Source organism: Accipiter gentilis, chromosome 9, assembly GCF_929443795.1.
Source record: "Accipiter gentilis chromosome 9, bAccGen1.1, whole genome shotgun sequence".
NCBI lineage: Eukaryota > Metazoa > Chordata > Aves > Accipitriformes > Accipitridae > Astur > Astur gentilis.
The window spans coordinates 30780631-31357346 of record NC_064888.1 but is presented as its reverse complement, the minus strand read 5'-3'; the positions used below and the strand labels follow the sequence as shown (position 1 = coordinate 31357346).

Sequence of the window (576716 nt, the reverse complement as noted above, 5' to 3'; positions counted from 1 at the left end):
TTACTGACCTCGGAACAGTGCCATGGTGTTATTCCAAGCTGGTGAATGGAAAGGGTTTTTTTGATCACAAGGGTTGGTTGAGAGATCTTTGTGGCTGAAATAAGGTTTGCTTCATCTCAGAGTAACTCAGTAAAAAATATCTTACTAGGATGCACTAACAGTTCTGCTGCTCACTGACAAAGAAAAACAGCATCAAGGTTTTTCACCTCCTTTCAGATGATAAGAAATAGCAATGTCTTTACCAATCAAACAGAAACCACTGAGAACTCAACTTATGATAGCCAGTTGTTGGTTGCAACTTCTAAGTGTGTAATGATGGGTTAGGACAAAGATTTGGTGATCATGGTGATACTGTCCACATAGATAGATGAATATCATACTCTTGTTGCTAATTTAAATCCTTTAAAGCAGTCTTTGCTTAGAACAGGGTGCTAGGAATAAACAAATCTGGCTGACAAAAGCACGAGAGAAATCAATCAGCCACAATAACTCTTTAGTGTCCTTTGCCAATAGTGCAGTAAAAATAAATGTTTGCTGTAAGAACAGCTCTTTGCAAAGTTAAGTTGTCCTAAAGGGAGCTGATCAAAGTTTTCTTGGCATCACTTAGTATTGCAGAACACTAACTGTAGATAAATATTCCTCCAGAAGTGCAAATTATCACTGCAACTGCAAGCATGGACTAAGCTCTTAATTCTGCCCCTGTAATTTTTTTTTCCTATTCATCTCCCTTTGATCACACTATTTCATTAGGATCTAGCCAGGAGATTAGAAGGTTAGGGTGGGGGAAGAAGCAGCTTTTTGATTGGTACCTCGAGATGTTCTCTACCTGTGGCTCTCTACTGCTCTGCCAGCTGTGCAATGGGGTAAAGAGTCTTAATTCTGGCAATGGAGAGACAAGCAAAGAGTAATTTGCAACTCAGGCTGGAATAAGAATATGGGTCAGTTCATGAATTATTTGTTTATTTGTTTGCTAATGTGGTCTGGGAGAGAATTTACAATCTGACTTTCTCTGAGCATGCCCTGTAGCTGGGCTGAACAGGCCTGTCACCAAGAGGTAAATAAAAAAAACAATCTCCTGTCCAGGAGCGTGATTTTAAAATAATTGGAAGAAAGCAAGCATACCAATAGACTTCCTAAGATCATCTCCTTGAAGCATGAGTTTCTAGTGAGGAAAAATTCCTGGGTCTTGCTCCTGGTCATGCTTTTCAGTTTGGCAATATTCCAATTTGTCCCCAAATGGCCATTAAACTGTCAGATGGCTTTGGAACAGCTGACCTTTGTTGCAACATGAACTTTCTGCTCCTGGTTACGCCATATCTCATCTCCACTGCCTGTAGCAGTTAAAGGGAATTCAAGTTTCTAAGATCACCCCTGGACAGGGATACCAGAGAGAGCTCTGCTGTAGTTTATTGCATGCGTATCTTGTATTGCTCTGTAACTGTGTTGCCCTGCTGTATGTACTATGCAATGGGTGTAGGTTATCCATGGAGAAACCATCATAATTCATATACAGCTGGGTTTTAATGACACATCTTATCGTATATACATACACATATATGTGTGTGTTTCTTTAAGAAACAAACCAACAGTTCTGCCTTGTGATATAAGCACAGCTTTATAATTACACATGAATGACTAGGGATGCCAGTAATTTTATGGGAGGAGCTTCATCATCTTGAGAGCTGTAGTATGAGGGTTTTCCCCATAGAAGTGTGGAAAAGGATAGAAGGGATATGCTTTATCATCTTGCTTTGAACTTCCCTTTTTTCCTCCCAGATAACAGCCACAAACTGCACTGCTGAAGGATCCATCACACATCCATCATTTCTTCCTTCTGCACCACGAAGCTTTGCAGCCTTCAGTTGTCAACGCGATTCCAGCCTCCAAGGTGCTGTTAGTCACAGGTGATGGGAACAAGACCCTTGGGCAGAGGAGTTGTTGGGTCAGCACTAGCATGGGTGTGGGGGTCAGTGCTTGGTTTAGACTCCACGAGTACTGGCTTCCCCTCTCAGCTCTGCTGACACCTTGCGTGCTATTGCCTTGACTTCCTGGCTGGAACATGTTAATGATGACATTTACTCCTGTCTGTTTTGACAGAGAGGTGCAGCAGCAGAGCTGTTACAGGGATTTCCTGTGAATTTAAGGGCACAAGGTCAAGCTGAGCTATAGCCTTGAGATGTAGTCAATCCTATCCTCTTTCCCCATCCATCCAGCCGCTTGGGCTCTGGACGGGACAGTAGGATGTGAAGATGCTGGCTACAGAAACTGCAGGACAACTCTAGGCAAGGTTTCTTATCTTTCAACTTTTTTTTTGTTTTTTTGAAGGTTTCTTTTGGATGTGTCTTTTGCAGCATTTTTATTTGGATGTGTCTTTTGATAATACTTGTTTTCCTGTCTGTGCAGATAGTACTTTGACCTGCTGGCACAAGTCAGAAGCAGAGGCAGAAAGCAGCCCCTCGCTCCCCGCAGCGCCCTGTTGCTCTCACAGTGCCTCTCTGCCTGCATTGATTCACGGTCTGCCCATCTCTAGTTCAGAACAGTCAGAGCTGTACCAAACCTCTGTTTCTGCCTGTGGCTGTGTTTCTGCAGGCTGTGATCTTCTCAGATCACACGCACACAAAGGTCAGGTGGCAGAGCACCAAACCCTCCCAAAGCTCAAGGGTGCTCAGGTGTCAGCAGTGACAGGTCAGCATGCAGCAGGATGGCCCCCGTGCCAGCAGCGGGACACAGAGGACAGCTGTACTGTTGGATATGTCTCTGATGAGGGCTAAAAGCCAGCTCCTTGCTGCTACTGAACATTGAAAATCCCACATGCTTTCTTTCATCAAAGAAGAGATGTAGAAATTCATATGTCCTACCTGTATTTACCAGCTTGGTTTTTCTAGATGAGCTTATGAAGGGGGAAAGACCTTACGTGATGTGACTACAGTTCAGAGAGGGAGGCTGGAGCCCACTGTTCTACGCCATGTTTCAGCTCAGGCAAATAAACACCCTGTCCTAAAGTATTAGCGCATATAAATCCACCTTTTTCCAGACTGGTTCCAAAGTTACAACTCTAAACCTCTGGTTATAAATGTTTAGGCAGCTGATTCCGAGGTTAAAAAGAGCAGTCACTGGAAGGTTTGCCCATGGTGTAAATGGAGCAGGGGTGCTACCCCCAGCTGTAAGCTCTGACATTAATTAGCCATTGGAGGGAGACAAAGAGCTGTCTTTCTTGCACGTCACCATGGTTCTGCAGAGGCAGTTACTCATTATTACCCAGCTGCTCAATCCAGATGTTTTATTTAGCAATCGGTAAAGCGACTTCTGAGCAACTCCTACCACCATGGGGATAGGACAGCTGCAGGGCTGCTCCCCATTTCAGGGGACTTAATAGAATCACCAACTAATACGCATGCATCACCCGCAGAAACGTGAAACAAGGCCACCTCTCGATACACAGGGCTGGCTGTTTCTCTCTGCAGTGGTTCATATAACCATGGAAGGCTCAAACTACAAACAGACACTGCAGCCCGACTTCCCTACTTGCCATACCAGTTCAGCTAAAGCTCCTAGGTCATGTCTTTCTTTAATTTGTCATCCAAACAGAAGCTGACACCCCCTCCTTAACCCAATACATTTCAGCTTCCGGTTGCACCAGGAGAAGGAGGAGTTTCCTAATAAATTCCCCTTTCTTGTCACCTGTATATCTCTGCAAAGCGAAATCCACAGCCTAATGCCCAGCATGCTAGCAGGTCCCCCATCCCATCAAATCCCTTCTGTTCCTCTATTATCCTGAGCGCTACCCCAGGGACAAAGCATTCTCAAAAGGGGAGACAGGAATTCCATAACTTATAAAGAAACTTAAAATCTTGGCTCACATAATTGGAAAATGGCAAATCTTTGATTTTCTTAGATTATTCACACACAGGGGAACTCAGAGATTAGTGTATGCTGCTCAGCTGAGGCTGCTCTCACCTGAAGGTTGCCAATGAGGGCCGTACACTAAAAGGCAGGTATATCACGGACAAACAGAGCTAAAGTGGTTATAAATCTCTTGGACCAAAGAGTATGCATTTAGCCCGTAACATGGGTGGTGGAATTCACGTCTGTCTGCACACATACACAGAGGCATCTTTTAAGCACTCTATCTCATAATTTTCTAAAATTATTTTTCCAAGGATTCATTTGGCTAGTGACATGCAGTGTAAGGGCAGTGTAAGATCCATGCAGGCTCATAATAATTCTTTCTATCAATTCTGTGAAACTGCCTGAGGAAGAAATGTGGGGCAGGGGGGAATGAATGACACTTGCCAAAGTTTGAGACAAGACATGGAAACATTAAACTCCAAATCTTTCTGCCATTGTATTTTAGTAGTTTAATTCACCACAGAAAAAAATGTTAGGAAGGGGGAGATATCAGAAGCTGAACATATTGGAAGGTAATACAGACAGGAGGGAGGTGCAGTAACTTCTTATATTCTTGACAAGGTTACTTTGGAAGTTTGCAAAATGTTCCTCTCTTTCAGTCTGTGCTCTCCCTTCAGTGTTGCTTTTTGCATCAATATGAGGCAGAGCGCACAAACAGGTTCTAGCTGGGATTTCCTAGCGGTAGCTTCATTGCTGGGAGAGTAGCAAGCATTGCATTTCAAGTTACCCTCAGTGGCACACCCCTGCATCAAAGTAATTACACAGAACTTGAGCTAAACAAGCAAAGTGAAGAGGAAAAGCAGTATATCTTCTTTATATGAAGGCTTTACATGATGCTCAAACAATATTGTACATAAGATTTTAATGAGAAAAATAATGTTTCTGTTATGAAACAGCAACACAAATACTCATGCAAGTAAGAAAAGGACTTTTCCACCTCTAGGATTGGTTTCTGCTGAGCAAATGTGCCTGAAAATATTTCAAGCCCCCTTTTCCAACTATGGAAGGTAGGCAAGGTGTCTCAGGGCCAGATTCTGAACTAGCGGAAATCAGGACAGCTCTGCTGACTGTGGGGAAGAGTTTGATTTTCACCAGCTGAAACTGTTATAGGCAAAAAAATAGTTTGAACTGTGAATGCTAACAGGTGGCAGATAATTGGGTGTACATGTGTGAGGGAGTGAATGACCAAAACTGAACTTTTTGGCTGCTCATGCATTGTAGTCTACTGCTCTGCATGTAGACTATTTAGGTTAGGAAAACAGGGGACTTGGGGGATTGGTAAAAGAGGAGGCTGTTCAAACAAGGGTTCCCCAAAAGAAGTGGTTTCAGAAGGAGAAAGCAGGGCCAGAAAGAAGAAGGTGAAGGTCCTGCTGGAGGAAAGATGTGGCATGTGGGGAAGAACATGGAGATCAGGAAGATGCATGCTGGGGGACAGTCAGTGCTCTTGGCTGGTGACGCCACCCCCCCTGTGGGGAAGGGAAGGTGAGACCTGGTGAATGCAGTGCTGGGGGAGAGCGAGCGTGTGAGTGTATATGTGAGGTAAGTAAGGTAAAAGCTCTAATCTCACTTGTTCTTAAATAAATGCCAGTATCCGGATTCACTGTGGGCTGTGGTTTACCCTGTCTCAGCCATGTCAAAGACCCAATCACAATCAGTCACTGTAATGTCATTGTCCTGTACATAGCTTAGCAAAAGTTGCTTTCCCTCCCAAGTTGTCCCAGTCACTGTGAAAAGGATGAGCTTAATTGATAATGCAGCTCACAGCAAAATATTGAACTACACAGTCAATCAGAAACACACCAGTTAAGTCTTTTTCTTTCCTTATGTGCCCTCTTTGGGTGGTTTCACACTGATGCAATTCATTGAAAATCAAAATAAGTACAACCCTACACAGGGAAAATTGCATTTGAAGGTTTCCCAGAGATTCAGTGGTGACCAGCACTGAGAGATTACTTTATCAGCCTTGAAAGAAATATTCATCACCGTTTTGGCAGCTTTGTCATTCAAGTGGCAGGAAGAATTCAGTTTTCCATTCAGCAGGTGCTAATACAGTTATATCAAATCCTAAGCATGGGAGAAAATAACCCATACATACATATACATGCACAGGGTTCCTGCCCTTCCCCCACAACCTCTTCAAAGCTCAGCAGCGAAAGGGATCTGACCTGAAATGTTACAGCCAAGTTGTTATTTCATGCCCTGTAAACAAGTGCCAGATGATTGCTTCTTCCCCTCAGGCAGAAGGATGGAAAATATCAGGTCCTCACTTGCTAACAAACCTTGGGACTCAGTGTGCTTCTCCCTTTAAACACTAGATCTGCTGCTTTGTAGCTGGAGGCTTTTCACAGCTTCCCTTCAGTCTTACTGAAGATGTGACTTTAGACTCTGAACGTCGGCACTACTGGGAAGAACTCAAGATTTCTTTAGGAGGGACAAGAACTGAATTGAGTAGGGCCCACCAGAGAAAACGTCACTTAAGTGAGGGACATTTGCTCTTTTCAGAGGCCTAGCCCTTGATCAGTCAAGAAAATGGGAGCTTGTTGGAGAAGAAAAAGGTTTCCTTGCAGACAAAGGGATGTCTTTGTGAATGGGATACCAACACACACGTGATACTATGAGCCCAAGCCTTTTGGGGTTTTGATTCATGAATGGACAAGTGTACAGACGTCTGCCCCCTTCAAATTCCCCCTACCTTGGCTCTGATACTGTAGGTACATTGCTGTTTATGTACAATTATTTTAAAGTGAATTAAAAGAGATTTTAACTTTCTTCAGTTTGCAGAGTTACATAGGCAGCTGAACCATCCAAACAGTGAGAAGGAGAGGATCCATCAGGGGGGCTGGGATGGCTGGATGAGAGCAGGAAAAATTAGTCTTCCCAGGATAAGATGTTCCTCCCTGTGAACCAGTGAAAATGTCTTTTAGCTGCAGTGGAGAAAAAAAGAAAGACATTTCTTACACACTGAATAAGTAATAAATTGAAAGGGCCTGATTTTTTACAGCAAACTGAAGTAATCTCTGTTTAACTTTATCAACTGCAGGGCTGGGTCCTGGTATGAGGGTTATCTAATAGCCTCAAAGTTTCTGATAGTAATTCAGTGTTGATTACAGAAATAACAGAGGGAAAAGGAACTCCTCAGCTGAGAGACAAAAAGCAATGCTCAAGTTTAAACACTGCTATTTCTCACATAAAGTTTTGATGGACTGTGCACAACTTCCCCGTTACATTTTCTCACTGTTGACTTATTTCTGAAGGAACCACTGCACACTGTGTGTATTCATGCTGCTTTTCCTGTTGAAAATACCAACCTCATTGATACCTTGAGTGGAAAGTTGAGCCCATGAAACTTTGAAAGACCCTTCTCCTCTGGGTGAGAGAGACTCAAGCAAGGCCAGAAATCAATATAATAGAGTTGAAGAAATGAAAAATGGAGGATTCAAATGCCTGATATGATGGTTTTTCTACTCAAGTGTAGCTTTCCTTCAGATGACCACAATCCTCATACCTTCATATCTTCTTGAAAATGTTACTCAGAGGCAGGAAAAGCAGGTAAATTTTTCCTACCCCTTTGTATTGTACTCATAATTGATTTTTTTGCCATTTGTGTCTGCTTGCAAAATAGTCCATGAAACTAATTTCTAATGCTTGACTTTATTTCATCCAAAATTGAAGTATGAATCTATTCTATCAAAAAATACCTGTACTACAACAGACTACTTGTGCATGTGACTGCAACATTCCAAATTTTCATTGAGCTTGTTAGTTAGAGCAATCATTTATTATTATTGTACATAGTTAAAACATAGAAATCTAAGTTGTAGGTTAAGGAATAAAGCTGAAAATACCCACGCTTTCTATAGTAGTGAAATTCTACTAGGACTGTTTCTTAGTAAGAGGGAGGAGAGGGAAACAAAATCAAGAAAATGACAGTTATCTCTAAAATATGCAAAGATGTATCACTCTTTAAAATCACATTCCAGCAAAACATGAGTTTTAGGAAAGATGACATCTTCTAGATGCATTAGTGTGTCTCTGCTCCTCTGTATTGCTCTTTCACCTTTCTGAAAGAGAGATGCTTTCTGCATTTCTGATTGTATTTTAGCATAACAGACACGAATAATATGATCTGACAAGTTGTCCCTGAGCTGACTTCCATACACACTAAATGATCTTTGCAGTAGATGACATTTGACAACATAGATAACCTTAGCACAATAAAGAGATCTAGCCAGATTCTCCAAAAATATAAATTAGTATAGCTCCACTGAAGAAAAAAGAACTAATTCAATTTATACTAGCAAAGAAGCTATGTGATACAGAATCAAGTCAGTTAAATTACAATTTTCTTGAATTATTTGCCATAGCTTAAGAAAATTAATTTATTTGTGTTCATTGTGAATACCTTTTCAGTAATGACTGTGCCTCAAATAAAATATTTATAAAAGGTCTAGGAAACTCTCATCATATTCTGGTTGGATAGAGTAAAGAGTGTTTAGACGCTGTGAGCCAGGCAGTATTACTCCAACACAATCTGTGTTTGCCTCCTGATATGACTAATATAACTAGCAAAGTTTAAGTGCAGTGATGGGAGGAGCTTTTGTTTTAGCAGCCAGATTGTGACGGGGTCAGTAGGCATTCTGTCACTTCTTCCACATGCTGTTTAGAAGGGCTTAGCAGAATACTCAGTGTGTGATGTGTTAAAGCATTGCCCTACAATTCAATGAGAGATTCCTTAGTCATGTTTCTTTTCTAAAGCCTTACACTCTGAAGGATAGATGGTACAACAGAAAAGCACAATTTGTTTGATATGCAGATGGTAAAGCACAGGTAGTGAGTGGCTTGCAATCAGGGTTATACACAGTCAAGGGTTATATACTGTCAGGGATTGTGGCTAGCAACAAATTATTATCAATATCAATAGATGTAGTCCACTTGATTAGTTTGTATTGGGTAAACCTGTGCATTACTTATCCAACTCTGTGAAGGTCTGGAGAGTCCTGGCACAGAGTCAATGGCACATACTTAGTCAAATAGCCTTGTCATATGCTTATTGGCTTTCAAAAGGATAAAAGTGTGCCCACTGTGTAAGACAGACAAGTGTTCAAGTGTTTTGATCACCAGGAAGACTGTTTTATTTCAAGTTGTACAAATCCCAAAAAGATCAATCTGGAGCTGAAGGAATTCACAGGGCACCTAAGTTACTATGGTGTCTACACCCAAAATCACATAAGAGAATGCTATAAGCACCATAATGTTACTGATGTCTTTAGTGGAAAAGGGACAGACTCTGGAAGAAATCTGGGGTGCAACTTGACATTAAACCCATGGTGGAGCAACTCAGCTGCTCTACCTCTGCATTGAAGAGTCCCTTCCTCCTTTTACCACCTTTTGTTTTAGCCCTGGATTGCAGACTAACTCTGCAGCTACAAAGGGACTCTGGGATATGAACAGTGTTATGGAGTTTACATGAAAATCAGTCTTCTTTAACAGAGAAAAGGAAGAATGTTCAAAAAAAAATCTCTAAAGCATCTGATAAAAACAACTGCTATAAAACTTTAAGGCAGGATCTAAGCTCTGGGCACATAATGTTTAGACAGATAAGAAGTCTGTGAAAAGACAAGTTCAGCCAGGGGATTCCCTTTAACTTGGTATTGATAGTATTATTGTCAGGAAAATAAGAAATAATGAAAAGAAAAGTCAAAAGCACAGAGCTAAGAAGCACATCCCCCCAAAGCTAGAAGGCTGCTTCCTTTCAAACTTCTCTAAACAGTCTCTGAGATCAGAAAATTATTTAAGTTCTAAAAAACTATTAGCTAGATAGAGAAATCCAAACCACTTCTTGCAGCAAATGAGCAGGATGGAGTCAGATGTGGAACATTAGCTGGGGTCAGAAGGCAGTTAGACAAAATCATTAGGTTTAACCCACAGAAGTCAAATCTCACGGTCAATTGAGTCCACTGGCTTTGCTTCTGCAAAGCATTTTCAGCTGATTAGATCAGTCCAAGAAATGCCTGGCAGTATTATCTTGGTCTTCAAGTTACATAAACACTGAGAGTAAAGGGATGAAATTTTAACTGTGCTTACTGAAACAGGAACTGTGAAGAAAGGTAAATAATATTACCAAGAATAAAGAGTTTTAAAGCCAGATGGTTATGCAAGAGAAAAAAGAGAGAGAGAAAAGCTGTTCTTGTAACTGGAGCTGCACAGACTGGCTTCATTCCAGGTGGGAAGAACATATGAAAATTTTGAAATGTCCCAGGAAGAAGAGCTTTACCTAGTGACCAAGAATCACAGAATCATAGAATCATTTAGGTTGGAAAAGACCTTCAAGATCATGGAGTCCAACTGTAAACCTAACACTGCCAAGTCCACCACTAAACTATGTTCCTAAGTGCCACACCTACATGTCTTTTAAATACCTTCAGGGATGGTGACTCAACACTTCCCTGGGCAGCCTGTTTCAATGCTTGGTAACCTTTTTGGTGAAGAAGTTTTTCCTAATACCCCATCTAAACCTCTCCTGCTGCAACTTGAGGCCATTCCCTCTTGTCCTATGGCTTGTTACTTGGGAAAAGAGACTGACACTCACCTCACTACAACCTCTTTTCAGGTAGTTGTAGAGAGTGATAAGGTCTCCCCTCAGAAGAAAAAGAACAAGGGTGGGTTGTTTGGGGTCTTCAGAAATGTTTCGTTCCAGCAAAACACAAATCTTTTATTTCTGTTTCTATTTGAAATATTAAATATTTCCCTATAGGAAAAAAAACAGTAAAGTGGGCAAGTGGTGACTTCCAAATGAATAAAAAAAGATTCACAAATTTTAAAAAGACCCATCGTCGCATTCTTAGAACCTTACTCTTTCTTCTTTAAAAAGGAAATTAAACTGATCCAAACTACCTCAATTTCAGTAGAATAAAAATTATTCACATGGACTGACTGTGGTTCCATCACATTTCCTATGACTAGCTTTATTAGTAATACACATTAGATCCAGAAGTTGTCATATATATTGACAGCTTTCAGAATTGTTATCTTTAAAGGAGATAAAGACTACTTAGCTATTTTTGGAAGGCATTGGATACAGCTGTATTTCTGTAACTAAGTTTATATCCTTTGCATCACATGTCACTGATACATATGCTAAACAGGAGTCTAGTTATATGCCTAACGAGACATATGCAAAAATACTGCAAAATATTAATAAAGCCTTTGAATTTTGCATTGTGAGTGGAGTATTCCAGCATCCTTGATATAAGTCCAGCATACTGCAGGGACTGAATCCCAGGCAGAACTACTCTGAATCACAACTTAACTTAAAATATAGTCAACACAGGATGAGAATGCAATATGCCATCTCAGTGAAAGATGAAATACAAAGGATAAGACTGCCTAATTGCACCAAAGATTCTGTAATTCAGCGGCATGGCCTAATTTTGTCAGTGGCACACATATTTGAGAGGGAGATTCATTCACTGAAAGAGCCACTAGTTCATAGCGAAAAGGATTTTCTACCTTTAAAGTGCTCTTTGCTATTCTTCAGGCTCAGGCCATGTCTCTACTTTATCACTAGCTTTTACAAGTCACTAAAGACAGCCTTATAAAACAATTTGGTTCCCATTCATTTCAGTGAAATTCAGAGAAAGCAGGCATTACATTCAGGGAATCCATTTCATTTCTGGAAAACTACCTACTTCTACATAGATGTTAGGAGGCCAAATGAGTTTCATTGCATGTTCACATACTGTAGGCAATAGGAGTCAAATATAGACCATGAACTATAACAATAATAAAAAAAATATATTTTGAGAAGATCAGCAGAAAGAAGTTCCTAGGAAAATGCACAGTGTATTGTGTTACATCCTGAGAGAACAGCCTAAAGCAAGGGCAGAAATAAGATGCATTTACATTCCCTTTAGGCCCACTCCATTTCAACATACATTGAGCAGCAAAAAGACCCTGAGGTATAAATTAGAGCAAAAACTGTTTTTAGCTTGCAACACCTCATGTTAAGCTGCCCGAAGACTTCTGTGAAACTCAAGATACCTGAACAACCATTTCAGAAATGTTTAAATTCATATTTTGCCAGGGAATATGCACCCAAATTCCAAACAATCTCTTGCAGGTGCAAACTCTGCCCCACTAAGCCATCACTAGTTGTGCACTTCTCCCCCCCCTCCCCAGCCTTCACTGCTTTTTGGAGGTCTTTCCTGTTATCAAGAGTAACTTCTGCTTTAGGACTCTCTCCTTTACTTCATAGCCTTTCACAGGAGGCAGGGTGCTTGCCTGTAGCCTATTTTTAGCTCCGACAGGGGAAGCTGTCCTTCCCTCCTTCGTGCTGTTCCCCTTAGGAAGGCTATCCAGGTGAAGCCACCTTTCACTGCTCAGCAAGGGACAGGATCACTTTTGTTAATTGTTCTCCTAATGACTGTATCACCTAGCACAGAGCTAAATGTCTCTCTCCCAACAATAGTTTTCAAAAGGATATTTGAACTGAATGCAAGCCTGCTTTAGCTTCATTGGCAGCGAAGAAACGACTGGTTTTGTATCAATAGCCCATATTATGGAAGACCTGGATCACAAACATCAGATAACACTGAAATTAAGTACCAGAATTGCCACACCTTATCTCTGTTTGGTTTGCCTCTGATCAGTCACACAAAGATTGTTAGAAAGTCGCAGGCTTGCTTAAGCAGAAGTCAGGAAGCCAAGTTAAAATTTCTGCATATTTCCAACATCAAAGCTGTTGTGGGCCTTGTTTATCTGAACACAGCCTGCCAGATGTGGGGTGCTATGACACCTAGAAATACTGTCCTGTGGAAAACTCCATCCAGCCACCCCCTCAGACTTGCCTTTCATACTTTATTGCATTTTTTTTACATAGTCACTTCCTAAGCATCTCTTAACTGCACTGGGTACCACATGAGGATATAACTCTTATTGGCTACCTAGAAGACTTTTGTTATGCTTACCTCAGCACTTAGGCTGCTTGGTCTTGTGGTTACTACAACCTCACTTCACAGTTCTCTGTACACAATGACCAAAACCAACCTACACTTTCTAACTGAGCAAAAATATTGTGTCTTTGTTTTCCTTTTCTAAATCAAGATACTCACTATAGGCTGTCAAGCTAATAGGATAGCTTCTATATATCATCTGACCCACAATGCAATTTGTTTATGTCATACAAACAACACAGATCTAAATTTTGCCTGCTTGTGTTTTACTAAGCAAAAACAGCTTGGGAAGATCAACAAGACCTCAGCTTTTACCCCACAGTGTAATCCACACTTTGATGAGTGATTTGAAAGATACGTGTAAGAGGAAATGTCTTTGCATCTTCCCTGGGATGATTCAAATAATCTGGGGCAATCCATCATATTGCCAAGGTCAATAGCAGCCCTGTCAACAGCAGCCCCTTCAAGAATTGTTTCACATCAGGGTGGACCATGTTTTTTCTTTTTCCCCTGCTGCAATATCTCAGGAAGTCTCAGTCCATGTCTTAAGACAGAGAAAAAAAAGGAAATTTTCCCCCTTTGAAACCTGCTGAAAGGTTGACACTCTGACCATGTGGCCTGGCCAAACTGAGAACATGCGGCTAAACATGACTTAGCTCACACTTGCAACAGCAATGAGATTTCCCTTTTGGGTTGTAGTGTTTTTTTAAGATAGGATAGTGTCGAGACAGTAGGTCTTGAGGTGCTAGAGTAATACCACGAGCAGAGGAGAGAGAAAGGAGCAGCTCTGGAATGACAGCAGATGATGCATTTCAGGAACAGCAGTAATTCAGTGGGAGCCACAAACATATCATTCCAGAAGTGAGATTACAGTAATGTGCTCCCCTGAAGTTCAAAACTGGAGCACAAAGGGTGCATTGAAGCTTTAATCATGCTATTAAGGTTTCTTTTCAGGGGAATTACCATCCATTCTCGGCTACTCACAGAAATGGTAAAATCAAGGAATATTTAGGGAGTGGAATAGTTTTAATTCTGGGTGGTAGAGCTCTCACAGGCTCTAATTTTATTCTGAATATTAGAAACTGTTCCCAGGATACACTTGCTCAATACCTGAGAAGCATAATATTAATCGCTTCTCCCCAGTTCTAGTTTTCAGGGTACTCTTGAGTAAAGCAAGCGACCAGAAACAGTATTTTATAGTGGCAAAAAATTAAACATACCTGATTTAGTTTCTGGTTGCTCTCCAAATCACCACCATTAGCAGAAGCTATTACTATCTGTGCTGATTCTCCCAGCTTTATTCTTCCTAAAGCCTGAGGCTTTATCAATATATTGTGTAAAACAACCTGTAGAGAATCCAGACGCCTCAATCTCATGCACGTGCACATTCACACACATGCACAAAGCAGGCCTGAGCAGCCCCAAAAGTCACTGACAAAAGAAAAGATTAGCAAAGATAATGTAATCAGTCTCTGACATCCTGAAATAATTCGCAAAAATCAAGGGGAAAATCAAGCATGCTGTTTAATGAGTAGGCTCCACCATATCTTGTGGACTTTAAAATCTCTGAGTGCTTTTAGACATGATATTTATGTCTGCTTTAGTCCTTTCTTTCTCCATCCATCTTGACAGCTCTGGGTGGATGAAAATCTCATTAGTTTAAAAGGAGGGGACAGGCCAGGGAGGGCTCATGGCTGGCTTATTGGGCTCTGCTCATTGAAAGCTCCTCTTCACCAGACATTTTCTTTGTGCCCTCTGAAAGTAGAATAGAGATGAGGAACATCCTCTGCTGCTTCCTCTGTCCTTCTAGCTCCTCTGAGGCCATTTAGCTGAGCGCTTCAGCCTGGCTGTCTTCTAGGAGACTCCCCCCACTGTCATTCAGGATATGTCAACAGCTCCTTTCAGCACAGCTCTGGTGTGTTGTCCCTCCTGCATCTTTTTGAGGTAAATCAGTGCTAATCCATGAACAATGAACCAAGGAACAGTGGAAATATCTGGACCAGAGTTGTTAATCTGAACAACCTGTCCCGCACCCACTTTCCTACTTCTCAGCTATTTCCAGTTCTGACATTGTTCTTCTCTAGCTAGTTAACTCTGCCTGATCCCCGTGCTCAAACGTTTCAGCTGTTCATTCACAGCTGTGAACCTCAGAGCATCCTGATGGACACAAGGAAACTGCCAGGGAGCTGAGTGCACTAATGTTTTAACACATTATCTTCTCTTCACTGAGCAGCAGACCTTGACCTTGTCTCTATTTGTAGCATCTTTGAGATAGGACCTGTTCCCAAGTCCATGGAAACCAACAAATGGATCTCGGATCAGGTGCTCAGGCTCAGGTTCTTAAGGAGGTGAACGTCACTGTTTCCTATTGATTTTCATTTGTAACTGGGTACCTGTGCACCTGTAGGGATCTGATTTTCTGTAGCATAACAAATCCTCACAGAAAACAAACCTCATCATCCAAATAAGTCAGCACTAATCTTCCCATCAACTGTCTGTATCAACTTGCAGAGTTGGAAATGAAATATTCTGGGCTTTTTTCTGTCTAAAAAGGGACAGTTTTCATCAACATATTTTTCATTTTTTCATAGGAATTCTGCTTTTGTTTAGTATGCAAATGAATATATATGCTTGTATAAACACTTGTGCATGTCTACATGTATATGCAAATACCCAAGTCCTTAGTATCTGTGCACACATCTTTTTCTGAACAGTAGTCATGCTAAAAAAAATCCCTCCAGGGCTTTTCTTGCCACTCCATTTACAGGTTTGACAGTTTCCCAGGGAATTAGTCTTAGTGCATTATTGGATATGTGTTCTAAATAATTAAATTTGACAATTTTGTGGGAGAAATCTCAGACAAAAAGAACTGAAATCTCTGAATGAAAAAAAAAGTGGGAAGGTTCTTTTTCTTTCTCTCTAAGCTACTCTGTCCCTCCCTTTGTCTGTAACTCCTATCCCATTAAACGCCATTGCTCATCATGTTGATATGCAGAATCTCATCTCAGCAGGTACATTTCATTTATTGAAACATTATTTGAGAACAACTTTATTAAAGATTCAAGATGCCAATACAAGATGACACAGTGCATAGCAGCTTGTAACTTGGAAAGCTTTACAGAATTAAACAACATTCAACAGCAGACAGGATACGGTGTGAATTACAGAAAAGAGCAGTGTTAAGCTGATCCATGGTGAATAAATTAAAAGCGTTCAGTCACATGGTCAGTAATGAAGAGAGGCAGGAGCAGGGATACATAGACAAAAGACAAGAAACTGTGTTTGGGAGAATGGGGGAGGGACAGAGAGAGAGCCAAGAAAACTTATTTGAGCTTACAGGATGTGCAGAGAAGACTATGGAATTCAGGAAGTCGATACTTGGAAAGGCAAGGGAGTTCTGCTGCCGTACAGTTTTCTGGATTACTGAAGGTTATTGTAAAAGGCAAAACATACCCCATTTAGATTTGGGTATTGTCATCTACCAGCAACAATTCCTAGCTCTGCCTTTGGGAGCCAGACTTCACAGCACTCTGATGTGTTTCTCCAGCAAAGGACCTGGCCCCCACAAATTGCAAGACCTTTGCTCAGCTAGAGCTTTTAAGTAACTTCATTGCATAATGCAACAAAATGTGAACACCAACAACTGAGTATCAGGAAAGAAAACATATGACGAATAGCTGCTGAGAAACTTAATGAATAATGTTATTTGTAAAGAATATAATTTAGCGGGAGCCAGAACTGAGTACTGGGTAAACAGATTTGCAAATAACACATTTGAAATACAGTGAGAACAAATTTATCCAAAGCAATAGTAAGCCAAGGTAAAACTTTATGCCAATATCAGTTTGTTGTTGGTTTTTTTTTTTTTTAAATGCCCTTTTTTGTAAAAAATAGGGAGGTCCACAAGAACTGTTTAATTGCCAATTAGGGTTTTCTGAAGTTTTTGTTTACTGTAGAAAAACAGTCTTCAGAGGATGCTCAACAACACAAAACTGACTAATACTACTTTCTGACCTTTTGAAAATAATCCTTGTAAAGTATTTTTAAAAAGACTGTTAACAGAAAATAGAAAAATTTTTAAAAAATATGAATAAAAATAAAAGTATTTCCATATTCTTCCAGAAACAAGGAAACATCCACATTCTGTTCATGTTATTGGCATTTGTGCTTTCCTTTTCTACTAGTGAAGACCCGTCTGAGTCTCTTGAAGTTTCTAGAAGAGATGTTCACACTTCCCTAAAATCAAATAAAAAAGTGTAGCAAATAAAGTTCTGGCATGCTCAAGCATCACCTTCCTCCACCCCAGCAAGCCACCCCATAAATCCAAAGATTCCCCAATGCCATATGATCTTCCAGTGTATGCCCTTCTAGTGTTTCTATCAACTATTCCACCATAAATTACAGCTTTTACCTTTTGATTTTATTTCTTTTCCAGCCATTTCTCTGATGGACACACCACCTTTGGCAGATAGGGAAAGAACACTCAATAGGGCAGAAAAAGCATAGTTTAAAGAAGAGGGAAGGAAGCGAGTATAGCCCAATGTATGAAGCACGACTCTGTAAGCTAAAACATCTGGATACTTTTCCTGGTTCTGTTTATGAACTTCATCTTCTTATTTTCATTTGCTCTTGTGCTCAGCAAGATCTTAGGCCAGACACTTTCCCTCAAGTCTTGCTTGTAGCGTGCATGGTACAGCAGTGTCTGACATCTTTTAGATGCATCCAATAGGAAAAAATATTAATAATAAGGTTGATACTTATCCACTTCATGTGTATAGGATGTGATGGCTGCTGTATTCACCACAAAATATTTCTGCATCAAGTACTTTTTCCATGACAGGTCTGTATCCCATTTGCTAATCCACTAATAAGTTGCCATTCAACTTCATGACGCAAATGCCCACCGTTAAGAACTGAATGGAGAACACAAAGAAGCCACATGGCAGAGGCTGCTAACCACTGACCTGGGGCCACAGCCATGCCGAGCACAGGTCTCCCTGGGGGGTAAAGGATTCTGGTCGGCCTTTTACTGCACCCTCAGCTCACAGTAAAGCATATGTGAGCCACCACAGACTCATATCTGAGCAAGAAATAGAAATGGCCAAGATGGTTCATCAACCTGTTTTCAAGGAAGTTCATTTTGAGGACACCTGGATGAACTCAGGTAATCTACAAGTTTGGGCCCAAGTTCATAATGAAACATCCGACTTGACAGAAGTTTCACATACACTTACGAGTATGCAAAAATTTTGTACCTTTTCTGTACTCATTTTACTTCATTGTTAGATGCAAAGGTAACAAAATGACATGAGATAACGTGTTCTCCATGTATAAATGCTCATTAACAGAGATGAGAAAGCAAGAGAAGGCTCAGGAGAGAACTTTGTAATGATTTCCAATCTTTTTTGGAGACCTAAAGCAGACTTTTCCAGAGGTGAGCTGTACTCAGACAAATCCATCTTTGTGTCTGGAAAGTCCCCAGTCATGAAACCTCAGAACTCGATGATATTTAGGAACCTAATTCTCATCTCAAAGTTCAACTCCTGTTGGAATCAGTGCAACGTGCCAAAATCTCTTAAAGAGCTGGATCTTTGCTAGGAAAAAAGGTGACTGGAACTCTGATGTCTTTCACACAGTGCCATAGAGACAATTGGTAGATTCTTAGCTGCAAGTTCTTTGCTCATGTCCTCCACAACATGCAGTAGATGGTTTGGGGTGTATTTACAGAAAGAACTCCTAGGACAAGTGACCTGGGCACAAAGAGAAGAGATTTCTACATTGCACTCCTGCAGCTCTGGGATCGTGAAGATCCCGAAATAGCAATTCTTGGTCACTGACTGATAGTCTTCTGTTTGCCTGCAGCTAGATGAGTGGGATGACTGTTCTGGAATATTAAATTACCTGGAGAAATGTCTACTTTGATAGCTGGATTGGGTGCAAGGGAGAGCTGGAGAAATTATCTTTAGCAAGAAAGCAGCCAGCAGTCAGCATGTAGCTGTATTCCTGCCCCCAGACCACAGCAAACTCCCAAATGGAACAAACACACACCAAAAAAAGCCTAGTGACACTTCAGTTCCTTTCTAGACTCAGACCCATCCCTGCCTTCCCAACACAAATGGGTTCTTTTCTGCAAGAAAGGGAAAAGTTAATTACAAAATTACTCCTGTTCTCTTCTGGATTAGACTAGTGCGGTCTAGACTTGCAATTTAGAAAGCTGTTTATAGGCAGCTGCTTGGCAAAGAACAGACATCTTTCTTGTAGTCCAATACATTTAAATATTTAAAGGCCAGCTGCACAGAGCAATGTCCCAGAACATTGTCACTGGGACATGGTGACTCATGCACAGCCGGAGGAACATAAATTGGACTTTCTGCCACAAGATGGGGCTCTGCCTGCCTTGTTTCCCCATATACCCTATTTTATTCTTTACTTCCTCTCCTGCATGAAAAATCATTGTTTCCTTGGTTATAATGTGTCTTTTTTTTCTTCTTGTTTTGCTGTACCGAAGCACATTTATTTTCCATGGCAAGAAAACAACTTTTCTGTCTTGCCCCCAAACAGACACACAAAACTGACAAAGCCTCTAGGATTCCCTTGGCTGAGATAGATGAGCTGTACTTACAGAATTAAAGCAAAACCTTTATTGCGGAGGGAAACGATGCTATAACCAAGCCATCTGTTTCATAGCCTCCTGAAACGGAGAGCATTCGTGCAGGTTTCCTGCTGCTTATTATTTGAGTGTTTTGCTCCTAACAAGCAGAGGACCAGTGACCAGATTCTGAGATTTGGTGCTCACTGGAGAAACAAGAACAGGCTGAAGTTCACAGAACTGTGCTGGATTTTTATCCAGGAATGAATAGCAACCGCATTGTATAGGAAAGAAATTATTAGTACTGTGGTTGTGCCCAGGGACTTTCATTGGATCTTCACAATGACTGGTAGTTAACACACACATATAAAGGCGATTTGTTTATGCAGGGTCAGCTGGCTGAGAATTGGGCACTATTCCTTTCGTATGGGAGGGGATAGCTTTGAATAGGATTGCTGGTTTCTATCCATCGGGTACCAAATGCCTTAATTGAATTCCATCGCTTGTACTTACTGGTGTGTGAAGATGGTCATACCAGAGTTGCCCATCAGCCTCTATCCATATACTGTTGCAAACCAAGTCACTACAATTACTTTAGGAGGTGATCACCCAGACTCAACACACAGGGTGGGGACTTTCCCTCTCCCTGTAGTGTGGGATGTTGCTAGGTGGTGGGATCTCTGGATGAGTACATCTGAGGATGAGCACATGTGGCTCTGGCACTGCAGGGAGATCACCTCTCAGGGCAGGGAAGCACCATACACAAACCTTCCTGATCAAGTGTCCAGAAATGTATGCTGAACATCTGAACTCCTCCAGCAAGCAGACTTGGTTCCTGCTAAGAGAGTCACTTTTTTTCTTCTTTTTTTTTTCTTTTCTTTTTTTTTTTTTCATCATCCCTGTCTTGTTGCTGCTTGTAACCTCAAGACTCCCCTTCCTGCACTAAATCTTGTTGCATCTTCCACACTTCCTTGTCCACCCCACCACAAATGTCCTCGTAACTGCTTCCAAGCAGTAACAGAAAAAAATAGCAATCATCAACCTTGCCCTTGGAGGATACCCAGCCAAGCCAGTCCTCTGAAAGTCTGGCAGCTGTGTCTGCCATGCCTTCCTATACTTATCAAACACTGCAATGTGGATAAGCTGGTTCTTTTCTTGATTTTGCTGCTTCACTCCTGTGTGTCCTTTACATATCCCTTTGTTCATCCTAATTGTAAAATAGAATTGATCATATTCATGAAGGTGGTTTAACTGTTACAAGCCTTTGAAATCACAGACCCCTGACAACCCTCTATATTTCCATAGCCTGTTATGAACAGTTACTGCTAAATTTTAGCTATGGGAAGGTGACACTTTTTCATTGAGCAGTTGTGAGCCATTTAGAATGTTTTTTCAGACCACCAGCAGCCTGTGAGTTATTGGTCATGCATGTTACACTTAACATAAAAAATTGAGGCCTCTGAATGAGCCTAAATCTCATTTCTTGCTTCCTCATAATTTTTATTTCTGCTTCTTCTGCTATTACATGCTTGTACTTGTTCTCAGTAAGTCCAGGATGATGCTCATCTTCTAAAAACACTGAAACACCAAAAGAAAAGGTATTCACATATTCCTAGATTTTAATAAAACAACCTTCAGCACATTTAAAATTTGGAGCCAAAACAATTTTTCTGGATCAATTCCAGTCCTCTGTGACCTGAGGTTGCCTCCTCATACAACCTCATTATAAACTTGTCAAGGTTATTTTAAATGAATTAGATCTTTCTCCCCACTAGTCCAGTTGGAAGATTATCCAGAAACTTCCTGTGCTTTGCTGGTACAGGAATCTTCTCATTTTAAAGTTAAAACTTCTTCAGAGACATGAGAAGAGGGATTTCATGTGCTATTCTGCAGAGTAGGGCAAAGGAGAATGTCAGAGGCTTTCCTTCATTTGGATACAAGTTGTATTTACAAAAGGGCTACGAAGTAGTGTAAAGCAATTAGTTAAGTAATGGGCCCAGGGGGTGAATATGCATTTTTAGTGCTGTGACCAAATGATGGTCAGAAATGATGAAAAATCCTGTCTGTACAGACTGGACAAAACCCATCAGCAATTCCCATCAACTTTTTTTTAAAAATTAGTGGTCAATTCTCAAATCTTTATGAGACTCAGCATAATACAAGCATAAATGGAAAACACTTTTGCTCTTACCTTAAAACACAGCTTTTACAAATAATCTTTCTTTCTACAGTCACCGGGGTTTTTAGGGCAGACTGTAAAAGAAGCTTGTGATGCCAAGGAGAGCTGGGTACCAGGCTTCCTTCTCCTGTACTCCCTGAGTGCACTGCATTTTTAAAGTGTATTTTAAAGACTGCTGTCACTTTCTTGTCCATCTTAGATGGAAGCTGTTAACTTTTTCTCACTGAAGTTTTCTTTGTGGGAAACTTGTGGCAACTATCTCATGGCTGTGCTTTGCATTCTTTCTTCACAAAGACTGAATACCAAGGTATCGGGGAAGTGGTACCCCGCTTAGAGGAATAAGGAAAATTTAATTCAAGTAGCTCAGGAAAGTGGACAGCATCAGTACAGCAAGGCTGGGCTGAAATTTAGGAAGGGATGAGCAGAAATACTCAGAAGAAAAGACATAGTGCCTGTCTGCACTTCACATGAAGAGCCACCTCTCATTCCCCTTATAGATTCAAAATCCCAGCCATGGCTCTGCTACTTATTGACAATAACAAGGGAAGGTGGCGAAAGATCAGTGAAGCCCATGCTGGAGCTGCCAGGAAAGGCGCTGAGCTTGCTTTCTGCCAGCTGTGTCCACTTGCACATGTTCAGACGGCTTCACACATCCAGTGGTCTTGCTCACTTCGGTCAGGAAATATCAATGATTCAGCCTGCACTGAAACTTCCTCGCAGGATCCCAAATGCTTTCAGAGAAGAAAACATTTTCGTGTCTCTTTTCCTCCAGCCTGCACTCTTCCTCTTCTCAGAATTTATTCCCTTAGTACTTCCTTTTCTGCACAGACATTTCCAGACTAGTTGTCATTAATTATTGGTTTTAGGAACTGTGGCTTAATGAAGACAAATGATCCTTCAGTCTCTGAAATATAAAGCCATTTGCACAGTAGCAAATGGTGGGTCAGGCTGGTGGGTCTGCATCTAGTTCAGAGCATCCAGCCAGATGTTTCTACCACAAGTACTGTCACCAGAATTGTCACTAATCATCAGCCTCATTAGCAGCTTCTCTAAACCCAGGCCAAGGACTGATGGGCCATAGAAGGTAAATTTCCCTTAGAGATTATTTTTGCCAACATGTTTTAAAAATTCATTTAGCAAGGGGTGGTGTAAAAAACAGCTGCCTGTACTGTTCAGTGGGTAAAAAGATGGCATTTCTTCAGAGCAGTCGGTATGGCACTTCTCACTAGCTACAGTCAGTGCTGGAGGACGTATCAGTGGTTGTGCTTTCAGAAAGAAGTTGCTTATACATTTAAGTATGGTAGAAAGGAGGTTGGGGAAAAGGACTTCTTTTTTTCCAGGTGACAGTGATGGCCCATCCACCATGAGGGCACACTTTCTGAATAAGTAGGTGCTGCCTTTGGAACAAAGTTCTCTTGACATAAAGATTGAAAGGAAAAACAAAACAAAACCAAACAAAACAAAGCCCCTTAGGAAGTTCACAGAGGAACAATGGCAGGATTTATTTTTTTTTAAATGAACATTTTTCAGGTAAAGGAAAAGCTATGACAAAATGTAGCACAAACATTTTATTTCCCTCTCTTACCCTCTTATCTAAGTCTCATAAACTGTGTAACCAGTTTTGCTGAAATTTTAGAGACTAAACGAAACCAATATCCTCAGCCAGAGGAAGAGTCCAACAGGACAATTTCATCACAGAGTTAGCAAAACAATTGCAAGCAAGCTCATAAAGGTGAAATTTCAAGGAATCTTATCTCCAGCCAGTCCTGCCAACTGAGTTTGTATGTCCTCTCCTTCTCACATATTCTCACTGTTGTGCTTTGTTCTACTGATCTCTTTTTTCTCTATTATTCTTTTTTTGAATAATACTGAAATGAGATCTTTTCTTCTTTCTCTTCCTATCTCTTCTAAATAGAAGCAAACCTTACAATCAATGAAGTGCAAATCTAGTTTTCCACTCAATGAAGTCTGAGTGAATTTGAAACTCCAAATATAACCATTTGTTGCATTCTGGCTAAATGATCTGATAAGAAAGGAACTTTGTGCCTTCTCTTAGATAGCTGGTCTTTTGTATGAAAGGTACAAATACGAACCTGTAAACCTGAATGTGGTATATGGAGCGCTGTATGATTCTGTATGACTTCCTGCACTTTCTCGTGAGCCAAAACATTAGTAAAATGGAGGGTTAGAGATGTGCATAGCTGTTGAAGGTAATTAAGAAAAGTATACAAGTGGTCATCATTAGTGGTTCGTAATATAGCCATGAAAACATGATTGCAGCTTAGCCCTAACTCTTAGCTGATCGAGCTGGGCCACTACAGCAGGGCTGTGGAGAAATGCTGTATGACAAGAGGTTTGTAATGATTTACAGGGTTTTCCTTAATTGCACAATCGGTTGTTTGTTCCAGTTAATTGAGTTCCCCTTCCAGTAATTACTCTTCACCGTTCTTTATGCCACTGTATCACAAGCTTAACTTTTCATTCAGCTACCTTAGCTCAGTTACTTCCCAGGACTTTTCTGCCTCATTCAAGTGAATTAGCCTCACCTCTGGAGTGGTTGTATTTGCTTCCTATATAATTTCCCTATATATTGTGCATGCCTCTTTGAAGAGTGTGGAGGGGTGCAAAGGGGGATATAGCTGTTTTCTTCCAGGTGCAATACATGTGGAGTCTTGATCTTTACTGCTACACCCATGGCCAGAATACAGTTCAAACTATCACCCACCATATCCTTGACTTCTAAATGTCTAATTCCATCACAGAGGAAAAAACAGCCCATATTTAATGGAATCAGAAACTATTAGGAAAAGTCTGTATTTATACATGTGACTATGAAACTTAGCAAGTAATATTTCATGAGAATATAAAAATGAATATGCAAGAGTGAAAAGGCTGTGAAACCAGGATGAATGGAAGGGATGACAGCTCTGAAGGCTGTCTCACCAGCTACTGAAATTTGCAGATGATCTTGTATTTCTTCTACCACTCGTGAAATGTTAACTGCTCCTGGCTGTCTGCTGCTGTTTATTTTTAAACTGTTTTACTGTTGGTTTATGTTAACCAATGTTATATATACATAAGTAACTGATTTAACTTACATATTTATGAAAGTCTTTTCTGTAGTACGGGAAATTGTGAACCCTTCCTTCATGTTTGTTTACACATATACCAAGAGGCACCTACTTAAACTTTCCATGATCCTTCCAGTCTTAAAAAAAAAATAATAATCTGCCTTTAGAACTTGTTTCTTAAGTACTTTTCCTCCATGCCCATTTGTATTAGCTGTAACTGATTTCTGTGCACATTTTTTTTAATGTTTCCTTTTTTAGGATTGCCAGATGCATACTAGTAATGATGATTTGCATGTTTCATACACATTGATATTTCTGGTACTTCTGTTTTTAACATAAGCAGATGGAGGTTAGCTGAATTTCACCAAGCTATATATGGCAAACAGGTAGGATATAAGTAAGGTAGTATGAAACAATGTGCTGAGCTGACCCTCATTTTCAGCTCTTCCATTACCACCACAGACCAAATATCGATAACATATGTTTTATGTCAATGCTTGCTTGTCTTTTACAGTCTTCAACAATAAACTGGCAGGTGGTGGAATCTCATTACTCTGCTGGGGTTTTATACCATATAGATGCAGCTAATTCTCAGCATCATTTCTCCTCTGTACTGTTTTGGGGTTTTTTTCTGTTGAAATCTAGTAAGGATTTGAAACTCTTCTCTCCACAAATTCACCCATTCAAGATATGGATCATGTGGATTAAACCGATGTGCAGAACAGCTGCCATTTTGATTTGGCATCCAAGTGGAAAATTGCACAGCAATAATTGCCTATAGTTGAGCTTAAAAAATAGTGTATGTATGAGAGAGAAAAACACCTTTTCTATGCCAACTTGAGAGCTTTCTTTCAAATAGCACAACTATGTCATGTTTCATTTCAATGATGTTATTCTTTTCAGCTTTGATTTAGCCTTTTAATTTTGATGTAGTTCAACTTTAACTTCTCAAAAACATATATGTTATTCTGAAGCAAAATATTGAAAACATGCAAAATAAAACTTACTCTGAAAGTTAAAATAAATAATCTTTTTAACAAATGTCAATACTAGGGTTCAAAATCCTTGTAACATTTTCATTTTTTTACCTACGGAACTTACTTGTCAAGTGTAACCGTACATTGTAAATGGTTGTAAACTTCTTAAACTTCCCCCCTCAAAAAAAAAAAAAAAAAAAAAAAAAAACTAGAAAATGAGAAAAAAAAAGTAGAAGCTTGTATTTTAGAAGATTTTTAAAATAAATTCTTCTTCATAGGACATTAAGTTTGGTAATCTGAGTGAACTTGGAAAAGATGGTGGATGTCCTGTATGAAACAAATGAGTCCTAGCCCTGACACTTCGAGAAAGGCAAATAGCAAATACCAAATAAGACAAAGTCGTTGTCCAGAGTTCTGTGTAGTTCCTGGAGTGCTTAAATCTCAGGTTTTGGGGTTCTTTTGGGGGGACTTCTGTTGTTGCTGAAAAAGAAACTTGAATTTGAAGGAAGAAAAATAAAAATTGACTCTGCACCAGATTCTCTTCCAGTAAGTTTAATTTCCTAATTATTGGTAGGGTCATTCCCGAGAGCTGCCAAGGTGTGACTCATTTTTATTAAGCACTGTGCTATCCAACACTGTTCATCAATATCTTTCAGCCATTCATTCCTCTCAGCTAGTGTCCCTTTTAAGCAGAACTCGGAGCACTGGATTCAATTGCTTTAGCTCGAGTGAAAAGCAAGCTTACATCAAATATGCTGAAAAGTATGCAACCTTTATCACAGAGTTAGTTAGGGGACTAGGATGGAGTCCCTCGCTATAGAAGTAAGTGGTCCTGTTGAGCCTTGGAGGATAGTTTAACCTACAGATCCATACTGAGTCAACATCCAAAGACTGCTATTAGGGACACCTTTTCTGAGCCTATTACATTTCATACAAGCCTTTAAAAAATGAATTTTTGATTCATGTAATTAGAGAGCTCATGTCAATCTTTTTCAAGAATAAAGATTTATGCTAAATGTCTGACCAAATTCTGTTCTGCAGTTCTGGTTGTGACCCAGAATATTTTACATCCTAGTCTACTCTGCTGTAATATCTGCAATCAAAAATAAATAAATACAGATAAGTCCTGCTGCAGAAATTGCTCCAATTCCTGTCATGGCTGATGTTTTCTTTTTCTATGCTGAGGGTTTGAGGACTGGGTAGAGGACTGTTACTCCTTTTGGTTAATTCTGGATAAAAAGGAGTTTTCTAAATATAAAATGATTTATTGTTATTCTTTCCATAAAGAGAATGGAAAGAGAGAGAGGAACTGAGCAACGGGTGGTTCAAGAATACTAAGACCGATTTGGCACTGTTCATTAAGGCTGTTACATTATAAGTGATCATGAAATGCGCTATTTAGAATTCTAACGACCCCAGTAAAGGCAGCACATTTATTTTTAGAGAATTGTTAGGAACAATTGCTTGGTTCTCCTTATAAACAGCAGCAGCCGCAAGTAGAAATTAGCTGCTGTGTAAACACAGTTGGGAGGTATACGTGTCTGTGTCAGAGCAAATGAGCTCTATTGCACAGCAGATAAATATCAGCCAATAAACTACTTTTTGCTCTGCTTCAACAAATCCTACAGGAAATGCTCTGCCAGTTGGTGTGATCTGAGGGCAGCCCTTAAGGACGTGCTGCAGAAGCCCTGAACACTAAATCCAGGTTGTGGCTGTCCTGTGGTTGTACCTTCACAAGCCATCAAAACTGCAGTAACCGCTAGAACCACTCTGCCTAGCAGCGGCACATGTTGAAACACTCTTCAGATGAAAAAGCCTAACTCTAAAGGCTTCATTTCTGTAGAGAACATCACCTGGGAGGTCTTCAAGAACACCTACTGCTGCTGACGTGATGAGGAAATTCAAGTGCTTACATTAGAAGAACTGCTGAGTACCAAAAAGTAGTGGGTAAATTACATGACTACATTACGCAGACTAGAATTCATTTTGAATTATTATCACTTTATAAAGTTAGCTTGGGCTCATTTCCAGTGTCTTCCCTAAATTCTCCCCATTGTTTAAATTGGGAAACAGTACGTACTTTGCTTCAGCACAGATGTGTTCTGGATCACCACACGTTTCATAACAGCCTCTTTCCAGCTTCAAGGAGGCTTTCTTTCAGGTGCTATTGCTTGTACGTGGTATTTCTAGAGGCTTCTTACCCTTAAGGAAAAGAACATCTTTCCCATGCATTTTTTTGAATCCATGCTGCCTTTGATGAATTTACAAAAACCCCAAAGTCAATTGATATGTGCCTTATTCAATAAAAAATTGTCTTCTAAGATTGTTTGCAAATTTGGACTCTATGGTGCACAAAACCAATTACCATTGAGATCATTACTTTTTCCTCAAGGTTTTCTGAATTATATTCTACCTCGAAAAAGAAACCTCTTCAACTGGGATTTAAATGCATATCTGAATATGTAAAATTAATCTCAGTTTTGCATAGCTGTGAGGCTGTGTTGTGTGGAGGCCATTTAAAAAAACTTGCATTGATCATCAGGAGATATTCTGTAATATTAAAGCTTTTTTGTTTATTTAATCATCTCCCAAGTGAACAGGGCAGGGAAAATTGAGTCAGGGAAAAAAAAATCTCTCCTCTGAAAAAAACCCAAACTTGAGATGCTATTTTAAAAATTCCACTTTAAACCTGAAAAATGTAAACCACAAATCTTCCCGCAAACTGGTCACGCTGAAATGTGTTCTGTCAGGGCCCACTGAAAAGGTTCATAGTGAAAATCATAAAAAATTCATTTAGATGTTGACTTCAAAAAAAAGAGACTTGGCTAAAATTAGCTTAATGTTTAAATACAAAGGCACTTCAGATTGGAACACTTTTTTCTTCCTTTTATGAGTGTCAAAGCAATTTTTTGGACAACATTGGCCCATTTTTAGCTTAAAAATTCATCCAAACTAACTCTCTTCTGCCAAAAGTATAGTTTCAATAAAGCTGGATTTTAAAATGAAAAAACCTTTTGAGACAAAATTCTTAACCATGTCATGTCATGTCACTTCTTAAAAGCGAAGGAATTTGGACAAAGACATTTTAGTGACCGAAGTCATGGAAAGTATACTCAAGTTGGGAAAGTGATTCATGACTGCCAGAAATATCTAGTCTGAAATATGGGCTGAAGTATCATTTTACCTTATAGGAATGTTGTAAGGATAAACATATTGTGGACATGTTCAGATGGCTTTTTGATGTGGAAACAGATAAACAGATGTCCTGGTTTCAGCTGGGATAGAGTTAACTGTCTTCCTAGTAGCTGGTACAGTGCTATGGTTTGAGTTCAGTATGCGAAGAATGTTGGTAACACACTGATGTTTTCAGTTGTTGCTCAGTAGTGTTTAGACTAAAGTCAAGGATTTTTCAGCTTCTTACGCCCAGCCAGCGAGAAAGCTGGAGGGGCACAAGAAGTTGGCACAGGACAGAGCCAGGGCACCTGACCCAAACTGGCCAATGGTGTATTCCATACCATGGGACGTCACATCTAGTATAGGAACTGGGGGGAGTGGGGGCGGGGGATCACCGCTTGGGGACTAACCGGGTGTCGATCTGCAGGCGGTGAGCGATTGCATTGTGCATCACTCACATATTCTAATCCTTTTATTATTACTGTTGTAATTTTATTGGTGTTATCATTGTCATTGTTGGTTTCTTCTTTTCTGTTCTATTGAACCGTTCTTGTCTCAACCCACGAGTTTTGCTTTTTTTCCCGATTTTCTCTCCCCCATCCCACTGGGTCAGGGGGAATGAGTGGGCAGCTGCACGATGCTTGGTTGCTGGCTGGGGTTAAACCACGACAACAGATCAGCCAAATGCAAGAGTAGTGTTCTGTGGTCTAGGAAATGTTACATTTGGGACACGCCAGTTAGGCACCTGAAGAAATGCCAATTCATACATGTACGTGCAATTTATGGAAGCGACATGTCCACATTGGATCCTCACTTCTAGAGAGCTTTGTTAGGACTTGAGAGTTCAAAAGCAGTTGAAATCCACTGCATTAAGCTGCTGAGGAAAGTTTCTAACTGGAGAGTCTCCGAGCGTGATTTTTTTCCCCCACTAATGCTTTTTGAACCTGCTTCCATTACTGACGCGTGGACTGCTCTTTTCTTTTGTAAATACAAACATTCTGTTCCACAGTGCTGCCAATTAAGGCATTCCCTGTGTGTTTTGTTTTTCCAGCAGCTGAAGATAAATTTTAATTACCTTTGTAAACTTCGCTGTCATTTCCCTGCCAGAGGGCTCTGAAGTGAACACCTCCCTCTGTTAGCCCCCAGCCCCTTAGCAGGCAGAGAACCACAGCCATCACCAGTTAGGAAGTATAAAACTGGCCCTCTCACCATAGTTTGGTTTTGGTAGGTTTGCTTGGCAGAATCCTTCTTTTCTACACCCCACTTTTTCAAGGAGATACTGTAACTGAACAAGGGTAGCTTGCAACCTCGTGGATATCTGGAAGACAAGTGCTTCCTAAGTCTCTCAAAGTGATCACAAGGCTGTGTTTCAATTTTAGAGCTGTGCAGCTAGGGAGGGCTGCACTTTAACAAATTCCCTGTACTCATCCTTCAGTGCAACACACAATTCCTGTGATTAATAAAAAGTGGCGTAAAACCGTAGCTAGCTGCCTGCCCAAATCTATTAACCCTGTATGGAGTTCTACTACAGAGTCAAGGGCTCTTCGTGAAACTTTCTATTCTCCTGGTAGCTCTATCTTTTCCCTCACTAAGATTACCCACATCTGCCTTTAATCAGGCCCTCTAGAGCTTCATAGGGAAATTTGATTGCTGATTAGAGAGTGATGCTTGCCCAGATTTCTCTGCTTAGTTTTCCTTAAAGGCTCACTTGTATTGTGAATGTCTTTTTGTGCAGTCTGCTATTGCAAAGGGAATTTGAAATTATGAGTTTGGGAGTGTTCTTAGTTATGAAATGCCCAAACAGTCTGGCATGGGTCAACAAATATGTACTATTTTAGAGTCATGTGCATTGGAGATGGCTGCCACCCCGCTAATGGCTCAGAGAGAAGCACTTTGCCATCTCCTAGGCCAGTAATTCTTCCTACATCTCAGGGGATATGGGGTTCACAGCAGGGCACACTCTGTTTTTGCCAGAGGAATGGAGTAGCCAGCTTTTGGGAAGATGGTTTATGGGAGGTTTTGCCACAAAGCACAAGCCTCATGTGTGAGACAGAGCTGAAGGCTCTGATTTGGGTTGCTCATAGTTTGCTTCTTGGTCTCTGTCTCTTCCCTGTGTGTGGTCAAGTAGAGCTTTTCCAACTCTTCTCTAAAGAAGTGCTGTTTTATGTTTGGAGAAACTTGATGTTTCTCATCCAGCAAAGGAATCTGAGCTGCTCTGTAACTATCCAGAAAACTGTTGGTGAAGCGTTGTCTGACATCATTCATCCAAGAGAGGTCAGCTGCAGCTATATTGAGAAAAGCATCTACTAATAGTGAAGAAAGTAAAAAACCTGGGCAGTTAGTTTGTGCCGAAGAAAGAAGAACAATGTCTTTCTGGTTTAAGTTTCTTGCAGACCGAGTAGTAAAAGATATATTTATAAACCACAGATTTTTTCCCTACTTTGGAGAATTAATTCCTACCTACCAGGAAATTGCTAGCAGGTTCAAGCTGTAGCTGGCAAAGCCAGCCGTGTGTGCAACAACTTATCGGCAGCCTGTGCAATAAGGCACAAATCTTAATGGAAAAGCTGAGCAGCTGCCAAAGAAAACAGCCTGAGGGAAGGGGGAATGTGCTGATGTTCAGAACACCTGAATCATGGGCTTGGAGAGCAAAACTGCTTTGAAGCTCTTTGTTTTCTGGTTTCAGGCACAGAGTTATGAAGGGGGCTAAAGCAGTCCTTAGCCCTACAGGTACTGGCATGTAAAGCATATTTATTCCTGTCATGGCTATGTAGCAACACAGTCTTGTTAAATTCAGATCAGGACTTTCTTTCTTCACCATGGACTTTTCTTTCTTCCTTCTTCAGTCTTAGTCACCCAATTGCATCTTTCTTCTATGATTTCCTTCCTCTCTGCTGGTGGGTTTTTTTGATATTTTGGGTTTTTTTCTCCAGACCGTATTTGCACTTCATTACAATAATTCTCTTCCATTTCCCCTAACATGTCTTGTAATATTTTTGCAAGACCTAGTCATATACAGATGAGGGGCATATATATCTGTCAATTCATCTTGAACTGAAAATGGGGTCATGAGCAAAACAGTATTTATGAAGAGTTCCTGCTTTTGCTAGTAAACCTCAGGTTTTTGTCAAGAAAATAAAGCATCTTCAGACAAACTCAGATCTCTTTCAGGTGTGATGGTTTGCTATAGAACCTCCTGGAAACTGTTGTTTGGTTGGTTCCTCAGTCTCTGGGCCAAGTTTTCCTGTCATGCTTCATCTTCTAGAGGACTCTCACTTGAAAAAAAGACTGAATACAGCATAGGCAATGTTGTGTCCCTATTTCATGGTGCATACAGGTATTGGGAAAATTATACTTCCAGTAATACAATTCAAATGAGTCACTGGAATACAATATTTGCATTTGTCATAATCTCTTAAAAATGGATTTTTAGTAATTATTATAACTTCAGAAAAACTTCCTTTGCCTCTCATTTTACCTCTATACTTTTCCTTAGCTTCACATTTGCCATTTATTTTTTCAGTCTTTCATTTAAGTGTGTCTCGGTATTTCTTATCCTTCTTACAAACCCAGACAAAAAAAGGAGTTTTCATTTGTGACTAGAGGTTAGCAGAAACCTAGTACTCATGGACACAACAAAGTATGTCCAGGAGGGCCCTGACACAAGTCCAGATTTAATCCATGAGCACGCTTAAAATAATTAACCAAGATCGTGATCTGTTGTCACTGTAACATGGCTAAAACTCAGGCTTTACTTATACAAGTTCTGATAAGGAGCAAAGTGCTTAATCCATGCTTCATGCTCTGGAGACTGAGTACTAATTTTAGTCTTTACTACTAGTGCAAGAGATAACTGAGGAGATGATTGGTTTGGGGCAATCCAGAATAATATCTTGTTTCAGAGAAACTGAATCATTAAAGGAGCCTGAGTATCCCTGAGGCTTTCAGACATTGCTAGAGATCCTTTACAGCCCACAGAGGGAATTCATGAAAGGTCACATGGACACATGGGCACGTGGACCTGAAAGAACTAAAACAAACATGCTCCACTGGCATTTTGGTGTGCCTGAAGGATCCAAACCATTTCCTATGTTACTAAACAGAACAAGTCAGGCAAAAGGAAACGGAAACCTTCCAGTTGCGGTAAGAAGTGAGAAGGACAAGAAAAAGGCTAATAGATGGGCTTACAAATCTGCTGTTGTCATAGTATCAGTGATATGTCGAATGTACCATACAGCCTTTGGAATCTCTGTCAGGAGATGTTCATTGAGGGGTACTTCTGGGCAGAGCTACACAGAGGAGGTGCGAAAAGGTACAGCATTTCCCTTCTTTTCTGTTGTGCCCCTTGGTTCAAAACATGAGCCTCTTGTTGTATAACATGGTTGGAGGTGAAGTTTGGATTCAATCCTGCTTGAAGACACATCTCTGGGGTAAATTATTTTATCCTCAGATCCTCCATTCTCTCTGAGAGGTTTTTAGGCTTATCTCTCTATATACTTGAATATGACATATTTCAATTTAAAATACAGCTGCACTCTTTTGCAGGCTTTGGTTTTATTCATAAGGCTTCTTATTGTCATCATCTGGACCAAGCAGCTCTTTATTTTTGACCTTTTTCTGTGAATCACTGATTCAGCCAGGCTTCTATATTGGTATTACAAGCAAATAAACAAAAAAAAAATCAGGTCTTTCCTTCACAAACAGTACAGCTCACAGTTCCAGGCGACAGGTAGTGCTGCTGCTATAAATGTCTGTAATACACAAAGGAATATTCCTTACCTTTACCATTATTACTGAAACAATTGCCTCCATTGTTAGAATAGTTAACAAGCCTACTGGAAAGTGTTAGTTTTGATTACAGTGTGGCATGACAGATCTGTTGTGACAGCAGCTAAAACCAAATGTCCAATTAACCTTGAAAGTCAGTCAGTAGTATTTACTTTTTTTCCTATGCAGAGCCTTTCCACCTCTCTAAAACACTGTATTGTGATATAGTGGCTTCAGCTTCATAAAAGATAATCCAGACTAACCTGGCTGATGTCAGCAAAATCACTCCTCGTCTGTACTAGGGCTGAGGCCTCCATATCCATTCTTTCTTCAGTAAGGGGTATCGGCATGTCCATGATCTTGAGGATTGTCCTTGTTTTCATTGGAGTTCTTGCTGATTACGACAAGCCATCAGGCTTTAACTTGACTCGGTGAGGTCTGCAGCCTTTGTCAGAAGCAAAAGACACTGGCTGGTTCAGTGAGTGATCCAAAGGGTGTCCCGTCTCCACATGGTGTGGGAGTGGTCCCACAACAAATCCCCTTGGGACTAAACTTCTCTTTGAACACATCCTAGATCCAGACTTCTGCCAATATGCAAAATCAGAGATAGACATTTTGACTTTCAAAAGCAATCCTGGTGATGAGTTTGTATGGCAACTATCTATCTGCAGTGTTTCCATCTCAAGGTGATGACAAATGCTGTCTTGTTAGGTGATATCCTGACCCCTGAAGTATGTCCTCTGAGATAACAAAACCCTTGTCAAAGATTCATGTCTAAAAGGGCACTCCTATGTTCAAGGCAGAGGTTTTTTGAAGGAAAATGACATTTTGGAACAGAGAATTTTTTCCACCACAGATTTTATTTAATAAATTACTACAGAGAATTGAGAAATGGGTCATATAACAGCCCTGGATAAATCTTCTTTTCCACCTGAAGTCGTCAGTAGATCAACATGTTACTCCTTCCACTTTCACATACAGTCAGAAGGAGGTTGCCAAGAGACAACCAAATTCAACACCTTTCATTCAGTCACCATATGCTGGACATCAGCCTTTCAGAAATGACTGAAAGCAATTGAGCAATCAAGGCTGTCCAGCTTCAAACTGACAGGAGGTTTTGGCGTAAGATACATCCTGAAGGAAGCTCAAGTGACCCTGTGGTTTTTGTACATCAAAGGAGCATCTTGGCATGGCACCATGGTTGGAGTTTTCATCTTGTATAACAGGACATAGACAAGTGTCATGGGAAAAAGCGTAATGTTATGGTCTATAGTGGTGATTTACCTATCGACACTGCAAAATATTGACATTGAGATTTTTGAACCTTGGGGCAGAAATCTGTAGAATCAAGTATATCTTGCCAGGAGACCATCCTCATTTCTAGTTGCTTTTACACTTCTTTCTTGGTTTTTGGTCTATTTTGTCAAGAACAAGCTCAGAAAAGCAAAGCCTATCATCAGCTGCTTGCTAAATCACCTCTATCGTTCAGTCTATTTTAATTCATACACAGGCATTGCACACCCAGACTTACACTTTGAAGAATCTGTTCTCATATTTTGCATGACAGAAAGATACTCCAGAGGTTGCAAAAAGGAAAGAGCCCAGGGAGCTCATTTCTCCTGTGGCTAAAGTACAATATTCAATCATGAGTTTTAGAGTCTTTTTTTCATTAACATTCTAAATTGTGTAGCAGTGCATATTACAGATGATTTTTCATCTAAACCTCCTAAGAAAAATATGATTTTTTGTTATGATCCTGCATGAATATGCCTAGATTGCTGTCAACACCACGCTGCTTAAGCAATTTCAGCTATATTTGTTAATGGTCTTGATGCCTCACTACTGCCTCTCTCCAAGTGCTATGGTGCCCAGGTTTCCTCTCACTGTCATCGGTAGTTCTGACGTTCAAAGTGATTTCCTGTACTCTCTGCCTTTAACAGCCTGCCCCAAAGCTTGCTCCTGTCTTCACTAAAAACACTTGTAACAGACAATGAGATCAGGTAACCACAAGTGGAAAGGCCAAAGGTACCCTGCCATAAAAAGAACCTAGATGGTGCCATCTACTTCTGAAACATTATTCTCTTGAGTTTTGACATACTGAAGGGTTCAGGTCTTTACAGTCATGTCCAGCAACAGGACTGTTCCTTTTACCTTTTACATAATGACTTTTTAACGTGTAAGAGATTAATACATTAATTAATATTAGTGACAGGAGAAGATGTGACAGTTCAGAACCAGACTTTCTTGACATTCATGGCAAATTCTTCTGGTTTAAGAGTCATGATGGAATCACACAAACCTTGCTGAAATCAGTGTAAATTATTCCATCTTCTGCCATGAGGATCACCTCTGTTCCCTACAGTCACACTATGGACTTTCAATACTGCAAAGGCTAGATCTTATCAGAGTCTAAGACAGCACCAGTGTAAACACAAGATTGGTCTTATTTATGGAGTTTCAAACCCAGAAAACATTGAATCTGTAAGCCTATGTCTTGGACATTAAAAGACCTACACATGGAGCAGAAGAATCATTATTTGCTGTAAGTATTAGTGCTGCTAACATTCTTTCAATCATCCAGATGCTACCCCATAATTGTTTATTGACTCCCATAATTTAGTCCTTTCAAGGCACACCTGCTCTGTCATTACCTGAATTTCTGACATGTTTAGCTTAAAAATTGTATAAACCCCTGTACAGATAAGGAGTGGAAAAAATAAGGAAGGTTATTTTTGAGGAAGAACCTTTCTAATGAGTGTTCCTCACTGTAAGAAATACATGTTCTCTGCTCAATAAAGGTAACACCACCTCATTATGATGCACAGCCAGTAAATCTGATTAAAATGGATAAAACAAACTAATAAATCAAGCTCCTTCCCCCCCCAGGTTTGTGAATCATTCAAAAACTCCTCCTTCTCACTCCCCCATTTACCTGTGGATGAATAATGATCTCACTTGGTGTTTATTTGTTTCCCATAATTATCACTGGTGTGTTTTTGGCCCCAAAAGCCTTGCTTCTTTTCCATGACTTACTTTTTTTTTCCAAAGAGGCCAATAAAGGACAAGTAATGAATAGTGATTGCAAACTTGGTGCAAATTCATGAAGCCTGGGAATCACAAGCATGCATTTCCATTACTACCCATCAGTTATTTGAATATAACCAGTAAGCAAACACTGTGGTCCCATGAGGTAGCAGCAAATTACACTTGAGGTGTTGGTTCACAAATGTGCTAGTGAATCTGTTCATTATTCAGTTTTATCAAGTCCTCCTTGAGATGAGGAGGGTATTAGTTTAGTATGTTTTGACCTCTCCTTTCCTAAGGGGTGCATGCCATGCAAAGATTAAGGCCTCAGTTTATTGTACACATCCTTCTATGCTCAGGTCTCAAGAGAAGTAGGTAATGGCTATGCCTCTCTTTCTGAAAGTCTGTGACCATAGGTTCAGTTTGCCAAGCCTAGGGTTGTGCCTCATGCTTTCTGTCCACATGGTTGGCTCATGAATCACCAGGCCAAGCAACTTGCTGGAACAGCAGATGTGGTCAGGAAAGCCCTGAAGAGCCTGTAGTCTGAAGAGACAGAGCTGAAGAGACTACCATGACACTTTATCTCAAGCAGAAGCAGCAGAATTCATTTGTTCTGTAGTCATTATTGTCTAAATAGTAGACATCTCAGAACACAATTACACCAGTCAAGAGATTTGAGGCCAGGAAAGATATTTTCCTTAGATTAGGTTAACAATAACAACATAATTTCTTAGTTTCTTTCACCTTTCTCTGAAGTGTAGGATGTAGTCTGCTTCCCAGGGTGATGAAAGCGTTGCAAAATAATAAATTTCCTATTAAGGTGGGAATCATACAGCCTTGCAATGCTCTTAATTTCTCTTTCTCGCTCCCTGTGATATGTGATACATGGGATGTATCTATGTTGCATGCTAAATCCTGATTCAAGACCCAATTACATACTACGTGTTATAAATCTTACCCATGATGTTCCTTTGTATAAGAACTATAAAACCGCCATAACACTCCAGGGCCAGATAAAGTGCAGAAGTCTGGCAAGAGTTAAAGTCTTGGTCACTAGTTTGGATGAAGGGGATCTTTTCTCCCAGTCGAGACCCACTATTCAAACAGGCAAACTAAGAGCTGAATGTACAACTCAGTACCATCTTGTACGTGTGTTTGACTTTGAATTCCTTGTATATATCTGTATGAATGTAGTGTGTGTGGAGGAGAGATGGCTTCATGTTAAGTGACTTCAGATGTCAGTGCCATCTTACTCCTGCTGTAGAGTTATTTCTGCCACCTCATAAGGTCAGTTCAGAAGAACCATAGTGGGCACAGGCTACACATGCCAATCACTATGAGAAATATATTGCAGATGTATGGTAAATCTAACTCTTGTTTTATTTTTAAATGTATACCATTCCCCTGCCTTTTGCAAATACAACCTTCTGTGCATAACCAGCTTCAATTTCCTGCAGTTTGTCAGATGCTAAATTCAACGGTTTGGGAGACCCTGTTGCTGCCCTCACTTCCCAACCAGCTGCAAATGTGAAAAATAGAGCTGTCTTCAAACTTTATATCATTTCACTTATTCAGGTGCAACCCTTTCCTGGGTCCTCTGAAATTATGCAGGGCTGTAAATGAGGGAACGGGGAGAGGAGGGGGGATTAGGCCTAACTGTGATGTTCAAATAACAATTAATTCTAGACTATAATTTTTTGTTACATAGGAGACATCGCTACTTTAAGACAAAAAAAATAATAAATTTGACAGCTCTTGCTCACTCGGCTGCTCACAGGAGGTTGCTTAGCAACCCCGGGGTGCCGGAGAGGGGAGATGGCGGGAGTCAGGCCCGGGAAGGCAAGTGGGCCCGGCACTTCTCGGGACCCTGAGCAAGCCGAGCCGCTGCTGCTGACAGGAATCCGGCTGCATTATGTGTCTTGCTGCCCACGGGGGATCCATACTACTGCGTGTGGTCAGCGTGAGAGCTACCTGTGATGGGAGGGTACAGGTCCTTTAGAGATCCAGTAGGACAATTTGACCTTCTAGCTAATGTGACTATGTACCTCTAACGGGAAAGTGCCTTGAGTGGTAGAAGCAACGAGATTTAATTCCCATCCTAAAGGTTTAAAAGGCTTCCTGCTTAAGAGGGAAAAAGAGAGTTCAGTGAAGGCAGCTGCTACCCTGAGAGTGAGGGAAGAGCTTTGAAGGAGGTGAATGCTATATTTTGCTTAACATTAATAGGGTAAAGTGAGCCTATTTGCAAGGTTTAAGTCTGAGATGCTGTATGAGGAAGTCAAAAAACCTCTATTACCTACTACAGAGCCAATTTTACTCCCAAAGTTAGGAAGAAAGCTGGGGACACCTTGCATGGTTCAGGTCAGATGGACCTTAAATGGGAGAAGAGCTTGACCAGCTGGCTGGAATCTCACCCTCCTTTCAGTTCATTGCTCCTTCTCCAGGAACCCCTGCAGTCCATTCCAAAGTCACCTGTCTCTTCCCAATTAGTGATCTGTTAGGATGAATTGCCTTCATTTGCCACAACCAACCATTCATCCATGCCAAACCCAGTACTTTCTCCCAGAGAAAGGAGAAGGTCTTGCTCCTTGCAAGCTGAAGTGAATCTGGGGCCCAGCCAAAAGAAGTGTAACATCTGTTTTCTCCATAGGGTTTGCTACCTGATTTCATGATCTTCCAGATCTGTCACTTAGGTTGACCTAGTGCTACAGCTTTGTAAGAAAGACTTTTCTCAAAGGTTAGATTGGGTATCTGGGGAGTCTGCAGTCACTTCCTATCTCTGCCATAGGTTTCTACGAGATCCTGGCCAGGCCAGTTAACATCCCTGTGCCTCATTATCAAGGCAGAGTGCAAGTACTTTTCCTCCAAGTTTAGATTAGTCCTTTCTCTGGCAGGGACTTCCCCTATAACAACCAAACAGAGAACTGCCTTTTTCCCAGGTCAGTAGGAAGACCTGACGCAATGGAGCATCACCTTGGTCTGAAGCCCCTGGACGCAACTGTCATGAAACTGATAGAATTATTCTGAAAACTCACTGCAACAGGGGAAGGTAAAGAGAAACTGGGGAAAAAGCAAATAAACCTTTACTGAGGTGTAAGAGCAGGAATAAGAAAGCTTGTAGAGCCCTCCTGCACAAGGCCTGATTGCTGTTTCCACTGCCAGCAAGCAGAGTTTTTCACAAAGTGGATTTCAGAGTACACATTTTACCCTGTATGTCATCAGATGACACTGGCATTTTCTGTACTGATGATGTTCCTGGTCACTGTGCATCCTATTAACCCTGTAACAACCTTCCACAGACACTCTGTGAACTGGGGCATAGATTTAGACTCAATGAGAAACTTCCCCAGTTGGGACACTGGCATTTCTCTTACGCTGGGAAATCCCTTTCTCTCTCTCCTGCTCTCTGGGGCTGAGGTATCACACCTTGCTTCACTTCAGGACAAATTATGATCTCACATGATTTTATTTAAATCAAAGCTGAACTCCATCCTGATGAAGATCAGCATCTGTTTCTATTTTTTCTTGGGCAATGAGCCAGCAGGATAATAGGAGATGCTGATGATACATTTATGTATGGTCTTATGGCTGTATAGGAAGAAACTAGAGGAGAGTTAGCCCTTGCTTTTTGATAGTCCAAGTTTAAGTACTCCCCAACTGCTCTGTTGTTTCCCTTGCTGTGTCTATGGTCTATAAGATCTTTCCTTCTTCAGATCCTCCTAACCTGATGTAGCAACATTACATGCCACTACACAGGTCAGGTCATCTGCCGCAGAGAAAGCTGCTTTCCAGAGTACTCCAAAGCCTTCTTTTCAATACTGTCACATCGCTGATGGTCTTGGCATTAAAAAAGGAACAAAAGAGTACATTTAGCATAACTGCAATGTAGTTGTAGGTCCATGCTCATATCTTCTGCTCTGAGATATCATCAGGCCCATGATAAAGTTTTCAGGGTGTTCAGGGTCCTTCTGAACAGAGCTCCATATGTATCCAGAGAGAAAGCCCAAGGAACCATGTGCTATGGTAACACAGCAGTTTCAAAATCAATGCTTTTGCAAGGGGAAATGAGAAGCTGCCAGGGTGCATGTGGCTGTTAGTCTACAGCTGCTGTAATCCATCCTGGATTACTCTGCAGTGTGAGGAGCTGGGCTTGCACACATAAGCAGTTGTTGTCCTTCAGGTGAAAGGGGAAATTCAGCTTTAGCTGGGGACCAGTGGCTTTCTAAAACAGACCGACATGACCATGTCCTAAATTGGAGATGCATAGCACATCTGTCATATTTATAATTTCTCCCTCCCCCCCTTCTAAAACCAAACTGGTTTTCAGGCTGATTCCTGTTTTCCCCCACCAAATCTTGACTGCAGCACTGCAGTGCATGAAGGATAGGTCCCACTCTGCTGCTGTTCAAAGAACAATGCATCACCTGTCTTAGCTGAGATAAATTAGATTTTAACTTAGATACCCCTCTCAGCACATATCTCTAGTGCTGTTGACAGCACTGCATCACAGAAAGGACGTAATATCTATCCACCTGTAGCAACATGCTTTTGTCCTTGACCTTTTGGAATCATATATCACACCCTCTGCATGCTAAAACGTCAGACAAACAGTGTGAGTCTTGTGCTCCCAAGGCCTTCCATCCACAGGAGTGGTGGGTACAGGAAGAGCTGATGGGCACCTCAGCCAGGACAGAGTAAGGTACTAAACCATACACAGTGTCAAAGCGTCCATCAGCCCATGCATGCAGTGGATGCTCACCTGATTTTAGCAAGTCAGATGTTATTTGCTGAATGCTTCAACAGCACTAAGGGGTTGACAATCAACCATAGTGCCTTAGAGGAGAAAGCCAAAGAGAGCAGGATAATGACCAAAAGCGTATATGGCTGCCATCCTCTGAAGGAGAATATCAGAATTGCCTGACTTCTTAGTATAAACGTTACCAGGTTCCTGTTTAATTGCTACATGTTATGGTCCTTCATGTTCTGCATGGGCTACCCAAAAGCTAATGCATAAGAATAATAATTGCCACAATATTAATGAAGTTATGATCAACCTTGGTGGACAGCCTGAAGAGAACCATATTAGATTAACGTGTTACTGTGTTTGGTATAACAACTCTTATCTTGGAAAAGTAGATAGCCCTCTATCTAGGCTGTATGGGAAGAGCAATATTGCTACTACATCCCTACCAAAGCCCTGGAAAGCCATGCTGGGTGCTGCTAGTGTCAAGGGAAGTACTGAGGTCTGTGGGGTGGCAGCTTCTGCTGAAAGACACAGAGGTGACCCATTCCAGCAACAGAGGTTGCATCCCCTGATTGCCTCTACCTTGCTGGTAGGAGCAGCAAATATTAGTTAATCAACTAGGCATGGTTTTCCATGACACTCTCATTAGCTATCTACCCTAATTCTCTCTCACATTTTATTTCCCTTTCCTGTAGCAGTCTGGGCCCAGCCTCTAAAGCGTGTTGGCACTACTGAGAAACTTTTAACTGATTCTTCCACAGTCTAATTGATCTAGGGTAGAGGATTATCCTCTGTGGAGCAAAATATGAAGTCAGAGGGAGATTGTGTGATTTGCTTTAACTGGTAGAATCAGTAGGATTGTAAACAGCCCAGATTCCCTTTCTTCTGGCCTTCTTTATAGAGTTTTCCTCCATTACTGCATCTGTGAATACTGACAAGAACTTAACAAGGTCTTTTGTTGTGTCTCTAGCTCAGCTCCACAAAACCAAATTACTCCAAATCAGGTTTTCCTTTTTTTAAAAAAAATAAATTTTGTCACCAATCATTTAACAACATAGAGCTGATCTCTGATGTAGCCTAACTAGTCTACCCTAATAACAGCCAGCTTTGGCTCCTTCTAGGAAAAGCTGATGATCGTGGGACTTGCAATGTCTCTCCCGGCTCTAACGGATTTCTCATACTTAAAGATTTACAAAATGACTGTAGATGTTACTCTTGTTTTTCATGTGCCTCTTAAAGACTATTCCCAACATCCTGCTGCAGAAAATTCTTTTTGTAAAACTGCATAAGACCACTCTCAATGTCCCTGTTACCCCAGAGTGCTCACTGTGATCAGCTGTTAAAGGCATTCCTTTCCACTTTCTCCAAATCCACCTTCTTCCTACATGTTTTCACCATTCAGTATTCCCAGTTGGTTCACATACATGAAAAACCCCTTTGTAATAATTAGATAAAATTACTTACACCTGCTCAGCAACACACTGCATTTTTATCTGCAATAAATGACATTTTCCCCAAAGGCTGCATTTTAAGTGAAAAAGGAATCTGAGACGTTTTCTCCTCCTTGTCCTCTTCCCGTTCCCTCCCAGTTCCACTTACTGTGTGTGCCCTTTTAACAGTCACCCAGTAGTTATTTTTTAGTATTAAATCCAGGAGAGTGCTGAGCTGACAGGTCACCAGCTTTTGTGTGAGCACAAGTACATTAAACTGAGTTTAATGCTGAGCGTGGGTGGTACCCACTACGGCAGTAGGCATGGCACAATTTCAACCTTGCAACTGCACACTATGCATAGCTGTGTCATTTAGCACTAACAGCAAGTAGAACGATTCACGCCCAAACTTGGCAAACAGGATTACTCTACTGTGTGGATAGGGTATAGTTCCTCAGCACTAGATTTTTTTTCTTGAGAGTCAGAGCACTAGAAGTTGAAGGGGTTTTAAGCAATGTAACACCTGAAGTTGCAGGTAGCAAATAATTAAAAATTGAATAATAATAAACTGAGTTTCCCAGATAAACCAACTAGAATCAAACCATACACAGCCCATGAAGTGTTTACATACATTTAATAACCACTAAATCTTTTACTGCAAGTCATCATTTTCCATTAAATCCAGTGCAGCTTCCAGAAGAATGATGCTCACGTGGACCCTTTTAAAACAGTAGCTGAACATCTCGTAAACTTTAATGCATTTTTCCCCATAACAACCATTACTAAGTCAGGAAGTACTTTTATCCCCATTTACTAGATGAAGAACTTTATAGAGCAATTCCTTCATTTGCCTAAGGTCATATAAGTACCTGGGTGCTGAGACAGAAACTAAACTTGGCTTTCTCATATCCCAGTCTCCTAACATAACCACTGGATTGGTCAGTGGTTGATTTGAACCTCTTTTCAGCCTTTCCTTTTTAAACAGGCAAGACAGTACCTCTGCAGTATGTCTCCATTGAACTGTATACAATAAAACCTCCAGCATGTTATGAAATAAATGTCCATACCAAAAGTTTCCATCTCCTTCTCCTTTCCTTTATCTGTAATCTGTTCCAGCTCTTCCTATCCTAAGCCAGGACAACAGGCATGGAAATACTGCACATGTTCAGTCCTAGGCAGAAAATGCATGTATTTCTGCCCCTGACTTTGCATTTCCCACTGTATTTGCATCATAACTGACTGCTTCTGGCATCAGATATGGCACAACTTTGTGCCCAGGTTGTCAAAGACAACACAAAAAAGACTAATCCTTTAGGGATTTTTCTCCTACCCTCTCTCCAGTCTGATAGCTTTCCGATGTGCCACATCTATACATATTCACATTACAGCTTTCTTACCCATTTAAAAAATTTTAAACTTGTAAATTTCCTTTCTAGGGTAACAAGGAGTTTCTTTGTGCAGGGAGGGCATCAAATCCTTTACTGAGGTACAGGTATATTACAGCCTCAGTGTATCCCATATCTATTTAAAAACCAAACCAACTAACCTCCAGAAACATTTCTCATTAAAAATAACAGAAAGATATCAGGTTTGTCTGGTTTCAATTTACTGTTGAAAAACACATACTGTATTTTGTCCCCATTTCCACTAATGTATATGTCTCTCTCTATTTCTTCTTTCAAGGTTTGATCTATCTATTTTGTATACTATTATATACGAATCAGCACACAATATACTGCCCAATCTACCCCAGGAAATAACAACCTGGAGACCTCAGCAGCAGAGCAAGTGCCAGGAGGTGCCTTTTGGAGCAGACATAAGGCTATTCCAGGCTACAGTGGAAGGCCACCTTTTTGATAAGGCTGGTAATGATTTTCTTTCAAAGCCAGGCCAGCAAGACCTACAGAAAGACCAGATTTTTTCAGAGTGTTTAAAGGATCTGAGCTTCTGATAATAATCATAATAATTTTGGGACCTTCCATTGGGTCTGTTCCATGTACCTGGTAGAGTGTGGAAAGTTGTTATTGACTTTGGTGGGAAATAATGAGCCTTTTATAGGCCATCTGAGAAATTTACTCATAAATACCTTTTTCTACCTTTTTAAGGGCATTTCTTAAATAGATTTGGTGTTTCCCCACAGAGGTGATGGGTACCACAGAGAAAAAGTACATGCCATAAGCATTCAGTACAAAAAACCAATGACAACTCTGTAATATAATCAGCAATAAAGTCCTTAATTATTGTTATTGAGCCTTGCAGTCATAATAGGTTTTCTTTTATTTTCTGCATTCCTGTCAACAGTTTCAACATTCTCCTTTGGTATTTCTTTTCTGTGTAGTATCTAACAAGAAATAATTACAAAACTCTTCTTCTGGCTGTCAAAAAAATAAAATAAAATAAATCCTGAGATGTTATACCTACAAACAGAGAAATATAAGGAGCCTACACATTCATTTTTAAATATTAGGTTCCCTAGGCATAACCCTGACTCAGAAATAGAAGTCAAGTTACTGAGGGGTGTTTGGGTGTTTGTGAGTGTTGAATTTGTTTTTATTTGTGCTTGAATTTGTTTATGTTGCTTTTGGGCTCTTTCACTTAATGCCTCTGGGAGCTGAACTGGCACACTGTATATTTAAAAGAAATGCAATAAAAACAATTTAGCACCTTTCCCCTGTGTCTGTATTTGTTATTTCCTACTCATAGGAGAGAATAAATTGTTAATATATATATTTATCTATTTATATGCATATATACATGCATGTTTGTTTTTTTTTTTTTTACTGGCAGAGTCAGGATTCGCTAAGCTAGAAGGAAAAACTTTGTCTCTAACAGGAGGAATCATTTTCTCAGATATAGGATTCACTGAAATAAGTTCTGGATGCTACTATATTCAAAAGACAGCAACTATTGCCTATGTAATTTCTCTGTTTCCAGTACCATCTCATACTCCAGTCTGTAACATTGTGGGGTTTATGGAAATCAAAGTTGAGAGCTGCTATGGGGAGAAGTGTCAATAATACCAAGAGTAGGACCTCACAGATTCTGCGTTAACAATCAAATCTTACCCTGTCTGTACTTGTTACAGATTTGCATCTTTAGTAGATCAAATCTCAATAAAAGTTCCTCTCCTTCTTTCTCATAAGGGCTGAACAATCATACAACACGCAGTAATGTTTCATTAGCAGGCCAGAACTTGCCCTACTTCTATAATCACAACACATGAACATGATCAAAACTTGCTGTACAGTTTAAAGCAGTGGATCCTTAACACCGACTTTTAAAATGAGCTGTGCAGTATAGGAGAGAATTAAGAAAGGTGGGTGTCCTAGTGGATTTGTCTTGTGGCTGTGTTCTCTCGTATCTAGCAGTGAGCTCCAGGTGAAGCTTTCTCCGTGGTTGGGACTCACAGCTCACTCCTACATTTATTTTCTGGTTTCTAGTAAAACACAAAATCATATGGCAGCACTTCCTCAGCTGAAGATACTTTCTGAGCTATCAGGTTTCATAATACTTGTAGTAATTTCATCTTTGAGACCTCTACCATTTGACCTTTTGTCTCATCTCATTGTAGTTGATGAATTAATTAAAAAGAATTATTAGAGGGGATGGTCAAGTAGACAGACAATTCATCTCCAAAGAGTGAATACATAAACCTTGTTTCATTAGGCAACCAATATAAAAATCCTTTTTGGTTCACTGAAACAAAATTCATAGATTTATTCTTTTTACTACAAGGCCTTAATTCACAAACCTGCTCTTGTTATCTGTTGAGCACCGCAGCTGAGAGCAGTTTATCATAGGTAGGCATTGCATAGAACTGATTTGGAAAAGCAAGCAGGCATTTAGTCCAGCAGTGTGATGCATTGAACAACTTTGACTCAATATGTCATATGACAAATTATATATGAGTATTTTCACAGTATGTGTATAAACAGTGAAAGTTATGGTGGCCCTTTATTTGGAACCTGAAAGGACAGAACAGTTAGTGTGAGTAGAGAAAGAAAGGGAAAATATTATAGCATAAATCACAGAATAATTTAGGTTGGAAGGCATCACTGGAGGTCTGTAACCCAGACCCCTGTTCAAAGCAGAGATAAGTGCAAGGTTAGATGCAGATGCACATGGCCTTGTCCAGTCCAGTTTTGCAACTGTCCAAAGACAGAGAATCCAGTGTCTCTGGGCAGTCTGATAAACTGGACAAACCTGACAGACCCTGCGTACCCATTTCCTGACGAAGCCCAAGCCTACTTACCTGGTATCCAGGGTCTTTATATTGTTATTTTCTTTCCTCACTTCCATCAGGATCTGGAATTCCACTGTCACTGCACCGAAGGCTTCCCTGGACATCACATCCCTGACCCACTCTACCTTATTCACAAGTAAAAGGAATAATATGTATAAAAATATTATGCATTACTCCTTCCTTTGGAAAGTCCCTGTTTTCCAATCCATGCAGGACACTTACCTTCCTCCTGGCAGGCTATTCCATCTCTTAATAACACCTCTCATAACTGAGTGGTCTTTTTAACTGAAGTGGGAACTATTGGGTTGTTGTGCTCCATTAATGGATGTTTTCTTTATCATGGGAGGCGAGGATGGTGCAAGTTTGCCTAAAATACTGGGGAAAGAATAGTTCAAAACATAGCTCAAAGAAGAACATCAGTAAATAATAGACCCAATTGTCCCTCACTGACCCATGCACTCTCCTTCAATTGGATAGGGGGCTGGATCAGACAGTCCAGGTCTATGGGGCAATTCACATCACTTTGAACTTTCTTTAAATTACATGCCATGCATCCTCGGGACTGTTCTTAGGTCTCATGAACCAGCAAGAAGTACTCTTTATTATATTAGGTAACTTAGCTGGGTACAAAAGATTTAAATACAATTTCTGGCCTTTCTATTAGCTCCTGGCGTGAAGCCAGTGAATCAGTGCGCCATTATGTCTCAGGAAATAGGGATATGGGGACTTGCTGTCTCAAACTGGGACAAAAGATGTATCTTATGGCTTAGTAAAATACCCAGTGGACTGGCTTTTGCCTGTTTATACTGGTAATGATTGCACACCAGGCAATCAATGTTTTATGTTTTGCTATCCCTAGTAAAGTCTGCAGCACCATATTGATTGTTTTTATTTCAAACAATAGAAACAGATAGCTGAGGCCAACCCATGTGAGCTCAAACAAAACCAGCTGTTTAGCTCCACTGATCTGAACCCATGGTGCTGACAGTCAATCTTACTCAAACTCTGTCAGTTAAGATCACCATACCATGGTAGTTACTGTACAACCCTTTATTCAGCAAGTGTCTATTTTAAAGGTTTTGTACTCCCAGAATTAACATATATCTTTTAGATTAGATGAACTTCAGCTCACAAGATTGGTTCAGAAGACAGAAGAATTGTAAGTATATTTATACCGCAGAGCCAGAGGTTGAAGAAACCAGTCTACAGAAAAGCATAATTAATAGACTAACCCTGTGTATCTGGGTATTCTAGAGTGGAGGATCTTATGGGATTTGTTAAATTCCTGATAACTATTTCATTGTACTTTCTGAAGAGGGAGGAGTCTGTTCCTCCATGGCTCTAAATGGGGAGCTGAGGAGCTGTGAAGGAGCTATAACAATACATTCAGTGGCTTAGCTTTGCTGGTTAATTTATTCTGTGATGAAAACTTCTTTAATATACAGTGTTGACAACATCTATGGATTTTTTAGAACATGCAGTGTCCAGGCAGGTTAGGAGACCCACTCACCAAAACTTTAAGAGCATGTAGTCATCCTGCCTATTGTGTGCTGCTGAATGTATCTTTTTTGTACCTGGTTATGTCATTCTGGCACTGCATTCCCAGCACAGTTCTTTAGTTCACTAAAGTGGTGATATGTGATGTTTGCCTCATGAGAATAATGTACACAAAACAGATAAGTACCTTTGGTGTTACCTCCCTCCACATGATGTGCGGACACTGAGAAAGTAACAGTGGTAGGAAAGAAGCTATGAAACAATTTACTTTTTTTGCCTCTTTTTCTATAATATCCCAGGTCTACATACAATCAAGTATGTAGTAACATAGAACTTGCCATATGTGAACCTAAAAAACTTCCAGAAATTAAACATAAATAAATAAAATAAACCAGTGTGGGGAGGGTGTGATGTGAGAAGTGATGAGAAAGTGAAGTAAGAAAGGGAAGTCACTTAGGGTCTTCTCAGGGCTACTTCTGTAGAAAATGAAAAAGTGACCTTTGTTAGAAGATACAATTAAGGCTTAAGAAATCAGAGTGCCCAATCAAATGCCTTTGAGCAAGAACTGGGAGGGCCAGGATTACTGTGCTGACCTTATGCCAGTCTCCTTCCACAGGAATTGTAAGTCCTTTTTTATCACCTCTTAGTCACATACTAAAACTGAAGACACCCATCCTTTGTTTGGGACAGCACAGCAGAATTATTATCTTGTGGGGAAAAAAAAAAAAAAAGCCATTTGAAGTGCAGGGTGTGTCACCTTTCTTTGTGTTTCAAAAAACCTTCCAAATGAAGATACTACTTAGTAGATTGAATGATGGGTACAGGGGTGGCAAAGCAGCTAGCAGTGTGGTAATCTGGCGTTATCACCTCTAACAAATTCAAGACAATATATAGATTACATTCATGTGTGATGGATGCATAAAGATTGGTTTCAATCCTGTACCTGGTAAAAACTTCCAGATGTTCTAGCATCTCTGCTTTTTAAAAAAGTTAATAGAATTGTGAGGAGAGTGTAGGAAATAATTTCAGAGATGAATGAGAAATCTTGTGGGCAGGCAATCAATGGGAAAAGTCTATTTAGTCTGTGAAATGTATGATGGAGACATACCTTGTTTACAATAAGTGAACAATTCTGTGAGAAGAAAATACCAGGTAATAAAAAGCTCTTTGTTCTGGTGGAGAGCAACTCATATCTGAAAACACATTCAGTGAGAATCAAGGTCTAAGTGTCTTATACTGATGGTGGTAAAATACTGGAATAACTATAGAGGAATCAGGAAGTTTTCCATTTCTAGATTACTTCAATAGTGTGGTTGCTGCTGCCAAAGACCAGCTTTAACAACCTGTCACAAGTTCTGGTAGCATGGCTGAAATGTGTTAAGACTGCTGTGGTCATACCAGATGAGCTAATGGTCCCTCCTGGTTTCAGAGACTATCAACCTATTAATTAGCAGCTAATTAGCAGCTGGTAGCAATAATAGGCTATTATCTTGTAGCAAATCAGCCAGTAGAAGAACAAGTAATACACACATTGGCACATTATGTTACTGAGTAATACTCATTTTTAACAGACTTCCTTCTGCTATTTAGAATTAAGTGACAGAGGTCCTCTGAGCTATACGTATAAATAAACAGATTTAGCCACATAGTGGAGTTAGCCTAACCTTAGGGGACCTCCCCCACCCTTATTTTGTCCTCAAGTTAGAACACACACATGAAGGAAAAAAGCCATACATAGTCTTTCCATTAGAAAGTTTTGGGGTTCAGTTTTGAATGAGAAATGTGAAGTCCACTTTAGTAGTTTAAAATTAATAATAATCATAAGAGGATATGAACCATGCTAAATTTACATTTGAGCAAACATTTTAATGTTGCCATGTTATCTTTTTTTTAACCTAAAAACCTTTTAATTTTATTGTAACCTAAAAAACTAGGTTAAAGTTTTGAGATTCCAAGTTTTCCTTGGAAACTTTAGCAAAACCACTTTTTTCAGTTTTCTCAAAATTCTTTGGGGGAGAACACCATATTGTTCACCTGTGTCTGATAACACTTTTTTTCTGTTTGCTTTCCTTAATTAAAGTTAGCTTCTGGATACACCCTGTCAATTGTCATCCTGGAAATCTAGGAACAGAGCCAGGAAAATAAATCTTATCATAGGTTACTCCCCAAATCTACCTCCTATATTCTTTCCTCTGTCAAAAGCAAGTCAGAAACTCCCCAAGTCACCCTGCCAACCCATGCTAGGTCACACTGGACAATAAAACAGATTAATATGACCCTTGTGAGAGCAGTCTTTGTGAATGCCTACATTAACAGTCACTTTTCTCATTTATAGGAAGCAGCACTAATACTTTCCTCACTGGCAGGAGTAACTCCTCACTCATTAACAGACTTTAAGGTAGATGTCCTCCAGAAGCATCGAACTAAATCCATAGTACTAATGTACATTTATTACCCTCCAGATTTTTTTTCAGATTCAGCATTTGTGGTCTAAACATTCCCAGCACAAAAGCTGGGGTTTGTACACACAATAGCTCTGAATTTTTTGTGTGGACCAAGCCAGACAGTTTGATGCAGCTTCCTCATCTATTCTATACCCTAACCTTTTTCTGTATGAAAAGGGAAAGAAACAATGAAGAGATAAGAAACAGAAGTCATTTGTGCTGGGTCCTGGCCCTATTGCTTTCTTATAGATATTACAGATAATATACCTTTGCAACCCTCCTGTTAGTATGGAAAGGAAGAGTGAAAAAAACCCAACAAACAAAACCAAAACAACAACAAACCCCCCAACATTACAGAGGCCACAGAGAGACTTATAAAGGGATTAAAACACAATAGGAAAAGTCCTGAGCAAAAGGAGGGTTGCTTCAGGTCATATAAGGTCTCTGACCTAGAGCAATAGTAGCGAGAAGCTAGTAAAAAAACCTCTTTGGTGGGAAGAGCTCCTGATCTCTAATATTAGTTACCTGGAAGATGTGGTAGAAGTCTATTGTTTTGTCCCAGGTAGTTTTAAATACTTTAGACAATACAAAAGAATCAGCAGAGAGTTATCCTTCATTGAGTGAATATTCTGCATCATTAATGTGCTTTTCCTCACAATATTTTGTCTCTCCTCTGACTTCAAACTTACAAGTTCAAGGAGGCTCTATCATCTCTGTGGTTAAACAAAATGGGTTTAGACATTCTGGTAATTTCTTGGCTGCTTGCACAGTTTCCTCAACTCCTTCCAGGTTCATTAGACAGCAAAGAGAGTAGGTAGTTGTTTTAGTTGTGTTATCTTTCTGTCAGGTGTTTTACTGGATTTGTCTGATAGACTTATCCATAATGAAGACTTTGATGTCTTCTTTGTTGCCTGTAAAGAAAAAAAACCCACAACACAATGCATAGTCTTTCATTAATCAACATTCTGCTCAGATGTGGAAGTAAGATTCTAATTAAAGGCTCTGGGCAGTGCTGTGTGTCTCCATATTAAGGCTCCTACCAAGCCTGATGTTTTGCATTTTATTGTTAGAGAGTAAAGGTGAGATGTGGGAGGAAAAAAAAGGAGGGTAGGATGAGGTGTTTTATTTCTTTTAGGTAAGGACTGAATAAAGGAAAAGAGAATATTTAAAAAACAAAAGAGATGGAAGCAAAGGAGAGAGAGATGAAAAAGTAAACATGAAGTGACAGGAAAGAAGCAAAAGTATTATTATTGCATGTCCTTTTTTAGTATGTGTACCTACCATCTTCAGTGTGATTTAAGGAAGATGAAAGCCAGATTTCTAACTTTGGCTAAGAAAGATTGTCTTGCACTATTTTTAATACCAAAAGGGTTCAGTTTCAATTGTGCTGAAAAATGGTGTGAGGGGAATATAAAGAATGAAATTCTGAAAAAAACAACACACATTACAGCCTCACAAAATTAATTGCTGCACAGCATGAAAATATTAAGCTAGAATATCCACTAGATAGACTAGAGAGATACCAAATTTGTGAACACAATTAATCCAGGGTGAATATGTCAGAGCCTACTGTATTAAAACAAAAATTCCATTGGTTATGGCAAATAATCACCAATTGAATCAGAAATATTCTGTGTATTATCCTACTGTATAAACATCACATTCATTCCATCACTCGAATGTATAATCACTGCCCTTGTTTACATAGCTTGTGTTGAGCAAAATGTGATTTTTTTTTTGCCAAAATATAAAACACTACAGGCTTATTAAATCCTAGCTATAAACTCTTTCTCGAGGAATAAAAACAAGCTGCTTTGAAAGGCTGAAATGGCTGTTGGCTCACCCGAAGTGATTTGTAGGGAACAAGGGAACATGCACACAATGTGGTATTGCACAGAGAGCAGCACCTGCTTCTGCAGCTGAGCCAAGGTTGGGTGGATGGGAGCTGTAGATCACGCTGTAGGAAGGACTGGGCAGGACCAGGCAGACTCGCCTGCTTCCTCAGAAAATTTCAGGGTAGATTCAGTCGTGAGGTTTACCTGAGCAATGGCCTTGCTACCTGTGCGTGAGTCACTATTTCCCTGAAAGTCTGAACAGCCATTTCTATTTGTGCAAGACTTCATTCATCCTAGCAATGCATAATTTTGATTATTTATTGTTACAGCAGTGGCTGGTGGCTGGGAACTGACGAGGCTGCTATTTCAAACCAGGCAACATAAACTTATACGAGAGAGAAGGTCTGTGCTATTTCTGCCTGTTTCCCACTAGCCAAGACAGCATACGCTTTGGGTGGCATGACAGGGAATAGGCCATTTTCTGGCTTTCAATCATATTATGATTTTATCTGGCTCTGAATCACATCTCTTCTTGTAATGCAAAAAGTAGGAAAGGAAACAGAGAAGCGTCATTACCAAGGTCAAACTATAAATCCATGGCAGACTTTGGAATAGCAAGTAGCCTCCAGCCTGTTGGTTTGTGCTCACAAAGCAAGACTGTGCAGGACATTTATATTTTCCTTTCATCATGAGCTTCCTAGAATATTCATTTTCCTACCCATGCAGTATTGTATATCATAATGAAGAGACCTTCTGTGGTTACTGTCTATTTTGTCAAGCATCAACAGCTGTCTAAACACATGTGGATTATCATGATTAAGTAGTCCCCGTCAGGAGTGTTGTGGATGCTATGTCCCTGGCATTGAGCTACAAGTGTGCTCTTCCCCCCCCCACTTTGTGTTCTTTCTGTATATTTTTGAATTAAAAACTTGAAATATAGAGCATGGAAAAGGAGATCATTTATCCAATTATCTTGCATTCTGAAGTCTCATCATTATGGACAACATAAACAGAAGTTGTTACTATAATTTAATATTCAATTGGTTTGGCCTTAAGAATATATGTGTGATCATGGAAAGTTATGCACCTTTCACACGAACATTTGCATTAAATTAAATCACACTGTGCTGTGCGAAAGCTATGTAAAATATAGATCACCACATCACAGGGCTTTGGCAAAGCCGTGTTTCCTTGCGGCTACTACTGGAGAATGGGAGGTGGGACACCCTCAGTGTCTCAGTCCTGGTCTGTCATTTATCTGCACTGCTTGCTCTAAGACTCGGTGCTGTTATCTCTAAGAGGGGATAATAACGCTAGTGGATCAGGAGGCTTAATGAATTTAAAAGTCCTTCGGAGTTTCTTGGATGAGAGAGACCACAGAAATTCAAAGTATTATTACAAAATCCCCTAGTGCCTGCTCCTCTGGGGAGATCAGCTGAAAAGCTTTTTTTCCTCTCCCAATCTGCTGTAGAGTGAGTGATTGAGCAAGAGCCTTCAAAGGGTGGAGTCAGCAGGTGAAAGAACTAGAGAAGGCCTTTGCAGTTAGTTTGAAGAAAGGAAAGTGCCCTACTAGCTCGGCAGCCTTTGCAGCCTCTTCAAAGAAGGGTAGGAGTTGTCTCAGGCACACGGATAGGTCTCCCATCTGCCTGACGGGTGCGGTATCCGGGGAGTAACACAAAATGATGAGCCAGGGCCTTTGGAAGAAGCAAATAAAGAAAAATGAGATGGGACTAGAGACTGGTGGGGATGGCAGAGGTGTTATGAAAGGGTTTGTAACACTGTCAGCCACAGACTTTTTCTCCCCTAAGAGGGTATCAGGAAAAACAAAGATGCAATGCCCTCTCTCTCCCAAAATCCATGGACACCCTGCCTCGAGCCTTTCAGTCAGACTGAGCTTACCTGGCTCACCGTTTTCTTGCAATGGGCTGATCACATTGAATTTGTTGTGCACTTTTTCCTGAACAGAGCATACCAATAACCTCCTGAGGAAACGTTTGCCTAGTAAGGCATACGCATTTCCCTTTCCCCTCCAGAAACAGCGGGGGAAATTAGTCTTCTGCTTGCATACAAGAAGCGACTCATTTCCCAATGAGTGATGAAGGCAGTCAGGTCACTGCTCTAGGGAATCTCTCCATTTTAAATCTTCAAAGCGCGTTTTAGGCTTAAGAGTTGGTTTATACTGTATGATACCCTGATCATTTACCGCAGTGTGGTATGCTCTTTTTAGAGTTATTCAACAGCCTTATTAATAGATTCCTTGGGTCAGGTATTGCTGAAATATGTGTAAAACTTGACTAATCCACATGAAAACAATGACAATAAACCATTTATTTTATAGCAAATTAACTGCAATTAGAATCAGGGCTTTTCTGTTTGTTTGTTCTCTGAAGGATAGTTAAAACTTCATCGCCAAAGATAAACATTTATAATGTACTAATAATGTTTTCCTTCCCTTGCCCCACCACCCACAAGAAAGCTAATACTTTCAACCCCACAGGAATCTAACAGTCTCCAACAGAGCACAGTATTGCAGAGTCTAAAAGTAGACAGATCTTTAGCTGAAACTCCAGGGGACATTTTAGACTGACAAAGGACTTGTACTCAAATGTGCCTAGGGCCCTGGGAGTAGCACAGGATCTTTACTGATCACTAAGGCAAAGGGACTTTCATTTTGCTCCCCTCACCTCCAGCAGCAGAGTTGTTTCTAATGATAGGCTACAGACCCAAGCTAGGGCTTTCAGAAGTCTCTTTGCCTCAGGTTCAAAAAGGAGGTTAGATTTCACAGTCCTGAGCTACCTTTTGTCACTCAGTGTGAATTGCTCTGGGCTGTCTGTCATATAAATAATGGCCTGATTAAACCCCTCACATGTGGGGGTTGTCACATATTCAGCAAAAGGCTGTGGGTTTATTTTGATAGTTTGGAAAACAGATTTGTTCTGTGTGTGCAAACCCTCCTAATGGAAAATATTCCTTATTCCTCTCTCTTCCACACCCAGATGATGGAAAATTGTCTCTGACAAGGTAACTGACTCTGTAGAGAAGGGGGGACCAGTAAGTGTAGTTAATCTCAACTTGCTTCCTTGCAGCCAAATTGGGGAGATAGGTACTGGATGGGTGGACTACAAAGTGGGTGCAAAACTGGCTGGACTGTTCAAACAAAACAGCAGTTGAAGTATAAATGATGTCCAGCTAAGAAAGGTGTTGTTCCTCGGGTGTCATGGACCAATACCATTTAACATCTTCCTTGAGGACCTACTTGATAGGAGAAAATGCACCCTCAACAAAGCCACAGGTGATATCTCATAAGACAGGGGAGAGGGAGCTGTAGGATAGGGCTGCTCTTCAGAGAGACCTTGGCAAGCTGGAAAAGCAGGACAATGGGAATTTCAGGAAGTTGAAAAGTTTCAAATGCAAAGTCCTGCACCCAGGAGAGAATAACTCCATGCAACAGTGTAAGCAGGGCACTGACTGCACAAGGAACAGTTCTGAAGAAAAGGGCACACAGATGCTGGGGGACAACAAATTGAACGTGTGTCAGCAAGGCTTCCTTATAGCAATGAAGGCTGAGTATTGGTCTGTGTTAAAGACAGCATCAATAGCAGATCCAAGGAATTAATTACTCCTACTACTTGGCACTCAGTTAAGTTGGCCTCTAGAGTAGTATATGGGTTTGGGCCATCCATGCAAGTGAGACTTTGACATACTAATGCAAGGCCAGGAGGGAGGGATGGATCTGTCTAACTTGCACAAGGGAAGGCTAAGAAGAGAGCTAACTGTTGCTGTCAACAAGAGTTGGACAGTCATTCCTTTCAGCAGGAGAAGCAGGCAGATTTCAGAGTGCAGAGAAAGAACAGGAGGCAGCAGCCACAAGCTGCAGCAAGGGGAATTTCACTTATCAAGTAGGGAAAAGAAAATCCACCATGGCAGTAGCCCTGGACCAGATTGCCTGAGATGCCCTAGATTATTCTTCCATGTGGATTTTTGGAACTTACCTAAACAACACACTGATCAAGGTTTTCTAACTTTGAGCCTTGCTTTTGAGTAGGAGTTTAGAACAGAGACCTCCAAAGGTCTCTTCCAAGCTGAATTATTCAGCGGTTCTAAAAAAAAAATTGACATCTTTCTCTCTTTTACATCCTGTTTTTTAGCTCAACCAATTCAAAGCTTGCAAGGCAAAATGCAATCGTTAACAGAGAGAAATGTAAGGACTAATTGGATAGCCAGAACACAAACTCCATTTCTAAATCAAAAGATATTTAAGGCAGGTAAATACTCACCTCTATGATTGCTGGAGGAAGGACATGGAATGGGAAGTTAATTACTCATATGATAGTATCTTGCTTAATCCAGCATGGAGACTGTTTCCTTATGTCTAGAACATTAGAAGTTATGTATAAATACACATGGGCTCCTGATGAGCTTTACATTTACTACTTTATATAAGTTGGTATAAAATCCCCACGGGAACAAGGTAGGGTTTCTGAAATTTGAGAATAATATTGCCTTTCTCTGATTTAAGCAACATTGATTTTTAACACAGTGACCCATATTCTACTCCAAAGTAGCTCCATTATTTCAGTATTATTGTACTAGGATGAAAGTCTTTTCTTCTCAGAAGATATAGTTTAACAACATGGGCTTACTACAAAGATACAAAGTCTTACATCATTAAAGGCAGGCATCTATTGTAAAGCAATTGTAAGGTGAAGAACCTCTGTAGGCTGATCCATCCTATCCTAACATAAATGTCTACAATGAGAAGAACCTACTCCCACTCACTGAAAAGGGAACCTTGACAGCTAGCCCATATTTTACACTTAAGATTTAGGTAGCTATACAGAAGTGTTACAAAGATAAATTTCACTGTAATAGTAGTGAAGTGGTTGATGAAAAAGTGAGTAAACCTACCAACCTGATGTTCCCACACAAGCAGTGAGAAGCTCCGTCTCCTCTATATATTGCTAAAATTAAACATAGGTGAGCTGCATTCTTCTGCATTTACCCTTAATTACACCATTGATTTGATGTTGTTTGCCAGTGAAGCTTAATAATGAACTCCAGTATTTAGCACCAGAATTGAGTGAAATGAGTTCACTAGCTTTGTTCCAAACCTGGTTCATAACACACAGGTTCTCCTTATTGTAATTTACTTTATTTGCATTATTGGCAGTTCTCCCAACAATGCTGTATTATACTAAGAATTGCAAGTCAAGCATATATTTGTTTTAGTATGACTTAAGCAATTATTCATTGCAAGGAAGCATTTGCTTTCTCAGTTTAGATACAGCTGTGGTTTAAAGACCCTTTAAAAAAAAAAATCTATTTCAAATTGAACTGTTAAATTTACTACTAGGCAGAAGTTCAGAGCCAGAAGCTAAGGGGTTTATTCATGAATGTAAGCCAAAAATGGATGCCCTTATATTGAGCCTGTCAAATGTATTGATGCTTATTAATGCCATATAAATCTTAGTTAATAGGTTTTCTAAATCTTGGTTTCTTTTTTTTTTTTTTAATCCGCCATCATAATCTGAAGCCACCACCTCTAAGGAGACAGCAAAGAAAAGTAAATCTAGGTGTTGAGAAATTACCATAAACAAAACTGTTCTTTCATTCACTTTACATGGCCTCAGCATTCAAGATGGGTTTGGATTGACAGTTTTTCATTTAGAGTCAAAAAGTGAGTTCCCAATTCAAGACAAGCACCTTCTGGTAAAATTCTAACAAGTCCATCCATCTTTGCTATAGCAGAGAAGGAAAGTCCATTTGTTTCCCCACCACTATAAGATTTAAAGACCTAATTATTTCCTATGATTCAAGATTTGAAGAACATATTCTGAAGCATGTGGGTGTTCTAAGGGATTCCATGAATAGGTGTCACCTTCTCCCACATTATGCCTCACTGTGGCTTCCAGCCATCTTAGGACCTCTAGAATGGCTGGTAAGAGTTTTGTTCCACATCCAGGGCTTGATTTGGAAAGCTGCCTGAAGCTGTGCACTGACAAACAAATATTGTAATTAACTAAATCAGTAATCCTAACATCCCTGTTTATATGTTCCCCTTTTATTTCCCCCTGCACCCTTCCTTCTGTGTAAACATAGTATTACTTAATCAGGAACTGGTTTACCTTGGTTTTCTTTTTATAATAGATCATCGTTACTGAACAAAGCAGAGGTAACAGATGAGTATACTAATTGGAGATGTCAGGGCATTGGGGATTTCATTAATGACTGAGAAATGGACTGAGAAACATCAAACACTTCCTCTCGCCTCATCGTGCTCTTTATCTGTGGAAAATGAAAAGCCGGTTAAGCCCTTTTGTATTTTAGCAGAGCTTAAAAGTTGATACCAAAGGGGGTATCTTGTCAGATCAAGAAACATGGAGACTGAGTTTATTTTGTCAAACAAAATATTAGAATAGAACCAAAAACAATCTGTGAGAGTGCTTTATTCTAAGACTAAATTTTACTCAGCCAAAAATAACCAAAATCTCTCCAGAAAAGAAATTTGCAGATAAGCTATCTGCACAAGAATACATTTTAATGCTTTACAAACCTTTCAAAAGTCTCTTGGCCACTCACATAATGGAGGAATGGACAGAGCAATACAGGATTTCATACAGCTCTGCTGAAGCAATGAACTGGGAGGCAGGACTTGTGGGTTGGTCTGTGAGCTCCACTGCTGTCTGACTATTGGCAAAACATCATTCTGTTTCTAAACCACCACTCTTCCCTTTCCAATAATAAAGCATTGATTCCCCACTCTCCTTTTTATAAAATGTTTTGATATTTGAAAAGAAAAAGCATTGCACAAACTGGATTCTGCAAACGTTCAGTGTATAAATCAGATTCTCTACAATGTGTGCTTTATTGGAAAAAAATCTGATTCACTGAAGCTGATTGCTTTTGTTGAAATATATCAATTGGACAAAAGTTCCCTCAAGTCAGATGGAATTTCAGATAAGTGAGCATGAAAGAGATTTCATTCACTGTTTTTCACTGGCAGAGTTGCTCCCCTTCATCTGAATAATGGATTGCAGGAGGCTGACTTGACAATCACCTGGCTGAGACAATCAGGTGGGTGCGCAGAATAAAGGACAGAAAGGGATTAGGTCCTGTATCTCTCCATTGCCAGCTGTGTACATTAACTTGAGTGTCTTGGCACAGTTTGCTCTTATGGCGTTCACAGCCTTGGGCAGGAGATGAGCTCTCACCAACCTTTATTTCAGCTGCATAGTGAAAGGTATGGTTGAGTGTACGTCTGGGTTGAGTGCTGTCTTGAAGGTTCAACTGCTCATTGTACCAATTTACTGTTAGTATCCTTATTAATAGGATATGTATGCCTACTTTGATATGTCTAGAAGGTTCTAAGAAGAAGCAATACCTTCTTCTAGCCAGCAATGCCTGTAAAGATAGAGATTTATTGTGAAATCTAGCTCTGGAATGGAGCTTCTATAAAGTTATCGCAGAGTTTAGTTTAGACAGCCCTGAACAGCGTTTCATTATCACTGATGTTTTTGTGGCATCGATAGCCAAGACTATTAGTTCACTGTAAAATTCATTGGAAAATAAGAAATTTTTTTTTTCATTAAGGTCTGTCTTAAGTTCAGAGGAAGTTTAGTAATCAGAATTCAATCTGATGTTCTGTTTTGATCATCTCTAGTTGAAATTACTTGTTGGATGCTCTTTTAACACTGGGTGATGTCACAAAGAACTCAGCTGCAGTGACTCAACCGGTATATAAACTTGCTACCAACTGTAGGATAAAGTTAGATCTGTTCTCAGAAAGTGACCATTCAGAAAATCCTGGTCCTTGCTAAGAGTAGTATTGTTCACTTTTTAAGTATCAGTCTTCTGTCCAGAGTGCTATTAAATCTTTACCTCAGTTACAAACCCTTTCCTTTCTGAGGCAACATAACAGATTTTGTCCCAGAACTTTGCAGAGATAACTCTCACATCATTTCATTTTACCAAAGGGAAAGTCCAGAGATTAATAAATCAATTCTTTTCTGCCATGAAATAATAAACATTTTAAAAAGGAAATGCTTTTTAACTGAAAGTAAATTTCTCTGGGGAAAAATGTTAATTTCTAACTTCAGATTTTCAGTGAAAAGGAAATTGTAATAATACATTTTTCTCCCCCCAACAATTAAAGAAAGAACACCTACCCTTTAAAAAATATACTTTTTTTCATATAATTCTTTCAAAACTACACTTGTTTGCTGGTTGGTTTAATGAGAAAAACCAATGTTTTTCCACTGAGGTTTTGTTACAGAACTAATTAAACCGTATTGTTAAAATTAGTTAAAATTCCCTTAGATCTAAACTGGTGCTGTGGAGTCCTGTCACCAGTGAATAATATTGCTGCTTATAGTGAATTTCTTTTGCTAGCTTTTTTACTTCCTTACAGTTCCAACTTTTATAGTTAGTTAATATGACTATGTTAAGATTTATTGGAAAGATTAATAGTTATTTTGATGAGTCTTCCTCTATGAATATATTTTTTCTCTTAATAATAACTGAAATGTGTAAAATATCCAACTGAGATAAAGAGAGAAGAAAAAAAGGCCACACATCATCAAACAGTTTATCACCATGGAAAATATCACAAAATAGCCCATAATTATGGAAAATCAAATATAAGTGAGCCCATAAAGCTAACTTCTTTCTTTCAACATGCAGTCAGGGGAAGAAGAAAAAAAAAACACCAAACCAACCCAAAACCACATGAGCTGAAAAATACATTAAAGTTGTAATTCAACAAAGCTAAACTTGTTAAGGCACATGATTAAAACTTTTTGGGAGTCTAAACAAAGCTTTTTTTTTTTTTTTTTTCCATACTGAAAAGAAGTATGTAATAAAAACTACATAAAATAAGAAAACCCTAGTTTTGATGCACTGGCAGACCCACAAGTGTATCTATACATGCTCCTTTATTAACAATTCAGGCTTCTTTTAGTAGTTGAATAATACATTATGGTTTCAGATGAAAATCATGATGCAAAAGAAAAACATTACTATAAGCTACAAAATCAGCAATTTCTAACACAGATGAGGGAATCATCATTTTGACTTGCAGCCCTCTACACCTACCATTTTCAAGGTTAACGGTTATGGGGACCACCTTTTCAGTATGCAAATTCAGTCAGGCCAGTTATGGGATTTTGATACAAAGATGCATTCCTCCCCAGTGTAAGATTTATCTGCATAGTATCAAGTCTTAAAGCACTGAGGTCTTTTCATCTTTGTCTTTTACGATGCATATATAAAGTACAGAAAAGGAGACAAAGCTCTCTACTCCTCACTTCAGAAATAACTTCATCTTAACTGTGAACTCTTATTGTCCTCCTGTCAAAAGGGGCTTTCTTCAAAAAAGGTGTTCCCAGCCATCTGTTCGCAAGGGACATTGTCAGCTGGCAAGTTTGGTTGGGGTTTGTTGCTCTAATTCATTTTCAAAAAAATCAGACTTTCCAATCCGGCAGCAGATGCAGGGTAACAAATTTGTGTCTGTCAGCCCACTATTCCCTGATGAGATGCCTGTGAGCATGCTGATTATACATATGCAACTAATTAGGACCATGGTTAGGATAACTTAATGGATTGATTTACCTCCATATCCAGTTAAGTGGCAAGCTCATGAGCACACAGAGTAGCAGATACTGCCCCATGATTTCCCACTGTCTGAATCTTGCCAGCCAACCTGGAGAAGCCAGACTTCCCATGTCCTCAGTCCCAGATTGCCTCCTAGAAGCTGTGAAAGGGGAAAGATACTTCAACAAGGGGGGGTGTGTGGGGTGTGTGTGTGTAAATAGCACTCTTTTTTGACAGGAAGGGATGGCTGTTTCTGAGTGTAAAACCCATTTTGCTGCTTTATTTCCTTTTCATGAAGTGCTAAAGGCCTCTGGCACTGTTTTAATGGCCCGTCTGGTTGAATATAAGCAGCGAACTTTTGGCAGAGTGTGGAAGCCAACTCTTCATTTATAAAGCCCCTTGCCTCTGTGGTGCCAACTATCCCTCACCCATAGTCTTCCTTATTTCAGCCTAATGATGAGTGAGGTCCCCGCACTGGGCTATGGCTAGAGAGGCTTGGTCAAGTCCAAGCACAGCAGCCACCTTTTTGTGAGGCAGCAAGGTTGAGATGGAGGTAACATGATCAGCAAGGACAATGTGTCTAGTGCTCCTAGCGTTCGTTGTTAAAGTCCAAAGTGGTACTTGCCAAGCTGGGAAAAGAGAATCGTTCCCTGTGTAGGACAGTAGTGCACATAAACAGCACTTCTCCTGTGTTGCTTCTGTGTACTCCTCTCAGGGTCAAAATGCAGCTTCCCCTGCTGAGATTCAACAACCTGCAAGTGTGGTCCTCACACACGGGGGCTTGTACAGATTACCCTTGGTGGGACCCACATTGGTGCTTCAGGGGCAAAATTCCTCTCAGACTAAAGGAAAAGCTAAAGTAGGTCAGATCAGCCATACGCAAAGTGGGTTGATTTTTTGAAGTTGACTGGGTTCTAGAGGGACCTTCATGGGTAACTGCAGCCGCAGACCTCCGGGCTTCCTCCCTCTTAGCTCTGTGCCACAGAACTGAGGTCCCACAGAAGAGGGACCACCATGGGAGTTAATTCAGGGAAACAATTTCACTGAAGTGACAGTTCTAAATGCCTGGTAGGCAGACCCCCACGTGTACCTAAGAAGTTTATCATGAGGCACAGAATGAGTATTCTTCTTATATGGCCAAGAGTAGATGTAAATCCAGATGTGATATCTTCCACATACACTCAGCCTTTCTCTCAACATAGAGTTCTAGTAGGGAATTGAGGAATCAAAAATATTTTTGTGTGTATTGCGCAATGTGTACACGCACACACAGTTGCATGTGCACACACACAGGGGTCATATCCTGCTTACTTGGTTTTCCATTTCTCACCAATAACTTTCTAATACACTGACCAACTCCATTCAAAGTTGACAGAAGGAAAGGAATCTCACTGCCAATTCACAAGTAACCAAGAAACTTCATAGAAAAGCATCTCTCAGGTCTCTCTTTATTCAATAAGATAAGTCAATAAGTCAAGTAGCATAAATTTTGGGGGACCCAGTCTTTGTTCTGCTCATCAAGAAAGTATTTCTTTCTGATGATCTGGCACTGCTTACTGTTAGAGAGCAGATTCAGTGACAAGAGAGCCAATGACTTTGTCTAATTTGGTATCCAGCATGGGTTTGTCAAGCATTACCTCATGTAGGCTCAGTTCTCAGTTTCTCATGCTTTGAGTGGGCAAAAGTAGTGTTTGCAAATGATCCATAGTGCTGTGATTTCATGAATCATGCTTGGTCTCTAATGAGTAAACTCTTTCTGCAGATGAATGAAATCATTGTCATACTGTGCAGGCTGTAGAACTGCATCTGCCTCTTTGCCTCAGACATTGCCAGTTTCCAATCAGTGTTTCTTCTGAGCAGTGTGATGGGCAAGGCCTGACAAGGAGCAGTGTTCTGGGTCCTTTGAAGCTGAGTGCTTCTGAGTGAAGCATTTCTAAAGCTACCGCACAAGAATAAAAACAGTCTCAGAATATGTGGTGCACATTAAAGGCTTCACTAAATGTCTACTGAAAGAATAAGCTAACCGTTTCCATCTTTACTGTAGAAGAGTGCTTATGTATATATTTAGTGGATTTATTGTCCTACACTGTCCTACATGATCTACTTATTGGGGAAGGAGTTGTACATGTGCTAAGAATCATGTCAATGTTTAAGTATTGCACTGAAATGTCATTTATTAGCAACATATTTTAAAGGATTTAAAGTACTAGAAGGACTGAAGGGTGACTGGTAGACCAGTTTGCAGAATGATTTAGGAAAATACCTTTATCAAAGAATTTCTTAAATGCAGGCCCAAGATACATCCTTAACTGTTTTATTCAACCAGGTCTTCTACAGAAGTTCTTGCCTATCTCAAAATGTATTAGATGCAACACAGAGTTAATTGAATTATTCGTAGGCTTCACATTACATTTGTGCTAAAGGACATTGCTGAATCAGGGATTTAATGGGCTAACAGTTAAACAAAGGAATCATGTGCATGGCTTGAGCCAGAAAGCAGGAGGCAAGAATCCAGAGCTTTTTTTCACAGCTCTGCCTTTGGGAAAGTTAGATTAATCTTTAGACTTGTAATAGTTTTTGAGCTTTCTTTATATACTATTGTACCTCAGGCATCCCAGATAAAATTAGAAATAGTAATCAAATGTCAGCCTCATGTTTATTGTACTTAGCAATTGTGAGATTTAGTTAATTAGTACGTTTCATGTGCTTTGGGGTCCTTAGACAATGAAGGTCATGTATCTGCTTAGATAGATGTTTAGAAAAATGTAAGCCATTATTATTCAAATGTACTTGAAGTTTTATCAGTCATAGAGATATGAGGAGGACAGAGGCTGTGATAACCACTCCAGCTGTTAGTGTGGTCACCAGTTCTTAGAGAAGATGGATTCAACCTTTCCACTATCAAATTTACAATAAATAAATAAATAAAGAGGGAAAACAATCACACATTTCAAAGTTACATTTAAAAGTTAGGACAAGCTGTGCTGAAGACAATGGAGGGAAGACAGCCGGTTTCCTTGCAACAGGTCCTGGGCATAGATTCTTCAGTGCCTTGAGAGCACAGCCAAAGCTCTTCCTACCATTTGGGACATACATAAGGTTTATCTTTTCTGTTATCTCTTTAGCTTCTAAAACATGCAGGCCAACTTTCCCACCTTTAGCACAGTGGGATACTGTGGAAGAATGTCTGTCTCATATTCATATGGCCACTTATCTTGAGATTTCTCCTTGCAACCTTTCAGTCAAATGTGGCTAGTAATAACCAACGTATTCAGTAATGATGCTGAGGGGAGAGATGGGAACAGGCAGAGAGACACACTGGAGAGACCTCCTTTCCCTCAAAGAAAGCAGTGAGAGAAATATATTAACCTTTCTCTTCTTTATCCATCAATGTTTCAGATATCTTTGTCCTTTGAGTGACTCTTCAGCTTTATAAAAAAATGTCATATGCACTTGGTTTAGTTCCAAAATGACCGAAAAGCTAGGGAGGGACTTGCAGGGGAACAGAAACATTTTTCACATTTGCTTTCACAGCCAGTAAGCAACACTGGTTGCAAAGTCAAATAGTGGAACAGCTCAGCAGAAACACTGTAACCAGTCAGCACCATTTTCTCCTCCAGGACTAATATCTATAATGATAAACAAATGTGTGCACAAGTTCATATGGGTCCAATCTTAATTTTGGTGAAAAAGGCATGGATTGCAAGATGCAAAACAGATGAAAGAATCAAATATCGATGGGCAGGCAGCAGCAAATTCAATTCTTTGATTTTTTTCTAATTTTTGCTACTTCGAGCTTTGGTCCGGAAAAGGCTTATGCATATTAGTAGTCTACTTAAGCTCATCAGTTTCTAGGTTTTAGGATTGGAATGGCCCATTATTATCATCCAGTGTGACCTGCAGAACAGAAGCCAAAGAATTCCAGCCGATAATTTCTGCAGTTCAATAAGCTGCTTATTGACTTGATCCTCCAAAATGCTGAGCTTTCTGGCCTCAGTCGAACCAAGCATTTGAAAGTGAGCCACTTTAAGAGGGAGACAAGATGACTACCCACAGCTTAAAATTTCCCACAAACATGTCTTCCTTGCATGGAGCCCAAAGGACTTTCCTAATAAAGGACTTAATCCTTCATGGCAGTAAGAAGGTGATTTAGGCCTGCAGTGCTGGACCCATAACTAAGGCAGTTGAGAGTGCACACATACTCATTCAGCATATACACAGAGGATCATTTACAGGGCTGTTCAGAGCATAAACTCAAAATCTGTCATTCCTCGGATGTTACTTTGTTGGGATCAAACCAGGTTTTGAAAATGCGTTGATCAATGCCACCATTGACAGAAATATTCCTAAGAGCTGGAGAAGACACCTTGGATGATTCCAAGGACCTTGAAACCCACCCAAACCCCAACCTTCTTATTTTGGAAAGGGGCATTTTAACAAAATTCCATTTCATTACAGCTTTGAATTTAATTCTAATGCAGAAATAGAACAAAGGTGAAATGTCAGGTCATTTTAGAAGGGAATCACCAGACTCCTGAGAAAGCAGATTCCTTGTTTTCTTTCTTCTCTGCCCTTTTAAATGGGTTGTTATACTTACTTACTGTCCTCTGGGACTGTGCCTCTTGCTTTCTTTGAGCACTTTTATAAAACCAAGAAAGGAAAAAATACTTGTCGTTCTTTAATCCTTAGGTTCAACAGACAATCTGGGATTCCAGTCTGAAATGTCAAACTGCTTATGTCCACCTGCAGAACAAAGTTGAATTTTCAAATCTTTTATTTATTTATCTATTTGTCTGGGTTAAAAGTTATCCTAGTACCTGTCATATTCCTTGTTAAAGCCCTTTGGTGAAAGGACTTTGAAGCACTATTCATAAATCTCATTCTTAAAGAGCATTCCTTTGAGGTAAAAAAAAAAAAAGACAAACAAAGCTCTTTATTTTTCACTGCTTATTAGATTTTCATATCTGGAATGAGCATGGGGCTTCAAAAGGAACAAAAGGAAAGCAGCAACTCCAATTGCCTGCAATATCTTAAGCACTGTCCCTATCTACGCATTCAGTTCCCATCCTAACACACCACACTCGTGTTCAGTGCAAAAAAACATGGGTAATCTCTATGAATCGGTTGTGAGTTTTGTCCATCAAAAGTGTCATGGTGTAGGTAATGGCCTGAATTCAGCTTCTTCACATGTTATTGTCCAAAGTCTAGTAGCCTCTCCCAGAAAGCCCTTTAGGGTCCCTGTATAACTGAGTGTCTCCAATTCGTTTGGTTTATAAAATGGTGCATATCTCCCCTTGAATATCTGATCTCTCTTTGGACTCCAGAGGAAAGTCAAAGCCACATTCGAGACATAAATGTTCCAGAGAGCTGAAGCTAGTGAGTTTATTCCTTTTTCCTTTGGAAAAAACTCATAATGGTGTTCTGATTCAGTTGAAGAAAACAAAAAAAAAAACCCCAAACATCAAAATCTGCAATAAACTGTTTTCCTTTTTATCTGCTATTTCTAAAGATGGATGCTCACTTGATGTGAAACTTGGATCCAGTTTACATTTCTGAACATGAAACATCTCCTATGATAAAATTTGAAGAAATAAAAAATTATTTCAACACTCTTATTTTAAATACTTTGAAGAATTTTCATTTATGTAAAAACATTTTATATAATCTTCATACTGTAGTCACAAATTTATTTTACTAGAGTATGTAACTATTATTTAATTGTTTTTAAATTCTTCAAAATTTACAAAAACATTTAGAAAAAATAATTAATGATAAATACCCAGATTTCAGTTTTTCATTTTGAATGAATAGCAGAAATTGCTGAAGAAAAGAAAAAGGGTTTTCAGACCAGACTTTGCATGTTGCGGGTAGAACTGCTCAAATTTCAGAGGCCAGCATAAAAATTGATTCTTGTCAAGTTAGCATCTGTGCATTTAACAATCATCTCTTTATTTAACCTCATAACAAGTCAGGAACAGGCTTACTTCCACAGTGGTCTGAGAGTACAGCTACGTTAACAGAAGCAGTGAGTTAACAGTGCCATAGCATAACAACTTATGGCTCATCAGTGAGTGTCAATAACTGTGCGTAGTCTGTGTGTCTGTATGTGTTCTTAGCTCTTTGCAATCAGGATGAAAGACCTGCTTAGCAGATGGAAACCTGTCAGTTCCTTTTTACTAAACTGCTTTTCGGTGTCATTATCCTTCAAGGCATTTCTTTCTTTAAAAATCCAACTGCTTCAATAAAATCACAGGGTGAGTCAGATAGGAACCATTTTTCAAAGTATTTGTTGACTTCTATTGTAAATGTCAATTGTTCCTGCGAGGATGGCCTCCTGCTCAGGAGGCTGGCATCTCCTAATATCCTGCTTACCTTGAATGCCAAAGACGGAGGAGAAAAAGTAAAAAGTCCAACCCTTGAGACTACAGACCAATGGGAGTTTAACATCGTGAATTTTATAGCATATTTATTTTCCTTGTCACTGTAATGGTCAGTGGGCTCATATAACTGTGCAAGAAAAAAATCCCAGAAGAAAAGGTTCCTCAGTTCTCCTCAATTTTCAGGGCTGGTTCAGCTCTCAGTCAGAGCAGGCTCTGCATTTACTGGTGTGCAGCTGAGTCAAGGAAGGCAAAAATGGAGGTGGCAAAAAGGGAGGTAGCAAGAAGCTGAAGGGAACCAGTCAGTAATGTTGTCTCAGGTGTGTTTTCTGCATTAGCTAAAGTATAAATTAACCTTCTCCACATGTCTTCATTGCAGAGGGAAGACACATCAAAGATGGGTTTAAAGCAAAACTGACAGCAAAACCAAGGACCACCTGAATGCTCCCTCAGTACCAACATAAATGCTAAGGTAATTGCTGAGTTCTGTCCTTTTACAGCTATGCTGCCAACACTAACCTCAACTAGATAGGTTAAAATTAGCTGAAATACTTCTGACTTAAACAGCAGTTCAAGAACAATTGGTTATGTGCTATATATTGCAACAGCTGCACCCAAACCTTTCGCTCACTTGACCCTCCCTCCTCACTGAAGTTGGTCACCTCTTTTTTTCCTGTAACTGCTCCCTTCCACCACAGACCCCTCCATTCATTACTTTTGAGCCTAGGTATCCACTGGCATATGGAAAGCAAAAGTCCTTCAATGCTCACAATGCAGGTCTTGGCTCAGAGTTCATGTGAGACAGAGTCCTTGCCCCTTTTCTCAGCTTCCATGCTCTGGTAAGGATCAAGCTTGGAAAGGTGGAGATGCATCTCAGAGTGATCTGAAGAGGGGGTGCAATGGGTACAAAGTGAGACTCCTCTCTATTCACCTTTTTGGGTGGATAAAAAAAAAAAGGATTCCTTCAGTTGGATCCTCCCAACACAGGAGCAAAAATGTCAAGGAATGGTTCAGGAAAGGTCCATAGCAGCAGGGTATGCTATTAGGCACCACTAAGGAGTCATCTTCCTCTGATATGTTAAGAATAATAGCAGCAGACCCACCACATTCCCAACCAGACATTATCTAGATGAGTTCATTCTGCTGCATCCTTCTTATTACAGCAGTAATAACAACAGTGTTGCTCCGATGGATTCCCGTAGTTAATTTCTTGATGTGACAGAGAAGGCAGGTCTTGTGGCAAGCTCTCTGTAGAGCCTGGCAGATCTCTGTATACGTCATATCTGTGGATTATATCTCAAGTTTTTCTTTGCCTCCCTGAAGAAGCAGTATGTATTTCTTTTTATCAGCAAGTCTCACAACATTTTACTGAAAAAAATGTGTCTCAGTGTTATGAATGTAGAAAGTGAGTTACAACACGTGTCCCACATCACTGGACAGGCAATCAGAAGAGAAAAACTAGCATTCCTCCTCTGCCAAGTGCTTGTCCTGTGCAGATGCTGGACCAAGCCTGGGATTTTGTCATGTAATAAATCCTCTGACTCCAGGAAATAAATCATGAATGCATAATGCCTGTAGCTTTATGGAGATTTGCTGCCAAAGTCCGTTTTCATCTTAGAGTACGTTTCCAGAACCTCTTCAAACCCACCATGTTGCAGGCTGCCATCAGAAGAGGTGGTTTCCCCTCGCAGGTGCTTGTTCTCTCCTTGTGTTGGTCACACAAGGTACATACCACGCCAGCTCGAGCCACTGCCATAGCACAGGCGGGAGGTGGAAAAGCCATTTCTTGGACAGTAGCTCCGACAGCAACTGGGTTTGGCCTCAAGATGACCTTCATCCAAAATCACATGTTGGGACTTTACCACGTGTTTAAGCCCTTTGGTCCAAAACCAGTAAAACCCCTGAACAGCACAGAGGCCTGATTCAAGTGAAGCTTTGTTAGTGACGATGCCTCACAGGCATCCACTATAACCATGGATGTCAGTGAATCAGTCACAGAAAAAATACTTTTGCATGCTCAGTGAGACCTGATAAAACTGACTGACTGACTGTTCCCTTCTGGGAGAGTGAGAGCACTCATCTTCAGCTAGCAAAAATAAAAAACTCTCATGCCCCTAACTTGCATGGGTAATAAACCCTGGGTTCAACAGGCTTGTCATCTGGTGGTGAGTCACCACCCACCTTATAACGAATAGCATTAATTTGGTTTTGAAGGAACAGCATTTGCATGTTATGTCTCACGGGGTTATAAACAAAGAATGAATCTGATATGTGCTGTACAGACAGCTCACGTGGGCAAATAAAGCAGATTTTATTCATGGAGGAAATCCCAGAGGGAGCTGGGAATTTGTGCTAATGCCGGTTAATCTCAGGGTTTAGGAGCTGGAAAAGAACAAGGGGAAATAGTTTAAGAACCCATCCCAGCTGGTGGTAGCGTCTGTGCTTTGGGACGGTACGTACACACGCAATCATCCATCCCATACCCACCCACAGGCGCACACACCCACGCACCCCCTCAAGAGCTTCAGAAAAGCTGTACAACAGAAATTCCTATGAAGTCAGGGGGAACATCTGTTCACTTGACTTTTTGTCAGGCCCACTTTTGGACACAGCATGTGTACACATGACACTTTCTCCCCTTCTACCCTCATTGTCTTCTCCACCGGGGATCCATCTCTCCTTCCTACTTTTCGCAGATCACAGGTGTCATTGCAGAGAAGTGGTTGTCCCAGTCCCCTTCTTGCATGGCAGAGGGAAAAGGGCAAGGAGAACAGCTAAGGCAGCTTTTGCTCCCTGTTGTCTTCCCTGTTCTGCCTTCGCTAAGATTGTGAGTATGAGAGTTCAGTGCACATGTGTATCCATATACGTTACATGACGTGGTCAAAAAGCATGTTACAACACTGATCTCTCATGGGACCCCCACCATCTAGGTCTACTCCTCTTGCAAATGCAAAATCAGGGCGGGAAACTGTTTGCATCCATGGAGCTGAATGTGGAAAAGGACAGGCAGCTGAGGTCTCTCAAAAATTCCAAGCTATTTGTATCTCATTGTAAAGTAGGCATTGGCATACAGACATATACAGCAGTTATGCACACACACATACAGAGAGCGAGCTTTTCTTTTTTATCTTCCTTTTTTTAAAAAAAAAAGATCTTGCACTATGTCTTTGAGTTAAAAACAAACAGGGAAATGAACACAAAGACAGTAATTTAAAATTTAAATTATTTTTTTTACTGCCTCTCCATCATTTCTGTTCCAAGGAGCTGTTGAACATTACCCTGTCAACTCTTCAAGTATTTAACTACAAAATACTCTTCATAAATAATGTAGGCAGATTAACTAAATGGTACATAATTACTGCAAATTTAGAGTCCCGTTGCAGAATATATTTTATCCATGATTACAGTGCTTACAGACTTTCCAAACACTCTCTTGTATATTTGACAGTAAGCTATAGGAAAATTTCAGCTGTCTATAACTGCTTTTCAGAATCTGTAATAACCTAGATTAACATGTTATTAAAGACTTTGATTTAGAAAACACCTAATACATTTTTCTATTTTTTTCCTTCCACTTAAAGTTCAAAAAAAAAAAAAAAAAAAGGCATGAGATTGGACTTGTAAAGTGGAAGTTTTCAAAGTTGATTGCAGGTTCACAACTCTGTAACAAGGTGCTTTCACTCTGGCAGAGACTCAAACGAGACAATTAACAGGAGCAATGAAGCAATTCAAAGAGAGGGTTGTGGGGCTTTTTAATTGGTACTTCAGAAAGCCGAAGTTCCCTCTATACGGAAAAGACAGGAGCCAGGGAGTAATTGCCAAGCCATTTCTGTAAAAAGGGCTTGAAATCTCAGTTAAATGAGATCTTGATCTTAGCACAGGAAGGTCATGATTCTCTGGAATTGTAAATATGTTCCTCCCCAGCAGTGGTCCATTAATGATTTGAAAGATTTTACACTGGTCATTACAAGGTACTGAATGAATGGCGAAACAAAAGCTAAAATGTAGGCTCACTACAGTTCTTGTTGTGTAATAAGGGAAAATCTCCACTGACTGCAACAGCAGCTGGGCCTGCCTCTATTGGTAATGAAATAGCCATCTTGTATCTTACAGTCTTCACTGTGGTGATGCTCACAGTACAAATGTGATTGTGGGTAAGGACAATATATCTGCTTCTGATAGTCTGAATAGAGGTTGAGTTACTGGTCCCAGAGCAGCAGATGTTTTTCAGACTACGCTGATATTAAGTTTCCAGAGTCCTGGGCAGGCAACAAAAGCAGCATTATTTGACCAGGGTCCGATGCTGTGTTCTGCCCTCAAAAGTGTACCAACATAAAAGTTTCACCAATGTATGCACAATTCAGTTTTGTTCATTCTCAGGCCAGCTCACTTCAGCATTCACTGTCTGTGTCTTCTCCATTCTCCCCATGCATTTTGAGAAGGCAAAGGCAGCAGCAGGCAGATGCCTTTAAAATCAGCAAAGCGTTGAATGCCAGTTGCTATCTGGTGCCTTCAGTGTCCAAGTTAGGATGGTACCACGCAGAACTGTCTTGTTCCCACCCCAGTTCTACTGCTCATTAGGTAAAGTGTAGGCCTGCAGCGAGTGACTTCTAGAGCATTCCCATTTCCTCTTTAATCCAGTGGGAATTTGGGGTTCAAACTTCCCTTCTCAACTGTGCATTGACCTCAGTGTTGCGCTTCACTGCCTTGGGTGTACAAACACTCCATGAACTCATGGGATATTCCCTTGGCACTGAAGGTTGCAGGAGTGAAGGAGCTCAGTGTCTCACACTATTAGTCAGCATGTCATTGAATCAATGGAGCTGGGACCAATCCTTATGAAAACAAAAACTCATTTCTTATTTGCTGTTAACCTTGAGATTCTTACAGCTATAACAACAGTAATGGAAAGACCAACTTCTGAGTGTATTAGATGGACATAAGGAAAGAAACTGGACCCCTTCTGCCAAATAAATGATTTCTAGGCAACACATCTCTTAGGAAACATCAGGTTCTCAAAGAGATTCATTTGCATTGTGTTGGAAAAAATGCTCACATCGTTCCCAGGGCAACCTCTCTGATGTATTGCAGGGTAAAGACTTCAGAGGTGCACTGGAAAAAAAGCAAGTCTGAAATTTCACCTTCGGTCACTGCAGCTGATAATGATAAATTTGGGGCTGTCTTACCCACAGGTACTTGCCCTTGTCACCAAATATGGGGGACTTGGGATGTGGAACCCATACCTTGAAATGCTGTGCAAATTACTTATAGACGGACAAGTCATATTTTACACAAAGAAGGAATTTATTGGTATATGGTAATTTGAAAGCCCATTCACTGTTCTCCGTGCAGTACAGGTAAAATGAGGTTATTGTTTAAGCTGGTGTTTAGGTAATCTTCCTTCTATGGGCTACTTTTCATATGTAATCTTGGAAAGCCATCTGTTCTCTCTGTGCTTTAATTTTTGATCTGTAATATCAAGGTACTATGATTATCTTCATGTAACCCCGCATAGATCACAACTAGGTCAAAATGAAGAGTAGATCTTTTATTCAGTGGTTGACTTGAAAAATCAGAAAAAAAATATTGCTTTAGATTAAATAAAAATGGAGATATCTTCCTTGTATTTTTTATTTTTCATAAAAGCCATACATAGATATTGTATGCAGTCCTAAGCAATGATGTGATTAATTTGGTTTGGGTTTTTTACCAATTTTTTTTTCTTTTTTTTTAAAAAATACATTTAAATACATTTCATGTTACCAAGTTTTCTTTTTCATTTCTTTAAAAATTCTCAAAATACGATAGTTTTAGCATCCAGAACACTATTTTTCATTTTAACAGTAGTGACACGATAAATTTTTAATTTTAAAAAATAAATTATCCACAAACCTTTTTTTCAGTGCAGGGGAGAGGTGCTAATATTATCTGCCAAATTTGAAAGAATTTCACAAATAATTGTGGGCCTTCCAGTTTTCATCTTCTATTTTTTGTCTTTTTTTTTTTCTTTAGCTCAGCTCAATAAACAGCCCCTGGTATAACGAATACACAGCCTCAACGAAAGCAGTTTTAACTTGGCTAATTGCCTATATTTTCGAGGGAAGGAAGGAACGACACCAGTGATGTTAAGTAGGCAGACCTGCTGCAAACACTGACAATCCCACATACAACAGTGAATTTTGTATTTGTGTCAACTAATCCTTATGTCTATTAGCTGGAAAAAAAAAAGATAGGATTAGGATGAAGGAGGCAGTTTATCACTCATCCCAGTCTGGTTTGTCTTTTATCATCTTTGCTTTATGTTCTAGAAAATGCCAAACTTCACATGGAATGAGTCTCATCTCAGTTTCTTCCACTCTCATCTCAGTCATGGCAGCAAGCATGAGACCTTTTATGATTTTAGCATTTCACTTCATTTGTTTCAGTTGTGGCTTTTGTTCTGCCAGAGGAAGAAAAAACATGACAACAACAATTTCTCTTCTTGGCATTCAGACTGCTGCATAACGCTACCCTGGTTTATATCTAATCTCTTACCCCTTCAACCCTGCTCACACCTCATATCTTTCTGGGCCTTGCCAGTGACTGCTGATCTGATCATCTACTTCTGCTGCCTTTCCACTTCCTTCTTCCACACTTCTACCATACCATGCTTGCAGCAACATTAAACAATAGCTACCAACAGTGAAAATGGAAAATTTTAATTGATTGTTCTTCACTACCATCACTGAAGACCTACTTCTGAATGGGGGTAAATAAACAATGATGTCAAGGTTTCCTTTTAACATACTGTTTCATTGTCCTGTGTGGGGTAGGAATGAAGCAAGTAAAAACCGTCACCTCTGATTCTGGCTTATCTGCATTCATTTATTACAGAGGTTTTCAAATTTTAGATTTGCACACCCTCATAAATGAAACCCACTAATTGTAGGTGTCTAATCTTAGCTGTGCTACAGGGACCACATAGAGGAGAACCCACACTCCAGCAGATTGCAAAGCAGTGCTTCACTGGATTCCAGCACGGGGCTTCTCTTGAAACAGAGTGAAAGCCCTGTTGCCCTCATCAAACACTGAAAAGAATTTGTGCATGCAAATGGTCGTGGGCATCTCTGCATACAGATTAGCATCTTGCTTGCAATTCTTGGGCCATATGGGATATATCTAATAATTGCAGCTTCTATTGTAGGATCTAATAGTGTGAGTAACAGATGAGGAAGAAACATTTCCAGTGACACTGTTTCTTATATCTAGAATGACTTCGAAGGGTTGACGTTCTTGTGTTTAGGCGTTTAGCTGAATACTGGAAGATGTTGGTCAAAGTCAGGTTGAACAGATATATACATGTCTTGTATGATACTGAGCACACGTGAGCCAGCAATGTGCACTCACAGCCCAGAAAGCCGATCGCATTCTGGGCTGCATCAATAGAAGTGTGACCAGCAGATCGAGGGAGGTGATTCTGCCCCTCTGCTCCACTCTTGTGATACCCCACCTGGAGTACTGTTTTCAGCTCTGGGGCCCCCAACATAAGACAGACATGGACCTGCTTGAGCAGATCCAGAGGAGGGCCATGAATATGATTGGGGGCTGGAACACCTCCCCTCTGAGGACACGTTGAGAGAGTTGAGGTTGATTAGCCTGGAGAAGAGAAAGCTCCAGGGACACCTTATAGTGTCCTTCCAGTAATTAAAGGCAGACTACAGAAAGATGGGGAGGGACTCTTAAACAGGGAGTGTAGTGATAGAATGAGGGGTAACAGTTTTAAACTGAAAGAGGGTAGATTTAGATTCCATATTAGGAAAAAATTATTTACTGTGAGTGTGGTGAGACACTGGAACATGTTGCCTAGAGAAGCTGTGGATGTCCCAGGATGTGGATGTCAAGGCCAGGTTGGCTGAGGCTTTGAGCTACATTGTTGTCCCATAAATGGGGTTCAATTACCCAGTGTGTAAGCCAATAACACACAGAATCGAGGTATTCTCAAATTAATTTCTTTGACACGCATGAATGGGTGTCTGTCTCAAGACAGCACACCCTTGTCTCAAAAATTCTCACATTTTTACACTTAACTAGTACATATTCACTGTTATTTTCCTTAATGATTGGTTCTTTCTTCTTTGCACCTCATGTAAATTAGCGCACAGACTCTGTCTCCTTCCTTCGTTGTCTTCCTTTGAGTAGGTGGTATCATTTAAGTAGGTGGTCAATGAGTTGGTGGTCACAATCTCCCCCTGCAGGAATCACCTTTTAGCTTCTTCTTACTCTGTCTTGGCAGTTCCAAGCAGTTCTTCAAGGTTTATTGACCAGACCATAATCCATTATCTTTTCTGACATAAACATAAAGCCCCATTGTCTAGTGGTTAGTTCCTAAATGCTAAATCATGTCTAGTTATTGTTTCCCTGTTTTAAATATTAACTGATGGGGGCTGCACACAGGACATTAGCAGCTCCCTGGTTATTTCAATCATATTATACATATTAATTGATAACAACGTGGTCTAGTGGAAGGTGTCCCTGCCCATGGCAGAGTTGTTGGAACTAGATGATCTTTAAGGTCCCTTCCAACCCAAACCATTTTATGATTGTATGATTCTATGATTCTCCATATCATACGTTTATTGTGCTACCTTCATTAAGGGAGAAGACACTTTCATGGCATGTAGAGCAAATGAGAATTACTTTCTTAAGCTTAGTGGTTTAGAGTTCATACAATGCTGTCTTACAAAGCTTTACAGCTAAACAGAGTTTTTCTTGTTCTGTAAAGTCAGTTATTCATTTTTGTTTTCATGGATGCTTAAAACCAAGGATATAACTTCTCTGTAAACCTGGCTGTGCTACATCCTCTTTCTGAGCATCTCCAGGTAAGTATCTCTCATCACCATATACATTTGAAATACCAAGACATTATTGCCCTTTGTGGAAGCTGGGGAAAACAGGCACAGAAACTGTGATTTCCTCAAGATCATACAATATTCTGAGAGAACAAAGAATCAAGTTTCTGCTATTTGGGAGAAAACACTAACTACCATTCCCCATTTCTAACATGTTTTCTAACATGTTTTCTAATATTTTCATGTTTTCATGTACATCTGCCACAAAAATGGCACAAAATGGTATTTCTTGAAGGAAAGAGAAGCTATGGAACAAAGAGACAGAGTTGAGCTTATCCTTGTATGGTATTGAATTGTCTCCTTTGTGTCAGAGAGAAGCCAGCTGGGTTTGAAACTTGTACTGCTGATGCCACTGTATAGGAAGTCATTATACACAAGTTTCATAATGAATGAATGGCTGGAGTTAAAACTTCTGGCAAGAGGCCTGATGGGTACTTACTTCTGTCTCTGCGAAAGAAACAATTTGAAATGTGAGTTATAAACAGGCTGTAAGTTCTGCACCTCCTGTGCTTGATTAATACCTTGCGTTGGCAAAGAGGAGTTGGTACACCCCACACCCCCAACAAATCAGGTACAACTATAAACTCTTGTAAAAGAAAGTAGTTTTGTTGATGTTTACAGTACCTTTTACAGCTTGTCAGGAATTGGAATTTCTGCTTTGCAAGATCTACCAATATTTCTATGTTTGTCTTCTGCTTATGCTAAGTCAAAAACATCTTTTTTTTTTCTTTTTTTTTTTTTTTTTTTTCAGAGAAATAGGGAAATCTGGTGTCTCCATGCCATTTGGTTTCTCTGAAATGTTGCAGTTTACTTTGTCACTGAGCAACATCTGCCTGCACTGCTGCAGTGCCTGTTAGGATTGCCGTCCAGATGCCTCATGTTGTCCAGGACCTGGGCTGAACTTGCCTACGTTTTCCAGGATCTCTGTGGCATTTGATGATGAGAAGGGAGCCATGTGCTCTATGAGAAAAGTGATTCGACAGTGGTGGTCAACACAAAAGAGACTGACAGTAGAAGGCATGCACTCCCATAAGGCAATGCACTGATCCAAGTAGTTGCTAATTTAGGCAAAGCTGAACTGAAAGAAAAAGAGGAAACCAAAAAATTTTGTTTTGGTTTTGGCCCAGACAATCATGTCAACTCAGAAACCTTGTATCCTCTGCAAAGGAATTTTTTCCTTTGGAAAATGTCAACTTTAAGTCCCTTCCCCACTGAGCACTTTCACTATTTTTCAGGGGAAGAACTACAGCTACATGCACCTCAATTGAGACACCCTGATTTTTCCTCCTGATCTGCAGTCCCTGCAGCTCAGGTCTCCCCAGGATTCAGTGAGTCCCTCCAGCAGAAGTGAGAATCACAGAGGTACCTTATTCCATTTCCTATAATATTCCTGTTCTTTCTTAAAGCTTGTCCAGCTAAACCTCATTGCTGTCCTTGGTGGAAAAAAATCTTATTCTTTTTAACAATACTGGCAGTAATGCAGGCTGGCACTAGGACCTCGTTTCCTTCGAAAGCTTTGAGCATCATGGGATGCCAGTCAAACAGATTGTGCAACAGCTCAGTGGTCATTCATTCACTCGCCTACAGCACTGGCAGCAAGTGGCTCCTAATTCCCCATCTGATACAGGCACCAAGGAAAGAGGCTGCCTGTGGGGAAAATGAAAAGAACAGCAGCAGCTTATAGTGATTAAGTCACTTAGTGCTGTGGCTATTAAGCCGCAATGAAAAAAAGGACAAATGCTCTTTTTCTATCCTGACTTTTCTCTGGCACATTTTCTTTCAAAGCAGCAAGCAGAATAATCTGTCTATTAAAGATCAATTCAACAAAAATCTAGCTTTTGTTTCTCATATGGCCCATTGCTGCTGTTATTGCTAAACCCTTCTGAAACTGTTTTACCAAGGCTATTACTTGAAAAAAAGAAAACTGTCCCACAAACACAACAAATCCCTTTGTGTTACTCACCAACACAAGCCATCTGCAGCCAGACTGCCTTGGGTTAGGATCTCAGATCAGGCTGAGACATGCTGCCCATTAAATAGCACCTGATTCTCTCTATAAATGCAAAACCTGCTAACTCGGGCATCCTCCTCAAATTCTGCTCTGTGTATTTGCATTAGGACTGGCTAACGCTTCCCTTCCCAGTGTGATGAGACATTGCTTGGGAAACTTGCCGTGTACTTTTCCAGGATCTATCCATCTTAGGAAATCTCGCTTTTCTACTTGTGACAGCTAGTGGAATGTCTTTGTGAGATGATTTTTCCAAGATCTCAAATACCCACATATTTCCTGAAAAGCCAAAGCAATGAATTTGTGGGCTTGACTTTAAACTTCCATGTTGATTGCTTCATTCCTGCATGTCAGTCTAGGTTATTAATGCACTGCTGTGATTTGGGAACCCTAACTCTTACTCCCTACAAAAGTACCAAGTCTGTGAGGAAACCAGATGTGTCCCATCACAAAGGGAACAAGTAAAGGAAGTCTATCACTTCTGGTATCTGCCTACCCAAGGAATCTTATATTTTCTGAGAAATAAAAGGTTGGAAATCAAGAGGACAGGTAAATAAAGCTGACAGGCAGCATGAGAGAAATAATGAAAGGTCAAGTCAGCTACTCCTTTCAAAAAGTGGCCTTCTATCTACCAACAACCCCTTCCTGAATAAAGCCTCACTCTTAGAGGATAAGCTGTAATGTCTTCTACTTACCAATATTGATCACCATCCACTTTTGTGGTATCTATGCAAAAATCAGAGCAACTTGAAGTCCCTCCCCAAAACTAGAAGAGGCTATGAATACTGAAATCAATAGGAGAGCTCTCATCTCAGGCATTAGAGTTCTCACAGGTAATGATCAAACAATTAAAAATGAACTATCCCTACTCCTTGCTTATCTCCCTACTGTCATCGTCAAGTTCTTGAAGGCCTAATGGGCATGATTTTATTTCTGGAGATAAAATGTAATGGTTCCAGAGAGCCTCACTCTCCCCGGCACTACAATTGCATTGGATGTAGCTCTCATTATGAGTGAATGAACGGTAATGGCTGAGATTATTTTCCCCGCTGAACTGCCACTGCTGACATTTATGACTCCAATGGGTAGCACTAACTTTTCTTTCAGTGTTAGGTAAACTAAAACTTCAGTGTTCACAAGACAGCAATAGTTTTTGTCAGGAGAGATGATGTACAACTGTCATGTCCTACCATGTCCAGTCAACACCAAGCAGGGTTAAGAGCTGGCTTGAAAGGGGAAGTGTTGATGAATGATAATCACTGAAAAATGTCTGTGAACATTAGTTTGACTGTGTTCTGCCATGACTAATAATGAATAATTCTGGTTCTATCTAGACAGGTTATTTAAAATCTTGGTGATTGCCTTGGGATGTAGACCTTTGGAAGGAGAAAAGCCTTACTTGTCCAAAGTCAGAACTGCTGGTTGGATTCATGTTTCTGAGGCACTGCTGTATCTCAATATTAATAGTAGAACTGAGTATCACTAAATTTGTAAAGCATTTATCTTCATAATACACCTGTGAGGTAATGCTCCTTGTTTTAAAAGGGGAGAGGAAGAAAGGATCAGTATTTCTGGCAAAACTTGTGGATATTTCAGATATTATCTTTTCCAGCAGTCCTCCCTGTCCTATCTGGAGATTTCTGTATCACTAGCAGTCTACTACAATTTCCACTTCTCTTTTGCTGCAGCTTACAGGCTGAGGTATACACTAAAATACAGAACAATCAACAGTAGCAGGCACGTATTTCTTTCTGCTGATACTATGACAGAGACTGTAACTCCTCTGAGGGACCTGTTAATCTCCTGCTTCATTGAAATGGAGAAAGAATCCATGGAGATTTAAATGATGACTGGCCTTAGTAACTCACCTGAAAGTATATGAAAGAGCTGGAGCAAAATGACATATTTCAGTAGGGTCTCTTAAATTCCAGGTAAATCCACAGGGCATGTCTGTAGTTAGTGGATGATGCAGACAGCAAAACTACATGTCACAGAAGTGGTGGCAGGGGCAACCCTGACCCTTTCAGTTCCCCCATAGCTTGGTGCTCCTCACCTCTAGGATGACCTTTCTTTACCTTCAGGAGTATAGCTGAACTTAAATATCATGTGTGTATCTGAATACCATAACTGTATCTGTCTTGCCAAACCTCTTCTCCCATCCATGTTTACAGAAACAGCAGTGTGTGTATGTGTGCATATATACTTATTTTAGCTTCACATTAAGTCTATACTTTCCTGTTTTTTTAGTAAGTAGACAAGGAGATTTTTCTTTCTGACTCTGTTCAATATTAAAGTGGGGGGTTTGTTGTTGGGGTTTTTTTAAGCAAGACTTGGCTCTGTGTGAGTGAGAGAGAATGCTTGTGTCTGGAGGGGTTTAAACAATTTAGGATTTATATACATCAAGAAGTAGGGAGAAAAAACAGCAGGACTGTATTTAACTAGAATCATTGTTGATTTGCATCTTAAAAGGTATCTGACAAGTGTAGTAGTGATTTGAACACAGCCAAGTCTCACTAAAGGGTTCCTCCTTTCATTGCCCACTCAAAATGACAAAACCATCACAAAGAGAGGTCTTCAGAGACATCAGAGCTGAAGCTGTTACCAAAGGCACAAAAATCTTTAGAAGGACAAGTATTCTTTCTCCTGTCACCTTTAACACTCAATACACCAGCCTAGTGTCACAAGACATATATAAGGTCAGTGCACAGGAGCTTCTTCAAGACAAGAGGCTTGAAAAGATATCTGCGATGAATGTCACTGTTCTTTTTTTGATTGCACTGAACTGAATCTCTGTGTAGATTCCTCATCTGCAGAACAGGTCCCATTCTCATTGGCACAAATCCCCTGGCTGCAGGTTTTCACTTCCCCTTGAAAATCTGCAATATTTCAGGCCTGGAATAGCATAAAGATGGAGGGTGCAAAGGAGTCCACTCTCAATCAGTTTGGATCATGCTGAAAAATTTGTGCATGACGTTTATTCTGGTTTTGTGTGAGATAGAGTTAATTTCTAGCAGCTGGTATAGTGTCAAGTTTTCAATTCAGTATGAGAAGAATGTTGATAACACACTGATGTTTTCAGTTGTTGCTAAGCAGTGTTTATACTAAGTCAAGGATATTTCAGCTTCTCATGCCCAGCCAGCAAGAAGGCTGGAGGGGCACAACAAGTTGGGAGGGGACACAGCCAGGACAGCTGACCCAAACTGGCCAAAGGGGATATTCCATCCATGTAACATCATGCCTAGTACATAAACTGGGGTAGTTGGCCTGGAGGGGGATGGCTGCTCGGGAACTAACTGAGCATCAGTCGGTGAGTGGTGAGCAAGTGCATTGTGCATCACTTGTTTTGTATATCCCAATCCTTTTATTATTATTGTCATTTTATTATTGTTACTATTATCATTATTATTTTCTCCTTTTCTGTTCTGTTAAACTGTTCTTATCTCAACTCACACGTTTTACTTTCCCTCCCCCCCCCCTCAGTTCTCTCCCCCATCCCACTGCAGGTGGGGGTGGGGAGTGAGCAGCTGTGAGGTGCTTAGTTGATGGCTGGGGTTAAACCACAACAATGTTTGACCAGAAACATTCAGGTTTCGATGTAAGGTGCATGAATCAGGTGGAAATAAATCAAATATATCTTCATAAACCAGGCAAAGTTACCTGTGCAGAGCAGCTGGGAGTTCCAGGGACAAGAAGGAAGAGCCTCACGCTTTCTTGAAAGTTCTGCAGTGCTAGTCACAGGCTGGATTATGCAACATATGTATACATATGTATGTAGAAACATGCATGTATATAGAATAGAATTTTTCGGTTGGAAGGGACCTACAATGATCATCTAGTCCAGCTACCTGACCAATTCGGGGCTGACCAAAAGTTAAAGCATGTTATTAAGGGCATTGTCCAAATGCCTTTTAAACACTGACAGGCTTGAGGCATTGGCCACCTTTCTAGGAAGCCTGTTCCAGTGTTTTATTACCCTTTCAGTAAAGAAATGTTTCCTAATGTCAAGTCTGAACCTCCTCTGGCACAGCTTTGAACCATTCCCATGCATCCTGTCACTGGATACCAGGGAGAGGAGCTCAGCACCACCCTCTCCCCTTCCTCAGGAAACTGTAGAGAGCAACAAGGTCACCCCCTCAGCCTCCGCTTCTCCAAACCTGACAAACCCAGTGTCCTCAGCATGTATATATACAAGCAATATAATGGGGGGAAAAAAAAAGGAAGATGCAGCAATATCATTCACTTATGAAAATTCTACTTAATACCCAGGAGACTGTTGAGCATATTCACCTTACACTCCTTGTAGAGGTAATGAAGAGAGATAGGTACCTCCAGAGGCTAATTTAGTCCATTGCTCTCTTATAAAGTAATTAGGCTTCATCACATAAGGAGAAATCTGGGCCCTCCAGTTGCCAATAATCTTTAAATGAGCACCTGAACTCCCTCTGCAACTTGAGATCTACAAAATGTTTCTTCAGCTCCTATTCAAAATGTTTGCATGTTGTGTTACACAGTTTCCTGGGAGAATATTGCTGCTGCTGTTTCTGGCAAAAGGAATCAGGCAAAAATAGCCTTCAGACTGTTAACTTGCTTCAGGCTTTTATTGTGTTTTCTTGGGAAAAAAAGCCCCATGCTAGTTCCTACATTCAGGATTCTGGTGAGCTTTGAAATATATTTAGAATTTATTTTAAAATGTATTTAATCCACCAGGTCTCAAATTGAAGCACAGTGGGCTGCTCTACCTAGAAAGATTTTGGTTTGCGTTCCTGACCTAAAACTAAAATATCACTTTAGATTACCTCAGATTCAATAGATTCAATTCTGACCCATGAACAAAGGAAAATATAGATATTTAAAGAAAAACAACCAAACAATCCCTCTCCCCCATTTTTTATATAGTTTAAATACCACATGTTCCTTTACCTGCCAAGTTGTTTTTCTTTCTTTTTCTTTTTTTTTTTTTCTTTCTTTTCATTTAAACAGAAATCCCCTTCTTCCACCTCAAAAGTGCTTCCTGGGTAAGCTATGGTGTTCATAACCTACTCTGCAGCAGGAGGAAATGCCTATGCTCCCAAACCAGCATAAGTGTGGGAAGTTGGGAACAGCTTGTCAATGACGTTCAAAATACAGCATTTCTATTTGGAAAAATCCCTCATTCCCACATCTGGCATAGTTTTACCTGGAAGATGTTAAGTGAAATCCTGGCCCTGCTGCAGCAGCTAGGCGTTACGGACCTAATCTGCTTAGGTGCTTTAGAAAATCTCTAGGTATCTACCTGCATCCTTGCATAGCTAAATAGCTCTAAAAATCTGGACTGTGGAGGCTATTGAAGCAACTAGGCAGGGTCCAGTGATATTAGCTGTTCTTCGATCAGTCAGGACTGTAGGATTCGTTGGGCTTGTGCATAACAGACAATCACCCACGATGTACATCACTGCAGAGGAGGATCCCAAAAGCAGAGAAATGCTGCTTCTCTTCTGGCATCCATGACCTTCTTTTGCCAGTCTGACTGTGAAATATATGTTGAAAATATTGTTTCACACAAAACATGTCTTCAGTAGCTATGAAGAGTAAATCATCTCTTTCAACTGAAGTTTTAAGGACTAGCACTAGGAGAAGAAACCATGGGACTGTGACATTACAGCCATGGTTCCATTAAAAGAGAAGCAAACGCATTACATTTTATAGGCTTACAAGTATTTGGACACTCATTGATTAACAAATGAACTGGAGCTGCACTGAGATGCCCATGGAGATAAGTGCAGCATAAATGGGAGTGAAAAGAGAGTTCTACACTGTATGAAGTCAGGCTTTTGCCTTGCTTCTTACTACAGATGCATGCATATGTATGCATCTGAAGGTACTGCTGGACACCACTGACGACAAATAAATGTTAAAGGAACAGAAACAATTTCTGAAGTGAGCCTAGGACAAGGGTTCAAGTGAGTGAGTCACCAGCTTTTGCAACTATTGCTCAAAAACCAAGGGAGGACCTTTTATAATTAAAGTGCATGTGCGAAACCTTCCTAGGACAAATAAGGTTAAGACAGTTTAAGTGGACACTAGTTTTAGGATAATTCTTTTTGCTTGAAAATTCGATTGAAGTAAAAAGTAGAGGTTAGTGGATTCACTTTAATTTCAGTTAATTGCTTCATTAAAAAAGTGAATACTTCAAAAGGGACATCTGAAAGAAGCCAAAACATTTCAGTGATCATTTAACAACATTTTCTTTTATTTTTTGTTTAGACTGGCATTTTTTGACATTATACTTGCATTTTGTTTCCTTTTATTTTAATATCAAAAAGAAAAGGAGATGAAAAACTTATCTCCAGTCTAAGAAAGCACTTAGCCCAGCTCTGTATGAATGTATGCATGTATATACATAACCTTTTCATTCAAGGTAGATTTAAAGAAAACCTACAGAAATAGTGTTTCTGGTTGACCAGAAAAAAAAAAACACCCTTTCTTTTCTTCAATTTTATTAATCTTTTCAATCTGAGAGTCAGTTATTTGTACAGGTATCATTTTCACTGTGAAGATGGGAAGCTGTTCTCTGACACCTGAGTCTGTTGTTAGAAATTAAGGCTAAGAGATATGTGAATTTATTTAGCTGGAAACTAAATTAAGCACTTTTCCTGCAACAATAATGGCTATGAAATTTATCCATCCCATTGTTACATCTGCTTTCCCTCTTTAACCCACTAACAATGACCATTAGAATCAAATCTCTGCCTGATTGAGAAGGACTGAATTGAACCAAATGGCAGTTTTCCTCTGTTCCCAAGAACGTTGACCATACCCAGTGTAATGTTCTGAGCCACAGCTTGTCCTTCTTGTCAGGATGAGATCGCCTGCAATTCAGTACCATAGCAATATTTCAGGTATGTGGTGAGCTCATTCCAGCTCTTCATCTGTTAAAATCAACAGATTTCCTTAATACTGAGGTCAGATCCAGAACCTAGGTCCCTATATTGGTTATCTTTCTTGCTAGTGAAAGGATTGGATATTACCTTCTATATCCTGACTACACCAGCTCTAGTCCTGTGAACAGGAACACATTTGACTGTATCCCCTCTGGTATAAAACACACACCATCATTACCCTGCAGCAGGCACACTGAAGCATAATTTGAAAGTAATGGTCAAAAGTAACAAACCACCATCAAAACACATAACTGCATGCTGCTTCCTATGTAGCACAATCCTCTAAAATGAACAAAGGCAAGCTCCTTAATGTTCTCTTTTCCTATGTTTACATGTTAAAGATCAGCAAAAATGGCCATAATAGTTGAAATAAAAATGATAATTGAAGGTTTATATTTTAAATTTATTTATTCAGTTTTTAAAAAAAAGCTTTGTCACAATTCCTTAGTATCATAATCTAGATTGTGTTAGTTTTTACATGAGAAATATCAGGATGAGAAATCATAAAGGGACATGATTTTTCTTCCTGTGGAGTTCAGAATGTTAATTTATATCCAAGTAAGCTGACGTAGGAACAGCCATTCCTTCTTTCAGGAGTTTTTCTACAGGTATATTAATAAAAAGAGACTAACATCCTTGATTAGTTGTTTCAGAGCAAATGCAGTTCTGTGGCAAAAGCAAACATCTAGGACTCTTGTGGGGGTTGGGGCTTTCTGGAGGCACATTCACATCCTGAATAAGTCACATAATAGTTACATCCCTCAGTTGCCATATACATAGAGTGGCGAAATAATCACGCCTACTTCAAAAAGCAGCATACAGACGTGCTGCACTTTATAAAGTCAGAGGAAGAAAATATGTTACAGCATACAGGCAAGAGACTGAATATTAACACCAGGTTACAATGTCTTTTGCTGGTTAAGCTCTGATCAGAAATGGAGGATGGCAGGAAGCTAATCTATGAAATGACGCATGTCCTGTCAAGCCAAGTCTTTCCACAGTGTAGACACTCCAAACAGATGATCTGTCCAGGGTGGACAACTTGATGGCAAGCTCTAATATATTCCTGACTTTTTTTTCATCTCTATAAACAGGTATACTCGGAAGAGAAAAAGCATCACCACTCATGAGATCCCATCTTATGCCACATAGTGCATAAGCTGAGCCGGCTGATGCTCTACCTACCATGTTGGTTCAAGCTGGGAGAAGCCAGCACATCCATGGGAAAAGGCAGTTCACACCCTTCTCCCAGCTCTGGCTTCTCACTGCTGCTCCACACATTGTCCTTGTCCCTACACCTCTACAAACATTTGGGTGCCTGCTATGAATCAGAGTGAGGCACTGATCAGGTGAAAAACAATTTTAGAAACAGCTAATTTCCCTGTCCCCAGCTTAGTTTTTTGCCAATTTCTTAAGCTGAATTTATTCACAAGGGGTTAGAGTTTGTTTGATCATACAGTAGGAAATGCAGTGAAAGAAATAGAGAAAAAAATGGGAGAAGCATCACATCTTAAGGAAGTTAAGTTCTCTCTTGATATTCCTATCTTTCAGATTCATCATTCAGGTATCCCAGTTTGGTGTGATGAATCTGAACTTAAATACCCATACAAAACCACTTTCTTCTCCTTGAACATTTGTAAAGGCTACAAAAGCCATCAATCATGCCTATGAATGGGCAGTGTATATAGACAGAACATAGTTTATATGTACACACAGAGAGACATAACTGTTATGTGAGGAACAACACTGAACATGTTGTTCTCTTCAGTTCCTAATTTGGCCCAAGCAACAGGTGGTTTTTCTCACCTCGCAAAACAATGCAAGTGGCAGTTCATCCTTATGAACTGGTGCTGTGGCAGACACGATGTGCATGACACAAATGCACCACATGACTTATGCGTAGCCATCAGATTGCACACTGCTGATGGGTAGGAGGGGTTGCCACCTCCATGCTTCCCTATTAAATTAATTAAATTCATTGGCCTATTTGGAGCCTAAAATGGGTCAGGCTTATGAGTTTTATTCTGTCTGAAGATTTATTCAAGAGGATATAAATACTAACAGACAACCTTTCTTTCTGAGCACTTCCTATTTTGTCTGTGTATGCAGGAGTTGGAGAAGCAAGGGAAGAAAAACCATCTCACTGCTTCCTAGGGAAGGTTTGTGTTCTTTGACTTTGCTTTTACTTCATGTTGTTCTTACTTTTTCTTTTTTTTCTTGAACATCTAAAAACATTTCACACATCTATTTTGCACATTTACATGCTAGCGGGGCATGGAACTCAACGTAAAGTAAAATCTTACCTTTGGTTTTGAGAGAGATAATCAGTGGGTGATACACTCAAGCATGTAAAGGTACCTATCACGTTACATATTTATGATTTTAACACATTCATGCCATTAATGTAATATAAGATTAGTATTCCTTCAGGAATATAGGATATGCTATGCACCCTGCTTCCATCACTTTCCCAATCAAAGGAAGGTAACCTATACTTTAATACTCACATTTCTACCTAATTAGTGAATGAACAGTGAGAGATTCTTTCCTTTCTGATTTAGGCATTAATCATCTAATACTCTGAAGCATGAGATTTGATTCACCAGGTCTTTGAGTGCAGACAAAGACCTGTCTGCACTATACAAGTCTATTTAAGTAAAATCCCCTACTCTCTCTACAAGCTCATAACTTCATTGCTGAAGTCTTTTCCTAGCAAGAAATCTCTTGTTCAGTCTGTATGAACAAACATTTCTAAGAAGACTCAATACACCTTTTCCATACTCTGAGACATGTCCATCTGGCCTATCAACAAACATGCTTGCCACTGTTAGATTGGAAAGTGTGCTGGAAGCATGACACCATGGAACTGGGACACAGAACAATCCTGACCATGGAAGAAGGTCAGGTTCTTTGAAGGAATGATATACCATGCAGAGAGGAAGCTAGTACTTTTTCTAGTCTTCCTATAAAAATATTGATTAATACTGGAATCCAGTTATACAGTTTACACATGCAACAATAATTGTTACTTCTCTGATCATGGAGCCTTCATTCTTCTGTTAACATCTTCTCTGTCCAGGATCCTGTGCTATAACATGAATGTGTCCACTTACATCATAATTGCATCCAGACTTATCCTTACCTTGAAGCTTTTACAGTTAAAAGAAGTCATAATGAAAAAGTGGGGAAAGGAAGTGCCTTTGTCCCCGTTTTACAGACAGAGATCTGAAAGAGAGTAAACTCACTTCACCAGCAGCACCTGAAGTCAGTCTTGCAGTCAATATGTGGTTAGGTTTCCATCCTGAAACATTTTAAGAGACTTTACTAAGGTCATACGGGAAGTGTCAGGAAGACTCTCAGTCTTCTACATCCTCTCATAGCGCTCCAGTGAAAGAACACCCTTCCTTTCCCCCGCTAATATTGTTCACTGGGCTAAACCATCTTCAGACAAGTCACTATGTCCTCTATGCATCACCAAGACTTGTAAGTGTATGCTGACCCAGACCTATCTCACAGCAGCACAAAAAAACCCCACTTAGTAGTTTTATCCACTTCTTCATTGTTGATATGTCAGGGTAGTGATACAAATTCATTGCTGCTTGTCAGCTGTCTGGCATCTGCTGACAATGTCTGCAGGAAAAGTGAGTGGTTATATTTAAATATCTGTCAGCAAATATGACAAAAGACATGAACACTTCCCTGGGATTTGCAATGACCTTTTCATTTGCTTTGAAGAGTTGTCTTCCTCTGATCAAGAAACTAATTAGATTACTGAAACTTGCTGTACATCTCTATCACCACGCTGAGGAAACCCATTTCTCCATTTGACAGTGACTCTGCAGGATATCTCCATTCTTCGTAGAAGCCTGTGTCTACAAATAGTTACACTTTCTCCACAGCTGAGGCCTGGGCTTTATACTGTGAAGGCAATAGCAGACTGACAAACCTTGGTTGTAAGCAATTGCATTGTCTGGCAAAGCTGAATTACCTTGGAAGCTCATAATCTTGAGTTTCTAAAGTCCATCAGTACAGTCCTGTAGGAGGCCCCAAGCTGATAGCTCTTGAAAGTAAGCTGAAGGAGTTAAAAGCAGTTACAGCTTTCCATATACCAAGAAGATAATGTTTTCTGTTGCTACAACAGGGCATACGTGCATCTGAATTTTCATAAGATGGGAAGGGCACATCTAGAAACAAGCTGGTGAAATGGATCTTTCAGTGATCCCAGCAACCAGTAGTGGTGGTGAGGATGAGGCTATTGCCTTTGCAGTGTCACATAGATGAGCAATAGGACTATGGCACGGACTCTTGCCTCAGTGGATTATTTGCTATTCAATTTCATGGTTTGCCGAAGACATCTGGGAAATTAAGGGGGTGCCAGGAGCACACTCACAGAAGCTTCAGGTAGGGTAATCTCACTTAGGCTGGAAGAGATGTAGATTCAAATTCTATCTGTTCATCACAGCATGCTCCTGCGAGGAGCTTGCTCTTGTGCAATATGCTTCCTCTGGTAATAGTCAGACATCTCACAACAGGTACACTAGATAAGTACACGTCTGGATCAAGAGTAGGTTCTTCCTGGAAGTCTTTCTTTGTTCGCTGCAGATTTCACAGTCAAGGGGACCACTAAGGTCTTCAGTTTGTGCTCCTCCATAACACACGCCCTTGAACATCATGCTGTTACTCTCTCCCCCAGATGTGGCCAGCTAAACTCTGCCAGGACAGGGGTGCCGCACAGCAAGCAACTGCTTCCAGGGCAGGTAAAGTGAGAGCCTACACCCCTCTTCCAGGCCAAGTGACATTGCTCCATCTGAAGCAAGATGAGAAAAGAACAAAAACCCTCAGTTTTGTACAAAGATTTTCTTTTCTATTCAATTTAGAGGACTCTTTACCCAGAGAAGTGGGCTGTTCTTATCAGCTCACATGGGAGACTCAGGAGGCCTGTTTGTATATAGCTTATACGTGTGCCTAGCAGGGCTGCCCTTTGAAGAAGGGCATCAAGTTTCTTATATTCTAAGTGTCAGTAATATGGATCCCAGTGCACATTCAGCTGGGTCATAAAACCTCTCTTTGCTTACAATAACTATGAAAGCACTAAGTGCATTAAATTAAAATACTGTTAAAGTATTTTAAAGTGGTTTGTGGGGACCCCTCTCAAATAGTCATCAAGATCCAACTCCTGGGAGGTCACCATATTTCATGCAGTTTTGTTCCTTGCAATCTAGGAGAAGTTAGCTTCATAAATACGCACCTTCTCTATTAGCAGTTAAAATTCTTGACTTTGAGACATTTTTCTCCCTTTTTGCATGCTTCCCACTTCCAAAAGAGAAATACACAACTGAACAGGTCATACTGTCCTGAACCCTGCTGCTATTCCAGCTAGGGAGTAATTGAGAAATCTATGTCTAAACACAGCTTAGACTGGTTTAGCTTTAAATTCTTAAATGAAACCCTGTGCCTGAATGCCACTTCGTTAGCAATACCACTCTGTTCCCAGTGATGCTACTGGTGGACCTCCATTCACCCCATCAGTCCACATGACCTCTTCTTATGACTGGGGTTCTGGGGTCCCCACAATATGGTGAGGGAACAAAGGTGTGTCCCACCACTGAGTACTCAGTGTCTGTCTGCCAGCCCTCCTCCCCTTGCTTCACACCCAAGTGTGAGTATGATGGAGACTTACGTAGATAGATGGGTAGATAGACAGACAGACTGATACATAGACACTCTCTCCCATGATTCAAAAACCTTCATCTTCTCACATGAGAAAGTATTCCTCACTGTTTAAAAGGAGGGGGGAAAGTACTTTGTGAAGGACTTTAAGAGGAGATCTGTGTTTCAAGAATGCCTTCATCTAATCCTTCGGTGTTTTATCACTTATCTCTAGATTTAAAGGACTAAAAATTATGGTGCCTTGGGAAATTAGACCTAAACGACATACCAGTGGAAATCAGTATATAACCAGCCTTAACTATAATGCTTTTTATATGCTCCAATATTGTTTATACTGCATATAGATGCTTAATTTAATCCTTATCCTCTTTTAATAGAGACACCATCCCCACTGTTAGTTGGTATTGTAAATAGAAAAAAATTGAAGCTTCTCATTAAAATGTTTTGGGTTTGGCTTAGTTTAATTTTGTATGCTTTTTCTTTTTTCTCCTTTCTCTGTAAATTGTGTTCTGGTTTATGGAGAAAAAAGTTAACTTTCTGAAGTTGAGGTACTCTTTATATGCCTGAATTTTCATATTACTCTAAACTTCTCCTTTTTCTTCTGCACTTCCCCTTACTTGGCAGATGTAAAGGAGGGAAGTGAAGGGGTAGGAGAGGTAAAAATGCTGCAGAATATCCCTAGGAAGCAAACATGTTCTTCCCCTGAAACTTTAAATCAAAACTCTTTTGGTAATGACTTCTAATGCACAAAAGCTATTTATATTATCACCTATCAAACCAGCTCATCAACTTCAGAAGTTATTGACTATTTTCCAGGACAGCTCTGATTCAGAAGTCCCCAGGCTATGACTTCAAAGGGCTGTGGGATGTTTTCATGTCGTTATATACCACAGAGACCTCACTTTTTCTGAGGTCATTACCTTGGTTCCATAAACACAAAAACATTGCCACACTGGCATTTGTAATCTGGATCTGCCCAACGGCTCAGTCCTCTCTCACCAACCATGAACAGACCCAGCTGCTCCCTATAGCAGAAGTAAAAAAGCTTCTGAAATAACCTACCCAGCATAAATGCTCCTCCCTAGCTGCCGTTAGTTAGTTAATCTACTATAACAAATTTTAAAAGCACATAATGAAAAATGGGCCAAATGACTTCAGGAATGCTGCATCACTAAAAGGTCTCATTCAGTCAGCTGCAGCTGAGCAGTGCAGGTGATGAGCAAAAGCACCACAAATGAGTGAATTCACAGTAAAATACAACACTCCAGTTAATTTCCTTTCCTATAAATTCTTGCTGGATCACTTTGACAAGCAAGATGTGTCAGACCAGAAAATGACCATGGTGTTATTGCCCAAAGGAGTAGGCAGGTCTATTTGGTTATGATCATATTCTAATAATTTCCCAATAGTCATAAAGCTGAGCATAGGGATCTCAGATAGATGGGTTTAATGGACTGACACTGATCAAAGAGGGAATGTGAGTTAGGTATTATGAGCATGGGTCTAACTGAGATTCATTAGAGGATGCAATAGTCTCACAAGTTAGACGCTCCATCAAACAAGTCACTTAAAACCAGGCTGGAGAGAAGCACTGAACTGTTCAAATGCTCTACTGGTGAGTGAATAGATGCACAGGAATGGAGGAAATATCCAGGTTATTCAGCGCATCCAGCACTTCAGTGGTGGGCAACAGGCATTTAGGATGGGAATCAAGTCAAGATCAAGGTTTTTAAATAGGGATACCTACATCTGGGTGCCTACTCTGGGGCCAGGTGTTTAAATAGCTACTTCAGTCAGTGGAGACTCAGGTCTCCCTAAAGCAGATAGCGGCTGGTGAGCTGAAGGAACAGCTCTCCAGCTTCCATGATAAGTTCTTTATTGACTATCCTAGCAGGTCAGACATCAGCTCACACCTCTCTAAGATAAAGTTCTTAATCCTCAATTGAATTCCAGCTCTTTCCTAAGAGGAACTGTCATTCTGTGAACATCATTGAACAACCAGTAAAACAAACACCATGTGTTACCATGCACTGTAAAAGACATGTACTTCACAAAGAGAGTAATTCAATTTAGTTCAATTTAGTGTTCTGAATGAATGCATGTAGAGCCATTTGAGATGTCCTGGGCTATCCAATACATGCACATAGGTTTGACAGATATGACACAGGATGCACAAAAGAGCAGTGACATTCTAGAACAATAGCTGGGGACCAGGCATGATACCCTAGGATATTTTAAGTGGCACCAGATTCCTATGCTTAGACAACAAAATTGAGCTCTTAGTGACCTCCTAAGCGAGAACTGAGCTCCAAATTTCTTTATATGGTGTCTAGCACAGCAGTATTCTCTGAGCATTGTAACCTGCAACACAGTTATTGGCAGAAGTGCCTCTTCTGGTTTCTGTACTGCAGGACCATAGTCCTTCCTATGGTACATCACATTCAAGCTGGTAAGGATGAGCATCCTTGATTTCCACAAGTGATCTCAGCTTAACATCCACAAAGTGTAGATATGGAATCTCTTTAGTGCTGCTTTTTGGTCTTTAAAATATGGTTTAGGTCAACTTATACCAACCCATGTTCAGGTGAAATTCAAAAAGGCAAAGAGGAAAATCAAAAGGGAAACAAAAGTACACATGGCAGAAATACCTTGCTCCGCTTTCAGGTTTCGTGATCAAAGGTATGTTACCTAGTTTCCTTCTGGATCTCAGCAGACGTGTTTAATTAAAATCACTACTGACAGATGAAAAAAACCCCATCCTTTCAAATTCAGGAAAAAAAGTAGGTGTCCATTTGTAAAGTCCAGGGAAGGCAGAAGAAAGTATGGTGCAGAATTAGAAAGGCAGATCTCCACCTGTTCTTTTAGTTTCATTTCCCAATATGGGATACTGCTGTCTTTTTTTTAGTGCCTAATTCATCTGTTGATAAGGAATCATTCTTTATATTTCAGGTAAGGGAAATACAGTAAATTTAATCTATTCAGACTTCAGAACTGCGTTTGATATGGTGCAGCATGGGAATACAGTAGTTACATTGCAGAAAATCGTTATTAGTAGAATAACTACAAGGCAAGTCATGATTAGAGAAAAGATTACAACAGCATATGCTGAACCGAGAAATATTTAGCTGAAAGGAAGTTATTTGTGGAATTCCCTAGAACTGGCATCAGGATGTTATTTCTTCAGAAATGTAACATAAAAAGACTGTGCTAATGAAATTTGCTGTGACACAGAGTTAGACGCACTAGACAAAATTAAAGAAAATCTGAATATTACATAATATGGATGAGAAGACATTAAGGTCTGGATTAATTGAAATCAGATGACTAAAGTTCAAGGACATGTTCCTGGAAACTGTAGTCAGTGTTCATTATAGAATATAAGTCATCTTTATTCTTGAATCCTTATTAGAAAATGACAGAGGAAAAGTAATATTTAGGTAAATGAGTCAACAATGGGATGACCAAAAGCCACTGGGGCAATGTGACCAAGAAAAAGGCAAATATTAATTTGGATATATAAAGTGAGATTCCTCCAGGAGAAACACAGGGAAGTATTTAATGTCTCTGGAAAAGACATTAGACAATTTGCATAAACTTATGTCAGCTGGATCCCAGAAACATGATTCACGCTGGACTACAGATACAGAAGGGAGGTGAAAATAGCAAATGTTTGCGCCTTTCCCATTAGGTACAACAGGAAATGGTTATCTTGCCAATTATTGTCAGTAATTTTAACACAGTCCAAGTACTGTTTGCCAGAAACCCCACTGACCAAGTACTGTTTGCTGGAAGTCCCACCAACCAGCTCGACCATGAGTCTGCCAGGGTTACACAGGAGTATGAAGGTAAGTCAGAATCAGAGGGCTGAACTGGATCACTGTTACTCACAGTAAATAGTCCCCTGGAATTCCTCTCAAACGCTTTGTGGAAATAAACACTCATTGTGAGAACAGATTCTTTTGCAAGGATATTTTCTACAAAGCTGAGAAGTTTCTTAATATCAGTCATAAAATGCACACAGAATTCCTTTTACAGACAGGGATATGATTGTTTCCAGGAATGATTTTTTTTTTCATGGGTGACCTTGTACGGTATTATTCAAGACAAGTTTTTTCAGCATTGAAATAGAGTTATAAACATGTCTGAGCTTTATATATGGATAGGTATTACAAAAAATAATAATTCTGATGATGGCTTTGAATGGAAAGAAAATCAACTTTGATTACTTGCCAAATGCTGCTGGAGTATTATAAGCCATGGAAGTTATTTCTTCATAGCAAATTTTCTCATTTTATTGGCTCTCAGGAAACATATTCATGTTTTTAGGCACTCTCCTTTTCCTGCTTTTCTTTCTTTTCTGTCTTGTCTTTATCTCTGGCACTAAAACGTTCTCTTTTCAGAGCCATTATTTCATTAATGCATGATTATGCATTTGTGACACTACTTTCCTCAGCTTCTGTCTGAGTACCTTTATTCAAGTCTCCTTCTCACATTTTGAAATTACAATATAGATCTGAAAATGAACAGTTCTTGCATTTTTCCCCTTCAAGAAACAAAATAAATAAATAAAAAGGTCAGACAACACTGTGTGCAGGTGTTCCTGTATGAAACAATTGATATTATTATATAAAAGGAAATGGAATGAGATGAGTTTTACTGAATCCCTTAGGGAAATCATTCAATATGCACTCTTATCAAAGCCTAATAATGGCCCGGCTGCTGCTTGTTTGCTTTGATGAAGCTGATAATAACAGAAATCTACATTTATTTGCATTTTTTTCTGCTAGAATTCACTGAGGCATCTCCAAATGTAATTTTAAAGTATTAATCTAACACATGTAGATTTTCAAGTTGCATTAAGTAGAAAGAGATCAGACACAAACTCATGAGACAAAGTTCTTCTGGGGGCTGCACTTGCCCACCATGACCATTAGTGTACATTCTTTCTGAGAGTCACCAAACATGAGGACTGCCTCACTTTTTAAAGTACCTAGTCAGAGGTAGTCAATGCACCAAGGGTGTGCCAAGCGTAGGCACAAAGAGTGGAGCTACTGAGAGTAATGTTTTTGCAGTTTTATTGAAGCAAGCTATGAAGATGTCGTAAGGAGCTACAGAGACATGGAAGTTAACTAGGAATCTACCATAGCTCCCTTCTCCAGGATCATGACTCTGTCTAGAGGTATAGTTACTTCACTAATGCCTAAATCTTGGTAATGCAGGTATGGCCCCACAACTTAAGTTTCCAAAGGCCTGATGTAGGAGGCAGAGACGGTATTAGACACTGAGTTCTGGTTCAAGCCCTATCATCAACTAACAACTGATCTGACTACTGCCAAAATCTAAAAGAATCTGAAGCAAACATTTATGTCCTAATTTTCTCTACTCTGCATATCCTGGTTGTCTGTTTGAAAAATATGATTTTCTGAACAATGAAGGAAGCTGATTTCATTGTTGCGATGGATGTGACAAACATTACGGAAATTTTCTGGTTTGGAAAACCCGTGTTCTCACCAGAATGCCAACGGGTTTAGATGCTTCTACTCAGACTTTAAGATGGCTTCAAAGACAGTCTAAAAAAAAATAGGCCTCACGACTCTACAGCTGGCTCTGTAGAATTACCAGAATAATTCTGGTACCAAGAATTTGGCATAATTTTTTTTTTTTTTATAATCTGCATCATCAGTTCTTTTTCCAATACTTTCTTTTATTTACTATAAAACTTTCCTTGTCACTCAGTTAGTGGCAGCAACAAGGCAACAGCTACTCATGCTAACTCAACGTGCTTTATTCCGTTAATCCAGTGAAGACTCTGTATTGAGTCAGTTCTCTTCCTCTTAAGAGCCCCAGACAAACTTTGTGTCTTCCAAAAACTTTCCTAATCAATACCTCCTAAGGTCCCTGAAGTGCTGTAATCTGAATCAAGGTCTGTGAAGCAAAACTGAAAATGAGCTTAGCAGGGTTTAGCTATAGCCTGTTATCTGTCACAGGAGGGTTTGTTTTTTTCTGCACTTTTGTTGTTGTTGTTGTTGTTGCACTTTGCTTGTTTGGTTTTTACTAACTTTCACTTCTCAGAAGTCAGCTCCTGTTTCTGAATCTGCAAGCTGTAGCCATGCACCAGGTAGGGGCCACTCAAACTTTGAACTGAATAATCAAATAGTTCTGATTTCTTCACTTCTCCCAGAAACAAAAGATGAACCTAGGCTGAAAGGATCTCATTTTATTTGTTTAACTTTATTCTTCTCCTTCGTCACAATTTGAAATAATTGTTGGAACAGAGATAGTTGCTGGTAGAGTGACGCAGATTTCCAAGGTAAAGGAAAATTTCAAGTGATTTTTTCTGTATCCCTTGAGGAATGATTCATTCATTTTAGGGCCTGATCAAAGAGCTTCCCTGTAGCATTATATTATTTGCATCCAATCCACTAGCCACAGCTGACAAAATCAATTAGATATTAGTAAAGGCAAAAAATTTTCCAATCAGAAAAGCCACTCTGCTGGTATATGGTTTTATTAACACAAGTACAACTTGAGAATATATTCACAATGAAATTATATTTTTATTTTTACATGCACAGTTAAGAGAGGACCACTGGGCTCATGAACATTCATGCTCAATATTATTATTTGGTGAGATAACCACATTTATGTTTTGGCATTGCTTTGATCCCTGGGATATGGATGTTGGGTGTTGTTGAGTCATCTCTGGAGCACACAAAGAACCACTGGGAGATTCTCCTATATCATCTCTAAAGTTTGCATTTATTCCCTGGGTGCGTGTAAGTCATCTTGCATTATCAGGTAGGAGAAGGCAGTATTCTGTTTCCTCTCTGATGCAGGCTGGTATACATAAGTTAAATTATGTAGTCTTTACATGTAATTGTTCACAGACATAAAGTAAACCAAGATGTGATACTTTCTGCTCTATGTATACCATAGGCAACCAGAGCAGAATACAAGGCGACCATCACATCCCGTAGTCTGAAATGTGGGTTCTGTGGCTTTAATGGGAAAGGAGTCATGGACATTCATCCAAGGCTCAAGAGATAAGTTTCCATCTCCTCTGAGAGCTAGGAAAGAATAATAGGGTCAATATTTTCTTTTCTTGAAAAATCTCAATTCAGTGAAAACTGAATTTTTGAAAGCAAAAAGCCATTTGACACCAGTATTTCAAGGAAGGTTATGAAGTTAGAACTTGCTACTTATATACTTCAGAAATGAGAATTTCTGGGGATTCTTCTGTCTGAAGCTATTTTGATTTTGGTAATTACTTGCAATTTTGTAATGCAGTAAGTTAGAAAGAGAATTTCAGAGTCTGAAATAATTAGAACAAAACTTTTTTATTGAGCTGAATTTTTTTTTTTTTAATAGATTTATAAAAAAAATAGGAAGGTGCCACTTTTGTGGTCCAGTCCACTACCAGGTCAGGATATAACCACGGCCGTGAGCAAAAAGACAAATTGTCAGCTGGCTCATGTGAATTAGAAAGTCTTTTCTCTCTTCTACCCCTGTCCTTCAGAATAAAATTAAATATGATGGAAAAAAAAGAAAGAATCTTCCAAAATTATTGCTGGGTACTGGCTATAATTAAATCTGAAACTTGACCATCACTTCATTTTAGATTTTTTTTTTTTTTTTTTTTTTTTTTTTTTTTTTTTTTTTTTTTTACATTGGACAGTTTTTAAAGTCAGACTGTTTCTGGAAACTTTATTTTCTGAATCAGGGTTCAGAAAAAAATCAACATGAAGCAAATTCATCAAGAGCAACAAGAAGGAATGTTTATAACAAATGATACTACTACAGTCAGTAAGGCTTAAACAAAGCTGCGTGAAGGTGGTGTTATTTCAGTACTGGAGTCTACTCATCTTCCTTTCCTATGAATAGTTTTAATGGGAAAAAAAAATCATGTTTAGATTTGTATGTGCTTCTTCATGTGTGGTGTCTGCATTTTGTACATCTGTAGGTGTCACTGGAAATAGCTAATTCATGTGCTGTCTGCCTGAAACCTACTGTAACAAATGTAAGTGTACTGAAACCGATGTTATAGCTGTAATATAAATCCTGGTTGATGTGTTTTAGTAATAAAAACACAGAACAGGGAGGGTGTTGCCAGCTGCAAGCCGAGCTTCCGACAAAAAATTCAATGGCTGACTTTATTCATGTTCAAAGTGAAGAGATTTAACAGTGACCAGAATTAGCCACATGGAACCCATCTTTAGGTTCGGTCTAGGTTAAATATTAAGGAAGATGCACACCAAGTCTAGTTTTAGTGATTATGGGACAGCAGGAGCTGAGGTGTTACCTAAGGTGTTACCCCAGGCAGAAGTTCAGGGAATGTAAAGAGGGGGTCTCACCACCAAGTCATCTTTCAGTTGCCCACCCAGGTGCCCCATCTCCTTTTTCCCCTTTCTTGTCCCCCTTCCCATGCAGATGTCTCATGAAAGCTTTAACAGGGACAGGACTTGGCTTGTTAGAGGCACAATTGTGAACCAAATGAAACCATTCCTTTACAATATCAGCTAACATATCTGCATGGATTTAACAGGGAAGGTCTGTATTTTTTGTAAATGCACAGCGAGGACAACGCTTCTTCAGCATGGAAAGCTAGGGAGATGGATGTGGAAGGAGCCACAGCAATCCAATAGGCTCTGACTTTCATTCAAGTCCATAACTCACAATCCAGAAGGATGTGATAATAGCTAAAAAATACTGGTACATTATAGGCTGGACCCATCCTTAGTACTAAAGCAGAAAATATTTTGTTGCCTTTGTTATGGATTACAAAAGCCAAGCTGAGGATTCCTGTTCTCACCCCAGACACTTAAAATCAAAGCTGACTATTCCTCACTAAAATCAGCCTGTACCAAGAGGACTGCCAGGAAATGTTTTTCCTTGCTTGTCCAAGTGCTGAGGCTCCAAAAGTTAGTCTCGAGTTGAGAATTCATATCCCAAATCCCAAGTTGCCTTCACTGACCATAACGTGGGAGCATATGTAAGGAGAGTAGGGATGGTAGGGCGGACTTCAAAGGATTTTCCACTGGAGGAGTACTCCCTGCCCCAGTACCTAGTGTGAGAAAGGAGAAGAGCGCTGGTCAGCCAACTGCCAGGGCTTATCTTTTGTCTTTTCCATTTTGGGGCTGAGTCTTGTAGCACCCTCACCTTAGAGGCTCTTGTTTCCCATTGATATTTGATAGCTATCCCTTGGCTGCAATGAATAACGAAACTGTGGATTGTAGGCATATACACGGAATTTTTTTACACTGGTTTCTTCACAGTATGGGTGAGTTTCATTTCACTTAGCTAAAAGTTAGAAGCTTAGGCTGCACTGTTATCCACGGCAAAACACAGGCATGTTCAGAGGGCCATTTCTCCCATTTGTTTTAAGTATCTATTGTAGGGTGGAATCAATCTCTTGCTGGTGGTGCCAATCGCTCTACTGACTATGCGTGATGATACATACAAGATTTCTATAAGCTAGATGTCTAACTTTTAGGCAGATAGCTCCAACTCAATGTCATTGTTATTTTCTAAACACTCCAATAGAGATTGTAAAGTATTTTCACATATCTATCATCTCTCATCACGTTTATAGAAAAGGGCAGTCCTGCATTTTCAAGAGAATTCCTTCCTCATTTCCTGAGAATGGCAAAAGGTCCCCTTAAGGTAGCCAGTAAAAAAGTACAGATAAAGGAGAAAGAAAGTGTGTGGATTGATTCAGTGGGAAATAGAAACATATTTTATTCATTTCTTCTAGTGTTTCCAAGCTTCCCATAGGATTTTCTGTTCATACTTTCTTTGGTGAAGGCTTAGAAATCTATTTAGCCACTGTCAGATACCATGGACTAAAAAAGATACATACTTGTGGTTATGATTAATTCCTCCCATATAATCAACCATCTTCCCTTGTTTGCTGAGAAGAATGGACTATCGTATGTTGACTGAAAAAGCACATTGTAATTTTTTTGTAGTTTCTGCTTTGATTTGTGTTGATTTCTCTTCTCTAAGCCTGGCATATATATTGTATATGAGTACGCATAACTCGACAGCCTTTGTCTGACTTGAAAACAAATGTTTGATTGTTGTTCCAACAGTTTGTGGGACAGAAATTCAAGTGGCATAAATCAGTTTAGCTTCACAGACTGCAAAAAACCACACAGTTCTGGTATATAGAATTAAAATATATAAAGTTATACATCTTGGACCTTGATCCTTTCTCTCTTTTTTTGGTCTTTTTTAAGAAAAGCAACACAATTCAGCACAGGCAGAGTTACTTTTCTGAATACCTGTTTACGAGGACACACTTGACAGCAGCAACTGACTTGTTCCAACTGAATCACTGGCTGGAGCAGATAAGATATATTGAATTTTTAATTGTATTTCATCATGAATACAGCTGTTTTGCATCAGTCACTGTAGAAGCCCCATTTAACTATTCTCTGCTGGTTTCCGGACAAGAGGAACCTCAAATTTAATTAGAAGTGTGAGATGCAGCCAAGAATTTGATAACTAACAGCAATTCTGATGGAACTAAAAACCCAGAAAGGATGAACAGTGAGAGATAAGATTGCTTTTAAATAGAGGCAGTAAATGCATTTTTGCTTTTGGGGCTGAGAGATGCAAAGGTAAATGCCATCTCCACATACAATTCCCAAGTTAGTCTGCATGGTGGCAATGTAATTTCAGTCATCTTAAGGCACTTTCTCTTCAAATTCCTGACACATCATGAAGTGAAATACAAATTTCTTTGGATAGCTGATAAAATATTAGGGATCTGATCTCACTTGATATGGTGACTCAGCGACCATGGCATTCAAATCTTAAATTTCTGACATGCTACAGAAATGTGCACAAGGAAGATTTTAGCTATTTAGCAGTTGTTAAATTTAGATACAGGCTGGCAGAGTAGAATGTGAAGAGCTTTTAGGAAAGCAAAACTAGAGGAAGAACTGACTTCTCCAGAAAAAATAAATTTTATAAATAAATTAAGAAATATATTTCTGGAAAGCATCATAAAGATCAGCGATAATACCTAGCTGAAATAACAATATTAACCTTAGAGATAATTTTGCCTATCACAGGGGTGTACCTAAACTTGCTGTATACCATCTAGCTTGGGAGTTGGTGGACACCAAGTCACACCACCAGCACACCAGCACACACTGCACAAAACCTTTGGGGCTTCTTGATGTGGAGTCGGAAATTGGTCCACGCTGCAGCCTGTGTGGTCATGGCTACCAGTACCTTGGTATTCAGATTACAATTAACTTGTAAAGGGTATGTAAAGGTCTAAACTGCTGTAAAATTAAGGTTTTCATAGTAGGACAGTCTTCAAACTCCCCCAAATAAAACCTCCCTCATTCCTGGAAATTACCTTTTTTGGTGACATCCAAATCCAGGGGAGTGTCTAGAATCCAGTCATCCTCCCTTTGAAGAAGACTTCGTGCTGTTGAGGAAATTAGCAGTGCTATCCCTGCTGCTGGAGGGGGGGGAACAAAAAGGAAAGATTGCCTGTGATTCAATATGTGGTTTCTAAATAAACACTAACACCATTTGCATTAGGGAACCCATCTGTTTCTTTATTTCTTTAGCACTATAAAATCTATGATATGTGATTGTAACAGATGTTTCATGTCTACAAACGGTGATATGCTACATTATTAAACCAAGAGGGTCATTAAACTGAGTTCTATGCATTTTTTCAGTCTATAACTGCAAGATCATCAACATAGAACCTTAGGGTTATAGAAACTCCTCTCATCCCTCTCCTGACTCAGTGTGTAACTTACACAGCAAACGCTCAGCAAATATCATGAACATCCCCATTAAAGCTTGGTTATGCAGAAGTGCCTGTAGGCATCTGTACAACTGTCGGAGCTGACATGGTCTTAACAGCTTTTTTGCCATAAGCACTTCTTACGTTTAACTGCAACTTGACCTAGGCAAATGCAAGTTGCCTGCCTAGATAAGAATGCAAATTCTCTTCTGTTTTAGGTAATAATATTGGATTGGTCTATTCTGTGGTACCTGAGAAATAAACAGGAGCCTCCATTTGAGCAAGGTGTCTTCATTTATTATTCTTCTTCTTATTCCTATATTCTTTTTCTCTTTACCTTTAATCAACATCTCGGGACAAAGGGTTTTTCACATGTAGCTCGCTTCATTGCACTTCTATTCACACAGTATTCTTTCATACTGGAACTGCATACGGACACATTGTAGTAACACAGATTTCCACAAATACATGTATTTTTGGCTCCCTTGGAGTTGAAAGATGTCTATTTTCCATTTCCAAATATCATGTAAGAAGCTGAACATTTTGCTTTGTCTCTGAAGAGTGACTGACAGAGTAATATGAGCCCTAGAATGAAGCAGTTTTTATTGAAAGATAATATTTCTTTATTGAAAATTTCAGAAAAAAAAAAAAAAAAAAAAAAAGAGAAAAGAAAAAAACCACCTTGAGTATTTCAGAGATCAGTTTAAAGTCTTTAATTAAAATGTATCTCCTTATTTAGCAGGATCCTTGGGATTCCTACCCATAAATTTTCATTGTAGATTTTCATAAATGCAACAATATTATGGGCAAAGTTTTTGGGAAGTCTAAGGAGAATGGAAAAATAAAATTTAAGGACACTATATTCAGTCCAAACAAGTGGTGTTAAATTCATGTGGAAAGCATGAACACTCTGTAAATTAAAGATGGGTCCCAGTCAAATAATTGAATGAAACATTCACTTGTAAGTACATTAGTATGTCTGTGTGCATGTATGTACTGGACATGGCAGTATTGCTAAAAAGGACAGAGAAGAAATAATTGTCCTTTTGTGCTCAGCTACTCAAAACTATTTCTTCCATATTTGAATCCTTAGCTGGAAAAAACCAACATTTTTGGATCCACCTTGCAATAGTACCTCAGTTTACTAACATCTTAAGAAAGCCATTGATTTTTGCAAAACATTCATCGTTTGAAAGTATGTGAGTTTGCACAGAACTTCATGGGGATGGATAGCAGTATAGAAATGCCTAATCATTTTGACCCTGAATATGAACTGCACCTTAAGCCTAAATCTGGTGCCTTTTTTTGTTTTGGTTTTTTTTCAGGAAAGAACAGGTATAAACACTGGGAGCTTCTGGAGGAAGAAGAGACAGTAAAATTATGCCTGCATATTTCAAATGTATAGTGATAACATGTACAAGCAGGTGCAAGACTGTTATGCACATTTCTGATTAATTTAGCAGATATGTAATTCCTACAGATGTTTACTACTTTAAGAACTCAAAATGCTAATAATATCTGTGAGAGAAAGGAAAAGAAAAAAAATGTTAGGGGAGAAAGAATTTTTGAAAGGTCCTAGAAAGAGTTGTTAAAATTACTATTTGTCTACTTATTTAACATGGGTCAAGGCCAGCCATCTGCCCAAGCCAAGTGGCCTTCTTGGGCTAACAGTATGCTAGCAGATTTGGTAGCCAAAGCAGCAAACATTGCATCTGCCTGTCTTTAATTCCCCACTGCAAAAGCGCCATGTTCCATGAACAGCCCAGTCAAAGAGGTGCAGTTTTAAGCACAGGTGTATGCACACACCATACAGACGCAGTTAGACACTTTTTCCATTTCCTCTCCTGTAGCTGTAGCTGTTCACTTATTATTCTGATGCTCTGCCTCCTTATTGTAAAACAATCACCTGTTAATTCAAAAACACTTGGCTGCAAAACTTTGCAGGGTTTTGTTTGCAGGAGAACTTTTATTTCATGTGCATTACATACTTACAGACCATTTGGGGTATAACTGTGAATGCTGGGGGTTTTCCTCTGGAAATCTGACAGATATTCAAAAAATGAATAATTTCTAATCCTGAAACGGGGCTCTTTCTATTCCACCAGCATTGCGCAAACAGTTTAAATCTCTTTGCTTAAGTAGACTTGCAGTGATTCCGCTGAGTGGGACTCAGAAAAAAGCTGGTTTATGCAAGGTCAACTTTCTGCTCTCAGTGACTCAACTACTCCTAATGCAACTGCACAGAGTTCCTCTAAACTTGTTCAAGAGTGCTGTGGGTTGCCCCTGACTGGACATCAGGTGCCCACCAAAGCCGCTCTATCACTCCCCCTCCTCAGCTGGACAGGGGAGAGAAAATAGAAGGAAAGGCTCATGGGTCGAGATAAGGACAGGAGAGATCATTCAGCAATTACCATCACGGGCAAAACAGACTCAGTTTGGGGAAAATTAACTCAATTTATTACAAATCAACCAGAGTAGGGTAATGAGAAATAAAACCAAATCTCAGAACACCTTCCCTCCACCCCTCCCTTCTTCCCGGGCACAACTTCACTCCTGGATTCTTGTCCCCAGCGGCACAGGGGGACGGGGAATGGGGTTTACAATCAGTTCATCACACATTATTTTCTGCTGCTTCATCCTCCTCAGGGCGAGGGCTCATCACACTCTTCCCCTGCTCCAGCGTGGGGTCCCTCCCACGGGAGACAGTCCTCCACGAACTTCTTCAACATGGGTCCTTCTCACGGGCTGCAGTTCTTCACAAACTGCTCCAGCGTGGGTCCTTTCCACGGTGTGCAGTCCTTCAGGAGCTCACTGCTCCAGCGTGGGTCCCCCACGGGGTCACAAGTCCTGCCAGAAAACCTGCTCCGTGGGCTCCTCTTTCCACAGACCCACAGGTCCTGCCAGGAGCCTGCTCCAGCGCGGGCTTCCCACAGCGTCACAGCCTCCTTCGGGAACACACCTGCTCCGGCGTGGGGTCCTCCCCGGGCTGCAGGTGGAGATCTGCTCCACCGTGGGCCTCCTTGGACTGCAGGGGGACAGCCTGCCTCACCAGGGTCTTCCCCACGGGCTGCAGGGGAATCTCTGCTCCGGCACCCAGAGCATCTCCTCCCCTCCTTTGCTGACCTTGGGGTCTGCAGGGCTGTTTTTCTTACACGTTCTCACTCTCTCTCCAGCTGCCATTTCTGCCTGTCCCAGCAACTTTTTCCTTCTTAAAAATGTTATCACTGAGGTTTTACCACTATCGCTGATGGGCTCAGCCTTGGCCGGCAGCGGGTGCATCTTAGAGCTGGCTGGTATGGGCTCTCTCGAACACAGGGGAAGCTTCCAGCAGCTTCTTACAGAAGCCACCCCTGTAACCCTCCCTGCTACCAAAACCTTACCATGCAAAGCCAATACAAAGAGCAACATCTGTGCTACAGATAATACACAGTATTGAAGGATCACATTCAGCTTTGATGCCATTGGTGCCCTGTTGCATTAAAGGATTTTACCACAGACTTGAACATCAAGGAAGTGAATTCAAATTTGTCTCCAGTTGATACTAATGCAAAAAAATTGGTATTTTCAATTCAACAGAGCATTCAGTCCTGTGCCTAAGTATTTGCTTGACTCAGAGCACACAACCTAACACCTCTTCAAGACTTTGCTGTGTACAAAATAAGTTGCTGTTTTCTAGCCAGCAATTGCCTGGGTCACAATGTCATCCTCTCCTCCACTGGTCCATCTTTTTACATATATTTCCTTTCCGAATATCTGGATAATTCACTCTAGGTGGCAGTCTGTTTTGTCAGAATGGCCAGAGAAAACAAAGATTGAATCTAACTGATCTTCGCTCTATGGTAGCTCATCCTTCAGAAGAGAGGAAAAGATAGAGCAGAGAAAGCGTGGGAAAAGCCCCACTTACGTCTCAATTGTGTTGTTCTGAAGTGGCTCTTATCTGGTTATAAAAAAGGGTTTCTAACTAGCAAATCTCAAAGCTGTTTGTCAAAAATGGCCAGTACCCTGGGGAGAAATTAAGGGATGCTAGGGTGGGAAGACCAGGGAGATCTCCAAAATCCCCACCTAGTGTATTGTCTTCTAGACTACACTGTTCCCCAAAGGACATCAAGCAGATGAACCTGTCATTATGATTGATGGGCAGAGATCAGATAAGCAGTGACATGGTTTCACTGCAAAATATTTTTTAATAATTATTTCTATTTCTCCATCTGCATTCCTTTGTTATGCACAGAAACAGATGTTTCTTTAGTGGGTTTACTCCTGGATGACTCCTTGGTCTCTGCTACCCTTCCTGTAATCTCCTCCTACTTAGAAACATAGAATCATAGAATCATTTAGGTTGGAAAAGACCTTCAAGATCATCAAGTCCAACCATCATCCATGCCCACTAAGCCATGTTCTGGAGTACCCTGTCTACTCGCTTTTTGAATACCTCCAGGGATGGTGACTCAACCACTTCCCTGGGCAGCCTATTCCAATGTCTAACAACCCTCTCAGTAAAGAAATTTTTCCTAATATCTAACCTACTTCTAGCAGGTCTCTTTGGGAGGGTCTCATCCCTGCTGTAGACATAGCACTTTCAGGTAGTCTAAACACATGTATGATTTCCTCATCCTGATGCATAGATTTCTCCATATTCGTGTAGTGCTGTAGTCATATAGTCACTTTTCATGGAAAAATAAAGAAAGCAGCAACAATGGCCACTGCCTAGTCAATATATAATGTTGGAGCAATACTGGAAACATTTTACCTACCAGTACCAAGTAAGTTATTCTGGACTAGTACACCTGGAGCTTGTGTCTTTCCCACCTTCCTCCATAAGGAAAAATACTAATATCTCTGACCATGAAAACACGGCCAAGACATTGCCTATGAGTACATTCAAAAACATGTGAGTTCAAAGTTACATGGACCTAGTGCTCAAAAGAGTGCTCTATGGAGGATGAATTTGTAAAGGAAAGTTTCTCATAGCCTTGGAAATCTGGCCATCGTGTGGGCAGTAAACCTCTAGCTTCAAAGACTCAATTTCATCTTTACTTGATCTCAGTAAAAGGAGAGTAAAATCCATCTTACTGAGAATTAGCTGGAATTTTTCTATTGTAAATATTTTTCAAATATTCCATGTAGTAAATATCCCTATTACGTGAACCACCATGTGTTACTATAGCTGGCCAGACTGGATGCATTTGTATTTATCTGGACTTTTAAAAAGATTAAGTTTGGCTGGTTGATGAAAAACTTCCATACAAAGTGTATTTAGATGCAAAATCATGGGCAGCATTTCTCCCATGCCTCTTGGAAGAAGTGAAATAAGATGTTTACATTTTCTTTACAATTGTCATGTTGTGTTTCGCTTTTGAGTGAGGTTTTTTTCTTCTTTTTTTTTATTGTTATTTTTCTTTTTGAAGTTGCTGTCTGTCTAAGCAGAGATTGTATTTAAGATCAATAGCATTGGACTAAATGAGCCCCTCTGCTTTGATATTGAAGATAATCGGATCTTGTTTGGCTTTTGAAACTTTTCAGGAGTCTTCTCTGCAGCATTATAATGGCAGACTCCTTAATATGAAACTTCTAATCTGCTAGAAAGTGGACTTCCTAGGCTTTGTGTGACTAACTTGAAGGTTTATTTGTATATTGCACCAAACTTAGCTACTACCTGGTCTTTCTCTATATATTCTGGCCGCAGAAAACAATTCCATTTCAATTCCCAGACATCTGTACAAACACTGCAAATTCACCAGGACAGAGGTGCCCAGGTGATGTGCCTTCCTTGTTATTCCAAGACCTTTCTTTTGCTGCTCAGGTGCCGTAGCTCCCCAAGTAGTGCCACAACCCCATAACCAAGCCTGCCTGTCCTCTAACCCAGAGTGCAGAAAACTACAGCACTGCATATCACTGCAGTTTTCAAACAGGAAGATGGTTATATCCTGGCCCTCACACCGGGCACCACTTTTTCTGCAGGAACTCTCAGTCAGACTTGTCCAATATCATGCTGTGAGTCTACAGCAGAGCAAGGCACAGACCCCAAGAGACCTGACTTACGTTCTGCCCCATCTTAACATGTCTCATGTCTTTCTAGCCAGGCTTCTCTTGAAGAGCTCAGAAAGTACTCATGTATTCACAAGGATGACTGTTTTTCCCTTGTCTCATTAGCTTCCTTTCCCTAGACAGAAGCTTTTACAGGCCCTAGGATTCCCTAGGGTCCTCTCCAAAGTGTTTGCTGTTATCAGGAGTTTTTCCTGGGTTACCAGGCTAAAGCCCTTCATTTTTCAGTGCTACGTATACCTTCCCTCTGCAGAGATGTCTCTGGAGTCACAGGTCAGAAGGAGCAGCCTCCGGTGGGGATTATCACCATGCCATGCCCAAAATAGGAGGGAATTTTGGGTCAGTTTTCAGGTGGTGGAGATGTACCAAATCTGATTTATACCCTATGAGCATGATTTGCAATTCAGGTCTTGTTTTTCAGCAGAAAAAGGAAATAAGACTGGGCTGACTTCTGTTAGGAGAGAGAAAAACAGTGATAATGTGGCCTTTCAGGGACTGTGAAGGTTGCTTCTTCATCAGCTTTACCTTTGCTCCCCACCCTCTGTCCTGACAAAAGTTTTGCCCTTTGCCAGCCAATGCAAAAAAACACAGCAAGGTGGTTAAAGAGAAATTGATTCTGTAGGCAAGAGTTAAATTATGGTGTCTGGGATTTAGTTGAACATCAAGGTCGGTCATATATTCCTTGGAGTCCCATGTCTAAATTTGGAGAGGAAATCACTGATCTGATGAAAGGTCAGACCTGTCCTTCCCATGTCTATTTTTGGAAAGGAAAGTCCTGCTTTTCATGGGAGGGAGCACAGTGTGGTGTTTCATTAAAGACCCCTGAAATTTCAACCTGTATCCTTGTCACCACTATGCAGGTGTGAACAGAGGAGGTGCAGGTGAATTTAAGTCCCCTTTTCAAAAGGATGTGGGCTTCCAGTTAAACTTACAAGATAGTCTGCAAATGACCTGAGAAATCTAATTATCCAGTGCAAACTAAATTGTGAATGCTCAAGGTTAATGATTGGACAGTGGTGATTGTTCTTTTTCTCTTTTAGCTCAAATATAACTGGATCTGTTTAGAACTGATGTAAGGTTGGACCTTGAGACTTCCAAGGCTGTAAGACTGAAACATGGTGACATTGCTGAATCTAAAGGCCTGGAAGCTTCACTTGACTCCTAATCTTCACTTATGGAGGCACAGGCTTTCCTAGTACATGTTTTGCAAAGATATCTCAGAGACAACAACAGTACTTATTTGTTTATCTAGTTGGCATGCACCCATGAACAGATTTTATTATATATGTATATGTATATTTGAGTAATTACATGTTATGAGAGAATTACTCCATTTACAACAGAAATGCTTAGCTCTGGAATGATGCAGTCATACATCCTAAACTAGTATCGCACCAGAAGTCAGATTCTTATCCAACTGAAACAGAAGAAGATTGCTTTGTGTCTAGTTATCTGATAAGGTTTGTCCAGTGCACGTTAAAGTTCAAAAATAAGGGGGTTCTGGGAAGCAAAAAGAGAAATAAAATTGTAATAGTTTCTAAGTTGTCACAGTTTCCTGGCACTTTGTATAAGCCAGCTGCTAGGAGTTAATCCCTGAGAAAATTTGAGCTATCTTTGATAAACACCATTTAATTCTTTCAAGGGTCATTCCTGTGGCTCACTACTGCAGGATTTGTCTTTGCTTCTGAAATGTGGATGCCAGAATTCTCCAATTGAGCTGTCACTCCAAAGCGGCACTGTCCTATTGATCTGACACCAGAAAGCCACCAACAGCAGTGACCATGTGTCTGGCAATTCTGCCTGAAGTGAGAAGCAGTTGATAAGTCCAGAACGAGGGGCAGATGAACTGCCACAAGCAACTTTGGCTGCTGGGGTTGGCAGATGCTGCTTTGCTCTGACTGGTGCCAAGGGGAAGCAGAAGATTGAAGAGGTTGGGGGTTCTCTCCTGCTTCATCTTTGAGCACTGCGTTACGTTAAAAGTCTCATGACTTCCCTGTGCTTTCACTGTCAAATCAGGCTTACACTGACAAATTTTGTGGGCAATTTCTCTCTGGACAATCACACAACATTTTGGCCCAAAGAACACTGAATATCTTGTCAAGTGATGTTACCCCAATGACAGCAGCAAAGATCGCTGTAGTATCTCACATTGTCCCTTCTCACTCCCTTCTTCATTTTGGGATGTCAGGGCTGGCCCTTAACTACAGGTGTGATGTCACTTCAATGAATACTTTGGAGATCGTTTTTTTTTCTTAGGTAGTTGAACTCTTCTTTGTTCTTGAGGGTCAATACTGAAGAATTAGCTCACTTCAGGAAGCTATTCTGTCATTTTAGGCAGGCCTTTTAATGCTGTATGTTACTTTACTTAGAATTTTAGATGAATCCTACCTTTCTCTTGAAATACCTATGGGTCAACTTGCCCAAGGATTTCCTTGGCAATGCTTTTTTCTGCCTGACATTCTCCATTGCTTGCATATGGTTATCCCATGTCTTTTGTAAAGAATGCATTATTGTTGTTGCTGTTTTCTATTTTTTCCTGAGAGTCTTTTTAGGAAAAAATGTAACTTAATATTTCCAGTAACATTTATTTCCTATTTTTCATTGTATTACCTGTTTTTCCTGTTTAGTAACAAAGGAATAACTAGATAATTTGGTTCCTCCTGATTTGTGCTGCTTCTTGAGATCAGACTCAGGCCAAGTTTTTTGACAAATGCAACAACTAATTAGACAGAACAAAGCTGCAACACAGGCTGGTAATGTCTTAGTAATTGACATAAACCTCTTCCTTTCTGAGTTGTGTTTTGTCCTGTTGCTCTGTATTTCACATGAATTATAAAATCACTAATGATAACCGTGTTAATAAGCACAGGCACTTCCTTGCAGGATGGTAGAGTAACCTGGACAGTAAATGGAATGAGTTTGGTTAGTGTCACTGAGAATTAGCCTAACCAACATCAGCAGTGACTATTAATATTGAACCCATGACATTTACAAATACTTTCAATCAAAGCTTCTGGGAAAGGTGTTTATTGTATTTTAAAAGACCTTGCTTAATTTTTGTGTAGGTGATAATTTTTTAAGCCAGAGTCTAATGGACATCTGAAGCCTGAAAGAACTGTTAGAGTATTTATTATAAAACCCTGTTGGCTAGGCAGACTTCCTAAATGGACTTTTTTGCCATAGGCTTGAGACAAAAGCCTTATTGCAGAGTATTGGATAAGAGCACACTAAATGTTGGAATAGGGTGCTATGACTCTGATACCCCGTACTGTCAGCCAACGTATCCTAATCTTCAGAAATCTTCCCAGACTCACTCTCTACGTAGCCAGGGCTGGCAATGCTGAAATTTATCATGCAATCAGAGCTGTTATGCTCACCAAGGCACCAGGAATACAAAATATCACTGAATAGAAGGAGCAGCATGCATCTCTTCTTATGTTCCCCTTTACTACGCTCCTGGACTGAATCTTCAATGTGTAAAACATCTCACAAAAATGCAGAGGTATTAGGTGATATTATGTCTACACTCCAATTAACATCAATGCTTTCTCTTTTTGCTAGCTAACTGTCCAAGAAATTGATTTCATTGCTTTCAAAACTTTCAACAAACTCAGATGATCTGTCAAAGAGATGTATGAGCCATTAAAATCCACAATTACATTACTTCAAACCATAATTAAAAAGTTGGGTCCCCACTCCAGTCCTCAGCCATTGATTTCTAAAGGAAGAACATTTCAGTGGTGATGTAAACCCCAATGAATCACCAGACTTCAAGCAGAAAAGAAAAAATTAGCTCCTCCCAAACAATCTCATATAATGAGCTTTACCGAGGAAGAAAAGGAGGGGGCTGGGAAGAAAGGCTAAATGATTGTAAATTTGGGTTGCGTTTTTATAACCATTTAGGATTGAAGTCAAGTATAATTTGACATTTTATTGATACTTGCAGTATTTAAAGCTGACAAGTACTACATTAAATTTTACCATGTAAATCTGATATGACAGTAAAAACCCTCTTGCACTTTGCTTAGGAACCGTTGCAACATAATTTAAGTAGAAATGCCATGCAAAAAATTATTTGTCTACTTCTGCCCACTAATCTTTCCAAGCTTTCTAAAGCTTTTTTCAGTTACCTGAACAGGCTTTGCTACATTCTCTTTCCAATTTCCTCTCCATGCCAGGAATTTTATTAAAAAACCAGTGATGAAGCCAGCCAATGCTTCTTGCCTGTTTTTTTTCTTTTCACTAGCTGTTGTATTTGTCCCAATGAAACTGAAACTGCAAGGTTCCCCCTCTGCTTTGTAGGTTTTGTGGCTCTTCCCTGAGATAACTGCAAAGGTGTCACCCTTGTTGGACTACTAGTTGTATCTTCCCATATCTTTATCACATGCTGACTCTCCTGAACAAGAAGAGCAACAGAGGAGTAGTATAGCAATGATAGCGTGCTTGCCATTCTTTATATTAAGCTTCCATGCCATCTGTACAGCTCTTCATGGTTTTTTTTCTGAAGAAGAATGTTTCTGCTACTCCTTACTACAGAGAAACCAAGTTTCCAACAGGTTAATAGAACAGATCTTTGTTAACAGAACATATTTGCCTTCCACAGGATGAAAAAATCTAATTAATAAATAAATAATGCGTCATACTTTTGAGAATTCAGATGTCTCCTTAAGAAACAAATATCAGTTGAAGGTATAAACTTGCTAGGAGTCTGAACACACAGAAGATCAAAAGGTCAATTACAAACAGAACTGAGCAGGTTAAAAGATTAAATCTGTTAAATGAATAGATTTCCTCACTGATATCACACCAAGTGGTATTTCATTAAATGCCTTTGAAAAGAAAGACCTCTTAAAAGATATAGAGAAATAAACCTCACAAGAGGACTGATATGCCCAGGGAAAAAACGATTTTTGTTATTGTTTATCTAAAAAGAAGCCTTGCATGAATATCTGGAATAAACCTCTGGAGAGCAGGGTTCACAAACAGAGATCGAAAGAACGTATGAGGTTCAGCAAAGGCCACCTCTGTCCTTAAGCCACTATTTATCTGTGTTATAGGGCTGTTAAGAAAATGACATTTTCATACAGCAGTGCAATCTGTTTAACAGGTTTCTACTGCATTGGAAAATCTTTTCTGCTGTTCATTAGATTTGCTGTAGAGCTTCTGACTATAGATCAATGGATCACTTTGTCCATCATTTTCCAGTCTAAGGTTCTCGCTGCTGATGTGGTTGAAAAGACAGAAAACTTTTATTCCTGGTCCTAAAACACTATGGTGGGATTATGCAAGTTTTAAAGATATTTGGGCATCTGAAAGTCAGTTTTCTTAGGGCTCCTCCCACTTGCTGTTTCCTGCTTATCCTACCACCAGCAGTCTATAGGCACTCTGCCTAGGGGCACCACAGAAATGTCTGAGGAATATTTGCTCCTGGTGGGTGCCACCTTCCCTCAGACTCACTGTAGTGTTCACTACTGTGCTATGGATTCCCTAGCTGTGCTTCGTTCAAGCAGAAAAAGGTAAGGTCTCCTTTTTCTAAGTGGCAGAAAACTGGAAACTGCTAGTTTAACTCAAAGGGATTGCCAAGACCCAGCATGCTAGATAGGGAAACACACACTAGATCTGATAGGAAAAGCTGAGTAGCAGGATGAATGAGATGTGGACTCTATCCCTCTCAAGATATTGGGATACTTAAACCCAGGAGAGAACAAGATACTTCTTCCTAATGCCTTAAGGCTCAGTGACCTGAAATTGCAATTTTGATTGGGGAATGGGAATCCAGAGATTCTAGAATTCCACCACTGCACTTTGTCACACCCAAAAGAGCTGCATTTCATGGACAGTGAGGAGACTACAGAAGTTATAAGAAGTGTCATTTCAAAAGTGGCTGTAAGAATTTGATTTTCAGTCAGCCCTACCTTGAAGCACTTAAGGATCTTTTGCAATGAAAGTTACAATAAAAAACCCAAATTTTAAATTCCTCAGAATTTAGCTACCTCTCTTCACCCAAGTGTGATAATAATAGTGATTCTTTGGGTTTGCTTTTTTTCTTAGCAGTCCTTCATAAATGCCTGGAGAGAAAATTCAAATATATGACAGGACAGCTGAAAGTATAAAGAAAATGCAAATCAACATGCAAATATCAGTCATGACTGTAAAGTAGCCCACTTAAATGAGTACCATGATATGCATAGTATAAATACTATGTGTATCCATTTCTCATTTTAACCCATTTTTAACATCAACAGAGTTTCTCCAGAAATGGTGACATATGTGAAGGTACTTGAGTAGGAAAACTAAAGTTTATCAATTTCTGAGATCTACCGGTTCTGCTTATTCCTCCTTCTAGAGAGAATTATACAAAAATAGCATGTTACTCTTCAATTCACCATCAGGCATTGAAATATTCAAATCAGCTTTGGTGGGGTGGATTTGCCTGATCATGGGAGCTGACAGAACAAGATACACAGACTGATAAATTGATTTGGAGGCGTTTTTCATTGTTAATAATAAAGTTATACAGAAAGGGCAGATTCAGAGAGGGCATGAAGCAACTCTCCCCTAGACATTAAAAAGATGGGATTCAGAAACTGTAATACTTTTCATTACATGATTGTTGTCTATCTGACTTACATGCAACAAATCAAGGCAAATCCTACTGAGGCATACATAATGCTCTCAGCAACAGATGCTGACACGTGCATTAATAAATCATGATCATCATTAGAATTCTTAAACCAATATTTTGCTACTAGACATGCTGTTTATTACAATTTCTTATTTTTGTTTAGTTTATTTATTCAGATTGTACTAATCTTTGCATAAGACATTAATTACTCAAATGGCTGTAGCAGATTAGTTTACAAAGGTCACGATCAGCACAATTAGGGACTGGAACAGACAGCTGATGCTTTGACATGGAGAATGATATTCAGGACTCTGGAGACAGTAGTAATAAGAGTTAATTGTGAAATGTGTGTTGGTAGTTGAGAGTCAAGTTCAAACAGACCCACAGTAATCCTGGGTTTTGGGTGACAGAAATGGAAAGAATAGACTTTGGAGTAAATGCATTTGAAAATAAGACTCTTGTAGTGGGTTGTGCAACTGTTCCTCTGTCTTTAGTTAGAAATTTCTCCTTTCTTCTGTGTTAGATGATGGACAGCAGACCTTAGTAGTAGCCTGCCTCAGCACAGCATCCCTCACAGATTTTTACCTGAAGATCCTTGCAGTAATTTTGCACTAAGCAGCTATCTAGTTAATGCTCTTACTGCTGGCTAGGTCCCAGTGGGCCCTCAAAGTTCATGCCACCTTCACAGTGTCCTGAGTTAATGCAGGTTTCTTCTCTTTTCACCTTTCCACAGATCCTACTCAACCAAGAAATCAGACAAGATGGAATCACCATCTCATAGATAGCATTATTCCCTGAAAGGAACAGCTTTGGCTTTATCTGGTGTAAACTCGAAAAGAGCGGCAGGTATGTGTAATCCACATTGTATACCTAATATCTATGGAAAAAGAAGAGACAAGATCCTATGTCCACCGTCCTGGTTACCAACAGAGAAGACAGGAAGAAGAAATCTTCTGAGCTGGTTCACCTCCAAGATCAGATCACTTCTTGCCATAACAGTAATGAACTTCATTCCAGCAGCCACCATGTAGCTTCCTCAGAGTTTCCTAAGAGAAGGTCCACAGTCACTGGTACCTCCTATCAATGACCTGAGTGATAAAACCAGCTGCCTCCTCCAACTCCCATGCCCAGCCAGAGGAGGGAGATATTACATTGCAGAGCTGATGTATCTCAGAGCCCTAAATAGCCCTCAGAGTACTAAATTGTGATTCTCGTTCAAGGCACAAACCACCTATATTGTGTCTTTGTATATTCTAGTCCTGTGGAAGCATCCTTAGGCAGTGCTATTGTCCTTAACAGATGCAGACCCCACAGCAAGTAGACCAGTATCAGTGTTTTCTCTTTCTTCTTGTACAACAAACAAGACATAATTCAAGTGCCTTGGATAGTGTCAACTGCTCTGAAACGATACTGAGGGGACAGGTTGGATCCTGTGAGAACCTTCCATGTTCTGCAGAAGTCACGCTTAAAATCAGTGAAGCTCAGACGCTGACTTCAGCTTACTCAGTTGTATTGAAGTACCTCTGCTGATCAGGGCTCTGGGGGTTCCAGAAAAAAAGCAACACAAGAGAGAAGAAGGTTCATTCCATGTAAGCGCTATAAATGGACAGCAATGCTCTTTTACTTCTAATAATTATTTAAAAACTTACCTAAATACTGATTTATGTGTCAAAGCTGTAAGCACTCCATTGATCCGGTAAATATACAGCTAAGGATTGCTTAGCACAACAGTCTTGGTGGCTGTTATGGTCTATCAGACAAATGTATATTTAGCCCAAAGTTGAAGCATGCATTATTTACTTGGTTGACATTAGCAGCTTGATGAAGCAGCTCTGGGAGCTGTTAAGAGATACCAATGCAATCCAGAGTGGCGGAAATGCTGGCAAATGAAGCCCCGACATAATGCCTCATAGCAGCTGCGCAGCGTCAGCTCATGGCTTGGTTCAGAGATGAGCGTGGATGTGCGGGCAGAAAGCAGGTGCGGGTTTTCCTAGGAGACCTCACAAGCCGTTCTGCCATACAGCATTCTTCCTTCCCTCTTGAAGACTGTATGAAGCTGCCACATGATTGGAAAGCTAGCTTGTGATGGGGAAAAAAGGTCCCTTCCAAAAGCCAAGCTGTGTTTGTTTTGTAATTGATCTAGGAGCCAGTTTTTCAGAAAGGCTCAAATCAAAAGAAAAGTGGTGACTGTCAGGCAGTTAGGTATGAATAGGGACTGCTTCTGATAGGGGCTCCTTAATTAGGGTTTAACAAGTGACCAAAGAAACCAACAAACCAATTGTATGAGGGAAAGCAATCCCAAGACAAAAAAAACATAGACTCTAGTTAATGTCGTGCATTATTTGCTCCACAAATTCACTGTTTATCCCTTCTTGATCCCCACTTCACGTTTTTCCATTTCGGCCATACCTGAGTACAAGATCCCCCTTTCTTTCTTCCCTCTTTCTGTCCCCACTGTGATACAGGATACGCATGACAAGGATATTTAGCGTGCATCATCAATTTAGATACACCTGCAGGCAACGCACTTTTCCTGGTGAATCCAGTGGTGGCCTGTCAGCACCAGTCAAGTACGGTAGGAACAAACGGGACTTCAGTGCAAAGGAAAGATCCTGGTTCTGAGTCATTATTGTTGATCAGACTCATAGCCCATGGCTTTTCATGGCACAACCTCCAGAGTAAGTCACTCTGCAGGGCTTTCTGGCTTTCTTATTACTACCCATAAAGATATCCTTTAAGGAAGTGCAACCAGTTCCATGTGCACTGAAAGCCTGATGACATCCATCTTTTTCCTTCCCTCCCATGAGCAGTGCACTTCCAGCAGCACCCAGCTCTGCAATACACAGACTTAGGTACCTCTCTCCCAGCTTTTGCGAAGCATTAACCAATTCAGCGTGAAATACAGGAAACTAAGTGCTCTGAGGATCATACATCTGTCTGCTATAATAAGTAGACCAGCACGCACACTGCCAAGCTCAGACAAGGATAAATCCCGAGTCAAACCCTTGCCAGACAGTTCGTGATATTAGCTCAATAGTCAGAAGGCTTTAAAAAATCACGTTGTGATCTTTTCACTCGTTTTCTGTTGCTGTTCATAGGAAGACAAAGGAGTGGAAAGGAAGATTAGAATTTTTCAAAGTTTTTCCTGAAATGTTGGAAACTAGAGAAAGAGTGTGTGCGAATGAAAGTCTGAGAGTATTGCAAAATCAGATATCTACAGGGTCCTGAGTTTTCAGGGCGGGGGGGAAAGGCTCGCAAAGAACATCTTACATTGCAAATGTGGCAGTACTATTCAACATTGCCTTGTCTATATAAAAGATGGAGCCAAAATATACACTGTAAGCAACAAGTCCTATTTTTACAGTTTTATGAAAAATCAAAGAGTTTAACAGTTAAAAAAAATAATCTAGTCCTTTGAACCTTGTGTGGAAGGTGTTTAGGACGCTTGTTGATTACTTGAAAGGGTTTTTATTTCCGATCTCCTGTGTTGCCTTAGATAAATCACTAGCCATATTCTGATCAGTATGGTGGCACTTTAAACACTAAAATAAACTCCATCTTATTTCAACTCTACATGCTGTAGAGAAAAAAGAATTTGTAGTCAGATGGATCTAGTAGTGGTGTGCAACATGCTTTTCCTCATCGACAGTACAGAAAGCCATGTTCATTCAGTGTTATGCACTGTAAGATATAATTTTGGGTAAGGGGAAATGTGAGTTTTCCACACTCTGCATGAATTTATCTACACTGGACTCATTTCCAGTATTGCAGTAGGTGATCTGAGCATGGCCCTTGGCCCCTCTCTTTGCATCTGCCCTTCTTCCTTGCAGCAATGCTCTGAGTTTCTTGGGAACTGAAATAATAGAGTTAATGTCAGACCTGTGGATAGCCTCTGCAAATATTTTAACCTGCTTTAACTACCCTCAATGCAAGACGTCTGCCTAGCACTGTGCAGTTTGTTGTGGTAAAGCAAGGGTCTTTCTGTATTTCCTTAGGGGAGGAAGCAGCAGAGGGGCTGGTCCTGAGGCTGCCACTGCCATGGCCAACTTGCTGGTGTAGCGAGGGCACTATACAGCACCCCCAGGAGAAAGGAGGACAATCCTGACTCTGGAGTGGAGCTCTGGGGCATGAATTGCCTCCACGGTGTGTCTTTACTTTAGATATTTACTGGCTAACAGGGAAAGCACCAAAGACCAAAAAAGTAATGGGGAGGTTTATGACCAAAGAAGTAAGAGGGCTTTTTGCCTTTGCTTTTGTTCTTTCTCTCTAAACCCCATTTTGCCTCTTAAACTTTCATTTTACTTTAGACAATTAGATAGTCAGTACACAAATTTGATCACAAGCTGGGTGATCTGACTGGTTGAGCTTGGTCTGCCCTGCAACATGACTGAGTGAAGGGAAGGCTTGAGACCTGGTTTAGGGGACAGAGATTGTGGGGTTTATGTTTTATCAATTTCTACTCATACAGATGAATATCTGATTCAAGCTAAATTCTCTCTTGCAAACTGCCTTCTTATGATATTTACAGCTTTTTAAAAGACTTCTGAAAGGACAGGAACTATATTGATTAACTTGCATCTCTCCTAATGTGAGTGTCTTTATCCAAACATTTTTCTCTTTCTTTTTTTTTTTTAACCTCAGATGAATTATGAGTTGATGAATGGTGAAAATCAGCTGGCTGAAGGGGATTGCTCTAAGGCTTGCACTCTTTCAGACTCATGCCCCATTTTAGATAGATAGGCTCAGTGTGAGGAGGTTATTACTCACAGGCTGAATTCCTGCAGACCCTGCCACAGAGCAGGGCCACCCAGACAGATGTGTCCTGCAGGTATACCAATCACACAGAACGGATGGGCCCCGTAGAGTGTCTGAACAAAATACATAATGTAGATAAGGAGACAGTTACATACCATTGTTATGATGGGCATATGTGTACTATAGGTGGACTGTGAATGTCCATCACTAAATGCACCCCAAAGACAAAAGTTTCTTGCGCATGAACTGATTTCCTGCATGAATATTACTTGGATTTGAGCAACAAGGTAGCACACACGAGAGGAAAGAAGAAGATTGAATCTCCCTCCACTTTCAGTGCTTAGAGGCTTTAATATAAATGAGATCCTAAAGCTGAAAATAATTATTCACTTGTGTTGTTTCATCCCTATTCTGCCCACATACTATGAAACAGTAAAGTATTTCCAGTATCCACAGAAACCTCAAGCGTGGTAAGAAATGAGATTTCTATAAGGCGATATTTTCCCTCTGATTACGTAGTATATTAGCTTGTGTACCCAGCTGAGAAGAAGTATTAAGCCTAGTACACAGAGAAAACAAATAGGAGGGCGATACTTAGCCTTAGGGCTGGAGTTCTTAATTTCTTCCATTTCCTCAGCTCTTATTTATACCAGAGTCAGTTATGTTGCACAGTCATGGTTAGCTTGGGAGACCTGAAGGTGGGGTGAAGGGCAGCAGGAAGAAATTAACTTTTCAGTTGATGGATGAAGAAGTGTTTCCATGTACATAGCATATTAAAAAATACTATACTGAAAGAAGCAGTAGTTCCTTCTCACCTTGTGGTAGCTTCTGTCAAGTTTAGAGGGAATGGGTATTTTTCTAGTGTCCGTTATAACATGAAGTCAGGTTGGAGGAGGAATTGATTTCCCTGTAAAACAGAAGCTTTCATCAAATCAACTGTGAGATTTTATTTCTCAAAATAAGAGAAAGAAAAAAATAATTTTTGTTCCAATGTTGAACTGATTTCATATTCAGCTGCTGGAAAAAAGAGAGAGAAACTGGGGCAGAGGGGCACAGAGAAAGAAAATTATTTCGGGGGATTTTTTCGATGGAGGCAATCCTACAGGAAAATTAGAATTTTCAAAGGATATGCATAGGGGCAAGCAATTCCCTTTCCCTCCTCCCATCCAGGTGGTGAAGCAGAGGATGGTGAAACCAAGATCTATCCTGTTCCTGAGCAGTGTGGCTGCTCTGCTACCCAGGGAGAGGAGAGGTTTTCATAAAGTGCTTGTTATACTGTGAGGTTTGGCAACACCCCTAAGGAGTTCCTCAACCAGAGGATAGTGGATTGTAGCTAGAAACCCAGTTATTTTCAGCCAGAAGGAAAATGCTTCCTTTTTTTCAAGTTTAAATACTCTGTCCTTCATTGCCACTATCATTCTCACCAAGCCTACACCACACTTTCATTCCTGATGCTTTCCCTATGTCATCTCTCTCCAAATGGGACTTCTAAAAGTCAACAGTGGAGACCTCCACTCTGGCACCTTTTTAGAAGTGGAGACCTCCACTCTGGCACCTTTTTAGAAGTGGGCACATACTCTCTCCAGCCTGTTCAGCTGGGCCCAGTCCTCGCAGCAGGACAGCCCGAGCACTGGATGGTGACCCAAAGTGCGAAGAGATGGAGCCGGCCACGAGGCTGCTGCGAGCCTGCCATGCCCAGAGGCGGGTTTGCTGCAGGGGAGCACATGGCACCACTGAAAGGGGAAGCAACCCATTTTGATGGAGACCAACTCAGGCAGGAAGCTCGTCTCTTCTGCTGCAGTTGCTGCTGACCAGCTGTTTGGAGACGGCTGCATTACTTCTACTTCCCAGATTCAGCTGGGCCAGCTTTTTTCCAGTCTGACACCTCTTTGTCAGAAAATGCAATATTTTACAAATAGTTTTATAAGAATTTTATTCTGAATGGAGCTTTATCCTAACTGGTCAGTGTTTCCCCAAAACAAAGGCCAGCTTTTCTTTGTGCTTCGACTGTCATTTCTCCCTTTACCCACCTGGCTCCAAAGCTCTGGGGCCAGAGATGCTCTTACTCCATGAGATGACTGTAGTATGTACAGCGGAGCTCTGATGCCCTAGGGCAAATCTGGATGCTACTGTAATACAAACAGCAGCAATAATGCTCATAGAAAGCAATACCGTCTCTATGTAAACACAGTCTATCCTACTGAGATGCTCTTTTGCTCCAGACCATCTTGTTGTTTCAGAGGGATATATCAACATTTATGTCAGACATGGGTCTCTCCTGTCAGAGCTGTAAACAACAGGTAGCTCTCATTCCTTTCTGAGTTACAGGCTGTGTAGTGGCAGAATCTCTGCATCCTACCTCACTGGTCCTAGGAGGATAGCTGGTTTACAAATCTTTGAGAGAAGTAACTCTCAGTCTCTAGTAAGTGAAGTGTTTTAAAAAATAAACCTACTTACCACCTTGTACCAGAATAGATTTCACTTTCAACCAGGTAAAACTTAGTTGTAGACTTTGCCGCTTCAGTTATTTGCCTTTATTTTGATTTTGCATTGTTATGTGTAGACATATTTTTGGGTGGTTAAAAGGGACGTGCAATCATTCTGTGGAAAACCTGAGGCTGCACCATGAATCACTATTGATCTACTGACCACTGGAAAAGAAATGTGGCTTGAAAACCTTCCGTTAACATCAATCAATTAATGCAATGGGGGAGACCCAGTCTTTCAGTCCCCTGAAGTCAGTATTGTTGAGGCTTCTAGCATAACAAGGACATGAAAGAGTATTGGACATGAGCTCAGTTTCAGAAATAAGAATATTTCACTGAAGCGGCAACCACAGTTGTTTTAGACTATGATTTTCCTACAGGCCAAAAAGAGGCAGTGCTTTCTGGATAGGTCACTGCACTACACTTAAGTCTTCAATTGTATTTCAGCTGTGGCATTGTTTTCTTGTACAAGACGCTGTGTTTGCCTTCTCCTCAGTTTTCCTGCCTGTGAAATGACAATGTAATGTGAAGCATACTGAAGGAAAGTGTTCCAAAAGAGCGGAATATATTACTAACAGCAACAAAACAAACACTGCTACTTCTAATATGAGTATTACATTCTCAGACTGCACTGTACTTACATCTGCATGCTGGAAATTTCCATTAAAGAAATACAGGAAGCTCAGACAGTCACAGACTCATATGGCATGAAAAAAAGAAAATGGACCTTGAAAGAATCCGATAATCCTTGTGATCAGCGCAATTCAGCAAGACAGTAGTCAACCAATTCCCTCCAATGGGGGCTGTGCCAGCACGGAGGCTCTCAGATTTACCACACATAGATCAAAGAGGCATAGAAGACTCAAGTCCAGACAAACAGGGCAGGCTAGCTTGCTCATATGGTTGCTCTGATAATTAAGGCTTACAGAGAGTGCATGGCTATGCTCAAATAACGCCCAAAAGGAGGCAGCCAAAACACAGCCTGCCTCTGGAAGGGTTTGACTCACATGCTGAGTTATTCATGGCATGTGAGTTGTGTGGAAGAGATCTTTTTATTTTGTTTTGGTTTAATGTTGATGGGAGAATCTTTTCTTTTGAAAACAGCCTCCTAATGCATGAGGACAGCTGCCTGGGATACACCTCATTTAGCGGCAATTGTCTCTGTAATGTTTATAACCCTCCCACCGCCATGGAATATACAGTCATCATTTATCCTCTCATTTGCCTAACACAGTGTTAAAATGCCCTTCCAGTGCTTTGTTTTGCTTACTTTTCCATTCCCTTGCTGTCCTCATGTCAGAGATGTTAAAACCTCTTTTGAACAACTGACATCTCCATGTCGAGGATTTGTGACTGAAGGATGCTTTCTCCACTCTTTACCCTGCAGCCTCTCCCTGCTGTTTAATTACAAGCTTGGGAGTGTGAGACATCATCTATCATTCCTCGTTCATTATATTTAATAGATGCACATTTTGGGCTCTTCAACAAACTGACCAGACATATGGAGCATGTTAATCTGCTTGTGAAGTCTGCCCTTTTAAAATCAACAACGCCACTCTCTCCTCAGCTGAAATCTCAGGAAATGAAATTAAAAAAAAAAAAAAAAAAAAAAAAGGAGAAAAAAAAAGAAGGACCCCCCCCCCAAACGCCCAGACTACAAAGCTCCTAGTATCATTCTTAAGGATCATCTGTGCAGTAGTTCGTTGCAGTCCAAACATGACTGCTCTGTTGTAAGAGCCTTTTCATACACATGACAAAATCTTACATCTTTGCAACTGGTAAATTGCTGTGTGACTTTTGGCCCTAATAGAAGATGGAGTAATTTCACATATAAGTGAGTTTGCTCACAGTCATAATGTTCCTAGGGCTGGACTTCTGTGCTGATGTATTTTTTCTATCCATACTGCTTCACAGCCTGCCCTCATCATCTACACCATTTAATGAAGTGGCCTTCTTAAGGATCAGGTGCCACCACCCCATTTTAATGATGATATTCAGTTGGGTCTCTGCTTACTCACTTGAGAAGCCATTGGATCTATGTACCACATTGAGTGCATCTTTCTGGCTTGGTTTGTGTAGCGCTCATCATAGTGTTTCCAGCTGGACCCCATGCTAGCCTCTTAGGACTCTTCTCCATGTGGAAAAAAAAAGTACAGGCCATTCTGGTGATTAGATACACAAACTATGGTATATTTGAGACCTTCTGTGTGATGAGAGTTGGGTGGGGACATAACCAGAAATTCATGCAATGATACATAAAACCCTAAGCCTCCAAGAGCTAAATCAAGAATACAGGCAGCTTCCCAGACAACTTCCCACAAGATGACGATCTTGAAACAGAACATGAGCACAAGCCTGCTTTTTGTTCTAGCCACAACTGACACATGTGGCATTGATACCTTCCACACAGATATGATTGAAAGCAACAGCTTTTCCCTTCATGCAAGTGGTTCAGGGACCCCAGTAAAAACTGATCGGAATGAACAGGCCCCCAACCATGCTTGGCCTGATTGCAAGGAGATCCATTACACTAATGCTTCATCTGAATCTCATATCCATGATGCATCATGGACAATGACAGATAACGCCAGCCATTAAGGAGAATGAAAATTTTCTAGGACACACTGCTGAAGTTCAGTAAATGCAGCTCAGGTTGAATGATCCAGAACAAAATGTTTAGTTTCTATTTTTCCTGTTCCTTAACTTTCTCTGGAATAAAACAGATGCACAGTCAGCTCAGTGATTTTGAGTAGTTTGTTGAGACTTAGACGTTACTTGAACCATGAAGTTACTCTGGGGCACACCAGACTGAAGATGAGAAGTTTGCAGAGAGTGACGAGAATGAAAATTGGAATAAGAACTATGCTGGTAGTGGATTTATACTGTTTACCTCTCACTAATCATAGAGGTAGCTTGAATAGTTCTCTACCCTTTTTGTATTGTTTTCAGTGTGTCAAGCAACTGTACCATCTGACAAGTGAGAGCTTCACCTGTAAGTATGTTGGTGACATTTGAAGTAGCTCCACGAGAAGCATGTGGCAGTGTTGAAATCTATGTGCATGAAGCTTTGGTCCTAGGAGAGATCCCAGGTGGGGTCCTGAAAACATCTTAGAGCTTTGGTAAGAAGAGTGATCCTCCAAGGAAGCAATGCATAGGCAGAAAACATAAAATGCAAGGTGATACAGCCAAGTATTCCTTCCTGACCCAGCCTAGGTTTACAAGGCACTGAAAATTGGTCTTTTACAACGTGCAGTAATGCAAATCCATCTCTTTCAATGGTGTTGCTGCATATGCTGAAAAAAAGGAAAAAAGGTAAGGACAAAATTCAAAGACTTTGGACAATTTGTTACAGCTGCATGTAGTTGATAATTACTCTGGTATCAACTGCTGCTGAATAAACCTTTATCTTCCATGCTGAGTAACATTCATTTTTTGGTCAAAAGCTAGACTCATGGAGGGCTTCAGCTATACTGTTTATACCACCGTTCTGCTGTAGGGACTGCTTAGATTATAAGGTGTAAACCAATGCTTTCTACTACTTTCTTTCAGCTAGTGTGACACTGTGTGTTGGCTGCTGGCCAGGCATTCCTGGTACGTAAGAACAGCTCTAGTGAATCAGATCAAAGGACCACCTGACCCCAGAACCAAAGAGTAATGGAGGCAATAAGAGCTAGACAAACATGCATGGTGCTCCCTTGATATAACCACCCTGCAGTCTGCAGCCTAGGGACCTCCTGAATCAGAGACTGTATCCACATCTCTGTGCTGAATAGCCCTCAAGAGACCTATCATCCTCTCCAAATGCATCTAATTGCTTTCTGAATCCAGTTATATTTTGCTCCTTGGCATGTTCAAAAGCTTCATTTGTTACAGACTAATGAGCTTAATAAGCTGAAGCTGTGTTTTTATTGAAAGGTTAATGATTGCAAACATTTAAATAGTTAAATCAACTCCTTAGCTGGGACTGGAGTCATATAAGAAGGGAACAACACCACCAACTCTTCTGAGAAGGCTGCTGAGGATTTTTGGACATGTTGTGGGTCTTGTGTCCTTGCTGATTGCTGGGTCTTAACTTACCACTGAGAGGTTCCAGCTCACGCTCTTTCTGCTTTCACTTCTGTTGTGCTGGGTTTAGATCACATTAAGTCCCAAACTGGGACCACATTTTTTTTCACAGGTTGTTTGTGTCTCAAGCTACAGTAAGGTTTGCAGTTCTTTAATATCTGTTGCTTAATATTATGTGACTAATTTATCTGCATGGATCATCACTTGAGTTTCTACTGTCTGTAATATTGGTCAATAAATTGATTGACAACAGCTTTGTTTACTTCTTAAAGTGTATTGTTTTGACCACTTCTTACGGTGTAGTGTTTTCATCACTAGAAGTCAAATAATTGCTTTGAAACTGTAAAATATAGCTTTGCATTGTGACACTTGAGAAAAAATATAAAAAGCTAGAATAAGGGATTGCTTCTGTATTGGATAGCAGTCAAAAATGTCCTACATTTTGGAAATAGTTAAATATCATTGATGATAATGTCACCTTTGGAGAATTTGAGAGTTCCCCTCTTCTGGGTGATTTAAAAAAAAAAAAAGGAAGGAACATGAAAAGAGCATTTTGTGTGTTTTTGTTCCCAGGATCATTGGTTTCATATGGTACCCATGTAAGCAGAGGAGTGAAATGAAGACAAATGACAGTAAAATAATTCCAGAGGTGGCTTCGTCATAATGCCTTCATAAGGAAGTGCTCCACTGCACTTGCTTTTAAGTTCAGTGCCTTTCTTGTTGGCTGTTAGATACCACTTGTTATTGTAATGTTGGATATTCTGCTTCCCTGTCTTTCCTTCCTGAACTGGCCAACACAAGCAGGTAAATGAAGGATTCTGCAGTCTGTAGGTTGCAGTATAACTTTGTTTTATCAACATAGACCTTTTATATCCAGATGACTACAGGCATAGCCTATAAAGGCCCACTTGGAAAGCATACTGAACTCAAAAGAGACTCCCATTGACTTAAATGGGCTCTAGACCAGGCCTGAAATGAAATCTGTCTCAAATTGCCAGTTGACAAGGATCCAGGACAGTGGTTTTATTTGCAAGAAGCTGTGAAACAGAGAAGTAAAATCGGAAGGAGCAAAGCAACGGCAAAATAAACATAATAATTTAGGTTGGTAATTGGGAGAAAGCTGCTAACCAGCAGAGAAGAGATCTGGAAAAGCCTCTCAGAAGGACTAGCAAAGGGAAGGAAGGTAACTGGTTTCAGGTAGAATATTGATAACATAATGGGACAGTTTCTGTAGTTCTGCCACTTGCAGCAGCAGGGACCAGACTTCAGAAAGTCTTTTCTCTAGTCCTACAACCATTGATTTACATTAACCTTCTTCTATGTGGTTTCAAAGGTCTGGGATTTTTCCTCATGTAAATGCTCCCAGAGAGAGTCAACTTCTCCCCAGGAAGGGCAGGAGGACAGTTTGCTTTTAAAAATGTCTTTCTCTTGGTCTTCTAAACACTGGAGAGGGAATGGTGCTAGAATGATTTCATTGGCTTCTGTTATGTTCAGTGCTTGTCTCTGATAACTTCATTTTCCAATCAGCTTTTGTTGGTTTCAGGATGTGGAGGAAGCACAGGACACTAAATAGCACACATTCCTGGGATCTCATAAGCACAGATTCAGTTCCCTGCTCTGCTCCATTTTTTTTCACTATGACTGTGAACAAGTCAGAGAAATCTTGCCATATCTTAGCACCTACCCCATGAAAAAACCATAGACACGTTCCCCCCTCCAAGAAGGGGCCATGGGCAGCTCCAGGGACACGCTAAGTATCTATAAACTATAGAAATTGAAATATTATAACTTAAATCATGAGAGTACAGCTGCCTCCCATTTATTACTCCTGTTGAGAGAACAGAAATACAGCTTCCATAACCATGATTTGTTTATGACAGAATGCTCCACCCCAAAGGCCTCTGGTTCGATTTTCACTGCTAACCAGACTGCAAGGCTGAGAGGCACATCCCTTTTCATTTGTCTAAATGGAAGTTGCAGAACCCAAGAAAAAAGCACTACATGGAAGGGGAACCATTTCCTTTGGAAATCTGCAGAAGGATTTTGGCAAGGGAGAGGAGCTGGCCACTGAAACCCAAGTTCAAAAACAAGGCAGAAGGGTGAGTAGTACACCACGGCGGAACCATTATTTTTAAATCTAGATGAATGGTGTTAAAACCTAATCATATTCTGAAAACAAAGCACTTAAAGTATTGCACTGAAGGCCACTGAAAATGGGGGGAAAGAAATGAAGAAACAAGGGGGATATTAGTCCTTAAAAGGATGGAAAGGTTAAAAGGGTAGCTCTTTTTTCTCTATTCCTCTAAGGAATAGAGAGGAGGCTGTCTAATCTTGCAAAGAAAAGCCTGAAATATCCTGAGAGGCAATGCTGCCTTTTTAATGTACACAGCTAGCTGATAGCCAAAGGCAACAGAAGAAACAGTGAAAGAGAACAGCAGAAAGCTGAGATTCAGTGTGAACAGATAGCTAAAAGTTAGGGAGCCTGCGGGTATGTGGTTTAACCAGACCACTAAGGATTTTTCCACGGTAGAGCCTCAGATGCCAAATTAAATCAGCACACATAACATCAAGCTGTGGCCATTGTCTTTAGGCACTTATTTTGCCCACTGCAAATGAGAATTAAGATGACTAGTCTTAACCCTTTTCTGCTGTTGGCTAAGCTACATAAAAATGCAAATTCCTTTGCATTTTCTGCAGGCACACCACCACCCGTCACTGGAGCGTGGCTATGTGAGCCATGAATCTCAGGCATGCGATAGAGCCATCAGTCACAGAATCCCATAATCACTTTAGTACACTCCCTAGTTCTGGAGGAGTGCCTGGTACCACATGGGGCTCAGTGAACAGTCAATGCTCCGCATGTTTGGAAGAGATTCATTTTACTGCAGGTCCAATTGGCTGTGCCTAACTACTGAAAAACATCACAGGGTTTCTCTTGGTTTCTCTGTCTGGGAAACTCAGCCCTTAATGGAACAGTCCCCAGTATTACTGGGAGCAGCAAATTTGACATGTACGTGGTTTGGCAAGTTTTCCTCTTGTATAAATGAGTCTGGGATTTGCTTTAACACCTGCTGTTCTTTTTACAGTGCCAATTTATACCTCAGTAGGAATGTTTCCATATAATGCAGTTGTTTAAGGAAGTATTTTAATTTTGCAGTGCTTATCTATCTACCATTCAGATCATGCAAGTGTTTTGGATGTTGCTCCACTCAAAGCTATACCATCCATTAAATTATTCTGATATGCGAGTATTTAATAACCTCAGTTTTGTTTCTTTTAATAACACCCCTATCCACAGCATTATCTGAAGAGTTAAAAATCAAAACAAACCATACAAAAAAAAACCTAAATAAGTTATTTCTTTTACTTCCATATATACCCCTGAGAGCTCATTCAGCCGGGATTATTTTAAAAGATTATTTAAAGACATACAGATTAGGAATATTCTGCCTGAAAAAATCTAACATAATGAAAAAGCAATGATGTAAATGCAGGTGTTGAGCTTCCCACTAACCCCATGTTATAGCCTGAAAACTGTCTGAAACCATCAACTCAAGTACTTTTGGCTGTCCTAGAACTGGAAAGTCTTGGCTGAATTGTAACTCCGTTTGCTTAATAGAGATCATGTACAAAATGAGTGTTTCTAGTGATAGGGCTTCAAAAGTGACTCAAAAGATCTTAAGAAACTGGGTTCCTGTAGATGTTGGAGACACAGAGGAAGCTGCTGAACCCAGCAGGCACTGATTTGATGGCTATGCACGGAGAAGACAAGGAAATGGAGACAACGTATTACTTCTTTTTACGGTTGCTGGGATTTAGTATGCAACACTTCAGGGATCCAGCCACCATTCCTCTGTTTGTATTTTATCCCTAGGATGTCTTTCCTGTGCTTTAATGAAATCTTGTCAGTATTCAAGGAACTACAGGCTTAAATACACAGTTTTGTCTCTGGGACTATCCGGTGTGCAAGGGACTTGTTTCTCATTCAGTTTTTCAGCATGAGTGGCTGCTGGATGCCTATTAGTTTTTCTTATTTTTTCCTCACAGTCGGAATTGTGCCATGTGCCATGCTCCCACAAGCAATTTGTATTGACCTTCAGTGCAAGCTAGCAGCTGGAATTGAATGGCAGCCCTGAGCGGTAGCTCACAGTGTAGTGGAGTTGGAGCCAAAGGCCTAAATTCATCCTGCCTCTCTTTAGCGTCTAATTTAGGAGCTTCATTTCTTCTAGTGTCAGGAGGCGCTGCAAAGGGTTCTGAGAGATTGCCCAAGCCTCGTAAGATCTTCTAGAAGTGCCTTTCTTTCTCTCTTAATTAACAAAAAAGGGGACTTGAGATGAAACTGGCTTCCAGTGCAGGAGATACAGTAAAATACCTAAAGCCATGTGGAAGTATCCGGAGTCATATGGAATGAACGTGAGATACAGTCAGCAGCTGGGGCACTTTGGAAGCTCACACTTCTGAGGCAGTGTGTGCTGGACACTGTGTTAGGGAAGAGCTGGACACTCATGCCAGACGAGATCCTAGCGTAGGTCATTTACAATCATCACTGATACAAGACAGTCCACAGGCCCAAAACACAATACTGCACCTCCAATAATCCCATTTCTAGGGAATTACCATGACTGAAGGTGGAGAAGTCCTTCTACTTTAAAAGGGGTTTTTTTTTGATGAAGGGCTATTTGCAATCTTTCCCAGCTTCCTGCAACTAATGCTCACAGTAGCGAGACTTCCAATGAAAGGACTAAACAAATATGAATGAAGAATCATAGTAAATCAGGCATTATTTTCAGTCAGAGCCATCAGAACAAGGTAGTCTTACTTTGCTCAAGCTAGATTTCTTATCAGTCTCTCTTAGCTTCACCATTATCAAGTCATCACCAAGCAGACCTTAAAACCTAGAGGAAAAGTAGATCAGAATGAAAATGTAATTTAAAGCTCTTCCAGGAATATTGCACTTTTCCTTATTCCCTGACATGACAGACCCCTTATCAGTGTAGACACTCAAGGTCTTTCCCATCTATCTGTCACATCTACCAAGGAATTAACTTCATTCAATCATCTTTTTCACTCTAACTTTTTGAGATACAGGCCATACAGCACCTCTCTGGTGAAAAACATTATGCATAAAAACTCTCTCAAATCAAAGAGATGGGAGTAAAATAAAAGCAACTGCTGTCAGGCCCACAAATACCCTTTCTACAAAGAAATAAACATGTAGATATCAAACTAGGAGACCTTACAGTCATTATTAATGCTTCTTTTAAATGAGCTATTTTTCTTGCTGTTTTCTTTGGTTGGGTTTTTTTTCCTGAGAAGTAAGAGCTCTGGCACTGAAAAGCTGTAGGGACACTTGCTTCTGCAATAACAAGGAAAAAAGAAACAAGTGACCCTATTGTTTTGGAGGGGTGTAGGGGGTATTTTTAGAGATGCCATTTTTAGATAGTGAGAGCAAGACTACTGCTGCTCATCAGAAACACTCAAGCGAAAAATGTTTTCCCAGTGATTTTTCTTTTTGAGTCATCCATAAATTCTTGAGCACAGGAAAGGCCTGGGTCTGTCTGAAATACACTATTCAAAACTTGTTTGTTGATTTTCATGTCTCATGTAGTTCTGTGCCCTGTCGAATTGAGGCATTTCTCAGGGAAACTGAGACTTACAGAGCTCCCAGATGACTCTACATAATATTCTGGTTTGCTCTACTTTTAATTAATGAAGTTCCTACCTGACCAGATGTCAGGTTCCTGAAACCAACCTGCTCCACCAAGTCTCATCTGCCACTTTTTTTTCCTCTTCTTGTGCTGAGAGAAGGAAGGGACCATTGCTCGGCCCATGCATTCAGTGCATCATTAAAGTTGACCCAGATGTGGGTTCGGTCTCAGAATGATCTTAGATAGCTCTGTATAGCTGCCCACTGCTATCTCCTTCTCTTTTTGCATTTCCTTTAAAAAGCACTGGGGTATACAGACCACAAGGAGGACATCAGACATTCCAGGTGGTGGTTCAAAAAAGCAAATACATATAATCATCTTCTATGCAAAAGCCTATCAAGGGATATATGTTGATTTCTAATAATGGTTAACTTGTTCATAATGGAAGAACAGGTACTTCTTCTGAGGTTTGAGGAGGGGAAAGGTTACATTTTATGATGTAAGGAAAATTGAAACCTTTGGGTGTTTTTTTTTATTATTATATGCAATTGGTGACCTAAATTCTGGAGTCTATGCTTTTCTGCTGTCCCCTCTTCAGGGCCTCACATGCATTGCTTCCCTTGTAGGTTCTTCTCTCTAGAGTTCTCCATGCCATGCACGCGAGTCTCATATTTTTGCCATTATAACTCCATCTCCCCTGATTAAAAAGGAATCAGCTATCTCATCTTCCAGGTTGTTTCTACCTAAGCCAAAATCTTTTATGTTGAGTCAGCGTCCCAAATGACTTAAGATCATGACCAAGGATTGCACATCATTTAGGTCTGCAGTGGGTATCAGAGACTATGGGGAAAACACGTGAGAGTTAGCTGAATGCCACTGTCTGCAGCAGACAAACATAAGTGGATTATATGCAGGTGAATGGATGTGCAATCAGTAGTCCCTAAGATGCTTCAGGGAAGCTGGCACGTCATCATGCATCTTGCTTGACTTGCCAGGACTAAGGGCATTTTGTTAGAAATCCAGTGCAAAAGACAAGCAGACAAGCTGAACAAATTGTTCACATTTATAGAAAAGAGAGAGCTAGAAACTGGATTATAACAAATAGATTTCTGTGTGTCCACAGTGTTCCCATGGTATTAACAAACATTACCTTTCTTTTGTTTTTCTTCTTCTTGTTGGTGTGGTTCCTTGTGATTTAGCAACAATGCTCCTCAAAGCTATCCTTTTATCCTGGAGACATAATTTTAAAAGTGTTCTTATCTAGCCTGTAACACACCATGTTTTTCACTTTTATTCCTACATCCAGAATATGTGGTACATGTTGAATTAGCCACACATGCGGTTCTTCCCTTGTCACCTGCTCCAAATCCCACTTGTCTTTCCAAATGAATGTGTAAAACCCAACCACACAAATCACTGAACTCCCTACACAGTGCATTCAGGCACTCATTTATTCTAAAGTGATGCTATCCAAGCAAAGGGTTTGAAACATGCAATGCTATCCTCCACCAGATGTTGGGCTGGTTTAAATGCAAATAAACACCCAAAGGGAAAACAAGACAATGGAATATAATACACTGCTGAGATATGGGCTAGATTTGCGCACAACCAAACTTTCTTGTGGTTTCAGAATTTTTTTCAAGTTTCTTTCCAGCACAATTTCATTCTTATCCCCTTGTGGTGGTATGTCCTGCTGAGTGCAATATTCTTGCAAAGTTCCTGTTTTCCCCTTCAGTTGCTAATATATATCCTCAGAGTAACAAGGATATATATTTGTCTACAAATTTTTACTTTCCCTGCTGGAAATGTTTATGCTCCCTGCTTAGAGCAGAGCAGCAGCTCCTCACTGCTACTGAGTCTGCAGAGGACAGGACAGAGAGATGAAGGCAGTGGGCTTTCTGGTGTCTACCATCAGTACTACCACTCAGGGTGAACCTCCAAATTTTTCACCCACTATCTCTTCTCAGACAGCTGTCAAAAGCCCTATCTAAGATTGATTAGTCTCAGAAGACTAAAAATTGGACTGAAAATCGTGTGAATATCTGGAGACCCTTAACATGGGTACATAGTGTTAGGGGACATGGGAGGAGAAGCCAAAAGATGACATTCCTTCATGGCAATGTTCTTCCATGCACCAGATGGAGAAGGACAGGATGAGAAAAGGTTTCCCTTCATATCTCTTTGTTCCTCCTCCCCCAAATATCCCTCCCCCCCCCCCCCCCCCCCCATCATCTTAAAGTTTCGTAAATGCCCTTTTGCCACTTCTGACTTTTGTGCACTTTCTGGTCCTTTGCTCTCTCCCTCCCCCCACTCCCAACTGTGTACTCACATAAAGTCCTGTTCTTCAGTTTTCCCTTCCTCCTTCTCAGTCTGTCACCAGATTTCCATCTATGCTTTCCTAGGTTCCCTTCTCTAGTCTAAGACCCTCCATCTGCAAAATATATCCCCCTTGCACTGACTAAATACCTATCAGGAGGTTTACAATTGGGATTGCAGACATTTGAGGAAGATGTGTGGCTGTCAAGACAGTTCAGAACAAAGGCAGACATTGATCACCAGGAAACTTCCTGTAAACCTATACAGAAAAACCTGAAACTAAGCTGAGATCATTCCACTCATTTTTAATGACTGAAAGAATTTTAAGGAGGTACAAAGTAGGGGATGATTTCCAATAGGAAGAAATGCTTAACACTCCTTCCAATCCTGAGTTTCTGCAAGCATCTCCAGAGAAGCTGAACAAGCTACAAAAATAATTGCTTGAGGGAAAAGAAACTTTGCAAGGGTTTCTAACCATGCCTAACCAGGACACAGCGCCAGAGCATTTTGGTTTTATGATACTTACTAGGTTTGTGCTTAAAAGACTTCCATCACTCACGTGATTTCAGACAGGCACCCATGGAACATTATTCTAGTGAGAAGGGGAGTTAAAGCAGAAGTACACCACTCCATCCTCTGGTCTAAAAGAAAATCCTAAATTCCTGCTGTGATATCAAGCTGACTTATCTCAATTATAGAAACAAACAACATTGTGGCGAAAGGACAGGCTCCTTCTTAATACCTGTTTATTGAGGAAATCATGAAAGAAATAGAAATCAGGAGAAAGATAACATGATTTATTTTCTTTCAATTACTAGCATGAAATACAATACAGTATAATGTTTTGCAAAGGTTTTAGATGGCCTCTTGCTAAGGATAGTATTTTAAGCATTCTACAAAGGCTTAAACAAATGAACAGAATTATTAAATAAACAGACATGCATAGATTTTTTAAAAATTATGAACTATGTTTTAGAGAGCCGTGAGTAAATGAGAGAGTGTGACATCTTGATCTAATTCCTGAAAAAAATTCCTCTTCAGGCCAAATTTGCCTTTTAGACTATATGTTCCCCACAACACAATGTGGTTTGTCCTCTTGAACAGGGTGGTTAGGCTACACAGAATGATAGTTTGTGAAAATCATCCTGTTCTGGAACATAAAATGCCGATGACAAAAGGAAAGCACAGGAAGTGAATCACCTGTGAGAAAGGGTAAAGCAAAATCACAAACTCAAACCCCAGTGCTACTTTGGTTTTTTGAGGGGAGAATTATTTTGCAAATTGCTTTATCAAAATAGGCGTAGACAAAACCCCCGATAAATTTTTTTGCTAGACATTGCTTTCATTGTGTAGAAATTCCTTGTTCTCTCTTTAAAAATGCATGAACTTGCTGCTAAAACACAGAAAATAATACAAATTAAAGCAATAATTGTCTGTGGTTTGCAGAGCCACTGGGCACTCTGCCTCAGGGGGTTTGCCAGGAAAAGAGCAAATTCAGGGTCTTGATTAACCGGGGTCTTAGAAGTGAGACGGAACAGAGAAGCCTAACAGACGAATACATGGGGATACAATAGGAGAAGCAAATGCAACCACATGAATAACTATCCCTTCTGGATGTTAAAGCATCTCTGCTTGGGTTTCAAAGGGTTTGTCAGGTGGTTGTGTCTGATCTTTGGCTACCAGCTGTGATCTAACACCCCTTGAAGGTGGAGCTATTATTTTTACCAGATATTTTCAGAAAGGAATGTACTTTCTGAAGGGAAAGGAAATGATAGTAATAAGGCTGTTTCTGAAATGTTTTGGGTTGCTATGAATTTTGCATGAAAATGAAAAGGGGTTAATTTTTGAAAGGGTAAAAAGAGCAGTTTCTCTCATATTGCTGAGTTCTTTCTCCTTGCCCAAATGAAGGCTCAGCAGAGAATGCAGGTTAACACTGAGAGATTTCAGGACTCACCTACCTCTGTCCATTACTAAAATAAATCATTTCTCTGCATATATTGAAAAAAAAAAGTTTCATTGTTGTTTCCTTGTATCTTGCATTATTACAGCTGCCATGATCCATTTTCACGCTAGGAAGTTGCTCACAGCATGGCTGTGCTGTGGCTTCTACTGGATGATGCACAGCGCCCGGCACATCCTCCAAAGGGTGTATTCTTTGTTTGCTACGAGAAAACGTTGGCACAAAAGGACTGGATGAGATACCCTCAGTTTGGGTTTCCTAAGCAATCTCTTAGCTCCTTCCTTGCTTTTCTCACCGAGGCTTAAACTCCCCCTAGTGAGTTTTGAAATCATCTGCGGGAATTAGTCATCCGGCGGAAGGGTTTTCTCTTCGGGTTTTGGTAAAGAGGGGGGATTGAGCTGCAAATCACTCCTTCTCTGTTCCAGTGTGTGGAAGTGGGAACTTCAGACTGAGGCAAAGCAATTTCATTTATGCTTACAGAAGGGATGGAGTGTAGGACTGGGAACAGCACCTATAGATGTCTTGATTTTGCCTGTTGCTGGAGGAGTTGACACTCTGCACCGGATCACTTCCCACCTCAAGACTTCTCTGTGTCCCACAGGGCTCCCTCCAGCTGCCAACGGGTTCCCACTGTCCCCATTTCCAGCCACTAGAGACCACCCAGCCCAGTTCTGTCTGCAAATCATGTAAAAAGGAGTAGGGTTTTATACAGTTTTCACTGAAGTCTTCTCGCTATCTTTCATGGCAACCCAATGAAGGATATGGTTCAAAAATATTAAGCACATAAATAGGGATCTTGAGGTATGTCACACTTTGAAATGAAGCCTTACACCCTCTAGAAATTAAATGGATCAACAGAAATTTCAGTGAAATTTTAAAAATTTGACAGGCTAGCCCTAAATGTTATTCTCTTCCTTTTTTTCTTAAGTGGGGAAAATATTCCTTTACTGAATCTTGAAATCTCCTGCAAACATCTTACTGTAGAGCAAACTTTGTTATTTCTTCTTCCGTGCCATTGGCAGCTGTAATTGTGCAACACCTTAACAGGTGGCAAATTCATATGCCCAGGAAAAAAGAGTAAGAGAAAGATGGAGAATAATTCATGGTCTCACTAAAGAAAAAAGCCTCAGAAACAGCTTGCTAGAGGACAACTGCCATGGACTCCCAGCCTATGTTGTACATATTTCAGATCCATCAATATTTTCCTTTACAGAGGCACCAGCGTGGGAGTACTGAAAGAAAGAGGAAATAAACAGGCTGTGTTAGTTTTTCTGGCTTCCTGGAAAGTGCTAAATTGCTCAAATGCTGCTGGGGCCTTTGCTGAACACACAGCTCTAGGGAACCAGCTCAGCCTGTCTCACTGATGGACGGTCTCTCTGTGGGTACAAAGCACCCATTTTACAAATATTGGCACCTATGAGCCAGGTGCCCCAGAACCCTTGGCTGGTTTTTTACATTACATGATGTTTCCTTATGTGCGATTAATTATGGAGTATTTCCTGGGTCCTCTAGTTTTATGTCTTTATGATACAATGACCAATTTTTTTTTTTTTTTACAGCTTTTTCCCCAAACCTATAAAAAATTATAGAATTAATAAGCCTATAGTTTGTAACAGTGAATCACATGAAATTCACATGACTCCTGGAGGTGAGGTTCTATGAAAATCATTGAGTTACTCTGAGATTCATTAGTGTTATGAGCTTTGACCGGACCAGTGCGCATAATCCTGTCAGTAAATTTAAGGCCAGGTCAAAGGTCAAGCAAACTGAACAAGTGCCTTAGGCAGGAGCCTGTAGAGGGTTATAAAACAGTTATTGCCTACTCAGATGATGTCAGTGCTGTGGAAAGCTGGGCTGACGGTGATGGCTGGGCATGTGGCAGCCCTGGGAAAAGCTGGCAGTTGCCTGTCAGTGAATCAGCTCCCAGTTGTGTTAAATGAGATTAGGGCTTAGCCAGCGGGTCCTTGCCTGAACCCCCCCTTGACAAGTCTGAGCAAGAGCATCGTCTGAGAAAGATCTTCTCTTAGCTCTGCTTCTGCTGTTCATTGAAAACAAAGTTTATCTCTCCCTTTGTTACTTTTCCCCTCCTAATTTAAAGTTCATTGTGGTGTATGTAGAGGAAAGTCTAGTCCCATAACAACAGGTAGATTGAAGGTGCGTGGAACAAGTAGATGTTTTTTGTCCTGTTCATCCTGAAAGGAAAACAGAAAAGATAATATACCTGTAGAGGAGAGAAGCAGTGCTAGTGGGTGTATTTCTGTCAGTATTAAGTTGCATGGAGACTAAAACTGTTTCTGTGAGAAATGTCTCAGCGCTTTCCTCTTGGGTAGCAAACAAGCAGAGTGACAGGCTGCGAAACACAAGGTACTGTTTGCTTTCATTAGGGTTTATTTCCCATTACACCTTGTTTGAGAACAACTTGCTAATTCAAAATGGCATGGGCAGAGCTGTAGAGTGTTTCCTCATATGTCTAAAATATGATTTGGGGTTTTCTTTTTGCTTGCTCTTCCTCACAAATTTTGGACCTGTTAAATAGAGATTCACAAGGCATTATTACTGCTCTGCTCTGCAGGCATCTATGAATCCTGCAGCTACTCCACTACCTGTACCTTGTCTTTCTCCCAGTTAATCTAAGCTGCACAGACAAGCCGTATCAATCAAACCATGATCTTAGGCTGAATTGCTTCCAGCCACATGGCAAAGGTAAGGTACCACCGTCTTCCTGCAGTAACCAAGCCTCCCTGCTAGGGCACAGAGGATAAAACCAAAGCCTTTCTGTCTCTGCTTGCAGGTCAACATTTGCTTTTTCAGTTTGGCCACAGCCCAAGCCCTGCTGTCAGCTGAACTGGCCATGGATCCTGGCTCTCACTGCCCGGTGTGTGGCCCCGGATTCTCGCACATGAGAGCAGGCTGCCGCAGAGGTGAAGCCAGCAGACACCCAGGGCAGCACGGCCTGGGCACAGCTCCCACCACACATGCCTATGTGGGTGGGAAGCCTTGAGACAGCTCTGCCTGGGAGAGGTGAAGGCATGTCTGAAACAAAACCTGTAAAAGACCTAATAGGCTGTCTTTCTTGCAGTCATCCAAAACGGCATGGAAGTAATTACCGCTAACACTTCCTGAGGTTTTCCTTCGGACACCGGCACCGCAATGGATGATTTTGCCATGCAAACACAAGTAGTGGTGACTGCAACAATTGCAATATGCAGTCATGTTTCTATTAGCAGGTGTCCCAGTGATGTTGTAAGTAGGCAAGTTTTAATAAAAAGAGTCTTACAATCAACAGTGGCCAGCCCCCTATTTTGCTTAAAAGTATAAAAACATCTGGTTGCAAACTTGATTTTACTGAAAAGAAGAATCTATGATCAACAGAAATCAAAACTGTTTTGATGAAAAAATGCTGAGTTTATGTCAGAAAACTAAATGCTTGATTTTCTGGATTTCCATCCAATTTAAAATGGAAATGTCTGTTTAATCAAGAAAATATTTGGAGAAAAAATTCTCAGCCATCTGTATTTAAGTCTCCATGATGACAGGTTCTTTTCTTTCCTGAAGAGCTTGTCTCAACATCAAGTTGTGCTGGAATAAGTTATTCAGGACCAGCCACTTGTTTCTGGATAGCACCATGTGTGAATATTCTTACTCAGTAAGAGCCCTACACATGTCTGCACAGATCTTGTGTTAACTCCACAATTCATGTAGCAGGGACAGGAAAACAGGGGCCACTGATGTGATTTGCTTAGGAGTTTCCTCCATGACCAGTGGGAGAGCAGGCTGCAAAAGGAATGCTCTTTAATGATGAGGGGTTAAAACAACATGGGACAAGAGGACTCCAGAAAGTAAAGGGGGAGATTTTTCTTCTCCTTGACGTGAGAAAGCAGAGTTAGCCTCTGCTTCTTTCCTACATACTGATGAGACAGAGCTTTAGAGAGCATTTGGGCCCCTTAACAACTGTGTGGGCTCCTCTGGAAGAGCTCCCTTTCTGCAAAAATCCCTCTTAGGTCTCTCTCTTCTGTGTTAGAAATAGAGATACCCTGCTCTATGCCATCGTCCCCCTTTTCTACACTGTTCCCTGCTCCCCATGGCTTCATCCATCCCTGAAAGCAATTGCTCTGGTACGGGCAGTGTAAGAGAAGGCAGCCCGAGGTGGCTCCTGCTGTGACAGCAATGGTGAGGGTGTTCCCAGCCATGTCCCCAGCACACGTCTCCCTGATACGATCCACACTTACCACCACCCAAGGAGAAGGATGGGGTGTGAAACCTGATGGCACCATCTGCTCCATGAAGTGCTAGCATGGCGGTGACCAGGAGCAGGTCAGGCTCTCTGATGGCTCACTGTCACCCACTGCTGCCTCCCCAGACCGTCCGTGTAAATAGTCAGTGGTCATCTGCTCTACCAAGTCCCCCCGATGCTGGGGTGGGACATCCCAACTGCTTTGAGAGTGCTCTCCAGACATGTCCAGGACTGCACCTCCAGCGACACCTGGACATGCAGAATGATAGGTTTTAGGACACACTCTCACAGTGTTTCAAAAATGCAGATGGAGGTATCCTCTCTGCATCTAATCCCCTGCACCACCACTTAAATCCTTCACAGTAACACTTGGTTAGGGAGATCAGTTGTTCTGTTACAAACATGATTGGAAAGAGAAACCTATGTTTTACCTTATTTACTTTCTTTTCATTAGCTGTTGACCAGAGCATCCTGCTATTTTAACAGGCAAACCTATCACCTGCTCTTTAAACTTACTCCTCTCCCTCCCCAAAAAATGCCTCTAATAATCACAAAAGCAAGAAAATGCACACATACACTTTCTGTTAGCTTAATTTCTAATAACATTTTCTGCTCTGATTTTATTTTGGTTAGTCTCTTTTTACATTTAATTTGGCAGCTGACCAATTGAAATGATGCTCTATTTATGCTTTTTAGCAAATGGTTTTGGCTTTGAATTCTTAACATTTCATTCATGGTTATTTGTTCTTGTATTTAGTACATATCCAGCTTGACTGCTTTGTAACTTCCAAATGAGAATATTATAAATTCCTTGAGGCTTATTAGATCTCGGGCTCTTTTTAAAAAAATTCAGATATAAGACACATTTTTAATATTCAATTTTTCATGCATCTGAACCAATGACTTACCAGGGTGCATTGTGGCTAATGTACTGAGGAGAATATTTCCTCTGCATGATGATCTCAGGGAGAGAGTATGTGTGCGTGTGCATGTGTTTCTCTCTAGATGTTTGTGTGTCTGTTGGTTACTCTTCAAGGTCTGTCACTTCGCACTTGAACCCAGTATTGGCATGGGAATATCTACCCAATCTCTTTCTCTAAGTAAAGGATATGATATCCAGCAAAGAAGTTGTAGCTGTCCAAGGCCAAGTACATTGAAGAAATTCACAAAAAGCCCTAAAATAAGAGCATGGAGCAAAAATTACTCAGTGAAATGGCCTGTTCTGAAACTAGATAGACATGAAGGTCTCTTCTGACATCAGATTATATGCATGTGGGAAATCCAGCACCCTGCTAATTGCGAACTATGCTTTTCTGTAAAAGTGGCTTCATTAACCCCTGGAGAAAGCAAGAAAGCAACATGCAGGAAAGCTCAGGCCTAAAACGTTAGAACTACAGGTGCCTTCTTTGTTCATCTTCAAAAGCATCTTATTCTGCTAATATTCCACCTTGACATAGGAGAGCTGCTGCTACAACTCTACTTGAGTAAAGTTTTAGAACTTCAAGAATGGTTTTGTAAAAAGTTACTGGGGAAAATTTGAAAATACCAGAAATAGAGGCTTCTGAAATTTCCTTTGAAAGGTTGTCCTGATTTACCATACAAACAGCATGACTCTGTCATGGCAGTGATGTAAAAATATCTTTGATGTCTTGTGGGGTAATATCAGAGTTGGACAGTGCTTGTTAATGACATCCTCTCCTCAGATCCTGTGGTGTAATTTATAATTTAATGTCTTAAAATCCTCCTTCAAGATTGCATGCAAAATTCCTCATTTTCAATCCTAAATTGTCACATCCTACTAACAAATGAAGTTGATTACACCATGCCCTATCACCTTCAAAAAACAGCTAAGCTCTGCCGGTGCTGTTAAGAGCATTTGACAGTGTAGAGAACTGTCATTACAGGCCTCTCTTACTTTTTCAGATTAAATAGACCTCATTTCTATTGCCTTTCTCTATAGGTCATGTTTCCTCAACCTCTTATTACCCATGTTGCTTTCCTTTGGACTTTCTCCATTTTGTCTAAATGTCTGTTAATGTAGGATGTCTAAAATTATACCCTACCACAAGACCTCACGAGGGCACTGAAATAATTACTTTGCAGGTCTTGCAAATTCAGCAACAGGAAAAAAAAAGTTCCAGTGAAGATTATTAAGTACAGAGAGACCACCTTCTCTGAGCTTCAAATTGGTGGCGGCCAAGAGCCTATTTTGGAGAGCGGTCTACCTTGTTAACAGCAGTGTGCTACTGAATCCCATTCATCTTGTGGCCTACAAAAATCTTCAGAGCCTGATCTGCAGCCTGGCTGCACAGCTAGCTCCTCCTCACTGCACTTTACTGAGTCTGCTTTTTTCTTTCTGACTGGGATATCTTGCACATATCTGTTCTGAATTTAATCTGATTAATTATAGCCCAGCTCCCTCCTATATAAACATCAGCTACCAAAGACAGAGTAATGAGCTGCTTCTTTCCATAGGGCAATTGTTCCCCTGTCACACATTTGACATATCTTTTTAAACCTCAATTGTGCACGCAGTGAAGGTCCTAAAAAACAGCCTTTCCAACAGGGTCAGTGAATATGCTGTGTAATTAAGACGTGTAAAACAAAAATCTACAGGTCTGGCCATCTGTTTTGACTTGTCTGGCTAGGACGAGTGCCCCACAACAAGCCTATGTTTAATACTTGGATGTGGTCTCTGGTTTGTCAATGCTCATGTCTGTCTGTTTGGAGGGCATGGTGCCCATTACATGTTGCTGAGGCACTTGGCACCACTTTGGGCTCGGAGAGGCTTGTGCAGACGGTCCGCACAGGCTTGCTGGGTTGCATCTGTTCTTCTGGATCTCCCACTGATGTGTTTTCTGGCTATGCCAGCACAGCTGCCACATGTCTAGTGTTTGCCTCATGTCTGCTGAAAGGCCCGTGCCAAGGAAAACCAGCAAGGAGCAGGGAGAGACTTGGAAAGCTAGACAGGAACTTGTGACAACTGGCTTTCTTGGGCTGGGCTACAGGGAGCTCCGCTGAGTGAGTTAAACCAGAAGCATTGGTGCTGTACCAGGCTTGGTAGAGGGGCTGGGTGTTGGGAAAGAAGACAGCAGAGCCTTCAGAGCTGTCAGCCCAGAGGGAACCTTGTCACTGCAGCAGAGACCCACACAGTGTTGTTGGCTTTCTACCTAGAAAGCCTGTCCCAAGGGCTTTTCCTCAAATCCAACCCTTGCTCTAAGCAAGTTCACTATAGGACTGATTTTGTGCTCCTAGACGCCACCTGAGTTAGTGTTGATATACTTGAAATTGTACGAATGACCATAAGGGATCAGAAAACAGGGCCATCAGACCTGGTATCTTTTCTCTATCCCCATGCCTAGGTGTGAGTAAGAACAGCGAGCGCAGGATACTGCTGACCAGAAAATCTTACCTTCCAGTGCTGGCAGCACAGGCACTCCCTGAGCCAGGAGTATTACCTTCATATTTCATGGCTCTCAAAGGATTTCTATACATGAATTTGTACAGTTGCTTTTGAACCCAAGTCAGTCTGAATAACCAGTTTTCCATGACAAGGAGTCCCACTGCTGAAGTACATGGCACCTGAAGAATGACTGCAGTCCACCTATATCCAAGACAGCAGAAAGAATATCTATTTATTCAGTTTGTACCTCATCATCTCTGGTGCCTAAATGCACTATTTTTTTCCCAGGCTGCTGGGAGCTTGGCAGTGCAGCACCATAAACTCAGAATGCCTCCAGTCCACAGAGGTTATTGCTCTTGCTTAACCTACTCCTGGTATGTCTTTGGCTACACAGTGACTCAGCTTCAGAAGGAAGAACAGCAAAGCTCCTTCCTTCACTCTGCCTCAATGTCTGTTAAACCAGTGATCAAGCCCAGGTTAGGAAAAATGTGAGTTCAAATCCAGAGAGGCTGAGGAGGGCTAATGACCCAAGTCTTGCAATTCTTCAGCAGGTCCCTAAGCCATTTGTTGGCAAGGCTGGGACTTTTCTCACTGCTTTCCCCAAAAAGAGCTGAAAAAGCTGCTTTCCTTCTGCAATCAACATGAGAGTCTGAAGCCCGACATTATCAGCAACCCAGTTAAATGAAGGAATCTGTCCCTGTGCCATAATTAAAATAAATACAGTGATTGGTTATTTGTATGTCAATGTTGTTTTGCAGTCCTATGTGCAACCAGTGAGAGAAAAACTTACAAGCACAGAATAAGAAGTCAAAGAACTGTTTTAAAAGTACATAATCACTACTGGTTTTGTTCCAGAAGCACTTCAAGTTTCCATCCACAGCTACAGAACTTTCTCCTGGAGGTTGCTGATGCCTGTGTTAAGAGCCATTCCCTGGTTTTGTACCCTACCTATATAAGAATTGAACTACTTGCAGATGGTCATAAAGGCTTGTGCCAAACTCAGAAATTCACCCCAGGTTTGGCTCAGGTTTGAATATTAATATTGCTCTGTCTGCTTGTACAAGAGGTATGGTATAGAATTTAGGTATGGGGTTTGTCATTGCTGATAAAGAAAAAAGGAAAGGTAGCGAGAAAAGCCTGTTTAGATATGAAATAACATGAGACATCCTGTGTACTGTCCACAGCCTATCTAGGCCAGAAAGGATATAATACATGCATAAAAATGAGAGGACTTTGACAGTCTAGTTTTGATATTTCTCTGAGTAACATACATTGACTTAGCTGAGGTGTCTCTGACTCAAGAATCTGGCATAGATTTATCACAAAAATTAGATTTGGCCTCAAAGCTGGAGTAACACCTGACAACTTAACTTTGATAAAGACGGTAGGTTTTGAAGAAGAGGTACTATGGCCACAAGAATGAGAAAGGAGGCTGAATTTGTTAAAGAGTTGTCACCTTTGACTGTTTTTAAAAAACAGCCTTCTTTGAATGGCTGCTGATCTGGGAAGTTCAGTTCATGCTTGCACAGAAACTTTTACATCCATCAAAGGTGTCCATTTCTTATTTAAGTGTTTGTTTAAGATAAAAGGTACCAATCTTGGAGGCTGCTGCTAAAAAATCTGAGCAATCTTCAATAATTTGAGGATTAGGGTAAAGGAGAAGATAAAACTGAGATGCAAGGGGAACTGCATTCTAAAAAATAGTCCCAGTGTAGATTTCAAATGCCAGCATCATCTGAATGGCACAGAGACCCTTCTTCTGTAAGACTGCACAATTTGGTGCTGCTGGCCCAGTATTCTGCCTTTAGCACTCTTACCCCACACCCTAGCTAGTCAGATCACAGCTTCTTCACTTACACATTTATCCTGTGCTTCATTTCCCCCCCTCTTTGCTTTTCTTCCTTTTGCCAAATCTTCTTGATTTAACAAAAACTGTCCATTGATCCATGATTGGCAAAGAAATTTTTAAAAGAACCAACCCTGCAAGCAATCAACATGGGCAGCTCCAAAACCAGTCTGAACAAAAGAGAAGTATGTGGATTTTGTGCGCTTGTTTTTTAAATTAGGGTAAATGTTTTCCATTAAAGCCTCCAAATAGGAATCCAGAAAACAAGGAGAGATAATAATAGTAGAAAAAAAAATGCAATTACAGTCTGTACTTCTTGGAATAGAAGCAATTTCAGTTATTGTACAGATTAAATTCCCTCCTGAGTTATACACAGAAATGCCAGAGATTTAGCAAAGGACAGTGCTGAGAAAGCCTATCACACCACAGTGTATGTCTTCAACTTTTTGTCCTATTCTTCCCAGGTTACTGTTAACAGTTTAGGTAGAGATACTGGGGACAAGTAAGGGCTAAAACGGACGTGGACACTAGGTTCCTTATTACTCTAAAATTTGGTTCTTCTATTCCTTGAAAACTGTCCATTTCAAAGAAGGAGCTGTCTTTCTTATGTTTAGCTGTCATTTACAAGTGTCTCCCATTTGATTTCTATGAATTATTCATCATCTGCAGATGGAGTCCAAGCCATCCATTGCAAATATCAAGCTGTTGAAAGCCAGACCCTGGTCCAACAGTTACAAGTCTGTATGCTCCAACTGGAGAGGCATCAAATGCCTTGTTAGAATAAGATGAATATTAAATCCTTGCTTGGAAATATTCCATAACAGGGATTTCAAATTTATTCCTTCCTCTCATAAATTTATTTGATGAATGTATTCATGGAAAGCTAGAGATAAAATGGAGAAGTGGATGAAAAGCCTTGTGCTCAAGCCTGTGTGCCATAGATTTAGGTACAGTTCCCACAAACTTCCCATGTCACATTAGGCAAACCAGTTAAACTATTTTGTGCCTCAGCTCCCACTTCAAGTGGGAAGGCATAATAAAGAAAAGATGTTGGGATGACCACTTCCTTGTAGTTTCTGTAAGTAAATTCATCCAGGTGAGGAAGTTTCCATCAATAAGAACTTTCCAATGAGAAACCTTTTTTAAGGGAAGGGAAAGAAAAGAGAAAAGGAAAAAAAAAAAAAACAAAAAAAAAACAAACCAAAGCCACAAAGCAAACCAAAATAAAACATGCTGCTATTTCTCTCATGGTAGGACTTTGAAACACTGTTTTGTAAGAAAAAGTCAGAATGAAACTGTGGCATGATTCAAAGAAGTTGAAGTTCACTTGAAAGTGTACCAAGAAGGGGACATATTCCAGGAAAATGAATTGCAGAATTCCTTAGTGATCTAAAATGTTTGACCTAAGAAGTTATATTAGAGACAGTTCAAATCTCTGTGACCACTTTGGGAAGAGTGATGGAAGCTTCTCCATCACTTATAACCTTGGTAGCTTAGACAAAATGTGTGGAAGCTTCTGGTTCCTGGAAGGTCCCACATCCAGTGAGGCCACCAGGCTTGAAATGTTTCCTGATTTACTGGATCCACTCCTCCCCATCACAGTCCTTTCCACAACCCAATTTTGTTTTTCTCATTCTAATTCTCATTCTCTCAAGGGAAGGACTCTGGAAGGGTAAGAATGAAACAAGAAGGTCTTGTGGTCAAGAGGAAGGTATATATGAAGGTGGCATATTTATTTCACTGTCTTTATTCCATGTCAGAGTGAGTAAAATAATAACAGCTTTTTTTAAAATGGATTCTACTCAGGATTTATCGACATTTACTGACACAATAAGCAAAATGTCAGTGTAGTGCTAATCACCTGGTCAACTAGCCTATACTGCTCCAAAGCATAGCTGAAAGCACAAAGAGGCATTGTCTAATCACTGTGCCCTGGTAAGAGTTTCCTGGTCTAGCTCCTCTCACATTCCCTTCCCTTAAAACCCATTGCTGATTTGGTTTAGAGTCTCAGCTCTGCTTGCCCTCCTAACACTTTGCACTAAGGGCAATCAGCCTGTAAGGGTCACATCCCAGCTGTAAAATCAGGACCCTGGGACCTCACTTCTACATGTTTTTTTATCCATTATAAAGTGTCAGAAAAATGTTTGATTTCTTGAGGGATACATTTCCTCAGCAAATATACTGGATCTTCCACTCTCTGCTTCATTTTCTTCCCATACCAAATTCTGAATGAAGAGGTGAGATAAAATGGATTTACACAGGAATCTAAGGGAAAAATCACCTCATCGTTCATCCTGTTCACTGTCCTTGTTCTGGGCTGTGGGATGGAGTAAGGATGGAGCTCTCATGCTGCAGTACAGCCCCTCCATCCCCTTCTTTAACCTGTCAGCAGCACAATTGCATCTGGCCCTGGACCAAGGTTTTTTGGAAGCTTGTGGGACATACTAAAGGCAGCAAAAAGGTAGATGAAAGACAGAGGAGGAAGGGAAGAGGAACAGGTGAACTATACAGCCATGGGAAAGCTCAGGAACAGGACTATGTGGAGAAGTACTTAGGATAGGCTGGAACAGGTGACAAAAGGAGCAGATGGAGCTGGAAGGCAGGGATTTGAATCCCAGACCTTACTCTTTCCGTGGCCTTTGGCATGCCACGTAGTTAGGTGGAGCTGGATTGGTCAGATATATCAGCTATTCTGCATAGGGCAGGTTGGGATTCTCTCGCCCAAACTAATCACTAATGCTGCACTGCAGACCCCCACTTAGTTTTGTGTGAGTGGTGTTGGAGTGAGTGCAGCCCAGCCCTGGCTGGAAACAGTGTGAATGCAGAGGTGTAGGGATGGTACGGAAAAACAAGAAGGAGGGAGCTCAGAGGTGGTGCTGCAGGAGTCTCATGAAACATCTAATCTCCATGTTTTGTCTTTTATTATAAGTATTATTCCTCCTAGATGGGCTAATGACAGGATAAATTAAAAAGAATGAGGTGCTTTGAGAGTAGAGTCATTATGAAAATGAAACTTTGCTTGTTTAAAATACTGTGTAACAACTGTGAAAGTTTCCCCTACCCTTGTTTACATCCAGCATAGATTTATTGGCAGTTCTCTTTTCATTGTTGGAGCTATATTCAATTTTACCAGCAACAATGTATTGTGATTGGAGTGAATTGAATTTTCTTTTCCATTCAAAAATGATTAGATGCGCCATGTAGAACTGAATAATAAGCATCCGTCCATAAATGTTTTGCCTGTGGTTATACAGCATCATGTGCCTTCATCACTGCTGTACACAGAAGATATCATTATAGGGACTCAATAGAGTTGAGCCAAATGGTCACTTCTGCTTAGTTATGTCAGATACTATACTAACATTATAATCTTGGAATAGAATTCCAACTCAGATCCCAAATATGGGCTCCTAAGGAGAAAAATCTCACTCTTCCAGTCAGCAAAATCAATGAAAATTAGGTTATGAAAATGAGGTTCATTCAATTTTCCTATTCTACAGTTCTATAAATAGATTATCGTCCCACTGCTAAGTGAAAGTCTGCAAGTTAGGTGGTCAGAGTCAGGGAGCAGGGGTGATCTGAACCTCATCAAACTCAATGAGACTCCTTGCATCTGCCATCAAAACATTTTTGAACTTTTTTCTTGAAGAAGGATCCAGTTTCCAGAAAGGAAGTGTGTTTCTCATGGTCAAGGCAATGTGTCCAGGATTGCAGTCTTCAGCATCATGTTACTTCCCATCCCAGTCTGTCAAAATGCACAGCTAAACAGATGAGCTGTATCAGAGCTGGGAAAACGAAAAGAGAGAGAAAAAGTACAAGACCCAGAGTCCAAAGACCCTAGAATTTCTCCCCCTCCCTCCCCACCCCATCGTGGAGTAACTTTGTCTTCTGCTTCCTCCTGCTGTCAAACTTCTGAGAGACAAAACAGCATTAAAGTCAGAGAAGTCTGGAAAGGAAATGAGGCTGCTCACTTTATTACTCCTGATTAGCAGCAGATTATTCTCCCAACATTTACTTTCCCTTCATTTATTTAAGAGTCATTACACACAAATAGCTGTTAAAAACATCAGGGTTTTAATAATAGTTTTATATACCGTTGTAATTACTTCTGTAGCATCTCTGAAGTCTGAAACACACCCCTCCTGACACAAAATCAAACGAGCAGCCTTGCATCTCTTTCTCTTTCAAGTACACTCTCCAAAACAGTATAAAGAAAGATGTAGGAATTTCTTTACTATGTTGGTGTCATCCAAGCTAAAGGCTGTACCCGCATTCCCATATTGAGAAGTCTAAAGACCCATATTAATTTCCTGTTCCCTTAGAAGCTTCTGAAGTGAACCAGTTTACTTAGCTAACCTGCTGACCCACTGTCCACTGTACTTTGCTCCCCACAATCACACCTGAAGTCCAGAAGCTCTGACCGGTAGGCCTGTCTTGTGATATGGGCAGAGTGGGGATGGCATTGAAGTACAGGAGCTTTTGCTCAGCCATGGCTTTAGCCTCCCAAACTACAGCTCCCGTGAAGCAACACCATAGGTAGCATGCTGAAGTTATCACTTGGCTGTTCGTTGCTAAATGTCCTGTGAATATCTTTTTTTTCCCCTTTACCTCTAATATGAATATCTTTGAAAAATCCCACACCAAAAAAACACAGACTCTTAGTTTCAGCTCCAGGTGGTGGTTTCTGTCTGCCTATAGAATCCATGGCTGGGACACAGACCGAGAGTCTGTTTCAAAAGGGGGGGGATGGAGCATCTGTCCTCAGAGCACATTCTTTGCACTCAGTGTTGTTGTGTCCTTGTGGTTTTTATTTTTCTTTCATAATTGCCATTTATGCTGATTCCTTCTACGTCTGAGGGCTAATCCAGATTAAAATGTTCAGTAACAGAATGGCCATACTTTTTCAGATGTACTGTATATCCAGGAAGAGTTCCCAGGATATCTATCAGTACAGATTCACTCTATTTCTTTCCAATAAAATCTAGCACTGGTGGGAGCTCCAACAGCATCATCTCAAAGTGAACATGACCTTCTGGTGAAGGAACTCAAGCAACCTTCCTCCCCTGGGATTAGAGCATGGTTTATGCCTCATTACTGTGAATAAATTTTCTACATGGGTTTCTGCATGCATGCATATTTGGGCAACTTCACAATATATGGAGATATAAATAAGCAATTGTTTCCTTTAAGTAGAACCACAATGTTAGGAAGTGGGAGTGAAGAAAGTATTCAACTTGCTGCATTCGTAGTAAGAGGTGTTTAGAAAAGAAAAAAAAGGCCTTTCTCAGCAAACCTGTAGGTCTCTGAGGAGTTATAAAGAGTAGATTTGTTAAAATCAGAATTGCCAATTTTGCACAGCTGCTTTTGGAATACCACCACATTTTTAAACAAACTTTATTAGAATTCATATCCAGTTATGGATCTGTACAGGGCTCCCTTAACAAGCATAGTCTGGCTAGAGGCAATAAATCTGTCTTTGTCACTAATGATGTTTGTATTATTTTAACGTTGTTGATACTGGGGATTTGGGGGGGGTGCTGCAAGCAATCATCTTCAACCACAGCTCACCTGCCCTGTATCCTGAACAGAAAACCACTTTCCTCTGTGGATGTCAGGAACACCGTGAGGTACACCAGGGGACATGTCCAAGGACTTCAGCCACATAGCCTGGTAGTCAGAAAACCCCATTCTAGTTCCAGTGACCTTTACCTATTCATTGTGGGAGGAAAAAGTCCTCTGGCAACAACATTTTTCAGTGATCTGCATCTTTGTCATGCGGTGAGTGTGGTACCCTGCCAGGAGGTTTTGTGATGTGGTCATTTGACAGATAGTCATTTTCTAAATGACTAAAGCAAACTTTATACTTTCAAATGTGGAGGAATCCTGTACCTGGGCCAGGTCCAAGCTGTTCAAGTGCTGGGAAATATGCTTCCAAGGTGCAGCCCAAGTGACTCCCTTAAATACATTTATATATTACATACTACATATTACAAATATATGTGTAAGAGCATATATAGAGAGGAGATTTGATAGCAGCTGGTGCCATGTGCTGTGTCTTTTCTTTCTGTCTTGTGATGCTACTATGTCTGTGTGCCAGATGTGGTCCCCCAAACACGGACTAGCTATACCCTTTTCCTTGTAGGTGTGAAAGGGAGACAACAAGTTCTGCATCTCCCTTTGTGAGATTTGTCTCTTACATGGAAGTTTCTTTTGGTTTGCCTTGAAACAATGGCATTAAATACAGGACAGGGATATGACGGTGGTGTGGAAAGGGGCTGCCAGTCCTTGCCCTGTTTTGTGGGGGCATGAATTTGAGGGGGGCTCCCTGGGCAAGCAGGGAGGGTGATTTAAGAGTCAGTTCTGGAAGATGGAGGAGGAGGGAGCAGGGAGAGTTTCTGCATCAGTTTCTACTCTGTGATGCTCTTTTCAAGCCTGAGCAAGAAATTCCCTTGTCACACTGGAGACCCTATCCCTTTGAACAGACCTGGCCATACAATTCTGCACAAGTCATTAGGAGATGGAAAACTTAGTGGAGGGACTACCCAAGTGCTATTGACCTGACCCTCAAACCCTAAAGGTTACAGAGCTGAAAATAACCTTCTGTCTAAACACTAAAGCATGGCCCAAGTTGAATAATTTCACTGGCCTGTGGTAAGACATCACCACACCCTGAAAAAAGGCTGAACTCTTGGCACAAAGAGATGACTGTAGACTCCTCTCAAGCTGTTCACGATGCCTCAGTTCTTGTGGGTCCTACAATATTGAGGCAGTAGCTGGAAGAAGCAAAGATATTTTTCTTCAGGCAGGAAGTTATTTCATCCTCTTAATAGTGACATTTTGACTTTGGGATTATCTCAAAAACTAATTAGTGCAAGTTTGTGTATTAAGTTTTTGGAGAAACTAGTATTTAAAAATACTAGAAAGGAAGGAAAACAGTGGTTTATAATGGGGGGGGAAGGAGTATTTGGCTCATACTTTATTAGCAGACTTAACCTTTTGAGCAATAATTTTTATGTACGATTATGGCATGCCCTTTGTGAGTGAATAATGTTATTGTCGAAGATTGTCTTTAAGAATTACAGGACAGATATATTGATAACCTAACTATGAAATTAACAAATTATGCAACTGTATAAAATATCATATTTTACACATGATTTTGGCATCAAATCCAAGATTTCATTTAGGGTCCTTGTCACCAGGAATTTTAGATCACTGATTTTGTTGCTTTGGGGAGTTTCAAGCTGGGCACCTAGTACTGGGGAAAAATCACCCTCAAAACCTTAGGCCATAGTGGATAACCATTCTAAAATTTCTAACCTGACAACAATCTACATGTCTGTATAGCTCCATTTGTGTGGAGAGGTTTGCTGCTGATTTCATAAGGATTACTTGCTGGAATAAACTTATGAACTGCGTATATTCATAACCGTGCTTCTTGATGAATAGAGATTTCTTTTGTGTCTTCAAAGGCAAATTGAAGAATTCAAGTACATCCATCAAGTACATCTCACACTTGAAAAGATGATCTTTGCCATTATTTCATACTACTTAAATATTAGGCTGCCTTGTACAGTTACCTGCAAGATATTTAAAATGGGAAGAATTTCATCAGTGGATGGACATTTCCCCAGATAGTTGCACTGACTTTAATGACAGAGCTTAGATGAAGTGAAGTCACTAGTGTGTCTGCCCTGTGTAATCTAGGACCAGCGATGACCTTCGACCAGTAATGACTGGCCCAACAGACCTGCGGGGTTCAACCATCAAGATGAGTTATGAAACAGGAACACTGTCCCTTTTAGCAGTTACTTTATTGAGGGCTTCCTCCAATCCACTAGCTGGGAAATGACTTAGAGCTGAGAGGTATGATGTGACAGAAGCACTATCCAATATTGTAGCTATGTCTCAAAAGCAAATGAACAATACTTTGTGTTCAGTGCTTGGTTTCCCAGCCAGATCCTCTGCTTTGTTTTCCCATACTCTCAAAACAGGAGTCCTTAGTTGTGCCAATCTCTAAAGCTGAAGCCTGGGGGGAGCTCCCTCATTAGTTTCTTCCCACTGAGTTAAGCTTGCTTCATTGCTGTTTTCCTTAAATAAAGATAATTTTTAAAGTAATAAATATCATTCCTTTGCTGTTGACATGTGAGCTTCAAGAGCACATCCTAACATTGTCTTCATACTTTTCTCCTGTAGGGCAGAAAAACTCCCTCCATGTTTTAAGCTAGAAACTGAGATCAATTTATTTTTGAAGCAAGCAGCTTGCACTTCTACTGAAACCTCAGAGAGGATGGACTGACTGCAGTCATAAGCACGGGTTGTATATCTGCTCTTTCTGCCACTGCTGCTTTAAATGATGGGATCTGGTGATTCTAGTTTTCCCTTTTTGGTGAATCATTAGAAACTGTTGCCATTTTTTCCTCACCCATCTTTTTCATTAACTAAACTGAATTGGAAAGTGTAGACAGACATAGACCTTCTGGAGAAGACGCTCTCCTGAACTGAACCCAGGTCTCCTATTTCTAACATGGGTGCTCCTGCTGAGCTACTCTACAATAAAAGGAGCACCCTCAAGTCCCTGTGATTACTTCTGCTATTATATGCTGTGCTTCAATTGGCTACTAGGTTTAGAGACTTACCCAAGGTTACAGGCAGATAATATCAATCAGCAAAGTGGCAAAGGTAAGGATTTACTGATGAAAAACTGGGTATCTCCCTGCTGGGGACTTTCAGAGTTGTCACTGTTGATTAAGCAGTAATATCCTGTTGTGGGTACCAAAGTTGCATAAATTCACATCGGACCTCTGCCACATTTCCTCAGTTCTGAAATCGGGGACAAGAAGGCTTCTGACTTCCAGAGGAGGTACACAGGATATTTAGGATGCTGTCACGCGTACATATCCATCCTCAGTTTCCTGCCATGACGCAGGAGTAAGAGGACGGCACACATTTCCCTGCTCCCTTTCACCCTCCCAGCTCTCTCTCCTGTGTTGGCTTGAACAGCAGGCAAAGATCAGTTTATGTACCACATTGGATTGTGAACTATAGTGATAGACACATGCCCGCTCCTGGCATAGGGGTAGGGACAGTAGCTGAAGGCTATTTACATAAAGATTTTTTTTTTCTTAGTCTTTGAAATCCATTGGCTTCTTTGTGAACAAGCTCAAGACCTTCCTCTTCCTAAACTAGGTTGTGACCTACCACAAAATTTAAGTTCTCCTATGCTCCAGCCCTAAAGAGATAAGCACTGTGACCTGAGTGAGCAGACCTCTGTTCATGACCCTCCACAGAAAGTGGGAGAGGATTGGCATAATTCATTTTTATTCCAGCTATAAAAGCTGCTTTGTTTGATGAGCAGATAAGACATTTTGTCGGGAAATCGTTCTCAGCAGACACAAGTCTGCCAGGTTCAGAGAGTGGGTTGGATGCCTACTTGCACTTGATGCCCTAAAGAAATGAGAGGGCTGTATCCCACCTGCTGTTGTCAGAGTTTGGAGCTCAAGAACCATGACAAATGGTGCACAAGGAAAAAATACTGCAATGAAAGAGAGGGGAGAAGAAAATGACCCACAGTAAATGAGAAAAGTAAAAGGTTAATTTTCCTTGGCAGTTATTACTTATCTTTCTCTTTTTTTTTTTAGTGTGTAAATTTAACAGTATTGCCCAGGAATAGATTGAGCATTTGAGACAAAACTCCACAGCTTTGGAAAAAATGAGAAAGGAGAAACCAAAACTCCTGGCACTAACAGACTACTAATTTGGGTCTGTAGCAATTAATTAAATTGATCTTAATTAAATTTTTTCACACCGCAATCATGAAACAGTCTGTAATTCTGCCACCTATGCTGTAAAAATATAAAGTATTCCCTTTGCATTTGTAAATATTCCTAGCTGTTATTCTTAATCAAAGGTCCACCTGAGCTTAATTGTTCCATAGTTTTAGTGTGGCTCAGACACACAAATTTCAGGGGTTACTTGCAGGCAAGATGATAATGTGATTAACTTTGCCATCTGTGAGCCCTTCTTCATCACCATAACCTCTCCACGGACCAAATTTTCAGATAACCATTTAATCCTGAGTCAAGTCTGTGAACTCAGGATCAGAATCCCAAGCCTGTGTGGTCAATTCAGCAGAGTGAACAAAAACAATTTTTGAATGATAGTGACCCAAACTGTCACCCTGTGCCATGGCTGTTGCCTTCCTGGCTACCTGAAGAGTAGCATCCACCACTGTGCAGGGAATATGTCCTTGCCCAGTGACTCACTTGCATGAAGACAGGTTAATTGAAAAATCATTAATATAACACTATTTTTTATTTTTTTAAAGTAGTAGTAGTGAGGCCTCCAGAAAGATTAGACCTGACTTAAGTAGAAAGAAAATCCTTTAAAAAAGTCTTAGAGTGCAATTCCTTTCTTGCTGGTTTCTTTGAACAGCACAAACTATATTTTTCCTTCCCATATCAGGTCAGAAAGAATCAAAGACTCAGGGATGTGATCTCTCTCTCTCTATTGTAATGACTGAATTTGTCCCAAATAGAGCTGCAAGGCTCTGCGTGACTCATCTGAGCCAGCGTACCTCCTAATGAAATCAACCACAGCCCAGATGGCAAATCCAGCTTCCAAGAGACCCATGGACTGAAATTCACTTATCCCTAATGGTTTTTTTTTAATAATATTGACTGATTTTTCACAGTGCTACTGTACTGGGTACTCTCCAGATGTGTCAAATGAAAAAGTGGTCATTCACTTTGGAACTTGAAAGGAAAAATCACTACTTTTATGGAAAGACAGAAGACTGCAACTGTAGATGACTGTTTTACATTACTTACACACTTTGCAAGCTTCAATGTGAAATCTGTTTGTAGGGTTTCTCATGGGCCTTCAGTTATCAATATTAATCAAGGGACTTGTGATGGAAAAACTGCTTGAATTTCTTCAACTGGCTTGGTATGACAACATAACAGAATTTTGTATAGACAATAGTGACTTTATCTTCTGCTTTGATATGGTTTTTTAATTCTGTGTTTTTGAAAGACATGCACACCCCCGCATCTCTTAACCATTGTAACTCATAACAGAATACTTTATTTGAAATGAAAATAAAAAGTACCCAGGTAGTTATTTTTCTCTAAACAGACACAAATGTAAAAACTATTTACACATTTTCAGTTAATTATCTCTCTCTCAAAAAAAAGAAATTGTTCTGGGGAGTTCAGTCTTTAATCATTTTACTATTTTTTAATGAGGCAGCAAGATTTCATCTGATAGCTTTCTAGTATAACCAGTAGGGAGGCTGCAAAAATTGCCTAATCCGAAGGCCAACCATCAAACAGCAGGGAAAGGTATTCCTGACAATTAAGCTTGCCTCTCCAAACAAAGCTTGCAAAAAAGGCCCAGAGCTTAGTTTTCAAGCAGTGCCTGCCAGGAATCACTTTCCTGGCCTGAGCCTACTGCACTGGCTAGGACTGTCTTCTGCTGATGCATCCAGCCCTGAGCCTGGCCAGGCATCTTGGGACACCACATGATGTAAAGGATATTATGAATTTCCCCAGGATGTGTCTCTAATCTCTGTCCCCTTCTCAGCAAGATCAGACCAGCTGTGCTAGCAAGAGACTAGGAAGCCTTCCGATACAGCCCCTCCAAACCCCTCTGTCTAGAAGACATAACAGTGGTGTTGCAGGTGGTCTTACTGGACACAGGTGTTTTTGACATCAGGATTGTGAATGATTAAAAGAGAAATAATCAGCATTGCTTATAGCATAAAACTTCTGAAGATTTCAGCAGAGGCATGACTGATCCACAAAAGGACAGTCTTGCAGATGTGCAGCTCCTGTGAAAGGTTTGCCTACACTGGGCTATGCCAGGGAAAGCTGGCTGCAGCCCATCCTGCTTCCACAGGCCATCTGAAGTTCAGATTTGCTTCTCATAGGGGTTTTGTGGCTGTCTGAAGTCACTTTTCCTTGCTTTTTCCAAACTACCTCTGCTTTTGCTCTCAAGAAGATCTCTTGGCACTGGGGGGTCATGGGACTCCTCCAGGTTACAAGGACAGTCCATTAAATCGGAACAGATAGTTGTCTTGACTCCCAGCACAGTGAGTTTCTTTTTAACCTACGTTCTGGTATACATACAAAAATGCTGAATAAATATCTTTGATACTGTCTGCTGCATTCTTAGTGGGAAATTTCACAGTGTGCCAGCAAAGGAAATTCAACTGGTTTATGTTTACTTGTCCTATCTAAGAGCTGAATATGCTGCAGTAATGAGCAATGTATCAAAATGTCAAATTTACATTCAAGCTCGTTGAAATTCCGTTTCCAAAACAATAAGGCAATAGCTTTAAAAAAGGTGATGTCCTACAGTCTATCATTGCAGTACAGCCAAAACTCCTAGGTATGAATTGCTTCCTTCTCCAAGATACAAAAGCATTACAGACTATTAATTACATTATGATTAGCTGAGACATCTTAACTGTAAATCATTGTTGCTTAAAGGCAGGCTACGAAGAATTAATTGGCAGCGTGCCAGTTCAGGGAAATGAAATCTAGCACTAGAAATAATATCAAAGCTAAGGCACCTGTGAAAGAGTCTGAGAGCAGTCTAGAGGTACACACTGTGTATTTACATTGGATACCTACAGGCTCAGCTCCTCACAACTCCTGTGGTCCCTTGTGACAGATGGCATTGAGGAAAAAGTCTGTCTGACTTTTCTTCCTGGTGATTGCCCCATAACATCATTGCAAAGCATTGTGGACTTCATGCCGAAGGATAGCCGCGGTCACCAAGCAGGCTGTCTGTCCTATACGAAAGGATATATTTGGAACTATAGTAAGGTGTAAGGAAGGCTCAGGGTCCTGCTGCAGCTTTTCTCCAGCCTAGTTCAAAGCCTGTGTCTGCATCCAAACACTGGATTTGGGTGAATTCAGAGAAACTGAGACTTACAAGTAGAGGTATGGCCTTAGTCTCTAGTTCCAACCAGAGAAGTAAGAAAGGTTCCTCAAGACAGGTACTTACACACACGATTGATATTAATAAATCAACACCATGTGACAAACTTTTAACAAACTGCCTCTAGAACTTATAACCAGGATCTCAACCTTGTGGATGAGATGTCCACAGATATAATCTTTCAAATAGGAGAAAAATAGAGAATGCTGCAAACCTGATATCTAAAATGAAATACATTTAGCAGTCATAAGTTATCAAACATGGAAATGTATCCACACTGCAGGAAATTCATTGCTGTAGTACAAACACAGCCAGCATCTCACAATAATCCTGTTAAAGTAACAAGCTCTGTTCATGCTGCTATCATTCACATCATACTGAAATTGCATTTAGAAAGATTAAAAATGAAATCACTGCCATTTACTTTTTCATTTTTCCCCTCCTTCCTTCCATGTGTTCAGGAAAGACATTGCTTTTCTCTTTTAAGGTCATCAAAGAGGTCTGGGGTCTATTTTCTAGCAACTCTGATTTTCTATACTTTCTGACTAGATATTGTTGTCCTTGACATACTTAATATGTCCATAATATCTATCCCAGAGAAACCTCTTCTGACATCTTAAGAAATTAGGATGGACTGTGCTGCTGGGATCCAATCCAGATTTCCTTCCTCCAGCAGAGCTTGCTTTCAAGCTAGTGAATGAAGGCCATGGTGGCTCTAATCCAGATTGAAACAGCTGCCTAGGAGCAAGGTGGACAAGATCCAGTCATGTCTATAAAAGAGTTCCTCTGTGTACCTACCCCAAAGCATTGAATTATTGCCTCCAGCTTGAAGTCATGGCCAAACTGATGTCAGCAGAAGATAGTGCTTTGTCTCACTTCCTTGACTGCACAACACAACAGAATTTGGCACAAGTTTTGCAGGAAATTACCTTCTTAATTACCTTTAGGAACTGGGTAGTTATGACCTCAGGGATCCTAGGAAGTATCAATAAGCGTGGCATTTCTTTAGTATCCCCTCATTGTCTCTGCTACCAGTTCATGAGAGACAAAAAGGGTGAGATTCATAAAGCAGACATCTCTAGGCCACCCTCAACATCCTTGACAGTCAGTGGAGAGAAACAGACAGAAACAAGATGTGATTCATCCAAGCCTTATGAGTTGTGCCCCATTTTTCCTTCAGTAATTAGCATGGAAGCCTAAGGTAACTACCTCAGATGTAGGCATCCAGAGCTGTATGGGATGAATTCCAAACATAATGAATAAGCTTTTCAAGAGTAATAATCTTATTTATACTACAAAGTATTCTGTGCTTCCTCAGGGTGGAGGAAGCTTTCATCTAACATAAGCACACTGCTAAAATGGATAGTCTTATCCTTGGATGTGCAGTCTCTCCCACTCCTTTATGCTGGGGGGAAGTGTTGATGTGGCCATGTGGTAAACTGCACAAGCTGCTATGGCTGAAAACAAATGAATTTCAAGGCTTCATATGCTGGTAAATCTCTCATATCCTTAGTCACCTTGTTCAGTGATTCCTTTCACTGTTGCAAGATGGGTCATGCTTTATTTGTTGAAATCCATGTCACTGATTTCTGATCAGCCTTTGCTTGCCAGATCATGGCAGTATCTATTGTCAGCAGTTTCTCTCTGTTTTCAAAAATCAAAGCCAACAATGTCATGATGATGCAGTGTCTTTAAACAGACTGAAAGAGAATGGTCAATGCCACTTTACCATCTGATGCTCTGTAGTGTGTCTACTCTGATTTCTGATTAAACAAAAATTTTGCTTAGTTTGGAGATCTAAAAGGAGCAGTCCATAAAATACCACATTTCACATCTGTGAGAGACTGAAGGAGTTAATGTCTCAAACATTGTGGTGGGGCAAGTTCTGCTTAAAGACAAACCCCGCACAGCGAGGAACCCAGGTGAAAAGCCCATCAGCTCAGACATCACCAACAGGAGGGGGAGGGCGTGCTGGAGGGTGCGCAGCTCCCTCTTCTGATAAGCTCTTCTGATACAAAGATCAAACAATGGCCGTGTCTGCAGGGAAGGAGAAGCAACTCCACAAACGACCCCAAAGCCCAAAGGCTCACAAACTGCTCATTAGCCTGACGAGTTTGGGCGCCTGCCCGATGGAGAGGCGAGGATGATAAAAGGATGCAGACACTGAAGCCCCGGGTGCACAAGCCCACCGGGACTGGACCCCTCGGCTGACTGAACCAATGCTGGACCCAGGACCGGTGAAATCTTTCTCTCTTCCTTTCTCTCTCTCTGTTTTCTTCTCTCTTTCCTTTTTCTTTTCCACAATCCCTACACCTCATCCATTTCAAGATATAAACCGTTGACCAAGTCTGAGACTAAGAGTGGATCCAGCCGCCCCTGGGCCTTTCTCTGAGGAGGAGTCTGGAAAGCAAGGGGTCTGCTCTGAATCTCCTGACTCAACAGGAGGGATCTCCTCATTCCCTGAATTGATGTATATGCTTACACGGCTTACAGAATTAGTCTTATGCCAATTCCTGTTGTGAGAAACCCTGCCACCTACTACCATGCCTCACCAGTTCAGTTTGCTTCTGTCATGAATATAATCTTTAACTGATTGTTTGGCATCATTTCACCTTAATTTAGCCTGAGGGAATTTTGAATTAAACAAGACTCCCTGTTCTGTCCAGTCTGGGTCGTGACAATATCATGTGATAAGTAGCTGTCCCTCCATAAATTCTTTTCCAACTGGTGCGGGAGAGTATTTACCCACACACACACACTTGAAGGCAGATGGGTTGTGTGTTTGTTTGTTTTTTAAGCAAAGCATCATTGTCTCATTAAGTGAACAGCAATTGCAATTATTCACTATGTATTATGACTTGTGAATGAGGCTTGCAGGGTCCATTCAGAAACAAGTTGTCCATAAATATACTGATTAAGAAGGTTAACGAAAAGTGCCGCCTTTAGAAAATTTTGCCCTTTTTTTCAGCAACTTTTGTAGTAGTATGAATGTTGACAAATGATCCCTGTCTCTACCACATGGAGAAAAAAGGAGCATTGTGCTATACAGAGTGAGGTTGCAGCGGCTGCAGAAGACTTGGACTCATGCCAAGGGACGTGTCCTGCCCAAAACACAAAGCCATTACCTCCTGCTCTTCTTGCACCTCAGAGCCTGGGAGCCTAGACACTTCACACTGACATTCAGGTTAGGTTATGAATTATGACAACTTGGTGGATGTAGCATTGGGTTGGTGGAGGCTTGTTCTAGGCAAGAGAGTTTCACTTGACTGAAAAAGACAGAACTAAGTCAAGGTGGCAAAGGACTGCAGGGGTATGGGTGCTCCTTCCGCAGCTTTGTGAATCCTGAGCCCCTCAGTTTTTGTGACATACCCCTGGACTTGCCACCACCCTCTGGTCAGTTTGGGTGACTCAGTCACCCAAATAGCAGAGTCACCCAAACTTGCTGTTGACATCAGAGTGCTTAGAGACAAACCACAGCCTGCAATGACAGTGTTCCAGGAGATGAGAGGTGCAGTTGTGTGGGGTGTGTGTGTAGCAGATTGATCAGTTATCACCTAAGTCCAAAAAGGAAAGCAGATTTTGGAGCCTTTACTTGGAGCCAGTTGCCTAAGAGTACCATGCATTGCGCAGCATATATCTTGGGCATCAGGCGTCCATGGGAGCTGACAACAAATCCCTGCAAGACCTTTTGTAAATTTGCCTGTTATCTTTTTTCAGCTTTTTCTTTCCTCCTTTGATAAAAATTACATTTATATTCCTTAGCTTTCTGAAGGGTTCCTCAGTGCCTATTTTGGGAAGTGCTTGGAGAGCCACCAACACGAGCTAGGAAGTAAAAAAAGTACAGTTCAAAACTGAAATGGTTAAAAATGATCTTCAAAAGTCAGGCTGCCTCAGGGAAACAAGAGCTCACCTCAGCTCCATTTAGAGTGATGTTGGGTAGAGGGAATTTTATTCTTTCAAATGTATGTGCATTTATAATGCACAAAAATGTAGTTAAATGCAGGCCACTGTGTGACTGAAGAGTGAATATTAAACATAAACGGGTTGCTTCACATCTGGAAGGAAAGCAAATCAGCATTGCTTCTCCACAGGGTGAAACTGAAATGTGAGCCTTGCAATGCTGTTACTAGGCCAGGGAGAAATAAAATAGAGAGTTGAGAATCAGTATGAGGTAAAATATGCCATTAAACTATCAGATGAAATGGGGACAGAAGAGGAGAAATGCGGGTACAGGAGGAGAAAGAAGAACAACTGTTGTCTTTTGGACAGGATTGAGGGGGGGTTGTGTGATGGCCTAATGCACACTTTTAGGAGCTGGTATGTCTCAGTAGGTAAAACACTAATCTGGGAGGAGGTTTGTATGATCTTCAACAATTTTCACCTCTTTCTTCCTCTGTTCTTTCTGACAGTTTTTTTGTGTGCTTTGTCAATTTAGATGAGGGATGATCAGAGGTAAGAAAAGACTCGTCCAGGACCTGGTATGGTAGGACCCAAATCCAACACAGGATATTAAGTTAGTTGGGAAGATGTAGCTTCCTTACATGAAGAACGTAAAAGCCTTACAACCAGGTAGGAAATGCCTGTGTATAGGTGCCTTTATTATAACCACTGCTTGCACAATCCTTTTCCAGCTTTTTCCTTTTCCCTAAAAACCTACCTGGGAACACTGTCTTATGCAGCAGATAGCATGAATGCATTCACTGAATAGATCACAGCGCAGTGTTAGAGACCTCAGAGTCAGCTCTCATTAGCTGATGACTAATTCTGCTTCCAATGAAAAGAATAGTGTAACTAGGTGGATCTATTTAATCCTTCTTTTATTTTCCTCCTTCAGCTTGTGAAGATTTCCGTTATATAATACACAGTTTCCAAACACTGACTACTCTACCATATATATTCATTTATTTAGGGTTTTTTTTTGCAGTACACTCCTGACAATATATATGCAGCTTCCCTGCCCAGAAATGTAAAGATAGACAGTTTATTTAGAAAGGCAAAACTGACATCTAACTTTAAAAATCAGAAGACAGAAGCGACAAAATAAATATAAAAAGTGCCTCTGAAGCTGTCCATATGTGTGCTTAACTCTCCATTTGCTGATCCTTATTCATTGTCATGAGATGTTAATCTCCAGTTCCTCATCATTTCTGCCTGGTTTCAGACAGTTACAATGAAAAAGCAGAAAACATTTTCTGTCATCCAGCCCACCAACCGAAGTGAACAGTGGAAAATTGAAGTAAGCATCCTCACCAGAGGTTACTGTCAGCAGGCACCGTGGCTCCAGAGATATCAGGTAAATCTGGGATTGCCGTGCTCTGCCCACAGGGGGTGGTTTGCCCTTCTGAAAGTGGAGTGGCTGAGTGGGATTAGAAAGGACTTCAGTACGTGATGACAAGGAGCAGGAATATAAATCTTTACATCCAATGGCTGAAATTAGCTTCCATATGCTGCTCAGAGGAAGCTTATGAGTGAATAATCTGTTCGATAGGATTGGACTAAAAGTGAGCGATTTGAAAGGAAGACAAAGTGGGAAATGTTTATCAAGGAATTCACTCAGAGCACGTAATGCTGCCAGCTTTGTTGTTTTAAGTCACCCAATGCTGTTGCAGTTTGCATGAAACTCTTTTAGGATTCTGGGAAGGCATTGGCCCATTACATTTTTCCTGGAGAACGAATAGAGGGAGAAGTCTGGGAAGAAGATAAGAAGGATTAGGCTACTATAGAGGTATGCTGTGTTTTTTCTTTGAAACCTCTCAGCTCTTACTTGAAGCTTCAGTCCTGGAAAGATTGCACTTCTCAAAAATTTGTTTTGCTTGGGTTCTCTACCATACTGCAATCATCTTTCCCTTCAGTCAAGCAAACAACACCGCATCCGTGCTTTCTCTGTCGTGAAGCTTTTGTTAACCGAAATTAAATGAGCTGGAAGGAACTGTCACAGTTCTGGTGTGGGCTCTGGGAAATCCCTCCTGCTACCCCAGCACTTGGCTGTACCAGTAGATTAAACAAGGCTAAGGAACATTCTCAGGCCTGGTCTTGGCATAGGTGATCTAGGACTCTCCCAAATTATTTCTAGTTTCTGGGGAGATGATCAGAGACAGTTGCAATAAGCAATTTTGGATACAGCCATCCTATTTCTGCAGGGTAAGAGAGTTTAGTAATACTGTTAGAAATGTTGTTTGATGCTGTCTGGCCTCAGTTCCACATAAGGGGTACCTTAATTTAATATTATAGATATTGCACCAGTGTCCACTCTTTTGCTTTTTTGTGCCATGAATGAGACTGCAGACCATCTGCTTTATTCCATTCATTTTGTTACCCAGCATGTTAGAAATTCTTGCCACTCAGTTCCTCTTCTTCATGCATCTAATTTACAAGTTTGAAGCCCACTTTGTGATTGGTCTCTCACTTGAGGTGGTCAAGAAAACAGCCAAATGTGATAGTTCTACATCTTCCATGGTAAAAAAGTTTAAATGCAGCCCCAGTGCAATGTGAAATGTTCAGCCATGCTGTATCCAAGCTACTGACTGGATCCACTCAAATCAGTGCAGAGACTGTGGGCTGTTCCTGAATTTTCTCCTGCTTTTGCTTAAAGATTGGAGTGAGAAGCATCTTTTCAGTTATAAAATAGCATCTATAGTTATCAGTGCATTATGATTTTGGTCACTGAGCACTTCTGGTGAAAAGTTGCCTCTCCCATAACCAGACTTCTAAAGCATCCAGTTCTTCAATCACCTTTCCTTTTTGTAGTTGAACAATTTGCATTTCCTCCTCTTGCTAGGAATGGGCTATTTCTTGGGCACTGGTCATGATTTCTGGGTCAGCTAATAAACCCTTTTTTATTCCCTACCTAAATGCTGTGTATTAGAGAATTGTTGAGTTGGAAAATGTTGGCTTCATTTAGTTATTGTTAAGTTTTGCTGAGAAAGGAGATGGCTAGTTCATATACTGGATCCATTTTCAGAAGTAAAATGTATTTAATTGGGCTATTTTTGCTGCAAGTTCACAGAGTTTCTCCAGCACAGTCTCCAATTAAGAAACTGAATCTGATATGAAGTAATTGAGACTGACCTAGCTGTCTTGTAGTACTGCAATGAGTTGCTGCGGATGGTGAGAGGGATCAAAGTTCCCCCTGAAGTGTATTCACACCACATAAAATAGAAGATGCATATGCTGGGATCTCTCTAGAAGTTCCTCAAGAGGGTGAATTAGAGAATATAGTTAACCAATTCAAGCAAAGCAATGTGAATACCTTCCACTACTAATAGCAATGCTTGTGAGATGAAGAACATTTAATGTGCTTTTTTAAGGCCAACAATTTCCAAGGACAGTTACCTACCCAGAGTGTCTCCATTTTTGCCTTGAACCTACTTGTTGCTTTCCAGATTTCTCAGAAGCACCTAGCCTCTATAGCTGGTATCAATGGAATATGTAAACTCTGATACCTCACAGGATCAGACCCAGGGCTGTGATTTCCCTTACCTGACTTTAGCTGTGTAGCGTGTGAACTACCTGTGCTAGTTATTATAACTTCTTCGCAGTCAGTGGAGAGAAATAAATACACATCTGGAACACAATCCATCTAACTTCTTCTAAATGTCTATTTTATGTTGAGATAAATTGCACACAGTTCCTCTTATCTCACTCTGAGGGGGCTCAGGGTGATTAGTTCAGATTCAGGAGTCCACTTTGTAGATATTTATTTTCAGACAGATACAGCCTATGCTATCGCTTGCAAGTTGATCATCCAGAATTAGTGACTGGTCTTAGCTCCCCTATTTCTCACTCCCATCTCTGGGCTTTCACTTCACACTGAATAACGCTGATACAAAGCAATGTCCAGCTTTCTGAGTCAAAAAAAAAAAGGATTTCTAGAAATGTTGTTTATGTATAAATTTATGAGGCAACCTGAAGGAGAGAAGTTACCATTCACTTCCCCTCCTAAAAGCCCTATAATGTAACAACAGACAGTCCTGTGGATTATAGTTGTGATAGATTCTGTTAGGAGCTCAGTTTTACTGGTGAACACAGTAAAACCAGAAATAATTGCTAATGCATGGTTGTTGCTGGCTTCTAGTATGTGTGTCTTGGCATTCCTGAGTTGCTTTGGGATGCTTCTATGGATGTAAACTATTGGCAAGGAGGATTTATTTCTGCTATTGAGAACAGGTGGATTGTGAGATCAGGATCTCCCATCATCATGGTTATCAGTTGACTCTGCCATAGCATATACACTCCCAGTAAGCCTCTGAAGTCAGGAAGAGCTCTTTTACTCTGATACATTGGTTATCCAACCAAATTCAGGCATGCTAAAACAGATGTCATCAATAGATTATGTGAGATGCACACTAAAAAAGTCAGTTTCCCTACATCAAGAGAACTGACTTTCTTACCTTTAGGACACAGAAGTCTTCACGTGCCTCTCTATCTGTTCCATATCTCTTGTGGTCTGAACAATCCATTTGCCACAGGACCACCCTTATCTCAGAAAACAGTAACTTTTCCTTCTTTCCCTGGCAAGAGCCTACTAAAGCTTTACTTACTTGATCTCAGACTTACATTATATACCAGTAACCTCTGCTATGATGCTGTTTGTGCAAGTTCATATGCATTCTCCCAGCAGTCACTTACTGAGTGAAACAAGGAAATGAGTGACGTAGCTCTTGCTTCCGTGAGTTCTTATGCCATGAGATCCTCCTTAAGAGTAAGCCATTTCAAGCACACATTCAATACATCTTTTATGCTGGCAGTTCTTTTGGAGAGCAAAAGTGCTCGCTTCTGTTTTGCCAGCACTGGTTGCTTGAGCAAGATTTGGAAGATCAGTGATGCATTGTACCACCTTGCTGCAGAAGGCCAGTCTGGGCTCTGGGAGGCAGACATAGAGCAATGTTTACTAATGCAGATTGGAACTGGTTTATCATGGCTCCAGCTTTTGGTTATAAGGCATCTCTTCTAGTAGCCAAAAGGCTTTCAAAAAATGCTTCATTTTTTTCCTTAATTTCACTGCACCTTTCAATTATTTGAGCTTGCCAGCAGCTAAGATTGGCTAGAAGATATATTGCTGGGAGATCTGAACACCTCACCCTCTGCTGAGAGGAGAGCTTTGCTTTAAGCCCCTGAAGCTTTCTTCTGCCCTGGGCAGGGGGAATTCCCACTCCAGTTTCAATCTGCTTTCACCACTAATTGCAAGGCCTGTAGGTTTGACTAGAACTGAAAGTTCCTGAAGCTCTTACAACAATATAACAGCTTGTTTCACGCTTAGAGCTGCTAAAGGAACATCTCATTTTCTGGATACAGCAGCCTCTGCAGCATCCTTGGAATTGCCAGATGTGATCACATCACCAGTATATCTTACCCAGCAGTTTTTGGGGGGTCTTTTTTTCCTTAGTAAAACCAGCAATACAGGAGGTGCAGAAAGGTATAAATCTTAGGTAATACACGGTTTCATTGCCCGTTGCTGAATTCCTGTTATATCTCCTGATCTCAGCTTTACTTAGCACATCCAGCTGTCTCTCTGAATATCATTCTTAGCACTGCAGTATCTCCTTCAATACCTCTAAAAACCACTTGTGGTCTTTATGAAATGGGATATTTCAGCAGGAGACTGTCTCCCTTGCAAGACATTGCCAATACCTAAACAAGATGGAAGGCATTGCTAGGCTGTTCCTTGAATATCCTGCAGCACCAGGATCTTGATGAGTGATTACTGGAGATTTCTAGAAGAGCCGGTGGAGGACATCTCTTTTACCAGCATTATGCAGTAAGTTGTGAACAGAGTTTGAACTGCAGTCCTGTAAACCCCATGCTTCTCCAAGGATGCCCTGTATTTCCCTCTGCATTATGCATCACACAGCCCACAGCATGGGCACAGCTGTGGAAAGAGAGCACGAGAGGGAGCTTGTATTTTGTAAAGGAATGTGCAAATAGCCAGAGACATACATAGGGGCAAAAAAATATTTATTCCACAAAAAGTCATTTTAATTTTTCAAAACACAAAGATCCCACTGGGAAAGGAAGCAAAATATAAATGTACATGGGAGATGCCAAGAGAAAGGTACAAAGAGAGAGTATTGTCATTAACTTCTGTCCATCTTCAAGATGAGATGAAATCTCTGCCATCCCATATGTCCCCCAGTCACACTTTCAGTTTTTATTAGTTCCTTGAAGGTAGATCACTTTGGCTTTTTATTTTCCCCTGTAGAAATAGGATTTTGATCATAAAATGGGATTAAAACAAATTTTTTTTAGATTTTTTTCAGGTGTGGAAAAAGATTTAACTATTCGCTATGTAAGCTGGGAATGTAGAAGAGCCCAGTTCAGAGATCCCTATGTAACAGTCACTTTCCTGGACAACAGTTTAATGTGAGGTGTCCTTTCTCCCTTTATTCCAGCTCCTTCTCCAGGACAGTTGTGTTAAATATTGCAGCAGAAAAACTGAAAGCTCACTGATGAGGGCTGAAGAGATTTAAGAGCTATTAAATCATTACAGTAATGGGTGCAGTGAGTCTGTTCTAGGGGAAACAGATATAGTACAAGAGGCAGAAAAACAGAAAGATGATTGGATGAAGTCAATTTAAAGTGAGAAATGTACTTTCATGCCAGAAGAAATAGAAGATGCTGGAAATAACAAGCAGTTGGGGAATATGTGGCTCAAGGAAATAAAGAGATTTTTCTCTCTAGAGGCCTGACTGTGCTCTTACTTACAAAATTGCATGAGTAAGAGTGCTGGTGTCAACAGGGAGGCTAGATTAATTGTGAACAGAATTGGGAGCTACTGTGTAAATAAGGATAGCTGGACTAGAGTCATGAACTCAAGCAAGAACCTGTCGTTCAAGAACTGATATAGTTTCAGAAGTCATTACTCTGCTATGGATAGAGTCCTCTGCAGGAGGATTAGATTAAGTCATTCAAACTCCTAGTGGACATCTATCTACATCTGAAATCCTGCCACCTTCCCTGTTTGTCATTACATCAGCGAATCCATTAAAGATATCAGGGAAATCAGACTGCAGGAATCAAACTTGTCTTTGATATGTCTCTAAGCTGTTACAACAGCCTGTGCTGAGGTGTGGACTGTAGTTTTCACTCATTGCTGGCCAACCTGAATGAAAAAATGTTTCAGTCTCCAGAGCTGTTCTCCCAGAAATATTCACTGACAGAACATTTCTTCTTAATTTTAAACCATTTTCCTCACATCTAGCCAAGTTTCCTTTCTAGCTAAATCCTATAATGATTATAATTTCATAATCTGTAGTGCAGCCATACAATATTTATGCTATGAGGCAATAGACAAGAATGATCATAGCCTTCTCAAGAGCTAGCACAGAGCATGCAACCTCTAGGCAAACGTTTAATGTGTGAGAGATCTTCTCACTGAAGTCTACCACCTTCAGAAACAACTCCAACGACACCCACCCACAGCCTATTCCCTCAGCCCTCCCACATTTGCCAATGGTTCCTTAATCTCTACTCTTTAAGGTGCAGTAAGGTGAGACAAACACAATTAATCCTGGTGACATCAGAAAAAGCAGCTCTGCTCTATGGTCTCTCAGTTTAAATTCACAGGCTTTGATGCTTGCCTGACCTTTGGTGAATTGATTCTGCTCAACAAGTGATCAGAAAAGCCACAACCAGCGAAAAGTAAGGTGCTCTCTACCTGCTTTGAGAGCTGAATACATTCAGCAGGGGTACATGAATTGGCACAGGGAAAGGGAAAGAATCAGAAGGAGGAAGAGCAGGAGGAAGGAAGACCACCTTCTTCCATAGCAGCAAACTCTCAGTTTAAAGCAGCTCATCATACCTTTAGTATAGTAGTTCCTAAAACTTGAAAGGGAGCCCCAAGTATTCCTAGTGACTTCGGGGGGGGGGGGGGGGGGGGGGTTCACACATGAGAAAGTAGAAGAGTGTGATGTGAAGTGAGACCTATCTCTACTCTTCAGTCCCATCAAGTGCCCTTTCCCTTTTCCCCAATGCTTTCTGTTTCTGAGAAAAGCAGATCCTCCAGGGCCATGTCCATAACTCAGAAAATAAGCTAGATGATACCAACATAACTAAACATCTTTTCCCACTCCCTCCATGGCTTACCTTAGATAAATAACCAATAACTGGTGCTGACTGGTGTTAACTAATTAAAGTGGCTCCTAAGAACTCATCCGATTACACCCTTCATTACAGTTGCAAGAATATTGTTTCTGTTTCCTTAATAATGTGTGGGATAATGTATTTATCCCTAAAATCAATATAATTTTTTTTCCTCCTACTGTTGTTAGTCTTGAAGGGAGTGGTGGTTATTTTTCTACTCTACTAGGAACTGCATAGTAGTTCTATTTCTTTATATCCCCCTTTTCTGGAGTCTTGTTATCTTAGAAATTAATCATTAATTTATTTTAAAATGTAAGGTTTTGGAGCTCTTAATTTTTAAGAAATTTGAATTCTAATGCTTCAGAGCCTGGCTCAAGCAGAGAGAAACTTCCATACTGATTTTTAAAATTACCTCATTGTCCATTTAACTGTTTTTCAGGATGTGTGCAAGATTTCTAATAGGTTTTGAATCACCACCAGGATAGGCGGTAAAAGATTGTACTTGTCTTCAGCTCTCATCATTAGAAAAAGTGTCCCAACTTTTCCATCTGCCAGTTAGCTGGAGAATACTCTTGTGCACAGACCAGGTGGAAGTGTCCTAGATCTCTTTTTAAAGCAAAGAGAAAGAGGGACAAAACTGTATACAAACACAGGCACACAAGACACACACATTTCTGGTATTCATACTACTCTGGCAGCTAGACCTGCACAATGACAGCTCTAGCATGGTGATAATCCAGTTAGCAGGGATTTTACAAGACGTTTAAATATTGATAAGAGAAATACCTCTGCTTCCTTTAGCTACTTAAGTCAACATATACTGAACACCTTGTTAGATATGTGATTACCAATAAGTAACATGTAATTCCAGCGCTCTTAAAAATCCCCACAAGGTACATTATGCAACAAGGATGGATTTTTATTTCTTCTTTTTTTCTTTTTTACTCCATTTCCCTACTTTCCCTTTTCCTCCCACTTTCCCAATGCTGATGCAATTTTGTTGCACACAAAAACTTAATCTCCTTTCCTTTGTAGTAATTTCCTAAGTTCTAATACATTTTCCCACACACATACACATTTCATCAAAAAATAGAAGTCTTCTGCTGTCTATCAGGAGGAAAAGAACAGGTGAATCTTCCTGTGGGGGGAGACCTTTGGACCAGATCTATAAATATCTACTGGTGTTTGTGAGTCTTAACTCATTTATACTAGCTGATGATCTGGTTGGTTAGAATACATGGGAAGGCATCTATGCCTGATTCAACTATTGCTTTAGGATCCTATATTTCCTATACAGCCAGTTAACATAGGCCCCATTCCAGGCGTAGTCTTTTCTAAGACTCATTAAAAAAAAACCCAGAAGTCATGAAACACATGGGGCGGCACCCTTAATACTGGAAGCTGTCTATTGCTCAACTACTAAAATTCAGGAAAAGATGTATATTCACCTCACTTAGGTCGCTTTTAGAATGGGTGGGCTTAAAGCTTTATAATCCCACTGCTTCCAGAGCCTAAGATTTGGTGCTTTCAGGAGACTGTTCATCCACCTGAGCCAAGAGGCACATAAGTTTCTGCTCCAAAAACATGAAGAAAAAAGAATGAAATAACTCTTGCTGCAGTTGCTAGGTATGGCACGATGGAGAGGGAAGCAGTGCATAACTGATGGGAAAGAGGTGAGATGTTCCCTTGTACCATACAAGGAGTAACAGCTGAGCTGTGCACTATGAGCGTGAATTAAAAACAGTCTCTTGCTTAGTCAATTGCTTATCCAAATGAGGACAGCAAGCTGTAAAGAGAATTCATTACTTGTTGGCTTGGTTGATCAGTCTCGTAAGTAGCCAAACCTAACAGCCGTGTAATAATCAGCAACTTGCATTGCTGGGTACATGAGTAAAATTCTGCACATGTCAAATAAAGTTTAACCAGGCTGAGCCATAACTAAAGGTAATCAGCAGATGCAAAGTCTAAGGCAATGTATTGATAAGCAATGATCGCAGCACTTCAGTTTCATGAATAGGGTATCCTGAAGCAAGGCTGAAGACTGGTTTATTCACCTTGAGGAGGTATATTGAATGTTCTCCAAAACCTGTGAGTTCTGGGGTTAAGGTATAATATCAGAATGACTCCTGATACATGGCAGTGACATGCTGCAGGCATCCCTGTTCCTATTTATAAAATAACAGAACATTTCAATAAAAAGTAAATGCACCAGGCCAGCCCAACATGAGAGTGCTTATAGCAGATCTCACTGAAGCCCTTGACCAGATCCTGTCAGAGGGCTCCCCTAGGCATCTAGTCTGTGCAGACTGGCTAGTAATAAACAGCAGAAAAAAGTGAAGGCAAAAAATTGTTGTATGTGTAACACCCCTTCCCTGCTTTATTCTGCAAGAGAGGTTAGCATGGTCCTGGGAGACAAGCAAAGATGAGGGAGGTTAAAGCATAAAAAGTTAGCCAGTTTGCAAATTAAAATGCAAGCCCCCTACCCACTCACCTCCTTGCCTATCCACACCTCCCAGCTGAAAACAAGCAGAACTGACTAAACCCATTTTTTGTATTTATTTAAGGGATATTGTAATGCATGCTCTGAGGAAAAGAAAAAGATGTGCTCATGCATACATCTCTGCTTGCTCCAGTCATCTTGAGTATGCATCACTGCCTGCTAGTTATGGCAGTGTTCCAGCTCCTCTCCTCTCCTCTCCTCTCCTCTCCTGTCCTCTCCTCTCCTCTCCTGTCCTCTCCTCTCCTCTCCTCTCTCTTTGACTTTTTTGAGGGTTCAGCTGGGATGAGCAGAGTACTCTCTGAATTGACCCTCTCTCGATTTCCTTTTTCTGCCCACTTTATAACAAAACTGTGTCCACATCCCGCCCCAGTTGGGAGAGCTGCAGGCAGGGGAGGTCACTGCTTTCTGTGCATGAGCAGAAGGAGCTCTCCCATGGAAGACTACACTCACCCTGTTGCAGAACTGGGGTTCCCAATGAGCTGAGGGATGGGCAAAAGCACAACAGAGTTGAGGAACCAGACTTGGGAATAAGGCACTTGACTAACTGTGTCACAAGGCATTGCTGAGCCTTGTCCCAAACAGGGAACATGGCCCTTGATATTAAATGAGCTCTTGGGCTTTGAAAAGGCCAAGCAGCTGTGCAGACAGCATCAGGCAACCACGCAGCCAGGTGTAACCAGCTGGCCTGCTGTCTGAAGCAAAAGCTCTGGGAGACTTGCATGCTTAAGAAGAGGCAAATAGAATTATTGAAAAGCCAGAAGCATATCTGCTCACTTTGCAAACAGGATGAATTTATTAAAGGAATATGACTGCAGGAAATGGTACATATTACAATCCGCCTCCTGTATCTTTATGTAACACCTTTCAGACTATCATACTCCAGACGTTTTCTCACACTGACAGACCGAGGTTGCTTCTTATGATAGAAGTGCTTAGCTACTCCACTCTAGATCATCAGGTTTGGGTTCTACACAAATGTATGGAAAAGTAGCAATCCAACAGCCTAAATAAAGGCACAGATGGGAAGGGGTGGCTTGTAAAGTGACTTTTGCAACATGGCACATCACAGTCATTGACAGATGAGAAAAAGATCAGATCTCTGAATCCCAACCTGGTGTCTTGGCTAGTCACACAGACCCCTACTATCTGCCTCTCATTCTGTTGTCATTGTAAATACTGACCCCAAATGTGACTCACAAAATGTTATACATTTCCTTTTTTCTTTCTTTTTTCAGGTAAGAATGAGAGCCTTGTCTTTTGTGTAGGGCCACGTCTTTACTGGTGTCCATATGCAGTGACAGGTTTACACTCCCAGGGCTGGTCCATCAGAAGTTTGCAGCTGACATCAGATGATTGTCGGCACCATCTCTGACATGGCACAATGTTGGCATGCCCTAGGATGCACCACAACATAACCAAGGAAAGAGTCGAGGGACCTTGCAATTACCTTGTAAAACCAGGATCCTGCTGACTGCATAAGTCAGTGTGGAAGAACTTCAGCCTTCATGCTGGGCTGGAAAAACAATTGCTTTTAGGTTGAAACTCTATGATATCCTCTCAGGGGCTGTGTCTCGACACACATACACACACACGCACACACACAACGCACAGACTTTCCTACTGAATCAGCTCCTTGGGAGGTACAAGCCAGAGCTGCTGCCCTGACAGCCCTGCAGAGGCACTGGTTTCCTCGTTTCACAGTTTGTGGGCTCTCGGGGGTCTCTCTGCTGAGCTCTCTCTCCTCAAGCAGATCTAATGCCAACTCCAATGGGGGCCCAGACTCCGTTTGCTGGGTACGACTGACCCGTGTGGCAAAGTTAACACATTCTGCGGTTGGGCAACACTGTGTTCAGGGCCACGCATAAACACTTTACTGCTGGCCGTTAAATTTTATTGCTCTCTCTAATATGCTTTGAGATAACTAAACTCATGCCTGAAAGAGGCATTTAAACTGTTTTAACAGTATCTACTTCACATAATCTGTTTTACGGCAGTATCTTATGGTTTTACCCATTTAAAATGTGTTGTTGTTTTTTTAATCAAGGGATTTGTGCTACGACCTTTGAGCAACGGCAGCCCCTGCTAGAAGACAGCTGGCAATGCAGTGTGCAATACGATCTATGGAGATTAAATTCATTTCATTCCCTCTTAAGACAGATGACTGGGAGGCTCGTGGATCCACTGGGATTTTGGTGGATTGAATTCCTTTTTATTTTAAAAGGAGAGCTGAAACTAAGAAATAATAGATGTATTTTTGCTTAGTGGATTAAACCCTGCCCTGAATCACTTGGCTGGGCAGGATGAGTGAAGATACACAGGTATTCTTGCACCGATTGATGGGGAAGGGTTTGGAAAGAGGTATGGATGTGTGTGGTGAGGGACAATAGTTTTGTTCTGAATAGCTGCCCTTCTGGTAGATGTCATGAGGTCCAGAATAATCCATCCTCATAGACAACTTAGTCACTCTGGAAGGTTAATAACTACCAAGATAACCTGAGCTTCTGCTGTACTACCTGCCACTGGGGCTCATGACTTCTTGGTGAAAACAGAGCTAGAAATGTGCCGAACAGACCCAGTTTGTCAGGTCACAGACAGCGAGTCCAGCGCTTTGCTGTAGGGTAACCACTGGGGAGAAGGAGAAAGGGAGTTTGTTTGGGTGCCTTGTGGTATGCAATCTTCAGGACACAAGTACCCTAACCGTTGTAGAGTGAAATCCTCTTCTGATACTTTCTCTCTGCCTTAATGATTTTTTTTCTATAGAGTGTAGCAGCTGGTGCAAATGGCCCAGACTGGTCTAGTAAGGTGTGCAGGGTGTTTGCCATGGAGCTAGCAAAGAGGCATTTTTATATTTCTCACAGGTAAAGACAAGACTTGAACGTGTCCTCCACCATGGGGAGGACCAGAGAGGAGGGAAGGAGGCAGCAGGCTCCCTGCAGACACTGGTACCACAACATCTTTTAAAAACCTAGCAGTAACCTACTCTGGCTTCAGTAGATAACCTGTGTTTGGGTCCATGAGGCCCATAGGCAGAGGAAAAATTTGTTCAGGCTCGGGTGTAGGATCAACAACAAGTTTTCCGTCCTGGCAATACTGAGATACATCTAGACACCTGTGTGCAAGCAACTTGAAAGCTAGACCCAGAGTTTTGGCTCTTCCTGGATTAGCATGGAGCTAATCTCAATTTTTGGTTTAGGTACCTAAAATCAGACTTAGTTTTTAGTCAGAAAACAGGTGCTTGATCCTTTTGTTTGTTTGTAATAGCAGGCAGAAACTGCCATCATTTGACCCTGTGTAGGTCAACCTAAGGCCACCCCAGAGCTGGACTGAGCTGATCAGACCTGTTGTGGATGGACAGCTTGGTGGGACACTTCACCTGAGTGAGCACACAGCAACAGCTTCATCGAACACTGTTGCATTGCGTGACGAATATAACCCCATTATTACAATTATATTCATACCAGCTGCTGGGTAAGGGCACACAGGACACTTTCTATCTCTCAACTGACTCGGCAGCCCATTGAGCCCAGCAGACTAATATGTGCTGGAGGCATATGCCGTACAGAGTTGAACAAACATACCAGACAGATAATTTGGGTACCTGCACCTTCCAGTTAATCAAGCTACCCTTATTGGGCTGTCTTTGAAACAAATTAGGCAATGCTTTCTCTCCAGCATAATGCAGGGCACCATTGTCAGTGCAGGCATATCAACAGGTTGTATGAAAAAGCCCTTGTATCTCAAGAGCTTCAGGACTGTTTCTCCAACCTATGCTCATGCCTGAAGCTTCCTGGCATGCTCCACATGACAGGAACATGGCATGGCCATTCTGAAAGCATTTGCTCGTGCCTCTCCTCAAAAGGCCCTTTTGCCATGATAAGAGCACCCTGGTGTTGTTTTTCAGGAGAGCTCAGAGCTGCCTGAGAGGGATTTTTGTTGAACCTTTAAGGAACTAAACCTGCCCCTTCAGCGGCAGCCTCCTGCCTGAACTCTAACCCCACCTTGCAAAGCACAGGGCAGACCTGAGCTGCCAGGCGATATGGGTTTGTGTGCCCCAGGTTTTCTGGTAGCAGGGGAGGGGCTGCAGGGGTGTCTCCTGTGAGAAGCTGCTAGAAGCTTCCCTGGCTCCAAGTCGGACCCACCTCTGGCCCAGGCTGACCCAGTCAGTAAGGGTGGTAGTGCCTCTGGGAAAACAGAATTAAGAAGGGGAACCTGCAGTGGAGGGGGGGAGTGGAATGTGAGAGGAACCCCTATGCAGAGAACCCCTCTGCAGACACCAAGGTCAGTGAGGAAGGTGGAGGAGGAGGTGCGCTGGAGGAGGGGCTGCCCCCACAGCCCGTGGTGAGGCGGCAGGCTGTCCCCCCCAGCCCATGGAGGGAAAGGGGGGAGCAGAGGCCCTCCAGGATGGCCGTGACTCCATGGGAAAGCCCATGCTGCAGCAGTCTGTGACTGAAGATCGGCCCGCGGAAAGGACCCACGCCAAGGAAGTTTGTGAGGAACTGCAGCCCGCTGAAAGGACTCACTTTGGAGAAGTTTGTGGAGGACTGTTTCCCGTGGGAGGGACCCCACGCTGGGGTAGGGAAGAGTGAGGAGTCCTCCTCCCCCTGAGGAGGAAGGAGCGGCAGAGACAAGGTGTGAGGAACCGGCCCCAGCCCCCGTCCCCTGTTCCCCAGCCCAGCCGGGGGGAGGAGGCAGAGAGAACCGGGAGTGGAGCTGAGGTGAGGCGGGAAGGAGGGAGGGCTGGCGGGAAGCTGTTCTCAGGTTGGGCTTTACTTCCTAATATCCTTGTTTTGATTGGATTTGTAGTAAATTAAATTGGTTTTGTTTCTTCCCCAAGTTGAGCCTGTCTTTTGCCTGTGACCGTAAGTGGTGAGTGATCCCTCCCCGTCCTTGTCTCGACCCACGAGCCTGCCTTTATTTTCTCCTCATCCCACTGTGGCCAGGGGTGGAGGAGTGAGCGAGCGGCTGCGTGGTGCTTTGTTACCGGCTGGGCTGAAACCACGACACCAGGTGATGCAGGGAAACTTTCCTGAACTGTCGTAGCAATGCATACTTCACAGGTGTTTTTTCTCCCTTTAGACCATTTCTATAGAACCCAGGAACACTCAGGAAATAAAATAATGGCCATATATCCCTTTCCTTCCCTTTATTAGTTTGCCAAAGCCACATAAATTAATGAGCATTAACAGAAAAGCACATAGGTGAAAATCACACACACACACACACACACACAAGGTTTCCTGCTTGCCAAGAGGAGAAACTTGTTTGGGATGATAAGGATAACTGCAAGTCAGAGAGTGTGGTGGTTGCACTATGGGGTTTGTAATTGTAAATGGCCTTTCCGTTTTGGGGGTCAGTGTGCTAAATTAAAAACCTACAAGAAAGCGTTTAATTTAGGTTAATGGGATGTTTGAATGTTAAATGGATTAAGGCAAATGATTATTTTTTTTTTCTTTTAAAGAGGAATTAGCCCCACTAATCTCCCAGGCTGGACTCTTAGGAGGTGTAAGTCAGTGTTATACACCAAAGGTCAAGGGACACTGTTCAGTTTTTCACTAGATGAGAGAGTCTGCCATTGTACTTTTTCATGTACATGTCTATGAACCATGTGCTTAGGTTAAGTTTGTTCTGTCTCCCCCCCTCACCCCCATTTTGAGGTTTAAAAATGAAATTATATTATGCCTTTCTTTCTTTGTTCATTTCCAGCTCATTAACTTTATCCTCCTGCTTTTCAGGTTCTGCAAGTGGAATGGAAAACTTCCTTTACGCATCAGGGATTTGGGGATGATACCCTGATATCTGAGGGAGGGGATGCTGGGAGAGTATTGTTTGGGATCACAACATTCAGGGCTATGCTTTAATACAAAATAGGGAGAAAAACTCTTTCAGCAGAGCTGTTTGAGAAGTCACATTTGAAATATTTGGTGGACGGTTAGTTTCCACAGCATGAAAAATATGCAATGGGAAAATGTTCCTACTGCTTAAAATCAAAATCGTATTTTTTTCATCAAGGAAATACTTTGTTCCATCTCGGAAAGCAAAAAGCACTGCCCTCATGCTCAGAGGAGGCACGTTTTAAATTTTAAATTTTGGGGAAGGGCAAGTCTTCACTGTAATAAAACAGTGAATGTTTAAAATGATCTTTAAATCACTGCCCCTTCACACCACATCGTCAGGCAGGCTTGTTAGCTCAGCGCTGCAGAATTTCAAAGGCTGGTATTTTGCATCCAAGACACAGCAACATGGTAACTCTTGTCTTGCTTCAGGCTGAATAATTTTTATTAAAAGAATATGATGTCTTCAGGATCTTTTTGCTGAATATATTTCCACATCACAAAAATTACCACCACACATGGACATTAAGTGATTCTCGTTGTGGATAACCTCAACAGAGGGAGCAAGGACTGAATGGGCCAAGATGACTACCAAGCCTGGAAATAAAAGGTAGTAGGAACACTTACTTGTAAGGAAGGTCCTTCCAGGTCAATACTGTGATATAAGATTGAGGTAGGTTTTGCCTGCTATCCTTTAAATTCTTTGTGATGTGTCCTTCAAAGCCAAACTCACCGGACATGTTGACAATTCTATATACCTCTCAGAAAAGAAAAAAAAAAAAGAAAAAAAAAAGTCTTTTTATAAACCATTCTACTTGGTTCATGTTACTAATCATTTGAAGCTCTTCATGTCCATCTATTTTTGGCCACCCACGACCAGTCTGCAGCGTAAGATTTCTTGTTTATATGTCAGATCAACTTTGTATTGTAATGTAAAGAGCAGAAAAGGCATCCTTTTCTTTTCCAGTTTTATTTAATTGGTCTCCATTTGCATTTACAAGACAAATGGTTTTACGTTTCACCAATACTAAAACCAACCTGAAAAGGTTGCCTTAGTTTTAGGATGTTGTCTGCTAACGAAATTTTAAGGGATTTCTTTGAACATGAATCTCTTTTGCCTAACTCCCAATCTGTTCTGAAATTGTCCTCTATCCAGAGCTTGCCATGAGATAAATTGTTAATGTGTGTCAGCAATCAGACTGAGAATCATTCAATCTTTATTACTAATTATCATCCTGCAGAGAGAAAAAAATTATCTACAGCCTAGCTGTCTTAGAATATGTGAAGTCCCTGCTGCAAGGCATGGTGTTAATTCATAGTAAACCCAGCTGAGCACATGATTTACCTTTTCTTCCATTTTTATTCTTAAAAAAATATAAATCTACAATGAAAAAATTAAAGTCAGCTTTAAAACCTGGCATGCTTCTCCTGAAAATACACAACAGCAGGTACCTTCTTACTGAACTGGCATAAAATGAGAGCCACAGAACAGATCTGGGTGATGCTATCCAAAAGGTCTTAGCTTTTGATTTAGCTTGGACTGTCTTTCCTAACAGAGTAATAGAACATTGCTAAGCAAGGGTTTTATTCAAAACCTGGAACATTTTCCAAGGTTTTCATTAGTGATTTTAATCTATGTTTTAATTACATATAGAAATCTGAAACAGTAAAGAAAGTTGGGGGAAGGGTTGAAGTAAAATATCTGCTTCAATAAAATTTTGGAAAGAAGAAGAATCATTTTGCCTGCACTGATGTTGTCTCACAAACAGGGTTCATTTACACAGTGTGCAAGCCAAAAACACACAGAGTCAAGGTGTTTTCAAATTAATTTCATTGATGCACATGAATGGGTGTCTGTCTCAAGACAGCACACCCTTGTCTCAAAAATTCTCACATTTATACACTTAACTAATACATATTCATTGTTATTTTCCTTAATGATTGTTTTTTTCTTCTTTGCCCCTCATGTAAGTTAGTGCACACTCTTCTTCCTTCCTTGTCTTCTTTTGAGTAGGTGGTATCATTTGAGTAGGTGATCAATGAGTCAGTGGTCGTGATCTCCCCCAGTAGGAATTACCTTTTAGCTACTTCTTCCCTAATCTTGGCAGTTCCAAGCGGTTCTTCAAGGTTTATTAGCCAGGATGAAATCCATTACCTTTTCTGACATAAACATAAAGCCCGATGGTCTAGTAGTTAGTTCCTAAATCATGTCTAGTTATTGTTTCCCTATTTTAAATATTAACTGATGGGGGCTGTACACAGGACTTTAGCAGCTCCCTGGTTATACATATTAATTGATAACACTGCTGTCAACTAATTAGCCTCACCTCCACTGTGCTAATTTAATCCAGTTGAAGATCTAGTCCACTGCCTTAAAAACATCCAAAGAATTTTCTTCTTGCAGATTTTCCTGTTTTCCTGAACGATTCTTCTTAATTATCCCTTTTTTCTATGCATGGTAGGCAAACAAAACCCAGTTCAGGAAAGCTCCTGATATGAAATAGTCTGGTAGAAAGAGTATTGGAGGGAACTGAAAAATCACTTGTCTCATTCTTATTCTTCCCCTAGGCACCTGCTGATGGCTACTGCTGGAGACAAAACTCTGACAGCCCTTGATCTGAACAGGTACAGATATCCCTATGTTTTCATCATACTATTAATATGAAATATCTGCAAAAAGAGATTAATAGTCCCTTCCAGGGCTTTGGAAAGGGTGAAAGCAGTGATGTGAGCCAAATATTTTGCTGCCAATGTGTCTACTGAGGTTGCATTCACTCCAGTCCAGGATAGAAACAGGCTTTGGGGTAAGATTTCTAACCCTTGCTGCTTGTGGTAGGAAGAAAAACATGGGCCAATTGCAGGCTTTTTTTACCTGAGACCTATTTCTAGCACAACAGTTTTTGTTTCTTGTGAAAAACTGCAGCCCTTCTTTGAACCACAGGATTTGTTTGAACCACAGGATTACTTGTGTACGAATATGCACTTACTGAGAGCAGATCAGCTTCAGAGTTAGTCTTAGCATTGCCCTATGCTCTGCAGCAAAAACAAGGGTGGAGGCTAAGAGGGACACAGGACACTTCCACATGGACAGAACTTGCCTGGACCATATCTTCATAAAGATATGGTAAATCATATCCATATTCCATATTCAGACCATTCTGTGTCTTTTCTTCTGAAAATATATCCTCACAGTTCTTTGCAGAAATATAGAAGTGAGGGGTTTTAAGTGATTACAAGCCACACACCACCTGAGAGACACGCAGTTGTGTTGGCGGGGTCCTGTGCAGTATCTGGCCTCTTGGGCAGGCTGGCTAGCCCAAGCCAGGGGCTATGATGTGCCATGAGGCTTCTGGGTTGAAAGTGCCTTCTGTCCTACCCACTCACAATGTTTATTAGAAAAGGTCAGAGGCCCTCTAAAACTTTGGGGTCCAAATGAACCTGTCTAAGAAAAACTGTTTCTCTCATCATTCAATTGATGAGCTGCCTGATTAAAAAAATAGACCTCTTATTCCTTCTGTCAGCCATCACTGCTCACAATTCTTCTTTGCTTAATTTTTAGCCTCCCTGTTGTTCTTTAAAAGATTTACCATATTCTAATGCCCAGAGCAAAATTTGGATTAACTCATGTGCCCCAAGGAACCTGTGGAGAGTGAGCTTGCATCTCTCTGTGCAACAATGAGTGGACACACTATAAAACTGTACTTCTTTAATCCAGACCAATGGATATTTCAGTTCTAATTCAGATAATCATCACTGGGAAACTAGCTTTTAAAATATCCTTTATGTTTTGTCATCTTTTAGGCTGAAATCTAAAGCAAAGAGGTAAAAAGAAGAGAAGTCTGGTATCCTTGAAAATTAATCTATTAGAAATAACTTTTTTCCCTGGTCTCACTTGACCTCTCTTGTTAGCACCTATTCTATGTGCCCCAGCTTTTCTTGCCTCCAGCCTCCAGCCCTAGAGGAGAGAACAGGGAATGGCAAGACTACAGCTATTTATAATAATAATCCATTCCCAGGCTCCACTGCGGTAGTTTTAATCATCATTTGTTGTCAGACATCAAGATCAAAAAGATTTGAGATTTGATTTGTTTAGGTTATAAAGAAGCCCTGAATGTCAAAGTGTTGTTGCTTAAACTGCAAAGCACAGCCCCTGCATGAAGTAGAATGAACTGGTATTGGCCTCTCTGATCTGATTTGTAGCCATCACAGCTCTTTAAAGTTATTTGATTTTACATCAATTAGCCAGTTTTCACTAGGGGAAAGTCTCTTTTTGCATTTCGTCCAATATCAATGTCATTTTCCTCCCAAAATGTGACAATGAGCAGACTGCTTCAGCATACTTTGCAACTGACACAAAGAATAGGATAAGGAGGAGGAGAAAGGCTTCACAAAAAGGAAAAAAAGGGGGGTGGGAGGACTGAGAAAATATTTCAACCCCATCTTCCCATTTATGGAGACATATATACAGAGAGAGAGACATATCGAGAGAGATAGAGACATATATGTGTCTCATGGAGACATACGAGACCTCCTGCTCAGCATGTGTTGTTTGTCAGTATATTTGCAAGTATTGGCAGTTACTGTAATTATGCAGAACACTTCAGACCTGTGTGTTCTTGCAGGAAAGCAACTCTGGTAACAAAAGAAGAGAATTTGTAGAGCTTTAAACCCGGCTTTGTTTCATCTTTCTATATTCTGCCTAGGACTTTGCACAATGCCTGAGGATATATAGAGTTACTGTAACAAACTGCTGGTAAATGTGTTACGTGTACAATACTCTGAACGAACACACAAAAGCAAAATGTTCCCAAGAGAAAAGAGACATGGTGATTGCAAATTTCTAAAGACTAAAGCTGGTCTAAGAAGTAGACATCAAAGAAGGTGACCTATTTTGCTGAGTGTCATGATGTATCACAACTATTGTATTCCCTACTTGTAGCTGGATGCAGCAACGAGATGGACACTGTATATTAATGGAGGGAGAGTAGAAAGAGTAAAATGTTCCTCTGTACATGGAGGAGCAGAGGCATTTTGATGGAGTAAACAGGGGCTTGCAAAATTAAGAGCTGAGACAACTGCAAGTCCATATGAGGAGATGCAAAAAGGAGACCTGAAGGGAGAGGCAAAAAATAGGCAATATTGTAAATGAACACTTTGTGAGAACTGGTGTCTTCAGAGAAAGGTATACAGGCTTTCAGAGTGGCTCTTTTTCCTCTCAAAAAGGAGATACTGAGAAAAGCTGCCTCTGGGACTTCTTTCATAATGATTTTTATCTGCATGCCCACCCAGCTGCAGTATTTCTGGACTGTACATGCAAGTCCCAGAGGGTAATAGTATTCCACGGTTTAGATCCCTCCTCAGGGTGCTGAACAATCTAGTTATTGATTGCTTCCTTGCCTCTTTGCCAATAGCTTTAATGTAAGATGTTGGAAAAGGATGGAGAAATACTGTCATACACACTGAAGTATAGTTAAACCATTTTTTTACAATCATCTCATAAGAAAATGGATCAGATCTGCCACTGCATGACAACCCTTATTAGAAGTGTCACACATAGGCTTAAACTAGGACACTGCAATGGGCAAAGAGGGCTCCATTGCTGCTTTTTTGGGGAAAAAAAAAGCCAAGGATATGAGACAAAGGTAAAGGCATTTTCTCAAGCCAAGGTGACGTCAACCTTCAAATGAACTGCTACTTCTGAATCCTTAAAGTGTATCCTATCAAACCCACCTAGCTATGGAAGTATTGGTGGCAGTTCAAAAATTTCCATAATACCTAAATATTTTTGCCTTTTGGGAAAGAACATTTTGATGCTGCCAAGCACTATTCAAGATTCAGATCTCATCTATAAATTCATAGTAAAGCTCTGCAACATTTCTCTTTTGGGAGAAGGCAATGCCCGAGTCCTGAATGGTGCAAAAGTTTTTGGACAAGGATCCCTTTCTAAATTGTTAATCACAGCTCTGTCCCTAAATGACACAGGAAGCCATAAGAGTTTCATGGGCTTGCAGGATACATTGTGACCATTTCACACAAAAGGCTTCTTCCCATCCTAAAAGTATGAGATCGAGTGCCAGTTAATGCACAGACCATTTACCACAACTCAGTAAATACACCAGGCTACATTCTTCCATGACAGAGGTTCAGGTAAGCACTACAAAACTTGCTGGTATCATACAATTGCATGCTTGTATTTCTAAAGAGAAATAATCTCCATTTTGTTAATCACAAATGAGCTGCAGTACAGAATGAATGCCAGCGATAAGATTCCCATAATTGTGATTCAATGAAAGGACAAAAATATCTGCTCATTTGCCCAGTCTGTACAGGCAGCTTCCCAGCCATGCTGATCAGGGCTACAGCAACAAGGCTGCTTGTTGATGGTAAAACCGCAGCCGTGTAGAAAGACTTTTTGAAAATAAGCCAAGATCTTTTTGACCCACCCCACGTAAAGACCAGCCTTCTCCTCAATCAGTCAATTAACATATGTTACATTGTATGCAAGGCAATTTGTCAGGAGGCCACGCATCATACAATAGACAAGTGAAAGATGGCTAAGGTAAGGTGCATTTCTAAAATCATTTCCTCAGCATGACAGGTAGGACCTTGAGATAGCAACTGAAGGCTGCAGTGAGGGAGGGTGAAGTTTGGGTTGATTTTCCATTTGCCTATAACTCTCTCACAAGAACTCTTCAGACTTGTCCTACTTTCCTTGCTGTGTTGCAGCAGGGAAAGAAAGGCATTGCAGAAATTTGCCCCTGTGCTTTTTCCCTGAGCTCTTGCTGATCTTTGAAAACTTGGCAGAGCACATGTCTGCCTTAGATGCTGGAGTTTCAAGGCACTGCCTTTTGCCATAGCTACCACTTCTGTGCCATGAACCTGGGACAAGGCCAAGGACTCTTGCTAGAATGGTCTCTCTTCCTAGGTTTTGTTTAGGAACCTGCAACTCATACTTTCTGAAACTAAGATTGAAGGGGGTTATGATTGTTTGGGAGAAGAGATAATAGAGTCGTTAATTCGGGCTTGTAATTATTCATGATTAGCACATTTTTCCTTTTTTTTCTCTCCTACTTATTTAGTTATCAGATCCAATTACAAACCCAAATTACCAACCCTAATTTTTACTAACAGTTATTCAGACATGAATAACAATGAGGCTGAAGCAGCAGAAGGGTCAGGGAAGACTGGATAACCTAGCAGGAGCTAAATCAATACTTGATAAATTCTTCATCTAATAGTCCATAGTAAGCCTTATCCTGCATTGACAAACCAACACAGTTAGCAGTAGATTAAAGTCAGTGGAGTCTGAAGGAAGCTGCAATCACAGATCTGACTGCAGGCCATCGTTACAGAGCGTTTAATTCAGTGACAACTGCAACTCCCCTCTTCCAGCACCACCTCTCCTCTTACAGCTGAAATCCCATTTATGTAAAATACCAGTTCAGCTGCGTTGACGTAACTGTCTGGTGAATCATGTTGTTCTCTGATCAGTCACTCAAAGAACTAATCCAGATTAAAAATAAACCTTAAAAAAAGGGGTAAGGGAAGGAATGGTTATTTTAAACCAGCTCAACTCTGTGATATAGATAGCCCCTTAAAGGATCATGATGAAGAGAGCCATGTGGGAGAAGAAATGCATGGCCAAAGGTAGAAATGAGGTGACAAGTTAGTGGGAACTTACGTGAGGAACAGGGGGATAGCTAAAATCAGAATAGCTGCCAAGAGAAACACTTTTGTAACCACAGCCTCTGGAGTAGGGAGACCCACAGACAAGAGATGTTACAGCTCTCACTTTGTAAAACACAGAGCTTGCAGAAAAAAATGTTTTTTCTTTTAAGCATTTACACCACTGACCAAACAAAGAAAAAAAATCAATCAGTTTAGGTTGATGAAAGGGTTTCTATGTTTCTAACCGAAATCCCCTCACTAATGAATAACTCATAGTTTATAAAAAAAGTTTTGTTTTCCAGGATTATTGTAAAGTTTAATTAGCAAAAGATGTGTAATTGCTATTTCCAAAAGAAGAAATGGAACCTCTGCAGAAGCTTTGAATCAGCACAGCAGGGCTCTTGTCAAGTTATTTTCACTTTTTGCTTTTTTGATGGAAATGATTTACCCAAACCGCCCTGACTTTCTGAATTGATTCAGTCTCTAGCTGCTCATCTGAAAACATTTCTCCCAGCTCAAAACATAACACACTGATGGACTGTGAATAAGTGTCACCTGAACTGAGAAATGAAATACAGGGTATAAAACCCAACAACTCGCCCCATAACAACTGTGTATGAAGAAGGAAAAAGTGTATGAAAAGGCAGATGTCATAGATGATGAAATGGTTATCCCTGATTAATCCAGGGGTAAATTTGTCATTCCTGGGGCACAATTAGAACAGTTAAAGACTGCATCTTGTGCTTGCAGGCTTTAGGTTTTGGGGTTTTAATGAAGGCAGCTTGTCTTGCACTGAGTTAACCCACTTGCATTTCCACAACCTAAGTCACTGTTTAAGCTTATGTAGGAGACCAGTGAGACTACCAGTAGTCAAATCCAGATCTCTTGAGTCTCATTTCCATGTGTGAATACTGCAAGACTATCCTTCTTTGCAAGTAACCTGGTTATTTTAATAGGCTTTTAAAAATGGAGAACAACAGCAAGAAGATTCAGGAGGAAATCGTAAACCTTATTGGTATGACAGCAATAGCATTAGCATGATACAGCTTTACAAGGCAAAAATACCGTCCCATCATCAGGATGAATAACTGAGACTTGAGCTTCATTTTTTCCACTCAGGAACCATTTTAGTAGTATCCTACCATAAAAAGAAGCCACAGACCCATTCTAACATTTTTTTTTTCCTTTTTTGTTTTGTTTATTTTGGACTAATATATTGATGCCTCTCAGTAAATTCTAGTTTATTGCATTTTTAATTTGGAGTGTTCCTTGCTGCTTGATATGTATATGGTTTGCAGTATCCATCAAAAGGCAGAGCTGTTAAATAAACAAGTCCAGGCCTGACTTCATTAAACTCTCCCTGTCTTCATATCATTCTTTGCTAAATGGTGTTACCAGAGAATGGGAATAAATTGTGCTATCTTTTGTTTTGGCTGTGATATCAGAAAGCTTTTTCTTGGAAGTCTGTTTGATAACTTTAACATGCCTCACCTCGTCCAAGAGCCTTGGTCCTGATCCAGGGTCTACAAGGGTTTTTCCTCTGATTAAAACCCAGCCTTGACAAAGGAGAGGAAGGCACCATGGCACCAGTTTTCATTGGGAAACAAACTGGGGCACAGGAGAGCTCTGCACAACGGTACACTGGAAAGGGACTGGACACCAGGACACCTTATTCCCCCCCACCCCAACTTGAGCTCTTCAAGCCTTTCTCTTTCCAGTGAAATGAGGACAGGCTTTTCCAGGATGCAGCTGGCAGGAGAGGAGCTGTAACCCTGGCAGTCAGTTAAGGGTGCAAGTAAGAAGTTTCTGGGCTGTGTCTGGCCTGACTCCTGTTCAGTGGATTTTGGCTCATGAAAAAAAAGCATCCACTTCAGCCTTCTCCCCGCCCTACCCCAACTTATTTGAACAGTCTTCTCCCTGCCCTACTGCAGGCTAATGAGAAAAAGGCTTATTAGACTTTGTTTCTCACATGCAACCCGTGTCTAGGAAATAATATTGAAGATTGTGAGATACTGAGGTGTTCTCTCAATATTTGCATTTTATAATTGTTTCTTCCAAGTACTGGGCAGGCAGGACTTCTCTGATGGGGCTGTGGTCACCTACCCTGTGACTTGGGAGAAATGACAGAATATTAATCAGGTTCATCCCAGTTCCCTCAGCAGATCATTTACTCTCTCCCTGTTCATTGCTCATTTACAAATAAAATCTCAGAATGAGTGATTGGAGAGAGCTGGCAGCCAGGGAGGAAGGTGGGGAAAGTTTGCACACCAGAACAGCAGGCTGGGAGCAAAAATGCTCTCTGAAAACATGTGTCTGTTTGCAAATACAATAGACCTGTCCCTCAAAGCCAGAGGACTCCAGCTTTATATCACTATAATCAAAAGGAGGCTCCAGCCCATAATCCTCTGAAATTCAGACTGATCTGTGCAGTCTGCAGGAGCTGAGGGACTGGAGGAAGAGATCTGAAAGATGACCTTTTTTACCCCAGATCCACTCCTGATGTTAATGGAGATCATGGAGATGTACTACCTGATCTCTTTAATGGGAGTAGCATAGCCCTATCTTACTTCACAGGACAAAGATGAAAACCACAGAGAGGCACTGGAGGGCACAGAGAAATTTCTGGGAATTGTACTTCAGCAGAAAGCAATTCAGGTAGCCTCTTAAAAAGCTACCACTCATCTGTTGACTAGGTTTCTAATCCATCACAGACTAAAAATAAAGCAGTTTCACTTAAAACAGATTCCTGACAACTTTCCTTAACAGACTAGAAGCACAGGTATGTCCCACTGCTCAGCTGAGTAGTTGTTACTTGCTATGGTGTAGAAGTTGGAGACAGTTGCTGCTTGTATCCCCGAGCATCAGAGATTATTTTGTTTCTCTCAGAAGCTCTGCTGGTCCCTGTTAAGCAACAGCTTTGTTTAGTCCATGTGGCAGACATGTTACACAGGTCAGAAATGGCCAGAGTGTGATGCTTAATGAGAGCAACTTCTCTGTCTGTAGGTGCACTTTTAATGAGATGGTATGTTCTTTTGCTGTGTCAACGTAAAGCCCTGCTTTTTGCAGCAGCACAAAGCATCTCAAGTAGCAGTAGCTTGGAAGGCCCACCATAACTCAAGTGAAGCATATTCCCCTTAGAAGGTGATTTCAGAAGCACAGCTCTCGTAGCTAGGAAAAAAAAGGTTAAGATATCTACACAGCATAGCTGAGGAAACTGAGGCACAGAGACAAGATGGGTTGCTTCAGATAGTCAGAAAGACCTGAAGTTTTTTAAGGTGTCAGCACTGCAAGGGATTCACCAATATTCACCTCATGAACCGCCCCCCCAGAGCTATTAATACTAGGGCCACAGATGACCAACACCACAAGAAATCCCGTGGCAAGTGATGACAGTAAAAGATGGCCAAAGATGAGGATGAAAACAGAGGCAAGATCCACCACTCTTATAGATGGACTATTACAACTTAAAGCAGAGTCCTTGAAGCCTCGAGCAGTGAAAAAAGCTGTAACTGTTCTTCTGCTCAGCTGTCAACACCACCTTATTAGCACTGAGCAAATAACTTGCGCCAGTTTGACAAACTTCATCTCCTTTTTTTCTTCCAGCTTGTGAAGATTTCCTCAGCCTTATGTATTATTCAGACAAGAGACTCCCTGGAGGGTTTTAAATTCAAGGTTTGATGGCCAAGAGCTATCTGTGACTGAACTGAGTCGAGGAGCAGATATTGGCTGGGCACCATGGAGCACACAGCAATGGGTTCATCTTCCTGACTGGCTGAATGGCTCAGGCACAAGGGCTTTTGCAGCTTACTGATTCTTTCATGGGGTATCTTTGTATCAGAAAAACTAAAGGGGACTGCGGTCACTTCAGATGAAGGTTTGTTAGGGTTTCCTTATGTTATGCTCTCAAGTCTTCTAAACCCACTCTCTTGGGACCCTGTGTCAAGCCTCATGGCTGTGTGTCTATCTGTCTGTCTGTCCATCTATCCACTTTTAAATGCTTCTAAAATTACTTTAAAATGTACATATTTAAAAATACTCATTTATGAAGCAGGTCATCCTAAAGCCACTGCAGCCAAGAGAAGCAGCTGTGAATGTCAGTCACATCACAGCATTGATTTGATCCCACAGGGACTTGTTCAGTGTATGTAAGAGTGGTCTCTAATGGAGGGAAGAGGCCCGAAGAGCCCTGAGTTCAAGGATTCACAGTGCTCGGTGGGAATAATTTCCACAACTGAAACTGACCCAGATGGTAGATTATTAAATGCTGAGAAGAGCAGGTTTGAGGATGATGCAGGTTAAATACACCACCTGGATGCATGCATCGATGAAAGGACATTAGGGATTTGCTTGTAGAGACAGTGCTATACGCATACTGAAAAAGGGCCAGGAGTAATTCAGTAGCTTATGGTGTCGTTTGCCTTTGGGATGTGGATTTAAATCCATTCCTCTAAGCTACTCTTAAAATTCAGATATGGCTGGAAGTTGCAAACACTTCAATCTGTTTGCATGGATTTTTTAATTCTAGGGAGCTGAGCATTGTAATCATTAGAGAAGCCAGGTCTGGCCACCTCCCGAAGCCACTCAGTGAAAGCCGTGCACACCAGCTGTGTCCACCCTCTCCAACAACATGGGTTGAAATGATTCAGCATTAAAAGACCATCTAAGCACTGCTTTGATCTCTGATTCATTATGCTGTGAACTGTATGCTCCTGTACAGCTTTAAGAACACAACCCTGCTGGCAAGCAGAAAAGACCACCAGTTTTTCTGCATAATAATAAAGTGATCCTGAAAGCAGTTCTGCACTTGTCAATGGGTGTTTCTGTGCACATACTTAGGGCACAGAATCACTCTGACACCACGTCCCACTTTGCTAGCAAAGCATAGCAATTTCAGTCCCTAAAGGTCTCCTTCCAAAGTGCTTTAAAGTTGTCTGCCTTTCCAATTTATGTAGGCAAAGTGGTTTCATGGTGAGTGAGATGGGTATGAATAGATGTCACATTTTGCAATTTTTCATCTGGTAAAACATCCCCCCTCTATTTTAAAGTGTACTAGATGGGGGACGGAAGACAGCAGCTCTCTTGACTAGCTTACACCAACACTAAGGAAAATTCAAGGTCAAAGCTCTGAAAAAGACTACTCTTTTTGGAGCAAGGCTGATCATTTATTACAACTTTTATTATTATTATTTTTACAATGAGGTCTTAGCTTCTGACCACAGCTTCTTCAGCCTTCTTGAATCGCTCCGTTTTTGTTTATTTGTTTTGTTCTGAAAGAGAGTTCTGGGTGACACTGCAAAAATTTTAGTAAGGGACCACGACAAAGCTCCACCTCAAGGTTTCACGCCATCAGTTCACTGTCTCCAGCATTAGACTGTAAAAGATCCCCTAGGAAGAATATAAGAGCAGGGCAGGTAAATAGCAATAATTCCTTGATACACTCTCCTAGGCTGCGCTAAGCCACTGCTTCTAAAGGCAAAAATGGCCTTTTTGTAGTTCATACTTCTGATGGATTTTCTTCCATGATGCTGTTTGATACTATGGGAATCACTAAGATTCACACTGCATTCCCGTTTCCACTATTGCTCTGACAGAAAGATTGTGCACTTGCACCTTTTCAGCTGCACAGTCTTCAGATCCAATGCAGCTTTTTCTTTACATATGTAGAAAGAAGCTAGCAATTTTCAGTCAGAAATAACAAAAAAAGTTTTCTTTCCTCTACCCAGGCCAGCCTTCTAACACCATCCAGGCAGCCTCAGGGCACATGAAACAGTCTCATCATCATAGTAGGAAAACAACAATTTGGCAGGATGCATCATGGCCCTCTCGTTATACCAGGCATTTTGAGCTGAAACCTGGGGCTCAAAGAAGTCCTCATCTGTGTATATGGCCATTTCCACAGAGATGGTGCCCTCTCTAAACCATGTAACCAGGAGGAAATCTGCATCAATTGCTGGAGATGGCCATGATCCCTCCCTCCTGAGAGTATTTTGCCTTCAAGAGCTGAAAGACTTTTGCAGCAAGGCCTCACATTGTCAGAGCATGGTCAGCGTAACTGCAATATCATATGGATATAGAGACCCTGCTCAGGTCTTCAAGCAAACTGGGTGCTCTGTCTTGGAGAGTAAGACCTGAGCTCCTTCCAGATGCATTATAACCGCGTTTTCTGCAGCGGTGCATCTGAACACCTGGATCCAATGTTTTTTTAACAGAACCAACACAGGGGTTTGATTCACAGGCTGTGGAAGATGCTGGTGGGGAAAGAGGACTTGTCTGGGAGGGTGGGAGGGCCGGTGGTAGACAGAAGCGGTGAGGGGATGGGTTTCATTGCTGGGACCAGCAACTCAGAGGAGGTCATCTTCACACCCGAGCACTCCCTACAGAAAGTCAGGTTGATCATTGACCGTGTCAGATACACAACATACCCCAACAAAGGAGCTAATGATCCTTTCATCAAATACAGTCAGATGTACATCTCAAAAACATATTTTGCAGCTCTTTATTGCAGGTTTTCAGCCTATATTTTCCTACTTCCTAACTTTCTAATTTGAGAGCTTGTCCTGGTTTTGGCTGGGATAGAGTTAATTTTCTTCCCAGTAGCTGGCATAGTGTTAAGTTTTGGACTTAGTATGAGAAGAATGTTGATAACACACTGATGTTTTCAGTTGTTGCTAAGCAGTATTTAGACCAAGTCAAGGATATTTCAGCTTCTCATGCCCAGCCAGCAAGACGGCTGGAGGGGCACAAGAAGTTGGGAGGGGGCACAGCCAGGACAGCTGACCCAAACTGGCCAAGGGATATTCCATACTATGTGACATCATGCCCAGTATATAAACTGGGGGATTTGGCCTGGGGGTGGGTCGCTGCTCGGGAACTGGCTGGTATCAGTCAGCGAGTGGTGAGCAATTGCATTGTGCATCACCTGTTTTGTATATTCCAATCCTTTTATTATTATTATTGTAATTTTATTATTGTTATTATTATGATTATTATTTTCTTATTTTCTGTTCTATTAAACTATTCTTATCTCAACCCATGAGTTTTACCTTTTTTCTTCTGATTGTCTCCCCCATCCCAGTGGGTATGGGGGGAGTGAGTGAGCAACTGCATGGTGCTTAGTTGCTGGCTGGGGTTAAATCACAACAGAGCTAAATTGAATTACAACATTATCATACTATCCTAATAGCACATATTTTTGTGTGTGTCATGCCTGCATGATTCTTCTTTCTGACACTTTGTCCCACAACACTGAATGAGTAGAATCCAGGAAAGCACCCACTGCTGGATCATGCTCCTTCAAATAATTTTTCCAGACTAGTTTAGTTATTGTTAAACATGAACCTGAGATTCTGTTCATCTCCCTGTTCAGCAGCAAACCACTTTTTGGTAACAAAATACTTGTCTAATGTCCCTGAGCTTTGAATTTTTAGCTCTAAAATGGGTATGATGAGAGTCTCTTCGTGCCTTCATCTGGCTTGTCAATTTAAACAGTATGCTGTTCGAGATAGGGACTTTCTTTTACTATGTGTACACATAGGGACTGTATAGTGCCACCAGTTGTCCTAAAACATAAATATTATAGCAAGGATTACCAGCTAATACCCTTACATACAATTACATATTCCTTCCCAAGAGGAAAAGCACTCCAGAGTGTTTCAAGAAATATGGTACAGCTAAATATGAGGCATTGCTTCTTTCTCAAGAAGATACAGCAAAGAAAAGGAGTTTATTTTAAACTTCAATTTTTCACTGAGATCACATTTTTCTAGTACAATCTGTTCTTGGGAACTGGTAATGGTTTAGACAGAGTCCTGATAAAAGTGGATCTGCCCAGCATCTGTTTCTGATCACCACTGGCCAAAGGTTTAGATTCACACAAAAGGTATGTGGCCAAAACGTAAATGAAGGCAAGATTCCTATATCTCATTCTGCCCCACAAGTTTTAGAAGGAACAAACCCAGGAGAAAAAACAAATGGAAAGGAGTATGCAGTGGACATGTGGTGAAAAAAGAATAAGAATGAAAAGGAAGAAAGGGGAGGCCTGAAACATGGCTTTGTGTTGTTGTGTTATACTTGAAAAAGAAGAAGTTATATAGTAAAGTAGATGAAGTTTGTGTTTATAGCAGTGTACAGAAACTTAAGTTAATTAGCTCTGTCTGGGCATCCCATTAATTTTTGACAGTTGCTTCCAGAAATGTGGTTCAAAGGCTAGAGATGAGACACAGAGAAGCAGGAGATATTGCAGCTGTATGAACAGAAAAAGCTACTTCCTAATTTCCTGTGAGCTGAGCTGTGACTTGTGCATTGTTCTCCATTCTCTCATAGGAGCTGAAGTAGCAAAATCTGGCAGCAAAGCAGGAAGCCAGCTAGAGAACATAGTGAGTCAAGAAATGGAGCAAAGCATAACTAAGACAGATAGAGGCTGGTGAAGTAAAGGAGCAGCTAGGAAAAAATAAACAAAGCAACAGATCAGATCAGCTTATATCAGGTCTTGTTATCCAGCAAAACTTAAAGTCATAAGCTATGATGCAAGTTTACTTTAGGAGCATAGAAGAAGTGGCTTAGCAGTTGTCTACCCAAAGTAAAGGACAGTTAATTGTTGTTGGTATAGTTAAAATTTAGGAGTTAGCTAATCTGTTTATCTTCCTTGTTAGAATTTTTTTTCTTTCTTTCTCTTAGAATTACTGTTTGTTTATTCATTCATACCATTATTTGTGACTAAATAAATTACTTGACTGAGTATCAAAAAGATTATCATAACTTTCCCAGGCTTCTCAGGGTAGGCTAGTCCACACACCCTTCTCAGAACAGGGTCAGCTAGAGCAGGTTGCCCAGGACCATGTCCAGTTGGGTTCTGAGTATCACCAGGGATGAAGCCTCCACAACCTCTCAGGGCAACCTGTTCCAGTGTTTGACCACCCTCACAGTGTCCTTGCAGAAGTTATATATACATATATATCTATATATATATATATATCTTGTAGTAGAAGAATTTAAGACTGCCCATCACTTGATTTCTCTGGTCAAAAATTACCTTCATGTGCTCTATCACACATCCTGAAGCGATCTTAATTTACAGTGTAATGATAGAGAAGACAATTTTCTTCTAAGTTCTTAATTCCCACTTGATGTTTTGAATCTTTTTACCTTCCATCTGATATCTAGTTACTGAGTCAGTGGTCTTTCAAGGAAAGAAGGAGGTAGCTTGCTGCCAAGGCATGATATTCTCTGCCCACCCATATATGCTCCGTCTACCCTGCAGCATAGTTCACATAAATGAAGCTCTTGCTATTAGAGTATCTCATTATCTATCTTTTCTTTTTGCTTTCCACTTAATTGATTTCATAAAAATTCCTTGGTTCCTTTCTTTCTTTCTTTTGGTTGGACTAATAATCATAATTACAGCACATTACTTCATTGTGTATCATTTGGATCCTTTCTTGAAAGTGCTACTTACAGTCACAAGATAAAAAAATTCTATCTGTATTTACAGGTTGCACTGAGCTACAATAGTATATGTCTGAGGGGTAAAAGTGCTTCATTAAGAAGCTGAGAGATGGTCAGGCATCCAGTTCTTCAGAGTATAGCCAAGAGCCTGAATTCCACTTTCATATCCGTCCTTGTGCTCAGTGATTTTCTCACAGATTCAGGAGGACCTATTCAGGTAATTAACACAAAACATGTACTTGGACCAAGCATATCTTCTACAAAGGCATCCTTCACAAGAAGACATCGATAGTGAATCTTCATTTTCCTTGTTAGTGTGTTCCTCTAATACTCCATCATACTGCTGATATTTGTACCTTTTTTTCCAGTTTCAATTTGTCTAACCTTATTATACTTAAGCTTATGTGCATTGATTTAAAAAGTTGGAATTCTAGTCATTGCTAATATGTTAGTTCAAGCACTGGCTTTTATTTGTAATACAGTCTTCTCTGCTAGAATAATCCACAAACTGTATTCTGCAGCTTCTCTTCAAGAGAGCTGGGGATTTTTATGGTGTGAGTTGTTTGCTTACTGAAAAGCATTGTTCTTCAGCCACAGTTAATGGTTACTTCCTGCTTAATTTGCAAAGTTCTGGCAAGAAAAGAATGACAAAACAGACTGAAATTGTCTTTATCATTTTGGGTTGAAAAGTTAGGGGTTTTTTTATAACTATTTTGGCATGTTTCTAAAAAGAAGCTTCACTGCTGCATCCTTGTCCTTAAGATGTAGCCCATCTCACCTTCAACATCTTTCTTTACATTCTGCAGGCTATTTAGTTGTAACCAGAAGTTTCTAGAGAGTTTTCACTGAAGGTATAGACTTTCTTATGGGATGTCTGCATCATTCAGTGGAAAATGATGCAGAGACATTCAACATAGCAATACCACACAGCTGCAGAATGTGCAGCACAGTGGAGAGCTTGTAGCTTGGTCTTGAAAGCAGCAAAATTTTGTCAGTTCAGGTGAAGGCAGAAACTGTTTCCGTTACTTCTAGTCCTAGAGCTGTCTTGCTTCCAATATGCTGAATGTCTTTGCTGGGTCATTATATACACAAGTTTAATGATTTTTGGCTTGAACCTATACATCTAAGATGATCTACACCAGGGATCCAAGAAAGGCAGAACCACTTTCTGTAAAAAGAAGGCGAAAACCTGTTACCTAATAATACAGTCAGTGATTGTTAATCTCTGTTAACCCATCTTGACTTTGTTGAGTATGTGTTGACTTCCCTGGTGTAAAGAGTTACCTTAAATAGAAGATACTTAGATCCCTGTGAATCACTGTTAACCACTGACTTGAAAGGCTTAGCTGTCATTTCTCCCTGCTGCTGAAATGAGTTTTCTCACACTGACTTTAACTGGTTATTTCACCAACTCTCTGAGCAAACCATTTATTCTACTATCTCTCCTCCTGGAGATTAAGCACTTGCAGTTCTACAGAACCAAGAAGGAGAGCTTTTGTTGTTGTTGTTTTTTCATTTTTGTAAATGAGGATTTACAGCCTATCTATTAGAATATGTCAGTTCTTAAATAACTGTCACCAAGGACTAGAATTCTCATGTAACTGTCTGGGTGTAAGAGATCGTGCATTGTTGGTTTAAACTTCATTTTCTTTCCCTGATTGGATGACAAACTCATTTCCAAATAAAAGAATAAGGAGTATCAAGAAAGGCCATTCAGGCAGAAACTCCTCTGCCTTGCACATATCATGCTCTTGGCTATGTAAGTGTGCTACTGCAGAAAACTCTTACCTCAATATTTGCAGGAAAAGGATGAGGAGTAACCAGGGTAGAACAGGAGATAGACATCTTGATTTAGCTGAAGCAATCCTACAACAGAGAGGATTTTACTCATGTTTCTGAGATAATAGTGGAAAGATAGTTTGGCTCCAGCTTTTTCCAGAACAAAGAATTTTCTTCGTCTCTCACTTAACTTGCTTTCCTGGAATCACATCATGACAACAAGACAGAGACTGTGACCCAGATCCTATGCTGAATGAAAAGACTCATTGCAAGGTCATCCCCTCATCAGATGGCCCAGGGAGCACCCTCCCTCTTTTCATTTGTAAAACTGGTCACCCAGAAAGTGTGACTATGTTCTTCAGTCAAGCACAGAGCGACAGTTCCTCAGTGGATTTATCTACAAATCCTGTAGCAGGGATAACGCTGACTTCACCCTGCCACCCCACATTCTCCAAATGACTCCTGACTAAGGAGAGAAGGCTGTGGCTGTAGTTTCTCTCAGATGGACTCACACAGACTTGTCTCTTTCTATTAGCTTTCTGCCTTTCTCTCATCTAGCAGTGTGATCTGCAAGTATATCTTCTGTTGTTGAAGAGCAACATGGTACTGGTATCATCTCTGCCTGTGACAGCTAAGCCACTGTTCCTCCCAACAATTATTTTGATGGAAAAGAAGTGGTAGTGTCCTGGTTTCAGCTGGGATAGAGTTAATTGTCTTCCTAGTAGCTGGTACAGTGCTGTTTTGAGTTCAGTATGAGAAGAATGTTGATAACACTGATGTTTTCAGCTGTTGCTAAGTAGTGTTTAGTCTAAACTCAAGGATTTTTCAGCTTCTCATGCCCAGCCAGTGAGAAAGCTGGAGGGGCACAAGAAGTTGGCACAGGACAGAGCCAGGGCACTTGACCCACAGTGGCCTACGGGGTATTCCATACCATGGGACGTCACATCTAGTGTATAAACTGGGGGGAGTGGGGAATTTCCGCTCAGGGACTAACAGGGTGTTGATCGGGTGGTGAGCAATTGCACTGTGCATCATTTGTACATTCCAATCCTTTTATTATTACTGTTGTCATTTTGTTAGTGTTATCATTATCATTATTAGTTTCTTCTTTTCTGTTCTATTAAACTGTTCTTTTCTCAACCCAGGAGTTTTACTTCTTTTCCTGATTTTCTCCCCCATCCCACTGGGTGGGGGGAGTGAGTGAGCAGCTGCTTGCTGGCTGGGGTCAAACCATGACACGTAGACTTAGCCACTCTTGAGGTCTTGTGAGTGCACTGCAATTCTTCATGGAGACTAGAAGGCACAAAGTTGTTCTTTATGTGTCATACCTGGAATCAGGACATGCCAAAAATCTTGCCCAAAAAAATGTGGTTCTTGGGATGGTAAGCTTCCTCACTAACTTCTATGCCAATGTCAGCTCTGAAAGCAACCTCAGCAAGAATAAACAAACTAACTTTGGTTATTACAATCTCAGATCCAAACTGTTGCTAACATGCTGTGTACAAGATGTACATGGTCCCTCCTGAAATGTGGATCAGATTCCAACTTACTGTTTACCGAAGAGTATTACTGTAAACTAGTAAATATGCCCAAGGCTAAAATATCCATGACATAATAGAATAAAGAGTTTCAAAAGAAAAGAAAAATGACAGCTTTAACATGCTTTTACTGACTGCCTGTAAAGGTCTTCAGGTGACTAGGAAGTCAAAAGGAGAAATCTATGCTATGCTTTGCCTTTCCGTAGTGTTAGGTGAAAGCTGAAACATTAGGAATGAGTGGCATTTAAACTCTGGAGCTTTACTCCTTGGGATGGAAAATGGAGTCTAAGGTGCTAAATGTCAAAAACACTGATCCCATGAGGTAACTGAACAGCCCAAGCCAGGACATGCTCTTTATAGATGGGAAGGTACCTCTCAGAAAAATCAAATCCCCTTGTGCAACCTAATATAAATAGTCATTCTTTCTGTACAAATAGCCATACTGGGCTTAGTAAAGATCTCATTTTAAGACTGAAGAGTAAGGTGGGAGGAAATGTCTGTTCATGAAGTTTGAGTGAAAATTGTTCTGTCAGGTGAACTTTCATAGTAAGTAATTAACATTATTGTGTGAGAGAATGCACGATATTCATCTGCATACATCATCCTATTTGCAGAAGCAAAATAAGAATCCAATATCCTGACTGCATTGCACCTACCATAAGGATCAAAGATGTTGCTTTATTTCTAGACTGTTGTTTGTTTTCTTTTTTTCACCTGCCAATACTATAAATTACGTTGAAGGATGCTAGCTGATCACCTTTGTGTTTCAAAGCAAAACTTCAAGAACCCCTCTAACCACAATGTCGTCTCTCAGAATTAATAGTAAAGATATATTATTTATACAGCTTTCTGAGTTGAAGAGAGATATGTTATATGTAATTACATCTGTTCTTAAAAGGTCATGAGATATGTATCTTTAATAACTAAGATGGCTTTTGTTTCTCCTTTTAACAGAACACTCTGAATGTGTGGAATGGAGGTCCTCTCCATGTTGAATAGTATTTCCTGCACTGTGACTGGCCTGGCCTGCAAAAGAAGGAAAGTTTCCAGGGCAAGGGGTTGTTTTCTGAAAGCTAGAAGTATTTCAGCTGTTAGACTTCCATGAAAAGAATTTTAAAAAGAAGTAATTTTTTTACAATTTCATTGGGAAAACCCTCTCAAGCACAAGACAGAGTTTCTGGAGACTGGAAAAATCTGATTCCAGGCTCCATTCTTGAAGACAGAGAAGTGACATGGTTAATTTCACTTTCAGGGTTGCAAATAGTCCAGTTCAAGACTCTACTCCATGCCAGCCATATGAACGTGGGCTTGCTGTCACTCCTGCTGAGAATCCAAAACACCTATTACAGAGTTCCCTCTCTTTCAAATGAATTTTGGATCTTTGCAGATGTTCGGTATCTTATAAAAGTGGAATCTTCCTCTCAGCTTTATTTGTTAATTTAAGCTTGTTGTGTTAAGACTATTCATATAAATGCATGTGTTAACTATTATAAACCACTGAGGCTGCATAAGAGCTGTGGATTAATTCTGTAACAGCACCAGTGTGAAATACAGTACTTTGTCCCAGTAGAAAGTTGCTTAGAAGTAGAAATTGTAGCTTCTGGATATATATCATTAGGATTGTACAGTTCTGAAGAAAATATTGTATTGACCAACAACATTGGCTTAATTACACACAGCTCTGCTAAGCCAGAGTTTCTCTGAAAGCTGAAGCAGGAGGTTGGACTAAATGGCCTTCTGAGGTTCCTTCCAACTTGAATTTTCCCATGATGGGATGATCCCTATGATCCTATGAAGTGTGTGTATAGTTTTGCTTCAGGTCTCTCTCTACTTTCAGGAGAAGGACGTTTTCAACTGGCATTAGCACCAGATACAAGGTATATCCCTACAGACATTTAAAGCCAACTCTGAAGAGCTTTCTCAGCAGCTCAAGAGAAATGAATATCACTTTTCAGTGTTTGTCTCCTTCAAAATCCCTAGCACTACCATCCGAGGTTTGTTCCTCACCCACATGCAGAGTCCTTCTCAGGATCACTTTATCTTTTCATTTAAGCAGAGACACAATGTGTGGGTCATGGACAAGAAGGGCAAGATTCAAAAGCAGGAGACTGGCTTGCTATGCTCAGGATATGGGTATGGGTAAGGTCTAGTCATGTTTTGGGAAGGGCTGGGTTATAGGCATGCTCCACTTCAGACCAAACTATTGACCAAAGCAAGTATCTGCTTAGACTTCTGTCAGGAGTTGAACTGAGAGGTTCTTAATATGGATTGTCAATAAATATTAACCCTCAAAATGACCTCAACATTATCTATCCCAAGGACTGAGCCCTTCATCACAGTTCATACACCACCTTGTCTAATTGCCAAGTTCCTTCCTCAGTCCACCTTTTGATATGAAAATAAATGACACCTCTCACAGTCCAATTGCTGAAACACCTTTTTGTGCCCAGGGAACCCTTGCTATTTTTCAGGGACTTTCAGTTCCCTCTGCTCACTGACATGCTTAGTGAGCTGGGCACAGCCCAGTGATGAATTAGTCGCCACTGTTCCACTTCTTGCTTTCTTTGTTTTGCACATTTTATTCCTCAGCAAAGCTTATAGAAGCTGCATTTGCATTTAAAGCTGTGATGGAGCACACATATTCTGTCAGCAGACATTCATAATAAGCAGTACAAGTACGATCTCTCATCATAGTGATCCTTGTCTGGTGGTGGCAGTGGTAACACTAGAGCAAGCAGGGAGATGCAGTTACCTTTTATGTGCCAGGAATCTCTAAGGCTTCAGAGGGCTGAGAGTGGACGAGGTGTGTCTCCCCTCCTCCACCACACTAACCTTCTAGTCCTCAGCTAATATGATTTCTCTGGGGAGCCAAGAATGGAAAGCTCTCAATGGGCTTCTCCCCTTGGTGGAGACCCTGGAGCAAGACTTGCATCTCCTCTGAAGTCATTGAACAGTTTACCGCTATAATGGCTCAATCCTTTGTCCCTTTCAAAGCAAAGGGACTAGCATCTCTCAGGACAGGATTTAATCCAGGAGTGAACTCTAGGTTGCCCAGACCACAACTTTATGGGCCAGGAAGAGGAGGACCCTGAGCTACCTCCTCCAAGCTGAGGTGCTTTCCTAGTTCAGCAGAGACCCAGAGAAAGCTAGCTTGGGCTCGTGGGTGGTTCTTGGCCTGAGGATATAAATGCTGACAGCTGAATGGGTTCAATCGCACACTGATGCAGCCACTCTGCTTCCTTGTCACAGCCAACTAACACATCTCCACCCAGCACAACCCTGAGTAGAGGGGGCTGTTAATGCCCTCAGATTGGGTTTACACTCAGACAGAAAGTAGAAACACCCAAACACACCTACAGCTTCCTGATCTCTGAAGGGAAAGATCCTGCAGACCATCTCAGCCTCATTACTGAGGCTAGGTCCAGCCCTTCCCAATAGCCCCAGGTTCAGACTGAACAGAACAGGTATTTGTGTCTGCTGCAAAAGCCACACCAGTAGCAGGCATTTCTGTAGAATAAACACATCCTTCCTTCACTTCAGCAGCAGGACCACTAACCTTTCTGTACTGTCTGTTTGCTCCTTCTACAAAGCAGGTACTGCCTCCTTCTGCATCCCTGACCTTTCCTCAATGTCTCTCTATTTGTTGCTTCTGTCCTTTTTAAAAAGCCTCTTATTGATGTTTTTAAACTGATGGGGGAACATAAACAAGTAATAAAGAAAGGTTAACAATACTGAATCAATACTACAGAGAGAGGCGTCAGGGAGATGGAATTGAGGAGCTTGACTGTGAAGGAAAGTGAAAGGCCAAATTTAATCACAGTGCTATTAGTAATTAAATTACATTTTGGGTTGTTGTTCTTTTTTTAAAAAAAGAAGAACTAATGAAAGCACAGACTATTATTAGGGTTTCAGGAAAAGCAAAACACCTGAATGGAAACTCTGAACAAGGGCTTTTTCATACGCTTGCTAAGCACAGAATGAGCTATTCCAGATTATTGTAGTCTTTTTCTGACTGCAAAGGAAAGGAAAATGCACTTAATGTTAAACTGGGGGAGTTCTGAAGATATGGGCTTAGATCTGCTGCCAAGCACAGAAATGTGTATAATGTGTATGCTCCCAGGAAAGTTGCTGGTAGTCCTTGTCTGTTTCTACATCTTCAAAAGTTTGAATGAAGAAAGGCTAGATCCCACTTTTGGACCAGATAGCTCCTTTTTAAGTGTTTCAGCATATCACTGAGAGTTGCCTAATGACACTATCCAGTCCCTAGTTTTGGGTGCCAGTTCTGTGTGTTGCAATATGACATGCATTTCTTTTTAACTAACTGGTTTCCATTATTGGCAGAACTTCTTCATTTTATTATTAGCTTTGCCATCAAAACATGTTTCCAGTCACCTCCCCACATTATTCTTTAAAGGCTTTAAATCTGTGAACTTGCACATCGTAGATTTTGCAGACATGCCTACCTCCTCTATTCTTGCAGTGTTACGATCATGTTCAGCAGCTATATGTGTCTGTGAACAGACACACCATACTCTGAACAGAAATGAGTCAACTGTGAGTTATCCCCTCCAGTAAAGCTTCAAATCTTCTTGTTTCTTCATGTATCATACCCTAGATTTATTAATCTTCTAGGCACATGATAGTGACTATTTCCTTCTTTCTTTCTCAGGCTTTCTGCAGAATGATGGTTTTTGAGGAAAGCTTGCTGAGGTGCAAGAAGCCAAGGTACCCATTTGTAGAAGTTGTGTTCCAATTTAAATTTACAAGCCAAATGCCCTGATGATAGGTTGGGTGGCCATGGCCATTTGTATAAACCTAAAGGAAAAAAAATATATATTCACTAAAGTCTCTCACTTGGCGCCTTTACAAATCAAGACAAAATGCCATTTTCTGTTGGAACTGATATTTCCCCCAAACTTTTGCAAATTCTGGCTGTGGCTGTGATCCTGACAAGGTGTGAGATTCACAACTGACTCATTCTTTCAGACAGGCACACTCATCTTGCATTTCAGGGCTAGAGGAGTGACATAACACATATGACAAGGTCATATGTAGTGGTAGTGGTAAGACTGCAACATCTGCTCATGAGTCTCCAGACCACCTCCTTGTCCAATACACCAGCTGGAAAACACAGGATGTGTTTTGGGAGCAGGGCTGTTGTTTTGCGGGGCTTAGTATTTTTTATTTTCTCCTTCCTAATGATCTTGTGCAGTGGTCTCCACAGAAAGGCATTCAAAGCCTCAGATGCTAATGAGCAGGTCTTTCTCATTACGGCAGGCAAGCCGCATAATGGGAGCAAGAAAAAGAATTAGTTGGCATAAATGAGGGAAGGATACTGGGGATGAGAGGGTGAGGAGTGACTGTGTTTGTCAAAACTGGCATCGTGGCCATCCAGAAGCAGCTTTGAATGAGAGGTTTCCAAGTTTGGTTTGTGTGCTGCCCGTGGTCTCCAAATTTCAGATGAAAGGCACCAAACATGAAAAGAATGAGATCCATAAACGAGTCCCTGTTAGGCTCTATAATAGGAAAATGCTACTTGCTTGCCCTCCATCAGCTGCCATTCACTCATCCTCTGCCTTGTCTTCCTCAGCTCTCCTGCCTTCCATGGGAATTGAGGAGACGATTGTTTCTCTGCTTAGTAGCAGTATCATCTTCCATGTGCAAGGCAAGTCCATTTAACTGGTTTCCTTCCCTCAACTTTGGGCAAGCATGGCAGCTGCCTGCGGCAACAAGTCTGTCATAGAGGCTTTTTTAATATTCCTGCTACCTTCACAGCTTGGCCATGTAATTAACTGGGAGTGGGAAGGAGGGAGGCAGGGGGGCTACAAACACAAGATTTAGAGCAGCCTGCAGAGCTGTCTAATTTGTATTTGTTTTTCCTTTCCCTCAAGTTTTTTTCCTCCCCCAAAAATCATTTGTGGCACAGCACCAAGTGCTGTATTGTGCGTTGTACCAATGGTCTATAGGAGAGGGTGGATTGGCAAGGATGTGCTCATAGATCTAGCTGGGAATGACTAACATGCTCTATAATCCAACAAAATGCCCCTGATCTACAAATAATGTATTTGACACAAATGCTTTAAGGAAGCCTAGCAAGGATCCCTAGAGCTGCTTCTTTTACTAAAAGAAGGGGCAGTGGCCACAGATTTCAATTTGGGCAGTTCAGGTGGGGCAGCAGGCAAAGCTTCTTCACGAGGAGATTGCTGAAGAACAGGAACAGGTCACCAGAGGTGGTGGATCTCTGTCCTTGGCAACTTTCGAGACTTGGCTAGATGAAGCCACAGCTGGCCTGCTCCAGCATTGGTGAAATTACTGCTTTGAGTGGGAAGTTGGAATAGACACCTCCATAGGTCCCTTCCAACCAGCATTGCTGTGATTATTTTGATGGAAATTGCTGTCCCAGGAAGCACTGGAATTCCCTCTGACTTGATTTTTTCTGATCATGGCTGCAAAGAGAGTTTAATGAAACATGCCAAGCTGAGAAGCTCTTATAACAAGTGGCGGCTTTTTGGTGTCCACCACAGAAAGACAAGGCCTGTTCCTGGAGTAGATGATACTACAACCCTGTAAGTCAAGAGGGGTAAAGAGTGAGTCAGGCTTGACACATGCGGGCTTTTATCTTCCTTGTTCTGTGACTTGCACAAGCAACAAGACTAAGCGTCTTTGAAAATATGAACTACTTGCTCTGTTTAATAGTAGCTTGGTGCTGTCAAAGAGCACGCTGGCCCAGGGACTGGTACAGAGTCCCAGCTAGTGACAAACCTCCCAGCTTTCCCTCTGATCCTTTTCAACTTAGCAGTTAAAAACCTCACTTTCCTTATTAAAAAATGTAAATAAAGCTTAGATCTTGATTTCCGCCATTAGAATTAAAAAACAAAGGCTGTCAAGCCTCCAGTTTTGAAACCTGAGAAAGTTACCACATCCAGTCAAAGGTATGTCTCCCCTCCAGCCCCTGGGAGAAAGCTGTAGAATGGACACCCAGTATGGGTAACTACCGCTTTGCCTATACCAGACTATGGGGTTAGGACTTGAGAGAGCTAAAGGATAGCATGCGTTTGCCACCACCAGGACATCCAAGGATGAACATGCCCCTGCTGCTCTAAGGGTGTCCCAAGTTAGACTTTCCTAATAGTGCCACAAGCTGCATGTGATATCAGTCTTCCAAAAACAACCCCGTGGACACCTTCCAGTCTAGGTGAATTACCCGAAGGTTGATAGGATACATGCTGGCAGGCTCAGACTGAGCATGTTCCCATAACTGTTTGTCTCAGCTAGAATTAAGAACAGAGAAAAGCTGCCATTCTTTTAACAATCATTCACTTTTATACAATGTCTTCCCGAGTTCTCCATTGAAGAGAGAGCTTGCTCTGCTTTCTACCATGGAAAAATCAATGCACCAGGCATGCACAGATCACAAAGAAAATGACACTGCTCTGTTTGATGCTTCTTTATTGCAGAGATGCTCAGCTATTCCATTGACTGTGAACAGAAGTACCTCCTGCTCTGCAGAATTTATGCTGGGGAAAGGCAGAGAAGGACAGACTGATGTTTGATCTGCTTCAAAAAGAAAAAAACATTCCCTTTCCAAATTTGGCAGCACCCTTCCCAATCTCTTGCCTCTGATAAAGTGCAGATTTATGCAATTCCTTTAAATATTTACCACCATAACCATGCCACAAAGATGCATTATTACTTTTTAACCAACATTAAAGTTTAAAACCAGAATAAAAGCCTTGTCTCATACCAGAAGAACTTGTCCTTCAGACAAACAGAAAGTGCACCACATCATGGGTCTACAAATAAAAAGAAACTTTAAAATCCATTCTTTTTCAAAAGAAGTAAATGAAAACTTAAAAATGCCCTTTCTGTGGCATTAGCTTTAATTTCATCAGTACCAGTTTTTTTGGTGGGGGGAAATGTTCGTTCTTAATATTGGGTCTGGACAAAGAAGAAAATCAAACTGGGGTCAGAATGATTGCCAGTGCAAAGATACTCCCTCTGATTCCTCCCCATACACACATACCCTGCTTGCTGGGGTTGCTCAGCTCTGGTGTGGTAGCAAGGAATATTTAATATTCTTGCCTGTTAACTACCCATCTTACAGAGGTGTGTGGGCATAGCTATCTTTCGTCTCCACCCTGACCTTACCAACCAGCGCCATTCAGGCATCACGTCAAGGTGGGGACTTAATATTGTGAGTGCTTCATGGATCTTGCTAATGGCTGGATGTAGTATTTTGGGTTAACGTTAGGACTAGAACAGAGACCAGCAGCTCAGTTAGCACTGGGAAAAATAGTATTAGACATAATACTGACTCATTATTTCTTTGTCTCAGGCAATCCCAGCATGCTTCATATACCGCAGGCAATGCATAGTTGTTGTATCATAGAAATGTCATTGTCATTTGGGTCAGAAGATAGCTGTGAATCTGAAAACAGCAACTGGAAACAACTAGGAGAAAACAGAAAAATTAGCCTGTTTTTCTTCAAGACCAGTTATTCTCAGGCTGAGCAAAGCACTACAGGGAGAAGTACCCTTTGCCAAAGGATGCTGTGGGCTCAGACAGAGGTCAAGGGGAGACTGGTGAGGTACTTGGAAAAGAGATACTTTGAGGGTTACAGCTTACACAAACCCCGTCAGACCCAGACAGTCCCAAGATAATAGTTGGAGACAGTCCAAGCACTAAGAAGGAAGTATCTCACAGACGTGCCTTGTTCCTTCTCTTCTGTAAGCCTTTGTTTATGGCCACTGCTGGAAAGGAGGGCCCTGGGCTAGGTGGTCCCTTATTGTGGCCCTGGATGACCACTCCTGCCTTCCAATGACAAACACACTTCCCAGGATGAGAATCAGTGGAGTGTACTACATGCCTTCTTTCCAAATAATCCATATCACAGGCACATTCCTCAGCTTCCCCACATCCTCCAGTCCTGAAAGGTTTGTCACCCATGTGAGACATGTTCCCTGTACCCTGTGGTAGAAGAGGAGGGGAAGACAAACTCAAAAATCACTGAAGACACAGCCTTTCATCAAAGACTTGTTCTCTTTGCAACAGCAACTTTTGAACAAACTGGAGCCATCACTTCTAAACTAAATTTCTTGGGGGAGAGAGGTATATATTCTTCTTGAGGCTGATAATGTTTGCAGATTTCAGCATAAATTGTTCTGCAGGGTTTCACTGCATTTGAAATTGTGCTTTTTCTGCCATTGCTGAACAAAGTATTCCTTGGAGAAATGTCACCCAACTTTAGTAGAGATCATAACTCACAGGAGCGACCTATACAGTAATTTCCATTGGGATCAATAGTGCCCTGAACAGTTGCCTGCTGTTGACGTAACATTGCCAAATGTCTCTTTGGTGCTTTATAAATGGCAAGACATATAGCTACTTATCAAAGCAAGAAAAGGGATTCAGCAGTGGATTCTGTTCATGGAGAATCAAAAAGAAAAGAAACCAGGTGAGCCTTTATTTGGTGGTATGGACGATGCAGCCTGTGTCTTGGCAATATCACTGACTGGAGCAAAGGCAACAGCTGACAATTAGGATGTTTACTTTCTACACGTCACTGGCCTAGGGCCAGCTTGATTGCCTTCTTCAGTTCACACCGCCAAGTGTTTTGCTCTTCACATTAAAACTTGAAGCCTACATTTTCCCTAGCATTAAAAAGATAAAATCCAAGGAGGTCCATTTGGGTCCCCAGAGACAGCGTAATTCTACTCTAGTTTTAAGATTTACTAATGCATGGAGGTCATTAATGTTTCATGGTGGTTCCATTTCTGCATGTGCACAAAGCTTTTTACACCACCCTGGCTTTAATGAACTCCTCCTGTTTCCCAGGAGGCGTTTGGAAGCAGAGATGGTTTCCCCTAATGAAATGGCCCAGGATCTTTGTTTTGAAATTGTTTACATAGTTAATAGCCCCTTAAGGGGAAACAGCAAAATAGAAGCCTGTACGTAGACAGTTGCTCCACAGAGTACACAAGTCACTTGGAGAAATAAATCATTGAGCTGTGAAGCGTTTGGGTATGGTTTTGGGGGTTGAATTTTTTTTCCCCAGCTAAATGTTCATCTCTACAAAGATAAACAAAGACCTGCCCAGAGGGATGGGGAAAGTGAGAGAAGAGATGAAGAGGGATATTGTCCATCCTACAGGCCATTTGTTCTTTTTTTGTTAGAGAAACTTCTGCTAAAAGCAGACCATTTTTCTCTGCTCCAAGTTCTTGACTGAACATAATTTAGGACAATAATCCTGGTTTGGATAGTCTGGGGTAGCACTAATTCTAGTGTTTATGGTCAGAACACCCCTCCCCATCTCTTCTGTTTCTGGGAGAAAACTTCAGCATCTTAGCCACTCTCTTGTCATGAAGTTCTGTTACTTCAAATGCAGGTGTCAGTAAATCAAACTGAAAGATAAGTTTCTGGCCGTGACAGACAGTCATTACGCTGGTTTTTGTCCCCTCTGCCCCCCTGCATCTAACTCATCAAGCCCATTTTCATTACAAATTCAGAAGAAGGAGTTCAAATAGTGAAGGAAGGTGTGCAACATCGTATAACTGTGGTCTCTGATAGTTACCATGGTGGTTGTTAAACCTAGAGAATAAATGAGCGGTCTATTATTTCGGAGACTGAAGCTCGATAAAAGCAAACCAAAACAACACCACACACAGACAAAAACCCCGAAGAGGCATTCAAAGTGTGATTTGTATAACTCACCTGACACAGTCCTGATATTATAGTTGCATAATGAAGTATGCTCAGAGCAAAATGATCCAAATTGCCAGTGTCACAAGGCTGATAGTAAAATGTCTACGAAAACAACAGGCCTCTGATGAACAGCTAAATGTTTTAATTTTTCAAAGAGAAAAAGTAGAGGAGAAGAAGAGTGGGACCAATGTGCCTACACAGAGAACAGTGTCTCATCAGAGCAAAAGAGGAAATGGGCAGGCAGGAATGAAGACAGGGGGACGTTGCCTCAAAATCAGAGAGGAGGTGGGTTGTTTTTCAAGATAGCTAAGCTCTCATTTACCAAGTCGATGTATTTTAATCAGTCCTATGTAGGCTATCCCTGGTGCTATATGGGTTCATTTGAAAGTCCCAGCAGATGTGGCACAGATTTTCTGAATATCTCAAACAACTGGAGGCCAAAAGACCAAGAAGTCTTTTACAGGGGACCCAGAGGTCCTCTGCAGGGAACTGCAAATAGATTTTAAAGGTAACAAATTCTCATCTTTATTCAAAATATAATTTTTTGGCTATGCAGAGTGAGAAAAATGTAAAGCAAGAATACAGACAAGATGCTTCTTGATCCAGCCCATAAGGCCAGTGGAGGGTAGGGGTTCATACAAGCACTGCGTGTGCCCTAGCACATCAATCTGGAAATGAGGCTCTGGTTTCTGATTTGGAATTTTCTTTTCTGCTTGTCATGCAATCAGCTTGTGCAGGCAGTTTCCAATGGTGCGTACACCTTGCTTGGCTGAACTGGGAATGAACTGGAACAACTGCAGAGATCTTGGATTCAGCCGGTGCTTCCCATATGGTTGGCTGGTCAGGTGGATGAGGCACAGGGTGATGAGTAATGCCGTTTTAGTTACTTTTGACCCAAACAAGCAGGAAAGGGTAATTCTACCTGACACGGAGAGGTCTGGATGGTATTTTCTAAACTTTGGCATCACTTTCTGTCTGGCTGACACTGAATCATGCCAAAAGAATGGTGAATGGCTTCTGTTTCATGATTCTCAGTTCAAGCTGCCACGTCATGCCATAAGTTTTCCCCACCCTCTCAGGCAAAATATCAGGTGCTTTGATCCTAGGGGTAGCACTATGATGCTATTTTGTCTTCTCTGGAGGCTTCAATGCATTTAGGTAAATCAATCATCAATTCAGTTTTACAGCCAGTACCACTGCTGTACCAGGCTGATACACAGCAGAATCCTGCAGCTCAAAGCACAGATGGATGTTACCTGCTGCTATACCTGTTTTCCTTGCCATGTGGTTTGCAAAACTGCTCTCACCTGTAGAGTATTATGAGCCTGCCCTAAACAAATCAGGGATACCAGCTCCCCATTTAAGACATTCCTGAGAAGGTGGGCCTCCACCTTTCTCATGCCAACACTCTTGGTCTCTGCCAACTGCCCATGTCAGGGCCAGGGCTGGCATAAATCAGCATAAGTCTACTAGGAGTCAAAGTGATTAACTGGCATCAGAGCAGCTGTGTTTATATGTAGCACCTTGCACGAAAACTTTGCACATCCAGTCCTTCTATATGGCTTATTCATTTCCCATTGGATCACCATAAATCATTTTCAGCTAGCAGGGAGTTCAGCTAAAGATGGCTTAGCCAAAAAGCCATCAGAGTGTGTGAACACAACTTTATGGAGCCTATGAATTCACCAACAACACTAGATGGTTGCCAAGCCACTTATTATAAAAGCCCATGCAAAGATCACCTTTCTGTAGCACCCCCATTGCAAATGGGAAGAGGGAAAGGAAGGGAAGGGGAGAATATGAATGCAAATAATATTTTTATTAATACCTACTTATCTTTCCATTTTTTAATTTTCCACAGTTCTGAAAAGTGCCCAAGTAAACAAACTCAGGATTTTTTGTGGGGGTTTTTTTTGCAAGATTTTTTTCCTCACAAAAAGAAATATCCCAGATCGTGGTTGCTGAATTGCAAGGACAATTGTGCACAGGTACTACCTAATTAGCACTAATTGAACAATAGGAAGGACTGCTACATTTTAATCAGAAACCAAGACTTTACAGCAGAAAACTTTCAATTATGGGGAAAGCTCTGAAGTCATGGCTTGGAGGTTACACCCGCACATGTTAAGTAACTAAAGAGCACAGTCTGTTCTATCGAGTAATGATCCATATTTTTTTCTCTGGTTGGGGAAGGAAAAAAAAGATCAAATTTTAAAGTATGCAATGAGCATTTACTGAAGGGAAAATGAGGAATAAGTCTTCCATTCATACACCAGATGTTCCCATTAAACAACCATTTTCAAGAAAGCTCAGCTCATGTGGAAAGAGAGAGCTCCAGAGTTCAGAAGGGGGAAACAGAGAAAAAAGTTAACTTGTAAAATAAGGGCAGCTGCTGAAGACATCATTCCCAGTTTTGGCCTAGTACACGTCAATCCAGCACTGCGAGGGGTCAGAGCCAGGGCTGGCATAAATCAGTGCAGTTCTCTGAAAGTCGGTGTGAGTGACTGGCGTCAGAGCAGTGCGCTGATTTACACCACCCTCCCAGTCCTGAAGCTTCAGTAGCTGATGGACTGTGACCTTCTTCTTTAATACCTCAGGGACCTGCTACCATCGGCACATTTTCTGGTAGCAGAAATGGCACGAGTGAGATTTTTCGGTATTTTCTTACATGTACTTTAAAAACCTCCTTAGGCTTTTGCACAGGTCTTGGAAATTAAGAGGTTTAAAAGCTTGAAACAAAGCAGACACCTCTCTAAATTCCTCATAGTCTTTGTCCTGTCATTAAAAATAACACTCACTAGCATAGGCATAGTGTATATGGATATTGATACTGAGGGCATAGGTAGGACAGCTGGATTAACTTCAGCCTCATTTATTTTTGGGCACAGGCCGAAAAACCCTGCACATCATTTGCAGCAGCAGCCTGGCTTAAAAGAGTTTGCTCCTGTGCTATTTGCCTTCACTAATTGGTCATCTGCCTGGTTCAGCCCTGCTGCTCAACCAGCTAGAGAGCAAATCACGCTTCCTCAGCTACCTTTTGCCCAGCATCACTTCATAATTTAGGGAGAAAGAAGGGTATTCAAATAACAGAAAATGTGATTTCCCATTGGGCCTCTGACAGTCTGTTTCTTGCAATAGGTAAGTCAAGAGCTACATGGGCCAAGTTTAAAACCCAGCCTTCTTTTCTGGACTTTACAGCAGCAAGAGGGGGCAAAATTTGCAAGTATTATGATTGGGGGAGGCAAACACAAACCCAGCATTTCCTAAATTGTCAAGGACAAGAAAGAGATATATAAAGGCCCTTTATATTTTCTAAAAATAAATTTCTCACCATCACCACACTAAATTGGATCCATTTAATCTGAAATGACAACTGTGTCACTATTTTTTTCCTGAGCCAATTTATCATTATTTTATCCAGCTTTCCTGAACTTCAGTGGGAATTTTAATTACTGTTCTCCTCTCCAAGCTCCCCTCAGTTCAAGTTATCGCCACATGCCCTTGGCAAGTCAGAGCTCAGCCCTGCTCAAATTGCAGCGGTCCATTTTCCCATCAAAGGCATGTTGCTGCAGAATGATGTACGGGTCAGTGCAGATCATCTAACACTGTCCTTGTTATGGAGCAAAACAAGGATTGGTGGGTGCCCAACCACCTGCACAGGCAGAAAAATGCACTTGTGGATCACTACAGGAGAATTTGGCTGAGGAGGGCTCTGTGTGCTTGTATAAAATATACCAATTCTGGCAGCGAAATGCCTGATGATAGCCCTAGGTCTGAGATGCTATCAAAACAAATAGTTGTACAGTAGCATTTGATATTGTTAGACAATATTATTGCATTGCTGTTGTTTGATACTACACACTATTTGGTAGCCCTGCATCTAGAAATGCATGCCAAAATTAGTGAAAAAGTTATTTCTATTTAAGAGTTAGTGTCCATGTGATGAAACCAAATTCACACTTCATAGGCTATGAGGAGTAAGGGGATTTTCCTCCACTGAGCTCCATCTTGCTGAAGGTCACAGCATCTTTTTTGGCAGCCCTGAAGTTGCCTCCTGGGTCCTGGGATGTTTCCAGAGACACTAACAAACACCTGCCTTACCCCTTGCACCTATGTCAGCACAGGTATGAGAGAGAGCCTCAGAACTTGTCTCCTGTCTGTTGTGTATTTGAGGCCCCTTGGTGTGAACTGGCTCTTTTAATGCACCTTAAAAAAGATCAGGAAAAAAAATTAAGCCCTTGTGTGTCAAATGTAAAATCAGCCAAGACCTGTGTCACCAAGACCCACTAGGAAATTCAGGACACCCGCGAGCCCTGCTTACTTTCCCTTCTCGGTGAGTTTGGGGCTGACGCCACCAAGTTTATGCCCTGGCGCAGCAGTCCCAGGGACAGGCCTTCCTCCCTTGCGGTGGGTAGTACGGAGGCAGGGGTGACAGCCAAGACTGCCCAGAGCAAGGCTGCGCCATATCCTGCAGGCCAGCCAACTCAGCCTGTCTGCCACAAGGCTCATGAGACTGACCCGGGTACCTGTGCAGGACCTAAAAACAGCTCTAAGTATTTTTCCATCACGCAGATGGCTGGGGAGCAGAGCCTTCAGAATGCTCTGCCTTAAGCCAGAACACAGCGCATCCTGCAAAGGACGTGTCTTGCCTGTGCACATTAGACACACCAAACTCACTTTAAACCACCTTTCTTTGCACTCCAAGTGTTACCGTGGCAGCAAAGATCTCCCCGGCACTGGCAAAATTAAATCAGGCAGGGTGGGCAGTCATCCTGCACTGAGTGCTGTAGCATAACGCTACGCCCGTGCTCAGTTTAAAGCTGGGCACCTGAAGAACAGCCAACACCTTGGGAAGCCACAAGCCCGTGAAGCAAAGTGGTAGGAACCAAAAGTGACCCTCCCTCGGAACAAGCACTAGGAACCGGAGCAAGAAAACGCCACTTATTCCCCTGGTACTCATGGGGCAACGCAATACTCAGGGAAGATTTTATGGATCACATCTCAGCTCCTTCTTTTCTCTTGTTCAAGTTGTTCAAATATGGCAACGGAGAACATACTGCTTTAAAAATAAAAAAAATAAAAAAAATCTGCTAGAGCTTTTGCTGTCAAGTAGGTCTCTTAAGCCCCATGGGTAATGTTCTCAAATGACAAAGCTGCTCTCCTTTTTGGCAAAGGTCTTTTATCAAGCGATACAGCGGCACATTTTCAATCATCTCCGTATCACAATGAAGAGACAAACCCTGTTAGCGTTGTTCTCCGAAAATCATAAAATGCACTGGCTCGGTACACCTAGGGACTAGGCTGGGCTTTGAGCTTCCATGAATCTCAGCAGCAGCGGGAGAAGTGTAATTCAATCTTTTTAACTTGGTGATATATATTCATGTCAGTGGCTTTAAGATAAGGAAAAGACTTTAGTTGAAGAATGAAACTTTTGATGAATAACCGAGAGTACGATGAATAATGTACAAATATTTCTTTCCTCTCAGTCAAAATGATTCCAGATCCTTTTTCATTTTAATCCCTGTCGTATTCTTCATTTTTTAAAAAAACTTCAAGAAATGAAAGGGGAAGAAAAAACCCTATATTTTTAAAGGGCATTAGAGTTCTAAAAGAATAGCTTCTAAAACAAGCCTTCCTGATTGCACTCAAAAGATATTTTTATGGTTTCTTTCTAACCGCTAGAAAACAGAAGATTGTTTGGTTACTGGCAGTAATAACCACACTAATGATGGGTTACCATGCAAAACCTTAGCCTACCTGTTCGTGCTCTGCAGAAAATGTGGAATTTATCCAAGAAGAATGTCTCCGTTTACCTGGGAGGTATTTCTCATCAAATAAAAAATGTAGCTGTTACAAACATTTTCCTCCCTTGAAATTTCATTCTTAATTCTGTCCCTGCTAAAAAAATGATGAGAAAAACGTATATAATGGTAGCATAGTTTCTAAAGAGAGGCAACAAAAGCAAAAAGTGTAAACATAATTTGTTTGGTTTTCCTACAGGATGGGAGGGGGAAACAAGATAAATGGAGTATTAGCTGGGTGTCCTGCCCATTTCTTCACAGGCTACATCGAAGTCTGGCTTGAGAAAGACGCTTTCAGCAGAAGGGTGTCACTGAGCTGCAGGCAGATGCAGCACGTGATATTTTTTAACCCTTAGTAGGAGGGAGGTCGCATTGCCTGGACCTTTTTAACTTAAATTTTGTGACAATCATGCAAAAAATGCAAAAGATGGCCCTTCTTTACACCCAGATTTCTCCTCTTCCATACCTTTGAATTAACAAGGGTGAATTTCACCTCCCCACTAAACTGGCTGAACAGGTGGGAATTTCTGAGCAGGGATATGATGCCAAAGCACAATAGAGCCATTGGAAAGTATCTGATCATGAAAAAAAAATAGACAAACTCAATAGGTGATGTTAGTTCCTACCACGGCTCTAACAGCAGGAGCAGCAGACCCATTCACTGCAGTCAGCGTTACAAAGTCCAGAGCAATGACTGGTGCACGCTGTGTAGCAAGCGCTACCAGGTCCACACAGGGAAAAAACATTTAATTGTAGATCTCAGGGGATGACCATATTGTCCGTGCTTGTCCTAAATCCCACAGCACAGAGCTCAGAGCAAAGTCAAAACTGACCTTCAGAACTTTCTGCAGCAAATCCATTCCTGCCATGCCCAGGTTTCTGTCCCCTCTCATTTATCTGGTTTATGGAGGGCAGGCATATTGCGAGACACATTATATGAAATTGCTGGAAGGAAAAATTAAGACCAAAAAAATGGCTTGCTGGAGCCAATGAGAGTACAAAAAAGCCCTTACTGAATGGAGTTTTTCCTCTACAAACAACCTCTCGTTTGAAGTCGGTCTCTGGAGGGGTAAAAGTCTGTCAACAAAGTATTTTTCTGAAATGAAGATGAGGGCAACGCATTTTAAAATACCACACATGGGAATAAAGCCCCATTCTTCCAGGCATGCTGAAGACGAAGTGGGTCACTGTATGCTTTGATTCACTGACTCACGTCTCCTGTAATCACATAACATGTGGCTGCAGTAAATGCAGAGATACCAGTCCAGTTGCTGGTGATGACTGGCCCAGGATCCTTGCAATGGCTAGTTCTTGCCACACAGTAGAAAGATTTGCCCACTGAATTGCTTGAATCCTAACAGGGGAGGGTTATTTTTCAAGGTCAGTTTCATACCCATTGAGCACTAAGCTTATTGTCTGCAATAGCACCAAGTACTTCAGATGAACTATGGTGAAGCAACCAAATTGTCACTTATCATCCATCTTCATTGATTGGGGTGTCCTTGCTGCTCCATGGGTGTTCTGGCAGGTCCCTAGGCCATCTATTCATCCACCCACCTCAGAAAAAAAAAAGGCTTTTTGTATAACATAAAGGTGGGACAAGGACTGATGCTGCTATTACCCAAATAAGGGAGTAACGGAGGTATGGAAATCAGGAAGCCAGTCTCCTAAGGCATCCTTGTCAATGGGAAGCAGAGAGAAAAATGAAGGCTTTCTTCCAACTAGTATCTAAAATGATGGCCCTCTTCTTTGGAGTAATTTTGAGTAAAATACTCATATATATGTGTGTGTGTGCATATATATATATATATATATATGCACACACACATATATATATATACCTAACCAATTTTCTTTGTGTGAGAGGGTCCTAGGTCCCTAGAAGCCATCAAAGAGCTGGGCTGGTGTAGCTTAGATGTTGAGGAGAACTTGTATTTTCCCATGCTGGGGAAGAAAAGAAGTGTACAAGTAGAAAACACAGAATTGTGTCAAGCAGAAGTGGATAATTGACAGAGACTAATTTATTAATTGTGTCCTTTTTAATGAAAGGTTCTGGAACATCAGAGGAGAGGCAAACAGGTCTGTAGCAGAGCCATAAGCCAAAGGAAGGGCAAAGAGACAGTAATGCTTTTGTGGAAAGACTGTGCTCCATTTTTGTTTTGTTTTGAGAAAATCGGTTGCTTTCTAGGTAAGTATATGAAAACCCAAGGACCCAGTGGAGCAGAAAGAAGAAAAAAAATATGCCAGAATATGACTGTCTCCTCACTCTTATGCTACTTTTTATTACTGTCACTTCTCTCCCTGAAGTTCCCAAAGTAACCGTCTCTATATCACCAGTGGTGTAGACATGATGAAAACTTTCTATGCATGGACATACATGGCTGTACTTAGGGTCAGACTTTGCTTCACACAACATTCCTGCTGTTTAAGTAGGACAGGAAAAGGAACCGGCAGAGTTTCTAACAGTCACAGTTTAAATCAGTGGCAGAGCTAGGGACTGGATGCAGGTCCCTCCAATACCAAACCAGCTCCCTACACACAACGGCTCTCCTCACCTCCCAAGAATGCTGTGCTGAGAAACCTGGGCGTTTTCCTCCAAAACTGTTCTCAAGTGAGATTTATATCCCAGAGACACTCGGTTTGCTCCCCAAACGTTTCAATGGTGCTTTGATCCAAACTTTTTAGACTGTATTAAGAAGATCTAGGGTATTGATTTATTACCATTAATTCCTTTTCTTTTTCCTTGTCACAGCTTTCACAGATTTATGAGGTTAAGGAGCATGAAGCTAATTAAATAATCTGACTGGTTGAACATCTGTTGAAACATAATAATAACTTCTGAAGCCAATGTTCCTGACTAGCTATTAATTCTGATTTAAAAATTAGAGGCAGGCTTTTACCAAAAAAAACCCCCAACAAAACAAAACAAAAAACCCAGCACTATTCTGGGCGTAGAGTGAACCCTCAGCCTCCCTCTGAAGTCTTTTCCACCCACTTACTTCCACCTTCAACACCTTCCAGTTCACTGACCCAAGTGTCCTTTTTGGGCTTCCTCACAGTCAGAAGCCCTACGGCAAGCTAGGTGGTCCTTAGGGGAGGTTTAGTCCAGTTTGCAGACTGTTGGTGCGCGGCAGCTACAATCAGAAATTCAGACTCAAACATGATGGAGCTTAACTGCATGCAGAGATCCACCTTAGCCCAAAGCAGAAACTAATGCATGTCCTTAGGTTGGTGATTTAAGTAAGTCCAAATAGACATTGAAGTGAGGAACTAAGCCTTTTCTTCAGTTCCATCTTGCCCTCCATCCCCATAGACCATATAAAGGGCACTTGAGGAGCAGTCTTGGACTGACTCAGGAGTTCATAAGCCCAGAAACTTCCACTGGACTGACATACAGGAGCTTGGTGCTCAGCCTAGCATAGTCTGTCCTAATTTGCTTAGACCTTGCATTGTCTTCACAGCTTGCTCTCAAAATAACTTTGTCCAAGATTCATCAATGGAACAGATATATAAATAAATCAGATCAATTCCCTCCCACTACTCAGGATCAGTTGATGTTTGGAGGTTGATGAAAGTATCTTGAATGAATAAATAATTTGTAGTGGTTCTTAAATCCTCCTCCTCTGTTGGCAAGGTGTAGGGGCTGTGGGACTCGTGTGAGTGTTCATGTGGAGTGGGGGTGTGCCCCAAGGCCTAGAGGGGTTAATGACACACCCACAGTGAATGTGCCCACTGATGCCAAAAACTATCTCCAGGCTCTCCTGCACCAAAGCCACAGGAGTGCATGTGTTTGCCCTTCCTGTGACTTTCCCTTTTAGAAATGGACGAATTGTTCATACTGTAAATATTTTTCATATTGTAAATTGTTCATAGTCCCAAAGTGCAATGGATGGAGGGGAGTGAGGCTTATGCTGAGACTTTGCTGCGTAGCCTAAAAAAGGAAGGGAAGTTTTACACAAAAACCAAAGAGGAAAGTCCCTCAGCATCTTGTAACAGGGTTCAGATCTCTAGCAGCCTGTAGAATGGAACTGACAGGAACATTTCAAGGTTAAAAAAAAAGATTAAAAACACAGTCTCACAGGTATTCCTAACAATATCTCAGATTATTCCAAGTGTAGGCAATATTATTAGGCAGTAAAGTCCAGAGCCGCAAATGGATTTAGACTCCCAAACTTGCCTACAATAAGCTTTAGACACTTTAGCACATGCGTGCTGTGGAGCAGAGCTCGAGGTAACAGAAACATTTCTCCTTCTGCTGGCAACGCTGTCTGTCCCTGAGCACGCCAGTGACATGTTATGGCTCTCAGTCTTTCCCCATCCTTGTGGACTCTCAGCAGACCCAGAACCACTCTGAAATCATGATGTGTGTGCATATTGGGACACCGTAAATGCAGACAAACATTTCCAGATCTGGCAACAAGAGATGCTGCCCAGGTTGACTTTGCCTTATCTTCGTTGTCAGATTGTCTCATTTTCATTTTCACCACCTCTTCTCCTCCTTAAAACTCTTCTAATTTCCCTGGTTTCTCTGAGGGTCTCTTCAGGGGATGTTCATCTTGAAAAGACAAGGACAGGTAGCTACATCCCATGTCTTAGCCCGGTCAATTGCCTTAGTTGGTTCTTGATGGGCCATTTATATAGCTCTCTGTAAAAGCTTATCCTTGCTTCCCATTCCAGGAAACTATTTTAACTCATTCTCTCACCCAGCATACAGTCCAATTAATATCAAGGAAAGAGAAGTGAGTCCCATGAACCGACAAATACTGCACAGCATTTTGTAATCCCATCTTCCTGCCCTTTCCCCACTGACTTCTTCAAGCCCATTTTCCCTACATCCTGCATCAGGAGCCACTTCTTTTTCACAGCATCCATCCAACCCTTTGAATACAATTACATGCAACCCTGAGGTGACCTCTGAAAATGCCCTACAAATCCTGCCCAAACCATCACTTCCACCCAGCTGCTCTACAAGGAACCTCAGTGCTTAACACTGGGCCTTCAGCAGGGAATCAGCTGCTTAAAACTTGCATTTCAAGGCTGAGCCTCAGGACATGGGAGCAGAAATGACCCCATCTTATATGTACTGGATGTGCTACATCTCCTGTTGATTTGGTTGATCCAGCCTGAGACTTCAGAAATTTCCCGTGCTATAACTATTAAATATTAAACATCCACGTCCCTCTCACTGTGCATGCTGGTCAGCCACAAGCTCTCAGCCAGCCCAGTCCACCTCTGTTCTTCCTCGCTCTCTTTCACATCCGTTTCCAGTTTTTCTCTCCTTTTTGCTTTCCAGGTTCATGTAACCAACACAGGATTTTTAAAAGCACACGTCATTATAACATTTCTGTTTCACTTAATAAACATCCTCCTCCTTCCTCCCCACTATGTCCCTGTATGTGTTTTTTTTATTATTAGTAGTATTACAATCTCCCCTAAATTCTGGCCTGAAAACTGTTTGACATTCACAACGAGGCATTAAAAAGGATTTATTCTGTCCTTGAAGCAGGCATGTAACTCCTCTTAATGTGAGAGCTCAGACTGGTGTAAATCAAGACTGAATTCACTGATGTCAGTGGGCCTGAACAGGTAGAACAAGCATAAAAGCAATGGCGAAGCAAATCCTTTTGTATTGATCATGGGTAAAATCCCAACAACAACCACCACAATTGCCTTCTGTCCTGTCTCTACCTGCACAACTGCATTAAAAATATAGTCAACAGACCTACTAATAATAAATTCTCTGAAATTCAGGAACAAACCTCTTTTTGTTTTGCAAGGACAAATCTCTCTCCTGCTCACACACAGGCACTCACACATGCTAGTCTCATGAAACAGTTCACAGTGAGCAATCATTCCCTCCTCCATGACCTAAAATAAACCCATCTCTACAGGCTCATATAGAAACATCAGCAGACTTGTTTAATTAATGTCTTAGGGTCAAGGGAAAAATGTATAGATAAATACATTTAAAGCCTTTGAAAGCTTCGTGGCAGCATTCCAACACTGCTTTCTTTGCCTTTGCTTGCTGTCTTAGAGAAAAAAAACAGCCCATAAAGCTTATAAAAATGATCTGTCTCTGGGTCTGGGGTTCCTGTCACCTGTCAGTCCTCTGATATAGCACCATGATATACGACAGCAGACCAGCACTCAAGTGATGTATTACAATAATATGTCAGTAATGCAATGGTGCTTTGATAGTGCTTAATAACCAGAGTACTTCACTGGGGACAGGGCCAAGGGAAAGGAAGACCTGGGCAGAAGGCAAATCCAGCTAAGTGCTGCCTCACCCTGTTGAAGTGCATGGTGCCACGAATTCTGGATGGGAAATGTCTCATTTCTCCCAGAACAAGGACTAGAAGATGGACAGCAGCATTCACAAGGACGTGCCTGGAGCACAAGGCCTCCTCTCTTCGGCTAATTCTCTGGGGCATGAGAACTTGTATTTCTGGTTGCACCAAGGCCTGGACTGAACCAAGGCAAAGAGGCTCCTCTCCTACCTTGGCAAGGCTGGGCACACTCCTGGCAAGCAGAAGCAGTGAGTATAAGCCTCTTCAGGCTGATGATTTTAGAAGGGCACTCATCTTCCAGAACAGTACAAAAGGTCCATCAGGTGCCTCTCAGATTCTGCCTTAGAGCAGGAGAATCCAGCCCAATGCCCCGAAGAGTGTGAAGACAGAGCCTTGGTTGGTTCAGGCATGCACCTTCCTCCATCTCTGTCCTACGCTGCAGCATGTGGGTGAGGAGGCAGCCAGCCCCAGCCAAGCCTCATTGCACTTGTGCATTCCATCACCGACATCGCTGCGACATGGTTTATTCAGTGGCAGGCACAAGGGGGATGTGTTCTCAGCCAGGCCCTCTAGGTGCTCCCATTATACAAGTAATGAAAGGCTCTCCCTGCACAAGGAACACGAGAGCAGAGTTAGTCAGTGAGCCCAAACCAAGCCAAACTTTTCAGTACCAACCCACCAACCTTGGGAAAATGGCCTTGATGGTACTTTTCTCTCCTATACTACAGGTGTCCCACACCCAGCATGGCAGCCTTGGGTCAAACAAGTGGTGTCGAGCACCATGGTGAGGACTGAAACAAGACAGTGATGAGCTGACTCCAGGAGTAGTTATGATGCATTTTTCCTGAGCAGAACCATATCCCCTGATAAAGCGGTATTTGGCACAATCATGACAATATCAAAATGTAGCAAACAATGCTTACACTGCCTTTAATAAAGGGAATAGTAAGTCCATCCGTCACAGAAGAACAGCTGGATTCAAGCAAAGATTGAGCTACTATTCATGTTTCCAGACTATGATGAGGGCTGATGTTTAAGCACTTGCATTTGACTTCACAGCTGCACTTAGCTGGGCTTCTGCACATAGTCGATTACTGGGTATCAGTGGTAGCTTGTTAAGCCACAGTAATTTCGTCATTTGTGCTTGTCTGTCCATAACTTGTACTTCAGGATTCCATGAACAGAAATGTTACACTGGCATTGCTGTAAAGAGGGCCAGACCCAAAGATTTCAAAAGCTGAGAGATCTCTGATGGCAGAAGTCTCTCATACATCACTCTCAGAGATGGCCAACCAAGTCCTTGGTTGCCTGACCTTTGCAACTTACTGACATAAAGGAAAAACAGAAACAACTGATCATTGCTTATAAAAAGGGAGAATAAACAGGTACCAGATGCATTCTTAAGTAATATGTACATAAAAGATTAGCTGCATCAGGTCAGAGAAAATATTTGGCTCGTTAGTCTCGCCTGCACCAGTGACCAGGAGTGGACACCTGGTAAGGAGCATAAGGATGATACAGCTGTGGACAGATGTTTCCCAGGTAACTCTGCCACATTCCAGAAACCTGCAGTTTATGGACCTCCAAAGCTAAAGGAAAAGAGAGGCAGGGGAGGGATGGGGGATGTCTATGCGTGCCCAGGGAGGGAGATGGCTGATGCATATCCAGAGACACACTTTCATGCTCTCTTTTCCTTTTTAAACAGTCTCTTGTGCCAAGGAGTGAAGAAGGTGCTTTTTCTTTTTTTTTTTTTTTTTTTTCATGGGCACTCTACAGCATCTTCCAGACCAAAGACTGTTAGACGAGAGCACGGGATTCATGGGGCCTTGTCTGCATAAGCAGGTAGTTCTGCCCTCCTATTCACCTCCCAGGCTCTAAAGAGAATCAGCCTGTGGAATGGAAAGGCAAGGAGATAATTATTTTTGGAGGGGAACAGTAAGAAGGAAGGAGAGATAGTTGTTTTATCTTTTAGCTTAAAAATCTTGCCTTATAACATTTCTCTGCTCCATGTGCTTTGCATGACCCCAAATGACAGACAGGGTTGGAGGACTAGTTATGGCAAGGGAAGTTCAGTGAAGACAGAGCAGACTTCGCCAAAAGGAAATTTAAGAACAAGGACTGAAAGAGCAGCCAAAGGTAACTCTGATGTACAAAAATACATTTATTTTCAACAATTTCAAAACCACTGCCTTTTTTTACAGTAGAAATATTCAAATGGAACAATAAAACCAAGAACAGTATATATATATGTATATATATGACTCATGCATTTGTATTACTGTGTTTAATACAGGTATTGCAATTGTCTGCCTCATTTAATCCTTTAAAACCATGGTGGTGGTTTGGGTTTAATGCACTGTCCAACATCATCAGAAGGAATGTGAGGATTTAGTTTGTCAGACCTGGAATGTGTGTGGGAACTGATTGAAGGGAAAGGGAAAAGAACATGACATCTTTGCATGTTCCTGAAACCAAAGCTTAGTCCAGAAGAAAAATACACACTCTCCTGCACATGTTCTTATTGATGACAACTTTAACTGAAAAACTCTGCAGTCCCCAGTTACTCTAGCCTCATCTCCGATCCTTCCAGGCTTAGTGTTGGGGTTCTCCAGCACAGGTTAAACTAAGCAGAGCATCCATTGGATGTTTACATCAGATTGACAGCCATACAGAGCCAAAAGCTGCATCTCATCTCCATGTCTCATGCATTATTCCTAAGTTACAGCTAATATAGTAGAAGCCATCATGGGGGAAAGGCTGGCAGTGATAGAGGTCACTGACCCAGTCTCTTGCTCTCTCTCTCTGTGTCTTTTCCTCTTTATACATAACTACAGTGTGGGGGCTATTTATGTTCTAATCATGGCATTGGCTCCTTCCCTCCGGTAAATAATAATCTACAACTTCAAAGATTTCCATTATATTTTCCTCAGGGGTAAAACTTGCAGGGAAAAAACCCTAATGACATCCCCAAGTTGTTATTTCCCAGCATGACATATACAAATGAAAGTGGCCAATACTCCAGCCTGTGCTAATGCTACAGGTCAGTACCCTTCAAAAAAGATGGACGGTGCTGGTTGCCCAATCCAAACCTTACAGAGGTCCTATGGATAGATACAGCCCTAGGTATCCCACTGGGCCACAGTACTTACCCTTCTAGTATCCTAAAGGAGCAGCTTGCAGCCATGAACTCTTTTCAGCTGCCATCTGCCATGGTTGTGCTCTAACGCAGCAAGTAGGATTTGGCAAATGTGGTCCCATGTACATCCTAGGGAGCACGTTCCAGATGTGCATGGAGCATACTCTGGTCGAGACAGCAGTGTGACAAACCACCCTGAGATGTAGCGATACCCACTAAGTCTCATGGAACATGAAGTTTGAGCCAACTCAAGAAGCAGGCAGGTTTTTCTGACATTTAGTTTTGGCTCCACGGATTTTGTTTGTATCTTTGCTTCGTAGTGCCGTTAGGATAATTTTGGATTGAAAATGGCTTTCTGGACAGATGTTTCTCCAAAAATTAACTGTATCATTCATAAACTTCTCAGCCTTCATTGAGATTAAATTTCTTTTTGAGAAGTGAAAATGTTTCCATTTTTTTCAGCAGCTTACTCCCAATTTCCCCTCCTTACTTCCTCCCATCTGTTATGAGATATTTAACAGCCATCTTTAAGAGTGTAAAGGGGAAAATTGTGAAAAGAAATTGTGAAGAGAAGTTGTGAAAAGAAATTGTGAAAACTGTAATCCTCTGCCTTTCTTTTTAAATCAACATGAGTTCAATCCCGTGAAAAACCTAGAAAATTCCAAACAACAATGAACATTTTCACTTAGTTTCCTGGTTTACAAAAGAAAAAGTTAATACAGCAAATAATGAGCATTTCACATTCAGTCCTCTGCAGCAGCTCACAAAAGCAGTCCCTCAAATCCTAATGATCAGCAAAGACTGAGATCAGCCCACAATTTAGCTCACGGCCCACAGGAGCACTGTTTATGTACGTCCCTCCCATCTATACCTAAATGGGAAGCTATGGCCTTGTGCTAACAGTGTTATCACCAGACTGGGCCATTACTGTAAACGACTTCGGTGTTTCAGTAGAACAGAGACAGTAATGCAACAGTTTATGCACATGTGATGGATGGAAGTCAAGGTTAAATAGAATAACGCAGCCATCACTCTCCAGCTTATATTAGGAACCAGAGCAGAAAAGTGAGGGAGGAAACAGAAAAGAATTATTTTTAAATATGCAGAAAAGGCCCACCAGCCTGACTGAAATGGAGGAGAGGAATTGAGAATATTTATCTTTAACACTTCACACAAAACAGTATTTCCCTACAATTTGGGTTTACAATTTTAATCTTGAAATACCTCCTGTGTTTTTCTGCAAAATTGTGTTTAACCACTTTTCTCTGCACCTGCAGACCCATCATGATTATAACCTCTGAAAGACATTCCAGCCAATTAACAGAGTGAACACATGTAGCTGAGCCTGGTTTGTAGCCAACTGGCATGTTGCAATGCAGAGAGGTAGCAAGTAACATCTAAATTCTAGCCATCTCCTCATTTCAGTCCAGATATATTAAAGGTGATGTGGAGTCCTGTGTCCAGATCCTAAGAAATGGTAACAAATATTGTCGTCTGGCCTCATTTCTGCCTCCTGTTACCATGCAAGCACTAGAATATCTTCCTTCCACTCCTGCTGGGTCTTATAACCCAATACTCTGCAGAATAAGGTCCATTTTTAACATCATCAATCGAAGAAAAATGGATAAACGTAACTCACCACTAAGTCAACCTCCTGCCCCAAAATTCTACCACTCCTAGGGGCTATCCTCAGTGTGCTAGAAGATTCTTATAGAGCTTTTTCACTACTTTTTCTTCATTAACCTCCCTGCTCTAATCAGAAAGCACCAACCCACCATGCAGAAATTACTCTGATGGCATTTCCATCCAAAATTGGAAGCAGCCATTCTGCAGCGCTCATAAGAAAGACCTTTCCTAGCTCAATTATGCAGGTCTTACCCTGCATCCCCCTCTCCAAAGAACAGTCCCTAATAGTGTGCATCATGTTCAGCCACAATTTACTACTCTTACATATCCTGAATAGCACTTTACCTCACCAGTTTAACTGCTAAAAGCATGATTTCTCACTGGGAATAAAGCTACTGCAACCTGTCCCACTGAGTTGAGGCTATACTGGGTACTGCAAGCACACTGATATTTGCTCACAGCGAGATGGTGATAATTTCACATTTTTCCTCATTTTCCCTAATGGATGTCACCAAGATCCTTCTCAGAAGTGGACAACAGTGACAGAGGTGAATAGAAGATGAACATCATTAAAATATTCATGACAGGCTTATAGTCTGTCCTGCTAACATCCTTCTGCTCCATCATAGGAAATGATACCGTATATTAAAAAAAAAAAAAAAGGCTTGCAGTTAAAGAAATAAACTATGCTGTTTATAGACAGCAGTGTCAGATTGAAATATGACAGACAACTGGAACACACTTGGAACCAAAGCGTGATTCAAGTGTTCACCACAGTCCCTGGCTGGCGTGTACGAGCACGCGCACATGTGTGTGTGCATGCGCGTGCGAGTGCGTGCATGTGTGTATGTGGTTCAGGTTTTGTTTTAAACATATCTTCTGTTACTAAACATTAAATTATTTCCCAAGAAATAAAAAGCTATGTACATTGTAATTATCTACAGTAGGCCTTCGGCATCCTTGCTATTCACATGCATGGGGTTTGGGCTGCATTCATAAACTAGGCATGCTCCTTTCATTGATTGTGGTGCTGTCCCCTCCAGCCAATCTACAGTCCAAGAAACACTGACATGTGTGTCTGCTCTGATATCTTTTTTGTTTCCCCTTTCTCAGCAGTCAACAGTGCCAGAAGGTGACTGAAATTAAAAGCAATTAAAAGAGGCAAGACCCTGCAAAAAACTGAGACATGCACGTCATTGGAAAGTGAGGGCTGTTGGCATGTTGCAGAGCCTGGTGCAACAACCCAGCCTGAGCCCTCTGGCAGGATGAAGTAGTTGATTCATAACTGATTTTGAAAAGGGCTGAAAAGGGACAATTTACCTACAACATGCTGCCTAAGGTACTATACCTACCTGTTGGATTTGAATACTTAATTCCCATTCTGTATTTAACTGGAGGCTGGCATTCAAATCCCATTGCACACTTGACTAATTCTTTGCTTTTTCTTTCTAATCTGATAAGCATTTCCTAAATATGAAGAACCCCTGCTATTTATGAATGCAGCCCTGGTAAACAGAAAAAGCCCACCCCATCCCTTCCCAAATGATAATAATGACATATAACTCTTTCTTTTTTCATAATAATAATAATAATTATAACAATAATAATTACAAATAAAAAGTCAGAAATGTTGTAGACCAAGTGGATTCTCAGTATTAAACACTAGTGCAGTTGGGGATTTCCTTTGTGCTTTCACTGTTGGCAATTGTTGAGATGCTTCCTGTGGAGGAGAAAATGAAGAGACTCAGTGCAGTGGCTTCAACAGTTTGGTCTATATTGCTTCTCACTTCTTCTTAGGATGTGCTTGTGTAAGTGTAAAGACAGAAAAGGTGCTTAAAAGTAACACATCCTTTTTTGTATTTGCAATAAGCATGGAGCATGCAGAAAACATGTTACTACAGTTCAGTTGATCAGCAGTAAACTCATTAAGCTATTAGGGACATATCCACTTATAATGATAGCACACCAATAGTGTAAGTTTGGCTCAGCTGATTCTTCTGAGGGTTCAGGGAATTTGGGACCCCTCCGCAGGAGAGACAGGGTCACGAGGAGGCATAGGCCTGAGCCACAGCCACTATGAACCCTGTGTACCTATTGCTGTTGCCAGGTTCCTAGCCCGGTCGTGTAACACTGCGAGAAATGCTGAAAAACCGTAAGAAAAACTCCCTGTTACCAAGTTGCAGAGAGGGATTAACTCCTTATCTCAGTGCCTGAGGCTCTGCCTGTACCTGGGGTCACAGTTGCTGCCTTTCCTAATACCCTAGTGACCAACATCCTCACCCAGACTGTGAAAAAGCCCCAGCTGAGGGCTGTCTCTCACCCATCACTCTTGTGTCCAGCTCTTTGTCCATCAGCTCCTCAGGGTCTGTGAACTCACTGAGCGTGATTTTGGGGGCATTTTCACTTTGGCTGACAGAGCCTATCATTTCCTGCTCCTTGTCATGCTGAACTTGGGCATAGATGTTAATCCAAGGGATTTTCCTGCACAGGAAAGGAAAATGAGAGGTTACATTTTGTAACACAGGGATCCTTGGCATGTCATTGATTAATCAGACCAACTAAACTGAGACGAATCCCAGAAATGCAGCACTGGCAGTGATGCAGAGTATCAGTTCTCAGAATGGTAAAAGCACCACAGTGATGTTCAGCTCTGAAAGTGCCATTAGCATCCACTAATTCCAATACTAGCATAAAGCTACCCCAAATCTCAGGCCTCTGCCTGCCTATCCTGTGCCCAAAGGCTCCTCCAGCTGTAAAACTAAATGTTCTGGTCCTGCCCTTTTAAATGAGAAGTTGTGCACACAGTGGACACTGCACGCAGCTCAGAGAGCAGCAATCTACTAAGTACAATCAGCTGCAATTGCCAACTCTCTCAGTATTTATTACATGATCAGTGGTGCATTGGAAACCAAAAGTAAAAATCAATTTGAGCACTACTATCAAGTGAGAAAAAAATTGCTAGGCTTGTTTCTATTGGCAGGCCCACACTGACTCAGTAGGAATTGCCACATCAGGAAGAGCTATAAAGAATTGGTCCTGCCTCAGAGTACAGAAAAGACTTGGACCTCATAACATCCACCCAAAGTCTATTTGTTACCATTTCACTGCAAAAACAGTTTGCCATGCAAGTTGGCAGGGACTTATTTTCCCTTGCTGCTCAGGAAGCCAAGAAAGTGAAGGGATTATTTCTTCTTCCTTCTTCCAAGAGAATTTAACTTGGACTACTAGAACAATATCCTTGAAAGTCAGTTAGTTAGGTAGTTAAGCCTAGACAGATAGTTAGACAGTAATCCCTGAAGGAATGCAAGTTTAAAATGAGGGAACTGTGTTAAGCATCGTGGGGGTTGCTAGGATTATCTGTGTGCAGTTGCCTGTTGGAAGGTGACTGACTGTTTCTTCTAATGACCTTAAAAGGACTCTGTGCCATGCAGTCCACACTGCTAAAATAAGGAAAATTCAGAGGACTTTTTCAGTTCCTTAAAGCACACAGGAGAAAGAAGATGTGTTCAAAAAGAGACTATATAAAATGCCATCTCTTTATGCTAACCTGTCTGCTGCTGGATATATCAGAGATTGAAAGCAGTGGAAATCGCCTCAACTCTCATGAATTCAATAGATCTACACTGATTTTACTCCAGTGAAGCTCTGGCCTCAAACGACTTGTGCTATTGGCTTGATTTGGCATTCTGTTCTTAACCAGCAGTAAGTCAGGACATATTTGGGATGTTTAGCAGCAGTTAACAAACCTCATGTTCTTCTCCCTTCCTCCTACCCTCTCTTTCTAACCTTCAGACACACCTTACAGATCACTAGAAGACTTAAGCACTACACAGGGAATGCACACATTGGACGAGAGAGGACAAATGCATTCCTATAGGATTTAAGTGCCCAAAATACATCTGGAGTTGTGTAGAGATGTGGATATGAGAACATGCCTGGAGATACTGGAAGACTTAGTTTTGCTTCCAAACAATGCAATGGTAGAGAAGTGATAGTCTTCTGACCTTTGAGAGAAAAGGTGAGAAAAGCTCTTTAGAATTGTGAGGCAGAGAGCCTCTGGGTACTTCAGAGAGTTAGGGAAAAAAGAAACTGAGACAGCTGTACAGATGTGCATGCATACACACACACCTAATCCTGCTGCACCTCCCAGCACAGACACAGGCGGCCACGTCCCACTGCACATCTCTGAGCACACATGCACACACACACACACTCTTGCATGCCTGTCCCAGGACACATACACACTGACTGCCCCATCGCCCCACTATTACTCACTGCCCATACACATATAGTATTGAGATGTTATATGCTCAATCTCCAAAGATTTTAAAGATTATTTCCCTACTTTCCCCTCTTCCTTCCAGACCTCCTTAACTAGCATCTCTCTGGTAGCAGTGTTTAACATGCCTGCTGAGTCTATAACTTGACGGATTCATAATAAGGAGTCTGTGTGCAAAGCAGCAAAGCACCAATTCTATAAAGTTGTAGAATTAAAAATTCATGCAGGCCCATGCTCTCCCCACAACCTTTTCCTGTAAATGGCAGTTCTGTATTCAGGCTGGGATCATTGTTAATCAGAAAAGTACATATGGCTAACACCTCTGCATCACTGAGAGCTAGAGGAAAGCTTTTGTTTTCACCTCCTTTTTCCATTAACAGTTGTTCCATGCTCTCACTTCTGATCCATTGAGCCAGAGGTTCTAGACAGAGCTGAAAAGTTGCTTTCTGTTCTGAAAAATCAAGCTAAGGACACTCTGGGTATCTGACTTAATCCTAAACTTTGTCATTTTGACCTGGGTTTGTCCTGTTTGGGACAGAGCAGATAAGAGGGGACAGCAAGTTGAAGAGCTTTGGGCTGAGCAAACCCAATGGTTTAACCACCTTCCCCCCCCCCTCACTCCCAATTTGTAATACATTCAATTTTCAGACAGATTTTAACAAGGCAGCGTCTTCCCAGCCCTGGAGCACAGCACAAGGCTGATGGCTGCTATGCTCAAGGCTCAGGATGCTTAAGTAGTACAAGAGTTGGTTTTATGAGCTGTAGTAGCATAACATGACCTGGAGACTGCCAAAGCAAAGTGGATTACCAAGCTCCTCACTGCTCTCTGGCAGCCTTCTTCCTGGTAACAGATTGCTGACCACAGAACCAAAGACGTTAGGCCAAACCTAAGAATCTGTCTCACCAAGATACAAAGGAAAGCACATCTTACAAAGGGTTGTACCTATGTCTTGACACACCTCCAGAGAGACTTCTTTGCCCTCCTCACCCTACATCTGGGAGTGAGAGAGAAATCATCAGCTGCCTCGCCAGCACATTATTAAGTCAATGCCTTAAAACAAGTCCCATGTCCCGTTCCCAATTCACCTGGGAAGCTGTATTCCACCTCACAGAAGCAGAGAGAGGATTTCAGACTGCAACAAGCAAGTCATGCTGAAGGCCTGGAAATCTGCACCTGAGCAGATTCACACACACAGGTTCTCTGGAAATTGTCCTGGGCCACTGAAATCAGTGGGAGCTTGGTAACAGATTTTGATGTGCACAGGATCAAGCGCTAGAAGCAGTGCCACCCACCGATTTTGACAATGGTTAATGCAAGAGGTTAGAAATGAGGGGAGCTTTAAACCTGGAGACTAGGATACATGCCTCTCTTATCATTCCATTTTTAATATTGTTTGTATCCCACTAACATCATTAGAGAGTACTAGCCTTATCTTGGGCTGCAGAAGAGCTGGAGAGAGAAACATATAGCTGGAATCTAGACAGGAAAAGCTCTAGCTTCCCAATTTGGAGGAACTACTGATGTCCAGAATTTTTTTATTTTTTTTTTAAAGTCAGACTCAGCTTATGCTTCTAATACAATATTTTCCTACTGGCCAGGATCTGAGCACAGAGACCGTTTAACACAGTAAGCACTGTATTGAATGCAATGTTCCTCCTAAGGAGCTCCATCTGCCTAAAATATATTCTCATAAGGCAGCCCATCAGCAAACAGGCCATTCTTATCCCATAGTTTGTTTCACAGCTTGCAGCAGCAAAGTGCCACGGCCCAGTACAGGTCCTGCCTGCTACCTAGAAGCAAAAGGTTTATATTAACATCTGGCAAAGAAAATCTCAGCACAGATTCCCAAAGGCATTTTGATGCTTAACACAAAATTTTCTGGCTTTGAGTCTCCCGCCCTTAACATAATCACACCTGTTCCTCTGCAAGACTAAACGATTCACTTTGCAAGATACAAATGAGATATGGCTGCACTAAGGCAGTTGGCCAGGTGGATATAGACTGTATGAAGACATCCATCATGTGATTTTTTTACTAAGTCTGCATTGTGTAGCTCAGTACTCAGTGAGCACATAGGGTTGCTATTTCTGGTCTGTGGCTCAAACACATCTGCTGAAGCAGGTCACAGCTTGATTTCTGAGCTCTTGGTGAGCTTTCAGAGCACTGAGTTTGTGGTGGAAGGCCAGTAGATGGTCTTCTCTTTATATATGAGAAATAGGGAACTACACTGGTCCAAGCCTTAGGCCAGCATAACCTGGTCTGCATCTGTAATCTGAGCACTGCTCTGCCTAGATTTCCTGTAAACCACACAGTGTTTCCTCCTCCCATCCCCCAAAGTTTCTCAACTTACCTTTTGAATTTGTAGACTAAAAAAACAGCCAAGCCTACAAACACCACAGACAACAACATCAGCATCGCCGAACTGCTATGACCCGTGCTGGAATCAACAAGGGGTGCTGCAGGAGGAAAGGCAGAGCATTATGTTTGCAAGATATTATTAGGGAACACATAACTACCAGAGAGTTGAGCTCAACTCTGTCTTTGCCACATCTGCTTTATCACCATTGCATAATGCATACTGGTTTTGGCAAGAGCAATCAGTAGGAAACAAATTGACTCTCTTGTCCTTTGAAAGCCAAGCTCCTTTTTCAAGACATTGCAGTCTAACATCTCCCAGTGAAAAGGCACAGCAAGCCACACTTAGCTGAATGGCTGATCACTCCTGTGTTAACACTGTGGGCTATTTCTTTCCAGGCTTTTCCAGGGACTGGAGCGGAAATGAGGTTTATGAAGTGTGGCTTACTGCGTGTCTATTCCCCTTTGGAGAAGCTACCTCAGAGCATCCGTGAACAGCACGACTCCCATCTTCCAAGGACATATGTCTGTCTCACGTGTGACAGGGATCCAGTCTTGTGAGAAGCCTCAAGGTTCATCCTTGTATTGGACCTTAGAGACTTTTTAATTGACAGTTTTCATAATGTGGAGGAGCAATAATCCTGGACCCAAGCACACACTACATTATAACATTCAGGAGATTTGATCCATCTATCCTTGACATTTTGGGTGGGCTAAATAAAGTGTATTACTATACCTTGTTTATGCAGCTATTCCCACAGCTCATTGGAACAGACCATCTTAACGGCCTGAGCACTGTGCTGAGAATCAAGAGTCCGATGAGAAGTCTCTAATGATGCGTAAATGATTATAAGTAGCAGCTGAGTGTTTCTCACTCTGCATAAATATTTGGTTTTTGTTTTTTTTACCGTTCCCTATTCTTTTTCTGTCACCCAGAAGACAGGAACAAAGTCTATGCAAATGGAGTCACTTCTGGTTCCACCCCAAATCACACCTAAGAGTCAGATCCTACCAGTATTCTGCTTCTACTACTTCTACAAACTCTTTCATGGAAAAGAACTGACTGTCATTTCACCTAAGTCAAAATACTATGGGAATCGTCATGAAACAAATGCAGCACACCCACTGGCAGGGTGGCCGGGGCAAGAATAGTTGAGCACTGTAAACTAAATCCACACTTTACAGTGTCTTACTAGCACAAACCCAGATTCTGAACCTGGAGACTGCAGATATTTGTATCTCATTCCCAGTTTTGCAAGTTAATTAATTGCAGCCAACTCCTATTAACATCTGACTCTCATCCCCAAACAGTCAGAGAGTGAAGGCAGAAAGGCATTACCTGTAGGATAGCTCACAAGCTTTGGTTTAGCCCAGCTCTTGGCTCTGAGAGTCTCGTGTCAAAAGAAGCTGAAGTGTATTATCATGGGACATGAATCCTAGTCTCTCAGAGAGGCTATCAGCAATTTCACATGCACAAGATCCCACATTTCAGATAATTGCAAGGGTAGTCATAAAAAGCAAGGGCAAAAATAAATCCATCGTCTCCTCTGTAGTCATCACTGTCTCAGCAATAGCTGAGAGCTAAATTCTCAGCAGTAGCTGAAAGCTTCACACTAGGGTGGTTTAAAGCAAAGGGGGTGATGAAACTTGAAGTGACTATTCATCACTCTGTGTGAAAATGGGGATAGGTAGCATTGATATTTAAATAAGTTCTAATTTGTAGAAATGAATATTCAGGCACATATTCCCTGTAATAGGCCTAGATCTTCTTTTCCCTTTGCCCCTATAAAGAAAGCTTCCTGGCTAGTCATAATATTAACAAGCCCTTTGCAATAAGGATTTGTTCCAATATCCAAGAAACTTAGTAATACTCCCACTGAATTCCACAGGTGCCCAATGAGGGCTTAATAGAACACCATTCACCTGATTTTCTAAAACACTTGAAAAACATCAGTGCACTAGTTAATTAAGCCATAGGGAACTCTTAAAAGGTACTTTTAATACTTGTACAAACTGGTACATGAAGATGCCACCGCTGGATTCTGTTTTTAACATTTCCTGCTTCTACCACAGATAATGTCTCAATACAATCAGTCCTACGTATCCCAGTAGCAATACCAAACTGTGAGTGCTATGATGTAGACCGGTTCTCCTGGAGTTGCCTGAAGCCTCAAGAGAACTACAGCTGTGCATTTGACTCCACACTCACCTAATGTTAACTGAGTAACATACACAATAACTTCAACACCAGGCTTCAGTTCAAACTGGACCAGGTTCTGGTTGAGAGCATTAAAAAGGATTTCTACCACCTGATGAAATAAGAGATACAGTGGTTACAATATAGAAGACAGCAAGCTCTGGAGAACATTCAGGAGTGCATGTAGCCTATGAATGGTGACTAACATCTCTTACTGACTTCAGGGAGAGAAGGGAAGCAAAAGACTGAGGAAGTAGAGAGAAATTTGTATGTGTGCTTTAGATGGAACTGAGTGTTATTGCATGCAAGTCTCCCTACAGGACTTTTGACACAGAGTATGTTATTATACCTCTCCTGGGAAGCAAAGAAAGTTAGAATTTTTTTTTTCTTTTTTGGGGGGACAGGGGAGGAGGGAAAAGAACAGAGGATCTTTTCACCCTCCACAATGTCCTGTGAGTTTGATCTAATGCACTTGGAATTCATTGACTTATTGGCCTTTCATTGGTGGATGATGGAACTGAGTTAGGTAGTACAGCCTAGTAACACTTCTTTACTCACATTGATTCAGGACAATCCTAGTCACACAGCTCCTGTTTAAATAGGCTGTTGGGGATGAGATGATCCAGTTTTGAGGATTAATGGCAAACTTGCCGTATTTCTCCTTCATTTAGAAGAGACGCCTTGGACTGGAGTTTACTCGTGGCTCAGCAACCCAGCTATGAGGTGTTATTTGGTTGCCTCAGAGCACATACTTGGCATGTCACACTGGAGCCTGAGTTTGTTAATGCCTGGTCTCCCTAGAGTAGTTCTGATGGTCAGGGCACAGCTACTGAGTAGTTTTGATGGCCCACTCGCCAGGGCAGAGCTCCTCAAGCAGAAGCCAACAATAGGTGCCAAAGTACAACTGAGTAGACCATCAAATAAAATTAGGGCACTAGAGCTTCAGGCCTCATGGTCAGCTAGTCAGAAACCTAATCCGAGATGTCTGCATAATACTGGTATATGAAATATTGACACAACAGCTTGTTCAGAGGGAATTCTGATATGAGTAGATTTTACTGAACAGGATGGAAATGACTCCAAGAAAATCCCTCCAAAAAGCCTTCTAAACCTTGCCACCACAATGCATCTCTCCTGCACACTCACCACCATAAATTTAAGAGGCCAGATTTGTTAGCTTCTTAGGACAAATGTACTACTCTGAGGGGACTGACTTTGCTCCGTGGGTGACAAGAGCTTCCACAGAATTCAGCAGTACTCTGAATTATTTAATGTTTGATCACAGAAGAGTTACTCCTCCAAGAGTTACTTGGAGATGGGCTCAGACATAGCTTGCACACAGTAAAAATGCTGCATACAAGAACATTAGCTAGAGCTAAGCAGCCTTTCCAGCAGTACTTCACTCCTTTGCCTTTATAGAGCCAATTTAATCACTTGGTAATTCTAGCACGAAAGCTTCAGCAGACTAGTGCTGTTGTTCCTAGCTCTTCCTTTGCTTGCATATCACTGTTGCTATTCATCACTGTAATTACCTATTTATCTAAATGGATGGATATTGTAACTTCCAAATATAGTTTGCACACGCCATTCGCTGTTGCAGAAAAGAGAGGTCTTGTTCTAGTGATATATGAGCTGAAGAGCCTGATTTATTTTTAGTAAACCTCAGTATATTATCTTGCTGCTTTGGCCTCTGTCTATTAGCATTCCTCCAGGGAGTAAAGGGAGTACATATTCAAGGTTCCTTTGGCCATAACTACTGTAATAAGGACACACCACTGATCTAGGAAGAACCACTGTTGGTAGACTGTGACATATCTCAGTGAGCTATTAGAAAAGCTAGTTTTTCCTCTGAAAATCATTTTCTTTAATGCCATAAACTATACTGCCACAGTCCCAGATGCATCCAATTCCATCACACTTATTGCAAGTCATTTCCAATGCTGCGCAGAGGCCCATCTGAAAATGGTATGATAGGAATGAAAGTTCCATGAATCCTCCTTTCCTTACTTGCTCCAGATCAGCCTCACTGCTTTTCCTCCTCTCTGTTGTGTTTTTATGGGGCAGTATGAAGAGTTCGGCAGAAGTAGGCAGCCCAGGAAATACAGCTACCAAGATCTGTTCATCAGGGATACCAGTCACCTAAAAGAAAAGTAAAAAGGTCTCTAGGTGCTACTCTGTTACTGATGTTCCCATTCACTATGGGAAACTGTGCTCCCATCAAACTGATATTTGCCATTTCCACTGTAGGTGTTGTGGACCTAATGAGCTGTTCTGCCCATTTGGTGGGTCAGCAATAGAGGCTCTGCTAATGATTGACTCCATTTCTAGAAGTAAATGTAGGCTTGACAACACCCCTGGGCCTGAAGATCTGCACCCAAAGTCCAAACCTACAACATCTCCAGATCTGAATTTTCCATATAGACCTTCTCGCTACAAAAGAATGACCCAAAGTCAGATCCAGAGAGTATGGCTCAGAGCAACCACTGGTAAGTGTGCAACTAACAGGGACATATGAGGAAAATTGCCTGCAATCACCTTCTAATATCACGTTATGGGGATTCACATTTGCCATACATGAATAACTTAATGTCTCCACTGGGAGACTTTTTACTACTGGGGCTGATCAGGAGGGCTGTGCTAGGAACTGCTCAGTTTGCTGAACCAAGAGTCAGCTCCACACCTGACTCTCACAACTGTCTTCAGCATGACCTGCCCACTGAGGCTACTGCCCTCGCTCCCCAAATCCAAGCTGTGCATCCTCAGCAGGGCAGGAAGCCTCTCCTCCCTCAGAAGCTCTCTGCTATATGAAGCTAACCCCATTAGCTCCCTGGCCCTATCCCACCTCAAGCTCCTTGGCCTCATTCCTGGACATTCCTGAAATGTATCAATGGGGCAGCCCATTCCTGGTGATCCATCCTACTATAAGCATAGACCACAGGCTGCAACCAAATAGTCACAAAAGGATGTACAAGCAAGCACTTTGACATTATTTCTACTGTTGTCTGTAACCATTCATAGTTACAACCTAATTAATTTCGTTTTTCTGCAAGCTTGACTTTTCATACAATAAAAGGGAACAACAGTTTAAACAAATGAACTTAGTGTTTTCTCAGGATGGGAAAACAATCAAGGAAACTCTTATAAACTGTGAATTTTGAGTAGGCTACAGTTGAGAAAAGCTGAGCAGGAATGTACATTTCCAGTAAAAATAATCAGCCTCCATTTCTAAGAACAGCTGTAGCTGAAGCAAAAAAAACCCCAAGATACATTTTTGGCAGAATGTAAAAAACACAAAAGCTTGCCTAAATCTACCTCCTGATTTCACACAAAACCAAAGTCCCTGGCTATTTGATATCATAAATTATTCTGTCCCCTTTCCTGCAAGAATATGAGTGCTAGTTTACATATTCTAATTAATCCCAAAGGAAGATTCACTATCTTCCACCGAGAGAAGTCTCTCTTTGCCCTGTATTTTAAAGGTAAGTTTATTTTCACTCTGAATTCTCATTTTTTGCCCCAGCTGGAAAGGGAGCAGAGATTTATAATGTTCACCAGTTGCTACACTTAGCTGCATGTGGAACTCCTGACTGAGTATCAGGAGGAGGTAAAATTACCTTCCTCATGCATCCAACATACTACAATGTTTGTCTTCTGGGATGAAGTGGATCAGCTGTTTAACAGCACACAGTAACACTACCCAAATGCTTGGAGTAGAAAACAGTAGATACTGTAATATCAATTTGGCAAAATAAGAATAATAATGATACTATTACAATCTAGAACTTGCAAAGTCCTCAGGGATATCAAAAGCTAAAAAGCACCACAAAACCATTAATAAAAGTAATTATATTTCCACAAAATTCCCAATATAGTTTACCTCTGTAAAAAGACCCAGCATAGTAAGAAGCTTTTTATCGATTTAAAATGACAGCTTCATTACTGCTGTTCTTCCCCGTTCTTTTAAGCTAGCATGTTGAAAAAGTGCATGTTTTAACAGCCTAGTCAATGTTGGTACAGATGCAGAAACAGATGCTCACCTGTGCTAGAGCTCTCTTGATGACTTTGCCAATGTCTTGTCTCCATTCGGGGATGTCAGGGTTATGGTAGTCCAAGTTGGGAGAAAATGACAGGAGCTGAGATTGGAAATACTCTGGAATAGAAAAACAGTGTTTAAGAAAAGATTAAATGGGCAGTGTTCAGGGTAGAGCCAAAGGTGCAGAAGACAATAGGAAGACCATAATTAAATTACCTTAATGCAAGAGAGAAAGGAAAGGTTGAATGAAGAAAAGGGGCTGGCTAACACTAAGCAGGAAAGAAAGCTTGCAAGGAAAGAATCCTTCTAACAGTTCTTATAAAGGACATTTTGCCCTAATGCCAACTTGTGACTTTTCCCAGAAGAAATGGAAGCAAGAATGAGAGGTGAGAGGATGACTTCCCTTCATGATGCCTCTGGGCTTTGTAATTTTGCCACTCAACTTCATCAGACTCTGTTTATAAGGAAGTTGACCACTAAATAAGGCGTCATCTGACTGAAATTTGGAATGTCTGTGCATTTGCATGCATTGTGCTCTGCAGAGCAAACACTTACTGTAAGTAATGTTTTCAAAAGCAGGTATTATCTGTTTGCTCTCCTGGAGGGAAGCCATGAGTGGTTAATACCCCAACAAATCAGAACCCAGTGGTGCTAATGACTGGCTAATCAAGCAATGGCTATTCATGAAACACTTTGAAATTACTTCCTAATTGACTGATTGCAGGGAGGAGGAAAAACTTCCTAGACTTCAAATACAGAACAATTTAAATTTTTCTCCAGTTCCAACTATCCCCTCTGGTGTCACCAGAGACCAAGCCTGGAATCCTTATGACAACTGTGCACAATGGATTTGGGCCAGTGGGAGGCACAGATCCAGGATGGGAATCACACTCAGATATAAGTTCTCAGCGTAGAAGACTCTCCTTTCTGGTTTTGGAGATGTGTTGTGCCTCACCCTGAAGCACCTGATCTCCAGATACTTCAAATAAGTACCATTAATCATTTGTAAGAAGGTACCGGTTTTAGATCAAGATAAACCAGCAAGACTATAAATGAGGAAATCCACAGAATAGCAGGGATGTGCCAGCACAGCATTTATGTTGCATCTTTTGTAAGATCTGTTCTTTCTTTTTAGATGGTGCAGTATATTTTTAAATAAAACAAGCAGGGAAACTCCCTCAAGTTCTTAAGTCTTAACCCGGAGACTGATATATAGAGCCTTTGACTTTTGAACCCTCAGTACCATGTACAATTTATTTTTTGAGTAAATTCTGGGCTGTTAATCACAAATTGAGAAAACCCTGAATAAATCTCCTGCACTGTTAACACCAGAGAGCCATGCCTTCCTGCCTAGAGCCATAATAACTTAACACAGGACACAGATTAGGATACAAACTTAGCAGAGAGCATGTTTAGCAAAGGTGCCACTCATTTATGTACTGAGACTTGAACTGATGACCAGACTGGGTGTCTGGAAGGACTCCTTCCTTAGACCAGGTCAGTCTGCAGCATGGCACTGCACAGGAGTATTTGGACATTCCACCTGGATCAATTTCTCTCTGTGATAAAGCCCAAAGCTTTGGATCTTGTAAATAGAAGGGCAAAATTTCTTACGAGGTGTTTAAAGACAGGGAGTGAGGAGCACCCTGTGGGACCTACTGTGAGCAATGATCAAGACCACCTGCGGGAACCCCTCTCAGATACGCTCGATTCAGATTTATTCCAGAAACTAGTGGAAAGATGCAAGTTTCCCCGAAGTAAACACTGCATTTTGGAATGCTCAAAATGATCAAGCAGAGGGTTACTTCATTTGCTAATAGCGAGTTTGGGTATTACTAAATCATATTAACAAATTATTAAAACCCATTGCATTTCACAGCCAGGCAATCAATAAATATCTATTTAGCTGGTTGTTAAATCTGAGCATGCAGCTTTCCAGCCACCAGCAGGATATTTATTTATATTTAATTACTGAAACAAGACACACATAGTTCAACCCCGCAGTGCAACCTGAGTTATTTGAAACCCAGGTCTCTCAATAAAACCTGCTATCCAAAGAAAAGCTTGCCCTCAAATGCTGGATGCCAATAACTGGATAAGGAAAAGGAAGACTAGCTCAGGGTGGAAATTATTCTCTGGAGAAATCCTAAAGTCCTGGCCAAAACTGCTGAGAGAGCCCTTCCACTCAGCCTTTATCAAGCTTCAAGCAGGGTAAGCTCTGTGGTCTGCGCCAAAGGGTGCTGTTTGGAGCCCATGACATGCGGATATGGCAAGAACATACCAAACATTAACCACAGGGAAGTCCAGTGGGCACACTCAGACCTCCAGCTGTGGCATGGAAGATGAGCAGAGATACCAACCAGAGAGTCATTTCTGCCCCCTGTTTTCCAGACCCCTCCAGACCCGTGCCGTTTACACAGTCACTGTATAAAAAGAAACACCAGCTGTATTCAGGCCACCTTAATTATTCACCATGACTACTTCTTTCCACTGCTAGGAAGCAGAGGGAAGGCAGTCTGGCTACAGCTCTAAGTGTTTTTTCTTTTGGGAGTTCCCCATCAGGGTGTGCAGACAGACCAATTGGCAAAAACACCAGCCCCTTTACTACAGTGCTGTGTTTACAAATTTGGCTAGCTGCCCCATCCAATTCACTTCTGTATTTTGTGATCATGACACATCTGAGCTACTTGTTTACAGTTTGTCTTCAGAGGTTCCTCCAGGCACTAGGGAGTTCACAGAGTTCATTTTGGCTGTTCTTCACCTCTAGACAGCCCCCTGAGATCTGATTGCAAAAGGCTGAGGGTACCATGCACTGCGATCTCCTTGGTGTCTTGGATGAGGGTGCTGCCCGCAGCAACTTGCACAGTGACAGTGTTCATCCCCTCCACAGCGAAGATGTAGGAGATGCTGCTCTCCAAGGTGATGAGGGGCTGCAAGAGGTAAACACAGACAGCGGTATCAAAATCAGGGTGAGATTAACTCGGGATCACAACATGCACCTAACTAATCCACCAGGCCACAATATCCTTCTCCCCTGACACAAGAACGGTGCTTCGAGCTTGCATGTCCTGCTAAGGCCTAAATGTGGCCCAAACACCACCCAGTGAGAACTGTCCCATAGGCAAATGTCTATCTGACTTCAGTAAATGCTTCCTGAAATATTCTTCCTCTGAACTGCAACCCATTATGCTATGAATACCTCAGTAGAGCACAGTCAGCAATTGCAGAATTAGCGCTGCAGAATGCAGTGTTGTATACACGCACACATACACACACACGCACGCTCAGCACAGTTGCTGTTATCAGCTGTACAAAACAGAGGCCAGCTCAAACCAGCATTGCAGATGTTTCTTCAAACAAGGCGTATTGTTCAGGTTCAGGGCCAGCCCTTGCTCTTGTGAGCACAAACCCATCTATCTATCTCAGAGCAACTCTGCTCAGGTCAGAGTGAGGGCACCCAGCATTGCCCTGTCCATGCTTTGAGTCTGTAAGCTAGCTCCACCATAAGCTGGCAAATCATGCTAAGAAGGATGAAAGCATGGCATAATACCTGCTGGCAATGCTGTCTGAATGTGACCGAATGATTTCCAGAGTAAAGTTGACCTGAATTTAGCCAGCTCAGAGCCCTAGCAGAGAAGGCTGACTTTATCTGCGCCTTCTCAAACAAAAATGTCCTTGATAGCACCACAGCTCTCCAATTTGCACAGGAAACTCTCACACTGATGCACACCTAGATGAAAAAAGTGCACTGTATTCGGGAAAATAGATTTGTATATTGAAAATCAAAGGTGTAGCCTTCGCAGTGCCATTGATCTGACAGCTGGTCTATAGATAAATCTCTTGGTTTAGATTAAACCATTAAAATGGAAATAGTGATACTAGCCTCCATTGCAAAAGCACACAGAGGGCTAAGAGCACAGAGGAAGCCATTGTACCGTTGCTATTCTCCCTTCACTACACTGCCAGTTTGTTTCCAGAGGAAAAGCCCTAAACATTCACCTTCCAGCTCTTCCGCTTCATCCCATCAGACTGTCAACCTGCCTGCATTTCACAGCAGTGGCCATATATGCCATTTTCACAGCCAAATCAAAATTTCCACTGGCATAGGCCAGACTGGCAAACACATTTCCCTTCCTGCAGAATGCCACCTTCCTTTGATCCCCTGATCCATGAGCTGAAAAAGCACTAGGAAAAAAATAAATAAAAATTGGCTTGATCACATGGGACTCTCAGACCAAGTCAGCAAGGGTGCCAGCCTGTGCCAGCTCGTGCTAGCCCTGAAGTCCTAGCTAACATATACTTAGAAATACACACATCCTGGACAAGCAGAATGGGCCTATATCAAACTGCAGTGATTCCTGGAGGTTACAGGTTGTGATTCTGTGCAAAGGCTGGTAAGAGGAACCAATCTGGCCTTTAAAATTACAATTTTTCTTTTTTGTATATGTGTATGCTGGACATTCCATTATCATGGATGATTTCACCTCCATCATGGAGTTTTAACATTCAGCCAACTCCTTAATTTTAATTCAAGCACCAAGACCTGGAAAATAACTCTAAATTAAATCAAGTACTTTAAGGTTCATTTGCTCAAACCTATTAGACAGCTGGACACATTTATTAAACTGGACCTGTGTTAATCCAAGCAAATTGGCCTTTGGGTATACTCCAAAAATTAGCACAGTAGAAATTCAGTCCAATGGTTCCAGCGGGGTGGGGAGGGCAACAGAAGAGCCTCAGCCAGGTCATATGAGTGTAAGACAACATTCACCTGTGCAGCAGCACAGAGAGTACCCTAGTGAGACTGCACAGTGACACAAGACACATCTGGTTCTGCCTGGGATGCTGATGGGCTGAACAGGAAAAGAAGCTGCAATCCCTCAGCATGGAACTAGAATATATAACCTAACAATACCAGTCACTATGCACAATATTACACACACCTCATCCTTTAATTCACACACACATCAGTGTCCCCATCTTCCACCTGTACTTAGAGCACCACAGTTTGCCCACGAGCGGGCCCAGAGGAGGATCTGACATGTACATTAAACATCCCAGAAGGAATTTTGGTGTGATGCAGACTGTTGTCCTGAAAAAAATGGTGGCTGCTGCTGTCATGTCGATATCCTTTGCCATACTTCTGTCAGAGTTGAAGTTGAAGTACATTTCATGATGTAGCTGGAGATAATGCTTTGCAAAGAATGAAAGGTGCTCTGGGTCTTTGATGTGGCCACGGGTAAGTGGCACCTTCTATACCACTCCACACCTCAACATATTTCAGCAACATGTACAATCACCCCAAGGTATCACAAGGATCAGCTGTTCCATGTCCAGCTATGTCCAAAGCATCCATCCCAAACACACCCACATCTGCTTGTACTGTGTTGCCTATGGGTCTGAAATTTAAGCTAGATGATAAAACAGATAACAGATCATACTTACAACTCAGCTGCATAAGAGCTGCATGGAATTCTTCAGCAAACATCACTGCTTTGCTCTACCTTTTCTAGATTACTTTCTATTTCAAAAAATCTTTTTTAAGGCCCTATTCAGAACTAACTTCTATACTAAGGACAAAAACAATGGCAGGAAAACTCTGACACCTGGGTACACTGGAGGGCTTACGCAGATGATCAAGTTACCAGTACCTATATTTTCTCAGATGTACTTTAATGGCTGTCCATGTGCGAGCACTGAGCCAAAAATATCTGAACTGTAATGTGATTTTGCATCCCTCTCTTTCAGTGCAGTATAAACTATGTGGAATTACCTGGTACTTGTCACGGACTGGATGTGTGTATGTGGGTGGTTGCCACAGCTCAGCTAGAGCACAGCAACTTGCCAAGTTATAGTAAGTGAGTTTTGTTCCGGAGCTCTTCTGGTGTCTCAATTATGCTTCCACAAAAATAGATGAGTTCTTACAGTAAGCTTCCTAATTTGATGTAAAATCCCAGTAGAACCAGCATTTACTGTTTTTATTTCTCCTGCTACTGTTGGTAGCTAGGGTAAGAGGTTAAAACACGAGCAGCTTTGTCAGAGAGAAAACAAAATACTTGTGTGCCTGCTATTTTTTATCTCAAGTTCCATATTTCATGTAAAATCCCCACTTTTTTCTACTATGATCTCACCTCAGTGCACACCTTCAACTGCAACTCAATAATGTAGACAATGATGTTATTTAAACTGCTTTTGTAAATAACAGCAGATACTACATCGCAAAATTATCAGCTGTACATTTCACAACTGTAATAAGGGAGGATAGTGCCTGTGCCAGCTGTCTCACTCCTAAAGCCGACAATACAAACTGTAGCTAATAAGCAATCCTGCTCTCTCCACTTGAAAGCGTGACCACAACTTGTAGTTTCACTTACTTTAATTATTGATAAAAGAGCTCTTTAAAAAAATTTGTTGCCAATCATTTGAAAATTCACTACAAAGAAGTCTCATCTCCCTCTCTAATGTATCCACGACTGTGAACAATAGTCACAGACAGACACAAGCAATTCACTGAGAGCGTAGCTTGAAGTCCTAGATACAACTGGTTATTTGAACACCAACAGCTTTAAAGTATTGTATTAGAATCCAGCATTATATACTGCAAACTGGTATGTAATGGAAACCCCCCCGGTTATTTGAACACCAGCAGTTTTTAAACACTTGAAAGGCAGTATTATCCCATATATAGCGGTATATAATTCAGTTAAGTTGCAAGTGAAGGCTGGTAATAACAGTGGTCTTCAAAGCTCAGTAGGGCTGATAACAACCAGATGTAAAAAAGTAATGACTCCTAAGAACAACACAAGACAGGAGGAAATAAACTCACAAAGGTTGAAGTTCAGATAATGACAACCCTTTTCAGATAAGGAAAAAACTAAAACACAAAACAAGCAAAGGCAAGAGGTTTTTATCAGGGCTGAGAGAGCTCCCTGTCTGGTGCAGCAAGCTTAGGAAGTAAAAATGAACCAAAGGGCAGCTGTACCTTGGTGCTGTTACCAAACCACCAGAAGTAGGTAAGTGTGCCAGCCTGGCTGGGCCAAACTACTGCAGTAATGTTGACGTCCTTATTTCTGATGGCGACAAAGGGGACACTCAGATGGACGTGCTCCACTGGGCCTGTGGGAAGTGAGAGTTCATTATTAGAGGCTTTGAGTTAAATCCTCCCTGCACAGTTGTGAACAGCAAGGATCTTTCCTTTAAATAAATTGAATGTCTTACGCCAGCAGTGAGACTCTACTATAGCAATACAAGATAATTTCAGCAGTCAATAAGCAACAGAAAAAAATACCAGATTAATAAACTTAAAATCATATATTTTTTTTCTCACTCTTAATTCTAGGGGAGCCAGAAATGCACATTTTCCACAGTGCTAATTTCAGACAGGGTCAGCACTATGTTTAGAAAATTTTTTTAAATGCAGTTGAGGGAGAACAATGAACTGGCTTTGCACTGGGTAGGGCAAGCTGCTACTGAAAGCTTGAGGGACAGGACATGAGAGAATGAAGGTGTTTTCTTGAGAATATATCCACTGAGCTACTAAGATTTGTGGGGAAATCATTTTAGCCAGGATGGCTTAAATCTGATTATACATGAGGCATTTATGACTTGATTAAGCGCACAGGTTTTTAGAAGGCCTCCAAAAGGATATATATGAGGCCTCATAATTTTGGAAATCCTTGGTATCTTTTTCACTTTGACCTGACCTTGAGAAGTCTTTGGGGAGTCAGTTACCACAAACAAAAAGTCAGGAACTACTTGAAAGGTGTGTGCATTAGCATATCAAGGCATTTAACTGTCAGAAGAACTTGTTTTTGAAAGATGTAAAAAATAACTAAGTATTAATGCAAAGTTGTGTCTAATAAATGCAAATGTCCAGAATGAGTCCAGTGCATGAAGTACAGAATTATGAAGCCAGGTCCTCTCCAGAAAAAACATGTGCAAAAAGTACTGAGGTTTTGTTTGCTAGTTTAAAGCTTTGACTATCTCCATTGTTTTCCTTCTTGTTTAATTTTTTGTTTTTACTGGTACCGAATTTCAGCTGATAACTGCTGCACATCAGACAGTGTTACTGAGTCTTTCTGGATGGTACCTTTTAAAACACAGCAAGCTGATAGACTATCACCATGAAAAGGAAAGGATGAAATAAGAAAGAAGTGAGATTTTTTTTTGATAAGACATTAATTCTGGGAAGCAGGAAATTTGCTGATTTTAACTAAGACAATCTTCTTGTGTTACCTCTCCTCTCTTCAAGCATGAAATGGGGACATTAATCACTTCTCCACCTACTTGAATTACAAGGATATTGGAGAGTAAGGGCTGTTCTTTTACCACCAGAACATACAGCTCCGAGCACAATGGGACACTATTCTTGCTTTTGGCTCCTTAAAACTTGTTCTTTTTTTTTTCTTTTTTCCTCCCTTTCCCAAGGGGTCTCTACCAGCAAGTCACTCCTGAACTCTGCCCATAGCAAGTACTCTGGGTTCGCAAGAACAGCAGGTTCCCACAAATATTTTGTGACAGTGCATGCAAGAGGAAAAACATTAAATCTTCACTTCCTTTAAATGAAGAGATGAGCAGCTTGACAGCAGATTCCAGAAAGGTGAAAAGTTGACTGACCACTGATAAAGCTGCAGGGTAGACAACTACTGTTGCTTGAGGCCAAGGAGCTTCTTTCTCCTTTTTTTAGAGCACAGGATTCCAGCACCAGACAGACTGTATAAGGGTGATTTATATAGCAAGTGTTTGTGTCTGTACATTTGAGCTTCAAGGTCAAACCCCCTATATTGACTAGTACATCCAAATATATTAAAAGTCTAGCACTGAGGTATCATCTTATTTCAGTGTTAGCATGAATGTAAATGCTTGCAAAATATTTCCCTAGAGATAATGATAATAAGTTGGCCACCTAAGAATGCTATAAAAGTCAATGGACAGATCTGAGAGGCTGAGGAAGAAAACAGTAGAGTAGCACAACCAGGCCAAGCAACTGCCGCTCGTTGCATTCTGCTCTAAAATCCTCACCATGAAAAAGCAGCTCCTATGAGAAAAATCAGATAATCCATACAAAGCTGCTTGTTATTACCAGGTAACCATCACTTTTGTCAGCTAATGGCCCAAGGTGAAGGAAAAAACAGTTAATGCTCTAATAACAGGTTGTTAAATGCAGCCATGATTGACTTTGAGGGAATTATGAGCATAATAAAAGCTTCAAGGAACATTTATTCCTTCACACAGGGAGCTTGAAATTAAAAAGAAGAAAAAAGTTCTTGAGTTTTAGAAATTTCTGATTTTCTTCCAGCAGAAAAGCTCAAGATAGACAGGCTAGAAGACATTCTGACAGGCTAAGGGGAAAGACACACATGGCTATGAACACCATTTAGGGACAAAACCGATGAGGTACATCCAAACACAGACGGAGCTCTCTGCCCAGGAGATCTAGTAGTCTGAGAGCAGGACAAAGAACTGGGATCTTCCTGGTGTCATCCTGCATTCCACACCCTCTGCTCTCTCCTGTGGCTTTGAGAAAGCCAGCTGGAGGCTCTATATTTGAGTCTGCTCATGTGCCAAGTGGAGAGAAATTGCATTGATTACCAAACAGGAGGGAAAAGTCAGGGATGCATGTCAAACACAAGAAATATGAAAAGTAGCACATTAGCCCTCAGTACATTCATATCCCAGGAAGTATGCTCAGCATACTGCTTTGCTTTTATTTAATAAGCACTGTAAACTCCCAAATCCTGAATAACTGACTCAAAATTTAGTAGATTAATCTAAACCTCTTGGTATTAGAAGTGTACTGAAAACACACATTTGGACTTTATTTCACATGCTGTTTGGTGTTTGACCCTTTCAGAAAGCCTGAGAAATGTTTTCAAACTTTTCTCTGTATCTGTGAAGGCTGCAAATATATTTGTGTTAAAAGGAACTTCCCTTCCTCTTCATTCAATAAGTTTACTTAACAAGACAGAACAGTGTCTAAAAGTCCAAGCCTTTGGAACAGCATGAGCTACATATGTGGGTGGGATTGCATGTATTCTTAGGCCCCGCTGAAGTTGCAGGAATTTTCAGTGAGGTCAGGTTTTCACCCAAGGAATCTAGCAGCTGGAAGTACTTACAGACCACATGCAGGAAGAGGACAGCAGTGTCAGAGCCCAGGCTGTTCTCTGCATATGCTGTCACCTGAAAGATTCCAGCACTCTTATACACATGCCGGATACCATCCTCAACAGGGCTGAAATTAGCATAGGATACTGCAATGCCGTCTCCAAAATCAAGCTGAATGTTTGTTCTTTGGAGATCGCCCTGCAACAGAGAAGGTTGAATTAGGCAACTGGGCTGATAAGAGTGATTTATATTACCCTCCGTCCCACTCTTCAGTTCCATTTCATTAGCATGGACACAAACTTGTAACTTTACCAAAAAAGGCTAGCTTTGTTTTGTCAGTCCCCAAAGTGGCCAGACTCAAATCAATGCCGGGTAATTATATACAAGCAATGCTTAGAATAGCTGAACATTTACACGTGTAAAGAGATGTTATTCCCCCAACTTGGGTTTAGAGATTTTGGAAGGGCAGAATGCTGCGGAGTGCCAAATGGGCATGTATCAAGGGGACCATATTTGAATCATCTAATACAAAGCATGGCTGGGGGTTATGTGTCACTGAAGTGCCCAGGGAGGGCTTTGCACAGCCTTCCATTGAATGGGTGGTGTCCAGCAAGTAACTCCATCAGAGGCAGTGAGACGGGCGGTACTACACTGATGGCAGGCTAGATGCTAATTGGAGAGCAATTCCCATGTGCACATGGGAGCATCAGGAATACTCTGGAGACAGGAATATGGTTGAAGTAGCTTTTCAATACATTCCAAAGAAACAGAACCTAGTCACTGAGATGCTGTAAGTCTAGTCTAAGCTAGTTTTCCAGGCTTCCTGTATAGTCAGCTGTCCCGGTTTCAGCTGGGATAGAGTTAATTGTCTTCCTAGTAGCTGGTACAGTGCTATGGTTTGAGTTCAGTATGCAAAGAATGTTGATAGCACACTGATGCTTTCAGTTGTTGCTCAGTAGTGTTTAGTCTAAAGTCAAGGGTTTTTCAGCTTCTCATGCCCAGCCAGCGAAAAAGCTGGAGGGGCACAAGAAGTTGGCACAGGACACAGCCAGGGCACCTGACCCAAAGTGGCCAACGGTGTATTCCATACCATGGGACGTCACATCCAGTATAGGAACTGGGGGGAGTGGGGGATTGCCGCTCGGGGACTAACTGGGTGTCGGTCGGTGGGTGGTGAGCAATTGCACTGCGCATCATTTGTACATTCCAATCCTTTTATTATTACATGACATACATGTCATATTACTATATGACAATAAAATTGTCATTTTATTAGTGTTATCATTATTAGTTTCTTCTTTTTATATGCTATTAAACCGTTCTTATCTCAACCCACGACTTTTACTTCTTTTAGCGATTTTCTCTCCCATCCCACTGCGGGGGGCGTGGAGTGAGTGAGCGGCTGCGTGGTGCTTAGTTGCTGGCTGGGGTTAAACCACAACATCAGAGAAAGAGAGAGAAAGACAGCAAGAAACCAACACATCCCATCCTAAGATAACTGAGACAGGTGACATGAATCATCTTCTGCAAATATCCACCCCTGTACCCTGATGATAGAGAGCCTAGATGACTAGTTTCAGCTAAACATGTAACTTCAGGATGGCTGAATTTATACAGGTTGAGTCCCACACCAAGGACTGACAGTTTTTGTCTAATGTCAGTCAACATGGATATAGAGCCTGGATACACAGAAGAATGAAGTAGATGATGAGAAAATCCCTTCTAGGTTTACTGTCAATGACAGCTATTAAACGAAGGAGGGAACAACAGACAAGAGATTCCAGCATTGCAGGAATTGTCTAGAGGCAGCAGCTGTGCTGTTTTAATTTAAATCATGCTTTAAACTACTGTAGTTGAACTGTAGAAATGTCTGTTATTTCAGTTTTTTGGAGCCTTACTTTATACTTGTCCCCAGCTGACTAAAAGTAACACGAAACAAGGCTAATTTAAACAGAGCTAAAGCCCACTGCAGTGATTTCACTAAACTGAAATAAACTACACCTCAGATTAAATCTCTGTACCTTTCTACATAAATATAAGATGTGTTGGCCCAAGTAATTTCCTTTAATGAAAGGTCTCTGCTGTATTCACTATGGGTGAAGAAGATACCACCACCTTTTGCAGCCCCAAACTGAAACCAATCCCCAGATATATTAAGAGTGAGATTCCAAAGTTAAAAAAAAAAAAAAAATTTTAAAAAAATCCCTGCTCCTAAATTTAACTGGGTTTTGGTTTGGGTTTTTGTTTGTTTGTTTTTAAACAGGAAATTCAGAAGTATTTCATGGACATCTCATAAACCCCATTATAGCTGTAAATTCACAGGGTCAGAATCAAAGCTAATGTGCAGTCCCAGTACATACTGATCTAAGGAAGGGAAGCAACCGTGTAACTCACAGCCAGTTCTGATGTACCTCCAATCCCTTCACAGCCAGCTCAAATCCTGCAGGGTCCTACATCTACCGGGCTCACTGAAAAAGACCACTGAACTCACGGATTTCACTAAAGCCTCTGGGCCAGGTATTGCACAAAACAAACCATGACTTACTAGAAAAACTGTACAGATCAGACAAAGGGAAAAGGTTGCTTGGGACAACCACACCTGTGACAGTCCCTAAAAGTTTTAGAGTTGACAGCACCAGCTTTCCTCTGAGCAGCAGTTTCCAAGTTTACCTGTGTGCGGCAAAACACATGGCTTGCAGCCTAAATTCTGACTATGAACGTCACATCCTTAAGTGATTTTTCATATGGTCCAAAGATATTCATACATAGCACAGAACCATTTTGGATCACGACTTCTTATCATCGTGGGACAGTCAGGATAAAGGCAGAATATTGGCTGGATCATGAAAAAAGAGGTCCTTAAATCGGGATTAAATAGCTCACAGGCTCTTCTAACCCAAATGATCAGCAACTGAGACCAAAGGTGCAAAACAATGGCTCCCGCAGAGATAGAAACATCTATGAAAGGCAAGAGGTCCCACTTCTTGCCTCCCACTAACTCCAAACTCACGGGAGCTGCTGTCTCACTGGCAGTTGCCATGAGTCCTGTGTAAGTGGCAATCATGGTACTGACACAGGCAGGATGCTGTGGTCTGCTGCTGGTCTCAGTCCTGAAAATGCACCTGATCTTGTCCTTTGGATGGAAACCTGGGAGCACAGACAAGAAGCCAGACTACACCAAAGCAGGTCCCCTGTGCAGATAAGCAGGACAGCAGCATGCCCCACAGACTTTATCTTCCTGATAGGCTATGCCTGCATTAACAAATCAGTGTGTAGGAAGGGTATTTTTCAGATGCAAATTTGCCTTGAGTGTCTACTTGGAGTCTTCAGGTACACACCCATATAATTAGGGTTATTACATGTAGTTTTTGAAATAAGGATATTTGGTTATAAACCAGGACAATATGTTAGATCGCTCTCCTTTCTTGCTCCATCATTCCTATTCCACAGGAGCCAGGGAAGTTTTGTCTATTGACTTGATCAGGGCACCATTTTCACTTCTGTCCTACTAGGACATTAAAAATACAGTATAAACCAACAAGAGAACATAAAGGACTAGAAGTGGTAGTGACACTAAAACCTATCTATAATATTGAGTAACCAATAACATCCTTTTGACAGAGAGTTTTTTAAGTCACACTGAAAAATTCTCTAGCAGGGGCAAAATTACACTCTTGGGACACTCAGTTATTTGATAGAAAGGCTCCCACAGCTTGTTAAACCTTTCAGAACCACTTCTCAAGGGAATGTACTAAGACCACAAGTTCATCTCTCATGGAAGACAGTGAACAGAGGATAAAAAATTGATCTGGGCTGGACTTATCACTGGTGACCTCAGGCTGAAACCTCTTGCACCCATCATGGCAGCTCCTCCCTCATGCCTTACAATTCTTTTCTATTTCCTCCTTGCTTCTCCAATATGATTCTATCTTAAATGAGAAGGTTTGAAGTGGAGAAGCATGAACAGATTTTTCATGACTAAACAGTAGCAGATGATCTTTCTACTCAATTATGAGAGTTGGGTCTTCAATGCAAAGCCTGCCCATCACACTAATGTTTTCCTTCTGCATTCCATACCTCTGTATCCAGTATATAAAATACTAAAACAAGTGTGCTAGCCCCACACATGATGTCAGATACTGTGGAGTTTATGAATGTAAATTAAAATAGAAATGAAGTGGAGGCATTTCAAATGGAAAAAAAAAGTCATTGCTCTCCATATATATTCAAAAGGCACGTTTTATTGCTTTAAGCCTCGTAAACTACCAAAAGGGAATGAGCTAGTGGCTGTCGTAAAGACTGGAGCTCTGTGTACTGAAATCAGTGAGCAGGCAAAGGGTAGTGGAATGGGGTGGAGAGGAGTATTGCCATGGAACAGCCATTCAAAGTCATCTCCCCATCAAGCCTAGCCTGGGACAGCTTTCCTGCCTGGAAGCCACACCAGCAAAGTGACAAAAACTGCAGAGACAGAACAGTGGTTGAAATTTTGGCCTTCTGAAGTTAAGTGCCAAACTCCCACTGATTTCAGGAGGGCTACATTTCATCCAACATATGCTTGGGGCAGCGGGGAGTGGAGTGTACATACACAATGTATTTTTATTCTTCTAATGAAGGTCTCAAATTGCTCGCATAAGAATATGACATGGATGTAGCTATCTCTTTCTATAAACACGGTTTAGCAATCTTCTAACAGACGTGCAGAGCTCCAATACTTGCTCAGGCTTGTTCTTTGAATAGTCACTGCTTGCCTTCTCAGCTCACTGCAATTACAACCCTGTTACAAAGCCTCACTATCACCTTGTAATTACGGAAAGAGCGAAGCTGTGAGATGGCCTAAACAGAAGAGAAGGGAACAGAACTGTTCAGTAACTGGAGCTGCCACATAAACAACCATTTAGGCTTGAGGGGACTTTACGTACACTTCAGAGGGGAGCTGGGGATGAATGGAAAAGGTCAGGTGCAAAAACAGATTCATAGATCTGGTTTAGAACACAACTCCATACAACAGCAATTTGGCAGTCTATTATTTCTTTGTGCTCAAACTTGGATTAAAAAAAGGTAAAAAAAGGTGCTTATTTCCCTATGTTCCCCTGCACGTATATACAGTCTAAATCACAAGTCCAGCCCCATATTTCTAAAAACACGGCAAAATCATCAGTTGTTCTGCATTTCTTTGTCCGTTATCATTATCACGCACATATTCTGAATTACCACTGTGAAAAATATTACTAAAGCTAAATCTGTAAATCCTGAGAAAATTAGTTTTCAATTAACTACGATAAAGTCTTCATTTACCATTGGACAGCATAAAGGTCAGTCACACCAATATATTGAGGGTGTGTACTAGAAGGTAGAAAGGAACTGATGGCTAATCACAAAGTTGATAATCAGGGTTAGTCTGAAACAGTAGGAAGGCTGAATGGAGACCACACAGATGTATCAATAGGAGGGCTTGTCAGACTGCTGTTTGGCTCAGAAAGTGAATGTAGTCATAGGTGGAAAAAACCGCACCAGGAAACAGACTGACCAGAGAAGGTGGAAGGAGACAGGAATGAAACTGTATGACAGCAATGTATGTAATAATTAAGACTTCTACAGAAATTATTTCTTCCAACTAACACAGAATAGTTTGATAACAATTCATCTCAGGTTCACACTGAAAGACTGGGGTACTTTTGCCCAAAATCTCAGTGTTGGGTGGGTTTTTTTCCTCCTCTTAAAATGTCTATTCTTTTAAGAAACAAACTCAACACACAACTCTCTGTGGAATAAACTGTTCACCCACAAAGACATGTTCTTGGAAATCCCTTTCCCTTAGAAAAAAAATTGTTTCGATGAAATGTTTTTCTAACTACCCTTATTTTTCAACAAAGGATGCAGAGTGAACGTCCTCACATATTTATTCAGCTGCCGGTTCAATCTCTAAAGCCTTGTAAAGACTCCACTCTTCAGCTGCCTTATTCCCCATCTGTTTATCATTCTTTGTATGCAGCAGTTCCGCTTGAGTTCCTTAATAAATTACTACTAGATTCCTAATTTTTAGATTATGTCTGTTCTTTTCTGAACTCCCACTCAGAGTGTCTATACAAATCGTCTTACCATGTCAAGTCTGCAGAATATAAAAGAATCAGCCAGGTAGACAAGAAATCCACTTTGTATAAAAGCAGAGCATGCATGAACCTCTGAGGAAGTATGTGAAGAGGCCCTGTCAGATTAGTGTGGTCCCAATGAAACATGTAGTTACTGTAAAAGAATTTAAATTAATAGAAGTGTGTGTGTTTAAAAAAAAATAACAGGGTATCAAGAGAAAAAACTTCTCCATGGCAGTATGCTCAGATTTACAACAGCTTCTTGTATTCTTGAAGGTCTAAGTTGCCAATGCAGGCTTCTCCTGGGACTGGGAGGGGAAGGAACACTAGGCTTGCACTGTTTCTATTATGATTTCCCCAGAGACCTAATATTGCTTGTTCTCAGAGCAGGATACTTAGGAGACAGGCATCTAGTCTGTCCTGGTGTGTTATTCTTATGTTCGTGACCATGACGTGTCTGGCTCCCAGCTGCCTCCAGGTACTGTCCCAAAATGAAGTACACAGGACAGAGTAGATGACAAAATCTAGTTGTGGTTCTCCAACACCACCTCACTCCCTAACTGCCCCTCCTGAGATACCCAAAGACGTTAGAAGTGAGCTTGTGAGCTGACCCTTCTGTTTAACCAGAAAACAGATGTAACACAATCCATTGTGGGAAAATCACTGCTGGACCTCCAATGACATCTTCCATGGGCAGCCAGAAGCCAGCAGGGGAATGCAGCAGCTGCAAACACAACAGGGCTTTCTGTGGTGCAGTCACATATATCCCTAAACACCAAATCAAATCACAGACCAGAAGAGGCATAAGATCATTTGAAAAACCCTCATGTCAGCCTGAATACATACCAAGTGCCTTCCTTAGCTATCCAACCCTCCAGTAAGCCACAAGCCTTGGTGACACAGGCTGCACCATACATGTTGGCGAAACAGAGGGGTACGTGGCTCAGAGAGATCACCAGAAGTGCCTCAATATTTTGATGCTTCAGGCACCATCATGGCCTGGTATCACTTACACTACTGTTGGCTACAGAGGGAATCATACCAAGAAATAAATAAGATAGATATGGGCTGAGGAGCATAGAGGTGGTTTGAGGAGGTTCAATTCCTACCGCAAGACAATAATGTCCCTCACTGTTCCCCATGAGTCTGAAAATGCTTCCTACTGTTCTTAATCTTTCCCAGCAAAGCTTCAGCTAAAGCTTTTCATCCCAGAAACAGAATTATTAGGCATAGAGACACCATTTCTGCCTCACAAACTCCATAAACTGCAGTTCACTGGAGGCAGCAAGAAACTAGTGGGGAAATATATTTTTGACCATATCTATCTTGCTTCAGCATTGGTTTCATCATCACAGATAGACAAGATAACCAGCCAAATACTCCCCTGGCTTGACTCAATATGATTTCTTTGGATGTTTCATATATAGCCATCTTCCATTAGTTCTCCTAAATCTCAGGTGTTCATCATTTCATGACACCACCTGATCACTATTTTCCTCTCAGCAGCCTGACAGGTGAAGGAAAAGAGTGCCAGTCCTGCCATGCAGTGAAAGCTTTGCTGAGACCACTAACACACCTCTTCCATAAGGATGATGAAGGTGGCATTGTGCCCCTGCTCCGTGACCAACTTTCCATCAGTAGTGAGGATGTGCAGTCCCCGAGGTGCTTTTCCAGGGCACTTCTCCATCTTGGCCATGTACTTCTCTCGCAAGCCATCTGTGCAGTTGTTAGACACAATCCGTCGGTACCTGGGGAACAGTAACAAAAGGAGATTGGGCTCAATCGGTGGGCAGAAAAGTTTCTTTGTTTTGTTTTTGTTTTGTTTCTCCATATTAATGTATGTGTTTTTTCAAAGGCTAACTGCCTGCATGGTTCCCTCACTGAAAGGAAGAATCAAAGAAACCTAATGCTTTATTACATTGGAGAAAGCCAAACAAATCACAATCCAACCTTCTCCAGAGATTTTCAGCAGTATCGCTGAGAACAGACACACATTGTGGAGGTGAATTACTCTTCACTGCTAAAAGGCAGAGAACTCCGTCAACTCCCCATGCCTGCAGGGCTGCACCCTGCATCCCAGCTTTTTAGTTATGATTTTATTACATTTTTGTCTGCCTCTACTCTGCTAGAAGGCCCTTGGAATGATCCGCCAAGAGCTTTGTCCAGTCCAATTTTAAAATGATTCAAGGAAGGGGTTTTTCTCTTGGCTCTTCTTGGGAGAGGTTAGCTAACTAGCAAGACACTTGGTTATTCCCAGTGTTGTTGAGGGGGATTAACGCTTTCTAGTAATTTCACAGTAAAAATACAGGATTGGTTAAGAAGGCACAGACCCCAACTATTTTCTTCGTGTTCTCTCTCAAGAAGGCTACAAGCAATCATACTGGCCAGGGCTCCTGTAATTATATTCCATATTTATAGAAATCTTTCAGCTGAAAGGGGGGTCTCTGAAGTTAAGTGGCTCCAGACTCCCAGCAGCCCCTCACTTTGTTCAGCCACTCGCATCAACCAGCCATGAACAACCCTGTCCTAACAATCGAGCATGCAGGACCCAGGACTCAGAAGCAGCCTTGCAAAGTCTTCAGGGCCTGCACTGCCTGAGAAGTAACATCACAATTTTGCACCAACCAGTGCAACCAGAGTTTCAGAGCATCTCCCAAATGACAGAATAGCATTTGCAAAGCGACACTACCATAATAAACCAACACTTGCCATCTGTTCTGGGTAAAACCAAAAGAAACCAGCATATGTAGCTTGTCTGAAATCGCAAGGCATTGTATATACAAAGTGAAAATGGCAGGGGCGGGGGGGAAAGACGCTAAAAATTGCTCATTTGAGCCTTGCCAGAAGCTGTATAAATAGGGTCTGTAAGATAGGAAGAAGTTCAATGAAAAACGATGTGAAATACCTTGAACCTGTCCTTTTAAATGTTCAGGTGTCTCTCAGATAGACCTTCTTGATTCGTGTTTTAATTTTGCAGCAAAGGGGAGCTCCAAGTCTAGGCTCCAGGGATCATACATCACTTGATAGCAATACAATATCTACATGTCACTTATGTTAATGTGCTTCTCCCTGTCTCTAAGGAATGAGGCAATGTTCCATACAGATGCTGCTGCAAACATTACCTCACAAATAAGACTGGAAAAGAGCCAGGTGGGATGCAGAGAAAAAAGAACCATCCAGGTTCTCTTGCCTACTGCAAGGTCACCAAAACCAGAGAGATTCACTTACCCAGTGCTGTTCAAGTAGCTTTGACCAATGCTGCAATCCTTGGACAGGGAGGACGGGCTGAACCAGAAGGCTGGGACGCACTGGTTGTTGCTGTGCCTCTCATATCCATAGTCACTACAGAGACAAGTCATGAGTGCATCACTGTACCCATTCACTAGATTTAGCTCACAGTTTTAGGTGATGTTTTTGTCCCCCAAAGTGTTGGTGGGTCTCTGCCGGATGGCACGACATCACGGATTGGGCTCATCCAGAAACAAAGTGCTTCGTTAGTTTGAGAGGCAGGAACACAGTTCACAGAAGGTATGTGATACCTGACAACACCGGGAACTACCAACCTTGCAGAGCACTGGAGGACTTGTGTTTCATTTGGTAACAAAAAATGGGCAGAGATTCAGAAAGAAAACTGAATTGTTAATGTCTTTTCCTATTAACCTCAAATAATTTCACTTGTTTGGTTCATTTGGTTTGCTTGCTTTTTGCAGTCTTTGCTTTCAGAACAAACCAGACTAATTCCAAGATCTAATGTCGCTTTTTTCCAATGAAGCAGTTTGGAATATAAACCACCAAGCGCACTTCCTGAACAACTAGCCAAGGTATGTATATTTATTTATGTATGTTAACGGCCTCCCTGCTCTCTGACCGAGCTATGACTGGCCTGAAAGAAAGATATTGCCAATGTTTTTCCAACACTAAACTAAAACAACACAGCCGAGTTGGTAGTCTAAGGATTACATGGTATTGTGTCACATGAGGAAGGTAATCCAGGGTATTGATGCTTCCTTGGACCACCAAAGAGTGGAACTGTACACAACCACATGCAAGACTTCTTTTTACAGCTGCCTTTGCATGCCAGTACAATGATGAAGCAATAGGATTAATTCAAAGCTTTCCATAAGTTTTAATAGGCTCTGGATCAGGTTTCTATGCATAGCCTTCATTGCCAGGCTGGATTCAAAGGGCAAATGAAAAGAGACTCTGGATTTTTGCCTGAAGCAGGTTAACAAATGCCAACAAACTAAACCTCTGTGGAAACACAAACACTACAGAAACCACTGCCTTGAAAGCTCTCTGTGCCCTTTAGGACACTGAGTTTTATCCTTCCCCTACTCAAGAGTCTGAACTGCCAGCAGAAAGTCTCTAGGAAGAGCTTTGGTGAGACAAAACTGTGCTATGTCCCCAGTGACCCAGGCTGCTACTGTTCCTTTTTTGGAGGGCAAAAATTCTGCAAGCTACTTTAAAAGGTTCAGAGATTCCCTAATGCTCTTTTTCTCAACATTCAATTTAATCATTCTCAGTGGGTCCGACCTGCACAGTCAAAAATGCCTAGCAGTGACTTGGTAATTAAAAATATTCAGGAGGAGCTGTACTTTGCCCCAAAGAAGAAAAGAGCTGCATAAATATTTAATAAAATTAAAGACAACATTGCTGTATGCCCTCAAGGTTCTGTGCTTGTTCATTAACTTCTGGTAAATGTATATTAAAACCTCGCATGCTGCCCACCTTCCTTCTCATAAGCCCCAGGGTTTGCATAAGTTAAGGAAATAATCAAGTCCAGCTGCTGCGCTGTCTTTCTCAGGAAAGCTATCTTGACAGAGTAAATAAAGAAGCAGGAGGAGGGAAAAGAAAGATCAGCGAGCACTTTAATAACAATTCTGAGTTCCTTCTGCCATTCTCTCTGTCAGAAAAAGGCCAGGGCTTGCTTTTGGAAATGACTGCGAGGGTTTGCAGGAGTCACCCCCGATCTTGACTCGTGAGGATTTGTTGAACTGGGGCCCTGGATCATGATTTATGCCCCTGAAATTCATATCAGCCTTACATCTAACAGCAGGAAACAGCACTGCAACATGAGGCAGACAGGGGCAAGGGCGTTGTGACCAAATGGGAGGGAGCACAGCCCTCCCAGCATGTGCTGTAGGGCTCCTGCCGTCATCTGTCCTGTCTGCACAGCTCTCGAAGGCAGGCGTCATCACACCTAGTAGCGTGGGATGCTCTGTCACCATAACCAGCCTCCAAACCTAATTACTGGGGAAGCAGAGGGCCTGTCTGTTGGGACCTGCTGGTCAGTATACTCACACAACCCCAGCTGCAGGCCCTCCTCCTTTCCCTGACACTCCACAAGACCTGCTCAGTTCACACACAAGAGACAGGCCTGTCAGTGCTTCCAGGAACAACTGGCAATTGTGAACCCAGCCAGAAAAGGCTGGGTGGACGTCTTTCCTTTTCAAAAGCGACAAGGGAGAGAGTAGGAGCTGTTCTTCCCACTGTAGATACCTACAGTGTGGACGTATCCTCATGAGCTCCCTGCCTAGAGCGTTCTTCTAGTCAGCGGAGAGCAAAGGCACTTCTCAGCACCTCCCCTTCTCATACTGACGTCCAAAAGAAGGCAGATGAATCATACTCTAGAATAACCTGTATCTTGCCACTGACTAAGTACCTGTCTCATCCTTTAGAAGTCACAAGTCAGAGAAGATGAGTCCACCCTTCCTCTCTGAAAATCACTTTTAAGATAATCAAGCTTGGTGCCCCATTTCCAGCACCGCTAGTATTTTCTTTGAACTGATTGCCCCACACCTTCTTCCAGTCAGCCCCGCAGACTAGCATCAAAACTCACCCTTAAACTCAAGCTGGTTCTTCTGATTCTCCATCACCAGCTATAACAATTCTGCAATTGGAAGCCAGTTGACAGTCCTGTTGGCAGCACAGAGTTTGAAACAAAAGCCACATTTCTGTCCTCTAACTGCATTTCCTCTGCAGGACTGACAAGGTTAACAGCAATATTCTCTCATGGTAATGGGAAAGTTAAGCAAAAATGATACTGAACGCGTGCAAGGAACACGTCGATTGATTGAAAAGGTGCATTCTGATGCAGACCCTTTTTAAGGCAGAACAGCACTTTAGGCCAATTTAGCTACCACAGCTTTCCACTTGCAGCTTAGAAAAGACAAGCTTCACTGTGAAAGCTGGTGAGGCACAAAGCTGGAAAAAAAAAAGCACACAAATTCATAAGCATCTCCGGAGATTGGTGCTTGGTTCAGCAGCTCAGAGGCATACGCCAATGCCAAGGGCAGATACTGCAGGGCAAGATAGTTTGTTCATCCTGCAAGTTCCCATGATGAGAACAAAGGGGAAAGATCTCCTGAGTCAAGCTAAGGAGTCTCAGACGTAATTTTGGCATTAGGAACAAATTAAACATCCACCCAGATAAGATGAAAATCTCTGTTCTATATCCCCGAACCTCTCTCTTAGAGCCAACCTACTCCAATATTCAAGAAAACACTTTGTTCTATATTTTTAATTCATTTTTGCTGCATTTCAATGTGCCCATGTTCTTAAAAGAATTGTGAGTCTCAGCTGGCCTAAGTCCAAATAAGTGTGCAGATTGCATGCCTCACACCTCTTCAGGAAGGATTCAAAGGTAAGTGAAGTCTTCAGGAATCACACTGATCCCAAATCAGACACTGATCCTGATAACTTACTATAAAAATGAAAATGTTTTCGCAGCTGATCTGCTTTCAGGCTATTCTGAACTCCATTTAAATGAAGTTCTGATCATTTAAGCTCAAACATCACAGCTATTGACAGTCTTAAATCTTTGAAATATTGCCTATCACAGGTTCCCTGCAGGAATTCCTTGTGCAGGGCTTCTGACTATTATGCATTCTTCCATCTCCTATCCCTGATTGTCAAACAATATCAAGCAGTGGTTCATTTTTTCCCTGTTTTATTTTTAAGCTGCTTTCAAAGTGACCTTAAAGCTGGAAATTATGGCCCCATTAAATTAGAAACACCAATATTTATGCAAAACAAGTAGGTACATCTGACAAGGGTGGGCTGTACAGTCATGTCACAGAAGCCCTTTCAGAAATTTCTCAATAAAACATTGCTAAAAAGCAACAAATGCTTCCCCGGAATTCAAAGGAATAATGATAAAAATGTGCATGTTTTGCTAGCTTGCTCCCTAGGTATTCAATGACCTTGGAAGTGAGGACAGAGAAATTCCTTCTTTCTCCTGTAAGGGACATGCTTTGGACCAGAGAAGAGTCATGGCTGTCACTCTTCTAGAATGATGGACAAAAAAATGTCAATCAGTACTTGCAATTTTCTGCTTTTGAATTCCAGTCTTGGATTTCTCATGGAGATTAACAAATCTCTCCCATAGATGAAGGGGACACCTCCTTCCCACAACAGGTATGGGGATCACGTCTATGCTATATGGTACCATCACAGCCACAAAACTGCATGAGACACAGTTTCTCTGCAAGGTTTTCTGTCTGGGTGGTAGCGCAGTCACTGACAACGCTATAAACACAGTCCCTGCAAAAGTCCCCAGAGCCACATACTCACCACTCAAAGTCCCCTTGACCACAGACACATGGTTCAGACACCACAGTTTTGGAATAGTCCCGACCTAGGGAACACTGGGCTCCAGGCTTGCGTTTTTTATAGATCTTCCTCTCTCCCATGACACAAGGCTCCCCCTTCAGCAGCCAAGGAACAAGAGGAGAAAGAAAAACAGAGAGTTGTAGTGGCAGCTGGGCCCTAAATGGAGCATTTTGTCAAAAGACACAAAAGGCAATGAAAGCAAGCAATTACCACTGGGAGAGTTGGGAGTTAAGAGTCTAGCTCCCTTTTGTGGCTTTGCAAACTCAAAAGCCACCTTGAGAGGACCCGGGAGAGCAGTGTGTTCAGCACTGAGTTGGGACGCTAATGACAATGTGCCCAAAATGCCTGGGTGCCTAAGCCATCACACCCACTTATGCCATACATCAGAAGGCATCCACCAATGTATCTAGTCCTTTGAATTATCCTGAAAAAGCAATGTGGATGTAGTCCAGGGTTTCTTCCGTATGTCAGATGAAATCTGCTATGGGAATAAGTGCCCAAGACTGAAATCCAGGGCAGGGACAAAATCTAGGTGTGGAACCCAGGACTCCTGGCTCCCCTCCTCTTTCCTCGATAGACCTGGCTTTGTTATAGACCTCAAATAATTTTGATGGTGTGTTATACTGGGCTTTTTGAACACAAAGGTTTCCAAGAGCACTACTGCGAGTAGCTAATGTAAAATAAACATTTGACATTTAGGTGGGTTGCTACAAGCAGAATTTACTCTGATGCAGAAATAATTTGTCTGCAAAGAAGTAAGAAAAAAAGACAATACCTAATTGAAATACTTCTCTTTCCCATTAACAGTGATTCCCAAGATGGCTGCCTGGTTACACACATGTCTTTGCTTTGTTTCATTTAAATTATTTTAATTTATTCAATTCTATGACTTCAGTTATCCAATACATCTTTGCCAAATTAATGCTCATTTCTAATTCATGGATTTCATTCGGGAATATCACAGCCAATAGTTCTGGTTCTAGTTATGTTGCCCTGCAGGGAGTGGGACATCATACTGGTGGCCAGTAACTCATAAGTAATCTTCAGAGGGTATTGAGCTCTCTCAGTTCTAGTGGCTTCAGGACCTAAATATATCCAGCGTGAAAATAAGCCAGAGTGTATGAAAAGCAATGTATCTTTGAACAGAATGAAATAATTTGGTCTTCTCTGGTGTCTTTTATTCAAGGGCTCCCCAGAGTTTTACAGACACCTCCAGGACCTGCAGGATGAATAAATGTTTTTATTTTCATTTTTGAGTAGGGAAAATAGAGACAAAGTAAGAGAAAATTATTTTCATGAGTCACTGACAGAGCTACAAAGAGTTCAGTGTCTCCTACAATTCAGTCACAAGGTGAGGTTTTACATTGCCCTGAGCACTGAGGGCAAAAAGATCCAGCTGGTGCAATGGAATATTTTCATACAAAGAGAAGTTAACAATCTCCCTAAATTGCCCAGAGAAGACCAGCCCCGTGTTTATTCATGCACACGCTTCAGGGGAAGTAAAGCATCAACAGGTTAGAACTGTGACTTGATGGATGCAAAAAATCCATATGCTCTGCTGAAAAGAACAAGTACATTCCTACCTGGCAACACAGAATATGGGAAAAGGAACTCCCATCATCCCCTCCCTACACACTGGGAATACCTGATTGTGCAGGTGCCAGGTTTGGTAGTCATCTTTGTTACACCTTCGGCTGAAGAGAGACTTGTAGTCCACCTTGACCAGCTGCCATTCAGAACGGAGACTGAAGTGCCCGAAAACTCTGAGCATGGAAGAGAAAAAAGAAAGAGCCAGAGTCAGCCAGACATATGCTTCCATTAAGCAAATAATTTCTCATGAATCTCAGCTGCAGAAACTAATACACAGTCTTGGAGCTTGATGCCAGAAAATGCTATTCAGTCATGAATAACATTTTCCTGTTCCTGTAACATCCTAGGATTTTTTAGCCTTTTCCTGACCCCTTCTATAGCCTGTGTTGGAAGGTCTTCCGTGCCTCTAGTACTTAGCACAATGGGCCCCAAGTCTAATACAGACAGTGAGGTATCACTCAAGAACAATAAACAACCAGACTAGAAAGTAATGTGTCTAATGTCAAGGGAGTTATTCTGATGAATATATGGGTTTGGTTGTCTCAAAATCAAGCCTTTCTTAGCTGACTCAGTTTCTTTACTGCTGAACTTTTGTGTTGCACAAACTTACTACTTAATGAATTGTAAAAGAAACACCTGAAATAACATATTTGGGATATGGACTGTAGGTAAGCGACCTGCAAAGACAGCAACATCCCTTCCACCTGTTTAATGCTGACTGCAGCTATTAGGAGTAGAATTATAAACTATCACCACTGTAAGGCTATCAGCAGAGTTTTTTCTTAATTCTTCTGAGCAGGTCACTCATCAACAGTCACTGATCACACTCCATTGTTCATCTAGCTAAGTAATAAGTGATAAGTTAATTTTCAGGATGAAAATCACACATTTTCCCATGCAACTCCAGGGCAACAGAGTTGTTGTACTGAATTAGTTAGTACTGAATTGTACTGAATAAGGCAGTATACAGGAGCAGCTGGAGCTGAAGGGTCAGCCCTCAAAAAATAGCGGAAGGACTCAGGCTGTAATTTAAAACTGAGGCACAGATCTGTTACAATTGGGATGATGAAAAAGATCATACAAAATTGAATAGCACCAGAGGCTTCTCCACAAGCTTGGACCAGAACGTTGGCAGCAGAGCTGGTTGCTGAACACAAGTCTTTCTAAATGCCATTCCAACTATATGGCCCTCCTTCACATGCAGAGAAAGCTATGTGCTTGGTTAAGTGTCTGGAAGGGAAGGACCAAAGAAACAATGAGCACTGCTGGTACACATCACCAAATAGCATTCACCACAAATACTAAGGGAGTCTACATGTTGGAAACTCACACCTTCACGAAAGCAAGCAAAATCATAGCAAAAACATTCTTTAATTAATAAATAAGACCAGGTACCCAGACAAAAGACTCCATCCATTCAGAAACATGGCATGAGTGCTGCGGGGTGTTCAGTTTTTGATCAAGTAACAGCCTATTCCCTTGGCCAGCTGTGATTTTCTCAGTAAGGAGCAGTTTTTCAATCAACTGCAGCTGGATTTCCAAAGAGGTGTGTAATAGGAGGAGATTAGGATGGGTGACCAGACTTCAAAAGCCATGAACAAAACTACAGCTTCTTATTGGCAGGAGGAACACCTCAGTACACATAAACAACAAAAAACCAACAACAATGTAGTTGCTTTGTCATTATAACATGCCAACTTCTTAGCTATCTTGAATATATAAAAGAAACTAAAACCTCATCTAAAATACAAGTTCCAGATTTTAAAAATTCTGTACGTACTGAAACTCAAATCTTTTCTGACACTTATGAAATGTCATTGTATCACCCCTATTGCGAGATTTAGAGGACAGAGAAAGAATGGGGGGTTTATTATACCAAATCTTCCACTAACCTACATTTTTACCCAAGCCACTTATGAGATTAGTTTTTGTTGTTTTAATTATTCCAGACTAAAAAAGAAAGAGGGAGACAGATGATTTACAAATTTCCCCATGAAAGTGAAAGAGAAACAAAAGAGAAAACATCTATTGAGTTTCCAAGCACTATCTGCAATCCAGATCCTGCTGTGTCCCTAGTGTGCTGGCATTCTTACTCTAGTTCATCTTAATTTACACTGTAATCAGACAGGGTTGTTGGCTTTGCTCTCCCCTCACTGCCCAAACGACTTCTCCTGTAGACTGCACCAAAACTCCTCTGAATTGTGCTGTTTTTCATGAAACAGAGACCATCCAGGAATCAGTCATGTTCTCCCATTTAGACCTGTCTCAGCTCATGGGTATCAGGAAGGGAAAGGGTGGGGGGGAGATCTGAAAGCCTGGAGTTGTGGGTTTGCTGTGGACACCTTTCTATATCCAAGTTCTGCCCCGCAGAGGCAAGCTCCAAGAAGCTGACAAGAAAGGGAGAGGATACAATAAGAACCTGTGATAAATGCATACACAGGTTAGAAATGAGTAGGTGGGGAAGGACTTGTGTGGTGGAATGGATTTATTAGGCAGATTGTTGCTCACTCTTCAGAACATTTCTTAGTGTAGTCCTAATTGTGGGGTATTAGCGATACAAAACAGCACAGCATTCAGGCAAAGCTACAGAAGAAACTGCAATTCCTGTTCCTCAATACAGAAGGCACATCCTGGACCAAGACCAACCCACAGAAACCATAGCAATATGTGGTGCCAGGGCACTTGTTGGGAGAAGGAGGGAGAAGGGAGGAATGGGAAATAGCACAGAGGGGGTATGCAGAAGCCCTCCAAAGCTGTACTCAAGTAGGAGTTCTAACTCCAGTTCTACTCCACACTTTCCCTTGGTACCGAGTAAATCCCACCAGCTCTTACGCCACAACTGCTTTCAGCACATACTCTTACAGAGTGCATGCCTGGTCATAGTACTATTGCACAGCTGGGCAGCTCTCCCATGAATCTTGTTTGTCCTGGATGTGATGTATGACTGAAATGTCATTCCTGCAAAGCAGCAACTCAGCAGGCGGCAATCATTTAGTCCGGCAGATTTATACCAGTTCAGGATTTGACCTGGGTGTTTAGTACACAGAAAACATAGCAAGAGGAGGGGAGAACATAATCAAACACAAACGCTTGTCTGAACCCTGAAGATAACAGGGCTGGAGAAATCAAACACTTTAGCAGCCAATGCATCTCAAGGAAAATGTTGTTCCTCAGATTGACCCTTAGCTAACTGTCCGGAAAGACATCAAAAGGCTTCGTGATGCTTTACAAAAAATCACCAGAACCACTTGCTTTTTAAATCAATTAAAATAAGCCAAAAATCCCTCTGTCATTGAAATTTTTCCATGATAATGATAATTAATGGAAAAAACCAAAGTTTCCTAAGTGGAAGGCAATATATTAGCATTCCAAAAGCACAGAGCATTAGCTCCTCTTTAATTAAATGATTTCAAAGAAGATCTTTGTATATAATTGCTATAATTTAGATGGAAACAATACTACACTAAATGTAATTAGAGGAATGTGAACAGAGGGATGTTTTCCTCTGTGCTGCAGAGATGGTTCTGGGTCACCTGATTCCTAAAGTAGTAACTTTCCCCCCGCCTTCCTAATAAAAAGCTTCTTAAGCCTGATCAACCATTGCGGTGCAGCCTTCAGAGATAAGAGCTGCTCCTATGCAGAGAAGCTAGCAAGCAATCAGACCCTGCGAGTACTGCTCACCAATAATAAATGCAACCCCAACACCTACAGCACTTTTTGATTGACCAGCCAACACGATGAAGGTTGCGGTACATTTTAAGATGAGTCTGTTGTACATTTGAAACTCCTATGAGAGTAAGCAAACATAAGGAATGGAAAAGAGTGCTAAGTTATCCATGGGGCTCCACCGGACTCTCAAACACCTTTCCTTGAAAAGTGATGAAACCCCTCTTTTGTGGAATTAAAAACGGGCTAAACAAACCATCACAGGGAACAAACCCTGACTGAGCAAAATAAGGTATTGCAGCTGAACCCTGCTTTCATCAGTTCCGTAAACTACATCACTGGATATTCTTCCATACTGACTAAGATGCATACACAAGACCTCTCCCCACCATATCTGTTCTGGGGTGGCTAGGCCCAACACAGAGGGTCAGGCAAACAGCAGAGAGATGCAACATCTTAAAACTGCTAGAGTTCGGCTATCAGTAAGTGCTTAGCATTAAGTGCTCCAGTACGTACATCTGGATTTCTGTATCCAGTGTAGCTGGACAAAACAAGTCCCAAGGAAAGAGATGGAAAAAGAGATTGGTGGGAGTTTGTTTTTCCCTACTCAAGTGGTGAATCCTCACATTGCTTTGAAGATATCATCTCATTTAACTTATCTGATTCCCATGTGCCTTTGTTTCTCATTTACTTAGTGTCTGCTCACTAAATTAGGGAGGTGGATTTTTTTAATAAATATAGCTAAACTATCAAGATGATACAGGGGAGAAGGAGGCATAAAGTACTATGAATTTTGCCTCAATAACTTTGTCTACCATCGTCCAACTGAAAGCTCTTAATTACTTGTTGCAAGGATAGAAGACAAAAGAATGGAGCTGGGTTTTCAAGGTCCAACTCTGTGAAGCCAACACAAAAAGTATGTTTTGATTTTTTCCATCTAAGCAGTCTGATCTTGAAGTCCTTGAAAAGCAATAAATACAAGAGCCCAGATGACATTTAAACAGAGTCAGTTTTCTGACTAAGCTCAATTTAACAAAGGTTCTCCAACCTGAGCCACAGAATGGTAATTTACAGGCTTTAGACAGGATAGATTTTGTTCGGTCCCTCAGAGTAAGCAGTTAAAACTCCACATAAAGTCTTAGCTAATAGGACAGCATCTTCTCAACTGGCTCTATGCATAATTCACAGTGAAACCATTGCTAGGAAACCAGAAAACGTTTCCCAATCCCCTCTTTGGAGAAACAAGGCAAGGCTTTTATTGCCAGGGCTGGATATCATTAATTATCAGAAAAATTATTAGGAACCTGGAAAACAATTCTGAAATGGCTACAGATTCATGATGGAGGCATTTTGCAAAAGGTCATTGGTAATGCTGCTATAATTATATCTTTCATTAATTTTTTAAATACACAATAACTTGCAAATGCGGTATATACTGACTGGATAACCTTGTATAGAAACTATTTAAAAGGCTTTTTACATTTATACAGTGTTCTCTTCTCAAATTGCATTGCTTTTGCCTTATCATTCCTTGCATTGTTAATAGTTGTGCTTTTTATGTAATTCAATACTGCTCATTCCTGACAGGTCAACAGAATGAATTGAGGGTCACAAGATAACAACTCATCCACCTCTGGTCCATAGATTCATTCCCTGTCCCTGCCTAGTGTATGAGAAATAGATCTTCTCAAGTAATAGCCTCCTGTATTGCTCACAGGAAAGGCATCAGCTGTATCCATCTGGATCTATCCCTGCTGGCAGTTTCAGATGAGCTGCCCAAGCATGGAAATGCAAATGTTTTCTCATGCCTAAATCAAGTCCCCTTCTATCATTTCTGAAGTAAACTGGCAGGACATTATATGGAGCAAGCATGCATTGAAGCTGTCTGTATTTGGCTGGTCTGGTCTGGATATAGATGGAGGACTTTTATCTTCGCTAGTCAGCCTAGCTCCTTAGCATGTAATGGGAGACTATGCTCAAAATCTCTAGTAATGCCTCCTGTCCTCGGCTGTGCCCATCAGTGAGACAGATGACTGAGGATACAAAGGAAGGAAGCAGCTGATAAGGTCATCTTCACTACACAAAACATCAAATGTACCCTCCTTTCTAAAGCATTTTTCCTCCACTGGACATCAACAAGGTGAGAGATGAAAAGGTACCTCATTTTGCTTCTCACAAAGTACCCTGGGGGCCTCTGAAGTCAGATTTTAACAAGATTAGGCCCTACAGAATAGACTGTTTAAGTTTTAAGCATTTTGAATACCTAAAAAAAAAAAATACAAGCAAAAAATATAATATACTTGATAGACAGCACCTTTTGCGATGAACTACACAAGCAGATAGATGGATGGATCAACAAAAAGCTAGATAGAAAGAGAGCCAAATATATACTCTAATTGATAATACTGAAAGAAAAGGTAATTGCAGTGTCATCATAAATAGACTGTTTCATTTAGGAAAGCCTGAAACCAACCTTGCTTTTTTTTTCCCCCTTTTATTGTAAAAGAAAAATGCTTGCAGAGGAAGTGTCTTAGCAAGCAAAAAATCACCAACAGTAAAATCACCCAAATCAGTAAATGCTTCAGCTGGCCTGAATCTGTGCTTTTGTTGTGGGAATGTAGAGGGAGAAAGTCAAGCAAGATTCCATTTGATCTCAGTTAAAATCCCTCTTTATTTACATCTGTGCCTCTAACAGGTAGTGCTAGAAGCAGTTATTTAATGGGCAAGCCCAAGAAGTGCTATGAAGCACAACTTGGAAGAAACACCTCCTGGTAAGGAAACAAGTGTGTGTTTATTTTCTAGTCCCCTGGAGGATACGAAGTTCTCTCACCAAAACCAGGGGGAGCCCCAGATCTGGTCAATCACAGCTACAGGAGCACTGAGTGGTTAATCCACCACAACCGAACGTGCTCATTCTCTCTTTGATGTCCAGCAAAGAGAAGCACATGTTGCTACAGCTGCAATTTTAATAGCTAGCCAGGTATCCAAGGTGAACCTCCCTTCCCAGCAAATATCAACAATGTGGTTTCATGAGCAGAGCTCTGTGCCATAGCAAAGACTGGAGAGTTCCTCTCTACAAACAGCTTGGATAGATATCACATGGGTTGACTCATAGTCACTCAGGGTAGGTCCATACAGCATCAGTTTGGACTTGTCAGTGCAAAAGTCAAGGACCAGAGCTATTCAAATTTGGCTGGTCTGCTCTCGTGAACTCTAAAGACATTTAACTTTTGACATGCTGTGTAGATGTGGACCTAAGCAGTTGCCAGGTAAAGCCTGCATATGTTTTAAGCTCTGCATTTCCATTCCTGTGGCTCTTGGCAAGCTTGGAGAATAAAGCTCTTCTGCAAGACCTGTTCTGACACTTACACAACCAGCACTAGGATGGAGCTAAGAAGCCTAGCCAGATCTGAGTTGGGGTTTGTTGTGGGTTATTGTACTTTACACCACAGTGCTCTGTGCTCCAGAAGAACAGATTAGTTCAGCATCACCACGGCATGAAGATATGGAGGCAACACAAACCAGTTGCTGCCATTTTGTCTGATCCAGAGTGATGGGTAACAGACCAGAGATGGGCAGATGGCCTAGCAGAAAAAGTCAAGATCCAGCCAAACATATTAGTTCTAGCTGAGAATTGACTATGTCCCTGTACAAGGTTCTCTCACTTCCATAACTGCCTCGATTTGGTTTGGATTTTTCTCCCCACTAGCCAGGCTATGCTGGTCCTACATTACCTGAGAAAATGGTGAGCCCATGCTAGAGATTCTGGCTCAGTGCACACACTTACAGAAGGACTTGGTGCATAAATGTACCTCCATCACTTGTTGACATTTATAGCTTTTGAGACAATAAAAGAAAATGCTGACAATTTCACACAAAAAAGAGGGCCTGTTACGAAATCTGGATCTGAAGCCATCTCTCTCTAAGAAAGCAGCAGTAAAGCAAGACTAGCTCCTATGTGCAGGCTGAGCTTTTAGGGCCAAAACCACACAGGCAGCAATGGAACAGTTGCAAATTGTGTTGGCGGGGTTAGGTTTTATGAATGGGGAGTGAGAGATGAGCTATTTCCCCATGAATTAAACATAAACCATGACTTCAGAGAAAACCAAATGGGCTGTGTGACCTCCCGCTTGTTTTTTATTAGGATTTAGATGGAATTAGCATTAAAGGAGGTCACTAGTTACATGGAAATTGGATGGAAAGGGACTGAGACAACAAAGTAGAATCTAACAAAAAGACACAGATCAGCAAGTAAGGAGAGTGGAAGAGGGAGAGGGAGAGTTATACTGTCTCATGACTGGCAAGATGATGCAGGGAGCAAGAGACTGGAAACAAAGGAAACATAAAAGATGAAAGATGACACTGGAAAGGCAGGCAATTGCCAACAAAAAACACTGTCTAATTTTTTTCCTAAACAATAAATACTGTCTTTAAGATCCACTTTGGAGCTTTTAATTCAGTTGCTTTTGGCTGATCTGTTAACTAGAACAGCAGCCTGAGGGCAACTGGGTGATGATTCAGGGCTGCTGTACTTCTGTCTGTGGATAGAGAGTAAGAAAAATGGCATTTTTTTCTAGAAGAAAGAGATGCATTTTCTTCCAAATAAAATATACCATCCATTTGGATCAAGATTTTCAGCTGTTACGAATTAGTGTAATTCCCATAGATCATCTCAGATATAAGGCCTTGTTCTACTGCTACTATTCAGAGAGGAAAAAAACAACAGCAGAATATACTGGCAGCAAACAGCAGCTTGCATGATGACAAATTTGTTCAAGAAAATCTTGGTCTGTATTGTTTCCCAAGGGGAAGGGTCAAACCAGAATTTCACAGAATTTCTCATGCAGATGAAATCTGAAGGAATTGGTTTATTTCCATTTCCAAGTGAAACTGAATGTCATGACATGGAGATTTTCCACAGAAGAGAAATTCAAAGTGTTGGCCAGATTCACTGACTAGCAATCCATATTGACCTGGTCATGGAAAGCTGCACCACTGCCAGATTCCAGGTCAGGAGGGACAGAGGAGATGGGCAGGGGAAGAGTTTCTGTTAATACAGAGAAAAATCAAAATCTTGCAATAAAAATCCTGCAGTACAATCATGGCAGACCCTTTTCCCTCAGCTTTGGAAAACAGTCTTGGGATGATTATTCATCAGCTCAATGGGCACTTCCTTTAAAGTGCCAGCAGAAGAGGAAAACCACTGCAAATGACATGGTACAGCATGATCTTTTAGTTAGCAAGTAATGCCAAGTGCAATTAGTAAGTGATCTACAGAACGTATAATTACAAAGCAGCCCTACAGTTCGGGCTCGATTTCTCCATTAGCTGCACAAATGCTGTACAAGGCTATCAGGAAGACAGGGATTTTTTTAATTATTCTTTTTTTTTTTCTTTTAAATACAAAGTGCTATCAAAATAAGAACTTACTGAATGATAAACCAAACCTTTTGAAATCTGGTCTCTAAAAAATTTATTGCCAATGTTCCCAAACCACTTTACATGACAATTGCTTCAAAAGAAATCCCAGCAACATGAAAGGGAGTGTGAGACACCTGGGAAGGGGGTTGGGAAAGTACGTTAATTTTTAATGCTGTTTTTCAGAAGCATTCTCTCTCTTCTTCGAAGCACTCAAAGACAACCATTTTCTGATGGCTTTGAAACTTGAAGATGCTGCCTCCCTCTTCTAGAAAAGATACTGGCAGGTATCAGCAATCTGAGTGTTTCCTCCACTAATGGGTCTGTGGTTGCAACAGAGGCAGGTGCTGCCCCTTTGCCAGAAGCTAGGTAACACAGCATGTTCAGTCATTTCAATCTTTCATCCTATGAATCAGCGGATTTCCAACCAGAGATGTCTAACACAAGCGTGGAAGCCACTGCTCAGAACATGTAAGCTCCAAAGACATGACAGGGACAGTCTGTGGTGGAGCAGGGTGACGAGCTTTGCCTGGCACAGGGTATCAGAGAGAAGGCAGCTCAGAAGAGAGGATGAGATCTGTACCTGGCTGGAAAACAGCATGGCGAGGTGGCTGACCAGTTACAGTAAGGGAATTTTCACAGGTTTGGGTCAAAGGGATCATGAAACAAGGAAACCATATACAATGACCATATAAGGACAAGCTCTCCTTGGGAATAAAGGCTTGTAGCACTACCTGAACTATGTATGATTCCTCAGACTATAGTATGGCTCCTCTGGAGAGTTGCTCTCCACCGTTCACTGCAGCCCAATGATGAAAAATTTTTTAGAGTGAACTCTGCAGCCAACCCAGCACTGAGCCTTCTCTGCTTCCAGATAAACTGGTGTGCTGTACCACCCTCTGCTCCATGCAGCATCAGGGCCAGGCTGAGCTGAAAAGGTGCTGAGGCCATATGGTTTCTCAGTCCCCTGAGGGCTGGTGGGATCAGGGCACCAGAATATTTCATGACTTGCTCTAACGGAAAGGTGAAAGACTGAGGAACATATATGTGCACAGCACCCTACCCCTGGGCACCCCACACCAGGCCTGAGTGCTTTGTACTGCCCAGCCCAGCTGCTAGCAGAAGGACAGCACAGGAACTATAACCCATCTGTCCTTACTTAAAAGCACAAGAAACAAAGCACGTTAGCCTCTAGATGAGAAAATCTGGATTGTATTGTCATCAGGCAAAACCTGTCCTTTTACTTAGGGAAAAGAAATCATGTATCAGCCTGCTGCTCATTCTGGCTCCTTCTGCGGAGGGCTTTTTTTATTCACTTCAGTGAATAAAAGCCTCCACTCAGCACACCTTTTTCTAGACCTCCTCCCTGCACATCCTTACCTCTCCATCCACCTTGTCTGAGCATTACAGACATGACTTAGCATCTCCGTCCCCCGAAGGAACGGGAAAAGTCTGCACAGTGGGGTACTCATCTAGGACTCAGAAGACCTGATTCAATGCCAAGCTCTCCCCACGACCGCCTGCTGAGTGACTGACCACGGGCACGTCCCTTGTTCTGCCTCAATTTCCCTACATGCAGAATACAACTCAAGATGTAGATTTCTTTAGCATAATATTTTATCTACTGTCCATAAATAGCACTTGACAGCCATGAAAGTAATGTTTGCCCCAGAAAGCCAAAGATAGACAACACATGCCACAGAGCCCAGTGCCTTCACTATGTGTTATGGCTTCTGCCAGGAATCTTTTGAGTACATGGCGCAACTGCTGGGAACTGATCTCAGGTCACAGACATCCTCTTCCTAAGGCCCAATAAATCACATGATGCTGTCTCGGAAAGATTACTCTAAGCAGACGTTCTCATCACCTGATTTGTCTATTCAGGTGCCACAGAAAGACCTCAGCTCATACTGCAAGTATCAGCAGCACAATCAATATTGTGCCTCTGTGGACTGTTTAGGTGAATTCATGCAGCAATCCAAAGGCTAACGAACAGAGTACTCTTCTGGCAGGGAGGGAGATGGGAGGAAGAAGTGACACTGATTAATCTGTGATCGTTAATAATGTTCTTAAGTCTTGCAAATGAAGATAATGATATGGGTAATCAACTGTCTTACTCCAGGGTATAAACTGATCATCTGCTGGGATAAAATGGGAATTCCTATAACACACATTTTCTTGTCCATTGTAAAGTCACTTGATGGCATTAGCAGATTGATCATTTTCTTGCAAAGTCCCGGCTATTCATTATTTCCAGAAGGTTTTGAAATTAGACCAGATGATACAGGAATACAGCTCACTATAGCAAATGCCAATATCCTCTCAATCATTTTGGTTTCCTAACTTAATAATTATATTTGTAATTTTTGTTCTCAGATCAAGTTTAAATTTTACTTTTCTTTCTGTGTGCAGTCATTATTTTCACAGATTCATTTTAATTTCATGGATCCTATTCTGAAGAGTCCTTATGTAGGTTTACACACTGCAGTTTGCACAGCCCCATGAGTGAGGACAGTGCAATGAACTCACAAGGACATATCAGAGCCTTGCAGTAAAATCCATAGCCAATAACAAAGATGGTCACACTAAAACCAGGTATTGCAATAAACATAAAAAAGAAAGGAAAATGGAAATGCAGGATAAAACCACAATAGGGACAACAATTAAAACCTACTGTTTCTTTCTAGGTATCTAATGGTACCTACGCAACTTGGATAAACCAGGTTTTGAAATCTGCCCTACAATCTTTCAAAAAGCCCACACTTTTGGTAGGCCTAATATGCACAGGCTGGCTGGTCAGCCCTGGTTCCCAAAAGAAGTAAAGCTAAATAAGGATAGAATCCTTCATCACAACAGCCACCACACATGATCCCTTCTGTTGTTTTCTGGTCTGGAAGCTGCAAGTTGGATTTAGCTTTCTACAGACCTCCGGCTAAATCTTTCCTCCAGATTCCCTCTTCACCAAATCTTCTGTTGAGCTCAGCAGCAGCAGAAGTTGCAGAAGAAAATCTGTCTTTTTTTCAGACAGCTTCTTTCTCTTTTTCTCAAGAAGTGAAAAGACACCAGATCGTTGGCAAGAGAGTTTGAAGGCCTCTGCTGGGCCACAGGAATTGAGGAACGCTGCGTCTTGTGTCTTTGTGCATGTTGGGCAAGAACCTCAGTTCCTTCTAAGAAAAACAGTCTCTTGGTGTTTCTGCCATCCATTCACCTCTTGTCTGCTGAGATTGCTAGCTAGCAGGGATGCCAACTGTGGAGGGCAAAGGTTGGCCCAGCAGGGAGAAGACCAGCTCCTCTGACCACATCCCAGCAAAGGCACTACTTTCTATCACCTCTCTGGTTTCGCCTTACTTTTCTCAGCACAGCCACTCAGAGGTGGCAGATCTGTAGCTCCCTACCCCTATGCAAAGGGGCAGAATCTATCAAGGACATTGTGTCAGCTTGTAATTTTCTTTCCTATATCAGCTTTTAAATGTGACAGCAAGACTTGAGCAGAAGGCAGTGAATGTTGCCTTGCTTAAACAGGAAAGATGATAATCACCTTATCAGAAAGTGACAGGAAAATGACTCTTGGCTCCCATGTAATTTTGAACTCGGTGGGAGCTTGGACCTGGGAGCTACTGCCCCTCTCTCACACTCAGTCTGTTGAATCTCTGCTGAGTGCTAATCAGAATCTGTCCACATTGCCTTCATACCTGTACATACTTTGCTGATGTCTTCCACAAGTCAGTCAGTTCTTCAGATTAAGAGTTAACTCATGGAACTCTTGGCCACACGATAATGTGACTGCTAAATTTTTAAAGGAGTTTAGGGGAAAACAAACTCAAAAAGTAGAAAAAATCATTAATGTCTTAGAAGTACAAAGAATACTATGTTTGGCTAAATGCCTTATTTGCAAATCTCTGTAAATGAGAAAAGTGTACAAGGGAATGATAAATTTTTTTAATATATATTTTTAGCACACTTTACCCTGCCACTGTTAGAGCGTGAAACTGAGCTAGAGGGACCTCTAGTCTGACTCAGTATGGCCTGTGCTCGTAATGCTCTCTTTCTCACTTCAAACCTCTGCTGGCACTCATCTCACCTTTTCCCACAATTCTCAATTACTTGTTCATTCTGCCCCACTCTTCCATCACCCAGTGATGGATTGCCAGTAATTTTATGGGTCTCCTGGAAAAAAAATGCTCCCACTTCATCTCTGGTAAAGCTGCATGACCATGTAAATGAGAAGGTGTTAGAAAGGGCCAGGGCTCATAACCTGTTCATTTTCAACCAGGAACATTTTCTAACATACACATAGCCAAGGGCAGCAGTCACAGCAATGTTGGCAGACTAGCTTGTATTAAATCCTCTCAGTGAAAACGTTAATGCTCAATGATGCATACATGGATTTATATATAGATCATTAAGTATACATACATAGAAACACATATATATTTATATACACACATGTGGGTGTGTCTACATAAATATGTATTTTTCAGCACAAACTTAATGATCCCCATCTATAAATGGGTGTCTGCACACACACACACACACATATATAATGAGTCCGCTAAAATGACAGCAAAGCTCTGCAGGGCTGTGATGCAAAAAGGTTTATTTCTCTTTATGTAGGTTTGGAGAGTTGCTTAGCACAGGAGATGAAGTGGCAGAGGTAACAATTATGAGTCAGAGCTGGAACAATATAAAGCCCTTCTCCTGTACCCACAAAAACATCTTGTGTCTGATTTGAATGGTACACACTAGCACATCTCTCGAGCAAATACTGCTTCTGTTTGGAAATATCACAATTGACTAGAAGGGAAATACAATCTGATTCCTTTCCCTTGGTGGACAACCTCAAGCAAGTAACATGCTGTGCCTACGGCTTGTCAACACAGAAATGTTATATCTGACCCATTAGAACGTGAAATCATTAAAAGATACACTAGTCGGCAGTGAGGGCTACAGGACAGAAGTCAGAAAATTGTAGATTTCAAAAAGACTAGTGCTTTCCAGGCACTCATTGGGTTACCTAGGAACATGCCTAACCCATTGCCATTAGGCATTGAGTTATTTTCCTAAAGGACCCTTTGTTTTCTGCAGCTGCTTTCCTCACACCTGCACCAAACGCTGCAATGTGCTTTGCTACACATCTCTCGAAGTGCTGTGACACTAAGGGAGCTGAACTGACCATCTTGTCAGATGAGACGAATGTCAAAACAACAGCAAAAGGAACTGCAAAAGTGGATGATCAGCCAGGAATGGAGGAAGGGAAAGTGGATTCGTCTTGGTTAGGCAGTAGCTCCAAGTTAGACCAGCTCACAGTCTTGTGGTACTTCCCTGTGTGTCACAAAACTACATTCTTAGCAGAGCCCGCTCAGCTATGCTTCTAAGGAAATAATTCATTCTTGCACCCTTATAGCCATATGAAATAACAAAATCATAGAATAATTTCGGTTGGAACAGACCTCTGCAAGACATCTTGCCCAATTCCCCACTAGCTCCCACTTCCAAAGTACACTAAGATATTCAGAATCATATAATGCCCCTACATGCAAACCTACAGATTTTACCATACTGCTAAGTTCCTTAGGACTGTCTTAGGGAATGTATACACAGCACAAAGCACAGATGGTCCAAAAAGCCTAGGATGCTCATACAATCCAGACAGATACTGCAACTGCTCACATAACAGCCAGGAAGTAGTAGGAAATTCTGTGCTAAAACTGTTGCTGCTTCCTACAGCCCCGAGAGCCCCTCACAGGATGTGCCACAAAATGAAGGTTGGGAATAATAGTCATTCTACTGATCTACTGATTTTAATAAGATAGTATAATAATAATATTGTTAATAATGCAATATGTTAATAACAGTTGGAGTAAAATGACTATTTAATACACATTCCCCTCAGAATATTATTTTTTGAAGTAGTTGAACACAGACCATTTTGATGCAAATCAATGGAACAAATTTTCCCTAACAGGAATCAGACAAGACTACTAGATGAAATATTTTGCATTTTCCAGGATGAAAAACAAATCTTAAAAAGGCACTAACCTACCCAGTTTGGCAGTACATAAATATGAGCACAGTCTTGGTTTCTCTGCCTCAGCCCTGCTTCTACTCTAAGAGCTCCCACTGATCCCATCGTCAGCTGCGGGTTGCTAATCCCAAACCGTTGTGCTCCTCTCATCAGCTTCTTGAAATCATTGGGGTTTCTACTCACGAACACAAATTCCATGTACCTCTAACCACCAGGTATTGTCTTGTTTCAGAGTATGGCCAGTAGCAATAGAAAGGCATTGATTTCTTCTTAGCCAAAGCTTCCACAAGCTCCGCATGATCCTACACTGCCCTTATACATGAGTTCACTAAAATTCTCATTGTGAGAAATACTTAAGTGATCTGCATAGAAATGGTTTTCATACAGGCTCTATAAATGGGCTCTTTCTTCCTCAGTTCCTTTAACGCTTTGGATAGGAATTTCTCTAAACATTTATGGCAAGTTTCATGTGAAATTTCTTTGTATGGCTTTTACAGACTATTAAGAACAATTTTTAAAATTGCTAATGATGACAGTAATAATAAAAACAATGCCAATAACAATAGCAATAATAATAATAATATGCCTGCAAAGATTTCAGAAGAAAATGTCAGCTCTTAACAAAGCTGATACACAATATTCAGCAAGATAACTCACTTCCTACATTCTCCATCAGAAGACTACAGAGATATAAGTAACAATAACCTTAGATTTAAAATGCATCTTTCATCTCAAAAGAAAACTGCATTGATTTATAAAGTAAATGGGCTAAATCCACAGCTAGTTGAAACTGATTAGCTCCATTGATTTCAATGAAGGTGCTGATGTGCAGATTTATTTGAGCTCAGATCTGTCTCTGCACGTGTGTGTGTCTGCATGTGTGTGTTGTTGGACGTGATACACATTGCGCATTGCACAAAGAATTTCACAGAAAAACACCATATTAACCAACACGGAAAGTGACACATTATTGCTGCATTTAGAGAAAAATGCATGGAGTGAACAGAATGCAGGGTCTAATCTTTAGCTGGGGATTGGTGTATATTTCCCCAACAGGATGCTCACAGAAGTCTTGTGAAAAGGCTCACAGGTATACCTCATACTGTTGTGTTTTGCTCTTTGCAATAACAGGGACAATATTTGCAGATAGCAAGGCAGCAGATGCACAGGTATATTCTTCTACACAAAGAAGTATTCCACTTTTATGAAGAAAAATCCAAAGTCAAGGCATGGGTTTGTAGTAAAGGAAAAACTAGCAACCCTACCAGAATTGATACCACCTCTACTCCAATAAAATCTCAACAGCTGTCTGTGACATAGACACAGAGGCTGCCTCATTCTGCCCCAGCATTGTTTGGGAAACAAAGTCAAGAGTGCCACTCCTATGCTTTGTAGGCATAAAGGATAACCATAATTACTTCGCCTGGCCTTCCTAGGACACTTTAGCACAGGAGATATAGATGGACTACACAGGAGCTGGCTACACCTTCCGGATCCTGCCAAGACTACAGCACGAACACACTTCTGTCATGGCATAGATGACAAAGAAGCCAGCTCAAATGACCCTTTGCCAGAAGAGGATTTTCCCCCAGCCCCTTTCTTGCAGCTAAGGTGATCTCAACTGCAAGTACAGACAGCTCCTCACCACGTAGTCACTTTTGTTTGTGTAAGACTGATGTAGGTCTGGTTTTTGAAAGGCATACCAACACAAATCACGCAACCCAGTTGGAATAAATTCAAATCACTAGCAGAAATGCCTAAGACACACAACAGTTATGTGATCCAAGCTCCCTCAGAAAGTGATGACAAGCATACCCAGTAGTCTACTCTCAGTCTGTCACTACCTGTGACACCAGCAATGAGATCCACCTACACATTTCTGCCACGTAAGTAGGCAGATGGACTGAAGCCTAGAAGAAAATATACTGGGCCTGAATCTCATTTCTCTTACAAGTAGTGAAAATCTGCAGGAACTTCAGGTGCAGAAAGCAGGAAAAGCAAACCAAATGCAATGTGAAATTTAGGTATATCTCCTGCCCCAAGCTGGAGTGCTGCAACAGTGTCTTGATGTTATTAACCAAAGGCACTCCTTCATGCCACTGCAAATATGCTTCACAGGTGTGCCTCAGTCTAATGCATCTTAGTCACCTTGCTTTCTGATCCGTTTCAGAAAGCTGTTCCAGCCAGCTCAGAGAAAATACAGGTAAGAAGGCATCTCTGCAGGCAATGAAGGCTGTGCATCTAGTCCTTGCTTTGTTCAGAATCCCAGAGCAGAATGCTCTGATCTGCTTTGTGCAAGACGTTGGATGACTCTGAAAATGCCTTTGAACTTAAAAAGTCTTCTCTCTTCCCTGGTTGTTAAACTCAGATCTTGGCCTGTTCTTGGGCCAATGTTACTCCACCAATTCAACCAGCCCTACCCAGTGCTTCAGCATTCCTGGGAGGAGGAAGGTCCAAGCACCTTCAATGGCCAGCCCAGGCTCTTCACTCCATGGTATGGGTGAATCATATCATACTATGCCCCAGACCAGGAAGGTTATTCTGAGCTCAGCTCTGCATATGCACACTGAGAACACCTGTAACTTGAGCTCAAACCAGATGTACAGCACAGAATGTGGATAGCAAGCAATGAGGTTTGTGGATATTCACACCCAGAAGCAAGCTCAAAAGACAGTCAAGCTGCACAACTGGAGCATGCACTGAACTGACATTAGGTGCAACCACACAGATCTCTGGCCTCTGAAGAGCACTGCAGTCCCTGGGCCATCAGATCCAAGGAACAGAATCTCAGCAGTATTTATGAGAAGGGACCTCAGGATATCACTAGTCAAAGCTTTTACTCCAAGGCAGACTGTCACCAACTATAGATCAGGGCAGATGTGTCTTCATCAAGCCAAGGCTTGAAAACTTCCAGGGATGGTGACACTACAACTTCTCTGTAGCCTGATCAGGGCTACATCGCTCCCCAGAGAAGCGGATTTAGCTACTGTCCTATCTGAACTCCCAAGCTACACCTTGGGACCATCTCTCCTTGTTATACCCCCTGCCACTACTGGGAAGAGTTTGGCTCCATCATCTGTTTGCCACATGATGCATGGACACCTCACCTGGGTCTGTGACCATCAGCAAAAACCACAAAACAGCACCATGCCTTCATGCAACACTACACGTGTAGCTACACAATGCTGCGCTGCACATCATGAGGCTCACCATGCACTTGGAGATCTCCATGCACCCCTTCTGCCATCACATTTTTAAAAAGTTAAGAGCTGCTATACTTACGTCATTATCTGGGTCTCTATGCCAGGGTCTACAAGGGATCCATCCACAAAAAGTGGTGTTGATGTGAAACTGTATCTACTCCAGGATCTTCCCTCATCAAAACTCACCCTGGGATAGAAGCAGACAAGATTTATACACATAAAAAGACTTACTCTAGAACAACTGCAGCAATTAAATGTTGGCTAAGGTCTGCAAGCTCCAGCAGCTAGATTTATAGACAAGCACCAATCTTTGCCATTTCCCAGCCCACTAATTCATGCTCTTGGTGTACTTTGAAAGATCAAAGCCTTAGAAAGCATAAACACTGGCAACAAGGACATGGATATACTTGATCCAGCTGTACATCAGACCTCAAGAGATCAAGGGGCATTGCCAAGTCCTGTTTCTAGATCTGCAATAGCACCTGGCATGAGGCATCACACAGAGCATAAGCAGTCCTGGCCTGAATGCATCAAAATTGCTGTCAACACCACGGGACGTTTCGACCCACGTGTGTATCGATGCCATATGGCATAAGCTACAATCTCTCTGGCCCTAGTGATACTTCTCTGCATGCCATCTCAGAGGTTGTCTCCATTTTTACAGAGAGGTGAAGGAAGAAGGCCAAACTAAGTCACAGTCAGTGGTTAGTCTGGGTGCTCTCTGCCCGTTACAGTTGTAAAGCAAAGTTGTGTGCTGGTTAAAATTAAAGCATTTCCCTTCTTAGAAGCTGAGAGTGTTCACACTGTCAGTGACAAGCCAGAGTAATTCAGTGGCTTTTGATCATCTGTCCCTCCCCACAACTAGCATGCGCCTTACTTTCTGTTTTTATCAAAAAGCATGTGTATCCTAACCCAGCTGACAGGGTCTTGGTTGAATTAGAGTTAGCACAACAGACTTTTAGATTAGCAGAGGAGGGTTAGAAAACCCTGCTCTCAGCTACACCCCGGCAATCTCTCCGTGTCTGACAACTGCAAAGAAACAAGCGAATGAACAGCCTAACTGACCACACCAGCAGACAGACTGGGTCAGGACCCTGGTGGCCTCTGCCTTAGTGCCCCTTCCCAGCCTCCCCCCCGCCATCCGTGGCCCAGGAGCCCCACTGACACCACAGGAGCGCGAGGCTCCAGCTCTGCCGCAGCCCTGCCCGGCCACGGCCCTGGCTCGCAGGCTGATGTCCCAGCCTGGCCTCGGCCCATCCCTGTCCCCAGTGGGCTGCCTGATGCCCAGGGCTAGGGCTGCCCCTGGCTGCCCTGCTCCTGCCTGGGGTGGTCGGATGGGCGCTGGCCGCGAGATCCTGCCCTGCTGTCCCAGGGACCTCGGTGGGCTCCCGGCTTCCCAGGCCTCAGGGAGCCACCAGCGCCCACATCGCCCTGATGGCCTGTGCCCACAACAGCACAGAAAACAGCCAGAGAAGGGTGTGCACACCGAGCTGCTACTGCGGCAGGGAAGACGGGCAACCTGCAGGCTGTCAGCATCCAGATCCCAGAGCTGCTGGCCATGAACAGTTCTGAAAGCAACCAAGTTTCTCTCTGCCCCCAGGCTCTCCACACAAACGCTCCCGTACAATTTCTGCCCAGAATTTCGGCTCCAAATCACACCAGCAAGGGAAGAACAGAGAAGCGCAAAGGTTTATTGGCTATAAAATTATTTGATCCTCTACCAGCAGGGTCATCACAGAGCTCTCTAATTCTGCAAGGTACCTGGGCAGTGAAAGGCTGACAGATTACTCTTGATGGACGTTACCAAAGAGACAATCATGGCACAAACAACTTCTTTGAACAGCAGGAAACATTTCTGATTTTAAAGTGAGCTTAAAAATGTTTGCCTTATTTTCCAAAAAAGGAAAGCTGGGAGGGATGCGTGTGTGTGCACGCACACATGCATCTGAGCACCTGGATTTGTCTGAGAGGGTCTTGCTGGAAACTGAATCCTCCCCACTCCAAGTAGGTAGCATCAGGGACACTATCTGAGATGCCACCAAAGGATCAGGAGGCCAGTGTAATATGTATTACAAACAATGGGTTACACCGACCTCAGATCTCTAATGTGGAAAGCCAAGGCTTTCAGTCACCATTCCCTAAATATCTGCCTCCCACAGCACCGAGCAAAACACCTTCACCTCTCACAATGCACATCCGCCAGAATAGGAAGCTGACTATAGACCAAAGACTGAAAGCTGGGAGTACAACAGCATACAAAAAGCTTATCTGCCCTAAATCTATTTATTTAAATGTATGTATCTACCCATACACCTGTGCATTTGTATGCTGTTCTACTTGCATGCTTATCTATCTAAATAGCATTTCAATTTCTGGGGAACAGCATGCTTCATTAGCTTAGCTAAAGTTCTCTTGGCTTTTCAATTATCCGCCCCTCTTTTCTCCAGGATGAAACTTATTGTACAATGTCTCAGCCTGAGAACTAATAGATATACATGTACCCTTTAATCTATTCCACTCCTGCCCATAAAACAGGTGCCTACTGAGGCAATATGAAGCAAATTCTAAAGTCCCTAAGGGTACAATTTTGGAGGAAACCTGTTGGAGCTTATTGATAACAGCTCTAAATCACTACTCATTTAATAGAGCAGGTGGGGCACTCATAGTAGTGCACATGCCATTTCATGAGACTTAGTAGAAAGGGAGAACATCTGAAAGGAACCTCCGCAAACCAAAGGTGAACTGGGCTCTGAGCTCCTATGGAAAGTCAACCTGTGACCAAGTCTTTCCCAACATCTAAGGCACTTGTGTGTAATGTGGTTTTTACGTCCAAAGTGCCTTCACAAGGTAAGACACCATTAAAACAGTTACACCTGGTATAGTAATAAATGTTTAATACATAACTTACAGCTCTTTCAATAAGTGGCTCACCTTTCACTCTTCCAGAGCTCAACTTGCCACAGCCTGATGTACCTACTGGTGGTGACACATACCCTTGGCTAACACACACTTATCCTGTCTTGGCTCATTGTCTTGGTTTGGTCTAAAGACTTTAACATGGTCTTGATGTCCTCTTTCCTGAGGGCACTTCAGATAAAGTCATGACTAGCGAGTTACCTATCAGAGGCAAATGTTTCTAGTCACGCAACACCACATTCTAACTACAGACGGAAAGTTGGGAGTCTGCTGAAACATCATTATGGGTCTGCCCTGTTAATACTCTCCTCTATATGTCCAGTTATGGAGGCTGTTGGCAAGAGGATGCTGGCCTAGACTAAGCCCTGGCCCTGACTCAGCACAGCTACATATATTAAGTTATGACTGCAAAAAGCTTGTTTATGATAAAACAACCTGTTTCCTGAACGCTAGAAAGCAAGATGAAGGTCGCAACCCTCATTTTGCATATAATAACTTGCTTTTAATCCCACATGGAGGCACAGACCTCTTAGACAACACTTGGTTCCCCTATCCTAGAAAAATTACAAATCCTTAGGAATATGAGCCAATACATCCTGTGGTTAACAATCCACTATCACACCAAAACTAAAGCAGTCATTTATTTAGCTCAGGTGGTAAAGAAATGTGCTCAAATGCAACATATTCAAACTTTAATAGAAATCTATGTTGCAGTCATCCCAGAGTTATCTGCCAGGTCAGGAAAAGTCTGGAAAGTCCAAAAGGTTTTCATATTGAAAAAGTAGCTATTAATGTTCTTAAGGTACATCTCTGGAACATTAGTTTGTGATGGGTAAAGACAGCCTGTCTTGAGGTCTCCAGCTTCTGAATGACTGTAATTTAACTGAAAGATTTTGTACAATAATGACTCAGGTAGAGGAGACCTTAACACCTCATCACTGCTGCCAAACACCATTGCTTTCTTCTTCTATTTGACTGAAGGCCACATTTCCTGTTCTGCATGAAAAGCATGAGACAGACATGTGCTTAACACCATCAAGCTGAGAGACGACTCAATCTTGCAGACAGGAATACAAATCCTGTCTCTGAAGGCTATTTCTAATGAATTAATTTCTAAACAACATTAGAAGCTGGGTAGGTCAGTCCACTAGCCATGCCCCTCTTTTACTCAAGACCAGAGACTAAAGGTGATGCTAATACACACATTTTCTGTAAAAAAGGTTGGTTCTGAATTTCAGAATGCCTCTCTCCAATGCTTAGCTGGTGCAGGAGAGGGGCAAAGGCTAAGGAGAGGATAATTTTGAAAAATACTGTTAGTGCTTAGACTGCTATAGCCCATTTCTAGCAAAACAGTATCTTCAACTGAGAAATCAGTTTGCCCTATTCCACCTCTAACTCTATTCAGTTGCCACCACGGTATCTCTGGAAATTGATAGCGGAATCCTATAGGAGACAGCGACGTTAGCAACATATCTCTATTGTCCTTATCAACACCTACTGCCCTCTCCTCTCCCTCCCTTTATCTGTCTCGCCAGTTTAATACTCAATTCTGTAAACAAAAAGTGGAAGCGAGGGACACGACCTCTCAGAAATACCTGAAGCACAAAGGATGACTTCTTACTCAGTATATATGTGTCTGTGGGAAAGAAACCCCACCTGAATTCTCACAGTACATTACTAGTGCAAAGAGTAATTCATGTATGTGTGTGATTATGGATATAGCCATTATAGTTATAAAATGGTACAATAACCATTATACTAATCAACAAAACCCAAATGACCGTAAAAGGCAGATAAGAATGATCTCATTTGCTCATTTTGTAGACACTAGCAGATGTTGACCAGGCAATGCAAGAGATGTTAGCACAACTGTCAGCTTATCCCGATCAGGAAACCTTCTGAGAGTAACAAGTTTCCTTACCACATGTGCCGGATGGGCACTGACGTGTGTTTCATGGCCACTAGTGCCCCTCCCCAGTCCAGAAACCACACATTGTACTCCTCCTCGAAGATCTGCAAACAAATTAGGTACTGCATGAGTGCTCCACCACACTGGGCAGGGGAGGCTCAGAAGAATAATAGCAAAAGGCTCCATGCTTTCCTTCACTTTGCAAGACATACCTGTCTCCAGGAATTTCCACCATCAGCAGAGATAAACACGCCAACATCAGTGTAGGAAAGCTCAGAGCCAATATTACCTGCAACACAAGCAAGTGTCAGACATTCTTGTATGGATGAACATAGAACTGCATTTTTCCATTTTCCAAGAAACCAAAATTACTTGGTCTGACCAGTGGTTTTTTGCTGTTCTTGATTCTATTCTGATCTAAAAACACCACCATGTTCAGGTGGCAACATTCATTTACAACAGCTGTGCCATGTGAAAATTGGCACTGGGGAGAAATAGTATTATCAGCTTATTTTTCCAACAGATAGCATTGCTCACAATTGCAAGCCACTAAAGACAGGCTTACTCTAGGCAAGGACCTACATACTAAAAAATTTGTGTATGAAACCCCATGCCCATTTGGTGCCTACAAATCATCAGAATGGCAGCAGAATAGCGGCCACTGTCCCCGGCCTCCAGATATTTCATTCTGTACACATTTTTCTCTGAACGTGTAGTCTTTGTGCTCTGGCTGGTGAGTTCCATCTCTGTGATGTGTCAGTCTTTGTCAAGGGCAAGGTAATTACCTCTGTCTCTACTTCTCGTGTAAGAGATAGCATCCAAAGGGAAGTTACTCAGCTGAGTAAAGCTGAGTTTAAAGGTGAAACCAAGGCGCCAGTGAAGCCCATGATTATGGGGCTAGAAAGCCTACTCAAGATTCTGTCAAAATGCTCAAACACATAACTGATCTCAGAACCTGCAGTCAAATAAACAAAGCTTCTTCCTAGGTTTACAAATGGTTTGCAATTAATGAGGACTGTGATGTAATGAAATATAAGTTCCACTTGAAGGAAATCTTGTTTGTTTAGGTATGAACTTCACCTGGGGGCAAAAACGGTTCAGAGAATTAAGGTAGTCAGGTGACTTTGCGGCAGAGAGGTAGAAACCAGACTGAACAGCATTCTAGACAATGTTGATTATTCGCATTGACCTAGCTGTCCCAAATTGTGAGTTTAAACTTACTGGTTACTTGGTACAGTTCTTAATTTTGATCTTGTAATTTCCATTATGCTGGAAAGTGTTCTGCTGACAGCCTTATAGGGTGAAATACTGTGCCTTTGCCTTGCATTAGGGAATGGATATGCCACACATCAAAGCAATGCAAAGAAAAGCTCAAACATCAACCTCAACTATATATAGAGAAAGCACAGCAGAACGCCATTTGGAGACACTACATCAGAGCTTTAAACAGGGTTTTTTCCAAGGTCCCTCATCTGAGACAGCAGAGAGAACCTCATATCTTGCAGCGATAAACCTTAATACAGAGAAAATAATGAACTTGGACTAAACCCCCAGCCCTCTGGAATCTCTGAACATCTACCAATAGTTGCAAGAGAGAGATGCCCAATATCTGAAAAACTTGCACAAGCTCTGAATAAACCTTATTAGCTTATTCCCACACTGCCCTGAGGTCAGCATCTTGCTTCTGCTTCCAGAGTTAAAATTGCCACCAGGCTCACTGACCAATGCAGGTCTTCTCTAAATTAATTTGTTCTCATCTCCCCACTTCCTAAGCACCCAGTAGTTCAGGGAAAAGCTAGCACAGTCACCCAAGAATTGTTTTTTCTGCTGGTTTGTCAACAGTACCTTCAATAAGTGCTAGGTGGGATTCTGGTGGTGTAAACATCTGTCCTATAGGAAGGAGGCAGATGTAACACTGACAGATACTCCATCAGAAGGCCTCCCAATGACAATGGCCCCCAGCCACTATATTGTGGTCAAACCCATGACTTCTTTATTCAAAGCCCATGAATTCTTTACCCAGTGAGCCACTCTTACACCTTCCAAATAAGACTGGTTTTAAAGCAGGTGTAACTTCCATGGAAGGAAGGGAGAACTAATAATTTTTTCTTCAAAAATAGCAAAGGGAGAGGTGGCAATCTTACACATCTGTAGCACCAACAAAAGCATAATAAAAACACACTAATGAAAATATTAATTAAATTTCTGACATCTAATGCTGAAAAATGAGAAATTAAAACCCAGATGCAGGTTGACTCTCTCCTGTCACCATCATGGAATCCAACTAGCCACATTGTTGTGACAACGCTGTTTCAAAAAATAAAATTCCTGGCTTAGGGAGGCAGAACAATTCAAGAAAGGCTTTTCCATCAGTGCTCAGGATGTAGGAAATATCACACTGTCCAACTACATAATCTTCCTCCCTGACACCAGTAAGAGTGACCAACTGCTTTAGATGAAGGTATAAGGAAAACCTGCCACAGGCAACCATATAGAAGGACAGTCTATAGGGACACCCAGGTTCACGAGGATAAATCTACTGTGTCAGTCCAAAGGTGTTTAGCCCAGTGTTTTTATCATGACTGGAAGTCCTCAGGAATTAGAAACTGACTTAAAGGCAGAAACTTAAGTTTTGTATCATCATATTTTAAATATCAAAACTGGAAAAACAACTTTCCAAACAGGGATTTGCAGATTGTGGCAAGGAAAGAGAGTAAAAATGTGAGATCCTGTTGCTATCAATTCTTTCTGTCTGTTTTCCTGTGCAAACTTGTTCCATTATTTTCTTCATTCTCTCCACCTAGTTTCTTTCAGCTACATGGATCCAACCCCCACCAAATGTAAATAACTCCCAAACAAGTCAAGAGGATTTGGCAGCTGTATAATTAGATACTAAAACATAATTCTTCCCTTTGCAAGAATCCAACCTCTGTCCTCATATCAAGAGTCCGAGTTTCCAATCACTGCTGGAAATGTACCACTGTAAATCAAAGAGTAAGACACAGAGTGTTTGAACAGCCAATGCCTGTGAGAATAAGTTGCAATGCTTATCCTGGAACACATTTGCCAACACAGTGAGACATTCCCGTTGTTGTGAAACTGGTTAGTGGAAACAGATGTGTATATTCCCAACAGGTTAAGCTTTTTATTCTACAAAGCAGTAAGGCAGAAATTATATTCTGCCTTTTAAAGGTTAATTGTTAGACTGGGGAAAGCATTCATCCCATGCACTGGCAGCTTAAAAAGAACCTCATTTACTGACAGTTTAGATCAATGCCTAGAATCTCACTGTCCTGCTGCCTCTATTTGCTTCCTAAAAGGTTTAAAAAAAAAAGCCTCTGCAATCACAGCATCATGAGTAGGACTTGCTCCTAAGCATCCATCTAGCAAGTGTGACCTGCCAGGAGTGATGACTCCACTTGGCTATTCATAGGAAGATCTGGAGGTTTAAACCAAATTATCTCACCCCATTTGGCCTGGATCAGTGAACTGGAAATCACATGGTGTTTCCCTTGTTGAGATATAAATGTCATGAAGGGAACACGTCTCTCAGGTTCTGGGCTAGTCTGGCAGACACATAGAAGCACAGAAGGACATGAGAATGGAAATGGTGGGAAGAAAGAGTGTAAATTCATATAGGCAATAAGCCAACATGACACACTTGCAAGACACTGCTAGGCTGAACAGGACAAAGAAGATAAACTGAGCCTTAGAAAGAACGGTCAAGTATTTGGACATATTTGAGCATATGTAGGAGCCTCCCTGTGAAAAAGCAGGACAGCCTATATGCTTCAGAGACCAACTTTCAATAGCACCAGCCATTCAGAAAGCACTTTGTTAGCCCAGCAGCTCCCACAGAGCTGTGGGAGTTCTGAGTGTGGTTGGTAGCTCCATCCATCCTGACCAGGCTGCACGCTGTGTGCACACAGGGCATGTGATGGTTGTCAGATTCGTTACAGTGGGTCAGCCATTGCCACCGTGAAGCACTGTAGCAGGTCACCATTAAAACATCACTACCTGCCAAAGCACTATTTTGTAGAACAACCCACGACAAGAATGACCCATGCAGAGCTGATGAAGTGCTGCTAGTCTTGGAGCAATACAGTGTTGAAAGTAGGTGCTATGCACTACAGACAGGCACTCATGAGGTCCAGGCTTCACCTGACAGGCTTTGTGACAACTCTGTGCTTGCTACTCAAAAGATGGAATGTACAGACACCTCCTAAGAGCATAGCCATGATTACACGCCTTATTCTCATTCATGGTAACTCCAGCAAACAGGCGGACACCTACAGCAGTGGTTGTAATGATGTCAAGTGAGAGGAGTTAGTAATGCCAGTTGGTAAAGATCCCTTGCAGGTGTGGGCTTAGACCTGCATATGGGTTATTGTAGAGCAACAAATACCTGACAGGCATTACCTTTTTTGAAGTCGGGGCCCACATGTCTTCTCCTAGCAAATAGGAGTTCATGTGAATTAGCTCAGCACTTGCTGAAACAGAGCTGAAAGCTTTTACACCAACAGAAAACATCTCATATACTCTCAGGCTCCCAGTGAGGCGTGGGTGAGTGGTGAGAAGCACTTATGTTCTTACCTGTTGCCACCAGCAGCCCAGGAGCTGTCTCTTTGCTGGAAATGCTTCCTGAAGTATACGGATTCTCCGAGAGCTGCAGATGTAAGTGCAATGAGCAAAAGGGCTGTTGACAGGAAACAAACAAAAGGCAGAAGCTTTAATATGCAACAAGTTAAATACCAGAGGAACCCTTGGCGACTGCACACAGATGCTCCGATCCTTCTGAAAATGACCCCTCTGTTATTAGCACTATTACAAATAGCAGCATATGTTCATTTTCAGAATAATGATCATAAAAGTAGCTGAGAGCAAGAGAAGCAGGAACACTGCATTACAAGCATGTCTGCACTTGTTTTTACCAACAACCTGATCTAGAGCACTTTTTCCCAGAAACTTTCTTATTCTGACCTAAGTTCCATAAAAAAGTTCAAGAAAGAGGGACAGAATTTTCCCTTAAAAAGAAAAAAAAGGTATCTGCTCAATTCACTTAACACAGAAAAAACACAGGGAGAGTTTTGTTAACCCAGTGACTAAAATAAGCAGCTCTGAAAGAGTCAGATGTGCTTTGGAAAAGGTCTGCCACTCACCAGCTGGCAAACTATAGGATCCCCTCTTACATCGGTGTCTGGTGCCTGCAGCAAACGCCAGTCTCTGCCCTTGTTGTAGGTAATGAAAGTCTTGATTTGGTCATCTATCTTCCTGTTAGCCAGGAATATGCCTTTGATCCCTGCTACCTAGGAAAAATGGAGAGAGATGAAAAAATACATCGGAAGAACAGGCCAAAAGTGAGGCCCATCTAAGCACTCTCAGGAATGGAAGGTCTCTGAAAAAGCAATAAAGTCATCTCAATCCAGCCTTAGAAGACTGTGAATGGCATTACAAGCACATCTTGACGATGCCTGCACAGCTGAAAGGCCTCGTGCAGTCTCTCTCTCTGGAAGAAAGAGCCAGGGATGTTCACAGAGCAAATCCCCAGGAAACAGCCCACTTTTGGATATCCTTGAGTGCTTGCAGGCAGGCTGATGATGGGCTTGAAGGTACAGCATGCACCATGTCACAAATGAGCTCTGTGAGTTTGAGGATGTGGTCTGCCCCACTCCCTCCCCAGATTGTCATAGCATGGGAGATAGCAGGTCATAACAGAAGCAGCGGGGAATCCTTTTGTGTTGGTCTTTTTTTCCTTTTACACAAAAGATTGATATCCTGAATATGCTGAAACACTGATGTTTTGCAAACTTGATTTCTTCACTTTACTTCCACTCCCAAATTCTGTCAAAATCAACCCAGTTGTTCCAAATGTTTTGATTTTTGTCAGCAGAACCCATTCCAGCAGAATATGGTCCTGTCAAAATTTGCCCAAGAAGATTTTGTGTTGAGTCTGGTCTCTGCTGCACAGCTGTGAAAGTGAGACAGGAAGAAGGAACTTGCTGCAAATTCGCACCTTCCTGGCAACAGCCAGGATGTAAATCCTTCTACTCTAAAGCCCCCTGAGTGACACTACCCTTTCAATGACCCTGTGAAAATTCCTATCAGCATTTAAGTTAAGAGTCTATGATACACAGCTGAGAAATACGGAGTTTGCCCAGGAATGGGAGATGATGCATGTTTATTTTAGGTGGTTCATCACAACACAGAAATATATATTTTTTTCAGAGGCAGGAAAATACATTTAACTGGGTGAAAATAAAATGTAAACCCTGCCCTTCATACTGACCCATGCGTTATTTGTGAGTTTTCTCTCATTGCCTTAACCTACCTGGATTTTTGTAATCAAATTGATGATGTTGTTAAATGGGCATTATTCTGGCTGAAATAAATAAATGCATAATCCTAACTTCTACATGTAACTGCAAAAACATTTCTCCACGTAACAGTAGAAGTCAGCCTGCAACCATTACTATTAGTATTACTGGTTGGTTGTTGCTGGCAAAGCACTGATCCCTGAATCTCAGCAGATCTTCCATCCAACGAGTTTAGACACGCCAAAACCAGAACGCTCTGAAGAAACCAGGAACTGGAAAAAGTACTCTGAAGGGACTGCTGTTGGCCAAGGCTGAAAGGCCTGACAGAAGAATGAGAATGGAAGATGATTCAGGGTAGAAGTTATCCAGCAGTTATCTCTGGGCAAATGGCACCTACAAACTTTTGCTTATAATTCATATACTGCTCAGTGCTCACAAAAGTGGAATCCACATTCCCAGCCTGTGAGCAGGTGTCTCTAGCTGTCGCAGGGGAAAAATAGTATTTTGAGAGCTTCTCTAGACATCCATGTTAGGATGAGAAAGATAATGTTTTTCCCTTTTGGAAATGCCACATAGTAGCTAACTAGTCATTGTCTTGAAAACAACCAGTCGTCACACCTATAGCAGAATGTACTGCATCTATTCCCACATGCGTCGGCTCAGCATCAAATCCAGTAAACGCCTCTGGGCTGATCCCAAAACAAATTAAGATCCTGGAAGGTCAGTAAGAGATTTACACTTGCTTGAACTAGCAAGCAGTTGCTGTTCCTTGTAGGGTGACCTTTACTACATACCTCATAAAGGTCAATGATGATATTCCCCTCCAGTCCTCGACTGCTTTTCACATTTTCCAAGGCCAGGGTGAAGTACACCCCTCGGGTGTCTGAGATATACAGGTTATAAGTATCATTCTGGTTCCATTCTTGAACAGCTGCAAACACCTGATTCTCATCGGTGCTGATAATATGCATGTCCTGTTAAAAGAAGACAAAAGGCCTATTACTGAGTATCTCTTTATTTCTTTGCCCTTTGGGACATGTAGTAATTACTATGACTTATGAAAGAATGGAGATGGAGCATGAATTATAGGTATGTTAAACAATTTTCTGTTAGAGCAAGCCAATAAATTTCCACCATTGTGACTTTTCTGCATTTCATTTTTTTAATGATCACCAGCTGGGCGAAGGGTTTTTGCTTTCTTCATTTTTGGTAGCTTCAAGGAATTTCATCCAGTTTCATTTTTTATTTATAAATTTGAAAGTCAGTTTTATCACTCATGGAAGATTCACAACCTTGGAGCCTGGAGTCCTTATAGTCACTAAGCATGGTATAGCATCAGGCTAAAAGCAGTGACAATTTCCATCCACACGCTGAACTAACGGGCTTGTGCTTCCAACTGGTAAAGAACCAGTTTCAAAAAAACTGGGAGTTCACATTTATTTGAAGCTGAGGTATAGGGATCAGTTTGAGCTAATGCTGGTAGTGATCTTTAATAACATAGTTTTCTATTGAGAGCTTGTCTGAGATCTATTATCCCACTACATACAGGCTATCAAATAAACCACCTACTAACCTTTGTTGGATTCCTGCTGCTGACCAAGATATGAAGGTCCAGCAAGGCTTTCCCTCTTTAGTTTTAATATCAAAGGGACTGGACAGTGTATTTTCTCAGTATTCTTTTAAAGCAGGTTCATGGAAATTATTTCCAGGGTGATGATGAGTATTGAAGCACTTCATCCTTGCCACCATTGTTGAAAAAACTAATACTGGTTCGGCTAGAAGCAAAATCACTGTGATTATGTGGGACTTCAATTATCTATTTGTATCTATTTAAAATTTCCCCAGGGTGCCAAGGAGCCTTGATTAATTTCTTGCACTGTTTCTGCATCAAGAAACCATAATTCTGGAAGTCTCCCAAAGGACGGAGTGACCTGATTTTAGGGAATAATATCTGGGGGAAGATCTGCTCAGTATCCCCATCCTTCCTAGGAGGCAACTTAATCTTCTGTGTGAGGTATCTAGATGAAAAGTTGGGGTTGATTAGATGGGGCTATTTCTAATAGACCTAACATACCCTCTCAGCAGAGGATGGGGAGAAAAAACATTTGAGGGCCTAATTCTGTCCCAGTGAGTGCAATCAGTGGGAGGTTTCCCATTTCCCTCAAGGAAGACTAAATCAGGAAGTTTGTTCTTGCCCAACAGCTCTAATTCCTTAAAGATTAAGTACATACCCAACCTATTCCAGCAGTGTGAAAATAGAGCAAAACACCAAATGACTTCAATCTGTTTTGACCACTTGCAGTGGAAATATTGCATTACCCTATTGCCAGCCGCACATACGTACAACTCCAGCAGAGTTCATTAATCCACAGCTGACAGAATAGTTATTACTGTACAGCAAAAATGTTCTAGTGACTAAGGGCAGCATAAACAAGCCTCTTTTACATGGCTACAAACCGTGTCATTCCACCACCATGGAATGACAAACAAAAGAAACTATATCTGTGCTATACAGGTGTCAATACATTATGGACTGTGATCAACCCAAATGGGAAGAAGCTGAGGTGCAATACTAGGAGTTTGAGATGCAAATTTCTCACAACTATTAAGTTTTCCAGTACAAGTTAAAGCAAATATGCTTATCTGCTAGACTGCAGATACCCCACAGGCATTCAGAAGGGTAGATCCAGCCCACAAGGCAAATCTAGCCAACTGTCTTACAATTATCCCACCAAAATTTTCACTTGTGGAAGGAAGGGGAAGGCCATTACTGTTGATTATCAGCCCTCTATGACAGTACCCTCAATAGCCATCCTGAGGTTCCAAAGAGCAGCAGTGGTCTCAGCTGCCCATCAGGCTACCCAAAAACTTGTATCCAGCCAAGGCACTGGAAAGGCTGGTCCCTTCTTGTTCTACACAATCCCAAGCAATGACTACACTATGGAATTTGAGTATAATTCCAGGAACATATCCTCCTTGCTGAGGCTTGCACCATTTGGTCTGGTAGAAAGCTCAGGCCCAAGAAGGTAAATCCAGGCAGAGTTATATGAGAAGTACTAACTTCCCCCCCTCCCAGCTTTGCCAGTCAGTGTTAATCTTAGGCTATCTCAGTCACCTCCTAAGCAGCATCACAGAGTGGTTCTGTGTGTCCAAAGCATCAATAAACCACAACTTTTAGGGAGCCAACTCCACCTCCACGACTTCTTGGCAATGTCCCGCCATAAGATGGGGCAGTGGAGCTGCTATACCCTGTGCTTCTCTCATTGTATGGAGACTGCAGTAGTGCTTAGCATCCTAACCATTCTCCAGGACCCTCAGTGTCACAGCCAGGCTTACAGAAAAATCATTAATAGAGAACAGAGTAAGACTGGGGAAAGGTGTTCATAGAACTCTGGTCAAGGAGAAGTTGGTTTGAGCTCTATTTTCTGAGGTATCTTTTCATTCCCATTTGCTCTTTACAGAGGAAAAATGAAACTGCTCTTCCTGAAATGCTCACTAATCAAAGGCAGAGAGAGGTAAAGATCCCAAATCCATATTTAAGAAAGATCATTCAAGTAGCACAACAAATGGAGATCCCCGGAGAGGTACCCCACCAAGGTGCTTCACCACTGGGCAGGCTATGCTATTCAAGATATTACATGTCTGTTCATAAATGGTGCACTCACCTTAGGAAGAGAGTATTTGGGCAATTTAATCTGCGCGAAAGGCTCTCGTCTGTATGACACATAGTAATTTGCTCTTCCCCCAGCTGTCACCTGTGGAAACACCAAAGAGAGTGAGTGATGACCTTTCCAAGATACCCTAGGCTGACACCTCTAAGAGGGTGTAACAACCTTTCTTTCAGATATCTTTTCTATGACCTGCACAGCTGTCCCTAAAAGCATCTGTATAACTCCAAAGAAATCCCAGGCTTGAGAGGGCTGGAGTGTATTTATTTAAGCTATGCTATTGAACTTCCCATTTTGTCTCTCATGCTTCAAATCCAGCATGATTTTAACATCTCAGGAAAAAGGGAAAAGTGGCTATAAAGTTTAAGGTCTTGAGTGGGGAAAGAAGATGATCTGGTTTCATCACATGGTTCCAGCTCAACTACCTTGGGCAAGTAATTTAAAGTCTTTGTGCTTCTGTTCCTCTCCTGTAAGAAGGAGATAATACCTCTTTCCTCTGCTGCTTCTCAGCCTTGTGTGTTTGCACTATAAGTCCCTTGGGGCCAGGGTTGTCTTCCAACAACCTTTTACAGTGACTAACAGCAGAGATCCACACTAGCACCATTTAATGCAAACAGTAAATGCAATGAATGCGCTCTTGGAAAGCTGGGGCTAAGCTCTTAGATGCCAAGTCACTAGAAAACTGATTTCTCTGAAGTCATACTATCTCTGAACAAGGATGGCGGGGGGGAACTGATAGACATCCAAATCTGTGGTTTTATGAACTGAGTGAGCTGTAAAGGCTACACATAAATGCCATGCATCGATGAGATCTAGCCCTGATAATTTATAAAATATGGGATTTTAAACCTGTCACTAGTCACTTACCCTTGCTGTGGTTGTTCTTTCTGGCAACATTTCAGGCCTGGCTGCAGCAAGGCTTACATCGGTGAATTTCCTATATTCTGCTGTTTTGGCAGTCTTGCAGGTTTTAAGATAGAACAATACACAAAGCACTTCTCTATTATATGGAATGTCATTTTCTGGCTTCTTAAGTTGCCAATAAAGCTAACAGAAAGGTCCTAGATTCTCTCCTAGATAGACTTCCTTTCATCTGACAGTGATATTTCAGAATGAGCTTACACGGAATATTGCTATAGCATCAATTATATTCTCAGCAGTGATATCACCTCTAGATAGTGGCTTTCTTCCCTAGAGAAGCTGCCATTCAAAGGACACAATATTACTGGTCGTGAAATTTGATATCTAATCAACTCAAGATAAGGCTTTTCTATTGACAGTTTGAAGAACTGCAAAGAAAGGAAGGTTTAGAAATAAGACAGGCTTCTACTAAGACTTCCCCTTTTGCTTGTTTCCCATTATTACTTGTAATGTTATCATGGCTGCATTTAGCGCTCCCAAAAGAAAAAAACCAACCACCATTATACCACACACTGCACAAGAAGGCAGAAGAATGACCCATAACACAGCAAACAAACTCTATACAGACAACATATGGCTAAAGTCAAGGGAAAACACAGACATGAAAATCTAAAGTGTTTTGCCTATGGTCTCAAAACAAGCCAGTGGCAGAGACAGGGAGAGAACAGGAGTCATTTGACTCTCACTTCATACAAAGTGCACTGTGGACTGGCACAGTAGCCTTTTGGGGTCCTGCTCTCCAGATGTAAGGATGGTGAAAGGGCTGTGAGTGTTATTTCTGAAGGGTATCTTTCCCATCTAATACTACCACATCAAAATCAAGTTTTCACAGGAGAGCACGGACTATGCAGTTGATTCAGTCCAACTCAAAGGTAAAAATTCCTGTTTGCAGTAATTGTATCTCTCTATCAGCTGTACAAGAGTTGCCCAAAGGATCCCACACTTCTAGGTCATATTACCCATATAGGACAGAGAATATTTAAATATCCCCTCTTGGTGATATTTCTGACCTCCAGTGGAAGATCCAAATTCTCAAATGATGTAGCTCTGCCACATGAACTCATTTTACACCACTCATGATTTCAACACCAGATCATTATTTGTAGCAGAGTCCAGATAGGACTGAATGTGTCCAGTGACTACTTGGTAAGGACCCTGGGTTCAATATCCACCTCTTCTGATGGGCTGAGACATGGTCATTAACTCATCTTCAAGATGCAGACATGAATATTTACATACATTGTAAATGCTGTGATGACTAATTAACATTGGGAACAGTCCAACAATCTTCAAGTTAATCACATGAACATAGAGTGGCAGAAATATCAAGGAGTGATCAAATTCCCCCCTCTGTGCCAAGACAGGATCTACTCCAAGTCTTCCACACTCAAAAGATTTTACATTGGTTTTTTGGCTTTATGCCATGGCAAACTGGTACCTAGAGGATTTTTGTTTGGATTTTTGGTTTGTTTGTTTGTCTGGTTTTTAAGGCAGAAAGGTAGGATTCAAACACTGTTCAATTTCACTGTGCATTAGCTAAACTCACTTTCAGACCTCTACCTGGACTAGGTCACCTTGACAAAGGTTTAGAAACAGAAATCTTTGTGGTCTATGGTCTTTCTGAGCCAGCTAATATGAAGCCACCCACAATTCTGTTGGCAGGAGTTGTGTGAAGCTTTTTCCAGCCAGGACCTCATCTTTGCATGATTTACATGCACAGTTATAACAGTTCCAAAAAATGATCAAGCCTTCAATAAAGTTTTGGCAAGCACTGTGGTAGAGAATGAATTTTGGAAGGCCCAACTAAATTTATTTTGATGAACTTTTCCTTTTCATATGAACAAACTCTCCAACACTGTAAATCCCAGAGATTATGATAGTGTTTTGCCCTCTAATGCCTCCTTTTAGTTCACATTTGATGAATGTCACCCAATTATTTGCTGTGAGCTCATCTGTCATGCTCTGTACAGAATTAGCTGGGTTTGTCTTTTTCTTCCTCCTTGCTAATGGCTGGTTCGTTAATCTGTTTTTCTGGATTTCTATTTTATGTGTTTAATTGGGCTTCTGGCCAGTGGAAATTATTCCTTTGGACAAATGTGTTTGTCATTAAACACATCTGTCTTTCCTAACCTATGTTCTTTCTTCCTCCTTCCATTCATGGTCTACTACTTTTCTTTAATACTTCCACATTTTGTTTCAAGACACAAGTCGGTCTCACTTACATCAGTTGACACTTAAGAACAGAAACATGCGAAGCTTCTCTTTAAAGGCCCTGAAAGTTTTAGTATGCTGGCTCATACTCCCTCCTGACCTCCAATGGGACAGAGTGCATCAAACATGGAAGACAACAAATATGTTCACAAGGCTGCAGAGAATTAGAGAAAATCTGTCATGGAATCTATTCATCTCCATAATTTCTGTGACATATCTAGAAACACTAAGCCAATTCTCATGTTAATGACTAAATATGGTTCTTTAAGGGCAGGTTTTGTTTCTCTTTTTTTTCTTAGATAGATGTTTATCTTCACCAAAGAAACACGTGCCACCTAAAAGAGCTTGGAAAGCAAGCAGAATGAGTTATGAGGTCCCAGAATGTACAGACACATTAGACAATGTCAGGAACTGTAGACCAGAGTGTGCCAGGCTTCATTCTCGTCTTCTTGGCTAGCTGATGCTGGGACCTGTAATTTCCAATGTAAGGCAGGTATTGATGTAACAAACATGGAACTACTAAATCTCTGAAATGACCCTGGGCTAAGCAAGACTCCATCTGCCTCCTGCTGATCAAAGAACTCACAGAAAGCGTAAAGGAACATGCACTGATGCTGAGAGTGTGCAGGTATCAGACGCTTCCTAAGCTAATGGCTAAAAGGGAACGAAGGGCTCTTTTCTACATAGTTTGTTAGCCTGGGTGGTTTACAATGATAACAATCATTTACCCTGCACAGTTATTGGAACAGGTCATCTACTTTTTACACTGTTGATAATGTTCAAAGCAAAAGAGAATTGGTAACAGCACCGGTCAACCCACAATGACCAGACATGTTTAGACGTTTGTGATTCCTGTAATTTACCTCCCACTTCAAGCATAGTAAGTGGTGAGACAGTCCATTACAGAACCAAGTTTTAAACTTTCTTGTTGATAGTAAGTAGTTGATAGTACATAGCTGATGTTATTTTCAACAAACCCCTCACTTTTTTTCTGCTGTGACGTCCTCTGCTTGTAGAGTTTGCTCCTTCCCATTAACATAAAATGAGTTGGTAGAAGTCAAAAGTTAAGAAACGCTGTGTCAGTATTGTAATGGCATCCCAGATCTGTGTTCTCCACCTCCATAGGGTGCCCTGGCATCCCTCCTCGCTGCTTTAACTGTAGTTACCCTTTCTCCTCAGGGGCATAAAATCTCATAAATCAGGTTGTGGATTAAAGCATGAAGGAATGATGACAAGTTAAGCAGGCAGGCTGCTCCACTCACACCTTTAGTGAGGGATTTTGGTGTTCTTCAGAGCCAGCTACTGTCTAGGCCTTGCACAGGTTTGCCAGCATGAGGATTGAAAAGTTGTGCCTCCTCTCCCAAGCCTAGCCCCAATGCCAGTCACAAGAGATTCAGAAGATGAGGAAGAACACATCTGCATGAGCCGAGTGTAATGTTCTTCCTTCTTGATTATCCATCAGGGCCAGGACAAACCATCTTCCGGATATTTCTGCGTACTGAGGTTCTCCACTGCCCCAGCATAAATCACATCAGGATAGGTACCATCTAGTCTGAATTCTCTCTCTGTGGTTTTCATTAATATCATAACTTCTGCGCAGCCATTAACGCTATATGCAGTTACCTGAGCATGCTGCAGAGACATATGGATTAGTGTTTCTGTACGCAAAGCACCCTCAAGCTGCCTGGTAAATTCAGCAGGCTTTGAAAACATGCCACGTTTTAGTGTCAGACCCATCAGTGAAAATCTGCTGAGACAAAGAAACGTTTATTATACTGGCCCAGTCCCTGTTCACTTCCCTCTCCCCTCAGCGCTATGATGGCACAGCTATAGGACAAAGTAATCTTGAGTGAAAATATTGGACTTGTTTTAAAAGCAACTCCTGTGGAAAATGTGCAAGGTTACACCAAAACATGAGCCACATTAGCGCTGCAAATGCACATTACTTACACAGAAACCAGCTTAAGAGAGAAGCGTAATTGTACATATTAAATCTCCTTTTGAAGGATTTCAGAGGAAACTTATTAGTCTGCCACAGTAATCCTTTACATCTTCAGCTGCAGACAGTGCTGATAAATCAGACAACATGAGGGGAGGGGAGAGAGTGGTAAAAGAAAGTACAGCACAAGAAGCCCTAGAAATAATATAAATATAAATAAATAAAGGAAAATATTAAATTTTTTTTATTAACAGATTTTTAGGTTCAAGTTCCAAATCTGATATTTGGCACAGCAAAGATGAAATAGTGCTAGAAATGGATGGAAAGCACCCAGCAGTGAATAGGGAAGTAGCTAACTATTTACTGCCTGTCTTGCTTTAAGAAGAGCTTTTAACTACCACCTGGGATGCACTTTCTTTCATCTGTATGGATTAATTTCTCCCACTGGAGTGCTGTCCAGCATTTTAAATAGGGGCTAGAGAAGATCAGCTGTAGCAGGCATTATTCACCAGTAAAACAGGTGTAATCGTGTTCATCATTTAAACGTCTTCATACTATTAGTTTCATAATAAGCTTTTAATGATTTCTTCAATAAAAGACTCAAAGACCAAACCCTACAAGTTGGAGAGTGCTCCATTGTCCCGCCAAGCCGTTTTATCTACCATCGAACGCAAAGATAAAAATCAATCGTAGCTAAGCAGGGTGAAGTTAAAAATAAATTGCATGGATTGATTTCTGTTAAGACCTTTGGCTCCTAGTTAAAAAATGGAGGAAAGAAATTTATATTTGAACATGGTGTATTTAGCTTCTATGAAAATAGAGAGAAGGCTCTAGACTGGGAAATCAAAGTTTAATTTCTCCCCTCCTATCTTGTTTCACTGCTGAGAAGTTTCACATTAAGAAAAACCAAAAATACAAAAAAAAAAAAAAAATCCTTTTCTTTTCTTTATTCCTGGGGAAATTTACTGCTTATTTAAGTATTTAAATTGTCAGCTTGAGAATGGAGGTCAGGAATCCATATGAACTGGCACAATCTCAGGTGTGACTGCTGGGTGAAGTCTACTCACTTGATAACTGACTTACATTCAGCAAATATGCTCATTTAGCCTAGCCTTAAATACCCAATAAACTTGAAACATACACTCCTGTCCTACCAAACATAAGCACTTCCAAGTTTTCCTAAACAACCACAGTTAAAACTGGTAATAATAATAAACTACTTCTCTGAGCTAAGCTCAGATTTATTTAGTTATAGAATTAGGAACTTTTTTTCTCCCCTTTATAAAACCTTAAAGACAAATGTCCCCCCACCCCAGTTCTAAGGCTATGAATAATAAATAGTTTTCTTTTTACTGAGCCCCCCCAAAAACCCTTCTCATAAATATATCCACTTTGATAAAAACAGAATTTGATTCTGATTAAAAAAAAAAAAAAAAAAAAGGCATTTCTACAAAGCCATTTTCCATCAAAAGACTTCAGCTGAAATTTTTTGGACACACTCTGATGAGACTCCAGGCATCCAAAAAAGGCAGTATTATCCATAGGTTCTGTAAGAAGCTATCAGTGATTGTGGGTGAATACTGACATCTGCGTATGTTTTAAGGAGACTTTCTGAAGCAAAAGAAGACTGAACTGGTTCAACAGCTTTTGGCAGACATGTTTGCTCCTCTGAGACAGAGGAACTATTTGGATGTGTATTCTAAGAGTCCCGCTTAGCTGCATCACACAACAACATCTGAAGAAATTCTGGGTTTGCTCGTTCTCACTCATGCTAGTGAGCAGACTTGAGATGCTGCCCTGCTGTGCAACTCTCTGAATTAAGCAAAAGTCTTCTAAGTGCAAAATTATTTCAGGGGGTGAGGAAGAGCCAGACACATGATCACTATCAAAGAAGAGCATTTTGACTTAAACTTTTCACTTTCCACATGGAATTCCTGCCATCTGTAAGAACTGCAGCTGCTCCCACACTGCTGCGTGTGCAAGCTGCGAGTAACCACCATCCCCTGCTCCTAAATGGCAACATCACAGACCCCACCACATTCAAGAGGATTGTAAATCACAGCCAAGACTCTCTTCTCTCTTCTTAGCTCCCAACACACCCCTTTCTTCCTTCATCATATCAACCACCAAAAAAAAAGGGCAATCACCAGAGCAGCTTAGCTTTTTGGACATGGGACTATCATATGTCCCACGGCAACCTGACCTAAGGGAATCAGGAATCAAGAGAGAGCTGTGCAGTTCCCAGGAGACTGAATCACAAATGAAATGGCATAGAAAGCTGCCAAGAAAGCTTCCCAAGAGGAGAAGTGGCAGGAGGAGCCAGGTTAGAGACAAGACCCTTTTATGAATATCAGTCTGCAGTTAAGCACCTTGATAAATTATGCCATGGGAGTGGAAAAGGGAAGGAGCACCCATGTTCCCACTCTTTAAAGGCCTTGGAAAGTCATAATGTACTGCCTCTCAGCATGCCTCTCTGGTTAATGGTGCAAAGAACTTCCCATTTAAAGTGGAAATGGAGCAGGGTCTGAAGCAAACAGCCAGCCCTTTTCAGTCAGAGCTTGCAGGTGTCGTTCCTTGTCCTTCTGTGGTAAGACAACCAGCCAAAGGCAGATCTGAGAGTGTTCATCTCCAAAGACATTTGTTTGGCCTGCTGGAGAAAACAGGCATCACCCCCAAATTCAAACCAGGTATCAGCTTCTAAATTTCAGAGGAGTCTTCCATGCCCAGTAGCTTTGTCACAGCCATGGAAAGTGCTGAAAGTCTGAGCTACATTTCAGATCGACTTCAGTTGCACTCTGTTGGGATATCAGTCTGCACCATCCCAGAGAAAAAGACAGACATAAAAAACAATCAAGAAAGGTATTGATTGCCCATCCACACATCTCTGCACTGACTTACAGCCAGCTCAAATCAAAAAGGCCAAAGTTACCCTGAGGGTCTCCAAGTGCTGACAGAGACAGAAGCTTAAGGGAGGAATGGGGACAGTGTTAACTAGATGCTGAACTATACCAGTATGACCTCTGGGAGGAAAACCATACACTGAAGGGTTTACACAAGGAAAACACAACATGATTAATAGGGGGAGGAAGCATATTTTATGAGACGTACATCTATAGCTGGGGAAAAAAAAAGGAAGGACAATTTTCAGAGACCAAATCCTTCCTCAAGTCCCTTAGGTTCTCCTGAGTATGCCCAAAAGCTTATCTGTCCCTTTTTTTAATTCTATCAATTCCAATCTCATAAAAAATACTACCTCTCCCTGTAAACTTTGTCTCACTCACATCCTTAGGCCACCAGCGCTATAACAGCAGTACTGCCAGCAGTCCTCGTGCCACACGTTCTGAAGAGTTTCATCATTATTATTGTCCCTCTCCTGATATCTAGGATTCTGTGTGAAAATCTAGTCCTTACATGGGTCTGCACCAGTGCATTGGGAATGTCATCAGTCCCCACTAGTGGCCAGGCTCGTCCAACACAGGACTCCAGCCACCCAGCAGAACCACTGAGCTATTGCACCTGAGATAGCTTGCACATAACCTTTGGGTAACTGGGAACAAATACTTTAACTTAGCAATAATTGGCTCTCTATGGCAGCTCTGTATCTGTCCACAAGAGTGTTGATTTCTGTAGAAACTGTCCCAGAGCAAAGCTGATTTCCAGTGAATGCACTGCTGTATTCATACCCACTTAGGAGTTGTCAGGCCACCACAAATAAGCAACACTGTACTGAGACTTTTTTGGCCCAGACTCCTCACCCCCTGCAATAAGTGATGATATTTGCTCATGCTTTCTTGCGTTTTCAGTGGAAAGTTTTCATCTGTTGGCAAGGAAGTGTACACAGATCATTCCTGTTCTTTTTTTTAAGCCTTTAAAGAACAAAGTAGTATTGATGTTATTTGTTTGTTTATAGGAAAATAACAAGTTTTTCTCCAAACAATGCTTTCTCACTCAAAACAGAATTTGCTGAAAAATAATTCCCATTTTCATTAAAGCCTATTGCATTTTAGACTCTTTTCAGCAACCTGAGCAATTCTATTGGAAACCCTGATACAAGACTTACTTGAAAAATATTTTCCCCAGAATTCCCCGTGATTTATTTTTACCATAGAAATTCTCCAAAATACCAGTACACTAGGTTAATACATAAAATGAAAAACTATCCCTGACCCCCTAGGTCTTATAATATAGGCTCTGTACGTGAGAATACCGTAGCAGTTCAGGTAACTGTCAGGAAGTCAAATCTTATAGGCAGCTGCAGGTTATCTATGCACCTAAGTTTAGAAAGTGATACCATCTCAGTAGCGAGTACTCAAAGGCACCAATAAGGAAAGGTGTGGTACAGCTCTAGAGAATGGCATATTACAGCTCTAGAGGAAGTATGGGCTCCACTACTGCACAGCTATATAATTGGACACAACTGACACTGACCTTAATGGCAAAGTTGCTCACCAAATTAGCTCCTTTTTGGTGCAGTAAATAAATTCAGACATATTCCAAGGTTTTCTCAGAAATGACCTGCTCTGCAAGCTGTATGAATTTTAAGTATTAACCAGGAAAGAAGGTGATGATACTGACTCCTGGCTACATCAGAGCAATCCTGTGAAACTTATACACACAACAGAGGGCAGGATTTTCTCTTAATGTATCAATTTATGCAGACTTATCCTATTTTAGTGATATGCTAGGCATCCTTAAATAACTATTGATCAATCAAATAGAAAGTCAATCAATAAATTCAGTGATCACCTACTGTTTTATTCATAAGAATTCTTCCTACTCTCTCTTAGTAGCTATTTCTCCCTTCCTTTCTTCATTACCTTTTACATTTTTCATCATGTGTTATGTTATTTATCTCCTTTGCCTGGTAACCAGTCCCAGTCTTTTCAAACTCTGTTCATGGGTAAGTTTTTTTCAAGCATAGGCTCATTCTCATTTTCTTTCTTTGCACTGCAGTTCTGCAAGATCCTTTCAGAAGTACTGCGCAAGAGCATTCCACATGATAAGGAACCATTGATTTATAATGGCACTGTAACATTTTCCATACTCTTCTTTCCCCTATCCATTATGCACCACAGTATCACGTTTGCTTTGAGTGCACAGTTACACAGGTTAATGCTTCCCAAGACTCTTACGCTACAGGCCTGTTGATCAACTTTATTAGAATGGATATTCACTAGTAAATAACTGTATGCAGATAATCTAAAAGGTTGATATCAATAGCTGGGATTCGTCTTCCCTAATTTTAGCTGTCAAAAAGTTGGGCATCTTCTCGAAGCTATACTTGGGTTCCTTCTAATATTAATGAGAAAGGCATATTCAAGAGAGAGACCTATCTCATCCTGCAATAGGTGCAATAGGAGAAGATAAATTGCCCCTGAAGGTTTTGATCTCTCCACTCATTTTAGAAGAACACAGAGTACTGGTTTAGACTAAAAATCTACTGGTTTTATGACAAAAGTTAAAAGAAACAAGTTCCTCTCTCTAGTCCAAGATATTACTTCTGATTTGTTCCAGCACAGACAGATCAGAACTCATGCACCCATCTTTTATGCATCTATTAAACCTCACCAGGTTCTTAACATTTAATTTGATATTTATTTATTCATCTCTGTCTAATATTTGAAATTCAAAAGAGCTGGCTCCTATATTTCTGTCCAAGATTATCCAGACGGAATGATATGCATGAGACATTGCACACATAGTCAATCTGACACATCCCGTAATAGGCAGCTACATCACATGGCTTGTGAGACTAATAGATCCAGCACATATCAGCATTCCTACATATGTACTGAGCAAACACTCTGCATAGCCCATCTACCATATGCTGGACACGGTGGATTTAACACACCTTCAGCTCAGAGAGGTGTGTGCTGTGAATTTGAAGCATGTGCGTGTTACTCAAGTACTACATGGACTTGATCCATGCCCAGTTTCTGCACTTATGACAGGCTGCTGGACAGTCAGAAATCCTGCAAGTGTGATACAAAAAAAGAGGGAAAGTGATAGACAACCTGTAAAAGGGAGAGTCTCCTGCCCAAAGCAGCAGAAATGCTCAGTGTGTATATTTAACACTTTTTAAGAGTGTGGGTATGTGATTTTCACTTCAAACACCCATTAAGCTATAATAAAACTTTGCTAAGGATAGTCAAGGCACTTGAAGTATTACATATACATACATGCATGTGTTTGTATACACACACATCGTTTTTTTTAACTTGAAGCAATTTGCAGCTATTAGCTTGAGCTGCTCACTGCTAATTTGAGGCAGAGGAATGTGCACACCAGGCAGATGTCCTCACTGCGAGCCCAAGTTTCTAAACAGAGCAGCCTTGTTTTAACACAGGTGGGAGCTGTGGAATGAGAAATGTCTGTAAGGCCTCATGCTAGCCTTAAAAAATTGGATGTTCCACAATACCCTCAGCCACAGACGTAAACTGCCAGATTAAGAGAGTATCTCTAAAATATCCTTGGAAAGTAGAGCATTTACCAATTGGAAAGCCATCGCCTCTAGTCAAATCATGACTTAGTGAGGTGCAAAAGCTACATTCTCAGTGTTAACTAGCAGCGGGTCTCCCCATGAGGCCAAAGGAAGCGGTAGCAGGCTGGGTTTCATGGGGGAATGAGGGGACCTGTGGCTCCCATAGCAATCGATCATCTCCAGAGCAGCAGACTCCCCTACTCAGAGGAGAAGTCTGCCAATGTTACCCAAGTGCATGCAGTATCCATATTGCAGTCCTCCCAGGTCATATGGATCCAGTCCTCCACCTAATCCCAGCACAGAATTAACAGCCTTCCCCCTTAAACTCCCATTTCTAAGAAAATTTCACAATAAACAGAGCAGAACTTTCTTATAATTTGGATACATTCAAGAAAAATGTTCCCCCAAAGAAGTAAAATAGGAGCTTAACATAACCCAGGCTTGCTCAAAACGGGAAGCATATGTCTTTTCTGTACCACCTGGATCCAAGCTCTATCTCATCTCACCTCATTCCCCCTCTTCAGCATTGGTGACAAGCAGTTAATATCATCATGTCTGTAATCACTGTGTCTCCTGAGCTTTCTACGACCTGGAATCACCACAGCCTGGCTCCCAGTTTCCACCCAAACGGCACATCTTCGGGAAGTGTTCTTCCACACCGTACCATTCATTCTCACACTTCCACCGGTATGAAATGGGGAGAGATGGCCTTGTTCCATCCAGCCCATGTATTCTCAGAAAATCTCAAAAAACAAGTAGTTTCTCATTCAATTTCTGTCACTTTCTCCTCATCTCCAAAATCATCATCAACTAGCTGACAAATTTACAGTCATCTTCCACTTTGAAGTTGCCCTGTAACATCTTTTTCCAATCTCTCTGCTATTTTACCTCCTACGGCAAATCTTTTTCACTCCATTAGCATTACTTGACTGTCAAATCAGCATAAATCTTTCAATTTGTTAAAATGATCACTCACACCTTTCCATTGTTCTTCTCTGTTCTCTCCAATTCATCACTAGCTTCTTTGTATTTTCCAAGTAGCCACAACAATAGCAAGTTAGAGCTTCTGTGAAACACATGGACCCTTATGATTATTGATGGATGAACTTTCAAAATATATCAGATTCACCCTGAGACAAGTGATGAGCAGGGAGATCCAGTGTTTCATCCCAGACTGCACAGTCATCTATAGCAGGCAGAAATAGACTCCCATCTCTTAGGACTTGTGGTCCCATGTGCTTGTCCTAAGAATATGTCTCCTCTCTTGCACAGAACAAATACCTTGCACAGGCAGAATTCATGTCACATTCATATCAAGCCAACATACCTGGATGAAGATATATTCATCCTGAACAACAAGGGAGCTGACGTCAATGGAGCGCGAAAATGGCCCGCTCCTTTTAGTCTCTGAGCACTCTTGGATCCGACAGGTCAAATAGTGGGTGTCTGTAATGGGAGAAAATGTACACATGAGAAATGCCCAGGTAGGAGCCTGTTGTCTGCAAATGTCATCAGCAGCTTGAAAGAAGGTCTCTGAAGGGAAGCCTTAACCTCATCTCCAACTAGATAGATGTTATTGCATGATCTACCTCTGGCCTTTAAAACTGTAACTGCTCTCTGGAGTCAGTAATTCACCACACTTCCACACCCATCATTCCGTTCCCCATTGTGCAGACATCCCTCAGGAGGCTGGAGTTCAAACCGTAAGTGGAGGGTGCAACTCATAAATGCATCAGAAAACTGATGATGAGACATATGGAGCAGAAGAAGATTTCAAAAGCCACCCAGGTAGAACTTATTGATTCCACTACCCTGCTGGGAATTATATCCCCCATCCTCCCCCTAAAATACCTGGGTTTAATTGTGGTAGTAACACACAAAAAAGGGGAAAAAAAGGCCAAACCAGTGCTGTTAAGTTTAACTTATTTTGCTGTGAAAATGACAAGCATCTCCTAAAATTAAGTCTTTATAGCCAACATAGGCTAGGTATGAAAACATCATGGACATAAAATAGCATGACAAGCTGAAGAGTCCCAACAGTAGTTATATGCACTGCAAGAGGCATCAAATGCTTCTGTCTAGAGAGAAGATGAGAATACCATCACACTAATGGGATGCCTTGTCAGTCCTTGGCATTGCTTGAGAGAAGGAACAGGACTAGGAGAAGAACATGAAGAAGAGATAAGGCAAAGGCAGACATAGAGAAAGTTGCTCAGAGCAGCAAGAAGAGACATGCTCACCTCCAGCAAAGTTGGCAGGGGCTATAAGGGATTAAGCATTATTTCACTCAGTCTAAGAATGGATCCCATGAAACAGAACAATCAAGGCACTGTCTCTCTGGATGTATGTAATCTAAATGTGCCATCTCTGCCTTTCAACTTCTGAAAACTGCAAATCAGGGAGAAAACAAAAATACAACTAAGATGACGGCTTCGGTGATAAAAGGGTCATATCTTTTACACTGTGGCACTTCTACAGGCTTCTTAGATTCACGCATTTGTTTGCTTTTCTACAAAGGGTGAGGACAGACTATCAATGAAGATAACAGTGAGTTTATAAGGGCTGGGGTGAGCCTGGCGCAGTGATTTTAGTTCACAACTGCACCTTTTAACAAGGATTTTGTCAAACTGAGCCCAAAAGGATAAAAGGGAAGTTTAAAAGGACAGTAACTAGCCTAACAAAGCTGCTTACAGGATTCTCCACCCCATAAAACCTGCTATTGTCCTTAGTCTGTGTCTTTCCAGTGACAGCAAAATGTAGTTCAGTGGAAAGCATTGGGGGACATGACTGAAATCCTCTGACACTCAGCTAACTGCCTTCCCAGATTCAAAGGCAAGATTCACAAACTGGTGGTTTCCCCTTCCATAGCCTTGTCCCACCAACAGACTCTTAAGAATGCAAAAAGAATGCAAGTCAGAGGCATTGATAACAAGAATAATAATTTTTAAAAAGATATTGTCTATAAAAGTCACAAACTACAACCAAGCTTTAACCTAATAAAAGTTCATGCCCAATCGCCTGACAGAAGGTCCATGTTTAATGGCTGCAGACCTGGTTCTGGGTTGAGGCACCGGGAATTCCAGGTTTATTAATAAGGGCTGCATGGCTGATTCAGAGCAGTTGCATAGGTCTGGTGCAGTAATGAAAACATAGTCCCACTGATGATGCTAAAGCAGCAGAAACTGTTACTGGTGCCAGCTCAGAGTATCTGGAGGTAATTAAAGCGTATGGTGAAAAATATCTGACCTACAGACAGTGCCAAATAACTGGAGTATCAGAGTTTCTCCCAGCAAAAAATACCAGCAGCAGTAGAGAGTTCAGACTCTCAGCTGGGATAAATTAAGGTTCTTCATCAACTGACACATACACACTTGGTCCAGAGCTGCTATTTACCTCCTCAGCATGGAATCTAAGACATCTTTGTAGTGGATAAAAGCAACTTCTCAGAAAACAAGAGGGTCTTATATATTGCCATGCTACCCAAAGAGCTCAGCAGCTTTGGCTTGTTTTTGAGGTAGCACTAAAACCAGCCAGACCAAGGAGGACAGGTCAAGAGCTGTATTTTTAGAAGCTCATTCCTTCCGGTATGTTCTCCCACACAGTCGCCTGGATATTCTTATCCCTCCAAAAAAGGGATAATTTGCTGCTGCTGAGTGACAGAATGGGAGGAGGAATAAAAACCTGTCACAAATAAATGCAAATACATCACAAGTGTTGACATGACAGCTAGCTTCCTGCTCATTGGGAGATGTGTCATATTGAGTGTGTTACACCAGCAATCAAATATACTCAAAGAATGGCACCTGATTAATATTCACAGGAAGTTGGTGGTAGAGAAGGGGGGTAGCTCACTACCCATTTTCCATTTAGTCTCCTGTTTGTTTATTTTCATATATTTTTCAACACAAGGCCTATGAAAAAAACCACAGACACAAAAAAATTATTTTCAAACCTGTCTGCCTTCGGACACCAAAATAAGTTCAAGTCTTGCTTTCTTTCCTGCTGCCTCACAGAAAATGAAAAAGAATTCCTTTTAAAATATGTTAAAAAATGAGGTAAAAAATATGACAGCACCCAGTTCACATTTGTGTGTGACTGTAAACAAGAAACAATGCCAAGTAAGTCCCTGCTCAAGCTTCTTGAAGGGTATGATCCCTTCATAAGCTATGGTCCCATTCACAGAGCACATCTTCCCCCATACAGAAAGTACAGGGCCCCTCAACAAAAACGTCAATTAAGAGAGAAGGGAGCATCCTAACTTCTGAGCTGTTAGCTCCCTCTTCTCTGAAAGGAGTTAATTTTTCAGCCCTGTTTTTGCACAGCCACAAGGAAAAAGGACAGCTGCCCAGAGGGGCTGGTGGCCTGTGCCCAAGCTACGCCTTGTAAGCCTTGCTTACCTTTCACTGGGAGATGCATGCCTTAAGGGAGGTTGGCTTATATCTGGGGAATATTTCCAATTTATATATCGTCCCACACAACACCAGAATTAGAGGGTTTAGGGGTTTTGTGGGTTTGGGGGGGCAGGGGGGCGTATTATTATGTTCCATTGCAAAAGGAGCTGAGAAGAGCTCCCTATTTCCTAGACAGTTTCAAAAACTCCTCATGCTTATAACCCAACATCCAGCTACTTTCTCAGCCCATCTGTGAAGGAGGCAATATGGACATCAAGCAGCCTGGAGGGTTTGCTGCAGCTCAAATCCCAGCATCCATTCCTCCATACAAACCCTTCCCACCAATTTATCTCACTTAGGATTAGGGAATGGCTTTCTCACATGTGCAGCCATTTTTCAGTTGAGGAGCTTGAAACACCTCCCCATTGCTAATTAACACAGTTTCCCATCTTGAGAATTTGGAGTGTATTTTGACCCTTTCTCGTAGTGATAATACTGAAACAATTTCTTGAAATTTGCAGGGATAAACTGGTGAAGTAAGCCAAGCTACTAAGTCTCTTCTTTGCCCACCAGTCAGGACAGCTTTGGCAGGAAGCAGGAGCACAAGAGGGTCTCTCTGGTGGGTAACACCCAGAGATGTGGGTCCCTGAAGGGAGACGCTGAAACAGTCAAACTTGTCACTGTGCCGAAGGCTGCAAAGGGCAGACCTACGTGCAGGTTACCGTAACCTACGGAGACACAGGACAGCAAGGCCTGCTCCTTCCTGGCAGCGTTAACACGGCAGCTAAAAGCAGGCATGGCTGGCCAGCATGGCCAACAGGGAGAAGGGCAGCTGATGGAAACAAGTTGCGTTGGCAGACTGGCTCAGGTTAAGTCAGGGTCTGGTGCTAGGCAAGACTTACAATCATAAAGTACCAGTGAAGGTTACCATGAGAGGGAGAAAAAAATAGCTGGCCTCAACAATTCTTCCCCCAAAGGAAAACAGGATCTAGAAATGTAGACAGGACTGTAAATTATTCCCCAGGAATTAGTTACCCTGTTTTATCTTTCTGGTTAGGTTTTTTTCCCCTTCTTTTCCCTTTAATTAAAATACTGTTTATTGCATCGTATCTGTGAGTGGGGAGAAGATTATCTCACTGAACATCAGAAAGTTTAATATAGCTTTCCCTGGAGTACTGGTGGGTGCTTGTGTCAGTGTATTTGTAATAGTTCCCTTGCATCCAACCCTGTCCTTGCTGCTGCCTATTACACCCAGGCAGAAGGTACAGTGCCCAAGGCTCCTACGTGTTTTTATAATTTAAAAATGCAAGCCTAGATTATTATTCTGCTACAATAGCTCTGCCAAAATGTCGAAAAAATGGGAAAAACTTCGTCTGCTACAAAAGACAGGAACAGCTTGAGATCAGCTAGGCAGTGGAATTAGCAGCATCTTGCAAATAGTTAAGGAGACCTGAGACTGGGGCAGATGTTTTTTCTGAGACCCTACCATTCCTAATGACCAGACAAACGAAACCATGAGGCAAGACGTTTTGAAGGACAGACACCAAAGCAGTGAACAGGACTTCCACCCTCCAGCTCCATGAGCTTATTGATATCCCTAACTCATTTACGGATGAATGAGACTCTAGCATGCTCCACCACCTGTTCCCAGCCACAGAGCATGTTTTAGGCTCCAGTGTCTGAATTGGTATTAGATAGGTTCTTGAGTCCCATTAGTGCTAAAAGAAAAAAAAAAGAAAAAAAGAATCATCAAGTTCAGGAGTCCAATCCTAAATACCACTTCCCTCCCTGCCTTTCTTAATTTTTTTTTTTTTTTTTTTTTTTTTTAAAATAAAAAGCATGGAGAAAAAGGAAAAATGCCCCCTCTGGAAGAATCATGTACTTTTCAAGTGGCCAGGGACATTGAAGGCATGGATTCTTGTCTCTGAATTGAACTGAGCAATGGCAATACTCAAATCTATGTCTGTTAATGCATCAAGTGAGTGACTGAGCCACCAGACTGACCTAAAAGGCATTAAAAAAGCCTCCCCTTCGTTCTCCCCACTACTGAGGAAAACTTTAATCAGAACCTTTCTGATCAAGAGGAAATAACTGCAGAGACCCATTTTCCAGCAGGTGTAAGTGCCTCAGCCATTTCACTGAGAGCATGAAGGCCCATTTTGGTTACAGAGCCAACTAGTAGAAAAGTTCAGCCTCCCATTCCTAAGTACAGAGAGCTGTACCATTTCACACCAGGTAAGGCTATAGCTTTGAGGCAGTCAATGTTTTGTAACACAAACTAATATCGTTTCAAGCCTTAAAAACTCTAATTGGAGTAACATGGTTCTTTTGTGCTGTGCTTGGCTGGGAGAGGAGTCATTTTGATGCTGTCCCCCAGCAGGACATGCCAGTGGAGCCAGCACAGCCCTCCAGGTCTCACCTGTGCCTGCTTTCTGCTGGGACCATGGCTTGCAATGGGCCTGTTTTGCTGACACTACCGGTTAAGTCTGACTTTCAGTGAAACCCTCAATACCATCAACCGCCAATTTCAAAATGCTAAATTTATACATTAAAAGAAGAACAGCAAACCCCCAAGCAAACAGGACCTGAAGGAAGAGAGATGTCTGCAAACTGGGGATACATATTTCAAATAAAGCACCCATATCTTTGACACATCCAGTATTCAAATAGCTGGGTGAGCAAGTTTAAACTTAGTTTGAAAACAGACTCCATCAGCAGTTTGTTTGCTTGCTTACTTACTTGCCTTTTTTGCTTGTTTTTGGCCACTTCTTCTAGCATTCCTGCAACAGCACACACCGCACCAAAGACGCTGAAGAAACCTCCCTACCTTGCCCACTCACCTGCCAGCCTGTTTTGCTTTTTCTACATATTCAACAAACAGCTGTCACCCCTGAGCTTTTATTGCCTGGTTATTTATTCAGCTGCCACCACTAAATAGCAGTGGGAGGCCAATAAGTGATTTTAGAAGATCCACAGCCTCAGAGAAGCCGCCATGATAGACAGGCGCTTGTTCACACAGCATCTGGCCTATGCAGAACTTGACTAAAACAGAGAAAAGTGTGCAATAGACAAAAATGAGGCCCTTTTTCTCCCAGAAATCCTCTACAACCTCAGCCCTATGTTGCTTTTCTATGTTGTCCATGAAGTGTAAAAGGGACACATGTCCCATTGTTGTGTGGCATTGAGCTGGAGTAAAGCTGGCTCCACCCCATGAGCAGATGCATTACCATGCTGTAGTTCCTGTGAGAAATACCTAAGACACGTTGGAGAGAGTGGTGAAAAGGTCAACTTGCTTCTAATACTTACTGTCATCTTCGCTGGAGGTTAATTACATAGGAATTCATTCTACTACAAATGTGGCTAGATTCATTTCAGTGAGGGCTTAAGAATTTTTTTTCTATTTCTTACTTCAGATCCAAGCACCTTTTCAAGGCCTCTAATCGTTTGGTACGAAGCATCTATTCATACATCACAAGCAAAACTGAAAAATCTTTTCAACAGGGGACAAAGGGTACCTGGGGCATAGGGACATTTTGGCCAGAGGAGAAGTCTGACTGTAGGCGATTTCTCAAATTCCCAGGTACAACCCAGCTGTTCTGAACACCTCTGGAAATGCACAGAGACTGTACTGCACAGTGCTGGTAGCCCAGCTCTTTATGATTCATGTAAAATACATGATACTGAAACAGCTAAATAGGGAACAGAATGGATGGCTCCTTAGCCCAATAGATTGTGCTTCTGCTCAGCCCTCTCCACAGACACAAGCTCTGAAGCGTCTGAATTTCCCCCCCAGGGGCTAAGGAGAAGAGTATGCCTCACACCAAACCCCACGACCCACATCTTTCCTATCAATTAAAATGGAAATGGGGAGACAAAATGAGCAAAGTGAATGTCCATTCCCACTCCATTCTTGACTCAAAGCCCACTTTTTCAGCATTGGCTGCAGGCACTCACGTCCGTCAGCTGTCCGGGCTTCCATGTGCACGAGGTCAGGCTCTTTATCCAAACCAGTCACTGACCTGGAGGGACAGAGAGAGAAAAAAAAGGCAGCCAGTTAGATAAAAGGATGCAATCAGAGAGGGTGAGGGAAAGCAAAACCAGTTCAAGTCTCCCTTGTGACACCTGGCATGTAAGTCCCTGCCTCCTACCAATTTGTCTCCTTTGTGTTTCTACACTGCCCACTCTCAGGGGCCACATACTAACCTGTAAGACAGACATCTTCCCAGGCGCTGGTGAGTGAACCTGCCTATCCCTCATCTACAAGATTAAGACTACTATGAATATTCTGTGGTGGCAAAGTGAGCTGGTTCCAAGATCCAGTAAAACTTCTGTTTTAACGCTGAAGGAAAGATGAGGGCACAGCAGCCTCATGCTTACAGCAAATTAAAAAAGGGGGTTCGCTTGGCTGAATAGTGATATGAGAGACTGAGTTTCTTGATCTGCCCCTGGTTTGTGGGGCAATCTTACTATTTTTTACCTCAGTTTTCCCATCTTCAAAAGAAAAAACAACGATGCACATATGCATGATGAAGTTCTGATAAAAAAAAATGCGAGAAAGTATTCATTATGCATGCCATGATCCCATGCCATGGTCCTTGATAATCATAAAACAAGGCACAATGAGTTCCTTTAACCTCATGAGTTGAAACCCAAGCACCTCAAGTCAAATATTCCTGTGCATTGTTATTTTACTCCCTAAAAATGTTTTGCAAGGCACATTACAAAGATAGTTTTCCTCCTGGCAGAAAGAAAGTCAAGCCCAGAACAGAAATGTTATTATTAGTGTCCTGGCTGGTAAGAATCACTGGAAGATGAACATTTAGTCCTAGCAATGGCTGGCAGGGGAAAAAAATAATCCATAGATGTCCACGTGATTTATGGAGCTGCTTCTCCTGAGTTAACCAAAGGGTTAGATTAAAAAGGGACAACGACAAAAATCAGTTTCTAATTTGGTGGAAGCTGAATTTGATACAGTAGATTGTAAATAATAGATTCCCTCTGAGCCAGCTAACGTTCAAATTCCCTAATGTTCTGAAACACTTTTATCACAATCTTTTGCTGCTTTCATCCTTGGGGCATCAACAGCTAAAACATTTTGAAAAAAAAAAAAAAAAAAGAAGAAAAAAAGAACAAACAAAATACAGATGCTCTGATACATTTTTGTGAATCTCACAAAAAACATAGCAGTTGAAGCAATGACAAACATATGAATGTGCTGGAGTTCAGCTAAGATCAGCCAGTGCTGCAAATGCCAAAACAACTACATTATGACCTACTGTGTAGGTAACTGAAACTGGCACTGCTTGTTAACTAGAGCACCACATCAATAGCGAGTCCATTCACAACATACTGTGAATTGTGGCCAAAAAAACCCAACACAACAAAACAAAGCCGCACAGGCAGAGCTTTCATCATTGTACTCCCAGTGAGAAATAGTCTGCTCCTTAATCGCTACCATCAGTTGCAGGGCGATCCCACAAGGAAGAAAGCACTGTCTGTTATCGGTAAGGATGGCAGAACAGGCCTGAGTCCCTGTGACCATGTAATTATCAGGGTCAAATCTTCCGAATATCTGGACACAGTTAAAAGTGACAGTAGGACAAACAGAAATTCCTTAAAATGCCACCAGAAAATATTACGGTCTGCAGCAACATTATTTCCCAATACATATAGAAAGGACATACATCTTTCTAGTCCACAGCAGAAGTTTTTCACCTTTTTCCCCATAAATAGCCCTAAGTGCTGTAATTTCAGCTGTTCAGCAATCGTCAACCTTGCCTATGACATGCCAATAGGGACAGAAGTATGTGCTTACTAACATATCTATCCATCACAAATTTATCCAAGGGAGCGATAGTTTCAGCACTTTTAGGTACCGGTTGGGAACACATCAAGGACCTGTCCCGCAGCCCTTCCCAACGGGCTGCCTGCTTAAATCCAGCCTTCCCCCTGGAGCGTGCACTCTCCAGGCCTCCTTCTGGCTCTCTTACCCAGAGCCATTTGCTGTGTCCTGGCACCTCAGCACCAGGCGGCCTCTCCTGCTCCCACCACACACCTCCTGGGTCCCCTGCCTCCGCATGGAGGAGGTGCTGTGCCTACCCCCGCAGCAATGGGGCAAACCTGCTCCTGGCCCAGGTAATAAGAAACATCAGTCTACCACAACACTATTCATTTTAAAAGGGACTGCAACAAGACGAGCCTAAGCATTTCCGAACAAAATCCAAAATAGCTGTTACTATTGTGCATTTGCATACGCAAACTCTGTGGATCTACTCAATAATGCCTATTAAGTAAGCACCAGGGGACGACAGGAGTCTCCTGAAACATGTCATTCTAGCTTGAAGTTCCTTCCCAGTGCCATCTACTTCTTTCTTTAATTAGTTTTGACAAGCCTGATGGTTCTTTTCAGAACAACAATGACGATGAAAAAAGGACGAGCATACAGCACCCCCCTAGTACTCCTCTGCTCACCGAATACCGTACTTCAAGTGGAAAAGCTTACAAAGCAATCTCCTGCAACCCAAAAGCAAGACGAGCTCCTGTTATCTGCAGGCAGATAACAAGCCTGTAAAGTAATACATTGGTCATCCTTCCTTCTCCCAAACCAAGTCGCTCTCTTACATCAAAGACTCTGATTGCAAAACAAATCCCCAATCAATGCTGTTTCTTCATGCCTCGCCTCACGTCTGTTCCCACTGGCAAAGAACACAGCTTTGCTTTGCAGTGCTCTGACTCCTGAATATAGGTTTTTTCAGTAAAAGGTCTCTCATCATTTGTCTGCAGTAGCTTTAGATGAAGAATGCAGGAAAGTCAGGCAGTGGAAAGAGCAAGATGTGAATGCAGGTCCTGGAGCACAGCTGCAAAAATGCACACGCAGACTGTAAAGCTATTCCTTTATCTCATGCAGTAATTCCTCTGGTCTTGAGAACTCACTGCAACAACCTCTCAGGTCTAGCAATACAAGAGCGGCAACAAAACAAGAAAAGACACCTTCACAACCTTATATTTTCTCATACGTTATCTCTCTGAAGAACATTCGGAGGATGCACCGCTCAAAATTATTTGAGCAACTAAAGTATGATGAGGAGAGATGTCAGCATCCCCTGACTTACCATTTCCCCTTTGTGTCCTCTACAACCAAGTGGAGCCCACAGAGTGGGGTGGCTGGGAAGGGGTTGCATGACTCTCTGGCTGACAAAGAGCTCTATTTCAGAGGCTTACAAAGACAAGAGAATTTAACAACACTCAGAAGCCTAAGGACAGCTTGAAAACAGTTTTCCTGCCACATGGTCACACCTCAGGCTCCATGCACAGCTCAGCTCTGTGTTTTGTTTGTGGACAAACTCCAGACAGCAAAAACTAAGCCAAGGTCCACAAAATGCACCTGTGTGTGCTGCTGCCTTGGATGGCCATGAGGAGGAAAAAAGGGCACTCTCACTGTGAGAAACCATGCTAAATCAACATCCTCCACCATCTCTATTCATTTATGACCACTTGGACAAGAAAATACTGATAGGATGCAGGCAGAAGTGACAGGAAAGGTCATTTTTTTCCTACTGACATGTTCTCTGACTGCTGCAAAGGCAGTTTTCGAAACACGGAGCCTGCAGCCAGTATTGCAGCTGGCGCAGGATCATTGGTCAATTAAGAATTCAAACTACCTCTGAATCCTATTAGGAAGGAAGCAATAGTTACTTTTTCTCTATCTTCTGCTTTTCTTTTTTGTTCTCATGGTAGCTCTTGGTTTTCACAAGATCTTTCCTCCCTTCTTTTGTGCGTTCTTGAAAGCTGAAGGTTGAATAGAATCCTGGCAAGATCCTTATCTCTATCAAGGGAAGAGATTTGTACATGGGTGCATATTTACTAGGCCACTCTGCTAATATTTCATCTCTGACCGGGAGGGAAGGCATACAAGAAGGGCAAGGAAAACACAGTATTCTGCATTGTAAGTAGCTATTCCTGAAATGTTTCCATGTAAGACACTATATAGTTAAAAATGAAAAAAGCTAGCATATGCAAAGAAAGGAAAAAGGAAATACACAGACTCTCTGGGTTACCTGCCTACTGCACCTCAGCTCACTCTTTCTACCAACTCTACTGCCCTTCCATGGAATAAACCATTTTTGCATTTTTTCTACCCATTTTCCAGACATTAGGCATTTAATGACAAAAGGCAGCATTGAGATTCAGCTACTCTAGCATCTTAGATCAAAAACGCTGAGCAATTCAGACTGACTGCTGTTGATCCTTGCTCCCTAAACCATCAACAGAGAATAAGAGATACGCTATTTCTCCATCTTCTGGACCCATTAGCTTGGGAGGTGGGAGTGGGTATCACTGAATGCGAGCAACATTTGTGTTAAGGATTTACAACAATGTAAAAAATCAGGCCACAGAGATCAGCCTGGATTGAGTTTTTTTGCCAGGGGTGCCTGGTTTCTAACCAGTCAAGATGGCATCCACCAGCTCTGGCTTTGAAAACAAAATCAAAACTTTTACAATGGATTGAGACTTTTCCAAAGTGCCAACTTGGAAACCCATTTTTGCAGGTTGCGATGTTAGACTGAAGGCAATTGTCACTGTTTATGAAATGGAGGAAACAGACATAGACTACTTATAGCAGGATGTTGTGCAGTAGATAAGGGCTAGAAATGGGAAGGAACAAGGCAAATTTATTGTGCAATAATATGTAAAGGGGGGGGAAACACATCCTTTTGCTGCAGGCAACTGCAGTCAAATTAGTGGATGTTGCCAATTAGTCTGCTGCAATTTTAATTGTATCCTGTCCCAGAAGTAAACACTTCTGTGTGGTACCAGGCAAGTAGTGCATGGGACTAACTCACCCAAGCAACAAAAGGGCCACATCTATATGGGCAGATGGGAGCAGAAACTGATCCATACAATTCCTGCTCAATTGTTCTGGATCTTTTCACATAGCACCATTGCTAAATTATACACACCTTTCCAACACGGGCCAACAGCCAACAGGCTACCTTCTCCGTCTAATACGGCATCATGTTTGTCTAGGTATCAGTAACTGCAGTAACCTTCAGATGGTCAAGAGTATTCTGTGTATTCATCTGTTATTTACTGCAATCAAGCCTAAAACTAGCTCCATCAGGCATTAACTCTGCACACGTAATAGCCAACGTGCACACAAGCTGCATATAGCCCAGGCCGACAACACCTCATAAACTACCCTAGTTAAAAACAGATACAAATGTTCAACTGTTGGGGGAAAGAATGTATTTATTAAACACATAAATACAGTATCATTTTCTGTGGCTGAACGGGGGGAGATGCTGCTGGATGGGGTAGGATGTGATGAGGTCTGTGAAGAGTTATGGACAAAACCTCCTTGCACAGCATATTTCAAATGCAGCTTGGAAGAAAAGCTGGGCAGGAAAATACTGTAAGAAAGTGTCTTAGCCAGGTCCCTGGAGCTTTCTACATCTTTTCCAGTGCTAATTTCTGTGATGCTACAATCCTGGACATCAGCAGAAGTAATTGTTGTGAGACTTAGCTTGCAAGATAAGGCAAAAAAAATGCCAAGTGTTTATTCTCAGCTAATTTCTTTTCAGCAAAGCCAATCCTTTTTAAAAAGGTCCCAATGAATTTTAAGGAGGTGTTCTGCCTGGTATCTCAAAGGAAACAAAACTTAAGCTGTTCACAGCATCTGCATGTGTTTCCATATGTGCATACATGTATCTGCCTACCTGCATCTCATCCCCACTACCTGCTGAATGTCTAAACCTGTAAATTACCTCTAAACTCAGTGGATTACAGGTCTCAGAACTATAGAGTTGCTACACACAGTTGTTTCATGGATACAGCAGGCCAGGAAGGGGAAAGAGGTCCAAATCAATCCTCTCTTTGAGGGAAAAGCTGACATTTAGGCTCAATCAGGTCACCAAACACTAGAGAATCCACACAAGACAGCAGGCTTTGCTGCACACAAAAACATTTTTTTTCTCTTCACAGTACATAAAAGAAGGTGACTCTTTATATCACAGAAATTAACAGCAATGGGAAAGAAAAGCCCCTGAACCTGAGAATACCTTTAAAGTGTATTTATCAAAAGAACAAAGCTGCTGTCGATTCATGATTTTTCTTTTCCCTGTATGCTAATACCAAAAACTAAGAATACAAATAATTCTGTGCCTAGTTCTCATCCAGTTAATAGGTCTTAGTCCTTTAAAGTCCTCTGGCATTTCTTCCCCAACCTATACTATAAACCCCAAGAAAGATAACCAAATTTTTGTGAAATGAACTCCAAAAAGTGTGTAGGTAGAAGAGTGAAGATCCTTATTCACAGCCCTGTCAAGGTTCAAAAGGGCCAGCCGCACAGGCAGGGCATGTGCTGGAGGTGGCATCTTAATTTCCCAGCGGTGCCTGAAATAACTTCTCATGGGGACTGAGACTCATGCAGGGAGCAGATCTGTCAGCTACGTCAAGCCAGCACTCATAGCGGGTGTGCTTCCAGGTGCAGTCACAGTCCTGCTGCTTACTTATGAACTAAATAAGCTGCTCCCATGCAGCCTGCTGCTCCTGACTCATCAGGGTACAGCCAATCTGGGCTATATAAAAGCAGCACTGAGGGCTTATCCTAACTGAATAAGAAGCCCTTTTTTGCCAAGTCCTAGCAGCACCATCATCAGGATATGGTGGAAGTAATCAAGCATCAGCTCATCAAGTTAAGATGCTATTGTGTTGAAGACATCGCAAAGCTTCAGTACGCAATATACCATCAGCTCTCTGTCCTACATGCATCCAACACAGACAGTGATACTTTGAGGAACGCATTTCTAGAGACAAGAGAGGGGATTTACCTGGGTTTAGAGGTTTGCAAACTTCATGGTAGACAAGTTTGAAACATAATCCAACAGAAGGGTTTGATTCTGTTTTGCCTTCTGAAAGAAGGGACACTTTTTGCAGGACACCCTTATTTTTAATATTCTAAATTTCAAGTCCTTTGAGGAAACAAGAATAAAAGTATATTTTTGGAGACACTAAAAAATTACACATTTTTAGCTTTGTCTCTTCTCCATCCTTTTCTTTCCCCACCATCACTCTTTTTTTGGAATAGGAGAGGAAAAAACAGAAAAATAGGTGAAGTGGAAACCCGAAATGCAGAAATTATTGTATACAAATGTCATTTTGGTGACCAAAATCTAAGCCAAATTACTGGGGGGAGGGAATCCACTCCAGAGAAATAGTTTATTCTACTTAATCAAAAACCTTTGTTTGCCAATGGAAAATTTGGGAGTAGAACAGATTGCGGGGGGGTGGGGGGTGGAGGGTGGAGGGATGCGGGTGGTGTGGGTAGTGGGTTTTTTCAGCTTTTTGGAAAAAATAAATAAATCAGGGAAATGACATTTTCTAGCCAGCTATGCTTTGCGCAGATCTGTGAAACTCAAGCACAAAGTTTTTGTTTCTCTTCCAAGACTGATCACTGACATATTGAGTGACTTTGATCTCTTTCCCTGCATTTGGTTTAAAATTAGTTTAGTGCCTACTATATTATGAAGCCCAGTTAATTAATGTTTGGTCAGTGCTTGGCTACCCTCCTTTGTAAGTCATGTAGATGGGGAATTGCTGTAGATTACTGCTTTGGTTTTTCAGGAAACATGAATCAGCCCTGTTTCTGACCACTTTAGAAAAGCAAAGTACATGCTCAAAGAAGCCATCAGCCTCAGCCCGTCAGTCCTGCAGCCAAGGACTTCACTGAGTTACTGTTTCCCTCCCTGGAAAGGAAGGTTTAGAAGACTCATAATATTCCTCTGAAGTTTGTCTCCTAGCAAAAGTATCTTAAACATGATCCTTTCAAGCAATGTTTTACACCAAAATAAGGATTCTCAGCTCACTGTGTGTTTAATTGCCCTCATTTGTATGAACATTTTCTGACTGCAAATATGACATGCCTGAAACGCTAAGGCTCAGTGATTCAGCTATTAAGAGAGTCCTAGGCACAATACAGTGCCTCTGAAAAGCTTCAGAGTAAGAGCATCATTTAATAAATGAATGCAGCAATAGCTGAATAAAAATAAAACTTAAAATTGTTGAAAGAGGGGATGCCAGTATGAAACTTGGCACAAGCAAAATGTATAGGATATGCTGATGAGCCCCATATGCCTATGTGCATTGTACATTGTATTAATTTAAGGAAGGAAGGATGAATCTCCACATTCCCTGTTGCAGGATATTGTGAAGAATTACCCTGGGATAAGATCTAACATTCTGGAAATAAATTTGTGGTTCAGTTTATGCATTTTGGAGAAAGGCAATGTGGAAAACTAGATTTCTGTCACAAACCTTTTGTGACAATTGTTTCTCTGCATTTCAGATGCTAACCTGAAGAGAACAAATGGCTTATTTCATTCTTTGACTTTTAACCATCAGCCAGGAAAGGAAGAGAGAGAAAGGAAAGAAGAAGAAGCAGAAGGAAGAAAAAGACAGAGGAGAATAAACTACTTTGTTCCAGACCAGCAAGCATAAATCCGTCAGCGAGTCTCCTTGCCCCCCCCCCAAATCATACTCAATTAGCCGCTGAGAGTGAGATGCTCATTTGTCCCAACATCCATAGGAGGAAAAGACAAAGAAGCAGGAAACAAAAAGGATTCTGGCAGCAGACGGATATGCAAAGACAGGTTTTCTCTGTAGAAACAAGAAGTCTGTGTGGCTATGATGAGTAAAAGCAACGGTGACAGGAGGTCTGCAGATCACCGAGTCTCTCGTGACAAGGCAGGTTTGCATTCAGAACAGAAGCATCCTCAGAGACAGAACGGAGAGGAGATGAATAAAATGGCCACAGCCACTTGCAGGTCTCCCCACCAGTGGAAGTGGCACCAGAGAAAACACAGAGCTTTTGTGGGTTCCTTTGCTTCAAGTTAGACAGATGCACAAACAAAAAGGAGACGAGGCTGCCCAGGGGCCTGAGCACTAGATGCACTCCCGGTTCTTCATGATGTCCCAAAGCATTCCTGTCTCCAAAGCATTACCCTTTCCAAGTAAGAATGCTCAGGGCAGGATGCTGCAAGGGGAGTTTGTGCTACCCACATGTCAAGAAGTAAAGATGTATGGTCAAGCTGTAGGTAAAGCAAGAGCTTCTCTTTGTTGGGTTCTTAATCTGTTGTTACAGATGAGCAATAAAAGAAAAGAAAAGTACAAGGCCAAATGAAAAGCAATACACACTGTTCAAATCTAATGATTTGTAGAAAGAAAAAAAAGAATTCTGGAGAAACTACAGCAGATCCAGAAATGGCTTTAGGGAGTCACTATTACAGATTACCCGTAAAATCAATATTATAATGGAACATGTCTCCTTCCCTCAAAGATTTTTCAATCAAAACCTGAAAACCAAAAATATTGTGAGCAAAACCTAAGAATCTTTCTGTACCCTTTGGCCAAAAAACCTGGCAGCATTTTTGGTTTGTTTTTCTTTATTTTTTCCAATAAAAAGCAGGATTTTCTCCTATGGGAGAAAACCCAGATCTGCTGAAATCAGCTCTGAAGTCTACAGGTATTATTTGTTATTTCCTCAGTCCTTGCTGGCAGTCACAGGTCAAGTATGTTTCTCTCTCTTAAACTCAGCGGCAGAACTTCTGATATTTCACTAAACATGGAAATGTGTCTACATCCCATTTTTATTGCCTTCTGCCCAGTGGAGGACAATTATCTGTGAGATAATTACAGAGCTATGATAACCACTGCTATCTCCTATTCCAATTAGCTCACTGCAAATATGCAAGTGAAACAGCCTCACTTACTGGCTTCCCGTCCTTGTTCTGTATATGATCAGCAAGAGACAAGTTACTGAATCAACATTATTTAAAAGAACCTGTAGTGCAGCTAATAAGATACTCCTTCCCGCTCTTACGTTCTGATGTATCTTCATGCTCACTATGCTTAACAATAGCAGAATTAAACTCATCTCATTCTACAGAGGAGGCTCAGGGGAATGCAAGGGAATGAAAGGATGGGAGTTTCAATTTCTTCTCTTGCCGAGAATGAATTCTGCCTCATATAACTGCTGATGAATTGTCGTTTTAAGAGAGTTTGTTAATTTCCAACAGGCAGAAGGCATAAAGAGGGACCTCCTTATCTTTAATGGATGTTATTGAGCAACACAAATGGCTCACGTTTAAATGACTGCAGAAACATCTTGTCTGTTTTGCCATGATAAGACTGTTCTTTCTGCACAGCATGGGTTCAGCTCCTTCTGTTAAATAAAACAACTGTTTTTGTTCAACTTAATGGCAGGCAAACTTCCAAAGGTTCAGAGGCTGAAGTCAGTTCAGAGAAATGAACTGGAATTTATCTGGGTCTTTCCTGATTCTTCTTGAGAAAATCTACCTGAAGAGCTTTGAGGTATGACTGAAAACCTAGTTTCAAGCAAAAAATGGTCTTTGATAGCACTGATGTACTTACTGAGGATAAATTATCCACTAGATTGCAACTTTCTCCAATGCAAGAATGCTTCCAGCCCCAGCTGCTGTAAAGAAATGAGAGCTGCAAGAACCCCCACAAAGGTGTGTCTCTTGAAATCCAGGTGGGCCATCGGGGATGAGGTCTGGGGCAGAGCAGAGGCTGGGTCCAAGAAAGATGCTAGCTCCCTGATGCCAGCAGGTGTTTTGCCACTGAAAGAAATGGTTGGAAAATTCTGTCCACAATCAGAGTATGTGAAAAGGACATTCCTAAACTTCTCAGAACAATGGTGATTTTTAAAACGACTCCCAAACGTTTGTCTTCCAGTCACCTGAAAGCAAGAGGGGTTCTTTCCCACACTGAAACTTGAAAATTCACCCATTTGCCCAGAAACACAGAGATTAGTGTGGTATAGAACAAAGGCCAAAACCTAAGCCAAATGCCACACACACAAAAAAAGTGGGAGAATATTCCCTGCTAGCCAGAGAGCGCAAAATACGATACTACTGTCAGCCCGGCAGCCTAGCTTTTGATTAGCTTTGCCAAGCTATGACAGTATGGGAGATCCCCATATGCCTCAGAGAGATGCATTATTCAATATATTAATTAAAGGGCTGGCTTTCATCACTGCTTCCTACAAAGTATCACAAACAATTACTCTGGGACTGTTACTGACAGGCTGAAATTAATTTGTGTTTGAGTTCACATGCATCAGGGAGAGACAGAATGAAGTCAGCCCAGGCATGAGTCTGCAGTACAGCAATTAAGCTTCCAACACTGGCTTGTGAAACATAGCAATGAAGTTTGGATATCTTATCTGGTACCCTGTTGCATGAGAAGGAAACAGATCCTTCCACCATGCACTGTCCAGACAGACATGGCATTGGGATCCAGTCCAGGGATCAATCTTAATTGAGAGAAATATTCAACAAATTCATCCATAGATCTTTCTTACTACTGGTTTATCTGGTCTGCTCCAGTCTGAAGACACTTAGTCACAAGAGAGTGGAGGGGATTACATAGTGATCCAAGATTAGCAATGGGTGAAATAAGAAAAGAGACTGCCCCTGAGACATAAAGAAACCTGATAGACGAGAGACCAAAGCAAAAGGCTTTTTGATGGCTGAAAGCCCTAACTGCAGTACGATACGTGACATTTAGTGGTAAGCATTAAATTTAAAACCAATGAACAGAAATATTTTAGCCCTTACTTTTCCAGTCTTAAAAAAAATAATCACTGCCAGTCACAGTACATTAAAGTCATAAATATGGCTAACATCACGAATTGTACTAAAATCATAACAAATCGCAAATTCTAAAAGCCAGACAGTATTTATGTAAGGAGATCCACAGTTACATTAGTGGGCAAGGGATAACCCTTCCTTCTGCAAGATATGCTGTGTTTCTCAAGCAAAAGGAGGTTAGAAGGAAAGGTTCCTCAAAGACAACTTACTCCAAAATTGCCCTTCCAGAGGGTATAAACCACCCATTGAAAGAATTCATTCTAGCTGTGATAAGCAGCCAGAATTTGAGGTAGTATATGTATTGTGAGTTTGCTATCATGTGGCTCTTTTCTTGTGGTTCATTTATTATCTAGTTCATGGGTTTTAAAGGAGAACTTAAAGTATTTTAAATTATTTCCCTTTATGATCACACACAATCCTTGTAGCCAGTACATTTTTCTTTTTTTCTTGCTAAAAGAGCTTTGAGCCCAGGGAGCCTGATAGTGTGGCATCCACGGGACTTTTTTACAAAGACAAACACTTATTTTCCTAGGAAAGCAGGCAGTAAGGAGAGGAGCATCACACAACAGCAAAGTCAGGCAACAAACATCCTTTAGTAGTTCTTCCAGAGCATCAGCTACTACTTAGAGCTTACATTCATAGTACAAGAGACTAGTTGTATCAAATTTCCTTTGTGAGATGAAGTCATTAGTCAGCATGAAGTGTAAATATATACCAGAAACCCATATCTTGGCTTTTGGTCCCAAGTAAACTAAACAATGTTCTGTAATACTCCTCCAGTAGTGTACTAGGTTTTTTTTCCACCTTCTACAAAGATGCTTTCCCAGATCCAACTATTTGTGTCAATCGCTCATAAATTAGTTTAAAAAAACATGGACCGTGCTCAGAAATGGGAATGGTAGTCTGAGCATTACACTAACTGTAGACAGGTTAGTGCTTACAGAACAGGTGGGGTCTATGCAGCCTCTATAGAACAGTCCTGCAGGTTTTCCCAGAGACAGAAAGTGAAGGATTTTCCTGTTCTTAGGGTCATTTAGGATTTTTTACTCTTAGATATCCATGAAATCTATCAAAACATCCCTGGAAGAACATTCAGCAATCTGTACTTGAAAAACAGTATAGGATTAAGTTTGGGAAAAAAGATGCTTGTGGACAAAAGCAAAATATAAAACTTAAAAGGTTTCCCAAACTTCATTGGTCACTCTTGTAAGCTACGGATCACAGTTATGAAGAAGTACATTGTAAGTATACTGAACTTCTAACTTGTATATTAGGGACCAATATCTGCTCTGCATCACAAAAATCAAGATGGGAATAGGAGCCAGGACCCCTCTATGTTGGCTTTATCCAGACACTTTGTTTCAGAATGCATTCTTTCCCTACTTTAATTTTAAAAGCTTATATGTTGCAAAATGAGATTTTATTCAAATTTTAAAATCACTTTAAAAAACATCCAAAAAATGTCAAACATTTCAGGATGTTCCTTTGTTCAATTTTTTGAGAGAAACATTTTGATAATGTTGACATAAATTCTAGAATATCTTTATTGACTTGAAACTTTTTCAACAGAAATAAACACTATTTCTGCCAATAAAAAGTATCCAACTCTATATCCATTTTGCATTTCTATCTCTGCCACTGAGTTACTGTATAATCACAAGCTAGTCAGCTATGATGTAATGTTTGGAAACATTGAATATCTATAGTGCCAACTGCATTAATTGTAGGCAAACAAAATGAAAATAAAATCCCTAACCTCACATTTCCCCCACTTGCCCATCTTTTAAGTGAAAAGGAAAATAAAATTGGTCTTGGTCTATCACCATGGTGTTGTGATCTTTAATTAACTAATGTGACCTTGCAAAGAAATCTTTCAATATATGCCTAGACCTTTTAAGATCTCATCACTCCTGAACCCTTATTACAGAGCTTGAGGCTAGAGTTTGAAAATTTTGTCCTCAGCCTAGTACAGTTAATGGTGCTGGTGGCTTGAGTAACACATTCCAGATTTATGTTAGCATTACCCTCTGGGAGAAAAACCTTTCCCAGGTGTTCTCACCCACAGGGCATGGAAAGCAAGTCCCTTATCACAGGCAAATGAGTCATTAGCCCACAGGATTCTCCAGTAATAGGTCCCTGTTCAGTTCTTCATGTGCGGTCTACGTGAATAGCCACTGGGTATATGCCTCGATGACACTATAGGTGGTGTTATCCATGGTTGCCAAACTGGAATTATTCTTTTTATCCACAGCTCCATGTACGGTATGGTTTTAATTCTGAAAAATTCTAATGCAGGATTACTTCATAGTCAATTTGACATTTACAAGACTATGTTTTCTTAACACTAAACTTGGCTGTAAAAAATCAAGCGATGTTTCCCCAGCACTATGCAATGACACCATCTGGTAATTAATGATTAATGGGATTTACAGGAGAGACAGGCACATATTTGACTAACCATTTCATTGCTGGCAAACTAGTCAAGTAAAGGTAACCTTAGCTGTATCCAAAGGTCACTTCTGGAACTGCTGCTGAAACAGTCTGTGTGGACCCAAATTAGCACTCAATTAGGAAATATCAGTGCTGTCACAGAGATGGGGAAATAAAAACGGACGTAAACCTCTGCTCAACTGCAGATCCAAACCAAGATCATAACTTTTTGTAACACTGAGGTAAATCCGTTATCTTCTGCTATATTACTCTCAGATATCCAAACCGACCTCCACTATAGTCTTCATGAAATTCAAGCTGCAAATAAATAGAAATACACTGGCTAAGTATTATCACTGTTCCTATCCAAAATCGTGACAGAAAGGGCTGAAAACCTTGCCCTTGAGAGATGACATTTGCTGCCTCATGCTTCAAACAACTGTGACAGAAAACTGGTAACTCGAAAACATAGCCTAAGTGGATGCATAGCCTCTTCCCTTCTCCCAGTGAAAGAATAGCCTGTTTCCTTCTCCTGGAACTCTCCTGGAGTTCAAAATGAATGTGGCTGGCATTCATGGATACCGAAACAACCAGAAATCTGGTTGGTTATCACAGAAAGAGAAAAAATAAAATTCTGGGGAGTCTCAGTGAGGCAATCAGCAGTATATTTGAGAACTGCTTGTTACACCACATTTTTCCTATTCATGGATACAAATACTGCTCCTTGAAGCCAGGCTAGTGCACATCCTATTTTCCACCTCCTACTGTCTCTCCCCTCCTGCCTTGTTGGTGTTTTCTGACCAGCTTTCATCACTAGTGTGTAGTTCAGTGTCTTTTACTGACTAGGCTCATCCTGGGCAGTGACTTCAGTGCTCCAAATATCCCCATAGCCATCAGAAATGCTGTGCAGATTTCTCCCTCTCTTCCAGACAAATGGGTTTTCCCCACTTCCCAGGCTTTGACAGAATCATCCAAAGTACCAGAGAGCATGTTAAAAAAAAGAGAGAGAGAGGAGGGTAAATGTGTAGATGTACCAGGCAAAAAAGATGGAAAATGGTCCCACATGCACCACTTCATACTCCCGTGATGACGGGAGGCAGGAAACTTGAATATGTCCCCCAGCAAAGAGCAGCCTGGGGAGACCCTCTAAGAAAGGGGGTGGGTGTCCCAAGGAATATAGCTCTGTCCTCTGCACAGAATGGCAATCCCTGTGTCTGCTCAGCAAACATAGGCAGGGCCTCCAAAGACAGATGGACAGGGGATGATATTCACAGCCATTTAGCTGATTAGCCGGAAAACACAGGTCACCTTGTGGAACTCCACATTTTAAAGAATTAAGCCATGAGATTATAAAAGGACTTCATATGTCACTAAAGCTTCTTTTAACTCTCTAGTGCCCTTCAGTGCACTTAATCCACTGCTGTAGCACCTGATGTCACAGTATTTGAGTACTTCACCCACTACACGCAACAGGGGAAAGAAATGCTCTGCTATCCCAGTCTCACCTAGGGGTTAACAAGGCAAAGTCAGCTTGAGTCACCCAAGATGACATGGAAAAGCTGTGGCCCAGCAAAGTGCTGAACAAGGCTTGGTAAATGCTCCATTAACCTGTCCTGCCCACCTGCTTAGTCCTGTTGTCCCACCACAGGACAAGGCAGAGGCAGCAGAGCAACTTAAGGACAATTCAAGTCCTTTGAGTTCTTATCTGAACAGAGACAGTATTCAGTCAGCAGAGAACACACCATGTGTTTTACAGACCAGGAAACTTCCCCAACATTTCTACAGTACAAAATATGGACTGTATTTTTTATAATCCTCCACATGACAGCACAGGTATCTAAGTTACAGTGCGAGAAAATGAACAGGGTGCAGAGTGCTGCAGAATGTGTTTTAAAAGAAAAGAACATTGAGTAGGTTTTTAACAAACTTTGCACCCATGCTGGTTCCAGTTATCTTGAGTAATTTCAGAGTGATGAGTAATCTGGGAATTTCTGTATCATGTTAGCGTAATCTCCTATTTCCAGCCTTACAGCATCCTAAGTTATTAAAATCTCTGAGGCCAAAGCACATGGGAGCCAAATTTGGATGCCTGTACTCACATCAAGTAACACATTCTGTTCAAGCTCTGCCACTGTCATCAGTGGGTGTAGCTAACAAATGAATCACTACTACAGAAGTAGAGATCTCAAATCCTAGTTTTTATAACTATGAGTGGCCCAGAGATGAATCTCAGCTCATGCACAAACTTTGAGCTGGCTGCAGGAACTGATGAGAGATGTCCCATAAACAGTGGGACATGTGACATCCATATGGGATGAGAACACAAAACTACAACCCAGTAATTAGCACCAACATCTGGGACTAAGAAAAGAAGTTGAAGGCAAGAGCCAGGATACAAAGCCACAGATCAGGATTGGAGCTTAGGACTTTGGTTTTGACCAGTGGGGAGCCATCACAGATGCTGCCTGCCAGAGCTACAGCAAAATGCATGGAGTGACTTGCGTGTCCACGACTAACAGAGAGGTCTTGCTTACTCTGCTGAGTGAAAATTCACAATTCAACCTCACAAGTTCTGATGCAATCGTAATTTTCTCCTGGCCTTAAAGTCTCTATATCTGAGCTCTCCCGGGGAAGGTATAATTATTTGGAAAGGTCTCAAAGAGAAAAATAAGACCTCTCCCTGTCAGGCTGACTGATCACATGAACCAGGTGAAGATTATAGTCTTCACAAGCCCATTCACGGCAACCTGAGAGATGAAAGTCATGCTTTGAAGGCAAAAAGATTCGACAAAGGCTGCCCCAGATAAAGCCAGCTGCATTCAAATCAGATGAAGTCTGTCCCATTTGGTGAAGGTTGCTTACCTGAGCCCCTACTAATAAACAATGCAGAGCAGCACAAACAAGCAGCTTACCTCTGATTTTGGCATCTCCCTATCATTATTATTTCACCTTTCCTGGAATTTGTAATTAAGAGGTTCAATAATATACTATTTGATAGGATGATGAACTCCACAGACTAGTGGCTCATGTCCCTTTGAAACTTATAGCTATACCCACTTTCTCCCTCTTTCATAGCCTAATAAAAAGAAATCACCAAATTCCCGAGGCTAACGTGTTCTCCTTGCATTTCTTTTTCTGTACACATCTTACAAGACAGAGCTTGTAAGCCATCACAATTTGCAGCTTTAAAAAGAAAGAAAGGAAGAAGAAAGAAATCAGACAGCTAAAGGGGAGTTATTACATTCCAAAACTTCAACACCTCTGACCCCTGCACTACGAATTGGTTCAAATCTCTCTCACTCTGGGAAAAAACTAATTCACTCTCTTGGAAAGTTTATTGTCAATGGGATTCTACTGTTTCTGAGTGGAATAAAGATTTCTAGGTCTATGCCATACAGGTTTTAACTATAGAAGACTTCTACATCTTCTAAGAGAAAGAGACACTTGAAACAGAGGCATTATATAATGCAAGTGCTAAAAAACAACATTCAAACTATGCAGCCAAAAGACTGTATGAAAAATGAGGCAGATTGTGGAAAACAATAAACAGGTTTGGGTGTCAAATGGACAGAGACAAACAGGCAATTTCCATTAATCATAATTATATAAAAGTAGAAAATAAACCAAAAAACACAGCCTCTCCTTTAGAAAGAGATTCCACTTTATTCCCAGGTCAGCTCAGCCCTTCCACTTTATCCTCCAAGAAAGCCTCTCCCATAAGCTCGGCTGTGCTATTTAAAGGATAGGGTACAAATATCCCATAGGACCAGCTATTCTACTCCACAGAAGGATTCACCTGGAGAGGACCCACACTGACCTTTGTCATGTGCACCTAGCATGAACAGTGAAATCAAAGGGTTTTGGATAGTTAGGTCAATCAACCACTTGTTGCCAGAACCAGGAGGACATAACCCCCTTTCTTTCACTATGGAAACGTGAAACAGTAACATGGTCAATCAGGGTTCTAGATCTTCGATACATTTTGCAGGTCTATGTGACTTAAGAGCCTTACAACTTCTTTTCCTCGATGTTCAAAATCCTTCTTACACTGTCCAAAATCCAAAGGTACACTAAGAGCAATCTCCAGAGTTGATGCCATAAAGCCATATTTTAAATGTGGGAGCCTAAAAGGTGTTTAGACAGATTTGCAGAAGGACCTAGACAATTTGAAAATCCTATGAGGTGTCTATCTCCACTGCAAGGTGTGGAAATATTGCAAATCCAATCTATAGATATTTTGGGCCTGGATTCCAGGTACTTTTAATGATGTGCAAGAATTTCTATGAGAATTTGAGTCTAAGATATATAAATCATGCTTTGCAATTGGGAGTCAATTCTTAAGTCACGCAAGTCCTTTTTCTTTTTAACCATTCAAAATAACAGCCTCTGTTTCCTTAATCTTATGATCTTTGGGGGCCTTAAGGACCAGACGCTTCTTTTAACTATTCAGAGATTATGTAAATCAGCACTTCTACACATTCACACACACCCCATCATCTGGCATGTAGTTAAGTACAGCGTTAAGAATCTGATTCAAGTCCCAAATCCTAGATCAAACTACAGAAGAATATTGCTGGGTTTTCTCTTTCTCGCTAAAGTAAATTCCTGGGGCTTCACACGATGGAAAGAAATTTGGAGAAGCAGCACCTGAAATGGAGGAGCCTGGAGATAGGAACTAAATTTGTTTAATCATCTGCTTTTAAGACACTCTCCCAGTTTTGGAGGGTGACGTTTGGGAAATGGAAAGGAAGATAGTCAGAAAGCAGATTTTTAGCAAACTGTTTGCAGATCCTGGGCTCTCACCAGTCAGTAGAAAGAAACTGGCTCCTCAGAGAGTGATTCAAAGCAGAGTCTGAATCATCCTTTCTCCCAGTGGTTGCATAAGGACCCTGGTCAGAGTGGCTGGCTCTGCACAAAGACTGTGTTGTAGGCTACAGCAGCTCTCAGAAGGGTTGAAAAAGTAGGTCTAATGATCATAGCTTTGTCACTGAACACTGGGCAGTTTCTCTGTGTTACTGGAAGTAGGTATATAACAAAGAAGCAGTTCTGCAAATATCAGAAGACTTGTACTCATCTGTACAAGACACCACTGTTATCAGGCAAGAAAGTGGTACAAACATGGAGACTATAGCACTACAAGATATGTACTATGGACTGAGTATATAACATTGATGATGACCAAAACCAAGGGTATACTTAATGTTCAGGTAAAGCAACCAATCCCTTCAGGTTAGATGCCCTTCTCCCCTCCATGACCTGCCCAAAGCAAGCAAAGCCTGAGGGCATAACTCACCAGTAAAACCTGTTTGGAGTGACCCGCTCGTGCATGAGCTGCCATTTTCTTCCAAAGTCCATGGAGCTGTACAGCTGAAAGAGAGAAAGTATAAACTTTGAGGAAGAAAAGGAAGGACTGCTGCTAAATAAAGTATTACAATCAGCTCAGATTAAAGAACAGAAATGGATTGTCCTGCACAATTATCAATCAGCCTCGCTACCTGGGAAGGCTAATAAGGCAATCTCCTCCACTCACATTTAACCCAGACTGAGCTCCTGAGACTCAAAAGCAGGTTAGCCCTTCCAAAACCTTTTCAAACTTTTTTGTGCTTTCTGATTTCAGCTGTCAACGCATTCACTTCGGCTGCCATATGACAAAGTTGGCGGTCCCCCTGGCTTTTTCAGCCCAACAAGAAGCAGATGATTGAGGACATGCAAATTCCTAACATTAAATAGAATGAGAGACAAATTAGATTAGTTAACGTGACTCTGATGTGGTAGGTAGTTGTACTGGTTTTGGCTGGGCTAGAGTTAATGTTCTTCACAGTAGCTAGTATGGGGCTATGTTTTGGACTTGTGCTAGAAACAATGTTGGTAAGACGGGGATGTTTTAGCTGTTGGTGAGCAGTGCTTACCCAGAGCCAAGGCCCTTTCTGCTTCTCACCCCACCCCACCGGTGAGTACACTGCGGGTGCACAAAATGTTGGGAGGGGACACAGCCGGGACAGCTGACCCCAACTGACCAGAGGGATATTCCAGACCATACGACGTCATGCTCAGTATATAAAGCTGGGGGAAGAAGGAGGAAGGGGGGATCTCTGGAGCGATGGCGTTTGTCTTCTTAAGTAAGTGTTATGTGTGCTGGAGCCCTGCTTTCCTGGAGATGGCAGAACACCTGCCTGCTGATGGGAAGCGGCGAATGAATTCCTTGTTTTGTTTTGCTTGTGCACATGGCTTTTGCTTTACCTATTAAACTGTCTTTATCTCAACCCACCAGTTTTCTCACTTCTACTGTTCCTATTCTCTCCCCCATCTCACTGGATGGGGGGGAGTGAGTGAGAGGCTGTGTGGTGCTTAGTTGCTGGCCAGGGTTAAACCACAACAGTAGTGACTCTATACTCAAGGTCATGCTGTGATTCGTTTTTATGGTGTGGATTACATCTCTCTTCTGTGTAGGAAAGAAAAGGAAAGCGCTCCTAATTTACAACTTCTATGTCCAAAACAAGGTCTAAATTTTGAAATGTTAGAAATCAATCCGCTTATTAGTTAAACATTAAAGATAGTAAAGTGGCTCTTCTTGAAAGCCAAATTTTCAATTTAATGATCATTTTGAGTCTTTCTGGCTAACAAATGGCACGGCTGTAATGTAACCAGATTTCCATGCAGCCCCACACTAAGTCTCAGACATAGGTTCACTTCATACCTACTCTGCTTAATACCACAAACACCACTGCCATATAATTAGTTTATTACCCACAATCCACTCACTCATAGTCAAAGCATATGTAAGCTCCTTTTCTCCAACTTTGAGCAAGTTTGGTTCTTCAGAAAAAAAAAAATACACTTTGAGAAATAACTACTCTGCTTTACAACTAGATCACAGAGAAATAAATAGCAGGCAGTGTTTTGAACAGGATTTCAAATAAATTTCATCTGAAAGAAATTCTGGCTTAATAAAATAAGGGTTGATTGCAGGCTAAGGAGTTAGATAACAGAGCAGAAAAACTTAAATGTTTGTAATATCCAAATTTAGTTCCTTAATGGGAAAACGATATCACTTGAGTAAAGGTTCTGCATTTGATTTGATTTTGAGTAACTGGATTTACAAATCAGAGGCAGGTCCTTGTTCAGATTAGAAAGGTTCACAACCTAGTGATGTGTAGTATGGCACAGCTATGATGGATGGCTAAGTGTGACTGGGAAGATAAACTATATGTGCTCGCACTGAATATTAAAGTTTCTTGAATGGGCAGTACCTTTGACCACAGAGATACAGCAGCCACATCAGAGCTGGACCATAGAACAATTTACAAAGCTGATTGGAAAGGGCTGTTTGAGCAGTATCCAAAGCCTGAGGCAGCTGATTAATTCTTACTATGTTTGTACTCAACTACACAACCAAACCAATGTACAGCTAGCAAAAGGAAACTTAAATTCAGACCCCATCAAGTATCTAATCCAACTGGTATGTGTAAAGGCAAACGAATCAGTCCTTTGCATTTATGCCGACAGGAGGTCCAGTTTCTACCAATGACAACTCAAGCTGCCAGTGAATAAAGCACATCAGGGGAAAAGAGATGGAAGCAGGCATCCTCCAATCTTCATGTCAAAATGGGCTCCAGTTACGCAGACTTCACTCCAACTAAGATCACTGGGCTTGTGGTAAGAAATATTAGGAAAGATTTTTCTGCCCCGTGTTCTTCAGGAGATCGGACATGATCTGACTATTCCGATTTCACCATATTTCTTTGGCACTGTCACTCGGTAAGGTAGGATACTGTACTAAAAGCCCATGTTATCTGGGCTTCCTCTGCTTTTCTGGTCAACCAATCACAGTGACAGTCTAAAAAAAAATACAGTAGAGAGTCCTCTGCCCCAAAAGCAATCCTCCAAAGATCCAAAATAAAGCATTGCTTACCTTTTTTTAACTAAAGGAGCCGGGAAAAGAAAATTTCTTCTCCAAATTTGAGGATAGGCTTATGAAGTCAACATTAATATTAAGGTAACCGCTTTCTGAAGGAACATCCAGATTTTTAGAAATAGTAACTGAAAATCCACACTCCAAGAGTCAAAACGCTACAGTGCTACAACTCTGTCTTGACTTTAGCATGGTGCCTGCCAGCAAGATTCCTTGAGTCATTTGACATGGTTTTACACACACAAGGACCTCTGCAGACAGACTGAGTTTCATCAAACAACTGGGCTATCCTTTCCATTTCCTGACTGCGGGTAAACTTGCAGATTGAGCTACGGTGCTGTACAAATCACAGGCTCCAGGCAGCTTAGCCTCAGTTAACTCCCGCTCACAAGCAAGTGCAAGTGGGACTACCATTCTTATTGTATTCTGCAGTGGATTAACCATTCTCACCATGAAAGGAAAGGATTAGAAAAATACATCCATTTCCTTAGACTCTCTTTTATCTTTTGCCCCTAGCATTTCCTTTTCTTTTGCAGCTGCATAACAGCAGTAGCTACAGATAGCTCACTCAGTGGCATGAAGCACAATCTCTAACTACTCATCTCTCCCACGGTGTCTTATTCAGGAAGCATCCTTCTCTCTATCAAGTTAAAAACAAGAGACCAGCTACTGAGTATTTTTTTCCTCCCTTCTTTCTATTAAAGCTCAGACTGACTGATGGTAGAAGGATTAAATTGAACTTGCAGCCTTTAGGTGATTTCAGATAAAGAGATAAGGAGGATATTATTCATTTCAAGAACTTTTATTTATTTATTCACCTACTTATTCTAGGCATCCACTTTGAATTTTAACCAGATGATTGACTCTTAAAGCTGTATGACAGAACAAATTCCTGAAAGGTATCTCTGGCCCAGTTCACTTTCATGGTATTACAGATGCAAATGTAAAGGTTAATGTTGAATTACTAAATAAAATGTACAATAGAGAGTTTTCTAGTATGCATTAAAATTGTATATATACATATACACTTTTTGTTCATCTTCCGTCATGGGAGAAGAGGTGCTTTTAAAAGAGACAACAAATTTAGTGGCGAGTACAGCAGATTTCAATAGAGATTAATTTGTCCTAAGGCTGAATACTAAGCAACGGAAAGAAACGAGGTTTGTTTGGTGCCAAGATTTTCCCTTTTTAAAGCTCTGCTCTGGCTCTTTAGTGATGAGTAATCTCTGGCATTTCCACCTCCCAGAGCACTCCAACACATTGGTTCAAGAGTGATGGACTTCAGTGTAACACGAGGGTGTATTGTGAGGGTATGCCCTTTCTACAACCTCCTTGTGTTATTTGACCTGCTCTGATGAATGAATTGTGGGTCTTTATGTTTTTATGGGCTGGGCTTGTGCCTTGATGCAGCTAAAGAGTAACATCCAGAAGACTTGACTAAGGAGCAATTCAGAAGCAGGACCCAAAACAGAAGGACAAATTCCTGGCTCAAGGCAAGAGTAGCAAAATTAATTTTTTAACATGAAGATGAACTCGGAATCCTGCATCTACCACAGTGGCACCTCAGTAAACACAGTCACAGCACTCAGCTGATCCCAGCAACTTCTGCACCTATTTGAGCAGACAGCTTCCAGGAGCCTCCTGAAAGCTGAGGTGCTTTGGAGAACAAACACGCAATATTCATATTCCTTACTGAGCCCATCTGAATGGTGCTTATGAATCTCATGTACCCTTGCAGCAGACGACAGGGGGTTTTACTAGGCATGGTCCTAGAATTCCTGCTTGCCTGCAGATCGGCATGCAACTGCCACAAGGCAGATGGGATTCAGGAAAGTGAAGGGGCCAGCATTGCGTGTCACATAAATACACCTCTTAACGTGTTCTCAGGCCTGATGAAGCACCTAAAGTATTACCCTGAAAGTATCAGCCTGGTCACACTAGCAGGATCCAAGAGCAGCTCTGCTTTTACAGCTAGCTTTGAGGTCTTCCAGCTCAGCAGTACAGGTGCAGTCTTTGAGAATGGGTACTGGGGAAAGTCTGCCTATGTTCAGGAGCCTTGTTAGACCTACCATTAAAAAAAGGCCGTAACATCAAGAAGGTAAATAGCAAATGTTTATCCAAACAGCATCACAATACTCGACACTCAAGGATCGTAGCACCAGACATATCACATCCACCAACACAGTCCTGCGTTTTGACAGGAACGCACAATCTGTCCTAGGAAAGACCTTGGCAGACCAAGTGATATACAACTTTATTTTACCACAGGCCAGAACCTTAACTCGTGCTTGTCTTGCTCAGCACAACTCTGAATCATAAGGATATTACATACCACAGGCAGAATACTTCTTCAAACTCTGAGAACACTTGAAACATTTTATTTAACACTGGCATTGTTTCTGAGATAAGCAGCACGCCCCTTAAAGAAGCAGCTTTATCCCTGGTGTCAGATTCTATGCCACGAACACATGCAACATGCCAGAAACACAGTCAGAACTACAGAGCTGGAAAGGAAGGAGTTATACACACATGCATGCACACAGAGTGTTGCATATGAAAAATGTCTCCGTGCTGTTGCAATTCTCCAGTACAAGCTCTCAGGGTGATACATCCTGCTGGCTTGCTTGGATGATCTTGTTTGGGGCTGGGGTAATTTAGTTTGGCCGTTTTCTTTAGTTTCCCAATGCGAGCTAGCAAAAAAATACAAAAGGATGATTTTACTGAAGAAGTCAAGCTTCTCAGAACTGGAGCAGTGTGAGAAAAAGGCCTGCTTAAATTCCACTTATGGAGAGAGGGGAGAAGAAAAAGCAATGAAGGAAAAACATGGAAACCACAGGAAGAGACTCAACCCCCTGATAGTTAGTCATCTATGTCCAAGCTACTCACCAAGGCTCATTTTTAGATAGGCAAGAAACAGGCTCAAAACAGGCACTTCTAAAGCACAAACACCATACTAAGATACACTTTTAAATTGCTTATTTTTCATGCCTTTGAAGCCTCCATTTCTCCCCATAGACACTAAAAAAAGTCCACAGTGACTAGTGCAGAAGGAGATAACCCCACTATAGACAGATTATTTAGCTGAGATGGATTCCACGTTAGGTTCCCTGCTCCCAGGTTGACCTGCTTGGTCTTCATGGGGGAAACAGGCAGAAGACTGAAGATTCAGGGCAAGCTGAAGAAAGGTCAAGCATACAATAGCCTGGGTACACTTTACCATGGCAAGAAGCACGCTGAAGATGTCATGTATAGATTGAGAAGCAATAGACAACAGACTAAAGAAATTCAGAGACCTTGGATATTTATAGACTTCAGTGCTCAAACAGAGAAGAAGAATTAGGGCATCAGGAACATACATAAAAAGCTTATATCCAAATAAAATCAAATACTCCTTGTTGCTATGAAATAAGGTCTATTGGCCTGAGCAAACATCTGGTGAGAATCTCAATAGTTTCCTGCCTGCCAGCCAAGCCCTGAGTGCAAATAACGGTGTCAGATAAAGTAAGGAAGAACAGCTGAACTGTATGCACTTAAAGGAACAATTCATTTATTACACAAAAAATTATACTTCCCCCAGACAATACATCCAGCTGATTATGGAAAGATGTATTCACATTAATCCAGCAGGGTGTGAGTTGACCTAATGGTAATTACTGGGCAGCAGTGGACACATGGTAACATGATGGAAGAGGAGGGGCAGATTTAGCTTGGCCTGCCATGTCCTCGGAGGAGCATGATCCCAGCAGCAGCTTGGATTGCTTACATGAGAAGATGACTCTGAACCCAGAAAAGCACAAAAGCAAACTAACATCTTCTCAGTCAGAGATGGTGGGAAAAATCTACAAGATGTGTGGAGGGTTCTTGCTAAAAAATCAAACTGAAACAAATGAAAAATAAAATTAGGTCAACATTTCTGCAGGAAATTGGACTACAAGCAAGCAATCTGCAAAGAGTAACTCAGAAAAGCAAGTCTGTTGCAGGGTCTTAAATTTTCTCTACAGAGCAAAAATGACTATGATAACCGGAAAAAAATTAGAGGCTCAGAAACTAAGAAAGAGTTGTAAACCACTCAGAAAATTGCAAGGTGTGTTTTTTCTCTACACTTCGTGTTCCAAATGAAATTACAAAAGGAAAAGAAGGTGCCATCGTTAACGTCAGAAAGTTCATTCCTAGAAGGAAAATGAACTGGAGGAAAAACTCACAATGCTTTTCAGCCTTGAGAGTACAGAACAGAGAAGCCATGTCTGACAACTGCCAGAGATCATCTATCACATGGAAGAGGAGAGCCATATGCAACTGTACTGGGTTTGTGTGGCAAGGTTTTGGTAGCAGGGGGGCTAAAAAGGTGGCTTCTGTGAGAAGCTGCTGGAAGCCTCCCCTGTGTCCAATAAAGCCAATGCCAGCTGGCTCCAAGATGGATCCACTGCTGGCCAAGGCCAAGCCAATCAGAGACAGTGGTAGTGCCTCTGGGATAACATATTTAAGAAGGGGGGGAAAAACATGCACAATTGCAGCTGGACAGAGGAGTGAGAATATACGAGTGAAACAACCCTGCAGACCCCCAGGTCAGAGAATAAGGAAGGGGAGGAGATGCTCCAGGCGCCAGAGCAGAGATTCCCCTGCAGCCCGTGGGGAAGACCCTGGTGAGGCAGGCTGTCCCCCTGCAGTCCAGGGAGGTCCACAGCGGAGCAGATCTCCACCTGCAGCCCGTGGAGGACCCCACACCAGAGCAGGTGGATGCCTGAAGGAGGCTGTGACCCCGAGGGAGGTCCACGCTGGAGCAGGTTTGCTGGCAGGACTTGTGACCCCATGGGGGACCCACGCTGGAGCAGTCTGTGCCTGAAGGACTGCAGCCCATGGAAGGGACCCACAACGGAATAGTTCGTGAAGAACTGCAGCCCATGGGAAGGACCCATGTTGGAGAAGTTCATGGAGAACTGTCTCCCATGTGAAGGGCCCCACACTCGAGTAGGAGAAGAGTGTGAGAAGTCCTTACCCTGAGGAGGAAGGAGCGGCAGAGACAACGCGTGATGAACTGACCCCAACCCCCTTTCCCCGTCCTCTGTGCCGCTGGAGGGGAGGAAGCTGAGAATTTGGGAGTGGAGTTGAGCCTGGAAAGAAGAGGCAGTGCGGAAGGTGTTCTAAGATTTAGGTTTTATTTCTCATTACCCTACTCCGATTTGATTGGTAATAAATTATTTTTCCCCAAGTTGAGTCTGTTCTGCCTGGTAATTCGTGGGTGATCTCCCTGTCCTTATCTGAACCCAAAAACCTTTCATTATATTTTCTCTCCCCTGTCCAGTTGAGGAGAGGAGTGATAGAGTGGCTTTGGTGGGCACGTGGCGTCCAGCCAGGGTCAACCCACCACAGCAACAAATTCAAACTGCAGTGAAAATGTTTCAGGAAATGACAACATCAACATTTTTTCTAAAGGCACACTGAGTAGCCGTCTACTGCAGAAGAAACATTTTGCAAGGTCTTGCAACTATATTCTGTATAGAAAAAATGAATGGTCCTCACTTCACCCACTGCAAAGAAAGATCTTTTTTCCAGACCTAAAATTAGACAGGAAGGATTTAATAAGGTTGCCCTTACTTAGCAAGAAAAAAAAAGAAAAACAAACAAAGGAGTCTGCACCATAGGAGATAACTGCTCCAGCAAGTGAAAGAATATGAGTAATAATTGCATTTCTCCCTGTTATCTTATATTTCTTTCATTTACCTCTAAAATAATACCTACCCCTACTCAACCACTGTAAGACTACTCCTGACAGTCAGATCCATCTAGTCCCCATGCTTTCCACGTGTTGAATTTAGCACAGAAATTCCAAGCTGCCAAAGTATTCCTTCTTTTTGTCTGTTTTATTGTTTCATCATCTGAAAATGGTTTTTTTTTTCCTTCAGCTCCAGCTGAAAACCTGAGACACTATCTCCCTATAACTCTTCATTCAAATAGTAATCAGATCACCAAATCCCCAAGGTATTCAGGTTGGGATAGTAAACTCCCAAATAGCGAAGACTGACCTGATGATTTCCAATGATTACCCACAACACACAAGCCATTTCCCCCTTATTAATTTTTCCATTTGAGATGTTGCAAAATTGTGGTTTTCCTCCTTCTCATAGCCCCACATGCTAAATCCACTTGTGGAGACCCACTACAACAATCCTGCAGCCATCAGTTGCCCTCAGGCACTGGCATGGTGTGCCTTTGGGAGCAGAGAAGACTGCAAAGTTTTATCAGAGCAGAGCAACAAAAGACAGATGATAGAATCAAGAAGAATTAGATAAGAAGACAGGCAGGATAGATTTGGTGTAGCCATGAAGACAGTACTTGGTACTAAAACACGCCCTACTTCTGTATCAGCTCTTCCATCTTACCTTCCTCAGCTAGATTGCATCCCTCCTTTTTTGAGGACAGACAGGTACCTCTCTCTTTGATGGCACCAGTACAATGTTTAACCTGTGGGGTCTATGCAGCCCCTTTTCTGAGGTTCTCATGTGAGGCAGGACATGTTACTTGCAGCATAATAGGGACAGGACTCAAGTGTAACATGCTTCAATTGGGTGGCTGAAACCAGGTTAGGAGCAACCCTTATCATGGTAGAGGCTTTATTACTCACAGTAGGAAAGGCTCCATTCAAGGAAAGATTCAGGGCCTTCTGATTCCTCTGTTCCACCATTCCCCTCGGTCTAGGCCTCTGTGAGACACCTCTGAAGTGTCAAGTTACTGTCAGGGGACGCAAAGGCTAATGTCACCTTCAAGCTGATGACCAACTCAAGAACAATGATATCATCTGTGCTTATTCCTTCTACCTCCTCCCAGGGAAATACCCATCCTTGCCACCTTGCTTTGCTGGGGCTCCAGAGAAACCAAGATCTGAAGCTCGGAAGTGCTTCTGGACCTTTAAAGAAAGGAAAGAAGAGTTTCTCGCTCTCTTCTCTTGCCACAAGCTCCTAGAAATCACAATTCAGGTAAGGCATCCTTGACAGCTCCACACTAAAGAACCTAAAAATAAATCCTGCTTCTTGAGCCAAAAGATTTGTGTAACAGCTGGTGGAGCTGAGCTTAGGAGAAAGAATTCTACCAGCACCATATTTATGGGCTTTGTTTACACAGAGTTGTAAAAACTAGTAATTGTAATGAAAACAAATGGACCGGTTTATCTCTCTGCTTTGATTTCCTTTCCAGGTGATTAAAGGCTGCATCAAGAGACCTCATTACAGCCCAAGGTTCTTCTCTAGCATGATACAGACCGATCGTCTTAGGCATGGAAAGAGAACACATCCACAGACTGCTGCACATCTGAGAGTCACCAGAGCTGCTGTACAGTAGAAAGGGCACTGGAAACAGAATATTTTGATGAGAAGCTGCCCTAGACAGAAATTAAATACTAAATGCATTTCCATCACCTCTATATCATAAGGGGGGGGGGGGGGATTTATCAGAAGCTGGGAAGTTCTCTTTGCACTTTAAAATCTAATACTGAAATATTTCACATGCTGGCTGACAAAAGTAGGTCTTCAGGCAAAAGAAACTCAGACTCCAGCCCACTATTATAAGAAACTGGTCAGCGATCTTCTGCACAAAGCCCAAATACTTTGGAAATGTTTGACTTCATGTTGTAATTGTATAGCTCAACCCAGACCTGGCTTATAAAGAAACCAGGTAGGTTAAGACAATGCACCGATGTGATGTTTCATGCTTTACAGTTAAAAAAAAACCCATGGTTTAACCTGATGGGTCCACCCACAGTAGTGCATTTTGCTTAACCCTGGTGCTCAAAGCAAGACTTGCCTCTCTCTGCTTCTCCACTTTATCTCCAAGAAAAAAAGTGGATTAAACTGGTGAAAAAAAAGTCCACTCAAAAACCTTCACATTTCAATTTGTCTATAGCCTAATTGGTACTGAGCATACTCAGCCAAAAATTTGTCATTTCTGCTGAGAGCACAGCACATCTTTTGCTTTTCTATTGTGTGACTGGTTTGTAGTGGAACAGGAAGTCCAGATACAGCCGCAACAGGAGCAGTGACATAAATGAGTACCACTAAAGAAGTTAAGGCATGTTTCACTCCTGGGTGGAAAACAGCCTTTCTTCTTCCTACTTTCTCCCCACCTCCAGAAATGCTGGAGTGGCTCAGCACTGAGATGAAAAGTATTACTTTCAGATTTTTTTTCTTAAACTGAAAATCTGGGCAAAAAAACATGGTCACTTTGGTCAGTCAAAACAATTTCAAGCATTTCTAAATAATTTAGCTTTAGCAACTTGCAAACGGTACTATAAATAAAAATGCCATTTTGAGAGAAGGCTAACTTTTTTGATTGATTGTTTATTCCTTTCTTCATGACATTTTAACCACTTCAAAATCAGCTCTAGAGTCTGGGGGAGGGCTAAAATTGAGCAATATGTTGCCACTGAACCCCTTCTGGTAAGTGTTTTGTTAACAAGCCTTATTGAAAACCGAAGGCATAAAAGGGGAAAAAACCCTGAAACCAAAAAACCCTACTTCCAGAGTCTGAGAACAGATTGAGATATAACAGACAAGGCAAGTGACACGCCATGCAGGGGGACAGTTTCCCACATCAGTGATGCCAAGCAGAGAGCGAGAATAGACACAGAAAGGGGCAGGGATGCAGAACAGGGAGGAAGGGACAATACTGGGACTGTGAAGAAATCAGAACGGAACAGAGGTGGCAGAGCTGCCTCCTGCTACCATGGTCTACAAGGGGCACCAAGAGATATCTTTACCAGTACTTCTTCCACTGGCATCCAATAAGCTCAGCCAGAGGCAGAGGAGGGTTACAGGCTGCTCCTGTTGTCCCCAGCTGCTGCTTCACTCCCTTTTTCCCTAGGATCAACTCTTTAACAGTGACAAAAGACTGAATCGGCTCTAATGGCTGCTGACTTTTCTCTCTCCAAGCCAGGCTGTCCCTTTTCCCAGCTTCTTCTCAGCTTAAAACTCATTAGGCAGCTTTTGGTCCTAGGTCTATGCCAACTCGATCCGCCAATTGCGTGGATACAGCCAGCGGGGCCGTGCAGGTCAGCCTGCGCCGAGGAGCTCTGTGCCCTCCCAGCCCAAGAGGAAAATCTTGTTTGCTCCTGGGGGCTCCACACTGCAGCCCTTTAGAAGCCCCTCCTTATGCTCCATCAATGCTTATACTCCCAAAGTTTAACAATAAAGGGAAATAAATGGGAATCACATGTCTAATAGGAAGATTTTTCATTCAAATGTGCTTTATTGTGTGATATATGTCTTTAATTACAGTGCAAGCATCTGGGTACATTCATTGCTATTACAGACCAATCTTTCATGTTTATTGAGCATAAGACTACAACAGGCAAAGCAGGAGAGGCTCAGACATTAGCCAGAGTGGAACATAAAGCTACAATCACCTGCTAGCTCTTCCTCTTCTCCTTCCTTTATAAAACCTGTGGCACTACCTGTAGGGTTACCTCTATATTAGTCAGAACAGGATTTAATGGAAGAGGGGGGGGGGGGGTCAGACTAGTGAAAGAAAGAGATTTCACACCACCAAACCACCTTCCAAATTCATATAACAATTAGCTGAGTTATATCTTTAAGTGGAAAAAACATTTCTGAAAATGTATGCATGGACATTAAGGAAAAGGCTTTGAAATCGCATTTAGAACAGCATTTATTCTGAGATATAATTGTTGTTCATGTAAAAAATTTCACGTCTTGAAAAAAAAAATACTGGTTTGGGCTCAAGCAGAACATGTCATTTTGGCAAAACTAAAGCAACATATTTTGCTCCAGATTAAATCGTATGTTATTTAACACACATGCACCCAATTCAGCTTCAGTTTTCCATTCATCAGCATTTTCACAGGCAAGGGAGGTTACTCGAGACAGTTCCCAAGTTATGTGACCCATCACCCTGCAGACACTGTGCAGACACACATCTGAAACTAATCTAGCTCACACAGGTGAAAATGCTGTAAAGTAAAGCTGCTCCCACTTGGGGCCAGCCCCAGCAGAGGGTAGGTGTCCACTCTCCTCAGACAGTTTTCATGTCACCAGCTGAGGATCAGCAAACTTCACAGGTGCTTAAGACCTGCACCCCACTTTGCAGTGGTGTTACACAACTCTCTTCACGAAGTCAGAGCAATCTCACAAACTGTCCGCGTTTTTCTACCCCATTCACTCCACAAGGACACTGTGTCCCCTCAGCCTGAGGCCCTGGGTTCTGTCAGGGATTTGTGATGCAAAGAAGAGATCGCTGCAAAATTGTGACCACGAAATGACACCTTTCCTAAGAGAGGAACTCAGCCAGCATCTTAGCAGATTTCAAAAGCTGACAAGCAACTCTTGTCATCCTAAGGAAAAATGAGAAAAACAGCAGCGTTGCACTGGCCCGTTGTACCAAGCACATTTCCTATAAGCACTCAAAATCAGGGCGAGCAAAAGCTGAACTATACGAAAGACATACTTTCTGATGATTAAGAAAGCTTGTGGCTGGACACTGAATAAATACAGGCTGTTCCAATTAATCCTGCTCTGATCCCACCATCCTCTGCTGCCAGAGACCATTGCAGTCTCTCCGCATGCATGCACGATAACAAAGCTGTGAAGCTGGAGGGGTTTGCTCTGCTCAGTGGCATTAGCACATCAGCCGGGCAGGTTCATGAGCCAGTGCTGTGCAGTCAGAGCAGCTAAACACTTTGCTCCCCATGGCAGAGGTTTCACTGAGTCTGAGGCAAAGATGCATATACCAGGAAAGGCATCACAGGCGCAGCTGGCAGATAACTTGGAGAGAAGTCAGGAAACGGTAATGACAAAAATGACCCAAGGAGAGAGATTCCAAGACTTGAATGTGCAGAATTTCTCCAGGGATTGTAAAAAGGAAACACAGAACTGTCTACCTGTATGTAAATGGCACAACACCAAGGAATTGGGAAGCTTTAAAGGCTGGCATGGGTGAGAAGGCAGGGCAGAGACAGACATTTCGAATCCTTAGAGACTCTTCCTAAACACACTTCCTAAGACAGTTCAATACAAGCATTGCAAATACTGATTTTTAATAATTTCCTTTCCATTTTATTGCTGGTGTCAACTATTTCTCATGGCAATGTAGTCTGCAAAGGGGCCAAAGGGCCATATTCTCAGCTCTCCCTGTTGGGAGATCCATAAGTCAGGAAGGATGGCACAACTGGCATTTTACTGGATTTACTCTAGCTCAATTCTGCTTCTTGGGCCTTACAGCAGGCATCTATAGGCTGCCACAACACATCATGCTACCTCCAGCTCTTTTGGTCACAGATATGCTCCCAATGCCACCCTGAAAGTCTTCTGGGAAGCTACAGTGGATGAACGGGCACTGTTTAGGAAGTGTACAGGTCCTGCACTGGGAGGAATCACTCACTGGACAATTCTGGTCCATATGCACAGCCTACACTCTATACTGCCTGGGACCAAGGCCAGATACTGGCCCAAACTAGCATAAAGAGAGGCCCACCATAGTTAATGGGAGTCTTGTGTCCCCCAAAACAGAATACACGCTGCCCATAGGACAACTGTGACTGTGGAATAACTTCTATGACTAAAAACTAAAAAGATGATAAAAATAAGCTAGAAAACTTCAGCTTCTGATAGTGTTGGAGATGCAGCTTTAGCAAATATCTCCTACTTGAACGCCCTAGCTCTTCTACAATCTTCTACAATTCACTGTTTTAGGCCTTCTTCATTACCACATGCTTGTCATATCCTGTCCTATAATAAATCAAGAGAACTAAAATTTAAGATGAAACAGCCCATACATCTTGATTGATTGGATGCCTTAAGTGCCAAAGCAAACTTGCTTCCATGAGCTTGAACATATTATATAATAAAGAAACTCGCAGTTCCTTTCAGCCTTACTCTCCTACTCACCAGTCAGGTCTGGTCCCCACCAGGGGCTCTGCTAGCTTGAAGATGTCTCCAGTACTGCTCTTACTCTTAAAATCCTGTGGGGTAATTCAGTCCAGCTCTACCTAGCCAAATTTCTCATTGGCCAGATTCCCTGGTAATCCATGCATTGACAACAGGCAACTATTGAACGGACAAGCAGAGCCTGCTTACACAGGCACCTATCTCTATACACGCACAGAGCCAAGCCAGAGATCACATGTAGGAAGGGGTTTCAAATCTGGGAAGCTCCAGGGGAATATCCTTTCCTTCATCCTGAACACCAAGTGGTCTCATGGAAGGCGAGAGATGGTGTCCTCCCCGCACTTCACAGGGTTTCAGTTGATCCTGATCTGACGGTGCAGAGGAGACTGACAATACCACCAGCGCACCAGCATGAAGGGCAGCATACGGATGTTTACAGGAGGAACCCAAATGAATAGCATCATTGTAAATGCCAGCCACCATCAGGAACAATTTAGCTTGACAGTTGTAGCAGAAACTGTCACTGCACTGAGGCATCACTGCCAGAAAAATCACCAAATGAGAAACTTGCATGTTTCAGGGATCCCCTAGGGCTGCCGGGCATACACCATTTACACTGTCATCTCTGATTCATCCATCACCCGGTTCCTGCACTCAAACAGTGGAAAGCTGTACCTTTGGAATAAATGAATCTGCAATTGCAGATCATGCAAGGAAAAGGAAGCTCTTATCTAACCTCTTTCCGCAGCTCTCTAGGTTTCTTTATATTCTGTGGTGTCTACATTTAAGCTATTTAACCCATTTAATTCAAACTCCAGGTACCTTCAATCCACCTTATGGAGCAGGACGAAGAAAAAAAAAAACACACAAAAACTCAACAACAATAAGCAAACCTGATCCAAGGAAACAACTATAGTCAAGAAAAAGTCACCAAACTTGATATAATGTACTTTTAATTCCTGAAGTTAACCAACATTCACAGTGATGGTACAGCACAATTCATAAGATAAGGCTGCAGAGGAAAACTAAAGCAGCCTTCTCCATGCTGCCACTAGAGAAAAAACACAACTTATCTGGCTAGGGAACATCGGACTCAATTTTGCAGCAGAACTTTCAGGTTTGTCACATTTGTGCCGTTGGGTGTGCGTGCGTAACTCTTGTGGACTTGCACTGAAATCTGAGGAAATCAACTGGCCCGAAGCAAGTACTGTGTTAGAGGACAAAACCAGAATCCCGTTTTGGCAGCAAAACCTTTGATGACATTATTGTTCTCTTACTATATGACAGGAAAGTCCCCTTGGGTACCATATATTCTGCTAACATGTTATTTGTACGTGCCGTTATCTCTTGAACACTGTGAGTATAAAATGCTACCAAATCTACATTCAGATGGTTTATGATCACTGACCCTCTGGCAGAAATGAGATGCCAAATGTAGGAGGCTGTGGGAAGGATCAGGTGTTCCTCCTTTTGCACTACAGAATCCCAAGGGTTTTCTATAAAGCTTTAAGTTTTCTTGTTTGTTTGTTTTATCAATTGTCCTCTCAAAAATATCACCCTTCGTTTTGGTGCCTCAGCTCCTCCTTTTATCGTACCCACAATACTTTGGATGTGCCAAAATTTTACCGCATCATGCCCTAACTTTCTTTTTATAGCCACCATGGTCCTATAAAAATCAATTGAATGCAAATCTAAAGAATTTTATTACACTGGAAAAACCTCTTATAACTGCCACAAAACTGTTGTGGGACTTCTACTGCAAAAATTCAAAAACAGACACAAGTGTGTGCTCACCCCATACAAACAGGCCACCAGCCCTCTCCCAGACAACCTATATGGAAGACCAGTTTGCAATAAGCACCAAAATGCAATTGAAGATGTGCCAGATTTGCAATGATGAATAAAGAACTCTCTTAGAAGCATAAATAGCCCACAGCAGAACAGTGCTAGAATCAGGAGATTATGAAAATCTTGGATTTTTTGCCTTTTTTTTTTTCTTTATAGATAAAGCTTCTACTTTTATTAACTGTGAGGAAGCATTTCAAAAACATGATTCCCAACCTTTCCTCAGTCATAGAAGTATCAAGAGAAATATAAGAGAGGACAATTGAAATTATTCAAACACCTTCCTGATTTTTTCTCTGCCACATTCATGACTTTCAAAGGACTAATTCATGACTTCTAAAAGCTTGGCATTGCAAGTTCTGAGGTGCTAGACCAGAAAATCCAGGCACTGGCCTCCTGTTTCACCACTGAAGCAATGAGCATGAAAAGCTAAAACTCATACTGGGTTACTATTGAGCATATGGGAAATCTGAATCATCTGTGCCTACTGTGGGGACAAAGGACTTATAGCTGTTCCTCTGGCACCTCTATTTCCCAGAATAATATTGATTACATTAAGTTTCTTTTCAAAGGAAAAAAGAGGAGGAAAAAAAAAAGAAAAAAAAACAATAAAACAGGAAAAAAAAGAAAAAAAATTTAAAAAAGAAGAAAAAGACGTGAATTTTCATATGTCAAGGTTGAACAATGAAAATAAACAATTGCCTTAACATAAGCGATAGCTTGCAGACAGGCAGATGAGCCTAGGGAATCTGCATCTCTCAGCAGGCAGGTTTTAGGGAAATAAAAACAAATTCTACACTGGAAGGAGTAAACTACATCTATCTTGTTTTCTTGAGGGAACAGAATAACATATATGTTTTCAGGCCAGATTCTCCAGCGATGTAAATCAGCATTTCCCTGCTAAAATCAATGGACCTAAACTGAATTTCAGCTGCTACATATGTGACTGTACACATTTTTTGTGAGCCAGCTCAGGTGTGCTATTAGATCAGAACATGGTCCATTTCCCCACTGAAGCCAAGCACTGGAGGCAGGGTTGGTTTGTAGTGAGTCAAAAAGGGGAGGAGAGAAACCTATTTGCAAAGGGCAATCTGAAACAAAACTAGGGCCACATACCAGCTTCCAGTATTCCAGAAATCTGTTTCACACAATAGCCACTATATTATTTGAAAGTAAATGTACGAGCTTTTTAGTAGACTGCTGTGCTACAATATAAAGGAAGGGCCCTTTCTGCTCTGTGGCACATCTGCCACTACAGCACCTGCTGATGTGAAATTCCCACATGGGGTCCCCACCCCAACCACACTGGAAGTTCTGCCACAGCCTGAAGCCTGGGGAGAGACGAGGTTCCAAGAAGGGGAACTCCTGTAAAATTACTATAGGGCCACCTGTGCCAGTGGCAAGGAAAACAGAACATGATTTAGGAAGTCTGGGTAACATTGCAGCTCTGTCACTGATTAGCTGGCTAACCTTGCACAGCTCTCTTCACCTTCTGTGCCTTAATTTCCCTTCAGCTTCTCTCACTGCCTTGTTGCCTCTGCCTCTGTATTGGCAACCATCAAGCTGTGATTTCTGAGCCATTTAAATACCCCTTGCATGACAGTGGTAGGTAACATGAACAGGACAAGACTGTGGTAACACTGGCACTGCTGGGTAAACCAGATGATTCCTCCTGGTCATGGCATGAAGGGACCTACTAAGAACTGCACGGTGCAAAAATCACCAGGGCATGCTGGGATTTACAAAATCTAGTTATGCTTCACAGAAGAGTGGTGGAGTGAAAATGTCAGCTCGCGCCTGCTCCTTTTCTGGAGTTTCTCTTTCTTTGGCTCTCAGATATGCACCTCTCAGGTGTATAAAAAGATTTTGATAATATACTGATAGAGATAAGATATAATAATGGTGTCCTGTTAAATGGATATGACATGCCCAGCAGGAAAGCAGTATGCAGATGTTGCCATCGTAGCAACAGACGCCTACTGAAATCAAGTCACAGAACCTCTGTGTGGTCTAGGGTCAGCCCGTAGGTTCTGATGACCTAACCCAGCCCTGCACATCCTCAATTGCAGTGGAAAGCACAGCTCCAAGAGCAGCTAGAAGTAAAACAGTGGCAAAGACTTAGGTCCTCGGCACTGCCAACTACAGCCAAGGCTCTGCTGGTTCAGCAGCGGGTTCAGCAGCTGCTAACAGGGAGCTGAAACACTCCTGCCTTAGGGGCAGAACTGAGAGCAAGCGACAGCTTGCTATTCCCACTCCTGACCGCAAGCTCCCGGTGCGGCACGCAGAAACACGCCCCTCGGGAAGCACGCTCGCAGGCTGTCCCAGTTCTTGGCTGCTGCTGATGTAGCTAGTAGGCATGTGCAGGTGCATCCATGGGGGGGACAGGGGACACTGTACCTTCACCCTGTGAGAGACTGAAAGAGTTAATGTCTCAAACATTGCGGTGGGGCGAGTTCTGCCTAATAACAACTAACCCTGCGTAGCAAGGAACCCCAGGTGAGAAGAAGCCAATCGGCACAGATGAGCACGGGACATCAGCAGCAGGGCTGGGAGGGCATCCCTGTTCTGATGTGCTGAGCAGGGCAGCTCACCACGCGTGGCCAAAGATCAAACAATGGTCACGTCTGCAGGGAAGGAGAAGTTACTCCCCAAACGACCCCCAAGCCCGCCGACCCATTTCCTGAAGGTTCTGAAAGCACAAACTGCGCGTGACACCTAATTAGCCTAATGAGTTCGAGTGCCCTCCTGAAGGGGGGGCAAAGATGATGAAAGGACACAAACTGAAGCCCCACATGTGCGCACCCACTGGAACTGGACCTTGAGACTGACTAGACCAACACTGGACCCAGGACTGGTAAAATCTTTCTCTTGTCTTTTCCTCTGTCTCTCTCTCTCTCCTTTTCATATTATCCCTACACCTCATCCCTTTAAGACATAAACCGTTGACCAAGTCTGGGACTAGGAGCAGATCTGCCAGCCCTGGGCCCTTCTCTGAGGACGAGTCTAGAAAGCAAGGGGGTCCGCTCCAAACCTCCTGGACCAACGGGAGGGATCTCCTTCTTCCCTGAATTGATGTATATGGTTACCACAGGTTACACGGCTTACTGAGGTAGTTTCATGCTAATTCCTGTTGTGAGAAACCATGCCACCTACTGTTATGCCTCCCAAACTCAGGTTGCTTCTGCCATGAATAAAACATATAACTGATCATTTGGTGTCATTTCACCTTAATTTAGCCCGAGGGAATTCCAAACTCAACGTGACTCCCTGGTCTGTCCAGCCTGGGTCATGACAACCCCTCAGCATCATCCATCCTTCTGGCTGCCTCAGGGACTGTGGTCTATCCCATCACAGTCATCCATCTTTGAGGACATTAAGATGAAGGTATTGTCTTAAGTAGCCCGCTGCCATCCTAATGCGCAATACTTCCAAACAGTGAGGTCTTGTATTGTCAAGACAATGTGCAAATACTAATTAATGCCACCATTACCCAGACAGAAAGAATAGTCCCTGTCGGGCAGACTTCCAACAGTTCTCAGCTGCCTGAATCACTGACAGTAATGGGACCTGCTGGGTCCTGAATCCTTCTGGGTAAAGCATGACCCTTCTTGGCTAACAAAACATAACAGCTTCTTAATTGCCACCATCCAGAAAGGTCCAAGGGAATTAAATAGTGTCCCTCTGTATTGAATTCTACATGCCCATGGTCATAATTTCAGGTGCTGGCAGACCCATCTTGCCCAAGCTATGGCTTTAATGTCCTGAAGCATTAAAGAAGGATGAGAGAACAAGAAAACCCAAGAGAGTGAAACTACTTAAAATCCCAACACTAAAAGCCCATACATGACTAGTATGTCTTTGCAGGCACTTTGCAATAGTGAAAGCCTGTCTGCATGAACACTTCATACCCTAATGTCTAAAGGCTTACATACTTACATGTCTTAACCCACAAAAGCATTTATTCATAACTTTAAAATTAGGCCCAGGCTAAACCATTTGGTTGCTCTGAGGTCAGGGTTGCCTTTTTTTCTATTAAGTTCTATATTTATATGTAATTCAAAATGAAAATTTCATGACAATTCACACAAGTTTATGTTCATTGTCACAGACTCCTCTCTGGTACTTCAGCTGTGATATTTTGGGTAAAATTAATCCTGTTGTTCTTTGGCCTGGAATAGTCACATTTCTAAACTCAAGCACCACATTGAGTAAATTCAATGAGAGGGGAAAGGAACCAGGCTGAAGCTTTCTATGGTTAGCATCAGCAGGCATCTGAGTGGAGTCAACAGTTGAATTGCACTCTTTCTTCAATTGAAAGTGATATCATCTATAATTCTGTTCAAGAGATTTTAGAGGACACTTAATGTTGCCATCAGGCCAGAGAAATACTGAGACAGAGCTTTGAAAAGCAATATGGAAAGCAAAGAAAAAAGGAAAGGAAAAAAAAAAAGAAAAAAAGAAAAAAGAGAGAGAGAAAGAAAGAAAAGGAAAATTAACAAAAGGCTAAGGAAACCCTTCTGGATTCATCTCATTTCACTGAAGCAGCCTGGTAGGTAACCCACATCTACACAAATGAATCCTGATGAAGGAAAACAAAAGGTTGGGAATTCCATCTTTGCTTGCATATCACGTTTGCTCTCTCCTCCAGGTTGGGGGTCATTATAAGCTGTACGCATGATAGCAGGAACTAGGAAACTTAATGCGTTTTGTTGCTTTGATCATATTGGAATCATATCCCATGTAATCCATTTTGCACACATCCAGACAGCAGGGTTGGTTTCAAATCCCCTAATCTCAGGTAATATAGCAAATACTTACATCTCAGCAAAGGAAATTACTTCCTTGACAGTCAGTGGAGGCCTAGTCAATATAAATGAGTCTAAGGTACAATTTACCTCATCCTAAAATAGTCACTTACATTTGCTTCCAGAAATCAATCAACACCATTCAGTAGATTACCACCAACTACTATGTGCAGCCTCGGCACCTAATATAGGTATGCATTGCTAGATTTTAGATCTCTACAGTCAGACAAAATAAATCATGCCCCCGGTATTCTTATTCTTCAGCTTTCTTCATTCCTTCATGTTTATTCCCATCTGCTATATTTACAACCACCCCTCACCCCACTTAGGCTCCAGATAAAATCAATATACAGTCATGATTTAGCTGGCCCAGGAATAAACCACAGGATCCTTGCTCTGTCACACAATAAACTAGGTTGCTTTAGCAGAAGAGCACATTTAAGCATCGAATGCGTCTCGCTCCATTTATCTCTATATTTTCCTTTTCAAAGTAAAACCTGTTCATGAAGTATCTATAACATAAATAAAAAGCAATAGGAAAGTCTGTTCTAGCTAAATCAAGTTTCATGAGCAGTTACTTTCTTTTTGCCACAACAAATCATCACAAGCCCAAAGTTCACTATTTTGCTAGGACAAAATTCATTGGGCATTTCTGAAGTAGAGCCAGGGTTGCATAATTTAATTTCTCATCTCCTATTAAAACTGCCAGTCTAACCATAATCAGAATAAACACAGAGTCATATGTCTTCTTTCCGACAGTAACGCCCATCGATACTTCAAATGCAAACAATTGTGACATTTGACTTTATAAAAGTTACCTAGTGCACCAACACCACTTAATTAAATCATTTAAAAACTGCTTTTGTTACATTTAATGAATGATATATTATACTGCAATGAAACATACAGCAATACAAATACTTCACAATGCTAACAATTAAGGCTCACTTCACTTACGGCAATTGACAACACAAGTGCTCCTCACTTCATTCAGTTTGTGCATTCCAAATGAACTGGTTAGCGAAAAGGGTGCTTCTTTGCTAATGAGTTTTGTAATCAAGGCATCTATTTTAATTTCAAATTGGCTAGATTGGGGGAAATTGCTGAACTAAATGACTGGTTCTAATTAGGATTATAAAAATATTCATCATGCAGCAGAATTAGCGCAAGGTCTTGATTTCCCTACATTTGCATATAGCTTTAGTTTAAGAGTGGAAAAAAACCTCCTGATAAATTGTCTTCCTTTTAATGAATTGAACAAACACTATATCTGTTTTAGTCGTCCTTTCATTTAAAGGCACTGATACATATTCATGATTTGTAAATGAAGTTAAGTGATTTCGATTCTTCAATTCATTACCATATTGAAGAAGAGACTTCTGTAAATCGCCTTTAAATATTCCCAATCTCAAGGGTTCGGGGGGGGGGGGCGGGGGGCTGATTTGGTTTTTTTTTAACTTTACTAACATTTCAGTTTATCTGCTTGATGGAAACCTACCTGCCTGCCTAGGAGGGTTGCTGGCAGGTGGCTTGTCCAGTGAAAGACACATGATATGTTTGTAGAACCTGATGTTCTCAGAAGAGCATTCAAAAGGCAAAGAGATGAAAGGCTTATTTGTGGTTAAGTCATGGGAACAGGACTCTATCTGGGTTCAGTTTCTGACTTTGTTATAGTCCTCGGTGGTAGTTAGTCAATGAAACACTTTAATGACCTGTGCCTGAATACGCTATGGATACTCTGGGGACAATGCTTTGTCTGTCAGCTTCACGTTTAATTGCAAGCTCTCTGGGGCAGGGATTGCTTCTTAATATGAATGTGCAATACAATGGACCAGTCAGTATGGTAGGGATTTCTAAGTGTGGTTACTGTAATATGGCTTGTATTAAACACGAATCACTAAGTGTTCCTTTATAGCTGGGCAACATACTCACTTAATCTCATTCCTCAGTAGAATAGCCCTGTAGGAGTAATTGTTATTATGGCAGCTTCCTCCATTTCTTTCCCCTTTGGTTGAAGGAAAGAACGCAGTAGGTGTACCTTCAGCTTCACTCTGCAGGGTGCTCAAATGCCAAGTGACTGGTGCAAGATAAATTTGAAAGCTGAGTATTGTATCCATAGGACTGGAACCACAGTCATCGTGCTCTTCAGATACCAATGAGCCATGATGAGAAATTAGCCCCAGTGTGTTCTCTCGCATCATACAATGAAATGGTGATTCTACCATGAGGATCCATGCGGGAGCAGAAAGAGCTTATTTTCCTTGTTAAATATAATGTTCACATCTTGCTAACAAAAGCTGGGTTTTACCCAAGAGGTGCAGTCTTGAGCTGTTGCTGATAAAAGGAAAGGTTGCTACACTTCTGACAACTACCGTTACATCCAAATTCCAGGACCAGGAGTGCTGCTGTGGACCAGGTGACAGCTCTGGGTGCCTGCTGATTTATATCAAAATGAGATGTGAGGCAGCCACCAACCCACCTCTCCTCATCAGCCCCATACCTCAGTTTCTAAGGAAAGAAAACCTACAGGCCTGGGCCAGAGTCATGTCTCACTTCAGACGTGCAGCAGCATACACTGCTTAATTTCAGCACATCTGCAGCATGCAACTGCTATATTAGAATTGCACTGTCCAACATCAGGAGTTCCAACTCAAAGTGCAATATCACCTGAACACAAGTCCCCATGTGCCTAAGTTTCCATGAGAGGCACAGAAAAATTCTGAGACCAGGGGCTGGAGCACTTGCTGGGAATGAAGAACACAACTCCCCAGTCTCTGTGCTGGAGAAGCTGAGCAGAGCAGATGGAGGGGGAACTAAGCTTGAAATCCTGCAGCACTGGCACCCCCTGAGACACAGGGACCAAGGGTCCTTCAGGGCACCAAGGGCTCTCTTAGAGTCCCAACTCAGTGACCTGCTATGACAGGAAAAGAGGAAATAAGGAGTTGTCTTTTTCTCCACGTGTGTGTGCTTATAATGGTCTGACAATTTCTTTACACGACTCCTCTTCACAAGGAGCCACATGGAGAGGACAAGAGGCAAGGGGTATACAGTTGCACCAGGAGAGATTTCACCTTGGTATAAGACAGACATTTTTTTACAGTGAGAACAATCAAGCAGTGGAACCTCCCCCTCAGGGACATAGCGAAGTTCCCCTTACTGGAGACTTTCAAGACATGACCAGACAGGGTGCTAGATAATCATATCTAGGCTCCCTTTCCCCCAAAAGTTTGGACCAGATGATCTTTCGAGATCCCTTCCAACCTGGGCCGTTCTATGAGTCTATGAAAACGGCTCACCACAAAGAATCCAAGACAAAGATGGATGACTGCCTAGAATAAGGTACCTACATTTTGAGAACATGAACCCAGCCTTGCCCTCCTCTCAGCTAGTCCCACTGGATTTCTTTGGCAGCACCCTACCCAACTGGACACTGCCAAAAAACCAATAAAATCCCACCCTGCCTAACTGCCCTGTGTACTGGGAGCCTGGGCCCAAATTCCAGGGGAGAGTTTTGCCTGGCAGCAGAGGGGCACTGCCTTCGGGGCTGTGGCTCTGTGTGTCTAAGCTATTAAAAAAAAAAAACTTTCCCACATAGTCCTACTGTTATCTGTGATTCTTTTTGATAAAGTCAGCAGTGTCTAGTCAAGATAGTCAGGTCTCTGACAGGCACCACATTCAATTATCAGTTCATAACTTGCCACATCTCCAATGCTGAAGGAATCTCCCCACTCAGACCTGATACTGTCTGCCAGGTGCAATTTGGTGATACAGCACAATGTTATCTTGCAAATTTTATTTATCACTTCATTTGAAGAGCTATTAAGACACCCACTTTCTTTTGTTTGCTTCCTGTAGAAGATTAAGGCCTATGGAGGGAGAAGCCACTGATTGCCAAACTTCTTGTTTATCCAATGTTCTCAAATTCATAATAGTGTAGCTGGGAAATTTAAATTGGTCTGTTATTGAATTATTCAGTCTCTCACCTATTCCCAGTGGGTTCACAATCACAGTTCGGCCTGTAAGGAACAGGTGGAACTGTATCTGTTTGCATGGGTTTTTTTCTCTTAACAATGGTGATTTGAAATATTTTAAATGTCTCTCTCCCTATTTCCCTAATATTCTCTCTTTTTTTTTTTTAATTACCTTTTAAACAAATATTCATGCAAGAGTTGTGCATGTTGCTCTGAAAAAAGTTTCAATGTCATTCTGAGAGAAATTCTGTGGAGCTGTAAACACCCCTCCATGTCCACCTCCAGACTGATCCATTCCCCAGAGGGGTATTGGGGTGTGGGAAGTTGAACTTACTAAGAATTAGTTGGTTACTTGGATAAACAAGACAAATTATGAGGCACTTGAAATATTGGTATCAGAAATTGTCCTGGTTTTGGTTGGGATAGAGTTACTTTTCTTTCTAGTAGCTGGTATAGTGTTATGTCTTGGATTCAGTATGAGAAGAACATTGATAACACACTGATGTTTTCAGTTGTTGCCAAGTAATGTTTAGACTAAGGATTTTTCAGCTTCTCATCCCCACCCAGCAAGAAGGCTGGAGTGGCACAAGAAGTGGGGAGGGAACACAGCTGGGACAGCTGACCCAAAGTGGCCAACGGGGTATTATTCCATACCATGTGACATCATGCCCAGTATATAAACTGGGGGGAGCTGGCATGGGGGAATCGCTGCTCGGGAACTAACTGGGCACTCGTCAGCAAGCGGTGAGCAATTGCATTGTGCATCACTTGTTTTATATATTCCAACGCTTCTATTATTATTGTCATTTTATTATTGTTATTACTATCATTATTTTTTTCTTCCTTTCTGTTCTATTAAACTATTCTTATTTCAACCTACGAGTTTTACCTGTTTTCTTCCAATTCTCTCCCCCATCCCACTGGGTGCGGGGGGAGTGAGTGAGCAGCTGCATGGTGCTTAGTTGCTGGCTGGGGTTAAACCATGACCGAAATGCAAGATCAATTCAAGATCTTCATCCCCAGCCACTATGAATGGCAGCAATGAAAACTATACCTCATGTGGATGCTGGTAGACTGTGAGCTTTCACAGCACTTCATAAAGCAGTTTCCAATACTTTCCAGCAAAGAGTATCACACCTTTTTCATATATTCCTCTTCCCATCAGAATTTGATACAAGGGTCATTTAAAACAGCTTCCTATATATTTTCTGCAAAAAACTGTGAAAACTGGAGGATGAAGCCCCATTTTCCCTTTGTATTAGCTCATATATCCAAGTGCCAATATGGACACTACTAGTGAGACCCAGCCTGACTTGCAGCAAAATTGGCTATAACACTTACATAGTGTCCACCTTCTGTCAAATGCCACAGGGGGCCATTAACAGAACCAACACGTGCACACATCAGATTGCACTATTTTATCAATAAAGTAGACACACACAAAGCTACTGGGAAGGGATCCAAGATTTTCAACTCACAAGATGCAATTAACCTCCCAGGGCCTGGTAATTGTACAATGCCACACGGCTGCTCAGGGGGGAGTAGTACACCCATCCATGCTTGCTTAAAGCCCTGCAAAAATTCCTCCTGTCTATGTTTTACATGTTGTGAGAAGACATTAGGGTCTACGAACTTGCTACATGTTCATGCCCACACAAACAGATTTCTTGGCTCAGCCATACTGCGTTTAGCTGGTAATACAAGAGAGTTAGCAAGGCAGAGGAGAGTCATAATTGGCTACGAATATTAAGAACAGGAACGATACGCCATGTCAACTCATACTGAGGAAATATCCTCAATAACTCTTTCAAGAGAAAACAAATGGTGGTGGCTGTGATTTGTCCTGAAATGAAAAAAGTAGCCAGCAGCCACACAGCAAAACATCTTTCAGAAAGCCTGCTGAGCTCCATCCCTCTCACTGAATCTTCTCCCTTGCTCCTAGGAATAGCTCCAAGCAGGAAAAAGAGGGACAATACCTATGTGAGAGTGGTAATAAGAGATTTAGGGACTGAACTGATGCCGTATTCAATTATTTCAGTTGATGGAAGAGAATGTTGTCAGAAAGCCTTTGGCTTTCTCAGCTGTAAAGTCATATTTCAAGGAGAAGTTCTGTGGAGAAGAGAATGGCTCCTTCTTTGAGAAGGGGAAGGTCATTTGTGGACATAAGATTGCTGTGAGGCTTGGGCTTTAAACTAGGATCATGTGAGACTGGTAGCAAAAGTCCGCAGGTAGGTATAAAACCAGATCCATGCAAGGGATAAACTGGTGGAGTGGGTTTATTCAGCAGCAAGGCTATAGGAGGCGCAGTGAGAAGAACAGTAAGAGTATCTGCAGAGCATCCTGCAATGCCTGAACATCAAGACTGAGAGTAAGACAGAGCCAGCAGGAAAAGCTGGAAGCATAAACTTGTGATGAAAATTACACATAATAGTGGCATAACAGTGCCTGGCTGAGAAAATTCACTAGAATATTACCGCAGGAAGGCATCACTTGCTCAGGAAAGAGAGGACAAGCCTTGCATATCACAGATACATACACTCGGTCTGAGGTCTCATAGCATTCTCCTAAGTAAGCTAAAAGACTGGAGGAAGTTACTATTAGCTGGGTAAAAAACTAACTGGGATACCATATTCTGAAAACAGTTATCACTTGGCCACTGTCAAACTGCAGGGGATATGTAAAGACCGTGGTTCCTCAAGGGTGTCACAGAGTTCTACTTTGTTCCATTTATTCACTACTGTCTTAGAATAGTGAATACATCTTCTACGTTTGGAACAGTGAATACACCTTCTAAAACCCCAACTTGGAAGGGACAATAATTCTGTTAGAGGACAAAATTTAAAATTGTTGGTGTTTTTCAGTTGGTTGGTTTTTTAATCAACTGGATAAATAGCCTAATACTGTTGTCAAATGTGTAGAAGTTGGCTAAAAAGAAGGACGGATGCTTAGGATAAAACAATGATTAAAAAAGAGGCTTGAATCACAGCCATGGAACTATAGGTCAGAAGACCTCAGAGGAAAAATTTCTAACAGTAAGATCCAAAATATTGACTATTTTTATTTCACACAAAAACTTTAATATCGTTTTCTATTGTTATACACAAAACAATTTTAAAATCTTTTCATCTAGGCAGTGACCAAATCAATTATTTGTAGAGCACTAGCTGTTGATATTTCATTTTACTGTGTGTAACGACATACTCGGCAAAATGTTTTTTCAGAGTCATCATTCTCTATAATTTCCAAGTTGACCACAGCTTGCCTACAACACCATATTATTATTTTTAATTGAAAGAAAATTACTAAAATAAATATTAATCTGAAAGCTATTTTTTAATCTAAGAATTGAAATTAAATTTGCTAACTTGTTTACACATTCACAGTTATGAGAGGGTGGATTAGATCTTCCCTTAATAGTTCCTACTGCTGGGAGTCAAATTGTATGTATTTGATTTGTTTTCAGAGTTATTTGTATTTTTAAATCGGCCTCTAAAGTAGTCATTACAAATACACTGTAAAGGTCAAACACATTTTAAGGCTTAAAGAGGTGGAAGATAATGGTCTCCCACCATAGGAGTGGCTGCACCACTGAACATACAGCAAGCCACTGACTTTCATCAGCACCTTCCTTGTCACAGTATCTGTGGATGAACATTATCTGCAGGTTACAGACTAATGATAAGCTTTCTATTTTATTTCCCTTTCATGCCTTTAAATCAAAAGTGTTTCAGAGCAGTTGTATCCCAAAAGCCTGGATACATGAAGTGAGGAAGCAAGCACTATTTGATCCAGCACCACCTATTTTGTGCCAGGCTACTTTATGCTGCCTGACAGGAAAATGGGCACAAAACCAAAGGACAGAGGAGTACCAGAAGGACCAGGCTGCAGTTGGAGAATTAGCCCCTGACAACAGCTTGGCATCCCTTTGGATAGCCTTCCCACAACTGCAGAGCACTACTGCAGACTCTCCAGCCGCTTATTTTAGGGGCTCTTGAGATCTGTCTTCTGGTCAGCAGCAGAGAGATCAAATGATCATCGCCATAGGCATGATCCTGTGATCACAGCTAGGAGAGAGGGCATGGCATAGCAGCGCGGGAAGGTGCGAGATCCAGATCTGGCTTCTAGAGAAAAAGGGAGGAGAACAACCAGAGCAGTCTTATGAAGATGCACAAGACCTGATGAAGCTCCTTAAGGATTTATGATTTTCAGCCTAGAAGACACTTTCTTCTTGTCATTGGCCTAACCCCCATCTTACAGGAGGTCATGGCTGACCTCTGGTTTGCACTCAGCTGCGGCAGTACTCCTGTTTCCAGACAGGCAGGAATGTATTAAACCGGCCTCTAAGAAGATTTCATCTGGGGACTTCACATAGCACTGCTGTCACAGTCTATAGCACTGCCTTTGCGCCCTAACAGCACTGCCCGTTATCTCAGTATCAACTGTAACTGCAGTGAAGCTGCATGATCCTGAGCCAGAATGACAATTCTTCTACTGCTCTTATTAAGCCAAGATGTGACCAAGCAAAATCTATACCTGGGTTATGTTAAGCAAACGCTTCAACTGGGAAAAGTGCTGCCTCCATGGTTCCACTCAAAGATCAACTTGCAACCAGCACTTGAGGCCATCCTTCTGAAGACTGAAGAAAACCATCATGTGTGGCCTTGAATGCAAAGGCAGACATAAAGCCAAAGCCTGAACTTTGCATTGCTCCATTTCCATTTGACCAACAAGCTGCAGAGCACGTCACCTCTTACGCTGTGGACAAATTTTTTCAGTTCCTGGGATAAAATGCAAGCAGCCTCAGGGTGTTTCTAACCCACAGTTCATTCTCCTTGGCTCTCTTCTGAGCCGAAGAGAACAGCTGAGGAAGGCACACAGATGCATTAGTTTGAAGGAGCAAAAGCAAAAATCCTCCTGAGCCACTATTGCTGTATTGGATAAGGGGAGCATAATTACAACTCACAGTTAAGTGCGTGTGCATACTTTGTATTTTGAATTCTCCCTCCAGTGGCTAACATGTCATAAAAAGACTACAAAGCACTGGAAACAGAAGTACAGTGTTTCAACCCAAGAGAAGATGCTCCGCACTCACTACAGCTGGATCTCTCTGCAAACACGTACTCAGCATATCGTATCTGGCTTCTAACATCCATGAGCACCTCATCAGATGTCTGTTTCTTTCAGGACTGTCTTTATACCATTTAAAATCTTTACCTCCAGTTTAAAAGTGGCATCAAACCATTCTGTGACATCAAATAAATAGACTGGTCTTTCTAGCGTACTTCAAAATCCGTGTTACACTGAACATCTGTGAGCACAAAACTATTTGACATTTGACTAACTCCTTCATACAGTACGGACTTGATACTATGAAAGGAGTGTATTTACAATAGCTTTGTGCTTGCAAATGTCACTCAAGCATCATCAGTAGTATTGCAGCAAACCACCTGGTGCCTGCCATAGCATTCTGTTAATAAGTGGATGGAAAGGTTGCATCAGGAAGTATATCGGTAGTAGATTATTTGATTATACTGTCAGTAACTACTTGCACTAGCCTTTGAAAGGAAATTCTGTCAAATACAAGAGGCACAATATTTGGGGTGTATTGTCTTTATAGCTGAGATGTGAGACTCACTAGTTTAGAAAACTTCAAAAATAACTGTAGGAATTGAAAACCCCACCCGGAACACATACACTTGACAGATTAATGCGAAAAACTTAAAGTGGCTATTCAGCATGTTTTTACTTTTCAGAGTCTATGGATGACAGAAACGGAAGAAAGGAAAGATAAAAGCTTGGCAAGTTTTAAGCTTTCTAAAATTTGTAACTTGATCACCTGGTCAGTGTCTCAGATTTGGGCTGTAGTGGGGAATGCTGTTCCAGAACTGAAGCACACACTCCAGAGCCACAACATTTTACAAGTCACATTGCACCTGCATTGCTCAGCATCTTTCAAGACAGATGAGTGCTATTAAGAACAGGCTTGGTAAGGACAAAGTAACAGACTTAGGAGTTGTCTCACTATCAGAAGGCACTGCAAAGTGACTTAAAAAGAGGCACAGAGGAGTTTGTCATCTGTTGCTGCTCACTGATTTCCAGATAACCGAGTTCAGTTTGCAAGCAGAAGGAGCATCCCCTCACATGCAACAGCCAGCTGTAACAGACCAACTCAGCCTGAGTGCTTGATCCTCAAAGACAGCTCAGCAATCACCAAGGCCTACAAATCAATAGATTTTTAGAACAGCTCCATAAGTCATGTCAAATCTCAGATTCTCTTCATCTGTCGTGCCATCACCACTACTAAAGTTTCCGTACCCATCATGATCACTGCATAACTCCACTCCCTTTAGCAAGCTTGCTGTGGAGTCACTGAGAGGGTTTTGAGCACATTTAAAACTGCAAGGTGAGAGCAGCAAAGCACACCATAATTTCTTCAACATCTCTGGAACTGTTGTAACTCTGGTTTAGAACTCAAGACTCATTGAAATATGAAATCAATTGCTCACCTTTTGATCCAGACTGTAGGCCAAGATCCACTCTTCCTGCTTGGGGTGGAAGAGCAAGCTCTGGATATAGAAGTTCAGACGGTACTTCTGGTAGGTAGCCCCTTCATCAGAGCTGATGAGGATGCTACTCTCAATTTCTGGATCACTAAGAAGCATGATCTAAATAGAAAAATGAAGGGAAAAGAATGTTAATGGAAAAGTGAAACTGAACTTCATTTAAAAGTGAGGTCATACAGCACTGATTCCTATTAGAGGTATTCAGAACATTGCTCAAGAGTGTAAACAGCCCATAGGATTTCCCAAATAGGGTTTTTTTTGTGTGTTTCACTTCCATTTTATTTAGTGATTGATTCATAAATTCAGTCAGTGATTCCTTTTTTTCATTTTATTTTTATCCAGATAAATTCAGAAAGCCCAGCAAGAATGAAAAATGCTCTATTGATATCAAAGCTGATTTTTGTTGGGTATAGCAACTTCAGACAGCCACACCAGGCCTTCCTCATGCCTTTCCAGTCTACCACCCCTCTTCCCAAATGTGGAATACTCTCTCCAAAAGTACACAACAGGGCACTCCTGAGATTTAAGGCTCATTCTTTGGTAGCTTGCAGAGCTACGAATGAGAGCATCACCTCAGTGGAAACAGAGAGTGCCTACCTGGATCAGCTGCTGGCATCTGAAAATAGTCTATGTGTGTGTGCGCAAACACTGATACACGATCTCATATATCATGCTTCCAATTTATACAGTAAGAGATTTTCATTCACTCAGTGAACACATAATTTTCCCCAAGCACGGGAAAGTGTATGACCTCAATTTGTACAGGGAGGAAAACACTTCTGAGCCTCTAATTTTAATTAGAAAATTATTACCAATATTTTAAAATGGGTTGATTCCACATTATCAGATGGCATGCTCTACATAAATGTTATCAAGAAAAATGTTGTGGAAACATTAACACCATCTTATTAACATCTGGAGAAAATGACATCACATTAAAGCAAATGCCAGCACCATAAAATAAAGGCAAACAGTGGGAAATAAATTAGAGCTGTGCTAAACACAGCAGGTTATCGATACACTAGCTGAAACAAATATAGAAACTGCCTTTCAGCAGGAAAACAGATCCAGGAACTGCCTTTTTTAGCTAGATGCAGAATGATCAGCTAGCTGAGATCCACTGCAGTTTCGTTACACTCGCTTGTCCACGTTAACTTTTCTTATCAAACTTCACAGAGCTCCAACTTCAAGACTACGATAGGGAAAGACATTAATTTTGACAGCAAAAATCAGTTACAAGGAATGGTAAGACCCTTGGTATGTTAGACCTCAATCAAGCAAAAGATTTCAGCTCTTGTTTAATCTTAAGCACCTCATTAACTCCATGAAGTCACCAAGGGAAAGTGAATATAATGTAAATGGTTTCTGAACCTTTCCATTAAGAAATTAAAAGGGCCTTTAAAACTAGAACTGAACATTGTCCCAGGGTGAAACCACCTGTAGGAATCCAGCTTAAGCTCAGAGCTCCTTCAACATCCCTCACATATACTGCTTACCAGCCTCATAAAGCAATCTCCACCTGTTCCCACAGAAAGCCACACCACAAGTTCTGAAAAAGTGCATTTGCACTGTGCTCTGGTACACAGCATGGGAAAGGAGAAACCTCCCCACAGGCAGCTGACTCCCTGGGAATTAGTCCTGAGAATAGCTCCCGATGGCCTGTACCTAGAAGGAAGCTTTGGTACATTTCTCCTTTCTAATCAGATCAAAATACGTATTTCATTTTGCTCCAAACAAGAAAGGTTTCCCCACTATTTCAAGATATTTCTTCTGTCACTGGTGACCTAGACTTCAAAAACATTTTGTCCACCAAGTATACACCCCTGTTCATCTAAAACATATCACCTGCACCAGACAGAGAACTGTAACATAGTTCAGTAAAAATCGCTTGCTTCTCTGGAATGGAAGAAGGTCATAAGATTGCCAATATAACAAGATATTCCAGAGAGATCTTGCATTTAAAAGGAAGGATACTTCAGGAATAAAAAGATTTTCCACCTGATGTGACAGAAGATTACAAAGTTAATAACGCTAGCAGTTGCATACATCTGATGTGGTACACATGCAAAACATCCACTCTGCCCTTTCACACACAGCCTGCAACACTTCAGTGAATAGTTCAAGAAATGGGTCAGATGAGACAGAAAAGGAGATGTTTCCACCAGATGGTTCACAAAGCCAGGCAATTTGTTCCTCTGGAAGCGTAACAGTGGTTGCAAGATCAAATAATAAAACCATGAAGCTAGGAAAATTAAGAGCCAGAGGGAAAGCTGGAAGAGTCTAACAACAGCCATAACTTCTTCTAAGTGCCATCACATTAGCCGCCCGCCGCCCTTCACCCAGTTCTGATATCAACTCCCCATTTCTTCAAATGGAGAAAAGAACACATCCAGCATCTCTGTTGTCATCCATCCTCGCAGGCAAGACTGATTCCACACAAAGCAGGATGGAAGAAACAGGATGCTCAGCCAGAGTGAAAAACAAAAAGCCACCACCTAGTCATGCAGCCAGGACTGGTCCACAGCTTTGTTACGTGGCAAGCAGAAAAAGAAGAGTGGGAGACTGTGGGCTTTATTTTTGGGGGTTTTGTTTGTCTTTTTTTCTGCTGGAAGCTATGGGGGAAGGGGACAACTTTTGGCAGGGGAAATAGCAGGACATCTGTCAAAGGCCTGAAACCGCCACTTCTCATTATGGGGCCAGGGCGAAGGATTCACCCCAGTAGTGATTTAGATTAATTGCTTTTCATTAAGAGCCAATAAACAAACTCCAGTCACAATGAGCATTTCTGCCAGCACCCTGTGTTGCCATTTATAATTGCCATAAGGAATAGCAAAGGAGCACCAGAGAGTTGTCAAATGTAATTTATAGGTTTTTAAGATCTAATCATTTTCTATAATATTAAATTAAGTGGCAGCCTTTATTAAAAAGGAAATTACATTTCACCTTGCTACATTCTAGAATATATACACACACACACATCTATAGAAAAAATATTATTTTCAGTTGCTGTCTTCTCTAGTTTAAGTGAAGACGGGAAGGGGAGATAGGATTGATTAATTCTAAGGGTAAGTCCTTGAAAATATACTTCAGATGAGGTGGCTTATACTACACATCTTTTCCTCTAGAGGCTATAGCCTGCCCTCCAAAATTCAGTGGACAATGAATGGCAAGCACCTGACAAAACAAATCGGGCTGAAAAATCAGAGTGAACTTCAGGTAGCTCCTTAGGAGACGAATGCAGAAGAGAGCTGTCTGGTACTTGGTGCATCTCCTTTAAAGCAGGAGCTTTGGGGGCAATGATGACACATGCAGAGCTGCTCTGAATGAGCTCCAGTTCAGCACAACACCAGACACCAGCTGTGGAAGCACATAGAAGGGAGATACTCAGAGAGGCCACCTTGCAAGCACAACATAAACTATGATGTATGGACTGAGATCTTCGGCACGTGACCAGGAAACACGTCCAGCTCTGAATACTTCAAGGGGATTTATCCCAGGAAATAAGAAGCACAGGCTGCAAGCAGAAAGAACAAGGAGAGGAGGTGTCGTACCTATACCTGCCAGGAAAAGAACAAGGAGGGGAGGTGTCGTACCTATACCTGCCAGGAAAAGAACAAGGAGGGGAGGTGTCGTACCTATACCTGCCAGGAAAAGAACAAGGAGGGGAGGTGTCATACCTATACGCCATGATGTATTTGGTACACAACCCATAGAAGTAGCTAAGAGTCACTCACATTTGTTGGCAAGCATGTAGGACCCTTAAAGGAGCTCTGAACAAATGCAGAAGTGAGAAGGAAGGAAAGTGACACCATATCACAGCACAAATCCACTAAAACGGCATGCCCTCTGATGGGGTTAATATAATAAAAACTAAGGCAGGATTTGTAACTAAGAATCTGAGTTCCTGCTACCCTGATTAAAATTCCACGTGTCACTGGATTAATGCAAACACCCTCCTCAGTATTGGTTTCACATAGGCTACGTGCAGGTGGATGAGTCAAGATGGTGACACACTCCTCTTCCTCTGCTCCCAGTTAGCCAGGCACAAAGCTGACTGTGATCTGGAATATTGAACCACACCAGTAATGAGCTAGCACACTTTTCACACGCACAACACTACAACATGCCCAGACTCTACTGACTTGGAGCTACAGGTAGCCTGAGCTCCTCCCATCTGCCTGAATCTGTCTCCTGCAGTTACGCCAAAGACTCGCCTACAGCTTGGCACTCAGTTCTTCTCTCAGTATCCTTCACGGCTCTGCCCTCACATTAGCAGGCCTGCTTGGCACATCACCACTGTCCTTCCACTTCTGCACCCAAGCCACAAGAACAACCCCACACTCCCCTGCCCCCATCATATTACCTGTAATCATAGCATCAGATTCAAAAGCTTTATCGCCGCTCTTGCTCCCTGGTTCTGTGTTATCCCAACACAACAGAGATCTGGTTTGTACACAGCTGAATCTTTTAATAAACTATCTCTGGACAAAAAATGAAACAACATGCCACATAAAAGGCATTTTTATTCATATTAGTTTTCATTGAATCCTTTTCTTTTTCTCAACCAGCGTACATTTTCACCGTAAATTACCAAAGCGCATCTCTTTAAATCAGCATGGAGAAGTTTTATAGGTACAATATCTGTAGCAGTAGTACCACTGAGCTGCATTAGCAGGAAGCATCCCAGTAAATGAATAAAGAAGACAGGTTCAAAATAAATGTCTTTTGTTCCCAGAAATAAGTAGATAGCATTAAAGCATTGTGTACTGCCTTCTGATTTTCCTCTTCATTTTAACATGCTTTTCATAAGCAGTTTTTTTCAGAGGTCCCAGTCACATTCTCATTCACCTATATAAAGTGCTATTCTAACAAGAAATAACCAAAACAGTTAAAAAAATAAAAAATAAAAATCCACCTACAAACAACCCAAGCCTCCATATCTACAAAAGAAACCCAGCTCCTTAGCAAAGTATTAGCAATTTGCTCTGTAGCACTGAATTGTCCTTTTCGCAATTGAAAAGGCAGTTCTGCCACAAACACTGCTGCAAAAACAGAAACTTAAGGTTTCATGTTTACAGCTCCATAGTGATCTCCATATTGTATCTGCTCAGCTTACACATGAAAAGGCTTTGGGGTTTTTTTGTCCTCCTCCCACTAGACCCTCAACTCAGAAGCACTTTAAGTCCCTCCTAAAAAAACTTTAGGTCCTTCCTAAATCCAGGCTACATCTACATCAGCAACAAGAAAAAAACATAAATCTGATTTTAAAAAGAAAGAAGGGTTTTGGGGTTGTTGGTTTTTTTTGCTTTCCCATTTTGATTTAAAACATTTAAAGGATTGTATTGTCCCACAAGACCTCTGGAGCTAAGCCTACTTCCCAACAAAGTTCTGTATTAGCTTTGAGTTTAAAAAGCCAAAAAGTTTCAAAAATTTATGCTTTCCTCCTTTTGAAACTGAAAAACCAAAATCAAATGACATTTAAAGGCTTAAAGATACACAAATAATTTTCTTCCTTGAAAACATCAGTTCATCACAAGTATGTTCAATATGAATAGTTTGGAAATCTTTTATTGGAAAAGTAATTTTTTTACTGCTGAAGCATTTTAGATTAAATGTTTGACCATCTGAAATTTCTCACTCGCAAATATTTGGTTATTCATTCCCTTCCCATTCTTCCTCTCTCCTACATCATTACTGCAATCTACTTGCCCTGCAGGGTAAAGGATGCACTTGGACATATAGAATCATAGAATCATTTAGGTTGGAAAAGACCTTCAAGATCATCGAGTCCAACCATCAACCATGCCCTCTAAACCATGTCCTGAAGTACCCCATCCACTCGCTTTCTGAATACCTCCAGCGATGGTGACTCAACCGCTTCCCTGGGCAGGCCATTCCAATGTTTGACAACCCTCTCAGTAAAGAAATTTTTCCTAATATCTAACCTAAATCTCCCCTGGTGCAACTTGAGGCCATTTCCTCTCGTCCTATCTCCAGCACCCACCTCACTACAACCCCCTTCAGGCAGTTGTAGAGAGCGACAAGGTCTCCCCTCAGCCTCTTTTTATCCAGACTAAACAGCCCCAGCTCCCTCAGCCGCTCCTCATAAGACTTGTGCTCCAGGCCCCTCACCAACTCGGTTGCCCTCCTCTGAACATGCTCCAGCACCTCAATGTCTTTCTTGTAGTGAGGGGCCCATATATAAACAACCTTATCCTCTTAGAAAACAACTACACAGTATACCCCAAGCCCTTCTATGCCAATCCCATGGAGGAGAGATGTAACTCACTGCAAAGAAATCTCACCCTTTTTTCCATCTTTCCTCGCCACATGTCAGTTCAATTAAAAAACTTCAGTTTAACCAAATCAGCCCAAAGCCTTCTGAGAGAAAAATGTACCGGTGTCACAAGTAACTGTCTACTTATCAGCAAAAGTAACACCCATATGAATCAGCATTAAGCTAAAAATATCTTTGCATGATTTGTACTAGTTTAGAAAGCACACCTTAACTTTACACAGACTTTTACAGAAGAGGTTCAGAAATGGCTAGATACCTGCTCACTGCCCTGTAGATACACTAACTCCTGCAATAATTAGCAGAAAAGCCAACCTCTACTTTTCAGTCACCAAGACCAGAATATTAGTCAGACAGAAAAAAAGGGAGATGGCAGTGCTAAAAATCTGCTCTAGAGATAAATCCTATTTATTTATACACAAGTAAAGCAATCCACCCCATTACTTAGCAATCAGCAGCTGTGACAAGAGGGATATCTGCTCTCTGGGAAGCCAAACAAGACAGCCATGAAGAAGGTAAGAGCTTCCACACAATTACTAACTTTGTGTCCCAAAAGGAAAACACTCATTGCAATCCTTTATGTTATAGAGTAGCCCAGATTGACTCCTTCTTGCTTCACATGGCTCAAAAACTTCCTTAATGTTAAGGATAACCCATGGGCATCAGTCAAGCAGTAAAGGTGCACTGAGCTTTCATGAGAGATAAATTGTCTGGACCTACCCCGTTTCAACTTCTTGTAACTTCACTTCTTATTGCCCAAAATTTAACATTAATAACAGATTTAATTAATGAATATAGCACCAGATCACCATCTCTCAGAACCATAATGCTGTAATCTTAAAGGATGAAGTGCACCGCACTCACTTTATAAGGGTTTATGAAGCATGTGTTATAAAAGTACCTCAACCATAAGGCTTTTATACCTTGGCACTCACTTCAATACAATCCCATAAAATCCAAGCAATCTTTAAGTGTTAAAGGTGACTTTCACTACTGTATTTATTATTGGATAATGAAAAATGAGTCAGACACCCATAGAAACTGAGCAATGAAACAGAGCTTCCCGAGACTTTTGCATTGGGTCTGCATTATATGAACCGTGACCAAAGAACCAAATAGCTCTCTCAAGACCTTTCAGGCACTTCATGCTAACCTCTCTTCAGAACTTCCTTTCCATCAGGACTTCTCTGTAATTACAAACCAACCTCTACTCTGCAGAATCCCATTGCTTGTCACTGAACTTTCCAGATGTCAACAGCTGTTTCTGTAAGTATCCAACTCCTGTGAAGGATCTCCTCCATAGACTCCTCCAGCTGTGCTGAAGACTGCAGCTCTCTACTCCAGTAAGTTGGTTTGAGAAGACAGCATAGATCTCTGACACGAACACCCCATCTGTGGGTTCCCCATCTTTCCAGCATCGAGAGAGAACGATCAGAGCACATCATGCTGTTCAGGTTACATGCCAGTCCTATGTCTTTGTAGTACATTTTGTCTTTTGTACAGGGTACATGAAAGAAGAGGACCATTACAAGGGAGACAGTAATAAGCTGTAAAATGAAAACTTTTTTTTTTTTTTTTTTTTTTCCTGACCTAAACCAGCAGGGTCTTCTGGTGATACTGCAACAGAGTATCAACAGCCCTGCAAAAGAGGACATCACTGGGCTGCTTGTTCATTTTTATGAATATCAAATCCTCTTCTGAAATGCAATTTGTAATTATTCTGCTGTCCCCTTGTTATATATATTTAGACAGCCCATCTTCAAAATTGAGACCAAGTTTCATCATAAGTTTTGTAAGTTGTACCACAACAATTTTCTGCATAGATATCAAGACCATTTCATCAGTCAGAAATGATGCAAGCATAAATCTGCTGTCCAAACACCACACACACCCCCCACCAGGATCAAGCCCCTCAGCAGAATCCTGGTACTGTCAGAAATAAAACTAAGAGTTTTAGCTACAGTCAACCCAATGTGTGCCTTGTCTCAACAGAACTTGGAACCGGTAGTTCTAGGGAGCAGAAGTCTGGCCTCTGAGGATGAATAACCTACACACATGAGATACTAGTATTACACTCAGACACTAAACATGCAATTGGAATATATAGTCCCAGCATGTGCTACATATAGTTGGCTCAGTCAGGGAAGAGTACACATTTACAATTACAGCATCTCACTAATTCTTTCACTTGCCTCTTGGAAAGACTAAAAAGGATGGAGATGCCAGAAAGACTCTGGGGAGACTCTGAGATAGAGAAGTTTGGTGGCAAAAGAATGATTATTTATCATACTGCTGTCTGAAAATCCATAGGAGAGATACCTTACTTGATTAACTCTGAGAAAAGATATTAGTTAAAGCACATCAAACGAGGACCAGCACTACCTTGCCTTCTCTAAAGAGATGCACATCAGCCCACCATGCTTGTTTACAGTGAATAACCCTGGTTAATCTTTCTGACCTCTATTGTTTCTCATATCCAATTATATCCAGATTACAATTACAATTTATTGTTCAGATTTGTACAAAATTAAAACAGGCTCTTGGCACTGCAGCCATACCTGCCATAAATTGCCATACCAAAACAAAACACTTCACAGAATTTCAAGCTCACACACCTCATCCCCTATGGAGAGAGCGCTTCATTTAATTACCACCTCCAGCAGCTGCGCAAGAGCATAGATGCACCTTGCAGGATGCCCTGAGGATCAGGAGCAAATCAAGGCTAAACTGGATACAGAGCAAGAGCCCCTCAAGGAAAACCACTCTGCAATCCTCCTTGGCAGGTGGGAAATGAAAAAAGATATCATGGTTGTAAGGCTTAGGCAAAATCAGAGCTGGGAAATGAACTCAGATAGTCTAAGGCTGCTGCCCTAACCTGCCCGCAATGCCAAATCCCAGGCTGGATCCCATTTGCATGCACAGGAGTGGAATAAGCCATCGTGCTAGACCCAACAAAGCAGAACATCTCATCTTTGTTTTACTGCTAAGCAGGTCAGAACAACATGTCTCCCCACTTTCTCTTGTCTTTTTGGCACTGGACACATGTACTTTTCACTTTTAATTACAAGGCACAGCAAGCATTTGCTTGTTAAATTTCAGGTGCCAGTGGGGATGGAAGCCATCCAAAAAGCATGTGTTTGACCTGGCAAAGAGTGACTGATTGGCAACAGCCACATGCTTGGTTGTAAAACCTTTTCATTGTCACAGCAAGGCAGAGTTTACCCAAGGTTACTCCATCCCATTATACTCTTGTTACAGCTGCACATTCTCCAGCTCCCCACAGATCATCAGAGCAAAGTCTTCTGCCACAGTAATCCCACCTTCCTGAGGCCACTTCAATGCTGCGTGCTGTTCAGCTATTTTGCCAAAGGCTTTTCCGTATCACAGCATGTTCATGCATAGTTCCCCTCTACAAACTGCCAAATGGGTTACAAGCATCACCACTTATGGGTGGTTTGGTATACAGCCAGCTTGACCAGCACTTCTATGACAGGACCTGGACCAGAAGTAGAAGGAACCCTGGCTGATGACCTTATGCAACACCCATTGCTTCCACAGGAAAAATACAGCAAATCAGCAGAAGAGAAACATAAAGCTTCTTATCTATACTGTGCTTTGCTCTGGAGTCTAGTATTTCTGCACAGCATAGTTCTGCATGGTGCCTTTTTACTCTTCTTGATTCCACATAGAAAATCTCTAACAGTTGCAACATCTGACCCATTGGTTTGTGGTCACCAGCTTTTTCTAGTGGCACAGAACAGCTTTGATCCCAAACTGTGTGCACAGAAAGAGAAAAGCAGCATTCACTGTTATAATTGTATGTTATTTGAGTAAATGCATGGTTGTGCTATTGTCCATAGAACTACAAAGTAATTTTCACCATTATAGTAACTTACCATGTAAGCAGAAATAGTTACAGAAAATAATGTTATCAGTAAGGAGAGGCTGTGTGCACCACAGCTGCTGGAACTGAGAACACCATTTATATAAAAACACTCCTCTGATTATAGGTCTCACTTGGGAGAACACTATACATGTGGGAATAAGTTTACTCACAGTAGTTGCCCCATTACAGAAAACAAAGAGATGTGCATGGATAGTTACTCATGGGGTAAACTTTTGCAGCCCGTATACAGCAGTCTATTTCATTTGAGGACAGTAAAGTGTTTCAGGACTCTTTAGAAAAATAAAAATTGTATTATGTATCTCCCTTGAGGCCATTAAACCTGAATACAATTTTAAATGCATCATTGCTTTTCCTCTGCTTACACACTTTATTTTTCTGCTTTTTAGTCAGATTGTAAAGAGAACATAGACAACAGTCAGCTTTATCAATGTTCACATCCAGATGCTAACGATCTATCTCAATTTACTTACCTAGCATCTATTACTCACATCCCTCACTGTCCCTAACGTACCTCTCTTCCTAACGTCCCCCATACTGGAGGAAGCCAAAGAGGTAGGAGAAGTTCTATCCATTTTCTGGATGGAAAGCTGAGGGCCCCAAAAATTAAAGGTTAAATTTACAAAACATGATGGCATTGCAGTGCTCTGCACAGTAGCACTCAGCTCTAAGTTATCTGCTGTCGTTGCAGCTTCCACACGCTAACTCAGGTGCCAGAGATCCTAATATATAGGAAAGTTCAGGACCTAGGAACAGGATTCACAACTACCAGCTCACCGGCTTTGACATTTTCCATTACATTTGCAAAATTAGCTCCCGATGATACAGTCCTTGCAGGTTTATGGTAGAAGCCTTGTCTTCAATTACACACCAAGAAGGTGACTGACTGCCCCAGTAACTGTGAACCACAGCCGCCATGTCCTATTCCAAATGGTCACTGATATCTCACAGCCTTGGCAACATCACATAATTTCCTTTCCATATCCTTCCATGCACATACATAAGCCCTGGTCACCACAGTGTCCTGAAGAACTAGTGTAAAAGGAAAAGGAACTGGAAGAGGGAACAAAGGTTTCATCTATAGCACAACCCTGACACTTTGGTTTAGGAATCAATTGGCAAAAGTCAGAAAATTGCCGAGCTGATTCCATCTTTCCACCCATTCCCAAGTCCTGCGCATTATGTTCATTGCCTCCACTCCCTTGCCACTCGGTCTCTGAACACAGCTCCTTCATAAATTTTGTTGCTTTCTTGCAGTCATTTTTAAGGATCATGTTGGCCTGCCATGGAATGGCTCCAAGGACGGCAAAATACATCAGATAAGCTTTTTTTTCAGAAAAGGACAACCTAATTTGTTCCAACAGAGAACTAAAATATTGTGGAGTCCACTGCAAAAGGCAGCACCAATCTTTCTTCAGACAGAGACATAAGGACTAGGCTAAGTGTTGATTCCCCAGAATCATAAGAAAACTACAGCCTGAGTTTCCTCTAACTGTATCTGTGCACCACTTAGAAAATCCCTATCATTACTTTCAGAGTCCAGCAACGTCTGCCTGCATACAATGAAAACAGGTATTTTAGGATAGATAGGGTCAAGAGTAACGAACTCTGACTAGTGCAAAAAGAAGCCTCAAGCACTCTGAGATGTGCTGAAATGTTTCTCTAAGATCTAGCCCAGCCAAGCTCCATGTTGAAGAAAAACTGCTCTTCACACAGCCATGCAAGGGCTTTCAGAATTCACAGCAGTGCTTGGGATAAAGCATTTTACACAGAATTGATCACATCAGAGCTGAAATTAGAGTTACTACATTTACACTATGAGGCAGATGTGCATATATGGCAGAAACTGAGACAGTGGCCAGCATGTACCCTGCAGATTCTGCTAATCTGTTCTGTTAAAAATGAGAATTCGCTTAATGAGTAATGTTGAATTTCTCTATTCTTCACTTTGGAAAAGAATGAAGTAAAAGGACATTTTGCCACAGATCAGTGAGTTTGGGTGTTGGGGTTGGTGAGGGGAGGATTTTCCTCAAAGAAAAATAACCATGTCCTGGTGAACCAGCTCTTATCACTAAAGATCAAGGTCAGAACATTATGCAGTCTTCAAAAGGACCCATCTGCCCCTTTTCCAAGAGCTGCTCTCCACCCATTCTATTATTTTTCCTCCTTTTTAATAACAGGACATGCTGACTCGTTATTATTGATTGATTATCCTGCTGTCTGTGAAGCACTATTCCCCTCCTCGTTAATTCAAAACTACCTCATTTTTCATACTTCATAAATTAATATGTTATTGGAGCTGCAGCAGTAAAGGAGACGGCCATGTTTTATAGAGAGGTAGGGAGGGTGGAGAAAGGAAATCAGTCTCATAAACCTGCCCTACATCAGGATCTGCAGCTGCGTCCACCCTGCTGACACAAGTGTTAAGTACAGCCCCTTACAAGGTGATGCATCCTGACAGTCCCTCTTTGTCCCTGTAACAGAGGCAGGGCACTCCGAAAGCTCACACAGGTCTGCTCTGCCCACTTCATAAAAGCAATAGCCATGCTTAGTGACAAAACCGCAGCTTTATTTTGGTGGATATTGTAACTTCTGGTCTGTCCTTTAACACTCGCTGGCTAAATTAGAGCAAAGTACCTCTTTATTAAATACTGACAGCCAACTCTGGGAAGTCCACATCTAAATGTGGATGTGACCTTTCTGGTTTTACCCCATCTCTTCTCTTTACGACCTCGTACCATCTGTAAGGCTCTGTGGGGCCCTCACTCTAGCAATACAAGGCGAAGCAGGCAGAGAGAGCAACAGGAGAGGTGGACCAACTTCTAGGAAGCCAGACAAGGCAGCCCTGGCATAGATGTGCACTAGTATCCTGCCAAGCTGAGCCTTACGTGATAACTGGCCTTTTTCTTCAAAGTCCAATAAAAACAAAGCTGACATATTGGCTTGGGTTTCTCCCATCTTTCCCCCTTGCCATCTGACTCTCCAGCCACTCCAGTAGACAATGAAGTGCAGTGATACCCTCCTCAACCAATCTTAGATCTTTTTTAGGATGATGGGAATTTTATGTTTAAAGTGGTAGATACCTACATTTACCACGACAAACAGTGCCAAACAAACACTGCTCGCCCACTTGGTTCTTGCACACAAAGCAACCTTAGGGAAGTATGCATGGTAAATAAGTCAAGTCCAGAGGGTCTGAATTCTGATTTGCCTTCTCCTAAAATCTGTGCCTGCTTTCATTCAAGTGGCCAATTTTTTCCCAAAGCCCCAGGCAGTATTTAAGCAGGGATTTCAGGATCACAGTTCCTGTCCTTGGTGGATAAATGACATAGCAGTTTCCTGACTGCTCTTTTCTTATTTTACTTACACATCTTGTGTCTACATGCTTACTTTTATCAACCAGACTTGCAGTACCTGTGAAGACTAAAATGACATTTATTTAACAAAACATTTTTCATAAAGCCAACTTAACCCTTATTTTATTCCCTATCTTTATTAATTAAATCCTGCATTAGGTTTCCATTCACTTTCAATACTTACCTCAGCACCAACCAAATGTGTATTAAATTAGTTCAAAAATCTATGAAATATGCAAGTGAAAGCTCTTGGAATGCATAAGTACAAAGACATGAAATGCAGATGCATAAAGGCACACACAGGCAACCCTAATTCTGGAATTTCATAATACAAGAACATTTTTTTCTTCATGAACACTTAAACAATGGCTTTCAATGTAGTACCTTTAAGATAGATATAAACAGAAACAGATACCCATCTCTCTTCTAACCCTCTCCCCTCCACCCCCATTAAATAATGCCATATGTGAGCATTTTGTTAATTATCTCAATTGTGTTTGTTTTTAGAAACAGCTGATGAGCAGTGGGTGAGGTTCACCGGTGTTTGGGGTTTCTTCTTTGGTTTTTTTTAATGCAACTGCTTTTTCAGAGAATTAACTGAAAAAGCCCCAAGAATCTCCAGTTTTCATGTTCATGCATACCGAGGGACAGCCTTCCCTGGATGGAGTACAACGATCAGATTGTCACTGTTTAAGGGGAAAGTTTCCGCTGAGGATCTCTCATAAGCTTGGGTCCCAATTCTGTGCTGTCTGTGCTGACAAATGGCCACATCCCAGACAACAGATGCTATACAACCTCCATTTATCTCTATGATTTATGTAAGTCAGAAGTAGTAAAATTAAAATCTGCAAATGAACAGATAGTAGTTTATTCATTAAGTACAGGAGCCTACTGGTCAGGTCAGGTCCCAGTGGGGCATCTGACATGCCAAGCCCCACAGCCCCAGGCTACAGCAGGGCACAGTAATCTCTCACAGGAGCCCCTTGATTACAAAGGTCCACAAGGAGGCACAATCCCCAAATATAGTAATAAAAATTATTACTATTATAAATATTAAAAAAACAACCACCAAACTTATTTGGGCATACTGAAAAAGACCCTATATTTTAAGAGTATTCTAATAACACTCATATTTTTCCTTTACATCTGATCATCTTCCATTCATTGATCTTGAACTATGTTTAAAGCACTAATAAACTAAGTCATCCAGCATCAGGAAACTATATTTCTTACATAGGAAAGGTCAGAGAAACCTACAGAGAAAACGTGATTTTTCTGAATTCAAAAGAGACAGTAAAAATCCCTCTAAAAGAAGAAACTCCTAAAGTCCTCTTCTTTATGACACATCTGTAACTCAAGAGATCTCTTTCATGCAGTTTCAGGTCATGGTTATGCAAATATTTACAAAAATTTCTCTCTTTTCTCAGGTGACAAATTCAAGCTGAATTAATCGGACAAGTAGAGAGAATCTCATGCACAACGGCTCACAACACTGCACCTTGTAGATAAAACACATCATGTCACATATCCTCTGACTCTGCCACGGATGTTGTGGGTGATCTTGAGGAAATCATCTTTGCTTCATCAGTAAGTGAAGAAAAATATTACTTCTTCATCCCCACCTTTATTCCCTTACTTAAATTGTCAGTTCTGAAGACTGACAGTGACTGACCCTGAAGTGTATTTACAAGACAGAATACACTGCCATGTTAACCAGACCACAGTCACATTTGTACAACCCAGTGGTATAACCAGAGCAGACAAACCTGAGCTCAGCTAATCCAGATGCTGTGGTTTAGAGCTACAGCCTTTCCTGTAGAGCAGTAGGCAGGTTCTGCTCACATAGGCTCTGGACTGAGTGGCACGGGTTTTGGAGTGCTGGGAAGCACAGGAACATCATAGAGAGCTCAACAGGTCCAGAGAAGGAGTGCACGAAGAAATGATTACAACTGCATTTGCAGCTCAGGTAGTTTAGGCCCTGGTTATTGCAGCTGCAAAACCAAGAGCTATTTAGTAACTGTATTTCATCGGGCTGAAGGAGAAGATTAGGGATAAAAGACAGCAGAAACAACTAGTTCTATCACTCCTGGCCTGTGGCTCTAACTCAGCTCCTTTGCCTTTGTGTTATAAACACATTCTCTGAGATCACACCAGCAAGTGCCAGTTTGCAGCACATGCTGTTTATCACAGCATCAGCATAATAAAGAAAAAGGGTCAAAAGAAACCTTCCATCTGCCAAATGGCTTTAGGATACTCCAGAGCTCAGTTCCTCACCGATAGCTTGGGATGCAATTTTAGGAAAAAGCAGCAGATGACTAATAGAAGCTCTGGCAAAGGACGGCAGCTCAGTTCAGGCTGGGTTAGCAAGCATCAGGTGCATGCTGGAACCTCTGCCTCATCAGCCTACCACACATTTGATGAGTAAGAAGAAAACAAAATGCTGTGGTATTCCCTTTGGGATCAAGTGGACTAAGAAATAAAGGCAAAACCAAACTCAGTTTGGACCACAGCTCTGTCCTGAGGCTCCGATCACAGCTGAGGAGCTCCCTTTGGAGACACACGAGGCCAGGCCCAGGTTTGCTCTCAGTTACTCTCCAAGCGAGCAAGAAGAAATAAAAAGGAAGTCAAAGCGACTTGCACTCATTTAGGATCTCCAGCTCCTGTAAAAGGAGATGTCACTCTCAATGTGCTAGCTAGTTTCCAGTCGGGTAGATGCATTCCTCTGCAAGTTCAATATTATAGTCACAATTAACTTCTTCCTTCATTAACCTGAACTGCAACGCAGCATTGCTCTCTGCCAGCTCATAAACAGTTGCCACGCTTCATCCCCGAGAAGCTGCACAGAAACAAACAAATCTAATTAGATTTAGATTTCAGAGCTTCTGACTCTCCAAATGCCTCTAAACATTTCTCATTCTGATGGGCCAAGTTCAGAGGCATAACTAGGTACAAGAGGTGCCACGTGCCTTCGGCTTTTATAGCTTCAGTGACTTGGACTGCCCCTCCATTTTGACTCTATGACAACTGGGAAACTAGTCTGCAAAACCATTTTCTCAAAGCTCTTTAACTGAGCACCATAACTTTATTTCTGCTTTATGCTGTTTGCAACTACTGTTCAAATCCCTTCACTAGAAGGTCTATCTATAAATAAAATATCTAATGCTTCGGTTCTGGTATAAGGGAAAAATGCAGGGAAATGCTTATTTCAATCACAGCACTCAGGTGATATTTCTGTACAGAGAGTAAGCATAAAAGACTACAGACCTTTTAATTCTTCAAGTTATCACCTACAACAACGATGGTAACAGAGCAGAAGAAAAGCTAAAGACGACTGCATCGAATTGAATTGCAAAGCAAATTCATGAAGGAAGGTATTTCTAAGACATCAGAAATGGCACCCCAGATCTTAAACGCAATCAGGACCTCCCGTTTATCCACACCTCTTCCGAGCAATACCATATACAGGCAAGTGCTTTTTTTGTTTTGATTTTGTCAGAGTTATCATTCTCTTCCTTTTTCCTCTCTTCTTTTTCTTTTAAATGCTTTTTAACTCCATTCTCTCAACCTCCACAGGAATCCCAAGGGTAGAGATAAAAGTTTCATACTGAAAACTGGGATTTCAGCTAAACAACAACTTCACCAAGAATATTCACTCTTCACAGAACATTTCATGGAAAAAGTAATACATGAAACCTATGGTTCAACAGCAATTCCTTGAGTTTCAAAATGACACCTTAGTGCCGGAATAGAGCGGTACTTCAGATATATGGGACTTCCATTCTCATCTTTCTGCACCTTTGGAAGGACTTTGCATCCTTCTGTGAGCCATCAATTCTAAAATGAATCCAGTTATTCACAACCAAGAAGAAAGCAAATGTTCTCAGGACAGGGGATCTTACCCAGAAGGGGATCTTACCCAGAAGACCAACCCCTGCTAGAAAATAGGGACTTGCAGCACTTCAGGTGCAAAAAGTGCCATTTTGGAGTGCAGGCAGTTAAAGTCAAAGAATCACAGGCTTAATTTTTTCATGGAAATTATCCAATTTTCTAACAGAAAGTTTTCAACAACCAAAAAGAAAAAAAAAACAAAAAAAAAGGGATAGAAAGAAAATGGGAATTTAAAAAGTCAAGAGAAATGTTCTTATTAAAATAGAAGAGACTTTCCCTGAGTCCTTTGGAAGAAATAAACAATTCTAATTCCCAGACTGCTGTGAAAATCTGCCTCTAGTAAAATGTAACTAACACCCAAAATAAAGGACAGCAGGGAACTGAGTTCTTTGCCCAGCAGAGAGTAAGCAGCCTTTTATCATATCCCTAAAGACAGACAAGAGGCTATAGGGTAGAAAAGCCAAAGCTACGCATTTTGCAAGTCTCAGCTGTTCAGAGCACTCAACCATCTGCCCTTAAATCCCATTCATCTGTAAGGAAAGGGTGCTGCTAAACAAATAGGAAAGTTTCTCTTTTCTGAAGTTCAGAAAACAGAATTATCAGGCTTGTTGCAATCTATGTGTTAACCAGGCAAAGCAGATGCTTCTCATGGGGTCTCTCAGGCAAATAACCAGGTGGGCAGATGCACTGAAGGGGAAGATGTGCCCTGGAATATACTTTGCCTATTAGAGCATCTTCAGGGTGGTAGAGGTGTCAAAACTGCTGGCACTTGGCTTCTCACTAGGGCTCAAAACAGTAAATCTTCAGAAAGCCATCGCCCCCAGGACTTCAGAGTTGTCTAACTGCTAGGTCTAACGATCACCTGGAATTTTGTAGTATTAACGAGAACTCAATGCAGATTTTCCTGATCCAAATACAAGTCCCTAGTGTGCAAGTGAAAGAAGAAACAGCCCAAGCATCTGCAGGAGAGCAGATACAAGTCTGGCAGTTTCAGCTCCCAGCAGCAGAGGCTGTAAGCACAGCTGCAAAGTGTTGTGAAACCCTGAGCTTGTTAGTTCTTGGGAGAAGGGAATTAGCAGTACAACTGCTCCACGGGAAGATGAAGTAGTCCTGGCTGACAGCAGGAAGCATTTCAGCTTCAGTGCAGCCAGCAGCTATGGATTCGCAATGGGCTGCAGCCTGCTTGATGGTTTCCTTATGTCGGCATGCCAGGGTGGTCTCATTTCAAATGATGGGTGCGCTCAGATCCCCAAGCTGGCCCTGATCACTGCAATGATACTTGAGAGGCAAGAGGAATCATACCTGGGAAGAAGTATTCTCGGCAACTTCCTCTGGTATATGCATGTTGTTATGATGATTTAATTATAACTGCAAACCTCAAATTACACAATGGCAAAGCGTGTTTTCCAAATACCTGCTTGTGGTTTCTGGGAAATGGACACCCCCGTCTCAGCTCCAAAACCAGCCATCAGCAGGCTGGGTCAGCAGCCGGGGGCAGGAGCTCTGGGACCCAGCCCTGCCTCTGCCCAGCACCACGTGGGGACACAGCCAAAGCCACCTCAGCTCAGTCTTGGCTAAGCAGCTCTGTGCCTCGGTTAACTCTGTGCGTGCGGAGGATTGGTATCTCCCAATGGCAACACGTAAAACCAAGGAACGCCCGTAGACTAAATCTGGCCCCTAAGTGCCAAACACCAGCACAGCCAAGAGGTGCCCAGGGAGACCTGAGGCTGTCCTGGATTTATCACCATGATAACCATAGAGATTGTGTTTCTTCACCTCCTCCCTTCTCAGCTGCATCTTTCCTCTTCAGGCACAAAGACATGATCTCCCCATGGTGATTCTGCCCACTGATAAACACTAGTGACGGATGTGTTTCACTGAGGAGCAAAGGGCAGGACTGAAGGACCAGCTGCTTCCAGGCTGCTCCAGCATTTTCCAGTCTGCTGTCTCAGGAAAGACATTTCAATACTCGGCAGGACACCAAATACAGACAGGGGTAGTATTCAACACCCTGCTGGGACTCTCCAGTTAGGGGTGGGAGAGACACACAGGACCACCTTAGAAGGAAGCCTAAAGAGAACACGAAATGAATAAAATTGACTAAATATATAACCCAAACTGAAACAAGAGTTTTTAGCTTAAAAGAGGAAGGCCAACAATACATGAGCTAACTGGGGACTTGCTTTTGCCATCAATGTTACATAGCAGATGGTCAGACATTAACTTTGTTGGAACCAGAATAAAACCCAAAGATAATGAAATACTTTGAGGCCTGAAGAGCGATTAGGTCATCAAGTCTGACCTCCATGTGTAGCACGTGTTCCAGAATGTCACGAAACGATTCCTACATTAAGCTCAATTTTTCTTCCAGAAAGGAATCCACTTTGAAAGAAAAGGGTGTTGCAATGCCATAATTCAGGAGGGTAAGACATGCATGAGGTGTGGCTTTCTTGGCACCAAGAGAGAAGGGGAATGGCACAGGCTCCTAGACCATGGGTTGTATCTATGCCTCACCCAGCTGCTCAGCCTCTGCATTTCAACTCCAGACTCATGTGATTCCCCCATATTGCCATAAGCGGAGATGTTGGTATTGAGAAATCAGTGTCCCACCATGACCTGGCAGCAATGAGCAAAGAAATACACCAGAAGCAGCCAAAAAACTTAAAATATTCCCACCAAAAAAATTCAAAAAACAAATCAGAAACAAAAAGCTTTTCTTTTAAAAGAAGAAAGAAAAAATCCAGCGTTTAAATCCTCTTGCCTCATAATTGAGCCTAGGGTTATGCCACAATTCAGGTAAATGATGTTTATATAACTGGCATTTGGCTGAATGCATAATTCCTATTTAACAGCTGAAGAGAGGCATTTTAGGTCTTCAAAGAAATCTGACAGGTAATTCCCACTGTAGTTCTGCAGGGTAGCTGAGAGGTAATTATCCTTCTCACTAGTAAATCAATTAGGAATGAATGTATGGAAAGCTTTTCTCCTCCTCCGAGTAACTGCTAATCCTCTAAGCACTAATGAGCAGACAGGGCTAGCAACAGTGTGCAAACCCATCAAAAATCGACAGGAACTGCCAGGCATGCAGGGTCCAATCAGTACCTGGGAGCTAATGCCTCGGGAGAAAATATCTTGCCTGGATAGGGTCTGCAGAATTCACTGTGTGCACACGAGCCCTGTGCACACGTGTTACTTTTGGTATCTCCCTCCTGTTTATTGCCTCAAAGGCCTATTTTTGAAGCTCACAAGAGATCACTACATTGTGTTCAACTAGCCAGCACTTTTGCTGTTAGAGGTGAAACACAAGGGGTCTGGACTTTCTTTACTGGGGTGCAACTGATTCACCTACTGCTTTGTGATTCAATATTGGTGGTTGTCCTCAGGAGCTCAGCAAAAACATGCTGCTTACTCTGCAGGCCACTGTAAAAATATTCACCCAGAGAGACTTGGAGAAGATTACAACCCAAGTGTGGGTTTTGCAGTGTACAATCTCATGAATCTGTAAGTGGTGGGTGGACAATAAACCTGAAATTGAATTTGACAAATCCCATATGCTCCAATCCAGTGACACCTTCTTCAGGCATTTTTCAAATGCTGCATATATGTTTGGAATTGCTTTGACGGGCAAAGTCAAGTCAGCTCTGGGTTCAGACAAACCAGCTGTTTAACCATGCAGCGTAACAGTGCCCCTGTATTTAGCAGAGGTGGAAAGAATGGAGACAAGTTGTTCCCACAGCAGCCAGCACTGAAGCTGGTTTCCTACAGGTTTTTCTTACAGCTCTTCTCTCCGTTTCAAAACATTTTTTCAGAAGGGAGGAGAAGAGGGAAGACAGACAGACAGAAATCATTCCCTTAAGACATAAGACCAAAATAAATTTTTAAAAATTGTCATGTGAAATAAGAAAACAGCAGGTAAAGATACGTCTGCATGCCACTATATGATGAAATGTAGGTGTTATTAATAAAAAAAAAAAAAGGAGAGAAAAGAGTGCTAATCTGTAAAGCTCGATAGCTTGAGAAATTGCTAGAAGATAATCATATAACCTAGTACTCCAATTTGTGAGGAAGAATTTACACCAGTGACGTAGGATTTGTAACTGAGCATATTGCCTCTGATTTTGGGTGGGCAGAGTTGCTTTGGAAACAGAATGAAGAAGAATTAACTCTTCAGTGCCCACCATATTGGATATGGGAGCAGTGTGAAGGCCTGGATAGTTCATTATGAAACATCTTCATTCCATTTTGCTCAGAAAAAAAGAAGTCAAAGTAGTTGTCACAATAATTCAGCTTCTGCATCAGAACAAATATAAGCTGACCCCTGCCCACTGCATTCTTCCTCTCCTCTATATATCCAAACACACACGCATTGTTGCCGATAGTAATCAGAGTTGACTGCCTTAAGGTTGCATACACTGAAATAAACATCAATCCTGAAACCTCTGTAGACTGACCAGTGATGTAAAACACAACAGTAACAATAAAAACAGTACCAGTAGCAAAACACTAGTTTGGAAACCTATGGATGGAGACAGGAGATGAGCAGTTTGGAAGTGATCAAGCCAAATGGGCTGCACCCCATCCAAACACGACTCCACTGCCAGCAATTAGCTACATGCTGCAGCCCTCCCACGTTGATTTCTGTGGGTAGCTGAAAGCATCTTTGTCCCACTACCTCCCCCGAATCAACACAGGCAATAATTTTAAACCAAAAAGGCACTGAGTAGTAACTCCTGGGCTGCGCTCCGTGAGCCAGCTGCAGCCCTAATTGCATCACGTGGGAAGCATGAGCAGGGGGTTTGAAAGCTATGACCTCATCTTCTCTCCTACACATTCAAATCAAGTCTTAGGTCTCCCACCCACTCTCCCAGGCATATTCTGCTTTCAGCCCCCTTACATGATGTAACCATTGAAAATGTCATTTACATTTTTACCTCTAACTTCTAGCTAGGGAAAGCATAAAGGGGAAAAGAGTCAAATGCAGAAATAAATGCTTTTTACTCAGTATTTCTAATAATAAGGAGACAAAGAAGGCAGGGAGAGGTGTATTAGCCAAAGACAGTGTAAGCAAGAGTCCCAGAAACATTTGTATGAGTTCAGCTTCTTTGAAGTTGTAACAGTTAGAAGCAAATAAAAGCAACCCTTTTATTTCTCTAACACATGCAGCAGGAAATCAAGTACTCCATCCCCATCACAAGTAGCATAGGCATAGTTCTACTGTATTCTGTGGAATTGCACTAGTGCAACTTAGATGGCAAATTCAAGCTCTTGTGAATTACCAGTGGATTTCACTTTAGGATCATAATTCCTCTCAGAATTAACAGGATTCCGTAATTTTGTTTCTATAGCTACCAGCTCGACGGCTCTCTCTTACCTTCCTCTTGTTAGTGGGACTGACATAAAGGTAGCTCAGCACAGTCTTCAGGCCTACTTTGTCATTTAGCTTTTCATAGGTAGTGCCATAATCTGTTGACCTGGAGAAAAGAGGAGAAAAAAAGAGTTTATGTGGTTACTAGAACTCAGGAGAAGGAAAAGACTGTGAACAGATGATCACAGTTACAGCTTGAGCATTATTACCCTTAAAACTCAAGCTTTCCTGTTTCATTCAGGGTGGACAGCAGAAAAGAGAAGGAAACTTGAGCCCTTTGGGACAGGATCTGTCTCAGCATCAATTAATCCTATGCACCTTGGTAGCTGTGGTGCACCCATGAAGATGGACTTCGGGGGCAGGCTCTGCTCTCATGTGCCAGTGTGGGACTGCAAATGACATCTACATGAGAGGACTCTGATCTCAGCAGCACACTTAGCACAAATTCTCTTTTCAGACAAATCCAACAGAAAAATCCAAATTAAACCCATCAACAACAGGTTTTTTTTTTAAGTAGGCTGATTTTTGACTTGGAGATGGGGATCCAAATGTGGCTCAGAATTGTAACAGCTGAACTCATGTCTAGATAAAAATGTACCTACACTGGCATCTTGAGTCCTCAGTCACCCCCATCCTACTTTGTGCCAAGCATTTAGTTTTTCTGAGTTACAGAGACAGATTCAGGCCCCTACACTGGCAAATCCCACCCGAAGGAGCAGATGATCTGGGGGTGGCATTACCCATTCGTGACTGGGGAAAAGGGCTGCTTCGTCACAGAGGGTTTTCTGTAGCTTCCTCCTCCTCATCTGTGGGCATGTTTGAAACCTCACTTTGCCCTGCTTGTTTCTCTGCTATTTCGTACTCTCCTTTTCCTAACAAACAAGATTTTTCTTGCCAGAACAAATCAACAGCTTCCTAGTACAGGATCCCACACCTGAAGAGCGGTCAGCACCAGCTTGCTTTAGGAGGGGTGTCACAACCTGCATAAAAATCCTACCCACCCCATCTAAACAGTGGGGAGAGCCTGGCTCCTGACCCTACACAACTTCCATCATATGGACAGAACAAACACAATCCTTATCAGGTGGACAAGGAAAGACCCTCACAAAAAGCCTACCTGGACATACCTATGATTTTATTAAGATGAGAATTCATGGCCCCTGCCCTCCTCTCTAATCATGCTTTTAACTAAAGAGATGATTAGAGAACAGGTCGCAATTCAGTGCCTTTCCCAGTAACTAGGTCCAGTAATTTTCTGATTTTCTAAGTTCAGCTAGCCTCTAGCATCTGCGGTTTTTGTGGTTCTGCCTGAGACCAGTCCTCTGCTCCTTGTCTGTCCAGCAGAGAAATGGCCCAAGTTACCCTTCTGGCATCACAGTGAACAGTGCCACTGTGCCCAGCAGCTCAAGGCTCCCACCCAAGTGGCTGCAGAGACTGAGCAATGCCAGAATCTGCACCCAGCTCTGCTAGCTTCCTTGCTGCTAGTGGTGTCCACAGTGACACTGAAAGGGCCATGCTGCAAAACCAGACAGCTGGTTTCACACTTCCAAGTAGTAGGACCCATCAAGTCAAAAGCTTGTTTTATCACTGATGTGGCTCCAACACATTTGCTTCTGTGCATCTTTCAAGCACAATTTCTAAATGTTTTGCAAACTGGTTCTTTCCTTAAATGGGTTGAACCAACCTTCAGCCTTTGAACACTCAGCAGTCAGGGGTGCTTCAAGTCTTACATAACTTCCTTGTGTTCTCGTTTAGATCTTTAATACTAAAATATTGCTAACACTAGCTCTATTTACACTTAATGTACGCTTACACTTTTGTACTAATGCATAGTATTGATACTTGCTGGGCTTCACAGACACATCCCAAAGGATATTACAATAGTGTACTGTATTTCCATAGCACTTTCCCATCCAAAGAGTCTGAAGCTCTTTTCTTGCTAGGTATCAATACCACACAAAAAACCTAGCAGCTTTCCCCCTCCAGCCAAGCTTGAAACTGAAGCAGCTCGATTAATAAAACTGCATAATCCAGGCCAATTAATTCCACTACACAAGGCCCCCTATACATGCAAATTCAACAGGTCAGGAATCCTCAAGTAACACTAAGCTCTAAGCAGAGGGTAACACACAGAGGGCAAGCACTGAGATACTTCCTTGATCTCACCCTTCCAAAGGCACTGAAGCTCCGAACAACCCACATTCGTGACTACACATGTACCAGCCACCAGCCAGGGAAAGAGATCACTGGTTTCAATCAGCATTCAAAGAGAATACAAATAACAGTTTAATATTCTGATAGAGCTACTTTGGTTTTGTTCTCCAAGTCATTTTCAGATCTCCCAAAATGCTTTGCACTTCTAAAGATGCAGGCTGGATGCCCTAATGACTCTTTCTCATTAAACCATTATCACTCATTGCATTTGCCCTTTCAAAGAATAGCTAGAAAGGAAGTAGGATCATTATTTCGTTAGCTTCTCTAAGGCTTTCTTTATTATCATGACAGTCACCCCACTGGCTTCACAGAAACGTCTCAAAGGATAACACAATAATATACTGTATTTCCATAGCACCTTCCCAGCCAAAGAATCTGAATCTTTTGTCTCATGTTAATCCATTCAAACTAACAAAGTCCCAAGGGCCATACTGGGAAATATTATCTCTATTCTAGAGATGAAGAAACTGAAAGCTTGCATAGGTAATGGTTCATTTTTTCAAAAGCAGGCATCTACGATTAGCCATTTCAGCTTCTATAATCATCTACTGTATAGCTCAATACTGAAATCTGCTCAAACTCCTACCACCAAACTGTCTAATTTGAAAACAAGTATTTACAAGAAAAAAAAAAGAAAAAAAAGTTGGCTGTCTAATTTTAGCAACCCAAGCCTGAACATTTGAAGAGATGTGACCCACAGGTGGAACAGAACAGTTTGGCTCAACTTTTAATACTAACTTGAACCCTTCTCCCTTACCAACTACTTATCTTTGCAGCCAAAGACTTCTAACTGCAAATTAACTAGCCCACATGTCCTTACAGTTGCTTACATTACACTACATGCAGACTGGATACCATGTTTTCTCCCATTCCTCTGGTCACAATAGGATCCACTTCAAAACACATTATTAAAAGAATGGAGGGGAAGAAAGGTTGTAGTTACATCAAAATGACAAAAGACTCAGTGATACAAAAGACCGTTTCCATGAGTCACACCCCAAAAGCCTGCCTTAACTTTGGTTGGGCCTTTTATGGCCAACTGATCCTGCCAAGATGGTTCTCCTCTGGGTTGCTCCACTGAAGCCATGAGTGGAGTCTCATCATCTTGGAAGGCTGTTATTGCCTTCAGCCTCAAGTTGATGATATCTGAAGATTGCTTCTAATCACACACACATACCCCCCCACACACGTGTATGTAAAAGTGTTATTAACAATGCTTTCATAAAACAAATTGTTGCACCTTGTTACACTGTTGGGAGCACAGAAACTGTTACAATGTGGAATGGACTCTGGCTATATATACAAAGCCTGTAAAAGCTCAGTCCATGCATTTTGTTCCACATGTCCTTATACATTGATCTTACAGCATTTCATTGTCCCCTCTATCCTGCTTTCCATCCTGCAAACCAAGCTGCTGGCGATACCCCAAGAAAGGCTGCACAGGGAAAAGCAATAAAACTCAAGGTGTAGTCCAGTCTTGAACGGGCCTTTACCTACACCAGTTCAGCTTTTTGGATTTTCTAACTAGCAGTTCCTACCAGCCATGAGGAAGAATCTCTTTGCTAGTCTTGGTTACCATGAAGAAAGACTTGACCCAGTGCAACACAAGTGTCATATTCATATAAACAAATAAACGTGGGCTTTCCCTGAACAGGCTGTGGCACCAAATTCTATATATTCCCTTTGGAAAAGCAAGGTTTACAATGTAATTAATCTATTGGGATACTGCAAATTCTCCCAGAATCGTATTCTATTATGAACAGTTGGGAAAGAAAATCACCTGCCTGATTCCATTGCCCTCCCCTGACGGGCTGTGACGTGTTTTAACTATTGCTGCAAGTGCTGTCCCATAGTCTCACAGAACAGGGCTCAAGGGGCACACTCAGAGAGAGAAGCTTCTCTCTACCAAACCTCGCCATAACTCAGTGCACCAAGAGCTAACAAAATCCATCTTGTTCCTGTAGGTCTGAGCCTGATCTTCCCTGTGGATCCAACAAACAGGCCTGAGCCAGCAGACTTTAATATTGTGATAAGACTTGCTCATCCCAAGGATATGAAGTAGAGATGCAGAGAGGCAGAGAGAATGCCATCTGAATAGCTTTTAGAGGAGTCCTCCTCTCAGATGGTTTCCATCTCAGGGCTCTCTCAGGCAGAGAAAGGAGGTTTTGTTTGTTTGCAGTCTCAGCTACTCAGCTATGAAGATAGGCTATAAAACATGTATCAGTCTCTCAGGAGCAAAAGAGCTGCAAATGCTGGCACTGGATGGCTGGGAGGGACAATTCAACCTCCTGGAGTGTGTATGTGCCACCAACTCTCCCCGTCAGGGGTTTCTCCTCAGAACCTGCGATTCTCCCTGACTGTGTGTGGAGAAGAAGCAGGTATGGGTTTGATTTTAGATTCTCAGCCTTTTTCCTACGATACTGAAGCCTATGTACTCACTTCCAGATCAGACCCACTACCACACAACCGCAGCCCCACATTGAGAACCGGGGAGGGGGCACAGCTCACTTAAATGAGCAGGAGAATATCCTGATTCTCTGTGCACTTCAGAGAGCAAGAGAAGCACACACAGCCCAGATTAACATTTGTTTCTCTTCTCACGTGCCTGAAAACTGTCTGCCTGCAGTGTGCACGTCTCTCCATAGCCCCCCAAACAACTTCTTGATTTTACCCATTGGCCAATTTTCTCCCAGTTTGACAGAGAAACAACAACCCAAGAGGAACAAAGTTTCTACAGGTTTCATGAAAACCGGCAGCCAGCTAAAGGAGAGCAAACTTATCAGCGCTAAGAGAAAAGCTGCAACATGAAACCAAATCCCATGAGACATGAGAGCAGGCACATCTCTCTGAACATCCAGCTGCAGGAAAACATTCAAACACAGCTCACATACTAATACACTACAAAGAACCCAACTGCACAACACAAGAAGTCAGGCTGCCAAGCTTCCATTGCTTGTCAAACAGTTTGTTTCCATCCCTCCTTTCCCCTTCCTCCCCCTCAAACTACCCTCCCCGAGATAAAGGCCATTCTGAAGCTATGACACACTGAGAAGAGACTCTGCTTGAGTCAGAGTCCAGCTTGACCACCCCCTGTGGTAGCCCCAGCTGTAAACCCCTTTGGCCAGCTACCCTAGTGACCGTAAGTGGTTCAGGACTCAGGCAAAAGCTAGCTCAGCACTGACCCCACCACACTGTTTTGCGCTAAGTGGGTTCTTACTGGAGCAGAGAGACCTAAATCAGGAACCGGGCCAACCACGCAATAATCACCGCACCACGCGGGAAGCTGGTCCCACTAACTCACAGGCAGGGCAGAGGGCTGCTCCTCTTCAGAACGGTATCAGTCTTAACATGCTCTGGCCCTGCCTCTCTGAACTTTTTGACATTATTCCTTTTATTCCTTGTTGAACACTTTAGACTAGCTCCTGGCTTTTGGTGACTATGGCTCTTGGTAGCTAAATATCCTCCACTCCCAAAGCCTTTTTCATATTTAGATACAACAAAGAGAAGCAATCTTTCATCTCTTAGGGCTGCTTATGAGCCCAAAGTCAGAGTCTGCCTTGGGCAGCCAAATGCCTGGGACAGAAACACAGAGTTGGCCCTGCAGCTAAGCCAGCCCCAGCTGGAGCTCCAGAAAGGCAGGGTGACCGCTGCCACTGCCAAGGCAGTGAATGGGTGCAAGTCTAAAAATGCTCCCCCAGAAGCAGCAGACATGGTGCCACCCATCACTGCTAGCCCAGCTCCCAGGGCTCTCCCCCTCTGCCTCTCCAGGACTATTTCATTCCCAACCTCAAGGCAACCAGGGGAGCCCAGGTCCAGCTCCCAGCCTGCAACAGTGGAGCCTAATTTCACTTATAACGAGGCAGTTCTCAGAAAGATCCACTCTTAACCAGTGCAAGGCTATCTGGCTGACCTGATCACATACAAGGACACTTTTTTTCTGACCTGCCTCCCCCCAAAAAAAAGAAAAAAAGAAAAGAAAACCAAAAAACAAAAACCAAACACAAACAAAATAACCAACAGCCATGACGGGCTGTGCCTACTTACTAACCAAGGAAATCCAATTATCTGTACCCTGTGAATCTTTCACTTAGACCACATTTGCTGTGCTGAAAGCTTCCTTTTACCCAAGCAGGATTTTAGAGTGACTGTAATAAATATAAAGTCAGAATAGTTTACAACTACAAACAGAAACAACTGCCTTCCTTTGTCCCCATCCCACTAAAGAAAACTAAGGACAACAATGACAGTAGGGAAGTGAACAGAAACTGAGAAAGCATATGGTCCTGCTTCCTAGTGTATTTTCCCAGCCTACAGCAATATCACAGACTTCCTAAATTGAAGATGACACCTTTGTATGCAAGAGCCATCAGTGGGCTTTTAGTTCCATAAATCTGCCTAACCACACAGGGAAACTTTTGGCAACTTCATTATCACATGGTAATAAACACCACAACTGTGTGCTATATGAAAAGATGCTCCCTTTTGTTTTAACTTCATAATATAATTCAGAGCCCACTGCTACCGCTTAACAAGAATGAAGCCATGGAGCCCCATGCTGCCATTTGTGATTTCACTGATTGTTGTCGTGTTCCCCACAGATTTTTTTCCAGTCTGAAGACTCCCTGTTTATTTAGCCATTCCTTGTATAACCTATTCATGTCTCTGATCATTCTATGACTACTCTTTCTAGTCCAATTACATCTTTTGTCATGGTTGCCTCAGGGACCAGTCTTTAACAGGAAGATCTTTCTTGAAAAAAACAACTATCCAAGTATATCAGCAAAAAAACAGAGTCTTTAAAATGACCTAAATAAAACCACTTTCTGCCATCATACACAAGATTTTACATTCTCAGTACTTCTGGAACCATAACCCATCAGTTCTAGGGGACTTTCAGTTCCACAAACTTTCAAAAGTACCTAAAACCAGAGATCCTACTAGGGAAAAAGAAGTTCGAGCAGATGACAGTTTTGGTAGTTTCTCTTAAAAATTTTTTTCCTTTTAGATTAGTTTGCATGTCATCTACACAGCAGAATACCCACCCAAATTTCTATTGTGATAACAGCACCCTTCCTCCACCCCCTTTCTTTTTTGATTAATGACAATTCCCATCACCAAACATCTGAAAGACTTGATGATGACCTTTGTTGATAAATTTCAATTTATGATGTACAGTGGAGACTGACAAGGCAAAATGAGCTGCCATGATGCATTAGTCATTGTGATTTGCAGTTCAAAATGAAGGAGATAGGAGCTAACTAGGAACACTGGCTTCCTCTGTTTTTTTTCTTGCAGAGTCTTCTCTTCTTTTTTCTTTTTGACAGGAAAGGTATCCTCTCTTGTTTATTCAATACGAGCCTTTGGGAGGACTCTGGATGACTCAGAGGCTGGACAAAAGGATACAGAATATTCCACCTCTGGATTTATGGGCAACAGGAGATGAGAGTATCAGTCCCATTTCTAGTGTCTGATTGCTCATCAGCATTTCATTTGATCACCATCCCACAAGGCAGGGGGACTGTTCACACCAGTTATTCCTTAGTAGAGATGACTACTCAGACGGGCATGAACAGTCTCTGGAGATGTAGTTTTTGTATATTTAGCCTACAGGGATGGTGGCTACTAACTTGAAAGCCATCTGTTTGCATCACTTTCGCTGTACTCGTCCTGTGGGAACGCAGTGGTGCGTTGGATATCCCCAGCAATCACTGACTATCCAGAACAGTGTGCCATTGGGTGCATGAATAGCATTCACCATCAGCAAACAGGCTGTCCTTTCCCAGTCTCCTCTCTCTTCTGCACCTGGGCCTTCCCTTACCTCCAGATACACCATTTCTGTGGAAAGGCAAAAGCAGTTTTAGAACTAAAATAATCTGTAGAACCACCCCAACTAGCAAGAGCCTCTTTTGAGACACAAAGAGGGAGGGTGGGGGCACTGCAGGAAATGGGTTTTCCTGCAGGAAAAGAATGGCAAAGAAAGTGAGGGATGCTTGGCAAAGCAGGAATAGGAGTTGCCAGATCAAACCAAAGAACCACTTTGAGCACCAGAGTCTGATGTTCCCTGCTCTAGGACTTTTAGAGGCGGTATACCTCAACTACTGTGGGACACAGATTTGGCTAAAGGCAGATCTGAAGCCATCGCACCATTTTGCTTCTGTCAAAGGATGGTAAAATCTTTCCTCTGAAGTAGAGATAAACACAAACCAAACTGATGGAACCTAACACCTCATGGCAGGCAAGAGCCTGAACTATACAAGCCTATGGCAACGTATGCTCTGCTTTTAGAGAACCTGGGATCCTGATCAAAGCAAGCAGGCTGCAGGTGTAGTGGTTACTAAGCATCGCTTTATATTCTGCTGCAGAATAGCCCACAATAAGAAGGCACAAAAGCAACAATGATTGGTGCCTCCTACTGTGATACTAAAATAACTCTACTTCCCTAGCTGTAAGACTCCATCTTCTCTACACCATGGCTGTTTATCTCATCTTAAATTTAGCTACCTACAAACTAGTTATTTAGCTCTAGCTCCCAAGCCTGTCCGCATTTTCTCCCTAACTATAGACAGAGACTGTTAACTTCAGAGGATGACTTATTCATCCTAAAATAGGTGAGGATGTATCGCTCTCTTGTCTTCCTCCCTTCAATGTAAAGGGAGACCAGAGCAACCAGCACACACACTTGACTGTTAGATGGCTAGCACAAGGCAAGGAATATCTCATGCAAAATGGATTAGAAAAGTTCATGCACTGAGCTGGCAGTACAAATGAAGGGAAGGACCTCAGTCATCCTAGCTGAGATCAGAAGTTCATCATTTGTTGTAATGTACCAGTGCTCTATGTTTTAAATGTTGCTATCCTGTGGGGATATGTGTGAGAATTACTACTAGAAGTAGGTGCCAAACGATACCAGCACTCCACTGTACCTTGCACACTATAGCATTACAAAGTGAAGAGAGCAGAGATAAGCAGAGAAATGTGATATGGATTTCCCAATGATTGCTGGCAGAATCAAGAATATAAATAAAGACCTGAGGAAATGTGAAATTGCTTCTCCTCGCTTTTGAGGATAAACACTTCTCTTCATTGCATGCTTGCCCCATTACACCATTGATGACCTGCTGGCAATCGTTATCGTAGCCAGGCAAAGTTGATGCCCACTGATAGAAACTGTACCTCACAGTAGCACAAACGTTAAAGCTATACAGGCATCATGTAATATGCTCATCAGCAGCCTCAGCAAGGACATCTGAATTTGAATCATCATCTCACTGCTTCTGACCTGAGACCAGGACACCACATCCCTGCAGACACCACCCCAGACACAGTTCAGTTGCCATGGAACAGGGGCAACCTGGAGCTAAGACAGTCTGGCTTCATAAAGGCCTCTCCTTTTTCTGCTCTGGTCATTTCACTACTGTGAAATCTATGTAGAAGCATTGCTTTTGTACAGCTCTGAAGAACTACACCTCATCATTACTCACTTCCCATTTGTACTGTCTAAAAGATCTGACATATTTATCATGTTCTTGATTCTGATGTATTCTAATTTTCCAAAGAGGTGTTTTATGCATCCCTGATAAGGCAGCATACTGATTTGATTCCAAGCGCTTGACTGACTCAGCAAACATGGCCTTATCAAGACATATTCAAGAAATTGGGTCTAGAGGACACTTTAATAGCCTGAAAGATAAAAGGCAGCTTTGATGACAAAGCCTCATTAATTAATCAGATATTAATTAGATTATTAATTGGAAACAAGGCCCTTCCCAGGCCCTTTTCTATTTTTATTACTATAGCTAAAAATGCTTCTGTAGTGATTCTCTTAAGTAGCTAATCATTTTAATTTGCGTTATTTTGTAGCAAAAGGAAAGTGCTTTGAATGTAGGATTTTCTGAAGCAATTGTTGAAGTTCAATTTAACATCCATGCTATTAGGTGCATTTAAACTGGAATTCCCCTCAAATGGGTATTGAACAAAATGTCGAGGGAAGACTATGGAAGTGCCCCATCACTGAACTGTGTATTTCTGTACTAGATGTGGATGACAATGAAGTCCTTCCAAGCACTCAAAAATAAGTACACAGTAGGTCACCTCGCCCTTCTAAAAGAGAGAGGACTCAAATCTCAGTTTCCCAGCTATGGATACCAACATCAGTGTCCACTCATTCCCCCTGGGATGATGCCTGTGGCCAGGGTTTACCAGAAACTTTCCTTTGACACTGCCTGCCTAATTTTGGGATCAGTGGTAGGCAGTACTGTGGGAACATTAGATGAACCTGAATCATCTCTACCGTAACACAAGGTGTGTTAACTTTTTCAAACTATCAGCAAATCTTTGCAAAACTGATGTAGTTAAAAAAGAGACCAGTGATGGAGACAGTTCAGACCAGTTCCTTAGACACAGATATTAAAAATTGCAGACAATTCCCAAACCAACTTTTACAGTCAGCCTGCAACACATTCCATTCCCTACCACAAGCCTTATGTCTACCTGCAACTCCCCTACTTGTGGCCCCCAAGGTTACTGCCACCAGCACCACACACACACAACCAGAACATAAGTACCACAGAAATCCTGCCTGACCCCAGGAAAGACTCTTCAGCACTCCAGTTTCCCATTTAGTTAACTTGCTTAGCTAAGTTAACTGGGAAAAGATTGGCTCTTACTGTTCGCCCCAAAAATAAAAAGCTTACGAGATGCAGCCACCTGAGACAGCTGAGGACTGAGAATGCAAGAAGTCCCTTCTAGGCTTAGGAACACGTCTTTACACCCAGTCACAACATGACTGAGAGCCTCTGCATGCTACTTTTCTACAACTAATAAGACAGCACCAGATCCCCAATTAGTTTAAGTCAATGTGACCCTATTACATTCAAGTGAATGAATAATATTGGCAGATCTACACAAATTTACACAATAAAGGTCAAGACCCATTATACCTATGTATATCTATAAATATACAAATAGCAACATTAACAAGACGATGCTAGCATTTTGCAAGCATTTCAGTTTTGCATTTGTGAGAATTCTACATTTCTGAAAAACTTCAGAAGTTTAAACCTGCACGGACAAGCCAAAGCAAGAGTGCAAGTGTGGTTTTCTTAAGAAGCAAAGAGAATTTGGAACCATAAAAGAACACAAGTAAGTCTCAAGCTAATACAGCTCTGAACAGGTGTTTTGCAATGGCATTTTCCCACCAGAACAGTCTGCAGCACAAGCCCTCTTTCAATATGATAAATAAATAAAGAAATAAACCAAAACATAAAATCAGGCCATTCCTGAATCCTTTGAGGCTTATCCATTCCAGTTATCACCGAAATATCCATGACAGGGTCTGCAAACCCTCCCAGCCTTTTGAACACTAACATTTTTGAGCATCTCATAACAGAGACATGGTAATTCACAAGACAGAAGGAGCTCTCAGGCTGGATTACACAGCTGACACTGCTTTTCTGTAGGCTGCACCACTTGCTTTGCAGGGGGTAGCCTAATTATACAGCTGGGTCCCTGGGAAATAAACTCAGGTTGTTCTGAACAGTCCCAAATGACTCTCTCTCATCCTCTCCTAGCTCCTCAGAGCAGAGGATTTTGGTTGAGAAATATAAGGACAGGGATGTAAGTACAATAATGGAAGAAGCCAGTCATCTGTCACCCAGTTTCTTGGCTTGGGCAACAGTCAGATCAGCAGCTGGATTAAACCTCTCATAATACAGTTAAATCCAGTGCTACACGGCATGGAGATATTTCACACTAGCCCTGGTTGAGTGTGAGTCTTACTCACTCCCTGAACATGAGGATTAAGAGACTTGATTCTAGTTAGCATGCCTTCAAAATGCCAACACTGAGGTCTAAGCCTGCATCTACACAGACTTTCCAAAGAGGTAAGCTTGCTGTTTATTATCAAGGTTAATAAATGACTGTGATCCATATGGCAGATGCTCAACATGGGGATCCCCCTCCTCCCCAGCAAGTGCTTGTGAGTTGTGGGCAGCTCAGAAAGCACACAACTTATCACTCCTGCACTATCATGCCCTAAGACCTCACTGCCTAATATCTTTCAAACCACAGTTGGTTCAAGCTTAATTTTACCCCAGAAAAGCCTCCTTTTTCTGTCATCTTTTGCACTCGGTACTCAGAAGCTCATCTAACACAAAACACTTTGTCTTGGGAGAATAAACCTGTTGGAATTTTCTCAGACAGAAGATCAATAAAGTGGGAACAGCCTGAAAAGTCAATCAGCTTCAGCAAGTCCCCCAGGAGATGGCTGGGTGATTGTCATTTTAATGAAGGAATAGTAAATGGAGCACAAGGAAATGCCCATCCCCTTCAAACTTATGAGGAAGGAGATCTTAGGCTTAGATGCAGGGGAAGAAAAGGAAGCACTAGAAAAGACCAGCTACCTCTCTAGCTTGATAGGCTGTCTCAAGAAGTAGTCAGAAAGAGCCAACTTAAACATCTTCAAACTGAGAATTAGCTCCAGTACTACATTACAGAATGGTATTTCCTCTGGTTATTAGATGAGGAATATTTTTGCTTAGGCCCTGAAACACAAGGATAAATAACCCCTTATGCCTCTGCTCCTAATAAGTGTGCTGAAAACGTGGTTCTTATTCATGTTAAAGTCATTACTTCTACCTAAATGGAATTTACGAAGAGCTAAGCACCCTGCATATTACCAAGGCAAACGGAAGGGGAAAGTTCTCTGTGATCCAAGATGCTAAAGTTCTTTTTCTAGACACACCATGGATTTTCTTTGTGTCTTTGGACTTAATCATAAGTTAACTACTTATGAAAAGGATCAAACACAAACACCCAAGATACAGACTGTGAGGCTCACTGAAAAAAGAATTCTGTTGTACTAAAAGCATTAGAAGGTATCTTGGGAGATCTGCAAGGTTCCTACTTTGCCACAGACTTCTTCTGTGGTTGTGATCTTTTTGCCAGTTACCCATGATGACATTTCCAACCACCTAGTTTGGAGTATGGCATCTCCCACAAAGGTTCACATAAATGCAGACATTTCAAACTGTAAACCGAGATGCACACTTTCTTAGCCATGACAGATGGACTGGACTTACTGTGTGAAGTCCCGTGCCCTGTGCTATGTCAGAGCTCAGAGTCCATCAACGGTAATTGTCTATGCTAGCATTCAAGTCTATGACTCGGCATGTTTTGGGCCTTTGGCCGTGCTTTCTACTTGAACTTGGGCTCCAGTCCCACTCATGATATCTGCCTGTTGAACCAGCTGTTGCTCATGTTTCTGACAGCACTGTCCACGGATCCATGATTCAAGAAAAATTAGAGCAGAACTCATTAAATTGTGCAGTGTATCTTTAATTGTATTTTAACCTAGCATGGCTCACTCACAGCCACTGGATGGTTTCAATGCAGTGGCACTTAAGTTCTTTCAGTGATATTATTTACAGCAGGAGAGAAATGGCTTTTTTTCTTCACTCTAGTCAACCTGATGCTTCAAAAGCCAATGAGAAGCAATGAAGCATGATACTGCATTCCTGGAGGGCACCATTAAGACCCCCAGGGATAATGTCAGCATGAAGGGTTGCCCATCTTTTAGCAGGTAGATTGCAATAGCCTGTGATTAATTAGGAAAGAGCAGCAGCTCATTATTGGCCATTTCCTTATCCTTTTTAGCTGCCTTACCAGAAGGCACGTGGTTTTTTTTAACATCAGCTTTAACATTCTGGGAATGAATCTTCCTGCAGGCTGAATAGTAACCCTCTGAAAACAAGCCCTCTGCAGTCAGCAAGGATCTGATCAACCACTCCATGCAGGGGCAGTTCTGCAGACATGTCTGTGCACACCTCTACAGGTTTTACTCTGAGGACAGAGAAAATGAATATGGGTACAAAAGAGGAAGGTTCACACAGTGCCACAATTTCTACCAAAAGCATTTAGTCATGACTGAGATGTCAACGACCAGTGCATGGACATGCTGACCATAAGAACATGTAGGGAAAGTGGTGCATCTCTGCAACTTATTGCAAAGAATAAGGGCAGTGATAAGTGGCCAACGGCTCAGAGCAGATGAACTTTCTTTCCCTGCCTCTGTCCCTTCAGAAGGTCCCTGGAAGGGCATCTGGACAGGAAACCTGCTGGATTTGCACCACTGCCTTGAGTATGCTCCTTGATTGCTCATGTTTTAACATTAGACCCTCAGCTAGCCTGTCTGAAAGAAACTACTTATCACATCCAAAACTGGAAGCCTCAGTACAGCGCAGCATGCTCCTCAGAACACTCACTCCACACAGCCCCATCACCCACTTTTAACTAAGTACCACAGTGGACCTGCACCATTTAGCTAGTTGAAAATATAAACAAACAGGTGAGAAGTTTCCCGCTACAGGAAAAGGGCCGAACTTTAACCAAGCTTCCCCCAATTCATTCCTCCCCCTTCCTCCCCCTCCCAATACCTCTTTAACCCCTCTGGTGTGTGCTTCTATTAATCACAGTCCATGCAGTCAAAAATTCCTTTCCCCAGACTCCATTTTAGACACACACATTTATTTGTGCTTGACCCAGATGTAAAGGAGTACTTCCATGTTAATGAGCTACAGTCAGGGATCAATAAAATTCATATTGAGCCTTAAGTGCTGTGATTATTGAAAGAGGGAATGCAGAAAGAAATATTACATCATGTACCTATGTATCTATTACACAGCTGCTAAGCTTTAAAACAATACATTTGTAATAATCGGAGCACTGTGATGAAATAGCAGCTGTCTTTCCAAGCCAACAGTAAATGAACATTGGAAGTGTTATCTGAAGGGGTTATTTCTTTGTCCATACTTTACTACATAACTGATGTTGAAAATGGAGAAAATAAATAATCATAATTTTTTGCTACAAGTCATTATTTTGCAAAGATTACACTTTAATAAATCTCATACACGAAATATTTTCATGAATTAACTCCCTTCCTCATGGGTGAGGGCACAAACGATAAACATGAGCTTCTTTAAACCCCCCTGTCTCTCTTTCTATTTTTTTTTTTTTTTTTTTTTAAATCTCATTCTGCCACCACTTATCAGTGTCTCTGCAGCAAAAAAGAGGGAAAAATATTAAATGTATTGCTGGGAATGGGATCTCATCCTTAATGACACCATCAATAATTGCTGTCACAAGCTAACATCAGAACTGCAACCTTACAAGGAAGATAAAGAGGCAGAGTTTTTCAGATCGTGGTTTCTAGACAGGCTCTAAATGGGATTTTGCTACATGCTTTTAAATGCTGCCTAGATAGCTCATAGGGCAGTGGAAACTAAAATCAGGCTGAATCCAAACAGGGAGTACTAAACCTAGGGTTGTCCTATGGACCTCCCAGAATGGTGTTGGATCCAGAAAGCAGGATGTAAATACAGCACTGTCCTTACAGCAAGGCTTACACCTTTGTTGGCAGTTCCTTGGACACCGAGGATATCCTCAGGCAGCTGCTTGTTCATGCGTCAAACAGATTCCAGTAATTCCCCAATCAGCAGTACCCAGATGCCCTTTGGTCCCTACGCCACTGCAAAGTTACTGTGCAGCTAAGACCTTGTCATCACAATCTAGACACCATTAAGAGAATTTATACTCCAAGACACTTTTAAAGAGAGACTGAATAGCTCCTAGTTGAAACCTGTGGCTGGAGAATTGAGATCAACTTCTCTCCAAATACCAGCAGCGCGGGGGCCGTGACAGTACCGGCAATGAGCACAGACCTGCCCTCACGCCAGTAAGATGCAGACAAGCAACAGTGCTCCCGCTTCCCGAGAACTTCTCGTTAATATGCTGAAGGCCAGACACTGACAATAGTTACGTATTCACACAACACCAAACCAAGAAGAGGACAGTTGTTTGAGTGCTCCTCTGCACCCTGCTAGTGCAACCAAGCATGGGCTTCAGACCTGAACATCGAAGGAGGAGACAGGCTTAACACAGTCAGCCCCAACTTCAGCTGGGAGGTAGCAACTCCAGAGCCCAGATGTTTGGGGTCAGTATGACTTCTTAGGTGACTGAATTATTAATTCCCCAATAGAATTAGTATATTAATCAATACAAAACAGTGGAGAGGGGAGAAGCATGCTGGGAAATCACCTTCAGTTTTGCACATTAGAATCTCAATGTAATTAATATTCAGCATGGCACACTTGCACTTCTTGTTGCAATCCCTGAGAAAACTCCCATCGAGAGCTTTGCAAGATAGTGTTTCATTTGTAGTCTAGGAATGAAGACATTCCTTCTGCTTTTTCTTACTGAGGGCCAGCAAACACAGCTCAGACCTTTCCTCCTGAAGAGATTAGCTATGCAGATCCTTTCCCCAATTTGGATGGAAACCTCACCCTGCTTTCATCTACTCTACGCTAGCAGCCAGAGACACCATTCAGTAAGAAGAGCCCAGAGATGAGTCAGTAGTCATAGACTGTAATGCTCCAGTATCATAAACACACTGTGAGACAAAAGAAGTCTCTCGATTTGGCAGGAGGAAAGTGGGGCTGAAATCACTTCTTTCCACAAAACACAATGTTTTAACTCATCTTTTAAAAAAGGTTATGTAGATGAAAGAAAGGGGCAGAGTTAAGGTGACAGCAAAGTCTAAACTATGGATCCCCTCAGTTCCACACACTGAACCCGAGAGCACAGTTTCACTGCTGTCAGAGTTTATTATTCTGGAGCTATTTAGAACTCACCACATGGCAGTTTGGTCCAAGTTCATGTCAGGACAGTCAATTCCAAGACTCACAGCCTCTAAGGAAGAGCACTATCTCAGAAACAAGGAATGATTTGCTCCACGCACATAACTGGGAGACACAACCTGCTCCCAGCTCTGCCTCAGCACTGATCTACCCTGCGTTCTTTGCACAAGCATTGTGATTTCTGTTCACCAACACCAGATAAACATGGTGAACCATGGAACAAGAAAGACTTTTGCTGTACTGCAAATGGTGGTTGTCAAGAGCCACTTCCTTGGAGAACAAAGACTATAAATATTTGATGAGCCAGGCAGGTCTCCATTTCTGGTTCCAAGACCATCACACAGCTATACAATAATTTTTCCAATGTCAGTGTCACACTCTGAGCAGGACAGACAGAGCAGATCATAGAATCATTTAGGTTTGAAAGACCTTTAAGATCATCGAGCCCAACCATCAACCATGCCCTGAAGTGCCTTGTCTACATGCTTTTTTTAATACCTCCAGGGATGGTGAATCAACCACTTCCCTGGGCAACCTGTTCCAACACCTGACAACCCTTTCAGTGAAGAAGTTTTTCCTACTATCCAATCTAAACCTCCTCTGCCGCAACCTGAGGCCACTTCCTCTCGTCCTATCTCCAGCCGCCTGGCAGAAGAGACCAGCACCCACCTCACTACTACCTCTTTTCAGGTAGTTGTAGAGAGCGATAAGGTCTCCCCTCAGCCTCCTTTTCTCCACACTAAACAACCCCAGTTCCCTCAGCCGCTCCTCATAAGACTTGTGCTCCAGATCCTACCATTCCAACAAGAAAAGAAGTGGAAAGGTACAGTGCAATAGTTTTATCCAGAATAATATGATTTCTTTGCTTGTGCCTATGCAAGCTAAGCTTTTCTGCACTGCATTACCTCCACCAGACCAGTGCGTATGTAATGCAAATCAAACATCGAGCAGTACTTGTACTACAATAACAACTTGGAAGAACTTGTTTAATATCAGAAGACTTAGTGGAACAGATGAATGGCTCTGACATGATATCCATGGGATAGAAATTCAATTAAAAACTGCAAGTGGCACAGGAGTGGTAGTTATTGTTCAACATGTACCATGGGGCCTTTGCTGAAATACAGCTATTAGCTGTACTGGTTGAGAAATTCTGTTTTCCTTTATGGCAATCTGTTAGCTTGTAGAAAGTTAAATTAATAAAAACACAGAATCACTCTCACATTACGAGAACACAGCAAAGCCAAGGGCTAGTTGCGTATTTTATAATTATGGATTAAGTGCATTATGCCAAGAAAATTAAAGAGATGCCACAATTATAATAAAAATGAAAGATTGTCTGGCTCTAAAGGCTGATGGTGTGACTACCGCATGCAGAGCATGCTGGTTTGCCCATCCTTATCTCCCCCCATCACAGCTCTCCAGGATGTTAACAATTACTCCTAATGCTAGCAGCTACATTCACCATGTGTTCAGCCCTTGGTAGACATACAGTTGCGTGAGAAAGCTACCTCCTCTCCTTTTTAGCAGCATCTCAAATTCATCTTCTGCCTTGAAAAGTTAGTTTTGCCCCCAAAGAACAAGGAAAAGAAGGATGGAAAGAGAATTTTTTTTTTTTTATAAAGACAGATAGAGGACAGAGCTCAGTGGGAAATAACTCCCCAAGCCCATCCAACTTTTGCCAAGTCCCAAAGATGGGATAGGCAGGGATCCCAGGATGAAAATTTCCTCCTGGGGAGGGAAGAATGAGGCCCGATCAACAAGGAACCGACACTAACATTTTTCATTAAATCTGCAAGGGACCATGCTCACATCACTGATTTTCAGACATTTGGCTTCAGGCTCCCTACTCCACAAGTGGAGAAAAAGCTAGGTCTGAATCACCCTGTAACTCTGAGCCCACATCTTTGCAGTCAATGTGGTACCACATCTGAGAGCACTCCAGTGTTTAGTCTCGCGTAGAACACAGCTTTCCCCACCAACAGAAGTAACAAATAGGACAACTGAGTAACTAAGTAGCCATGACATCTTCTGGACATGGGGCTTTGACTACTCTTTGACTTACCCATAATTGTATGGGTATGCCTGTAGCATACCAAGAAACTTCCAATGATGTCTGGCTTCCCCAAAAGCAGCCCCAAGCGCCCAGTCAGACTACCACTGCATTTTCTCAGCAGCAATGTCCCTTCCCTTTCATCACTCACCAGCCATCACTTCCAGATCTGAGCCACCCTCTGAACTGTGCTTACAACACACTGTCACACAGGAAAGTGCTATCAGTGGGCCAAAAATAGGTGATCAAGAGGAACGTGGCCCAGGCAACAACACAGTGCCTTCCTCCCTTTGTTCATACAAGAGAAGCCTTCTACTCAGGCTACGCTTAAAAGCCATGACTAAATCAGACTGAACAAACTCAGGAGGACAAGCCGTGTCTCTGGGCCCAACAGTTCTGGCAAAAGAGCACCACAGGTCTCTTATTCTTTCTAGACTCCCTTAACCAACCCCAGGAACACAGTTTCAACTTCTCCAGTCAGGACCATCTTCTCACAGTCTATGCAAGCCTTTGGCCTCTCTCTGCAGAGACTGCCAATACATGGCAAACCTTGGAGTAGCTTAAAGACTCCCTTAGATCCCTGCTACTAATGTTGAAAATCAAACTGGTCTTCCCAGCAGAAGAAAAAAAACCAAAACAGCCAACAACAACAAAAAACCCACCACCCCACCACCCCCAAAAAAAACCAACACCACAAACCAAAAAACCCCAAAACAAACATGAACAAAAAGCCACACTTTTAAAATCTGGCTTTGAAATTCTGCATAGTAATGTGACTATTTCAAGTCTCTAGTCACAGGGTTTCCTGACCTCATTTCTAACAGTGGACAGCTAAATCCATGTTCTCAAATATATATCCATCTTACCTCTCCTGAGCAGAAAACATGAATTCTTAATCTCCCTTTTAACTCTTTTCATAGGAACATTGTTGTTGCTCCTGTTGTATGAGCAAGCACAGTTATAAATTCCATTCTGCAAATGGAATATCAACCCTTGTAGGAATAAACTTTCATAGATGGCAAAGTTCACTGGTATGATGCTATTTTTCCCTTCCAGGAGCTAGAGACATCATGCCATTCAAAATTAAAACCACCTTAACACTCATCTGTAATAACAAGTGACAGCTGCCATGTTTTTAAGACTCCAAATGGAACTAGGGATTACAAACTAGCCACTTGGATCCATCTGGTTTGACAAAACTAGTTCAGGGTACACCTGCCTTGGACTGAACACATCCTAGTTATTGGTAGCAGACATAAGCACAGTGCATGGGGAAGTAATAAGTGGTGTGGGTACCCTGCAAGCAGCTCTTCTGCCTCCAGAGAATTAAGGGGTTATCTTAGTATGCCAGATTGGTTTTTGTTGCCACATTGAGGACTTTAGCAATGAGTCTTTGAACAGAGATTTCGGTTGCTCCCAAGAGCTGTGTGTATTACCTATGCTGTGTAAACACAACACCCTTTGCTCTAGAGAATGCCCTAGCAGAGGATGTCGTGTTTCCCTAGTATGGGAACTCTTCAAGTCTAGTGCCTCCAAAGATGCTGCACAGGTCAGAGGGTAGGGAGTTAGGGAGAATGAAGGGCTCTGCTCCCTGTCCTTCCACACAGCTCAGCAGATGGACTGTGCTGAGTGGGGAAAGATAAGCAGGTTACCAAACAGGCTTTCAAAGGAGAGGTCTCTGGAGGTACCCAGACACATCGGAGACAATGCATGGCAAAGGGCTAGTGCTGAGTTTCAGGGATCTATTAAAACATCAGGGCAATACAAAGAGCTTCCACATGGGGTTCTGCCAGCAACCATAGGCATCAGACCATGAGCATCTACTCTTTCTGCCCCTACCCCTCATAAGAGTTATTACCTCTGGCTCGAAGCACTCACTAGGATCATGTAAACATTTTGTTGTCAACTCCTCTGCTTCAGTGTCCCCACTGAAGAGAAAAGACGAGATGAGCATGGAGATATCTAATTCATCTTTGCAGAAAGCATCTTCTGAGCTTATTTGCATAAATAAAATAGCTGGCGTGACCAACAGGACCAAATAAGCACAGAAAAGGAAAATAAAGCCATAACTCAATTCCCTAGGTTACATTCAGATCTGTCCAATACAGGCACTTAGCTGAAGAATCATAACTTCCATTTCAAAAACGTGAAGAGCTATTTGACCACCTGCTGTCCAAGACTGCCAGGCCATTGGCCTGTACATAAGCCACAAAGAGAAATCATCACACATCCATTGCAGGTGAGTAACAGTGGTATTATCAGTGTGGCCCTGCATCACCAGAGGGAGAGTTTCCCACTTTCACTGCAACTCCAGGGCCAGCAACAGCACAAGGGTCTGCGCAAGCTGCCTGCTGACAGTGTCACCTGCACTGCCTCAATGCGGTGTATCAGTGTGCAGAACAAACGAGCCAGCAGCCTCGTTTGTCATCATCTGTGCTCACCAGCAACCGCCCTCCACTTTTACCATGTCAGCTAAGCAGCATCCTAACAACAACAAAGAGAAATCCTTCCCTTGCTCCTGCCACATGTTCACCTCACCTTCAATCCCCAAACACTGATAGAAAGGATTAAAGAGAGTGCTGCTTAAAATAAAATGGATATAGGATTCAAAACCAATTACCAAAGCATAATCTTGCTCAGATGGGCATGCTAAGAATAATTACTATCCATAAGATGAATGCTTGTTGGAGACACATTACAGAAGACTGCATCATTAAATATAGCAACCGATCCTCATTTATCTACCAAGCAATTCACATTTAAAAGCTCACCTGCATGCATTTGGGCAGAAGCCACTTGGGAGTTTTCACAGCAGTTGAAAGTTTGGGGAGCAACAAAAACAGGAAAATAAAAAATAGCAGGAGAAGTACTCAGCTTGTCACAAGAAAAAAGGAGGGGACAGTAAAATCCTGCTCTGAGCATTATTTGCCCTTTAAAATAATATCCTTTGAGAGAAGCAAAAATATCTTTGATGTCAGTTTACACTTGGTCCAAACAAAAATTGTTTCTAGAAAGGAACAAACTGATGCAGAAGCAAGAGGGGGCACTGTGCCAGGTACAATTTTCTCAAGATGCTGGCTGCAGTGTCTGTGGACTGGAGGAAAACAGCAAAGGCAACCGCTGTCAGCACACCCCAACAGCTCCCTCACATTGCACCAGTCTTGCCTTATCCATTCAGCCAAGAGACAACCGACACCAAGCTGTGCCACAGTGGTGATCAAATCAAGGATAACTTTAGCTTTCTGTACTCATACTGATCCATTCCCACGATGAAGATGTTTGCATTAAAAAAAAGCCATTTTTTTTCTTGGCTGCTTTGCAGTCTGCAGGGAAATGTAATGCCCAGCATGGCACGGGACCCGACAGGTAGCCCGCAACCACGTGCCAAGTACCAGAAGCCCTGCCAGCCCAGCTCCTGAAGTGCAGCACCAAGCTCTTCTTCTCTTGCCACGTGTCATCCAAAGCTAGTTACACCCTGGCTCTCCTTGCTCCATGGATGCTCTTTCAAAACTTGGCCAAATGGGGTTTTTACAGAAGCATGTTGCCCTGATTCATGGTAACTACCATGTTGCCAAACTGGTGAACTAGAATCCAGAGAAGGATCTCCAGAGAGAAGGATCTCCAGCAGCAAAACAAGATGCTGAAACCTACCTTCTTATTGACTGTGGTCCCAGGCAATGACAGATCATCCTTCTAGAGAAACTGTTAATCTCCAAAGACAAGATCTCTGTAAGTCTTAATACTATTTTGCAAACATGCATTCCATCTGCAGCAGTCATTTTTCAGGTGTTTGAAAGATGCAAGTATGAACGCTTGGTCGGGAGATATTGGCATTAATCAAATACTCCCATGCGAAAAACTATACTGTGTCCCAATCAGAACAGCAATGTTTATTTTATTAACTGATTTATATAAACACAATTAGTAGCTGAACAAGACAAATATCTACTCTATTCCATAAACAAAGTATTTATCTACCTCCTCCCTTAGTGAAAAAAAAAAAAGCTTTACATATTGGAGGCCAGATGTATTTTTGTGGATAATATTCTCTGTGCAGAAAAACAGGAATGGATATATGTAAAGGGAAAGATTTTTCAAAGCCACCTACCTAATACAGATGTCCAATTAAACTTAATGAGAGTTGATCTTCAGCTTAAACGTGCAGCTTTGACAATCTCAATCTAAACATCCTGGTTTCCTACATCTACCTCCTGAAACATATTTCTTCTTAAAATCTATTTTACTTTGTCCCCGAGAGATTAATTTTCTCAGCAGCACCTTCCCTCCAGCCCTCCAATCTTGCTACACCAACTGCTGCATGTGACCTCCCAATCAGCCACACAACTTGAGCAATAAACAGTGAACATCAAATATACAAAAATATTTTACTTTTGACAATCTGTGAAAGAATCAGAGGCTGTCCTTTGACAACTGTCCATCAGGGGAGTAAGACAGCATTAAATCCTTGCAGACATTAACTGAAAGAATAATGCTTTCATGCACCCAACTGGGGGTCTGGAAGCAGAGGTGAGGCTTTTGGGGGCTTTTTACAACAAATGCTTTGATGAGTCCATGTTCAACTTTGTATTGAGAAAAATACAGGTACACATAAACTTTGTCCTTAAGATTCTTATGATGCTTATACTAATAATGCAACACTTTCCCTTTCCGCAATAGTCTGAATGCAATGACTTACACATTCCTCAACTGAGTCAGCACTACCAGCTCCATATTGCCAATGAGAAAAACACAGAAGCCCCAGATTTTTTCCTGAGCTTTGCCCCCTAGCTGGGGAGTCTCCTCAGTCTATGCCAACTGCAAGAGTCCAGGGATGAGGCATTTAGACCCTATTTCCAGTGAACATGTTTCAAATTTCAATGTCCGGTACAAGTAGATAGACACTGAAATGTAGTTTTACATTAAAGTTAGATCTTCAAGTTGTTGGAAAGTGTCCATATGTCCCTCCTCGAGGATTTTGAAAGCACCTGTACTGGCTTCTGAGCTCCCGTACCCCACAGAGGTTGACCTCTTGGTCCAACTGCAAGGAAGGGGAAGAGTCACAGGGTCTTAAAGATTGAAACATGGCTCAAGTCTGTTATAAGAGATTGGTGCTAAGAAAAAAAAAGCGTATTTGCAATATTTGTTTTCAATGGACAGAAAGAAAAACATCTGCACAATTCAATAAATACTCCATTTGACTCACTCTCTTGCATACATGACCTCATGTGAAGAACATTGAAATGACATTATGTGAAGAACATTATCTACATTTTGTCTACAAAAAAGGCACTTGAAACCATCTCTACCCCATGGCATATTTCTTCTTGTTCTAGATTATCAGAATTTCAGCACAAACTAAACCAAAAACGTTGAAAGCAGGCTTCTGTTTAATGAAAAACACCATCACCCTGACTGTTGTATAACCAACAGCTTCTGAATAGGAAAATATTAAAATACTGTGTTCCTAAAATCCATCTCTATATAGTACTGGGAAAACCACACTTTGACAAACAAATCCGAGTCAGGTCTTAGCTACACTGTGCTAGGGACCTCCAAGGAATCCAGCAGATTTATTCTCAATTCACTGACCAAAAAATCAGTTTTTAATCACATTGTGTACTGATGAACTAGAATTTGGGCAAAATTTATAGAATAAAAACAAGTGTTCCAGAGTGAAGTGTATTCTTTGCAGGTAAGATTAAAATAATTAGGTATACAATTTGGCAAACTAAGAATGGGGGGCTATGTAATAATCATCAGAATGTGAAAGGTGTAAAAGTTTGATACAATTCCTGCTGGATTCAGCCAGGAAAAAAACAACAACAAAAAAAAACAAACAAAAAAAACCCCCAAACCCCCCCCCCCAAAAAAACCAAAAAAACCCTATTTGCTTCTTCAAAATGGATGCAAATATTGGAACTAGAAAAAGGAAATTTTAGGCCACATGTAAGTGAAATCCTTTAACTGGCAGAATCATCAGTAGTGCTAGTTGGAGATGCTTTATCAAGATGTCTAGATGGACAAAGAAATAGAAACATCACTTTCTTGTCAGATAGAAAATTCAAGTTTGGGCCAGCTCTGGCACTTAAGCCATGGAACTGGCTCCCAAAGAAAGTGACAGAAACCTCATTGCTCAAGTACAACAAAACCTAATCGGTCACGTTAGACCTACGCAGCAAAAACAGAGCACAAACACACAGGGAAGAGGCTATTCTCTGCAGCGTGATTTGTCAAACTGGCCTCTCATCTGGGCCCTCCCTTAGCATACAGTATCAGACACCAGCCCCAGAGCTTGCTAGCATGCCACAGCAATCAGCTCCAGACACTGCAGCATCATTTCTATTATTTCAGCAAAGCGAATGGAAGTGAGGGACATCTCACAATTTGCTTCATAAAAAAAGACTCTGATGGAATAAAGTCATGTTTGCAGAATGTAAACAGAGATTTCATAGCACCAAGTCTTCATTTTTATCACATCAGATAGCTCTTTCTTTCTAAAGGGAACTCTGAGGAAGGATAACTAAAGGTTGTTAAGACTTGCTGCAGCTTTGGATTTATGATGGCAAACCTTTTTTTTTTTTTTCCTAAACTACTTGCAACAAATGTTGCTAGGCAGAAAAAGCCAATATAAACACTTGTAAATGCTCTACTGAGAGGCAGAAAGGTAGAAGGCGACTAGTGCTGAAATGACTTGATGAGGTTTTAATTTTAAAACCCTATAAAGAATGTAACAAGTATTTAATGGCAGGGAATCAGACAGCTTTTTCTCCTTAATGTATGGGGATCTGCAATGCAATACAAATATAAACTGTGCAGTGTGCATCCTACCACTGCACCCAAAAATACATTAGAGAAGTAAGTAATACAGTTGCAAAGCTAAAATAAAACATCCTAGTCCAGGAAGAGAAATTAAAACATCTGTACAAAGGGCAGAGAGCTATTTTCAGGTAACTAATAACATGAGGAAACACAAGCCAGTTGTTCCAAAATGCAGAGCCTTTTTTGTTTTGTGTGCAAGAACAGTCAGACCAGTCAAGACCATGCCTTTGCACAACAGTATTTCAGTTCTTGCTGTAGAAAAGCTGCTTACTTTATCTGTATACCCACAGCAAATAAAATCCTCCAACATGAATCTACAGTTCACCATCTCCTATTTCAGTCCATAACTGAGGAACAAAGCCATGGAATTTGCACATTTTGATTTTGTTCCCCTTGAGCCAAGAGGAATTTTTGCAGGAGAAGCAATCAAAGAAGGAGCCAGGCACCTCACCCATTTTCATAAGCAGTACTGTGCCTTTAACCCTACAGCTGCCCTTATCCCTGCCACGGGAGACAGGATCTTCATCTGCAGGGACCTTCTTATTGCAATGCTGATGCAGTGTCCTGAGCACCTGCCATTCAACGTACTAAGTGTCTTCATTCCTAGCTGGCAATGAGGGGTTGGGGCCACTCAGCACTGTTTGCAGTTTGATAACAGCTCCCAGGCGTTGAGAAGTCTGATGAAGGCTGCACCCACTTTGCAGATGCACCCACATAGTACAGAGGCCAGCAGGCACCACAGTAGTAACAACAGATGGATGCATCTATACCGATGGGTGCAGGTGAACCTTGGCTTGGGGCTCATTGCATCTGAGGTACCTGCAGGATGGAAGCTTAATAAGCTATTTTACAGCAGCACTGAGCCTAAGTAAAGACTCTCCTTTCCCTCAGGCACCAGCCAACTCTGGTGCTTGAGTCTGTCAGCACCCAGCCAGGGAGACACTCATCAGCCATGAAGCCTTTGACAGAGTTTAAAAGGAAGTAAAACCTTCTCAATCCTCAGTCTCAAGGAGGAAAACTCCCTGCTTCCAAGGGTCTTTTAAAGACCAAAAAAAGCAGTTCAGAAAAAAAGAGATCCACATGAATGAGCCAATGCTTTATTTCATGCCCCTGAATTTTATGCTCTCAGCTCTTTTTGCAAATAATTATAATGCCATGAAAGGGAAAGTAAGGAACAAAAGAGCTCCAAGGCTTGGTTTTCATCATCAAGGAATCACGGCTGTAATTTGAAATTTCACAGGTGCTGAGGCTCTCAGACATGTAGCAAACCAGCCTGTCTTTCAGCATCACTGAATTTGGCCAACTCAGCCCAGAGTCCATTTGCTAGAGCATCAAAAATGAAATGCAGTTCTAGCAGCAATGCAAATCAGATCACATAATTGAAAGACTATAAGTATTAGTAAAGACTGAATATGTTTCCAGCCAACAAGCAATACTTCAAACCACAATGTGGACTCAATGTAGAAATTATTGAGTAAGAGTCTCTGGCCTGTACTACATGACTAGATTATTATCATTACTATAGATTATTCTTCTCTACACGTTAAATCTATAAATCTGAGGATGTGCAGAGCTGCACTTCAATGAAGAGCACCCTCTTGAGAGTTCCCTTCCCACACTATAAACAGGAACATGAGAATTTTGAGGACATTGGGTTTGGTGCTATGTGAGAAGAGAAGAATCACCAAAACAATCATTAATGAGCGAAAAAACCTGCTGCCTTACAAAAAATTTCTGGTGTTTAATCAGGGTGTGAGTACCTGCTCGGGGAAGTAGAGGGCCTTTCCACCCAGCCCACAAAAGTCCAAGAGCCAAAACCTGATAAACTAAGGTTAGACAAGTATGGGCGAGAGGGTATTTTGTTCTATTTTGGGTGTTGTGGTTTTTTTTAAACAGGAGGGGCAATTGTTCCAGGCAGACTGTACTAATGGCTGAGGTCAATTCTTCATCACTGCTATTTTTTCAATCAAGATGGGATGTTTTCCCAAGAGTTTTGCTCTTGATCAAGCAGGTATTACTCTGAGGAATTAATCTCTGCTTGGTACCTGTGACAAGTGATTTTCTTCTCCTTCATTGTCCTGCACAGTGTCTGAGCACAATGCTCCTTCTGCCTTCATAACATAGGAATTGTTTTAATAGTTTTAATTGTTTTAATAGACACATCAATGGGTCACCAGTGACACAGTTATTACTTCACAGTTTATCCACACAGCTGCTTCTAGACAAACTGTTTTTTTATTTAGGATTACACCGAGAGTGTAACCCAGTATTTTCAAAAAGGATCTGCTCCAAGGAAGATTCTAGTGTCAAAAGATTCCTTCTTTAAAGTTTATCTTACCATGTTACTAGGCCACTCTGCATGCAAGTAATTAATCACTTGGTATTTTTACTCCATGGAGCAGGGTGACTACTGGAAAGCAAAGAAACAGTCTGTTCCAGTGAATCAGGTCATACGAGGACTCTCTTCTTAGTGTGATCCCTTCTACCCTAGCACCATGAGCTAAAGAAATCACTATCAAGGTGTCCTTGCCTGTGTTCACCACTTACCCTGGTCTCGTGTCCAAAAATCTTCCATTGCCTAGCTTTACAAATTCAACAGCATTTTGGTTTAAACACCAATTTTGCCACAGCTTCATGCCTCTTTAAGAAAGAAAAGCTAGATTCAGAGGTCCTCAAGATCATTCACATTTCAAACACATCTTCTTACTCTTCCACCAGCCATTCAGCCAGCACATTGTTGGTATGAACACAGTTGCTCTGATAGCACTTGCATGTTTCTAGTATTGCTCCGACATCAGCTAGCTGATTTTTGCCCTCTGTGGTCTCCATTGTGTAATTAGTTGGAGAGGAGGTCAAAGAGGTGAGATCACAATTTTTCATGCTTTTGAGCCATCAGACCCATGCAACCTATCAAACTGCACATGTGCAGTGTAATATTTTCTTGTTGATGGGATCTAAATTGGAACTAATGCACTGCAGAGAGCATGGCCTCAGTCTCAGGTTAACACTTGTTATTGCACATTGTCCAATTTTCACGCCGGCTTCACTATCCCATTTAAATAATATTCTAATGGGGGCATTTGAAGACAAGGTAGAATGGGTCACGAGATGCAAAAATGTGCTGAATGCACTCAAGTAAAAATTATTCAACCTCTCAGCTCATTCCATAGTCAGATTCTAATATGAAGCCTGTTGTGCTGCTCTTCCCAAGGGTTGCTGGTGGAAGGCTCTCCTATCACTGGACCACAGAAATAGGGTTAAGAAAAAGCCTTCAATGTTCTCCCTCCCTCCCAAAGGCAAGACTAACTAGAACAAGACTTCTATCTCAGAAGGCTGTCTAGCATGTACCAAAAGTCTTTTAAAATGGAGACTTCCCACCTTCCCAAGCAATCCATGCTCAGCATCAAGGAGGTTCTTCCTAAAACCTGCCTCTGCACTGCTGCAAATTACTCAGTAACTGGAGAACAGATACTGGAGGGCTGGCAGGGGTGGGGAGGAATGGTTGTGCTGTATATACTTATATACTTACAGGACCGTTGTAAGAACAAAGCCTCCAACTGTTTTTTCCTTAACTGAGCTACTGTAGCCTGGCACCTCTTTCCTAAAATTAGCTCCACTTACAGATGTTACCATAGTATTTGTTGCCATATCAAGGCACACTTCATAAGTGATGTCATGTACCACCAAAGAAAGCATTACTTGTCATACAGTAGAACGCTGGAGCTATCTACTAGTTCCAAGTCCTGAGTCTTGCACATTTCTTAAAGGGTATCTCTCACCTCCAGAAGACCCCACACAGGTTATGTATCACTGGAGGCTTTGGGAGGAAATCCTTGCCTGAGCTCTGTAGCACAGCATCTGCACCCAGAAGCCAGAGCTCTGCCTTGGCACCCAGCCCAAGCAGCAGCTCTTACCAGCTTCTCCCAAGGCACAGATTTCCACAGGGCTGCCCCAGGGTTTGCGCAGGGGAGTTTCTCAGGCTAAGTACCTGATACGTGAAGACATGTTTCCCTTCATTACTTTCACAAGTCCTGACCCAGAGTCTGGAAAAGCACCTGGAAATACTGAGTTCCTTAGAATTATAGAATACTTTGGGTTAGAAGGGACCTTTAAAGGTCATCTAGTCCAACCCCCCCCCCCCCCCCCAAATTTGGATCCTACATTAGTGACCTATGTCTAAATAGGTTTCACATATTTCCTCTCTCCGGGTTAAATAATCATTGTATAATCACTAGCCATGCTCAAATTCTTCACATTTCTTCTACCGAGCTTCCTTTACCCTTCTGAGAAGCATTTGCAGCTCAAGTGAACCTTAGCCCTCTGCTTTATATCATCAACAGTAATGAATCATTGGGCACTAATCCTTAAAGTATGTACACATAGCAATAACCTGCAAGCCTTTTCCTGATATGTGGGCACAGTCTTTACAACTAAATTTAATAGCAGGCAAGGAAATTTTAGGGGTCTGGATGGCTTATGCTTGCACTCACGTTCTACTACTTCTGGAATCAGATGTATGGGAAAGTAGTTTTTAAACAAAGCCCTTTGCATTGGGCTAATTTTTTGCAAAAGCTGGAGCCAGAGTTGACCTTCTGACATGTCTTTTCTTGCGCCTACTCCCAAGATCCCTTGCAGATTTTTGCCAAGAGCAAAGATGCAAGTTCAGACATACAGAAAGAAAGAAATGTACTTCTGACTTCGGTCAGCCCTGAAGTGTATTCTCAGATATCTGTTGCACAGAAACAAAAAGGTTTTGGGAGGCATCCAGCCTTTAAGATTCTAACCAGATTTTTTTCTGGTTCATTTGCCCACAATGAAAAGTTCCAGAGAATAAGCAGCAGGAGAGAGAGGAAGGTTAAAAACACACTCCAAAATAATCACAACAATACATTTTTCCTTGTCCTAAATAGACAGAGGTCCTGGGCCAACTTCCAAAGGGGAATCAAGCACAACTCACATTTTTCCTGGTCCTTTCACCTACACAAGTTTACTCTCAACAGTATCCTGAACTCCCCTTACATTCCAGTGTTGTTGGCAATGTTCCCATTCTATCCAGGTGTATGGAATTCCCTGTGAATTTGCATGCATTGCAGACCATATCTTAAGCAGTCAAAAGACAGAATTATAGAAGTGAAGCAACAAAGAGCAGAGACCAGTGCATCAGCCCTGATCACGTCCACTCTACACATTCATTTTCCATACAGAGATCTGGAAAATCTCCTTCTCCACACACTGGACTGTAGCCACTATCCTTGCTTGCATGGGCCACACATCACTGCACACCTTCCTGGCCAGGCACAAACAACAGATGGTTTTAGTAGAGATGTATGTGCTACCCACACTCAAGGTGGGAAGAGGAGAACACTGGCTAGAAAACCAGAGCCATTCTGTGCAGCAGTCAGGCCTGCTCCCTCCGCACTCTAAGCCAGCACAAACAGCAAAGGCTCCACACCTCTGAGTTTCTGAGAGAGCACAAAGCAGTCATAGCATTTAGATTAATGAGACTAAGAGCACTTTACACAACACTTCTAAAGGGAAATCCTGTGCCACCCCATATTGTTTGCTGCTTCCTTACCTCAAGAGCTACTAACCACATGAAGAAAAATAAAAACAAGGAAAAAAATACCTTACGCTCCAGCTGCCCTTTGGAAAGCTTCTAAGTCATCACGTTAACTGAAATTCATTGAAGCCATTAAACCCGTTTTTCCCCAAAGTCAGCTCTCTCCCTGAACACCCCTACTGTTTGAAATGGCAAGGAGAGGCAGTGGTAGGACCTATTTATGCCTCTGTTTGAAGGTGAGTCTATACTATCTGATTTCTAATTCAGATCCATCTGTCACAATCAGGTAGACAACACTGGTCCCACAAAACACACGTTCCCAGCAGCCTGACCACTGTGGTGTTGTCAAATTCCCTCCCTCCACTCACAAAGGCACCTTATGCTAACTTTAGAGCAGCGCTTTCCGAGATCAATGATAATTGACTGATTAAGTATGCCTAATGCTGCCAGAATGTGAGCTGATTGTGTAATGGTGCTAATTAGTAACTGCCAGAGCTCATTCCAATTATTAACCTTTATGAATGTCATTTTTAAAGATAAGAGTTTGCAACACAGCCTACTGCAGCATTTGTAATGGTTTTTGTCACACAGGATGAGAGGGAACACAGTGACCACTGAAGCTGAGATAAAGGCAGCACAAGAAAGAAGCCCTAGGAACAAAGGATTTTACCTTTGCTTCCTGCATGTGATACAAAGACTTTAACAGTAGGAAGGTGGAACATCTGTGCTGAAGAATTCAAGAACCCACTTCTCCATGAGACCTGAGCTACTCAGCAATGCCACGGCCAAGCATGCCTCAAAAGCTTCCTAGCAGTGCAAGTACCAAATCAATTACCTGATTTGCCAGGTGGGCGTGCTTGCAAAGTGCCATGTCCATTGACACTCTGGAAGCAGAGAGACACGGGAAGAACAAGTTTGCTCTTGCAGTGCTCTTGCATACCAAGGAAAAGCACTATTCCCATGTCTGCACAGTCACAACTCTGCTTTTTCTGATATGTTATGCAATAGAGGATGTTTCATGATGAACCACAGTCACCAGGTGGATGCATGCACCCTGCTTGGATCAGATATAGCTTAACAACCAAGCTAGATCACAGCCTACTTAACTTTACCCTCATCTGTTCCCCAAACAAACCACATGTACTATCACTATACAAAAGGAGCACTTCCAAAGAGGAAATATGGGCTTCTTGTATATCTCCCACCACACAACAGGGGCCATGCCCTGTTACATAGCCAGACTTGTACTCATCGCCATTAAAATGCCACAGGACAAGATACAAACTTTTCCGGTGGTGTGACTGAAGTGCCTCAGACCCTGTGATGAGGTAGCATTGGTGCGGACCACCCTCCAAGTCCTCAGAGAGGCAGATGCTCCACCAGAGTCTCCCCTGCCACGTACTCTTCCAGAAAAAAACCTCAAAGCTTGTCTTGCTTTGTTTTCTGTGCCTTGTACAAAATAGAAAACGCGCACTTGTGGGTACAAAGCTAAATGTGCTGCGTTAACTCTGTATTCCTCATAGACATCCCTTTTACCTTTATTGGTTACAGATAATAGAACCAATGGGATTTTAATCTTCCATGGGACATTTATTCTCTACTCTGCTGGAGGCACACTGAATGATGTACCATGGTCCGCTGCTTACTCTGTAGCTTTAACTACTCCATGGTAATATAACATTATATCTGAAACCTTACGTTTTAACAGATGATCTTACTGCCTTGGTTTTCCTCAGCCACACTTACAGCTCCAAGTAACCCAAAGATAGGACAAGCCCTCCCACACACTGCCTTTACAGAGACCTGTGTCTGGGGCACCTCAAGGTCAACAGCTTGTCTGTGATCCCTGAAGTAATTACACAAGACCCATGGATGGATCATAGCCTGCTGAAGTCCTCAGGGAACTCATACATCCCTTGGTGCTGATGGAAGTTGTATGATTCTCCTGTTCCCAAAACCAGGCCCTGGGACCTATTCCCTGTACACGGGCTACTCTTCCCCACACAGTTCCTGGCTTCTGCTCTGAACCTCCTGCTTGCTTTTGTGCCTCCAGAACCAATAACCAACAACCAGGCTTCCTTCTCAAAGCAAATGACTATTACAATTTCTAACATTTCAGAGAAAGAGATGCAAGAGGACCAATTCTAAGTGCATTTCTCTTTCCATGGGGCTGATTACTCCTTGTGAGCTTCAGACCCCAGTAAGGCCTGAACACGTTCCAGTGACGGGTCACTCTTCCTTTCTGCATACCTCTCCCCAGGTGGCTTTTGAACCTCCAAGGGCTTGTGCAAACTGGTAATTGCAGATGGTACTAGTCCCAGCTTATTTCTTGCCTGCCCCACTCCCCTGCACAGCACAGTGTATGAACTCAGACCCCAAGGCATGTGAGTCCATGCCAAGACCCTGGACTGTAAAGGTGCACAGCTGAGCTGCACACATCCATTCAGCCCAGCTAACCCTGCTATGAAGCCCTGCACTCCTGGCAGTAGTTACAGGGAGCTGGAGACAGTTGCATCTTAAATGCACCAGAACACAGTCAGGAAAGTTCACAGTGCACCTCTCATCCCTGGGCAAAACTACTACCTGACTTTGGGATAAGGCTTGGCAGTAATGGTTGTATTAACAGCCCAGCCATCTTCCTGTAACCGGTCTCCTGTTATCATCTTCCTCACAGATCCTCTGAGCTAGACTACAAATCCATAAAAGAAAATATAAGAGTCCTGTTACAGATGCCATACAATATTCTTAGATTTATCCTGGGGTAATGTCCCTCAACTATTCCAATAGAGCACCGCGTTTCTGCCCCTGACCAGACTTGCAGGATGCTGAATGCTGAGCTCCTGCAATAGCCTATTGCTAGATTCAGGCATCTGGACAGCAGACTTCAGGGATAACTGGATATAAGCAACTACTAATATTTACAGAGGCCATTCTTTAAAGTAACTGGCCATCAAAGACACAGAAACAAGTCCTAATAATCTGGTTACAGAATGGCCTCACTAACCTTTTTGCAGTTTTTATTCAGAGGCAGAAATCCTACATGTAAAAATGCACTAGCTTCCCATGATGTAGTAGTTTACAGGAGCTTTCATTTTTACTTGGTCAGGCTTATACTGTAAAAGAACAGGCTGACAGATTTCACAGATGAAGAACATGCGGTAAGTAAATAAAACAAAGACTACCTTCCTGGCTGGGGGACTTTAGCCCCCTGTAAATATTATTTGGAGAAGTGACCGCTTGATACAGGGCACTTATTAACATCATTAGAAGCCTAATGAATATACCACAGAGATAATGAGAGAGACCGACCAGATTAAAAGATAGAAGGATTTGTTCCACTTTTTTAAACAATGTTTCTCCATCCTTCAGATTATTTATAGCCATTATAAAATGGCAGTGCATTTGGGAAAAAAAAATACCAAAAAACACCCACAACATAATAAAACACCAATATAAACAGACACAACCCATGTTAAAGTACTAAATTCTACCAGCCACTGTACAAAGCATCAAAGATTTATATGACTTGGTCCCAAGCCTAATTGGAGAGAAAAGTCGAGGGAGGAGGGAGAGGGGCAGAGAAAGGAAAGGAACAGCTCACTCAAAGAGAAACAAATCATGTAAGCTGATGTAAAGCCAGGGTTTACTGTGGATAGGGGAACCACATCTCACAGCAAGCCATGAGGTGGCACCAACACAGAAACTCTTCAGTGCAAGAACCTTCTGGCTCCTGATCCAGCCCTGACTGTCTGGACAGTAAGTGGCAGTGCCAATCTCTATCTAACTGATCAGAGGCCAGGGGACTTTCTGAGCCACAGGTGAAGACTTTGCATGTAATGTAATCCTTGATGACAGACTTTTTTTGCTTCTAGAAACTCATCTAGACTACACCTGAACCCATGTGAACTTCACCTACCAAAACATGCTCCAGAAAGGAGATCCATAGATTAACTACATGTTGTCCTAAGAATCGAATTCTTCTACTTGTTCTGAATGTTTGGCCAGTGCTCCTTTATTCTTCACAGAATCACAGAATGGTTGAGGTTGGAAGGGACCTCTGGAGCTCATCTGGTCCAACCCCCTGCTCAAGCAGGGCCACCTAGAGCTGGTTGCCCAGGACCAGTCCAGATAGCTTTTGAATATGTCCAAGGATGGAGGCGCCACAACATCCCTGGGCAACCTGTGCCAGTGCTCGGTCACCTACACAGTAAAAAAGGTTTCCTGAAATTCAGAGGGAACCTCCCAAGTTTCAGTTTGTGCCCATTCATTGTCTCTTGTCCTGTCACTGGGAACCACTGAAAAGAGCCTGGCTCTGCCTTCTTTGCACCCTTCCTTCAGGTATGCACACACTGATAAGATCCCCCCCCTCCCCGAGCCTTCTCTTCTCCAGGCTGAACTGTCCCAGCTCTCTCAGCCCTTCCTCATATGAGAGATGCTCCACCCACTTGCTTTAGGAGAGACCCTACCACACCACATAATTTTGTAAGATTTTTACCATACTCTTTTCTGGGCATCTCTTTTCAGGCTTTCCAGGTCCTACCGGATCAGATCTAGTATGAAAGTTCTTATGTAATTTATTATGAAAGTTCTATTTTGCAATTATCTATTTGCATATTTATAAGTGAATTTAATGTGTGGTTTTCATTAATATTGGCATGTTGAATGCATCCGCTACTAATCTGTGCCAACAAAACTCCTCTGCACAGTAAAAAGCGATCAGAAAAAGACATTAGTAAGGCCAAAACAAATTCATCTTTAAGTGTGGCTTCCTGCAAAAAGTTTTGCAGTCGGCATCCAAATCTAATTAGAATGTAAGATGAGATAACTCAACAAAAGGAGCAGCTCTCTAATGAGAGCAATGGAATTGCTGCTCCAAATGATAAAGAGATGGAATAGCCAATTCCTGTTAACAGATGCAGCTCTGCTGATGCAGCAACAGTCACAACACCCACAGGATCTGCAACAGCAGGTTCTTGGCTACAGACTCCCTCCTGAATGCTGCCTTGCCACTTTTCTAAACAAGTAGGCAAAGCACTACAAACACACTTTACCTGCCATCCCTGAGAAGACTACTTTATAGGGACTGTGATGCTTCAAAAACACATTCACTTTTGGTAAAGCTTCCTCTGATCTTCCCCACCACAGTCCCAGGAATAAATGCCTGGGAACGTGACCTGACCTCAAAATTAATTTCTGATGAGATAGGATATCTCTCTTCTTGAGGGGCTCATAATCAAAGAAATTCATTAACAAGGACAGAAAAACTATATTAAATACAGCGTATATAACATGCAAAAACAGGTACAAGCATATTCTTACAGCTCCCTAAAACACCTTCTTTTTTTCTATAACAGATTTCATTTCACACTGAGATACTCATGATTGTATCAACACCAGAAACATCTTTTGGCATTAAATTCCCTAAATTTCCCATTCCATCATCCAGTTTTCTGGAATGGAAAGACTAGAGATCTGGACAGGTTTAAGTTTCCATTGTCAGGATGATGAAATCCAGTTGTGAGCCTGAAAGGACTGGCTGGAAAATTAAATTACATCAAAGATAGCCTGGGTTTTTATTGTGGGTTTTTTTAACTACAAAGTATACTTTTAGTCCAATAAAATAGCTTTACTGAGAAAATGTGATTGCATCCAAGATAGCCACCAGTTGGGAAACAGATGGAGAACCTACCTGTGGTGTAAAAGACTCAAATCCCTTGGTTGAATAAGACAGCCACCATAGGTCAGATCAAAAATTTGTATTGCCTGCTAATCTGCCACAGAATATTCTGGGGAAAGTATAAGGAAGAGAAAAGACAGCATGATTCTTCCCATGGACTACTTCCCCAGCTCTCTTGACTTAGGGATCTCCAAATCCCAAACCACTAAAATACTGTGGTGTATCATGTTTCCAGCACAAACCCAGCTATTCCATTAGAACACCTAAAGCATGAATAGCTCATTGCTGAAGAACAGTTAACAAAAAATGGATGACATTTCTGCAACACTGATCCAAAAACTGTAGACCTGTCTGTTCCTTGAATGTCATATCATAAAATAATTAATGTAAGCCACAGGCTACTGCCACACTATCACGTTTAACAGCCACCTGCAGAAATATCCCCCATTAATTCATTGAATCCCCTTTTGAAATCCATTTACACTTTTATTATTTCTGCCTCACAACATCCTGTAGCAATGAGTTACACAATTTAATTACTTGTGGAATAAAAAAGCACTTCCCTTTCTACTTATTCAGAGCAAGGGCTTGAACTTGGATCTTCTACACAAGAGATTAGTATCAGTCTCTCCCTGGAGAGATTCTCAGTCTCTCCCGTTGGAGCTCTTTTGCTGAGTATAAATAATTCAACAGTTATGAGGGAGAGAGGAAAAGACAGATGGCTGGAGCTCTTACCTGAAACATGGAAAATTAAAACAAAACACAGCTCATTTTTGCCCTCTGTACATTTTATTTGGAATTCCACCTTTTTCCTAAGAACATTCCCTCAAAAAGTTTGGAATTTGATAAATTGCCTTTTCCTCTTGCCTCCCTGTCTCCAGCCAGAAAACAAGGTGTATCCAAAAATTCCCAGGCCTACTTATTAACAGGAACATCCCAATAACCCAGTTATCTATGAGATCAAAACTGATGTACAACCACATGACCTTTCTAGACCTATTTAATGAACACATTCCTCACACAAACATATCTGCAGCATCCATCATTAGTGACCAGTCCAGTCCTCCCACAGCCACATGTTCGAAAGTCAACAACTTCAGCAAAGCAGCCCCACTTTCAAGCTGCAAAAGATCTGTAAATGAAGCACAAAGCGGGGAAGTGTAGCACATGTTGAACAGTGAGTTACATGCACACGTAAATGTGAACCTCTGTGCCACCACCATGCAACGCCTTCACCAAATCGAGATTCTGGGGTAGAACATAGTCAAAGCCAAGACTTATCTCTGTCTTCAGAGAATCACAGATATGAATAAAGCACTCTGAATACGGGTAAAATTTTTTAATTAACAGTCTAGCTAGAACACCACTACATCTGCAGTTCTGTTTTTATTAATTCTCTCCAGTTCAGCAGGAATTCCACCAAGGAATAGGGATGAGCAGATGCAGGGGGAAGCACATTAATAAATCATAAGTGTCATTAAAATTTGTAAACTAATATCTTCTGGGAAGTCTTGGCAATTAGTCTCAGAGCTTTCTTGGCAAACAAAAAATTAATAAATCCAAAAGGTCCCCTGTCTGATGATATCCCCACCCCCACCGAAAGGTCATTGATGGAGCAATTAAGAGACACAACAAATGGACCAGCCAGAAGGCTGGTTCACAAAAGACAAATGAGTTCCATGAAACAAGATGACTAAGGCATCTTAATAAGAAAAGGTGGGACTTCAATCTACACACCACCCCAAGACACATACAAAGGCTTTTAGACTCGTATTTGCTGGGCTACTACTTTTCACATGATTTTGCATTGCTCCCCTCGGTCCCCAACAAGGCAGTCTCTGAGGCAACATTAACATGATTGATTGTTAAAGCAAGGAACCATCAGAAAGTAGACATGTGAACCTTACTATTCCCTTGTGCAAAATCCTGTGGGATATAATAGAACTAGGAAAGCAACAGGAAGGAGACAAATGAAACCTCTCCAGAAGTTAGTCATATACTTAAAGAATGAAATATAGAATTAAAGAATGAGGTCTTATTTTTATTATCATTACCGAGTTTACCTAACTCTAAAACAGCCCTGAATTTAAGATAAGCCTACTAATTTTCATGATTGGTTCCCAAAACAAACATGTAAAACAGTTTTAACTCACATTATCCATTTGTTGCAATGACAGCATCTCCTTCCATTTTGAACTGCAAAGAATCTATGCTCTGGACACCACCTGGAACTGTCTGGGACATTCAAGGAGGGCTAAACCTATTCTGTTCCACTCCTTGAATTGTCTTTCTTTTTTTTTTTCTTCTTAATTCCCATGGATCTTCATATTCAGTCACACACAGACCAAGCAAATCCAAACAATCCCTTATGTACATTTCCTGAAGTCCACAATAAAAGATTCGTTTAGGTGTTAGGAAAGCTACAACTGGAAGGGTAATGAATTACCTCAAACCAGAAAAGCATTTTTAATCAGGTCATAAATAGTTACTTCAAATGGCTTGATTTGTACAGTGGGATAAGGTGATCAATTGTTATCACTGTCTGATAACCAGCAACTTCTAACATTCTTGTCAGATACACTCCCTAAACCAGCAAACACGAAGAAACTAAGCCACCCCCTTATCGCTTTTAATAGTTATGAAAAGAGCACAGAATAGCCATTGTATGTATAGCCTTTTGTGAACATTTAGCATCCATATAGTGTAACTTAATGCAATGCCCTTTAGCCATTAATTTCTCTCCTTGCTGATACTCAACAACTATTTTCACCTGTAAAGCTCGCTCTCTTGCTCCTATTTATTAACTAGGACCCACTTTCTGATGTCTGCTGCAACACATGTGCAGCTGGACAAATACAGATGTCAGGAGCCTCTGCCAAACCTGGTACGTCAGCCTGAGCAAGAGAACAAGACATGTTTCTCTTAAATATGCAGGAATTTAGCCATGAGAGCAAAGAAGAAATTTTCACTTGGCTCAAGAATGCTGCATTTTCTATTCTTCACAGCTAGGGACTACCTAGCTCTTGGGGTCAAAGAACTTCTCTTTATTAAATGGCCACTATCTTCATTTGGCAGCAGCTAGCTCAGGAATGGGCCAACATGCAGCTACTGTTCATCTCCCAAATAGTTCAAGTCTGGCTCCCATGTCAGGATGGCATCTATGACTGACAGCCAGACTGTGCTGAGCCAGGATAAACTGAATCAACCACTGTGGGGAAAAGACAAATCAGCAAGAATACTAGAGGTTAAGAACTGCATTATTCTGAGGTGCTGCTGAAGGCCCACACTACCCGCAACTCAGGGTGTTGGGAGCCCTGAGGAACAGCTCTCATCTCACACTGCAGTCATCTGCTGCAGTTCCCTATTCCCTTCGTTCTTCAGCAAACATAGTCCGCACCTAGCAGCTCTCAGCCACAAAGCTTGTGACAGGTGGCTCCCGTAGCCTGAAAAAAATCTAGCCATCATCAATCTAGGCTATTTAGACACTCTAACAAATGACAACAGTGGAGAAGCCAAACTTTTGGGCACCCTGGTTTTCAAATCCAAGAGAGGTCAGGGATGTGCTTGCACACCCAGCTGGCTCCTTCCCTCCATGCTCTGATGACTAATTGCAGATATAAGAAACCCTTCTCGTCATCAGCACAGGATTTCTGCACTTTGCAGTGTTGCTAAAAAATGCCAAATAAGATGTGATAATGGGAAGCATTACTACTTTGAAAACCAGCTGAATACAGTCCTCCAGAAAACAACATGTATCTAAGATGCCTGTTGTCAGCATAAAAGGGAAAAACAATAAATGTAACCAAATTTGACAGTCCTGCAGGGAGATATCAGCTGGTCATGGTGGCTGTCTGGAGACTGCTTTTCAATACAGCAAATTCCAGAAAAACTACAATGCCCCATTGCAAAATGTGTGGAGCCTGAACAGTACTAAGCAAGAGGTTGTGGCACAAACAAGTTGCCATTCTCAGCACCACAGTCTAAACAATGCATTGCCACTGAGGATAGAAACACTCTTTTAAGGAAGCTCTGGCCATGCCATGACCTATTTCAGGTTTAGCTTGTTTCACAAAGGATGATATGGAAATTTGAGTCAGGATTATTGAATCTCTTGATCCCTGCCTTCTTACTCACCCATCTTAGAGGCTGCTACATTTGGAGCAAGGAGTCTAAGCCCCAGTTCCCAAAGGGGAGACATGGCATTTTACACAGAATTCACCGTTTCACGCCTACAGAGCCACCCTATCTGAAACCAGCTCCATGTGCAACACACGAACCTAGGGCACAGAAATGAGCGTGAGCTGTGAAACTTTGCAAAGGCAACAAATGCTAGAGCTAGACATGCTAGACCATGCTGATGGTCTCTGGAGACTGTGGGAGGCTTAAGAGGCAAGGACATAGGAGGAAACAGCGTGAAGCCCTTTGGTAATTCAAACAGAACTGAATGAAAGAGCAATGCAAGACATAAGGCAGCTTGCAACCAAACTGAGAAGTTTTACTCCTCTCAGCTCCAAGTGAGGAGTCGCAGCTGTTGTGTTTTGCAGCTGTGTCTATTAAAAAGTTTAAAGTTTGAGGGGTTTTTTTAACTCAACATGGAGGCTAAGACAACAGACAAACCTCTTCGGGCACAGCAGCCACAAGAGTAAAAAACATGCTTGGGGATTTTTGACTGCTGCCATGGAAACATAATTTCTTGGTTAATAAACAAGAAAACATGAAGGACTATATGTAAAAATTCCTTCATCAGCATTTTAGCTTCTTAAGAGAAATATTCAGTCATGGTTCTGAGTATGGGTTGATGCATGGGGCAGCATTATGTACCATCAGATAATTTAGCTGGGACAACAGCCAGAGGAGGGGAACTCCAGGGGACCCATCAAAGGTGGGTAAAATGGTAGCAGGGACTCAAGAGCTGACACATGCAAGTGCTTGCACTTTGGAAGAAAATCTGAACTACTCCCCACTGCCTAATTAGCTGATGTGTTGCAGTCATGGCTATCGCATTGATCATAAATACCACCCTGCTAACTTGTGCTTCTCCTGTCTGCTGGATCACCCTGTTGTCTCTTTGTCTTCATCTGAGATTGAAAGCTCCCTTGAGATACAGGCTATCTTTTTAGCTACTGCAATCCAAATAAATATAACTGTTCATGGATACTAAAAAAGGCAACAGTGGAAAAACTTTTATTCCAGTTACCTTAGCAGAAGTAACTGCTCGACCCACACTGGCTGAAACAGTTGAAAACATTTGAAATATTACAACAGCAACGTTAAATACTTATCTAGAATGTCACATTCACATAACCCTATCTCAATACTGTACAGCTTAAAAAGGAGACAGGATTAGCAACAAGCAAGAAAACATTCACAAGGCTCTTCCTTTGCTTCTAAAACCTGTGAAATTGAAAAGGCCCATAGAATAAGAAAAGGAGCTTGATAGATTCCTCCTGTTTATTCATACTCACAACACAAGAGGGAAACAACTGGACAGCAACAAGATTAACTAATGAAAGGACTTACTGCCTACCATACAACCTACAGAACTCCCCATATATTTGAACACGACATATACCTGAAACCAAAACCCATTTATCACAATCGCAATTTCTATGGTCAGACCTGGAAGTATTATGAACATACACATTTGAAGAAATGAGCTTTTGAATAGACTTTCTCTTCCCTCCTCCTCCTAATAAAATTTGCATGAGACTTTCAACAATAAAATATAAAAAAAAAAAACACCACAAAAAACAACCCAAAAAACAAACAACTTCAACTCTTGGTTGTGAAGGGTGCCTTTTAGACACCATATTTTGCATACCTAGCCCTCTCATTCTCCTCTGTTCAACAGATACCTTCTTGGACTACAAAGCCTGTGAAGCAGCCTGGCCCCTACTCTTTACAAAGAAAGTTCATATTTCATGACAGATCATTCCTGTGTGCTTACAGATCATCATGGGCAATGAAGTTTGATGCAGGGACCCTGGCCTACAGAGGGTTTGTGCATTAAAGGTGCTCCAACAGCACTTCAAATCAAAACCGTATAAGTTTACACATAAAGAGGGAGAACTTTTCCTTTTGTTGATGGAGAAGTTGGCGGGGGGGGGGGGGGGGGGGGGGCTGGTTGAATTCTACAGAAAGCATATGTCCAACCCTTAATCCAATTTTTACTTAAAGCAGGCAGGATGTAGCTAGATTCTAAACTATCCAAATAGACATTTTGCTAGACACTGAGAACTGATGAAGGGTTTGCATGCCTGAAAAGCTTAAATAATTTTTAAGGTTATATTTGCTGACCTATGAAAAGACTTCTTTCCACAAATTCTGATGTCTCACACCATCACAACTACAAACACAGTAAAGTAGATTCCTTTCATAGGAGGAAAACGATCACCTCCACTCAACTTGGTGGGAAAAACAAAACTCCAAACCACAACTGACAGGTATCTCTTGTGACCAAGAAGAGATGTGGCATTCACAAGGGGGAGGGTTGTGGCTGGGTGAGTGGGTGGGTGTGGATGTCTTTTCCTTGAAGCTGGTTACTTCAAAGCTGGCTGCTTCAGTAGCAATAGAGGTCTTTTCTGTGATTCTTTGGGCCCCAGAAGCATATATTTGCTTATCAGAGCAATGTCTGTGTTCCTGCATTCAAATGCTGACTAGCATTTCCTCTGACTAAACTCATAGCCTGATATAGGAGCAGCTTCCAACATAACTTTTAATTCTCCTCTCTCCCTCTCTTGCTCTCACTCCCTTTTTAAATTACATTCAGGATGTTTTCTTATTGATTTACTTGTCTTTGTATTTAGATGCAGGAATTTCTGATTGGGCTGTTAAGTTTCTCTTAATGGCAATTCAGTTTTCCATTAAAAGAAGCCTCTCATGCTATAACCCAAGGGGAACTGAGAAGAAGCTTTTGATGCATGAAGCAGGCAGAGGCAAGATGATATTTGGAGACTGCATTGCACTCTGCTCTGTCTTAGCATCCTTTGAAGCACTGCTCCGTGATTCATTGCTCTCTGCCACAAAAGCCACTCCTCTCTTGTGGAAGCAACTGTGTTTGCCAAGTGTTCAGAATAGGTATCACGCAGCACCACTGCTCGGATGGACAGGACTCCTGGTTAGCAGAAAGGATGTGTCATATTCCCAGAAAACAGGAAGAGAAAGAAAAAGAAAAAAAGAAAAAAACCAAAACCTCCAGGAAATGTCCAGACCTCATTCTGTTAATTACTTGATAGTTGCATTCAGTTTGTGACACATCAGTTCTGGTGGATCAAAGATGGCTTTGAGAGTCTACAAAAAGTAACTAAGGAAAGAAAATCTATTGCCAAAAGGCTTAAATTCAGTCTGCAAAGACAGATCCTCCTTTTAAAATTTTGAGGGTCTCAAAAAAGAAAAGAAAATATTGAAAAGTATCAATTTAAATAATGCAAAGATTCAGAGGCCTTAATGGGCAAATAGAACAGCAAATCCTGAGAAAAGGGGTCTTTCTCTTGGCTTATTGCTTCCACTTAGTATGTCTGCATTTCTACAATGTCCTTTTCAAAGAAACTCATAGCGGCTCTCTAAGACTCCATACTCCCCTCTGAAGTACAACATGGCTTAATCCTGAATTTTCCAAGTGGAAAACTAAGGTTTAGAGCCCAGGAGCTCTACCTACTAGCTCTTACCCTGAGGTTTCCTCCCAGACTTTGGAAGACAACCCAGGAGGTTCTGAGTTCTCAACATCTCTGAGTCTCTAGGCCCCACACTAGCCCCTATTTCACTGCAGAAAAGATGCAGAAGTGTCCCAGAACACAGTGAAACACTCACAAATGAGTGTGTTTCCCCAGCTGATCAAGTACTGGATGACTTCAGTTGTACGATAATGAACTACATTTCTGTCACTCTGGGAAAACTCCAAAAGGGGTGCTGCTGTTACCTTTCTGCAGAGCTCAGGTGATGCTGTGAGCTCAGTATAAGGACATGATTTGCCTGCTTGTTACATTATTTATGCAGAGCAGATTACTTGGCAATTACGTTTAAAGTACAATCACAGTGCCATTTGTACTTGTTAGGTAAAGAAGCAAAAGTTTTTTAAGGCTTTAATACCTTGAAAAGTACCAGGGTAAGTGAAAATCACTGTGTTCTCTCTTATTAGCTGCACAGTTATTTATACTTTTGCAGATTACCATGGTACAGCGTAATTAGGCTTTGGAAATGCTGTTCAAGTTGAGAAGTTTTAAGAGCTCTAATGAACAATTAACCCTTAAATACATTAATAGGAATAAACTTGCAGCCCATGCCCAAAGTCTGCTCTAAACAGGGGCTTTTAAATTAGCTGGGAAGAAAGAAGTTCAAGATACCATCTGCAAGAAGCTCCTCACACCCGGAACAATGACTACAATGCACTGACAGTTCCACCAACTACACTTTCAGCAGGTTGCGCAGTACCTGCAATGCACCAGGTAAACCTGACAAGGCACTTGGTCTCCCCCAACCCCTGGCTGCCTTTTTTTTTCTTTTTTTTTTTTTCCTTAGGGTAAAAAAAAAATCTAATAACAATTCTGTTAATGGCATACCCTTTCCACACCACACACAGGATGTTAGAAGGAAGAGCAATTCCCAGCGGGTAGAAACTATCGGTGATTTCAGACATCAAGGAACTGGCCTGTTTATAGGGGTGAGTTGGAGGTTGGGGGGGAATTTTTAAATTATTATTTATTTATTTTAAATGCACACACATACTTAAAAACATGCACTCTGTCCAGCAGTGCGCTTCCCCAGGCCAGGACACTCCACCTCCCACGCCAGACTAGAAGCATGGCAGGTACATGGCACCATCCAAATCTGTCTACAGCGGAGAAGACACCAGTACCTCACCATAATATTTCTAGTCCTTTAGTGGCTACTGTCCTTACAGCCCAGGGCAACACAGATTCACTTCCAAGATGACCATCTCAGCTCACGGGACTGAGGAACATGGCTAAGATCAGCTAAGATTATATCATGCACTGTTGTATACCATCTTGGACACTGTTCTAGCAAGCATGTACCATCTGTAGAGACCATTGTCATTGCCAGCCTCACAGCAGAGACCCTGAGGAATGAAGAGACTTGTCTAAGGACACTCAAAGGTGAGAATGAAATCAAGCTGCTCTGTGTACCAGGGAAGTGCCCACACATCAAGAAACCCTCTTGTTGCAGACCCTACTTTATTAAAGCAATGTGTTCTTAATCGTGTGTCCCTTTTCCAAAAAGCAACTCTAGTTGTCTCAGATTCCCTCCTACCTCCTCCCCTGATCAACTCAGATACCCACCTTGCTCAGCCTCCAGTTTTACAAGGGACACAAGTGCAAGCCCTCCATGCCAGGTGCTGTGATTTCTACAATCCACTTACCTCCACAGTGAGCTCTCTGTAACACTCCCCAAGTTGAAGTCGTAGAGCTTTGTCAGAATGAGAATCACCTGGGGGGGCGAGAAAGAGAAAAAAAAGTTTTCCTTTAGACTGTGTAACAATACAGAAGGCATCTGAAATAACCCAAAGGAGAGCTTAGCATTTATCCATTAAAGTTGCAGTATTATAGGATCAAGTTAGTTTAAAAAAAAAAAAAAGAAAACCATTAGCTTAATGCATCATGTAAGCAGTAACATTTATTTTAATCTCAAAATGTTTTGCATTTGAAATAAAACATGCTAACAGGAATAAATCAAACATTGTGAGCTGCCCTCCCTACAACTATGGTTATTCAAGGTCAGGGATGGAATCAGATGCACCCTTGTTAACTCAACAGCTCAATCAGAAATTACAGTCGACTTTTCGTGTTTCTCGAAGCACTACCACAAATTGGTGAATCTACATGGAAAGAATTGGCAATTTTGTTTATGAAGATCCCCATCCAGCAAAACAGTCCATTTTGCCCAAAATGAGCTTTGCTGTTCTCTATCTGCTGTCACTGACTCCAGGAGCATGGGAATTTCCACATGTCATCTATCACCTTTCTGCTGCAGAAAAAGAGAGGGATGCAGACCATGACATTCAGCTTAGACACTGAGCAAGACAAAACTTCAGCTGTATCTTTAGTGCTCAAGGAGAGTCATAGCCTTCAGGACCCACTGACTGACTTTCTGGCGAGCCATGAACACTCCCAAGTCATGCCCTTGCAAAACTGAGGTAGGAGGAGAGAGGAGTTAAGCAGTACTTGGGGGACCACAGGGGAATATAACTTCCCTCCGATATCCTTGGTGCTCTGATCTCAGGTTTCACAGGCAAATGTAATCATCCTAGTTACCAGCTACATTGCCCAATGCCCTTCTCTCCCAGAAAGGCAGCTATGAGCTCCGATAACCTGTGAGCCTCTGTGCAAGCTCCCAGGCTCAGACGGGACGGGAACTTCTGCAGAAAGAATAGAGGTTCCTCAGTGGAAGTTAAGAGCATTTGAGCATCTGATCCTTGCTTTTTTAGCATAACTACTGTCACGCAGTTCATTCCCTCGGATTCTATGGGACAAGCCTCATCACAGTTTGGCTGAAAGATAGGTCCAAATGAGAGATGTGACACAAAGGGTTGAGTTCATTAATGTTTTCCTATGCAACAAGGATTTTTTTCTACTACAAAGCCACATCTCCCTCCCCTCTTTCTCCTCCCACAGCGGTGGGACCCACCTTTCATTTGGGTTTCCCAGCTGAAAGGCTGCTGAATGAGGTGTTTAAAGCTTTGCAGAAAAATGCCAAAGGATTAATCAATATCACAATGGCTACAGCAGTCGGCTACTGTCAGCATAATACCGGGAAGAGACCTGTTCAAATTGTAAGGGACCTTGGTACGTGACGATGCAGTCAGTGCCCAACTTAATGGCTTTAGAATAGATGCTCTGAGCGTTCCTCTCTCTACTGGATTCACTTTCCTTGTCCCTGCTTGCATTTTGTCCCTTTATTTCCCCACGCAGAGACCTTTAGGAGGAAGATAAAAGCCAAGCTGCTTCCAGCAGGGTGTGAAAAGAAACCTGCCAGGCAGATTTGAGTCAGCATATGTGAGCCCATGTCAGCCTAAACTGATGCTGTGCAGTGCAGAAATAAGGACAATATCCTTTTTATCGCAACTTAAACTCTGTGCACACCTTCCCACACAAAAGGAGAAGAGCCAGCTGCAAGTTGCAGTAACCAAGGTTTGTATAGCTTCTCCCCTTATGCCAACTGAGGGAAGCAGTGCAGCCTGCTCCCAGCTAAAACCTGATGAGAGTGACGTTTTTAGGATGTTCCCTATATTCGCACAGCGGCTCAGACAGGACATATCTCAAGCGTCTCTAGGAAGCCGTGCACCAGAGCACAAGCCCTGCCAGAAATGACACCCTTCTTATTGCTCACAACTACGGTGAGGTTTCACAAAGGTAGTTTTCCAGTTTCAGAGCCTAATCATATTGAATACAGCAGGATGACTTCATGCTGAGTTCAGTGGATCCTGGGTCCAGTCCTAAACATATTAAATAAAATCTCCGTGTCCTGGTCAAATTTCAAGAGAGTAATTCTACCTTAAGTTGCAATTACAACTAAAGGCAGCATCCATACCCTCCCACCTCTTTGTGTGCCTCTCCCCAGATCTCCTATGCCCTATATTTTTGAAAATGTCACTTATCTATTATAAATCCTGCAAACCACAGGATAACACCAGCTTTATAGGAGTGGGTTGAATCCTACTCAGCTCCTGGGTATAAATCCAAAGTAAAGCACGTTGTTTAGTATGGCTTTTCTGGATTTTCGCCCAGGATGACTAACAAAAATCCAGCCCTGCCTGTTGTTAATGCATGGAAAGCAAAAGCATGAGCTTCTCTGTGCAGTGAAATCGCACAAAGGGTCCCAGGAAATAGCAGGAGTTGCCTGAGGCAATGGTAATATGCAGTACAGTCACCTACAGCAACCTGTCCATAAAAATCACTCACCATGTACGCCCAGGCCAGGCAACAGTCTTGCACCACAACCCCAGGTGGCCTTCACCCTGTCCCTGCTTGCTTTTGAGACACGACACTTCAGATTCAATAAAGGCAACTCTTGCAATGGTTTGGGAGTTCGAAAACCAGAGCAGATTGGAGAGGCTGAACACACAACCTTCCCAAGAAAAGCTGCGAAAGCACATTCCCCCAGAACGCTGCCTCGTGAGACTGCGGAGCAAATGTAACTACTAAGGAAGTGTCACATGCGGTTAAGACACAAATCAAAGCCTGAAAGGCACAGCTGGTTCCCGAGTTGTTTTCATGGGGTGCTTTTGACACAGTGTTGCACAAGAAACTTCAAAGCATTTCAAGAGGCTATTCTAAGGCCTCCACATCATGTTGCCCCAACCCTGCTAAGAAGAAACTAGAAGCAGGGCTATCGGGGCAGATGTGGGCAAGTACCAGATTTTCTAAGACATTCTGTTATTTGAATGCTTTTGTTGAAAAAGAATGGAACAAAACATAAGGAAAATTGGACATATTTTCCAAAACTGAATTCTGACAGGAGGAAAAAAAAACCCAAAAAACAACAAAAGAGAAAAAACCTTTATTGATTCAAGCTGAGACATTTGATTCCGATTTCTACTTTGTAGTTGAAGAAGCTTAGCTTGTTTTTGTCAACACTAACAAATAACCGTGGCTTTTCTGTGCCAGAGTAATTTTGTATGAAAATCTTGACAGTTTTCATTTTAAAAGCTGAATTCAATTGAAAATTGGAGATTTCACATTTAATGTGCTATTTCAAAACAAAAATAAACATTTTCTTCCCCTGAAGTGAGGGAAATCTCAACTTGCCACCCCATAGAAAATGCCTGCTCTTCAACCTAAATTAAGATGAAAACATTTTGCTCTGGGGAAAAGAAATAAAAACAAAAAATTTCCAAGTGATATTGATTCAGAAACAGCAAAAACTTACACTTAGGCATTCTTTAATCAAAATAAAGAAAACACCCTTATAGTGCCAAATTAAACTGTTTCTGTTCATCAAACCAATGTCCCCAAAATTAATGTCAAGTCAGCTCAATGCTGAACTCATTTTTGTCCGGGGTCATACTGCTCACTCCAGGGAATACGGCTCAGATGTGAAATTTCCCCCTGTCTCCTATGGGCCAGGCTCCACACAGCTACACTGTGCTTCCCAGGACACCCCACAGGCAGGTGTCCCTCAGGGCACCAAGCAGCTCATCTGGTTGAGAATGAAAAAAGGGAAAACCAGCCTCTAGGACAGAGTGAGGAAATAGGCCAGGCTGAATTACAACTCCTTTAAGGCAATACAAACCCTCTGGAAAATGCAATTTCAAGCTGAGCTTACACAAAACTAAATGACCTGAATAATTCAATAAACTGTTTTGGTTTTCTGGACAGAAGTGTGGATGGAGAAAGCATAATCAGAAAAAAATATATTTCCTTTGGAAACAAGTGATGTTCTAGTCTTGCGAGAATTTCGTTATGCACTTTGTTTTACACACACACCTCTCCGCAGTCCATATGTTTTTGTTCTGCAGAAACTACACTGGCTGCTGAATACCCTGCTATAAGGCTTGCATGACAAAAATGCCAATCCCTGCCAATTATTTATCTTCAATGGCTTTATACTACACTATGGATTAAGAGTCTTTGGTGAGAAATCCCACCATCATGCTGTATAGTATACTGAACCACTAAATCCAGATTTAATATGATGGACAGCTTCTCTAAAATCAGGCCAGCAAGTCTCCAAGACTGCCCAATCCAGCAGCCTTGAGTCTTGACTTAACTTGGCTGGCACGAAAGCAGAAAAAAAAAAAAAAAAAAAAAAAAAAAAAAATGTAACCAGAAACAGTAGCCCAGGTTTCATTCCATCTTGAAAACACAACCCTGAAGGGATCCTTATTGTTCAGGCAATTATTAGGAATCTCTGAGTCCATAAATCACAGAAGCGCTCAGAAGTTCTTCAGAGTATTTGGTGGTGTAACAATCTTTTATGCCCATAAAATCTTACTCTGAAGGAAAATTACTTTAGTTCATTAAACCCTTCTCCAGATCTTGCCAATTCTAAACTGGCAAAGTGTTTTGCATATACCCCACAATGGAATATATAACTCTGTTTCCCACAAATTAGAGTGTAAAGGCATTGCAGTTCCTTCAGCAAGTTGACAATGAACTTCAGAACAACCAAAATGTGCCACATCAAAGGCAGTCACGCTCCTGTATCAGGCAACGGTCATATGAGAGACAGGAGAGAGAAGAGCACAGCAGCCAAAGAGGGTAGGTGATCATTTCAGGTAGACATCTGAAAGGCCAGCACTGATTCACTTCATGAGATTCATCTCCTCTCCAAGCAGTCCTGCTATATCAGCACAGAGATTAACACAACTCATCAGTAGCCCTGTCCACATATTTACCAAGTGTAATTAATAATGAGCAAAGGGATGAGCACTGGGCAGTGCACAGCACAACAAAGAGATCACAGACAGATTTACATGTGAAAAATGAGAGCTCTCTGTTCACTTGCTCTGGCACGCTGCGGTCTCCATATCCTGCCTACAGACCTATTTCTGTGATGTTTGCAACCTTTTCTCCCCGCCACACCAGCCACAGGAAGCCTGTCTGCAATTTTCATCTGCCTTTCCCCTATCCATATGAGAGCAACAGCACCTAACAAGTAAATTTAAAATGTGAACAACCACAGGCTACTAAGAACCAGTATCAGTAAATTGCTCACAGCTGAAGGTAAATTGGCTTAAAATGCTCTGGGACCTAAAAGCCAGCAGCACTGCTCTATGGAGGTCCCTAGCTGTTTCTTTGGGGTTTTTTGGTTGGTTGGTTGGTTGGTTGGGGTTTTTTGGTTTTTTGGTTTTTGTGGTGGTTTTTTTTTAAGTGACAAGGTTAATAATTAAAGATGAACTGATCAACAAACTCATGGAGCTATTCAGGGTGACAAAAGTAAGGTGGTCTTTCATGTAATCTCAGCATTCAAAGCTAATTCAGGCAAAAGCCACTGATATCAGCCTAACTTTCCTCACATAAACACTCAGAAGATGGGAAGAGGACCATTAACGTGCTCAATATACATTTGTGCTCAAGTGTGTGGTGGGTTGACCCCAGCCAGCAACTAAGCACCCACCCAGACACCCGCACTCTCTCCCCACCCCAGGGGGATGAGGGAGAGAACCAGAAGAGCAAAAGTGAGAAAAACTTGTAATTCCATACAAAGACGGTTTAATAAGTGAAGGAAAGAGGAAAAAGAAACAAAAAACCAAGCAATGCAAAGGCAGTCACTGACTGCCTCCCACAGCAGACCAATGCAAGGCCAGTCTCTGAACAACAGCTACTGTGGAAAGACTACTCCACAGTTATTATTGCAGAGGATGATATTATATGGGATGGAATACCTCTCTGGCCAGTTTGGGTCTGCTCTCCCAGCTATGCCCCCTCCCAAGTTCTTGACTGCCCCCACCCTACTCCTAGGGCAGGTAGAGTGAGAAACAGAAAACCTGACACCGTGAAGCACTGTTCGGCTATACCCAAAACATTGGGGTGTTATCAACACTGGTTTCGTGAAAAATTCAAAACACAGCATGACATGGGCTGCTCTGAAGAAAATTAACTCCACTCCAGTACAAGTATTTTCCTAGATCAAGGTACAGTGGTTCTCAAAAACAATCACTACATAACCCTTGTCCCACCAAAATCACTTCACACAAATACAGCCTCAAAAACGTACGCGTGCATATGTGTGATCACACCACACAACATCACCATTCTCATTTACCCGGGAGGTCTAAGCGCAGTTGCCAATACCCAAGAGTGCCATCTCTAGTTGTGAGAAGCGTACAGCATTATTACAAAGGTCCCAGGTGAGGAATTTGAATTCCACAGGTGTTAACAGATTCTGCAAGCTTCACCACTGTGAAGCAAGGCAAGTAATGTCATCATTGTTTTCCTGATGAGGAACCAGAGGCAGAGAGAGATTAAGTGTTTCCCTACATGGGAACACTCAGGAAGAAGAATCCAAATCAACTTCTAAGAGTTTGGTTCAACATGCTTTGCAAATACATCAGAAAAATCAAATTAAAGACCACTTTATGCTGAAAAAGAGTCTCCATCCAGGAATTTAACAATAGCTGAAATAATCTACTTCAGTACATTTAGTTAATTCAAGCTAAGAAGCATCACCTGGAAGATAAAGTGCCAATCCAAGTTCACACACAGTAGCAGAACAATTAGCAAAAAAAAGAACACATACACCTTAAATACCAATCTACCTTCTTTTCCCCTGCCTGGTGAGCGTAGCTGAAAAAAACATATCTCCAGATACTAGCAGTTAAGGAATAGCACATCCTAAGACATGAGAAGAAAACAACAGAGGTACTAACAACAAGCAGAAGCTAAATCCTGCCCACTGGAAATCAGAGCAATGCTTGTGCAAGAGTAAAGTGATGCCAACTTAAGCAGCAGCAAAGGACTTTTTTTTTTTTTTTTTTAATCTCTAGAGAGATAAAAATGATCTGTGGGTGGCTTCAGGCAGTGCAGGCAAAAGAACCCTCTGAAATTGAAAGAGACAAGTCCCAAGATCACACACAAAGGCAAAACATGTTCCAGTGAACTTGTGATCTCCAAACAGCTGAGACTGTCAAATTTGTCCTCAAAACAAGAACCAGTAACTAAAAGAAAAATATTCTCCTTTAATCCTGCTTTGCCTGTGTTGTTTTTCACTTTCCAGTATGAAAACTACTACGGTATGCTCTTTCTGTCCCCTGTCTTCCTCCCTTTCAATGTAAATGAGGCAGCAGAATAAGTAGGAGCCAGAGCTGGAGAAGTCTTCCCATGGATTCCCCTGGGACGCTGGAGACGGATCCCATTATCTTCACAAAAGAACCCTCCAGATGTAAGCAGCAGTTTGAAATTCCCTGAAATTCAGTTATAGCGCTTGTAGTGAATGAACAGAATCGGGGGTGGGGCGGTGGGGAGGGAACCAAAGCCATTATGGCGCTTTGCAGAAAGAGCCAGGTCTGGAAAGCCCAACTCCCTCCTCCTGCACGATTACCAGCAGGAGCAGGGCAGGGTTCTTGAATGTTGGTTCTCTGCTTTGGCAATTCAAGGGCAAGCCCACCCTGCCAGAGGAAAAATACCCAGTGGCATCAACACTGAGACAGACACCTCTTCCAGTGTCATGGATTTACCTTTCTGGGCTCACACAAATCTAGAAAGAATTTTGAATTGAACCCAACAGGGTCTCTCATGCTCTTGGTTTTAAACATACTTGGTGCAGGGACTGTAATTTAGGATATGCTCAGAGGTGCCTTGCACATAGATGTCCATGCCGTGGTTGTGAATGCAGCTGAATAACACCGCTACCGAAGCAATAACTAATGCCTTCAGGACTCAGAAAAGGAATCTGACTGTTTTACAATAACATGAGAAAAGAAATCAGATTCTCCTCCCCTCAAAGAACAGATTCCAATTATCACCCAAATGAGGGATATTCATAGCCTCTAGGTGTGTAGCATCTGCAAGTCAGCCACATTGCTCTTCCATCTCCCCCTACATATTAAAAATTTGACAATATCTATCATGTAACATTCTTCCCAAGGAAATAGGGAAAAAAAAAGGTAAATCCTGCCTCAGTTTCAGCAAATACAACTCCTGCACACCTACATGCTTATCTTTAGTACACACACACAAAAAAAATTACAACCACATTCTTAACACCTCCTTAAAGAAACAAAAGAAAGGCCTCCAGCAATGTTATCAGCTCTTAAAGAGCAGCTGGATTCTGTCCCAGAGGCTGCAGTAGAGCCCTAAACAGAGCTACCAGGTCAGATCATAAAGCCTTTGTCCTCTTTGAAGGGGGGGGGGGGGGGGGGAGGGGGCAGGGAATCACTCTGTAAAAGCTAAGTATTATTAGAATTATTAGCCACACAGCATCAGGATATAGTGCCTGGGAAAGGTGTGGTGAATTAGTCACCTTTTTAAGGACAGCAATAAAACACAGGAGACATTTAAGTAGAATTCCAGACCATTACAAATAAACGGTCTGGAGGGGAGGGTGGACACACCAATACTATCAGCAGCTTGCCAGTAGCACTGGTAAGAGAAGTCAGAGACAGAAAAGACCTCCAGGTTATCTGACCCACCCCCTTGAGAAGGCACAGTTGTGCTCCACAGAATCTTTCCCAGCTCTTCAGGATGGCCTTGCTGCACATAAATACACATTCCCACCAAAAAAAAGACATCTAGATTGCTTAAAATAACAGAAGCCTGAGCTTTATCTCTGTGTAACTCAGTTAAACATAAATACAATCTCTCCTGGCAGGTAGTGATATGATTTAAGGGTCCCATATCATACATTATAAGAGGTGATAGCAAAGAACTCATAATTTATTTTTATTGATTCAGCAACCCATGCTGGATCATATCTCCCAATTCTTCCCCTTTGCTAAGAAGGCTCCACCAAAGCCTTGAGAAATTTAATTTTATCTTTTTTTTCCCATTCTCTGTCTTCCTTTTAAAGCTGCTGTGTGCACATCTCTACCTAAGTTCAAGAAGAAAATGAAAAAAAGGCACCAGTTACTTTGCTAGCTCAGTTCTTGTTCCAATTATTTCCTGATACCATCTGCGAACCAGCAGATTTTGTGCAGCAATTTAAGTCTGTGGAGTCACATACCTGCCGAAAGGCCATTTAAAGCTTCTGACATGGACACCTGAAAAGAAGGAATGACTTGAACTCTTAAGCGTGGGTACACTGCCTTCACAGAATAGTACTCAATTAAAAAAAAAAAAAAAAAAAAAAAAAAAAGTTTGACAGAAGGTGAGACAGCACAGCCCTCTGAGATGTTATAAACTGCCAGGACAGGTAAGGGCTTTCCTTGAGGACTGAAGGCAAGACTGACTGGTTCCATAAAGGAAACTAAACCATGTGGAGAATTTTGTGTCTAAGCCATTTGTGAAAGGAAAAGAGAAAAAAAGTTCCCATAAAGCTGATTTTTCAAGAAAATTCAGGCTGCTTATTCTTCCATTTCAGACTCCAGGCTCTACTCTGGAACTCTCACTCCTCTCTTACACACATGCCATCTCCCTTCCCCACGCCCACGTATGTCCATATACATATAGAAATATTACTGATCTTCCTCAGATTCCAATTAGCAACTCAAACAATTGGTGTTGAACAGAGCATGGGCAAAAGATCTTTTCTCTCCCCAGGAACAGGAGATGGACTAGACAACCTGTTCAAGCCCTGTCCAGCCTCATGTGTATGACCCAAAGATTTACTTGTTCCTGTGAAAATGCCTCACTGCTATCTCAGGAGAACAGCAGCAGGACACTAGGTGCCATGCCACGGAAACACGTGCCTGTTGTGCTCCCTAAAACACAGGGCCTTGCCTTCAACATGACAGCAGGGTGGCAACAAGACGGGTGCTGGAGAAGCCACTGTGTCAGCAGTGCAGTCTGGTCACTGGCCAGGCACTCAGAGCAGGGAAGGACATCAGAGCCTCCCCACTCTATTCCCAGCTTTGATGCCAGCTCACCCACCTGCAGGGAGATTAATATTGTCTCAGAATAACATTGCCATCATAAATTATTCAATTTTGAACAATATTACTCTGAGAAAATGTCCTTCTCCCTCCAGGGGAACCAGTCCAAAAGTTGGAGTTTCACAGATGTTACCACGAAAGGAAAGGATGTACCTGTTGGGAGACAAGCCCTTGCATCTGCTTTTAACAGCCAGTTAAAAGAACTTCCACTCCTGACACTGGATCCTTATCATCAACAAATCCAAGTACCTTAGACTTTGGCTTATTCCCTTCCTCACAACAGTCCAGGGAAATAAGGACTGTTGCAGTTTGCCAGGTGACAAGCGTAGGCACAGAGGGAAAAAAGCAAAATGCACCAATTGTTCTGTTACAGTTACTGCAGGTACCAAAGTCCATAACTAGATTTCCCCCCGTATTTACTACCTGACCTTGAATGACTGTAACATCATTAGTATAAACCCATGATTTAGTCATAATTCTTTAAATATACCTAGGTAGAGTATTTATAAATATAATTAAATAGTAGGGAATGTGAAATATGAGGATCATCACAGAAATAATAAAGTAAAAATGTAAGTGATAGTTTAGAATATATGAGTAACTATCACGGGCAACTTGGGTCAGTCAGGCTCAGCAGGACACGTAGGATCGGAAAGTGCTGGAGGTAAGAGACAAGCACAAGTCAGGGCTCTCCACAGACAAAAGGTCAGAAGCAATAGTTTGAGTGTTAACTAGCCAATTAACATATTTTTTACATTATTATAGATTCAACAAAGATTAAATGATCTGATTATCTTATATATTAAGGTAATAAAAACGTGGTCTGTCCAACTGACTGCACTATTCTGACCTTGAACCTATGTTTATGCAGCAGTTCCTTCCTATCTGCAGATGCCCAAACCTGCTTTGAAACTTAGTGGCTCAGCTGTAGTAAGGTCAAACTCTGCCCTAGCAGCTCCTTTTCCTACTGGTATTCCTTTGAACCAATCTTTACTCCTGATTTTAATCTTTGTTGTTATATTTATTTTCATTTTTATTCTGTATTCGTCATGTGCATGCATTTCATCCTCACTACAGTGCCTGAACTCCTTGTGCCATAGCTACATAGCTTTTTATTGTTATTATTTTTCTTTGTGTTGTATCATTAAGTAGTTAAAATTATTTTCATCTGTTGCTCTGAAACACACTCTCTCTGGGCAATTTCCTTTCTTTGTTCCTGTGCAGAGCAGCTCCTTGCTTGTGCCAAACAGCCCTGGAGCCCTGACGTTATCTCCTTTGAAGGGCCTAATCAAGCAGACTTTCATGAAATCTGGCTCACTAGGTATTTCCAGAAACTGGGCTTGGAATGATTCCTCTCTGTACATCCGCCACATTGAACCAGCCAGATGTAACATCCTCCTTCATCTAAGGGCACTAAAACTACTCCTGTTCTTCCTACGGAGTCCAGAGGAACAGGTCTGCTAACAGCAAACAGGCCTGTGCAAGACACTAGCAACAGCTTCCATGATATGCAGCCGAACAGCAGACAGAGAATTCTTAAGTTCAAGATACAGCTTCTCCCTTCTTTATGAGGCATCCAAGCTTGCACAACGTCCCCTCCAGAGAGCAGCCCTAAGCACCACAGGGCCAGAGCTATCTGGATTCTGCCTGCTACCCCAAAGAACTATATGGGCTAGTTGATGAACATTCGCAGTAGACAGGTGCCATGGGGTTCAGCTCTGCCTCCAACTGACATTTAACTATTTCAGATTGCAGCTACATCAGCAAGAAAGAAAGAATGAACATGATCTGTATCACAACAGCCTGTAAATAGCCTCACCCAGAGATAAAGCAGCCTCCTAGCAAGTGGAACAGGAAACATCAGCAGGTGCTGCACTGCCTGCCTAACAGAAGGAACACACCGTGGTTTCTCCTCCTTCATGCTTGGCCACACAAAGACTTCAAAACTGTGAATTCAAGGGACTGATGAGATGCGTCCCTCCACGTCAGCTGAAAGAGCAGGCCCCTAAGATGTCCTACCATGGGAACGTAACTTTGAGCTAAGGATTCCTCCAGGCAGCAAGAGGCTACAATAGCCACACCGCATGGACTTAGCCCTGGGATATGCCCAGGACCTGAGAGGGAGAGTAAAGGCAGAAGAGGGACCTGAATGCCCAATTCAGAGCTCTGGTTTGTCACTCAAGCCAGATGACCCATCTTCCAAAGCAGCCAGTTACCAGTTCTGTGCCTGCCAAGGAAATAAAGTTTTGGAAGAAAGATACAGATAATGCAGAGTGAACATTTTCCCCCATGTATTTCCTAAAGACAGGTAAAATATATTTGCTTTAAGTCTGACCCTGTAGAAAGGAGAAAAAAAAAAAACCACCAAACTTTTTTTTCCCCCCCAAAAATTACTGTACTCTGAAGGGCTGGCACCAACTTCAGGTTGGGGGGAAGCATGAGGGAATGTGTCAGGAACCACAATAAAATCATAACTTTTGGTGTCAGCCCAATATTGCAATTTTGGGGGGAAAATTAAGAAAAAGATCCATTCATCAGTTTTTGAGCTCTGTAAGAAAGAAAATATATTTTTCCCACTTTAGAAATACCTTGTGCTAATGCCTACATGGGGAGATGTGGAACAGTGCAGTTAAAGCTGTCAAGGGCAATTTTTCTTACAGACTTAAGTGTTCTGTTACTTAAAAAAAAAAGAAGCTGAGAAAAATAGAGGAACTTGAATTCAAATCTCCTTTAATGCAACATTATGGATGAGAATTTCAAAGCTGTAAAAGATGGAAACTCAGAAGTACAGATTCTACATTATGCACATGGATTGTATAAAAGAAAAGAGGCAAATCACCACTGCAGAAATCCAAAGGACTATTGACTTTTGCAAGTCTTTTAGGGGGGTTGGGGCCCAGGAGCAGTTGGTCAGATGAAAATACCTACTCGCTCCATACTGCAACCCTCACTGCAGTAGAAAACTTGCAGAACGTTTGACCTTGTGAAATCACTCTCCTTCTCTTACCTAGGGACCTAAAAAATCCTTTGTTTGGACCTGAAAAATTCTTGCCCTCTAGCTGACAGAGAAATTGAAGCACAGTCTTCATTTCAAGCCACTATCTATATCCTTCCTTGTAAGAATCATGGCTATGACAGCTGGGACTGCTGACTGACATTTAAACTGGGACTGCTTTTAAGATCAGGATTTGGGATGCTATAACCCAGGAGATAGGTCCCTTTCACTCTTGCATGACAAAGGATAGATTTAAACAGAATGGCTCAGTGCTTTGCTCTGCCAGCACCTGCATTGGCTCTCTTCTCCATCACAAGAACATCTGGGACCCAAAACCCAGATGCAGAAAAGGGAGAAGAGACAGAGCCTCATATTTTATGAAAATACTCTGTAGCTCTGCAGGGTCTCCAGATGACCTTCAGGGAACTTCACATACATGGTCTGTAGGGTTGTCTTGCACATTGCACTGAGATATCAAAAATTGCCCACCACTGCAGAAGGGCTCTAAACAGCATGAACAGTCCCATTGACTATTCCTGCATTGACATTCTCAGTTGAGCACCAGAAGTTTCTCAAAACTTCCAAAAATCCTTCTGCCCCTTGAGGAACATAACAGGGAATGGCTGTGCAGTGAGACAAAGGAAGAATGCAAATTGACTAAACAAGATCTGTAATGGCTATTATGCAAGGTGCAATAGCTTCGTTCTCCACATTACTATCTCAAGAGCCCTGGATTTCCATTGGAATAACCTCTTCTCCTCTCCCTCACCAGTCAGACAGCAAGGTCCTGTCTTCACGAATGCCAGGAGCAGGACTTCAGACACTCACCATCCTCTTCTCACTCCTTGCCATACAGTCTCTCTAGCAACTGTTATGACTATGCAATAAAACCTAAAATTGGCACCTGCTCCAAAACAAAAACATGGGCTGGAGATGGACCAGGCACACAAGCTTGTCCTGTTTTATTAGAGCCTAGACTAGAAAGGAGCAATAGTCTCTAGATGTCTCTGGATGGCAGTAAGGACAGAGAGAAGTGAGAAGGCTTATCTGAAGGTGAAATTCAATCCCATTCTCACACGATATATGAGCACAAAATCTTAAATAGGGCAGTAGGGAATAAATTTGCCAATTCCTCTTCAGGTAAAGCTAGGTCATCTCCACAAGTTCCAGTGCGAGTTCTCTCTCTGTGCTGCGATACTTCAGTGAACAAACCCACCCCCCACTCCAAATTTCATGATACAATGGCTGCAAACCCATCATTAAGAATAATTCTAATAACCACCACAGCCTCCAGAATAGAGGACTACAACATAAGCTAGATCGAAAAGTCTCCTGTTCTGCCTTTGTGACTGTGCAGAAGTTCGTCATGACAAGAACCTGCTCCAATGGGAGAATGAAGTTCAAAGACAAACAGCAACAGGATTTTCATGAGTAAATGTTGAACTGGCAAAGGATTAGAGCTCCAAATGTTACGAGAAGCTGAAGCATGGTGTGGACCAGAGAACTGATTCAAGCTGATGGTGTCAGGGTATCAACTCTTCACAGATTCTTTGTCTTACCTGGCAAGATGCACATGTAGGAAAAGGTAAGCAGCAAGTCTTCTAAGTAGCTGTGACAGACTAAAGAACAAGTCTGAAAGCCCATTTTGCCTTTGCTGTTTTATGATTGTCCTTTCACAAAGGCGATCATTTACAAACTACTTCTTATAAAGCACCTCCCAAAACAGAACTATTTCTGTGGGCCTTTTTACAACAGGACCGACAGCAAGAGCTCCAAAGGTCATCTTCAGCAAACCTAGTTATTGGAACAGTGTAACCTGTTGTAAATTCACATACACAACACAGCAGAATGAAGGTACTCTCCACTGCAGCCTTTCAAAAGACAATTGGTACAGGTCCCTCCACTAGCTACACCAGCACAAGACTGATTCCAACAGCTCCACAGACCCCCCACGAGACTACTGCAGTCAGAGCAGCTCTCATTGGAAAATTGATGCTACAACAAACAGGCATCAGGGGCTCAGCCTTGAACCAGGCTGTCAGAGCACCAGAGTCCTCCACTGCATCAAAGAGCTCAAGACAACTCTCATGGATTGTTGCATTTTGTTTTTCTTAAAGCCCTAATTCTTGGAGGCCAGTGATGACTTAAAACAGCAAAACAAACCCAATCTCAGTTCCTACTTCTCCGAGTTCAGAGGGTGACTTTCAAAATACACTCAAAACTCCATTTAAAGTCTTTGACTTCTACTTCCCAAAACACTGCACCTCTCTTTTTTTCCCCTCATATGTAGAGACAACCGTCGAGCTACATATCTGTTTCTAACTATAGATGCAGCTACAAAATGGTTTTAAATTCCATTGCGTTATTTGCCCCCCACACCCCAAGCAAGAAAACAGAACATTGACTCAGGATGGTTTAGATGTCTCAGATTAGCAATGCTACAGTCAGAATAGCACAGAGTACTCTTGAACAGCTATTGCTAGCACTTGCAGGTGCATGAGCCCTTCACATTCAAGACTACTGGATTTACATTCAAACATAAAGGAAAAATAAAACCAACTTGATTCATGCACTCTTACATCAAGAGAACAAAGGGTATTTTTAGAGCAACAGCTTAGCATTCACAGCACGCATGGCATTCTTGATTAAACAAGAGATCCGCACGAACATAATAAACCTGTAATTTTATTGGCCAAGCACTATGGAAACAATTTAGAATACACGGATTGCAATGTGAAGCAAACTGCAGCCCATGTATAACACCCATGAATTATAGCAGTTTGGCAATGAGCTGACCAGTTGCTTCTCACGGCCTTTAATAACAATCATCCACATCTTCACAGCACAATAGAAATTAGAGATGCAAGAGGCCTATTAGCTCATCCAGAAAATACAGGATTGTTCCCTATGGGATAATTGCTAATACTCTGTCCAAGGTAGATTTATAGCTGTAAAGAAAGGTAGCCTCTTTAGCAAGATTACTCAGAGCGGCTGAGAACTCAGTTCCATAAAGCTTTTTGTAGACATTAAATTTAAATGTTTCCTCTCTTTAAAAAGGTTAAAGCCAGTCCAAGGAACCTGGTCTCCTTTGGATTCCCCTCTAGTCAGCCAAGGGAGGGGAGAGTTGGTCCTTTTTTGCTACAAAGCAGCAACACATAGAGACTGACCTTCTTTGGCTAACAGCCTTCACAAACAGTTCTCCCCTCCACCTTGCCAGCTCTTGTCCATAGCAGTACCCTCAGCACCACCTCTTCCTTTTGCTCGCTACACAGGTATGTAGACTCATGCCTCCTTTTCCCCCTCAGAAGTCCTTTAGCCATATATGCATATATGGATTTCACTCTAAATATTCATCCAGCAAATCAGATCATCCAACTCCCTGAACACTCCCATCACATATCTGTGCATTACGTCCGCTTCAGCCACACCTCAATGGCGACATGTGGCAACACCACTAACTCAAGGACTGGCAGCTCATGTGTCCTGTACTAGGGCAGAGGCTCTGGCACAAGGCTGTGTCTAGTTAAACGTCCTTGCTGCAAATGGTGTCAGTCATGGCTCCAAATACCAAGCTGTATTTCCACCGCTCAGAAAATCTCCATGCACTGCATCAGCCCCTTGGAGAGTCCAGAATTAAGAGAGAATTAATACATGTACAAGAAGAACTCTGATGTGCCTGAGAGGGAGGGAGGAAGGGGACTAGGAGACTTGCAGAAATAAGAATCGTAACAAGTATACCACAATCCAGGCTAAATCCAAAGTCTTACAGGTATCACAGTCCAGCACCCAACAAAATGGCATCTTGCTTCATGCCCAGAAGAGTCAGTAATGCTGTCATGAGAAATTTGTGTGTAAGGCTGGAAACAGCAACATTTAGCAGTAATTAGAACTTCAACAGATCCAAAGGGATGAAACCAAAAGTCTTCAGTCTGTACATGTTAGTCAGCAAATACTATCATCTGCTTTTTAAAAACACAAGAGATGAGAAGGGGAAATTATTTTTCACATGCCAAGACAGAGCTGGAACTCTGGAGAAGGTGCCCCTTAACCCCAGGCATTCCATGAAAAGCCCTTTCAAACTGTAACAGTTACCAGCACATGGGTAATGTGCTTTGAGAAGTTTTGAACAGCTTTGAGAAGTTTTCCAAGCCAGGGTCAAATGAGAAAAGCATATAGAATCAAGCTTCTTGGGTTTTGCATCTCTAACTTTATTACCCTGAGAGAATTTTCTTCTGAACTTGCTTCTACCACTCTTCCAAAACTTCTAGAAAAAAACTAACATGTCCCTGACTGAGAAACCCGCTGGGATTTCCAGCCACTCGATCCCCACTCTTACACCCACTCCAAAATTCCCTGCTATTAAATGAATTGTTGCTAATGTCGGTCATGTTCTTGTTTAGTGTAAGCATTCAATGAGTGCCCTAACCACTTTTCTAAAATAAGCCCTGATCTCTACTATCTTTGATAACCACAGACATTTGCAAGCAGCATTTCAACCAGTCACCTGCATACGCTCACCCCAAGAGCTCGTTATGCTATCTATCGTAGGAAGGCAGGACTAGAAGGGACAATATTTTGTCTAGACCAATCCACAGAACCTCATGTGTCCCCATGCTGAAAATCCCAAGACACTTCTCAACTCCTCTTAACAAACTTCAGACCTTCGCTGCAAAAGCTAAACCAAAACAAAATCCCACAAAAAAATCTTGTAATATACCATAGGAAGACAGGAAAGAAAAGTCAAGGGCACTGCTACTGTCCTCCATCCTTGCAATAATGAGGAATATGAGAAATGCCAAGATGATTGTCTGAAGTGGACCACAGAGAGCAGTAAACCATGTCAGATACACAGCATGCCTCTGCTCCCTAGCTGAATGAGAAGACACCTTTTAAACATTCTGCTATTTTAACACGCTTTCCAAAACACAATTTCAGGATAAGAATTGTCAAGTGTTTGGCTTGTATTAGCATTTTCAGGCAGACATCAGGGCACCCAAAGAAATAAGATGTATAAAGAACAAGAGCAGAACTAACAGTTCTCTATTATAGACCTCCCCTGTTCCACTCAAAGTGACCATGTTACAGTGAAGAGTGATACTTATATATCTAACACGGTACTATAAAATCCTTCAGGATGAAAATCGCAAAGAAGCAGCGATTGATTATTTCTGCCACAAGAAAAAAATTATAGTTTGAGGATGTAAGAGAAAGTTCTTTTTAACCTGAAGAATTACCTTCCTTTTGGGAAAGATGAACCACCCATAATGACGGAGGAAAATCTTTGGAAGTAGTAGCAGAAAAAGACATTAGAAGTGGCAATCACCATGTCAGACACACTACACTGCAGGGAAAGGGAAGAATGGCCAGATAATGAAATTACAGAGCATTGAAAATGTCAAAGAGCGACAGTGTTCTACCATCATTCACGGGTTATATGAGGCATTAACATGCTGATATCCCATTCCAATGACAAAGATGGCAACAAGAACAGTAAATAGTCCAAAATGAATCTGGTGCTGAGACCAGGAATTTAATGAAACAGGGAGACGGGGAGAAAATGAATCTTACTTTCACTGTGCAGCCTGCAAGCTGGAAGCTGCTGGCCCTGTTCAGAAATAGTAATAGCTCAGGGATGCATTATTTGGCTTCCTTTATCTATGATCCCCCTATACTCATGAGTCATCATCACAAAAAGGGGTGTCAAGTCTCACTTGTTGGCAGGCAATGACACACAAGTTGCACCAAGGGAATTTCCAGTGAGATATAAAGGAGGGCAAAAAAGTCCTTCACAAATTAAGGTGATTGACTGCTACATCAGGGGCCCAGGGAGGCTGGGGGTTCTCAGTTCTTGGAGGTATTCAGAACTTGACTGGACAAGGCTCTGAGCAACTTGGTCTAACATCACAGCTTGATCCAGCTTTGAAGCTGATCTGAGCAGGAGCTGGACCAGAAGACTTGCAAAGGCCCCCTCCTCCACTCCAATCTAAATCACTCTATGATTTAATGAGTTTGCTCCCTTCAAATCAAACCACCATTGATCAATATGAGTAGCACAAGCAATCACACAGCAATGAAGCCAGAGGACCCTGTGTCTATCATGCAATGCACTTTTTTTAACTTGCTTAAGATAGTGGATCGTTATTAAAAAAAAATTTAAAAAAATCTTCTACCACCATTCCTCCTACAAAAAGGAAAAAAAGACAAGCCAATGGGAGTCAAAAATGTACAGTCTGTTTATGGAAACCCAATTCTGGGGACAGTCTAGTGGGTTGTAACACAGCTTGAGACAAACGCAAATGAACTGTCAGATCCCAGACAGCTCCACGTGGAGCCAACATGTATACCTCTACGCACCCTCTCCAGATAGGGCAACCCAGCAGGGCAGGGCAGCACCATCCCAGCAGTACCACACAAAGCAGCCAAGGTTGTGCTACGACCATTTCCTCTGCAGAGTTAGACTGCAGCAGAAATTCTTCACTGTACCTCAAAACCCCGAATTCTGATGTTCTTCCTAGGTCTGGTACAGAAGTGGTCCTATTTTCGGCCCAAACTAATAAACTCTCCTATTGGAGGGTTGGGAGCAAGATGGCTTCAAAAGGTCTGATAAGGTCAGAGCTAAAGAGCAGTTGATAAGGCTATCTGGCCTCCACACTGGTTTCTTACAGAGCTTGGATTTTCTGTTTCAAAATTGTATTTCAGAACCAAGTTCACCTAAATTTAATCAGGAACATGTCTTTGAAATATAAAAAGCAAAATGAACAAAAATACCATTCACTTTATTTAATCTGGAAAACATAAATAAAGTAGTTCCCTCATTCCATCAAGCAGATGCAAATTTAATTTCAGATCATTCAATTCTTTTTCTGTAAACAAACAAGCAAAAAAATTAAGCACGGGAAAAAAAAACCTTGGAAACACTACTTCTTACCACATACAGTATGTGCCTCTCTCCCTGCTGGCCCATATCACATTTAATACTATAGTTTTCAAAGGCTGCTGGAATTCAATCTGGTAAAGGTGTGCAATAAATGAGGCTTTGCAAAGTGCATATGTTCAGTAAGCGCGAGTATCTGGACATCTGTGCACAGGGGTGATTCATTAAGAGGTGTGTGTAAGACAAAAGACCCATCCCTACCAATTTCAGGAAGGCCAAGTTTTCACCACAGTTTATTGGCAGCCAGCCTGCCAGACAACAAACTTAACCAGCCTGTGAATCAAAAAAATCTTTCCACCCACAAGACCATTATTCCTTCCCTGCTACACAAGTGGATTTTGCATTATGCCCAGAAAGTAAAGTTCACCTGTTGCCCAGTTAAGGTGTGGATAAGATCTATCACCTCAGGGCATTCTTAAATACAACCATCTTGTTCATTACAAGGGCATAATGTTCTCTCTCCACTGAGCAGTAGCCATGGATCATGTGGCAAGAGGCAGCCTTGGAGGTAGGTAGATAGATGTCCAACTGTTGCAAGCTTCATGGTCATATAACCAATGCCTTATGGAGATCTATGGACAGACAGTACAGACCTTGGCAACGTCTTTGTGACTCAAAGTCCATCTGCCACAGCAGCAAAACAAATGAACAACAGCCAGCTTTGAACCACATCCTACTTTCCTAATTATACCTGAAGTGACTCCCAGCAACATCCACGTCTGGCTGAGATAGCACTTACCTGTTAAAACACATCTGAAACGGCAAACTATATCTTTCGAACTTAGAAGCAGTTTCACATTCCATCTATCGCGACTCACTGCGCCCTCTACAAGAATCCATAGATCTGGACAACACACAGATTTGTCTGTGTGCCTTGCATTTGTAGAGGCCATGAACTGACTGCCCAATGTGGGCACTACGTTGGAAGAGGAATCTGTGTTGCGATTGAATAAGGTAAGTCAGTTTGCTTTAGAGTCAGACCACGCCGCTTTGCCACTGTTTACTTAAATCCATCAATATGCTGCACAACTCAGGATTCCTCTGGGGCTACCCTATAAGGAATGTAGCACCTAGAGATGCAGAGTCTGGACACTTCAAACATATGCATAAAGACAACACAGTGCATTGACAATTTCAAGTTGTTTCTAAAAGTTGTCATTAGAAGAGAAATTTAAAGTCCCCTCTGTCTTGCCCATGTCTTATTTCTTACACAGATGTTCTCAATCATCTTCCAAATGAACACTTGAGGTGCAGCATCCATCTCCTGCTAGTTAGTAGTCCTGCTATCCTGCACAAAGCTGTTGGATGGCCATCCCAGTGGGGCTGTAGTGGCTGGCTGAGTTCACAGGAACATCAGAGAGCAATAACACAACCTGGACAGTGTGCAGCTACAGCCTTAGTTGGAGAGGATGTTTGGGAGAACACCAAAAATAAGCAGAACTCACAAAGAAGGGAGGATTTCACAGTGCACTGCCACTGTTCCAGCTTCTTTACATTTGAATGTCAGGAATGAGCGTTGGCAACAGGCACTTGAGCAAAACTGAGTCTAGCAGCTTAGAGCTACCTCCAAGAGCTATACACTGTTACAGTTCAGACATGTTAAGTGCCTTTTTCTCGGCCAGCTGCAAGGCAGTAAAATGAGTTAACCTTCTTTACCAAGCCTGGACTAGGACACTACTCTCACAACAAAGTGGAAATACCAGCAGACGTCTAGGAATTACCTTACCTGGAACAGAAGCAGGGACCACTGGGAAGGCAGAAAGCAGAACCCCATCTGACTCCATCTCTGAGCTGTGCTCCACTCAGATCAGCTGAAGTCCCTCACTGCTCTCCCACCTCTTGCTGGCTTGACATTGCTCAGCTCTCCCCTCCAGCTAGAAATACAGTCTCCTGCCTCTGCCCCCCCACACAGGACTTGTTGGCACTTAGTACCACACAAGAGCGGTCTCCATTTCTCCCCCTGCTGTATGTAGCTTAATCCAGTCCTCACTGCAGGTTTTCTTGCACAGCCTGATTAAGCTTGTTTTTCTTATCATTATTCCCACAGTCTGAAGTAAAGATGTGATCACCACAGCCGCGGTGTTATCCTCCAGAAATTACTTTGTCACAGGGAAAAGTGCAAAAATACAATTACTTGCTTTAGCTACAGTGGCTTAGAGGGACCCAGTTTTGAAGTGCTTCCTATTTTCCAGGAAAAGACTGAAAACTTGTACCTATATGTATAGCAATCAGAAAGACTTGTACGTTTCCTTAAAGAAAACCCATGAAAATGATACCAGGTCTTATCTGCCAGAATTATATAGTATTTCTGTCTCAAAAGCCTACATGTAGTTGTATCAGAAAAAATGTGACAAGCCATCCCAAAGGTTCTTGTTATTTAACAAGTCCAATGGAAAGGCTAAGCTACACACCAATTCTTGCAAATCAAGATGTCATCGACACTGATAGGTAAATGCAACTAGAACCAAAACCTGCTGCCACTACTTCAGCAAGTAACAAACCTGGAGGATCATTCAGGTTTGGAAGCGTAGAACAATTGAACTAGTGAGGCCCGGAGAGGCTATGTAACCACTCTCCATTCCCCAGGCGGGATCTACTTTCTCTGAATCACTCCCAGGAGATAATTGCCTAGTCTGTTTTTAAAGATCTCTCATGCCAGAAACACTACAACCTCCAGAAGATCTATACCAGGCTTTACTCACTTTACCATTATAAACTTTTTCATATGAACTAACCTTCTCCTTCTTGCTGTATTTTAAGCATATGATTTCTCTTCCAATCCTTCACAGATATAGGGAAAAGATTATTACCTTTAACAACTGCCTTTTACATAATTTTATCATCCCTATTCAGTTTCCTCTTTAGCTAAACAACTCCCATTCATTCAAGATTTCCTTGTAAGTCAGGTTACCCTGTGTTTGAGCATCTTCATTCTTCTCTTTCAGGTTCTCTCAAAATGATCTTTATATTTCTTTAAGTGAATTTAGACTAGCCACAGAGCTAAAGCTGAGGCCTGAGTGCACAGCAAGGATTACTTTGTGTATTTTGCTGACTACATATAATCCTGCTCATTGAAGCAGCAGGTTATTTCCTTCCTGGAAACACTCTCCCCTCTGCAAGATCTGTCCTCAGTGCACTGCAGAGTTTAGTTGCTAAAGGAGAGACCGACAAGAGTGAGAGCAAGCTAGAGGAAGGGAAAAGTTGGAGTAACTGTGTATTTGCTGGCAGGCCAGAGAAGGTAACATTGTCAGGACTGTCATGCAGAGGGAGAAAGATTTTTCAGGTGCTAGTCTCTTCCCTTAGAAGATGAACAGACCTCTGGGATGGAACAAAGAAAAGAACCAGTTTAGTAAGAGGCAGGAGGGTGAAGCAGGGCAATAGTAGTCAAATAGTATGAGTGAGAATCAAATCCAGCCTGGCTGTGTGCACCAAGTACGTGGGAGGAACAAGTCTTCCAAGGCTACATGCCATGTGACAGTGCACTAAGGAAAAGGAGAATCAAGTCCATTGTACACACAATGCAAAAGGGCCTGACTCACAAACTTCAAAGCAGGAAGCCCACTTCCTAGCATTCAAGGTATTAAATAGGGTTCTGCCATCGACCCCTTTCTAACAGAATGAGGCTTGATAAGTGTCTGACCTGCTTTGTTTCAGAAGTAAAAGATGACACAGTGAAGTCTGCTGGTCTGTAGCCCAAATGAAAAGCCAGAGGACACAGCAGAGAAGCTTACAGGTTCACATGCAACCAGCTTAGAGCCCAGACTAGATTTATCTTCCTCTTTTCCCTCCTCCAGCCCTACTTGACTCCCTTTCAGTCCTCAACGAATATTTTAGTGAACAAATTCAGTGCTACATAGTTGTACAGATATTTCAGCAATGGGACTAAAAGAATCCCTGCCAAATATGGCAGACATCAAAAATCACTGTCACCCTGTCCTCACACAGAAAGGAAGCAAGAAGGCAGGAAGTAACAGGAAAACACAGCCACTGGGCAAACAAAAAAACCAAAGACAAGATGACGATGCTGGAGAAAGAGTGGAGAAATAGCTGGATTATGCTCCAGTATGCCAAACTCTGGAAAGGCCAAAGCAACTTTGTCATTAGTAGAGAAGACAGTGCTTCCTGATATACAGCCCTAACAAATCTGTGTGATATAAATGCAATTTATGTGGACTATAATGTAGTTAATTTATCCCCATAAAGAAAGGCAACATTGTAACTCACTAGACAGGTTCTGGTTCGTACCATCACTTGTGGTGATAAATTTAGCCCAAGTTTCTGTACCTGACTTTTCATTTCTGGGTAGCTTAAGCTATTCAGACACTAACCTTAATGTGACAGTCTCTGTAGCAATCCAGAAATGACACATATCAAGCCACATTTTCTTAATTGTGATTCTCCTTTCTTTTTTTTTTTTTCTCCTCTCTGGTCCTCATGAATACTGTCAGATTGACAAGAGTAGAGAACAAGTCATTTATTTGCCGTCACAACAGATGTGCAGCACAGGGCAAGCTGCCTATGCATCATTCCCTGCCAGTGTGCATCAGCCTTGGCTCAGGGGGACCCATCTCCAAGAGTAAGAGCACAAATTAATTTTTCATGACCGTTCAGGGAGTCGGCTTCTCTGTCAACACCAACCATTTCTACCAACTGCGCTGGTAGGTTCTGTCATATGGAACACTAGGAAATGGACCCAAACTATGCATATCAGCCGATCTAAGGCACTCCCTTATTTCCATTCCCAGAAACCCCTTGTTTTCATCAACAAAACATCTGAAGCTGGTATTTTTTTCTTTCCATATGGATGCTCTGTCTGTTCTTTGACTCCCCCCCTAGGCTGCAATTACCCGGGACGCACAAGACAGGAACACAGAAAGAACAACAGTAGAGGTAGACAAGAACTTTTAACTTACACTAATTTCCATGCACGCATCAGGGCTTTTTTAAGTATTTGATTATAACAAGAATATTTCTATTATAGCTTTACAAATACATATCCATCTAGTGGAAGAACCTGGGGTACATACAACTGCATAACAGTATTCGTTGTTATTTTAAACATGTATTTACTTATGTATCTGCCAAATAAGGCTGTTCAGAAGAAAAGAAAAAAACATGTTGGTAGACTCAGAAAAGAGGAGAAAGGAAAGTAATGTAAGAAAGGAATCCAAAGGAGTACTTCATAGTTATCTTTTTCCAGGCTTTACGAAGTATTAAAGTTCCAATGCAGGTATTTCTTTTCTTGACAAAAAAATATAATGAAAGTAGAAAATGGTATCACATAAATCCATAATGGTAACAAGCCTGAAAAAATGGTATCATTGTAACTGATTCTCAATACATATTTAAGAGTGTAATTCCATAGGATACTTCTTGCACTCTCCTTTTCTCCCTGTGCTGCAACTTTCCCAGAGGCATCTAATAGCATAGTTGATGGTTTAGCGAAAGCCCCTGCTTTACCAGCTAGCTGAATTCTGACCTGCACAGAAGGCAATCACATCTATAAGCATGGGGGATAAACTCCAGTTTTCACCGTGTGAATGTATGTAGCTTCAAGCGACAGGAAATTGCAATCTCTGAGCAGCAAAGGGCCACTGTAAATAGAGGACCTGTAACAGTTACTGAAGGTCTCATTTTTAACATCTGACTTTGTGTAGAGGAACGTGCAGAACAGATTTACTAATAGATCAGGTTGTTCAAAATCCTGAGGCTGGCAAGTCCACATGTATGCATTAAATTCAGTGTATATGTGGCATTTATTTGCTGTCCTGGCTGGTAAGAAATGGCTTAAAATAGAAGGAGTTCATCTGAATCCTTCCTGCTTCTTTATACACTTCTTTGCTTCACATTAAGGAAAGAGACAAATCTTACCAAGTTTAGCAGTCTGAGTTCCCCAAAAAGCTCTGGCTGCTGAGAGCAAGAGCATGTTTTCAGAACGACAACAGGCTGGTGGGCAACAGGCAGCAATACAACAGGTACTTTGCAGCAGCAGTGCCAGGTAGTGGGAAGTTTTGCAGTTTCCCTGTGGGGCACTCTGAACTGTTTTGCCCTTCATTCCTGTTATTGGCCCTTCTCTACTTTGTCAACAGTGCCTGTTTTCCCTTATTCTCAGCATCTGCTGCTTCCACTCATGTACTCCCTTCACTTCTGGCAGAATTCCTGGAGGACTTACATTGCCTGACACGATCCCCTCTCTCTTTGCAGCTGTTTAAACTAAATGTCTGCACCCTCATTCTAAAGGCTTCCAACCCTGAAATCCTACATGTCTTTTGTATTTTGCACTTTGAAAGAACCCTCTGTGAGCTTCTGCACAATATATTCTTTTAAGTTTCTTCTAAGCCTCTCCTTTACCATGATGTCTCCAGAAGACCTTACAACAGAAAGTGTAAGCTAGTAAACGCCTGGATCTTGCCTGCTAAGCATTAACTGTGCCATTCTTTCCCCTGTACTTTCCTAGCTGACATTGTTTCTATTATATCTAAGCTACAAGACCCTTGAGACAACAACCAACCTCTCAGTCTCTCTTTGTACCATCTCTTGAGCAATTGTTCAGGCAAAAATTAATATCCCATATATGACTTCCAAAGTGAATGTGAAGATGGAAAGAGAAAAGCTAAAAGGAACACTGCACTGACATAAATCTAGGTAGTAACACATCAGACATTTTTGTGTGAGTATTTTTTGCTAATGGCACATGACAGGCAATGGAAGCTGCTGCTGTTGCAGGAGCTTCGTAACTAATTCCTTCCCAGGCCCCAGTACTGCGGGTGGCTGAGGCTGTGCAGTCACCACTGAAAAGAAGGTGCAGCCATGACCATGCTGTTTGTTCTACTAGGTAAGGAGCAAGCCCATCTCCTGGACCACCGGAGTGCCAGGTGTTATGCGGTCCTATTTCACATATGCATACACAACCTGTGCCTTCCAATAGGCCAAAGAAAGAATTAGTTGCTGAATCAATTGCTCTGACTCCTTCCAAAGAATTTAATTTTACCTTGATGGTAATTAATTAATTTCAGCAGCAATGGGTCCTCCTTGACCATGCTGAATCTGGCCTGTGATATATTTAGCGTATCAGCTTCGCTAGTCAAATTTCTAGTGGCAATTAAAGGACAAGTACTGCTTAGTTGCCTACGTTGGGTAGGCAAAAACCAAAAAACCAAACTCCTCAACCCTTCACACCGCCACGTGGCATCATCCTGTCCCACTGACAACCAGGACAAAATTCTGACTGCAAGGGGCCAGGAATGCAAGGTGGCATTATCTTTGGCCACCCTTACTCATCTGGAAGTGTTTGCAATAGAAGAGATAAACTGGATCTTTCCAGGCTTATGACTCTCTTTACTGTTTATCTCTGCTCAGAAAACAAAGCAAACATTTTAAGAACGGGCTTCCCAATTCCTTTGATAGCAGAGGTATCTGCTCCAGGACAGGTGAGGGAAGAGACAAAAATACAAGAATACCTGCAATCAAGCAATCCTATACAATCCATTAGGAAGATGAATAAAGGCAGCTTTGCAACACATTTAGGATTTAGCCAACACTCAATTCATCTGATCATGAAACTGAGGAAGGCCAGTGGTCCAGAAAGTTACAGATCCCATTCATTCCCCTGTCTCCAGACTGAAAACCTCCAGGGAGCAGTTAGCAACCTCAGAGCTTTGACATTAAGCCTGGATTCAGCATTTTCTCCTGGACTGCTTTTTCCCAGCTGTTTTGACATAATGGGCTACTAGCTCTTGGATAATGGGTGTGTAAATCTTCATTTAAATGTCCTGTTCCCTTTTGCCTCCAAACACAGAAAGGAAGAAGAAAACTCCTCTTTCAAATAGCTACTTATAGCACTCCACCAGAGTAAATCCTCTCCATCCCTGTACAAAAAGATAAACACACTCCATCATAACACATTTAGAGAGTTACTTCCCTAAATAAAATGTTCAGCTGTGTCCAAGACACCCGACATCTTGGGTCAGTAGTTTAAAAACATGCCTAGAATAAGGAGGGGATTGTCAGCAAATTCAACTCACAGCCACTAAGTTCGTAATTGTTTCTGTCCTCTCTGACTGACACGATCTGTAGCAAACTCTTCCTACCTTCTAGCTTAGGCCTCCCTTTCAATTTCGTTACAGACTCAGAGCCATACTTTCTTCCTGGCAGTTAAAATAATCTTGCTGGGAGGAAGCAGAAAGCAGGATAGTCTTCCTCTTCCATTCTCAGTATTAAGTTATACTTTCCAGTCCCTCAAAACAGTAATTTGCCAGGCCTTACCCTAACGTGGGCCTTGGGTGGTACCAGTAGGCCATCTCTGACTGGCCTTGGATGATACCATGGGGCTGTCGTACAGCAGATGAGAACTTACCATCTCTATGTGAGGTGGTACTCACCCACCTAACACTTTGCTTTGTATATGAAGACACATAACCTTCAATCAACAGACTACAAGTCAGCAAACCTTTCTGGCGCAGCCAGGCCCGAGTTAGACATTTATTGTTGCCATAGATAGGTCTGGTCCAGTGTTAATTATAACAGAGCTGGGGGACAGGGACTGTGGCAAGGCTTGTTCACCCTCCAATGATCACACACATGTAAACAAGGCAAGCCTATCAAGAGATGGACAATTCAGAGCAGAGGTTTCCATGCAATACATTATTTCACATCCTAGAGCAAGAGAGACTAACACCGTGACAAAAGCCCTGGACTCACTTACATATTATCCAATTAACTCAAATCTCATCTAACTAGGTAAATTAAGACCACGAATGATCATCACTATTTGTATTCACGGTGTTCTGCATGGGCTTTATTTTTCCCTAAATGTTCTGTTTTCACTGTACCAAAGATACACGTAAAGATTAGAAAGAAGTAGCCAAAGACTTCTATGTTGTGCTACACAGGGCTTCCAACAGGATGAGTTCATGACTAGACAAATTAGCTGGGTGGTTTTGCTAAAACCATCACTTGTGAGTCATTATGGGTGTTTAATTGGTCATCTGCAAATTCCAGGGTTAACACCTCACTTAATGAACAAGCTTGTTCAAACCTCTGAAAATTATTCATTCTGGCTGCCTGAACTCCTGGGGAGACAGCTAATGCTTCAGTTCACATTCTGACATTTTCTGCATAACTATAAAGGCTAGGAAGATGTATATTTGTGTATGTGGGCAAGTGAATAAAAATGCATATAAAATGAGAAAGAGAGCTCAAGCACACACTCAGATTCAGGAACACAAGCTTTGTAGCAAGTGATGAATGTATAGGACCTTGGCTATTAAGTGAATGCTGTATCCAAGGTAATGCATTTCTTGTCAGGCTTTCTCCCCCAAAAGTATCACTCAGGCATGAACTTTTAGAAGCATCTGCCACAGACACTATTACCTAAATTCCAGCCAGTGCGATATCAGCATCCTCAGATTAATAGGAAGAGTAGCTCTGTTGCCAGTGTAGCTAATGTAATAACCTTAGTATTTGCCTTCTGTAAGCAAGATATGGGCTCGTTTCTCACTTAATCCAAGCTTGTAGCACTGCCTCCTGAACTTCTCCATCTGCCATGCTAAAAAATGAATTTCTGCCCCACCGTATTTTTTTTTATTTTTTTCCCCCTTTCTTTCTCCTCCCTTAGGGTATTTTACTCCCCTTTGTATAACTCACTTTTTAGAAAAGCCAGCTCTCTTCCTACACTCTTCTTTTAGAAAAGGTCACCATTTGGAGAATAGAAAGCTTCAAATAATGGATAAGGAGCTGACAGGTAGATTGAAAACCCAAAAGGATGAATAGACTAGGCAGTAGAAATAGCATCCAATACAAAGTTCATCAGAAAATTCCTAACCTGCTCTAATCACAGCAGCACAATCCCCCTAAGCAGAAAAAGAATTGTTCCAGCTATTAAAACAGTAAGGGCCATGGGGCAGTGGCAAAAAAAAGTTAAATTCCCAGCTGTTCTTCAACCACATTGCCAAGAATTACTTTAAAGATGCATCTCAGGTCTTGCTGGATATCCCAAAGGAATCTGGATCTACCTGCAGTGCTACATGCCTTCCCCCCTTCCTTTTGCTAGTACTTCAACCTCTGCAAAAGACCTAGAGGTAGAACTCCATCCTATGTGTCAAGGAACACAAAACACTGGGATACTATGGCCAGAAAAGGACTCTAAGCAGTTCTAAAGCAGGAGGACACAACAGTTAGTTGCATGTATTCATGACACCACAAGCAGGATGCAACCACTATGAAAAGACTGCTGGTTCCTAATCCTTCTGCACAATAGCAGGGAGGGACGTCACCCTGAACTGGAGTGCATGAAGGATCTTCATGCATGGAAGAATCCATACCAGATCTGTTAGATGCCCTTCCATTATTGCCAGGTGGTACTGTGGACACCCATCACCCTGAAAACCAGATCTTTTAGCATATGTTTGACTGTCTCCCAAACAAAATAACAGGTATATACAAAGTCATACAGCTAAATCACATTGCAAACCTACCCGGTACTACAGTGATTTGGCACAAGAAGAATATAACCTTGGCTACAGATAATGGCAAAGATGGAAAGAGTTGTTCCCTTGATCATACTCTTTTCTTTCTTCTTCTATATCTCAGAGTGACCTTTGCAATTCAAGCCACTATATGGTCATTAAAATAATAAAAGTACATTTTATTACTTCTACTCCTACTTGTAAGAAAACTCAGCTTGAGTTCCACCTTAATGTCCAATTCTCCTTAATGTTTTGTATCTTACTGGGTTTGAGACCTTTCATCCTGCTAGATGAAGCTGACCAACCCTTATCTGTTCTCCTACAAGCAAACAGTAGCTTGAATGAGGTTAATATATCTGTCAAACTCTGCTGGAATGAAAGATATGTTAATGATGTGCATGGAGTTAAATAATTCACTATCATAACAATAAGGTGACTCAGTTCTTGCACCATTCATTTTTGCTTTTCATAGAAGGAACTTGCTGTTCCTGCACATGTTCTTGTCTAGGTCAAGAGTGGGCGTGTGTGCCCGGAGAAGAGGTAGCAGAATGAAATGTTTGCTGGGAAAATCTACGAGTGCAAGGAGAGCTGTGTAAATGCAAGACCCACTCATAAGGAGATCAGGTTAGGAGTCTCAAGTATTTTACTCCTCAAGAGTGACAATACCAGAATTTCATGCACAAATGTAAATACAACAGCTGCTCTGGCAAACCTTGCATCCCATATACAGTCACCTGTCAACTCATATAAGCCAGTGTTAACTCAGCACAATAAAACCAAAGAGACTTACAGCTAGCTCCTGGAGACCTGTGCCAGCCAACCTTCTAAAGTTTGCTGGCCTGAAGGAACAACCAATTGGTAATCCTACATTACCAACAGAATTGCAAGTCCAAGCTGACTGTGATTATGGAAGTGATGCTTCTCTCTGCAACCCAAAAACAGGGCCTGGGGAAGCACACTGCCCGATTTGCCTTTGCTACAAGAGGGGGGATAAAATACACAGCCAGAACAGAGGATGCTCTCTCCTGACTTCACAGCCCTCACTGCTGGCAACCAGGAGAGGAGCTAATATATACCAAAACAGGAGCTTCTTTTCCTTAAAAGTCTCAGTGAACAAAACCTCAACCTAAAGGCCATAAGCAGGGACTGCTTTCCCTCACAGAGTGCCGTGCCACGACACGCTTCAACATCCTAAATTAGGTGATATTACCTAGAGCCAGATCCCTTTTTCCACAACAAGCAGGAGGCAGAGTGGCTGGGCAGCTGCCTGCCGCATCCATTTGATCCACCTACATACTTCTAGTAAAACCTACCAGCACAGCATCTCTGCACCCAGCCCCAGAGGAAAGATTGCTGTGGAAGATCAATGTCATAGGATTCCCTTGTCCAAAACTGACTTCCAAAACTCAACAACATTTTCTATATGGATCCTGCTTGGTATCTTCAGTTAGGAGACAGGAAGGGGTTTACTTCTTTCATGCCCTTCTAAGAATAAGGTAGCATCTTTCACACCTAGACACAATTAAGGTATGTGTTCTCATCCCATTCCCACTTGGGAAAAAACAAATAGGGCTTATTAATATCAGAAAGCCAGCCCAAGATGTGGTTCAACTCTGCATTATTCGCTAGCGTCAGGAGACATGAAAAATCTACATCCTTTGAAACTGGGTCACACATTGCTCTGCCACAACAAAAATTAGCTCATCTGTCCAAAAGGCATATAATGCTCATGAGGTCTGAAGTTGTTTACTTCTGCTCCAAGGGAGAATTAGGGCCTTGATTCTGTTGTGATGAAGGCTATAAAGTGGTCTCCAGCATGGTTTTAATACATGTACTATTATTGCACAGGGCTTATGATTTTTTTACATTTTTGCCTTCCAGTGACCACAGTAAAGCAGAGTCTGGTACCCAGGGAACAGCACTACTGATTTAACGTGGCAGTGGGTCAGCAGAGGTGAGACAGAACAGCACTGAAAACTACTCTCTTTGCGTGACCTCTTGCAAAAAATGTCTCGGACATCCACAGCCCACAGTAAGCTTTTGTTGGTCCACAACATCAGCTTTATCCCATTTACTGGAACAATAAATCCTGTCAGAAGAGGATGCCAGCTACCCTCAGAGAGAGCTTCAGCATAGTCTTTAGATACCTTTGCCCTTCCAGTTCATGGAGGAGAACTGAGTTCCCAACTCCCTGGAAAGCCTGTAGTCAAAGATAGCAAATGAAGCTGTTTGTGGCTACTGTCCCCATCCTCAAAATGGGAAGTTTCACTAAATCTAACCAAAATGCAAACAGCTAATCTCCACAGTTTTCCCAGGCTCTCCAGACCCTATGGATTGCTGTTCAATGGTGGGGGTGCATAATAGTCACTGCTTTCCAACCCAGAGACAGCTGTTTTTCTCCAGCTGGACAGAGTAAGTTGTTATTCCTCACAACACAGAAGGAACACAAACTCACCCGCCTTGGAGAGATGGACTCCAAAAAGGTCAAAGTAAATTACTCTATGATAATAATTACTTCATCAATAATTAAAAGTGATAATAATCACATTTGGGATGAGCCAAAGGAATACTTTGAACACCATCAGCACATCAGGCACAAGGAGAGGGGATTATACAAAGCAGACAAAATGCAGACCTAAATTTATTATCCCAGCCTAAATTCCTCATTGGGCTCAGAGAAAAGACAACAGAAAAAACAATGTCTGTCCTTTCGTTGTTGTTGTTGTGGAGGGAGCTCTTCTCTAAGTCACCAACTCCTCAAAAGAAACTGATATCAGAAACCTTCAAGGATAACAGATCTTTAGGGCACCAGTTCTGTAGCACCAAGGTGAACAATATCTTTCTCAAATCTGGACCCACCAGACAAATTATACAGGTCACACTACACCAAAAAGAAAAAAGAGCAGGAGTGTGGGGTGTCGTCCCTCCACCCACCCACCCCTCCTTTTTATTTTTTTCTTAGAAAGCTCTAATATGTCACTTCAAGGGCTGATCTAAAAAAGCTTCTCCAGCCCAGGGTCATCAGCACAAGGAGTTCACCACCCACATAAAGTATTTCATACCATGTCTCAATAGAGGTGACTCTGCACAGGTTTGTCAATGGAAGGGCAGTAGTGTGGTGCTGGTAGGCAAAATGTGAAACAATGTGCAGGGTTGAAAAAAAGGAAAACATTTTCAGTTTTTTTTATTATTGTTATCTTAAGTGATTGCAAACCATTAAAATGAAAGAGATGACAATGTGAAAAGCACCAAATGCTAATATAAGGTCCCACAAATCTGATCCATTCCAGCTGGTATGACAAATATTCAAAGCCCAGAAAAAAGATAACCAGGTGCTGCCTTCTTTAGTGACATAATGAGTTTATTAGCTCAAAACTAGACCCACTTGTACAAGTAAATAACTGCTGAAGCTATGCCTGTTTACACATGTGTATGCAGTTTCACATCTGTCTTCTGGCAAGATGGTATCTAATATTTCAAACACTGTAGTTATTCCTACTCTGACTGAGGAGGAAGTTCCTCTGAAGGAAGAATGCCTGATCTGTCCGAGAACACTGATTTGGGCATTTCATGATCTTCCATCATCATCATATCTGGATTCCTCCTTCATATTAATACAGTTGTTCTCAACTTTTCCAGGTATCCTGAAAAGTATGTTCATTCCTGTTTTACCAGTGAGGAGCTGAAATATTCAGAAACCCACAGGATAGAGCCTGAGATGACTGAAATTGCTACCCGCTACTCTGTTTTGTAAATGTCAAGTCCCTTTTGAACACCTGTCCTGAAGTCACATGGGAAGTCAGCAGCTGAGCCAGGACCTGGACTCACATCTCCTGAATCCCACAGGGTAAGATAACTTCTGAATACTGCTCAAGTACTATTGCCAGGTTTTGGACTAACTGGGTTTCACCTCACATCCCTCAGTACCTCTTCAACACACATCTCCAAATCACCAAGCCCTTCACCTTCCCAGGTGCATCCATTGTGGCTAACACTACTGACTCTTGCTGGAGCTAGCCACCAGCACAGACTGTGCCAGGCCTCCTGACTGAGGTGAAAGGAGTATTTGTATGCCATGACTTGTCAAATCATCTTTTTTCTTTATTAACAGGGAGAATGTTTTCCAGGCGGAGCCCCCTCTGAATCCAGGATCCAACTCTGAAAGCTGCCAAGTAGGTGCTGAGTGTTTCCCAGTTCTCTGTAGAAGTGAGACCCAGCAAAAGGCATTTATTCACTCCTTTCCTCAAGAACTTTGTCCATTAATAATGCACACCTTGCAGGCTTTTGGCACAATGCCACAAATATGGCCTCAAGCACTCTGCTAGCAGAGTAAGCATCTACTAACAGCCAATATACCAGCTGCAGCTCAGAGTTGTCCAGCAGCATTACATCTTCACTGTGCATTTTAGTGTTGCGTAGCCCAAACAATAACGCTGCCTCTGAAGATAGAGGACAGCTCAGAATCCAAGACTTGCAAACCTCAGCTGCTCTTCAGTCTCCAGCGCAGCGCCAGCTTTAAGAGTCGAGTAAGCCATCCCCCCAGAGAAGCTAATGCAAGGAAAAAATACTTGCTGGTATTGGCAGTTCTATCTGCAGCGTTTTTGCTAAGGAGTAAAAGATCTAGAAAGCTAGCTATAAGGGGTTTTCAGAAACTTTGTCTTTCAACTCCCTTTTAGATATTAAGTTTAAAGACTCTTACAGTATCTATATTTATTTCTTCCGAGTGCTGGATTTTGCTACACCAGGCATACAGACTGATGCTCCAGAACACAGCAAGAGGGGCTGGAGGAAATTGTTCTGGAGCAATTGGTTCCCCTTGCGTGATCAGAGCTAAGCAGCTCAGCACAAGAGGACAGATTCTGGGCTGTACCCTTGCGAGTAATTGCTCACATAGAAATAGCACTTCAAGATCCAAACAGTATCAAACCTACGGACAGTTGGGTCTTTTGTAAGAACATTGCCAAACTCTGCCCCCAGAAGATCTTACGATCTGAGAAAAATGATGGACAATATTATAGCTATTTTACAGGTGGAGAATTAAACTGCAGAGTGACCTTGCAAAGGGAAACTGATTGGTGCAAGAAATGCATTCTTAAAGAAGCGTAGCAACACCACACAGGAACAAGCTTATTCTGGAATCATCAAGTCCAATGAAGATGTTTTCACAAATAACTGCAGCTTCTTTGAATACCACCTCTGTTTTATATTAAGCAACTTTCCTGGGGCCTGAGATAGGTTCACGCAGCTCCAACTCCTACCCCAGCACTTGGAAGGCACTGAAATGAAGCTGGCATCAGGCACCTAAATCCCCTTGAGGATTTGAGCCTAGTGTCTTGCTGTGTGGCACAGAGGAAGTCTTGGCAAAACCAGGGTTTAGAGGAAAATCTTCTTTATCTCCCCTTAATGAAACTGGTCCTGCAACCCAATAAAAAGTTGATCCTTCCTCTTTACCACTTGCATCGCAGTTCCTTTCCAAATACTAGCACTCAGACTGAGCAGCTCTTAACATTTATAGCAATCCTGAGCAGACAAGCAGGTCCTTCCAATACCTGGTACTAGTATTGTACTCCTAAAGCACCCCAACAACCCAGACTCCACAACCCTCAGACTTCACAGCCTTCAGCAAACTCAAACTGACCTAACTGCTAGACAATTTGAAACTATATTCAAACTTATCCATGAACTTGTGAGGTCAGGGATATCTTAGTCTCCTGTTTCTCTTTCTCTTGAGGTGGAGAGATGCAGTTTCACAAAGCCTTGGCACTCTAAGAGCTTGATAGAGCAAAGATGACCATGCCATCCAACTGAAGTTTGCTTCTTTGATTTGATACAGTACAAACAACTGTCCACGTCGAGGTCTGACCGGTACCAAGAGCCCACCGCTAACAACCATGGCACATTTCATGTCTGCTGATGTAACGTTAAGGCCAGCCAAGTAACAACAGATAGCCCTCTTAGCCTTTTGGAGTTTAAAAGTATACCTAATGGTACATAAGTGCCACAAGATAGACACGGTAAGCACAGTGTTCACCATAATACACAGAATTTCAGCTAGGTCTATTTGTGTGTTAAGACCACAGCCAAGACACACAAACTGAACCACAGTCTAGACATCAGATCCAAAAGAGGATATCTTCAGCATCAAAACTCGCTGCTGACTTCAAAATGGAAGTCTCCCTCTCTTAATTGCCACCACTTTCTCCTGCTTTAATCTAGCACTTTGTCTGCACACTCTTAGAAAATAATTAGCCTGAACCCAGCTTAAACAGAATCAAAGCAGGAACTTCTCAACTTTGATATCAGTATTTCTATGCTAAATTGGAGGGGCCTGACTTTACAAAGCAACTTTACCACCTGGGGGCATGATGTTCTCACAACACCACACAGCATGCCAAGCGTGTGAGCAAATGCTGACTTGGTGCCCGATGGTTTTCTGTCGTATGCAATCAGCCACTTTTGCTCACATGACCGCAGCAGGCACACACACAAATGCAATGCCCAACTGCACTGGGTGTTTGGGAAATCATGTCTGAGTGAAGATCCGAGCAGAAATCCAACCTGCTACCCACTTCTGATGCCACTGCCTCACACATCAGTGAAAGGTGACCCCATTAAATGGCCAGTGTATTCAGAACAAGTCTAGGCTTTAAAAAGAGCTGGTTAATTTTGCTGTCAATAATTGCAGCAGCTAAGATAACAGTAATCAAATTTCATGCTTCAGAATGCGAATTAACTGCCTTCAGGGTCAGAAAGATACCTACTACTTTGCCTCTAGATATCACTGAAGAACTAGCATAGAGGATTATATGACTCAAACATAACACCCATTTATTGCTTGGTGCTATAAGCAGGATACTGCATTTAACAGGTAAAATGATCCAGTACAGCCAAATCTCTGCCACAACTTATTAACATCAACTTTTACTTCCTACTCTCCCACTGACTCCATCCTTCTCTGTAACATGATTTTGTTCTGCAGAAGGTCAAATTTTGTTTTCCTAGCTGCTCTCCAACAAACGCATGCAGAATTACCTAAGGGCACTTCAAACACGCTTTGATAATTTTTGTTTTAATTGGGCCAGCTATCTATTATCAACATTAACACTGAGAGAATATTGAAAACTACAGCTAAAACACTGATTAGCTGCTGTTTGGGTCCTTAATTCCCTAGGAATAGCCAATAGAGCTGGCATTTCCTCCACACACAGCCTTCCTGCTGTGCCCCAATGCAACAGAAGACTCAGGCAAAGGGAAATTAAGCAATTAATTGGTTCTTAAAAAAAAAAGGTAGTTGAGTAAATCATTTAGTACATGGGAAAATTAACAGCAGTAGCCAAAAGACAGGCACAAGGGAAGAAGCATCCACCCCCTCCTGAAGCTGTCTGTTGCCTTCTGCTGTTCTCTGGGTCAGCTCCCTACACAGCTTGGTCAATGCCCCTCACTCAAGATCCTCTGTTCTCACCCATTGCCAGCCTTGAGCTCCACAGCAGTTCAGCCAGGACTGTACATAACCGTCTCCCACGGAGAGAGATACAGCCTGGCACAGTTTTCTTCATTTTATTGCCCAAGTCATTGGTAAACTGTGAAAGACCTGTCTTGCCTTGCAAGACCCCTAAGGATTGTTAGTTTTGTGGAGTGCTTGCACACTGCAGCGAGGGAGCCAAAAACTACTGCTGATAAACACAAGTGCAGCCTACTTCAATGGCACAAATATGAGATTCAGTCAGCTCTGAGTACACTAGATAGACGTCATGCCTTATCAGCTGGTTTTCCTCTATAGGGGGGACACTATGCTGTCATGGTATCAGACAATTAGTGACAACATATGCTACTGGGAAAAATCTGCTTCCACCTGCAGGAAGAGCAGAGGACAGGTGGCAACATAGCTAAGAGGACAAGCCCAAGGATGATCTCCCATTGTCTCCTCAAGATTAAAGCAGTAACCAAGGTAAAATGGTCAGTGCCAAACCCCTTAAGTCAGACATTGTTAAAATGTCACCATGCACAGAGCTGGTGAAGTACTGACACAATTTACCCTGGAGCAATACACACACCCTTAGAAGAATCTAAGAGAATGCTAGAGATGTTTATCTGGGAGAGTTTGGAAGAAACTGAGCATACCTCAACAGATCAGCTCCCCAAATGCTCCTTTCTATAGTTTTCAGATCAGGAAATCTGGCAGTTTGCCCCATTTCTGATTTTTCACTGATCTGTGAGTATACCAGTAAGACACTTAATCTTTCTGTCACAGAGTCTCCTCATCTGTAACACAGTGATCATGACACATAACAGCTGGGTTTGGACACCTGTAGAGAGAGAGAAAGCACAAGGCAGAAGCCAGGCTATGATATTTTTACTGCTACTGGGGTAACAGAGACACTAACAGTTATTTTCAAGCACATGAATGTCTCACAGCCCTCTCAAAAAAAGAGACCAGTTTTCAGTTCCAGCCCAAACTCGTGGTCTGACCCCAAACAAGTCACTAAATATGACTTGGTTCCTAGCAAAATGGAGATATCCATTCCTGACCTCACTGGTATATCGGAAGGGTTGAAAGCCCACTGTGAGGTGCCCAAAGGGCTGTGCAACCACAAAGACAGAAAAACACTCAGAGCAACAGACTGCAGCCACAAAGTTTGGAAAGGTGGAGAGGAGAAGAGAACACTGCAGTCAAACCAGCTGTCATGACTGACTACAAAAAAATGGCAGCATGAGATTGCTCTCACCTTAATAAAGCCCTCTTGATCTTGTTTGCTCACTGTCATTAAAACAACCATACTCCCGCACTGCACAACCTCCTCCCCTCTCCCATCTTCACCACACACAACTTGCTAGTATCCACACAGAAACTGCCATGCATTCATAGGTCAGACACTGCTGCAAGTCAGTAATAATGCAGAGCACTTCCAATTATGCAAAGAAAATGGACACTGAAACTTCTCTTAGAAGACATCAGAGTATGAGTCTGAATTAAGATTTATTTCCATTGCCTAATAACAATGACAAATACATCCTGCCCCTGGAAACATATTTAGATGCATACAAAAAGGGATGGAAAGAGGGGATTGAGGAGTCTACAGTATTAGCTCATCAACCACAGAAAAAGTTCACAGGGCTTTCTTGGATCGCTTACCTTCAGTGATAAGAAAACATAGCTAGAAATCAGCAAGTGGAAAAGCTCTCAGTACCACCAGCAGTGCTACTTGGCCCTTTATACACAGACCCAAACTGAATAACTAGGAGGATTAGACACAAACCAGGTTTCTTTTACTGGAGAACCAGCTTCTTGTACCAGCAGTGTGTGCAAGTGGCACCTCTTCTCAGGACAGGTCAGGCTGTCCTAAACTTAGAGTCCAGCTCTCCTACCACCTTCCTGTGGTAACAGCTCTCAACAGCAAGGCATTAAAGCGTATCTGCACCTATAAATGCTCAGCTTATAAAAGTCCTAAAACTCAGCAGTTCCCACTAAAAGCGTTCTTTGTGCTGCTTGACACACAGACACTTTCCAGGTGCTGGACAAGTTCCCCCATCCACAGGATCTGCCAGCGACCTGCCTTGGCTTGTATGCAAAGACAGTAAAAGCTGTAGACCATGAGTGATGAAGTGAGCACACCATCCCTCCCCACCTACCACCCAGCAGTGCAGTGAAAGGGCAGAAAGCAGGTCCCTCCGTGATTATCTATGAGAACTCCAAAGGGGGTGGCAGGAAGGCAGGACACCTAGGCAGGACAGCAGAAGCCAGCTCACCCACCCTCCACCGCCTGCAGGTCTGGGGTAAGCCTGAGTCCAAGGGTCTTTCTGTGATCTGTTAGAGCACAGCTTTGACTGCTTCCTCCTACAGCTCCTTATCTCCTGTTCCACCTTTAAATAAGTCCCATCAGATCATTCAAAGAAAAAAAAGCAGAAGCAACTCAGTCCAGCAGCTTTGGACAGGATGAGTTCAGCCCCTCATTCTCACACTTTATAGCTAGAGCTACCATCAGTCTGACAAAGTTGCTGTACACCTTCTTGCACCGTGCACCGCAGCTGTTACTCGGCCCCCATTCCTCCTGCTGCTTGTCACCAGGGAGAATGGCAGCTAGGATTTGGCACAACACTTCACTAGACTTCAGTACACCCAAGTATCCAGATGAATTGAGCCCAATATTGTTTGCATCAAACACTTATGAAATGAAATTTTTCTTCTCTCACCTTCAGTGTTGATATCAGAATTAATAAGCAAAGTATTTTGCTTTTTAGGTGGTAAGTCAGAATAAAACACATAGGTCAAATGATTGCCATACTGTCAGAGGATAATTCACATATCTAGAGAATCACAGGTTGTAGGAATAAAATGCTGGTGATAGAACTGCAATTTCTACCAAGCTCTGGTGCCAGCAGACACGATATTCTATTTTTTTTCCATTGTTGCTAGAACAAAACCACCCATGGAATTAAGGAAGCCAACTAGAACTCAAAGCTGGGAGGCATTAGTTTATTCTTCTCTATGAGGGTCATGAGGCACTGGAACAGGTTGCCCAGAGAGGTTGCAGATGCCCCATTTGTAGAAGTGTTCAAGGCCAGGCTGGATGGGGCTTTGAGCAACCTGGTCTAGTGGAAGCTGTCCCTGCCCATGGCAGGGGGGGCAGAACTAGATGATCTTTAAGGTCCCTTCCAACTCAAACAATTCTATGATTCTATCTCAGCTAAACTGCACCACCTCTTCTATTCCTTCTCCAAACTACACAAAATTCCAGGCTCCAGAACAAATCCTAGCTGTATGAACAAAACTGCAGAAGAACTGGTCTGCATAAAGATGAACAACAGAAACAGCAAGCTTCATTCTAGTGAGTTCAAAAGCTTTAGGGGACAACGTCCCTGAAATCCTGTACTGGAATGGCAGCTGGAAGGCTCTTGCCAGTACTACAAGCCAAAGCTTTCAAACTCCTTTAGTTCAGGGGGAGGCAAGGGAGGAGGGGAAGAAGAAGAAAAAAAAAATTAATGAAATTAATATTCAATTTCACTACAGCAATATTTTCCATTAAGTGTTCATAGCCTATTAAAATTTTTTGCTTTTGAGAAACAAAAGCAAGCTAAAATATTTCCTAATTGCTTCATACTCCACTCACTTTTTAAATGGATTTATTTTCTAAATACTTTTCAGAAATGGAAGCTGTTTACAAAACCAAAAGTGCCTTCACAAAACATTTGCATTTTGATAAAAACGTATCTTCTCCTCCCCAACTGAAACACTTCATTCAACTTTCTGGTTTGACTATTGTAGGATACAGATGAAAAAAAAATAATTGCCATTTAGAAACTTCCCTCTATTGACTCACATTATTCAAAACAATGTTCGTTTCTCTTTGCTTCAGCTTCACCTGTTACAAATACTCTACAGATCCATTCGTCTCTTTGGGCTTAGCCTTCAACAGTGCTCAAGAAACCCTTCTGAGGCCAGGCTTCCTGGACCAGCTATAACAATAGTGTTTATGCACCGAGATCCACTCTCAACAGAGCAGACTGGCCTTTCCAAGCTGCTGGATTGCTGACACTTTGCAAATGTCATCTCCAGTGTCGTGCAGCACTGGATGATGGGGCAGGCATGATGGAGCATTACTAGAGAGCACTCACATGTACGCAAGAAGAGGAAAAAAAAAAACACCAAAAAACCAATCACTTGCAGCAGAGATTAATAAGGGAGGTGGGATTATAAAATGACAGAACTGCTGACAGCTTAAGTGCTGAGGAATATCTGCAAACCTCTGCAACTCCTGGCTATGATAATTTCCTGGGCATATCCACCAGTAGCAGCTCAGCTACTGATACCACTCACTGTCAGCGCTCTGTTCTCCAACACAGTAAAAACACAAGTCACAGAGCCATACGTAGGAAAGTTTCAAAGATACAGAGTGTTTCTGTATCATTGCTCCTCTCTTGCCATTCTCTCTCATATTGCACTGACTGGATGTATTGTGCGACCACTTGCTCTTCTTCTATTCATTCTGTTCTCACTCAATCCTTAATTTTACCTCCAAACATTAAATCTTCACTATTACTAGTCTCCTTTAACCCCACCAGAGCATGGAAAAGGGTAGGTGGGTGGTTGAATCCTTTCGAGAGCATTACTAATGCCAAGAGAGGGAGGTTGCAAGAACTGGACAGTCAGCTTTATCTCTGTGGATATCGCATCATCCAAAGAAGAACTTGGTGTTAAAGTCTCCAAACTAACTAACAACCAATGACAGTCCGCGCAAGTAAAAGTATGTAGGAGAAATCCAGACTTCAGCAGTAAGTGCAGATACTCTCTGGTTGAGAACTCAGCTTCCTGAAAGCCAATATATTTTTTTATGTTTAAGTAAACCAAATACAATATTAAAATCTATGCAACCATACTTTTAGCCATTACAGTCAGTCATAGCTGGATGCTAATGCTGGTTAAACAACAGGCCGTTGGTGCTGGTCCCTGAATTAATTTAATTACATTAGTCCCAATGTTCTCCTGTGTTTCCCTGACATCCCATGTAAGGGATCCCTCTCCTGCAAGCCCAAACAGGTTGGAGTGCTGGCAATTTCCCCACCCAAGTCAAGGCAGGCTCCCAGTGACATTACCAAGGTTTGTACTATGCTTTGCCCGTTCTGCAGGTAGATCACAAGTCCTAGGGCTGTTAGTTTGCTCTCTCCATAGCTAAAGGTTTTTTCAAACAGGTGAAAGAAACGTGTATAGCTGCCTGCTGCAAACACTGCTTCAGATGACCAGGGCTATAAATTCTCACCATTTTGAAGATACAGTAGGTGATCATCCCTTACAGGAGGTGGTTCAGGGCATGAGCACACAGCCTATTCCAATTCCCTCAGCACTTGGTCACCCCAATACTGCCCAGCCCCTTCCACAGGCATGAGAGTTTGAAGTGAACCAACTGCTTCTCTGGGCAGGGAATTTTAGCCCACAGAATTGCTGCACAGACAGAATTGGCTGCTGGAGCCAGTCAGCACACTGTGGCTGGAGCCACTTACCTCCTGGAACCTCATGCCCACAGTTAACTAAAGCTACCAGCTTTCAGTATTAGTACCAGTAAGAGTAGCTTTAAGTACAAAAGGATCTCCCACTACCTGTGGACATGGACAGCGGGGAGTCAACAAGGCCCTGATCACACCACTCAGGAGCAACCCTTCTGACATCCCATCATAGGAGGACAAATATCCGGGGGAGGGCGGGGGGACAATACAGCAAAAGCAGCACCTATCTCATGCAATATACAGTCCACATCTGGACTTAGTCAGATGAGAAGGTAAACGCTGCCTCTCAGTTCTAGGCCCTCTAACCAGCTCAAGAACAGCCCTGCACTGAACCCTGCTACTAGAGGTTACCTGTCTCCAGCTCCCAGGTAAAGTCCTGACTAGTCTTCTAGTCACCTGGAGAGAAAGTAGCATCACAGACCTGCAGGTCTCCCTGGCTTTCCTGCATTCCAGATATCACCTGCAGCGACAAGAAGCCAGGACAAAGTGCTCCTTGGCTTAACTCACCACTGACAGTGCCCTAGCCACAGTGCCAAGAGCCCAGCTGTGTATTGAATCACCACATCCTGCCCACTCCCCGCAGGGGCTTACACATGGGGAAACCTGCAAGAATTTACTGCCCCAACCTGGGGCACAAATCTCTCTCCATCCATGTGTATTGGGTCTGGCTGAGATGGAGTTAATACTCCCCATAGCAGCCCTCATAGCGCTGTGCTCTGCATCAGTAGCTAGAAAGGTGTTGATAGCACACCAGCGTTTTGGCTACTGCTGAGCAGTGCTGGCACAGCATCAAGGCTGGCTCTCCAACATTTTTGCCCTCTCCTCAATGGCAGGCTGTGGCAGGGCAAGACCTTGGGAGGGGACATAACCAGGACAGCTGACCTAAACTAACCAAACAGATATTCCATACCATATGACGTCAGCTCAGATATAAAAGCTAAGTAAAGGGAGACGGAAGGAGGGCATTTTGTCTTCCAGAGCAACCACTACGCGTACTGAAGCCCTGCTTCCCGAGAAGCGGCTAGACATCGCCTGCTGATGGGAAATAGAGAATAACATCATTTGTTTTTTCTTTGCTTTTGCGCGCGCGACCTTTGCTATCACTTTATTAAACTGTCCTTATCTTGACCCACGAGCCTTTTGTTATATTTTCTCCCCCCCCCCCCCCCCACCCCGTCCAGCTGAGGAGGGGGAGTGATAGAGCGGCTTCGGTGGGCACCTGGCATCCAGCCAGGGTCAGCCCACCACACCAGGGCAGGGGCAGCAGGGCAGCACTGAGGAGCAGCGGGACACAGGGTGCTTTGGGAGGCAAGCACCCACCACCAGAGCCACATGATCTCACATGCCTGCTCTTCACATTTAGCCAGTCAATTACAGCTGACTAGGAACAGTAGGATCTTGAATTAATGCCAATCAAGGGCTGGAACAGAGAAAGGCCTGAAGGGAAAACAGCAGGGAGGCATATAAACACTTTTGTTGCCTTTGAGTTACCAGAAACCCCTGTAAAAGAGAAGCACAGCCCTTAAGAGGAAATGGGCGCTTAACACCCGTGGAGCAAGCTGGGCATTCCTCCTGCTTACAGATCTACAACATTATACTGAAAGGTAGAGTTTCCTCTTGAGGATAACCAGTTGTAGAAGTTCTGCTATTGCAATAATGTCCATTTTCTTCTGTTCATTTACAGAGAAACACTTCTAGTTGTGGTCCTTCTATAAACGGTGGGAAAAAGGAGGCACAAGGGATATATTTTCCTTCAAAACCTTATTTTGCCTTCAAACAAGGGGTGTAGCTGTAGAGGAAAGAGGTTAGAGACCTATAGGGAAGTCTGCTTCAGACAAAGGGACTGAATCCTGGGTGTGGAAACCAGATCTCTTTTTTCAATTTAGATAAAAGAAAAAAAAACTTATTTATCATTCCCAAAAAGGTCAGTGTTAGCCCTTCAGGCAAAGCTGCAGGTGCTATTTCCATATGCCTCATGCGCCCTGAACTCCAGCTCTGGCAGCTTTCAACCTTTTGTATGAGAGCAAAGACAAGCCATGAATATTTCATGTGTTGCCTTCGCTTACTTGCAAGTTGCTTGGAAACTATTAAAGTGCAAGCGTAATAATGTCATCATTTACTTGTCATCTTCCACCTGCTCTTCGCAAAGAAAAGAAGAAAAGAATACCTGGGCTCCCATCCAAAGTCAGTGCAAGCACTGTGCCCTATCCCTTAAAAGACAAATTGAAGGTTCTTCTGCAAAGAGGTGGGCTAATCTAATGCAAATGCTCCAGATCACCTTCTAGATGTCCAAGAAAGTTTTTCCAATTATCATTCCATTCTGAAGGGAAGATAGTTTTATGCTATCAATAAGTAGAGCTATTCTAATCTTCATCACCATCTCCTGAAGCAAGCACCTGTTCCCTATGTTTCCAGGAACACTCTTCACCCCCAAACACCTTGAAAATTAGTCAAGGGTGACATACAGAATTATCCTAAAGCATCACTTACACCTTCCACAGGTTAAGATGAAACCTGTTCAGGACTGAAATGCAGCAGCTGTTTACACACAGGAGTTGCATATGCACACAGTAACAGTATGATGAGGTGAAAACTCTTGGAGGACCACTGCCATTTAAATTCATCCTAGAAAAATATGGTACCCAAAAATCTACAAAAAGCATCCCACAATTTTTGTCTAGGAAGACATAAATGGCAGGGACCTCCTGTGTGCCAAAGTTTTCCAAAAGTATCATCAGCAACTACCTCCCATTAATAAAATGCTCCATTTCCTTCATGGTACCTCTGAGAAGGCCATTACACAGCCTCACTGCTCTGCACGGAAGCCTTTTTGCCATTTTACCTTCAGCTCAGTCACTAACAGTTAACAGCTGGTTGTTCCTGAACCAACACTGCCCTCTGTTTTCAATAGCTCTTCTCCCTCCCTAGGATCTGTGACCTTAATGCATTTATAGAGAACAAGCACTTCCCATCTCTGTCATCCTTTCCACCAGTTTTACAAGCTTTTAGTCTCCTCTCATGAGAGGAGATCTCTTTTCCCCAGTCATCTTAGTAGCCCATCTCTGCCCATCTTGTCCCATTTTCAATTCTTCCTCCTTGAACATGGCTGACAAGAATTATACATCATTTTCTAGATGAGATCTTCCTAGCACTTATAAATTATTGACAGGGGTTAGTTTTGCAAAAGGCACAAATGGGAACAGACTTGCTCAAGTATTCAACACCAGCGAGGATACCCCCTTATCTGTGCTGAGCATTACATATAGCTATGAGGATGCTTGAATGAGGCTGGTAAGCAGACAGCAACACAGGACTGGCCAAGGCATAAAAGTGCTTACATTAGTCTGGCTACAGACCACTAAATAGAAAACAAATAATCAAATTCAGTGATGGCAAGATAAGTTAAGTTATCTCCTTCCCCATGCACACACACATATGCTAAATATCAGAAACCACTTTCAGTCCCCGGGCAGGATTTTTGAAATACAAAAGTATCTGACAAGAGGAAGGGACAGGACCAGACCTCAAAGTCACCTGTCTATATCCCTAGGTTTCATCTGGAAGCAAGTCTTGCCAAATTGATTACTACAGTTTGCTACAGTAGCTCAACCACATCTGCACCCTGAGTCACTCGGGATCTCTGGGAGATGCTGAACACCCTGAGCTCCAGCAGAACTGTAGCCCTTTCCAGGCATTGCTTTGCCCGTGTCAGCACAGACCATGTTGGCTTCCCATCTTGTACAATCTGGTTCCAACAACCTGTTACTAATGAGAGAAAAACCTGTTTCTCTGAGTGCTGTCACGGCTTTATACCTCAAACTCAGGTTCTTCAGCTCCTTCAGGAGCAAATAAAATACAGTCCCAACTAAGAAGATGTAATAAAGAACTAATGTAACTTGTAAGCTCAAATCTCTCTCTGTAACCCAGACAACAGTATCAATATTCAGCAAGGAGAATTCAATAGATGGAAAACTCAGATGCACTCCTGAGATTTGTCCCAAGAGTCAGACTTCTCTGAGAGTAAATGATTGCAATGACTTTCCACCAACATAGTTTAAGACAGGAAATCTCCTTAGAAATCAGTGATTTAAAGCAAAATACGCCTTGCAGCTCTGTCCCACTTGCTCTTCCTTTCCAGACACTCCCCAAAGTAAAAGGATAAAAAGAAATTTTATTCTGATACAGAAAATACCCAACATTTGTAAAATATACCCTTACATACATACACACACAAACTTGGCTAAAAATAAAGGCTCAAATTCCAGGTCTGAAAAAAAGTCTCAAAAAAAAAAAAAAAAAGATGAAAAGAAAGAAAAAATAATCACCCTAAAATAAAAAGGGGGAAAGGAGCTCATTTCTAAAGAAAACTAAGTATTTGACGAGGGACCTCCAGAATTTGAGGTGCAATAGTCAAATTGCCCCAGGGCCATCACAGAGCCACTAAAGCAAAACTTTTTGGTCTCTGCTGATGTTTCAAAGTTCAGTAGATCCTGGCAACTCACTGTTTTCTTCCAAATGAGGTGACTATCACAGCAACTGCAGCCAGCTGGCTAGGAATACAGAAACTCAGTATTGTTGGAGTTTTTTAAGTTTTAAAAATTCAGCATCCCAGTAGACTAAATGAGTATAGGCCTTGCCAGGTGGCTGATGTCTTCACCCGATTTGCCAATTTTCTGTATTTTCCATAATGCATCACAGGTTCTTTCCTAGCCCTCAGTACCATGAAATGGTACCACCTTACCCACCTCTAACACAGCCTTTCCTATAGCACTAGGAGAAACTTGGAAATGTCACCATACACTCTTCACAAACATAAGCACTGCAAGTATCTGCCAAGGAGGCATCTCACTATCCAGCAGTACACACTGCCTTAAGCTAAACATCCTTGGGTTTGTACTTACTTCACAGATAAGGCAGAAAGGGGCTATCAAAGTGAGCCACAAAAACCAGAGCACAGACTTGGGGTCTACGGTAGTGACCTCTGCACTCAGGTTGTGTTTCCTTTGCATAGCTTCCTAAAGGCATTTCCACATCTCTACAAAAGACAAAGCAAGGGGAAGGCTTGGACTTGGTGTACCTTCACATTCACACACTGGGCTTAGTTTGACACAAGCAAAGCCAGCAGGAGCTGACACTGCTACTGAAGGAACCCGTCCCTCTTTGGGCCATTTTTTTTGCGAGCTGCAACTTGCCTTTTACCAATACTGCCATGTGAGCAACCACACAGAAAAATAGACTGGGAAATTGCCCCAGATGAATAACAAGCTTTGTTCAGTGGCATCAGCCCTGTTCACCTCAGGATTGCAGAGAGACTTGTTTGTGAGCAAGGCAGGGGATGGGTTGGGGATTGCAAGGAAGCAGCCAGGAGAGAAAGAACAGGACCACCTGCTTTGGACACTTACACAAATTTCTGTCACTAATTCCTCCCCCTCCTGCCAACTCAACTGCTGCCATTTGGTCTCCATCTCCTCCAATGCGCCCCCAGCAACCTTATCCTTCTGTCTCCTTGCACTCTACCAGCTCCTACACCCTTGCATCCATCTCCTTACACAATGTTCACACCCACACTGTTGCCTCCTCACCCCCTTTTACCCAGGCTGCCAACACACCTCATCCCAGCTCTCTTCCATATCTGGTAGCACTCATAGCTCCTGATCCAATACAGTTTATAAACCTGGTCTCAGTGCGTGTATCTATCCTCTCTAATACCAGTGATCCAGGGTTAGACAGGCCTTTGGTCCAGATCAGTAGGGCTGCTACATGGCACGGTTAGGCTCTGGTAGCCAGTCTCTCTTTACCCAACACATATGCTTTAACAGTGGGTCACCCAGGCTTAGCCCTACAGGGGAAATCAAGACACTGTTCATTCTTGTGATAGCTAAAAGAGTTGCAGGACAGAAAAAGGTGTAAGTATGAAGTTTGTGAAAAATGACCACATGTATAAAATAACCTGTATTACTGGTAGTTTTAAGGACAGGCCAGCCTAATGGCTAAAGGTTGCATTTTGAATAAAGGCTCTGAAAGAAAGGTTGTGGCTGCCCAGTGGGCACACACTGAGATAATGCCCAGTCATAGAGCAGGGCCTCGCTTGGACCAGCCTCCATGTAAAAACAGGCCAAGAAAGAGCACCTAGCCTCATCACCTCAACAACTTTTAACTGGGGGCGTGGGGGGTGGGACTGTCCCTCCGTTTTGCCCTTCATTGGTGTAATTTGACTTTGCAGATTTTTGGTGGCCAAATTCCCACTGTCTTTCTGACTGCTGAGAACAACAAAGCAAACAACGCCTCAGCCCTACAGGCTCCAAGATCCTGACACCCAGAGCAGAGCAGACAGGAGAGCCCACGTCCTGCTTGAGCTATCTACTGGCACAGCCCAGCCCCAGAAAGCCACACAAACCTTCCTCATCACATTAAAATGCCACTGCCATGTTACAGCATTACATACAGATCTAAAGCATCATACTGCTGGGCCCGTACCAATCTAGGATAAAGAAGAAACTTCCCTGCAGTGTGTATTATCACAGAGATGCCAAGCATTATTCTGAAGCATCTGGTATTTGTCACAAGGTATGGGACTGCACGCTTCATTCTTCTGATCCCCCACCACAGTCCCCATCTTGATGCCTTCTATTCTCCAAGCCATGAATCACTAGAAGGTGACAAGGTATGCTATTAGAAACATTAGCAGAGCACGGCTTCGCCTCCAGGAGAGGGCACCAGCGGTATATCCTCGCCAGCCAGGGAACTGCATTCTCCCATCCACACCTGCAATAAAGGGCTCAGCAACAGAAATGTGCTCGGGTGACAACGCTGTTGATGATAGATGAGGTGAGCAGAACCCATCTTCTTCCTACAGCTATATTAGCTCTGCAGAGCTCACAGGAGCAAACAGCGCGTTTTCACAGCAAAGGAAAGAGACTCAAGGACACAACTGGAAAAGTGCGTCTATTGAATATGAGGGTGCTACATGCACTTAAGCATTCTACTATAGAAAGCTATGCTAAAGGTAGATCTAAAGAAAAATTTAATATATACCAACGGAAAAGGCATCTGGGAACCAGGATACTTGGATTTAATACTCTCTGGTCCCATCACTGTCCTTCCTGTATATCTATTACTCGTTCCTTCCCTGGACTGTGCTTGTTTTTACTCTACAGGTCACAGATCTCTTGAATAGGGATGGACTCCAACAAAAAATTCAATACCAGGATGGCCAAAAGCCAACTAAAGAATCCAATTTGCCCCACTCCTTTCACTTCTCTCCTACTTATCCATCACCCCTGGAGCCAGGTTAGATAGACTTTAGGTTGGTCCCAAACAGCCATTGTCACATTCAGCTCTCGTCACTCATGGCATTGTGAAAAAAACTCCTTGGCTTCTGTCTCCTGGCATGACAAGAAGAAAACATGGAAGAAACTCTTATAACCAGATTCACCGCTCCCTTAAAAACAAACTACCTGGTCCCCTCCCAACAAGAGAGAAAAAGAGAAGCACGTTCTCTCCAAGTCATTTCTCTCAAGCAGCCTGATGTCCAGGCTAGATTAGTCAATAAGGTATGTCCAGGCAGTGCATCTAATTGGAACTAGCCCAGCTGACAGCACTGCAGAGAGCTACCTTTGCACGGTGTTTAATTACTACAGAGAGTTTAATGAAGTTTCAAAAGACCTAAACCTTTCTTCCTATCAATAAGGAACTAGGTTTGTTACATGCCACCGTTATTCAATTAGGAGATGCGCTCACAAGGCTGGCTTCAGTCTCACCTTTGCATGCTAAAGAACAGTGTATCAACCTGCATCTTTGCCCTGTTAAAGAGAAAGGCGATACTGTCACCATGACCACCTATCTGCTCTGCCCTCCACAATGTGGTCTGTTTGCAACAAGAGGTCTTAGTGTTACGCGTGGATTTCTTTCCCCCTCTTCCAAAGAAACCCAATGACTAACAAAACTTAAGTCAAGCTAGTGCTAAAGGAGACCAGCAGCCACTGAGTAGCTCCATCCTAACAGACTCAGCTTCTCCAGCCATGTCCTGTCTCCACGTCCAACGCCAGGCCTGCAGAAGCAATCCATAAAGGTTAGAGAGCTATTCGGTGCTGAACGTCATTTTTTCTTTCCCTCATTGAACACATCTGCAGTTGATTCTGGGTCTCCTTTTCTCCTTTCCCTCTTGAAGTCTTTTCTCTTTCATTGGACTATTGGGATAAAATATTCAAATCAATGCTCATTTGTTCACCCTGGCAATTCCCAGCATCTAGAATGATAACAGCACCCATTAGCACTGTCACAGATAAAGATCCTTTCCTGCTGTTCCCACTGCAAATCCCCATCCTCACCCCTGCCAAAGGTTTACAATTTGGTGAAAAAGATTAGCTTTTGCCAAAACCCAGCATGCAAGCTTTCAGAAAAGTAATGAAATGGGTTGTTTGGGTGTGTGTGTGGGGGGGGGTGTGTGTGTGTGTGAGGGTGTTAAGCTGATTTATTTCCATTCAGTCCCATTACAGAAGTTGCAGAAGTAGGAAAAGCAAAGATGCAGGTTCTGATCGCTCCATTTACATTTCTATAACTCATACTTAGCTCTCATTACAAGAAAAAATCCAGCAGCTAGCTCACAATGTGGACTGATGCTTTTGATAACTGATGAAAAATCACAAAGCAAGGGAGAGTCTGCATTTTTAAGTTCTCTTCACTGCATAGCACTTGCTTATTTAGATCATATAAGGCATTGTTTGCTAAATACACAATTTCAGATCACATTGCAGGGTACTTTTCTTTTACCTATAGTCCAGCTTATTAAAGATATACAGGACTTGAGGCACTAAAGTTTTCAAGGATCCAGGAGTTTCTGTTACATTTTTCTTTTGAAAAGAAAATATTATATTCTTTTATGGTTCCATTATAATTTTCCTACAGTCGGTCACAATTTATTTCCTATGCAGCTACCTCAGGGGTAGAACAATGAAGTGGTTAAATTGCCCACAGAAACTATACATGAGACCTGATAAAAGGCTGGGGGGGGGGGGGGGGGGGGGGAGAAAAGCCCCCACTGTCTTTTGTGAAGTAGGCCAGGACAAAAAATTGGTGGGGAGAGAAATGTAATTCAAGAACCTATGGGGTATATTGGAAAGAGCAAAAAAGAAATTAAAAGCAATAAATAGATAGTTGACAATGTCCATTTTAAACCACAAAAAACCAGGGTTCGTATGTTCAACATGAACATTAACTACTGCTGTGTTGTCTGGATGGCTATAAAAACAGCCAGCCTTTGTGAATCTAGGTCTTGCATCATTAGCCTTCCCTGCTTCCTGCCCACCCTCCCCACCCCCAAGTCAGTCTGTGAACTAGTTACCCACCATGGCAGTAGAAGAATCTGGCTGAAGCAAATCACAGGATCATACTTTCAGGTTCCCTACTGGTCAATTACGAACCATGCACCATGCTGTTGTTATTTCCAAGATTAAAACTAAAAGCCAAAAGCTACTCTTTAGCAGGACAGCAAGTCGCCTGTCAGATAAAGCACACAGCTGGCTGTAAGTTGGTCTGTGCTGTTCTTCAAAGCACAGTGCTCCTACTTAACCACTGTGTCCTGTATTTCAAACTGTATGCAACCGAGCAATGGATACTTCTGGGGCTGCAGCCAGCATTTCCACCCTCTGCTGTGTAACCCTCCCTCCTAAACAGCAGGACTTCTTTCACTGCAGACACCCGTTTTACCTCTTCCATCACAGGCTTATTGCATGATACGAAGCAAGTGTGTTCAGTGCCATCACCCCCCACTCCTTGGAAGACCCCTTCTTTGGGATGCTCACCACCCACCTTCTGCCCTGCGTCAGACACTCTCTGAGTGCAAAGCTGTGTTTTGCCTGCTTTCCACCCACAACCTTGGGTCCTCTTCTATTCAGACTTGTGAAATAGTCCCTATAGATGAGGCGGTAGATCCTCAAGATCTGCAAGATCCAGGCTCCCAGCATAACCAGCTCCCACCATCCAGGGAGGTAAGGGTAGAGACCTGACACCAAGGTGTTAAGAAAGGAGACAAGGACAGGGCAAACATCTGGTCCATACTGTCCAGTGTTTCCCAGCTGCTCAGCACAGAGTGCCTCCTTAGTCACTGAGGTCCCCATATGGATTCCCTCATGTCTGATACAGGGTAACAGTAGCCACCATCCCAGTTTAAAGGTCTCTCTCCCCTCTCTGACCATCTTCTATCCTGAAACTTATGAAGGCTTTCTAGCACTAATGCCTCTGCCTTTTTGCAAAATTTGGCTGAAATCCACTAATGTGTTTAAAAATAAAATTAAATTTAAAAAATGAAAATAAAATTAGAATAAAATAGAATTTTTATTTTTTTTTAAAGCAAAGGGAATTGGTATACTCTACAAGCATAAACATACTAGTCATCTCCCTGGGAAACTGCCAAACACGGGCTAATGCTCAAACAACAGCAGATCCTTCCCTGGCTTCTGTATAGCACTCAGAGGCCGCGGACAAAACGAGTCTATGGTCACACTGAGGACAACAGAGAAGCCTGAGAAGTTCATGCCCTGACCCAGCTATTTACCATTTTGAAGGACAAATACAGAGGATTACCTTGCCAGCTTAATCAGTTGAGCCTCTGTCAGAGTCAAAACCTTAGGCACCAGAATACAGGTCTCAAAAATGGACAAATGCATCCATTTACACATGTCTAACTGCCACAGCAGCAACCACAGCTGTTGAGGCAGCTTAATGCAGCAAGGGAGCAGCACATACCAGTAACTGCCTCTTCGCTCCCAGCATGTCATAGGCAGGGACAATATATTAAAGGCCTATACCCCCAAATCCCCAAAAGCCAGCAGATTTACCACTGCTTAACCATGACTGATAGGCAGTGTCCCCAGTAGGTTGGGAGAAATTGGTTCAAGGGTCCTGGATTGAGTAACATCTGTTTTCCTGTGGAAAATGAATAGGCCAAGCAAGCCCTAGTATGAAGAAAGCAGCTCTCCTGGGATGCTGAAGGTAAACGATTGATAACAAGCAGACAAAAGTTATTTGGGAAAGTGCTGTTTTGCAACAGAATCATGCAGTCATTATCAAATGGATTTCCTACACAGTAGCTTTTCCTACATGAGCTATTAGTAGCTGATGTCTGGAAGGCTGGCTATTATACACAAATACCTTCCAGAACTAGGACAGCCATTAAATTCAGAAAGCCACAATGCTGGCCAACAAACTATTTACACTGTCCCGGAAGCAAAATGTATTCCCAACAAGCTGTCTGCCAGCAAAACCAAAGATCTCACAGTATGTGACCAAAACAGAGACAGGGACATGGTGTCATATAATCAAGAACAGCAGCCTCTGATGAAGCCACATGCTGTCGCTGCCTTTAGACTACAAATAAAACCTAACCATGCTGCAGTAGAGGCAGAAATTGGTGTCAACCTCTGGCCTCCATCACAGGGAATATCAGGTTAGACAACCCTGAAGAACATCTCTACCTTTGAAATCTGTAGAGACAGGCTAATTGAAACATTTCTTCTCCAAACACATCTTCCTTTTCCTCTCAACAGGCTGCAGAAAAGATGAAGAGCATTTTGAGTACCCCAACTAATACCAGACACTGGGATCTTGGGCTAATTAAACTGCAGGGTGGGATTCTAAGGCCCTTTACCCAAGATACAGCCACTGGAGGTTTCATAGGGCTTCTCTCAACTTCCTCATTTACTTTGCCATCGTTCTTTAAGGGTTATATTCTATTGATGAAAACGAACAGGCATGCGAGAGAAAATGCACCATTTTTCAGACGATCCAGTCTTTCAATGATCCTTCAGACAGAAGGACTAGGCAGAAAAAAAGCAGGCACATGCTTACCCATATTTTCTTTAGAGTTGCACAGAGATTAGCACAGCTTTTATGGGGAGAGGGAATAGAAAGAGGACAGACCAGGTCATTACATTTGGGACATGGCAGCACCATCTGAAGGGATACAGCAGAGAAACCCCACAGCTGGCCCCCAACTGGCCAGCCCACACACATGGCACAGCACTTTGCAGAGACACAAGCTTATGTACCAAAAGCACTCTGTCTAGAGTGGGTCAGGGGTGTATTTGTGCAAAAAAAAAAAGAAAAAATATCTTTTCTGTACCACTCCACCATGACCTCTTTACAACAGCATCAACATAGCTGGGCAGCTACCAGCTCCTTCCAGAGCTAGGTCTCTGCACAGGACATCCACACCCAGAAAAACGGAATCAGACTTCAGACAAACCAGGAGAACTTCATGAAGAAAGAAGGAGGAAAGATCAAAGCTCTATCAGATAAATAGCAGAGACCCACAGCTATACTGCAATCCTACTTTTGCATAGCAGACAAGGCTCTCTAATATCCAGTCTCTCTAATCTCTTTAATTTCTGCTCTCATAGTTGTTCTTTGTCCATGGAATAAAACCTGATCTACTTACAGGTTTATACTTATATAACAATGCTGAAGTGGTGATGAGTTTTATTGGTGTATTTATTATTAAGCAGGTGGACTAGAACAACCTCCACCATGAATGCAGTTTACCAGGATGAGGATGCATCAGCAGAACTGAATCTATGTAGGCAGTAGAGGCTGGCAGAGAGGAAGAGGGATGTAGTGAGTCATGCACAGCGCTTGTCTGAGGCAAGTTTCTGCAGGACCTACATCAGCTTTTTGTTTTTCTTTTGCCCAATACCTAGGGTTAACCAAGACTAGACAGGCTACAGGGGGGATGAAACAACCCCTTCTGGCATTTGCGGAAGACATAGTTAACATCACACCCCAAACAGATTGCCAGGAACAGAAAACAAGCCAGGGAGTCCTGGTCCTCCCCCAGCCTGCTGGCTAAGCCCCAGCTCTGTTCACGTCTGTGGCAGGCTCACATACCTCTTTTCCTGGACCAGCACCCACTGGGGAACACCAGCTGGATGAGAGCAAACAAGGTTTCTAACACAAGCAACGCAAAGCCTGGGTAAGGAATTACTGGGATACCAGAGAGCGACACTGTCACTTCTAGTAGGATACTCCAGCTGACACCTCTGCTAGACACAGTCTAAGTTTCAAACAGACTTTTCAGCCTCCTATTGCCCTCCTACATGAGATCACACCACTGTGGCTATGTATTGCCAGGGCAGACCCTAATTCTATATATTACCAGGGGAGGACATCATCCTCTAGGGCTCTTTTGAACACAAGGCCCTGCTAAGTGGGACACTCGCAATAGCTTCTCACTCCAGACCCACACAGACCCTATAAATCAGAGACAACAGACTGAGCAGATGACAGAGGCAAAGTGTATTGCAGAGGAGTAGAGAAGCTTCTGCACTGCAAACTTTTCAGATCCAATGCCTAAAGCATTAATCAGGAAGAGGAGAAGTAGTACAGAGGGAGTCACCCAGGCAAGTCAGAAGAGAGTAGCAAAGGCTCCATATGAACCCTCATCAGGAAACAACACTCAAAACACATCCCCCTGTGTCTTCCCTCCTTTATCAACAAGCAACGTTTTGATTGTCTCGTTTTAAAGTTGAACTTTTAAAACAAATTATAACAAAGCTTACGTGAGGTTAATCACTCCCTGTTTCCTCTGACATTCATTGTAATAGCACTAATTACAATAAACACATTTAAAATTAATGTGCATGTCATATGCATATATCAACTGCATTCTAATTTACCATTGATTAACATCCACAGGCTGAATGTGCTTTCAATAATAAAAAGTTCTGACATAGCTTAACCCACCTCTGCCTGCCAGACTGCTCCCACAGTCAGGTGGGAGGCCATGAACTATGAGACCGATGGAGGGGAAAACATGCAAGCCACCAGCAGTGAGTTACAGATCCAGGCAAGCTCTGAGCCTATGACACATGGTAAGGATGAGCCTTCTGTCTATGCTAAGCCATCTGCAGTGCCTGTCACTTTGGAAATGGGCTCACTCTCACAATTCCAGAGCGTTGCACTGCTACAGTACTTCAGATTTGCTTGCAAGCAGGAAGGATTTCATTTTCACTAACACAGTCTGGTTTTGCTAATAGCCATTATTACCCACCTCCCTCTCCACAAGACACAGTTCCCTCCAAGCATCCATCAGCATGGCTCTGCCAGGCAGGGCCATGATGAGGCGCAACCCCAGCAAGTCTGGCAGGAACATTCAGCAGGGTCAGAGACCAAGATAAATTTTTGCCAATACCAGATGCAAACAGAATCAAGCACATTGACTAAAGACTGTTTAAACTGGCCTTCTATGATTGCTAAGGTACGGGTGACCTGTCCCACAGTCAGTTTATGCATCAGTTAAACAGATCACAAATGAGTAAAGGTGTAGTGAGAGAAGAGCTTCAACAATTACTGCAGCTCTAACGTGTTCCCTTCCCTGAGCTGCTTGTTCTGCCCCTCTGCCAGAGGACACACTCAGGACAGCAAAAATAAAGAGTGCTCCTGAGCCACACAGACCTACCTACAGATTGAAATAATTTTTAAGCTAATATTCCAAGATGTGAAACACAACCAATGCTGGATTTACAGATGATAGCATACGTGCCACATCTCTTTCAGAGCACATTACCAGCCTAACCCGAGAGAAAAGCAGCTGAGAAGACAAGACACTTTCACTTCTGCCCTCTCTGCTACAGGCATAACCCCACACTGAAGGATGAGACAGAAGTTACCGGCTTCAGCTAACAATGGTGCTTGTCTCTCCACAATTCAGCAGTAGCACACAAAAAGGATGCACATCATTCAGCGCTGAAGACTCGGATGAGAGGCAGCAAGAGATTACAGCAGCCTAACTTGACGGCATCCCATCCCATGCATGTGCCTACAGTCAGATTTGCTCAGGCAGCGAAAGGGGAAGGTTGAATAAGCTATTGCTGAAGAACAGTTTTTACTGATCTTGATGTAGCCATCAGAAAACTTACCACAACAGACTGCTAAAAATTCAATCCAGTAGTATTATGCTATCTCCCTAGACAACCTACAGACCTGGCTCTGATCTTGGTCCGGCATCTTTTGATGTAATCTTTCTTAAAATACTTTCAATGAGCGCATTTCTCTCTAATGTTCACAGAAAGACCAAATTTATATGAGTATTGGAGCACAGTTATGTACAATTGATCTGAACTCTTCTCAAGGACCTCAACCTAACATTTGGACTTGTCCAATCAGACACCAAACCAATGCCAAATGACCTATGAAGCTAATTCAAATTAACCGGCACATCAAATTCTTGTATGAAGGAGTTCATGAGTCAGCCATGGACAAAGAATGAGTCATAGGAGATACATAGGAGATAATTTTGAAGAATGAGTAAACCTGAGAAAAATCCCAAATTGCCAATGAACAATATGCAAGTAGAAAAATATGTTCAATTTACAAAATAAGTTAATTGCTATGAATTAGTCAGATGGCTCTAGCCACATCAACATATCTATTGTGGGCTGCTGTTGCAGTCTATATGTCACAGTTGAGCAATTTGAATCTCTATTAAAGGTGTCTCTGACTTTAATGAGAGTTACTGCAATGTATATCAACAACACACTCTGGAGATACAGCCCAGAAGAAAATCTAGTGCCACAGAAATAAAGCTGCCTAGCTTCTCCAATGGAGGATGCTTCCCTGAACACCCCTAGCTCACAGACCCACTGCAGGCCTACTGGGGAGACCACACACTGATCCATACCCCTCCCAGGGCTCCGCACCAGCAGAAAAACAGAACTGCTGATTCCTATCAGCCACTGTCCACAACCCCACCGTTAATTAAAGAAAGGAGATGGGAAAGACCAAGGCCTTGGCCAGCTCAGAGAACACAGCCACTCCTTCCTTTGCCCCTGCAGCTGCTGAAATACCCCATATCCCCAGTCCCTTCCTAATAATCAGGAGAGATCACCCACAACTCCTTTCTGCTGGAAAAACAAAACAAAACAAAACCGTTCTTCTCCTGCCTATTTAAGAAAATCCTTTGTTCATATGCATTGCTCAGCCACCAAGCCACACCACCAGTTCTGTTTCCTAAGCCCACATCCCTCCATTTGCCCCACCACAGGCGAGTACCCAGATAGTCCCAGCAGCATAAGCAAAGGCAGGGGTTCCTGCAGCCCTCTTGTATCAAAACTTGTAACCTCCTTCCTACCTGAAACCAAAACTTCCCTAAACACTAAAGTCCCTCAGAGCAAGGAGCAATATTTCTGAAAGTTCAAACACAATATAATGGTTCAACAACAAGAAGCATCTTCTAACACTTGGTATACATTTGCTACTTCTCTTTTCCCGCTTCTAGGCCACAGAGTAAAACCTAGCACTGACAGATGCACAACTTCTCTGCAGCACTAACTTTTTGGGAATGCATAAGGGCACAGTTCCACCTTACAATCTCTCTGGCTGCAAATCCCACTTAAGAGGTTCCGATTGTGTTCACCTCCACCCTCTCTACATTGACTTACCATCCCCACAGGCATTCCTGAGACTAAATTTAGATTTAGGTTCCACTCACCCTCACCTCCTTTTAAGTTTTGCTTTTGCTCTGATTGTCAGCAATTCATGACAAGTACAGTCCCACAATCAGTGGCATCGACACAACTGAGAGGAACAACACCCAGAGATGGGGATTTCAGAAAGGGCAGGAATCTCTTAAGCCAGCTTTGCCACTCAAAGCATTATAACATTATACCCCTGATTCCATGTTTCTGAGCCCTTTTGTATCTAACCTTCCCAACCCAAGTCTTCTTAGAAGAAACCGAAGCCCAAATCATGCAATAGATTATTACAATGGGTTTTGCTTACACAGCGGAATAAAATTTAGCCAGACGTCCAAACATGCCTTTACTACCTTTATTTTCCTGCAATGTTTTTCCCAACCTGTGTGTATGGGGATGGATGTGTGTGTAGGACTGTACAGCTTTTTTCTTTAATTTGTAAGTCACGTTTAGTGCTACACGGCTCACTGACAGCAGACTGCCCACCAGCCAAAGAACATTTTTCTAATTAACTAACTTCCTAAACCCACCAGTCACTGACCCCAGTTCCGTCAACCATGTTATCTGTCTCAGGATAAAGCACGTAGGTTTTATGACTACCTGCAGTCACATCAGACGAAGGGCAACAACTCCCTGCAGGATAAAAGTAAAATAAAGCCTCCCAAGTAATCCCTCTCTGCATGCCGGCACTGAAACCCATCTCCCATAAGAATGACCCATCCATCTAGTATTGGACCCCATATTTATAACCAGCCCTTAAATCCCAAATGAGTAGCAAAGCAGCTAGCTAAAGGCACCCATGATTCACTAGTAGAAAGTGTAGTCAGCATGCAGTATCCTGCACCTAACAGACCAACTAATGCACAATGCCAAATGGATCAGCTTTCACAGCACTGCTTGAAATGCAAAATATTTAGTCAGTCTGGAAAGGACTTTATAGTTATCAACATACAGGAGGGAAGGGTATTTATACCTTTTTGGACCAGATGCTCGAACTCTCCCACCTGATAGCCATACAGCTCTGGTAGGACTAGGACTCAGAAGTTCGGAGTTCAGCTAAAATAATAGTAGTCCTATAGCCCTCCTGCCCAAGCAAGGTCTGGAAGTAGATCCTGATGAGGTTGGGAAAGCTGAAAAATACCTGAAAAGCCACAGAATACCAAAGAAAACTCACCATCCTCATCACACTTGCTGAAAAAGTAGAAGCAGATACACAACCACCAAGCACTCATACAAGCAGAGGGCAATCAAAAGAGCTGATCTGCACTTAACCAGCTCTGAGCCAGGCTGCAAGTGAAGCATAGCTGCTAACTTGTTACCCTTGAACTCCCAAGCTCTCTACTAGTTTTCCTTATAGTCTGTGCTGGGTCATGACAGGCAGGCTGGGTAACACAAAAACTACCTGTGTAGTGTACCAGGAGTGCCAAAGCTTCTATTTTAAGCACATATCAAAATGCAGCAGCACCATTTTGGATCGAAAGACCGCAATCCTTCCAGCCACTAGATGAGACCTAGATGAACAGAAGTGGCAGGAAATGTTGCCTTATTCTCTTTTTATTTTTTTTTTCCCCTCTATTCCCATCAGCTCTTGGCTACCTACCACTAAGAAAGTACTACCTTTTGAGACAAAGCATACCCCCAATCAGTGGGCAATACCAAGGCAATCCCATCCAGGGATGTTTCAGTTGAAACAGCATTAGTGGAAGATCTATAAAGGCAGACAGGGAGGATAAGCTTTGAAATATAACTATAACTTAACTAAAGAGCGCAAGTAGCTGGTCAGTGCAGAAATAAACCAAGGGCTTGGTTATGCAGCCACTTTGATGCAGCACAAACCCCAGTTGCCACCAGAAACAGTAGTCATATGCCCCTTGACTACCCCCAGCTATTAATTCCCACTGCAAACCTTGTGCCAGTTCTGATAAGATGGGTGACAAATTTTGGGGGAGGAAAAGACAGCTGAAAATTACATGGACATGTTTGGAGGTTTTGAGTCCTCCACCTGATGGATCAGCTCCCTGGGCTGGCTGACACTGCACCAACTACGGTGCTAGCCCAAGGGAGGCCGTGGGACTAAACGCGAGAGTCTCTGCTGGCAGCAGATAGATAGTGTCAGGTGGAAACAAAGTGTAACCACAGTCTTTAACTTTTCCATTTAAGAAATGTTGCAGTCATGGAGCCTTCTACTAAATTATTCATAACATTCCTGAATGCATTATTCTGCAAGATGGAAAATGCTATTACTGTCACATTACCACCATGTAACCAACAGGACTAAAATCAAGTCCATGCTAAAAAACTCCCAGATAAACACTAGATCCAAATAACCTGTGTTTTGCTGAAGCTTAGTAAATACATGGCTTGGAGTCACTGCCAAATATAATGGACTGACAATGGAACAGCACTACTCATTCTGCTTTCAGGTCCTTTGCTGTAATGCTTTATGAATATATTGGCCCAAACCTGAGATGTTTTATGTGAGGGATTTCTAAAAGGGATACAACATGTAATGTACTGCTGGACAAACTGCTGGAAGGACTAAGGTTAGAGAAAGCTCAAGCGATCAATAAACGTGAGGAGTTATAAAGCACAGAAAGCACTTAGAAACACTTCAGTACCTAAATATTAGAGCTTGTCAATAATTTTCCTTCCAAACATCTTTCTAATAGCATATCCCTTTGACCAAAAGCAAACATTTCTCTGCCCTTTTGATCTAAACATTTTGTCCTTTTTCCAGCCATGAAAAACTGAAGTCATTCCCCCCAACTGAATACAAAAGAACACTTTTGTTAAATATTAAAAAAAAAAACAAAAAAAAACCAAACTAAAAAAAACCACACAGAAAAAACAAACCAAACAACCCACACTAAAAAACCCCACAGTATTTCAAACAAGCTTTGACTTCCTCACACTTTCTTCCCCAAAATAACTTAGGTAGAACTGGTCAAAGAAGTCAAGAAAAAGAAGGAAGAAGCAGCAAATAACTCAAACCCATGAGAATAATGAATGGTTGGTGAAATGAGTCTATATTTACCAATTCGGCCTTTTAAAGTTCCTCCTACCCTGCAAAAGAATAGCTTCTTTTTAATAAAAGAGCAAAGAACTCAAAGGAATTCCTCGCTACCTGGCTTAAAAATCAACTGCAGGATGACACAAACAGTAAAAAAGCTATAACCTCAAAGAGTAAGGAGGACTGCAAACCATAAAGCTTCCCACAGGGGTCTTTGTGCATCTTGGAATGATACATCTTAAAAATCAGAAGTCCCGAGATCATAGATGGCTGATGTCTAATCACCAAAATATACAGCTTCCCAGAGCAGCAAGGTGACAAAATCCATTTATGTTTCTTCTTTTTCTTTCCAAAAGGAGAAGCTGAGTAGGAGGTGGCAAGACCTGCTCCTGACTGCGGGATAGGACAACAGCAATATGCGTGAGAAACAAATACGCAAACCTTCACGAACTAGTTCAGGTCCCTGGCTGCTCCCATTCCAGGTTCGGTGCATAAGGCATCATACAATGCTGCCTGCACTGATGGGAGCATCCATTCCCTCAAAGTTTTGGATACCAGGTAGACAGTCAGAGCCTGCAAGACCTTACAAAATTTTCTGGGAGAAACCTCCTCCTCATCTGGCAGGAAGCGAATCACTTTCCTTCATGCCTTACCATCTTCCTAAGGCTTGTGGTGTGCAATGGGGAGTGTGCATGAAGGGCTGTGGAAGAATGGGACAGGGCAGGGAATCATCATCTTCTTTAACAGGCAGTCATCAAGAATGCCAAGTAAACTGTGCTTGCAGTGATCTCATTTTCTGCCATCACTCCACCAGACAGGAATGATTTAGCCCCACAGCCCTATCTCCACTCTAAAGAGTGTATCTCAACTGGGTAAATGAAGAGACAGGTAGTGAAGGACCATCAGCTCTAGCCTCCAGCCAGCACATGCCCAGGAACATGTTCCCAAGCACCAGCTGCTTCAGGGACCCAGAGTAGGAATCCAGCTGTTCCTTTTAATCCCCCTCCCTCAACCACCACCAAAGGAGAGTATCAATAAAGCACAGGGAACAGGATTAGGTGCCAGTCAATGGGTTCCCTTATCTAACTTTCCACTTGGGCTTTGGCATCTGAATCCGTCACTCCAAGCAGAGAGCTCTCTGTTCCAAAGACTGCATACACGTGTGTGCATGCACACACGTGTGTCTTGTACCTGGTTTAAAACAAAACAAAACAAAACAAGCAAACAAACAAAACTCCTCTGAAAGCAATATAAAAACCAGTTTCAGTCACTCTGAATTTGTCCATCTCTCTTTAGGGAAGATTTTGGTATGTCTTTAAAGGACTCTCTGCAAATCTGTTTGCTTAAATATGGATACAGAAGCCTAGCTTTCAACAGCTAATTGACCCAACACCTTCCATCTCTGGAGACAAGAATCTCATGCTAGCCTCCAGGAGTCAAGCCTTTCTCCACGGTTCACCCAGAAGACAGGTCATTTCTACTTTTCTCCACATAGCAAAAGGTGTCTCAGTACATGCTGTCATTTCTGTGCAGTCAAGATCAACAGCAAGATCACAAGGGAATTGCTAAGAGCTCCCTGAAAACATTTTATTTTCATCTCCATTTTCCAACTCTTGCTGCTGTTAACCATCTTTATATCAGTGATATCTTTTGTGACAGCTCATCAGAATCAAATGTCTGTAGCTTATTACAGCTGGGATGACTGTGAACTTCAGGGAATAAGGACAAGATGGGTAACCTTAAGGAAACAAAAAGGCCATAGGGTGACAACCTTCACTTGTAATGCTGAGCAAAGCACATGTAAAATTCGATGTGTAACTGTATTGGAAAAATATCATTTACTCTTAAGAGCATTGGTGCCAGCAAAGGAGAATCAGACATGCTTGGGCACAACAGCCAAGTGGAAATCTGCTAGCTGTAGCAGAAGCCAGTCAGTAGAATCACTGCAATCTCAAGGAATCTATATGGGTCACACAGAATAATCATCTCATTATATTTCTACAAATCACTAATCCCACCAAGTGCCAAGGTTAACAAGACTCCTGTCGATATCGGCAGTGTGGCACAAAGGAATTCAATACTCAGAGAATCAACCTCCATCAGTATTATTGAAACACACAAGAATAAGATGTGAATGCCTCCTACTCACCCACTCCTACCACCAGGTGATCCCTACCCTATACACATGCTGCAACTACGGCTGCTCAGAAGTTTCTGACAGCTTCCCCCCAGAAAAAACACCAACTGAACATGTTTTGCAGAGCACATTCATTTCAGTGAGCCTTCTGCTGAAATATAAGCCATCCTCCCAGTCCTCAGCCAGCTGCCAGGAGAAATCAACTGTCATATGGCACAATGCAAAGTGCATGACGTAGCTAAGTCTTCAGAGCTTGAACTATTGCACAGCTCCCAGGCAGCTCTCTCCATCATGCACTTTGCAAAACCCAAGCATGTTAAAGCCTTGAGAGAGTCACGTCAGCTGGCCTCTTAACGCTGTGCAACCTGGGGAAGGAAGATATTGCAACTCCTTACGCAACTGCATGGCAGGGCTTCCCCAGAGCTCAGACTTTCACACAGTAATGCAGAGATATTCCTTCTGCAAAATCAGCATCAACAGTACCATAAAGGATTTCAGAGCAGTCCCTGAAAAGCTTGTTTTAATCTCATGTTTATGCCCTCTTTATTTATCATCTTTATTCTCCCAAAGCCTGAAGAATCGTCACATCAGAGATTATGCTGGCCATAGGTGGAGCAAGTAGGTAAGACTTGTAAGCAAGATATCCCATTCTTAGACAGACATATTCACAAACAACAACAACAAAAAAAAGAGAAGATGAAATACAGAACACTCCCAAGATGGCAACAGAACGGTTCCTAAAATTGCAAGTTTTTCTAACTTCCCTTGAAGCATCAGTGTAACAGCAATACAAGTAGACAAAAAAATCCAGCTTTTAGGATTCCCAGTCACCAAGCTCCCCAAACAAAACAAATTCCTTCTTTACTTATTTTAACTGCAAACATGTTTTCGGTTGGTACCCCCTAGGAAGAGAAGGTACAGCATGCTACTGCACTAGCTGTCACACTCCAGAGCGGAAAGTAGTCTCACATTTTGCTAAGGACAACTTTTCCCCCACACCTATGTGGCCAGTTAATAAACCAGTTTCCAAACTTGGAGTCAAAGGAGCATTCTCAACTCTGTCACCTTCAGTTACCATGAAGCAGCCACAACAAACTGACAAACTCATTTTGCTGATCAGTAACGTTCCATGAGCACCTTGGAGACCACCATTGTTTGGAAGATCAGTTTGGAAAACACAAAGGAAAGTTGGCTAAACATTACCCCAATATTAATTAGCTAATACAAGAACCTGTTTGACTTCACACTGAGTTAAGGTAAGGTTGCTCCAGCAAAAATCATTTACCTTGTCTCTGTTGAGGGCTGGTAGCTCTTTAAATCATTCAAATCTCATTGCAAGATCACACCTTATAACACTTAAAGCCTCAATGTTCAATAACCAAATCCTTTGCTAAATCAAAGATCAGGAAAATTGTCTTCCTCTGGGGAACTATTAAAATGTATCAGTAAGAACATAACTATACCACCATCTTCTAGAGTAGAGGAAATCAGAACTTTTTGATTAGAGTCCCTGAGACTGTGTCCTCTCTTCTTGCAGGTGTTTGATCCATCTGCGTGCAGTGGAATCCAAATGGTCAGAAGGAATTGCCAGATAATGACAATCATAGGTCACCAATTTGTGACAGCATTAATATCACAACAAAACCCTTGTTACTAACAAAGAGAGAAAAAGAAAGCAGCATTCAGTGCTTCATAAAAGTTGCCTGGTTTTCTAATTGATTTTTTTTAATTGAATCAGAGTGTTGTTACTGCAGCCACGAGTGTTTAGGAGAGTAATAGGGCCTGGCTCACCAGAAACACCTTAAACAGAGCAATTAAGGAACATTCTGAAAAACCAAAGAAATAAGATTTGTGCCTCCAGGAATCAATCTTCAAACTGCAGCAAGACAGATATATCAGAATAATGAACCAACATCACAGCCATGTATATCAAAGTCATCTTGTCACCAAGAACATCACACACGCAGACGAGCCTTAGATCGTTCCCATGCATAAAGGCAGCTGGCAAGAGTCTAGGGACTTGTGGGTGAGCAGGGCAGGAGAAGAAACAAATGGTCAGAGAAAACATGAACTACAGGAAGGGGAGAGAGGTTCCTCTGACTCACTCCCTGGAATGGGTCTCAATGCATTGGATGTATCTGGACGAGTGTCCTCATTGCTCTCAGACACTGCAAAGATATGGACCAAGGAGTTTTGGGAGGAAAAGAAAGGGAAAGTAGCAGGCTGCAAGATGTCACTTAGCCCACAGACTGAAGCATACAGTTGTGTTACCCAGAATGCAGATACTTACCAAGTGTTATGCTGTCGCTCATTATCACAGAATCTCTGTTTTTTCTTTTTCCTTCAGCTCTGTGGAGCAAACAGTGACCTCTTGAACAAGAGAGACTGAGTCAGTTTTACAGAAGCCTAGCTACCTTCCAACAAGAAGCAACCTTCTGCAGGTGTGGTTGTGACATTTCAGTCCCACAAAGGCACTTATTCCACTCCCACATCTCCAACATGGGAGATACTCCCTGAGCGTGTGAAGAATCCCTTTCTGTGTGAGCATGCTGCAAAAGCAGACCAGGCAGCAAGAGTTCTGCCAAAACCAGAATCCAGGCACAAAAGACAACCAGTAACTTGCACAACAACAGGCACAAACATTTGGAGAACTAGCCTAAATTCACCAATAATATTCCTAGTGGAAAGTTCCATCAAGTTGTTCACCTTTATCTCACTCCCAAACCCTTGTTCCTGAGGACCCAGGTGATTTCACCAATGTTCTTTCCATCCTCCCTTCCCAGACACTTCCTTTGCACAAACAAAGGCTCCCCTTCCTTTTGCATCCCTGTGCCTACCTGGGGAACCAAGATGCAGGTGGCCAGGGTAGAATCCCCTCATGTCTTTTGTTTTGTTATTTTCCGTGGCTTGCAAGTGGGAAATCAACATCTGTGCAAAGCTCAGCATGAATCAGAAGCCACTCCACTCACCAGCACCAACTCTACATGGAGTTAAAAATTGGCTTTTGCTCTGTCCCATTTGTCAAACAGCACCTCACCTTAAAAACCATTAGAAGTGGCAAAAAAATTTACCTGCTCTTTGCTACGGTAATTAAGACTGTTTGTCATAGTCCTTTTCAGTAGCAGCCCAGCTTGAGATGGACAGCACAGCGAAACACACACAGCTGGGGAAAGGTGAGCAAAGTTCATGAAATAAGCTTGAGCAGATGGAAGCTCTTGGGTCCTCCTTCCAAAAGGAGCAGTTTAAGGTGTGACTTCAACACTCGATCTCTAGGAAATCTCCTAGGTACAGAGCAAACACTAAGGCAGGAGGACCATATTTCTCCCTCCACATCCCTCTACAATGCCTCCAAATCTATATCCTCTTCATTAAGGTGACATCAGTCTAACCCCAGAAGGGTCTGATGCTCTGCTCACTAGCATTATGGCTTCTCAAGAGAGATGAGGCACTGTCATACCACAGGCTAGAATGGCAATGACAGCTTACTGAATACAGGGCTCTACGCTGCTCCATACAACTGCCATTCTTAGCTGGAAGTTAGGTTTGAACCAAAAGTTGACCGACAAACTGTCTTCCCCAACTGCCAGACCTTGGTGCTGTCCCAAGATCCAGAAGGAGAGCCATTAGGTACGAGACTTCTCCAACCTGCCTGCATCCTCTTCTAAGAGACCCTCCAGCAGCTGTGTTCTCAGAAAGCCTTCCCTGACCTCCCAGTCTCCCACCAAGCACAGCAGTCAGGCAAGCCAGCAAGCCACCAGCCTACAACAAGCAGATGTTATTCTCCAATATGCCTCCTTGCTCTCGGCCCACTACCCTTTGATAGACAAGTCCAGATCCCGCTCAGAGTAAGAAGGATTCCACTAAGGCAAAAGATTTGGCTGAGAATAGATCACGAGCCTTTTGCATGAATACCCGTTTAAAGAAAAGAAGCTGATTCGCTGGATGTCAGCTGTTTTAAAATTACCTCACTAGTCCCACAGAAATATAAGCAAGGCCACACTGAGTCAGAACAAGGGTCCATTTAACCCACTATCCTGCTTTGCAACAGTGGCCACTAGTAGACACCTAAGGAAGAATGAGGTCAGGCTAAGTATATATAGCATTAACCCTAATGCTCTCACAGTATCTGGCTACTTTCAACTAAAGGGATTCTTTGAGTTCTTTCTGGTGAGGAGGCTACAACAGACCAGCATGACAATTTACTATAGCTGAACAAAAAAACCAGAGTTTCTACCTGCAGTGGCTTTGTTTCCAAGACCAGAAATGCCATGAGATTTCCTTTGGTTTTTTACACAGGCCATAAAGGATAGCTGGCTTATTACATTGTGTCTCCAGCAAGTAAAGTGGAGTCTTGCAGTCTTACAAGAGTTGGTGCTCTCTGTCCCCATCCTGTCCAAACCAGATAATCAAAAAACATTTTACATCTGCATAGATCTGGCTTGCCATCTATCTGTAAAAAAAAACCTGCTGGCTGTCTGGATCACATCTGTTTAAAGATCCGTTTGAGCTTTTCCATCTATCTGGTGCTTTAAAATCACAGCGTACAGACAATTATAAACAATTAAGTTACCACATGTAAGAAATCACTGTTTCTCGTATAAACAAAGGTAATTGCCCATATGTACACTCACAGCCTACTCTCAAAGGCCAAGCAAATCAGTTTAACTTGTAGTTTGTGGTAACTCATTTTGCTACCTATTTGCAAGGGAGTAAAAGAACAACCATGGTCAGCCCCCACAGCTCAAGGCATCAGTTGTTACCTGTGGTTTAAGAAGATACCCACAAGTTATCCATCCACCACCATGGTGAAACCTTTAGTTTGTCAGTGTCACTTAGCCCCACCTCAGCAAACAACTCCAGAAACAAAACCAGTTTTATTCTAAACAGAAGCAAAGACCTTGCTATTTATTTAAAGACATAGAGAAGAAATGCAGCAGGGAAAAACCAAACAGGATTACTTGCTAATTGTTCCTTCTCCAGATAATTAACCCAGAAGCATACCTGAAACTATGCATTTTCTTTTCAAAGACACATAAATTGAGCATATGAATACCTCTAGTTTTATGTCAAAATAGAGTTACAGCCTCCCTTGCTTGCAGTATATTACCTGGAAAAAATTTTCACATTTTTGAGGAAAATGACCATAAAACAACGGCACAAGATGTGGCTACAAGATGAGAGCAACCAGATGGGAGCAGGAGGAAACATCCCCAGAAATACTGGATTTGCATTATCTTAGTGTCAGCTCTAATCCCAAGAGGGTAAATGGGTCACAGCAATACATGAGAAGAACCAACTCTACAAAATTCATCACTCAATAATATCCCGCCTTTGGCACACTTCAATCAGGCTGTAATGAGAGATGGGGAAGAGGCAGAGATGCACATGTGGTTGCTATGGAGTTAAAGGCTTGTAGGAGATACAGGGAATCAGCACAACTACCTAGAATACAGTTAACTCTTAAAGTGCCTCTCTCTAAACACCTCCCTGGCCAGCCAAATTCATGAATACCCATACTAAGAGAATCCCTGTAAATACCCAAGAGTTCCTATGAAAAGTCAGAGTCCAAGGACCAAAATCCACCAAGGGACTGTAGATGCTCCATGTTAAAAGTCAGCTGAGACTGGCAAAGAACAGCCAGCTGGGTACAGAAGCTGAGTAAGTGTTGAGGGATTAGAGGATGGAGGTGGACATGGATGGAGGACCATGCTTTGCAGCGTATCATCTCTGCCAACGGCCCTTGTAGCTCAATACTCTGCTCTGCCAGGCACAAGAGAGCAAAAGTAATTGCTAAAGATCCATGCAGAGATTGATTTACCCAAAGATGACAAGCAGGGGCATCACCATAAAATTTAACACATCTGTAGTTCATCTATCAATCTGAGAAGTTTGAAGTGCACTGAAGTCCTAAGAAGCCCAGGCACATCCCTTCCTCAGAAACACATCTCAAAATTTTTGGAGTTTTTCTGCCCCACAGCATGATTCAGCACTATATGAAATAGCCACCACACTTGCTGATGTGCTGAAGACTCACATGTAGGCAAGGACTAGGATGAGGCTGACACGGGGCACGTTACTCGCACAGTTTGCTTCTAAGACTAAACAAGGAAGAACTTCTTGGAAGACATCTCCTGAAGCAAAGATTTTAGGGGTGAGGAAAGGGTTCTGGCAGACCAGGCAGATGAGGAAGAAAAGCCAGAAGACAGTGCCAGACATGCTGGAGCTGACGACTGAAGTCATAAAGCATATTTCATGGATAATCCAACCAGATGCTTCCAGATCACAAGAGGCTGCTGAATTTCCAACTCCCTGCAGAGCTTCCTAGCAGTGGGTGGGGGGTGTGTGTGTATATATATGTAGATAATCAGCAAAGTTTCTATTTTCTCCTGCCCACTTAAGGCAGTCTTTCAGTGTGCATCCTCCTACATTGCTATTTTTACCTGCTCCTAATCAGTGTGTTCTCAAACATCGAAAGACTCAGAGAAGAGCAGTTCAGCTCCTTCAGTGCACAGCCCACGACATACTGAGTAATACCTGAATGGCAGCTCTTCTCCCTGCACCCAGGACATCGTGCCTTGTAGAGCACTGGGGACAGCTGGTGGTCAAGGCCTGGGGGATCTCTTCTCATTCACAGGATGCTGAGCTGGAACTGAAGGCTCTTTGTGCGGAGATCATTAGCACCATAAGGAGTCAAGCAGAGAGAACTGGATCCAAAGTCAGAGCTTTAAACTACTAACATAGTAAATAATAATACTGACAATCAGAAAAGCTGGCTAAACTTTTCTACTGCATTGTTTTCTCCTCCCCCTTTTTCTTCCTTTCACCATAAAGCTTTCAGCTTTCACTTTCAATGAATCATGTCTCATTGCCAGATCCAAACATACCTGATCTACCATAAGCTCTGAGCCTCACAGCGGGCATTAACCTGTGGACAAAATTCCCAAAGGACCAGGGTGCCTCAGTCCGTGCGAGGAGCCCCTGCGATCGATGGTAGCAAGGAGTCTGGAAACACCAAGGAGATGGCACCAAATCCCAACGCCAGCTGACAGCTCACTGAGCGGCAGGCTGCTCTCGGGTCCTGCGAAGGCCTTTACCAGCTAGCCAGTAAAGCTGCTTATTTAAGAAGGGCCATTTTCAAGAGCACAAGCCCACAGAAGTGGTGTGTTTGTATGGGCCACAGTGACATCTTCTGTACTAGCACAACCCCTGAACACACTTTGTAGGACAGACACTACTGTCCTGAAGGCTCAAAGCATTCACACTCTGTAGGGAAGCCTACCTCCTGCAGTGGGGACCTTCAACATGTATCATCTTCCAGCCCGAGATAAGGAAGGACTTGATATACATACTTTTTTACAGCCACTGGCTAACAAGCATCCTTAAAATAAAAACCACAAAAAAACCCCATAGATGCCAAACCAAACTCACCAAGGGCTGACAAGCTGGAGGTGAATTTGGCTTATGTAATAACACAGAAGACTTGTACCACACGTCAAGGAACTGTGGTTCCTTGGCTATTGCCAAGACTAATATTCCAAAACTCTCCTCAAAAACACCCAAATGATGCAATTTTTGAGGAACCGTTTGAAAGGGAACAAATTTCCTGCTGTGGACATCAAGCCTGTCTCCCAGAGATCAGAATAAGAAAGCACAGGCTGAGGGGAGGCGTCATTTTCCCTGTGCCTCCCTCGGAGTCCTGGCTAGCATTGCAAACAGATTTGTGGTGGAGTCTGGAGCCAGGTGTCCCCCAGCTGGACACTTCTCTCCTCACTGTCAGCTGCATCAATCTGAGCCCCAGACACCACAAGCCTTGACATAAATTCCCACTGGCAGTCTGGGCATATTAGATGGTGGATACAGAGGAATCAGCACAGCAGCAAACAGTTTGCTTTTAAATTCAAGATTAGAGGCTGGTGAGATACTGCAAAGCTTGCCATTCATAGGTTTCCACCATTTTTTTCCTTGAACACAGTTATGTATTGTATCATGCCATTTTCACTGAAGGTCAGATTCTCATAGATGTTTTCTCCAGAAGTCAGAGTGACCGACAGCATTTTAACTTCTCTGCCAGTGAATGACTCCAACAGGAAGAATGGGGAAAGAAAAGGGATAGGCACAATGCAGTTATCTTACTGGATCACAAGTCAGCTCTTTGACGCCCAGTATTGTGGTAGTTTACTTATATTATGATAGCACAAAAATCCCAACTATGATCAGGTTCTCATTATTCCAGGCACTGCATTTCTAAAGAGCAAGGGATGTCCCCTACCCCAAACCGTGTCAGCCCTGTTCATAATCCCGTCCCTGCATCCTCATGTCTGTCACCCATCACACCTTGCTCTCATCAACCCTCACTAACCCCACCCATTACACCTACAGCCATGGTGCTCATGTCCCCGATCCAAGCTCTAACAGGTGGAAGAAAGGAAGCATTTCCACATTTCCAGACACAATAGGAGTGGTAGCATAAGCAACCTGCTAACATTTTAAGTCTAAATAAACCCAAATCTCCCAACTGACCATTAACATCTTAAGCGTTCTTTTCTCCTTTCTTCATTTCTCAGCTTCTACACAAATAGGCAAAACTCCCTTTGTCTCTCCTCATCCATTGTACAGCCTTGCTCTGAAAGCACATATTAAATTCTTTCCTGATTTTCAAGGACAGATCTTCCCTTGAAATAGTCCTTAATTCACCTGATTTTGCAAGCCATTTCCTCTCTTGCAGCAGCATTTAAAAAAAAAAAAAAAAAAAAAGAAAGAAAGAAAAAAGAATTCCACTAAGGCCAAAAGTACCAAGGGCCAAAGCTCCTAGTGATATGCTAATATCAGAGAACCAGCTCCAGTTCCCCAAACCCAACCAGACCAAAACTCTTTAAAGACAGCTCCAATAATGTAAGAAATGTTGCCAGCAAGAGGCAGGTAACTGATCAGCCATGAGTACCACATTTGAGAAAGATGGCATCTTGATCTGCGTATGAGTGCTCTAAGCAAATCTCAGCTTCCTGTCAACACGTACTATTTAAACCTCTGACATTTTAAAAGTTGACCCTATGGATTGATTGTAGGCAGTTCAATATAAACATTCAGCACATGATACTTGATATTTAAACTTCCTAGCTCAGATTATAAATGTTGACAGATTTATCCATGACTGGAGTTGATTGGAAAGTATCTGTGCTCCCATTTAAAGTTTCAACATTTTCCCTATTTTTGTCAACATTTATCATACAATTTTTAAAATTGCTCAAAATACTTAAAACATTTTTCCAGCACTGAACAACCAAAAATCAAGGCAATTTCCTAAAAAAAAAAAATCATAGAGTACTCCATCATAAAGTCCTTTGATTAAAACTGAAACTTTTCACGAAATTTTCAATTTTCTTGGAGAACTGATTACATTAAAAAACCATGTCAATAGTAATTCTGTAATCACTCTCCTCTCCCATGAGTCTTACAGAGACTCATGGTATTGATTTTATTGTCATCTTAAAACTAGAACTACATGCAGCTGAAATCTTTAAGTAAAATTTTTTACTCAATTTAATATTTGCCATAAAACCAGTAAAGCGAAATATTATAAATAAATTTTTAGTAGGACTAATATTTTTCAATGACACCACCTAAACATGAAAAAATATTCTTTTGAAAGCAACGTCATTTTAGATAATATATTAATGAAGCATTTCAATAGCTTTTCATTGAGCCTTCCTCCTTTTTTTTTTTTTTGCTAGCTACCTGCAAAAAGAGCACAAACAATTTTAGGGAAAATACTTTGGCATAAATTTTTAATATGTGGTTTCCTCACAAAACATTCATGCTCCTTATGCAGTTTACTTCCCTATGAACGTCAATACCAGCAGACAACAGAACATGCCCAGGCTCAACCCAGATATTCTGCTTTACTTTGCCCAAAATCCATTTTGCGTTTCTCAGTCAGCTCAGAGATCGACACTAGACGAAAGGAAACTCAAGCTCTCCCAGCGCTTTCTTGCCTGAACCGAAACAAAGAGACAGTAGGCTGTATACTTCAAACTCTCTGCAGATTGCACTCAATTAGTATTTATTTAAGTGATAGCAAGATAACGCCACTGAAAGAGGATGCTTAACTTACAGGGGAATAGCTCAATAGATCAGAAGTAGCACAGGTCACGCTACAATCCTCAGTCACCTTTTCATACTCTTTGCATTCAGGGCTTGCTGCAGCTCGAACGCAGATGAATGGAACTGCACAGGGACAGAGTCATCCCCCAGCACCTGATCCAGAGCTGGCTACACACAAAGTAGGGGCTGGTCCTTCCCCCTCTTCCCAAGCAACTCATGCCTGCAAGCAGACCATTTTCCCTCTGTGTTCATATCCTGACAGTCTAAGTAGGGAAAACGAGCAAGCAAGAATTACTTTATTCTTTCACATTCCCAGTAACATGCATATAAATATATAAAACAAACAAGATATCTGGAAAGCCAGAAAAGATGGGTGTTATCTTTGCTAAGACAATCACCATGTAAATGCATTTCACAGCCTAAGACTACAATGAAAGTGAAAGCTAAAGAAAGATGAGCCAACCCCCATTTATTTCTGCAGGAAGTAAGGCTTCAGACCAAGCCTTGGGTGGTCACAAGTACATCTTAGTTTCTCGCAGGGATAAGCAAAATCTGTCTTCTAGCAACTGAAAGCAGGCTGCCAATGTCTGGTGGCAAAACATAAGCAACAAACACCAGAAATGAGCGCGTAAATAAGCAAGAGGGAAGTGTTTGCTACCTGAAGCAGTTAGAGTGGTCAAGGATGGTGTGTTCACTCAGCATGCCATCTGCTTAGATCCCTCTATTTATAGCCCAGACAGGTAATATACAACTTCTATGCTTGAAATCCAACTAATCTATTTATTACCATCAGTTCTCTCTGACAAACCCCTGCACAAAAGTGAAAGTTCGTTTACGACAAAGTTCTGTCTCTGAGCTGAAGTGGTTTTCTTCCTCACAATAGATTATTACACTCTGCAAAGCCAACAAGACAAATCCAAATATCCATGTAGTCCCTCCGTGCAGTCACTATGGCATATGTTTGTTACCATCAGAGAAATATCTCTGAGGTTAAACAGGGGCATGAGCTTCAAGGTTTCTCCCATGATAATTTGCAGCGAAAGAATTTCTGTACTCCAGTTCCTCAGTGGATTTTGATGCCTCGCTGCCAATGTAATTAACAAGAGCTTGGCACCTAGCAAGCTTAGAGGACCATGGCCTCACTGTGGAGGCATATTTAGCCATGCTGACCAAAGACAGGTCACAGGACCACGTTCCCGCCTCAAACACGAGAACTCCTGGGGAAAGGTAGTGGCCCAAAGATTGCCTAACATGGCCTAAAGATAGCATGGCTGACCAAACTGTCCTGCCAGATGGCCTATGGCCAGCGAGTCTCGATCTGGGTACCACTTTCTGCAGCTCTACTGGACTCAGACCTCACTGTCACTTGGCATCCCTACTCCCATCTTCCTGCTTGGCTCCCAAGTGTTTCACCTCCCTGAACCACCCAACAACTACTCAGACCCCAGTTTCCTCTCCCTTCCATTCTCCCACCACATCTCCCCTTGTCTCACCAGAAGGTGCCAGATGATTTCCAGAGGTCATTAGTATAGGCAGGAAAGATATGGGCTTTGCCTCTTCCCATTGTATTTTCTTTCTGGGTTAATTACCCAGAGAAGTTTGAAGTCAGCTCTAGCTTCCCTGGTGCTTTCCTTCCCTGGGCATGGTTCTGAGGTAGGACTGTTCAAAGCCAACTGAATCATCAACTAGCCCTCAAAAAAATGGCAGCCTCTCACCCCTGCAGCATCCTACCAGCCTCACTCAAATCCCCCAGTGATGCAGGATGCCCTCTCACCAGCAGCCATGGAGCCCAGCTGAGAGCATTGATTCTCCCTAGACACTGTTTTGAGGCTGATCAGCTAACCAGGCAGGGGAAAGCCCTGGGGAAGCTAAGAGCCATCCTTGGAGAAAAGCCTGCCATTTTCCCTCACCACCCAGGCCATTGCTACAGACATTACAGCAGAGACAGAGGAGGGCCCTGGATTAAAGAGGATGTGTGGATCGACAGGAGCTATTGGATGCAACTGCCTAGGTCACAGCATTACACAGTCAGGTTCAGGGGACCCTACTCTGCAAAATCCACCTCTCTATACTTACATTGCTGTGGAGACCACAGACCCCACTCCTTCTGCAATAACGTTGTATGGATACACAGTGGACTCAAAAGACAAGCCTGAACTGAAATTCAAACCCCTCTCTGCAAGCTGCAGGAGTCCACCTCCTCTCCAGAGACCCATACCACTTCAATACACTGAACAGAGAAGTACGGCTGCACCTCTGCCACCCACAAAAATGCCCAGCACTTGTTATAGAGGCCACAATTCTGGGTTTGAAAGAGATTCAGTCCCTCCGGCTTCCAGCAGAGAGACCCCACAAACACTCCCAAAGTGCTTGGAGAAGCAGGGTCTTTCTATTCACACACTGCTATTCATGCCATCCTTAAGAGTGCCTAGCTACATATAGTCACTCCCAAAAGGCAGGAATGTCCCCTGAATCAACTTGCTTTCTATTTCCACTCTGTTACGGGCGAGACAGAATAAACCACAACTCACAGTGAAGCTAGATACTGGCATTCACTTAAGAACTGGTGATATTGGAGCTCTTACCCTACGTGATTATCTCACACATGTACTCACTTGCACCTGCCCCAGGACTACATTCACTGGGTCTTGACTTCCCTTCCTGCAAGGAGGTCACGGCTGGTCTGAGGAGGTAAAGCAAACTCATGTCTGTTTGTGCTCTGCCACTGCTCACAGTCTTGGGCATTACCAGTCAAGGTCTCTGGGCACACCCCAGCATTCATTTCCACATATCTTCCTGATGTCCGAGATCTGGAACGTGGGGAAGATGTTCCCTCCAGCCAGGATTTTCACCACCTTCTTTTTGAAAGCACTTCTTTTCAGGAATCCTTCTCTGAACAGCCTCCTCTTCTTTCCAGACCACCAAGTCCTCTCCTCCGGCACACCTCCTCCCCTGCCTTCTTCACTGACCTTGGTGTCTGCATAGGTGTTTCCCTTACATCCCACTCCTCTCTCTGCTGTGGGTTTTCCCTTCTTAAACCTGTTATCCCAGACGTGCTACCACCATCACTGATTGGGTCAGTCTTGGCCAGAGGCAGGTCCAACTTGGATCCAGGGAAGCTTCCAGCAGCTTCTCACAGGATCCATTCCTGTAGGTCCTCCCCTGCTACCAAAACCCCACCACACCAACCCAATACAATCTGTCAGCAGGATTTTAGAAACAAGACGAGACTAATGCCTTCTTTTCCATTAGATTACCTACAAATAAAGGGTTGTCTGGAAAAGAACATATAGAGACTAATGTCCCTCTTAACAAGGTTAAGGTGGTATATTTATTCATTTAAATATTACTACCACTTAATACATTTTTATGACAGTCTAATGCTAGATGATATTTTAAGACTAGTTCTTCAGTTTGCATAAACATAGCTCGGCTGACAGATTCAAGTGTGTTCTCTAGAAGCCAAAGAGTAGGAGCAACATTATCAAATATGAGATGAAAGAAAATAGCTAATAAAGGAAAAGTTTTAACAATCTTCCTGGGATTCGTATGTAAACCTGAGCTTATTTTGCCCTTGCTCCCACTGGTTTTGCCTGATCCTGCTCAGAATTACTCTCTTGACTTCACTAGCTCCAAGAGCTGCACACGAAGTCCAACCTCATCCCATGGTGGGGCCTGCAAAAAGCAATGCAATTGCCTGTCTTCAGATGAAGTCCAGAGCTCCCTCTCCCACCAATTCTCTGCAATGCGTATCCTGAACAAAGATTCAGACGTTTGGCTCCTAAAGTTAAGAAAGTTGGTCATCTTAATACAGGTGACTTTGGACACGTCAAAGTTGTTTATTGCAACCTGTTGGATCACCTCAAAGACTTCTACTCTTAGATATGCAGCTAGGACTTTATCTTCAAGATCTGTACTTCACTGTTGTGGTTAACACCAGCCACCAACCACGCAGCCACTCACTCACTCCCCCCCACCCAGTGGGATGGGGGAGAAAATTAGGAAAAGAAGTAAAACTCGTGGGTTAAGATAAGAATGGTTTAATAGAACAGAAAAGAAGAAGGATTGGAATGTACAAATGAGGTGCAGTGTAATTGCTCACCACCTGCTGATCGACACCCAGTTAGTCCCCGACCAGCGATCCCCCGTCCCCACTCCCCCCAGTTCCTATACTGGATGTGACATCCCATGGTATGGAATACCCCGTTGGCCAGTTTGGGTCAGCTGCCCTAGCTGTGTCCTGTGCCAACTTCTTGTGCCCCTCCAGCCTTCTCGCTGACTGGGCACGAGAAGCTGAAAAATCCTTGACTTTAGTCTAAACACTACTTAGCAACAGCTGAAAACATCAGCGTTACCAACATTCTTCTCATACTGAACTCAAACCATAGCGCTGTACCAGCTACTAGGAAGACAGTTAACTCTATCCCAGCTGAAACCAGGACATTCACAAAGCCCAGAATTCTAATAGCACTTTACCTTCTTCCTACTTGAATCACTTTCTCAAAGAGTTTCTAATTTATTATCAAATAGGGTCTATTAGGGTCTATCAGTATTATGTACATCTGTAGTGGGTTGCCCTTGGTTGGCCGGCAGGTGCCCATGAAGCTGCTCTATCACTCCCCTCGTCAGCAGGACAGGGGGAAGAAAATAAGATGAAAAAAAACCCCTCATGGGTCAAGATAAAGGCAGTTTAATAAAGGCAAAGGTCACATGTGGAAGCAAAGGAAAAAAAAAAAATATTCTCTACTTCCCATCAGCAGGCAATGTCCAGTCCCTTCCTGGGAAGTAGGGCCTCAGTACACATAGTGGTTGCTCCAGAAGACAAATACTTTAACAAATGCCCCCTCCTCCTCCTCCTCCTTTCTCTTAGCTTTTACTGCTGGGCACAACATCATATGGTATGGAATATCTATTTGGTCAGTTTAGGTCAGCTGTTGTGGCTATACCCCCTCCCAACCTCTTGACCACCCTCAGCATACCGGCCTTTAGTGGGGGCGGGGGGAGGCAGCCTTGGTGCTGCGTGAACACTGTTCAGCAGCAGCCAAAACATTGGTGTGTTAGCAGCACCTTTCTAGCTACAAATACAAAGCACAGCACTATGAGGGCTGCTATGGGGTAAGTTAATTCCATCCCAGCCAGACCCAATAGAACATCTCCACGTGCAGACTCATGAATCTTTCAAAGTGCCTCATGACACACCCAAATATTCAGAAAGAATTCCTTTGGATAGACAGCTTCAGGTGGAAAAGTAAATAAAATAGGAGAGATGCTGGGAAGAGGAGGAAAATACACTGGTTGCCAGTAATTAACAGGTATGCCTTGTGTTATGGTTTAACCCCAGCCAGCAACTAAGCCCCACACAGCTGCTCACTCACTCCCCCCTGGTGGTATGGGGGAGAGAATCAGAAGAGCAAAATGAGAAAACTCGTGGGTTGATATAAAGACAGTTTAATATGTAAAGCAAAAGCCACGTGCACAAGCAAAACAAAACAAGGAATTCATTCACCCTTTCCATCGGCAGGCAGGTGTTCAGCCATCTCCAGGAAAGCAGGGCTCCAGCGCGCCTAATGGTCACTTGGGAAGACAAACACCATCACTCCAAACATCCCCCTTTCCTTCTACTTCCCCCAGCTTTATATACTGAGCATGACGTCACATGGTATGGAATATCCCTTGGGTCAGTTGGGGTCAGCTGTCCCAGCTGTGTCCCCTCCCAACTTCTTGTTCCCCCCCCCCCCCCAGCCTACTCGCTGGTGGGATGGGGTGAGAAGCAGAAAAGGCCTTGGCTCTGGGTAAGCACTGCTCAGCAATAACAAAACCATCTTGGCATTATCAACACTGTTTTCAGCACAAATCCAAAACATAGCCCCACACTAGCTACTATGAAGAAAATTAACTCTATCCCAGCCAAAACCAGCACACCTTGCAAGCTTCTCCCAATTGCTTGACAACCCAGAAGGTCACACCAGAGAGCAAAGGGTAATTGGACAAGTGGCTTAAGTGGATGCTTCCAGAGCAGTAGTTTTAGGTGGATAAGGGAAATCTTTAGTATACTCCCACATCTTCACCATCCTGTACTAGTATTACAGGCCACAAATAAAGTCCAGGGAGACTTCAGACAACTTCTACTCCATTCGAAGGGAATAGTGGAAAAACAATTGCTGAAATGAAGAGAGACCTTTACCTTCCTATCACTTGTGCTTTTCATTTTCTATGCCCATATTAGAAAATAAAACAGGCCAGGGCCCATTTGTTGGTCCAGAGACCACTTGGCACATCAGGGTCTACCTCCACCCGGCTAAACCTCCTTCCTCCCCAAGACAAGGTGCCAAAAGAAAACATCCTTGGGCTGCCCTGTCCCCTAAACGAGGCCTGAGTTTGTCTGAAAGCATTCATCGGCATGGGACACAACCATGCTGGGGGGACACCAATGGCAAAACCATCACACTCCCACACCAGGCCAAGGATGGGCCAGTCAACATCCAGGAGCTCCCTGGGCACCACGTGGAATGAAACAGGTAAGGAGCATCCCTCTTGAGGTGGGCACTGTGGTCCCACAGGCAGAATTTGCTACCCTTCACAGGGCCACAGGCACAAATTGAACCGAGCAGAGTCACTCGCTGGAAGCCAAGACTTTGACAGATTAGCGTCTGTCCTAGTGGAAGAAAATCCGGTCCACAGATATTAAAAGTTCTCTGCCCAACTTTCTTTGACAACAACCACCAAGGGATGGATGAAGTGTACAAATAAGCCGGTTGGCAGCAGAGAAGGTAGAAGTAAGACAAGGGTGTTTTGCTAAAGAAGCAACAGTCACAGTCAGCCCTGTGCCTAGCTTTTCCACACACCTTTTCCTTTAACTGCAATCTTTTCACTACAAGGAGTCTCTCTTTGCAAAAAACCTGGCTCTGGCAGAGAAATAAGCTTCAATACATTTCCTGGGGGTGCTTTGATAATGAGAAGACAGTTGAGTTAAACAGTGGCAACACCTGACTGTCCTTCCTGCTTTCATTTTGTCCCTTTAATTAAAAAAAAAAATTTTTTTGAAAAACTCTCCAAAAAAAGCAAAACAATGCCCACATATCACTCTTTGGATAAAAACAATTTTGAAATCTGACACTTATGCAGCTCTGTAGGCACAGTGGATATTAATAATTCAACAAAATATTATAGTCATTACTATATTTTGCAATATCACAACAGTGTGTTTTAGCAGAACTCCTCTCCAAATATCATTGCAACAGCCATTAATAAATAAAATGCAATTCACTGTATTAAATGTGTTGTTTAAAGGCTAAATATTTCATCAGAACTAATTCATTTTAAATAATCAAACTAGGACTCTCTTCCCAGCACCAGGACAAATCTCCAGCTCCATACACTTTCCACATTTAAAAATGAAATTATGTTTCAAAAAGCAAACTATAAATTGAATTCAACTGGAACATCTATGCAGCGTCTCTTAGACTACAACTCCCTGCTGACTGATGGGATCACAACCTAACAGGCCACAAGTCTCACAACTTTGTTATGCTGTTTATGCAACCGAGGAAAATTAAGATTGGAAAAATACAATAGAATGGTTCGCATTTATTGCCTGCCTTAAAAAGTGGCCAGTGCCTGATTCTCTGCAGGAAGGAGAAAGAAAAAGCATCTTAGTCCAAACCTCAGCTGCCAATAGCTATAACAGATAACAGTGCTTATCCAGTGCTTTTCATCAGTCAGTCTCAAAGGGCTTTGCAAAGGAGATCAGTTTCCTCTCACAGGTGGGGAAACTGAGGCATAGAGGGAAACAGCTTGTCAGTGGCTAATGTAAAGGCTAAAGGATGAGCTCATATATATTTCTCCATTGTGCACAAGTAACGCACGTATGAGCTCTACCCCATTACCACCAAACACACTCACGACTCCATTTCAGTTGCAACTTAACTTTAGGGTAAAAAACCCCAAAACAGCCCTTTAAGCCAAACAAAAGCATTTGTGAAAATATTTTCTTGGATCTCAGAAATGGGACCAAGTGATCTAGATCTGAAGTGCAACTCCCCACCACTCTCAAACACACCAACCTCCCAACCTACCCAGCCATAAACTGATGAGTTTCTAACCAGGGCAAAGAAGAGGGAGTTTGATTTTAGTTTTTATCAACTGCTATTATTAGCAAAAAATGTTACCAAACCCATATTAAAAAAAAAAAAACAAACAAACAAAAAAACAAAACCCAAAAAAACAAAACACAAAAAACCCCCCACACATACTTCTAAGTTTGAATTTTTTTGTTTAAATACTTCTTCCACAAAAAAAACACTCTCTAAACTAACTGTTACTGTCTGCTCACCTACAGAACAGCATGCAAGTACCCTCCCTGCTGACTGACAAACTGACGTCAGCAAGGTAATTCCTGTAATTAAAACAACGCAACACAATCTTACTAGCGGGGCCTGCATCAGACACTATAATCTCTGGTTTTATCCACAGAGCTCACTGTTTTCCTCCAACAACAGCAAATAAACACTGCAACCTTCTTTTCACAAACTTTATACCAAGACACAGCATAGCACAGAAAATCAGAGAGGGTAGTATCTTCAAGCATGACTTTTTACATTAAAATAGCAACTTAATAAGGGCAGCATATTTTATATCTCCTGAATTGTGCTGAATTTGCTTTCATAATTATATAATCATAAATGTTTTGGTTTAACCTTTTAAAATAAAAATCTCAGGTATTCTATATAAAAAAATCCTTTAAACAATTCCTTAAAAATTAGGAAGATGTGGGTTTTTTTAATTTGGTTGGTTGGTTGTAATGTGTTTTTTTTAATTCAGAATGAGAGTCTATGCTTGGTTTGAGTCAGAATCTGGGGAGACCTGTCAGGGTGGATATGGAGGTTAGGGATTAAGCCCAAATTATTTCCCTTCTGTTAACCACTGCACACACACTCGAAAACACCAAGCTGAGTAGCAAGTTATTTGCAGAGCTCTATGTACTACTTATGCTTGATTCCAGATAGATACTAGATATGTCAGATACAATTCAATGACAGATACAGCTGTGCTACTGAGCAATGTCAGATATGTGACATTGGGAATAGATGGACTTTTGGTCTCATCCAGAACATCTGATCTTATGTTCCTGGGCACATGTCCAAAACCTATTAAACTCAATAGAAATGCAAAGAATTCTCTGGCTTTGAGTCAAATCTTGTATGACAACAGAGAGGAACAGCTAGAGATATTTAATCTGTCAAAGAGAAGAGTTAATGGGAACTTGGTCTAATAAATACACCACCTTTACTGCACTATTTGTGCTTTAAGTCATTCAGCCTCAAGACCTAAGGAGTCTTAACTCCTGATCAAAGCCCAGATGATTTCTCTAGGCTTTCACCAAGACCCTATAAAGCACTGGCTGCACTCCTCAGATAAGCCAGCAGGACTTGAGCTAGTGGTGAACCTAAACCCAGGACCAGTGAAGGACCAGCACAGCACAGCTAGAGATGGTCACTGCCACCTTGGGTACTTGGAAAAGTGATTCAGAGCTCAGGCAATGAGCAAAGCAGTAAAAGAACATGCCACACCACAAGACAGGATGGTCTCCACGAAGGCAGTAAAGAAGCCTCATTTTTTTGTTTGACATGCTGTTTGGACACTGGTTGGTGGAACTTTGCAATTGAAGCCCTCATCATCATTAAAAACTAATTCTAAAAGACTGTTTTGCTGGATTGCTGAACCCCTTCAAGAGGAAACCCTCTGCTTCACCACACAGCTCAACGGCTCGTGACACTTGGTAATTTATCATAGCATTCATGCTTTTCTGGTTGCTGTCAGTTATGAAACACAGGTTGAAGCACAGCCATGCAGATGGAAGAGGCTTTCAAATTCCATCCTGTCGAAACCCGCCAGCAGCCAGAGAAGAGGAAGGCACGTGGGTCTAATTCTCATCTTACTGACACTCCATCAGCGTATCACCACCGACTTTGAATGTATTATTGTTGCCCTACTCCAGCACCAGGAAGATGAAAAATAAGTCCTTGAAATAAAACATGCGGCTCTGACAGAAGCCATTGCTTCATCAAGCTAGGGTCCTCATCAAGGCAAGGGTTTTTTTACAATACCAAGGATTTAAACCAAGCACAGCAGTTTCATTAAAGAGAGAGCAAAAGAGAGACCAAAGGGTTCCAGTGACAAGTTACTCCAAGCAGAAGTGCAAAGATCCAGAACAGCATTTCCAGTCTGGCAAAGCGATCCCTCACAGCACTTGGGCTGTCTGGCCAAGTCTGCGTACTATTTATCTACCCAGCCAAAAAACAACAACAAAAATTTTCCTCAGCAGCTGTTTCTCCAGCAAGCACAGAAGAGTCTGCAATCCCAGCACAAGGCTACAGCATAGCACAATTTTTAAAAGTCTGTTTTGCTAGTTTATTACAAACTGTTCCTTCCCTCCAACTTCCATTCTTGAAGGTGGCTGCAACCTCTCAAAACAACAGCCCCTCATAAGCAGTGAAGATACTTAGCAAAGCAGTGAACTGAGAGCACGCAGTTGCCTGAAAGACTTTGGGAGATACCGTGTGCACTAGGAATGGACACATGTCTTTTCCCAGAACCAGCACACTAGCATTTATTATATACTTTCACACCGAGGTTTTCATTAGAAATATTCCAAAAGAACAGAAACTTGGCAAGTCCAGCTCAGCAGCTCCCACCCTAAAGTGTCCGAACCACTGGTAGCCAATGAACATCAACGTTTGCATTGATAATGCTGGCAACACAGGCACATGCTAGTGCACTCCAGTAAATTTGCACTTGAACATCCTAGTTTCCCATCAATTCAAAACAGGGAGAGAGATACTTGCCCACACTGTGGCAGTACCTCAAATCTTCCTTCCTCAAATTGCAGTCTTAGTCATGTTCCCCACAACCAGGCAACACATTTCCACTGTCCCAAGCTCAGGATGATGGAAAAGAAAACCCAGGAAGAATGGAGAAAAAAAAATAAAAAAATCAAGAGCAGAAATCCAAGGAGATACATAAAGACCGACACTGGCAAAACTAAGGCTGCACACAGAAATGTTCACATTAGGGTCCTATTCAGACTAGTATAAATCAAGATCTATTGGAGAAACACCAGCATAAAATCACCATAAACCAGAGTGGATTTTGGACCATGAACATCAGCTGAACACTATCCCTTGAGAGGGCAATATGTATTTACTGGCATCCTTCCTCTCCCTTCAGTTAATGGCAGGACAGACCATTTAACCAGTGGTCTAAAGCTTTAGCTCACATGACAGCAATCTATGCACCCTGGCAGGTGAGAATGACCCATTCAACTCTATCAACCTAAATAAGTAGGAGAAAAGCCTCCTGACAGCATTTCTCTGCCCAGTTCATGTCTGAGACAACTCCAAATATCATTCAGCCATGGCACATCTAACCTGAATTGACCATGTCCCAGACACTTGCACACTGATTCCAAATAATCACTTTCTTCCTTTCTCTCCCGGCGGGGGCTAGACTTAGCCACAAAGCAGCATAGCATCAAAATACTGCTTAAGTTCCCAGTAGTTGTGTGTGTCTTGCTCAGGGGACTTCTTTTTTTTTTTTCTTCTGGTGCTCATTCCTTCCATTAGGTTCATTCTCTGTCCCTGCCCTGGGCAGGAGCTGCCATAGCAGAAGGATGCACAAGGAAAATGCATCAGTACAAGTCAAACACAAGCCTGCCTCTGGAGGGAGAGCATTTAAATAAAGAATGAACCTGAAATAGCTACCGGCATTCCTGTAGCCAGCACTGTCTGTCAGCACAAATTCACCACAGGGGACTATCATGCAGGAGCAAAACACCTTTTGGCCCCACATTCAGGAAGGAAAAAGGGAGAAAAAACTGACCAGCATGTCATCCCACAGGCTAGCACAGGCCGGTGTCAAAAAGACAAAAACAACAGAAAAGGCCACATCTTCCCCATCACAACTGATCATCTGTGGTCTGTAGGAACAGGCTGGTAGGGAATGCGCACACCGCCTCCTCTTCGAGGAGTTCAAATTCCATATATGCCAGCAAAAACAAATAGCAAGGTTATTCCATCTGTATTATGTACATCATACTTTGAAGACACAAGATTTGTGCAAGGTGCTATACATACACCTTGGGGGGGGGGGGGGGAGGGGGGAGTGACAGGGAGTGGGAAGCAGCCTTTCTTTTTCCCAAATGTTTACCATTATGCACAGTTTTCTACTTATCTCTCAAAACCCTACAAGTCCACAGGCATTTTCTGAAAAAATGCTTTTAGCTCAGGAGAGAAAAGGTTGCAAGGACAGACCCCAACTAATTGCCAGCTCTTTTCCACCTTGCTACCATTCCCTCCCATCTCCTGATGAGTTAGAGCTGCAGATGAGAGCAGAGCAGAACTGAAAGCACATGAACAGCCACATTCAACCTAAGGAACTCGGTGCGTAACTGAGGGCTGCCAAGATCCAGCCATGCCAGGCACAGAAAAAACCTTCACTCCTGACCCATACCAGAGGCTGTATGAGTCACTGCCACTGTCCAAAGGCCATAGCAAAGGAAGAAGAAAGGGACCTGCAATCCCATATAAAGGGATCAGAGCACACGAGCTATAGCAGGAGAGAAGGAACAGAGGAAAAGCAGGCAGAATCAGACTATGGCCCCAAATCATCTCTGGTTACATGGGCCTGCATTTTATCTAGTTAAATAGTTATATACCTAGTTCTACGGTTATCAGGTCACATACCCTTACACACACATAAACATAGGCATAGTATCTTCTACATTTCTAAAACACATTTTTTATAAGCACACAGTGATTGAAATGGGATTTTAAAAGATATAAAAAGCCCAGGAAGCTCCACTCTGTCCCTTCCCATCCTCTTCTCAGGTGCCCACGTGCAGCTCATTTTGATAAACACAGGTACAAGCAAGTTTTGTACTGATAAACCTGTTAGCTACCAGGGGCAATAAATGTTACAAACAACTCTCATAGGTAAGAGTGCACAGTGTTAGACAAAGTGTTTCCCCATGAACTGTGAAACAGAAACAACAGCACTACACGCTTTTACATACATATCAACTCACTCCTGCGTCCTCACACTTCCCATGGATCAGCTCTTGCCTCTCACCTTTGTCTCCACTAGGATGAGCACATGAAGAAATCTCTGCAGCTCATTCAGGCCCCAGTCTGAGAACAGCCTTCACTAGTACAATGACTTTAATGATGTCCTGGTTTCAGCTGGGATAGAGTTAATTGTCTTCCTAGTAGCTGGTACGGTGCTATGTTTTGAGTTCAGTATGCGAAGAATGTCGATAACACTGATGTTTTCAGTTGTTGCTCAGTAGTGTTTAGACTATAGTCAAGGATTTTTCAGCTTCTCATGGCCAGCCAGGGCACAAGAAGTTGGCCCAGGACACAGCCAGGGCAGCTGACCCAAACTGGCCAACGGTGTATTCCATACCATGGGACGTCCCATCTAGTTTAGAAACTGGGAAGTGGGGGGGGGGGCGGGGAATCGCTGCTCGGGGACTGGCGGGGTGTCGGTCGGTGGGTGGTGAGCTATTGCCCTGTGCATCATTTGTACATTCCAATCCTTTTATACTACTGTTGTCATTTTATTAGTGTTATCATTATCATTATAGTTTCTTCTTTTCTGCTCTATTAAACCGTTCTTATCTTAACCCAGAAGTTTTACCTTTTTTCCCCGATTTCCTCCCCCATCTCACTGGATGGGGGAAGTGAGTGAGCGGCTGCGTGGTACTTAGTTGCTGGCTGGAGTTAAACCACGACAAATGACTATTAACCTCTATCTTTGGGGAAGAAGATGAGAATCTCCCATTTTACAGAAGACATAGCATTTTCAAATGATCCAATATTTTACTTTACCATCTAACATCTGATCTCATTCCTTAGTGCTGGAGTTAGACCTGCCTCTTTCCCCTTTCTGTGAGTTTACACTAAGACACCTTCTCCCCAATCCAGTTTATTGCCCATTTCCAGTAGTACTACAGGAAGAGAGAGGGAAAAAAAACCAATCAAAAAAAAAAAAACCAAAAAAACAAAAAACAAAAAACACCACACAAACCAGAAAAAAAGGCATACAGAAAGCTAAGAGCCACCAGAACAAAACCTCAGCGCAACTCAGAAAGGCAGGCTTTGTTACCTGTAGCATGTAAGGTTGGAACAAGTAATGAAGATAATCTTTAATTAATTAAAAGCAAGAGAGGGTAGAATTGAGCCTGCAACAAAGAGATGCAGTACAAGCAAACTGAGAATGCTACACTGCCAGCAATGTTGCCTTTTGATTAAAGGAACAGAGTTCCCAGGCAGGCTGGCAAAAAACAATGGTGAACAATATTATTTAAGTTAATTAAGACCTCCTCAGCGCTGATGCTGTAGCTGTGTTTTAGGTTGCCTTCAAAAAGAAATAGAGTTTCAGCTTTGGACACAACAGACCATGCTGTCTGTGAGTTAGCATGGGAGGGGTAACTTTCAAATCTGTTGACCAATTTGAACTTAATTCAACAGGGGAGAAAAAGGTCGCAGAGATAGAGGGTTCCTCTAAGTTCAGCTGAGTGAAGAAGCAGGTTCCAAAATAATATCTGGCCTGAACCATTGGTCACCCAGTGTCCATTCTCATAGATGGCAGGGCTCTGGCCCTCCAGCACACCTGTAATGCTCAGCCAAGTGCACCATGTGCCACTATTTACTCCTCCAAATGGGCAGGAGAATGAGGGATCACAACAGAGATGAAAGAAAACACTGAGAGAGAGCAGAGTCCTGGAAGGGCAAGCAGTTAAGTGGTAAGTGATGACCAACTTCCGTTGCTTAACAAAATGACCAGGCTTTTTACTCATTTTCTGATCCTTCAGAGAGCAGGCAGTTCTCACAGGCCAGATAATTAAGTGTTCAGTGCAGCTACTGGGGTGGAGCCTCAGAAATATTCAGCAGATATCATAATCCAGTGGGGTGTCCTGGCCAAATCTTTTTCTGCCGTATTCCATATCCCACGCCTTTCTGAAAGCCCTTCTGTTTAACGTTGAGCTACCCAGAAAAGTCTGGCCAATGACAGTTGAACCACCTCTATTGTATCTCTGTAACACCTGATATGGACACTGTGACTGCATGGGGCTTTCTCCTGGTGTTGCTCCAATAGTTGCCAAAGTACACAAAGGATAAATATTCTCCCTCTTCTAAAATAACTGTTCTCTTAAGTAGCATGGCTATCATATTGGTTTGCAATCTCACCACCTCATGGGCAAGCCTTTTTTCAGGCCAGATTGCAAATGTGGTTTTCAGAGGCCTGCCCAATACGCAGGTCTGCCTGTCTGCCTCTCCCACCACACACTGTGAGCAAGGCTTCCCATGCACAAGGTCACCATGCTCCTTTACATGCAGGCTTACCAGTCCCGTGTCTTGCACCAGGCTTTTAATACTCAAACAGAAGCAAAACCCTGTCCCACTGCAAACACAGAGTTCATGCCATTTCAGATAGTAGGTCTGTCCAGGAGTGCAGGGCCCCAGCCCCAGATACCCTTCTGCACCCCCCATCCCACACTCCCACTATAGCGTCAAGCGCTACCAACATTTTGCTGATTGGCAACAAAGGTAGAAAGACACTGCAGGTGGCACGAACAAGGACATTACCCTTCACATACGGCTCCAGCCCTCCACCTTGCAGAAGACTGACGTGGGGATACCCAGCCCAAACCCCATCCAAGAGGGCAGGAGCAAGATTTAATTGCCCTGGCTCACTCAGGAGTCCTTCACCTGCACCTGGTATGGGGCAGAGACTTTTCCCCTTGGGTTGTGAAGTGTAATACAAAGGGAGAGAAAGCCACCTTAATGATTCCAAAAGGTAACAAGGCCCTTGAACTTTGCACCCTGCGACGTTACCCCATGACAAGATTGCACAAACAGGCACACAGACCTACATGTGCCCTGCTATGACTATCATCCTAAATTATTCCAACCCATTACCAATAAGCCACATAATTCAGAGTCAGTTCCCAACCCCCTCATCAGACAGATGTGATCCCTCTCCTATCTCTATTTCCAATGGAAGCCCAAATTCATGGCTCCCACAGTCTTGCTACGTCAATTCTCATCTAGCTCAAAAGGAGCTATGATTTGAAGTAACTCAACCTGTGAAGCCATGTTGGTAAAGGGATTAGAACAGCAGACAAAAATGCTCTTAAATCACTTTCAGCCAGAACTTTGCAGTGCTTTGACTTGATCAATCTGTTAATGATTTTAGCTGAGCACATTCCACTTCTCTATTATTGAGAGTCCTGTTCTTCCCCCTCTTCTCACCTATTTTTCCTTTCTTTCATCCAATCTCTTCTAAAAAGAAAATACACCCAGCATCTGAGCTGTGGCAGATGAAGCAAAATAAGTCCTTTGTCATTAAGGAGTCATATCAATGAGGGTCAGCAGTCAGAAAACTTGCCTTTCAACTTTAGTTCTGATCAGCAGCACAATCCAGAGCAAATCCCTCCTCTGTTATATGCCTCAGTTTCTCAAAAAAACCCCCAACAACATCCCACAAAAAACCCTAAATGAATAAGACTAATGCTACTGACCTTCCTTTTAGTGACCTTTGAAATACACAGCTGAAACAGGCAGCATAAAAGCTTTATAAGTACAGTAATGTCTGTCACCCTGTAAGCACAAAATTGACAAGGCTTGGTGGTGAAGGACAGGAAGCCTAGAACTGAGAAATGCCCACAAATATACAGTCATCCACCCCCTTAACTTTTGCAGAAAGAATTACGCCCACCCACCCCTCCAGTCTTCTGACAGAGGCAAGTAAGGCAACCCTCTTTGCAGGCACCTGATTGTGTTGATCACAGCTGGGGGGGCGGTTCCAAGCAGGCACAAACCGCAGGTAAGGGCTAACAACTAATTAGAGCTCCCACTCATTCCTCCTTGCACCCGTGAGGTCCTAAAGCACTTTTGGCAAGAGCTAAATAATCATGTTTTATTCGTTCTCTTCCACCCAACAACTTTTGCAAATATCCACCCATATTAAGCCTCAGCAACAGCCCTGCGTGAAGTTAACTCTTCCTTGTAGATAGGGAAGCCGAGGCATGGGGCAACGCACACCCCCATTACGCACAATGGCAAGTCCAAAAATCACAAAATTAACCTGCTTGTGCTCTCCTCTGGCACCCCAAGAATGGACATCTGAACTCAACCCATGCCTTTCTCTCTGCCTTGAAAGTCAGCAGGAGCTCTGTGCTCAAGCCTTCCACTCCACTAACCCCTCACGGGAGTCCTCTACCAAATCCCCACAAGGGGCTCAATGCATTTCCAGAGTGTATCAGCAGCATCACTGTCCACTGAAAATGTACCAGCAGTACCCACGTGTTACAGATTGACGTAGTGTCTGAAGCAGTGCCGAAGCAGTTGCTTTTAGGATCACAAGACCTTTAGCCCATCGTTGACCTCAGTCATTTGCTGTGGCTCAGTCCTAGTTTTTCCAAGTCCCAAACATCCATTTCAGTCCCAAGGACACCAGTAAGTGCAACCACTTTTCCCAGGAAGAAATGTTATTTTGTCCCACCGTGCAGTGGCTGGGATGAGTTCCAGTCCCTTCTGTATCCCCACACTCGCAAGAAAGAAAAGGAGAGAGGAACAGAAACGTTAAGACTTGTGCAACATCCTCAAGCTGGTCCAAATATTGCGGAGTCCCAAGAGGCAGGGACCTCTCAGGACGAGGAGATCATCTGCAGATCAGGCACCAGCGAGACAGGCGATGAAGCAGCACCAGCTGTAACTGGTGTCGGAGGGGGAGAAGATCCGCAGCAAAGTAGGTCTATCAACAGCTATCCTCGGGGGCTAGTCCCGGAGACAAAAGTGGGGGGGGGGGGGGGGGGGGGCATGGCAGCTGAGGAGATGGGGAGCACGCACTGCTTCAGTCAGGACCTGCCACGATTCAGACTGCTGCCTCCTGGCACCGTAAGGGTTAACAGCACGCCTTCTCCCGACCCAGCAGCACTGCCGGCAGTTGCTGGGGGATACTGGTGGGTTTACAAGCACAGGACTCAGGCTGGAGGGGACCGGAGCAGATGAGAGAGCCCGGCACCGGGACTCCCATCTTCGGGAAAAAGCTTGGCAGCAATTAGAGGCGACACAAAAAGGAGACGGCATCGGCTGCAAGGGGCGGGGGGATGCTTCACCACGGCCGAGTGCGTGCCAAGACTGTTTTCCTCTCACGCAGAGGGAACCCCAGACAGCAGGAGTTTCACAGAGTCGATGACTCCAAGCGGGTTTTCGTATCAATATTTCAGCAGCGTCTGTCTTTCCAGCGCGCATTTCCCGGCCCCAAGCTCCCCGCCCGGTCCGCCGCAGGATTTCCCTTCCTTTAGCAAATGCCCACGCTCCCTCTAGCGCCCAGCTCTGCTTTTCACGCACCAGCAACCCGGCACCCTTTCCTACAGCCTGCACCCCAGGGTGTCCAAATGACGCTGGAGCTAATTAAAAGCGATGCTATTTTGGGCTCAGAGGCCCTGTAGTGCTCTGCAGATCTGCCTGGCTAGCGCGTGTGTCGCATATTGGAACACGATGGGGAGAAAACATCGTGACGGCCTCAGTGGCGGCGACCCTCCTTGAACAAGAGGGCTTGGCCACTCATTTCAGTGGGAGAGCAATCGGGTCTCCTTCAGGACTGAGAGGGAGGGAAAGAAAGCGAGGTTTAATTATTCAGCATCAACCTTCTCTGACTTTTATTGTACGCTGGGACTCTGCTGGCCACGGTGGCTGGGAATTGACCCTAAAATTTCCATAGCGGATTATTTATCAAGTATGTTTAACACCCACACAGCCACGTTCTTCAACCATGCAGCAAACTTTACTCAGTTCCCTCAGCCTCACGATGCTTCACAGAGGCAGGAAAAGAAATACTGCCATGCCCTTCTTTTGGCATGGAGGAAATGTTAACAACGATGCTGCAGTTTTCACTGGACATTAAGGAGAAGCTAGAATTTGGGAATTTGTTTGCCCTGGATTCCTGCAGGGTGTTTAAGCAAACCAAGAATCTTGCATGCAAAGGTGTGGATTCAGCAAAGCAGTATTTTCCAACTAAGGGTTATTTCAGCTTTAAATCCCAAGTGGGCTCTGCCAAGTACATCACCAGATCAGTCTCCAGCACGGCTGACGGTGTGGGTCAAACCTTCACCTCCCAGAGCCAAGCAAGAGAGAGGGAAGGGTTGTGCACAAGAGAGAAAGAAGCTCATACACCCACAGCCCTGTGGCTGTAATTCAGAGAATGTAAAGGGCCCACAGGTCTCCTTGCTGTATTGCCCCGTGTTTCCTCGCCTCTGTACTCATTTTTCATTCTTACCTTGCACTTTTCACTGCTGTAGGATACTGCAGGTTGAATTCTCAACTACAGCAAACTGGCCTAGATCAGTCCTACATCAATTTACACTAGGATCCAACCAAATACTTTGCTGCTTTGGGGACTTTCTGCATTTACAGCTTTCGATGCTTTGCAAGGAACATGCCATTTAATTTACTGTCCTGATTAGAGGCAGGTTGGACTCCACACCTTCAAACAGATTCTCACTGGAAGATAAACTTGACCAGATCCCAGCCAAACCCAAGCCTTAACTCCTTAACTGACAGGTTCCTTGCAGTTGTCCTGCAACTGATCCCAACCATGAGCTCTGGCTTGGCCTTCAATCCTGAAATGAATCTGGATTTGTAAGAGAGTACTGACTCAGGTAAGCATGTACTGCTCTCTTCCATTCTATCTACAGACATCCAGGGAGCTTAAGAAGCATGACACTATGGTATGACTTAAGTAAATTCTCGACTGTTTGCAAGACTGGCTTCTAGTATCCTTTAGTACAACCAACTTCAAAGATCTTTGCTCCTTAACCTGTGCTTTGCCCGTTAGATGACACTGCTTTTGTATTCTTTCTAAAATCTCTACTATGAATCCAGCTATAAATTTGGAAACTCTCAGAAAGTTTCATCTTCCCACAGCCTTACATTTAAAAAAATATTTGTCTCATCTCACCTCCCTTTTGGGAAAAATTTCTCCTGCCTAACATCAATCATCTGCTGAAACCCGTTTTCAAAATACTTTGTCACTTAATTGGATGAATGTTTTCCATAAAAAAATTAATTAAAGAATCACATAGCTAGCTGTTTCTGTTTGCATTTAAATCACTGTGACAGCTTAGCCACAAATCCTAGGCCTCATCCCTGAGCATGAAAAAGTCTGAGTGCTGAGGCCTGAAGGGAAACTGCTGACAGGCACCTAGAACAGGAGCAGTTCTGTTACTGAGCTCTGAGCTACAAGAGCATCGACATCTTGCTGTGGTAGACAAGGTAATGGCCCAGGGAATCTGCCAGCTTCACAGGATCCACAAGCAACATCAAGGCTCATCCACTGGACATCAACCTGACTTTGCAATGAAACCAGGCTGGAGAGAAATAACCCCAAAAATATTTTCCAGACACCTTCTTCCTGCTCTACTGACTCAACACAACCATAAAAGCAATTGTCATGCAAGAGTTTAATTTTTATTTCCCCACCTTCTATTTGAATATTAATTAAAAATGGATTGGCAAAGTCCTGGAGAAGGACTTCGGTGACAAACTTCATTACTAAAGGTAGTGGAGAAGTGGTAATGCGTCAAGACATTGTGACACAGCCGGCCCACCTTCAATGGCAACGAGACCACAACCTAGCCAAAAGCCATTTGAGAAAGAAACGGTCTAGAATAGCAATTAAAATATCTACCAAATGCAGTACAATGAATATGATTGCTCTGTCACCATCTTGCACTCCAGGAGTAAACATTTTAGACTGAAATCCAACTGGACTGTTGGAGCAGTCACCCATGGCTGACAAGTAAATGCAGCATTGCCTGTGTAAAGATTCATTTTCTCCCCTTCCACCCTCCCAAGCATAGCAGTCTCTTTGGAATTGCAAATATTGCCCATCTCGTTCTGCCCATCACACACTGCATTGCTAGGCATCTTAATGAAAAACTACCTGGCACACAGCAAGCCCATCAGCCTCCCCAGTTTGCAATTCGCCATGGGAGTGAGTAATGTCTCAGCATCAAACCACCAGTACATTAGCAGATCACACCAGAACACTGCCAACAGCATTCAGAAGAATCATTCCCGGAAGAGACAGGCTTCGCTGCGAGAACTTGTACAACCTGCTTTTCACTGCCAGCCCTCGGAACTTGCACAGGGTAAAGGAAGAGGATCAGCGGTAGCAGAGGGAAAAGAATCGCGCAAGCCCATTCAGAGCAGGGTTGTTACCATCAGATCATGTCTATGTCAGTCTCGAAAATCTCCAAAGAGAGAGGTTCCCAAAACTTTCTGGTGCCTTGCCGCACTGCTTTCATTGAGAAGAAACTCTTCCTAATGTCCAATCTGACATATGTTGTGGCTGTTGCCACATGTTAATTCCTCTTCAACCATAAGATAAGCCCCATCTTCTTTCTAACTCTACTTCAGGTGGCAGTAGGCTACTGTAGTACTATTAGCCTCCTCTGTACCAGAGTCTTGTCCCAAAGACATCTCATATTCCCAGACCTGGAGTGAATCTCACAACCACGTTAATTCTAGAGATGACAGCCACAGGCTGACTGGACCTCTGGACAAAACAGTGTAGCATGGCTGACAAGTCAAAACAAGGCCCCAGCCCTGTCTTTCACCAGCTCTGATCCTGCCTTCCCCAAGTTTCAGAGCCTAGATCATAGTCTAAGCATCAGTGCAGTTGTGTGGTCTGCACAAGTAGCAGCTATACCACTTGGGCAGACTATACTTCTCCGGGTTTATCTTCTGCACTGCTGCACTGCACCGAGATAAAAACATGCACTGCTGACACTTTTCCCATAGTATGAAAAATCCAAACCCTAGGATCATACAGGAACTTGGCCTGGCTGAAGCAACCTGCAATATTGCACATGCCTTAGACAAATGCCCTCTCCTGCTTTTCCTGTGGCATTATAGCACATTTCTTCATCTTTATGTCCAAAGTTTGCCTCTGGCTACTAGAAAGGCCTGTAGAGATGTGATAGCTAAAGCACACTCTGATCATAAGCTGAGGCCTCTCCATAGAAAATGTCTTCTAGAGGTTAAAAGAAAGCTAAAAATGCGCATATTTGCTTTTTATATTGAAAAAAACCCACCCAGAACACCACGGAATTTGCAGTACTTCCATCGTGGAAAAAGCAGGGGCAGAATTAAGTACTTCCTATAAACAGCTACATTCATCAGAGTGACAACTCTGAAACCTAATGACAACAGTCCCCGTTTACCATTCCACTGGTGATCATATCAGAAGAGCAATCTGAGTAAGTGTGTTTTATCCACTGTAGCTTGTTGAAATCTCTTGAAAAAACTATTGTCAAGAAACAAGATAGCAAGATTTAAAGCTGTAACAGCATTAAAGGTGCTGCTACTTATTTTTGGAGGTCCTTATCCTAGAAATCAGGAAGAGAAAGGAAGGAAGAAGGATAATCTGACGAATCAGATCATCTTCACAGGAAGGTTGGAGAGAGCATCTGGTGAGTAGAACGAGGACAAATTTCACGCAATAACATAACCACTAGAGAGATGGAAAACAAGTATAGAGGATACAACTGCTCACGGAATGGCACATCTGCACACAGTGTGTGTTCAGAGAGGAATGGCTTTGAAAAAAGAATGGCTTGCAGATCTTCTGGGAATAATAGTAGTTTTCACTAAAAATTCTTCTTCCTTCAGAAAAGCCTTAGCCAGAAAACATTTTATCTGATCTCTACCAGGTCCCTGAACAGCTTCAGTGACCTCAATAAATGCTTCTATTAGGGCAGACTGATACTTGAAGCCCAAGTCTCCTTTTTCTAGTATCAGACACACTGAGTTAAGCCAAGTCCCCTTCGCAATAACACAGAGAACACAAACCTCATTTCTACACAGAACAGTATTTTTGCATTTTCCTAACAATTTCCACTTGAAGATCTTCAGGTATTGTACAAAGCAGAAATGAATTCTGCTCCACACCACCACTTTGTGGTAGCTAAGTAGTAGTATCCTCATTTAACATGGAAGAGGAGATCCAGAGAGGTTAATTGTCTTTCCTAAGGTCACAGAAAACGCTTCTGGGCAGGACAAATCAGAGAACCCAAATTCCCCGATCTCACCAGCCTTCTGCCTCTATCCTAATCCTGACCTCACTATCTGCAAATGGAGAAAACAAAAGTTTGTTGCCTGGAAGGGATTATTTTTTAATAAGTTAAATTGAGATTTGAGGGACATGGGAGAAAAGGGGGATAGGAGACAGAGGGGAAGTTGCTCTTAAAATAATTTTAAAAAACCACAGGAGGTTTTTAACATTCTAGGTAACAGGACATGCAGCAGCTGCAAAGATCTCCCTTTTGTGGAGCGTCTGTAGATCTGTATGTCCCAGTAAAAACCTGATTTTTTTATTACCATGCTTTCCTCTTCTTTGCAAATCCATCCAGTTGTTAGGAAACCCCCACCACTAATGTCTGATTTGAAACACACTGCTTCATTGCATGAAATTTGATTGATTGTGGGTTTAATACAAAAAAAAAAAAAAAAAAAAAAAAGCCAAAGCTACTGCTTTGGTAGCCTGAAAACAATAGCATACAGACATGTCCCACCTGCTCTCCTAGGTCATCTGGCATAATCATGACACATGAGTTAATATCTTTTGTCCATTTTCAATACACTTCCCTGCTGCTTTACGTCTACTGTGACCTAAGAAAATATATGCTTCCATGCGAAAGAGTGGGAACCAATGTGGCTGACAAAAGAAGCCACGCTGTTTCCCTGAGTGACCTTGGGCAATTTGCTTGATGTTCCTGTGCCACAGCCACCCCAACAGTAGAATTAGGTAAAAATGAACCGCAGCAGAAAAACAGGCATTGGATTCAACCTTCTCTGCTAACAAATGAAAGGACCGAGGTTCGAGCATTTAACTTTCCCTCTACACTGTTTAAAAAAACCCACAACAATTAATCACTGAATGCAGTGTGTTTTCTCCAGGACACGGGAAAGAAAAAGTCCCCAGATGCTAAACCTCATATTAGAAAAATCACTCAAAGATAACGCTAGTATTTATTAACATGCTTGCTTTTCCTTCCTACAAACGCTGTACTGGCAATAAACACCAGTCTTTTGCTTTTGCTTGTGCTTTTGAGTTTGAAGCTTTCAAAGCATGGTATCTTGAGGTGCAAAATCTTAATGGAAAGTTGTGAACAATCGAGACGTTTCCCTTTATTACCCTTCTCGGTCACCTGGAGTTAAAGAATAAAGTAAACTAGTTATTTAATGGCATATTTCTGTAAAAGAAACAAAAGAAGGAGGGGGAATTTTGTGGAAATCACTTTCTGACCTGCACTTTAGAAAAAACCACCCTTTCTTTCCCCTGCAAATGCCTACAGAATCAGTTTTCTCCGCTACTTTAACCAGAAATACTCAAAACTATTGGAAATCTATGCTGGGAAGGGATGGGGGGATGGGGTGGGGGGGTGGGGTCTTAGCTTCTTTTACTCAACACCCCTTGATTTAGGACCGAAATGAAACAAAAGAGAGGGCATATAGGTTGTTTTCTTCATGACATGCCATGTTATATTAAAAATAAATAATCCTAGAGACAAACATAGTGCTGAAATATACCATGCAGCTGTTTTCTCTTGAATGTTTGCTTTCATCTTTAATGAGAGTGGAATTCATGTTTGGCAAACACAACTGCCTTTAAAAAATTGGTTAAATCAAAGTAACATCCACATTGCTGTCAGAATTATTGCCTAAGTAATAACAAATAGAGAAAAAAAACTTCCAGTCAAAAAAAATAAAGAGGTGGTTGAATTGCACATTATGAAGCTATAGTTGATGCATAGGTAGATAGATAGACAATTTGCTTTTTAATGACTAGTAACTTTCATGAAGAATGTATCTGAAAATCCAGCCAATCTGTTTTATGCTGTTAATTGCTTTATGCCCATTTCCAGTAGTGGCAAAACAATAAAAGAGGCATTTGCAAGGCAGCGACAAGCTATAATAATCAGAATAATGGGAATATTGTCACCAGACATAAAAGGTTTCCTGGAGTCCTTTAAATTACACCTGTTCTCAGACTTTACATCAGAGTGGAAATAGTATTTCTGATACCAAGTTAAAAGAAAATTGAAGTTCTGTTCACAGCCATCTGCTGGGCATTGCAAAGCAGAGTGTGAGGGAGGGCCCTGCACTATCACGGCACGACGGCATGTGGGCTTTTGGGACACCCCCCACATGCACGCACGGTCCCCACAGACTCTCAGGGACACCCCAGTGACCCGTTAGTACTGACTTCGGGGAGAGGGCATGCGATGCCATCGATTTTTTTATAAACTTTTCACTGTCCTTGTGCGACCTGCCTCCTTTCAGAGCCCCTCAGCGTGCTGTGGGGCTTTCCAGCCCTTACCGAATCGGTGGGATCTCTCTCGTCGCCAGCATGCAGAGCGGGGAACAGGAGGGCTTCTCCACCGCCCCGGTACATCGTTCCTGCCCTGGCACAGGGGCAGCGAAGCGTGCCGAGCTGTATATTACAAATGCGGAGGCAGAGAGCAAGGGAACCCGGCCGTGCGGGCACATGGGACGGACTGGAGCGGGGAGCCGGGGGTCCTCCCTGCGCAAGGGAGAAGGCTCCGGCCAGCCCGGCCCCTTTGGCGGCGCTCCGGCCGCGCTGCCCCGGCGACCCCAGCTCTGCCTTCGGGGGCGGGGGGAGAAAAGCGTTCCCATTCTCCTTCACCTCTCCCCGGGAAAACTTTTCTCTTCTTCGGCGGCCATCGCTTCGTGTCCCCCCTCCCCCCGGCCATAAGGGCGAGGTGCCCGCCAAGCGCCCCTCTCCTCCCCGCACCCCCGGCCGCAGCGGCAGGCGCGGCACCGTCCCGCCCGGCGGCTGGGCGTGCGGCCCCCTCCCCGCCAAACCCAGCCGGGTCGGGGCGCCGGGGCGATACTCACGCTGCTGTTGTGCCCGGACCAGTGCACCATGGCTTGGTTGTGCGCCGCATCCCCGGTGAGCGCGAAGGTGGTGCTGCCCAGCCGCGGCTCCTCTGCCCCTCGCAGCCGCGCCGCTCTCCCCTCCTCCGGCGGCCCGCGGGGCTGAGCCCGGCCGCCGCGCTGCCCCTCGGCCGCGGGCACCCCCCGGCTGCCGCCCGCCGGCAGCGCCCGGCGCCCCTCGCTGCTCCGCCGGGTCCGCGGCGCCGCCGGGCCCCGGCCCCCGGCCGCGCCGCCGCCCGCCCCCGCCGAGCGGAGCGCCGCTCCCCGCGGCCCCGCGCGGCCCCCCGGCTCCCCGCCCGGCAGCGGCTCGGCGGCGGCCGCCGCCCCGGCCGAGCCCCGCGCTCGGCCGCCCGGCCGGCTCCGTAATCCTCGCGGCGGCGGCGGCGGCGGCGGCGGCTGGCGCTGCTCCTGCCTAAGGCGAGACGAGGAGGACGGCCAGGAGGGCGATGGAGACGAGCAGGATCTGCAAGTTATTTCGGCGCCGGTGCAACACCAGGAGAGAAGTAAGAGCCATGTCCAGGCGAGGAAGACGGCGTGGCAGGTCGGAAAGCAGTTAGTCCCCTTCTCCATGCCTTTGCGGAGCGAGTCGGGGGGCTTGGAGAGGGAGGGGGGACGAGGCGCTGCGCTTAGGGCTTTTTTTTTTTTTTTTTTTTAAGGAGAAAGGGGCCAGATTCTAATTATAATAATTATTATTTGCAAAAGGCTCCTCTTTCTCTCGCTCTCCTTCTTTCTCTTCCCCCTTTCTCAGCCTCTGAGACGATGACCAGGAAAAAAAAAAAAAAAAAAAAAAGAAAAAAAAAGGAAAGAAGGAAAAAAAGAAAAAAAAAAAAACTCTCTCCCCGGTAGTTGGATTCTGTTCCCTACTGTTGGTGGATTTTTTTTTTTTTTTTTTGAAAAGTGCTTTTCAGTGAAACTGTTCACGTTCAAGGATTTGATCAAGTGAGAGGGTAACACCACACGGGGGGAGGAGCCCCGAGCCTTGCCAAGCCGCCGCCGCCGCTGAAATACACCACCGAGTCACCAGCCGCGCTGCGCCGCGCCGCGCCGCCGGGGGCCGGGAGCGGGGCCGGGGGCGGGAGCGGGACACCGCGCCGCACCGAATCAGCTGGAGCATCACCCAGCCTTTTCTCCTGATTTGGTATGTGTGCTCCTGCCTCAAACAAAGCAGCCGTCATTCGCTCGTTCTCCTGATGTGTATTTACATATACTCGTGTTTACGGCGCTGGATATGTATATATGCATAGATACACCCTGTATATATATATGCACGCGTGTGTGTGCACAAGGGCTGGGTATGGGAAAGGGGCACAAGGCAACGCAGCTGGGATGAGTGGCTCCTGCGTGACTCCCCGTGTGCAAGAGCGTACCCACGGCCTCGGCCATCCGGCAGCACCGCTCCAGAGCCGGCTCCGGGCATGTGGATGTGCCCGTCCCGAGCGGAGCCTGCCGGCCGTGGGAACCCGCGCGTGTGCGTGGGAATCCCAGCAACCTTGCCACCGTCCAGGAAGGGAGACTAGCAGGATTTATTGGGGGGGGGGGGGGGGGGGGGGAGAGAATAGCCAAGAAAGGGCAGTATCTGCAGGCAGCTCACTGCAGCAGTATCTCGGGACCGTGTCGGGAGGAAGGAGCGAGGGAGATGTATTTCTTTAGGTCACGGCAGCGCAGCGCTCCCGCTCCCATCGCAGGGATGCGACACTTCCCCCGGGCAGGACCACCCGCCTTCTGCCGGCAAAGCCCAAGGAGCCTTTGCAGCTTCAGCCCCCGGACAAGGTGTGAGTCATCGCACGGTGCGAAGGGGAGAGGGCAGGCTGCCGCCTCCCGCGGCTGCGGGGCGTCCCCCATCCTTGCGGGGGTCACCCCTGTCGTAGCCAGCCGTGGCCGTGCCGCGTCCCTCCGGAGCGATTCATTGCAGCAACACGTCGGCACTTTCTCTTCAGAGTAAACCCACGGCCGACCTTCCCCCGTTCCTCCTCCTCCCTTTGCAAAGTGTCAATAATTAGCGTTTTGTTCATCGTCCCACCCTCCCGCTTACCACATCGGCCATTCTTGGCCGTCTAAGGACGGATCCACCAACTACACGGCTCTCTCCCCGCCGCCTCTCCCCCTCCACCGCCAGTCCCCGAGCGGGGACGGCTCAACAGTTTCTCCCGCCTAACGTGGGTCTTCCAGCCCGGCGGGATGCTGAGGGTGCGAGGGACGGAGAAAGGATCGGGGACGGCCCTGCCCGCGCTGGGCGAGCGCTGGGCGAGCGCTGGGCTTTCCTCGCCGGCCGATGCCCCGCTCGTAGCCACCTCCTGCTGCAGAGCGTCTGACTCGGGCTGGGGCGGGCTGCGCAGCCCGGCTGCCGCCGGGGAGGGCGAGAAGCGAGTTGGAGGAGGGAAGAGGGGACCGCAAACACCGCTGGCTGTTGCAAACGGTGGAGCTCTCGCTAAATGGCTGTCCTGCAGGAGCGAAAAGAGGGGCCGTGGCGTCAGCCGGTTTGCAGAGAAAAGCGCTAACAGCTCCGGGGGAGGGGGGGGGGGGCAGCTGAGCGAGCCGGTGCCCCGTGGGGTACCCACGGGCACGGCCCTGCCCACGAGCCGCAAATCCCGACGCAGAGAGGGAAGGTGGGAGGTGGGGGCAGGGGAAGCAAATCACCCGCCCCCAACCCAACGGATGTTATTTCTGGCTTGGAATCGGCTCCTTCTTAAACTACGCTGCCAAAATGTTTAGGAGATGACATTTCATTTGTGTGGGAGCAGTGACGTGGGCCTCAGCCAGAGCTGATCCATAAAAACGCGGGCGTGGGGATTGCACAAGTTACACACACCTGTGGCAGGCGTTGTTGCGCACAGACTGCACCCTCCTGCCGCTTGTAAAGGAACAACATGGTACGGGGAACGAGAAGGACCTCAACTCTCTCCCTAGATCGACCGCTGCGAGAACGGCGTCCCCAGGTACGTGGCATCAGCAGCACACGTGCCACCCCTGGATCCTGCCGTTGCTATGCACTGTGAAGGGATGCACTGCCCACCTAATGCCGTCCTCCTACAGTGAGGCTGCAGCTGTGACACACAGAACTTGTGCTTATGTTATGATTAAAGTTTCTCCAGTCCTTCTGGACCCAGCAGCAGCTCATTGCTGCTCCTGAAGATCTCTGCATGTCCAGAACCCCTGTCACCACAAAGTAAAAGCTACCGTGGGGCTAGCAATTGCCATTGTGCAGGCCACCCAGTCCCGTTTATCTTCTTAGCCTTGCTGGACACTGTTTAAGACCTAGTCCTTGTTCACACCTAGATCAGCCACTCATTTGTGCAGCAGCATCTAAAAGCCCACCTTCATGACTAAAGCCCACCCACACCAAGACAGGACTTGTGGACACGTCTCTTCTCCCAGATCCGGCCAGACCAAGGCATTGCTTTGTGTCCACCACATCGCTCTTTGTCACAAGAGCCCAGCTGTGCTGGACACGGCACAGAATGTGATGGGCTTCATGCACAGGTGTGTTTACCAAGACTTGTTTTAGGGCAGCAGTTTCGTCACCCCAGGTCTTTCCTACCCTGCAGACTGAAGAGCTGTTACTTGCAACTGAAGTCACCCTCTGTGAATATCATCCACACTCAGGGACAATCCCAGACATTCAGCTCGTACTGTGTCAGCAAGATTACCCCAGGCCCTCATTTCTCAGACAGATACCCACAGGAAGGGCTAGGGTTTCTAAAGAAGAGCCTCGAAACCCTTCATCAGTGCCTGCTTATTACTGTTAAATAATAGGATGCACGGCCCAAGTCCCACTGATGATGGGGGACTGTCTATTAAAATCTCCCTGCTCCGGATCTCCCGGCCCTTAGCAGAGGCCTCAGGGCCAAGGAGTGAAGCAGCAGTGCTCTCTAATCCCTTTCCTTCTCTGGAAGACAAAGGTAACATGAGCAACACCCCCATCTCCTGCACGACTCGCGAACTGCGTGCCCATCACCAGCACACAGAAAAGGGGCTTTTCCAGTTTGTATCATCCCCATTGCAGGAATACCAGGTTTGCTACAAAACCTGGCCTCTTGCATGACACAGTGACAGTGAGGGTGTCATCTGACAGCCCTAGATTTGCACAGTCTGTAGCCAAGAATAGAAATGGAATAATCCAACACAGTATCCATTACAGGCTGTTTTAATCCCTGGTCTAATCCATTACAATCTGCTTTAATCCCTACCCAGCTGCAAACATCCATTCAAAGAAGCAGGGGTTGGTGTTATATTCTGTTGGACCATGTTGATTTTTAATTGATGTAAGGCAACCATATGCCGTAACACCAGGCAATGCAGTAGATTTCTAAGCAAGCAAGCAAGTAAATGTTCTGGAAGGCAAATTGTGGCAGAAATATAAAGTAGCAGAACATGCCTATAACCAAGGGGGAGCTGGGTTCAATTAAGGAGAGAAAGACAATTGGGGGAGTTTTGTTTGCTTGAAGAGGATGATTTGAATGGAAGTCTAATGACACTATCTAAAGAAAGAAACAAATAGAGCCTGGCAATCATTTCATGCCAAAGCCTTCTAAAGCAGCATTGATCACTTGGGGTTTTCTGGTCGGTTTGGGGGTTGTTTTTTTTTTTTTCTATTCTGTGACTTTGATTTGGAAAAAAAAATTAAACCAAAAAGTTAACTCCTATCACACATATCGATAACTTCATCCATATCGATAAACTCCATCACTACCTCCACTGCTGGTTGTAGACCTGCTCCCCAGTACCCCCATCCCTTCTGTTTTGCCCAGCTCTGCTCATCATTGCTCCATGCCCCTCTCCTCCTGCAGGACTGCACATACCCAGGCCTCCCGGAGGCCCAGAGTGTGTCTCCCACTCACTATCATCCCAGCAAATTTCTCAATGGGATCTGGGACCTTACTTGCTGGAACCTGAAAGAAAGAGGTGGGAGTTGGGGAAGAGATCATAAGAAGAAAATTTAGAGTTGGAAAAAATATAATGCCCCAGCTACATGGCACACTCCTCACACATATACACCCTCCCCTGAAGGTCTCCTGCACTACTCGAGCCCTGCCAAGGGAGGAAATCCCACATGTACTAAAAGAAAAATCAATGCTTGCTTCACTTCACTTTAACCTATTTATTATGTGTGAGACCAGTCACTGGAAAACAAAGCAGCTCTGTGATAATGCTGTCTTGTTTACTAAGGAAAGGCCTGAATCTACCTAAACAAAAATCATTAAAAGCTGAAGTGTCCCTTTATCCTCAGACTAAATATCACCTGCAGGCAGGGTCCCCACCATTTCTGCTGGTACAGTACTACCTCCTTTATGGGACAGATTTTCTCCTAGCACAGTCAGTCAGGGTGTGCAGTAGACAGTCTGCCTCTGAAGCACAGCAGGCCCATGGCAGGGAGCCTTTATCATTGCCAGACTTGCTGCAAAGCTCCTAAACAGGCACTGCAAAAAACCAACAGCACACATGCTGCAAGGTATCTAGCGCCTGCACTAAACGATGAAGTCGGAGTCCAGCAGCCCAGCTCACAAGCATGCAACATGGGTACCACGTACCAGCATGCCAAGGGAAGCGTTTTACACATCCCGGGTCATGGGACAGTGGTGGGACAATTTGACCACAGCTGATCTTGGAGCAGGGTTCTCACGAAGTGGTGGGTCCCCTCAGCGCATCACAGCACCACTATCCTCTTGATCAACACCATCTACATAATGCCCCAGAGCAGGAGAGGGTGCCACAGGCCACACTGGAACTGCAGCAGGTAGAGGCTTAGCAGAGTGAAGAACCACTTCTGCAGATCTCACCCTCAGGCTCAGAACTTCACCAGCGTGAGCAGATGCAATGCCAGGTTTGGTGACCAACATGTCTGCATCCCTCCTTTTTATTTTTTCTATCCAAACACCATGTCTGTGGGAGACAGAAGAGCCCCTTTCAGTCAGGAATGCTCAGACAGCTCCACCACCTTCACCCACTGCTAAGGCTGCCCAAAACGTGCACAGCCTGCACAGCGCAGCTGAAGGACTTCATGACACACAGAGAAGGCAGAGGTGTTTCGAATGTTCTCGGGAGATTCTGCAGGTTTTAGATCATGCTCCTAGTTAATGTTGGGTTCTGATGTTGGTCCTAAAGTCAAGATAAGAAAATCCCCTTCTGCTGATAATCAGCATCATCAGGAACACCAAAGAGCTTATCAGCATGGAATGAGTACATGGATTTGCAGCATATACAAAGATAAATTGTGCAGCTTACAAGATCACTGTGTTGAATTCACTGTATACTGCAGGTTGCATGTATTTCTATCTTGGAGACCCCAGTCAGAAATATAGGATCCTCTGCCTCCCACATTTCAAATTATCCAGGGCCACAGTAAGTTCCTAGATTTTCAGAAGCATTTGCCAAGTTTTTGAAAGTATGCTCCTGAGCATCACTTTGAAAGCTCTAGGTCAGGACATTCAAACCTGCAACCCCTCTTTGTCTTCTGAATTCAAAGAGCTCGTCTAAAAAGCTGGGTCCAACTGTGGCACGTATAATGAAGAGAGGCATAATCATGGCTTAAGATGTTATAATATCCAAGAACATGCTACGAGTACTAAGATACCCCATTCAGAGAAAATCTGATTAAAACCAGGGAATGTGACTAATATTCACATAGTCATTGATTGAGAAAGAGTAAATGATCCTCATCTCCCTTCCTGTCCCAAGGTATGCCTCCAGGTTCTCCAGGTTCCACGGAGAAAAGGAATCCTCCTAACTGTTAGACATTTTGTGCACCTCTCATCAGCTTTTCATTTTTGATTGTTAATGAAGCCTCATGTCTGTGATTGTTTAGGAGTGGCTTTTGCTGCTGAGAAGCAGAGCCACAAATCCCGCCTTGCTGTGCAAAGAGAGTCTTTGCGAACATGAAACTTCCCCTCTGCTTGTTCCACTCCTTCCCTAGGGCACAGTGGGATCTGGAAAGGTTCTGGTCTTCTCTTCTAGACACTCACAAGAGGACAACAGTAGCTACAGCTACCGTGATTTCAGGGGCATGAAGCTGTTTGAACAGGGCAAGGTTTAGCACAAATAAACTTTTGGTAGAAGGAAAGCACAGCACTAAATCTTGCCACCTCTTGCTGCTGGGTAAATGCCCTTCAAACACCCTTCCCGTTGTGCCAGGAGAAGAGGTATCCATCCTTAGCCACTGTGCCTGCTGGAAGGAAACAGTTACCATCCAGTTCAGCCCTGCTGCCTGAGCTGTTCAGGTGACTCGCATTAACAGTCACCAGCCAGTTAAAGCATTTCAGCTATTCCTTATTTTGACTGAAACAGGTTTGGGATAATGGAAGAGCTCAGCTGGCATATCTGAAGGTGTAGTAAAATAGTAGTTGAACTACTGAACTATCAGAGTAGGACTTGTCCCTGTGACCCAAGCATACTTCATATTTAAGCACAGGCTTTGAATTAGGGTTTAAAACCCACCAGATTTCACTAGTCACTAAGGTGAGACCATTTCAGAAGTGACTAGCATTTATACAACCCTCAAAAATACGGATCTTGAGAGGTCACATAATTTACTTTTCTCTGAAACAGACTCAACTGCATTTAAACCAAAGTACAGTACAATGTGAAAATCACAGCTAAAATAATAGGATGACACTCAGTTAAAAGGGAGGGATTTTTGGAAGATGTTAAATCAGCCAATGTAAAGCAAATTGTGCTCTACCCGACTCAAGCTGTCCCTCCTCACCCTGCATTGTGGTGGAAGGCGTGTTGCTGGACCCCATCCCTCCATCTTCCCAACAATCCCACTAAAAAGATATCAACAGCTAGTGGCTTGAGGCAAGAGAAAGAAATGGAAAATATCCCATATTCATCCTGTATCCTGATGGGACTCCTCAAGACCCTATAGTCTCTCCTGCCCTGAACATCTCCTTAGGCTCCAGATTTCAAGGCTTCACATGGCTTGCAGGCTCAACAAAGTCATCTGCTCCCACTTCAGTTCAAAAAGATTATATTTCCATGATTCCCAAGCACCTGCTGGCTGCAATCCTATTTACAGACCAATCATTGAAGAAACAGCAAATATTATCAGATGTAACTAAAGTTGTGTGGGGTGTGCAGTATTAGTGGTATTTTCCCAGTCCCCACCAAGGGATGCTACCATCTGATTTTTGTTTGACACAGATTTCCCTTCTAGAGGAGCCCTAGGACTGTCTTATTGCAGCGATCGCTGTTATGATCCAAAGACTGCAACAGTGACATCCCTCTTAAGCCCATTAAGGAGTAATTGGCCCTTCAGTGCTGTACTACTGGCTGTAAACCAAAGTCCCCATAAGGCCACAAGTCATACAACACAAACCGCAGCTAAGGGGATAGCTTAGGAACATGTCACTGACCAGAGATGACCATGCCTTCTCCCGGCATTCCCATGCAGCACAGTGCTAGCTCCCAGGGCAACCAGATAATGCTTCCTCAGCAATCCCAGCAGACTCGCTTCCTCCCCTAGTCCGGGGGAGAAGCCCCCAGGGAAGAAATTCAAAGGACTTAGTAGCATCAAATAAAGAGCGACACCAAACATCAGCCACATCCAGGTCCCCGCAGACTACTGGCAAAAGAAACAGCAACAACCCACAAATCCACAAGGAGGGAAAACTTCCTTGATAGTCTCCAGCCAACCATATACTGCACAGGAGATGTTTTAGAAAACTCTGCTGTAGAAATCAGAAACAAGACAGAAAAACAACACAAACTGCCTTTTCCCACCCCACAGAGCGCGTACAGGAAGAATGAAGCTGCTGTGGTCAGTGAGTGACACAGAAACAGTTCTCTACAATTAAGACTTTGCTCTCACCTCGGGTACTTTTTCCACTTTGTATTCTCTTCCAGACAAATCTTTCCCTCTTCCACTCTCCCCTCCCCCCAAGCTTGAGAGAGACCTAGAAGGGGAAGGAGCTGTTTTTGTTTCTTCTCTACTTAAGCTAAATCCAAAGCAATTTGTGTGTGTGTGCACGCAGCGGCAGAATTTTCTTAGCAAGCTGGAGAAACAAGTCTGGCAGGGACCCCAGCTTTGATGGTGGGACTTCGCAGGAGGATGTTCAACCTGACACAGCTTGGTGCTGTTTTCTCTCCCACAACAAACACTACCTTTTAAGATTCTCACCTATTGCTATTTCCTTCCCTTCTTTTAAGAACAACCCCGAACAAGAGAGAAATTGAACTACAGCACTGAGGAAAGACTTTATACTAGTCAGCATGAACGGAAGGGTGTATATTTAGTGGGGAAGAACAAAACAAAAAGGAAGTATTAATACAAAGAAAAATAACACAGAACTATACCAGCAAGCACCTGGCTGTAGGCAGGAGTTTCCTACCAAGCCAGTCCTGGCAGTTCCCCATATGTCCCATGCACTGATTCAGCAACAACTTATTCCTAAAAGGAGCCAGGTTGAATCAAACCTCATGTAAAAAGAGTTTGAAACGTTCTGAAAGGGGGAATCTCAGGCAAATTTATGCTCCCAACACCTCTAAAACAGGAAGTAGGACAAAACTAAGTGGCAGCTATTACAGCCTTTGCTAGACTGTCTTAGATGATAGCTTCCACTCACAGGGGACTAACTGAAGTTTCACACAACCACGGGAAATAAGAAAACATAATACTGGCCCCATGAAGAGAACAACATGTAACCCACACACAGTGTAATGCATGCTCAGTAGTGGGCTGGCAAAGGCCAGGCATCACTGCTTTATGCACTTCCATGATGCAAATGCTAATTACTAACTTAATAATCATTTAAACTCTAGCAACACCTAGAGTTCCTATCAGGCTCCAGGAAAAGGCCTGCAAAGGCAGCAAAGAGACAATCCCCACTCTGAAGTCTAGATTATGACTTGCAGCCAACACACAAGTTCACTGCCTTCAGACAAGAGTGCAAATGAGAACAGCTAGGGAGACTGATCTTCATAAAATAAAAATACTGCTGGGGTAATTCAGGGAGTTCATCTGGAGAGGGAGGAGGAACAACCTGCACAGGCATTTTGTGTAACGCAGAAGAATGCAGCAGGCCAACGGGTGCGCAGGTGGAGGAGCCAAAACCCTTCACTCCCCATGCCTTAAAAGAGCACCTGACCACAACATTTGTCATTCCAAACACAGAGTATATTTATTCTGTGTTCTACTAAGTGATTTAACAGCTTCCTTCTCTTGGTGGTAGTTTAGATCTATTCCTCAGCTTTGTTACAGATGTCCAGGTTCCAGTGCAGGACCACAGAGACCGCTCTTGCCATTCTCCCTTTTCGGAATCTGTCCAACACTTGGCAATCTTAGGGGTACTCTGGAACTGAAAAGCAATCTCAAAAGGGTTAAAATTCAGGGACACAAATGAAAATGCAATAAATTAGTCTGGTACATAAAAGATCCTCATGCTTATAATGCAATCGGCAAGGGTTGAACATTTTTCCTTGGGCTTACTCTACTCCATTACTGCAATAACGCATGGTAATATAGTTAGCATTGATTTGCCGCAAGGTACATGTACTACATCTGCAAGCTAACAGGGAAAAAGGAGGGAGTCTCTTCCCTTGAAAGGCTGGAATTACTTAATTATCTAAGGAAAATGACATGCAGATTTAACAGCACAGGGAAGTGCTAGGACTGACTTCCCCCATTCCCAAAGAATACAGAATAATACTTCTCTGCTACGTGATCTCAATGCAAAGCAAACAGTCCTGGTTTGTTATTATTAATTACCCCGGCTCCTATCACTGGAATTCAGAGGTGTTGGTACTTCGCATCACCCCCAGCTATGCTTGCTATTCATAAATCACAGAGAGGAGTTGCCAGGAGAGGAGAGGAAATACCAAAGGAAACTCATAAGCATCTCTAAATAGACAGCTGCTGTTCAAAGAGGCTGCAGTCCTCTGCACAGAGTCAGATGTAAACCAGTATTAGTGTTACGAGACAGCAGGAGATATATGCCAAAAGTGGGCAGGCAAGACAAGGAAGCAAGCATTGAGGCAGAAAAGGTGAAGGAAAACAGATGGCCGGAGGGATTAACCTTCCGTCTTCACATCCACAGGTTAGATCAGATCAGATGGTCTGATAAAAGCTGAAAGGCACTATTATAATTATTAACCTGTAAGGGGTTGACTGTAGTCCAAACAGAGATAGAGGTGATAGTTCTAGTGGTCAAACTAGCACTGATTTTCCCTTCAAAGCCTGGAGCTAATAATTCAAAGCCTCTTTCCCAGTTTTCCATCTGTAAAATGGAGCTGAAATTGCCTCATCACTTCAAAGGCTAAGTTCTGAACAGGGTTTCGGCCATCCCATGCCTCCTACCCCTTTATACAATTATATGTTCCACAGAAACCATTCACTCTCCTGCTCCTCACAATAGCTCTGCTTGAACTACTCTTCCTTTTTAGAGGGCTGTCCTGAGTAAGGAATTGAGAAACATAAGCTTGATACCCGAGGGATTTCTCTCAGCTCAGTTACTAGACTGATGACCACACTTTCTGACTGAGACCACTCACTTGCCTCCTGGCTGGCAACAGGACAACACTGAATCAGATCAGGGTGAAAAAAGAGGTTGGGGGCACCTGGACCCCACTTTATCCCAAGATAGAACATGCTCTCCACAGTTTTATTGACTCTTTTTTAGGTTCATTTCAAAGTTAGAAACAGTTGAGACTTGAAAGCAAGGTTTGTTGGAAAGGAATGGTAGCTTCTCATAGATCACTTAAGGTACCTTGAGAAAAGGAGGAGCTTAAAGGCACACAAACCCTTCCTTTGGCCACACATCATTGCCAGTTCAGTTTTCTTATTTTGAGGAAAGGTTCTTCCCCTCTTTTTTCCTTTCTACCTTTTGCAGTTTAACCCAGAGAAACTAGATTTCAGGGCGGGGGTGTTCTTTTTCCATTGTGGAGTGTGTGTGTTTTCATTTTCCTCACACTGCATCTTTTCAATACTTCTTCACCCCTGATAGCTTGACAGTGTTGCAAAAGAAACAATGAAAGTAACACAGAAACAGAATAAGAAATAAGCTGGAAGTTATTAATTCCAGTATTCTATCGTATACTGAAGAAAAAAGGGACAAAACAGGGTTAAAATATGATTTTCAAACAGAACTGATCTGAAATTCTGAAATACTGACATTTCTGGTCTCAGTGAAGATCAGAGGAGACACACAAAAAATCACAAAGACCTTAACAGAGGCAGTCTTTTCTTTAAATCTTTAAATTTTTCTTTAAAGAATTTTTAAACTGAAGTTTTTTATTAAATCAAACAATTAGAATTAGTGAATTGTTGTGTAAATTTTACGAATAGCAGGTTCAGCCTGACACTGTGCTTCCCACAAGTGGATTTCTCATTAATACCGTAATAGCATTTTTATGTTGCAATTAACTTTCCCCAGCCCATACTGATCAGAATATTTCTTATTACTCTCACTAGACTTTCATCATCACTGCCTTACCAGCACAGGAGATTCAGAAGTACTTTAAACTGGCAACTAAAGAGTCTTCTCTTCCTAGGTCTCTCATTGAGGGCCACCTTTATCACACAAGTAGACACAGGAGGGAGCTCACACAACCCCATTCACACTGAGGTTACATCTCTCCCCGCAGCAACCGAAGTGATTTACCATCTCTAATTCTCAATTCAGGGTTCCTTTAGGTCTTGGACTCAGATTTCCACACCTGCTACAATAGAGGTCTCCTTTTTTAGGTAGCAGAGCAACTGATAAGTGTCTTCCCCATACCAGAAATAGAAAATGTGTAGCCGTACTGGCTGACCTGAGACCAGAGGGATGAAATCTTTTCTCACCAGATTTGGCAGTCACAGATGAGGCTGCTCACACACCTGTAATGTACCACTGCTCTTAGTACTCTTGGCTGAACTTTCAGCTGCTTTTTATGTTTGCTGCTGGTCTTCTACTTCCTTCTCCATGCCAGACCTCACAAAGAAAGCCCTAGGAGTTTCTCTTCTTTAGCATCCTCCTGTTCTGCCTAAGCTGGATGTCCATGAGTGCAGAAAAAGCCATCTCACAGGGAAGAGGGAGCAGGACTTGCTTCTATTCAGAGGCTTTTTTTATTTGTGCAGCCACCTAGGCAAAACTCTGGAAGGTAACGCCCACTGACCCTTTCTATTCCTTTCTACAACAGGTTTTGTTCCCCTTATTTTGGCTCTCTTTCCCACTGCTGTTCATAGCTATATTCCATAGAATCATAGAACAGTTTGGGTTGGAAGAGATCTTTGAAGATCATCCAGCCAACCCCCCTGACATGGGGGGGACCATCTTTCACTAGATCAGATTGCTCAAAGCCCTGTCCAACATGATCTTGAACACTTCCAATGATGAGGCATCCACAACTTCTCTGGGCAACCTGTTCCCGTGTCTCACCATCCTCATCATAAAGATTTTCCTCCTTATGTTCAATATAAGCCTACTCTCTTTCAGTTTAAAACTGTTGTTCTTTGTCCTGTCACTACAGGCCTTGGTAAAAAGTCTCTCTGCATCTTTCTTATAAACCCCCTTTATATGTTGAAAAGCCACAATAAGTTCTCCCTGGAGCCTTCTTTTCTCCAGCTTGAACAACTCCAACTATCTCAGCCTGCCCTCATAGGAGAGGTGTTCCATCCCTCTGATCATTTTGGTTGCCCTCCTCTGGACCTGCTCTAACTCTTTCTTGTGCTGGAACCCCCAGAGCTGGATGCAGTACTCCAGGTAGGGTCTCAGAGAGCAGAGTAGAGGGGTAGAATCACCTCCCTTGACCTGCTGGCCATGTTTCTTTTTATGCAGGCCAGAATATGAATCATAGAATAATAGAATAATTTAGGTTGGAAAAGACCTTCAAGATCATTGAGTCCAACCATCATCCATGCCCACTAAACCATGTTCTGGAGTGCCTTGTCTACGCGCTTTTTGAATCCCTCCAGGGATGGTGACTCAACCACTTCCCTGGGCAGCCTATTCCAGTGTCTGACAACCCTCTCAGTAAAGAAATTTTTCCTAATATCCAACCTAAATCTCCCTTGCCGCAAGTTGAGGCCATTTCCTCTTGTCCTATTTCCAGCCACCTGACAGAGGAGACCAGCACCCACCTCACTACTACAACCCCCTTTCAGGTAGTTGTAGAGAGCAATAAGGTCTCCCCTCAGCCTCCTTTTCTCCAGATTAAACAGCCCCAGCTCCCTCAGCCGCTCCTCATAAGACTTGTGCTCCAGGCCCCTCACCAACTCGGTTGCCCTTCTCTGGACACGCTCGTATGATTGGCTTTCTGGGCTGCAAGCACACATTGATGGATCATGTCCAGTTTTTCATCCACCAAAATAAAAATATTTAAATCTGGTACTTTAATGCAAGTTCACTTTCCTCATTAAAAATGAAGCAGAACATGAGAATCCAAAATAAATTCTTACAGGCATACAAAATGAATTCACTAAAGGGAAAATCTATGGACATAGCCCTCACTGGCTGTCATCACCTGTTTCCACATTGCACACATTAGGTCAGGGAGCCCTAGAAGCTGCTTGCCATACAATTAAATGAAGCTTTTGATCAAATCACCTTGAAGTTAAGCGACTGTGAGCAGACTCTAAGATTAAGTGGTTGCTCATTTGCCAGACTATGGCCAAAACGAGCACATCATTTGATTTCAGCAGTTATTTCTATAAAGAATGGAATAGGCACTGACAGTGTAGCCTATTATTCTAGCTTTTCCTTCTTTCTTTAATGTCAGCTGTGTCAGGTAAATTTTGGAGAGAAAGCTAGTTTTGTTCTAACTTCTTCAGAAGAGGTTTTGGAGGATGTGATTATTTACTGTATTTCTTTACAGCCCTCACACTATGAAACCCAACTTAGGCACTGCCTTTGAGCACCAGAGTGATAATAGTCTGTAACAGCTGCAGCAGCAAGAATGAATCTGCATGTGTTAGAAGATCCCAGCAGAAAGCGCATGTCCAAGAGGACATCATTAGATGTAAGGAAGATTGCTGACTTTTAACTTCTTCCTTCTTTTCCTAATTTCTACTGCTCACGATTGATGCAGGGATGTGGTTATTAGCAATCTTCTTGCAAACCAGTGCTGGGATGCTGCAGCTAGTTGTCCTCTTTCCAGTTAAACCCACACAGAAGCCCCCAGCTGGTGCATTATCTTGCAGGCTTCTCATCATTTGCAATGTGAGATCTGTCTTCATTTGAGGCAAAAAAGCCTGGCTTAATTTAATTTTTCATTTCACCATTTTCCTTGTATCTACAGGCACCATTTTTCTAAGAGGCCTGTTTTTCTGCATTTTGATGGTGTACTTTACACCTCTGGAGAGAACAGACATTCTACATTACCATCTGAGCAGACTCAGTAGGGTATCAGAGAGTGCAGATTTCTCAGGGTCTGCTCCTCTGCCTCATTCATTACTGAACAAATACCTCCAGAATGAAAGCACGAGTTAGCAACCCCAGCTGCTCTGAATATACCCTGCCAAAGGAGGAGCCAAAAGAAAATGTGTGACATTCTTATCCCCTTCATCCAGCAGATCCCAGAGGGTTTTGCAAACTATATCACTCTTGAAGGGGAATGCAGGTCATACATTGATTTTTTCAAATGATTTAAAGGAGATGAAGTTAGAACAGGCTCGTCTGGGCAACTAAGATAGTACCAATGGCAAAGTGAACTGAAAATCCCAGAATCCTTGATGCTGCTCTGCCTTCTGACACAGGCATGGTCAGGTTTTCTGCACCTTTAATTCATTTCACTCACTGCCCTGAGCAAAGGTCTAAAACTTACTCATTTCTGATAGGGACTGCACTTCATCTCAAAGAGGAGTTTTTCCTTATTCATATGCTCCCTTTCCCGACTCTGCTGGCTCAGAAGAGAAGTCTTATTCATTCTTAGGCCTACAAATTAACTTTCCACATATTCTACAACCCTTCTCATCTTGCATGGTGCATTGATCTGTTCTCGCTGAGACTGAAGGACATAGGTGCCTGCAGGACTAGCATTAATACTGTTTTGCATAGCAACCAATTACAAGGGTGTACTCAGAGAAAGTATGATCAGCAATTCCTTGCCAATATCTCCCAACAGATGCAATATTAAAGCCTGGATCATTACAATATTCTCACTAACAAAAGGTTCTCGTACTGGAAGTTGTCAAGGATCTTTTTTAAATACCTGAGCACCACTATTTAAATACAAGCTCCAGCCCAAGCCTTGAGACATTGAAGACTCAAACACCCAGGGTACAATGTGAAAATCGAGCCATTTCATGACCACTTATTAACATTGCATGCATGGCTGTGACAGTATAAACTTTCTCCATCACACACTTCCCTGCCACACAAACCCACCTCCAGCCCCTTGCCCACCCTTGTTCACAGGGAGAAACTCTGAATTACTCTTCCAGAGACAACACATTCAGACATGCAAGCTACCTTGAATCCTAGGTGTGCAAACCCCCAGCAAACCCACCAGAGACTGAAGCAGTCCCTTTCCTTGTAGAATGCTCACTGCATTTGCACTTTTAAAGTTTGGATTGTCACCACAACAGTTGCATCGTAAGAGCAGTTATCTCACAGCAACAACAGTAGGGATATATCTGCTCTCTGACTTTGACTGGTTTCCTTCTTATAGGGAAGAGATAATGCAAGGAAACCTGAGGACAGTGAAGAGGAGAGACAACATTTTTAGTAGTTTGTCTTGCCATTGTGCACTGGAGGAGGTGCAAGGAGGAGGTATGTCTTTAAACATACTAGTGATTAGAAGCATAAAACCGTTTATGTGGTGCTCCTTTCCTCTTCCTTCCCCTCCCCAAGATTTTCTTTTAAACAGAGCAATAGATTTTATCCCCAGATATCATCTACTTTTTCCGAGCTGTTTTTTTGTTTGTGTTTTGTTTCTCTAGAAAAGGAAAAAAAGCTGAATATTTTCAGCTAAACTACATTTGTTGTTCAGTGTTTTGCACTGGCTTTAGCAGGCAGGCTAAATGTTTGTTAGAAAACATATTTTGACAAAGGAGCAAAATAATTTCCAGCTAGTTCTAGCAGTAAGAAAGGTGAGAGCTCTACATGGCTCACTGAGTCTGTAACTGTATCAAAGATTTAAAAGGTGCCAATTTAAGATCTAATCCCAAAGCCTTTGCGTGAGTGGTCCCATTAAATGGCGAACAAATTTACTCTTTGCCCTCATAGATTTATACTGGTTGTCAACATAAGCAAATGAGAATGAAAGAAACTTGGAACCACAGCCTGTTCTAAGTTGCACCACTTCAAAGAAACTCTCCACAAGTCAAAGGATGGGCCTTTAATTAACATTGGCAACACATGGAATTGTTGCCATGTTGCAGTTATGGTTTTCATGTTAAAAAAGGTGGTATCATTTTATACACTCTAATATCTCTGAATGATACAATACATTTCAAAGACAAAAGTTAGGATGCCTCCTTCATAATGCACTCATAGTAACTGCTGGGTATGGATTCACCCTTCATTAGTTGCTGAGGTTTAATCAAACGACTTCTCTAAGCAACTCTACCTGAACATTGCATTTTGTAATTATCCCTGCATATCACTGATGTCTGTGTGTAAGCATCAAGGCAATGATTGCTTGATTCTCAATATTCCATCACTTATGATATTTCCAAAGTAAACAAGTCCTTCTCCATTGGGAAATAATATCTAGGCTAAATCAAATTGTGAAGTATTAAAAGAAAGCTAGCCTCCTCCATATTAATCTTAAACCATTTATCAAGGCATTGAGTTTCCAGATGAAATGAGACCTATGTGCTCTGAAGGAACGCTTTGATAAGTAAGGAGATGAACAACCTGGTTTGTATCACGGAGAAAAAATTATGTACAACAGCTTGTTTCTAAGCCAGTTAGAGTGTGGAGGAAATCTTGACTCACACTTTTGAGTGTCAAGAGGTGCATTGCCTGAATGGGTTTCACCATTCCTTGGGCACCTGGCTCAGGAAATCCACTGTATTTTGTGGAATTTTGGAAAAAGAGAAGCCAAATCATCAGTTTGTCTCATTCTCCCATATGCTAAAACTTCTTAAATACACTGTAAAGCCTCCTTAATATGGACATAAATAACAGTCATATTATGACATCCTAAGCAATGCACAGGAAGCTGGTCTATGTGAAAAAGAGACCTGCTGAGTGACTATCTCTTGTGAAAATCTGGCTAGTGGTGACAAGAGGAGATAGGAACAGGATGGAAATTGTCTCTGAATCTTAGCAAATGTACTGGTACGGGCAGAGCAAGACACTGACAATATTTTATATAGATGTAATGTAAACCTAGCTTCCGCATAATACGATCCTGATGTAAAGGCTGTCATGTTAGAGTGCATATTGTATCCATATCCCAGCCAAGTTTGTTCCTTTCTGATAAATAACAATATTGAGATAAGATTAGTGAATCCCAGAGAAGTAAGCACAGAGTTATGCTTTAAACAGACCAACAAATCCACTAGAGAATAAGATCCCTCTCCCTGTGTACTCAGTCCACGAGAGCAAAAGTAAATTAAGCTCAGGGTCAATCTGTCTGTAGTCCTTGTACTTGTTCCAGCCAACATACACCTCAGTTCTGCAAAGCAGCCCGCTCCTCAGTTTAGCACCACTCAGTCCAATGGACTGGAAAGAGAGCTTCTTCCCTCTGCAATCACTCTCCCAACCTCACTATCGATTGACTACTCTGAGCATTTCCAGACTTCCTCTTATTTCCTATTTCCTCCTTGGTTTCAATCCTGCATCACAAAATGGCAAAGCTTCCTTTGAGTTAACCTCAGAAAAGGGATCTTAGGCCATGATGGGGTTTTCACAGTTCTTGGCAGTGGCCTAAATTCAAGTTCTTTGAGCAATAGTAAAAATTTTCACCAACAGCACCAAAGAGCAACATTAGGTGCTTCAGATAACCCCACCTCAACTCTGTAACAGCATTTCTCTCTGCACTGTACTTTACAGTCCTCTTTGTACTACAGATGCCATGCATGTTACAAATCATAAGCAGACAGGAATCCTACAGCATTTCTTGGAACCCTTTTTTCCCCCCCACCAAAATACAAAGACAGCTGAAGAGCACAAAGATGTTTATTCTCCCAGAAAGAGCAGCAGTGCTTTTTTTTGACTAACACTGGCTTGGCACATGAACTCTGATTCACTCCTGTCATGTTAAGTCACGTTGTTTGCAAACTGCCCTCATTTCCCTCCTTCAGCCCCTCCACCAAACAAAAACAAAAAACCCCCACATATTCAAGGAAAAAAGTAGGATCAGAAAAGGAAAAAATAAGAGGAGTTTCATCTCACTTTCTGAAAAGCACGTGTTTCTTCAGAGGCAAAGATGACAAGGCTTTCATAATGTTTGCTGACCTGAAAAAAATTTCAGAAGTATGAAGGAAATATGTTCCATTAATTCATTTGCATTTTATCCCCCATAACATTAGGAACATAACCCTTTCTGTCTCCCCCATCAGATGAGACTCCACATCACTGCTAAGCTGAGGCCACTGTCATGCCCCATTAAGCATTAGTGGACTTTTCTCAGCCAATACAAGTATTTAAAAACTCCCTAGAAAACACATTAATCAAACGGATCTGCAGTTGTGTAAAATCAAAGTTTTTAAATGTACCATATTTAATAAGAAATGGACTGTCAAGCATCTTCAATGTGCCAAATTGGCATAGCTCATTGAATCTCCTGGCTTATGAATAACACGTAGAAGCCCAGCCCCTTTGATATGCCTACTTTTTTCATATTTTTGTTTCCTTAAAAAAGTTCAAAGCTAAAATCTAAATATAGAAGCAACAGACAAAAATTAGTACAGAATGTAACCTGAGCAGGGTCATAAATCCTATGTCAGTTCAGAATACGACTGATTTACCTGTGTGAGAAAACTAATATATATATTCACATGCCCCATAAAATTTATGGCTCCCATTTTAAAACAAAGGTGACAAATACTTGTGTAATTTAGAAAATGGACCACTTTTCATGATCTAGCAAAGACACACGCAGCATGCTGTGTTCCAATTACAAACTAAATGGCACGCATTCACTGGCAAATGGGAAACGGAAAATGATTTGCTTTGAATGCCTTGCATCATGACAGAGATTTTCAAGTGGCACAGTACAGAAAGCATCTTCAGCATGCATTTAATCCACACAGATCAACACTTGAGGCTTTGCACATGAATTAGCGACCAGCACAATATTAAATACTTCTGTCCCGTGCCACAATAATAGCCCTACCTAGCCCCAGAATAAATCATTCATTCACTCATAATCCTCTAGTTGCTCTGTGTTTTCTGTTGCTGGAAGCTCCCAGGAAGTTCTGTCACTTCTGAACTCATGTGTGTGTAATATGCAGGGCATGGGCTCACCTTTAATGTGACTGGCTGTGGCCAGTCACATTAGAAACGTGGGTAAAAGACTCCAAGTTCAACGCTGGAGAGAATTGCAGTGTTTTTCCAGGGTGTGCCTGTCTTCCCTCCTTTCACCCTCCTGTGGCATTGGAACAGGCCTGGATAAGAGACAGCAGAAAGAGTCAGACTCTGATCACTGCAGTATGGGGGCCAGGGGGGCAGTGTAAAAGAAAGCGACTTTAAACCAATAGCATAGGAAAGGCAATGGGGCCAGCATCTGTTCCTGGGAGGTCAAGAGATACTAGAACACTGTTCCTTGATTCATTTCTGGCTTACAATGCTCTAACTCCATGAGTTGCAAGACAGTTGTACCCAAAAAACATCTCCACTAAAATCAAGGCAGTTACTCAAAATTTACACCAGGACCTGAATCTACCAAGGCACATCTAACATGTGGAGGTAAGAAGAACATATGTAATTACAGGAAAGGCAAACAAGGAAAAATAAGGGCTTAACTGGGTGAATAATCAAGAGAAAGCAGCACTGGGGTTGCGTTCATACCCTCCTACTTCCATGAAAATGAAACAAACCTGAATGTTTGCCTGAATGTGAGGGGGGGAAATGCCATTCATCACATTCACCTCTTATCCAGCACCAGCTTCACAGCTCATCTTCCTACAGCGGGGTTAACAAAGTTGGTGAAACAAATAGAATATGTATCCTGCAGCTTGTGTTTCAAACACAAAAAGGTGTGCCCACCAGCAAGGGAATTGGTTTAGCAAATCCAAACCCCTGCAAACTGGAGAAACGTGCACAGAGGTTTCTAGGAGAAAAAAGAAAAACAGTACATCTTAAAAAATCCCTGCAGAGTCAGGATGGCTCTGAGACAAAAGGAACGTTCTGGAATAACTCCACTGTCCTTTCTTGTTGTCATCTGAAGTACAGGAAGGGCCTGAGGCAGAGCTACCAGCCAGGAGCACACACTCACCAGCACAAACTGAGGAGGGATCCTGCAGAGGTGGACAGCTTGTACAGAGATGTGGGCACCTCACCACGGCAGCAGTTCAATACAACCCTTAGGTGTGAGGGAGAGAGATTGCTCGCTGGACCGATGAAATGGGCACAGAGATAAGATAATTTGGAGGTGGTATCTGGTTCCACGTCTTCTTTCATTGACATCATTGGAGTATGGAGTCTGCCAAATGAGATTAAACTACCAGGATTTCTACTCACTATTTTGCCCCTAAATAAAGGCCAGTATCAGCTACAACATAAGGAAATACATTCCCTCCCCACCAAAGCTCCAAAGTTGTGCATCACTCAAGTGGAAGAATGGAGTGTCACCGAGATGAGGATCAAACAATACATGATGCCAAAAGTTAAAAAAAATCAGCTTTGTATTATTACATACATTAAGGGTGATAGTATGTATTCCTTCAAAGTCCAGTCTCTCCCATGTTCTGAAAGCAAAGTCCCAGACCTCCCTATGGGCTTTCACAGAAATGGCAAATTTCAGGAAAAAACCCAAAGGCATCAAGGGTGCAACATCAATGCAAACCCAAGAAAGCCTCAGTCTTTTCCCTAGACTGTGTTTTTCATCCATTTTGCCTTACAGCACAGTACAAATTGCAGAGCTAAAGAAACTCCTGATTCCAAACATAAAAGCCCAGAGTAACAAGGCCATCGTCTGAAGGATCACTGCTTTGCCTTTCTCATACTCGGACAATCCTTGCTCTGTTCTGCACAGAGAAGGAAACTGTCCACAATGCTCAGACCACATCCTCCCGGATAGATGAGCACCCAACATATCAAAGTGGCTTCCCCCAACACACTCCCTGAATTTTTAGTTATTTAAAAAGAACAACAGCAAACAAAACGTCCATTGTGAGTGCATCCTGAACTACCAATCATCTACAAAAGACCTTCCTTCATTCACTGCTGTAGCTTTTTTTATTGCTGCCAGCTACACTACAGTGCTCCAGGGTAAGTCACAAAATTCTTCTTTCTTTTGAGACAGGAATAGTTCAGCTTAGAGAAGCAGCCATTTTCTATGTGGCTAGATATGTGTACCTGATGTCAGCACTGACTCTGGGAAATAGGAAACCAAGTTAAGAGAGAAGAAGAGGGAGAACTTCCTTATAATACAAACACACCCACATCCACAGGATTTGGTTTAGTAGCTCTGGCAAGAGCTCGTTAGCAGAAGTACTGCAACAGCATTTAAAGATTGCAACCACATCTGGGACTCTGTCATATTGGATACGGTACAGAGATTGTCACTGCCAAAAACTGCTTTCATACTAAGCACACAATAAAAAGGATAGGAAGAAAAATGAATAATTTGCAGCCACCAAACCAGGACTGTCTTAACAGAGCTGGAGGTCAAAAGCAGCTTTATATTGCATATACAGCAGGAGCAGCAGGTATCAGATGCAGTGCACACTACTTAAGGGCCTAGTCACATGCATCCATTCTTAAAGAGCTTCATATTAGCATAGTAAGTGAACCAGCACGTCAGGGTGGGAATAAGCATCATACATCACGGTCTTCATAGAATCTTAGAATTGTTTAGGTTAGAAAAGACCTCCAAGATCACTGACTCCAACCATTAACCTAACACTGCCAAGTCCACCGCTAAACCATATCCCTAAGCACCACATCTACACATCTTTTAAATACGTCCAGGGATGGTGACTCCACCACTTCCCTGGGCAACCTGTTCCAATGCTTGACTACCCTCTCAGTGAAGAAATTTTTCCTAATATCCAAGCTAAACCTCCCCTGCTGCAACTTGAGGCCATTTCCTCTTGTCCTATCACTTGTTACCTGGGAAAAGAGACTGACACCCACCTTGCTACAAAACCCTTTCAGGTAGTTGTAGAGAGCGATAAGGTCTCCCCTCAGCCTCCTTTTCTCCAGGCTAAACAACCCCACTTCGCTCAGCCACTCCTCATAAGACTTGTGCTCTAGACCCTTCACCAACTTCGTTACTCTTCCTTGGACACGCTCCAGCACCTCAATGTCTTTCTCATAGTGAGGGGCCAAAAAAACTGAACACAGTGTTCAAGGTACGGCCTCACCAGTGGCAAGTACAGGGGGATGATCAATTCCCTAGTCCTGCTGGCCACATTATTTCTGATACAAGCCAGGATGCTCCTGGCCTTCTTGGCCACCTGGGCACACTGCTGGGTCATATTCAGCCAGCTGTCGACCAGCACCTCCAGGTCCTTCTCCGCTGGGCATCTTTCCAGCTACTCTTCTCCAAGCCCATAATGTTGCATGGGGTTGTTGTGACCCAAGTGCAGGACCTGACACTTGGCCTTGTTAAGCCTCATACAATTGGCCTCGGGCCATCGATCCAGCCTGTCCAGGTCCCTCTGTGGAGCCTTCCTACCCTCAAGCAGATCAACACTCCTGCCCAACTTGGTGTCACCTGCAAACTTACTGAGGGTGGGCTCGATCCCCTCATCCAGATAAAGATATTAAACACAACCAGCCCCAACACTGAGCCCTGGGGAACACCACTTGTGACCAGCCACCGCAATGGATTTAACTCCCTTCACCACAACTTTTTGGGCCCAGCTAACCAGGCAGGTTTTTTACCCAGCAAAGCGTATGCCCATCCAAACCATGAGCAGCCAGTTTCTCCAGGAGAATGCTGTGAGAAATAGTGTCAAAGGCTTTATTAAAGTCTAGGTAGACAACACCCACAGCCTTTCCCTCATCCACTAAGGGATCACCTAGAAGGAGACCAAGTTAGCCAAGCAGGACCTGCCTTTCATAAACCCATGCTGACTGGGCCTGATCACCTGGTTGTCCTGTTTGTGCCATGTGATGGCACTGAAGATGATCTGCTCCATAACCTTCCCTGGCACCGTGGTCAGTGTCAGTGACCCTCCTTTCCACTAGCCCATGTGTCTGATACCAGACCACACAGAACAAGTGTTAAACTCTTTCATCAGACCACAAAGAGATATGAATTCCCAGCCATACAAACACAAAATCCCACTCTTTAATACTAAGGTCTTATAGACTGGTTGTAAACTCTTGTGGTTGGAGGATCGTACTTCACAGATTGACCCTTTTGATTGTGACCCCTGGAGAACAATCAGGGCAATCAGGCAAACTAAAGACCATACCCTGTAAAGGCAGGGGATGTGAGGAGCTTTGCACCTCCATGTCAGGTGTACATTTGCAGCTCATAGTGCCTGTGGTAGCAGGGGAGGCAGGTTCTAGTAGCAGCAGGGTGGGGATGCTGGGCAGCATAGCAACTGTTTCTATAACAGCATTTTCAGAAACTGTATCTTAGGAGAATGTTATACCTCAGTAGTAAGGAAGTAAATGGAATAAAACAGGAATCAAATAAGCCTACTCACGTGTTCAAAGGCAGAGAATTACAGCCTATACAGCTCTGATGTAAAACGGTAACTCCAAGTCTCCAGCGACCTTCCCTTCCAAGATGTCAGCAGTCATCTGCTATACGTATGCACCACCATGGCATGCCATCAGGCATCAGCAAAGGCTGGAGAGGTTGCGGATATATAAAGAAAGCAGAGATGCTAGGACTAGGACTTACATCATTTCCCCCCTTTTCCTGAGGTCAAGGACCAGCATTATAGTCTACTGGGAAGTCCAAACGGTGGAAATGAATAATTAATGTATGTAATTAATAATAAATTGAATTAATTTTACTATTAGATTTATTGGTAATTGCTTGTCCTACAGTTTAAAACTGGTTGTGGATCAAGCCAAGGGTAAATGCATACAATTGCTTCTGCACCAGCCTGCCTGCTGCAGCCAGACACCCTCCAGCTCTGAAGCTCCCCATGCTACAGGCATGTCTCAATCACAGCTGCCACAAAACCACAGCCTGCCAACCAGAGCTGCAACAGCAACAGAAGGCAGGAGACTCTACAAGGACAGTTTTCCTTGCCCCATCTCTGAGACTGCTCAGATTTCAGGCTCTACCCATGGCTTTCCACCTTCCAGAGCTGGCTCCCCTAGCTGCTGCTCAGGGCTCCCTGCACTTCAGGCTTCTTGGTAACTCACAGTGTGCTACTTGGGGAAGCAAGATTGCCACATTTTCTCCTCTTTATGTGAAATTTTGGTAAAACATAGAGCTGGTCTGGGGAAAATGTATTTTCAAAATTTTAAATAAAATGCATATTTTCACTTCAAATTTGTAACCACTGTCAGTTTGTTTTTCCCATAAAGAAGATTCAAAGCTAAGCTATGCATGATTAAAAATGGCAATAATTTTACAACAAGTTTTTCTGATAGCTTCCATTTTTTTCCACTTCTTGCAGTCTGTTCCTATTTACACAAATAGGGAAAGCGTGAAAGTTGCTCACTCGTCCCATCCCTCTCAGAACGTTTAAAACCACATAAGTTTCAGAAGATAATGAGAATTTACTTAAAAGCTTTTATGAAAAACAGCATTTTATTTATGTTTTTTAAAAGCAACTAGAAATTTCACAAGCAAATTTGAAGAAAATAACTATTCAACAAAAAGTTTTCCATCGAACAATTTTGACTAGCAGCAACTGAAGTCTGAAAGTCAGGATGCTGTGTGGACATGAACCTATCTTAAGTTAACTCCAAAGCACCTGAGTTCTTCCCCCAGACATGTCTTTACTATTGTGCTATATGCAGCTTGAAGCTCAAGAAGTTTGGTGTTGAGGCAATTGGACAAGGCACATGCACATATTAAACAGTTTTTTGAATCTATGAGGTGTAGTAGGGGCTACATATTATTACACTGCAACGTCAATCTTCCTCAGCAATTGTCAGGATAACTTTTTTTACTCGGTTTTTTCTTTTTGCAGTCTGAGAAACAACTCATTGCCTTGTTACTGGCTTCCTTGCAATAAAGGCCTTGTCTTTAGGAAGAAGTGAAACACAGTGAGGTGCTGACAGACAATGATGGGAAGATTATATTTCATTTAACTGCTTGAGTCCTGAGATGGATTTTTATGTCCGCATGAAGCAAGATTTATGACTAAGATACCTTGTGATTGGAGATAAGATGCAGAAATATGGCCAGATCTCCTGGGTAATTTCCAGCAACCAGAGTGGTTATGTGCAGAGGTCATCTGCTTTCCAAATCTTGCATTTACATATTTCAGATTCTGCACTGTCTCACATTAGGGAGTGATGTGTTTTCTTCCATGCTGAGGTCAGGCATCTTCATCATTCCTTCTCAATCTCTCAATCTTTAATTTCACTTCACATCTCCCGTAGCCTTCTCTTTTTTACCTTATGCTGCTTTCCCTTCTTCAGAAAGCCACAACATGCACACACCCCTTGTCTCCCAAGGTCTGGGGCTTGTCTCCTGGGAAACATGGAAACACTAAACCCCTACTTAAATTCATGGGAGTGTGGCACCCGCTTAGGTTGATGACTAAGGCCTCACTCCGTCCTTGAAGCCTTCATTGCTAAGCACACATTGTATACCCAGAGTGTGTATGACTTTTGTCTCTGAATAGGCCTGTTTAGACCAGACTGTAAACTCCTGCAGTCACAGAGGCTGCTAAGTGCATCGGAAATCATAGTGTATGCTCTGACAGTGCCCCACAGTTACATAACTTGTCAAAGGCTTGTGTGGATGGCAGAACATAATCAGTAAATTGTAGTCCATTGGTGGCTGTTCTGTATGCAAAGTCATTTCTATTCTGGACATATCAAGAATTCTAGTGCTAGTGTTTGTTGGATGCTTCCATCTCCCACGTGTGAGTTTTGCTGTAAGCTGACGGTAGTCATTGTGATGAAAAAAGGCCCTACTCAGTTTTGCCAGCACAAAGGACAGACGCAGAAGAATGACAAATTTGCTGCCACCTATGGCTTCACTGAAAGACTCTGGTGGGCAACATACACAAAGCAAACAACCATGCCATACAAAGATGACAGTAAATATCAGGTTTGATCTGTAAACCTCAATGCATGTTTCAAAGAAAAACACTTTTCAGCCTTATTAGCTCAATTTTGTAAAAGAGAAGGGGGGGGTGGGGAGTGGGGTGAGGTGCTTTACACAAGGTCACCCATGAGGCTGGTGAGAAACCTGGGCAAAAAATCAGAAATATCTCATATCTTCCCAGTCTCCATCCAGTGATCAAGCTGCTGGGCTGCAACCTTTCACATACACAGGAAGGCAGTGAAGGTAAATTTGATCCACTGTGAAATTCTGCACATATAGTCCAAGGGTCCCTCCTGGCCTTTTCTTTTAGTTTCCCCTTAATACAGTAGTGTTCATCGGGAAGTACCAGGATTGCAAAGGCTGCAAGTAGGGATATTACAGAGGGCACAACCTAGAGCAAAATGGGACAGAAGTCAGTTAGGGAAAAATGCTGTCTTGGAGAGTCTCCCAAAAAGAGTAGCAGAGCCATGTAATTTGACGGATCAGAGAACAGATGCAATGAAATATTTCCTGAATGGCAATCATGTAGTGGAAGGGCTGAGATAACTCCTATCAGTAGGGGCACAGTAGAGATGGGTTGTCCCCGAGAATAGCTGTGCTAAGTACAGAGTGCAGGAACATATGGTAGGACTCCACCAAAACCAGAGCTCTTCCTTAGTATGAGCAATCATTTCCTGCCCCACTAGTGGGGCTACTGGTCATCAATGTTGCTGTTGTCCTGGATCCAGAGCTGTCCTGGATCATCCTTCATTCTGAGGAACCTCATCCTCCCCAAAAGGACTTATAATTATGGCCCTGGCGCAGCACAAAAATTCACACTGTGAGTCTCCTGAAAGCAAATGGCACCCTCAGTGGAGCAAGAGAGTAGCTGAAAGAGGCTTTCTGCTCTGCTGAACATTCTTTCTTCCATCAACGCCAAGCCAACAGTATGGCTTTCACCTATGTGAGCTGCCAGTGAAGTGTGAGGCTCCAAGCTTCCTGGTCAGTGCCAATTTCCCATCTGGCATTTATCACGTGTGCTGTGATCAATGTATCCAAATGGGAACTCTTCCACAGGTGAGCCACTCTTAGTGAGTGACAAACATAGATAAATTAGGAGGATGAGTAGTCAACAGATTAAAGCAGCCAAATTAGTGACATTGCAGCTCCCAACTTTTCTTTGCAGGTGTCTATAACTGATTTTGTTGAGTTAAGCTGATGGGCATTTACAAAATTACAGCTATTTAATTTCTAAATCTACTTGCCAAGGGGAGGGAAGGAGACAAGAGCCTGATGTGGTGGTTGCAGAAGCCAGTTATCATATACAGATTTATTGTACATCGGTAACTCTGTTGCTGCTGCCTGTCTACATGCTTTTACCTTGTGGTAAGTATGAGGTAGTTTATCCCACAATGAAAGTGGAGTTGATGTTCTATAAATCCACATCTTATCTAACCTCAGTGTGACTTGCTTATACTGAGCAAAAGGGAAGGGGAAAGGAGGAGGGAACTATCAGCACTGCAGCCAATCATTTCTAGTCTTTTTCTTTTTAAATCAAAATCAAATAATATCCTGTGCTAGCTCAGGGTCCACAGAAGCATCTTTATCAATCAGGAGAATACTCAGTGGGACTATGTGCATTGTCATAATTTGCAACCCAAAGACAGCATTTCAGCAGCTATGACAAATTTTGAAGTGAAACTGTCCTACCAGAAAAATGAAATTATACACACTGCGGCCACAACTCCCCATCTTAGGCTGCTAGAATTCCCTGTATTGATCTACATAATATAATATTTAATCTCTGTCCTCCCATGCTTGCTCAAGCAATGAGAGTTTTCATTGCATGTGGACTGTGTAGGGCACTGTACAGACATCAAGCAATAAGGTACTCTTACAATCTAAACCCAAAGACAACAAATGAACATGGACAGGTTATAGGGAAAAGAGCCTAAACATGACAATAGTGGGGAATAACTGATGACATGACTATTTCACATCAGCTTTCTTCACAAATACTCCTTTGTTTAAATAATCTGGCTGGTCAGCAATAAGAGTTGCAAATGGAAACAATGCTGTGTGTCTGCCTACCTTCAGAGGGAATTCTAGTCTGCTACAGCTTTTCCCTGTGGGGATGATTTTTCACTCTCTATCTGTACTCTTTTGCTGTGGAATGCTCCAGTCTGAGCTCTCAATTTGACAAATACGACATCATCATCCAACATGATCAAGTCAAAAAGACTTTCCAAACAAAATAAACATTGGCCCAATATTTGTTTGCAGGTTTGGACCTACCCTGGAACATGGGCAGAGATGAATACATCCATACGCATACGCATAAGTGAGCACAATTCCCTTGACTTCAGCAAACCTCTCCCAGTTTATGCCAGCTCAGGATCCAGGTCACGGTCTGCTACCATGGCATCAGGAGCACCCAAACAGAATTCTTGCATGCAGAAAAGAATGAACTGGTATTCCTCCTTAGCTGGTCCCACTCTGTCAGATTAATGCGTGGATTCATGGGACATGAGGACAAGGACTCTCACATTTCACTCTCAAAGAAAAACACAACAGAAAAAACTTCCCAAAATAACTGGGCTGGCAGTGGAAGCTTACCAGACATCAAGGTTTTAAGGCAATCCTGCTGCGTGGCTGCTGGAACACCTTCAGGGAAACTCAGTACGTTTTGCTGTATGCTTAGACTGTTGGACAGCTCATGTGTCTCCTCAAATATTTACCTTCATCTCCACCTCTTTTAGAACACAGAAGGCATCTCTGGTTATACAGAATTTGGCATTTTATATGAAATGGTCTCCCCTGTCACTGGATCTCATGTAAGTACGAGGCTTTATCCTTCTTCCATAAGTAGGCTATTTTATTTAGGTGCAAAATATTCCAGAGTCACATAAGCTTCTGCTGGGTCAATGCATGCGTATTTCTCTTCCAAACAACTATATTTCTTCATCTTACTTGGAGAAATAAAAAGAATGAGTAAAGTTATCAGGGAGAGGAACTCGGGAACTTGACTCCACATCACCTTTAGTAACTACTATTTAAACTGAAGGTGAAAGGATTACCTGGATCATGTATCCCCAGAGAGGAGAGAAAGGCTCATAGAGAAGGGTTCTGGATACAGCTGGATGAACAGGTACTTCAGGAAGGACACAAGAAGCAACAGTGAGCCCCCGGATCGGGTAGTACAGAAACACAAAACAAGAATTGTCCAAAATCAAACTGGTTTAGATTTGACAAAAGAAATGGAAATCAAGGACTTCACAGAAAGGGTTTTTCCATGTTTGAAAGGAAAGCAAGAAAGGAAGAAGTGGGTCCAGAACAAAAGTGAGGTAAAGATTTACAGTGATTGAAATAGGACCTCAAAACAGAATAAGTAGTCTACCCCAGTTTTTCTTAAAGATGATAATAATGAAAATAGGGTCAAAGCAATGTTTGGAAATACACACACAGGAGATGAAATTACCAGTTCCATGGAAAAGAAGTAAAGTACCACCTGTTCTGTTTGTGCCAGAGAGATCAGGCAATCCACAGACCTGGCTTCAAGGACTTTTAGTTGGCTTCTTGATTATCTAACTGACAGAAGGAGATTTAAAAAACTGTATCTAGGTAGCTGAAGTTATTTAGCCTCACCCACATGCAGTATTTTACAATCTTTTCTGAAGAAAAAAAAATATATCCAAGACAGAGATAAATTGAAGGCAGACTTTCCCAAAGCTAGATCTAGAATATTACAATAACCGTGTTTGATAAGGCAACCACTTCTTCTGCAAAGGAGCTGGAGTAAATCTCATCTACCTGGACTCCGAGCAGCTGCTATGGTGCTAAATTGGAAGTTGTTAGTCAAGATGGGAAAAAAGGGGAGTTAGGTCAGAAATTGCATTAACTGCTGATGGGGGAAATGGCAATAGGTAGTACTGAACAGGGAAATACAAAGATGGAGGGAATTTACTAGTAGATTCCCATAAGAACCAGTCTTGCTCTGTGTTTGACTTGTGAAATTACACTTTAAAAGTAACATAAATTGGCCAAAGGCAGGAATGGAGGAATCATCATGACTACACTATAGGATCACAGTCAAGGCAATCAGTTAAAGACTAATAAGAATTGTGGCTTTAAGCCAGGAGCTAATCAAAGGAAAAGATAGAGCATGTTGTATTACTTGCTCAGCAGATGACACCAACAAAATGCAGTAATGGGAAAAAACCTTCATCGTAACACATGAGGTGCTGCCTTTCCAGTAAGAGAGAAAGCTGTTAGACCATTATGAGAACTCTCCCTGGGATAAAGCAGGCTGTTCCTGTCACCTACAGCCACAAAGATCTACTAAGATCAGAAGTGGTATGAAACAGGGCTAACACTCTGATCAGGAAGAAAAAAAGCTATCCCACAAGGGGAACCTAGTTTAGAAAAACAAAAGGGAAAATGAATATGATTGTTCTCCATACAAATCTTAGGTGATTAACACTAAGGAAAGAACTAACGTGCACTGACATTTAAGCTGGGGAATAAAGAAAGATTTCTAACGACAAGTGTTGGACTATAGAACAACTTTTTGGTAGCAGTAATCCCTCCCTTATTTTAAAGTGAGTTTAATCAGTTAGTGAAACAGTTAATGCCTTTGACAACAGAGACCTGGACTTCCTGACACAGAAGATTCATTCCATACCTTTGCTTTCATGTTTCTCGACTCCTAAACACTAACTGAATCCATGTTTCCACCTGCTGGCTTGAAACATTTGTTCAATAATGATATTCCTCGAACGTTTATCATTGTCATCTGTTCATTAAGCACTGAATATGGGATTACAGCTCTACCAAAGAAAGAACATATTTAGGTACTTGCCATCTAAACAGAATGCTCTTTCATCCTTTTATATAAGTTTTCTTCTCCCAAAAGGAATCTCAAAACACTTAAATGCCATGCACTGCTTTACTGTAAAAAAAGATTTACCAATTATAGCGTGCAGCTCCTCTAGGGTGAAACGTGTCAGCTGTTTTAACAGCACACAATAGACATGCATAACAGACAAGAGCATATCCTACTCAACATGCAAAGGAGATTTTCTGGTAGACAGGCTGGGACTACACTAAACTTGGACTCTGTCCAGGACTTCATGTCTAACACCAACAAATGGTCCCATAATGTCTCTGAAGCATCAGGGAACTTTGTTTTAGGCTACATCCAAATGAGGCTCTCTAGTATCCCAGGCAGCAGGATGGCACATAAATGGTCTTTTAAAAAATCTGATAAATGAGCATTAAGACCTAGGACCACTGTGAAGCAGAATAAGGATATTTTTCCCAGTTTACAGATAAACCAAGGCTCGCTGTGTCTAAGTGACTTCCCCACAGTAGCAAAGGAAGTCTGTGATGGATTGAACCCCAGTTTATACGCCAGTTGTTCCTCCTTTAACTGTTCACGAAGCTGCCCATTGCTGTGAAGAATAAATATGAGGTTTATCCATGGAAGCGAAAACCTCCTACACTTATAAAGTGTCTCTACACAAAACCCCAGACTAATTGCTTGGATTTCAATATCTATTTCACTATCTCTAGTAACTGAAGCACTCAAGTAGCCTGTCCTTTCAAAACAAGCTGCCTCCATGCATTAGTTTCCATGTAAGCCTTGAGACTCATTTGTCTAGGTACCACCTAAACACAGCAGATTTACTTTTAGTCCAAACTATACCACCACAAGTACTGAACGTATTTTGTCCTCCAGAATAGCTAAAATAAAATTTTGCACTTTCATGGCTTTACCCATCAAAAGAGCTTTAAATGCTTCACCCTCATGCATCAGGGGGGTCCATCAATCAGATCTGCTCCATGACAGCAATGTATATGGACTGTGACCAAAATCTCCCCATGGTCTCATGAGGGGAGCACTACTTTCAACTTTGTTTTAGAGCTGGGGTGAAAGAGATCCAAGAAATTTATTGCAGAACCGGGAGTTGAACTTAGATTACTTAAGTCATATACAAAACCTCTAACTACTGGACCAGCCCTCCCTTCACTGTAAAACAAAATAATAGAATAGATCACAGCATGCTCAGGTAACAGTGTTATACTTCTCTAAATTGCATATTTCTTTAACAAAAACTTTAGATTATTGGAAACACTGATGTTCCCCAATGTCCTTTCATAGCCCAACTCCTCCCCTCCCCTCTACTCCACTTCCAAATTCCACTGCATTTGAAACTGTCATCCTTCACTTGGTGACACATCCCAGCCATGTGGGGTGGCAGCTGAGTCATCTCCCTGCTGTGAACGAGGTGTGATGGTGACAAGCACCTTACAACTGCACAATCCTTTTTTGGGCACACTGTGTTGGAGGCTGCTCGCCCATTCTATACAAAGGGATGGGTGGGAGGAACAAATGGGGTGGAAGAACTCCACACACAGAAAGGAGAATGGAGGGATTGGAGGTGGCCCCAGCAATCAAATTACACTGTAAAGCACAGTCAAAAACTAAAGGGCACCTAGAGAACCAGGCACAAAGACTGAAAAAACAGGAATGAGTCAAGAGACTCATTTGGGTTGACATTCTGCTGATGTCTACTGTAGGCACTGGATTAAGGCGTTCTACAACTCTTGAAGCCCCTATGTCTCTCCACAGAGTCTGTGGAGATACTGGGATGTAGCACCACATTTTTGGCATTGATGACAGCTTAAAGTGTTTCCCTCTCTCCCCCACCAATTCTACCTCTTCCAGTTCTTGCAGAGCTTCACCTTCTTCTGAGGTATGTTAATAAGGTTGTTCATGGGGCTCTCCTGGAAACTAGACAAATAAATTATTTTAATTAAAAAAATCCCTTTAGTGAGGGAAAAAGAGCCAGAAATCCCACCAGCCAGCTTCACTGTTCAAGACAATGGACCATTACCTCCGACCCAGTTTTGCAGATTGCCTACAATTCCCAAACAAGTTTCTGTTTGACTATGCCCTCATACCCATATCAGAGAATATTTTACAAGGGAGATGATCATACAGCATCCAGGATAATTACTACTGCCTAAAGAGCAATGGAGAAGCATTGAATAATCAGACCATTCAGTCTAAGCTGGACTTTGATGGGTAGGTGGAAAAAAAAAAAAAGGTCTTCCAAACGGGTGACAGCAGCTTATGCCAAGTACCCTACTTATATGTGATGTGCATCATTTTGCCTTGAGTCCTTGAATTCCCAAGCCCTAAGCCTCATGTGCTGTTGTGTAGGAGGGAAACTGAACCTGTGGTGCAAGCCCTGGTGCTGAACATCCATCACTAGAACTCATCTCCTGCATTGCTGCCCCATGTGCCGTTCCAGTCCACTTGGAATAGGGAAACTTTGCCATGCATCGCTACTCATTAGCTCCTTCTTAAGATTCTGTCAACTGCCTCAACAATCAATTGGCAGAAAAGCTCCATGAGGAAGCATTAAATCTATGCACCTGCAAGACAGGTTTCAAGACATGTAGCCAAAAGCAGACTTGACTTGATTTCCTCAGGAATGAGCACTTCTACCCAAGGGCGTGGCACTTCGATTCTCGTGATCTTATTATACTCTGCCACCTTCCTTGTTCAGGGTGCACTCACATTGCAACCACATACGATGGGAAAAAAAATGTTAAATACATTGTCCCTTGCCTATACTTTCCAGAAGGCTCATTTAATAAAGGGCTTCCATTGCTATTATGTCTCCATTTGCTGGAGGCCAAAGGCAGAGGCTGGTGAATCTTACCTTGAGAAGCAGAATTATATCTTCTGCTCAGGCAGTAGCAGTCTGTGCTTTGAGACCAAACACATGGGGCAGTCCATGTAGCTATGTGCTGCAGGAAACTCACTTGATGAAGAGACACGTCATAACTAGATTTAACATGTACCCACGTCGCACCTGTGGCTTTGCTGTAA

The 576716-nt window shown here is 42.1% G+C and overlaps 1 protein-coding gene across 1 annotated transcript; it reads right to left on the bottom strand.

Moving 5' to 3' along the window:
* Positions 1-230342: 230342 nt before the first annotated feature.
* On the bottom strand, positions 230343-542227 carry SORCS3 (sortilin related VPS10 domain containing receptor 3). Its single transcript, XM_049810209.1, has 27 exons — positions 541577-542227; positions 440377-440444; positions 393991-394090; positions 371120-371278; positions 339483-339556; positions 320046-320110; positions 313028-313146; positions 300146-300235; positions 297275-297454; positions 295326-295472; positions 294760-294862; positions 290379-290455; positions 290179-290270; positions 285421-285528; positions 267085-267202; positions 265401-265534; positions 261057-261170; positions 259405-259576; positions 251751-251937; positions 248618-248751; positions 244442-244565; positions 241640-241752; positions 239610-239741; positions 237615-237714; positions 235401-235506; positions 231091-231251; positions 230343-230490 (listed from the first exon to the last, which is right to left on the bottom strand). Exons 1-27 carry the CDS (start codon positions 542183-542185, stop codon positions 230426-230428), a joined length of 3651 nt encoding a protein of 1216 aa, XP_049666166.1. The 5' UTR covers positions 542186-542227; the 3' UTR covers positions 230343-230425.
* Between the last annotated feature and the right edge of the window lie 34489 nt (positions 542228-576716).

Coding starts and splice junctions, on each gene's coding strand:
- SORCS3 (XM_049810209.1), bottom strand. CDS start 542,185: ATGGAGAAGGGGACTAACTGCTTTCCGACCTGCCACGCCGTCTTCCTC. Junction 371,279..393,990: donor GTCCCACTAACAAGAGGAAG/GTAAGAGAGAGC, acceptor TTTTCTATTTAG/ATCATGCTTCTTAGTGATCC. Junction 297,455..300,145: donor CCAAATACTCTCTTCCTAAG/GTGAGTGCACCA, acceptor TTCTTTTAACAG/GACATGCATATTATCAGCAC.